This window comes from Bos indicus x Bos taurus, chromosome 4 (assembly GCF_003369695.1).
Source record: "Bos indicus x Bos taurus breed Angus x Brahman F1 hybrid chromosome 4, Bos_hybrid_MaternalHap_v2.0, whole genome shotgun sequence".
Classification (NCBI taxonomy): Eukaryota; Metazoa; Chordata; class Mammalia; order Artiodactyla; family Bovidae; genus Bos; species Bos indicus x Bos taurus.
This window is the reverse complement of record NC_040079.1, coordinates 56,701,873-57,278,588: the sequence shown is the minus strand read 5'-3', so window position 1 is coordinate 57,278,588 and position 576,716 is coordinate 56,701,873. Positions and strand designations below refer to the sequence as shown.

At 41.0% G+C, this 576,716-nt stretch overlaps 1 protein-coding gene across 1 annotated transcript; it reads right to left on the bottom strand.

The window, feature by feature from the left end:
* Nucleotides 1-231,866: 231,866 nt before the first annotated feature.
* On the bottom strand, nucleotides 231,867-484,073 carry BMPER (BMP binding endothelial regulator). The gene is made up of 15 exons (XM_027539508.1): nucleotides 483,805-484,073; nucleotides 482,653-482,738; nucleotides 448,985-449,084; nucleotides 421,195-421,277; nucleotides 417,523-417,613; nucleotides 413,173-413,255; nucleotides 341,989-342,088; nucleotides 336,489-336,598; nucleotides 331,627-331,767; nucleotides 329,411-329,515; nucleotides 325,469-325,514; nucleotides 308,256-308,585; nucleotides 301,202-301,538; nucleotides 245,906-246,036; nucleotides 231,867-233,271 (listed from the first exon to the last, which is right to left on the bottom strand). Exons 1-15 carry the CDS (start codon nucleotides 483,935-483,937, stop codon nucleotides 233,090-233,092), a joined length of 2,058 nt encoding a protein of 685 aa, XP_027395309.1. The 5' UTR covers nucleotides 483,938-484,073; the 3' UTR covers nucleotides 231,867-233,089.
* Between the last annotated feature and the right edge of the window lie 92,643 nt (nucleotides 484,074-576,716).

Genomic DNA, 576,716 nt, shown 5'->3' with positions numbered 1-576,716 from the left:
GTGCTCCATTTGGGTGGGAATGATTTGCAATGACTTAAAACTATGTCTTTAGCATAATCCCACTGCCCTGTCATTTCAAGATGTGAAGCAGATCCTATCAACTTCCAGCTTAAAACACTCAAAAGTTTCCCATCAATCTCAAAATCGAACTCAAATTCTTTATTCTCACAAGATCAGTCTCCTCTTTAGCTCTCTGACCTCATTTCTAATCATTCTGCCTTGCTCTCTACATCCCAGAGCCACTAGCATTCCTTTTGCTCCTCAGACACACAAGCTTATTCCCCACGAAGGCTGATGCCTGGAATAACTCAGAGAGATCTTCCCTGTTCTCCAATCTAAAGCAGTCACCCAGTCACTCTGTCTTATCATGTTATCTTAATAATCTTCCCATCATGTATCATGATCTGGTACCATTCCTGTTTATATATCCATTCATGTTCTGTCTCCTCCATTACACTGTAGTCTGTGAGAGCAGAACTGTTATCTACTTCTTTACTGCTCCACCCCTAGTAGGGAGAACAGTCCCTGACACACTGATGCTATGCTATGCTAAGTCACTTGAGTCGTGTCCGACTCTGTGCGACCCCATAGATGGCAGCCCACCAGGCTTCTCCGTCCCTGGGATTCTCCAGGCAAGAACACTGGAGTGGGTTGCCATTTCCTTCTCCAATGCATGAAAGTGAAAAGAGAAAGTGAAGTCGCTCAGTCGTGTCCGACTCTTAGCGGCCCCAAGGACTGCAGCCTTCCAGGCTCCTCCGTCCATGGGATTTTCCAGGCAAGAGTACTGGAGTGAGATAGTCAGTAAATATTTATTGAGTGAAAGAAGGGAAGAATGGGAGGAAGAGAAGGATACAAAGGCAGAGTTATGAAAAGAGTATTTTGCTTTGGACACAGAAAAATGTGAATTTACATTGTACTTCAATCACTAATTAGTTTTATGATTCCATGGATCTCTCAAAGACTCAGATCCCTAAATCTAAAACAAGGAGGAAATATCATCTTTCTCCCACTACACGGGGGATGATTAAATGAGATGATACATGCTAAAGCATTTAATAAAAAAATTGACATAGAGAGGTTTCCTTTTCTCCCACTTTAGCTCTCTCCTTCCTTCTTTCTCTCATTTCTCCTCCTCTAACATATGATTGCCAAGTTAACTGATGCATGTCTTTATGACCATGCTCAAATGTGGACTTTCTATCTGTATCTGATGATGCTTCTGCCTTCTGTAGTTTATAGCTACACTAGGATAGCTTTGCTCCTGTTGTCATTTCAATTCTATATAATTCTGCCTGTATACGAAAAGATTCATTCTGCTCATTGCTCTCTTATAAAATACAGGGAAAAAGAAACAGCAGAGGGAAAAAGCTTCCTTCTGAATCTCTTGAACCATCCTTCCTTTCATCTAAAAGTCATTCATAACAGTTCAATTAATAGTAAAATCCTCCAAACAAATGAGAATTCAGAAACTCTTTGATTTAAAAATTCCTAGGTAGAAGAGACTTTCCTTTACTGTTATTAATATTCTGTCTTTTGTGTGCTCAGTCACTAAGTCGTGTGCGACTCTTTGGGACCCCATGGACTACAGCCCTCCAGGCTGCTCTGTCCATGGGATTGCCCAGGCAGGAATACTGGAGTGCATTGCCATTTCCTTCTCCAGGTCTTCCTGACCCAGGGATCGAACCTGGGTCTCCTGCATTGGCAGGTGTATTCTTTATCACTGAGCCACCAGGGAAGCATTCTGTCTTATAGTAAATTTTAGTTTTATTGCATTGTGAGCAGAGTGTAGCTTACACTATTTATACTTTCTGGGAGATACTGACATTTTCTTTGTTTCTCAATATATGAGCAGTTTTTTTTGAATGTGCCATGGACAGTTGAGAAGAATACACATCCCTACCACTGTGGTGCAAGGGTTGATATACATCCACACGATCTGTATCTACAGCCACACGACCCTAACCCTAACTCAATTAATTATGTTGTTTATATATTTTGTCTCATTAGTTAGTTACTTTTGTCTTCTTGATCTGTGTTATAATGAAAGAGGTATATTAAAGTTTTATTTTATAAGTGTGTCTCTAACTATGCCTCCTGGCAAGTTTTGTAGCTGTTTCATAAAGATGGTTGATCTTTTATTTATGCATAAATATTTATGTGTTATATATTCATTGTGAATTCTAGTGTTTAGCATTGAAAAGTACCCATCTTTGTCTTGTCATAGCTTTGGGACTTGAAATATTTGTTTAGTGTTAGCATAGCTACCCTGCTCTTTTTCTATTTCCATTTGCCTGGTATAAATGTGTCCATTCTATTATTTTTAGCTTTTCTAAATCATTTTGTTTTAAGCGTGTCTCTCGATACAGCGCAGAGATGGGTTACATTTTGTGAACCAAACTGAAAATCTATTTGTTTGGTAATAAGTTTTCTGTTGTTGTTATGACCAATATGTTTTATCTGAACTTTATCATAATATTTTATAATTCTGTGTATTTTGGTCTATATATTATGCTTCTTTATCTATGAGATGTGTATTTCTTTGCATATGTATACTATACATATATTTACTTATTTATAAATAATATATGGTATATGGGCTTCCCAGGTGGTGCATTAGTAAAGAATCTGCCAGCCAATGAAGGAGATGCAAGAGATGGAGGTTTGATCCTTGTGTTGAGAAGATCTCCTGGAGTAGGAAATGGCAACCCTCTCCAGAATTCTTGCCTGGAAAATTTCATGGACAAAGGAGCCTGGTGGGCTTCAATTCATGGGGTTGCAAAGAGTCAAATGTGACTGAGCGACTGAGCAGACACACACACGTATAGTATATATTCAAGCATATGAATGTGTTGGTATACATTTCCTATTTTTGTTATTTAGGAAAATGTATATTTTTGTTTTAGATTAACCTTTGCATTTATGCCTTTTAAAAGTCTTTACTCTCTCCTTTTATTATTTGACCTTTTACTTCTTGATGTTTCAGAGATTTTTGGTTTTGTTTTATATCAATTAATGTGTGTGTGTGCTAAGTCACTTCAGTTGTGTCTGACTCTTTGTGACCCTATGGACTGTAGTGTGCCAGGCTCCTCTGTCCATGGGATACTCCAGGCAAGAATACTGGAGGGGGTTGCCATTTGCTTCTCCTGGGGATCTTCCTGACTCAGGGATCAAAATCAAACCCCGTGTCTTCTGTCTCCTGCATTGGCAGGCGGGTTCTTTACCACTAGTACCTCCTGAGAAGCCCATCAATTAATGTTACCTGTTTAAATAACAATGAGTTTTTTCTATTTTTGATCTTTCCTTCACCAACATCCTCCCCAAATTTCCATTATTTCTACTTTGTCACAATATATAACATTTATCTATTATTCTTCCACTCTTGTCTCCACCTTTGCTTTATTCTTATATATATTAATACATATACCTCATATATCTATTTTATAATGCTCACTTTAGTTCTTTTGCTGAATTTTCCCCAGTCATCCCTCTGTTGAATAAAACTCATCCCTAGTAGGCTCCTCAGGAAGGCCTGGAGGGCTCAGTGTTCCCCAAGTTCTTGTGTGCCAAAAACTGTTTATATATTTGTTGATATTTGAAGGACAGCTTGGCTGGATATAGAAGCCTTCATATTTTCATTCACTGAGGTTTCTAAGAGTGCTGCTCATTATTGCCTCGTTTTAATGCTAATTTTGAGGGGAACTGTTAATCTAATTACTTTCCCTTTGTAAATATTTTATCTTTTCTGTCTGGAGATCACAAAGAATTTATCTTTGAAATCTAATAGCTTTACTAGGATATGCCTCAGAGTTAATCATTATGGTTTAATCTTCCAAGGTATTCAGGGAGATATTTCAATGTGTAGCTTCAGATGTTTTTCTATTTCTGGAAAGTGAATTATAATCTTAATTATTTTAACTCTCTTCCATTACTTTTTCTTCTTTATGTATTCCAATAATGTGGATATTATTACCTCTCTGCCAGTCTTTCTCTTCTATTACTCTTTGACTTTATTTTCTACTTCATTCTTTATGTCATTTTTAATTTCTTGTTTTATCACCTTTCTTTAATGCCTCTTATTAAATTTTCATTGGTGTCTACTCTACCTTGGGCTCTTGCAATGTTCATTGCTAAGGTATTTTTATCTTTTAGTTCCACTTCTTTCCTGAGTTCAATTTCCTCTTACATTTTTTCCTATTTTTGTCCATGTGCCAAACTCAGCCCCACCCGAGTTCGCCTGATGGCAGTTGATTAAATAGTAGATCAGGCAAACTCCGAGGGCAAGGCTCCTGTGGCTCGGTCGCTAGTGGCCAGTGAGAATGGCCAGAAACCTTTCCCGGCATGCTCTGCGCCTACGTAAGAAGAAGCGGCAGACCCAGCCTGGGAAAATGCCTAGCCGGTTTTTTTCCCCCCCATTACCAGTGAGCAAGGCATGAAAGTAAGAGTGGAAAGTAACAGTGAAATAGGGACAGGCAAATAGAGAGAGACAAATGGCGGGAATTCAGGCGGTGCCATTCAAGCGCAAGGGAGGCGAGAGGCTGAGGCTTACCAAATTCTGCAAGGTTCTGGATGGTCCTGCCAAGGATAGTACCCAGGGTAGAGTCTTGTGGCAGAAAGAATTCAGAGACAGACAGAGGTCGAGAAAGCAAAGTGAGCAGTTATTTAAATTCAAGTACGTCCCCAGGGGAGAGGAGGCAGTCTCAGGTTTGTGCCTGCACTGTGTTTCTTTGGCTATCAGGTTACATGAGATGCAGAAATGAAGAGATGAATATTCAGTTGTTTGGGAGGGATTTGAACATCTTTCCCCCTGATTTTCATCCCAGGTCCATCTTACTGAAAGGAGGAAGGATTTTGGTCCTCATTTAATCCGTGATCAGAGGGGTCATGGCTTCAGTGCATGATGGGAACTTCTTATCTGCAAGGCTAATTTTATTGTTATAAGGGCATAGTGAGCAAAAGGTTACATTCAGATGCTTGAGAGCCCCAGACGCTTATCGCCCGAAGTGTGTGGTTTCCTGTCAGTCTGGAGATGCCTGCTTTTCTTTGAGCAAGGACCCAGGTTGTTTATAAGATGCATGGTCTCCTCGCATTTGCCCCACCCTGGTTTCCCCACCCTCCCGCCCCAGCATCGGTTTCTTTCTCCTCCTATCTAGATAACTTGAACAGTTATCTGCCTGCTTGAACAGTCTTATGTGAGGTAGCCGTCCTTAAATTAGATACTGGGCCTTTAAGTCAGTTATACTTTAAAAGTCTCTGCCTTATAGTCCATGCCTCAAAATATTGGTAGTATTTTCAGATTTTGGAATGTCCAGTCTTTCTAGTGACTGATCCAAATACCTCCCAGGCCTCTTTGCCAGATCTCTTCTTTCTTCCCTGAATTCATCTGGATCCGCCTTTGCTCACCACAGTTTTCCAATGGGACAAGGGAGTGATGGGAGGATGAGGGATTATACTGAGGAGTTTGTTGATTTTTCTCTTTCTATTCGTGGTTACTTTGTTGCTAGGACATCCTCTGTCTTGAATTAATGCTGAGGGTATGGACTTATGCAGAAATTCGGTAATTATGAAGTTATTTTGTATCATTTGGGGAGGAAATTTCCGGCATACTTAACTAGTACATACTTTACATTGTCTTTAGTCAGAAGTTTAAAAATGTGATGAACAGAATTTGCTGGATAAATTATTTCCTTTATGATGAATACTTATTGCTTTTGTGTGTTTTTGCTCATGCTAAGGCCATGAAGATAGTCTCTTATGTTTTATTTTATTCATTGAACTTTTTTTTACCTCTCACATTCAAAATTGCCATTTACCTAAAATGGATTTTCTGTTGTGTGAGAGAGGGGATCTGTACTCCTTTTCGTCTTCTCCTCCTGCCCCTTTCAGTCTCCTTATTCTTCTTTTTCAAGTGAATATCCAAAGAAGTTAGCACCATTTATTGAAAGGTTAATCCTTTTCCTTACTGAACTGAAATATCACCTTTGTCAAATATCAGGTGGCCATATGTGTTTGGTATTTGTATAAATTCTCTTTTCTGTTCTGTTGGTTTATTTGTCTTTCTGCATCACCCTAAGAAAGCAGTACTCACTGATATATCCCACTAATCCATTTTGGGGTGGGAGGGGAAGCTAGGGAGAAGGATGGCAAGAGAAACCGAACCCCAAAATGCTGGTATGGCGTTCTCATTCACTTTTTCAAAACCTCCTGTTTGACAATTACTTTAAAATTACAGATTAGTTATAATAATAAAAATATTACAATAGTACAAAAACAACTGTACACTTTTACTCCTAAATACCTTAGGCTACATTTATTAAGACTAAGACTAAGAATATGCTCTTATGTTAATAACTAGAACACAGTTATAAGTAAATTTACCATAATTGATCTGAAATTCTTCATATCACTTCCCTACTTCACTACAGTATCCAGTCTAGTGTCTGGTTTTGCTTTCAATTGTCATATGTCTTCATATATTGTAAAACATCAACAGTTTAAAGTATACAGTCTCCCTCCCTCCTTTTTCAAATAGAACCTGCCATGTTTTTGGTTTGTTTGGTGTTTCTGATCATTATACTCCAGTAACATATTCTTGGCCACAATACCACATACCTGTAATTTCCTTATTGGGCTATTACATCCTTACTGGGAAAGCTACAGAAAGTTCTTCACATTTTAGAAGTTATTATAAACTAGGGATAATATACTTTTATCTTTGATATCCCGTTTATCATTTGTTTCTTTGAGTTTGCTTGTAATGTTTTTACCTTGCAAACATTTTTGGCTTCTATGTAGTCAAACTTAACCACTCTTTTCTTAATGCATCTGAATTTTTAGTTATAATTAGAGAGGAATTTATTTGTATTTCTTCTAGTATTCATCAGTTCAGTTCAGTTCAGTTGCTCAGTCGTGTCTGACTCTGCGACACCATGAATCGCAGCACGCCAGGCCTCCCTGTCCATCACCAACTCCTGGAGTTCACCCAGACTCACGTCCATCGAGTCAGTGATGCCATCCAGCCATCTCATCCTATGGCGTCCCCTTCTCTTCCTGCCCCCAATCCCTCCCAGCATCAGAGTCTTTTCCAATGAGTCAACTCTTCGCATGAGGTGGCCAAAGTATTGGAGTTTCAGCTTTAGCATCATTCTTTCCAAAGAAATCCAAGGGCTGATCTCCTTCAGAATGGACTGGTTGGATCTCCTTGCAGTCCAAGGGACTCTCAAGAGTCTTCTCCAACACCACAGTTCAAAAGCATCAATTCTTTGGTGCTCAGCTTTCTTCACAGTCCTACTCTCACATCCATACATGACCACAGGAAAAACCATAGCCTTGACTAGATGGACCTTTGTTGGCAAAGTAATGTCTCTACTTTTCTATATGCTATCGAGGTTGGTCGTAACTTTCCTTCCAAGGAGTAAGCGTCTTTTAATTTCATGGCTGCAATAACTATCTGCAGTGATTTTGGAGCCAAAAAAAATGAAGTCTGACACTGTTTCCACTGTTTCCCCATCTATTTCCCATGAAGTGATGGGACCAGATGCCATGATCTTCGTTTTCTGAATGTTGAGCTTTAAGCCAACGTTTCACCCTCCACTTTCACTTTCATCAAGAGGCTTTTTAGTTCTTCTTCACTTTCTGCCATAAGGATGGTGTCATCTGCATATCTAAGGTTATTGATATTTCTCCCAGCAGTCTTGATTCCAGCTTGTGCTTCTTCCAGCCCAGTGTTTCTCATGATGTACTCTGCATAGAAGTTAAATAAGCAGGGTGACAATATATAGCCTTGACGTACTCCTTTTCCTATTGGGAACCAGTCTGTTGTTCCATGTCCAGTTCTAACTGTTGCTTCCTGACCTGCCTACGGATTTCTCAAGAGGCAGGTCAGGTGGTCTGGTATTCCCATCTCTTTCAGAATTTTCCACAGTTTATTGTGATCCGCACAGTCAAAGGCTTTGGCATAGTCAATAAAGCAGAAATAGATGTTTTTCTGGAACTCTCTTGCTTGTTTGATAATCCAGTGGATGTTGGCAATTTGATCTCTGGTTCCTCTGCCTTTTCTAAGACAAGCTTGAACATCAGGAAGTTCACGGTTCAGTATTGCTGAAGCCTGGCTTGGCGAATTTTGAGCATTACTTTACTAGCGTGTGAGATAAGTGCAATTGTGTGGTAGTTTGAGCATTCTTTGGCATTGCCTTTCTTTGGGATTGGAATGAAAACTGACCTTTTCCAGTCCTGTGGCCACTGCTGAGTTTTCCAAATTTGCTGGCATATTGAGTGCAGCACTTTCACAGCATCATCTTTCAGGATTTGGAATAGCTCAACTGGAATTCCATCACCTCCACTAGTTTTGTTCGTAGTGATGCTTTCTAAGGCCCATTTGACTTCACATTCCAGGATGTCTGGCTCTAGGTGAGTGATCATACCATCGTGATTATCTGGGTCATGAAGATCTTTTTTGTATAGTTCTCCTGTGTATTCTTTCCACCTCTTCTTAATATCTTCTGCTTCTGTTAGGTCCATACCATTTGTGGCCTTTATCAAGCCCATCTTTGCATGAAATGTTCCCTTGGTATCTCTAATTTTCTTGAAGAGATCTCTAGTCTTTCCCATTCTGTTGTTTTCCTCTATTTCTTTGCATTGATCACTGAAGAAGGCTTTCTTATCTCTCCTTCCTATTCTTTGGAACTCTGCATTCAGATGCTTATATCTTTCTTTTTCTCCTTTGCTTTTCACTTCTCTTCTTTTCACAGCTATTTGTAAGGCCTCCCCACACAGCCATTTTGCTTTTTTGCATTTCTTTTCCATGGGGATGGTCTTGATCCCTGTCTCCTGTACAGTGTCATGAACCTCATTCCATAGTTCATCAGGCACTTCATCTATCAGATCTAGGCCCTTAAATCTATTTCTCACTTCCACTGTATAATCATAAGGGATTTGATTTAGGTCATACTTGAATGGTCTAGTGGTTTTCCCTACTTTCTTCAATTTAAGTCTGAATTTGGCAATAAGGAGTTCATAATTTGAGCCACATTCAGCTCCTGATCTTGTCTTTGCTGACTGTATAGAGCTTCTCCATCTTTGGCTGCAAAGAATATAATCAATCTGATTTTGGTGTTGACTATCTGGTGATGTCCATGTGTAGAGTCTTCTCTTGTGTTGTTGGAAGAGGGTGTTTGCTATGACCAATGCATTTTCTTGGCAAAACTCTAATAGTCTTTGCCCTGCTTCATTCCGTATTCCAAGGCCAAATTTGCCTGTTACCCCAGGTGTTTCTTGACTTCCTACTTTTACATTCCAGTCACCTATAATGAAAAGGACATATTTTTGGGGTGTTAGTTCTAAAAGGTCTTGTAGGTCTTCATAGAACCATTCAACTTCAGCCTCTTCAGCGTTACTGGTTGGGGCAAAGACTTGGATTACTGTGATATTGAATGGTTTGCCTTGGAAATGAACAGAGATCATTCTGTCGTTTTTGATATTGCATCCAAGTATTGCATTTTTGAGTCTTTTGTTGACCATGATGGCTACTCCATGTCTTCTAAGGGATTCCTGCCCACAGTAGTAGATATAATGGTCATCTGAGTTAAATTCACTCATTCCAGCCCATTTTAGTTTGCTGATTCCTAGAATGTTGATGTTCACTCCTGCCATCTCCTGTTTGACCACTTCCAATTTGCCTTGATTAATGGACCTAAGATTCCAGGTTCCTATACAATATTGCTCTTTACAGCATTGGACCTTGCTTCTATCACAAGTCACATCCACAACTGGGTATTGTTTTCGCTTTGGCTCCATCCCTTCATTCTTTCTGGAGTTATTTCTCCACTGATCTCCAGTAGCATATTGGGAACCTACTGACCTGGGGAGTTCCTCTTTCAGTATCCTATCATTTTGCCTTTTCGCACTGTTCATGGGGTTCTCAATGCAAGAATACTGAAGTGATTTGCCATTCCCTTCTCCAGTGGACCACATTCTGTCAGACCTCTCCACCATGCCTGCCCGTCTAGTATTCATAGTTGATGACTTTTTTTTTTTTGCCTTAATTGAATCTCTGATCCATTTGGAGTTTATATGAACGTATATATGTATACTGAATAAGCCCAATTCTACCTTTTTCCAAATGCCTACTCATTTGTCTAGCATTTATTAAAAAAAAAAAAAACTATCAAGATTGAAGTTATTTGAGGTATTATCTTTATCATATACTATATTTTTCTATGTAGCTGTATATTTTTGAATAGTCTGCTCCAAAGGTCAGGGAATTTTTTGTGAAAGGCCAGATTGCAAGTAGTTTTGGCTCTGTGAACCCTATGACTCTCTCTGGAATGTCTCTGTTTCAATAAAATTTTATTTACAGAGAGATGGTGAATTGTATTTGGCCTGTGAGCTGTAGTTTGGTATCCTGTGGTCTGTTCTGTTGCTTATTTTGTCTGTACATTTATGAGCCAGTGCCACACTGTGTTAATTATAGAAGCTTTGTAGTTTGTTTTTATATCTGGTAGGGCTAATCTCCACTCGGAGCTCAATCTCTTTCTAAGTTTATTTTTCTGTGTGAAATTTAGCATCAACTTGAGAGGTTAAAAAAAAAATTCATCAGAAATTGCTTCAGAATTACATTAAATTTAAAGCCAAGTCAGTTTAATTCTGTGTCTTGTTTGTCCCCCCCTTTTTAAATCTCAGTTGCTTTTGGTACTTAAGAAACTAAGTATTTTTATTGTAAAGTTTCCTATTATATGAATACTGTTTATACTGCCCTTAATCTTCTTTTTGCTTTCTAATCCCTCTAGACTCTGATCCTCGGTTTTAAACAGAATCTGTTGACTCTTCCCGTGACCTATACATCAGTCAATGGTGTTATTCTATTTTCTTAATTGTCAGTCCCTTCTCCTCCCATTTTTAAATCTGCATTCTCCCTACTTCATCAGAATTAGTAATATTTACATATTATTTTAAAATCTATATTCCCATCTTGTTTTAGTCCTTGCTGTACAATTAAAAATATGTTAAATCCTTATTGTATATCCTTTCAAAGAATTTTCTTTCAGTCATCTTTGTTTGAATGAAGATCGTGCTTTAATAAGTTTCTCAGGGAGGGTACATATGCAAAAGAAATAGTGAAAAATATTTTACTTTTTCAGTTCCTGTGATGTGATTCTTTTTTCCATTCTAAGGTGGAGAAAATGGTGAATTATTCCAAACAGTAATAGAAATAATAGTGTATTTTGGGAGCATTTGCAACACCTAGGTCAGCTTCTTCAGTTACCCAACTCTGCATGTCTTGTGGAGCTGGGACCATTCAGAGTCCTTTTGCTTCACATAAATTTAACTCATATTACCTGTGTATCAAGCAGAGGCAACCAAACAAGTTTTTTTAGAATGTTAGCTGTTCAGGGGTAAAAAATAACACAAAACTATATAAGTCCAAGGCCAACGTAATGCAGCCTATGAATATCTCAGGTAGTGGTTCTAATGCATAGTAAATAGTGCTCACTTAGCATAATGTAAAATTCTGATACTAATTTTCAGTAATTTCCCTTTTGTTAACTCCTGTAACCATCTATGGAGAGTCTCTGGTGTGATGTGTCTTCTGCCAACATGACTGGTACAGCATTACCCTAAGGAACATTTTTACATGCTTGGTCCAGCCATGGAGCATGAATGATTCTTGTCCTTATATTCTATTCCCTGGGCCCCCTATTATGAGATCACAAGTGAAAGCTCTGGAGACATGTTGCTTCTGGGAAAGAATCAGATGTATAGAGAAGGTGTGATATACTTTGGAGACAATGAAGTGAAAAGAAAGAAAGAAGAAAAAAGAGTTGAAAGTTAAGGAGCCCAGTAAAATGAAAGAGAAACTAGACCCAGCAACCATTCTTTTGCCAAACTTCTCATCGTCCATTATGGAAATGCCACTGAAAAGAGGATAATGGACAGAAAGGGATGCCTCTAAACATTAAACACTATCCAAAATAAAAATAGAAATAGAAAAGAATCAGACCTCAAACAGGCAGAATTACTAAAGTCAGAAAGTAGAAGTTTCTGAAGGCTCTTCACAAAATGATACATTCACTGTTTTTTCTAATAATTATCTCCATTCCATAGTTGTTTTTTTTTTTTTTTTTTTACTATCAGTCACATCAGAAGCCTTGACAATTCAGGTGTGTCTGAATATGCCTTATAAATAATAAATAGTATCTCCAGAATCTCTGTCCAGTTCTATTAATAAAACATATGACTGGTTCTCAGAAAGTAGCAAATTCTATGATAACTTCCACAGACTGTCTTCTCCAATTTTAATTTTCCCAGATTTGAATCACCATCCTTTTCCTGCAGTTTTGTCAAGTAGGAAGTTGTAGCCAAACCTTCCATTCTGTTGAGGATATCTTCAGAAGCATTCTGCCTTCTTGAAGTTAGGGCACTATTTCTGTGGACTGTCAGAAATTGTTATGTTCTAACGTTCTAATGGAAGATTGAGATTTTCTTCCGGGCCAGATTTTATGCACTAGAGAACCAATAAAGCAGAACAGTGAAATGCATATCAAAGCATCATTATTCATGAAGGCCCAATAACTCATAAAGCATAGAATTCCTTGGGTAATGTTCAAATGGAGAGCACTCAGGAACATAACGAATAGTTTGTCCAATCTCCTCCTAAATTTAGACCAAACACAGAACTTGGCACAAACTTGCAGAGACTTAGGTATGAATGGAGTCAGAGCTCACTTATTCAGTTACTTAAGCTGAGGACCATTGTCTGTCCTAAAATCTCAGGTTCTAGCAGATGGAGAGGGTCAAAGAAGTAGTCCTCATGTAAACATGGCCAAATGGATGTCAGATTCTCATTAATTTTACCCATCTGAAAGGTCATTCCTACTCTAAAGTGAATAAGCAGTAACTCACAATTTTTGAAAAATGACTTTAATATTCTCCATGTTTTGAAGGCAGAGAAAAACCTCTCTTATAAAGAAACATGAAAAAGAAGGGCCAAGTGTTTCCTATTAATACATTCTTAGTAGTTGCTATCATGAATACAAACGTGAACAATGAGTAGTGAGGACCACACATATCAATTGGTTCTGAAATAAACAGACTGTAGAGTAGCATCATTGGAGAAGGAAATGGCAACCCACTCCAGTGTTCTTGCCTGGAGAATTCCAGGGACGGCAGAGCCTGGTGGGCTGCTGTCTATGAGGTCACACAGAGTCGGACATGACTGAAGCGACTTAGCAGCAGCAGCAGCAACAGCAGCAGCAGAGTAGCATCACTGCAAACTCCAAGCCACCAGCAAAAAAAAAAAAAAAAAATTAAAGTCAAATATTCAACTCTGTCATTGAGAATTCACGGAAATAAATTCCTTGAGTTTTCATGGAAAAAACTATTTCTTTTAGATGATCAAAACCCCACTTATTTCTTTTCCTAAACTGTGACTCTGAAAGGGTGGGAGAAGGCAATGGCACCCCACTCCAGTACTCTTGCCTGGAAAATCCCATGGATGGAGGAGCCTGGTGGGCTGCAGTCCATGGGGTCACTAAGAGTTGGACACGACTGAGTCACTTCACTTTCACTTTTCACTTTCATGCATTGGAGAAGGAAATGTCAACCCACTCCAGTGTTCTTGCCTGGAGAATTCGAGGGATGGTGGAGCCTGGTGGGCTGCTATCTATGGGGTCGCACAGATTCAGACACGACTGAAGCAACTTTGCAGCAGTAGCAGCTGCAGCTGAAAGGGTAGGGATAAGTAGTCTTTCATCTCTCATAGCCTGGCTGAAAATGCAACTATATCAAGAACCATCTTCAATGGATGGAACTGACCACTTTGCACCTGACTCCTTTAGGAAGCAAGTTAACAACACTGAAATTCAGAACCAGATTGACCCTGGCTGGCCTCTTTAAGACCTTTCAAACATCTCTGTTCAGGACATTTCAAGTACTTGTACAAAAATAAAAAGATAGAGGATTTGATTCTGTATGAGCTTTTAAGCTGCATGTATACACAAAATCATGGAGAAGGAAATGGCAACCCACTCCAGGGTTCTTGCCTGGAGAATCCTATTGACAGGGGAGATTGATGGGCTACTGTCCATAGGGTCACAAAGAATTGGACACGACTGAAGTGACTTAGCAGCATGCATATCAAAGCATTTCACAACGGGAAATGTAAATGGTGACTATATTAACTTACTTGATCAAAAAGTGTTTTATAAAAAATAAAGAACTTACTATTAATAATTCAAAACATCAATAACAGCAAGACTCTTAGTTCTGATTGCTAACGGATTGGTTAGCAGACATGGCTATCCACTGTAGAGTAAATCTTCTTTTGCTCTGAATACCATGCATTTATATTTTTGCTTTTCCATCATTTTATCTTTGATATAGAAACTTTATGGACCCCCAAGAGATAATACTACTGGACAAGCATCAGCAATAAGTCTAGCTTTTAATCACTAAATAAATATTTTAGGATCATTTACAGTGCATCAGAGTGACCTTATAAATGCAGCTAGGCATAGATTTGATCAATCTGGACTGATCAATCAAGCAAAAAGATTGATCAATCTTTTGCTGTAAGGGATATAGGTGACAATCTCATACCATCTAAATTTTCCCAAAAGTTCTATTATACTTTTGACTCAAAGATTCTGCAAAAGTAGCATTAGAGGAACTCTTTTCTCCACCACTGAATCATTTACCCCAGAATTTAGAAAATGATCTTATCTTCCCTGATAGCACAGTTGGTAAAGAATCTGCCTGCAATGCTGGAGACCCCGGTTTGATTCCTTGGTTAGGAAGATCTGCTGGAGAAGGGATAGGCTACCCACTTCAGTATTCTTGGCCTTCACTGTTGACTCAACTGGTAAAGAAGCCACCTGCAATGTGGGAGACCTGGGTTCAATCCTGGTGTTGGGAAGATCCCCTGGAGACGGAAAGGCTACCCACTCCAGTATTCTGGCCTGGAGAATTCCATGGACTGTATAGTCCATGGGGTTGCCAAGAGTCAGACACGACTGAGTGACTTTCACTTTCACTTAGAAAATGAGAACCAACAAGTGAGACTCAAATCTGAAGACAACATTCCTTACGCTCAGTTGATATAATGAAAGGAACTGCTCCTTTTTTCTTATTTTTCATCTTCAAAATCAATGTCCTATGACATTTTAAGCCTTCAATTAGAATTAAAGTCTTTGGAGCAAATAAAAGAAATTTCTGGAAAATCTAATAAGAAAAAACAAAATTCTGGGTTTTTTTTTTCCTTCAAATTGCCTGTCAGAGTCTCTACCCCAAAGTCAATGTAAATTGGAAAGACTGTTGTGTGCAATGAGCTTTAGCTCTCAGATTAAGCAACACAATGAAAGGAAGGAATTAACCATGGCCCAGAGAAGCCAACTTGGGAAACTGGGTTGGGTCTTCTAACTGATTCTCCTGTCCTCGTATATGATTTAACTGTGGGGAAAAACAGTGGGATTATTTACTTTTTTACCCCATTATCTTGTTTTTTTTTTTTTTTTGACAAAAGTTTTCTAAGCTTTAGGAAATTACAAAACTTTATATTAACGTGTTGAGAGGAAAAACTAATATAGCAAGAAAGCAATAAACCTGTATTTTTTGTTGCTGTTTTATATTTTTCAGCTGTGTGATTCTTCATGTTTTGATTAATAAATGTTGTGTTATGCTACAGATAGTGTTAATATATATGACTGGAATTTATAAAACATTTAGTAGAATTTTGAATAAATTAGAAACATTCAATTATATACTGACAAATATAACTAGTTAGAAACTGATGAACTAACATGATAACTACAGGGAGGAGACTGATATAAGTAACAGTGAAGGTTATAGTCTTAAAAGTAAGACAAGTAACTATTTTAGTAGGGTTGAGAATAAACATTAAATAAGATTTCCTTTTTTTTATATTATTCTTTATTTTCAATGCTAGCCTAACAAAACAGTATTTTTTTTTTTTTTTAGCATATTTGTATTGCTATGCTAGAAACACTTGTAGGTATAGGATGAATGTGAAACTTTTTTAGAGAGGAAAGGACCTGAAATCCAAAACTATACTTTCTCAGAAACAAAAATAGGTAATTTCTCAAAAACATACAAAGCAAGTTTTTAACCTTGGCTGAACATTTGAGTGAGCTTTAATGGTTTTTTGAGAAAAATGTTTGTGTATGTACATGTATATATTTTGAGGAAAGGATCTAATCTTTTATCAATCTGTCAGTGAGAGCCACTTTCCCAAGAAGATGAAGAACCATATATCTAAGACATAACTCCCTTTGCTTTAAATAGTTCTCCACATTTTGTCAAGGTTCAATGATACCTTTGAATTAGAAAATCTGGTATTTACCACATTTCATGTGCAAATATTCATTACATACCACATCTCTAGTTTTGTTTGCAGAGATGATTGAGGTATACCTTCAGGCATCTATCAGAAAGCAGAACCATGTAACTTTAAAACCATAAAGTCCTGAAATATCATCTCATATTATTATTAAAGTGAGATTAAGAAAATGGATATGTTTAGGGTGACATGGCTGGGATGATCACCTCAGTAGTAAAAGCTGATTTTCCTCTAAGATCAGGAACAAGACAAGGATGCTGACTCACACCACTTTCAGTCAACATAATATTGGAAGTCCTAGCCACAGCATTCAGAAAGTAAAAAAGAAACAAAAAGCATCCAGAATGGAAATAAAAAAGTAAAACTATAACTATTTGCAGATGACATGATACTATAAGTAGAACACCCTAAATATGCCACCAAAAAATCTTTTAGAACTAATAAATGAATTCGGTAAAGTTCTATATGTACATAAAGAAGAATTAGATCTTGCCGTTTACAACAATATGGATGGACCTGGAATCTAAAAAAAAAAAGAACAAATATAAAACAAACAAACTCATAGATACAAAGAATAAACTTGTGATTGCCAGCGTAAAGGGAATGGGAGGTGGGTGAAATAGGTGAAAGGGATTAAGAAGTACGAACTTTTAAAATAAGTGTCATGGGGATGTAATGTACAGCATAGAGGATATAGTCAGTAATATTGTAAAAACTTTGTATGGTAACAGATGGTAACTAGACAACATGGCGATCATTTCAGGATGTATAAAATTACTGAATGTTGTACATCTGAAACTAATATTATTTATAATGTAAGTCATCCTGACTTACAGTATTATGTAGTCAGATGTTATATGTATAGTCATACATGTATATGTGTATATACATATATATACATATACAGTGTATAGCACTGTGATGATAATACGGGTATATATTTCAAAATTTTGAATAAATATAAAATATATATTTTAAACACATATTAATACATATTTCAAACAATTTCTGTTGTTGTTGTTCAGTCACTTAGTCGTGCGCAACTATTTGTGACCTCATGGACTGCAGCACACCAGGCTTCCCTGTCCTTCACCATCTCTCGGAGCTTGCTCAAACTCTTGTCCATTGAGTCAGTGATGCCATCCAACCATTTCATCCTCTGTCATCCCCTTCTCCTCCTGCCTTCAATCTTTCCTGCATCAGGATCTTTTCTAATGAGGAGGCTCTTTGCATCAGGTGACAAAAGTATTGGAGTTTCAGCTTCAGCATCAGTCCTTCTAATGAATATTCAGGATTGCTTTCCCTTAGGATGGACTAGTTTGATCTCCTTGCAGTCCAAGGGGCTCTCAAGAGTCTTCTCCAACACCACAGTTCAAAAGCATCAATTCTTTGACCTTTAGCTTTCTTTATCCTTCAAAAATTTTAGAAGGATATTATTTTATTAAGTTAAGGGGAAAATAATGTTAATTAAGCTGCCTTCCCACATCAGGAGACTGTATCTTCTCCCCAACTCTTCATGGGAATTCTGGCCATAATTTCACCAAAAGTTCCAAAGTCTTATATTATGCTTATTATATATAATGTACCAATGAAGACATCATGCCTATTACTGATATATAGAAAAGTATCCACTTCCTATGTATTTATTTTATAATCAACCAAAGTATAAAATTTTCTTATACAGTATTTTTTTTCCTTTTGTTTTCCCTAGGTTTTCCAGTAGACCATTAAATTATCAGTAAAATTAAACACAAAAGACATTGAACCTTGAGCAATGTGGAAAGTGTTTGCATAATTTATTATTGGCTCTTCATATGCACAGTTCCTCCATTTATGTGGTTTCTCCGTATCTACAGTTTTCCATCCATGGGTTCAACCAACCGCAGATCATGTAATACTGTAGTATTTACAGTATGTAGTATGAAAAGCCTGTAAAGTATACTGGAGCAATTCAAATGTGTGTTGTTCAAAGGTCAATTGTAAGCAAAAGAAGCAAACAAAAAGCTCCCAAAGTTAAATTTACTTCCTTTTAGGCTCTTTTTTCTCATATTTCTTATCTAATTGCTGCACTAGTAGAATAGCATTAAATGACTGAAATCATAGTGGCAACTTGTTTTATTCTTGTCCTTAATGGGAAACCATTTGCAGAATGGCAAAAAAAAGTATTGTTTTCAGTGTCCACTCCAATCTACTACTTTGACTATTTGTAGCTCTTGCTTGACGGAGAAGGCGATGGCACCCCACTCCAGTACTCCTGCCTGGAAAATCCCATGGACGGAGGAGCCTGGAAGGCTGCAGTCTATGGGGTCGCTGAGGGTCGGACACGACTGAGCGACTTCACTTTCACTTTTCACTTTCATGCATTGGAGAAGGTAATGGCAACCTACTCCAGTGTTCTTGCCTGGAGAATCCCAGGGACGGGGGAGCCTGGTGGGCTGCCATCTATGGGGTCGCACAGAGTCGGACACGACTGAAGGGACTTAGCAGCAGCAGCAGCTCTTGCTTGAAAGTAGTTCTGAGGTCTTTAGAGCATGCTGAGTTGGATTATCAGTCTCTGTTTCGGACTTGGAGGAGTGATGGAGGAATGATTTCCACTACGTACCTTGAAAAAAACACTTAAAAATATATTGAGAGTATCCTTCGATTAGGATTTTATTAAGGATTTTTTTAAATGGAGCCATTGTTGAATTTTATCTGGTCTTCTGGTATCTGTTGAGTTGATTGATGATTCAGTTTTTTCACCTTTGGTTCACTAGTGGGATTAATTATGGTAATAAATTTTCTATGGGGCTTCCCTGGTCGCTCAGCAGTAAAGAATCTGCCTGCAGTGCAGGAGCTGCAGGACACACGGGTTTGATCCCTGGGTCGGGAAGATCCCTTGGAGAAGGACATGACACCCCACTCCAGTATTCTTGCCTGGAGTATCCCATGGGCAGAGAAGCCTGGTGGGCTACAGTCCATAGGGTCACAAAGAACAGGACAGAACTGAAGAGACTTTGCACGCACACACATTTTCTAAGGTTTTAATCATGCTTGTGTTACTGGATAAACCCAGAATTAGTCATTGATTTTCTTCCTTTTAATATCTCAGCTGAATTTTATTCCAAAATTTGATATCTGTGTTCTTCAGTGAGATGGATCTTTTTCTGGGTTACATTTGTCGGTTTTGGGATCACAGATATAGGTATATATACAAAACGAAGCTGTATTTTTAAATATTGTCCCTATTTTCTGGGACATTTTACTACAATGGAGATGATACATCCTTTGACAGTTTGAAAGTCCTTCTCCAAAATGGTCTGTCATCTTTTTGAGAACAGTTCATAAACAAGTCTTTAAATACCTTTACTAACTTATTGATTAAGTTTGCTGCTGCTTCTTGAGCCAACTCTAGCCATTTATATTCTCCTCCATATTTACCAATTCATTTAGATTTCAAAAAAATTTAGTAGAATTCATATATGAAATTTTAATGCCTTCCAAATATTGAGTTTATCTACTTTCTCATTCTCATGGGGACCACTTTTATTTTCTTTGAATTGTTTTGATGGTTTTCTGAAAACAAGATTGATGGATTCAACCCAGAGAGGTCATTTGATTATGGCAGGAATGTTGATAGCTTATATAGTTTGATAGATATTAAGCTGATATATTTATATTTTTAATATTTTCAAGGAGAAACAGTAAAAGAAGGGACTGAAAGTTGTAATATGGCTATGGACAAGTGCTATATGCCACGAAAAGTTTGAAAGGTAAAAAAGTAACATTTATTGGATATTTATCATGTGCTGGAAACTTCCTATGCACTTTCATTCATAAATATTTAATTATTATTATCTTTTGCTCACCATAGTACCTGCTCACAGTAAACATATAGTACACATTTTAAAAATTCATGAATAATTTAAAAAGGATGTAATAGGCCTGATAAACATTTTAAAAAATTGATGCTTGTCTCTCATGAAGCAAGCATAAATTCATCTACCAGTCAAAACATGTCTTTTCTTTCCCTAGGACAAATCTTAATTATTCCAAAATATACAACTCAAAAATTTTTGTTGATGAAAAGAACACAGAATGAATGGCTACAAAAGTGGCTATTATGATTTTTTTGAAAGATTTGTTGATAGAAGCTGATCTGGTAAAATGGGTCTTATGATATCAATAGCACTTCACATACATAGACAGAAGCCTCTTCAACTACCAGAGGGAAAACAGATCATATTGGGTTTACCCTGAGTAGGGCTGTTCATACATAATGAGGAAGTTTTTCACTGATGCCAGACTGTTCCTCTCAAGGCCAGTGTTTTCACTTTAACATAGCTGCAAAGTACATTATATCACAGAATGACTGAGTTCCAACTCCACTAGTAACTACTTATAATCATGAGTAAGTCTTTTTCCTAATCTGTTTAGACTCAGTTTTATAAGTGTAAATTGTAGGGGCTATACTACTTTTGTCTATAATTTTCCTTCTAGTTCAAACACAAAAGGAGTTCTTAAATAAAAAGTCACATGGCATTTCAGCAATAATACAGTGAAAGTTCTCTGCCAGGCAAATTCTCCATGAATCAGTCCTTAGGTTCTTAGTCAAAAATAATCTTTACATCTTCTGCCTCCCCATAATAATTATAATTCAGCAATATTGAAGAGGTAATGGAGAGTTTGGAGCTTAATTTCAAGGAGTGAACACTCAAAAGATATGTCCTGGTTAAACTCATCTCTGATTTGAAACATCTTTCTTTAATCTCCTTATTAATGCTTCTCTTACTGTTATAAAACCTCACAACTCACAATAAGCAATAGGGGCCTTTATTAAGAGGTTCAAGGGGAATTAAAAGCCAAATGAAACAGAACAAAACAAAGCAAACTAAAAAAACCTTAACTGGGTAATGTAATTACATAATTTCACCTGCTTTCTTATTGTCCTTCAGAACTTTATGACATCTGGCACTTATCCTAGAAAACTTGAAATGTTTCTGGATAAATATGAATATCCTGAGCAACTTGCCTGGAGAATCCCAGGGACGGCGGAGCCTGGTGGGCTGCTGTCTATGGGGTCACACAGAGTCGGACACGACTGAAGCGACGTAGCAGCAAAGCAACTTAGAACATATACGTGCACACACACACACACACACACAATACAGTTTAATTTAGGTCTGCCTCTACAGATTATGTATGCACATAAAGCATACAACAAAATGACATCACCTCTGCATAACACATCTAGGCTTAGTAAACAGATGAACTCTTTACCACATGCCAAGGGAGAAAAAGAAAAAGATCACAGACCACATGGGTTTGAAATTCCACAAATTCAAATGTCCTTGTGACTAAAGGTAGGTGGTGGCTGGCCACTTCCATCTGAGTGGCCTCTTACAATTTTCTGTAGCAAATCTGAGTTGGATCTTAGTTGAATACAATGCAATGTGTCTAGCTTTCCCCAACAAAGCAAAACTAAACACTTATTATTATTACATGATTTTGGGTACTAAATTCATAGCACAAAATTTTCATGAGTGGCTATATAACCCATGACTTATTCCCACATGTGCTTTTTGATCTTAATAGCATTTGGCATCTAATAATGTTATGTAACTGGAGGAATGCATAACCATTAACTCCTGACCTTCATTACTTTTTAAAATAATTTTGATGGTATTTCCCCCTGTCATTTACAGGTTTCCTCTCAAGCAAGTTAGTAACTAATTATTTATTATTTTAGGCAGTAAGTTGTTCAGGAAATTCTTGTGGCAATTCAGTTTTTAATAGAAGATATCATTTGTGAAACAAACAATATATAATTCTACATATATATATATATATATATATATATTTGTAGAATTCTACAATATATAATTCTATAATTTTGTATTTTCGCAACTTCGGATTACTTAACATGGGAGTACATTGCATTGTTGAAGTTACTTGCTACATAAATAGTTTTGTGGTAATTCTTTGTTGTACCATCAGGTCTCTAATTTATATGTTGTGTACAATCTGTTCTAGTAAAATAAGTAGCTGGGAATGGAGTAACATGTATTACCTTGCCACTATAATTAATCAAAAAAAAAATTATCAGCCTCCTGAAATGTCAAATAATGCCATTTAAATTCCAGGTTACAGTTTTCACCTTATCTATAGAAGTATTATGAGACAGTAATTAGGGGAGACTAAAGTCAAAATCATTATTTCCTATAAGTAATGGATAGTATATAGTAAATTTCATGGTTCCAAGATGTCAGCACATTTATTTTTACTTTTTCTTTTTACTTTTATTATTTTCACATTTATTTTATTTTTGCAGTGCAAAGTGTAGTAAGAAAATCTGTTGAAAATTATCCCACTGACTATGATTATTTTGTGAGGTCAAATTATTGAGGCATTTAGAAGGAAAAAATGAGAGATGTAAAGTGCTAGATAGTTGTTTAATAAGCATAGAAGGACAACATGATCTCAGCAAGTACACTTAAATATTTTAAATCCTGCATTTCACACTTGGAACTCAAATTTGACAAACAGTAGCATCAACATTCAGGTAAGACGAACATCTCCTGTTTGCAGGGTCTTGTGCTAAGAATTGGGGAAACAAAAGGAGAAAGAGGGTCATGGTACCTGTTCTCATGGAGGGAGCCCAAAAGATAATCAAGGGAACAAATAAACAAAATAATCCCAACTTGGCTACAATGAAATAATCCCAAAATAATCCCAAAGGCTACAATGAAATTAAACAGAGGGTGGGTAGATATAATGGGCCAGTTAGATACCACAATGGTGGGAAAGACTTTCTGAGAAGACGACATTTGTCCTAAAGGAGGAAAGGGGGAGTTTTGGGCACCTGTGTTCATTTCTGAGTATCCGACCCAGTGATCTAAGGATCTCATTCATTACTAATATTACAAATGATGACATGATAAACATGGGTAGGGTAAAGACTACATCTTGAATGTGTTGTTGTTGTTCTGTCACTTAGTCATGTTCAACTCTTGTGACTCAATAGACTGTAGTCCACCAGGCTCCTCTGTCCATGGGATTTCTTAGGCAAGAATACTGGAGTGGGTTGCCATTTCCTTCTCCAGGGGATCTTCCAAACCCAAGGATTTCACCCAGGTCTCCTGCATTGCAGGTGGATTCTTTACTGACTGAACCAGTAGGGATTACAGACGATGACATGATAAACGTGTGTATGGTAAAGATTACCTCTCGAATGTGTAGTGACTCCAAAACAAGTACAAAATTATTAGAAAGTACAGATAAAATGAAGTGCAGGATGTATGTTCATTGGTGGCATTAACTTTATAGATAAAGTTTTCTTTATAGATAAAGAAACCTTAGATGTTAGAAAATGTAATTTGCCAGCATGGTCATATGGAAGAGAAAGATGCCAGGGTAAAGAGTCAGTCATGCATTTTTCTCTCTTAGTTATTCAGCAGGGCTACACAGTATGACTCTTTCCAATTAAAACTGAGGTACCTAGTTAAAAGTTTGCAATGGACTTTGCTGTTTTCTGCCATCTTCCTCTTCCCATTTTTATTTTGGTAATTGCATTGTTTTCCTCTTGGGGAAACTTCTTTACCCTGTGTTTTGCAATATTAATATAATAAATCACCATGCCCTTTTGACCTTCCTAAGCCACGCAAGGAATCTGAATCTTGAGCTGAGTGAGCAAGGACATACTAGTATCATTAGAGCTCATTCATTTCAAGAACCTCCTAAAGTAAATGCCAACAGCCCAACAGCCACAGTAAGTGGATCTATTGGTTGGAGGCAGTAAAGAGCAGAATGGTTATTATCAGGAATCATATTAGTGAAAGAGAAGACAAACAGGACTATCCCCACAGCAGAGAGAAAGGACAAAGAGGCTTAAATAGGAGTTGATGATAAACACTAAAGATTCATTAAAAAAAAACAGCCAGCAGAAAACAGAAGAAACTGGAATCAAGGACATGAACACATAAAGATCATTAGCATATATGTGCCTAACAATCAATTGTGAAAGTACATGAGACAAAAGCTGATACAAGTGCAAGAAGAAACAAATGAGTGCGTTATTATAGTTGAAGATCTCAACACCCTTCTTTCAAAAATAGACAGCTTTGGCAAGCAGAAAAGCAGTAAATTCAACACCATCAATCAACTGAATATAATTGCATCTATAGACTACTTAATCCAACAGTAGCAGAATACACCTTCTTTTCCAGCTCATATTGAGCATTCACCAGGATTGGGCCATAACACGGGCTTCCCTGGTGGCTCAGAGGGTAAAGAATCTGCCTGCAATACAGGAACCTGGGTTAAATCCCTGGGTTGGGACACAACTTAATACATTTTTAAAAATGGAAAAGATATGTCTTCTCTCAGACCATAGTGAACTTAAAACAAAAATAAAAAATAGATAGCTATAAAATCCCCAAATACATGGATAATAAGCCTGGATAATAAACAGCACATGTATAAATAATACATTATTCAAAGAAGAAATCTCAAGAGAAATTTTAAAATATTTTAAACTATTAATGAATATTTAAAATATCATGAAAATGAAAACACAACTTATCAGAATTTGTGAGATGCACCAAAATTCCTTAGAGGGAAATGAGCAAAATTTATAGCATTGAAAAAGGAGTAGAAAAGAAGAAAAATCTAAAATCAATCATCTAAGCTTGAACCTTAGAAAACTAGAAAAAGAAGAGCAAATTTATTCCAAAACAAGCAGAAAAGAAGAAATAAAAATTGGAGCAGAAGTCAATGAAAATAAAAATAGGAAATAAATATAGAAAATCAATAAAACCAAAAGTTGATTCCTTGAAAAGATCAATAAAATTGATAAACCTCTAGCTTGGCTAACTAAGATAAAAGAGGTAGTATGGGATACAAATGACTAAAGTCAGAAATGCAGGAAAGGACATCACTACATATCCTATGGACATTATAAGAATAATCAAGGAATATTATAAACAACTCTGGGCCACAAATTTGCTAATCTAGATGAAATAGACAAAATCCTTGAAAGACACAATCTGCTAAAACTCACACAAGAAGAAATAAACAATCTGATTAGGCCTATATCTATTAAAGAAGCTGAATCAATGATTAATAATCTTCCAAAACAGAAAGCACCACTGGTAGATTCTATCAAAAAATTTAAGAAAGAGGTTATACCAATTATTTCAGAAGATAGAATCAGAGGGAATACTTCCTAACTGTCTTTGAACTCAACATGACCTTAAACCAGAATCAGACAAAGACATTAAAAGAAAAAAAAAAACTATCTATCAATACGTCTCATGAACATAGATGCAGAAATTCTCAGAAAATTGTTTTCAAATCAAATTCAACAGTGTTAAAAAAGTTATATATGACAAGCAAATGGGATTTATTTCAAGTATGCAAAGCTGATTTAGTATTTAAAAAGTTAATTAATATAATCTCTCACGTCAAGAAGAAAAATTACATGATCATATCAATAGATGTACAAAACATATTTGACAAAATTCAATGCCGATTCATGGTAAAAAAAAAAAAAAAAAACTCTCAATATACTAAGAGTAGAGGGGATGTCCCGAAATTTATAATAGCTACAAAAATCTACAGCTAACATTATCCTTCTTTGTCACTTTCCTGCTAAGATAAGCAACAAAGCAAGAATGTCTCCTCTCTCCACTCCTTTTCAGAATTGTACTGGAATTGCTAACTAATGCAATGAGGACAGAAAAGGAAATAAAAGATATACATATTAGAAGGAAGAAATAAAAATCTTTGTTCATAGAGCACATGATTGTCCATATAGAAGATTCTAAAGAATTGCTCCCCACAAAGAAAAGGAAAAAACCAATCCTCCTGGAACTAATAAGCAGATAGTAGGATAAAAGGTTAATATATAGTCATTTGTATCCCTATATACTAGCAAAGAACAAGTGGAGTTTGACATGAAACACAAACAAAAGGTAATGAAACACATTACCTTTTGTAATACCACCAAAAAGGAAAAGAAATACTTAAGTAACAAAATATGTATAAGATCTATATGAGGAAAATTATAAAACTGTGATGAAAGTATCAAAGAAGAACTAAAAAATTGGAAAGATATTCCATATTCATGGATAGGAATTCAGTGTTGTCAAATATCAGTTCTTCCCAACTCAATCTGTAGATTTAATGCAATCTCAATCAAAATCTCAGTAACATATTTTGTAGCTATTGACAAAGTGATTCTAAAGTTTACCTGGAAAGACAAAAAAATAAAATAGTTAACATGATATTGAAGTAGCAGAACAAAGTCAAAGGACTGACACTATTAGCCAAGACTTAAAAGCTACAGTAATCAGAAAGTGTGGAACTGGCAAAAGTAGAGACAGATAGATCAATGGAGGAGAATAGAGAGCCCTGAAATAGGCCCAAATAAGTATTATCAACTGATCTTTGACAAGGAGCTAAGGCAATACACTGGAGTAAAAACAGTCTTTTCAAAAATGGTTGCTTGAAAGCCAAACCTTAACAAGCAAAAAAATAAATTTTTATGTAGACCTTATCTCTTCACACACACACACACACACACACACACTCAATGGATCACAAACCTAAATGCAAATGCAAAACTGCAAACCTCCTGGAAGGTAAAAAAGGAGAAAATATAGATAACATTGGGTATAGCAATGACTCTTTAGTTACAGTACCAAAGGCAGGATCTGTGAAAGAAATAATCATTAAGCTGGACTTCATTAAAGTTAAAAAAATATTTTCTGTGAAAGACATTGTGAAGAGAATGATGAGACAAGCCATAGACTGGGAGAAAATATTTGCAAAATATATATCAAAAATATACAAGAACTCTTAATACTAAGTAATAATAAAATAAATAACCCAATTAAGAAATAGAAGATTGTAACAGACATTTCAACAAAGAAGATACGCAAATAAGTATATGAAAATATGTTCTACATCATATGTCTTCAGAAAATGTGAAATAAAACAACAGTGAGATACCACTATACACCTTTTAGAATGGCCAAAATCCAGAACTCTGACAACACCAGTTGTTGGTGAAATATGGAAGAACAGAACTCTCATTCATTGCTGGTGGAAATGCAGAATGGTGCAGCCACTTTGCAAGACAGTCTGCCAGTTTCTTACAAAGTTAAACATACTCTTACCATATCATCCAGCAATCACATTCCTGGGCACTTACTCAAAGGAGTTGAAAAGCATATCCATCCAAAAACCTGCACATGGATGATTATAGTAGCATTATTAATAATTGTCAAAACTTGGAAGGAGCCAAGATGTTCTTTGGTAAATGAGTGGGTAAACTGTGGTGCACCCAGACAGTGGAATATTGTTCAGTACTAAAAATATATAAGCTGCCAAGTCATAAAAGACATGGAGGAATCTTAAATATATATTGCTAAGTGAAAGAAGCCAATCTGAAAAGGTTACATGTGATGTGTTTCAAATTATATGACATTATGGAAAAGACAAAACTATAAAGACAATAAAAACATTAGTGGTTTCCAGGGCTTAAAGATATGCGGAATAATGAGAGCTCAGAGGATTTTTAGTCAGCGAAATTACTCTGTATGATACTGTAATGATAAATAGATGTCAAAAATGTTCTAAATGTATAGAAAGTTTAAGAGAGACAAAGATTCTTGAGGTTGGATATAGAGCCTGTATCATCCACAAAAGGAAAACAAAGGACGGTTACTTTATTTTTGATAGTGAAAGCTTAATATAAATTTCTATTTTTAATTTAAATATATATTTTAACTGTATATTAAATTTAAATTTATTCTAAGAAGTAAAAGAGACATTCTTCAAAAAAAAAAACAGCATTCTTAAAACTGTCAAAGTCATAAAAGGAAAGGGAAATGATGGAAATATTCCAGACAGTAGGAGAGTAAGGAAAAAATGAAACTAAAGGCAATGTGAAATCCTGGATTGAATCTTGAATCAGAAAAAGAAATGTAAGACAATTTTTAAAATTCCTGTTCAAATTCTAATAAAATTTTTTGTAGATATAGATATTATTATTCTAAGTAAAGATGATAAAATAGCTAAAATAATTTTGAAAAATAAAAATAAAGTAGGAATCAGTCTTACCAATTTCAAGACTTGCTATATAACTAGAATAATCAAGACTACTCGGTATTGACAAAAGGTAAGATACACAGATCTACAGAACACATAGAGAACTGAGAAGTAGACCCACACAAATATTTCCAACAGACTTTTGACAAAGATGCAGAAACAATTCAATAGACAAAGGAAAACTTTTTGAACAAGTGTTCTGGAGCAATAGAACATTCATAAGTTGCAAATTGAACTTTGACTTATACTTCACACTTAATTAAAAAATAATTCAAAATGGGTCCCTGATTTCAATGTAAAGTGTGAATCAATGAAGTTTTCATCAGCAGATGAATGGATAAGAAAGCTATGGTACATATACACAATGGAGTATTACTCAGCCATTAAAAAGAATACATTTGAATCAGTTCTAATGAGGTGGATGAAACTGGAGCCTATTATACAGAGTGAAGTAAGCCAGAAGGAAAAACATCAATACAGTATACTAACGCATATATATGGAATTTAGAAAGATGGTAACAATAACCCGGTGTACGAGACAGCAAAAGAGACACTGATGTATAGAACAGTCTTATGGACTCTGTGGGAGAGGGAGAGGATGGGAAGATTTGGGAGAATGACATTGAAACATATAAAATATCATGTAAGAAACGAGATGCCAGTCCAGGTTCGATGCACAATACTGGATGCTTGGGGCTAGTGCACTGGGACAACCCAGAGGGATGGTATGGGGAGGGAGGAGGGAGGAGGGTTCAGGATGGGGAACACATGTATACCTGTGGCGGATTCATTTTGATATTTGGCAAAACTAATACAATTATGTAAAGTTTAAAAATAAAATTAAAGTAAATAAACAAAGACAAAAAAAAATTTGATAAAATTATCATGATCTAGTGCTAGGCAAAGAGTTCGTAGCTGCTACTGCTAAGTCGCTTCAGTTGTGTCCGACTCTGTGCAACCCCATAGATGGCAGCCCACCAGGCTCCCCCATCCCTGGGATTCTCCAGGCAAGAATACTGGAGTGGGTTACCATTTCCTTCTCCAAAGCATGAAAGTGAAAAGTGAAAGTGAAGTCGCTCAGTCATGTCTAACTCTTAGCGACCCCATGGACTGCAGCCTACCAGGCTCCTCCATCCATGGGATTTTCCAGACAAGAGTACTGGGGTGGGTTGCCATTGCCTTCTCCGAAAGAGTTCTTAGAATTAACATCAAAAGTATCATCTGTAAGGGGAAAAACTGATAAATCAGAATTTATCAACATTAAACAACTTTTCCCTGTGAATAACATTGTTAAGAAGATAAAAAGTTAGCAAGTGAGAGAAAATATCTGCAAACCATATATATGAGAAAAGACTAGTTCCTAAAATTCTCAAAATAAAATACCCATAAAAACAGTTCAATTAGAAAATGGGCAAAAGACATGAGGGATATTTCACTGAAGAAGATGTACAGATGGCAAATAAGCACACGAAAAGGCATTCAGCATCGCTAGCTATTAGGGAAATGCAAATTAAAATGACAATGAAATATCATTAAATGTCTTATCAGAATGGATCAAATAAAAAATAATGCCAACATAAAATTCTTGCAAGAATGTATAGAAATTAGATCGCTCATACATTGCTGATGAGACTGTAAAATGATACAGCCACTCTGAAAAATAGTCTGGCACTTTCTTAATAAACTAAACATGCAACTACCATACAACCCAGTAATTATACCCCTGGGCATTTATCCCAGAGAAATGAAATTTGTGTTCACACAAAAACCTGTTCTCAAATGTGTGTAACAGCTTTATTCTTAATCGCCAAAAATGAGGCCAATCTTTGATCCAACTGTAGAACTGAGAGGAATGTGCAGTCAGCACCTCTCAGTAAACGAATGTTGGGGCTAAGAGCAATTACCTTCTCTGCAGTAAGCTCCAACGTGGAACAAGCCTTATATACAAGGAGTAAGTTAATAGCAAGAACAACAAAAATAAAGAATGCAAAAAAACACAAAACACCCAAAAACCTCCCATAAAAGCAAAAGTGGAACTCATGCTAAAGACTTAAGAGTCCCTGAATATGATTTCTTATTGGGACCATAATGAAGGAGGGAGTGGAGAAGTTTTTCTTCCTCACATCACTGAAAAACCTTGACTTCTGTGGAAAAACAGTCTTATGGACAAACTGAGATTTAAAAGCAATCAAGATCCACAAATGAGCTGGATCCTATAAAGAATTAATACCATAAAAGTAAATATGTAACAGTAAGCTATAAATGCATCTTTGGTGCTGGTAAAAGGTATAATTCATACTGAAGAAAATGTAATCACTGACACAGAAGACAACTTCAACTGTTTTCTCAAAGTGAAAAAGTGAAAGGAAAACACAATGAAAATGGCAAGATCCCAAATGAGTGACAGTAATAGAGACCAACAAAAATCATAGATCCAATATAAAATATAGGTGTGGTATATAATATGATATGTGATATGTAATATAAAATTTAGGAAGAAACTAGGACATTGTAACAGAAGCAATAACACAAAATTAAATAAAATACACCCAGAAAGAGACCAAAAAAATCCAATTCTGTTTTATACAAAATATGAAATATGTACCAGATCAAATTGAGGAAAATAGGTGCATACCCAAATATATATATACTAGCAGGATATTTGAATAAGATGAATTTGTTTAAAAAATATTTCAGGAGTTTCCAGGCAGAAATTATAGTCTTTCTAAAATAGGAACCAACTTCACTAGAAGACAAGACTGCAACAGCTGCAGAATTCTGAAGAAAAAAGTTATGTCGGAAAAATTTCATACAGGACCAAATTTCTTTTTATATGTAAAGGCAGTCTTAGATATGCCAGAGTTTACCTGGAACAAACTTTCTGCAAGATATGCCTTCACAATTAAAGAAATAAATGTAAAACTACGAAAACCCAGGTAAGGAACCTGTTGGATGAGAAGACTGGGTGCCCATCCTTGAGAAAGCCACGAGGCCCACACTTAACTAACCAGAAAAGTCTGTAGGGGAAAATCACCTGCCCCCTGCCCCTCAAGATCACCTCAAAACTCACAACTTACTTCACTCAAAAATGGTAAAGATACATCAACCATGGCCTGGAGATAGGCCTATATAACAGCCCTATTTTATTGCAAATTATTATTTCTCATTATTACAGCTAATTTTGTTGAGCAAAAAAGTAGCCCTTAAGTAAAACCCTCTCTCAGATACAGAGGTTAATTAAGTGTAATTATAAAAATGTCAAAAGCAAAATCTAATCTAATATACTGGAATAAAGTTTAACAAAATGTTAATCTAGTTATATTTAAGCAACAGAAATAGAAATACATAAGATTTATTTTGTGAATATTGCATATATATTAGATTACATAGAAAAATTGAGAAATATAAAAATAAAGAAATTATAATTTAACCAGAACTTCAACTCTCAATGATCATCAGTTTCAACTTGAAAATGTTCTTCCAAATATTTGCCTGTGTGTATAAACATTAAAAAATAAACATTTAAAAATATGTGTGTGTATATATATATATGTATATACACACACACATATAAAACCTGGGCTTCCCTGGTAGCTCAGTCTGTAAAGAATCTGCCTGAAAGCTGGAGACGTGGGTTTGACTCCTGGGTCAGGAAGATCCCCCGGATAAGGAAATAGCAACCCACTCTAGTATTCTTGCCTGGGAAATCCCATGGGCAGGGAAGCCTGGTAGGCTGCAGTCCATGGTGTTACAAGAGTCAGACACGACTTAGTGACTAAACCACAACCACCATATGTATAAAACCTACATTTGTCCCTTAGACCCCCAGCCTGTGGACTTGTACTGGTCTGCAGCCTGTTAGGAACTGGGCCTCATGGGTGGAGGTTAGCAGCGGGCAAGCATGTCCTTCTCCATCTCTCCCCATCATTTGCATTACCACCTGAAACACTTGCCCCCATCATTCATGTTATAATACTGCCTGAACCACCCACTAGCCCCATGGAAAAATTGTCTTCCACAAAACTGGTCCCTAGCGCCCAAAAGGTTGGGGATTGCTGATGTAAACAACTTTATATATCAATTTTGGATTCTACTATGTCTTTGTAATAGAACATTATTACTTTGAGTATCTATAATATAACTGCTTAGTTAAAAGCTAAGTTTTTATCCAATTTACACTATATAAAAATATAACAATAATAAATAACTTTGCTCCACAATACTTACCTCTAAAATACACTCTAATATACACTGATAAGAAAGTCACATCCATAAAGAAAGATCATCATAAATCACTGAGGAAGCAGTTATGTTTTACAAATGTATGAAAAATAGCTATGTGGGGGGTGGAGGATCCTGAAGATTATCAATCCACTCTATAGGCCAAACATATTTCAATATTTCAGGCATTTTCAATTATTAAAAATAGGATGACTGATAGGTAGATAGATAAAAAATCAGCAGGTATTACAGCCAAATATTTATGTACTCTCTGGATAAGAAATGCATTTTCACACACGTAAAAACTGGTAAATGTCAGAAATTGTACTCATTAATTTGACATAAACTTTTAAAAATCTGATGACTCAAATTTTTAACAAAAAATTAAGAGGAAATAATGAATACAGTACCATTTGTGTATCTGGTCAATTGTCTTTATGTATAAAGGACATTTAAAAATCAGTAAAAATATGAGAGTTTTCAGGTTTCCATAGGACAATAGTAGCTGCTATTCACTTGACCCAGAAAACCCCATAAAATCATGCAAATCAAGAAGCTCAAATCTTTGTGTTCACTTTAATACTCCTGAAACTCCCCAGGCCATTCAGTTCAGTTCAGTTCAGTTAAATCACTCAGTCTTGTCTGACCCTTTGTAACCCCATGGACTGCAGCATGCCCTGGGTCTTCCTATCCCATGGACAGTCTTCTCTGTCCAATACCAACTCCCAGAATTTGCTCAAACTCATGTCCATTGAGTTGGTGATGCCATCCAACCATCTCATCCTCTGCCGTCCCCTTCTCCTCCCACCTTCAATCTTTGCCAGCATCAGGGTCTTTTCTAATGAGTCAGTTTTTTGCATCAGGTGGTTAAAGTACTGGAGTTTCAGCTTTAGCATCAGTCCTTCCAGTGCATATTCAGGACTGATTTCCTTTAGGATGGACTGGTTGGATCTCCTTGCAGTCCAAGGGACTCTCACGAGTCTTCTCCAACACCACAGTTCAAAAGCATCAGTTCTTCGGCGCTCAGCTTTCTTCACAGTCCAACTCTCACATCCATACATGACCACTGGAAAAACCATAGCTTTGACTAGACAGACCTTTGTGGGCAGAGTAATGTCTCTGCTTTTTAATATGCTGTCTAGGTTGGTCATAACTTTTCTTCCAAAGAGCAAGCATCTTTTAATTTCACGGCTGCAGATCACCATCTGCAGTGATTTTGGAGTCCCCAAAAATAAAGTCTGTCACTGTTTCCATTGTTTCCCCATCTATTTGCCATGAAGTGAGAGACCGGATGCCATGATCTTAATTTTCTGAATGTTGAGTTTTAAGCCAGCTTTTTGACTCTCCTCTTTCACTTTTGTCAAGAGGCTCTTTAGTTCTTCTTTGCTTTCTGCCATAAGGGTGGTGTCATCTGCATATTTGAGGTTATTGATATTTCTCCCGGCAATCTTGATTCCAGCTTGTGCTTCTTCCAGTCCAGCATTTCTCATGATGTACTCTGCATATAAGTTAAATAAGCAGGGTGACAATATACAGCCTTGATGTGCTCCTTTCCCAATTTGGAACCAGTCTGTTGTTCCATGTCCAGTTCTAACTGTTTCTTCCTGACCTACATACAGATTTCTCAGGAGGCAGGTCAGGTGGTCTGGTATTCCCATCTCTTTCAGAATTTTCCACAGGCCATTAAGGGTATTAAGACCAGGCCATTAAGGGTATGCATGTCTGAAAAGCCACCAAGTATCTGAAAGACATCACTTCAAAGAAGCAGTGTGTGCCATTGTGTGGTTACAGTGGTGGATTTGGTATGTGTGCACTGGCCAAACAGTGGGGCTGAACACAGGGTTGGTGGCTCAAGAAGAGTGCTAAATTTTTACTGTACATACTCAAAACTGAAGACAGTAATGCTGAACTGAAGGGCTTAGATGTAGACTCTCTGGTCATTTTGCTCATCCAAGAGAGTAAAGCCCCCAGGATATGGCACAGGACTTATAGAGCTCATGATTGAATCAACCCATACATGAGCCATCCCTGCCTCATTGAGATGGCTTTTACTGAAAGAGAATAGATTGTTCCTAAGTCAAAAGAGGTTGCACAGAAGAAAAAGAGAACCCAGAAGAAAATGAAGAAACAAAAGCTTCCGGCCTGGGGATAAATTCGGCAAAAAATAAATGCAAATAAAAATTTTTTAAAAAGGTCATTTGAAATAAAATTTCAATCTCTATATGAATCCAGAAAGTGTGAGTTAGAGGGAGTTGCCAAGATTGTGGAGTAGTAAGACCCTGAGCTCACCTCCTCCCATGGGCACATCAAAATTACCACTATTTACAGAACGGTTATTTATGAGAACAAACTGAAGACTAGTAGAAAGGATTTTCTGCAACTAAAGGTATGAAAATGGAACCACAACAAGACAAGTAGGAGGGGTAGAGATGTGGCAGTCAAGACCCACACCCCCAGGTAGTCAACCCACAAATGGGAAAACGATAAACAGTGCAGAGTTTCCCTCCAAAATCCGAGGGGTCTGAGACCTACATGGAACTCCCCAGTCTGGGGGTCTTGTACCAGAAAGATAAGCCCTCAGAACACATGGCTTTGAAGACCAGTGGAGCTTGGGTATGGGACAGCTGGAGGGCTGTGGGAAACAGAGACTATGCTCTTTAAAGATGAATGCAATTTTTTTATGTTTGTTCATTTGTTTTGTTGTATAGTTTCCACATATAAGAGCAATCATATGGTATTATCTCTTTTATTTGTCTGATTTACTAACTCTAGTCCTTAAAAAAAGGTCCTTGTCTATGGTATTAATATAAAAAATAGTTAAAGGAATGTGCTGCCTTTTTGTCCCAGTCTGGGGTAAGTACAGTATGGAAGAACCCTGGGTAAGAGGTCAAGCGTATTGGGACAGCTGATGAGGCCAAGCAGGCCTGGAGGAGGGGCTGCTACCAGGGGCGTGGGTACTAATCTCTCAGTTGTTGTTGTTGTTCAGTTACTAAGTCATGTCCGACTCTTTGTGACCCCGTGGACTGCAACACGCCAGGTTTCCCTGTCTTCGCTATCTCCTGGAGTTTTCTCAAACTCATGTCCATTGAGTTGGTGATGCCATCCAACCATCTCATCCTCTGCTTCTCTCTTCTCCTTTTGCCCCCAGTCTTTCGCAGCATCAAGGTCTTTTTCCAATGAGTTGGCTCTTCGCATCAGGTGGCAAAAGTATTGGAGCATCAGCTTCAGCATCGGTCCTTCCAATGAATATTCAGGGAAGATTTCCTTTAGGATTGACTGATTTAATTTCCTCGCTGTCCAAGGGACACTCAAGAGTCTTCTCCAGCACCACAGTTTGAAGGCATCAGTTCTTAGGTGCTCCGCCTTTTTTACGGTCCTACTCTCACATCTGTACAGGACTACTGGAGAAACAATAGCTTTGACTATACAGACTTTGTTAGCAAAGTGATGTCTTTGCTTTTTAATATGCTGTTCAATCCCTGGGTTGGGAATATCCCCTGGAGAAGGGAAAGGCTACCCACTCTAGTTTTCTAGCCTGGAGAATTCCATGGACTATCCATGGGGTCGCAAAAAGTCAGACACGACTAAGCGACTTTCACTTAACTTCACTTGAGTCTGTTTAAGCTTTTCTTCCAAGGAGAAAGCATCTTTTAATTTCATGGGTGCAGCACAGTCTGCAGTGATTTTGGAGTCCAAGAAAATAAAGTCTGTCACTGCTTCCACTTTTTCCCCATCTGTTTGCCATGAAATAATAGGACCAGATGTCATGATCTTAGTTTTTTGAATGTTGAGTTTTAAGCCAGCTCTTTCACTTTTCTCTTTCACCTTCATCAAGAGGCTCTTTACTCCTTCTTTGCTTTTTGCCTTATTAGATCATACCCCTTCGTGGATCACAGCCTTGTCATTGTGAAGGGGCTTGTGTAACTCAATAAAGCTATGAGCCATGCGGTGCAGAGCCACCCAAGTCAGATGACTAATAGCGAAGAGCTCTGACCAAACATGACCCACTAGAGAAGGGAAGTGAAATGAAGTGAAAGTGAAGTCGCTCAGTCGTGTCCGACTCTTAGCGACCCCATGGACTACAGCCCACCAAGCCCTCCGTCTATGGGATTTTCCAGGCAAGAATACTGGAGTGGGGTGCCATTGCCTTCTCCATTAACAGTGGCTAGGCATATTATATTTACTTGGAGCTGGTATACTTGGTGACAGCCTTAGTGTCCTCGGACACGGCATGCTTGGCCAGCCCCTCAGGTAGCAGCAAGCACACGGCGGTCTGGATCTCCCTGGATGTGATAGTCAAGCACTTGCTGTAATGCACCAGGCATGATGCCTCGCCAGCGCGATGCCAGAGGAAGGAATGGCAAACCAAATCCAGTATTCTTGCTGCAAGAACCCCATGAACAGTATGATCTCCCAGTACCCCACTGGATAGCAAAAAAAAAAAAAAAAAAAAGAATTTCAAATCCAAGTGAATTTTGCCACATATGGCAATTGAACAGCTCCTCTTCCTCCTCATCTTCAAATATCTATTTTACACAGCTTATTTTTCCCAGAAGCACCCTGATGCTGGCAAAGGTTAACAAGAAACATGAATTCTGGACAAAAAATAATGACTCTGGGTGCACTGTTGGTGAGTTGTTGGGTGCTGAGAAAGGACCCGGACACTGTGTGACCATTAGACCCTGCTTTAGACTACTCTCCGTGTTAGCTATGGTTCTGAGGCGATCGATTACTTTACATCCCTTAACTGAAAGTTAACTTTAAACAACAAAATATTTGACTTTTAACCATGTGGGATTGAACTGTTCCCAAAATGGATGTCAAGTTAACCTGCATTATCTTCCCCCTTAAGCCAAGTTTCTGGAGCATAGCTCTCTATTTTCCTGATGTCTTGACTCACAGGCCTTATTCAGATATATGTCTCTATATTCCATAGCTGTAAGCTGTTCTCATGTTTGAGTTCCTGATTATTGTGGATTTTCTTCCTCCTCCGTGCTCAGGTTATCAGTGAATATCACCATCAGTGTGCCTGCCTTTCAAGGCAGTTTCCCTATCTCTGCCAGCCTTTCGGACAGCAAAGAGTCAGAAGAATCAGAGCAAACAAGGGCCCTGAAGAGTCTCTCCTCCTGTGTCCCACTTTTATCCCACTTAAAGGGGTGATGTAAAAATAGCTTTGGTCTCAAATGTCCCAGAGCATTTGAATTCTGTCTTTGGTGAGTCACTCTGCCCCTGAGGTCACCTGAGTAATAAATGGAAATCAAGTCCTATTCCTTTTATTGCTATCCCTTGCAACTTTAGTTCAAAGAAATAGCCTTTTTCTGACCAAGAGGATGGGCCTGTATGGAAGAGGAAGCTGTATCATTAATGTCCCATAGTCCTGCCCTCCAAAAGTAGGAAGAAAACTCATCTCAAAAGCCAGGCTCCAAGACACCTTGTGGGTCCTGTTTCTAATAGATAGACCTACTGGGCACCAGAAGGTCAGGGGTAGCTAATTTTTTTCTTTTCCCTCCTACACCTGATGGCCTAAGCAGGAGCCTTGACCTGAAACCCAGTACCTTAGAACAACCCTGGGTACGTTTCCTTCTTGAGCTCTCTTCTCCAACATTCCAGCCTTGTCATAGATTTCTGCCATGCTGACATGTAGGCAAGTTCAGTACTTTCTCTTGGTATCTATCTTTCCATCTCCTCTAGAACTTTGTTGGGGATGATGGAACATTAGATTGTATTGAATCAGCTAAGATACTGTTTTCAAATGGGGAAATTCACTGAATCTCTAGGCTAAGCCACATCACAAAGAAAGGCAATGCCAAAGAATGCTCAAGCTACCGAACAATTGCACTCATCTCACACACTAGTAAAGTAATGCTGAAAATTCTCCAAGCCAGGCTTCAGCAATACGTGAACTGTGAACTTCCAGATGTTCAAGCTGTCTTTAGAAAAGACAGAGGAACCAGAGATCAAATTGCCAACATCCACTGGATCATCGAAAAAGCAAGAGAGTTCCAGAAAAACATCTACTTCTGCTTTATTGACTATGCCAAGCCTTTGACTGTGTGGATCACAATAAACTGTAGAAAGTTCTGAAAGAGATGGGAATACCAGACCACCTGACCTGCCTCCTGAGAAACCTGTATGCAGGTCAGGAAGCAACAGTTTGAACTGGACATGGGACAACAGACTGGTTCCAAATCGGGAAAGGAGCATATCAAGGCTGTATGTTTTCACCCTGCTTATTTAACTTCTATGCAGAGTACATCATGAGAAATGCTGGGCTGGATGAAGCACAAGCTGGAATTAAGATTGCTGGGAGAAATATCAATAACCTCAAATATGCAGATGACACCACCCTTATGGCAGAAAGTGAAGAGGAACTAAAGAGCCTCTTGATGAAAGTGAAAGAGGAGAGTGAAAAAGTTGGCTTAAAGCTCAACATTCAGAAAACGAAGATCACGGCATCTGGTCCCATCACGTCATGGCAAATAGATGGGGAAAGAGTGGAAACAGTGTCAGACTATTTTTCTGGGCTCTAAAATCACTGCAGATGGTGATTGCAGCCATGAAATTAAAAGACACTCCTTGGAAGGAAAGTTATGACCAACCTAGATAGCATATTAAAAAGCAGAGACATTACTTTGCCAACAAAGGTCTGTCTAGTCAAGGCTATGGTTTTTCCAGTGGTCATGTATGGATGTGAGGGTTGGACTGTGAAGAAATCTGAGTGCCGAAGAACTGATGCTTTTGAACTGTGGTGTTGGAGAAGACTCTTGAGAGTCCGTTGGACTGCAGGGAGATCCAACCAGTCCATTCTAAAGGAGATCAGTCCTGAGTGTTCTTTGGAAGGACTGATGCTAAAGCTGAAACTCCAATACTTTGGCCACCTCATGCGAAGAGTTGACTCATTGGAAAAGACTCTGATGCTGGGAGGGATTGGGGGCAGGAGGAGAAGGGGACGACAGAGGATGAGATGGTTAGATGGCATTACCGACTCAATGGACATGAGTTTGGGTGAACTCCGGGAGTTGGTGATGGACAGGGAGGCCTGGCGTGCTGCAATTCATGGGGTCACAAAGAGTCAGACACGACCGAGTGACTGAACTGAACTGAACTGAAGCCACAGAGTCCAGCCTCATCTATAATATAGCATCAGTGTTAAATACATCTAAATATATCTGTTCCAAATACAACTAAAAGGGATTTACTCAGATTTCCTTTGCCAAGTTTCCTTGTGCTTATAAAGGCTGCCTGAGTCTTTCTCAATATCTTTTCAATGGTAAGATTTTGGCACCATCTAATTGTTCTGCTAGCCTACCATCATGTCACACCTCAGGCATGGTTGTTTAAAATCCAGATAAAAAGTTGCTGTTTTAACAGGTCCAGTGGGTGTATTAAGTAGCTACATGGAGGAAAGATAGCTTCCTGCATAGGAAATGTCCCTGGTGTTTAGAACTAGAATTCTAAGAATCTCTGAGACCTGGAGGACAATCTTCTATGTGTAGCTGACAGGATCCAGTATTAACAGGTAATTCGTTTATATTGAGAGTGAGGACTGTCTTTTCAAGGTCTTCCAAATTCCATGAACAACAAATTTCTATAAGAGAAAGTCATTCTCACAATAAAATGATCAGAAGTTTAGCATATGAAATTTTTTGCCATTTAGGTTTTTGTTGCTAAATTTACTACCCTATGTAGAGTTATTTCTTTTCAGGTCCAGAAAGAAGTTCATTAGGCTTGTCCCTAGCCTCTCTATGTCAGTCACATCCTGAGCTGCAAAGTTTGTTCTTGCCTGTTCATTAGCTGAGCCCATGCAAGGGGTCAAACCACAGGATCAGTATTTCTTCAGTGCACTACAAAAGAGGAATTGAAAAGTGATGCCTATGTGACTGTTGGGAATGATGATATTGAGTAAAATCACTTATCTAACGCAGGGGTCAGAAAATTTTCTATAAAAGGCCAGCTAATACATGTTTTAAGCTTTGCAGGCCAGATGCAACTACGCAGTTCTGTAGCTGGCAGGAAAGCAACAATGGACAATGTGGAAATGAATGAGTCTGGTTAAATTTGGCCCAGGGCCTTAGTTTAAAATATCCCCCTGGCCTGATTAGAATTACCAGTTAAAAAGGTAAGAGGAAAGTCCCATTTCCACAAAGAAAGGGCCCATTCATTCAAATAGTCAATCCTTCTGAGAACCAGCTGTCTTCAGTACCAACTCTGTTTTAGGTCTTGGGCACGTTCAGTTCAGTCCAGTTCAGTCACTCAGTCGTGTCCGACTCTTTGCGACTCCGTGAACCGCAGCACGCCAGGCCTCCCTGTCCATTACCAACTCCCGGAGTTTACCCAAACTCATGTCCATTGAGTCGGTGATGCTATCTAACCATCTCATCCTCTGTCATCCCCTTCTCCTACTGCACTCAATCTTTCCCAGCATCAGGTCCTTTTCAAATGAGTCAGCTCTTCTCATCAGGTGGCCAAAATATTAGAGTTTCAGCTTCACCATCAGTCCTTCCAATGAATACCCAAGACTGGTTTCCTTTAGGATGGACTGGTTGGATCTCCTTGCTGTCCAAGGGACTCTCAAGAGTCTTCTCCAACATCACAGTTCAAAAGCATCAATTCTTCGGCACTCAGATTTCTTCACAGTCCAACCCTCACATCCATACATGACCACTGGAAAAACCATAGCTTTGACTAGATGCACCTTTGTTGACAAAGTAATGTCTCTGCTTTTTAATATGCTGTCTAAGTTGGTCACAACTTTCCTTCCAAGGAGCAAGCATCTTTTAATTTCATGGCTGCAGTCACCATCTGCAGTGATTTTGGAGCCCAGAAAAATAAATTCAGCCACTGTTTCCACTGTTTCCCCATCTATTTGCCATGAAGTGATAGGACCAGATGCCATGATCTTAGTTTTCTGAATGTTGAGCTTTAAGCCAACTTTTTCACTCTCCTCTTTCACTTTCATCAAGAGGCTTTTTAGTTCTTCTTCACTTTCTGCCATAAGGATGGTGTCATCTGCATATCTGAGGTTATTGATATTTCTCCCGGCAATCTTGATTCCAGCTTATGCTTCATCCAGCCCAGCATTTCTCATGATGTACTCTGCATATAAGTTAAATAAGCAGGGTGAAAACATACAGCCTTGATATGCTCCTTTCCCGATTTGGAACCAGTCTGTTGTCCCATGTCCAGTTCAAACTGTTGCTTCCTGACCTGCATACAGGTTTCTCAGGAGGCAGGTCAGGTGGTCTGGTATTCCCATCTCTTTCAGAACTTTCCACAGTTTATTGTGATCCACACAGTCAAAGGCTTGGCATAGTCAATAAAGCAGAAGTAGATGTTTTTCTGGAACTCTCTTGGTCTTTCCATGATCCAGTGGATGTTGGCAATTTGATCTCTGGTTCCTCTGCCTTTTCTAAAACCAGCTTGAACATCTGGAAGTTCATGGTTCGTGCATTGCTGAAGCCTTGCTTGGGCATGTAGTAACCAGCAGAGAAGGGATACCTCACAGAGCTTATAGTATAGCAGAGGCCAACATTAAATCAATGATTCTACAATTGTCTAATGATTGCCATTTCCACATGTGGCTTGAAAGAGAGGAATGAGGAGTCATGGTAAGGCATTAGAGGCATATCTGAGCTAATTTATGCCAGTGGTCTGGGTAAGGCTTTCCTAAGTTAAGTGGGCTTATGCTGTAAACAGGTTATATTAAGGCTTTTTTAGTAAAGTACATGGACTCTGTGCTCTATAATGTTCTTAATTTGATTTTATTCTCTTCCATTTTCTCACTTTATGTGGAATCAGATGAGGCTATGAGAGGGATTGTGCTGAGGTAAAGACATTTACCCAAATGTAATTACAGTTCTAAGAATGTGATATAGATTAGTTCTCTATATTAATTAGGCCAATCTCAGACTCCATCAAGCTATCAGAAATCAACAGCTTTCTGAACAGCTTGTAATAATGTTTAAGTTACTTTCCAAATAATTATAGCCATGCCAGTCTCTAACATCTAATAAAAGAACTTCGAGGATATAAATCAACTTAATGATTCTAAACGCCTCACTTTCTTTTATTTCTGTATTTATGGTAAAGACCTTTCTAATTAAGAAGACAAATCACACACACACACACACACACACACATATATTTCAGTGTTTGATTACATTAAAATATAAGCTCTGTACATAAGGAAAAGAAAAGTGAAAGTCGCTCAGTCGTGTCCAACTCTTTGCGACCCCTTGGATATACAGTCAATGGAATTCTCCAGGCCAGAATACTGGAGTGGGTAGCCATTCCCTTCTCCAGGGGATCTTCCCAAACCAAGGATCGAACCCATGTCTTCCTCATTGTGTGCTGATTCTTTACCAGCTGAGCCACCAGCTCTGTACATAAGGAAAAAGCCCCAAAATATCATCAGACACAAGCAAAAAAAAAAAAAAAAACCCAAAAACACAAAGCCCTGGAAATAGAGCATGCAATATATAAGACAGGGGTGGTAATATCATCACTACATAAAGAGCTGAATCAAATCAGTAAGACTAATGAAACATCCTACTAGATAACCAGAAAAAGATGTATGACCAAATAATCCATCTGACACGTATTGTATATGTGAAAAATATTTTTAATAGCTAAATGAAAAAGCACTTATCAAAAGAAGAAATGAAAATAGTAATATATAAAGGGATGAATACTCAATTTAACTAGCTGTTTAAGAATGACAAATTAAACAAATGCTAGTTTTAATTTGGTTGGCAAAAATTATAAATAATTATAATACTCACTGTATATACCATTATTACTCAGGATGATTTGAACCCACTTTCAATAGAGAGCTAGTACTATGTATCAAAAGTTCTAAAGTGTGCAAACTCTGACTCAATAATTGCACAGGTAGGAGTTTGGGGTTGATTTTATGAAAATAGATGTATTTTCAGATGCATTTATACAGCATTTTCCACACAGCATAATTTATAAGACTGAAAAATAGAGCAACCCACATTTTTACCAGTAAGTAAATAGTGAAATGGGACTTCCCAGGTGGCTCAGTGGTAAAGAATCTTCCTGCCAATGCAGAAGCCACAAGAGACATGTGTTCAAACCCTGGGTTAGAAAGATCCCCTGGAGGAGGAAATGGCAACCCCACTCCAATATTCTTGACTGGAAAATTCCATGAGAGGAGCCTGGTGGACTATAGTCCATGGATTGCAAAGAACCAGACAACTGAGCAACTGAGCATGCATGCATGCAAGTAGTGAAATAATGGTGAATCCATAAACTGAGATGCTATAATCTATTTTAAATGATTATCTAAAAAATTGCTTATATGAATACTAAGAATATTCAAGATAGTTTGTTAGATGAGAAAGTTGGTTACAAAACAATGTATAGTGTGATTCATATGCTCTCAAATCTGTTTATATATACAGAAAAAAAAAAAAAAACCAAACCATGGAGAACATTTACCATAGTGTCAATAAAATTTATTTCCCAATGATATTTTTAAGTTTTATGTTTGCCTATATGGAAATTTCACAGTTCCCTTCATGAATGTGTATTGCATTGATAACAAGAAAAAATTCATTAAGTTGTTTAAAAAAAAAACAAAAACGGAGATTCACAGGGACCTACCAGGAACTTTCTGTCAACAGACAGTAAGGAGATTGCAGTGAGGGCTGTGGGAAGTCTCTTTTAAAGACCCTCTTATTTCTTGACAAACTGCCCTCAGTTTCCTCTTCTTTCCTTCCTTCCTTCTTTGAAACTGCCTGGGGTGTTCTACAGAATCTAATTTGGTTCTGAGATCAGGATATTTGCATCTCTAGGGGAGAGAAGATGTTGGTGTCAAAAGATACCCAAAAAAGCACAAGGCAAAAGAAATTCAGAGATGAATGACAGAGCTTCTTGGGAAGCCTGGTGGCACAGTGGTGAAGAATTCACCTGCCAATGTAGAAGCGCAGGAAGCACAGATTTGATCCCTGGGTCAGGAAGATCCACTGGAGTAGACAACCCCCTTGCTTGGAAAATTCTACAAACAGAGGAATCTGAAAGGCTACAGTCCATGGGGCTGTGCATTTACAATGCTGTGAGAACTCAAAATATGTAATGGTAACTAATTGAGAGATATGTTGATGAAATAAATCAGACACAGATGATTCATGTATAATTAGAATTATCTAACTATAAGGCTGAATGACTTTAGAAGGCAGTTCATCCCATGCCAGGGCCCCTTTTTGTGCTCTCTCTGTGTCAAGGAGAGAAAGGGACAAACTCACACACTGATTGTGCCAGTGGTACATTCTCAAATCATTGTGATCATCCTTAGAAATGGTGATAACTCCTGACACTACAGATCCTTCCCGAGGGACAGATCTTCCCCATGCATGTGAACAACCTAACTTGAGGATTAGGGAGGAACATTGGGAATCATATTTCCCAAACTTCAGTCTTTAAAAGAACTAGAGAAGGGACTTCTAGACACAGTAGGGGAATGGCGGGGGGTGGGGGGAAAATTGAGAGAGTAGCATTGATATATGTACACTGCTGCTGCTGCTAAGTCGCTTCAATCATGTCCGACTCTGTGGGACCCCATAGATGGCAGCCCACCAGGCTCCACCATCCCTGGGATTTCCCAGGCAAGAACACTGGAGTGGGTTGCCATTTCCTTCTCCAATGCATGAAAGTGAAAAGTGAAAGTGAAGTCGCTCAGTAAGTGTCTGATTCTTCATGATCCCATGGATTGCAGCCCACCAGGCTCCTCCGTCCATGGGATTTTCCAGGCAAGAGTACCATGTGTAAACTAGATGGCTAGAGGGAAGTTGCTGTATAACACAGGAAACTCAACTCAGTGCTCTGTGATGATCTGGAGGAGTAGGCTGGGGAGGGAGGTTCAAGAGGAAGGCGATATATGTATACATATGCTGATTCACCATGTTGTACAGCAGAAACTAACACAGTATTGCAAACTAATTATATTCCCCCCAAAAAAGGAATCAAACAATCCCTGTCTCCACCCCAGGCTGTGCAGAAGCAGCAAGTGTGCCCTACTCTGTGCCAAGCACCTGTGTTCATAACCAGACCAATCAGAATGGACTTTTGAGGGACAGCAGATTTTGGTTTAGTCCCCTGAATGTTAAATAGGAAAGAGAATTATCTCTATACTGGAAATAAATGCAGAAATTATTTTTCTTCCAACTCATGTTTCTACCAAGGCAAAGGTGAAGGAAATGGGGCAAATATATGGTTTGAATAGAATGCAACAATCTAAAAATTTTGGTTAACAGGGACTGTAAAAGAGATGTTTCTGTTGAAGGGATTTAGGTACTCTGTCTCACCCCCAAACATGCAGACACACATCACATATCTGTTTGCATTTATTGATTTATTTAGAGCTTGAAAGGGGTTCACAAAGGTAACTAAAGAACGCTATGAACGTCAAAGCTCAGGGTATAGAGACATACATGAGAGACTGCAGAAAGGGGAGTGAAGGATGGGGAGATGGCATGTCCTAACAGAATCTGGGAGGGAAATGGGCAGACAGCAGTCCTGAGAGAGGACACACCATAAGTAAAAGGGAAAGTTACACTCTGAGCCACTGGTAGCACAGTTGTCTGATCAAAGTATGGGAGGAGAGATCCGAACATAACTTGTAGCCATGTAGGTGTGGGAGCTCCTCTAGTGCCAACTTCCCTGGCTGCATCAGCACCCTCAAGGTAGCTGGTTCTGTGTAGCTGAATAAAACATATGGGAACACTGGACAGAGGTTCGTGACATTGTACAGGAGACAGGGATCAAGACCATCCCCAAGAAAAAGAAAAGCAAAAAAGCAAAATGGCTGTCTGAAGAGGCCTTACAAATAGCTGTGAAAAGAAGAGAAGCAAAAAACAAAGGAGAAAAGGAAATTTATACCCATTTGATGAAGAGTTCCAAAGAATAGCAAGGAGTGATAAGAAAGCCTTCCTCAGTGATCAGTGCAAAGAAATAGAGGAAAACAATAGAATGGGAAAGACTAGAGACCTCTTCAAGAAAATTAGAGATATCAAGGGAACACTTCATGCAAAGATGGACTCAATAAAGGACAGAAATGGTATAGACCTAATGGAAGCAGAAGATATTAAGAAAAGGTGGCAAGAATACGCAGAAGAACTTATACAAAAAAGGTCTTCATGACCCAGATAATCACGATGATGTGATTGCTCACCTAGAGCCAGACATCCTGGAATGTGATGTCAAGTGGGCCTTAGGAAGCATCACTACAAACAAAGCTAGTGGAGGTGATGGAATTTCAGTTGAGCTATTTCAAATCTTAAAAGATGATGCTGTGAAAGTGCTGCACTCAGTATGCCAGCAAATTTGGAAAACTCAGCAATGGCCATAGGACTGGAAAAGGTCAGTTTTCATTCCAATCCCAAAGAAAGGCAATGCCAAAGAATGCTCAAACTACCGAAAAATTGCACTCATCTCAGACACTAGTTTGGAGCAGGCAATGACACCCTACTCCAATAATCCTACCTGGAAAATCCCATGGACGGAGGAGCCTGGTAGGCTGCAGTCCATGGGGTCGCTGAGGGTCGGACACGACTGAGCGACTTCACTTTCACTTTTCACTTTCATGCATTGGAGAAGGAAATGGCAACCCACCCCAGTGTTCTTGCCTGGAGAATCCCAGGGATGGGGGAGCCTGGTGGGCTACCGTCTATGATGTCACACAGAGTTGGACATGACTGAAGTGACTTAGCAGCAGTAGTAGCAGCATACACTAGTAAAGTAATGATCAAAATTCTCCAAGCCAGGCTTCAGCAATACGTGAACCGTGAACTTCCAGATGTTCAAACTTGTTTCAGAAAAGGCAGAGGAACCAGAGATCAAATTGCCAACATCCGCTGGATCATCGAAAAAGCAAGAGAGTTTCAGAAAAACATGTACTTCTGAATGTCTATTTCTGCTTTATTGACTATGCCAAAGCCTTTGACTGTGTGGATCACAACCAACTGTGGAAAATTCTGAAAGAGATGGGAATACCAGACCATATGACCTGCCTCTTGAGAAATCTGTATGCAGGTCAGGAAGCAACAGTTAAAACTGGACATGGAACAACAGACTGGTTCCAAATAGGAAAAGGAGTTTGTCAAGGTTGTATATTGTCACCCTATTTATTTAACTTATATGCAGAAGGAAATGGCAACCCACTTCAGTGTTCTTGCCTGGAGAATCCTAGGGATGGGAGAACCTGTTGGGCTGCCATCTATGGGGTTGCACAGAGTCAGATATGACTGAAGCGACTTAGCAGCAGCAGAGTACATCATGAGAAATGCTGGGCTGGATGAAGTACAAGCTGGAATCAAGATTTCTGGAAGAAATATCAATAACCTCAGATATGCAGGTAATACCCACCCTTATGGCAGAAAGGGAAGAACGACTAAAGAGCCTCTTGATGAAAGTGAAAGAGGAGAGTGAAAAAGTTGGCTTCAAGCTCAACATTCAGAAAACTAAGATCATGGCATCCAGTCACATCACTTCATGGCAAATAGATGGGGAAACAATAGAAACAGTGTCAGCCTTTATTTTTTGGGTCTCCAAAATCACTGCAGATGGTGATGGCAGCCATGCAATTAAAAGATGCTTACTCCTTGGAAGGAAAGTTATGACCAACCTAGATAGCATATTAAAAAGCAGAGACATTACTTTGTCAACAAAGGTCCATCTAGTCGAAGCTATGTTTTTTCCAGTAGTCATGTATGGATGTGAGAGTTGAACTGTAAAGAAACCTGAGTGCCAAAGAGTTGATACTTTTGAACCGTGGTGTTGGAGAAAACTCTTGAGAGTCCCTTGGACTGCAAGGAGATCCAACCAGTCCATCCTAAAGGAGATCAGTCCTGAATATTCATTGGAAAGACTGATGTTGAAGCTGAAACTCCAATATTTTGGTGACCTGATGCAAAGAACTGACTCATTTGAAAAGATCCTGAGGCTGGGAAAGATTGAAAGTGGGAGGAGAAGGGGTGACAGAGAGTGAGATGGTTGGATGACATCACTGACTCAGTTGACATGAGTTTGAGTAAACCCTGGGAGTTGGTGATGGACAGGGCGCCTGGCGTGCTTCAGTCCATGGGGTCCCAAAGGGTTGGACTTGACTGAGCGACAGAACTGAACTGAACACTGGACAGTTGGGCAGCTTCACAAAGAGACACATCTTGTGGAAGAATAAAAATAGAGAGGAAGTTTTGTTCTTTTCATTTGGAAATGGAGGTCATTCCTTCATAGCATCATGAGGATTGAAATAACAATAACAAATTCCCTTAATAATGTGTGCCCAGGAGGTGGATTGAAGTGAACTAGCATCAAAACCAGAGACAGTGACAGAAGCAATAGCCACTCCCACGAGATAGCCCCAGCCTCCATGGCAGAGAGAAGTGAGTGACAGACATGGACAAACAAGCCTAAGGATTCTCAAAATATCTGGGATGGAGAATCAGTAAACATTTGCAATATGAGCAGGTGGTTAGAGGAATTAAGGGCATCATATTCGAGGCTATGAATACATTGTTTCTGTTCCTGTCGCTAAGTCGCTTCAGTCTTGTCCGACTCTGTGGGACCCCATAGACGGCAGACTACTAGGCACCTCTGTCCCTGGGATTCTCCAGGCAAGAACACTGGAGTGGGTTGCCATTTCCTTCTCCAATGCATGAAAGTGAAAAGTGAAAGTGAAGTCGCTCAGTCGTGTCTGACTCTTAGTGACTCCATGGACTGCAGCCTACCAGGCGCCTCCGTCCATGAGAGTTTGCAGGCAAGAGTACTGGAGTGGGGTGCCATGGCCTTCTCCGAATACATCACTTAAACCCAGGCTGGTGAAACAACACACATCCCAGTAATGCTAGAGAGATCAGTTATTTCAACTTATGTCCCCAATTGATGGGGCATGTTCCTGGAAATAAAAATTACCCCCAGCCAGTGCCCTCATTATTTACTTCAGGTTATAACTGTAAAAACGTCAAATAAGTGGTAACAGTGAAAAGAATGGAGAAAATAGGAGCAGTTTATGGTAAGAATCATATGGGATTAAAGATGGTCATGGGGGCTTCCCTTATAGCTCAGTTGGTGAAGAACCCACCTGCAATGTAGGAGATCCGGATTCGATTCCTGGATCAGGAAGATCCTCTGGAGAAGGAAATGGCAATCCACTCTAGTATCCTTGCCTGGAAAATCCCATGGACAGAGGAGGCTGGCGGGCTATATTGTGTGGCATCACAAGAGTCAGACATGACTTAGTGATAAACCACCAGACGGTCATAAATTCTTTGGTGCTGCTCCTACCAGTTGGTGGAATCTGTTTGGCTTCTCCTTAAAGGGGGTCAACTTGTGACTTCTTGGACCAAGACTGCACAGCTGAACTGGTGCTGTGCCAGTTCTGGGCCTGTCCTTGAACAGAGGCTAGTGACTGCCTTCTAAGGCTTTGGGAATCTTGAGTGGCCAGGTAAGAAATCCAGCTATCCTACTGGATATATCTCATAGAGGGCCCTGAAGCTAAATGGAGGGAGAGAGGCAGAGGTGAGCTAAACTTTCAAGACATCCCCATCAAGATGCTGGTGTGTGAATAAAGTCTCTTGACTCTTCCAGACCAGGTCAGCCTTCAGCTGAATATCACTAAATCATTCCAGTCATTGGTACGTGAACAGGAAAATTGCCCAGCAGAGCCCTACGGGAATTCTTGACCCATGAAATTATGGGCTATAATAAAAAGGAATGTTATTTTAAACTATTGAGTTTTACAGTTTGTTAAATAGCAGTGAATTAAGCTAGAACAATACTATAGGCTTCAAATTCTACCCCGTTTTGCCCCTCAGCCTACTGTTTTATTTTTTTTGTCTTTTGTATGCATGTATGTATGTTCATTGTGTAGAGTTCTCCAAGAGATTATAGGCTTTGTTTCCTGGAGAATGCTATAGATATGTCACGAGGAGGCACTCTATCTATGGTACAGAAGGAAAGGCCCTTAGCAGGGCTGTTTTATTCCCTTTCTCCTTTTGGAAGACTCCCTGAGATCTATTTCAGACTACTCTTGCCATTTCCTTTTAAAAAATTTTTATTTTCTATTGGAGTGTAGTTGATTAGCAATGTCATGTTAGTTTCAGATATATGGAAAAGAATGCATATATGAATAGATACATATATGTGTACAACTGAATTACTTTGCTGCGCACCTGAAACTCACACAACATTGCTCTCAGCATTTTCACACAGCATGATCCTATATTGGTTTCTCATTGAGCAGCCCTTCGGTTTGTAGTTCAGACAATTGCCATAGCCAATTAGAGAAGATAATTCTATGTAATAAGAATGAATGGCTGAACTCAATAAGCTCCAAACTTCTATATTATTTTCTATGCTGATTATGGCATTTTTTGTTGTGTTGAAAATAGCATCTATGTCGGTCACTCTCTGAGTTATAAAATGGAAATAGCATGTACCTTCTAAGTAACTCAGAATTATTGTGAGATCATGTGGGCGGAAGCTCTTTGTAAACTTTCAAATGCTATATACTTGCAAAGTTATTATCATTACTATTAAGGAATTAGTAAATTACAGATAGTGTTGGAACATGTGGGCTTAGCATTGTGTGGTCTTAGGCAATTCACTTAACATCTCAGCAGTTTTCTCGTTCTTATAATAAAAGTGTGTTTACTGTGTAATAGTTGAGGTTCCTTCTAGTTCTCAAATACTGAAATTTTTGAGAACCTGTGTTGGCATGAGCAAATTAGTACATAATATTCAGAGGTAAATGTGGCTCCATTCTTGATGACCAGAAATTTATAATGCAGTTGTTAAGCTATCTCATGCTTTAAAAATAATCATAATTCAAGTTAACCTTTTCTTATTGACTGTAGTTGACTTACAGTATTGATGTTAGTTTTAGGTATATGGCAAAGTGATTCAGTTTCTTTTAAATATATATATATATATATATATTCTTTTTCAGATTATTTTCCATTATAGGTCATTACAAGATATTAATATCTTGTACCAAATTAGCCTTTCAAATGCAAGTTCCCTGGGACCTAAATGTCCCTGACAGGTAATTTTCCAGATACTAGTGTTATGTGCTGGTTGCTATCTTCTGTTTATCCCTCCAGACTCACTCTCTGTCCTTGCAGTTTGACGTGAACCAATTACATCAATGTGCCCTCTTGCTTCAGGGTGTCTAATTGGGTTCTGTCAGTCTAGAGGTCCATCAAGAGATGGAAGAGGAGAGAAAAAAGAGATCGGGGTATTTATTCCACCTGCTTTCCACCTATGGGGTCATCAGAAGATGTCTGTTCCCTTAACCCAAGGACACAATGTCTTTCAAGGCTGCCCTCTCCACATGACTCTATCCTTCCAGGTTCTGTAAACTACTCTGCCTCCTTGACCCTTTCCTCTAGGGATGAAAACAGCTCAGCTTTATCTAATCCTGGAATACTTCACAATCCTTTGTAGGGTAGGCAGCCTCCAATATGGCACCCTGTGGTCCAGCTTCCGGGTCCTCATGCCCATGTATAATCCCCTCCTCTTGAATGTGGGCTTATTGACTGACTTCTTTGTAGCTGACTGCGTCCCTTCCTGATGGAGAATTTGTTTATTTAGAGAGATTCAGGTTCACAACCCATTATCCACAGTTCTGAAATCCTCAAAGCTCTGAAAACCAAAAGTGGTAATTGAGGGCAAATGTGACCTGAAATAACATGAAGCTATTCATAATCTTTATTTATGCTTTTTAGTATGAGGTTCATACTTTCATTGCACAAATACTGATGATTTCCATGATGCATTACATTGAGAATATTATATATGGAGGGGCTTCCCAGGTGATGCAGTGGTAAAGAATCTGCCTGCCAATGCAGGAGATGCAAGAGATGTGGATTTGATTCCTGGGTTGGAAAGATCCCTTGGAGTAGGAAATGGCAATTCACTCCAGTATTCTTGCCTGGAATATTCCATGAGAAAATTCCATGACAGAGGAGTCTGGTGGGCTACAGTCCATGGGGTCGGAAAGAGTCAGTTGTCTGACTGAGCAACTGAGCATGCACACATTATATATAGAATATAAGGTAGTGGCATTGTATTAAAAAAAAAAAAAACCCTCTGAATTCCAAAGCAAATCTAGCCCTAACGGTTTCAGATGTATTATAACCCAATCTTTAAAGCTTGAAAACTATTCTGTCTCTTTAAGATAACTTTGCACTTCTCTGCCTTGATTCTTTATATATTGGTTTTAAGGTTTAACTCTCAGAGAATCATTTTACTTACCTTGTTTCCCAGTTTGTGGGAACTCTTCACTGTCATCTTCATAAAATTGACAATTGTGGGTGAATAGTAGGTCTGACTAAAAGGGGAAGTGGGTGTGAGTAAGGAGGAGAAGGAGGGGGAGGAAAGTCGTGGGGTAGCTGAGCTTTCAAGGGTAAAGAAAACCCTTTCTTTGGTAAGGTGACAGCAGGGTTCCAGACAGAAATAACTGCATGAAGGCGTGAAGCAACCCAGGGTGCCTAGACTGCTGAAAACAGCTGTGCTGGGTTGAGATGGGATGAGGGCTGTGTAGGAGCTGACCCTGGGAGAGCAGTGGAGTGAGTCAAGGTTTTCTCACAGCAAAGAAAACTATACTGTGAAAGTCAAACAGCCAAAAGTGCAGAGAGAATAGATTGAAAGAAAGTGAGGAGAAGGCTGGGGCCCAGGAAAGGCTTTGGCACATGTCTGAACTAGGCAGGGGGATGGAGAATGGAAGAAAAGAGAATCAAGAAAGTTTACAGCAGATACGCAAAAGGTCTTAGCAGAAGTTGGGCATGAAAGGAAGGGAGAGGAGTTAAATCTAAGTAATTGATCGCTGCTTCTAGAGCAAAGTTCACTAAGAAGAAAGTTACATTTGAATGTTCTTAACATCTGATTGCTTTTAATTTGAAATAAGAAAATTCTAATTTTACCAAAGTGGAGAGGGCCATGACCAACACACTATAGTAGGCAGTATGTGGGACTGGTGGGTCAGTTCAGTTCTTTATTGGAACCTGAATAAAAAAAAGTTTCCATCTCTAAACCTTAGTTTCTTTACCTGAAGAGCAGAGGTAGTGTCACCAGCATGGCAAGATTTGTGGAGGATGTTTATATTAAGTAAAAGAATATGTGTATGTGAAAATGTGAGCCACTCTCAAAGTATGTAAATGAATATCAGTTACATCTAATGCGGTTACTTGGATCAGAGAGGTTAAGGGTCTTCCCAAGGTTGCAGAGCAGTGATGATCCTGGGACCAGAGACTGACGCATGGTCACTGCTCCAGTCCCAATACCCCTAGAAAGGAAGAAACCATTTGGGCTTAGCTTGATAGATAGCAGAGGACAGAGACAGTGCAGAGTCTTGTGCTCACCATTCTGTTTTCCTGCACATAACTGGCCTTTAGTAGAAGATCAATTCTTTGCCTTATTTTATTTATTGTCAGCATGAATAATAAGTATAGAATCGACCATCACCCTTTAAATGTCAAGGAGTTTAGGCAGAGGGACATACCACAATTAAAAGCCTACTTAACAGGATAAACAAATACAATTCTCTTGAGGGTGCTTTGTCTCACTTGCCTTAGGTAGTTAACTTGCTGCAGACATTGAGAGGCAATTACTTGATTCAATAAACGATTCCCACTCTAACTTGTGGATGTCTATGCATACAATTTATTTTCAAGTTGGCCAGAAAATCTGAATTTATGTTTCTAATTGATATCAGTTGTTTCATCTGCCCTGTCAAACTCATGGCTCTGAAATATCAAGAGCATTTTTCTGTCACTGCCAGGGCTTAAAAATGACTAATACCAAGTCACTGCTGATGACCTCACACGGTCATTGACCAGCTAGCTATGATACGTCAACTGCTTATTTGGTAAGCTGGTGTTCACATAGATGAAAAAGCATTCTGATGATGTGTATTACTGGATAGGCAGGGGTACAGCTCTGCTTTGGCTTCTTATTATCTTTATAATCTTTTGAGGATTGCTAACTTAACTTCTGAGATGTTAGAGAGCTTTGGAAATGGAAATGGAGAGGGAAAGTTCTCTCTTACGTAGAGAACTGGCACATAGTAGGTGACAAACTGGTACACAGTAGGTGCTCAATTAATGTGACATTTCTTGCTTTAGACAGAATGTGTTTCAGTTGGAAGAGCTTTACAACTTTCATTTACAATCTGCTTTCCAGTTCCCTTCTAGGTTTTCTTCTCATTTTCAAGGACTAGGGTTGGACTCCTGTTCTTTCTCTATAGGAATAGAACAGCCTGGACGTGGCCCCAGATTGCCCTTAATATCTAATAGTGGAACCAAGACACATTTCAGCATTAATTCTAAAACCCCATATAGTCCTCCTTGAATCATATTCTTTGTACCAAATGGCTGAATTTTTACTGAGACCACTCAGACAAAACATTTGTTGATTTATTTTTTGTTTTATATCTAAAACATGTTTGTACATTTGGTTCATATACACTTGGTTTATACTTTTAAAGCTAAGTAGCAGGGTTACTAGGCTATGAGCTTCTTGAGTTACAGTCTTCTATCTAGCCTTAGCACAGGACTTAGAAAGAAGTACAGAGAATGTTTCTGATTTGTCTTATTTTAGGATTTTCCTACCCTCTGGTCACCTAATTGCAAGTATGACTCCCAAGTCAACTTATCTAGAGTCACTTATGTGACGTTTTGCTTTTAACATTTCTTGGATTTTTACTTTAGAGGCTCTGTTCCCTTCAATAACTCCCTAGTGTGACTCAGCAATTCTCAAATGACATGCTAAATACTCTCTAAAACACATTAAAAGTTTATCTCTGAGGAAAACTTAGGATAAGCAAAGTGCTTAAAAACAAAACAAAGACATGCAATTTAAAGTGTTTGTTCAGTTTACAAATACACTGGAGATTGCTTATTGGTAGGAAATGACCCAAGAAATGTTAGGCCAACTAATTTCATCCTCTCTCTTTTCCTATCTCCTTCCATACAGTTTTGATATGCATGTATAAAAATGATAGCTAACATTTATTCAGTATGAATAGCTAAAATAGTAGGAACTCTTGCTATGTGCCAGGTCCCAACCTAAAGGATTTTCATGTTTAACTATTTGTTCCTATAAAAATTGTATGCTGTAGGTGTTGTCATTGTCTCCATTTTATAATTGAGGAAACTCATGCTCACAAAGTTTCAATAACTGGCCCAAGGTCACACAGCTGTTGTGTTGTATAGACAGGATTTAAATAGAAATACTAAAATTCTAAGTCAAAACAGTAAAAAGGGTCATATCAAATATATTATCCAAAGGATATAAGACTGGAAAGGCACACTAGTCATGAACTTCCAATAAGATGTGTAGCCATGCATTTCAGTGTCAAATGATAATGCCCTTCAAATGAGGCAAAATGAGAGTAACCATACATCTTCAGTTCAGTTCAGTTCAGTTCCGTTCAGTCGCTCAGTCATGTCCGACTCTTTGGGACCCCATCAATTGCGGCACACCAGGCCTCCCTATCCATCACCAACTCCCGGAGTTTACCCAAACTCATGTCCATAGACTTAAATTGAAGAAAGTAGGGAAAACCACTAGACCATTCAGGTATGACCTAAATCAAACCCATTATGATTATACAGTGGAAGTGAGAAATAGATTGAAGGGCCTAGATCTGATAGATAGAATGCCTGATAAACTATGGAATGAGGTTCGTGACACTGTACAGGAAACAGGGATCAAGACCATCCACATGGAAAAGAAATGCAAAAAAGTAAAATGGCTGTCTGAGGAGGCCTTACAAATAGCTGTGAAAAGAAGAGAAGCGAAAGCAAAAGAGAAAAGGAAAGATATAAACATCTGAATGCAAAGTTCCAAAGAATAGCAAGAAGAGATAAGAAAGCCTTCCTCAGAGATCAATGCAAAGAAATAGAGGAAAACAACAGAATGGGAAAGACTAGAGATCTCTTCAAGAAAATTAGAGACACCAAAGGAACATATCATGTAAAGATGGGCTCGATAAAGGCCAGAAATGGTATGGACCTAACAGCAGCAGAAGATGTTAAGAAGAGGTGGCAAGAATACACAGAAGAACTGTACAAAAAAGATCTTCACGACCCAGATAACCACGATGGTGTGATCACTGACCTAGAGCCAGACATCCTGGAATGTGAAGTCAAGTGGGCCTTAGAAAGCATCACTACGAACAAAGCTAGTGGAGGTGATGGAATTCCAGTGGAGCTATTTCAAATCTTGAAAGATGATGCTGTGAAAGTGCTGCACTCAATATGCCAGCAAACTTGGAAAACTCAGCAGTGGCCACAGGACTGGAAAAGGTCAGTTTTCATTCCAATCCCAAAGAAAGGCAATGCCAAAGAATGCTCAAACTACCGCACAATTGCACTCATCTCACACGCTAGTAAAGTAATGCTCAAAATTCTCCAAGCCAGTCTTCAGCAATATGTGAACCATGAACTTCCTGATGTTCAAGCTGGTTTTAGAAAAGGCAGAGGAACCAGAGATCAAATTGCCAACATCCACTGGATCATGGAAAAAGCAAGAGAGATCCAGAAAAACATCTATTTCTGCTTTATTGACTATGCCAAAGCCTTTGACTGTGTGGATCACAATAAACTGTGGAAAATTCTGAAAGAGATGGGAATACCAGACCACCTGACCAGCCTCTTGAGAAATCTGTATGCAGGTCAGGAAGCCACAGTTTGAACTGGACATGGAACAACAGGCTGGTTCCAAATAGGAAAAGGAGTACGTCAAGGCTGTATATTGTCACCCTGCTTATTTAACTTATATTCAGAGTACCTCATGAGAAACGCTGGACTAGAAGAAGCACAAGCTGGAATCAAGATTTCTGGGAGAAATATCAATAACCTCAGATATGCAGATGACACCACCCTTATGGCAGAAAGTGAAGAGGAACTCAAAAGCCTCTTGATGAAAGTGAAAGTGGAGAGTGAAAAAGTTGGCTTAAAGGTCAACATTCAGAAAACGAAGATCATGGCATCCGGTCCCATCACTTCATGGGAAATAGATGGCGAAACAGTGTCAGACTTTATTTTGGGGGCTCCAAAATCACTGCAGATGGTGACTGCAGCCATGAAATTAAAAGACCCATAATCCTTGGAAGAAAAGTTATGACCAACCTAGATAGCATATTGAAAAGCAGAGACATTATTTTGCCAACAGAGGTCTGTCTAGTCAAGGCTATGGTTTTTCCTGTGGTCATGTATGGATGTGAGAGTTGGACTGTGAATAAAGCTGAGCGCCAAAGAATTGATGCTTTTGAACTGTGGTGTTGGAGAAGACTCTTGAGAGTCCCTTGGACTGCAAGGAGATCCAACCAGTCCATTCTGAAAGAGATCAGCCCTGGGATTTCTTTGGAAGGAATGATGCTAAAGCTGAAACTCCAGTACTTTGGCCACCTCATGGGAAGAGTTGACTCATTGGAAAAGACTCTGATGCTGGGAGGGATTGAGGGCAGGAGGAGAAGGGGACAACAGTAGATGAGATGGCTGAATGACATCACTAACTTGATGGACTTGATTCTGAGTGAACACTGGGAGTTGGTAATGGACAGGGAGGCCTGGCGTGCTGCGATTCATGGGGTTGCAAAGAGTCGGACACGACTGAGCAACTGAACTGAACTGAACTGATGTTCATCGAGTCGGTGATGCCATCCAGCCATCTCATCTTCGCATGAGGTGGCCAAAGTATTGGAGTTTCAGCTTCAGCATCAGTCCTTCCAATGAACACCTAGGACTGATCTCCTTTAGAATGGACTGGTTGGGTCTCCTTGCAGTCCAAGGGACTCTCAAGAGTCTTCTCCAACACCAGAGTTCAAAAGCATCAATTCTTCAGTGCTCAGCTTTCTTCAAAGTACAACTCTCACATCCATACATGACTACTGGAAAAACCATAGCCTTTACTAGACCAACCTTTGTTGGCAAAGTAATGACTCTGCTTTTGAATATGCTATCTGGGTTGATCATAACTTTTCTTCCAAGGAGTATACGTCTTTTAATTTCATGGCTGCAATCACCATCTGCAGTGATTTTGGAGCCTAAAAAAATAAAGTCTGACACTGTTTCTGCTGTTTCCCCATCTATTTGCCATGAAGTGATGGGACCAGTGTCATGATCTTAGTTTTCTGATTGTTGATCTTTAAGCCAACTTTTTCACTCTCCTCTTTCACTTTCATAAGCAGACTTTTTAGTTCCTCTTCACTTTCTGCTCTAAGGGTGGTGTCATCTGAATATCTGAGGTTATTGATATTTCTCCCAGCAATCTTGATTCCAGCTTGTGTTTCCTCCTGCCCAGTGTTTCTCATGATGAGAAACATCATCATGAGATGTTTGTTTCATCATCATCACTTATATGTTCCTCTGCATATAAGTTAAATAAGCAGAGTGACAATATACAGCCTTGACAAACTCCTTTTCCTATTTGGAGCCAGTCTGTTGTTCCATGTCCAGTTCTAACTGTTGCTTCCATACATCTCAGGCAACTCTAAGCTTGTGGTAGTCACTCAGTCATGTCCAGCTCTCTGTGATCCCATGGACTTTAGCCTGCTAGGCTCCTCTGTTCATGGGAGTCTCCAGGCAAGAATACTGGAGTGAGTTGCCATTCCCTTCTCCAGAGGATCTTCCTGACCCGTTGACTGAACCCTGGTCTCCCATGTTGCAGGCAGATTCTTTACCATCTGAGCTATCAGGGAAGTCCTTAAGCTTAGAGAAGAAAAATATAAAAATCTCTATGATGATTATCAAATACTATATAAGCATTTAACATGTTAGTATATATTTATTTGACTTATATACTTATAAATTGTATGTGTACATGCATATGTGTGCATGTGTGTGTGTGTGTGTGTATCATATGTACCTAATACTTACAGGGCTATATAAGATATACATATATAAGGTGTATAGCACACGTCTCAGATGTCTATATATTCATCCTATACAGATGGATGGGTAATATAAGTGTGTCATTGAAGAGTTCTGTTGCAGACACCTCTTCATCTCTTTAAGTACTCTGGCCATACCTCTCATTGTAATTACCTCTCCAGGGGCAAGTTCTACAGTCTTCCACAAATTTCTGACAGGTGTAATTTAGTATTTTCTTGTTTTAGGCCCTTCACATTTCCTGTCTTTGTGCATCTCTGAAACAGTTAGCACTCACAAATGAAATATGGGAGCAGGCATCCTGTACAACAATGTTGACCTATGAGACTGGTAGTGAAAGGAAACTGCCTCCCCCTTTCTTACCCAGGCTGATGATTCTGAGACACATTTCATTTTTTTTTATTACCTCCCCTTTGAAACTCCTTTCCATCTCCCTCCCCATCCCACTCCTCTAGGCTGATACAGAGCCCCTGTTTGATTTTTCATTTATCCCATAAAAAATGAGATATATTTCAAAAAGTTTCCCAAAGGCTCATGGTATGAAGTGACCAGTTGTCCATCAGGTGGCCAACTTAGGGTGCAGCTGCCTTAAGGGGTAGTTGGGTTTCCCTCTTTTCCTGCTATATTCCCCAACCCATTGCTTCTCCTTTTTGCAATCACATTCTCAAATTAACTACTCATCATAAACCTCCACCACAAATTTTGCTTTGGGTGATACCAAGCTAAGACAGCACTATTATATTTTCTCTCTTCAATTATTTATTTTATTACTAAGATATAGTAAAAATTAGAACTTTAACAAGAAATGCTTTAAGTTTCATTGCCTGTCAAGGGTCATCGTTTCAGTTTATAGCTTTCAAAAATAAGAACTTTCTGTGGTAAAAGGTTTGCAGGCTGGAAAACATTTATTGGAGGCCAGCAATGGTCTGATGATCAGAGTCAGTGAAATAGTGATTTATGTCACATGTGTCTGGAAAACAAATTGAAGTCATTCTCCAAGCCAGATCCCTGTTTCAAGAAAAATTATATGGTATCATATACAAGTCCTAGTGGGAACATTTTGACTTTTAAAGGGCATGCGTTTTATTAAATGTATAGCATAGCTATGTAAAATATTAATGAGGGTGATGTTGGCTCATTCGATACGAAAAAAATGGGGATGACGATGGATGAGTGTGGTGTGATATATTGTGATTCTGCTGTCAAGTGGCAGGTTTTTTTTGTTTTTTGTTTTTTTTGCTCAATCAAGCTTAAATTCAGAATACCTCTCTGCCTGGCAAGCAAACTTTGCCATTTCTAACTGGCAATTAATAATTTGGGGAGTGGAGAAGGAAGAAAGCAGGTCAAAATGCCTTCATGAGGCATCTTGGTCATCGATTGTTTAGGATCCTTTAGGGCAGGGTTTTTCAACCTCAGCACTATTGCTATTCTCTGCTGGATAATTTTTGTTGTAAGGAGATGTCCTGTGCATTCTTGGATGTTTAGCAGCATCCCTGGCCTTGGCCCACTGGATGATGGTAATATCATGCCCCTCAAAGCCATGACAATCAAAAATGTCTATTCAGTTCAATTCAGTTCAGTCGCTCAGTCATGTCTGACTCTTTGCGACCCCATGAATTGCAGCACACCAGGCCTCCCTGTCCATCACCAACTTCCGGAGTTCACTCAAACTCAAGTGATGGAGTCAATGATGCCATCCAGCCATCTCATCCTCTGTCATCCCCTTCTCCTCCTGCCCCCAATCCCTCCCAGCATCAGAGTCTTTTCCAATGAGTCAACTCTTCACATGAGGTGGCCAAAGTACTGGAGTTTCAGCTTTAGCATCATTCCTTCCAAAGAAATCCCAGGGCTGATCTCCTTCCGAATGGACTGGTTGGGTCTCCTTGCAGTCCAAGGGACTCTCAAGAGTCTTCTCCAACACCACAATTCAAAAGCATCAATTCTTTGGCGCTCAGCTTTATTCACAGTCCAACTCTCACATCCATACATGACCACAGGAAAAACCATAGCCTTGACTAGACGGACCTTTGTTGGCAAAGTAATGTCTCTACTTTTCAATATGCTATCTAGGTTGGTCATAACTTTTCTTCCAAGGATTACACGTCTTTTAATTTCATGGCTGCAGTCACCATCTGCAGTGATTTTGGAGCCCCCAAAAATAAAGTCTGACACTGTTTCCACTGTTTCCCCATCTATTTGCCATGAAGTGATGGGACCAGATGCCATGATCTTCGTTTTCTGAATGTTGAGCTTTAAGCCAACTTTTTCACTCTCCACTTTCACTTTCATCAAGAGACTTTTTAGTTCCTCTTTACTACTGCCATAAGGGTGGTGTCATCTGCATATCTAAGGTTATTGATATTTCTCCCGGCAATCTTGATTCCAGCTTGTGCTTCTTCCAGCCCAGGATTTCTCATGATGTACTCTGCATATAAGTTGCCAAATGTTCCCTATGGGACAAAATTGCCCCCAGTTGAGCAGCACTGCCTTAGGACGATGCAGATCCTGACTGACTGGAGTGTTGGGATGCTTTACAGCACAGAACAGACTGGTTCAAGTTCTTAAAATGAGATTCTTCTGAGAAGATCTGAGACAGTGAATCAGTCCAATCAAAGCAAGGTTTACTAATACCCTGCATATGTGAAGTAGATAAAAATAAGTAGCCTAAAACTTTTCTCTGACTTTGGTGGTACATGAGTCACCTAGGGAGCTTGCTTAAGATAAATGACTGCTAGGACTTCGCTGGTGGTCCTGTCGTTAAGAATCCACCTGCCAATGCAGAAGACTCCAGCTCTGTCCCTGGCTGGAGAACAGATCCCACATGCCATGGAGCAACTAAGCTGGTGTGCTGCAATTACTGAGCCCACGGGACACAACTAAAGAGTCCCCTGCACCACAATGAAAGATCCACATGATGCAATGAAGATCCCACGTGCCACAAGAAAGACCCTATGCAGCCAAATTAATTAATTTAAAAAACCTATGCCTGAATCCCACCCTCAGCAACTACGAGTCAGTAATTCTCACGTCCCAATGAACCTGATTTGTTGTTGCTGCTGTTCAGTCGCTCAGTTGTATCTAACTCTTTGAGATCCCATGGACTGCAGGATGACAGGCCTCCCTGTCCTTCACTATCTCCTGGAGTTTTCTCAAATTCATATCCATTGAATCAATGATGCCATCCAACCATCTCATCCTCTCTCATCCCCTTCTCCTCCTGCCTTCAATCTTTCCCAGTATCAGGGTCTTTTCCAATGAGTCAGCTCTTCCAATCAGGTGGCCAAAGTATTGGAGCTTCAGCATCAGTTCTTCCAATGAATATTCAGGGTTGATTTCCTTCAGGATTGACTAGTTTAATCTCCCTTCTGTTGAAGGAACTCTCCAGAGTCTTTTCCTGCACCGCAGTTTGAAAGCATCAATTCTTTGGCTCTCTTTATGGTCCAACTCTCATAGCCGTACGTGACTACTGGAAAAACTGTAGCTTTTACTATATGTACTTGTGTCAGAAAAGTGATGTCACTGCTTTTTAATACACTGTCTAATTTTATCACAGCAAGCATCTTTTAATTTCATGTCACCATCAGCAGTGATTTTGGAGCCCAAGGAAATAAAATCTGTCACTGTTTCCTGATTTAATAAACCCAATACTTTGCATCTCCCATGATATCCCAGATAATCCTGATGCTGTGGGTTTGTGAGGCTACACCCTTTAAATAGTCTTGGGCTCAAAGTCAAAAGACCTTGACTCCAAGCAGTTCACTTAAACTCCATTTTTTTTCTGTTTCAAGTAGAATGGGATAGATGGGATAGATGTGTGGATAAATAAGTAATAAAGGGAACAAGGGCCAGGATAGAAATACATAAAAGATCTTAACTGCCTTGTTCTCCACCACTGCCACACAGCTGCTGTCAAACAGCTGCACTCACAATGTATCCTTTGAATGAATTAGTGATGTACAACTCTGAGATTTAACTTGTATGCAGAGTACATCATGAGAAATGCTGGGCTGGAAGAAGCACAAGCTGGAATCAAGATTGCCGGGAGAAATATCAATAACCTCAGATATGCAGATGACATCACCCTTATGGCAGAAAGTGAAGAACTAAAGAGCCTCTTGATGAAAGTGAAAGAGGAGAGTGAAAAAGTTGGCTTAAAGGTCAACATTCAGAAAACTAAGATCATGGCATCTGGTCCCATCACTTCATGTGGAAACAGTGGAAATAGTGTCAGACTTTATTTTTTAGGGCTCCAAAATCACTGCAGATGGTGACTGCAGCCATGAAATTAAACTACGCTCACTCCTTGGAAGGAAAGTTATGATCAACCTAGACAGCATATTTAAAAGCAGAGACATTACTTTGCCAACAAAGGTCCATCTAGTCAAGGCTATGGTTTTTACTGTGATCATGTATGGATGTGAGAGTTGGACTGTGGAGAAAGCTGAGCACTGAAGAATTGATGCTTTTGAACTGTGGTGTTGGAGAAGACTCTTGAGAGTCCCTTGGACTGCAAGGAGACCCAACCAGTCCATCCTAAAGGAGATCAGTCCTGGGATTTCTTTGGAAGGAATGATGCTAAAGCTGAAATTCCAGTACTTTGGCCACCTCATGCGAAGAGTTGACTCATTAGAAAAGACTCTGATGCTGGGAGGGATTGGGGGCAGGAGGAGAAGGGGAAGACAGAGGATGAGATGGCTGGATGGCATCACCAACTCGATGGACATGAGTTTGGGTGAAATCTGGGAGTTAGTGATGGACAGGGAGGCTTGGCATGCTGCAATTCATGGGGTCACAAAGAGTCGGATACAACTGAGCAACTGAACTGAACTGAAACTCCAAGAATATAAAATTGATTAAATATATATGGAAGTACAAAATAATACAAAACTGGTTAATTGTTCAAATAAATATATGGTGTTATGTCCATAGATGAACCAGTAGTCAACAGTGACTGAGATCTTAGTATATGGAATGATACAAATCTGGGTTCAAGTCACATCCTACCAGTGTGACAGTGAGAAAGTTATTTAAATTTTCTAAGGCTCAGCTTCCTCAGTTGAAATAGCCTTGCAGAGTTCTTGTGAAGATTAAATAAGTGTTAAAGTATATCTAACTCTAGTATACAGTGAGTGCTCAGTAGATCATAGCAACTAATATTATTATTGGTTTAGTGAATTGTTTGGGAGTCATTAACCAGTCCATTCTACAGGAGATCAATCCTGGGTGTTCTTTGGAAGGAATGATGCTAAAGCTGAAACTCCAATACTTTGGCCACCTCATGCGAAGAGGTGACTCATTGGAAAAGACTCTGATGCTGGGAGGGATTGGGGGCAGGAGGAGAAGGGGACGACAGAGGATGAGATGGCTGGATGGCATCACTGACTTGATGGACGTGAGTTTGAGTGAACTCTGGGAGTTGGTGTTGGACAGGGAGGCCTGGCGTGCTGTGATTCATGGGGTTGCAAAGAGTCAGATACGACTGAGCGACTGAACTGAACTCTAAGATAAAGAACATAGTATGAATAACACACACTGTTTGGAAATTGTAGCATTGTTTAATTTTTGTTGACTATTAATGTATGTGTTGTCTATTATTAATAAATACTTTGCATTATGATTTTTTGTGTGTTGTTTCTTCTACACGTTTCGTTAATCCTTGGAGTCTATGAAAAGCAAAGTATTGTCAGAAGGCAAGATGAAAAAGAAAAAGTACAGGACATGTTGAGACTGCATGGCGATTACAGACTGTGTAAAGTGAGTTTCTCTTGTCTTACTTCCTATCCGTGTGGCACTGTTCATCCATGTGCACCGCCCGGCTTCTAGGACATCTCATGATATGTGGGTAGGCCAAAGAGGTGGTCTTTGAGGTTTCAGGTGTTCATATTTATGTTAATTTGGCTAAAGTAATTTGAAGTGCTCTTCTGTCACTTTCAAGTATGTTGTTGGGATTGCAAGAGGTCAGCACTGGTTCCAGTTCTGTTTTTTTTCTGAGGTAGTCTCTTGAGACCACTTGGTTGAAGGATCACTCATAAAAAGTGATGATTGTCCTTTTTTCCCCATGTATAAAAACTATATGGGCCCAAGCAAATATTGTTTTCAGGCCTAAAACAAATGCCAAAGATAAATGTATGCTCCAGACACCTCTGTTGTAATGCACTTCGCCATCTTCAGACTCTCTGCTTAAGTAGGTCATGTTTATATTATATGACCCTCATTAAAGTCACAGGTGATTGGAACAAGGCTGCACATCTTACTCAAAGAGAATCATGGACAGGCTGGCCAGTGACCAACTCCTTATGAGATCTGGTTCAGAAAGATGGACTGCGCTGTTCAGGTTCCGTTCTTGGGAATTTGGAATTTGGCAGTTTTGAACCTGAGTTAGAAGTAGGGGTAGACAGTAATCAAATTCCTGATGTTGAGTTGAGGACATGGCAATTCCAAGTGTACCTGAATAACACAAAAGAATGAAGAGCAGGGGATGAAGATGCCAGCAGGGCGACAGAGAAGCAGTTAGCAGCTGTGTAGTGAGAAGCAGGTGCCATGAGAGACAGGCTGTGCAGCTGAGAGAGTTCCAGTCCTGTTCTTTGGAAGTGCAATGCTACTAAGCACCATGCCAAGTGAAGTAGAGCTTCCTTTCCCAGAGCTGTTCTGAGGTTAGCCTCCAATCTTTCCAACCAGACAAGGTACCTGGAATACGTTATTGGGATTCAGAAGTGATTCTCATGGGTAGAGCCCCAGACTGTAACATTTCAACTAAAAACAAAACAGAAAATGATCTTTAGATGGGAAATATTCCTAGAAAGGAACATCAACTTGCAGAACGTAAATTCCAAGTCATCTGTTAATGTTTATAGGGAACAAACAACTCTCAGAGGCTCTATTTCTTAATTAATTGATTTTTCCCTCTGTGAATGTTATTTTTGATAAATATAACATCTCCATATGCTATTAGATAGTCCATAAATCTTGTTTTTGTGGCTGGAGAAATCTTTGTGATGAATATGTGTATGGCCTTGGTGATGATGGTTTCATGGGTGTATACTTACCATCAAAGTCATCAAGTTTTATGCAAAAATAGGTACAACTCTTTATATGTCAATCATAACTTGATAAAGTGATTTTGAAAATCTCATTTTTGCTAACTGTAGTTTTTTTAAAAGAAGAGAAAACCACATTTTAAGATGACAGTAACATTTAAGGTCTAGTAGGGATCTATATTCAACTGTAGCCACATTTTTGGAAAGAGGGAAAAACAATGTGATAAAAGAGGAGGACATGACTGTAGTCTTAGAAGAAACTGAGGGGGATCTTGAAACAAACTGAGAACATTATAAAGATATGCAAATCCTATACCAAATTGTATTGTCGTCTTTCCCCTAAAAGGGGAACTCAGATTACAATGTCAGTCCAGAGACATAATCTGGGACTAATCAGAGATCAGCATGAACCTGCACAGCTTGGGAATGGCCTTCTCAATAGGCACTTGGTGTCTTACTGTCCATTTGTGCAAGATGGATGAGTGCAGGTGCCATAATAAGGCTGTGGCATTTGGTTATGATAATGGTCTCTGATGACCAAAGCGATCCATAAATTATAATTGAACTGCAATTGAGTGCAGTGGCATGCAACACAATTTATTCTAGTTACCTCATTCTAAATTCAAGCCTAGAAATGTTAACGCAGGAGCCAAAAGGCAAGGCTGAGAGTTTTATAAGGAATCCTGCTCCTTCCTTCAGCTTCCTTTGTGATATTTAATTGGGTGGTTTTAAGGATCAGAGCTTTACAAAATTGTCTCAAGATAATGGTCCTCCTAGTGGACAGATTTGCCTAGAATTTTAACAATAAGTGTCAAGTGGTAGAGAACAAAAATTCATTCATTCGTTTCATAGACATTTCCTTGTTGCATAACTGTGTGTTGAAAATTGCCACACTGAGGCTCGCAGTCTGATGAAGGCATCAACCCGTACAGATAATCTAGAACAATGTACAGTAATACGTGCAGTATGTTCATGGACATCTATAGAAATTCCTAACAAGGAGTTTCTAAAACTACCTGAAAGGGTCAAGGAAGGCTTCCTAAGTTCGGTGAATGGTACCTAAGCCAAATCTTGAAGGATATGCAGGAGCTTGCCAGGCAAAGAAGGAGGAAGTGAAATGGTTCATGTTCAGAGACTAAATGAGCTGAACAACAGAGTGAGAGGCAACATGTGATACAAGAAAAATTCATCTAGTCTCAAAAGACAGGAGACTGCTGACTGACTTTAACCTGCCCAGTTTCCATTACCATTCTACAAAGTAAGGACCTACTATGTCCTGAGGTACTTGAAAACTGTTGGGGTTACATATAAAGCATGAAGCCCACCCACTTACAAAATATAATCCTGTAGCAAAATGAATTAAAACAAATTTTAAAAGAACATCATGGAAATATGAACAAAAGTCTGTGGAAGTCCTAAGGAAGAGGTGAAAATTAGTGACACTTTTATTAAGGAGACAACTTTCGAGCAGGCATTTGGCAAAGAAAGAATTTCTCAAGTAATGAAAGCAGGGATTCCATACTGTGAAATGGATAACTCATTTTCTCGAAGGAGGGAAATGCCTGGAGTAGTGCATTCTCCAGGAGAGGTTTGGGGAACCTAGTAGAAAAACCACAAACTGACCTTTCAAAGGAGACCAGGCAGTTTGTTATGTTTGAAGTCAAATTCCCACTGCATTACTATATGGAGATTTTATGTTGATTCTGAGTGGCTTGTGGAGCGGTACAAATGGAGATTGTGGGAGAAGTAAAATCTACCTACTCCCTCTCCAAGACCCCATTCACCATGGAACTAGAGTTCTCTGGAGTTCTGGAAACATCTTCCCCCAGGACAGACAAGAAGGGCATGTCCTACTGGTAGAGCTAAAAACCACTGAAATGTTTCATATTACTTATCCATGGATGCTCAACAAATCATCCCAAACTTAGTGGCTTAAAACAACAACAATTATTATTATCTTATGGTTCCTATATGTCATGACATCCAGAGAAACTTAGATTTGGAATTCTGGCACAGCATTTCTTTTAGATTTTTAGTTAGAGGTTCACTGGGACTACAGTCTGTGAAGCCTTGACTTGGACTGGAGGTTGTAAATCCTCCAATGTGTGCCATTCTCATGGCTGGCAAGTGTGTTGGTGGGGGGCCTTATTTCCTCCCCTTAGGGTCTTTCCATAAGGTACTTAAAATATGGCAGCTGACTTCTAGAGTGGGCAATCCGAAGACCAAGGTGGAAGATACAATGTCTTTCATGACTAATTGTATTGGTCACATACCATCACTTCTACAGTACACTACTAGCTTTGCTTAGGTGTGGGAGGGGACTATACAAGGGCATGAATATCAGGGATGAGGATCATTGGAAGCCAAATTAGAAGCCAGCTACCATAATCTCTAAGTGTCCTATAGCCTCTTACCTCTTTACTGTACCTCCATGACTTTGCACATTCCCTTTACATGAATTTTCTTTTGTCTTTTCTTCTCTTTCAAGGGCTGGCCTGAAGCTCCCTTCCTCTGAAGAAGCATTGTTGACACAGACAGTACTTCACACAAATATCTATTTTAGAGTTTATGTGTCTGAATACTTGTTACTTGGCTGATAGCAGGTCAAAGACACATTGGGACTGGCCTAGAGTTAGCACTCAAAAGTGCTGGATGAATGAATGAATGAATGAATGAATGCTTATTATGACACCGAAGTATATTTGGTTCAGTCACTCACTCGTGTCTGACTCTGCAACCCCATGGACTGCAGCATGCCAGGCTTCCCTGTCCATCACCAACCATCTCACTCTCTGCCATCCCATTCTCCTCCCGCCTTCAATCTTTTCCAGCATCAGGGTCTTTTCAAATGAGCCAGTTCTTCGCATCAGGTGGCCAAAGTATTGGAGTTTCAACATCAGGATCAGTCCTTCCAATTAATATTCAGGACTGGTTTCCTTTAGGATGGACTGGTTGAATCTCCTTGCAGTCCAAGGGACTCTCAAGAGTTTTCTCCAACACCACAGTTCAAAAGCATCAATTCTTGGGTGCTCAGCTTTCCTTATAGTCCAACTCTCACATTCATATATGAGTACTGGAAAAACCATAGCTTTGACTAGATGGGCCTTTGTCGGCAAAGTAATGTCTCTGTTTTTTAATATGCTGCCGAGATTGGTCATAGCTTTCTTCCAAGGAGCAAGTGTCTTTTAATTTCATGGCTGCCATCACCATCTGCAGTGATTTTGGAGCCCCCAGAAATAAAGTTTCTCAAAAGTATATTGATGGTGTGTAATTTTCAGTTGCCCTCTGAGACTTCAGGATAAGTCTCAGGATGATCATTATGAACCACATTCTCTCCTATAAATAGATGACAGGAGTATGACAGGACTTGGCTGTCCTACTTGATAGGACTTGGCTCCATGCAAACTTTGCTTGGCATAATCCTCCTTACAAGTATCTTAATTACAAAATTCCAGTAGAGGCATATGATCATAAAATTCAAAAGTTACCCAAATATTATTGCAGACATTTATTTTAAAATATGTCCTCATCTCACCAAATCTCATCAAATAAACCAAATAAAGAAGGCAAGGAAATTTCAAAGCGAGAGAACATTAACCCAAAACCAGAGGAGGGGAGGGAATGAAACTGTAGGATAAGAGCTAACAAATAAATAGCTGTTGGGGTGGGATACCATAATCACTGATTTGAAACATAAATTATTTTCAGGTTGGTTATCATTCTCCAAGCTATGCTTTATGTAACTATTCATGAAACAATCATGATGTATCTGCAAATTAAGAATTGTTTTTTTGAACTTTTTCACTCAAAATATATGATAATTTGAATTGAGTCTTGACTGCTGCTTCCCTTTTAAATTCTCTCTGTGAAAATCCTTGCTCAGCAAACCATAGGCATAAATATGGGATCAAGGGATTGAGAACTGCTTGGAGCAAAGGGGAATTTTAAGAAAAATTGATTATTTGGGCCCAGGACCTAAGGACAGAGAAGTACTTCATTGATCTTGACCTGGGGTGCTAGTTCTTCATCAAGGCACCATAATAATCAGTCAGTCAGTTCAGTTGCTCAGTCGTGTTGGACTCTTTGCGACCCCATGAACCAGGCCTTCATGTCCATCACCAACTCCTGGAGTATACCCAAACCCATGTCCATTGAGTCAGTGATGCCATCCCACCATTTCATCCTCTGTCTTCCCCTTCTCCTCCTGCACTCAATCTTTCCCAGCAACAGGGTCTTTTCAAATGAGTCAGCTCTTTTCATCAGGTGGCCAAAATATTGGAGTTTCAGCTTCAACATTAGTCCTTCCAATGAAAACCCAGAACTGATCTCCTTTAGGATGGACTGGTTGGATCTCCTTGCTGTCCAAGGGAATCTCAAGAGTCTTCTCCAACACCAGAGTTCAAAAGCATCAATTCTTCAGCGCTCAGCTTTTTCTATAGTCCAACTCTCACATCCATACATGACTACTGGAAAAACCATAGCCCTGACTAGACGGACCTTTGTTGACAAAGTAATGTCTCTGCTTTTTAATATGCTATCTAGGTTGGTCATAACTTTCATTCCAAGGAGTAAGCATCTTTTAATTTCATGGCTTCAATCATCATCTGCAGTGATTTTGGAGCCAAAAAAAAAAAGTCAGCCACTGTTTCCACTGTTTCCCCATCTATTTCCCATAAAGTGATGGGACCAAATGCCATGATCTTAGTTCTCTGAATGTTGAGCTTTAAGCCAACTTTTTCACTCTCCTCTTTCAATTTCATCAAGAGGCTCTTTAGTTCCTCTTCACTTTCTGCCATAAGGGTGGTGTCATCTGCATATCTGAGGTTATTGATATTTCTCCCGGCAATCTTGATTCCAGCTTGTGCTTCCTCCAGCCCAGTGTTTCTCATGATGTACTCTGCATATAAGTTAAATAAGCAGAGTGACAATATACAGCCTTGACATACTCCTTTTCCTATTTGGAACCAGTCTGTTGTTACATGTCCAGTTCTAACTGTGGCTTCCTGACCTGCATACAGATTTCTCAAAAGGCAGGTCAGGTGGTCTGGTATTCCCATCTCTTTCAGAATTTTCCATAGTTTATTGTGATCCACACAGTCAAAGGCTTTGGCATACTCAATAAAGCAGAAAAAGATGTTCGAAATAGATGTTTTTCTGGAACTCTCTTGCTTTTTCCATGATCCAGAGGATGTTGGCAATTTGGTCTCTGGTTCCTCTGCCTTTCCTAAAACCACCTTGAACATCAGGAAGTTCATGGTTCACATATTGCTGAAGCCTGGCTTGGAGAATTTTGAGCATTACTTTACTAGCATATGAGATAAGTGCATTTGTGCGGTAGTTTGAACTTTTTTTGGCATTGCCTTTATTTGGGATTGGAATGAAAACTGACCTTTTCCAGTCCTGTGGCCACTGCTGAGTTTTCCAGATTTGCTGACATATTGAATGCAGCAGTTTCACAGCATCCTCCTTCAGGATTTGAAACAGCTCAACTGGAATTCCATCACCTCTACTAGCTTTGTTCACAGTGATGCTTCCTAAGACCCACTTGACTTCACATTCCAGGATGTCTGGCTCTAGGTGAGCATGAGTGATCACACCATCATGATTATCTGGGTCGTGAAGGTCTTTTTTGTACAATTCTTCTGTGTATTCTTGCCACCTCTTCTTAATATTTTCTGCTTCTGTTAGGTCCATACCATTTCTGTCCTTTATCGAGCCCATCTTTGCATGAAATGTTCCCTTGGTATCTCTAATTTTCTTGAAGAGATCTCTAGTCTTTCCCATTCTATTGTTTTCCTCTATTTCTTTGCATGATCACTGAGGAAGGCTTTCTTATCTCTTCTTGCTATTCTTTGGAACTCTGCCTTCAGATGTTTATATCTTTCCTTTTCTCCTTTGCTTTTAGCTTCTCTTCTTTTCACTGTCTATTTCTCAGACAGTCATTTTGCTTTTTTGAATATCTTTTTCTTGGGGATGGTCTTGATCCCTGTCTCCTGTACAATGTCACGAATTCTGTCCATAGTTCATCAGGCACTCTGTCTATCAGATCTAATCCCTTAAATCTATTTCTTACTTCCATTGTATAGTCATAAGGGATTTGATTTAGGTCATATCTGAATGGTCTAGTGATTTTCCCTATTTTCTTCAATTTAAGTCTGAATTGGCAATAAGGAGTTCATGATCTGAGCCACAGTCAGCTCTGGGTCTTGTTTTTGCTGAGTGTATAAAACTTCTCCATCTTTGGCTGCAAAGAATATAATCAATCTGATTTGGTATTGACCATCATAGTAGTCAGCCTATTTAACCCTGTTTCTAGATTTCTGCTATTTGGGACCATGGCTGTCCTGACCCCACAGGACCCATGAAGCCATGATATAGGCAATCACAGTGAACTTCTCAGGCAAATCCATCCATGTGCCTCAGTGTCCCTATCTGTAAAATGTAGATAATAATACTATCTACTCCATGGGGTTGGTTACAGTAAGCACTATAAGTTTATTAAATATATTCTTTTTAGAAAATACCTCTAACACTTCACACCTTCCCTCTCTTCCCAGCTCTGCCATTCTCTATCTCCTAACATTCCTCTCCTACCTTGAACTCCTTACATATGGCTAGTGTTTATTTAATAATTATTTCTTCTAATAAGCCTTTCTTGGTTCCTACCCTTCCTATGAACAGATTTCCTGCCCCTTCTAAGAGATTCTTAGCATTGGATGCTATATATGAGCATTCCAATAAAGACCAATTGCTAGTCTGGAAAATATTGCTTATCCATATGTAACAGGTAGAAATGCCACCTCACAAACTCAGGTGTGCAAAAAAAATGATTGCATTTATTTATTCTTCAGAAACCACTGTGAAACTTGACCTTAGTCATCCTCAGGGTTAAGCCTAGATGGATTGCCTGGTGATGGGTAGGGACATCCAGTCTTTGGGCCTGGGCATACCTGGTCTCCTTTGGAAACATCACCTGTGGCCCTGTGTGCTGAGACACTGCACACAGCATCCTTTCTGGGGTCTTGGCCCCTCATCAGGATGCTACTAGGAAGCCAAGCTGATCCCCACTGTGCCAGACTTTTTGTACTCCACCTTTCTTTTCCTGCAGCTCAAGTCTTTGTAGGGTAGGACTCTGATGAGTCCAACTCTCCCTTTACCTCCATCTCATTGTGCCGCTGCCACTGAACACACTCCATCCCTTTACTTTTTTCGCAAACCCCCAGACTCTCTGTGCTTATAAAGAAACAGCCAGGTGTTATTGTCAGTGACTTCTGCTTTCTTCTCGGCCACATACCTTATCTGTGCAGTGAAGCACAAATAGCCTGTAGAAATGGGCCAAAGAGAAAAAGGGAAAATCAGAGACAGTAAACACACAACAAATGAAATAACTTCTCTAAATATCATCCAGTCCTACAAAGTTCCTAAAGCACGAGGTTCACAATGGATTTTCACACACTGCAGAGATGGAGTTCAAGGAGGACAGGGATCTCCTAAAGACCCTGCCCATGCCCATGAGCTTCAGGAGCTTAGCCCCAGCCCAGACCTTCCATATGCGGAAACCATACATAGGGGCCTGCTGCCTCTAGCTCACATTTGTATTCCAGGACTGGACCCAACCAGGGGGCCAAGCAGGGTACAAACAACAGCTAAATTAACTCAGCATCTCACATATCTTTTTCCATCAGGCAGTTGCCATTTAGGGGCATCTTGCTGGGAAAATCCACCCCTTTCTGCCAGCTGAGTCTCTGTATTTATGAGCAAGTGAACCTTTTACCAGCATTGCTTGGAAGATGCAGACAGTGTTCCCAGCTTTAGAAATATAGTTATTTGTCATCTGTCCTTTCTTCAGAGCTGATGAGGGATGTGTTTTCTTGTTACATCAGTGTGCTCACGCTCTACTTCTCTTGGTGTGAAAAGATGACAGCTGCTGATGCTCTTGCCATCTGAGTGCGTGAACATGCCGGCAAAATCTGGGGGATGTTTGCTGGAAGAGGCAAGTGTGTGTGCATGTGTGACACATACAGTCACACATACATAGACACACAGAGTCACATGTGCACACACACACACACACCAGCACATGCAATATCATTGGTGAAGTCTAGGCACAGATCAGCTTTACAAAGTTTTGTTCAAATATTTAAAAGTACAGCTTTCTGGCTTTACTCTTGGTAAAATGGTTCCTACTTTTCAGAACTGTTTTCTCTTTTGCCTGCTATTATCAGGCTGGTGGCTCAAGAAGGTAAAGAACTTGCCTGCAATGCAGGAAGTGCAGGAAACCCAGGTTCAATTCCTGAGTTAGTATTCTCACCTGGAGAATTCCGTGGACAAAGGTGCCTGGTAGACTGCAGTCCATTGGGTCTCAAAGAGTTGGACAAGATGGAGCAACCAACACTTCTAAGGAAGACAACCCAAATAAAACATGATCTGTTGTATTTTCATCATAATTTATTATAATCATCCATTTAATTCTCTGGATTATCACTAAACCTAGGCATTTTTATGTCCAGCGTCATCTTAAGAGCCTAGCCACAGTAGGTGTCAAAAACCTGAATGTACTTTTGCCACAATCATTAATTTGCATTTAGAACTTCTGGATGTGGTAACACCTAGTGTTAGTCTGGTGTTACTGCTAGTCTCATGCTTTTAAGTTTGTGTTTGCTTCATGCTGTCTGTAAGTCACAAAATTGAAAATGTTTTCCTTAGAGGGATTAAGTGACTTGCCTGAGTCACCCAACTGGTGGCAGAGTTGGGATTCAAACACAGATCTTCCTCACTCCAGAGCAGCATTGCCTCACAATCTCTTCCCAAAACTGAATTGTTGTATTCATCAACTTGCAAGCTAGGAGATGTCTAGAGAATGTCTGACCTCATCACAGATGAGGACTAAAAATGTTGAGTGATCTACTCAGTGGGGGAGCAGTAAGAAAAAATTACTGGGCAATTGTGGCTCCTACTCTTACCCTTGTAACAAATAATTATCTATTCTCTGCAGAGGGTAAGGAGCTCCACCAAATGCTGTGTATGTGTGTTCAGTTGCTTGGTTGTGTCCAACTCTTTGCAACCCTTTGGACCATAACCCACCAGGCTCTCCTGTTCATGGGACTTTTCAGGCAAGAATACTAGAGTGAGTTGCCATTTCCTCCTTCAGGAGATCTTCCCAACCCAGGGATTGAGTCGATGTCTCCTACGTTCCTGTATTGCAGGTGAATTCTTTACCACAGAGCCATTGGGGAAGCCCACCAAATACTATGGGGCAAATAACATGTGGAAGGTGAGGCCCCTGTTCTTACGCAGCTATTGCCTGCAGAAAAATAAGGAACCAACAACCATAAAGTGCTGGCCCCAGTCAGAAGGCTTTGGGAATGGGAGGAAGGAGGAAGACACAGAAAGACTTCTTGCCAGATGGTCATTTCCAGCTAAGTCTAATAAACAGAAGAAAACCAGTCACTGAGGGTTTTGCTCTATTGTGATTCAGGAAACATCATCACTTCCTCCCATCGGGGTGCAGGTTCACCTGGCCTTTCCTTTGCCATCAAATCACTATTGGAAGAGCCTTGTAGTCCTGGATTTCCAATAGGATAAGAGGCTCCTAGAGGACTGTCTAGAATTCGGTGGAACATCAGCTGTCTACATTGATAAAAGGAGAAAGTTGTTAGGAGGACTGCATGCGAGGCAGATACTTTTGAAATTCTGTCTTCAGTGGCTTCATTTGGTCAAATTTAATTCTGGATGTAGCTCAAGTAAGATGGTTACACAAAAGGAATTTTCCTTTGGATTAAGTTGAACTATTATAAATAGCAATAACCTGATATCATGATTTAAACTGCAAACAAATTTCTGGCAAACATACATTCTTGATCTCCTTTTGGAAATCAGAACACATTGACCATGTGTTGCCTACTTCTATGGTGACCATATTCTAAAAGGAGGTGTCAGATTATCATCCTGCTTGAACCTTCAGACTTACATTTCCCTCGGAGTAATGCTCAATGCCCTTGGAAAGGCTCAAGGGTCTGTAGGTCAAGAGGCTTGAGTCAAAAGGCTCGAGAACTTCCCCCTTCCCAGCAGCCCTTCTACCTTCCTTCACAGCTGGGTTGACAGATGTTCTGTACAAAAATATCAAAATACCAGCCAGGAATGGAGCATTGGTCACAGCTTAAAAATATTGTTTTGCTCATTTTAATAAATTGTTTGTAGTTATGCTTCATGAGATTTTTCAAGTTTTAGGAAAACAACCCATTGCAGTATTCTTGCCTGGACAGAAGAGCCTGGCAGGCTACAGTCTATGGGATCCCAGAGTCAGACATGATTGAGTGACTAATCCTTTCACCTTTCTATAATTTTAGAGCAATTCTTGGTGTTGCTGAGGAAAACACAAATCTGAACAATTTTAAAATATTAATGCTTATAAACAAAGGAAAAATCTTGAATTGTCCTCTTCAGCACTGGATGTTAGCAAGTGAACGCTACTCAGTAATCTTGCTCTAGACTGGATACCAAACATGGTTGCCTGAAGTAGAGATTGGCTAGACACTACCAACTCCATTTCCTTTTTCTGGACACGTAGAAGAGTAGATGCCCAAGTTCTCTTGCAATTAAGTTGTGCCCATGTGGCTGAAGATCACCAGTGGAATGTAGAAGGAAGCACTATATATGTCTTGCAGACCAGACCATAAAGCCCTTGCATGATTGTCCTGTCTCCCTCTTTCTCTTTTACTGCAGCTCTGGATAGACCGAAGGAGTCTGAATCCCTAAGTTATCACAGGTAACTGCCCAACCCTGAGAAAAGAGTCATGCACAAGAAAGAAAGCTTTGTTATGTCATGAGATATGAGAGTTTCTGTTACTGCAGCATAGCTGAGCATACCTGACTAACATTTAGTCTTCTCTTGCCCCACCACTTGACACGGCAGTGCTGAGTTGTGGCTGCTGCAGTGGATGCAATGGGTTATCACCCAGATCCCCTCCTTCAGGTTGGAGGAATTCCCTCCTCTAGCTCCTGGGAGTGTTGTCTGCCCCAGGCTCACAGCTGAGCACTTCCCAGGCATTGCCTTTAGCCAAAAGGAATTTCCCTTCCCAATGGTACCTACCCCCTTACCAAGAAAAGCCCTGTCCTTTAAGACTTATCCCCCTTGCCTCAATTTGAGACACTTTTGCAGAGCCATCCCAGTTGTAGACTCCCCATGAGGTCTGCCAAGGCCTCTGCTGCAATTACCTTGCAGTTTAACTTGCTCAATCCTGCTTCCATATCCCTCCAAGTCTGTATTCCCATTTGGATGACTCCCCAGTAAGCTTCCTGCATGCAAATCTCTGACTCAGAGTTTGTTTCCTTAGGTAACCTGACCAGTGATACCCTTTATTTCCATAACATGCAGGATCTTCCTTTGTTTGATAGCTTTACCTATTCTGTGTCTTCTGCTCTGAGCAATTCTGCACCACCCCACACATCGGATGCTTGCTGAGCCCAGTCATATTGGTCACTGACACCATCTACAGTCCAAATATTATATCCTCCATCTCTGCTGCTCCTCTGATGAATGGTTCCAGTTGTATGCTCCTCTCACTGTACCTTCCTCCATTATAGCATTTATCCCAGGTATTGATTTTGGAGTTGTAGGCATGGCTGTTGCTCCTTAGACAATAAAATCACAGGCAGCAGACTGAAGTCCTATCTCTCAGCCCAGGGCTTAACACAATGCCTTAAACTTCCGTGATCATCAGCACTGGAGAGATCAGCATTCTCCAGTGCTCACTGGGCATGGAGGGTTTTGGGGAAGACCACTAGGGCAGGGTAACTTTTGTAGATATTAATTTGTATTTGTTCTCTGTCTTAAAAGATTTGGAAAGGACGAGAGTCTTCCTACTTCCCTCCTCCAGGGGACCACGTTTTGTCAGAACTCTTCACTATGATCCATTAATCCTGGGTGGCCCTGCAGGGCATGGCTCATAGCTTCATTGAGTTACACATGCCCCTTTGCCATGACAAGGCTGTGATCCATGAAGGGGTCAGTGAGTTCAGATTTTCTTAAATACTTGGAAGAGAGGGTGCTCTCCAGAAACTTAGACTTAGAGTCCTGATAGATGGTGAGAATAAAAATTTGAGGAAACAAGAAAAAGACTTCCTAAACCATTCAACATCACAATAATCCAAGTCTATTCAGACTTAAATTGAAGAAAGTAGGGAAAACCACTAGACCATTCAGGTATGACCTAAATCAAATCCCTTATGATTATACAGTGGAAGTGAGAAATAGATTTGAGGGAGTAGATCTGATAGATAGAGTGCCTAATGAACTATGGAATGAGGTTCATGACATTGTACAGGAGACAGGGATCAAGACCATCCCCATGGAAAAGAAATACAAAAAAGCAAAATGGCTGTCTGAGGAGGCCTTACAAATAGCTGTGAAAAGAAGAGAAGTGAAAAGCAAAGGAGAAAAGGAAAGATATAAGCATCTGAATGCAGAGTTCCAAAGAATAGCAAGAAGAGATAAGAAAGCCTTCCTCAGCTATCAGTGCAAAGAAATAGAGGAAAACAACAGAATGGGAAAAACTAGAGATCTCTTCAAGAAAATTAGAGATACCAAGGGAACATTTCATGCAAAGATGGGCTCGATAAAGGACAGAAATGGTATGAACCTAACAGAAGCAGAAGATATTAAGAAGAGGTGGCAAGAATACACAGAAGAACTGTACAAAAAAGATCTTCATGACCCAGATAATCACGATGGTGTGATCACTGACCTAGAGCCAGACATCCTGGAATGTGAAGTCAAATGGGCCTTAGAAAGCATCACTACAAAGCTAGTGGAGGTGATGATTCCAGTGGAGCTATTTCAAATCCTAAAAGATGATGCTGTGAAAATGCTGCATTCAATATGCCAGCAAATTTGGAAAACTCAGCAGTGGCCACAGGACTGGAAAAGCTGAGTTTTCATTCCAATCCCAAAGAAAGGCAATGCCAAAGAATGCTCAAACTACCTCACAATTGCACTCATCTCACACGCTAGTAGAGTAATGCTCAATATTCTCCAAGCCAGTCTTCAGCAATACATGAACCGTGAACTTCCAGAAGTTCAAGATGGTTTTAGAAAAGGCAGAGGAACCAGAGATCAAATTGTCAACATCTGCTGGATCATTGAAAAAGCAAGAGAGTTCCAGAAAAACATCTATTTCTGCTTTATTGACTATGCCAAAGCCTTTGACTGTGTGGATCACAATAAACTGTGGAAAATTCTGAAAGAGATGGGAATACCAGACCACCTGACCAGCCTCTTGAGAAACCTATATGCATGTCAGGAAGCCACAGTTAGAACTGGACATGGAACAACAGACTGGTTCCAAATAGGAAAAGGAGTACGTCAAGGCTGTATATTGTCACCCTGCTTATTTAACTTCTATGCAGAGTATATCATGAGAAACACTGGGCTGGAAGAAGCACAAGCTGGAATCAAGATTGCCAGGAGAAATATCAGTAACCTCAGATATGCAGATGACAGCACCCTTATGGCAGAAAGTGAAGAGGAACTCAAAAACCTCTTGATAAAAGTGAAAGTGGAGAGTGAAAAGTTGGCTTAAAGCTCAACGTTCAGAAAACGAAGATCATGGCATCTGGTCCCATCACCTCATGGGAAATAGATGTGGAAACAGTGTCAGACTTTATTTTTTTGAGCTCCAAAATCACTGCAGATGGTGACTGCAGCCATGAAATTTAAAGATGCTTACTCCTTGGAAGAAAAGTTATGACCAACCTAGATAGCATATTCAAAAGCAGAGACATTACTTTGCCAACAAAGGTTCGTCTAGTCAAGGCTATGGTTTTTCCTGTGGTCATGTATAGATGTGAGAGTTGGACTATGAAGAAAGCTGAGCGCCAAAGAATTGATGCTTTTGAACTGTGGTGCTGGAGAAGACGCTTGAGAGTCCCTTGGACTGCAAGGAGATCCAACCAGTCCATTCTGAAGGAGATCAGCCCTGGAATTTCTTTGGAGGGAATGATGCTAAAGCTGAAACTCCAGTACTTTGGCCACCTCATGTGAAGAGTTGACTCATTGGAAAAGACCCTGATGCTGGGAGGGATTGAGGGCAGGAGGAAAAGGGGACGACAGAGGATGAGATGGCTGGATGGCATCACTGACTCGATGGACGTGAGTCTGAGTGAACTCTGGGAGTTGGTGATGGACAGGGAGGCCTGGCGTGCTGCGATTCATGGGGTCGCAAAGAGTCAGACACGACTGAGCGACTGAACTGAACTGAATTGATGCTGAAACCACTAACACTGAAGAAGCTGAAGCTCACTAGATGTATAAAGGCTTACAAGACCTTCTAGAAGTAACGCCAAAAAAAGAAAAAAAGGTGTCCTTTGCATCATAGGGCCTTGGAATGCAAAAGTAGGAAGTCAAGCAATACCTGGAGTAGCAGGCAAGTTTGGCATGGGAGTACAAAATGAAGTAGGGTCAAGAGAACACACTGGTCATAGCAAACATCCTTTTCCAATAACCCAAGAGATGCTTCTACACATGGACTTCATGAAATGGTCAATATTGAAATCAGATTAATTATACTCCTTGCAGCCAAAGATTGGAGAAACTCTATACAGTCAGCAAAACAAAATTGGGAGCTGTCTGTGACTCAGATCATATGCTATTTATTGCAAAATTCAGGCTTAAATTGAAGAAAAGTAGTGAAAATTACTAGATTCAGGTATGACCTAAATCAAATCCCTTATGATTATGCAGTGGAGGTGACAAATATCTTCAAGGGACTACATCTGGTAGACAGAGTGCCTGAAGAATGAAGGATGAAGGTTCATAACATTGTACAGAAGTCAGTGACCAAACCATCCCCAAGAAAAAGAAGTGCAAGAAGGCAAAGTTGTTGTCTGAGGAGGCTTTACAAATAGCTGAGAAAAGAAGAGAAGTGAAAGGCAAGGGAGAAAGAGAAAGATAACACCCAACAGAAGGCAGAATTCCAGAGAATAGCAAAGAGAGATAAGAAAGACTTCTTCAATGAACAATGCAAAGAAATAGAGGAAACCAATATAATGGGAAAGACTAGAGATTTCTTCAAGAAAATTGGAGATATCAATGGAACATTTTGTGCAAGGAAGGGCATGATAAAGGACAGAAATGGTAAGGAACTAACAGAAGCAGAGAGATTAACAAGAGGTGGCAAAAATACATAGAAGAACTATGAAAAGAATGTCTTAAATGACCCAGATAACCGCAACACTATGGTCACTCATCTAGAGCAAGACATCCTGGAGTATGAAGTCAAGTGGTCCTTAGGAAGCATTACTATTAACAAAGCTAGAGGAGGTGATAGAATTCCAGCTGTGCTATTAAAAAGTCCTAAAATATGGATGCTGTTAAAGTGCTGCACTCATTATGCCAGCAAATTTGGAAAACTCAACAGTGGCCACAGGACTAGAAAAGATCAATTTTCATTCCAATCCCAAAGAAGGAAGCTATCAAAGATTGCTCAAATTACCATACAATTGTGCTCATTTCACATGCTTATAAAGTTATGATCTTATAAAGCCAAAATCTTTCAAGCTAGGCTTCGGCAGTACGTGAACCAAGAACTTCTAGATGTACAAGCTGAGTTTAGGAAAGGTAGAGGAACCAGAGATCAAATTGCCAATATCTATTGAATCATAGAGAAAGCAAGAGAATTCTAGAAAAACATTTATTTCTGCCTCATTGACTATGATAAAGTCTTTGACTGTGTGGATTACAACAAACTGGAAAAATTTTCAAGAGATGGGAATACCAGACCACCTCACCTGTCGCCTGTGAAACCTGTATGTGGGTCAAGAAGCAACCGGTAGAACCTTACATGGAACAGCTGACTGGTTCAAAATTGGGAAAGGAGTAAGACAAGACTGTATATTATCACCTTCTTAATTTAGCTATGTGCAAAGTACATCATGAGAAATGCCAGGCTGGATAAGTCACAAGCTGGAATCAAGATTGCTAGGAGAAATATCAACAACCTCAGATATGCAGATGATACCACTCTAAGGGCAGAAATTGAAAAGGAAGTAAAGAGCTTCTTGATGAGGGTGAAAACCTGGCTTAAAACTCAACATTCAAAAAACTAAGATCATGGCATCAAGTTCCATCACTTCATGGCAAATAGAAGGGAAAATTTGGAAACAGTGGCAATTTTCTTGGCCTCCAAAATCATTGAGTATAGTGACTGCAGCCATGAAATTAAAAGACGCTTGCTCCTTGGAAGCAAAGCTATGACAAACCTAGATAGCATATTAAAAAGCAGAGACATCACTTTGCAACAAAAGCATGTATAGTCAACACTATGTTTTTTCCAGTAGCCATGTACAGATATATGAGTTGGACCAGAAAGAAGGCTGAGTGCCCAAGAATTGATGCTAAAAACAAGACTGGGAGCTGACTGTGGCTCAGATCATAAACTCCTTATTGACAAATTCAGACTTAAATTGAAGAAAGTAGGGAAAACCACTAGACCATTCAGGTATGACCTAAATCAAATCCCTTATGATTATATAGTGGGAGTAAGAAATAGATTTAAGGGACTAGATCTGATAGAGTGCATGATGAACTATGGATGGAGGTTCGTGACATTGTACAGGAGACAGGGATCAAGACCATCCACATGGAAAAGAAATGAAAAAAAAAAAACAAAATGGCTGTCTGAGGAGGCCTTACAAATAGCTGTGAAAAGAAGAGAAGTGAAAAACAAAGGAGAAAAGGAAAGATATTCCCATTTGAATGCAGAGTTCCAAAGAATAGCAAGGAGAGATAAGAAAGCCTTCCTCAGTGATCACTGCAAAGAAATAGAGGCAAACAACAGAATGGGAAAGACTAGAGATCTCTTCAAGAAAATTAGAGATACCAAGGGAACATTTCATGCAAAGATGGGCTCGATAAAGGACAGAAATGGTATGGACCTAACAGAAGCAGAAGATATTAAGAAGAGGTGGAGAGAATACACAGAACTGTACAAAAAAGATCTTCACGACCCAGATAATCATGATGGTGTGATCACTGACCTAGAGCCAGACATCCTGGAATGTGAAGTCAAGTGGGCCTTAGGAAGCATCACTATGAACAAAGCTAGTGGAGGTGATGGAATTCCAGTTGAGCTGTTTCAAATCCTGAAAGATGATGCTGTGAAAGTGCTATACTCAATATGCCAGTAAATCTGGAAAACTCAGCAGTGGCCACAGGACTGGAAAAGTCAGTTTTCATTCCAATCCCAAAGAAAGGCAATGCCAAAGAATGCTCAAACTACCGCACAATTGCACTCATCTCACAATGCTAGTAAAGTAATGCTCAATGTTCTCCAAGCCAGTCTTCAGTAATATGTGAACCATGAACTTCCAGAAGTTCAAGCTGGTTTTAGAAAAGGCAGAGAAACCAGAGATCAAATTGCCAACATCTGCTGGATCATCGAAAAAGCAAGAGAGTTCCAGAAAAACATCTATTTCTGCTTTATTGACTATGCCAAAGCCTTTGACTGTGTGGATCACAATAAACTGTGGAAAATTCTGAAAGAGATGGGAATACCAGACCACCTGACCAGCCTCTTGAGAAACCTATATGCATGTCAGGAAGCAATAGTTAGAACTGGACATGGAACAACAGACTGGTTCCAAATAGGAAAAGGAGTACGTCAAGGCTGTATATTGTCACCCTGCTTATTTAACTTCTATGCAGAGTACATCATGAGAAACGCTGGGCTGGAGGAAGCACAAGTGGGAATCAAGATTGCCGGGAGAAATATCAATAACCTCAGATAGGCAGATGACAGCAACCTTATGGCAGAAAGTGAAGAAGAACTAAAAAGCCTCTTGATAAAAGTGAAAGAGGAGAGTGAAGAAGTTGGCTTAAAGCTCAACATCCAGAAAACGAATATCATGGCATCTGGTCCCATCACTTCATGGGAAAAAGATAGGGAAACAGTGTCAGACTTTATTTTTTTGGGCTCCAAAATCACTGCAGATGATGATTGCAGCCATGAAATTAAAAAACGCTTACTCCTTGGTGACGCATCGTGCCTGGCGCATTACAACAAGCGCTTGACTATCACATTCAGGGAGATCCAGACCGCCGTGTGCTTGCTGCTACCTGGGGAGCTGGCCAAGCACACCGTGTCCGAGGGCACTAAGGCTGTCACCAAGTATACCAGCTCCAAGTAAATATAGTATGCCTAGCCCCTGTTAACAGAGAAGGCAAAGGCACCCCACTCCAGTACTCTTGCCTAGAAAATCCCATGGACGGAGGGCCTGGTGGGCTGTAGTCCATGGGGTCGCTAAGAGTTGGACACGACTAAGTGACTTCACTTTCACTTACTCCTTGGAAAGAAAGTCATGACCAACCTAGATAGCATATTAAAAAGCAGAGACATTACTTTGCCAACAAAGGTCTGTCTAATCAAGGCTATGGTTTTTCCAGTGGTCATGTACGGATGTGAGAGTTGGACTGTGAAGAAAGCTGAGTGCTAAAAAATTGATGCTTTTGAACTGTGGTGTTGGAGAAGACTCTTAAGAGTCCTTTGGACTGAAAAGAAGTCCAACCAGTCCATCCTAAAGGAAATCAGTCCTGGGTATTCATTGGAAGGACTGATGCTGAAGCTGAAACTCCAATATTTTGGCCACCTCATGTGAAGAATTGACTCATTGGAAAAGACCCTGATGTTGGGAGGGATTGGGGGCAGGAGAAGAAGGGGACGATAGAGGATGAGATGCCTGGATGGCATCACTGACTCGATGGATATGAGTTTGAGTAGACTCCAGGAGTTGGTGATGGACAGGGAGGCCTGGTGTGCTGCGATTCATGGGGTCGCAGAGTCGGACACAACTGAGCGACTGAACTGAACTGAACTGACTGATGGAGAATAATCTTGAGAATCGCTTGGACAGCAAGGAGATCAAATCAATCAGCCCTAAAGGAAATCAACCCTGACTATTCATTGGAAGGACTATTGCTCAAGCTGAAGCTCCAATACTTTGGCGACCTGATGCAAAGAACTGACTCTCTGGGAAAACACCTTGATGCTGGGAAAAACTGAAGGCAAAAGGAGAAGTGGGCAGCAGAGGATGAGAAGGTTAGATAGAATCACTGACTCAATGGACGTAAATTTGAGGAAATTCCAGGAGACACTGGAGGATAGAGTAGCCTGTCCTGCTGCAGTCCATGGAATTGAAAAGAATCAGACATGACTTAGCAATGGATAAACAACAAAACTCAGTGAGGTTATGTTACATAGCAGGGAGAAAGGGAGTGCCTTTGAAATATTCTCAGTACATAGAAGAGAATGGAGGCAGTGGTTTCCCCAAATATTGGAGCCTATGGTTCTGCCCCTGGTAGATGTGGAGGGACTCTGGCTATGGTGCTTAGAAAGTGGACTCTTGGGAATGGGGAGAATCCAGAGCAATCAGTGATAATATTTTATGTCCTGTGGCCCCATTATCATAGAAATGCAAATCCGGATTTTTTTTTATTTTGAAAATATTTTAACACTTCTTATATAAGAGGTTACAGTTGAAAATTCACCCTTAATAAATTAATACTCAAAACAAACTAGACTGAACTTCTCTAAAGGTGAATGTGTTTCTTTAATTGCCTGCCTCTCTCTTGTCATCCTAGCTAGAGGCCTCTGAGATGAGTAATACTTTCTCCAAGGCTTGACAGCCTCCTCCACTTCCTTTGTTCTCCTTGCAAAACATTTTTCTCACATAAAATGCCCTTCTCCACATCCGGCATATTAAACTAACCTTGGAAGCGCACATCTGAATATATTATTTGGAGGTTTATTTACAGTCTGCCTTATAATTATAATAAAGGTTACCCTTTATTCCCTTGCAGATTGATAAACTGTTTGGGATTTAGGGCTTTGGGTGGGTGAATGCTGTTTTGGGGTGAAGGAGACAAATAGATTTGTGGCATCTTAACAAGAGCCACCTGTCTTGGGAAGCCTCTGTGTCATCTGGCAATTTCACCTCCTCATTAGTGATATTGTACCTACACACATACACCAACACTTAAGAAAATAATGTTATTCCTGACTGCTGTGGGAGAGGATCACTTAGTATGTAGGAGAATGAGCTAGCTAGAGCTTGCAGACAGTTCTGTATCATGGATAGTCTAGCCTATTGAAATGTCTAGCCTTTAAATTATACAGAAGTGACCATTAATTCACAATGTCATGGTAATCAAAGTAGTCATGAGGTGAATAAAATGAGGCCTCCCAAGGTCTTGTGAGGAAGAGGAGCTTTGGGCTTCCTTCCTCATGTGGGCTGGATGGGTTCCATGTCTTTCTCTCCTTGGATGTCTTCTCTGCCTGTCTCCATCTCTTCATACTTGACTCTTCCAGTCAACATCTCTCTTATTAATTCATGTATCTAGCCAATTTTGATCGTCTGCTCCATTTTGAGCACCTGCTCCATACTAAGATGCCTCAGGAAAAGAGACACAGGAGAACCTTCCCAAAACATGCATTCTATTCTCTCCTAGCTCCAGAATCCCTGGTCTGCTTCTGCTTGATCACATTCTACTTCCCACTCTGAGTGTTAATTACCTTCATGCTGTCTTTGCCCGTTTATCATGAGCTTCCTGAGGACAGAAAATATGTTTTGAGCTTTGTCATCTCTTTAAGAACCACATGCATATGAAGTACCGAGTTCATACTTAGTTAATGCCAGAGGAATCAGAACTAATCACCAAGATAGCCTTACCCCTAAGGGCCTGCAAATGCTCTGGGCAACTGATCTGATACGGAAGAATGGATTTTACAAGCTAGGATCTTTGTTAGATATTCATTCCAGAGTTGAGAACCCATGGGGTTTTGGACAATTTGAACAACTTAAACTTAAGTCAGTGACATTATAAACCCCGGAAAGAGGGCATTTCCGAGAGAACTAGAGCAGAGAAGTTGCCCGATCAGAGCTGCCTTAGGTACAAAATAAGTTCAGTTCCCCCCTCCTACTTCCTCAGTCCTTCTGCTCCCCAAAGCTTTAAATAACTAGCCAGAACAGCTTTAGTCACTCTGAAAAATTTATGTAACTTCTGATAAAGTCTAGCCCCAACATACCTCTCACACTGTGCTGACTCATTTGCTCAAAATATGCCTGACCAGTGAGGCAGAAATAATGATTCTTACTGGCTTTTAACTATCAGTCTCCCCAGTTCTGTTTCCCTCACCTCAGTCCTAGGGGCAGATGCTAATTTGGTACAGAAGAAAAAAAAAAGTACTCCTGCCAATTTCCATTCTGGAATGACTGAAGAAAGAAAATGTACATGATTATGTTAAAGGCTCATATATTTATATGAAAGTGTCATTCACAACCTCCACCCCCACTTCACACTCCACCATCACTTCCATTGCCAGATAATTGTTTCAACCTAATTGCATCTTGGAGTTATGCCACTGCCCTATATTAAAAGAAGTTAAACATCATGGCAAGGAAATTCAAAATAACATCTTCTTTACAGAAACTTTCAGAAATACCTTTCTGCTTTGCTATGCGGAATAGCTGTGAATTGACAAAGCAGTTGATTTGATTTAACTTATGTTAAAAATATTGCAAAAAGTGTAACTAATTCAGTTTCTCTCTCTATACTGGGTTTCTGAAAGGTTACAGCCAATATTTGTACCCCATTTGCAAAGAGAGTAGGTCTCTGAGAAGCACAGTTTTGTTTAACTTTCACTTCTGCTTCCATTTCTTATTCATGCCCCTTTGGCCCTTTCTTTGTCTTCTGCCTTAATCTTGTCTTGGAGTATCTTCTAGATCCTTGAAAAATGCCTAGACACTTTATGGAAAAGGAAAGGGCATACCAAAAACTTGATGAGCTCTTTATTTGAACTCTTCCTACTTCTGAAAGATAAATCAAATCATTCAAATATAACAGTCATTATGGTCAAATGAGGGCCAAGATTTAGGAGCACATATTTTGCTTTTCTGTTTGTGGAGACCAGATGGAGAAGGAAAGAATCAACCTGCAAGCAATCATCACACAATACCTGCCTCCATCTTCCAAAATGATACTGCCTCTATTTTCTCCCAAGGATGATTGGTGTTCAGAGGTGCTTGATGTCCTTGACCTATTCTTTGTAGGAATTAAGGTTCAGAACACAGGTGCTCATATTAATCTATGTATTGAGTGATACCTGGGCAGGCTCTTACATATTGACTATGATTCATGCTTTCATATTAATTCACAATTGAAAAATGGAATTGATTTTACCTTGATACTTTACCATTTAGAACTAAGCTGTGCCATGCAACCGTTCCTTAAATCTTACAAGAAAAACTTGGAAAAATCTGGGATCTTACAATGCTGAAGATATAGAGACCTTTGTAGTCATCTGTTGTTCCAAACATAAATATGTATATGTGGGTGTATATTTTATTGAACTTAGTTGCAAAATTAGCATATGCTTGATATAAGAATATCAAACTACCCTGAAATATGAGAAATATAATGTAAGTATAATCATCCCTAGTCATACTTCTCAGGATAAGCACCATTAATAGGAGCTTGCATTCATTCATTCAGAAAATTTATTGGCCATCAATTATGCATTAAACTCTGTAGATCAAGACAGGGATTTAAAAATCAATAAATAGATATACAAAATAACATCAGTTAGTCATAAGTGCTACAGAGAAAACTAAAGTACAGTGGTTTAGAGTAGACTTGAGAGTGACAAGTGAGATCTCCGGGGAGAAGATGACTACATGGCAATGGGAACAGCAGAAGCAAGCCCCACAGGAGTGTGCTAGGCACGTGCTCAGATCAGATCAGTCGCTCAGTCGTGTCCGACTCTTTGCAACCCCATGAATCGCAGCACACCAGGCCTCCCTGTCCATCACCAACTCCCGGAGTTCACTCAGACTCACGTCCATCGAGTCGGTGATGCCATCCAGCCATCTCATCCTCTGTCGTCCCCTTCTCCTTCTGCCCCCAATCCCTCCCAGCATCACAGTCTTTTCCAATGAGTCAACTCTTCACGTGAGATGGCCAAAGTACTGGAGTTTCAGCTTCAGCATCATTCCTTCCAAAGAAATCCCAGGGCTGATCTCCTTCAGAATGGACTGGTTGGATCTCCTTGCAGTCCAAGGGACTCTAGAGTCTTTTCCAACATCACAGTTCAAAAGCATCAATTCTTCGGCACTCAGCTTTCTTCACAGTCCAACTCTCACATCCATACAAGATCACAGGAAAAACCATAACTTTGACTACACAGACCTTTGTTGGCAAAGTAATGTCTCTGCTTTTGAATATGCTATCTAGGTTGGTCATAACTTTCCTTCCAAGGAGTGAGCGTCTTTTAATTTCATGGCTGCAGTCACCATATGTAGTGATTTTGGAGCCCAGAAAAATTAAGTCTGACACTGTTTCCCCATCTATTTCTTATGAAGTGGTGGGACCAGATGCCATGATCTTCGTTTTCTGAATGTTGAGCTTTAAGCCAACTTTTTCACTCTCCACTTTCACTTTCATCAAGAGGCTTTTGAGTTCCTCTTCAGTTTCTGCCATAACAGCCAATGGGCCGAAGTAGTTAAGATACTCTGAGGAGGAGGGAGAGTGTACAGAATGCGGTTAGAAATGTCAACAGTGGTGGTGGTGATTTAGTTGCTAAATTGTGTCTGAGTCTTGCAACCCCGTGCACTGTAGCCTGCCAGGCTCCTCTATCCATGGGATTTCCCAGACAAGAATACTGAAGTGGGTTGCCATTTCCTTCTCTCAGAGGCAGATTTTTTTTTTTTTTAAAGTCCCTGAGACATTGTAAGGAGACTTGTTTTTTCTAAATGCCAAGAGAAACGATTGGGTGGTTCTAAATGGGAGAGTGGCATCTTTAATAGCCAAAAAGCTTTTGTGTGGGGAGAAATGATCTAGGAGGATGCCAAGGGGGTATCCTTGAGAATACCCCCTTGAGAATGAAGAGAGAAGAATTACTGTATATGATTATTTTGTAGTGCTTCCACTTATAGCTGTTCCTGTTGATTTATATCCTACAAGAATATTAATACCAGTAAAAAATAATAAGCTACCTTAGCAGACTCAGCAAGATCTATCTTCTATGTCATGTCAATACCTGAGTTCATAAGCAGAGCAAGCAAATGAGGCAAAGCTGACATAGGTTCAGCTGACCCATCATTCTGCACCGCTAAGATAGCCTATGCCTATTTCTTATGCAATAGCTAATATCTCTACATATACTTTATAAGCTTTTTATTTTGAAATAGTGTAAGATTCACAAAGTTTCAAAAGTAGTATAAAGAATTCCCATGTACCCTTCACCCAGCTTCCCCCAATGATAATATCTTACATAATACTTAGAACATGTAAAACCACGACACTGACATCTGGATTTCATCAGTTTTTACATGTTCTCTCTTAAAATTACTTATTTTGGGAAAGTGAACAGTAATACTATGAAATTTTATCCCATATGCAGATCCAAGTAATTACCATCATAATCAGGGTACAGACTGTCCTGTCATTACAAAGAGACTGACTGCCTCACGTGAGTCCTTTGTTGTATCTTTTGTTGTGCTGAAAATCAGTTTTTGTTTTATGAACATTTCAAGCCTGTCCTTGAAGAATACTTATATTTTTTGGCTTCTCTATTTTATTTTTGTTAAAATGTATACATCTACTTAATACAATCTTCTAGACCATCACAAACAGAAAACATTTACACATGGATTTTAAATGTAATTAAATTCTCCAAAACATTTCAATAAAAATCAAGTCTAATTCGTCAGCTTGTTAATTGATCCAATTACTTGGGAAATAGACAACATTCATGGGCTGCCATCTATGCGGTCACACAGAGTTGGACGTGACTGAAGTGACTTGGCAGCAGCACCATGGAGTACCAGAATTATTTCACAATTAATTTTTATTATTTTTACTTCAATTCAGTTCAGTCGCTTAGTTGTGTCCTACTCTTTGCGACCCCATGAATTGCAGCACACCAGGCATCACTGCAGATGGTGACTGCAGCCATGAAATTAAAAGACGCTTACTCCTTGGAAGAAAAGTTATGACCAGCCTAGATAGCATATTGAAAAGCAGAGACATTACTTTGCCAACAAATGTCCGTCTAGTCAAGGCTATGGTTTTTCCAGTGGTCATATATGGATGTGAGAGTTGGACTGCGAAGAAAGCTAAGTGCCGAAGAATTGATGCTTTTGAACTGTGGTGTTGGTGAAGACTCTTGAGAGTCCCTTGGACTGCAAGGAGATCCAACCAGTCCATTCTAAAGGAGATCAGCCCTGGGATTTCTTTGGAAGGACTGATGCTAAAGCTGAAACTCCAGTACTTTGGCCACCTCATGTGAAGAGTTGACTCATTGGAAAAGACTCTGATGCTGGGAGGGATTGGGGGCAGGAGGAGAAGGGGACGACAGAGGATGAGATGGCTGGATGGCATCACCAACTCGATGGATTTGAGTTTGAGTGAACTCTGGGAGTTGGTGATGGACAGGGAGGCCTGGTGTGCTGCGATTCATGGGGTCACCAAGAGTCGGACATGACTGAGCGACTGAATTGAACTGACCTAAACTGAGGCCTCCCTGTCCATCACCATCTCCCGGAGTTCACTCAGACTCACATCCATCGAGTCAGTGATGCCATCCAGCCATCTCATCCTCTATTGTCCCCTTCTCCTCCTGCCCCCAATACCTCCCAGCATCAGAGTCTTTTCCAATGAGTCAACTCTTCGCATGAGGTGGCCAAAGTACTGGAGTTTCAGCTTTAGCATCATTCCTTCCAAAGAAATCCCAGGGCTAATTTCCTTCAGAATGGACTGGTTGGATCTCCGTGCAGTCCAAGGGACTCTCAAGAGTCTTCTCCAACACCACGGTTCAAGTGGTGATGATATGATTTTGATTTATTTCTTCACTTTTCACTGTATTTATATTTTACCTCCCAAGGGATATAGTAATCTTGCCACACTCAAAAGAAAATACAATCTCCAACAAATCTGCTAAAATGATAGTTTCTGGACCACTAAATAACTGATTCTTGGTCATGGCATGAGATCGTGTTGTGTCTAAGCTCTTTCAAACCTAGATGGTACACAATGGACCCTCTTTTTTACAATTAACCTTCACTTGCAAATGGAATTTTTCAAGCTCATCCCCTTAAACAAAACACACCCCCAACACCACTCCCTGCCAAAAGAAAAGTTTGACTTTTTTACACCCTGCATTGTAAAACCCATTATCTTCTCAAGTTTATTCATAGCTCTGATATAATCTGTTAGAACTTCCAGAAATTTGAGGATGCTTTATCTATATCTTCCCTGGTGGCTCAGATGGTAAAGTGTCTGCCTACAATGTTGGAGACCCTGGTTTGATCCCTGGGTTGGGAAGATCCTCTGGAGAAGGAAATGGCAACCCACTCCAGTATTCTTGCCTGGAAAATCCCATGGATGGAGAAGCATGGTAGGTAGGCTACAGTCCATGGGGTGGCAAAGAGTTGGACACGACTGAGCGACTTTACTTTCACTTATCCATATCTTATTATGATTAAAAGTGTTACCCAAGGTTTTGTAATTCATGAGATGAGAATTTAGTCTGTGCAAGCTGCTTTCCTCTTTAGGTCCCCTGGTTGGCCCACCATCTCTATGCACTCTCTGGAATTCTTTTTCTACCTGGTTAGTTTATGAGCACTAAGTTCCACCAGTCCTTCCTAGTCTGAATAAAATTCTTTCTTCTCCTGGAAATATTTTGTCTGCTCACAATTCCCAAACTATACCCATTCCTGCCTGCATAAAATTCAATATATTCAATAAAAATTCAATATATACTTCATGAACAACACTTACCTGTATACATTACAGTTAAGAAAAATAAGCATATACTACTACATTGTTTTTCTTTTACAGCTATCTTTTAATACATTTGATTAAATGACACTTGCTTTTAGGCTTTTTGATGATAAAATTGCCATAGCTTGGTGAATGAGTGCCCCTGTAAGCAATACTCAGGGGATTTCTGATGGTATCTTTGTGTTCTGGCAAAAACAAGGTATTCTACTCCGAACTTGATTTTTTTTTTTTAAGCCTCAAGGCATGAAGTCAAGGAAACAAATAGTTTAAGTGATTCAAATACAGGACAAAGTCTTTATTAATTAATGTACATCAGAGAAAATGTGAAAACCAGGTAACTCCCCAGACCAAAGGAGGTTTGGAGTTTAAGAGAAGAAGGGAGGCCTATGTTTTCTTGTGGTCTGTCTTGAGTTGCCTTAAAAAAAAAAAAATCTATAACTATTGCAAACTTGTGGTTGGGAGAGGTGGAGAATGTACTGGTTTCCCACGCTTCTTGCTCAGGATTTTTGGTAAATGCCATTCAAGCAACTGTCAGAACAATTCTTTCAAGAGCTATTTTTGCAAGCTTTGTGGTTTGTCAAGGTTCAGAAGAAGGAGTGGATAAGAGGGACATAATAGAAAGAAAAACAAAGGAAAGGAGGCCAGAGTCAAAAGAAGGAAAACAGGCATCTGATTTAATTCATTTCCAGAGATCATCGTAACTTACTCAATTATAAATTTAGTTGTAGCTGAACTTAGAATAAAAAGAGACAAGCTAAACCAAAACAATGAACAAACTTTTTTTCAATATTTCCTCACAACATAAATATATTCTAAAAGATTCCTTCCAAAGCTAAGGGAATTCATAATTTTTTTAAATGGTAAAAAGTCATAAAAATAACTTTTTCTACTTGTATTCATTTTACGGAACATTGATTGACTTTCTGCCAACAATGAGAACATTAATGTTCTCGCTTTTCCTCCCACAACCTTTCTGCCCACGTTCTTACCACTATTACAACAAAAGACAAAATAAAAGGACCTTCTAGGACGTATTTGACCAATAGAACTTTCTGCATTGATGGAGATGCTCTAAATGTTTGGCTATTGGGCCCTTAAAGACATAACTAGAATAAACAAGGAAACAAAACTTTTCATTTTCATTTCAATTAATTTAACAATTTAACCATATGTGGTTAATTGCTATTGTAATGAACAGTTCCATTATAAAAGATAACATGGAAGACTATTTTTCTGACCTAAGACAGGGAAAGGAGTTCTTACATAGGACATGAAAAGCAGAGTGTAAAAGAAATACCAATAATTTGTATTATATTAAAATTAGGAACATTTTTTAATGACATGATACCATCAAAAGAGTAGGACAAAAACTATAGAATGGGAAAATATATTAGCTATACCTTTAAAAGAGAGGGCTTATTTGTGGAATATTTAAGGAACTCCTGTCGCTCAGTAAGGAAAGCGCAGGCAAGGCGAAATGAACAAGGTATTGAACTATAGCACTTGTGTATAAAGACTATTCAAATGGGTAATAAATATATGAAAAGGTGCTAGGTTTCATTAGTCATCAAGAATATGAAAATTAAAGCTATACACGTACTAGAATGGCTTGAAGTTAAAAAGTGTGACGTAAGAAGTGGACAGTGATATGGAGCAACTTGAACCCCTTTGCAACACTGACAGAAATGTAAATTGGTACAGCTTTGGGAAACATTCTGGAAACATCTATTCCAATCAAAAGTACACATTCTCTCTGGGTAAGTGTTTCCAATTCTATGTATGAACTGAACAGAAATATTTGAACACTATATCAAAAGGCACATATGCGAATATGCAAAGAATCATTATTCATTATGGCCCCAAACTAGAAACATCTTGAATCTCAAGAGCATAATGGTAAGTTGGATATATTCAAGCAGTGAAATTTTATTCACTTAACCTATTAGAATTTTGATTACATGTAATAACACGGTAAATCTTGCAAACATAAAATTGAACAAAACAAGGCAGACATAAGAGAATGACTCCAATTAAATATAAAGTTCAAAGATGGGTGAAACTAGACCAGAGTGTTAGAAATCAGAATGCTAATTACCACAGAATAGGAAGAAAGGGGTAGAAATTGGGGTGACCATGAAGTGGGTTTTTGAGATGCTGGTAAGGTTTTATTCTTTGACCCAATGTGGATTATACAGATGTTTACTTCATGATACTTTATGAATAATTGCACTAGGTTTTGAACACTTTTCACTGTCTGTTATTCTTCAGCAACATTTTAAAGAAATTTTCAAGAAAGAGATATTGAACCCAGAGCACAAACAGAAGTGACTATTTCCTAGAATGAATAACTAAATAAATCTCTCATTTATAATTTTTCATTTTTAGTAATGATGTTATGAAATATTTTTATTCATTTTCTATAAAGTGCTTAAACATTTTTTTTTCTCATTTTATGGGGTACTAATTATTTTTTTATAATGATTTGTGAGAACAATGTATAGTAAAAAGTTTATCCATTTATCTATCAATCAGATTGCAAATATTTTCCTCAGTTTGTTACTTAATTTTGTTTGTAGTATAATTTAATATTACCAAAGTTTTCATTTTTATTTAGTCAGTCTCTTCATATTATTTCATTTATAGTTTGTGAACATTTTATTTGTTTGTAATGGCTATTGCATTCCAAGGGTATAAAAAATATTTGCATATAATGTTCCCTAGTGTTTCCAGAATTTCATTTTTACATTAAAAATCTTTTATCTATCTTTAGTTCATTTTTATTTATTATGGGCACAATCTAAGTCTTCTTCTTTTTTTTTAGTTTTTTACATCTGAATGCTAGTTGTCCCAGCAGTTTGTAGCAGCAAGAGTCATCTTTTTTGCATCACTTGGATTCCCTTTTAACTATGTATGTATACACTTATGTATGTGTTTGTATATATATGTATGTGTGTATATATATATGTATGTATGTGTGTGTGTGTGTGTGTATATATATATATACATACACACATGGAACAATCTTGTCATCCTGCTTATTTAACTTATACACAGAGTACATCATGAGAAACGCTGGGCTGGAAGAAGCACAAGCTGGAATCAAGATTGCCGGAAGAAATATCAGTAAGCTCAGATATGCAGATGACACCACCCTTATGGCAGAAAGTGAAGAGGAACTCAAAAGCCTCTTGATGAAGGTGAAAGAGGAGAGTGAAAAAGTTGGCTTAAAGCTCAACATCCAGAAAACGGAGGTCATGACATCTGGTCCCATCACTTCATGGGAAATAGATGGGGAAACAGTGGAAATAGTGTCAGACTTTATTTTTTTGGGCTCCAAAATCACTGCAGATGGTGACTGCAGCCATGAAATTTAAAGATGCTTACTCCTTAGAAGAAAAGTTACGACCAACCTAGATAGCATATTGAAAAGCAGAGACATTACTTTGCCAACAAAGCTCCGTCTAGTCAAGGCTATGGTTTTTCCTGTGGTCATGTATGGATGTGAGAGTTGGACTGTGAAGAAGGCTGAGCGCTGAAGAATTGATGCTTTTCAACTGTGGTGTTGGAGAAGACTCTTGAGAGTCCCTTGGACTGCAAGGAGATCCAACCAGTCCATTCTGGAGGAAATCAGACCTGGGATTTCTTTGGTAGGAATGATGCTAAAGCTGAAACTCCAGTACTTTGGCCACCTCATACGAAGAGTTGACTCATTGGAAAAGACTCTGATGCTGGGAGGGATTGGGGGCAGGAGGAGAAGGGGACGACAGAGGATGAGATGGCTGGATGGCGTCACTGACTCGATGGACGTGAGTCTGAGTGAACTCCGGGAGTTGGTGATGGACAGGGAGGCCTGGCGTGCTGCGATTCATGGGGTCGCAAAGAGTCAGACACGACTGAGGGACTGAACTGAACTGATATATATATATGTACCTTAGACTTTCTTAGATACTTGAGTTTGTACTTGGTTCCCTAATCAGTTTAACTTATTTATATATTTAGTTCTATAGAAATGTCATGATAATTTAGTTCTTATAGTTGATGAGCCTTCAGTGTTGTCACTGAAATGTAAACTTTACAATAGCAGGTTTCACATAATACGTTGGCTTCTTCACTCATGAGCCTGGTGCCCTCCATAAGCCTCTCTCCATGTGTCTTCTCATCCACCAGACCCCCTTCCAGTGACCTCCCTCTCCAGAACGGTACTCAGATGCTTACATGGTGGATGGCTTCCAAGCAACACCAAAATATGTGCTGTCAGGGTTTTTAAGGCATAGTCCTCTAACTGGAGGACCATGTAACCACCACATTACTTCTGCTGTGTTCTGGTTGTCAAGTAAGTCACAGGTTGGTTGGACTCAACATGGCAGTGACTGCACAAAAGTGTGAATAAAGAAGTGTGTCCATTGGGTGGTATCTTTGCAGACTAACTACCTCAGTGGACATTCTTATCTTTATTCTGGCCACAAAAATGTCTTAGGCTCTTCGTTGATATTTGTTGTTGGTTCTAGCTTTTATCAAGATAAGGAGGATCTACCATGCACAGAAGTTTGTTTTGTTTTGTTTATCACAATAGGTGCTGATTAGTGTCCAATATAATCTGACATTTATAAAGATAACCCTATGTTTTATGGTTTTCTCCTTTAAAATATTTATGTAATGAATTCCATTAACAGAATTGCCAACCTTGAACCCTGCTTCCAAGTCTGAAGTAAACCTTTTGTCTTAGTCTGTTTGGGCTGCTGTAATTAAAAAAAAGCTACTGGGTGGCTTATAAACAACAGAGATTTATTTCTCACAGTTATGGAGGCTGGAAAGTCCAAGACCAAGGTGTTGATAGATTCAGTGTCTAGAGAGGGCCTGCTTCCTACTTAATAGATGGTGACTTCTCTCTGTGCCCTCACATGGTGCAAAGAGCTAGAAAGCTCTGTGGGACCTCTTTTATGGGGGAACGAATCCCATTCACGAAAGTCACCCTCATTAGCTAAGTGTTAGTGAGACCAATCTCATACTGCTCAGTGCATGAGAGACCAATAAATAGAGAGGCAAGTTGTTATGATAAGGAATGGGAGCATTATTGGGAAAGCCAGCAAACCAAGAAGATGGTGAAATAGTGTCCCAAAGAACCATACTGCCCAGATTTGGATACTAATTGTTTTATAGAACAAAGAGGAGGAGATGAGGAGGTAAAGTAAACAAAGGCAATTTGGGTGTGCATACTTAGTCATGTCCAACTCTTTGTGACCCCATAGACTATAGCCCACCAGGCTATAGTCTGTCCATGGGATTTTTCAGGCAAGAATACTGGAGCGGGTTGCCATTTCCTTCTTCAGGGGATATTTCTACCCAGGGATCGAACCCGCGTCTCTTATATCTTCTGCATTGATAGGCGGATTCTTTACCACTGAGCCACTTGGGAAGCCCCCAAAAGGTGATAATTTGTTGCAAATATTCCCTGGGTGCAATGTTGAAGTTCCAGGGCCATTCTGTCATTTTGGCAGTACTGCTTGGGTGCACATATTGTAGAGTATATATACCTTTCGAAAACTTTAATCCTACCTACTTTCTAAAAGCAGGGGAAGAGTCTTGGGTTTCTGTGCCGTTCCCTCAGGGAATGATCACCACCTCCTCCCTCTCCTGTGGCCTACAGTCCTCATGCAAGTCAATGACCATCTGTTGATCAGGCGTTTTTGGGGCACATCTGAACCCAGAGTTTTGCCAGAATGGGTCCCTTTACACTGTATGTGTTATTTTCTTCTGAGCTTTAGGAGCAAGGAGAAATTTGTGGAGCTAAATTTATGTAAACCTAAAACTAAGCATAAAAACAACGACCTAACCATCCTCAAACGTTCCTAAGAATGCCGACATATGTAAAGTAAAGTAGAGACGTTGGCAGTTGTCTGGTGGTCTTGCTCAATATGTGTCAAATTACACAGTTTGGAAGATTGAGACTAAACTCCATGCTTTAAAAAAAAAAGATATCAATATTCTGAAATTATTTAGGAGATTATGAAGGCATATGCATTTCAAACATAAAGAACACACATAAGGAACAGCAACAAAACATTTTCTAAAAATCTGTAGGATTTGCAAAACTTTTGTGTAAGTTTTTTATCTATATCCAAAAGCAGAGAAAATGTAATAAAATTGATTAATTCAGCTAAAATTTGAAGCAGTTTTGTCTTCAGGTGTTTGAGATATCAAAAATATTGTTGACATCTCAAAATTTTAAAAGAAAGCTAGGTTCCTTTAAGGAAACATTAGAATGCTTTAGAAAAGAATTTCTTGGCAAAGAAGTTATGATGTAGATTAGCATATTAGGTATTTGAAACTATTAAAAACCAACAATACTTTAAGAAGTGTGGTTTTGGCCCTCTCAAAAGACTATAAATCCTTGGAATTGCAATAGCGAGACCAAGCAACAGAATAAAGTTAATGTACAATAAAACAAGCTTCCCAGTATAACTCTATACTTGAGGAGCAAGGATTATTTAATGAGTCATTTTAGAATGATTCAATAGCAGTTTGAAAGAAAGAAAAACACTCACACCTTACACAAGATCAAAATAAATTCCCTGACTTGTACAACCTGCTCCATCCACCGAGGGTGATTTCCTCTTACTTGCCTACCCAGCCAACTCCCACGCACCCTCCTTAAACATTTCAGCTTCAACACGTCCTTTGTGATTCCTTTCGAACTTCCTTTAAAAAACATAAATACTTTCTATTCTCTACTCCCACCTTGTGTGGTTAACTGTCTTGTGACAAATACAGTGTTGCCTTATAATAATTTGCACTTCCCTAAACAGACTGCTTACCCAGTTTTTTAACTTTTGCAACCTCAGCACCTGAACCAGTACTGGACACAGAGTAGGCATTCAAAGGGTCTTTGATAAATGAATGATACATCAATATTCATGATAATATGTACATGTTAAAATTCCAAGCATGCTGTCACAAAATGTTTGTGAGGAGTTAAGTTTAAAAAAAAAAAACATTGCAAAAGCATATGTACAATGAGATTACAGCTATAAAAGAAGTATGGTTTTACTGACCTCCAAAATAAGCAGATCTTCCTGACCCAGGGATTGAAACCAAATCTTCTATATTGCTGAGCCACCAATAAAATACCAGGCTTATGTTAGGGTAATTAAAATATTTTTCTTTGTTTCATTACCTTCTCAATTTTTTTTTTTTTTTTTCCCAGTAGCATGTCAGCCCTGGGCTTAATGTAACTGTTACAGGAATTTAGAATGAGAATCTTCCTGTAATTAGTTTCAAATGAAGCATGACTTACAATAGATACTGGATTACAAAGATAGACAAATCTGTCCACCACTTCCAAATGCAGAATTTATAGTTAATAGGAATCCCTAAGTGTTTGGACACTTCCATGAAATCAAAAGCATATAAAACATCAGAGAGAAGCTTTGGGGAGGAGTTCAGTGAAGAAGATTTTCTTATTCCTGGAGAGATGTGTTGTCTTGCTCTGCTTCCCCATTTTCCTGTTTGGGGGAGCACATGGGGCATCAGAAGGCAAAATGCCACCAGCCTAGAGATATGCAAGGTGGTTGCCCTTAGTGTGGATGGGGTGGTCTCTAAGGTCTCCACTCAGAAAGCTTTGAAATTCTGTTCCCTAACATGAGGAAACATAGAAGACTGGTCCTTGATGCACTATTGAGAAAGTAAAGCCAGCTGTGGAGTGTGGTCTGAGCTTGCTCCTGAAATCTGAAGAATAGAGAGGGCCTGAATAGTTGCTTTGTTGAGATTGACTTGTCTCCCAGGGTCTGTAGGGGCAAAGGACATTGAGTTTTCCCATAGTGAGAGAGAGAAGAGGTGAAATTAAGCTGGAATGAAATTGTTGGACATCCTGTCCAGCAGAGAGAGACTGGAAGTCTTGGGGTGTTGGGGGAAACTGGAAGCATTAACAACAGGACCAAGGGCTGAGAGAGGAGGCTCCCTGGGCAAGTCAGGTTAAGTATGTTTCTGCTCAAATCAAAGAAAATGCAAGAGAGGGAATTTAACAGGCAGCAAGGGCGTTCTCAAAGCACTTTAAGGGAGAAGTGGGAAACAGCTTTCCTCAACTGCAGAGCCCATAAAGGACAATACCACGCACTTGTCCTGTCACTTATCCTTCTAAGCCTTCGCTACCAGGACTCTTCTAAAGAATAACACAAGTAGGAGAAGTCAGCAGGACCAGGCTCCTTATTCTGAGAAGCATGTCCAAGTTGGTAACGAGAAGTACATGTTATACCAGTTTTGACATTTTGCTAATCATAGGAAGCTGGACTTCATATATATATCCTGACTTGAGAGTATTTGATACTTGAAGCAAATGTTGCACTGTTTCCTAAGAGTAAAGGAAACATGCAGAAGAGAGATTATCACAGATAAAAGATTCCCATCAAGGGATAATGCTTAAAGGGATGGGGGGGGGGATTAAAAACTAAATCATGTTTTAATTCCAAACCACACATTGAGTTTGTTCAATAAGTCAGTTGCATAAGGAAAAATAGTCATTCTCCTTTTTTAATGCTCTGATAAGTCACAGAAATAAGTCATCCAGGTCAGAAAGTTTGTTTAGTTTTGATTTTATTTGAAATATTATTTAAACCCTCGTGAGCTGTGGAATATCCTACCATACTTCATATGCTTTTGGATGAGAAAACTTGGATCATTGATCATAAGATGGGGAGCAAAGCTTATGGGTTATTGTGTCTTTTTAAAAAAAATCTTTTTATTTTATATTGGAACATAGTTGATTAACAATGTTGTGATAGTTTCAGGTGTACAAAAAAGTGATTCAGTTATACATACACATGTATCCACTCCTTTTCAAATTCTTTTCCCATTTAGGTTGCCACATAATATTGAGCTGAGTTCTCAGTGTCACTCTGTCTTAACCCTTCATTTTACAAATAGGGAAACCATGGCATAGAGAGTTTAAATGACCTGCTCCCCAACACCACAGCTGGTTAATAGCAAAACAGCTTCTGACATGCCACACTTCTTTTTCTGATCCACTCCAAAATTTCCACAGTCTGCTGTAACTACACCCCCAGTCTGAAAGGAGTCTGAAAATAGGAGAGAAGTGGGCAGTTTTCTTAACAATGCTGATCAGATATTCTGGTCTTCTCTAAGTAAGTGTCAGAGAGGGTCTCGCAAAGCAAGCTTTTTAGAGAGTGTAGGAAGTTAATTATGTTCCTTTATAATTCATTAGTCACTGTCCTTGTAACCTGAGGCTATTTAAATTACAACTTATATTTAGTAGCATGGATTCAGAAGAGTTTAGACATGAATATATCTAAGAAAGCCTCTTGTATCCAGTTTATTACATTTTCCTTTGACAGGCTTAAACTTTCCTTAAACAGACTTTTAAAACCTACCTTTGTGCTTAGTTAAAAACAATAAAAAAGATTACAGAGAATGAATGTTTTGATTGAAATTGTTGTTCAGTCACTAAGTTGTGTCCAACTCTTTGTGACCCTGTGGACTGCAGCATGCCAGGCTTTCCTGTCCTTCACGTCACCATTGAGAGAGTCATTTCCTAGGCAGGTTGATAAGGAGTCTAGGGGTCCCCAAGGAGAGAGGGATCTGAAATTCTCAAGGAGGAAGAAAGGACAGAGCTTTCCTTCTCTACATTCCTTAGTATTATATAACAATAATGTATCCTGCCTGAGGACAGTCTCTGGATTAAACCTTCTGTCTAATTCTGTAATCTTAAAATGTAAATTATGGGAGTAGACCTGGTCTTCACAAGGATGTATCCTGCCTGAGGACAGTCTCTGGATTAAACCTTCTGGCTAATTCTGTTATCTTAAAGTGTAAATTATGGGAGTAGGTCTGGTGAGGTCTTTACAACCTCCAGACATTCTTTGGATTCATTGGAGAGTATATAACTTCATAAGCAAGTGGGTACTCTTTCTGCCCCCTTCTGATGCCTATGTCAGAAGCTTTCTCTATCTCCTTTATACTTTAATAAAAACTTTATTACACAAAAGCTCTGAGCGATCAAGCCTTGTCTCTGGCCCTGGATTGAATTCTTCTCCTCTGGGGCCCAAGAATCCCGGTGTCTTCGCGTGATTCAACAACAACCTTTCACCATCTCCTGAGGTTTGCTCAGATTCATGTCCATTGAGTTGATGATGCTATCTAACCATCTCATCCTCTGCCACCCAGTTCTCCTGTCCTCAGTCTTTCCCAGCATCAGGGTCTTTTCCAATGAGTCGGCTCTTCACAGCAGGTGGCCAAAGTATTGGAGCTTCAGCTTCAGCATCAGTCCTTCCAATGAGTATTCAGGGTTGATTTCCTTTAGGATTGACTGGTTTGATCTTCTTGCTGTCCAAGTGACTCTCAAGAGTCTTCTCCAGCACTACAGTTTGAAGGCATCAGTTCTTCAGCTCTCAGCTTTCTTTATGGTCCAACTCTAACATCTGTACACGACTACTGGAAAAACTGCAGCTTTGACTATATGGACCTTTGTCGGCAAAATGATGTATTTGCTTTTTAATATGCTGTTTGTTGATTAAAATTAATGATTACTTAATAGGTCTCCTTCAAATGAACATGAAAATAGGGCTTACACATTTAAGTGGGTCACTGGGATGAAATGGAGTAGGTTTTCAAATATAGGATTGAAGAAAAGATGGTCTGTTTCCAAATAACTCTGTTAAGAATCTACTGCAGCACAATTGTATGTACCCATTGCTTTAAGGCAAAACATCTTCACCAAAGGTTTCTGGGAAAATACAAATGTGACATTAACATTTCCCAGTGTTCCTCAATGTGGTGATAAGGGATTTAGTTTTTAAGATGGGGGATAAGCTGGGTTTGTGTGATACAAAAATAATACAGTGCTCAGACAAACAGTGTGAAAATCTCTGAATTTCTGCTCCTCCATAAAAGCAATGAGAACATTTGCAAAAAACAAATTCAACTTTTTCAGAATTCTGGAAATTAACCAAAGGCTTGCCAAAATCTGAGGAATTTTTATTCAAGAAAAATAGATAAGTCACAGGGTGTTAAGATAAGAACAGGAAGTTTCATGATGCTTTAACTTACATTTTTCTCATCTCCTTCTCCTCCACTCAAGATAGCCATAAAAACCTAGCAATGGCCTACCAGCATCTGGAGAGAGGAAGAACAAATCAGGAGCCATGAAAAAAGCCCCGTCCCTAAGAATTGTTATTATCTGACTTGTGTAACAGCTACTTATGAACCCCAACTTACAAAGCTTGTCTTTATTTGACCTAACTTGAGCTTACTCATTGCTACCAGCATGTTTCCTATAGCATTTTTTCAAAACAACCAGTGGTGATCATTTAATATCATAGCAGCCGAGGTGCAATAAGTGATCGGGAACAGTTAAAAGGAAAGCTGATTAGAACTATTAATAGGAATAGCTTGGAACATGATTTCAATAGTTTAAAATTTTTTTGACATCTTCTAGAGAACCTAAAAGACTTCACACATATGCTGGGTTGTACACATGCTCAGGGGAAATCTGAGACTGTCCTAACCTCTCATCTAAACTTGAGGCTGTGCACAAACAGGAATTGAAGGCTAAACTAGAATTGTAAACTGTCTGCAGAGCAATGGAGTCATGCTCTGAGAACAAAGAATCCTTTAACAAAAGCTGAAGAGACTTACTGGTTCAAGGCATTTAAATAAATGGAGATTTAACCTGGGTTTGTGTTTTCCTAGTCAGTGTAATGTACTCTTAAGAGCATGTACAAGAGTGCTTATTATCATGAGCTATGGAATGTAAGTGGGAAAACTAGGGAAGCAAGGATGTGAGGAGATCTATAGAGAAAGTATGTTAAGGTTAATGGATTAATTGTGTCTGAGGGGTTGAAAAATTATTAGAGTAGTAGAGGAAGTGGGCAGGGAAATTCAGGGAGTAGGGATGATCAAAATTGAGATGATGGAAATTGAGATTCTACAATTATTATTCTACAGTGTTTAAGGTTTATCTCTGGATATGAGTGGCTGAGATAGCATGGAGGTCAAGATCATTATGCCAGGGAATCAACGAAAGATGATACAAAGTATTGCTGAGCCACTAAGTGCCTCATCTCCGACAGTGTGTGCTTGGGATAGAAAAAGCTGCATATTATTGAGTCTTCCTCTAGCACTGGAGACAGACGTCCACTGACAGATACAGATTTGGAGATTAGCAAAGCAGGTCTCTGAAGTTTGGAAGGCAAGGAATTCTAGGATGGTAGTAAGACAATGTTGATGAGGATGCCCCTTGGGTCTAAATCAGACTAGTCTTCAGCTGTAGGAAGCGGTGCTAATGGACCATGCAAACGAGGTTAGTCAGGACTAAGAGCCATAGATATAGGTGTATATGTGGGATAATTTAGGTGTGTGTGTGTTCGGGGGCTGGCTGCTCCGTGCTGTGCTGTGCTCACTCAGTCATGTCTGACTCTGCGACCCTATGGATTGTAGCCTGCCACGCTCCTCTGTCTATGGGATTCTAGGCAAGAATACTGGAGTGATTTGTCCTTTCCTTCTCCATGGGATCTTCCCAACCCAGGGATAGAACCTGTGCCTCCTTTATCTCCTGCATTGGCAGGCAGATTCTTTAGAGCTGAGCTACCTCTTATCCTTCCTAAGAAGCAGGTTCCGATTATGCTTTCCTTCTTCCCACTCAGACACTGCATTTCATCAATGTGAATTTTTATTTATTCTCATAGATGGAATTAACACACTGATTCAACTGAAGTGTTTTGAGCTTTAAAGAATTAAAGGAGAAATTTAGGCTGAAGTTGTAAACCTGGTGGGCCTCAATGACCCACAGCTGGCACAGCCGTGAGGACCCCAGCCACCAGTTCAGCAACAAAAAGAGAAGCCAAGAGTTTCACTCTTTCTTTGAACAAATAGAGTACTTTACAGTGTTCAAAATCTAAATTAAATCCAAATCTAAATTAACCAAAACTAAAGACAAACAGGGAGAGACAGAAAACAAGAACGTATTCTGAACTATTCCTAAAATGTTTGGTCATCATACAGCATTTGATCGCAACTGGGTTTAAATCAAGGCTTTCCCACATCTGGCTGTGTGACATTGGGCCAATTTCTTTTTTCCCCCTTTGTTGCTGTTTTTGGCTGTGCACTGTGGCATGTGGGATCTTAGTTCCCTGACCAGGGATCAAACCCATGCCCCTGCATTGACAGCACAGATATTTAACTACTGGACTGTCAGGGAAGTCCCTGGGCCATTTTCTTTATCCCTCTGGGCTTGAGTATCCTTTCAAAACTTATCTTAATAACCTTGTTGTAGTTCATGAGACAATGTATTATTGGCATATATTTAAGCGTTTTATTATATACAATCCCACACTTTAAAAATTAGGCAAAAGGATAAGAGTGTTCTATATATTATTTTGTAGGATAAATGTAGTACATTGTTGTTTTCTTTGCAAATTAAATAACCTATCTGTAAAATATATAAGCCCTCCAAATCTGAATGCTGGCTTGAGATCTTGATCTCACTTGCCAGCTACCTGATTTTACCTGCTACATTGGTAAGTCTGGGGATCTTTCACTGGGCACTCAAACAGGCTATAGGAGTATACAGAGATGGCAACAGGCAAAAAGAGGGTTTTGTACCTCACCAGACTGCCTTTTTCAGAGACTTGGGATAAACATTGGTAAGCTATGCTAGGTTCAGGCTGCATGGAGGCAACGATTAACACTACATAATATTTCAAAGTTTCTTATTTTGATCTTAGAATAATGAACAAAAATTTTCATTATTATATAGTAACTTGGGAAGATGGCTTTTCTGCTGGTGTCTGGCATCTTCTTAGGGACTTTATGTTGGTGAATTGCACACATCCTATAGTGACACTCAGTTTGTTGCTGTTCCAAACCCATAGGCCAATGTTTTAAGTGAGATATCTATTATTGCTGTTTCAGGCACAGAAACTTAGGTGAGGATGGAACTGTGTGGGCAGCCAAATGGACCACTATCTAGTCAAGTAGATAGTGATGTTCATTTCCTTGATTGACTGAACATGGCAACCAGGCCTTCACCAGGAAATTTCCTTCATTGCTCCCCAGCCATTCTTGGAAGAAATTGGCTTGTAAGTATCCATTTATGTGTTAAGTTAATGTGTGAAGTGAAGAAGTGAAGTGAAGTCGTTCAGTCGTGTCCTACTCTTTACGACCCCATGGACCGTAGTCTACCAGGCTGCTCTGTCCATGGGATTCTCCAGGCAAGAATACTGGAGTAGGTTGCCATTTCCTTCTGCTGGGGATCTTCGCAACCCAGGGATCGAACCCGGGTCTCCCACATTGCAGGCAGATGCTTTACCCTCTGAGCCACCAGGGAAGCCCCAGTGATCTCTCAAATGATGCCTAACAAAGGGTACTGTTCCCAGGGGAGAGAGGTAATACCTGCATTAGCAAGTGGGCCAGTTTTTCCTACTCCATGCTTCGCATCTGAAAAGCACCTTCCTTTAAAGAATTAAAAATTTTCCATATATCCCCTGTACTCTTAAAGCCAGTGTTTTCCAATATCTTGAATGTGCCAGTCCCGGTGTAAGCCAGGTGGTCCAACAAGACTACCGAAGATCCTGTGCAAATTCATAAAATAAACTATCATAGAACATAATTTATTAAAAATAGGTTTGGTTGTCCTTTCGTTACCTTCCCAACTCCTAATTCTTTTCCAGAGATAGCCAGGCCCCTTGGGGCTTCCTTATCTTAGGAATTTTGGTGGACCTGAAAGCAAAATGACTCTCAATTAATGGCATTTCCAAAGAAAATGTGTGTCCCAGAAGAACAGCATAATAATTGGAAGGTTTTTAAGGGCAAGGAAAGAGAAGGAAGATTGCCCAAGGCAGAGGTAAAAGAGAGGTCCTTTACTTACGCCGGTAAGCTGGGCTTTCTCCCTTGGACTCCTGCAAGATGACCGTAGAAGGATGACCGTGTAGTTTATCTGGGGAGGCTGCACCTTATTCAAGTGTGGCCTAGAGGTTGCTGGGCCTGAAAGAATCATATGGTGTTTCCATGGTAACTAGTGGGGTCTGTGGTACCAAAGTAATGTTGTGGTATTTTGGAAAACCTTAAGAATCTTGACTGAGTATTACAGTAGGAGTAGATGGAAGTTGAATAATGGCTGAAGTTGAATTTTCACCTGTTTCAGAAGTGGGTGGGTACCCAACTTCAGAATTAAATGATATAAAGTAAAACCATAAAACTTTTTTTCTTACATATCTGTCTGTGGACTAGGATTCATTCCTACTACACTTAGATTGCATATGACTTTGCAATTTTAAAAACTGTTTACTTACCCTAATTAATGTATACCTCAGAATAAGTATGTAGATAAACATTAATATCATCCTTGCTTTACAGATCAGGGAATTGAGAGTCAGAGAATTTGAATAATTTGCCTAAGAATACACAGCCAACCAGTGGCAGAGTCAGGAATCAAGGTCAGATCCATCTACACTTAAATTTCATTTTCTCTTCAATATACTATGCTGTTTTTCTAATAAGATAGCCAATATCACTCTTTAGGTATTGTTGAGGGGATGGTGGGAGTTATTTTTTAATAAATATAACTAAATTGCTAATTAAGGGTTCTGATACCCACCAAGCAATACCAGCTAGGTGTTCTACAATTCAATTCAATTCTAACACTATTTCCTCAAAATAGTATCCGATCCCACTGCTTGAGGACTCAGTCCCACACAACTGTCCTCCAGTTCAGACTCTAATAACACAAGTCCAGGCGCTTCTCACCCACTGGCTATAAACGAGAGGTTCTCACAGCCCACTCTTGGGTTCAATTAATTTGCTGGGGCTGCTTACAGGACTCAAAAATCCAGTTTACACACTAGATTCCTGGTTTATTATTAATACAAAGGATATTAAAGGATATCATTCAACAATCTGATCAAGGGAGACATAGGATAACCTCCTGAACAAAGGATTTTTTTTTGTCTTCTTGAAGTTTGAAATTCAGCTTCGTGACATGTGGAAGCATTCTGGTTCTCCACACTAAGCTCTTTAAATACCTTCCTTTGGAGTTTTTACAGAGGCTTCACTGCATGAGAATGATTGATTAAATCACTGGTCATTGGTGGTTGATTAATTTTTGGCTCTTCACCCCTCCCTATAGGAATCAGGAGGTGAGACAGAAAGTTTCAATCCTCTATTCAAAGTTGGTTCCCACCCCCATCTTTAGGTGCTTTCTAAAAATCCTCATTAACACAAACCAGGTTGTTAGAGGAAAAGGTCCTGTGATGAATAACAAGACACCCATTTCACCTTTATGGCTCTGAATCAATTTCAGGAACGGAGGACAAGAGACCAAAGATTACAACAAAAGGTGATTCCATTGTTCTTATCACTCGGGAAATTTCATAGGTTTGGGGAGCTTTGAGCCAGGAACCAGGATTTAGACCAAATGCACATGAAAAATGTATTTTCATCATCTGAATGGCCAAATATGTTTCTTATAAATCACAAGGTTGCACTAATTTAATCCACAGTTAACAATAGCAAAATTAGACTTCAATCATGCGTTGTCAGGGTCCCTGTGGGGTCAGTTTAAAAGGGGTTTTCCTACCCAGCTGCTCTCAGGCTCTGAGCATCCCTCCCTTCTCACAGACATCGCCCCCTCTTGCTCTAGCTCTTTGTTCCTGCAGCAGAATTCAACCCCTCCAAGACGAAGCCCTCGTTCTCGGAGCACTACTCTCTTGACTCCTTTCCACCACATTCTCCTGGATCTTGTCTTATCTCGCTGGCCTCAGTGTTATTCTTATTCCCCTCTTTTTTGTTGTTGTTACCTGGATACAGTATTGATTTTCCTCCACATTCTTTCTGGAGCCCTTTTCTCTTCTCTGACACCTTTTTGAAGGGTAAGCTCAATTCCCATAGCTTTAAATATTAGTGATTATATATTTGAATCCCAAAATGTGATTCATCTCTGTGGAGCTCCAGACACTGATTGAACCAGTTTGTCCCGTTTAAGTTAAGTGTCAGAAGTCTTCGCCACAGTGTTTACTCTGTAGCTCAGGCTGTTTTCTCCTCACCTTTCCATCTCATCAGGATCCTCTAAACGGGTCTGTATGTATCTCCCAGATTTGCAGCCTGTCTTCTCTCTGACTCTCTTACCTGTGTCATTACTGATCTTGTGCCACTGCACCCTGACTGCTCTTACCCCTTCTAACCCAGTCTCAGTGCAATACACTGCACTGTGTGTGTGCACGTGTGTGCTCAGTTGTGGCTGATTTTTTGCGACCCCATGGACTGTGGCCCGCCAGGCTCCTCTGTCCATGCAACTCTCCCAGCAGGAATACTGGAGTGGGTTGCCATTTCCTCCTCCAGGGGATCTTCTCAACCCAGGGATCGAACCTGCATCTCCTGCATCTCTTGCATTGGCAGATGGATTCTTTACCACTCAGCCACCTGGGAAGCCCAGTAATACACTACAGCATAGCAGCAAAACAATCCTCTTAAAACACAAATCAGGTCATCTGACCCCTGTATTCTGAACCCTCCACAGGCTTCCCGTTTCACTAAAGGAAACCCAATCTCTGCACAGCCCACAAGCTGCTGGTGGCCTGACACCTCCTGATCCTGTCCCATGTCCCTCTCACACTTGCTCAGCCTGTTCCAGTAATACCCAGTCTCTACCAGAGCCTCTGCACACGCTGCTCCTTCTGTCTATGACTTTCTTCCCCTAACTCATCCTGTCTTTTCTCAGATGCCTCATAGAGGACTTCCGCGTTCCCCACTTAGCGTATTCTGAACCTCAGTTCTTGATTTGCTTCCTTCTTTGGGTTTGGGGAGCTATGAGCCAGGAACCAGGATGATTCACGTTAAAAATCACATTACTTGATCATACACATTTGCACAACAGAATTTATGTTCCATGAAGAGAGGGACCAGGAGAGTCTGATTTGTTCTTATATCCCCTGGGCTGAGCACCATGAGGGATCCATAGAAACTTCTGGATAAATTTGTGTTGACTGAGAAAGGAAGACCCCAGCCCAACACTATCGACATTGGCAGACACGAGGTCAACTTTGGTATTGAGCTTATAGGACACTCAGATCTTGCTCCATCTAAAGCACTCCACTCCTACATCATAGACAGGGTGAGAGTTTAGTCACAGCAGACTGAGTGTCCATCAGATACAGAGGGGCTGGCCCGCCTGGACCAGGTTAGTCTGTGGACTTCCTTGACTTCTTAAGCACAGGTCTTATGTCAGATCATATGGATGAAAGTCCCACTTCCATTTTATGTAGACTGATTGACACCTATGCTGTAACATGTATGTCTGTCATGTCTGGCTATCTGTCACGTCTGATCATCAGTGTTATGCCTGTTAGCCTCTTCATGACCAGTTCAGGAATCCAGCTCTTCCCTGATCTGATTTTGTGGCTCAGCCTTTAACCGTTACGATAATCAGTGTCATCTGAGTCTGCTCTGAAATAGTTCGCTGTGCCATATGGCCAATTAAAAGATTATAAAGACTGATGCTTTTAAGATCCACCCTGGCCTTGACTCTGTGTGGCCAATGAAATCATCTTTTTTCAAGGGAAAATACCTGTGCAGGCATGGAGGAATGTGCTTCAGATATGATTCTTCATTGGGTTATATCTATGCCATGTACATGCCTATACATTTTCAAACTTCTGTAGTGTGCCTGATTTGGAGAAGTATGAGAGATAATAATATCTCTCCCATTAACAAAATTAATTTAGAATCATGGTACTTCCACACAAGGGAATTTTCTCAGCAGTACAAAGAAGCAATCTACTCACATGCAACAATGTGGGTGAATCTCATTTGCATCACTCCAAGCAAAAGGAGCCAGATTTGAAAGACTACATATGTGTGGTTCCATTTATGTGATTTTCTGGAAAAGACAACAATACAGGGAAAAAACAGGTTAGGAGTTCAGGGGGCTGGGAGTAGGTTGTGCAGGTGGGAAGGATTGATCACGAAGAGGCATAAGCAAATTCTCTGGGATGATGGGGCTGTTCTGTATCTTCATTAAGTTTGTGGTTAAACAGGTACAAGTCAGTGGTAGAAAGTTTTCTTGTGTCTCTTCACTAGACTGTGGTACCCAGCTACTCAACAATACTCATCTAGGTGTTGTCATGAAGGTATTTTGTAGCTGTGGTTAGCACCCACTAACAATTGACTTTAAGTGAAGGAAATTATCCTTGATGATGTGGGTGGGCCTCATCCAATCAATGGAAAGGACTTAATGAGGTTTCCCCTAAGGAAGAAGAAATTCAGCCTCAAGACTGGAGCATCAACTCCTGCCTCAAAATTTCCAGCCTGTGGGCCTTCCCACGTGAATTTGGGCTTGTCAGTCGGCCCCCACAGCTGTATCAGCCAATGTCTTGGGATAGATTGCTTCATCATGCATGCATGTTCAGTTGTGTCTGACTCTTTGCTGCTCCACAGACTCTAGCCTGCCGGGCTAAATGCCATGTAATCCTTAGCAGGTATGTGTGTATCTGCTTGCAGTTTGGGTTGGTTATGATGCTGTTCCACAGCTAAAAAAGGAGACCCTGGTATCCTCTTTATTGATGAATTTTGCCTTCTCCCCTCAGAAGGCAAGATACCTACCATTTGTTTTGGTTTAAAACAATTTAATTTTTCTTTTTAATTTTTATTGGGGTATACACATTTTACAAGGTTGTATTAGTTTCAGGGGAACAGCAAAGTGAATCAGTTGCACACATACATATATTCGGTCTTTTGTTTTAGATTCTTTTCTCATATAGGCCATTACAGAGTATTGGGTAGAATACCTTGTGCTATACAGAGGGTTCTTGTTAGTTATCTATTTTATGTATGTGTGTGTGCTCAGTTGTGTCTGATTCTTTACAACCCTATGGACTGTAGCTTTCCAGACTCTTCTGTCCATGGAATTTTCCAGATAAGAACACTGGGATGGGTTGCCATTTTCTTCTCCAGGGGATCTTCTTGACTCAGAGATCAAACCGGTGCCTCCCGCATTGGCAGACAAACTCTTTACCACTGAGCCATCTAGGAAGCCCTCGTAGTGTGTATCTGTCAGTCCTGGTCTCCCAGTTTGTCCCTCCCCCTCCTATCACCTGGTAGTCATGTTTGTTTTCTATATCCGTGACTCTACTTCTGTTTTGCAAATAAGTTCATTTGTATCCTTATTTTTAGATTCCACGTATAAGTGATATCATATGATATTTATCTTTTTATGTTTGATTTCACTCAGTGTGACAATCTCTAGGCCTATAAATATGAAAAGATACATGCACCCTAATGTTTATAGCAGCCCTATTTTCAGTAGCCAGGACATGGAAGCAACCCAAGGTCCATCAACAGAGGAATGGATAAAGAAGATGTGATACATTTATACAATGGAATATTACTCAGTGGTGAAAAAGAACAAAATAATGCCATTTGCAGCAGTGTGTCATTTAAAATAACTTTTTTAAAAAGTAGATATTAGGCAGATATTAAATTAGGACTGTATTCTTAGATGTGGAAGATAGTGACATGTAAGGATAACCTTCCTGCTTTGGAATCAATTGGTACATTTGTAAGGGAAATAAAAGAAAACAGAGATATATATAGCTCAGCTCCCTGGCTATTCTCTTGTGTGTATGACTACTGCAAATTCAAATTAAAGGAGGAGTAAGGATAAAAATGGGCATGTGATATGACTTTCATGCATTCATCTTCTAGTCAACAGAGAAAATTCTTGCAATTCAAATGACTTCTGAAATCAGAAAAATAAAACTCGATGATGTATGTGCATATAAGTGTATATTGCAAACCTCAGTAGAACAGATACAATCCCAGACATAATGTGGATGCACATTGCTCAGGAAATTTATGAACTTGGGGAATAACCTTTAGACAAGGTCGGATCCCTTGCTCCTTTACTGCTGAGAACCATTCAAAGGGCTGGCCATTACTAAGGGCAGCTCAGAGGCCTGAGGAATAAGTTGGCAAAGGTGATGGAAAGAAGCTGGGCAGAGTATAGCAGAAAAAGATAGGAAAGAAAAATAAGGCTGTTTGAATACCGTCAGTAATCGCCTCAGGTACATTTTGCTGTCTTAGCTGCTATGAGTCAGCCTGGCCGGAAACAGTCTAAAAAAGGCAGTGACAGGGCTGGCTGCAGAGCGCGTATTTTGGGTCCGCTGTCCTGCCCACACTGGAGCTGGCGACGCTGCAGCTGCGCCTTCTCTCCTGAGGCTCGGACTGCTGGCGCCTTCCAGGGTCCAGTTAGAGTCCCTCATCTCAAAGGACAGGGAAAACGAGGGAAGTCACTACCTTATTTGCCTAAGAGTCATTTCTCACCTTCCTCTTCACTTCCTGACCTGAGAGTTGAACATTAACTAGAACATTTTGTTAATCAAACTAAAATGCCTTGCTTAGCAAAGGAAACCTGGTAAATGAGCTGCTGCTGTAATCGAGTTCCAATTTTTATCTAAAGCAAGGGAAAGGGAGCTGGAGGAATAGGTTATAAGTGTGGGCAAGTCTCCCCCTAGTGGACAAATGACATCACATTGCACTTGCAAAGACCGCAAAAATTCATAGAGCAGAGCTGAAAGAGAAGAAAAAGTGTTATTATGATATGTATTTCAGTCTTGATTTCTAAGGGGTTCATTTCAGTGGAAAAGTAATACTGAGTTGAATATTTTACATATCATTTGTGAATTTTTACCTTTAGAGTGTTTGTTATTATCAGTTTACTATGACTCCATGTCTCAATATAAGGAAGAATAAGTTGAGAGAATATTAGGACTGGTTTTTTTTTTTTTTTTCCAATACTTCATTTATTCCAATTTTTAACTAATGAGAAATTTCAAAGACAATTCTTGTAGTAAAATCTTTGCACATATTTTAAACTATTTATTTAGGGTAAATTTCTAGAAACAATTGCTCAACAAAGTTCAAGGACATTTTTTTAAGTTTTTGGTACTACAACCTACAACACAATTGATTCAGTCTAGGACTGGTTTTGAAAGGCCTAAGTCCCTTCCTAGGATACACTGGATTTGGGGACAAGCCAATCAAGTTCATGGTGTAAAAGAGTAATTAGAGAAAGATGATTCCATTTTTATGGACAAAGTGAGTTCCAATGTGCCTTGAACAGTGGCAGATCTGCAACCTCATTGGACTGACAGTTCCTCCTGGGAATCCTTGTATCAGCATCTTCTGCGAGCTCTACGCCTGTTTGAACCAGCAGCCAGAACCCTATACTCTTCAGAAAAGATGGGTGTGGTGAATTATCTATGCTCTTGACTAATCTTGACCTTCCTCAGTCTCCTCCAGGTATTCTTGGCTTTCAGGAGGAAAACTTGAACTGAAGTTTGTGCAACAGATCTCAAGAATTTTTAGGATCCTGATATATATATATATGAAATATGCATGTATGTGCCCATGTATAAGTGGGCATAGATAGTTATATGTGTGTGTGTGTGTGTGTGTGTGTGTGTATGTCTTTCTGGATGATACTTTTCAGACTGGAAATTCATTGGATTTTCAAAGTATCTGTAACCTAAGAAACATTATAAACTAATGATTAAAAAAATCTCACTCCACTGGAAAAATAAGCCACGGCAGAGATGGGGTACCTGGGTTGTAGAGTCAGAATGCCTAAATTCAAATTCAAATAAAATTCCTTAGGAAAGTAATTGAATCTCTCCAAGCCTTAGTTTCCTCTTCTATAAAATGGGAATAATAATATCACTTAATCCATTGAATAATGCAAGGATTCAATAATATAATGCATGCTTGTACTTAGCAACTTGCTTGACACATATTAATTGTTTATTAAAGGTTGGCCTTCATTATTATGACAGGCTTTGAACATGTGTAAAATGTTAGGTTTGTTAAAATCCCACTGTGTAAGATGTCTAACAAACACATGGAAAAATGGTCACCATCACTCATTATCAGAGAAGTGCAAATCAAAACCACAATGAGGTACCATCTCATGCTGATCAGAATGGCTGCCATCAAAAACTCTACAAACAATAAATGCTGGAGAGGGTGTGGAGAAAAGGGAACCCTCTTACACTGTTGATGGGAATGCAAACTAGTACAGCCACTATGGAGAACAGTATGGAGATTCCTTAAAAAACTGGAAATGGAACTTCCATATGACCCAGCAATCCCACTGTTAGGCATACACACCGAGGACACCAGAATTGAAAGAGATACATGTACCCCAGTGTTCATTGCAGCACTGTTTACAATAGCTAGGACATGGAAGCAACCTAGATGTCCATCGGCAGATGAATAGATAAGGAAGTTGTGACACATATGCACAATGGAATATTACTCAGCTATAAAAAAGAACACATTTTAAACAGTTCTAATGAGGTGGATGAAACCAGAGCTTATTATACAGAGTGAAGGAAGTCAGAAAGAGAAACATCAATACAGTATATTAACACACATATATGGAATTTAGAAAGATGATAACGACGACCCTATATGCAAGATAGCAAAAGAGATACAGATGTAAAGAACAGACTTTTGGACTATGTGGGAGAAGGTGAGGGTGGGATAATTTGAGAGAATAGCATTGAAACATGTATATTACCATATGTAAAATAGATGACCAGTGCAAGTTTGATACATGAAGCAGGGCACTCAAAGCGGGTGTTCTGGGACAACCCCGAGGGATGGGGTGTGAATGGAGGTGGGAGGGGGGTTCAGTATGGGGCAGGACACATATACACTCATGGCTGATTCATGTTGATATATGGCAAAAACCACCACAATATTGTAATTTACCTCCAATTAAAATTAATAAATTAATTTAAAAGATCCCACTCTGTGCATCATACATTTTCCAATAATTTTACAATCTTCTGGATGAGATAGGAAAGTGTTGTTTCTTTGAAACATCCTAAGTATGACTCCATCCAAAGGTGATGAACTGGATCATCATATAGAATTATATAATTTTAAAGCAAGTAGAGACCTGAATTATTATCCAGTCATATCTCCAATGATATTTTATAGATTAAAAAATCAAGATGCATTTTGAAAAATGACTTGTTCAGGTCACTCTTTGTGACTGCAATTCAGGACCTCAACTTTTAATTCTGAGCTGGTTTTACCACAGCTCTCATAGACATTTTTAGCCTTTCCTCCCCGTTTCATCAGGTTCTTAAAGCTCTATAAAAGAAAAGATTTGGAATGGCTGGCCTGTGGGAAACATCACCATCCGTCAGAATTCTGGTCAAATCTCTGGCTTCCTGATGCCTCTGGCTCACAGCCAGTATCCCCACCCTCCCCGAGAATTCTGTTTCATCATCTTCTCACTATCTATCTTAGTCTCATGATATCACATTATGTCTCTTTTTATCCCACTAGAATATGAACTTTTTGAAGACAGGAGCTAAGACCTTGCATCTAATAGAATTGAGCAAACTAATGTTTCACGACGGGAAGGATAGACGGTACAAAGAGATTGAAAATGTATCTATCTCACTGATAAGCCTGAACCTGAAAAACTCCAGAAGACCTAAGAAAATCCACTGCTCCTTGCTGACACTTTGTCCTGGAGTCATCTGGAAGCATTAGGAACTGTAATCAGCCTGTGATCAAGGCCAACAGCGCAGAAAGGCTAGAGGTGAGCTATACGGAAAAAATCCAAGACCCAATCACATCTTGGGGACAGAACTCTAAAACTTCAAAAGGGAGAGATGAGAGTCAGGCCTGAAAAATAGAATATATGGCAGGGACATGCTCATAACAACATGACAAAACCTTGATTCCTAGATTTTGATCCTAGATCTAAACCTCAGGTGAAAGAACAGAGCAAACCAAATGCCAGGCTTGGTCCATACATCTGAGACGGCAGGAACTGAAAGGGAGGGTGAAATCCCTAGCTTTGAAGATGCAAGCTTTGAGGGCAGAAGTCAGGTCAGACCCCAATCTCCCCAGTGTTGCCTTCTGCTGTTGCTTTTCTTCCTGACTGCATGGGGTCGCTGAGAGTCGGACACGACTGAGCAACTTCACTTTCACTTTTCACTTTCATGCATTGGAGAAGGAAATGGCAACCCACTCCAGTGTTCTTGCCTGGAGAATCCCAGGGATGGGGGATCCTGATGGGCTGCCATCTGTGGGGTCGCACAGAGTCTTACACGACTGAAGCGACTTAGCAGCAGCAGCAGCAGCACCTCAAAATATGCCATGATAGGTGAGACATGATCATACTTTCTGCTACTGTAACAAGTGTCTAGGAGCAAAGCCTTTTAAATTGACCTTAAATTATTCTTTGACTCCCCGGAAAGAATATTCAGAAAAGGAGTCCTGGAGCATCTGTGTGTCTGGATAGAGGATTAGTAGGTTTCCTGAGATCCCCTGAAATGTCTGTGACTGGTAGTTGCTGTAGTTTCTCAAGTCTTCATAGCTCTCCATCCCCTCCCAGAGGAATCCTGTTCCTTTCTGAGTTCTAAGAACAACAATTCTTTTGGACCCATTCCCTGTAAAGTCTTCCCTGTGTCATAAACTAAGATCTGCAGACACCAGGCTCTTGGGGAGGATTCCCTGAAGTTGCTGTGAATCCACTGCTATCAGAACAGGATGCTGGGTGTCTGGAGAACCAGACTGCCTGAGAATCCTAAAAGATCCTAAGTAATCACTAATTTAAGAGAAACTCAAGAAGTGTTGTGCAAACATGTTGATCCCAAAGCATCCCCTTGACACAGCAGACAATAGCTAAGAAAAATTGGGGTAATATATAGACTGATAATCATTAGGATATTGAGAATATAAGATGATTTGAAAAGAAATCATCTTATATTCATTCATTCACTTGCATTCATTTTAACTTTAAGTTATCTGGAGACCTGCTATTCAGTAGCTGGAGAAAACGGATCATGTGTTTTTCTTTTTGACCAAAGACACTCACACCCCAGAATAGTAGGACATTATCAAGATTGTGCTGCTCAAAGAGGATTTACAGAGTGTTGTTTGAGGTTCTGAGGTTAATTAAACACTAAAAGTTATCTGTAAGTAGCAAGTGAGGAAAGGATTTATTTTCCATGAGATTTAGATCTATTCTAGCCTGTAGTCAATTGCAAATGTTACTTCAGTGTCCAGGTCCCAAGAGTAACTAATGATCAAAGAGATTGGCTTAAACACCACTGAGGTTTTCTTACTCAAATGAGCAGCTTTTGAAATGGGGCATTTGAGTGCTCTCTTGTGTTAAGTCTCATGGGCTTCCCTGGTGGCTCAGAGGTTAAAGCCTCTGCCTCCAATGTGGGGAAACCCGGGTTTGATCCCTGGGTTGGGAAGATCCCCTGGAGCAGGAAATGGCAACCCACTCCAGTATTCTTGCTTGAAGAATCCCATGGACAGAGGAGCTTGGTAGGCCACAGTCCATGGGGTCGCAAAGAGTCAGACCCGACTGAGTGACTTCACTTTCACTTTGTGTTAAGTGCCCAAATCAGCAACATCATCCTTTCACCCACCCAGACTCCTGCACAAAGTCCATTATAATCTCAGATCACTGTGTCTCAATGGAGAAAGAAAATAAGCGTCAGTGGAGATGGAGACCGTTAACTGAGGACTTGAGGACAAGCAATGTCTCAAAGAGTGCTGATGTGCAGAGTGTGCTTCCTGTGCAAGACATCACAGGTTGCCTGCCTAATCGCCATGATCTCTTCTTCTTTACTTCCACGCAGCTATTGTATTTGGAAATGTTGAAGAAACGTTACATTTTCCAACCTTGCTCAAGCTAGGAATGACTATGTGACACAAATCAGGCCACTGAAATATAAGCAGAAGTTGGGGAAATTTTTCCAACAGGTCTGAGTCAGCTAGTATGCGCCTTTTGACCTTTACTATTTCTCTCTTTTTCTTCCTGGAATGGACACAAGATGCTGAAGACACAGCACATACCTAGTGTCTACTAGGAGACATGCATGGGGATAAAATTCACATGCAAATAATGACTCAGTAGAAATATAGAAAATGCTTGGGCCCTTGATGACATCAAAGAGCCATCATATCAGCCCTGGACCCCTTGATTCCAGTCTTTTTATCAAATGAGAAAAGTTACATCTCTGATTATTATTAGTCACTAATTAATTGGGTTTTCTCATACTTGCTACTGCATGCAATACCCATGATGCAATGTCCCTACTCTCCTGATGATTTTAGACTCCATAAGTCTTCTAAACTTAGATGCAAATCTAGAGAGAGAAAAAAAGGCTGGTTTTCTCTCTTGGTTACCAAATTGACTTAGACTACTTTTCTGGCCCTTGATAAGATATACAGGCTCAATAAAAAATATAATAATAATTTTCACTTTAGAAAAAAAAATAAAGGGTTTTTTTTTTTCACACCTTTGACTTTATAGCGTCTGCAGTTCACACATGCTACAAGCACAGGATAAGAAACAGCTTGAACACAACACCAGACAACGATGATGTTTAAGTTCATCAGCTTTCACAATTAGAAAAGACCCTTATTGGTGCATCTTCCTCTCTACACCCCAGTTAGTCCTCTTCACTATATGGGGACCCACTTTTACTTTCCCTACTAAGATCTTTCTTCTACTTCTTTTATCTCCATGCTATAGGGTCATAAATCCCTCTCATATCAGCTGACCAGGGGAAACATTCAAAATTCCTATTAATTTGTTAAGTAGAGCAACTTAGCCTCCAGGGTTTCATCCTCTCCCATCGCTCCCATTTCACAGTAAAAGAATTATTAATGTGTTTTTCTGAACTAACTGAGTAGTCTCATGGTTCTCCACTTTAGCTTTCCTTTAACAACTTCCTAAACCAACTGTGGTGTTGGAGAAGACTCTTGAGAGTCCCATGGACTGCAAGGAGATCCAACCAGTCCATTCTAAAGATCAGTCCTGGATGTTCTTTGGAAGGAATGATGCTAAAGCTGAAACTCCAGTATTTTGGCCACCTCATGTGAAGAGTTGACTCATTGGAAAAGACTCTGATGCTGGGAGGGATTGGGGGTAGGAGGAAAAGGGGACGACAGAGGATGAGATGGCTGGATGGCATCTCTGACTCGATGGACATGAGTCTGAGTGAATTCTGGGAGTTGGTGATGGACAGGGAGGCCTGGCATGCTGCTATTCATGGGGTCGCAAGGAGTCAGACACGACTGAGCGACTGAACTGAACTGAACTGAAACCTCTAATTAAAATTTTAGGATGTAGAAGAGCTTTCTTTCTCTCAGACGCAACTGTCAGTGCAAAATGGTGCTGAAGAGCAGGAGGAATCCATATTTTATTTTGTGTTCAAAAGTAAACCCTGGAGAGGTGAAGGGCCTTCACTCACTTTCAATACAGGTATTTATGTAGACCCTATATAAGAGGATCTATGATCAAGGATTAAGATGAACAGCTGGAAGGTAAGAAAACACAAGGCTAGGTATTTCAGCTCAATTTACCAACTTATCTCCAAGAACCAGTGTTCTTCCCGCATAACTCTTCTCCTCAGTAGCTTCCTATAACTGCAGCCTTTTCTCTGCCTCAGTTTCCCACACCACCAATGGCTATGAGCTAGCACTCGCCTATTGGTGACACTCCAAATTCCCCTGTCTTCATGGCCAGAGCTCCTCTTCCTATTGAAGTAGCTGATAGCCTGACAGCCGTTGTCATTGGACTGGGTCCAGCTAAGTCCCAAACTTTCCTGTCAGTAGCCACAATCCTTGAATCTCCTGGGCTATGTCCTCAATAAGCAGGGGTGTTCCTTGATTAGTGTCAGAACAGAGAAGCTACAGGGGCTCTTTTACTCTCTTTCCCCCCACCAACACATACACATACATACACATACCAGCAGTGCAGCAAAGAGGTATATCCTGCTCCAGGCTAGTTACTGCCTATTTCAGATCAGATTACCTCCTTCCCTACCTCTTCTCAGGAAGTATTGCCATAGCTGTACCACTCCCATCTCCACCCAGAGTCAGTGTAACAAAATGGATAAGACCATGGGTTTAGAAGCTCATAAAGTTGGGTTCAAATCCCAACTTGCTGCTATTTAGCTAAGTGACTGTGACCAAGTTACTTAGCCTTGCAGAGCTTCAGTAACCTTATCTTTAAAATGGGATTAGTGACTATCCATGTGAAAAAATTTTTTTAAATTATACAAGGTGATGTATTGTAAATATTTAAAGGTGATACCTTGTAAGTGCTTGGTAAATTGGTGCTTCCAATGATGGATTTCTTCCTTTTGCAATTATACTCAAAACTATGAGAAGCCATCAAAGTTCTTGCTTTAACTGTTTGCAGCTTGCACCCTCTCTGCTGTATTTCCTCTGCTTTTCCCACCAGGATATTAATTTTAAAAAAGCATGTTGTGTTCTGGCCTTCCTCCAGTGAGAATTAGTCCCTCCCCAGCAGGGTAAATCCTCAGGCTCCTACTGCCCCGCTGTTTCCTGGTCCCTCTCACCCCAGGATCCAGCACAACATGTAATGTTTATGTGTTTTGTTGTTGTTGTTTGTTTTTGCAAAAAGGTTAACTCTGAAATATGGAGGCTTGGTCCACACCCTCACCCCCAAGTTAGAATTAGTGAGTTAAAGAGATGAGGCCATAAAGATGGAAAGGAGTCGTACCATGTATGGCCTTGAAAGTATTGGTAAAAAATTTAGCCTTATTCTAAATGTAAAAAGGAGGTGTTAGAGATTCAAGGCAAGGCAGTATGATCTGGGCTTCTCTGGTGGCTTAATGGTAAAGAACAACATGCCAATGCAAAAGACATAAGATAGGTGGATTTGATCCCTGGGTTGGGAAGATCCCCTGGAGGAGGGCATGGCAACCCACTCCAGTAGTCTTGTCTGAAGAATCCCATGGATAGAGGGGCCTGATGGGCTACAATCCATGGGCTCACAAAGACTCAGACATGACTTAGTGACTAAATAACAAGGTAAGATGGTCTGGTTACAAAGGTCACTCTCAGTGCTTTGTGGAGAGTTACCTAGACAGACAGACTGGTCCTGGAAACAGGACCAGTTTAGTGAAGATGGTCTAGGAAAGAGATAAAGTGCTATACTCACACATGTACATGTATAAATATATACGTTTGGATACATAACATACACGTGTGTATGTGTGTGTGCTCAGTTGTGTCCAATTCTTTTCAACCCTTTGAACTGTAACTCACCAGGCTCCTCTACCCATGGGATTTTTCAGGTAAGTATACTGGAGTGGGTTTCCATTTCCTCCTCCAGGGAATATTCCCGACCCAGGGATCAAACCACCATAGCTTTCATCTTGTGCATTGGCAGACAGATTCTTTACCACTGAACCATTGGGAACCTCAACATATATACATACCCACAAAGAAATATATATATATATATATATATATATATATATATATATAAACATATAAATATATTTCTGATTTAATGAAATGGCCTCCATACTGTGACTTCATGTCATGTTTTTCTTGTAATAATTATTTTTCTCATCTATTCTCCTGAAAAATTACTTTTGATAGGTGTACAGTACTTCATTGAATGGATGTGTCACCATTTATTGAACTAATTTCTTCGTGTTAGTCGTTTCTTTTCACTTTTTATTGTTAAAGATGACACTTTCAATAACATCTTTGCCAAGAGGTTGTTGAGAATGTCTTTGATTATTTCTTTAGAGTGATTATTTGAAATGAAACTATTTGAAGTGATCAAACATTTTCTTTCTGAGGGTTTTGATGTGAATGTCAAACTGCCATCCACAAAGATTTTCCTAATTTATACTCTTGTCAGAAGTGCATGATGGCACCCATTTTCCTCAAACTCTCCCCTTATAATTTAAATTTGCCAAGTTAATGGATAGAAATGCTGAAGCTATTTTAGCTAGTATATTCCTTGAATATTAGTGAGGCTAAACACATATAGTGTTCCTTTTACTTATTTTTCTGTGCTTTGTCTTTAAAATGGAACTCCTTTAAAGAAGCATGAAGGTTTCTTAAACTATGGATATAAGAATATAAATTATATATAAAAACTTAACCCAGTCAGTAAATTCTCTTGTGGTTTATTAAGTTGTTTATTGGGTCTATATGCAGCCTCCATTGCTGCATGCTATCTAACTTCCTAAGCAAGTCTGCAATGAGTGTAAATTAAAGTAAATGCTTTGAAAGCTGGTTTGAGTTGCTTCCTGGTGTGTGAAGCATGGTGCTTAACAAATGATCCTAGAACACTCTTGTGAATCCCATGCAGTCTTACTCTAAAATTAATTGAACAATCAGGGTTTGTGGCTCTCTAGTGAAGGAAGGAAACTCAAATTGTCAGGCGAGCCATGTGAGTGAGAAAATGATGTCTCCAAAAGACATATAATAAAAAATGGCCCTCAAAGGCTATTCTTCACAATGGCACTAGGGTGGGATGAATTCAACCATGGAGCCATGCAGTCTGAACTCTTAGGTAAATGTATCTTTGGCTTGCTCCCTGTAGGTAGAAAGCAGTCATGCTCACTTTTAATTGGCAAAACATTAAAAATGTAAGAATTCAGAGAAAGTTTATCAGTTAGTGGATAGAAAAGCTGAGAACCTGGTTGTGAAATAAGGGAACAAATTTGTTGGTTTCATTTCTGAAGTTAGTATTGAGTTTTATTGACTCAGAAGCAAATAGGTATGAGGTTCTAACTTGGAGTCTGAATAGCTTTTGCTTTTAATCCTGCACAGACTAAATTGAGGCAGGAATGGGGTTGATAGACACACATTTCTTTAATGAATAAAAAAAAAAGATTATCTCATATAGTTTTCTTTTTTGAATTCTGTGACCTTGTCAACAAACAGCTCAAATTACATAGCTTTTATTCCTTTACATGGGCTTCCCAGATGGTGCTAGTGGTAAAGAACCCACCTGCCAATGCAGGAGACATAAGAGATATGGGTTTGACCCAGGGTTGGGAAGATTCCCTGGAGGAGGACATGGTAACCCACTCCAGTATTCTTTCTTTTTTTTTCTTTTTAAAATTTATTTATTTTCAATTGAAGGCTAATTGGGGAATGGAACCCACTCCAGTATTCTTGCCTGGAGAATTTCATGGACAGAGGAGCCAGGCAGGCTACAGTCCACGGGGCTGCAAAGAGTCAGAACATGACTGAGCAATTAACATTTCACTTCATACGTTGTGTTGATTTCTACCAAACATCAACATGAATCAGCCATAGATTTATCCATGTCCCCTCCCACCTGAACATTCCTACCACCTCCTTCCCTATCCCACCCATTTAGGTTGTTAACTGAGCCCTGGTTTGCCACTCCAGTGTTCTTGCCTGGAGAATCCCATGGACAAAGGATCCTGGCCGGCTACAGTCCATAGGGTTGCAAAGAGTCATAAATGACTAAAGCGGCTTAGCACACATGCAAGCACATTCCTTTACATGCTAGTGAATTGTGGCTCTCAGAACTTTACCACAGTCCTGGGTTAGCAGTCAGGATCAAATACCAACTGTTGACACTTTAGACTTAATCACTGTACTCTCTAAGAACATCATTTAAGCAGTGTTAATCATCAAGCTATGCCATGGGAAAATGCATTGTACTGGAATTTTTATCGTGTTCTGTCTCAAGGGGAATGCAATATCCCAGAAGGATAGAGCCTTTGAGCTAAAGCGAAAAAGAAAAATAATATTTATTAAAAACTTTCTATGTATCAGGTCCTCTATTAGTGCGTAACATGTTTTATGGCAGTTAATTCTCATAACCATCCTCTGAGATAGACACGAATACCATTATTTTTCTGAAGGAGAAATGGAGCTCAGGAAAATTAAGGAGCAGATCCAAGGCTCCACAGTTAGAAGTCAATTTAGATCTCTGTGACTTGAAGGACTGTGAACTGTCTCCTTCTCATTGATGTTATCAATTTCAGGACTTAGGGGAAACTCCTCTTTCATCCAGGGAGGAGGAGAGAGGGGAGCAGAAGAGAGTAACTTGCCCAACCCCAGCCTGGAGGCCTTGACACACAATTTAACCCTGCCCCTCTCACGTGCCTGTAAAGACATGAGGCCCAGAGATTTAACCAACTTCCCTGGAATCAGGGCCTGAGATGAGATTTTTGGAAGGCAGTGGGGACACTAGCTAGGCAAGGGAAGAAGCTAATCATAGGTGTAGTTTTGGGCTCTCCAGCTGACAGCCAAACCAGCTTCCCAGCATGGGAGTAAGGCCAGTATGGATACCCCAGCCCCATCAAAGCTTCTTGGCTGGCACCACACCAAGATAAGCCATCACCACGCAGCCCTGCCCCTAATCTCAAGCCAAAGTGTCATGGCCAAAGTCATGGCTTTTGTTTGCAGCCTGCCACCATGTTGCAGTTCAGTTCAGTCAGTTCAGTCCCTCAGTCATGTCCGACTCTTTGCGACCCCATGAATTGCAGCCCGCCAGGCCTCCCTGTCCATCACCAACTCCTGGAGTTCACTCAGACTCATGTCCATTGAGTCAGTGATGCCATCCAGCCATCTCATGCTCTGCCGTCCCCTTCTCCTCCTGCCCCCAATCCCTCCCAGCATCAGGGTCTTTTCCAATGAGTCAACTCTTCCCATGAGGTGGCCAAAGTACTGGAGTTTCAGCTTTAGCATCATTCCTTCCAAAGAAATCCCAGGGCTGATCTCCTTCAGAATGGACTGGTTGGATCTCCTTGCAGTCCAAGGGACTCTCAAGAGTCTTCTCCAACACCACAGTTCAAAAGCATCAATTCTTCAGCACTCAGCCTTCTTCACAGTCCAACTCTCACATCCATACATGACCACAGGAAAAATCATAGCCTTGACTAGATGGACCTTTGTTGGCAAAGTAATGTCTCTGCTTTTCAATATGCTGTCTAGGTTGGTCATAACTTTCCTTCCAAGGAGTAAGCGTCTTTTAATTTCATGGCTGCAGTCACCATCTGCAGTGATTATGGAACCCAATAAATAAAGTCTAACACTGTTTCCACTGTTTCCCCATCTATTTGCCATGAAGTGATGGGACCGGATGCCATGATCTTCATTTTCTGAATGTTGAGTTTTAAGCCAACTTTTTCACTCTCCACTTTCACTTTCATCAAGAGGCTTTTTAGTTCCTCTTCGCTTTCTGCCATAAGGGTGGTGTCATCTGCATATCTGAGGTTATTGATATTTCTCCCAGCAATCTTGATTCCAGCTTGTGCTTCTTCCAGTCCAGTGTTTCTCCTGATGTACTCTGCATAGAAGTGAAATAAGCAGGGTGACAATATACAGCCTCGATGTACTCCTTTTCCTATTGGGAACCAGTCTGTTGTTCCATGTCCAGTTCTAACTGTTGCTTCCTGACCTGCATACAGATTTCTCAAGAGGCAGGTCAGGTGGTCTGGTATTCCCATCTCTTTTAGAATTTTCCACAGTTTATTGTGATCCACACAGTCAAAGGCTTTGGCATAGTCAATAAAGCAGAAGTAGATGTTTTTCTGGAACTCTCTTGCTTTTGCCATGATCCAGCAGATGTTGGCAATTTGATCTCTGGTTCCTCTGCCTTTTCTAAAACCAGCCTGAACATCAGGAAGTTCATGGTTCACGTATTGCTGAAGCCTGGCTTGGAGAATTTTGAGCATTACTTTACTAGCGTGTGAGATGAGTGCAATTGTGCAGTAGTTTGAGCATTCTTTGGCATTGCCTTTCTTTGGGATTGGAATGAAAACTGACCTTTTCCAGTCCTGTGGCCACTGCTGAGTTTTTCCAAATGTGCTGGCATATTGAGTGCAGCACTTTCACAGCATCATCTTTTAGGATTTGAAATAGCTCAACTGGAATTCCATCACCTCCACTAGCTTTGTAGTGATGCTTTCTAAGGCCCACTTGACTTCACATTCCAGGATGTCTGGCTCTAGGTCAGTGATCACACCATCGTGATTATCTGGGTCATGAAGATCTTTTTTGTACAGTTCTTCTGTGTATTCTTGCCACCTCTTCATAATATCTTCTGCTTCTGTTAGGTCCATACCATTTCTGTCCTTTATCGAGCTCATCTTCTCATGAAATATTCCTTTGGTATCTCTGATTTTCTTGAAGAGATCCCTAGTCTTTCCCATTCTGTTGTTTTCCTCTATTTCTTTGCATTATTCTCTGAGGAAGGCTTTCTTATCTCTCCTTGCTATTCTTTGGAACTCTGCATTCAGATGTTTATATCTTTCCTTTTCTCCTTTGCTTTTTGCTTCTCTTGTTTTCACAGCTATTTGTAAGGCCTCCCCAGACAGCCATTTTGCTTTTTTGCATTTCTTTTCCATGGGGATGGTCTTGATTCCTGTCTCCTGTACAATGTCACAAACCTCAGTCCATAGTTCATCATGCACTCTATCTATCAGATCTAGGCCCTTAAATCTATTTCTCACTTCCACTGTATAATCATAAGGGATTTGATTTAGGTCATACCTGAATGGTCTAGTGGTTTTCCCTACTTTCTTCAATTTAAGTCTGAATTGGTAATAAGGAGTTCATGATCTGAGCCACAGTCAGCTCCTGGTCTTGTTTTTGTTGACTGTATAGAGCTTCTCCATCTTTGGCTGCAAAGAACATAATGAATCTGATTTCAGTGTTGACCATCTGGTGATGTCCATGTGTAGAGTCTTCTCTTGTGTTGTTGGAAGAGGGTGTTTGCTATGACCAGTGCATTTTCTTGGCAAAACTCTTTTAGTCTTTGCCCTGCTTCATTTCGTATTCCAAAGCCAAATTTGCCTGTTACTCCCGGTGTTTCTTGACTTCCTCCTTTTGCATTCCAGTCCCCTATAATGAAAAGGACATCTTTTTTGGGTGTTAGGTCTAAAAGGTCTTGTAGGTCTTCATAGAACCGTTTTACTCAGCTTCTTCAGCATTACTGGTTGGGGCATAGACTTGGATTATTGTGATATTGAATGGTTTGTCTTGGAAACGAACAGAGATCATTCTGTTGTTTTTGATTGCATCCAAGTACTGCATTACGGACTCTTTTGTTGAACATAATAGCTATTCCATTTCTTCTGAGGGATTTCTGTCCACAGTAGTAGATATAATGGTCATCTGAGTTAAATTCACCCATTCCAGTCCATTTTAGTTCGCTGATTCCTAGAATGTCGACATTCACTCTTCCCATCTCTTGTTTGACCACTTCCAATTTGCCTTGATTCATGGACCTGACATTCCAGGTTCCTATGCAATATTGCTCTTTACAGCATCGGACCTTGCTTCTATCACCAGTCACATCCACAGCTGGGTATTGTTTTTGCTTTTTGCCACTATGTTTAAGGGTGGCTTTACTACAGTCTGAAACATCTCTAAAACCTGCATTTGATGTAGGAAGAACATTCTCTGAAGCAAAATCTGATTATTATTTATACAAAAAAAATATATATCCTTGGGAAGAAAAAAAATGTTAGAATCATTGGGAGACAAGATCTTGGACCTGGTCCTTAAAAGTTACAGCCTCAACTTCCCTGGGAACATAGCTCATTACCTTTGTACATTTCAGTCATTTTAAGAGAGCATTGGTTAGGCCTAACTAGAGTTAGAGGCCCACCCCTTGCCCAAGAATGAGTGTTGGACAATCAAATCCTTAGTCCTGGGAACTTGAGCCTTAGGTGATATGACATGAAAGCTGTGTGCTTCCCTAGGGAAGTCATCCTGAGGGGGTGGGTGGTTCCATCCTCCTCCTTCTGACTTTTCCTAGGTCTTCTTTCTAAAGCCTGGTTATGTTGGTTACATAGATAATTTCTTTGTAAATTCTGATTCTTTCAGTGAATTCCTTTGATGCTTGCCACCAAAGAGCCTTAAGAAGTACATAAATCTTTAAAGAAAGTGACCTGAGAATATAGATCTAATTTAGTAGATGAGGAAACTGAGGCCTTAGGACATTTAATTTCATTGCTTCAAGTATGCAGCCAGAATCAAATCCCATGTTTTCTGCTTTTCAATCCAGTGTCTTTCCTCCATTCCATAGGAGAAGCAGAAGTGGGATAGAATTTTAATGTTTCAGATGAAGATAATGAAATCAAAGCCCAGAGAGATGGACTGTTGTTACCATCCTTAAAAATCACCCAAAGCCCCAGACCCCAAGAGTGGCCAACTTCAGTACTGAAGTTATTTGATATTCTTTTATGAAGAGATATGTCATCTGTGACTTTAAAAATCTAAATTACTTACTAAATTAAGTACTAATATGGCAGAAAGTGAAGAGGAACTAAAAAGCCTCTTGATGAAGGTGAAAGTGGAGAGTGAAAAAGTTGGCTTAAAACTCAACATTCAGAAAATGAAGATCATGGCATCTGGTCCCATCACTTCATGGCAAATAGATGGGGAACAGTGGAAACAGTGGCAGACTTTATTTTGGGGGGCTCCAAAATCACTGCAGATGGTGACGGCAGCCATGAAATTAAAAGACACATACTCCTTGGAAGGAAAGTTATGATCAACCTAGATAGCATATTCAAAAGCAGAGACATTACTTTGCCAACAAAGGTCCGTCTAGTCAAGGCTATGGTTTTTCCTGTGGTTATGTATGGATGTGAGAGTTGGACTGTGAAGAAAGCTGAGCACCGAAGAATTGATGCTTTTGAACTGTGGTGTTGGGGAAGACTCTTGAGAGTCCCTTGAACTGCAAGGAGATCCAACCAGTCCATTCTAAAGGAGATCAACCCAGGGATTTCTTTGGAAGGAATGATGCTAAAGCTGAAACTCCAGTACTTTGGCTACCTCATGCGAAGAGCTGACTCATTGGAAAAGACCCTGATGCTGGGAGGGATTGGGGGCAGGAGGAGAAGGGGACAGCAGAGCATAAGATGGCTGGATGGTATCACTGACTCAATGGACATGAGTCTGAGTGAACTCCGGGAGTTGGTGATAGACAGGGAGGCCTGGCGTGCTGCGATTCAGGGGGTCGCAAAGAGTTGGATATGACTGAGCGCATGAACTGAACTGAACTATGTTTTTAACCAATAGCCAAGAAATATATTTGCCCCTTCCCAATCTACTGCAAAGAATTAATGAGAATTTAACTTATAATAAATGAGTTAATTGGGAAAGTTATTTGTCCTACTTAGTAGAAGAAGTTCTCAACAATGAGACCAAGGCCCTAGAGTGTATTCATGAGAAGCTCTTAAAATCTACATAATAAAATGGCATATTTTAAAACTATGAATTATAAGTTATAGATCTGTTGTTCATGAATTTACTTGAATTAGTCACACAATTTCTGCTTCCTCTCTTTCTCTCACCTAGGAGAGAGATATTTTTCTCTATTTCTCTGTTCAAAGGAATTTTCTCCCTTATTTCTCCTTTCTTTATTTTTCAAGAGGATATACCCTTCAAACTGGAGACATGTTCTGATCTTCCACAATATATATTGATGTTTACTGTATCCACACTCTTACCATTTTATATATTCTAGCTATATTGGTTTTTGATTTCTGAAACTTTCATAGCACTCTTTCTCATTCTGGCAATTAAATGCAGTTCTAACCTTGTTACTTGCCACCTGTACAAGACTACATTTTCACTGATGGCAGTAAATCTTTTTCCTTTTTTTACATGCCTCATAGTTTACAAAGAGCTGTAAGATAAGAGAGGTTTTCTTCATTCATTCATTTATTCATCAAGTATTTATGAAGAACTGTCTATGTATGAAGAATGGCACTCAGCTTAGAACTATCAAATGAATATAAGGCCATCCCTGGCCTCAAGCCGTAAAAGAATCAATGGATATCCTTCTCAGTCTTTAGCTATCCAAATGTCCTATCCCTGGAAAGGGAAATTGTTGTTGTTAACTCGCAAAATTTCAGTCCTGCTAAGACCAGTTTTGTGACACTCAGCCACACTGAACTTTGATATCTGAAAAATTGAGAAGATAGATGAAACATTCCCTCCAATGTTTCCCACCAGTTCTAAAATTCTATGAACAAAGAACAGGCAAAAATTCCTCCAGTTTCTAACCAGAAACAACGGATAAAATTAGAAAAATTAAAGTTAAGGTTAGTATAAAACATAGATTTCCTTAGTCAAAGCTTAATGGAATATAGAATTTTTCTTAAAGGGGAGAGATTAAAGCCTCCTTGCTTAAAGAAATTTAAAAATAAATCCTGACAAATTTCATGGCATATAGTACCAGCATCCTAACAAAGCCGTTTAAAACAAGAAAGTCTAGGAAGAAAACAGAGATAAATGGACTTTTTTTCTTTCTGGAATATCTATTGTTGTATAAAAGAATTTTAGCAGTCCCCTGAAAGTTATTATTCTTTGCTTCCTAAACAGAATCAAAAGAAATGAAATGATGGTAAAATGGATTTGCAAAGTGTTCAATTAGAGTGACAAATTTACAAATCAACCATTTTTCCCACTCAGGACTGCAGTTCCCAGACATCAAATATGTTTGCTATTTGTGCAGCACATCAGAATGTTAAAGTTAATGAGACACAGGAGTGAATAATATGTCAACATAACGTTAAACCTGAGTGACAAAGTAATCGAATATGAGGAAAACATTTTTGGAGCAAAGTGGTAACAGCTGCAATAAGGCATGAGGTAAATTGTGCAGGATCCATTTAGCTCAGGAGACCTGAGTGAGAAAAAAGAAAAAAAAGCAGCAGGAGTTGAACATAATTTTGCACTGTGTCAAAGTCTAAGGATTGAGGAAAACTCTCTAGACAGAAGAAACATACAAGGAACTGAATTCAATCCAAGAAATCAAAGCCTGTCTGAAGGCAGGTAGATGATTCAGATCATCAAGGAATCACATGGAGGGAATTAATGAGTCAGAACGGAGCTGGAACATGAGATTTCTATATTACTGTTCTACTGTTTTCAAAAGTCAGTGTTCTTCCTGAAAACAGGCACCATGCTCCCCAAGTGAGTCCCCATGTAGCGTTGGAGGTGAACTTGAATTGGATCCAAAGAGGCTGGAGGCAGGAAAATTAAAAGTCAGTGTCCAAAAACATGGCCTCAAGTGTAGACAGCTGTGAAATAAAGCAGAGATCCGAAAGCCTCCAACTGTAAGAAAATATATTCTCCAACGTACAAAGCTCTGTTAATATATAAATGAGACAATGGGAACATTACCCCTTAATGGATTGAATTCAAGTTTAAACAAACATCAAGGTGGTTAGGCTTTTAAGTCAAGTCAGAAAATTCAAATAGATTACTCCCCCGGTAACAATATCTCAGACAGCTTATCCATACATTGTATTTCATGTCTGCTGGCTATGTTAACTTTTACACTTTTCTACTTGTAAAATGGCCAGCACTGAATTGGGGTGAAACTTCATTAAACCTTAACAAAGGTTTTAAAACCACATCAGAGATCTATGGATGAATGGAAACAAGTGCACAAAAAATAAAATCTTCTGGAAAAGATAGTATGTTCTCACTGTGCTCCACTTTGATGGGGATGTTTTAAAGTAGCATACACTGAAACCAAACCATTCTTGACATGAGCAAAGAAAGGTGATGGGAGTCCAGGGGCGTGGATGGCTGGCCTAGCCAAAGCACCACCTTGTGTATAAAACACAGCTGCTCAATGGGTCTGGAAAAGATGCATGGAGCCCAAGCCACTCAGCAGCATAGAAAAACAGGGCAGACAGAAAAAAGGTATCCTGGAAGCTTACTGAAATACTTTATATTTATGCTCGTGAAAAGTGTTAGTTGTTCAGTTGTATCTGACTCTTTGCGATCCCATGGACTATAGCCTACCAGGCTCCTCTGTCCATGAAATTCTCCAGGAAAGAAATACTGGAGTGGGTAGCCATTCCCTTCTCCAGGGAATCTTCCCAGCCCAGGGACTGAACCTAGGTCTCCCGCATTGCAGGTAGATTCTTTACCATCTGAGCCAATGGCTCCATGAATATATATATTGCATCTCACCATCTTTTCTGTGGAAGCTATCATTGACATTTTCCATACAAGTAAACTGAGGTTTGGAGAGATTTCTAATTTAAGCAACACTGCACCATCTGGAAAGTAGGTCTTTCCAGGACTTCTGATGCCCACGCTGGACCCCAGCCTCAGTAGAGTGAGTGGGCAGTCACCTTACTCTTTCTCCTTAACCAGGGATAAGAGGGAAAATCTAGTTTGGAGAGAAGACTCTATTCTCTTCTCCTGAAACCAGGATCTCGGTGGGAGAGAGAAGCAGACTGTGTCACTGAACAGTCTTCATGGGTCCCACTGTCCCACAGCAGCACAATTGTGCTTCCTGACATGCCCCTTGGTAAGCTGCACCTGCCACACACAGATTTCAGAGCTGCTTACCAACAGCAGGTTGGATCCTGCAGTGAAGTGAGAACATTGCTCAGGGTAGGGTATAGCATTTTCTCTTTAGACTGCAAGGGCTGCTGCTCTGGCCTAATAGCAGAAAAGTACTGCAAAAAGCAAGATGCTTATGAGGGCACAAACTGGAGACTGCTTTCTCTTGCGGGAGTAGAGAGGTGTGGAGAAATAATCACATGGAGCTTTATTGCCCAGTATGAAAACATTATTTTATTAAATAGCCCTAAAGGAGCACAGAAAGAAACTGCTATCCCCTCACTCCCCTACCCACATCCCTACATCTCCTACCACACATTGTATTGTACCCATTAATTTTTAGAAAATGGAGAAATGAATCAGTGATCTGTATAGCTCAGATACACAAACGTGTTTCCTAAAGTATTAGGCTAATTAATATAAGCTACTCAGAGTACATCATGAGAAATGCTGGGCTGGAAGAAGCACAAGCTGGAATCAAGATTGCCGGGAGAAATATCAATAACCTGAGATATGCAGATGACACCACCCTTATGGCAGAAAGTGAAGAGGAACTAAAAAGCCTCTTGATGAAAATGAAAGTGGAGAGTGAAAAAGTTGGCTTAAAGCTCAACATTCAGAAAACAAAGATCATGGCATCCGGTCCCATCACTTCATGGGTAATAGATGGGGAAACAGTGGAAACAGTGTCAGACTTTATTTTGGGGGGCTCCAAAATCACTGCAGATGGTGACTGCAGCCATGAAATTAAAAGACACATACTCTTTGGAAGGGAAATTATGACCAACCTAAATAGCATATTGAAAAGCAGAGACATTACTTTGCCAACAAAGGTCCGTCTAGTCAAGGCTATGGTTTTTCCTGTGATCATGTATGGATGTGAGGGTTGGACTGTGAAGACAGCTGAGTGCTGAAGAATTGATGCTTTTGAACTGTGGTGTTGGACTGCAAGGAGATCCAACCAGTCCATTCTAAAGGAGATCAGCCCTGGGATTTCTTTGGAAGGAATGATGCTAAAGCTGAAAGTCCAGTACTGTGGCCACCTCATGTGAAGAGGTGACTCATTGGAAAAGACCCTGATATTGGGAGGGATTGGGGGCAGGAGGAGAAGGGGACGACAGAGGATGAGATGGCTGGATGGCATCACTGACTCAATGGACGTGAGTCTGAGTGAACTCCGGGAGTTGGTGATGGGCAGGAAGGCCTGGCGTGCTGCGATTCATGGGGTCACAAAGAGTTGGACACGACTGAGCGACTGAACTGAACTGAAATCTTACAATCTTAAAATCTTAGTGGCCTAACACAGTAAAAAAAAAATTATTTAAATCATAGTCAGATGAAGATCAGGTAAAGTAGTAACAAAAGGGAAACTCCCTTCCTTCACTCATCTGGTGTCAGAGGAGGCATGCTGAAACAGAAAATTTAATATGTTAAATAAAATCTAGAGTTTCAAAAAAGAACTCCAGAGTTTTATAGCATAATATCCAGTATGCCCAAGATACAATCAAACACTGCTTGTTCCACTAAGAAAAATCTCAACTGGAATAAGTTAAGACAGCCAACAGATGATAACACCAAGACCACACAGATGTGAACATTATTTCACAAAGATTTTCAAGAAGCCATTATAAAATTGCTTTTGTGAATAAATGAAATAAATGAAAAAGAATAAAATCTCAGCAGATAAATGGAAGCTATAAAGAAGAACCAAATGGAAAGTTTAGAATTGAATACTATGAAGCCAAAATGAAAAACTCAATGGATGAACTCAACAGTGGAATAAAAAGGACAGAAGAAAGAATCAGTAAATTGGAAGATAGAATAACAGAAATTACTCAGACTGAATTCCAGATAAGAAGTAGACTGAGATAAAATAGTCTTTTGGTATAACAAAAATGTAACATTTGTGTTATCAGAGTCTCAGAAGAAGAGGAAAAAGAGGAAAAATATTCAAAGAAATGAGTCAAATTTCCCCACTTTGGCAAACTACATAAACCTAGATCCAAGAAAATCAGTGAAACCCAGTGAAGATGAATTCAAAGAAATGTACACCAAGACTTCCTATAATCAAACTTCTGATCACTAAAGATGGGACTTCCCTGGTTGTCCAGTGGTTAAGAATTCTCCTTGCAATGCAGGATGTGCCGGTTTGATCCCTAGTTGGAGAACTAAGTTCCCACATGCCACAGGGTAACTAAGCCTTCGTGGCATAACTAGAGAGCCTGTGCCCCACAGTGAAAGTCCCCACACAACACAACACAGAGCCCACGAACCACAATGAGACCCGATGCAGCCAAATAAATGAAGACTAAAGACAAAAATATGGAAAGCATTGAGAAAGAAGTTTTGCCTTATCTACAGGGGGAAAAAAAACAATTCGAATCACAGTAGAGTTCTATCAGAAATAACCAGGAAGAAATCACACTATAATTTGTAAGTGCTAAAAGGAAAGAGCGATCAACCCCAAATTCTATATCCAGGAAAAATATTCTTTAGGAATGAGAATTTCTCATGAAAGTGAAATTAAAACATTCTCAGATGAAGGAAAAGTAAGAGAATTTGTCACCTGCAGACTTATCTTTAAAAGAAAAGTCTAAAGGAAGTTCTTGAGAAAGAAAGGAAATGGTAAAACAAGAAACATAAGTATATCAGGAAATAATAAAGAAAAATGGAAAGAGTACATATGATTAAGTACCAAACACATTTCTTCTCCAGTTTTCTAAGTTATTTGTGATGTTTGAGGCAAAGAAAATGTAGCCTTATTTGATGTGCTTGTTGATGTATGCAGGGTAAATATGTAAGACATTGTATTATAAATGGGAAAGGGTAAAAGAACTTAAAGTGAGATAAGGCTTCTACAGTTTACATGTGCTGGCAAAATGTTAACATTAGTAGGCTGTTGATAAATTATGTATGTATAACATAATACCTAGAAAAGTCACTTAAAATTTTATACACAGAGCTGTACTAAAATTCAGTAAAGATAAAATAGAATTCCAAGGAAAGGTTTTAGCATCTCACAGTAAGACAAGAAAAAGAAAAAACAGAAATGTTGAATAAAATGGCAGGCCAAATGATACGCTGTCTATAAGAATCTCACTTTACATAAAATTTGACCCTCCTTTGCCTGCTGAAGCAGCTCCTCTGCTTTATTGATGGAGTTTCCTTTGCCTGAGTAAGTTACTAAATGAGAGGAAATCAATTCTCCTCATACTCCAGTCCATACCCACCTTTCACTATCCCAAGGTCATAAGGAAAGTAATAACTCACGATTCTCCCAGAGATCATTACAAAATTAAACTCAAAAAGAGAAAATTTATATATGAAGGACTTAAGTTCTATATCTCAATCGTGAGTTCAGTTAAACATTTGCATGTGTTTTGCAAAACTCATGTGCATGCTGAACAATTTAGGCAGAAGTGTATCAAATATACAACAATAACCCGGTGTACGAAACAGCAAAAGAGACACTGATGTATAGAACAGTCTTATGGACTCTGTGGGAGAGGGAGAGGGTGGGAAGATTTGGGAGAATGACATTGAAACATGTAAAATATCATGTAAGAAACGAGTTGCCAGTCCAGGTTCGATGCATGATACTGGATGCTTGGCGCTAGTGCACAGGGATGACCCAGAGGGATGGTATGGGGAGGGAGGAGGGAGGAGGGTTCAGGATGGGGAACACATGTATACCTGTGGCGGATTCATTTTGATATTTGGCAAAACTAATACAATTATGTAAAGTTTAAAAATAAAATAAAATTTTAAAAAAAAGAAAAATAGATTAAAGAAAGATAGAAGGATAAGAAATAAATGTTATAAAACACATGTGATAAATGTAGAAGCTGGATAGTAGGTACACATGTGTTCATTGTAAAATTCTTTCATTGTTTCTCTATATTTGAAAATGTCCATAAAAAACTGCTAAAATGAGTGACTGGTATTATAGGCAAGAACATAAACTATTTATCAAAATCTCTTCTGAGGGTGTTTATCTAAGCAAGAAGAAAGTCAATTATTAAAATCAAGTTGAAGTTGACTGTAATCTACATAAGGGCCACTCATCCTTTCTCAGACCTGGAGAGCTCCTTAAATAGAACCGATTGTTTACCTCTGAGGAAGAATACTACAATCACAGTCATTAAAAAACACACACACACAAAAAAAACAAGCCAACAAACAAACAAACAAAAACTAGAACTATAGCTTCTAGCCCTTTCTCAATGAAATTGGGGGGAGATTAGTAAAATGAAATAATAAGTAGTTTTGACTCTAGACCATCTCCTGGTAGACAAGGTGAGATGCAGTTCTCGTTTGTGGTATAGTCCCTGTTCTGTAAAGCAGAGGTGGAAATAAAACCTTCAGCAACAAAAGGAATTCCTGCATTGATTCCTGTGTCTATTATTGAAGCTCAGAGAAGGCAATGGCACCCCACTGCAGTACTCTTGCCTGGAAAATCCCATGGGTGGAGGAGCCTGGAAGGCTGCAGTCCATGGGGTCGCTGAGGGTCGGACACGACTGAGCGACTTCACTTTCACTTTTCACTTTCATGCATTGGAGAAGGAAATGGCAACCCACTCCAGTGTTCTTGTCTGGAGAATCCCAGGGACGGGGGAGCCTGGTGGGCTGCCGTCTATGGGGTCGCACAGAGTCGGACACGACTGAAGTGACTTAGCAAAAAAACCAAAAAATTATTGAAGCTATTGTGGTCAGAAGGGCAAGCTAGCACCCTAGGAATTCATCCATCTTGTCAAAGGAATAGACCGAAAACAATACTCCATCACTGTGTGATTTAGAGTTTGGTTCCACTTTCAGTCTCAAAACTTGCAGGGATGGTAATTCCCCTCATACTTCAATTGTCTAAAGTTAAACATATAGAAATAATGCTGGTCTGTGAAAGGAAAAGGTAATTATGAGGCTGACTGTGTGAAATGGCTCAATTACAGCTGAGAATCAGCACAAGGGCTATAGCTCCAATACCTGGTGCTGGAGAGGACTTTTGAGAGTCCCTTGGACAGGAACGAGATTGAGCCAGTCGATCCCAAAGGAAAGCAACCCTGCGTATTCACTGGAAAGACTGATGCTAAAGCTGAAATTCCAATACTTTGGCCACCCGTGCAAAGAACTGACTCACTGGAAAAGACCCTGATGCTGAGAAAGAGTGAAGGCAAAAGGAGAAGGAGGTGGCAGAGGATGAGATGATGAGTTAGCATCACCAATCCAATGAATATGAATTTGAGCGAACTCCAGGAGATAGTGAAGGACAGGGGATCCTAACATGCTGTAGTTCGTGGCATTGCAAAGAGTCTGCCACAACTTAGCAACTGAACAACAACAACTAAAGATAAATAACCAGAAATAGAATGGTTTTACCAGACAAGACAGTAATATGTTTTGCTACAGGGTTACTTCTCTGCAGGTGTGCAGCACGGTTTATTTATGGGAAACTTTACCATGCCACCAACTCACAAGTCCATGATTACATAAAAGCATGAAAGAGTAATGCTTCTCTCAGGAGACTCAAATTGATTCTATCAAATTAGATCCTGGCCATTTGGAGTTTTTCATGTCGCTAAGCAAACAAACATAAACGTAAAAGGGGGTCACTGTGTTGACTCTAATCAATAATTATCATAATGATCATAATTATCAAGGAGATATAGAGATGCTTTTGCATACTATACAGCTGAAGAGGAATATGGAATATGAAACCCAGAATGTGTCCTCATATAATAGGAAGGACTATCAGGGATTCAGATCTCTCAGGAGTGAAGGTTTGGGTCAGTTCCCCTGGGTTAAAAGCACCAACAAGCAAATGTACTGAAGCAAAGAAAGAATAGATGTGGTAGAAAAGCAAGAAAAGACTAATTCCAGCAAGCTACAGCCTGTATAACTCTTTAAAACATGTCATCTACTGGAAAGCCCTTCCTTATTCTCTCAAGCATACATATTTATATATTTTCCATAAATTCCATTTCTTTCTCACATTATGGGTTCTTGATGGTGAATTTTACAGTTTGGTTTATAGTTGTAGAATATCAAACTGACTGGGAAAGAAAATAGAGGAGAATTGAGTATAACCTAGAAATCACAGGCTTTGAACAGGATGCAGCACTCAGTGTAACTTGAGATGTGGCCTTTCAGGGAACTGGTGACTATATTTTTTTCTGTTAGGAGAATAATTAGATAGCAGCTTTGTTTTTAAAATGGAAAGGATATATATGGCTCTTTGGCTGATTAAGGGACTGAGTCATGGTAAGACAGAGGTTCACCTCTCAATACATAGGAAGTAAATGAGACCAGTTTCTCCTTCTTTAGCTAAACTAGCACTTAACCAACACAATCAGTGCTCTCAGTTGAAAGACACTCAAAGAGGTGTGAAATTATTTTTCAAAAGTGGTGATGCTGAGATCACCACTATATTTAGATATAGCATATCTAAATATGTCAGTATTTAGATAGCATCAATAGGCTACCACTAACTTTATTGAAAGAGGGGTGGGGAAGGGGGAGGCAGAAGGGAGAGATAAAGAAAAAAGCTGATTAAAAATTGGGTAGGGAAAGATTTGGACATTGTTGCTGGTACATTAGATTTATTGAAGTAAATAGACCAGAAGCTTACACAGTTTTTGAGGGACTTGTGTCGCCAAGAAACCATGGCCCTGGGCATGAAAACATCTTTGACAATTTAAGCTATAAAAGAGTTCATGGGAAAGAAAATGGGCTAGGAAAAGTCCTACATGCCCCAGGGAAGGCAAACTCTCCAGTATCCACTTCAAAACCAAGAGAGGAAAAATGTAAGAAAGAGTCTCCCTGTAGATGGGACCAGGTACCATGGTGTCCTCCCGTTCAGCAGAATCAGGGCTTGGATTGGGAAGGCCTCCAAATGAGATGGTCTTCACAGTGCCTGTCAAGCAGGGTTCCAGCCTTCCTGTGCACTAGAAGGAGTATTTTCTTTCCCTGAGTGAGAGCTTTGCTACTGTCCTTTCTATGTTCCACTGTTGCCCATGGAGTTCGTTAGACTCAAATGATTTATTTATAGGTTACTTCCACCAGTTTCCCTTGTAGCTCAGCTGGTAAAGAATCTGCCCTCAATGCGGGAGACCTAGGTTCAATCCCTGGGTTGGAAAGATCCCCTGGAGAAGGGAAAGGCTACCCACTCCAGTAATGCTGCCTGGAGAATTCCGTTGACTGTATAGTCCATGGGGTCGCAAAAAGTTGGACACAACTGAGTGACTTTCACTTTCACTTGACTTCCACTTGTGGTGCTAATGATGAAGAACCCGCCTCCCAATGCAGGAGACATAGACATGAGTTCGATCCCTGGGTTGGGAAGATCCCCTGGAGGAGGAAATGGCAACCCAATCCAGTATTCTTGCCTGGAAAATTTCATGGACAGGGGAGCCTGGTGGGCTACAGTCCATGAAATCACAGAGTCAGACATGACTGAAGTGACAGCATATTTTTACTGGTAACTAGTGAACAGTACTGTACGTGACACAGAGACCAAAACTGGATGTGAGGACGGTGTGTGACTTGTGTCCTCCCTTAGTAAGGGAGTTGAGTGTATTGTCTCTGTGGGAATAAAAGTACGACAGATACTGTGTTTGGTGACCAGAAGATAGACTATAGCAGAGACTGGTTAAGTCCTTACCAATGTATAATCTATTTCCTCTTCTTCTTAAACACACAACTAATCTGCATCTCCCAAACTCTCTTGCTGTAAAGTGTATACAGGTGACTTAGTTCTAACCTACAAAATGTGATCAAAAGTGATCTATAAGTTCCCTTTAAGCCTGTCCCCTAAAAAACACCCACACATCATCCTTGATGGACATGAGTTTGAGCAAATTCCTTGAGATAGTGAAGACAGAGAAACCTGGCATGCTGCTGTCCATGGGGTCCAGAAAACTTGGACATGACTCAGCGACTGAACAACATCATCCTTGATGACTTTCTCTGCATGCTAGGTTCTTACAAATGAGCATGATGAATTTTGAAGCAGCAGGGGCAAGCCTGGGTTGCTGACCGCTGCTCGTCAATTATAAACACACATTTTGAACTCTGTGTGAGTAAGAAATGGACTTTTCCCATCATCTGCATGAGCTATTTTGCATTTTTCCATTTGTTTATTAACACAGTTGGGCTCATCCTAGCTAGAAAATCTCTTTAACATTAAATATAGAAGATTAAATCTAAAACATCATAAACATATGGATAATAATTCCACCAGAGATTTAATTCCCAGGCATCAGCAGGGTGCTGAATTTAGGCAGATTTTATTCTCAGTGTTCATACTCTCTATTTTGGCATTAGAAATATATATTTGCAGAGTTATTCTCAATAACTGACAGGACATTAGCCTCAAGCAGCATCTTTATGTCCAGGCTGGGCTTTCCTTCAGGGAGACAAATCCTGCAGAGAACACACCAATCACTCGCATAATGAATCAAGACAGTGGATTAGCATTCATCGCCACATTCCCTCCCTGGAAATTTTTCTAGATCCAAGTCACTCGTATTGATCTAGCAGGAAATTCTATCTACCTTCTCACTAAGTCAGACTGAAAATCACAAGAGACAAATCTTTTGCAAGGCAGCTACATATTGGCCCGAAAAAAGAGCAGCCTGAATGTTTGTCCTCCGTAGGGAATGCAGGTTCCTGGAGCCTGGGTGTGCTGGTGAGGGAAGGTGCTCTGTCCCCAACTTGGTTGATACTTGGGTGCTAAGTTGCTTCAGTCCTGTGGGACTCTTTGTGACACTACCTAGCCCACCAGGCTCCTCTGTCCATGGGATTCTCAAGGCAAGAATACTGGAGTGGGTTGCCATTTCCTACTCCAGGGGTTTTTCCGAGCCCAAGTATGTCTCCTGCATTGGCAGGTGGGTTCTTTACCACGAGCACCAGCTTGGAAGCCTGGTTCATACTTAGGAGAAGGGAAGAACCACTGTCAGGGCCACATGAAGTTCCTGACACATCCTGAGTCCTTACAAGGAGACAAGATGAACAAATCTTGTGCTGGTCATGCTTGTCTCCATGGGGCCTCATGGTTCTCAGAACCAGTATGCACACCTGGCCTTGAAGGAATTGAGGAACAAAGCTACCCATTGAAAATGGTGTGAATTCTGGGTAGGAAAACCCACCCCGGCCTGCTTCCAATTCTGCTTTTATGCATCTTAATCAAAAAGCAGTTCTGCTGTTCCCTTCATGCCCCCACCCATTGGACTCCCTCTCTCTCCTCTGTACCCACTCTTCCTCCCCAGCATCATGTACTCTGACTCTTATTTTCTCTATACTCCCTGCAGAATTGTGGGTTCCCTAGGGCTGGGGATTGAGTCATACCCATCTTCGCCTATTCCGTACCTAATTTGGGGCCTAGCAACATACGAACAGCTTAAAAGATGGAAATAATTTGTTGTCAGTCTGCAAAATTGAAGTTTCCCAGATTTCTTTTATAAATCTTCTCATTCTTTTTTTAGGGCCCAGACATATGATTACTGAAAAACAAAATATAATTTAGAAGATGCGATTTTATGTATAAATAACACAGGGAAATATTATGAACTTTTGAGAGTGACCTCCCCATGAAAGTCTCTTTTTTTCTTCCCATTGCCTCAGCTGTTCCTCTGGTTGCCAGCCTCTTCTCTCAGCAGCCCACAGCTCAAGGAGTTCCCCACTCTCCCATCCCTCCACATCCTGTTGCCAGAATGAATCACCCAAAACACCCATCTGATTCAAAAGCATTTTGTGCTTCTCAATTGGCTACAGATTAAAGTCTAAGCATAATGTATTTTCTAGACCTTTCACAGCCACCAGCTTCCAAAGATTTTTCTAAACAGAACATTTCCCACCTTTCCCTTCATTTTATAACATCTCTGAAATCAGCTTGTGCCTTAAAGTCTCTGGCAGCCATGTGGTGGGAGTGATATGGTTGCCACTGCCTAAGAACACACAACAGGATTTGCAGAATGGGTGTCAGCAATTTGGAGGAAACCCCAGGGACAACTGCAGAGCACTCCTTTAAGAAACATCGCATCTTCAGATCTCTTGGTGCCACAGAGGACCACACTCTTCTGAATGCACAAGTGACTCAGGATCCTGAAAGTGAAGATGCTTGAGGCATTCTTCAATCAATTTACTTTTCTATTTTATTCCTTCCTGCTTATGCATAAGAATGATGTATGACTAATTCTAAAAAAGCTCCTTCAACAAAATAAATATTTTGTCACTGTTTAGTTGGCTGGGTTTTTTCTTTCTCAATGGAGCATGAAATAAGTGCATCTTACAGTGGATGGTGTTTTTAGATTTAACTGAAATGTGAAAATATCAGTCTAGTCCTCACATATATTCCTCATCGCTCCCCCAGTTAACCTATTATCTCAAGCCAGTTCTCATGACTAATGATTCCTGAATCACATTTCTACTTTCCTGCTTTTATTTAATCCATTTACTCTACTGAAATTTTGTTATCACTAATCTCCACCTATGGAAATTCTTTCTTTAAATGTCAACTTAAACATAACCTACTCCATGGAATCTTTCCAATATCACTCATTTACCACGACCTCCTCCAGTTTCTATAGCCCTGAATTGTTTGTACATCTCTTACACCTCAGATAAAATCAATCCTTTGGCAATCTTCCATGGTTTGGGCACAATGGTAAGCCCTTTTAGCGTACATGGTCTCAGTAGATCATTACAGTAACTTTTGAGGTAAGAACTAGCCTCCATTCTTCAGATGAGTTTAACTGAGATTTACAGAGGGTTGTTGAGGCTATACTTTCACACACTGAGTAGGCGGTAAACACGGGTCTTTGGCCCAAATCTGGCCTATTATTGAACATCAGCTTCCTTTTCTCTACAATCTGCCCTCCCAATCTACATATTGAATACATTATATTGAATTTAATTGGATGTGAAATGCAAAGTGCTATTCAAAACTAATTTTTTCTTGATAGTAAAAATCCCAAATTTATATGGAAAAACAAACTAAAGCATTTTAAAATTCATATTTTCTTTATTAGGCTGATCAGTTCAGTTCAGTTCAGTCTCTCAGTCATGTCTGACTCTTTGCAACCTCATGAATCACAGCACGCCTGGCCTCCCTGTTCATCAATAACTCCCAGAGTTTACTGAAACTCATGTCCATTGAGTCGGTGATGCCATGCAGCCATCTCATCCTCTGTCGTCCCCTTCTTCTCCTGCCCCCAATCCCTCCCAGCATCAGGGTCTTTTCCATTGAGTCAACTCTTCCCATGAGGTGGCCAAAGTATTGGAGTTTCAGCTTTAGCATCGTCCTTCCAATGAACACCCAGGACTGATCTCCTTTAGGATGGACTGGTTGGATCTCCTTGCAGTTCAAGGGACTCTCAAGAGTCTTCTCCAATACCACAATTCAAAAGCATCAATTCTTTGGCACACAGCCTTCTTCACAGTCCAACTCTCACATCCATACATGACCACTGAAAAAACCATAGCCTTGACAAGACAGATCTTTGTTGGTAAAGTAATGTCTCTGCTTTTCAATATGCTACCTAGGTTGGTCATAACTTTCCTCCAAGGAGTGTCTTTTAATTTCATGGCTGCAGTCACCATCTGCTGTGATTTTGGAGCCCCAAAAAATAAAGTCTGACACTGTTTCCACTGTTTCCCCATCTATTTCCCATGAAGTGATGGGACCAGATGCCATGATCTTAGTTCTCTGAATGTTGAGCTTTAAGCCAACTTTTTCACTCTCCTCTTTCACCTTCATCAAGAGGCTTTTTAGTTCCTCTTCACTTTCTGCCATAAGGGTGGTGTCATCTGCATATCTGAGGTTATTGATATTTCTCCCGGCAATCTTGATTCCAGCTTGTGCTTCTTCCAGCCCAGCATTTCTCATGATGTACTCTGCATATAAGTTAAATAAGCAGGGTGACAATATACAGCCTTGAAGTACTCCTTTTCCTATTTGGAACCAGTCTGTTGTTCCAGTTCTAACTGTTGCTTCCTGACCTGCATATAGGTTTCTGAAGAACCAGGTCAGGTGGTCTGGTACTCCCATCTCTTTTAGAATTTACCACAGTTTATTGTGATCCACATAGTCAAAGGCTTTGGCATAGTCAAGAAAGCAGAAATAGATGTTTTTCTGGAACTCTCTTGCTTCTTTGATGATCCAGCAGATGTTGGCAATTTGACTTCTGGTTCCTCTGTCTTATTTAAAACCAGCTTGAATATCTGGAAGTTCATAGTTCACATATTGCTGAAGCCTGGCTTGGTGAATTTTGAGCATTACTTTACTAGCATGTGAGATGAGTGCAATCGTGCGGTAGTTTGAGCACTCTTCGGCATTGCCTTTCTTTGGGATTGGAATGAAAACTGATCTTTTCCAGTCCTGTGGCCACTGCTGAGTTTTCCAAATTTTGGCATATCGAGTGCAGTTCTTTCACAGCATCATCTTTCAGGATTTAAATAGCTCAACTGGAATTCCATCACCTCCACTAGCTTTGTTCGTAGTGATGCTTTCTAAGGCCCACTTGACTTCACATTCCAGGATGTCTGGCTCTAGGTCAGTGATCACACCATCGTGATTATCTGGGCCATGAAGCTCTTTTTTGTACAGTTCTTCTGTGTATTCTTGCCACCTCTTCTTCATATCTTCTGCTGCTGTTAGGTCCATACCATTTCCGTCCTTTATCGAGCCCATCTTTGCATGAAATGTTCCCTTGGTATCTCTAATTTTCTTGAAGAGATCTCTAGTCTTTCCCATTCTGTTGTTTGCCTCTATTCCTTTGAATTGATCTCTGAGGAAGGCTTTCTTATCTCTCCTTGCTATTCTTTGGAACTCTGCATTCAGATGCTTATATCTTTCCTTTTCTCCTCTGCTTTTCACTTCTCTTCTTTTCACAGCTATTTGTAAGGCCTCCTCAGACAGCCATTTTGCTTTTTTGCATTTCTTTTCCATGGGGATGGTCTTGATCCCTGTCTCCTGTACAATGTCACAAACCTCCATCCATAGTTCATCATGCAATCTGTCTATCAGATCTAGTCCCTTAAATCTATTTCTCACTTCCACTGTATAATCATAAGGGATTTGATTTAGGTCGTATCTGAATGGTCTAGTGGTTTCCCCCACTTTCTTCAATTTAAGTCTGAATTTGGCAATAAAGAATTCATTATCGGAGCCACAGTCAGCTCCCGGTCTTGTTTTTGCTGACTGTATAGAGCTTCTCCACCTTTGGCTGCAAAGAATATAATCAATCTGATTTCAGTTTTGACCATCTGGTGATGTCCATGTGTAGAGTCTTCTTTTGTGTTAGTGGAAGAGAGTGTTTGTTATGACCAGTGCATTCTCTTGGCAAAACTCTATTAGCCTTTGCCCTGCTTCATTCCGTACTCCAAGTCCAAATTTGCCTGTTACTCCAGGTGTTTCTTGACTTCCTACTTTTGCATTCCAGTCACCTATAATGAAAAGGACATCTTTTTTGGGTGTTATTTCTAAAGGTCTTATAGGTCTTCATAGAACCATTCAACTTCAGCTTCTTCAGCATTACTGGTTGGGGCATAGACTTGGATTACTGTGATATTGAATTGTTTTCCTTGGAAACAAACAGAGATCATTCTATCATTTTTGAGATTGCATTCAAGTTCTGCATTTTGGACTCTTGTTGACCATGATGGCTACTCCATTTCTTCTGAGGGATTCCTGCCCACAGTAGTAGATATAATGGTCATCTGAGTTAAATCCACCCATTGCAGTCCATTTTAGTTCGTTGATTCCTAGAATGTCGACATTCCATCTTGCCATCTCCTGTTTGCCACCTCCAATTTGCCTTGATTCATGGACCTGACAGACTGATAGTCTTTGTTAAATCCTATTTTAACAAAGACTTACTTTAACAAAGTAAGGAAAATTAGAATTATGTTTCATTGTGAGAAAAGAATCATTGAAGATTTGCCTCAGAGATGCCATGATTATTTCTCTTGTTCCTTCAGTTATTTTCTTAAATAATAGTGCAGAACTACTGAAAATTTAATCACAACATCCAGTTTACATTCAGTGTATTAACATATAAGAAGTAGAATTCTCCCTTCTGCCTGTGGAGAGAGTCAGCTCAGGAAAGCGTTTAAAAATTTTTTTCCTTGCAAGGAAGGGAAAAGGGTGTGCCATTTCCCAAACACAAGGAGCAAGAACAGCCAATATAATCTTGAAATCAAACAAAGCTGAATCACAGTTCAGGCAATCCCTAATTTTGTGATCTTGGACGAGTTACTTAGCATTGTTGAACATCAATATTCTCATTCAGAGATTGGGGATCAATAAAAAAAAAAACTACATCATAGTGTTGTTTTAGGGTCAGTTGTTAATAGTACATAAATTAAAGGCATTACTGTTATTATTGAAACTATTTCTTAATGGAACATTTGGCCATATCCAGGAAGACGGCTGTGATATCATTTTTTCAAACAAACAAACAATAACAACCTCTTGCTGTTGTATAGAAAATAATTTAAAAGGGATCAAGAGTTGGGTAACCAGAAAAATGATGGCAGCTTTCCAAATAGGAGACTATAGTGGCCAGTACCTAGATCACAGCAGTGTAGATGTTTCAAGCGTCTAGAGTTAAGATGACTCTAGAATGCAGAATCCATATAATCTGGTATTAGACTGGTTGTGAGAGGTTGTGCCGGAGCAAGGAATCAGCACTCTAGGTCTCTGGCTTAAACATCTGGGTGGATGGATGTACCGTTAGCTGAGTTGGGGAAGACTGAAGGGACAAGGTCAGGTTGAAGGTGGCAGGGAAATACAAAATTTGATGATAGAACAAAAGTCCACTTTTAGAAATTAATAGTGGAGGCTTCCCTGGTAGCTCAGGAGTAAATAATCTCCCTGCAGTGCAGGAGCCATGGGAGACCTGGATTTGATCCCTAGGTTGGGAAGATCCCCTGGAGGAGGACATGCTAACCCACTCCAGTGTTCTTGCCTGGAGTATCCCTTGGATAGAGGAGCCTGGAGGGCTACGGTCCATAGGGTCACATAGAGTTGGACACGACTGAAGTGACTTAGCACACACACAGAGAAATTAATAGTATAGTTTTCAAAACCAAAATACAGATTTTTATTTTAATTTTGGTGATTTCTTTCTCTTTGTCCACATCCAAAATGTTAATCCAAGTAAAGAATATTTTCTCCTCCTCTTCTTTTGCCATACAGAAGACAGACAATATCCCAGAGATCTTATTAGCTTGACTTCTTCTAAGAAACATTTGGACTTTGATTCTGTCTCTTGCAGCCACAGACTAACTAGGCAATTAAGTCAGCCATCATGACATAAATCTTGGAATTCTCCCTATAATTTTCCCTGCAGGAATAATGATTCTGATCCAGAAACAGGTCCTCAAAGGGAGTCAGCCCCTTTGTCTTTGGAAGCAGAGACTCCTTTAAGGACTTTGTATCACCTGTCATGCCAAAGCACTCCCCAACCTCATACCTTCCTCCTCACCCTCTTAGGATCATTTTCTCAACAATACTCACATTGTTCTATTTGACACAGTCTTCTCTGATTGATTTATGAATGTAAATTCAATTGTTACCTTATGGTCACCATAATCACAGTTGCAATTTCTGTTATAACTTGCATTTCCAGTAATCTCCATTACATCTGAGTGTCTTAAGCATCCCCTCCCTGAAATTGTCCAAGCAGAGACAGTCTAGATGACCATGATAGATGAGAGGTGGAATAAAATGACCTCTAAGCCAATTTTCTCCTCTCAATTCTGTGTATTTCACATTTAATATCATGCAAAAAACCAAATGTTCTTGGTGCCCACATGGCTATTCTAATTTACTGAAGCTTTGTGGTACTACCCACATTTTAGCTGGTCTTACTCAAGTGAAAACCTGAATAAGCAGATAAGATCTCACATTTACTAACAAACTATTTCTGCGATCTTTCAGTCAAGAAGAGTGTCTTGTGCAAAATTCTCTGACATATATAGGCAGCGGCTTATTTTAAATGAACAGCCTATTAAGGAGGTAGGGTGCCGCAGTGGAAAAGGCTAGAGTCGGGTTATTGCCTTCATTCCAGCACAAACTAGCTAACTGAATTTGAACGGGACATTTCACATCTGTGAGTATTAAACTCTTCACATGCAAGATAGAAAGATTTAACTAGATCAGAGTTTCTCAATCTCTGCACTGTTGACATTTGCTGCTGGATAATACTTTGCTATGGGACCACCCTGTGCATTGTAGGGTATTTAGCAGCATCTCTGACCTCCACTCACTAGATGCTATTAGCATCCTCTCTCCTTGGGTGCTTTAAATCAAATAGCATCTCATCACTTCCATTGATGTCTACTATAAAAAGTGTTTTTTTGTGTGTATGGAATTTAAAGATAAGTGCTAGTAGAATTTTAAGTAGATATATACCTTCCAAAGATTGCTGGGAGAAATATCAATAACCTTGATATGTAGATGATCCCACTCTGGCAGAAAGTGAAGAGGAACTAAAAAGCCTTTTGATGGAGGTGAAAGAGGAGAGTGAAAAAGCTGGCTTAAAACTCAACATTCAAAAAGCTAAGATCATGGCATCCAGTCCCATTACTTCATGGCAAGTAGATGGGGAAAAAGTGGAAGCAGTGACAGATTTTATTTTCCTGGGCTCCAAAATCACTGTGGATGGTGACTGCAGCCATGAAATAAAAAGATGCTTGTTCCTTGGAAGAAAAACTATGGCAAACCTAGACAGCGTATTAAAAAGCAGAGACACCACTTTGCAGACAAAAGTCCATCTAGTCAGAGCTATAGTTTTTCCAGTAGTCATGTGTGGATGTGAAAGCCGGACCATAAAGAAGGCTGAGCACCAAAGAATTGATGCTTTTGAATTGTGGTACTGGAGAAGATTCCTGAGAGTCCCTTGGACTGCAAGGAGATCAAACCAGTCAATCCTAAAAGAAATCAACCCTGAATATTCATTGGAAGGAGTGATGCTGAAGCTCCAATACTCTGGCCACCTGATGCCAAGAGCCAAATTGTTGGAAAAGACCTTGAAGCTAGGAAAGGTTGAGGGTAGAAGGAGAAGGGCCCAACAGAAGATGACATGGTTGGATTGCATTACAGACTCAATGAACATGAGTTTGAGCAAACTCTGGGAGACAGTGAAGTTCAGGGAAGCCTGGTGTGCTGCATTCCATGGGGTGGCAAAAAGTTGGACACAACTTAGTGACTGACAATAATACCTTCAAAATTATTGGAGAAAAATAAAAGCAAATAAACCCTGCTAGTTATTTAAAATAAAAATAAACATAATAACAAAAATAGGCTATGAAGCACCATATAGGCATTAAAGGAGACCTCAGAGCATGTATGGGCTTCCGGAGTGGCTCAGAGGTAAATAATCTGCCTCCCAATGCAGGAGATGCAAGAGATGTGAGTTCGATCCCAGGGTTGGGAAGATTCCCTGAAGAAGTAAATGGCAGCCCACTCCAGTTTTTGCCTAGGAAATCCCATGGACAGAGGAGCCAGGTGGGCTACTGTGCATGGGGTCACAAACAGGTGGACACAGAGACTGAGCACACATGCACGCCCAGATCATGGTGCAAGACAATGTCCAATCAAACACACCAGTTGTGGCAGGAACTAAAATGGCTAAACACATCTCTCAAAGCACTCAGGTTGTTTTAAAAAATAAAATTAAACTGCATGCTCCCTAACATGCTGCTGCTGCTGCTAAGTCGCTTCAGTCGTGTCTGACTCTGTGCGACCCCATGGACTGCAGCCCACCAGGCTCCCCATCCCTGGGATTCTCCAGGCAAGAACACTGGAGTGGGGTGCCATTGTATGCTAATAAAAAGAATAATTAAGGATGAAATATAAAATTAGGAATGCAAGGCATGAACTCTTATTCAACCAGTAACAAAGCATCTAAATATGTATAGCAACACAAGGGAAACCAGGAAGCAAGTTTCATGTGGATCTACTTGGCACCTCAAATAATACTGACATTCTATTAGTAGGGAAAATTATGAGTTATGACTGTTGTGTTGGTGGCTTACAATCTTGCCCACGCTTAGCAACTGTTATTGTTGGTGAACAGTAAGCAGGTGGAAAACCTTTGCTGTTTTAGGAGTGTGGAGTTGCTAATGAGTCAGCTTTCATGAATGCAACTTACTGTAGGTATGTGAAAACCTAGAAAAATAAAATTTCTACATTTATAAAGAAAAAACTGATTAAGATGATGAATCATTTTTGGTTAACTTTACTCGACATATTTAGTCAAATATTTCCTGTGACCCAAAGTGTCATTCACTCAGGAAAGAAAAATCAAGCATGTAGTAGACACCCAACAAATTGTATAAAATGAATTATAGTGATCTATCTACCTTAGTAAAATTTGGTTATATGGTTTGGTTTTCTTATTAACTCAAGATAATATTACATTAGCATGAATGATTGATGCCATTTGATGAACAATGTCATCATGCAACCTGAAATTATAATAGTTCTGTTTCCTCATTTTAAAACATGATAGCAACATTTGCTAAGTACCTATTTTAATAAAGCAATTCATATTGGACTAATGCAATATATGTAAGTAAAATATATAAAACAAACACTATTAGATAAAAAAGAAAATAAATTTATAAGAACACAATAATGCAATAATGGTAAGAAACTTTAACACAATATTATGTGTGTTCGATAGACTAAAATCAAATAAGAACATAGAAATTTTTAATAGCATGATTGAAATGACTGAATAAATTAATATTTGATATTATGTTATAAAAACATTTCATGAAATGTGAAATAATTATCTTAAAACTGACTTTCTATTAAACCAAAAATTAGCTTCAGTGCATTTTGAAAAATTATAAATGTATCAACTACATTATTTGGTATCAAAATAATAAAAATATAAAGTATAAAAATAAAAAAAAGTGGAAAAAAGTCTAAAGAACCATTTCATCCAATAAGAAATGAAAATTTTAATTACACTCTTTAGAAGACCATGAAAATATTAAAAGAATATCACATTTATGTCTGAGTCTGTTTGTATTTTGTAAATAAGTTCATTTGTATTATTTTTAACTTAATGGTTATGAGAGGGGAAGAGGGGGAATAAATTAAGAGTATGGGATTAACAGATGCACAGTACCATATATAAAATGAACAAACAACAAGGGTTTACTGTATAGCACAGGGGGCTATATTCAATCTTTTGTAATAAACTGTAATGGAAAAGAATCAGAAAAAATAAAATATATATTTTATATATGTATCTATATTTTACACCTGAAACTAATACAATATTGTAAATAACTGTACTTCAATTAAAAAAAGAATACATTTAAAAAGTATGTGATACAGATTTCCATTCTGGCTGTGACAGAGTTGCTAGTATTACAGTGAATAATTGTGAAACTGGATAAAGTATGTGCCATTGTACAGCAGCCCATAGAGGATGTAATTGCTTGAGCGGAGAGTACGAAGGTTAGCACTACCACATCCATCTTGGGTTCCTCTCTGGGAAATTTCCCAAATGGAAGTAGAGACTTTTTGCAGAACTATGTCTGGCTGGTGAAAGGAACACTGTGGCTGGATCACTAAAATATCTGGAATTGTGAGTCACGACACCTGAGAGAAGGAAGCTTCTAAGATGTAGCCCCATCAAACATAGGGTCTCATCCTGGGTAGAATCCTAACTGTGCAGTGCCAAATAAGACTCTGGAGGCATAGCAGAGAGCAGCCGCTGGTGGACAAGGGCTAATGGGGATTAGTGAGGCTACACGGAGTGAGGAGATGTTCGAGTTCTGAGTCAACTGAATGGGAGAGACCTTGGTCAATACCCTAGACTTTCAGGCGACATTGAAAAAGATCAGTGAACCAAAGATAAGTCAAATGATCCAGACTTGTGTGTGCATGCTAAGTTGCTTCAGTCATGTCTGACTCTGTGACCCTAGGGACCATAGCCCACCAGGCTCCTCTGTCCATGGGATTCTCCAGGCAAGAATACTGGAGCGGGTTGCCAAGATCTCCTCCAGGGGATCTTTCTGACTCAGGGATCAAACCCATGCCTCTTACATCTCCTGCATTGGCAGGCGGGTTCTTTACCCCTAGCACCACCTGGGAAGCCTGATCCAAACTTACATAAAATGGAAAAAAAAAAAAAAAACAGAAAAGAACATCTGAGACCTATGGGACAATTGTAGTGATCCCATATATGTATAATTGGAGACGATGCATTTTTGAAGAGCTACTGGCTAAGTATAGTCTAAAATGTATGAGATGTACCTAAGCTATATGTGCATAAAAATCATTAGCTTTATACTATTTAATGAAAAAAATAATAAAAGATTGCAGCAGAAACACAGTTCTGAATAAGTTTTCCAAGTGCTCCCTTACATTCCACATCCTACCTTGCGATCATATTGAGGCTTTGCAACTATTTCTAACCAATAAAATGAGTGGATGTAGCGTCTCTCCAGGACTGAGGCAGTTAAAAAACTGCACGTCTTCTCTCTCTCTTCTGCTACTCCAGCACCAAGGTGGCTAGTGTTTCAGATACATAACTAGAGGAGAGAAGAGGGCCAGTCAGGCCTCATCAGACTTTTCTCAATCTTTGTCAAGTTCAACCGCTGGAGTTTGAGTGTCATAACAGTGTTAATTACTCAGTTATAAAATGTTATAAGAATATAGTCAGACAAAAGCTAGAATGGTAAGAAAAAGAAAATGCTAAAAATACAAGCATAAACCAATGAATTTAAAAGAAGTAAAAATGACCATTTTTCTTTCAAATTTTTAATATAATAAGCAAATCTAATCAAGAATTGATATAAGATATAAATCAGCATTGGTATTAGTTTCCTAGGGCTGTCAAAACAAATTGCACCAGCTGACTAGTTTAAAACAGAAACTTATTCTCTCACAGTCACAGACACTAGAAGTCCAAAGTGAAGGTATTAGCAGGACTATACTCTCCTTGAAAGCTCTATGAGAGTATCCTTCTTGTCTTTTTCCTGGTTTCTGATGGTTGCTAGCAATCCTTGGCTTTACTTGGCTTGGGGCTGCGTAACCTTAATCTTTGCCTCTATCATCATCTGGCCCTCTTCCTATGTGTCTGTCTGTGTCTTTGTGTCTTCTTTACTTATAATGAGTCCAGTCATATTTTATTTACACCCCTCCCTAATCCAGTAGGACCTTAACTAATTATATCTGCAAAGACCATATTTCCAAATAAGATTACATGCACAGATACTTAGTGTTAGGACTTCAACATATCTTTTGTGTGTGTTAATCGCTCAGTTGTGTCTGACTCTTTGACACCCCATGGACTGTAGCTCACCAGGCTCCTTTGTCCATGGAATTCTCCAGGCAAGAATACTGGAGTGGGTAGCTATTCCCTTCTCCAGGAGTTCTTCCCAACCCAGGGATTGAACCTGAGTCTCTGCATTACAGGTGAATTCTTTACCACCTGAGCCACCAGGGAAGCCCATATCTTTTGGAGGGACACAATTCAACACAATTCTACTTGCAACATAAGGGATATAACAATTGTGGGGGGTGTGGTTTGGAAAACAAGAGGCAATGTTCCTGCACCTAAAACATAGTATGACATATATACTTTCCTGGAAGGCCACTAGTGACTCTAATTGACCCAGTAAGTAGTAAACCCAAATGGTCGAATGCTGTCAGAACAACTCTAAGCAATTGGCTTAGAGATTCAGAATGATTCTTCATAGGTGCAAATTTATCCTTTCTTTTTTCAAAGGAAAAAAAAAACTTGACTGATCTTTTTAAGAAAAATAGACTTTCTTTTTCCTCTAAGCTTTTCTTCTATGTATGTTCATGTCTCTGGCATCTCTTCCTCTTCTTATAAAGACATCAGTCCTATGAGATTAGCAGCCCACCCTTATATACTTATTTAACCTTAAGTGTGTCTTTAAAGGCCCTATCTCCAAATAAGATCACATTCTAAGATAATAAGAGTTAGGGCTTAAACATATGAATCTGGGGAGACACTTCATCCACTGACCTTCCTAGGTTAGATTTTTGGCAAAGGAAGGAATGTGTATGAGATTTCGAAGAAGTAAATGAAGCAGCCCCAAATGTACACCATTTCCTCTTAAGACATTTGTCAGTTCTTAAGTGGTGCGTGGGGTGGTAGGAGTAGGTGGTACTGCTGCTGCTGCTAGAAGCCAGGAAATCAAGCAAAAAGCATCTGCTGAGAAGCTAAAAAGCTAAACAGAAATTCGGGCAGTCTCTTGGTACTGGAGTTAGGGCTGCCAGGGAGGTGAAGCTATCACAAATACCTGAGGATTTAAGTTGAAATATCCCCTGAAAATAGCTACTCCCTAAGAGTAAAAACAAGCAAAAAATGTGTGCCTCAAAAATCCTAAAATTATAGCAGTTGCTGCTTACATTAACGTGATCTGCCTTTATTCTATCTGCCTGCCAGAAGAATATTAAGTTCATTCTGGAGGAAGATAAAATCTTCTGGAGCCCCATTTTTTTCAGACCATTTTTCATGGATAATGACAGGTATTCAAATTAATTGGTGTGCCAAGAAACTGGACCCAAATGATTAAAAGGCAAGAGATAAAGGAAAAAAGAAAACATAGTAGAAATAAATCATAGGTAATCACAATATTCAAGTTATCAGACATGGATTTTACACTTACAATTTGTAAGTGTAAAATTACAATTACAAAAAAATTTGTAATTGTAATTTTACACACTTACAATTAATGTGTTCAAGAAAAAGATGAAAAGTTGGATCATTCATCCAGTGAACTGAAATATATAGAAAAGAATCAAATGGAAATTCTAGAACCAAAAATAATGCAGCACTAAAATTAAGAATTAAATAGATCAGTGTAACAGCTTGGGCTTTCCTTGTGGGTCAGTGGTAAAGAATACACCTGCCAATGCAGGAGACATGAGTTCAATCCCTGGGTTTGGAAGATCTCCTGGGGAAGGGAATGGCAACCCACTCCAACATTCTTGCCTGGGAAATCCCATGGACAGAGGAGCCTGGCGGGCTGCAGTCCATGGGGTCACAAAGAGTAGAACACGACTCCGTGACTAAACAACAACAGCAACAGCAGATTAGGCAAGCCAGAGAGAATTAAGAAGCTGGAAGGTAATCAGAGAATATCTCGATTGAAGTACATACAAAAAATAAGGGAGGGGGGATAAAAAGAGGGTAAGTCTCAAATGGAATATAGTGAAAATGTATAGACTCTGTGATTAGGATCTAAGAAGAAGTGAAGAGAAAATGGGGCAGAAGAAATACTCAAAGAAAAACTGGCCAGACTATTTGAAACTAATAAAAAAAATAAAAGTCACAGATTCAGGAATCTCTTAAACCTAAACAAGGTAAATACAAAGAAAAGCACAGCTTGGCACTTCATAATAAGAAAAAGAAAATCTTAACAGCTGCCAGAGAAAAAAGACACATGACTTTCTAAAAGCAGCAATAAGACTGACACCTGAATTTTTAATAGAAACAATGGAAGCCACCAGAAAGAGAATGACATGTTTACAGTGTAGACAGAAAATTAAAAAAAGAGAGAAGCAAACAGTTCCCATATGTAACAACATGAATTAATGTCATCATGCTGACAGAAGAATCCAGGCACAAAAAATTATATACTGTTTAATCCCATTGAAATAAAGTTCAGAAGCAGGCAAAAGAACTCTCTGGTGGGACAAGTCAATTTCCTTTGTGGGTCCAGCAGATACTGGTAAGGGGCTCAGGGGAGACTTGTAGAAGTGTACCTGCAGTGCTCTATGTTTTGTTTCAAGTGATGTAGGGGTGAGGTCACTTTAAATATTCATGGGATATATACTTAGGTTTTCTGTACTTTATAGGATTGTACTATGCTTCTGTTTTTTTCTTTAATTTTTAATAGGAAAATAAAAAAGTGTCTCCTTAAGGAATTCTAATGTGCCTCAGGTTAGAGAACAACAAGCTCTGGGACCCTTGACAGTGGGCTGGTGTTTGTGCTTCTTCAGCCAACTGTATGTGAGGCTCCGACTCCCAGCTGGACGGACTGCAGCCTTGTTGACTCATGGCGCTTTGGTTAATCTAAGTACCACTGGGCATAGCCATACTGCTGGAGACCCCTCACCTGAACATAGACCTGCCCTGTACCCCAACCCATGGAATTTTTCAGCTTCTGCTCTACTCCTAAAATCCTTCCTCTAGATAATAGCAGAGCATACCAAATGTAAGTCCTATTGTATCAATTCCCCTTAAATAAGCTTCAGCTGTTCTCTTCCACAAACGTTGAAAACTTAGAATTCTAAGACCCCTATGTGTAAAACTTCTACGAAGTTTACCTTGCCCAAAGCTTAGCAATTAAAAATATCACTTCCTTTTCTCCTCTCCACTTTGACTCCTTTTCTTGCTCCTGATCACAGATCCCAATTCTTAATCACTCACAGGACTTTGGGAATGGACAGACAGCCTGATTTTAACACAAAGTGATGGTAAGAATCTCTTCTTCTGACCACAGATATTATAGGATTCATCTGGGATGCAAAGGACTTTGGTTATTATGTATAGAAATCCAGGGAAATGCCTCCTTGAGAACAGCTTAACAGTCATTATGCTTATTTTGCAAATGCGGAAAGCTTTGCAAAACCTGAAATGGCTTGGATTGGTGCAGCGATTAGATAGATCTGCCCAGTCTTGAAAGATGTGCATTCTCTTTCAATCTTAAGCAAGAAATTCCAGCAGAGCTGGGCCAGTTTCTTACAGTGATGATTAATGCACTTATTGATGTATATGTTTGTTGAAGGTGCCACTGGATTTTCTCTGTCTGGTTTGAGAACAGGGTAATTTCCTAGAGAAAAACGTGCTTTGTATTTCTGCTCAGTTTTATTTATTTATTCGTTTTACATTATGATAAATTGCACTGTGTTTTGAGAAATTGAAATGGTACATGTTAAAATAAAAAGAACAGAGAGGAAGAACACAATGTGGAAAGCAGCTGGAGCATCTTAAGATAAAAGAGGGAAGTAGAAATGACAAAGAGTTTTGAAAAGAATTAATTTCCTCTTCATCATCTAAACAAACAAAAATTTTATCTTCTGGGATCGTTGGGAGAGATGAATGTTTGATAACACTCCCATTCAAAGCAGTTTGCTGTGATGGATAGGTATCCAGACTCTACCACAAAGGAGCATCGTGGTCCTGAATAAATTAATTTGTCTTTCTGTGCCTCAGCTTCCAAATTTGCAAAAACAGAGCGATAAGCATAGAAATAATTCATGAAGAGGGCTTCTATGTGCCAGTGTTCTAAGCACTTTACATATATTAGTTCATTAGATCATTATGAAGCAGTGAATGCAATTATTATCATCTCTACTTTACAGTTGGGGAAACTGAGGCTCAGGGGTATTAACAGGCATGACCACATAGCTAGTGAGTGACAGAGATTGAATCAAACCTAGGCAGTTGGCTGGGTGTCCATTCTACTGCTTCTGTAGGTTTGAACATGTCACTTTTCTTAAAGTGCTCCTCCCAGAATCACCATCAGCATGAAGTCCAAACTCCACAACATGGAGTAGATTGCCTTTCACGATGAAGCCTAATCCTGCCTCTACAGTCTTCCTTCCCCTGAACTCTGGCCACTACAGCACCTCCCCCACCAGCCACACAGGGGACTCTCATCTCGTGTTCCCTGAATATCACCTGCACCCTTTCATGCCCTGGCTCTGCTCTTATTCTTCCCTCTGCCTGCAGCGCTCTCCTTCCACTGACCACTTCTGATCTTCTTTATGGACTCCTGTCCTTCTTTCAGGTAAGCCCCTTAAAACCTATGTGCCCTCTAGGAATGACCTTGATTTCTCTGGGCACAGATGAGTCACTCACTTTCTATGCTTCAGTACAGCTTAATGTGTGCATTGGTTGTAGTGCTTGTCACTCAGTATCACATTATTTTATGTATGAATCTGTCTGTGCTGCCAGAGCATGGTTCAGATAATGGGTTTCTTCTGTACCAGTCTAAGAAATCAGTAGTACTAGATCACTGGGTTGAGAAGGATTTTTGAAGGCATATTTGAATTCAGTAGGAGAATGTTAAATGCAGACTTCATAAAGGCAGAGACCTCACCTGACTTTTACATCTTAGTATCTGTAGTGCCAGGGCTTCCCAAATGGCACTAGTGGTAAAGAATCTGCCTGCCAATACAGGAGATGTAAGAGACACAGGTTTGATCTCTGGATTGGGAAGATCCCCTGGAGGAAGGCGCGGCAGCCCACTCCACTATTCTTGCCTGGAGAAACCCATGGACAGAGGAGCCTGGTGGATTGTAGTCCACAGGGTGGCAAAGAGTCAGACAGGAATGAAGCAACTTAGCACACACGTCTATAGTGCCTGTTTCAGCCTGAGTACACAGTAGACACTCATTTGTATGAAAGAGTAGTGAATTCACGAGGTCTCCTATAGCAAGAGCGGTGAAGGTGGTTACATTCATGCTGGATATTTTACGTTCCTCTAATAGTCACTGAACTCTTCAAGGGGAAGGACAACATCTTATTTATCTTAGTGTCTTTGTCACCTCATTTAGTTTATTGAACAAGACATTATTGCTATATAAATACATTGTTGAAAGAAGTCTTGTAAAGTTCAAAGAGTCTGTGCTGATGTGAGGCATGAAGGAGGAAGACCAAGTCATGTTACGCATTCTATCTTTTGTTCTGTTATGAATCAAATGGACCCCTGCAGAAAGTAATGCTTTCTGTGACTGAAGATGTGTTCACTGATGTGTGACTCTCCTGCCCCACCACCCTCACTCCCACCGTGTTGGGAAATAACAGCAGGTCCACCTGAGGGTTAGAATGAAGAGGGAGATGGCAGATGCCAGAGGGGCTGGGAGATTGTGAGACAGGCTTTGCATTTATTGTTTCCTCCTCCAGTCCTCAGGAATACCTTCATCTCCCTCACTTTTTACTCCTGCTCCTCCTCTCCTAGCTCTGTGTTAGCCAGCCTGGTGTGTCCAGTGTTTGTCCCAGAAAAAAGTAAATCAAAGTACCTCTCCATTGTCCAAGTCGTTAAATGACAAGGAGAGGGATTTTAGTCCTATAAATGACTAGTCTATTTTAAAATGAGCCAAGGCCAGGTGGGACATTTCCACTCAAGATGCCAACCAGACAAGCCTGTGACTCCTTCATAAGGATATTCTGTATACTCATCAGTTAACCTTGGATCCTACTCTTTGGAAGGCACCAGAAACTCTCAGTGAAAAAGACAGAAGACCCAAAGAGAGGAATGACAAAGAGGTCCGATCAATGAAACACTTTAGCAGCACCAAGGGGCCCAATGCCCTTTGCTGCCTCCAAAAGGTGCTGGTAATGTAATTGGTGAAACAAACAAGTACTCTCTGAACAGATTCTGTTTCCAGATCTGCTCAAATAGCTCTTCTGAGAAGATTTGAACAATGTAAGTTTTTCTCTTCTCAGAAAAAAGTGGAGCATGACACCTTGTTTTTGTTTTAATTGAACTGAATTGGAATAAATTAATTTAAAAATAATTTGGTTACATTCTTTAAGATATTGTGGGAATATTTGAAGTATCATAAAATCAAAGATAGCTTTGAAAAGGGGAGCATTTTCTCTTCTCTGATCTCCCTCTGGAGCTTAGAATGAACTCACCAGGAGAGTTAAAGCAGAGCTGTCCAATAGAATTTTCTATGATGATGGCAATGTTCTACATTTGTACTGTCCAGTATGGTAGCCACTGGCCACATGTGCCTACTGAGTGCTTGAAATGTAGCTAGTGTGACCTTATTTTACTCTTTTCTTCAAAATGAATTCTAAATTTTCTTCGTTCCCCTTAACGTACACATTTATCTAAAACTGGAAACCATCATTCAAGCTGAGTTTGATATATAAATTCCAAAGCCCTTGGGATTTTGGTATCAGGAACTATATCTGACCAAAAGAAGCCACATAGCCCAGCCTGCTTTTAACTGTTTACTTTGAATATTCCCTGGCCCCTGCTACCTATTTCCTCAAGATGAAATGTTAGCCAAAGATCTTTTCTAACCCTCACCAGCTTCCCTGCTCAGACTTGTTGAAACACTTATTGTACTATGATCACTGTCCCTCCTCCACCACATCCCACGTCCACTGATCACTGTCCCACCTCCACTGATCCTTCCTTACTTTGGGTCCCTGGAAGTAGCCCTGAAAATGACCTTACCAAGTTCCACATTTTATGGAAAGGAATACTAAGACACATAGAGTTATTGATTTGCATCAACTCTCATAGAGACTTAATCCTCCCCACTAAAATCTTACCCCTTTACTAAAGGTTCATCTCCAGTGCCCCTGTTCCCTACGAAGCCTTCTGGTTTTCTACCTACTAATAATCCCTCTAGCACCCTGCCGAAAACATCCACTTGGGCACAGTCTTGCATAGTTTCATCACTCTCTTCTTAACTAGAATGTTGAAATCCAAAAATTAGGGACTGTTTTTTTGACTGTCTTCCCACACAATGCCATATATCAGAATATGTGTGCTCATAATGCTATTGAAAGCTAAAAATGACAGAACTTGTGCTGACTCCTAAGAGAATATTATATATCATAAAGGGAAAAAGAGTGGGATAATCACATCAATTTTCCTCCTCTGATAAACCATAAAAGAAAAATATTCCCTTAAATTTCCTTTATGTTTAAATGGCCACATTTGGTAGTATTGCCCAAGCATGTACTTAAAAATTAAAATTATTTCCAACATAAGTCGATAAATTCAATTTGGCAAGTGTTTATTAAATTTGAAGACCTTATACTATAGTTTAAAGGACAATACTTTTACACATGAAGGAGACTGAGATTAATATACCCGAATGTGATTTAATTTAAATGTTTATTAAATGCTCACTTAGGGCCAACAAATGTGTAGCTCAGAGCTATTCAAGGTTGGTGGCAACAAAAGTTACTAAAAATGACTTTGTCAACATGGAAAGAACTAAATTGAGCTTTCTATGACAGTAGAAAATAGTAAAGCTGAAGGTAGGAAGAGGAAGAAAAGGAGTTGCCAGTCCCAGGAATTAGCTAAACAGTGGTGCTGATATGAAAATGCATGGGATCTGTATAGATTTTGGCCTCAGAATTGAGGTTATTTACCGAGAAGAGGCGGGGATATTGCTAGTTAAGAGGCAGGTCCCTGATGGAACATGAGACTGAACTTGACTACTCAAACAATGGGAAAACACTTAATTTCTGAAGAGCAGAGGGACATATGAAGGTATCAGGGAGGTACAGATATGCAGGAGAAGTGAATCAGTGTATGTTCTGATTGTGTTGTACAGTGGCCATGTGAAGAACAAGATATTAATCTATTTTAGGAATAATTGTCAGAATAATTTAAGGATGTATGTTTTATGGATTTTCAGAGTTTTAAGGAGGGAATGAAAGATGTTTCCAGGTTGGGAGAATGGAAGGCTATTCTGCTGATAAAGAGAAAAAGTGAAGGATTGATGTAATAAGAATAAGACATATCAAGTATGAAACAATTACAGATTTACAGATAGACATGCTGTTAATTTCAATATAGGAAACTGAAACTAGAATTAAGGGTGAGGATGAAGACAGTGGCTTCCTTGTTAAGAGACACAACCCCTCATCTCTTACCAACTATATATTTATTCTTTCTTATTAGCCCACCTAAAATGGAAGTCTGGGCTTCCCTGTTGGCTCAGTGGTAAAGAATCTATCGATGCAGGTTTGATCCCTGAGTCAGAAAAATGCCCTGGAGAAGGAAATGGCAACCCACTCCAGTATTCTTGCCTGGGAAATCCCATAGACAGAGGAGCCTGGAAGGCTACAGCACATGAGGTTACCAAAGAGTCAGACATGACTTAGTGACTAAACAACAATATGGAAGTCTGGGGCAAGCCAGTGTTAGAACATGGTTGGACTGAGGCCACTATCTCCAGAGGTATTCAAAATTTACCTTACCCAAGACTTTATAGGTGATTCGAAATCAAAATATTACCTTGCTGCTCTATCAATTGCCCACAAAGAGATGGGGTCTCAGTTTGAGCTGAGAACTGGACCTTCAAAGAGTAAGAAGTTTTGTCTCATATTCATGTCAAGAGTTGGAGGGGTGGTACTTTGTTCATTCCTGTGGTTTTCTCATGTGAATTCTAATAAAGTGTTCATGTTTACCAGTTCTTTCTTATTTGAGACTAGATAGCACATGGGTTTGGAGAAGGCAATGGCAACCCACTGCAGTACTCCTGCCTGGAAAATCCCATGGACGGAAGAGCCTGGTAGGCTCTAGTCCATGGGGTCGCTAGGAGTTGGGCACAACTGAGCGACTTTATTTTCACTTTTCACTTTCATGCATTGGAGAAGGAAATGGCAACCCACTCCAGTGTTCTTGCCTGGAGAATCCTAGGGATGGGGGAGCCTGGTAGGCTGCCATCTATGGGGTTGCACAGGGTCGGGCACTACTGAAGCGACTTAGCAGCAGCAGCAGCATCACATGGGTTATCAACCATAGTCTCACTTGAGCCCTCTCCATCGGAATTCCTGGAGCTCCACACCTCTACTGCCCACCACACACATCCCCCCTTCCACCTGCAGCTAGACTGTTAAGATGACTTGCTCCTTTTTCCATGGCTGCCAGTGAGGGCTTCCTTCAGGAAAAAAGAGGTATCTCTATGCCATGGCCTTATAACATTTCCTCAACTATAATGTTGTCCCTCCAAAACCAAGGTGTGTGCCTCTGATGTTTTCTGTATTGGAATCTTTCCCGTTCTTTCCTAAACTGTGGAATTCCTTACATGCAAACTAATCACTCAACTTTGCCATTATTCCAGGCAATGAGATCTGACTTTCTGAGAAACTTTGGCCATGGTTGGTGGCACTTTCAACTTGTCCCGGTCCTTTTTGACCTTTCTGTTTCTATTTACACTGCTCTGACTGAGCCCCTGTCAGCTGCTAGCGTTACCATTTATCATGGCTCTCAAAGCAAAGCACATGCTTTCTTAGCTTATCACTTTTACGTGTCTACTCCTTAATTTGAAACACCTTTTCAAATTCTTATAAGGAACCTGGGACAAAATCTCACATGGGTGAAATATATGTGTAGTACCGTTTCACATCATACCTACGGTAAGGGAATCTTTATCCTACCATTGTCCCTGGACAGAGCTTCATAGCCAAGGACTCTGTGAGCTTAGGAAAATTTTCCTGCTTAGCTGAGGACACAGCATATGGAAGGATGAGTCTCTTGTCACAAGTGCTCATCTGTAAGGCCTACCACCAGGCTGAATGTTCACAGCCATCATCTCTGCCCAAAGACTCAGTGACCCCATCTAAGAATAGAATCATAGAAGACCCATCTTTACCCATTGTGTCATGCCAGGGTTCAGTGGAGGACAGTTACATCCACACACACCACACACAATCACACAGAGCCCTCAGTAGAATAATAGTAATGGATAATAATAGTCAGAGACTACCAAATAAATGTGCTTTCTTTCAATAACAAGAATCATGTGTTTCAGGAGAGGCAACCAGCAATTACACAGGATTATTTGACTGAAGCCAGTGGCCTAATCTTACGTAAAACATACCAGTTTTCTTTGAAATCCTTGATACAAACTAGAAATTAGTTTAGGATAATCAGTTTCAAAATAAAGATTAAATCATAATTCATTACCCTGGTTGAATCCAAAGATTCCTTGGGAAGGACTTCCAAACATTTCCAGCCATTTATAAAAGATAAAACTGCTACTTTGATAACCCTGCTGATCATTTCAAGCTGGCCTTTATGAGAGTGAAAATGATACTGGATCCAAAATATTATCTGATAGTGCAATAGGCCCATTTTTTTCTGCCAGTAAAAAATAGTTTGGAAGAAAGCAAAGGAAAAATGAGTCCAAATTGTAAGTTATGAGAATAAGTTGGACCATATCATCCCTCTGAGTGTATGACTGATTTGGCTAATAATCTTTCAGGAAATGCATCAAAATGCAGCAGAAGTGAGTTCTGATTTTTTTTTTTCCTGACACAGTATGAATTATAAAAAATGGAAAAACATTGATTTCCTGACACAGTATGAATTGTAAAAAATGGAAAAACATTGAGAGACAAAAAAATATAATTCACCTATCTGATGCCAATTGTAAATAGAAAGTTCTATCCTAAAGTGTTCTAGCAATTTTTCATACCCACAGCATGTCTAGGTGAAAACTGATGGCTCCTGATCATAAATAGTAATTGATTTAAGTGATGCCTTCTATTCAGTGCCTTTGGCGGAAGAAAGTCAATTCCTATTTGCCTTTGAAGACCCTACACAGCCAGCTTCTCAGTTAACCTGGACAGTTTTGCCCCAGGGATTTCGTGACAGTCCTCACTTATTCGGACAAAGTTTGTCACGGGATCTACAAAATTTTAATAGCTCTGAAGCAGTGGTGTTACAATATGTAGATGATATTTTGCTCTGTGCTGAGACAGAGGAAGCTTGTTTGCGAGCCTCAGAAGATTTCTTAAACTTTCTGGCAGGCTGTGGTTACAAGGCATCAAGAGAAAAGGCTCAGCTGTGTCAACAATCGGTTAGATATCTGGGCCTAATCATATCAGAAGGGACTAGGGCCACAGGCCCTGAGAGAATTAAACCTATACTAAATCACCCCCTACCTATGACTTTAAGACAATTGAGAGGATTTTTGGGAATCACAGGTTACTGTCGCATTTGGATTCCAGGTTATGGGGAACTTGCCCGGCCTTTATATAAACTTATAGCTGAAACTCAGCAGGCCCAAACTGACAAACTGGTTTGGTCTCCAGAAACTCAAAAGGCTTTTAAGGTTCTTCAGACTGCTCTCCTGCAAGCTCCAGCTCTGAGCTTGCCCACAGGGTCAGAATTTAATTTGTTTGTCACTGAAAGAAAAGGTGTGGCATTGGGAGTTTTGACACAACCCCGAGGGCCTCACCAGCAACCTATTGCTTATCTAAGCAGAGAATTAGATGTAGTTTCATGTGGGTGGCCCCACTGCCTAAGAGTAATTGGGGCAGCGGCTTTATTAGCACCTGAAGCTTTAAAAATAATTAATGGACGAAACCTTACTGTACTGACTTCTCATGATGTGAGTGGAATCTTAAATTCTAAGGTTAATATTTGGATGACAGACAGTAGGCTTCTTAAGTATCAGTCATTGTTGTTAGAAGGACCAGAAGTTAAGCTTAAAGTTTGTGGAAATTTAAATCCTGCCACTTTCCTTCCTGAGAAGGAAAATGAAACACCTGATCACGATTGTTCTCAATTCCTAACTTTAAACTATGCAGCTCAGGAGGATCTAAAGGATATCCCATTAGACAATCCTGACATGGAAATATTTACAGATGGCAGTTCTTTTGTTCGGGATGGAAAGCATAAAGCAGGTTATGCCATGGTGACTGCTGAACAGGTTTTGGAAGCAAAATCTCTCCCCAAGGGAACCAGTGCTCAGTTAGCGGAGCTTGTGGCCCTGACCCGAGCTCTAGAGTTAAGCAAAGGGCAGCGGATGGGCCTGATAATCTATGTGAGCTTACTTCTGCTGACTCCAAATATCCTGAGTCTGCCGTTGGATCCTCAAGACAATGTCTTCCTGTCCTGGGCTCACTCCTACGCTGCATTCCACAATCGGTCTAAGTGCTGGGTCTGCGGAGCGCTCCCCTCTTCGTCAGTGGAAGGCTTCCCGTGGTGGACATCCCCACTTCAAGGAAAAGACTTTCTCCAAGTCTGTGAATACCTTCGACAACAATCACATGCGATGCCTCTTCTTCATCTGATGACATCTACCAACCCTAAAATGGACTGGTGCAACACTTTGTACTCTAACTATGGACATAATGTGACTTTTAATTTTGATTATACATTGTCTCGGTTCAATGACTATTTTGCTACATATAAGGTAAATAGGTCTAGATCTAATGGTTTTTTACCTGACATTTATCAAATATGGGATGAGGTTACATGGCTAACTCCTGAAAAAGGACGTTTAATATCTACTGCCTCTATATGCTGGGAACAAACAGAGCCATCCCCCAAAGTTAGCCAACAACTTAATTACAATGATTGGAAACAAGTGGGATATTTGTCTCAGGAAACATGCAATGTAATCATTCCCGTGTTTTCCAATCCCAGTTCAGGTTCTCCCTTTGTCTGGCCAGGCACGAATTGGGACTGGATATCTCAGTCGCGCTGGCTTGCTCCAAACGGGACTTACTGGATATGTGGCTCTTACCTATGGGCATGGCTTCCCCCTGGTTGGATAGGGAGATGCACCCTGGGTCTAGCCTTTACTCATGGCTTTATATTTTCAGAGCTTCCAGAAAAGCCTGCTAATTTACCCCACCTTAGAACTCGGTGGGCAAGGTCTGTATTTTATTGGTATGATTATTTGGCTGCAGCGTTTGTCCCCTCTTTGGGAACTACAGATGTTATGTTACGAGTGGATGCTTTGACTAATTTTACTCAACAGGCATTACAAGATTCTCAAAAGGCTATTTCAGCTCTTAATGCTGAACAAGCACAAATTAGAAAGGTGGTTTTACAAAACAGATTGGCCTTAGATATTCTGACAGCTGCACAAGGAGGAACTTGTGCCATTATTCATACCCAGTGCTGTACATATATACCTGATATGAGCACGAATGTTACTCATTTTACTAACCACATGAACAAGATGATTAGGGCCATGGATACTCCTGAAGCCTCAATTGCTTCACTTTGGGAAACGTTAACTAGTTCCCCATGGTGGACAACTATCTTAATTACAATAATTCTCGTTGTTTTGTTCTTGCTGTTTGCTCCCTGCATCTGTAATTGTAAAACTGGATTTGTTTCTAGCCGCATGAAAGCTTTTAAGTTACAAATGGTTGCTCAAACTCCTGCTACTGCTGTAGCTTCCTCCAGCTACTATTTGGGGCCCCTGGATCAGATATCCTCAACATGAGGATTAGGAGAATATGTTGCCTCACCAATTTAGGGACAACGCCCCTTGTCAGCTCGGAAGTAGTTATGGAATGAGAACAACGCCCCTTTTCCCTAGGCAACATAATTCTCCTAAAAGAAAAGGGGGGAATGAGAGTCATTTCCTAGGCAGGTTGATAGGGAGTCTAGGGGTCCCCAAGGAGAGAGGGGTCTGGAATTCTCAAGGAGGAAAAAAGGACAAACTTTTTCTTTCTCCACATTCCTTAGGATTATATACCAGTAATGTATCCTGCCTAAGGACAGTCTTTGGATTCAACCTTCTGTTATTTTAAAATGTTAATTATGGGAGTATACCTGCTCTTTACAAGGATGTATCTTGCCTGAGGACAGTGTTATCTTAAAATGTAAATTATGGGAGTAGGTCGGAGGAGGTCTTTACAACCTCCAGACATTCTTTGGATTATATAACCTCATTGTTAACACTAGCAAGCGGGTACTCTTTCTGCCCCCTTCTGATGCCTATGTCAGAAGCTTTCTCTATCTCCTTTATACTTTAATAAAACTTTATTACACAAAAGCTCTGAGCGATCAAGCCTCGTCTCTGGCCCCGGATTGAATTCTTCTCCTCCGGGGGCCAAGAATCCCGGTGTATTCACGTGATTCAACAACAACCTTTCAGGTCCGTCTAGTCAAGGCTATGGTTTTTCCTGTGGTCATGTATGGATGTGAGAGTTGGACTGTGAAGAAAACTGAACACCGAAGAATTGATGCTTTTGAACTGTAGTGTTGGAGAAGACTCTTGAGAGTCCCCTGGACTGCAAGGAGATCCAACCAGTCCATTCTAAAGGAGATCAGTCCTGGGTGTTCTTTGGAAGGAATGATGCTAAAGCTGAAACTCCAGTACTTTGGCTACCTCATGTGAAGAGTTGACTCATTGGAAAAGACTCTGATGCTGGGAAGGATTGGGGGCAGGAGGAGAAGGGGGACAGAGGATGAGATGGCTGGATGGCATCACCGACTCGATGGACGTGAGTTTGAGTAAACTCAACTTGGGAGTTGGTGATGGACAGGGAGGCCTGGCGTGCTGCAATTCATGGGGTCACAAAGAGTCGGACACGACTGAGCAACTGAACTGAACTGAACTGATACATATACTTATATATGTATATATTTTGCATTTACTCTATTTCATATAGTTTTGACAACTTTAATTGAATTTTGATAACTTTATTAGAATAGTAAACATTTGTGTAAAAGCTTTGAAGAGATATTTAACACTAAACTGCTTGTAAAAGATTACTAATGTTGGCATCTTTATAAGTAAATATATTTGTCCACATTTCCAAAAAAAAAAAAAAAAGAAATTAAATCATAGCAAGACTTTTAAATGCTTATTTTATTTAAAAGTTCACGATTTTAAATATTGTTCAGAAAACCTGCAGTGAGAGGTAGCATGAAAAGGAGAGCATCAACAGAAGATGGAGTCAAGTGGACAGAAGACCCCATCGACTCCCAAGAGTGGCCAGTGTGACCATCAAGATGCCACTAGTGAAATTCAAACAATCATTTGTAGAGCGATCATATTGTGAAAATTAAATACAGATGTTTTTGCCGTTGCTGAGAGATGAAGTGGAGAGTGCTAGCTTCATAGTTGCTTTGAATCTGTGACATTTATATTTCTGTAACATCATCTTCATCCTTGATATTTCTGGAAGACTCGTTATACACTCCACAAATTTTACCAGGAAATATGTCTGATTCTTATCCCATTACCATCATACATAGTATTCCCAAAATGTACAAGATCAAGTTTGAATCTCTCTGCACAGCTTAGAAGATTATTCATCATCTGCTATTTTTCTAGTCTCTTCTTCCTTGGCTTCTCCCCACTCTCATTGTATAAAACTGCCACACCAACTGTGTTAATGTTCTTGTAGGTTTTGATCAAGCAATAGCATTTTTCATGTGGTTGGGTTCTCAAATGTGATTCTCTCTGCCTGAAAGTGCTCTCCACTCTATGATCAGGGTTCCATTATAGTGCTGAACCTTCAACAACTGGCAGGTTTCTCCCTATAGACCTTGTCAAGGTTCCCCTTGCCTAGTTCAGCTGAAGGGAACTGTTTCCTTCTGGCAGATCCACCCCAACATTGCACATATGATCAGATTTGTAAAGTGAGTTCTCTTGAGTCAATCCCAGGACCCCCAATCTGGGGGCACTGGCGGTCTGCTGAACTCCAGCACCTGTGTTCAGTTCTGATGGATCTTACCACATTTGTATGTGGCTGAGAGAGTCTGCATCTCAGATCAAAAGCAAAATGAAACAGTCAGGCACACACCTTTGACAAAACACAGTAAGCTTAAAGGGTGGAGAGGAAAAGAAGAATCCAAGTTTAGCCTAGTAAGATTGAAGTCAGAGAAACAAAATGATCCTGGAGGCTAAAAACACTTCTTGGGAAATACCCTGTAACTGTGGTGAGAACTGAGGGCTTCAAGACATAGAAAATATTTGAGTTTGATGGACTGGATTAGAGAAATATAAGTCAAATTGTTCATTAAACAGCCGTGATTTTAGTTCAAACTCAGTGACTCAGCATGTCAGTGACTGTCTTCTTTTATGTCCAGCTGAGTCCCTAGAATATATATTTCCCGGTATTATGATGGTAATCTCTTCAAACTTTTGAAGGCCCTCTCTTCAAATTTTTCTAGTTAGAATCCCAAAGAAAAATCACAATATCCTTTTTCAAAATGGAGTTTAACATCACATCTTATTGTAAAACTCCAAAAATGTTTCCTAAAATGATATAGGTACATTTTTAAATTATTCTGTACTAAAAGGACTAGAAAAGATCAGTTTTCATTCCAATCTCAAAGAAGGGAAATGCCATTTCACATGCTAGTAAGATTATGCTCAAAGTCCTTCAAGCTAGACAGTATGTGAACTGAGAACTTCCAGATGTGAAATCTGGGTTTAGAAGAGGCAGAGGAACCAGAGATCAAATTGCCTTTGTTGGATCATAGAGAAAGCAAAGTAATTTCAGAAAAAACATCAACTACTGCTTCATTGACTACACTAACGCCTTTAATTACGTGGATCACAACAAATTGTGGAAAATTCTTAAAGAGATGGGAATATCAGACCATCCTCCTTGTTTTCTGAGAAAACTGTATACAGGTCAAGAAGCAACAATTAGAACCAAACATGGAACAACAGACTGGCTCAGAATCAGGAAAGGAGTATGACAAAACTGTATATTGTCTTCTTGCTTATTTAACTTCTATGCAGAGTACATCATGTGAAATGCTGGACTGGGTGAAGCATAAGCTAGAATCAAGATTGCCAGGAGAAATATCAACAACTTCAAATATGTAGATGATACCACTCTTAATGAAGGTGAAAGAGGAAAATGAAACAGCTGACTTAAAATTCAACATTCAGAAAAACTAACATCATGGCATCTGGTCCCGTCACTTCATGGCAAATAGATGGGGAAACAATGGAAACAGTGACAGACTTTTTTTTTTTTTTGGCTCCAAAATCACTGTGGACAGTGATTGCAGCCATGAAATTATAAGACGTTTGCTCCTTGGAAGGAAAGCTATTACAAACCTAAACAGCATATTAAAAAGCAGAAACATCACTTTGCTAACAATGGTCCATGTAGGCAAAGCTATGGTTTTTTCCAATAATCATGTATGGATGTGAAAGTTGAACCATAAAGAAGTCTGAGAGCCAAAGAATTGATGTTTTTGAACTGTGGTGCTGAAGCAGACTCTTGAGAGTCCCTTGTATGGCAGGGAGATCAAACCAGTCAATCCTAAAGGAAATCAGTCTTGAATATTCATTGGAAGGACTGATGCTAAGCTGAAGCTCCAATACTTTGGCCACCTTTTCTGACTCATTGGAAAAGACCCTGATGCTAAGAAAAATTGACGGCAAATGGAGAAGAGGACAGCAGAGGATGAGATGGTTAGATAGCATCACCAACTTAATGGACATGAATTTGAGCAAACTCCAGGAGATAGTGACAGATAGAGGAGCCTGTTGTCCATGGGGTGGCAAAGAGTCAGACAGGACTTACGGGGTGAACAATAGCAACAAAAAGGAAATGTTTTTGGAGTTAGGGTAGACTGGCCAATCTTCATATTAAAGATTAAATAAAATATAAGTTTAAAGCAATGTGAACATAAAGGAAATGTAACTTAAGCCCCTTAGCTCAAATCACAGGAGTGTTTTTTCCTTCTGGTGCTGACTCAGTTCTCCAAGAAGCTAAGCATGCTTTGTTTCAATATTATGATGTATCTTTTCCATGGGTAAAATTGTCTTTGATATCAGATCAATAGTCCATGTGTCTCACTGAGCTGAAGATGTCATTGGGAGCAAATCCAAGGGCCTCTGTGGAAGGGTCCCTGAGGATGAAATGACAGTCATCTATAATTTGATTTTGCTGAATGGTAACTATTCTGGTAGATTGGGGAAACTTGGTTTAAACTAGTGCTAATTCTTCTAAGTACTGGTATATTGAATTGGCCAAAGGTGATAATCTTCCCCCGATGCGATCTTGTTATAATAGTCCTAACGTTTATGTCTACTTATGGTTGGACAAGGTTTGTACTGAGGATTAAATATTGAAAGAGAACAAGGAACATTTAAATTCCACTGGTGATGTTTTATTATCACTCCTCCAGTCACTGGTTTATAAAGCGTTGTCGGTAAGCCAGATAAAACAGAGCCAGTTTGGTGATGTGATGAATGAAACAGAATATAGGAAAGAATTCAATGAAGTCTACTCAGAATAATAGTAAATTTAAATTTTACTGTAAAACCATCATCTCCTACAGAACACTCACAAGTAATAAGTACTTATGGGAGGACTTGGGCTCGATGAAAACTGAGAAGAGAGGGGAACTAGAGGAACTAGTGAACAAAATCTTGAAAGCCCAGATCTCATTTGATATCCAGGACACCCATTCTTCTCAACTTCATAATCCAACAAAAGTTTAGGAACTTACCTTACCTTGTTTTGTTTCTAGATGATGCTAGTGATTTATAAGTTCACATTTCAACACACGCATAGTAAGATTTTCAGTCACCAGAATGCTGACGTTCTGTTGAGCCCTTCTCTTCACTAACTTGTCAGATCAGATCTAACTGTGTAGTTCTTGCATAATTCTCACCCTTTAAAGAAATTTCCTTGATGCTCTCACAACCATAAGCCGAGCAGTTTAATGGAAGCTCCCTTCTCTCCCCAGCCCCTTATGCCAATTGATTCATGAACAAAGGGCAGACTGGTGGGTCTTACACTAATACTTAGTTTAAGGAACAATAAATCTTTAAATTTGATTCCAATATGCTTGACTAGTGGTCTGTTACCCTTCCTTAGCACCTTGAGAAGATATATGTCTGGAAAACAATGTAGTAATCTATCCATATGAATTGACCTTTCTCCAGACTCTGACTCATATGTCATGGGTGAAGCCTTATTGACCAGATCATGGATGTCTTTACTGAATTTGTTCTTTAACAAGGTGATGATTACAACGGGTGGAAATAGTTATAGTACAGATTAATAGCAATTTGAGGCAGTAAGAAACAACTGTCTTCTGGCCCTGGTTCTTTTTAACTTATGTCTCAATGATTGGACCTTAAGTTGTGACTGAGAATAGGTAAGTATTCTTTTTTGCTTTCAACAATGTACACATTCTTTTCTGTTCTCTTATATATCATGATGTAATGCAAGTGACTCCCATTCATAATTTGCATTGTAATCTGATTATTGTCAAAAAGAATGGCTTAAGATGACAACCTTAAACCAAAATCATTAGGTTTGGCAGACATCATCCAATATTCAAAAGATGTATATTCATTTTTCTAATGGAAGGTTAAATTATTTAGTTTTACCCATAGTACATTTTTGCAAATATTTACCCTAAAGGGTTTACCAGAAAATGCTATGCTTACCATTAAACTTTCTGTTTTGTATGCAAAAATTCCTGACAGAAATTCCTGATGCTCAACACATAGTAACTGCTGGGATGATGATGATGATGATGGTGATGACGATGGTGGCAGCCACAGAGATATCAACATCATTTGGATATTTCTCATATTGCCCTCCATAGAATAAAAAATCCAGCCTATAAGAGGTAAAATTGGTTGGTTTATTGATTAGTCACTAAGTCATATCTAACTCTTTGCAACACCATAGACTGTAGCCCACCAGCTTCCTTGGTCCATGAGATTTCCCAGGCAAGAATACTAGAATAGGTTCCTATTTCCTTCTCCAGGGTATTTTCCCAGCCCAGGGATAGAACCTGCATCTCTTTCTTGGCAGAGGGATTCTTTACTGCTGAGCCACCTGGGAAACCCAAAAGGTCCAATATGATGTCAAAATCAACCCTCCACCCAAAAGTTAGACAAGCATCTTTTAGATCACACAAACTAACATAAATTCAAAAGCATCTAACTGAAATGGTCACTGTTCAGTTGAATTCATTTTTGAATGGCCTATAAAGTCATTCTCCACAATCCTATCAGACAGACTTGTCAGTGACAAGTCTGACAGCAGCTGAAACTTTGGCTCCTTAGATGTTTTCTAGGGGGATCTAATTAAAAAAAAAAAAAGGTATCTTGTTAAATTGAGAACACAGAATGCCTGGCTTCGATCTGAACAGTAGGAGCAGAGGGAGACTGCAGGCAGGTGAGGCTGCTTATGGGGAGCTGAGCCTGGAATACCGCACTGAGGGCTGCTGTCTTCTGAGCAGTGGAGCGAAACAATGAAAAACATGGGAAGAGTGATGGAAGCTCTCTGTTTGCTAAGCTCTGTGAACAAGTCACAGAGATAACAGATACATAACTGATAAATCAGTGGTTTTTCATGGATTGGGTAATTAGCTTTACTGTCATTGGATATAAATTCCCCTTTCTGAGAACTCCTGGAAATGTTTAAATTATAATATGAGCACCATTATCATAAAATTATATTAATTTTAACTAACAGAAATTACTTTTAAATACAGGTCAAACACTAAGTGCCTTGGGGTTATTTAGAAGCGCAAGATTTCCTAGCTGACATCCACATTTAAATATTCATTTACTGTTCATATTGTAGATGTTATATAGTAATTCTAATGATAAATAAACCAAAAGTGTAGATAACTGAGTCACAGGTAGACCTTTTATATGCATTATCAGATTTGAACTCCATACTATTCTATGACATAGGTTCTATCATTAGCTGTGTATTGAAAATAAAAAGAGGCACAAAGAAGTTAAGTCAGCAGCCCAGAGTGTGCAGGTAGGTGGTAGCCTAGAAGCTGTGCCATGAATCATAGAGTTACTCCCATTCCAGGCAAAAAAGTAATACAAGGAGGGTGTGCTGGCCATGATGGCAACCTTCCTGTTTCCTGGCTCTTGTGGAAAGTCCCTGAATGCCTCGGCCAGTGCCTCTCCAAAGCTCACCACATCCACAGATGTCATCCTGACTTCCCACACTGAGACTGGGCATCAGGTGGAAAACCCTCTGATTTACCCTCAGCATAACTGTCTCTCAGCCACCTTCAGGAAAGTCATGGGCAAGCTGTCATTGTTGGGTGCCTGACTTTTCTCTCAGCCTCCAATTCCTCACTGCCTAACCCCTGTAGAATCACTGGAGAGAACTCAGTCATTTTTGTTACTCATTCTGCTCCTGAACTAAATATGGGTCTACTTTCCTGCGTTCAGTAAAGCCAGTCTACAGATACTGGCTTGTGGTGAAGGGAAGTGTAGCACTTACTGTAAAGTGCCAGTATAAGGAGAACAGGTAGCTCATGCTCACCAAAGGATTTCATCAGAAGCATTTTTAAAGGCTAAGTCGGGGTGCAGTTGCAGAGTATGTCATCAGGTCCTGCATAGTTCTTTGAATAATGATAAGGTAACAGAGTGGTGTCACAAGGGTTAACATTATCAATCCTCAGGTCTCAGTAGGTCTGCAAGTTATCTGCTCATGCTCATCAAGTAGTTAATTTCTTCCATTTGGTGGTAGTTTTAGCGTCTACAGAACAACTCAGGAAATGTACGTCATATACTATTGTCTGGGTACTTCAGAGAGGAGCTACAGCAGAGGATAGAGGGGAGGTGTCTGTCCCAGGAAGACCCCATAAGGCCCAGCTCAGTTATAACCACTCATGTCTTTTCTCACATATCATTTTTCTTTTCTTTCAGTCACACAGAAAGCGTCCCTAGTCTGCTCCTCTCAGACAGTGCTTAAGGTCTCTCAAGGACATCTCTGTATACCTCTAGAAATCTAAATTTTACACTTGTAGTGTTTAAACAACAATTTGGTTTCTTAAGCAATTTTCTTATTTCCCATATAAATTTGGGGCATTATTAAGGTAGAATGAGTGCTGAGAAACTAATATTTATGAAGTATGACTTATCTGTCAGGAATTCTCCAAGAGTCAGTTCAGTTCAGTCACTCATTCATGTCCAACTCTTTGCAACCCCATGGACTGCAGCATGCCAGGCTTCCTTGTCCATCACCAACTCCCGGAGTTCACCCAAACTCATGTCCATTGAGTCAGTGATGCCATCCAACCATCTCATCATCTGTCATCTGTCGTCTCCTTCTCCTCCTGCCCTCAGTCTTTCCCAGAATCAGGGTCTTTTCAAATGAGTCAGGTCTTCACACCAGATGGCCAAAGTATTGGAGTTTTAGCTTTAGCATCAGTCCTTCCAAAGAACACCCAGGACTGATCAGTCTACTGATCTCCTTTAGGATGGACCGGTTGGATCTCCTTGCAGTCCAAGGGACTCTCAAGAGTCTTCTCCAACACCACAGTTCAAAAGCATCAATTCTTCGGTGCTCAGCTTTCTTTATAGTCCAACTCGCACATCCACACATGACTACTGGAAAAACCATAGCCTTGGGTAGACGGACCTTTGCTGGCGAAGTAATGTCTCTGTTTTTTAATATGCTGTCTAGGTTGGTCATAACTTTCCTTCAGAGAACATTAAATCAAATGATATTTGCAGTCTCTATCTTTTCCATTCACTCTCTAGGAAAAAGGCACTCAATGAGGTGAAGCTCCTAATCCTGTTTACACAACTGATAGATTAGGGTACCAAAAATTAAACTCAAGTTGGCTTCCATCCAAAACCATGTTCTAGTCATTACCCCTGTGCTTCTGACACCTCAATGAACATGTGCATCACCTGGGGGTCTTGTTAAAATGGAGAACCTGAATCATAAGGTATGGAAGAGGGCCTGAGATTCTGCATTTGTGCTGAACTTCCAGGTAAGTCAAGACTGTTGGGTTGCACACCACGAGTTGAGTACTGAAGCTCTACAGTGCTCAGCTAAACTTTCCTTCACAGTGAAAAAAGGCCATCCTCGGGTCCATCCCTTCTAAAAGCCACAAATCCCATGTCTTGCATCAAAATAACCACATTCTGACTTGATGCTACACAGAAGGTAGAGCATAGTATTTCCTAAAGTGTGCCCCTTGGGTCATCTTCACGAATTTCCTGGAATGCTAGTAAAATGTAACTTTCTGACATCACTTCAGCCCCTCTGGACCTGGGAAGCTGCACTTATGACAAACTCCCAGGCCCTTCTAATTCACATTCAAGTTTGAGGAGAACTGGAGTAGCCCTAAACACCAAATGGTGGAAAGGAAAATGATGGTCGTAGAGGCTTATTGAGAAAGTCCTACAGACAAAGGAGCCTGAGTGACACTTACCTGAAGGCAAAAAGAAGCTTTTTGTCAAAGTGAGTGTGTAAGTGGGATTGAAACTGAAAAGACCAGTTGTAAAGTTTTAGATTTGGAAGAAGGTCAATACACTAGATATCGACCAACAGATCATATAGGACAGGGGTTCCCAACACCTGGATTGCAAACCAGTACTGGTCCACAGCCTGTTAGGAATTGGTCCCCACAGCAAGAGGTGAGCAGCAGGTGAGCAAACAAACTTCATTTCCTGCTCCCCATTGCTCACATTACCACCTGAACCATGTGCCTCCCGTCCTCCATCTCTGAAAAAATTGTCTTCCATGAAACCGGTCCCTGGTGCCAAAAAGTTTGGGGACTGCTGATACAGCAGGTCTCAAGATTATTCTCTGCCCCTGTTGAGGAAGTCCAGCATTTTCACCCTTAATCCCTCAGTCGTGTCCAACTTTTGCAACCCCATGAACTGTAGCCCCCGGGCTCCTCTGTCCAGTATTCCTGGCAAGAATACTGGAGTAGGTTGCCATTTCTTCCTTCAGGGGATCTTCCTGACCCAGGGATCAAACCTACGTCTCCTGTAGCTCCTGCTGTGGTAGGCAGATTCCTTACCACTGAGCCATCTGGGAAGCCTAAATAGAAACTTGATGGATATTAAATATTGAGCCGATAACACACTTTAGATACTCTCTTGGCCATACCCGTGGAGAAGATTAGAAATAAACTTTAATTTGTAAAGCATTTTCACCATGTGTATTAACACCCATGATATACTCTTCTCTCATACATTGAACTCAGAGGGTACATAAAGGCAAAAGTTACTTATCCCCAGATCACAAGTGAACATGTTGATTCTCAGGCAGTGGTGGTAATGCCGGGACCAAACCTCCAGTCTCCAATATTGTGACTTGACTCTTCAGCCAGTGAAAGGGCTCCCAGATATGGGGGTGCATCAAAACCACTGAGAGACCCTACCTGGGGCCTGCTGGGCCAGACCTTTGATGGGGGCCTAGTCACCTGTATTTAAAAAGCAGAGTATTATTTTGCCAACAAAGGTCCGTCTAGTCAAGGCTATGGTTTTTCCAGTGGTCATGTATGGATGTGAGAGTTGGACTATAAAGAAAGCTGAGCACCGAAGAATTGATGCTTTTGGGGTTTTTTTAATATAAATTTATTTATTTTAATTGAAGGCTAATTACTTTACAATATTGTATTGGTTTTGCCAAACATCAACATGAATCTGCCACAGGTGTACACATGTTCCCCATCCTGAACCCCCCTCCCACCTCCCTCCCCAGAATTGATCTTTTGAACTGTGGTGTTGGAGAAGACTCTTGAGAGTCCCTTGGACTGCAAGCAGATCCAACCAGTCCATCTTAAAGGAGATCAGTCCTGGGTGTTCATTGGAAGGACTGATGTTGAAGCTGAAACCCCAATACTCTGGCCACCTGATGCGAAGAGCTGACTCATTTGAAAAGACTCTGATGCTGGGAAAGATTGAGGGCAGGAGGAGAAGGGGAGGACAGAGGATGAGGTGGTTGGATGGCATCACCGACTTAATGGACATGGGTTTTGTGGACTCCGGGAGTTGGTGATGGACAGGGAGGCCTGGTGCGCTGCGGTTCATGGGGTCGCAAAGAGTTGTACACAACTGAGCGACTGAACTGAACTGAACAGGGGATTCTTATGCATTCAGTCTATGTAACCATGTTGGGGAGCTCAACCAAAATTATGTGGTATGGAAAGAGCTGCCTATGACTCAAAGGGTCATATGGAAAGAAAAGAAATACAAGTGTTAGGACTCTGGGGTTCCTTCTGAAGATAGGGATTAACAGGAAATTTTAAGAATCTTTCTTGCTTTTAAGTACAGCTTTCAACTCCTGGAGATGGGAATCTTTGAGAGATTTTCCTTTGAAAAATTGGCCAAAAGAAAACATAGCTGAGAACCTAGATGGTTTTATTAGCAAGTCCTTCAAGGTTAAGGGAGAAATCTAAATTTCTATAACTACATGATATGGAGAAATTTGCAGTGCTGCTGGATTTAGGATCAACTCTCAGTTTAAGTCCTTACTAACTGCATGGCTTTGCTTAAATCAACTAATTTCTAAGATCTTCAGCGACCTTCTCTCTAGAATGTAAAAAAAAAAAAAAAAAAAGGAGAAAAGATTAGTGGAAACACATTACACGTTATCTGCATTCTTTGCATATTAGTTTTTACTGAACGTGAAGTTCCAGAATGGTGTATTGGAGATAGGAGACAGGAAGGAGATTCCTGTGGCTTCTGGCAAGATCCAAGGTAGCTCACATTCTAGAAAAGCCCTTCTGTCAGTGGGTGGGTCTGACTTTCCCCAAATTGACAGATGGGGCAGCACACTGAGCAGGGGAATTGGGAGTCTCCAGAAAGTTCCTCAAGGTTGCGGCATCTGAAATTTTTATCATTGTATCACGTAGAGGCAGCTCCTCAGAACTTCTCTTCTTGTGCTTTGGAACATGAGAAAGCCCTAGTAAGCCAACTTTATTCTAAATTTTTATTGTCTGTCTTCTGACCAGAAGAAGCACAAGAACAAGTGTGTGGGAAAGGTAAATGAGGCAGGCACACTGAAAAAAGGATGTGGAAAGGGGCATTGGAAAGGGGGTGAGAGGGGCTGAGGCCATGTTCCCTTACTGTAGACGTAGCAACACCATATGGTGAGATGAACTTCAGCTGCCCAATAAGGTGAGAGGTTTGCTGCCAGAAGAAGTCTGTCTGAACCTGGCATCATTCTCCTCAGATGGGGCAGGCAGCCCATCTCAGTTAAAAGGGGAACCTGTGTAAGAAGACACATATACACTATTGAAACCATGTATAAAATAGACAACTGATAGGAACCTACTGTATAGCACAGGGAACTCTACTCAATGTTTTATGGTGTCCTAAATGGAAGGAAAATCCAAAAGGGAGTGGGTATATGTATATGTATGGCTGATTCATTGTGCTATGCAGTAGAAGCTGACACAATATTGGAAAGCATTTATACTGCAATAAAAATTAATTAATTAAAAACAGAGCATCATCAGGAAGGAGGCAAATGCGCCTTCTTAGAGGAGGGGTAAATCCCTTTATTAGGAAGCAAATGCACTATTCATGTGAGACCAATCTGTGTTTTCTTTTAAAGAAAACAAAGCCCCACTGTAGAGTGGGTTTGCTTGCAGTTGACTCACCAAGAAATCCAGAGTGGCTCTCGCTGATTTTCCTGACTCCACCCCGCCTAGTGGGAAACCTCCACCATGGGAGGAAAACTCGTGGGGGTAGGGGTGTGGGGAAAAGTGTTCTCCTGTACCCAAGTTGTACTTAGGCTTCTTCTTTTTGAGAGATAAGCTGCCCAGTCGTCAGTGGTCTCTCTTCTCTCTTCCCCAAGTTGAGTGTAAGACCCCAGAAAGCTTTTCCTCATCAGCCACATTTCCTAGAAAGGATGGACCACTTAGAAGAAAGTTAAGGACACAGCATAGGGGAAAATGTGGACTGCTTTTCAACAGAAGACAGGCAGAAACTTAAATTTCAGTAACGGGGGACTTGTTTGTATCAGAGCAACCCTCCTCCTCATAACAATTACTAACTGTGGAGAAACGTTTTAAAAAACAGAACTATATGAAGGCTCTGGAGATTGATAAAATGCTGCTAGACATGGAGAGGTTGTGACCCTTGAAAGAAAAGACCCTGCTGGGTGAGATCTACATGTAAACAACTCTTTCTCTAAGTTACACGCCAGTTTGCCTGCAATTGGCCTAGAGAACCGCTCAAGAGAGAGCAATAGTTTGTGGACACTACGAGTCGGAGGTCAGAGCTTAGGGTAGCTAGAAAGCTGAAACTCTAAGGGGGAAAATTCCCCAAAGGAGGGAGGCCCCATTCTGCATGTTAATTACCCTGCACTCCTTGGCTGACACTTGAGCTACTCACATGCAGGATGAGAAGACACCTGAGAGCGAGCAGAAAGTGACAGGAAGGTTGAAGGGTTTCAGGGCTTATGTTCATAACTTCTCCAGCTCCACTTCTCTTCTGAACTTTAGACTCAGAGACCTAACCATCTCCTCAATAATTTCATTTGGATACATACCAGTCATGTCAAATTTAGCATGATCAAAACCAAACTCCTGGTTTCTGCCTTAAAAAAAAAAAAATCCTACTCTTCCCATTTAGTTATTAGCACCGCATTCACAGTGCATTGTGTTCATAAACCTCGGAGCTGTACTTGATTCTCCTCTTTCTCCCACTCTTGACATGCAACTCACCAGCAACTCCTGTTGGATTTACCTTCAGACTCTTTCTCACATCTCTTCTATTGAATCCCTTTGTATTCTATACATAAAAATCAATGTCTAATTAATTAAAGACAAGTATATGAGCAGCTAGAGTTAAACATTGAATAATATATATAGGTTAATATCTTTAACCCCAGGATAAGAAATGATTTTTTTTTTACTGTTTCATGATTTTATTTTTTACTTTTTAATTAATTAATTTATTTTAATTGTAGGCTAATTACTTTACAATATTGTGGTGGTTTTTGCCATACATTGACATGATTCAGCCACTGTTGTACATGTGCCCCACCCCACCCTGAACCCTCCTCCCACCTCCCTACCCACCCCATCCCTCTGGGTTGTCCCAGAGCACAGGTTTTGAGTGCCCTGCTTCATGCATTGAATTTGCACTGGTCATCTGTTTTACATACAGTAATATACATGTTTCAATGCTGTTCTCTCCAAATCATCCCACCCTTGCCTTCTCCCACATAGTCCGAAAGTCTGTTCTTTACATCTGTATCTATTTTGCTCTCTTGCATATAGGGTAGTTGTTATTACCATCTTTCTTTTTTATTTATTTATTTATTTTAGTTGGAGGCTAATTACTTTACAATATTGTGGTGGTTTTTTCCATACATTGACATGAATCAACCACGGGTGTACCTGTGTCCCTCATCCTAAACCCCCCTCCCACCTCCTTCCCCATCCCATCCCTCAGGGTCATCCCATGCACCAGCCCTGAGCACCCTGTCTCATGCATTGAACCTGGATGGGCGATCTGTTTCACATATGATAATATACATGTTTCAATGCTATTCTCTCAGATCATCCCACCCTCGCCTTCTCCCACAGAGTCCAAAAGACTATTCTATACATCTGTGTCTCCTTTTCTGTCTCACATATAGGGCTATCATTACCATCTTTCTAACTTCCATATATATGCATTATTATACTGTATTGGTGTTTTTCTTTCTGACTTTCTTCACTCTGTATAATAGGCTCCAGTTACATCCACCTCTTTTCCAGTGTTTATGTATGGATGTGAGAGTTGGACTGTGAAGAAAGCTGAGCTCCAAGGAATTGATGCTTTTGAACTGTGGTGTTGGAGAAGACTCTTGAGAGTCCCTTGGACTGCAAGGACATCCAACCAGTCCATTCTAAAGGAGATCAGTCCTGGGTGTTCTTTGGAAGGAATGATGCTAAAGCTGAAACTCCAATACTTTGGCCACTTCATGCAAAGAGTTGACTCATTGGAAAAGACCCTGATGCTGGGAGGGATTGGGGGCAGGAGGAGAAGGGGACGACAGAGGGTGAGATGGCTGGATGGCATTACCAACTTGATGGACATGAGTTTGAGTGAATTCCGGGAGTTGGTGATGGACAGGGAGGCCTGGTGTGCTGCGATTCATGGAGTCTCAGAGTCGGACATGACTGAGTGACTGAACTGAACTGGACTGAACTGAACATCCACTTCATTAGAAGTGACTCAAATGTGTTCTTTTTTATAGCTGAGTAATGTTCCATTGCATGTATGTGCCACAACTTCCTTATGCATTCCTCTGCCAGTAGACATCTAGGTTGCTTCCATGACCTAGCTATTGTAAACTGTGCTGCAATGAGGATTGGGGTACTTGTGTCTCTTTCAATTCTGGTTTCCTCAGTGTGTATGCCCAGTAGTGGGATTTCTGGGTCATATGGTAATTCTATTTCCAATTTTTAAAGGAATCTCAACATTGTTCTCCATAGTAGCTGTATTAGTTTGCATTCCCACCAACAGTGTAAGAGGGTTCCCTTTTCTCCACACCCTCTCCAGCATTTATGGTTTGTAGACTTTTTGATGGCAGCCATTCTGACTGGCATGAGATGGTACTTCATTGTGGTTTTGATTTGCATTTCTCTGATAATGAATGATGTTGAGCATCTTTTCACATGATTGTTAGCTATCTGTATGTCTTCTTTGGAGAAATATCTGTTTAGTTCTTTGGCCCACTTTTTGATTGGGTCATTTATTTTTCTGGTATTGAGCTGCATGAGCTGCAAGAAATGATTTTTTTTTAAGTATCACAAAACACAAAAGAAAGATTTATACATTTGACTATATTAAAATGGATACTTCCTGTTCATCAAATACCATCAGAAAGTAAGTGCAAAATAAACCACAGATTAAGAGAGAATATTTTCAACGTGTGTAAAGAATTTTCAACTTGTGTTAAGTAGTAGGATTAGTATACTTTCCTGGTGGCTTAGACTGTAAAGAATCTGCCTGCAATGCAGGAGACTTGGGTTCTATACCTGGTTTGGTTAGACCCCTTGGAGGTGGTCATGATGACACACTGCAGTATTCTTGCCTGGAGAATCCCCATGGACAGAGGGGCCTGGCAGGCTACAGCCCATGGGGTTGTAAAGAGTTGGACAGGACTGAGTGACTAAGCACACACACATACTGAATATGTAAAAGAAAAAATTCTAGAAATCAGTAAGAAGCAGTCAAAAGACCCAATAGAAGACTCAGCCAAAGATATAAATAAAGCTAATCTGCAGCCAATTTTCATTGATTTGATGTACTCTCAGGCATTCAATATGATGGCAACAGTTGTAGGTATTTTGAGTCTCACTACTGTTAGCATGCATTTCACAGAAAACACAACACAAGTATGAAAATACACTCAACTTTGTTCATAACCCTGGAATTTCACACTAAGTCACAATAAGAAACCATTTTATACCTACAATATTGGGAAAAAATAAATTCTGACCATACCAAACCTGGTAAGATTTGGAGCAGAAGAAACTCTTAATCATTCACAGTGGAGAATAAATTGGTACTACCAATTGTATGATCTCCCTAGTGGCTCAGACGGTAAAGTGTCTGCCTGCAATGCAGGAGACCTGGGTTTGATCGCTGGGTCGGGAAGATCCCCTGGAGAAGGAAATGGCAACCCACTCCAGTGCTCTTGCCTGGAAAATCCCATGGACAGAGGAGCCTGGTAGGCTACAGTCCATGGGGTCACAAAGAGTCGGACACGACTAAGTGACTTCACTTTCACCAATTGTTTAGTTTGGCATCATCTTATAAAGCTGTGCACATATATGCCCTATGTTCCAGCATTTCCACTCTAGAGAAATGCTGGCATATTTATATCAAGACACATGCAAAAAATGATCACAGCAGAATTGTTTTTAAAAGCAAAAACCATAGCAATCCAACTTTCCTGGATGAACGAATACATAGGTAAGCTGTGGCATATTCACACCATGGAATATTAAATAACAGGGAAAATGAATAAACTACATATATAACAATACGGGTGATAAATACAAAATTCACAATAGTTGTTACCTAAAGAACAGAGAGGAAGATAGGGTCAGGGATGCCCACAAATATATTCCATGGTGTTATTTATGTTAGTGTTTTTTTTTAAATAATGGTATTTATTTACTGGCTATGCTGGGTCTCTGTGGTATGTGGACTTTCTCTACTTTGGCAAGTGGGAGCTACTCTCCGCGGCAGCGCGTGGGCTTCTCACTGCAGTGGCTTCTCTTGTTGTGGAGCATGAGCATGAGGACACATGGGCTTCAGTAGTCGTGGCTCCTGAGCTCCAGCACAAGCTCAGTAGCTGCGGTACACAAGTTAGCTGCTCCGTGGCCCGTGGAATCTTCTCAGACCAGAGATCGAACCTGTGTCTCCTGCATTGGCAGGCAGATTCTTTACAACTGAGCCACCAGGAAAGCCCATGCTAGTTTTTTATATAGATAGTGGGTTCACCCAAACTTAATCATAACTTAGAACTCATTAATATCACAAATAATTTTTTAAAAATTGAATGATGTCACATTAATACTTACAGCTGAATCCAAATAGCTCCAAGCTCCTGATTAACATTTGCATTAATTCAGTCTCTTAAAAAGTCATTCCCACCTCCAGTGAATTTCTGGGACTCCCTAAGAGGTGTCTTATGTCTATCCAAAAGTGTGTTGACACTCACCTTTACTGTTTACAAGGCCAGTGGCTTCCACTATGTCCTGTGTGGGCTTCTGTGTCTATTAATGGTGTTTGTAGATTTTCCTTGGTCACCTCAGTCCTTATGAGGTAGTGGAGGATCATCAATCTCTTGAAAACTGAGAGGGAGAATGCAAATTTTTTCTTTGTTATGCTGGAATTGTTTGGTTCCCACAATAATGTGTTGTGAAGTTTACTGAGTGACATCTTCTAACTCATTCATGGTCCTTTTATCTCCCAAGTTGCATCCTACCAAAGTTACTCAGCAGGGACGGATTTAGTAACACTGGCTCACTATACCTGCCCCTGCTGCTCTCAGCCCACATATGAAACACACAAAAAAAGCATCAGAAAAGCACTGACTTTTGATGGAATCTGCATCAATGTAAAAGAAAGTGAAGTCACTCAGTTGTGTCCAACTCTTTGCGACCCCTTGGACTGCAGCCTACCATGCTCCTCCATCCATGGGATTTTCCAGGCAAAGTAAAGAGCTGATCTAAGATCAGGCAAGATTACAATCAAATAATACACAGGATTGCTTAAAATATTTGTAATGAAGACAAGAAAACTATGCTGAATAGTAGAATCTATCAATGCAGTTTATTTAAAGGCTGGCTTGCTCTTGCAGGATTTGGGGCAAAATGACAGATTGAAAAACAGGCTTCCTAGGTGGCTCAGTGGTAAAGAATACACTTGCTAATGCAGGAGATGCAGGAGATGTGGGTTCAACTCCTGGGTTGGGAACATCCTGTGGAGGAGGAAATGGCAACCCACTTCAGTTTTCTTGAGGGGAAAATCCCATAGACAGAGGAGCCTGGCGGGCTACCATCCATGGACTTACAAATAATCAGACATGACTTAGTAATTGAACATTGATACATTGAAAATATACAAAGAATAGATTCAAGAGAGCCAATGTGTGTACTGTAAGAAACCTGGAAGATCAAAAGAGTAAAACAATAATTAATGCTTAAAGAAATAAAAAGACATTTTCTCTGATTCCCTCACATTAAAGATGTCACCTTCTTGGCTTCAGATTCTAGAATTCAAGCAGCATAAGAAAAAACAGGAGTTAAAAGCTATGTCCTCAATTGCCTGAGGAGTTTAGAAAGAAGTGGTCCTAGAAGGCTCTACCATGAACTCTGGTCTCTGCCAGTCATGTTCTTTGTAAGCTTAAGAGCAAAGAATAAGACTTTAAATTCTGGATTATGTTATAGTTTCTGATTAATTGTTCCAAGGGGCTGGATACCAGCTGTAATGTCACTAGGAAGCCTATCTCTGAAGTTATCTATTATGTGATATATTGTGATCATCAGATATAGACTGCCCAACCACAAGGAAACATGTGATCTTGATATGAGGGACTAATCTGGATCAGTCTGGAAAGTTGGAGTCTGTGACTTTATACATATCCTCTTAAAAAACAAATTTATTATTAATGTTATAAACTTTATATCAAAACTAAAAAAATATCTTCCTAGCTACTGCTCTCATAAGAATTTACAAATGATTCTAGAATATTTGACTGATTGCTTAGAAATAAGCAAAGTGCTTGTGATGAAAATGTCATCACCATGATTCACTCAGCTCTGCCCAGTGACATGTCTCCATATCTATTGGTGTCATCGGGATTACATCCAGATCTGAGTTAAAGTAGAATCTCACTATGGTATTTTTCCTTTTGAAAACTGTAAGATATGGCATAGTATCGTTTTCTTCCAGAAGAGAGAGATGAAGTTGTTAATCATCACTGTCTTCATTGCTCATCTCTTACACTCAAGTGAAACAGGCTGCCTTTGATGGACAGGGGAAACAGGAGTCAGCAAAGACATTGCAATTTCAGGCTATCACGCTCTAGCTGTTATCAATAGCTATACATGCAAAAATTATATTAAAACATGTATGTCTCATCTCACACACCATAGTACCCATGTTCATTATGTTAAATGCTCTGAATTCTGACTTTAATAAATTAATTTAACCATTCTACATCTCTTTAAAGACTAGGTTAAAATTCCATACTACATGATTTAAGATATATGCAGTTATTTTCTGATGAATCAAATACTCTAATTAATAGATAGCAATCACCATATAAACATATTGCCTAGCCATTTACAATTTGCAAAGAATTAGAACAAAATCAACTCAACACTAAAATAATCTGAAAATAGTTAATACCTTAGATTTACATGCATAGTTCTGATACAGATTTTTTTAAACACTGATTTAATTTTAATGAGTCTTTTAAAATAGCTTGTTTTATTAATTTTACTCTTCATCAATATTTTGTTAAGTTTGAATATTTAAGAAGGAAAGGGAGGAAGAGAGTTGAAGGAAGTATTTTATAGCTAATTAAGATATGAATACTAGCTACTTCTTCATGTATAGAAAAATTGGAAGCAAAAAAAGTACTGTATTAAAGTGTAAGGAAATTCTCAGTAGGAAGTGTGCTGTCAGCCAGTCCACAGGATTTTAGAGAAGCAAATATGACTTACTGAAGAGAGAAGAAATTAGACGTTACCCTGATGGCATATTGCAGAAGGGTGCCATTATTGCTACAGGAGCAATCAGAAAAAAGGTTGATCTGGGTGGACTCCAGTAATCTAACAGCAAAAGTGTTTCATTTATCACCTCCAACTGGTCAGTGCCTGGATACCAGCCTTGAAATAGCTTGAATATCATGCCTGTGTTTGGAGAGGGTTGAGGCCATCAGCAAAACTAGGCCAGTGCAGTTTATTCGCTGCATCAAAGCTGTGTCTGTGAGATGCTTTAAGCTGCTAATAACAGCTGAGCAGGCTGGAATGAGGAAATGAAACGGTTTACACACTTGTTATCTGGAGGAAGGCAGGCTCCCACATCATTTGCCTATTATCTCTTCCTCCTTATCCATATGCCGGCTCCCCTTGAGGCTATCACACTCTCCCCACCTCCAACCCTATGCACAGAATCCTTTTGTTGAGTGAGTATTTCCTCCTCCCAGAGAATAGAAAGCAGCTCTTTTCAGCATACCTGGGCATAACCAACAAAGGAAAAGTTACATTAGATGGAGACCCACTTTGATAGGTCCAACATCCTCTGGGGTAAGCTCTGGTTTCAGGCATAGAGGAGCTAAAATGTATTAATATTACTAGGGTCCAGGCCGCTCAGACTGAGGCGGCATCCTCCCAGCTAAATGCTTGGCATCAGATTCACCAGCCAGACTTTCTTCAGAAAGTCAGTATAATCTTCAGTGAATAGAGGGAGAATTTTTTTCTTTTAATAGCATTTTCCTTTAGGAAAAAAAAAAAAAGACTTCAACCACACAATAGTGAACATTGCAATTTATTACAAAAATACCACGAAATGAGTGATCTCTTTACTCCTAATGCACTGATCCTGGTCTAGGAGGGGAACATGTCAGCTGGGAGTGATGGGGGAATTCATCATTGTTCTCAGCCTTCCCTTTTGTCTATTCTTTGCTTAAAATGTTTTATTTAGAAGCCACAGGAGACAGTGGAAATGAATCACCTCCAAGCCCTCAATGACGGCAATGAATTATACCCACGAGAAATGATCACATCTAAGGCAGGCAGGAGGCCCAGTGCAGGTAATCACCGTGCAGTTACAGCATCAGGCCGCACAGCACTGGGCCAGGCCAGATGATGTATGGCTTTTTTGAAGGAGAACAGGGTAAGAGAACTTGGCAGCAGTGGCTAAGGCTCCCTTCTGATCAGCAAACATCGCATTGGATTTTCTCAAGAACGAGGTGAAGTACTTCTGTGAGGTACTTCAACCGTGTGGCATGCTAAAACAATCATTTACTAAATGGTGCAGGTCAAAGAAAGAGAAAAATAAACTTGGAGAAGACCTGGTTACTGTACCCTTTGGACTGCCTCCAGCAGTTTGAAAAACCCCATGAGCAAGAGGAAATGGAAATAGAGGAAGTGGATGTTGGCTGATAGCACGTGTTGAGGAGAATGGCATTAAACATCCTGGCCCAGGACCTGCTATTCAAGAGTGAGCAGAGAGATCTGGTGTCTGGATCTTATTATTAAACCACAGCAAGGTGGGAAGGGCTGCAAAGTTGGCTGTCTACATGCAACAGAAGGAGAGAGAAAGCAAAGGAAAAGAAGGTGAGAGGAATATGTGTGAACCCAGATAGCCAAGATGGAAGCTTGGGTAGACCAGTCTCTAAGGGCTGTGCTGCTTGATGGTCAGTGCAGGAAAAGGTGTGTTTTATATATTTACTGACCGACTGTCATCAGTTCTGTGTTCAGAGAGCTTAAGCTCGAAGGAAAATAGCTCTCTAATGAGTGGCTCAGGGGCTTTCCTAATGGCTCCGTTGGCAAAGAATCCACCTGCAATGTGGGAGACCTGGGGTCGATGCCTGGGTCAGGAAGATCCCCTAGAGAAGGGAATGGTTATGCACTCTAGTATTCTTGCCTGGAGAATTACATGGACAGAGGAGCCTGATGGCCTATAGTCCACAGGGTTGCAAAGAGTTGGACATGACTGAATGAATAACATACACACATGAGTGGCTCTATTGAATAAGACAAAGTTTTAGCATAATCTGAGAGAAGAAGGTTAAGATAAAACAAAGATAAATGGCTCTGCTTAATTGTGGGGAGAGGGGAGGAAAGGGTGAGATGTATGGAGAGAGCAACATGGAAACTTACATTACCATATGTAAAATAGATAGCCAATGGGAATTTGCTGTGTGTCTCAGGGAACTCAGAGGCTCTGTACCAACCTAGAGGGGTGGGATTGGGAGGGAGATGGGAGGGAGGTTCAAGATGGAGGGGACATACATATACCTATGGTTCATTCATGTTGAGGTTGACAGGAAACAACAAAATTCTGAAAAGCAATTATACTTCAATTAAAAAATAAATTAATTTTTAAAGAGTAAACCTCTTTAAAAAAAAGATAAAAGGCTCTGATTAATTGTGAAATAAGAATCTTGGTGTTTAACAGGAGATAAAGATAGGAGATGACTGAGAGATGAGATAGGAGAAAGCTCTCACAAGGAGGGACTGGGGAGTCAGCAACACAGTGGGCAGAGGCACACAGGGGATGTTTTCTCCGGGTTAGAGAACAGCAGATAAAATATTAGGGATAGTCATCCCTGACAACACAACTTAAAGTTTCTTCCTGTTCTGTGCTGCTATTTCTCTGATATCTCTAAATATTTTCAGTAGAAGTCAATTAGACACAACCTGCTTTGTATGGCATGGCAGAATACCGAAAAATGCGTCATGTCCATATTTAGGCGAAGTCAGTGTATCTCTTCTCTTATGAACCCCTAGATTACCAAATGGAACAGGAAATCTCAGATGGAGGTGGACAATTGATAAACATCTCCAAATTCTTTTTACTTATTTATTTATTTATTTATTTATGGCTTCACTGGGTCTCCGTTGCTTTGTGCGGGCTTTCTCTACTTGCGGTGAATAGGGGCTACTCGTCTTTGCAGTGTGCAAGTTTCTCATTGCGGTGGCTTCTCTTGTTGCAGCTCATGGGCCCTAGAGTGCATGGGCTCACTAGATGTAGTGCATGGGCTTAGTTGCTCCTTGGCATGTGAAATCTTCCCAGACCAGGGATCGAATCCTCATCCCCTGCCACAGGAACTTTCCTGGTGGCTCAGACCATAAAGAATCTGTCTGCAACACAGGAGACCCAGGTTCAATCCCTGGGTCAGGAAGATTCCCTGGAGAAGGGAATGGCAGTCCACTCCAGTATTCTTGCCTGGAGAATTCCATGGACAGAGGAGCCTGGGGGAGCTGCAGTCTATGGGGCCGCAAAGAGTCTGACACAACTAAGTAACACTTTCACTTTCCCCTGTATTGACAGGCAGATTCTTATCTACTGTGCCACCAGGGAAGTCCCAAATATCTCCAAATTATGAGCTATATATAGCTCATTAGATACTTAAAATACTTGTTTAAGTAAACGAGATTTGCAGGACCCCTGAAGTGTAAACAGCCCTTATAATTTGAGATTAACATGGTTAAGCAGCTAGATGGATTGTTTACGGGTGTCTCACTGAAGTGACATAGTGTTCTCATCTTTAAACAATGAGAACAGGAAATAATCTTCACCCAGGTCCAAGTCTGGAGGATACTCTTCTGCTAAACCTTATAAAACCCTTCCCACTGCCACGGCAGGGGTAGGAAGTGAATCAGTGCTACTGCAGCACAGGATGGCAGACAGTGTTCTCGGAGAGAGAAGTTTCAGCACTAGGAAGTGATGGCTACCAACAACCAGAGCAATTGTTCTGCAGAAAGCATCAGAGGAAGCTAGTATGCTTAAATGCTCCAATTCAAGACTAAATGAAGAGTAACATGGGCGATTGTGAAGATGGGAGCTTGTAGTGAGTAGGAAACAGGGCCCTGATAGCAACATGGGTCAAAAGGAGAGGCTGAAATCAAAGAGATCTGAAACAACAGGAGAGTTGCCCGTGAACTAGGCCGAGCAGAGGTCTTTGTAATTCTTGGTGGAGGCTTAGACATTAATATCAGAAGCTATGATGTATCATTTATGATTTGTTACATGAAATTTTGCTTAAATTGTCTATATACTGAATTATATATACAGTTCTTATCCTGGTACCAAAATATAGGTTCTGTCATTTTCAACTAGTTGCCTGTGCTGTTTTCATAAGTGGTTGGATTGCAGAAGCCCTTCAGGTAATGATATAAAGACAACTTGTGGAGACTACAGCTTATACCCAATTCCCTACCCCCACACATACACAAACACATTATTATAGAAGTTTCTGGAGCTCAGACTGAGCAGGGAAGTTAGATAGCCTATTTATTTCTGAACCCAAACCATAAGTACAAGATCATCAACACGGAGAAAGATAGAGAGAAGGAGAGAGAGTGATTACACATTAAAAATTGAGGGATAAAATACTAGTTAAAAAAGTCAAATATGCTCTGTGGAAATTATAGTGTCAGTACATTTTGCTTCTTAAAATTATTGTCTGCCTTTGTTCTATGAGAAGAGACTGTACTGGGGAAATCACATTTTAAGAGGATATGAATCTCTACATCCTAAAATAAGGTATAGAAAATATTGCTAAGTATACTTTCTTGGGAAAGATTAGATAAGAGAAAAATATTCTGGAAAAATAATAAGCAAAGGAAATAAATAGGCAATTTGTAGTAGACAAAATTCAAATGGCTAAGAAACACATGGGGAAAAAAATGCTTCCACTCACCACCAAAGAAGAAATGCAAATGAATATAGAATACCATTTTTTCATCCCTCAAGTTGGCAAATTTAAAGAGAAGGAAAATGCCTGCTGTTGGCAAGAGCCAGGGGAAACTGGCTTCTTCTGGCACAGAGGTGGGAGGAGCACATGGACAGCCTTCTGGAGAGAGTGTTGGACTGTGCATCACCAGCCATAAAATGCACATACTCTTTGGCCCCATGGTTCTACTTCTAGGAAGGCTTCCCAAGAAAACAATCAGATCAGCGAGTAAAAGATGTTCATTGCATCATTGGATAGGATGACTGGTGTTTGTTCAGTTTCAACAGTAAAAACTATTTCTACATATTATGGGACACTGAAACAATGGAATATAGTTCAATCACTTGAACTATATACTTAAATAGATTTTATTGACAGGAAAAGATGGTCACAGTATATTACTACGTCAACAGTCAAGTTACAAAAGAATATAGTATGATACCATTTCAAAAAATGGTAAAATCTGGAATATTTTATACACATACACACGGACACACACATACATGTGGGAGAAGGAAATGAAGGAAGAATTTATACCAAAATGTTAGCAATAGTTTATTACATCTGGGAAGTGAGATCATGAGTGAATTTTCCTTATGCTTTATCTGTCTTGAGTTTTCTATAAACATAAATTAATTATGTAATACCCATAATAAAAAGAAAAATAGCGCATTCTTTCCCTTCCATCAAAGGCAGGTTGGATTCTTTTGTAACTGAATTAGTGTTATGATTATTTGTGGTTGTTTTTCTTAATGACAACAAAACTATTATCAATGCCTTTTCATAGTTGTCTGTGATCTGTATCCAAATGGGTCTATTAAAGGCAAAACTGCTTTTATATTCATTTTTATAATGAACCTGAAGGAGGATTGAGGCCGATTATAAGGGGAGAAAACGAGGCCCAGACAATCAGTGAAATTTTCCCTTGAGTTTAAGGAAGAATTAGAAGCAGCACTGAGAAAAAAAAATATGCAAGACTCCAGACTGTTGTTTTGAATAAAAGTTGATTTCCCCTTGGATGTCAGTTGTAATTTTCTCATCAGTGAAGACTCAACACCATGTGCCTTTGACCACACAAAAAAAGAATTTTTTCCTCTGGTTTTAAAAGCATCTTCCTTAAGCCGGGAACACAGATGCACATGGATGGCCTTGGCACTGGGGTGTGTACTTGGTTACACTCCCACATGGGGAATACTGAGCCCAGTCAGTCCTCAAGAAAATATCATTTTCTTTATACCGGGATGAAAACTTCCCCAGTAGGAAGGCTCCAGCAGCAGCAAGTGAGAAAAAGAACACAGAACTAGACATAAGCAGCTTTAACTCTTCACATCTCTGAGATTTATTTTCTTCAACAATCAAGTGGCACTAAATGAGGAAAGGGAAATAAACAGATAGAGCATGACAAGCATGGTGCCAGGACTCACCTGAAGGGAGATCTCTCTTTCCAGAATCCTACACCATCTGCAACTTGCCCATTCCACTTTATATAGAATGGTCTGGTCCACCTCACATCTGATCATACCCACAGTTCTCAACACAGATGAGAGTTCAGCCCAAATACACTGATGGAAATGCTGTGTCCCTAAACATCTGCTCATGGGTCATTCACATTCCTGCTCCCTGGTGTGGCACAGAACACATACTACCTCTGAGCTTGCTTTCCAGGCTATGCACCCAGGCTAGAGCCTTCTCTCATCTGTTTGCCTCCCCAGATCACTGCAGTTCTTCCTTAGGCTGGCACCCAAGGCTGAGTGAAGCACTTTATGTGCAGCATGATTTAGCAGCACGTGGCAGGCTTATGGTGAACACCTCCAGTAATACTGGGCACAGTCTGTCCTTGAAAGTGACTGATCCCACTAAACAAGCCCAGATCAAAAGCAATTTTCCCATAAGAAATAATGGTGATGAACTTCAGTGTGACACTTCTGGGGCCAACACCGCTGCAGTCAATTCACAGCCCTAAGTCAGAAACCAACTGTGCCTCGCACAGACCGAATTTTGCCTGCCATCTAGAAGGTCAGGGTTGATGTGGGGGCATAATCAGGCTCTAATGGTGCAGGGAATCCAGCCTGAAGCAGGGCCTGTGCCCTCAGAAGAAGCAGAGAGAATGGTGACATCTTTTGATTGCTTTCTTTGGGGACCTCACAGCCTGGTTTCCACACTGCCTTCTGTAGGTTCCCTTCACTGCAGTTCTAACCACAATCATGTTGGGGCATCCGCTCAAGTTGTTTCGAAAGGGAAACTTTTGGGTTATGGATTCAGAGGGAGAAGCTGCTTCCTCTCTCCTGTATACCCATGGTCCTCTCCAACCCTCTCAGTTAAGGAGGAATGAAACGTCCCTCCCTCCTATAAGCTCTTCTGGGATTGGAAAGGGCTTTCTTGGTATCTTCACCTCAGGGTTTCCTGATACATCTGCTGATGTAATGCAGGGATCAGAGGCCAATTTTGTAGTAGGGAGAACTTAGCAGAAAAGCATGACACCAGTTATGGCTGCAATGTAGTTGGAGTGTCAGTGCTTCCAGGCACCACTTACACACACACACACACACACTCCCATATTGCAATGACAGCCTTTAGTAGACTTTCTCCTATCATTTGGGCTGCCCTGCTGCAAAATGAGGCATAGCTAGTAGAGATAACAGCGGACTAAATAAAATGGATGTGCTGATTGAAACAAGCAAATGCAGGCATATATGTATATATATATATATATATATATATATAATATTTACATTTATCAAATAAGGAAACCTTAAGCAAGGGAAGGCTATTTCTGACATGTTCCTACCTAGCTCACTCTCACCCGTGAGCATAACTTGATTTTGTTTTACATCAGCACCCACGAGTCAGATTGTGTCCCAAACCAAGTACTTCCATACGTGCAACTCTCAGTCGCTCAGAATCTGTGAATGGCAGTGTAATGGAATTACACGATTTGTGATCTACCATGACCTGTGAAAATTCAGATTAACTGGAATAGGGATAACAGCTAACAATTAAAAGGCTAAATTTCATTTTTCAGAAACAAGCCAAAATTGATTAAATAGGCAGATTGGTTTTGACAGCTTGTAGTGTCACAAAATGAACAACATTGGTTAATAAGTTCTGTCATGGTAGACCAAGCAGATGATATTCATGCTTTTTTGAATTGACTGAAGATGATTATTATTCTAGCATACTAAAACAACCATTAAAATATCCACTTGCTCATCCTACCTAGAGTTTAAAAAGAGTCTAGGTGAACCAGATTTACTTTTCACTTTGTTGAATTCATCTTCACACCCATCCAGTCACTCCCCAAACCATCCATCTAACCAGCAAATATCTGTGGGTACTTCTTGTATCAGAAACGAATGTGCTGAGTCACATCAGCAGGAATTTTCTCTGTAGAAAGACCTCTTCTTTCTCATCTGACTTGTTTTGGCCATCATCAAGGCCTAGGCTTTAATTTGTGACTGAAGACTGCCAAGCAGATGGGCCCCATCTGGGTAATCAAGGTTAGCTTCTCAGAACCATTCTGAGGACAGTTGCCAGCCACAGAAAGCTGGGTTGGGTCATTTGCTGAGATGTCTAACTACGAAGAAGTGGAGCTAGATGATGGTTGTATGCAGCACGCAAGTCACCAGATCAACATTAGAAGCTGGATTTGGATCAAGATGAAGCAACAGGTAACGATGGTCCAAAACCATCTCCACACCATGGAGAGGAGGCAGAGTCTAAGGAGAAAAAGAGAATGAATTAGGGAAATTTGTCTTTCTGCTATTATGAATAATTCCTTTGAGCCACATTATGCTTATCTTGGTGGCTGTCTGTCAACTCAAAGTATTTTAATTTAGTTTTGGTAATAAGAGGAAGAGAAAGCTAGAAAGATGAAAAACAGGCATTAATGCAATGGGTTGGGTTAAATGAAACCTTGATTACCATGGAGAACTTTTGTATGTATATATAAAAAAAATTAACAATATGCAAACAGCAAAGAGTGTGCCAAGGAAGTTCAGAACCAATTTTTAAGCATCGCCTTCATTTGCTTCACATTATAGCTAAGCCAAAGATCATTATTATTTCTTGATTGGATGCAGGCTCTTCAGACTTTTTAATAGCTTGGAGAGGAGCCAGATGCATTCATTAGTAAACCTTCCAGGACTTGACATTAATTACCAAGGCTGAGGCAAAAACTAAGGCACTGAAAAAGAGCAGTCAGAGAGACTTTTTTTAAAGTGTTGTATGCAGCAGGAGTGGAGGGCATCCTGTCTAGAATTCTGAAACTACTGTAGATAAGTGATGAGACAGTTCTGGATTTCAATACCAGCTCTGTGTCTTACCTATTTGGGATCTCTGTTAACTTGTCTGTCAAATATGCGTGATAATATCTCCCGCACAGGGTTGAGGTGGTTTCACCAAGCAACTCTTTCTTGTCTTTATAAGGACACTCAGGGTCCCTGATATAGTCACGGGGGAGATGGAGGACTTCGTGTTGAAGCTTCACGTGCACCACACTCCTTTTACTCTGATTTTGCAGTATGGACTTATTGAAGAGATGATAGCCCTTCCAAGTCATCCTTTGACTACCCTAGCAAACTTTTTATGTAAAAAAAACTAGTTAGTAAATATTTTAGGCTGTATGAGCCACACAATCTCTCTAGCAGCTACTCAACTCAGTCACATAGTACAAAAACAACAAGAGATAGTATGTAAACAAATAAACATGGCCATGTTCCAATCAATATTTATTTACAACAACACAAACAGACCTGATGTGGTCCATGAGCCATAGTTTGCCAGCCAAATGAGATAGCATAGAGCCATTTTGTTAAATTAGAAATATAATTATTTTGTCAATTTCTGACACGTAAGACATATTCCAGAAATGCTTCTCTGGCCTTTTTGTCTTCGTGTCTCTTACGTCTCAAAAAGTGTGTTCATTAATTTAAGAAGTTTTGTGTTAGTGCTTTCTGTGTATCAGGATCTATTTTTGTCACTAGCATACAGCTATGAACAAAACACAATATCTGCTTCTATAGGTGTTATTGAGGAATAAGAGAGGAAGAATGGTAAAATAAAGAAAAGAAGGAAAGAAGTTATCAGCTCATGACAGATGTGATGCAGAGAATAACTAGAATGTTATGGGAATAAAAAGTGATAGGATAATCATTTTGATGGGATATTTAGAGGAGACATCTCAGAGCATCTGACATTTAGCTCAAATCTGAATGAAGAGAAAGAACCATCCTTGTCAAGACCGGGAAGAGTATTCCACACAGAGTAAACAGAATGGATGTCCCAGAGCAGGATTGATCACTGCCTGATCACAGAAAAAAAGAGCAGAGTTGCTGAGTTCAGGGACCAGCAGAAGGATGAGTGCGGGCAGGACAGAGTCAGGCAGCAGTAACATCATTTAGATCAACACTGTCCAGTTGAAATATAATGCAAGTCACTGTGCATAATGTAAAATTCTCTGATAGCCACATATATAGTGAAAGTAATTTTCACAATAGACTTTAACATATCTAAATGTTATCATTTCTATATGTAATCAACATAAAGATTATTCATATAGTTTCCATCCCTACAGAGTCTTTTTTTTTTCCAGTCTTCAAAATCTGGTCTCTACTTTATACTTACAGCACATTTCATTGTAGATCAGCCACATTTCAGATGCTCAATAGCCACATGTGACTATGGCTTCCAATGATCATACAGATTTAGAAGTTAGTGAGGCAGGACAAAGGGTGTGAATTTTTACTCCAGGCCATTAGAGGGTGTGAGCAGGAGATTTATATGATCTGGTTTGCACTTTAAAAAAGATCGTTCCTTGGGGACTGGCAGAGAATGGATTCTAGGGAGACAACAGGAGGAGGAAATAAAAGTAGGAAGAGCAGCTGGGAAGTTATTGGTGCAGATAAGGGATAGTGGTGGCTTGGACTGGAGTGGAAGTGGTTCAAGAGATGGACAGGACACATTGAGTAAATGGATTCCAGCTTGTCCTGATATGCAGGGTAAAGATCTATGGATTACGATGTTGGAGTTGACACCTATATATATAACAGACTCTGCCACACTCACATAAATTATACAAATCTTCAAAATGACCTGCTGTCCCACCATATTGAATAATGTCACACGGACTCTTTTAGTCTTTGCTTCAAGGTCCCTAGTATCAGGTTGAACAAGAATGATTTATGCAGAGAAAAGGGAATAAAAGCACAAGATGACAGAGTTTATATATTATATATAAGAGGAAATCAGACTTCACTAGCACTGTTCTAGACATTTTCCTCTTAATTGCCTGCCTACTGGGGATGCCTACATTTCTTAGGATCCCATCCCAGCTACCTTACCCTACCCCACTTCAGCTCTGTCCAAATCACCGCAAACATTTCCCACCCATTATTTATCTGCTTCCAAAAACGGCAACAGGAAGCAGGTATCACAGCCCTCCACTCATCTCCCACCTCAGCTGCTGCGTTGTCCCGGTCTCTCAGCTAATGAATCTCAAAGAGAGACAGGGCCAAACAGGGAGGAAGAAGGTGGCTGCTCAGAGAAACTTCTGGACAGTTGTGGAAGCATATAAGTGGGGAGGAAGCCAGAAAAGGAGGCAAAGCAGAAACAAGGAACAGACCTAAATAGCCCACAGAGCAAAGGGCGCCTCATTTGTAGAACTGTTTAGAATCTGCTATGAGCTTTCCTATGCTTGCTCCATTTAACCTTCAGGAAGACTCTTTGGGTAGGCATTTTTAGAACACTTTCTGGAAAGGAAACTGAGCCTGACTCATTTATCTGAACTCACACAGCCTGCAAGACATAAAACCAAGGGCTCCGGATCAATGCCTTATTCCCATTATACCTGTGCCAAAGTAGGAAGGAGTCCACGGGACCATATTGAGGGGTCAGCTGGTATCACCCAGCCGTGAAATACACAGAGAAGGCATACATACCAAGGCTTAGTCTTCCTCATCGAGCATGGAAGTCATTTAGGTCATGCCTTGTAGATACCAGGCATCTTTTCCTCATTTGTGTCCCCTCGTATTTGAGTTTTGGACAAAGCATTTCAATAAATAGACCAAGGATATCAGTAGCATCTGGGATCAGCCCTACAGTGGGGCATTAGGCCAGGGCTGAGTGGAAAATGTTTTCCATCACAGTTTATTTAAATATTTCCAAGTTAAGTTGACCAACCTTGAAATGTCTCGGAAAGACAACCAAAAAACCAAATGGCCTGAAAGAAAAAAGCCGCTAAGATACATGAGCTCTTTATTTCAATTTATTTGCATTTCAGAGCAATATCCAAATAGGAAAAGATTTTTGTACGGAACTTGCCCTGCCTTGTCTCCATCCTAGAAATGCCATGTGAAATATAAAGTAAGATTAACCAATGCAGCATTTATTATGTGTGAGGCACTAATCTAAATGTTTTACTTTTAATCCTATGACAACTCTACAAGAAAGGGTTCCTACAGTTATTTCCATTTATGAGAAAAAGAATGGGAAGAGGGAAAAAGAGGAGGAAGGCATTTATTAAGCACCTACTATGAACTCTTCATCTTTCCCTGATAGCTCAGTTGGTAAATAATCTGCCTGTAATGCAGGAGATCCCAGTTTGATTTCTGGGTGGGGAAGATCTGCTGGAGAAGGGATAGGCTACCCACTCCGGTATTCTTGGGCTTCCCTTGTGGCTCAGTTGGTAAAGAATCCACCTACAATGTGGGAGACCTGGGTTCGATCCCTGGGTTGGGAAGATCCCCTGGAGAAGGGAAAGGCTACCCTCTCCAGTATTCTGGCCTGGAGAATTCCATGGACTGTATAGTCCATGGGGTTGCAAACAGTAGGACATGACTGAGTGACTTTCACTTCACTTCATGAGTTCTTTACGAAGAAAAGCATTTTATACACTCTGAGTTACTTACTGAATCCTCCCAAAATGCCAAGGGGGCACTGCTGTCTTCATTTTACATGTGAGTAAACTGAATCAGAGAGGTAAGTAACCTGCCAGTTATGTGTGGTGGAAGCAGGATTCAAATCTAGGTCTTCCTAGCACATTCTGCTCCTACTTCAAGAGATCTTTGTGATTAGAGGTCTCCTATCTCTGTGATGGAGAACTGGAGGACACAATTGTGTTTTGATGTGTGAACAGCATTGTCTCTGCATTAATCTGGCTCATTACTCTGTGAGCTTGGCACGAGCTGTTCACCTAATACAGTAAGCCCAGGCCATACACACTTGATATTCATTTTATTAAAATGGAGACTGAGCCTCAGATAGTTAAGCTGACAGAGATATATAGCATCAAATCTTAGTAAAATGATACATATGAGAGTTCAAATTGCCTACCAAGTAGCCTGGTGGGCTGCCATCTATGGGGTCGCACAGAGTCGGACACGACTGAAGTGACTTGGCAGTAGAAAATTAATAGCTGCAAAAAAAAAAAAAAAAAATCAGACCCAACTTAAAGAGCTCTAAGCATTTCACCTTCAAAGCTATTTATACTTGCCTTCCCATGCCACTCCCATAAAAAAGAAAAAGAGGAGTAAGGAAGAAAGGAAGAAGGGAAGGAAGGAATGGAGGGTAGGAGGGAGGAAAGGAGAGAGGGAGAAAGGTCATTATCAGTTATTGACTCAGGACTAGGACAAGATAGGTTGGGCAATCAATTCAAATCATATTTCAAATATTTGGGGCTCAACCAAACTCTCAAGATGCTTTGTCAAGCTTATAAACCCTATTTCAATAAAACCATGTAAAATAGGCTCCAAATATGTCCTCCTTGTTAGCTTTAAATTTTTTTAAATCTTCTTAAGAGCCAGTGGTTATGCAAGAAGTCTTTTTAGGGCTCTGCAAAGATCCTCACCCCCATTATAAAAAAGGAAAGAAATCTTTCTAAAGTTAATTTTCATCAAATGCCATGACCCAGAGGTCCAAATATGACTCTGTGCTTGCAAATTGTACATAGTGTTTGAATGAGGCTATAAAACAGATCACTTCCTAAACTGGAAAGAAAATGGAAGGAAAGGAAAAGAGGGAAGAAGGAAAGAAATAAATGGGCCAGATAGCACCTATTCTCCTTAATATGGACCTTTCTGAATCTCTAAGGAACAGATGGACATTTGTTCTTCCCTGAGTCAGAGGCTGGACAAAGATAGAGAACTTGGCAAAGCAAGAACATTTTGTCTGACTAATTCTGTTCCCTTTGGCTCCAGGGAATTTCCATCTCCCCAGAGCACTCCTGTTGTTCCCATCTTCTCTCCTTCCCTGTCTTTTTTCTTTTTTTCAATGCTAGCTCAAATATATTCATTTATTGAACTCTTTGTGCCAGAAGCCAATGGATGCTTACATATACCTCATCATATTTTTTCATTCCTTTATTCATCAAATGTTTTGAACTCACGATTTGTGCAGGCCACTATACTATGAACTGGGGGTATTGTGATGAACTGGATGGTCTTGTAGTAGAGCTCGGGCTTGAACAAAGGTGTCTTCTATTTACTGTCTTCACTTTCAAGAATACATGGTGAGGGGCCAAGGGACAGCTGCTGTGCTCTTCCTTTAGGAATCAAACAAGATGTAAACCCCTCCTTTCAGGTTCAGACTGAGCATTTTGCCTTCATACCTCTCTTACGAAGTCATTTACTCTGACATTTATTCATACACCCATTTATTCACTCAACCAACCTTAATTAAAATATATTAAGTGCCAAAGAGCAGTATAATATAGTGTATAATATTGTAAGCTCCAGGGCCAGGCTGACTAGACGTTTTGCTGGCAGTGCAAACTCTCCAAGACACCAATTTCTCCATTGGAGAGTGGGATTTACAACAGGACCTCCCTCACAGACTTGTTAGGAGAGTTGAATACCAACATCATACAAAGCGCCTAACACACTCAATGAAATGGTAGTTGTTATCATTACTGTTACTCTTACGGGCCAAACACATAATCAGACAAAACTTACAAAGGCACTTTGAGGGGACAAACACCACACCCACATCAATACGGAAGAGAGGGGGAGCCCAGGGGATCTGACAAGTCTGATATGCCGCTCATCAATTCAGATATTGTGAGAGAGTGTAAGAGACTACAGAATTTGCCAGCTCACTCGCACACATTTGAACATGGAATAGCCCCAGAAGCCCTGAGGCACGCCAGCTTGTAGCCACCTCGTTTTTTTCTTTTTGCCTGAGTGAACGTTATATATTATTGATCACACTGCAGAACCCATACCTGAGAAAGCTGTTAGTTCAATAATTCACCTTTTGTGCTTTCATAAAACAGACATACCTCCCATAAGCTGGTTTGAGAATCCATTAGTCTTGAGATGCAGTATTTTATGCATATCTGATAGTCCCAAAATAAGTAACCTGAGCATATCCCTGAACTGAGAAGTGTGGGCGAGGAGAACACCCATCCATATAGTGCTTCAGAAAAATAAGTCCACAGTGAACACCCATGAGGGGCAGGTTTTAGGAGCAAGAAATGAACTTCCATCCCCAGGGCAGGATATGTGTTTTCAGCATAAAAAGGGTAAAATTTAGCAAATGACATTGCCCAGAAAAAGAACTGTTCCCAAAGAAAACTGAAGTAGAATGACAATGTGCCAAGTGAGATCAGCTTTAAACTCTAGCTCTGGGACAGATAGAATGGTAAATGAAGAGGTTGAAAGCTGGTAGCAAGAAACAGAAGGTAATCACAGATAAAATGACTTATATGTATGGGAGAAGAGTCTAAAAAGCACTGGCAGGAATTCCTTTGCCTCCCACTTCAGTCAGTATCTATAAAAAAGTAGAAAGTAAAATAAGTCCCATCTGACTGCGATCCTATGGACTATAGCCCGCCAGGCTCCTCTGTCCGTGGGATATTCCAAGCAAGAATACTGAAGTGGGTTGCCATTCCCTTCTCCAGGGGATTTTCCCAACCCAGGGATCGAACCTGGGTCTCCCACATTGCAGGCAGTTTCTTTCTCTTTCTTAGCCATCAGGAAGCCCGGAATCGATGGGCTTCTACAATGGGCACTTTTGCAGAGGGTTATTTGTTCATAATGAATGTCTATCATCTATATGTTGAATATTTTAAAGAGAAATTCTCCATCTGACATCCCTGTATATATATATACTTGTACACTAGATAAAAAGAACAAAATTACTAGAGTAATAGGTTTTCAACTGATGAAAGCTCTAAACAAAAAAACAACTACAGTTGTCATGCACTCTGGTGTACTTTTTCACCATGACCTGAGCACTACCTAAGTAGCCTTCAGGCTGAGTCTCAGAATAAGACCCTCCAAAGAGCAGACCTGAACCCAAGCAACAGCCTGAAACCAAGCCCAGCCAAGACCAACAACGCATCACAGGTTCATAGCTGATTCATAAACCTGTGAGTAAGAAATAAGTATCTGTTGCTATCTGTGGGGAGTTCGTTGCTGTCGAAATCCTGGCTTTCTCTGCCCACTGAAGCTGAATAAAAAAATATAGAGACAGAGTTCGGAAGAAATAGAAACATTGCTTTCATTCTCACCTGGCCGAGGGGGAAGAACAGAGCAGGCTACTGCCTCAAGAACTGCTCCCCTTCCCCTGGGGAACAGAAAGACTTCATATAGCCTGGGTCTCATGGTCTTAGGGTAAATGATAAGTCTCAAAGTAACGAAGGTCTTGCATTCTTGCTTTGTTTCAAAATAGTCATAGCTGGCTTCAGGTAGCCTGGTAATTGGGTCTGTTTGTCCCCGGTTTATTGTACTATGGCCTTCTTTCTGAACTTTGAAAAGAAAGAAAACTACAAGGGGTGGTCTGCGATAAAGGTAAGCAGCAGTCTGTTGTTTAGCTGCTATTCAGTTTAGTTCAATCGCTCAGTGGTGTCCAACTATTTGCAACCCCATGGACTGCAGCATGCCAGGCCTCCCTGTCCATCACCAACTCCCGGAGCTTGAGCAAACTCATGTCCATCCAGTCGGTGATGCCATGCAACCATCTCATTCTCTGTCATCCCCTTCTCCTCCTGCCTTCAATCTTTCCCAGCATCAGGGTCTTTTCAAATGAGTCAGCTCTTCCCATCAGGTGGCCAAAATACTGGAGTTTCAGCTTCAACATCAGTCCTTCCAATGACTATTCCGGGCTGATTTCCTTTATGATGGATTGGTTGGATCTCCTTGCAGTCCAAGGGACTCCCAAGAGTCTTCTCCAACATCACAGTTCAAAAACATCAATTCTTCAGTGCTCAGCTTTCTTTATTGTCCAACACTCACATCCATACATGACTACTGGAAAAACCATAGCTTTGACTGGATGGACCTTTGTTGGCAAAGTAATGTCTCTGGTTTTTAATAAGCTGTCTATGTTGGTTGTAACTTTTCTCCCAAGGAACAAACATCTTGTAATTTCATGGCTGTAGTCACCATCTGCAGTGATTTTGGAGCCCCAAAAAATAAATTGTCACTGTTTCCCCATCTATTTTCCATGAAGTGATGGGGCCAGATGCCATGATCTTAGTTTTCTGAATGTTGAATTTTAAGCCAGCTTTTTGACTCTCCTCTTTCATTTTCATTAAGAGGCTCTTTAGTTCTTCACTTTCTTCCATAAGGGTGGTATCATCTGCATATCTGAGGTTATTGATATTTCTCCCAGCCATCTTGATTCCAGCTTGTGCTTCTTCCAGCCCAGTGTTTCTCATGATGTACTCTGCATAGAAGTTAAATAAGCAGGGTGACAATATACAGCCTTGATGTACTCCTTTTCCTATTTGGAGCCAGTCTGTTGTTCCATGTCCAGTTCTAACTGTTGCTTCCTGACCTGCATACAGATTTTTCAGGAGGCAGGTCAGGTGGTCTGGTATTCCCATCTCTTTCAGAATTTTCCACAGTTTATTGTGATCCACACAGTCAAAGGCTTTGGCATAGTCAATAAAACAGAAGTAGATGGAATCTCTTGCTTTTTCAATGATGTTGGCAATTTGGTCTCTGGTTCCTCTGCCCTTTCTAAATCCAGCTTGAACATCTGGAAGTTCATGTTTCACATACTGTTGAAGTCTGGCTTGGAGAATTTTGTGCATTACTTTGCTAGCATGTGAGATGAGTGCAATTGTGTGGTAGTTTGAGCATTCTTTGGCATTGCCTTTCTTTGGGATTGGAATGAAAATTGACCTTTTCCAGTCCTGTGGCCACTGCTGAGTTTTCTCAGACTACAGATTAGGAACAGTTAAAGTAAAAAAATTATGAGCCATCAGGCCTGTTCGCTGTTCTCTTTATCGTCTTTGTTCTCAGGAAAGAAAAGAGAGACACACTCATCCCTCTTTGTTTCCTTTTCACTGCAACAGGTTGTTTTCTACATAGTAGCATTGCAGCAAAATCCATCTAACACAAGTCCCAAATTACAGATACTTCACATAAGACCTAGAAGATCAACTCAGTTGATAATTGCACTTCTGTTGTTAGTACCCAGAGGCTAGTGTGCCAGTTAAGAAACTACTTCCCTCATTCAATATTGTATGAATATGGCCTATATTTGGCGGACAGTGCCGCTTATTATATAAGTAACCTGAAGTCCAGAAACCAGGATAATACACCCGTGAATGCCATGCCCTGTATAACCATTTACAGATGTTACTCACTCCTTTTTTTAATACTAGTGCTATCATTTATAAAGGACTCACTGGTAAGTAATATATCTATATCCATATCTGTAATCTCATTGAGTGTGTTAGTCACTCAGTCATGGCTGATTCTGCGACCTATGGACTGTAGCCTGCCAGGCTCCTCCGTCCATGGGATTCTCTAGGCAAGAATACTGGAGCTGTTAGGGGAAGCACATTGATTGAAACCACCCATCCTGGTCAGGTGCCATTGTAACCATTTGTGTGATTTATTTTATGACAGGAGGTCCTAGTAAAGAATACAAAACTAATAAGCCACCACTAATCAGAAGAGATTAGAAAAGGTCAATGGGAAACAGCACCTGTCCGACCACCTCCTAGAATCCTTCTTGTGGGCATCCATCTTGGCTGAGTAATGCATGTGCCACCAGGAAGGACTGTGAGTCAGAATGATTGGTCAAAGACAACCTGGAAACTAATCCCATCACCATAAAACCCAAGACTGCAGCCACATGGCAGAGCAGTTCTCCTGGGTTCCCTTACTCTACTGCTCTCTGCCCTGGCACCCCTTCCCAATAAAATCTCTTGCTCTGTCAGCATGTGTATCTTCTCAGACAATTCATTTCTGAGTGCTACACTAGAGCCCATTCTCAGGTCCTGGAAGGGGGCCCCCCTTCCTGCAATACAGTGGGTAACCATTCCCTTCTTCAGAGAATCTTCCCAATCCAGGGATTGAACCCGGGTCTCCTGCATTACAGACAGATTCTTTACCATCTGAGCCACTAGAGAAGCCCTCTCTGGGTTGGGAAGATCCCCTGGAGAAAGGAATGACTACCCACTCTAGTATTCTTGCCTGCAAAATCCCATAGACAGAGGAGCCTGGCAGGCTACCGTCCTTGGGGTTGCAGAGTTGGACACGACTGAGCAACAAACACTAAGCCCTCAAAACAACTGAATGAGATAGTTCTTATTATTATCCCCATTTTATAGAAGCTAAAGCACAGAGAGGTTAAGTTTCCAAAGTCAGACAAATATAAGCATAGAGCCAAGATTTAAACCCAGATCCTCAAAGTATATTAAACTGCTATTGTTCAGAATCCATGGGGCTCACAAAACTATTCATATCTCCTGCTATTCACCCAATCCCCATCCACAGTTCTTCCTCCCACCCTTTGTTCCTTGTAAGTTCAGTTCAGTTCAGTCATGTCTGACTCTTTGCAACCCCATGGACTGTAGCACACCAGGCCTCCCTGTCCATCACCAACTCCCAGAGTTTACTCAAACTCATGTCAACTGAGTTTGACATGATGCCATCCAACCATCTCATCCTCTGTTGTCCCCTTCTCCTCCTGCCTTCAATCTTTCTCAGCATCAAGGTCTTTTCCAATGAGTCAGTTCTTCGCATCAGGTGGCCAAAGTACTGGAATTTCAGCTTCAACATCAGTCCTTCCAATGAATATTCCGGACTGATTTCCTTTAGGATGGACTGGTTGGATCTCCTTGTAGTCCAAGGAACTCTCAAGAGTCTTCTCCAACACCACAGTTCAAAAGCATCAGTTCTTTGGCACTCAGCTTTCTTAATAGTCCAACTCTCACATCCATACATGACTACTGGAAAAACCACAACTTTGACTGGATGGACCTTTGTTGGCAAAGTAATGTCTCTGTTTTTTAATAAGCTGTCTAGGTTGGTCATAACTTTTCTTCCAAGGAACAAGCATCTTTTAATTTCATGGCTGTAGCCACCATCTGCAGTAATTTTGGAGCCCCCCAAAATAAAGTCTGTCAGTGTTTCCCCATCTATTTCCCATGAAGTGATGGGACCAGATGCCATGATCTTAGTTTTGTGAATGTTGAGTTTAAGCCAATTTTTTCTCTCTCCTCTTTCACTTTCATCAGGCCTCCTGTTCCTCATCAGACCCCATTAATTTGAGATTCAGACACAGGTTTGAGGAGCTCTGTTGTGAATGGATCCCAGGTATTGTCCTTATGTAAATAGTCTCATGATGACTCAGAGGTGATCTGGCTTGAGGCAGGAAGGTGGGTTGTGATCTAGGATGCTCCTACCAGCAATCTGGTTACAGACTATTGATGAGTTTCTTCCTTACCATGGGGGTTCTCACAAAAATTCACCATTGTTTTTGACCTTTTTCTTTTCCTGGAAAGGCTAGGCTTCCTATTTTTCCTCTTTAGATACTCACTATCCCTTGTCTCCACTTTTCTCTTTACTGCTCTTACAACTTTGTGTATTTTTCTTTGGTTTATAATCTTTACTTTTACTGTCCACAAAATTCCTCAAGGGCTTCTAAAAGCTTTTTCAGTTTTTCTGTCTTTGAAGGACGCAATTAAAGGCATATTTCACACTGGTGGATCAAACACTGTAGTTGGAAAAGAACCAATCCCTCCTGATATTATTTAACCAAAATAAAAGAAGAGTAAAATCTTTGGATTATAAAGATAATACATGGTCATTGTAGAAAAATTGAAAAATATGGATTAAGTGAAATAGATATTTTTTAAAAATCCCTAAATTATTGCCCCTGAGATTACTGCTTTTAGATAATACGTTAATATTTTGATACATTTCTTGCCAGGCTCTTATATACAATTTAACATAATTGTCATTTTACAGTACATGAAATTTAGTAGCTTGCTTTCTCGATTAATATTATAATGCAAATGTTTTCCCAAATCCATAAAAAGTATTAAAAAAATGAGTGCTTTCTAAAGCATGCCAAGGACCATGGTTCTCTAAAAATATCCCACAAAAAAATATGGGGACCATGGTCAAGCACACTTGGGAGACAATGGATGGTAGGTGGCCCCATCTTGGAGATGCATATTGGTTCATTTAAATATTTAAAAAGCTGTGCAGCAATCTATTTCATTTTATTTACCCAGCATTTTCCAAAGATATTTGTGCATGCATACCTTTTTGGAGGAACAACTATTAAAGTCCCACAAAGTTAGTATTTTGATAGTGAAGGTCTTGGGGATTTCTAATCGGGTGCCTCTTAACTTCTCACTTGAAATCAGTTAGTTTACAGATCTAGGTCCAGCCTCTCTAAAAACAAGAAATTTCCATTAAATCCTGCAGAAAAATCTAGCTGAAGTTAAAGGAAGAGATGCAAGAGTATATGATTCTCCAGATTCCATTAAAATTCCTAAAGAAATAAAAATAAACTAATAATAACATAGCCCATTTCAGTTTGTGTTTGACAGTTGAACACTGTGAGGCCTCACATTTCATTCTCATCACAATCCTATTCAGTTCATAATTTTATGCCCATTTTACAGGTCAAGAAACTGAAGCCAAGAGAGTGTGAGGAACTTCAAGGGCATAGGACTCCTGTCCAAGACCATACTCTCCAGAGCAATTACATTTGGTTCTAGTCAGTCGCTTTTCCTAGCTGCTGGCAACGGGCATAATAGCTTTCAGTGTTGCACTAAAACCAGTGGTCTGGAGCTAAAGTTTTCATCCTAAAACCATTAGCTGTCTTCTCAGTCATTTAATTACGCCCAGCACAAGATTCATCTTTTTTCATTTTCATCATCTGGCAATATCTTGTTCTGAATGCATCTCATGTTCATGCATATTTGGAACATAAACTAAATCTCTCTTTCTGTCTCATACATTAAAATCACTTCACTTAATATATTGAATTTCAGCCCTCTTATTTGGTACATTAAAAGATGTTAGGAAGGCAATGTTGGGAATCCATTTTAAGATAGAATACTGAGTAGCAGATTACAGACCATCTTCCCTCGAAAGGAGAGGAAGTGGAAACAGAGTTGGCATGCTTTGTGGGTTTCATTAGGGAAAAGATGAAGAAATAGAAACTAGAACTCATTGAGGCATTCCAAATCAAATGCTTTACATGTTATTTATTCTTTGAAGTCATCTTTGAGACAGTTACCATTATAACCATTGTACAGACAGGGTAATTGAGAGTCACCAAAGAAACTACTTGTCCAGGTCTATGCATTTAGTATGAGTCCAAGAGTTGCACCAGGATCTTCCTGAATTTCAAGCCATATAGCGGCTGTCACATCCATGTACCACTTCCAAGAGAAATGACCCCAGATACAACTCTTGACCAAGGGACTTTTGCTCCATGTGGGCTGCTAAAGGCAATGTCAGGGTAAGAATATAACTGTTGCCCATAATATTCCTTTTTTATTCCTATTATTCTGGCATGTTGCTAATAACATCCCTTTCATTCCCCAAATTATCCCCATTAAATGATAAATTATAAGGTGTTACCAGGTTATATAATTAAGTCCACCTCTCAAGAGTAAAGATCTAAGGGAGAGCACAGCTACCATCCCAGAACGAAAACATTAGAAACTACAGGACAAGGGCCCTGGTTATTTTAAAGCTTCATCACTTGCCCAAGACTGCTATTCTCATCCCCTGGAGTAAATAGCAACAACCTGTTGAGATGAATATGGTAAATGAATTTGTTTTCAGGGACAATAAAGTAAAGGAAAAACTGGAGAAGCAACATTTTCATCATATTCCAAATGCAGGCAGAGGGGAGCAACTGATACTGGAAAGAAGGAGTCATGCTTAAGCCTGGGGAGAGTGGGAGACTGACTTGGCCCTGAGAAGGAGCCCTAAGCTGAACTGAAGAAATTTAGCACAGAGCCCCAACTGCTAACCCTAGGACAGCTGGGGCGATGGGCAGAGAGACAAGGTGGGGGTTCTGTTACAAGGTATTTGCAGATGGTCACTGTGGCAAGGCTGGAGGACCACCTGGAGGAAGACACAGTGAGTGAGACATCCTAGAAGTCTCCCATCTGAGCCAGGGAAGTGGGGCTAGTCGGACAGAATCTTCCAGCACAAGCGAGTCACGGCATTAGCTTCCGTGACTCTCGTTAGTGATTTTGTTTGTGTCCCGGAGGTCAATGACCCAGAAATCCTTGCTTCCCAGCCTCTCCATCACCCCGAGCTCTGGACAAGCATCCACGTGTTTTCTGTCCTACCTACTGCTCCAAGGCCACGCCTGCACTCAGCCCAGACTTTTCCATTCTCCCCCTTAGATTTCTAGAAGGGCCTCTCATGACTTTCCATTTTTCCTTTCCCAAAAACCCTAGCCTGAGGTGCCTGACCAAGGGAGCCAGTGTGCCCCTCTTAAACTAGTGGAAGGAAAATAATTTACAGAGCCAAATAGGAGCGAAGCAAATGATTCTGTGGAAACATTTAATTCACTCTTGGCAAGCCGTGCCATCAGTTTGGAAAAACAGAGCCGCTGTGCGGTCAGCCAGCAACAAGAGCCATGCTTTGCTAGGCTCCTCCGGAAGCCTGTTCATTGGGCCACGGAAAAACAAAAGGGAAAAAAAAAAAAAAAAACTAAAGAAAGGTAGAGCTGACACTCTTCAGCAGTCTGTAAGTAATGATGACAACAAGGCTTGTGAGTAACTATTATTAGCAGGGCTGGTACAGCAGGCAGAGATCTGGTTCAAGACTGCTGGTCTGGCTAAGCATTCTGACTCTGGCCAAGCAAACTGCACCCTGCCTCAAGCCCGGGGGCCTTGATGGCTCCAGCCTGGCCTGGGGGAGCTCTGAGCACCACTCCTTTTAGATCCACCTCTGGGACTCTCTCTCCCCAAACATGAAAATGATCTTAGCTCTAAATGGAACACGGGTCATTGTTAGATCTCCTTGCCTTTGCACTCACCACTAAGGGAAAGTGGAATTGACTTATTCACCACTCAGTGTGTCATTTCATTCAGAAGAGAATCATCTGAGATATTTGCGAATCCACTGTGGACCTGGCAGTCTGGATCTGGTCAGGGACATTCAGATACCTTAACAGAATCAGTAGATTCACAGCCTGACACTCCCATATCCTCCTTTCCCACGGCCAGTGCTCCAGCTGACCACTCCTAATGAAAGGGAGTTGACATGTGACTAGAAACACATACGACCTTCCCATCTCGTCCTACACATGAACTTTGAGTTGCCATTGCTGCTATGGCTAGATGGCTTCATCTGACAAGGAATGAGGGGCTGGCCCAAGGTTAGGCAGTCTGAGAGTGACAGAATCCGCAGAATGGTTCCGGATACTTGCTATGTTCAACTAGCCTTGAATGGGACCACCACCCCTCTCCAACTTGTTCTCCATCACCTGGCCTTCAGATTACAAAGACTATTGGCTTCTGCTACTGGTCCTCCTAGACTCCTGCCCTCAGCCTGTCCCCTTCCTTCTGGGAATTGACACACAGGATGCAGTGACTCCTCTGGTTCTGACTGTTGCCAACACAGCAGTGGTCATGAACAGGGCTAGGAAGCATGAACATGGGCAAACCCCTCTGGCTGAACTATTGGGGATCAACACATACAAGGTACAATACTGTCATCATCACTTCAGGAGAACACTGTCTCCTTCATTTACTTATCCCTTTATTCTTTAACTGCACTCATGGTCTGAGCTCATATGGTATATGTCAAGATATGTGAAAGAAATGAGAATACAAAAATGAGAAGACCTGGTGCTTTCCTTGGAGGATTCATTCTAGGAGAGATACAGTGCCGGGCTCTGGACTAGGTGCTCTCCTCTCTTCTGTGTCTCAGTCCCCAGAGACCAGGAATCCCCCACCTCCACCTCCTCCTCACTCTGGAGCTCCTAGCTTATTCCTGGAAGGCCTCTCTGGACCCGGGCATTGGCACAGAACAGAGTGGCATCGGCCAAGCCCACTGAGGGCTACAAAGGCCAATGCATGGGTTTTATTGCTGATTCTATAGGAAAACAGGGATGGGGAGGGCTATATAACTAAAGTTTTCTCTGCCTTGGTCACTGATTGCTGTTTCCCATTTTCTCCTGCGATAGCACCTAGAAGTCCTACTGGATGTCTTTCTGACAAGCAGCTTTGATTTCTGAAACTTATTACCTCCCTGACCCCCATGAAGGCTACTAATCCTTTCCTCAGTTGTAGGTGGGGAAACCCCTGTGCTTAATCTAGACTGCCAGCACCTCAGTCCAGCTCAAATTCTCTCTCTTTTTAAAGTGGAGTATTTTTGCTTTACAAGGTTGTGTTAGTTTCTGCTGTACAACGAAGTGAATCAACTATGTTTTTGTTCAGTCCCTAGGTCATGTTCCAACTCTTTGAGATGCCATGAACTGCAGCATGCCAGGCTTCACTGTCCTCCAGACTTTGCTCAAACTCATGTCCATTGAGTTGGATGCATGATGATGCATGCAAACATACATCATGGCATCCATTGATGATGCCATGCAACCATCTTCTGTCATCCCTTCTCCTCTTACTGTCAATCTTTTCAGCATTGGGGTCTTTTCCAATAAGTCAGCTCTCAGCATCAAGTGGCCAAAGTATTGAAGCTTCAACTTCAGCCTCAGTCCTTACAGTGAATTTTCGGAGTTTGTATCCTTTAAGATTGGCTACTTTGATCTCCTTGCTGTCCAAGGGACTCTCGAGAGTCTTCTCTAGCACCACAGTTCGAAAGCATCAATTCTTTGTCTCTCAGATGGTAAAAAATCTGCCTGCCATGTGGGAAACCTGGGTTGGGAAGATCCCCTGGAGGATGGTGTGACAACCCACTCCAGTACACTTGTCTGGAGAATCCCCATGGACAGAGGAGCCTGGTGGGTTACAGTCCATGAGGTCTCAAACAGTCAGACATGACTGAGCGATTAAGCACAACATAGCACAGCTTTCTTTATTGTCCAAATTTCACATCTGTATATGACTACTAGAAAAACCATAGCTTTGACTATGTGGACCTTTGTTGGCAAAGTGATATCTCTGCTTTTTAATATGCTGTCTAGTTTTGTCATAGCTTTTATCCTAAGGAGCAAGTATCTTTAATTTTATGGCTTCAGTCACTGTCCACAGTGATTTTTGGAGCCCAAGAAAATAAAATCTGCCAGTTTCCATTTTTTCCCCCATCTATTTGCCATGAAGTGATGGGACCAGTTTTTTGAATGTTGAGTTTTAAGCCAGCTTTTTTACAATTTTATTTCACCTTCACCAGGAGGTTCTTTAGTTCCTCTTCACTTTCAGTCATTCAATTCAGTTCAGTTCAGTTCAGTCACTCAGTCGTATCCGACTCTTTGCCACCCCATGGACTGCAGCACACTAAGCTTCCTTGTCCATCACCAACTGCTGGAGCTTGCTTAAACTCATGTCCATTGAGTTGGTGATGCCATCAACCATCAACATCCTCTGTTGTCCCCTTCTTCTGCTGCCTTCGATCTTTCCCAGCATCAGGGTCTTTTCAAATGAGTCAGTTCTTCTCATCAGGTGGCCAAAGTATTGGAGCTTCAGCTTCAGCATCAGTCTTTCCAATAAATATTCAGGACTGATTGCCTTTAGGATTGACTGGTTTGATCTCCTTGTAGTCCAAGGGACTCTGAAGTGTCTTATCCAACACCACAGTTCAAAAGCATCAATTCCTGGGCACTCAGCCTTCTTCATGGTCCAACTCTCACATCCGTACATGACTACTAGAAAAACCACACCTCTGACTATATGGACCTTTGTCAGTAACATAATGCCTCTGCTTTTTAATATGCTGTCTACGTTGGTCATAGCTTTTCTTCCAAGGAGCAAGTGTCTTTTAATTTCATGGCTGCAGTCACCATCTGCAGTGATCTTGGAGCCCAAGAAAACAAAGTCTATCACTGTTTCCATTGTTTCCCCATCTATTTGCCATGAAGTGATGGGACCGGATACCATGATCTTTGTTTTTTGAATGTCAGATTTTGAACCAGCTTTTTCACTCTCCTCTTTTACTTTCATCAAGAGGCTCTTTAGTTCCTCTTCATTTTCTGCCATAAGGTTGGTGTCACCTGCGTATCTGAGGTCATTGATGTTCCCCCCAGCTATCTTGATTCCAGCTTGTGCTTCATCCAGCTCAGCATTTCATGTAATGTACTCTGCATAGAAGTTATATAAGCAAGGTGATGATATACAACCTTTACGTACTCCTTTCCCAATTCTGAACCATTCTTTGTTCTATATCCAGTTCCAACTGTTGCTTCTTATCTTGCATACAGGTTTCTCAGGACACAGGTAAAATGATCTGGTCTTCCCATCTCTTTAAAAATTTTTCCACAGCTTGTTGTGATCCATACAGTCAAAGGCTTTAGTGTAGTCAATGAAGCAGATTTTTTTTTTTTTTTCTGGAATTCTCTTGCTTTCTCTATGATCCAATGGATGTTGGCAATTTGATCTCTAGTTCCTCTGCCTTTTCTAAATCCAGTTTGTACATCTGGAAATTCTCAGTTCACATACTGTTGAAGCCTGGCTTGAAGGATTTTGAACATTACCTTGCTAGCATGTGAAATGAGTGCACTTGTATGGTAGTTTGAACATTCATAAATGTTCCTCATGGCTTCCCTCAAAGCTCAGTTGGTAAAGAATCCACTTGCAATGCAGGACACCCTGGTTCAATTCCTGGGTCAGGAAAATCTGACCCAGAAGGGATAGACTACCCATTCCAGTATTCTTGGGCTTCCCTTGTGGCTCAACTGGTAAAGAATCCACCTGCAATATGGGAGACCTGGGTTGGATCCCTGGGTTGGGAAGATCCCCTGTCAAAGGCAAAGGCTATCCACTCCAGTATTCTGGCCTGGAGAATTCCATGGAATGCATAGTCCATGGGGTCACAGACATGACTGAGTGACTTTCATTTCACTTCACTTTGATCATTCTTTGGCATTGCCCTTCTTTGGGATTGGAATGAAAACTGACTTTTTCCAGTCCTGTGGCCACTGCTGAGTTTTCCAAATTTGCTGGCATATTGAGTACAGCACTTTAACAGCATCATCTTTTAGGATTTAAAGTAGCTCAGCTGGAATTCCATCACCTCCACTAACTTTGTGCATAGTAATGCTTCCTAAGACTGAGCAACTGAACTGAACTGAACTGAACTGAAGGCCCATTTGGCTTCACACTCCAGGATGTCTGACTCCAGGTGAGTGACCACACCATCATGGTTATCCAGGTCATTATGACTTTTTTTTGTAAAACTATATATATATATATACATATATTGCCTCCGTCTTGGACCTTCCTCCCGTATCCCACCTGTCTAGGTTATCACACAGCATTGGGCTGGGCTCCCTGTGCTGTTTAGAAGCTTCCCACAAGCTACTTTACACATGGTAGTGTATACACGTTAATCCTAATCTCCTGATTCTCGCCACCCTCTTTTACCCCCACCGTGTCCACATATCCAGTCTCTATGTCTGTGGCTCTATTCCAGCCCTACAAATGGGTTCTTATTGATAAGTAAATAAAAAGCTGGGAAAGGATTGATTAGGTGAGGGCAAAAGAGACTTCAACCAGCTGGGCGATAGATGGCAGGGAGAAGATGGGAGTAAAACAGAAAAGAGGAAAATATGAGGAGAAGGCAGCCAAAAAGAAAAGTGAGACATGCCCAAGGAAGCATTGTAATGTGGTGATTTTGCCTGGAGCCAATCTGGCTGCCTCATTGCTTCCTTTCCTATAAAAGGTGTGGAGAGCACTGTCTGCTCTCTGATTTCCTGTGAGATTGAGCTAATGACAGTAGAGAAAGGATAGGGGAAAAGGGAGGGAGAACGCCATGAGGACAGAGACCCTTTATAATGAAGCCTGCAGGATAGAACACTTGCCATAAATTACTTTCCATCAAAACAGCTTCGTGTGTGAAGGATAATGTTGTTTCCTCATTAGTGGTTTTTGTCTGTGATAATTAAGCCTCCACATTCGATTCCAGATAAATGTCCCTAATTGACATCATCCATTCAGTTCAGTAGAGATTGAAGAAGAGAGGAGAGGAGATGGAAGAAGACTTGAATCAAAAACACTTTATTTTCTGCAGAGGCTGTAATGATAATAGTGGGAATTATTGAGGGCTACAACAGGCAGAAACATAGTCTATGCAGAGCCAGCTGCCTCCAAATTCTGCTGTTCTCTGGGGCACTTTAATTTCCAAATAAAAAGGCTTAAGCTCCCAGCACCAAGTGAAGTTCAGTGACCTCTTCATCTCACAACATATACACAATCATATCAAAAGGATTTCAGAGAATTTCCCAGAAGGTTATTGTTCACTCAGGGCCTTCTTGCTGTGATTTTGAGCTCTGGCTAAACTCTCAGCATCTCGTCACTGTCTCAACTCCTGCTGCTGCTGTTCTGACTCTGCTAGACGAGTCCCAAGTGGCTAGTACAGCCTTTCCTCTTTGCTTCACCTACACTTGTGCTTTCCGCAGTTTTATGAAGGCTTGAAGAAAACACAAACTCTGCCACAGAATATTTTTCCATGTCCACATCCCATTTAGGGCACTGGCCTCTCATCGTATTTTTATAGTCCCTCTTTTTAGGACTCAATTGATCACCTAATCTTCCAGGCAAAACTCACACATTTCTGTATGGCTTTCTAGGTAGAATAAATTGTATCTTTGTTTTCTCATTTCTCTCCCATCTAAACCAATCTAAGGGTCTGCTGTTTCACACTCCCATTGGTCCAGGACTTCCTACTTGTTTTTTGGACTCCATTTTAAGGGGATGGTATCCTCGGTGTCTTCATGCTCTGTAACAATGACTGGTGGTGGCTTGCTCCTCTTCACCTATCTCCTCCCTCAGGTAATAAGCAGAATGCTTGAACTCAATAAAGCATCCTTCCTTCCCATATTGTTGTGGCTTCAGGGTCACTGGGAAAATCATGAGTATCAGATGGACTTTTCAATCCCCCCCCCACCCCCAGCCCCAGCTGTTTACTGGATGCATGCGTTTGGGCAGATCACTCCATTTATCTAACTCTTTGTTGGCTTATCTATAAGGAGTGATACCTCCATCAAATGGGTGATTCACATAGCATGGCCCAAATAATGCTAATATCCTAGCAGAGGTTTCCAGATCACAATCCTAGGTACACAGTTATTGAAGTAAAAATGTTCTCTGACAAACAAAAAGTGATGCATTCCTGTATCTAGAATTTTCAGTTTATACTGATGGAGACTTTTGGCCTCTCTGCAATTCTCCTTGCACAGGCCTTTCAGAGAAACCACAATGGAGAGAAAGCCCCAGGTATCTAGGGATTCCTGGCTATCTGCTCCCTAGTTGAATAGTCTTTCATCTGTCTCCATCTGAGGGTTGTCTGCATTTAAATATGCTTCTGTTTTAAACATCCTCAGACCTATGGGAGCTTGTTCTAAAAGAAGTGAGTGATAAACTCCCCCATATCTTCTATATATATATATTAGCAAAGTTTAAAAAAAGTCAGACACCCAGCCTGTCAGGATTTATCTCTTAGAAATGACAATAGGCTGTCTCAGGCTTTAAAACATCTAATTTGTAACTGATCTATTTTTATAAAGGGCAGGGGAGGGAATAGTAGGGGGACATATACAATCTCATTAAAATTCTCACAACTATTTAATGAAGATAGATTGACTTCATTTTACAGTTGATGAAACAGGGATTTGGAAAGATTAAGCAACTTATTCAAGGTCACACTACATGTTAATAAGGAACTGGGAATATAAAGCTAGCTTTCTCTAACTGCAAATCCCATGCTCTTGGCACTGGATACAGGCACCCCACTGATACCACCAGGAATAGGGGTGCTTTAAGAAGGAGACACAAAACAGAACAACAACAACAACAAAAAACAAAGATTCTTCCAAGTTTTAGATACAGAAAAAGATGGACACCAAAAATGACAACAAAAGCATCCTAAGAGACCATACCTTGGTTTCCATAGCATCTGCATACTTAGCCAGGTCCCTATATTTCTTACCAGGTACTTCCCCAACTCAATACTAAGGCACCTACTTGCCTTTCCTAACAGCATGGCTTCCTGCAAGAATCTGAAATCTAAAATCAGTACTCTGATGAAAATTTTACCTCTGTCCTCTCTTTGGTTAAAATTGATTACAGACATGGAGAAGCAGGTCTCAAGGAAGAAATTGCTTATTTGTGTTAAGAGAAGTCTTGTGGTTGAGCTCTCCAAAAGGCTCTCATTGACATCATGTCTCCATTCATCAGATTCTTGGAGGGCAGGAGGAGGAGGCACATGTGCTAAGACTCCCCTCAGTGATTCTGGAGAGCTTGATAAGGATACTCAGATTTGAGACGGCCATGACTAGCTGCTTCTTCTTGGCTGTGCTGGCATCCTGGCCCCGACATGACACAAAATGAAAAATGAAAACACAACAGACCAAGAGTACAGCATCCTTCAGGATATATGCCAGGCTCTTGAATCTACTGTCTCTGCACAGTCACCTTCCCTGTAGACATAAAAGGAAGCACATGATTAGATTCCTCTGCCACCCATCCCCCTGGTGAATCATTTTTGAGAGCAAGTTTGTCTGCTCTGTACTGGGGGCTGTTTTAGGTATGAGAGTTATGTCAATAAACAAAACAAAGTCCCTACTTTCATGAACTAACACTACACTGAAAAAGAGGAAAATAAACATAAAGGAATAAATCTGTAAGATTTTAGACAGAGAGAAAAACGAGGAGCCAAAAATGGATTGTTGGAAGGAAAGGTATTATTATAGATAAGATGATCAAAAAATACTTTTTTGACAAGATGCTATTTATGTAGAGACTTGAATGAGGTGAAGGAGTGAAACAAGCACATTCATGTAGGAATAGCATTCTGGAAAGAGTCAACAGCAAATGCAAAAGCCTTGAAGTGGAAACATTTCTGGCAATTTGGAGACAGCAAAAGAGGCCAATGGAGACCAGAGTGTCTGAAGAAGTCGGAGAAGGGAAGAGAAGAAATTTATGAGTTCAGAAAAGGAGAAAAGGGCCAAACATACAGACTTTTTCTAACATACAGGTGTTAGAAAGGATTTAGGATTTTATTCTGGCTGAGATGAGTTATCATTGGATTTTAAAAGGAAACAGGACATGGATATGATAAGAGTCTTTAAGATTTTTTTTTTTTTAATGTGGGACCATTTTTAAAGTCTTTTTTGAATTTGTTACAATAGTGTTTCTGTTTTACATTTTGGTTATGAGGCATGTAGGATTCTAGCTCCCCAACCAGGGATCAAACCCACACCCCCTGCATTAGAAGGTAAAGTCCCAGCCACTGGACCACCAGGGAGGTCCCTACGATAAGAGTTCATAAGGGTTTACCCTGGCTGTTGCCTGCTGTGTGTGTTATGTGCTGGGGGTGGGGTAAGGAAACGGAAGAAAGGGTGAGAATGGGAGCTCCATTAGCAAACTACTACTGCAGTCTAGATAGAAATGTTGATAATATGGACCAGGGTGGTCATTGTGGGGACGGTGAGAGACAGTCAGATTTGGAATATATTTTAGAAGTAGGATCTACAGAAATAACTGATGAGTGGAATGTGAGGTGAAGAGAAAGTATGGAGTCGAGGATGACTCCCAGGCATTGTGCCCTTTCATAACCTCTTCCACAACTTTTCATTCCAGCAGTTGCTATGACAACAAGCAGCCACAGCGGGGCACCTGGCAGTACCTTGGCCTTGCTGTTCTTTGCATCTCCAACCTTCTGCCCTATGGCATTCGAGTACCTGTGGGAACCTGGAAACCCAGAAAATTCACACCTCAGGGGCAACATCTGACCCATGTGGTTTGGAAGGTGGGTGACATGCACACCTCTTCAGAGAGTACCTACTGGAACTGTAGAGAGGCCCCAGAAGCCCACAGCAGTAACCATCTCAACCATAATCCTTTGGATCAGATTTCCCTCTTTCCATTTTACTGTTCCAGTAAAATATCTTTGGGTCCTCTTCCCAAAATAAACTTTCTCCAGGCAAGCTCTTGCCCAAAGCTCTACCACCAGAAACTGACTTCATTGACTGAAATGTAGGGGACTGAAGGAGGGGAGGAGAAGGCAATGGCACCCCACTCCAGTACTCTTGCCTAGCAAATTCCATGGACGGAGGAGCCTGGTAGGCTGCAGTCCATGGGGTCGCTAGGAGTTGGACACGACTGAGCGACTTCACTTTCACTTTTCACTTTCATGCATTGGAGAAAGCAATGGCAACCCACTCCAGTGTTCTTGCCTGGAGAATCCCAGGGATGGGGGAGCCTGGTGGGCTGCTGTCTCTGGGGTTGCACAGAGTTGGACACGACTGAAGCGACTTAGCAGCAGCAGAAGCAGAAGGAGAGGAGAATCAAGAGGGGAGGATGGATACGAAGTATTTAGCTTTGATAGGACATATAATGAGTTGTCCATTACACTGCCAGGTGGAGATGGTGAGGAGGAAGTTGGATGACCTAAGTCTGAAATTCAGAACACAGCCTGAAGAAAGACTAGGCTACTTGTTTTCAACAGTCCCTTGTGGAGGTGTGGCAAGTGCCCCCACATTCACAGGCTCCACCAATAGGAGTCTCTATTTCCCACCGTTCCCTGGGTGAGTGACTCTTTTTCTGGCCCCAGAAGCTGCTGAAGAGGATGCAATTTCTGGTGGAAGGAGCAAAACAGCAGCATGAGCTCTTCATGCTCCACTCATTTGATTCTAGCGCCAGCAGACCCTGTATCCTCACAGCAGACAAGCGGTCACATTAGAATGAAAGCTTGCTAGAGAATGTCAGCTTGGCCTCATTCTGCAGCGGAACGTTGTCTGATGGGACCCTTTCCCTCTATGAGGATCCCCACTGAGGTTTCAGGGAAGGAAAAAAGAAGTGAGATGAGAGGCAGTTTGGGGAGGTGGAGAAGATAAAAGATGAGCAGATATGTCCCCAAGAGAACCTCTGATATCTCCCGGCTCCCCCTCCTCCATCCCCCCTACCCCCCCATCCCCCCCCGCCCCCCCCACTCTCCAGCCTGAATCTGGACTACTACCAACAAACTGCAGAGACAGGACATGGTTTTTGTTTTCATTTGCATTTAATTGGCCCAAATGAAAACTGCAATTACTGAGCAATTACACATCCCCATATGCTTCAGGGATGCTGTCCCTGGCACATTCACTATACCCATTTGGAAAATTCACCCATAAAAGCACCAGATTCGCCTGCATTGTATGTGGAAATCTGCAATTCCATCCTTTGTGCAAGAGATAAAAATTCACCCTGGGGGTATCAATTTTAATAAGGCTTAATTAGACCAATTTGTAGTAAGTTGAGGTTTCCACTCTGCAATTTGACAAGCAGCTTGAGTTGGTTCACTACATTTTTATGCTCAGGAATTTTTGTATCTCAAACAAAAGGTCAAATAGAACATAAAATTCTACCTGAAAGACTCCTAAAGTCATAATGAATTTCTGTTGTGATTTGTGTGTGTGTGTGTGTGTATCTGCATGCGTTGTTGTGATATTTTTTAAGAGGTCCTTATGTCCTTATTGATGACAAAAATGTGATCTTCAGTAGCTGAGTTGTCCGTCCATCAGGGAGATCCAGGAAGGCAGATAAAACTGGTCTCCTCCTGTGAAGACTTTGATAGTAACTCAGGTGCTCTTTCCTACAGTGTTGGGGAAGGATGTCAGATACCAACATAGAATACAAACACTAACTAAAATCTGCTTGACATTGGATGGAGAAATAAACCACCTTGCCAAAGGATGGTAAATAAAATTTATATTTTATCCTTGGATCAGAAAACTGATTGAACCATATTGTCTTTAAGATATTCAACAAAGTCTATTTTACTGAGTTTCACTTTGATGCCATATCGCTAGAATTTCACCCAGGACCTTTAGAAGGAAAAGTGTTACAAAATTCGTTCATATTTCTATGGGAAAATAGCTGAGGTCACTCTTCTTGAGAAGGGGGATGTGGGTCAGGACACAAGAGGAGAGAAAATTGAATAATACTTTCTTTTTTCCATGAATTTTTGACATTAGATATTCTAGATATGTGGCCAAAAAACGGAAGGGGTTCCCTGGTGGCTCAGGTTGTAAGTAATATCCAAAAAAAGTTTCAAAGTGCATATGACAAACAGAGCCAGTCCTCTCTGCCGATCTACTAGGTACCGTCTACCTTACATGGGCATTCCTGGGGCGAAAGAATGTCCATCTAACTTCAAAATATTTTCCCTTCTCATATGATACAGTGTCTTAAGGGCTCACATTAGAACTAGACTACTGGTTAAAGATATTAAATGTCAGAAAACTCGAGGTAAGAAAATGAAAATATTGTTCCTAAAACTGATAATGCATAGACCTCAGAGTGGCTCAACTATATTTGTGACAGTAATTCTTGAAGGACTAGGAACCAGGACAGCTACATTTTTTTTTTAAAGTGCCAGGAAATGACTGGAACATAAATGCTGTCATTAGGAAGGCCAGTTTGGTATGGGGGTTGGGGAGATGGTAGAAAGAGGCGTGGTGATGATTCCATTCAGAGAGAGGAAGAGAGAAGTGAGAAAAAGGGAAAAAACTGAAAAGTGAAGGAAGGAAGTGCATATAGAAGGGGTGGCACAAATTAATAGCTGACATAACTGTTTGTTTTAATTCCTGGTGAAAAAAACCTCAGGAAGAGTCATTATGATCTGTTCCTCTAATAGAAAAATAGGAATTGGCCATGCATTCTGTAATCCAATTGCTGGGGTCTTTGGCTATAGATGCTGAGACTCTGTGGTCTATGAGGGAAATCTTTCTTCTTTCTACAAGAAAAGGAACATGAGCAGAAAGAAGTAAAAATGATTATGTACTTATGCTTGGAGGAGCAGAAACAAAATTGCATGCATTACTGATACAAAGATAATAAATGTTACTATGTGAGAAAAGTAATATACATATATATTATTTAGCCAAATATTTCCATACACTTGCTGTCACGAAATGGATAGCCCAAATGAAAGAGCCATATGAACAATAAATCATGGAACCAGTTTCAAGGAAAACAAGTTTTGCTTTGGAAAATTGCATTCAAAATATATGCACTTGAAATCAGCTAAACATGAGCATTCTAACATTCAATAAATTAGAGTAGATAGATCTTGAATTCAACAAGATATAAAAGTCCCAAAATTTGAAAAAAAAATTACTCATTTTTAAGATAAAATAATATGTATACACCATATTGTTCAGTGACATTTTTTCCTTAAAGTAAAACTGAAGGAAATAAATGGCAAATTCAAAGAGAATTAATACAGAGAAAGCCTTCCCTCCCTTGCTGCACCCTCTCTTTTCCCACAACAAAAGGGTGAAGCTGATGGATCTACTCTGACCCTCAGGAGCAGTTCAGACATTGCAAACATCTCCCAGCTCAAATGGATACTCCAGTTCCTCTGGGATGTTCCTCTGGCCATCTTCTTTACTGCCTTTAACCAAAGCAGATCAACCTCTGTGGCCCAAGGCAATAGCAAAGCAAAGAAATTCATCACAAGACAATCCTGCCATGAATCAATGGGAGATCTCAAGAGGCAAACCCAGACTGGTTTAGGGTCTCAATTCACCTGCCAGGGTGGAACAGCCTAGCATATCAACCAATCATTAGAAGGATTCTCCCCCAGTGCATCCTGGAAAATCACAGATCGAGGTAGCTGTGTGGATCCATGATAGAAATGAGATTGCTCAAGCTGAGCTGATCTGACCATGAAAATAGATAAGCTCCAAATGTCATCCCATAAAACAGAGTGGAGAATGCTCTCCACTGGAACCAAACAGTCTGTCCCCTGTCCTCCTGGAGTTTTTTGGGATGGATATGAGTGGTAGATGCTGTGGAGAAAGCTGTCTTTTAATTCTCTTTCTTCACACTCCAGTTTCCTATCACGTCTAGTTATCTCTGAGAAGAAGTGAAATGACGAAGCCAGTTTTCTAAAACAATCCTCCCAGTCTGACTGTCTTCATGAAGGCAATGGGAATTCCTACTGAGTGGTGAATTTCCTTTGAATCACAGACATGTGCAAGGCATCCAGCAGGGACACATCCCACCACAGGCTGCCAGGGAAGCTTGCAGAGTGTGCGGAGCGCTCTGGCCAGCCTTCCTGCTGCCTTCTCTGCCCCTCTGGTCTTGTTTAAGCACCCAGACCAGACAGAGCTGCTCAGGATCTGATTCTTTAAATTACATGTAGGAACATGGTGACAATGACAACATAACAAACTTATTTATACTCTCAAGCCAAAGCAAAAAAAAATTTTTTCATCACCACAAACATTTCCTAAAGCCCAAAATTTCACTGCTCAAAGAACCCTCAGAGGAATTACTCAATAAGCCAAGCTCCAGTTTGGAGGAAGCAGAAAAGAATTTTATGTCAGTTTTCAAGGCATAAACTTAGTTATGACAGAGTGGCTGAAACGTGACAGAATTGTTCCAATCGGGACTCCGGGTGAGCTGTGTTTCCAGGCATTTTACCTGTAGGTGTGGTCCGACTATTTGGACCCTGAGCATCCCCTACCCATGCCATCAGGCCACAGCGACGTCAACAAAAGCAGTAGTTAAATGAATAAGCAGAACTTGGACCAGTTCTGTTAAAGAACCCAGTGCTTAGGGGGTCTGAAAGATGCTTACTCACTGTACAGATAGGACGGTCTCATTAGAAGCCTCTTCACTCTTCCTTCTCTAGGTTTTCAGAAGACACATCAAGGAAATCTGAACATACCAGGTATAGGGACAAAAGGAGCTTATAACAAGATGACAAAATACCCTCCAACCCTACCTGTGCTCCCTCCACTAGATATCAAGGGGAGTTGGATAAGACCTCTCAGGGTGTGTGAATCGTATTGCCATGACTCAAAAAAGTTCTGTAAATCTGACACATCCCACTGGGACTCAAGCCCTGTTGTTCTTGCACCCAGACTGCCTGCTTGTCTTTCTCCTCATCCACAAGTCACTCGTGCCTTAAGCTCCCAGATTGCACCTGCTGATATACACACACACAGACACAGACATAGACACACACACACAGACACACACTAGACACAGACACACACTAGACACAGACACACACACACACACACACAGACCCACACTTCTTGGCATACATAGAGGGTATGCAGCCTAGTAAGGCTCATCACAGGACTCACTTTCTCTGGCAAGTTTCCCAGACACTTTCCCCAAACAGAAAACCCCAAATTGGGCTTCCTGAGGCTCCCATGACCAGCTTGCGCCCCTCTGGTTTACTACCCGTCATTCACCTTGAACTCTTTCTTAGTGGCAGTGCTCAGGATGTTTGTTGAACTGAACAGAAGACAGCCTAGATTTTGATTTAAAATAGAAATATCTGTAAATCTGCTCTCCGGCCCATGTTCCTTATGTGGCGGACTAGCCCTCCCACCACCCATCACTTGCCTGTCGGCCACACAACCTTCACAAAATTCTCCCCTTCTTTCCTCCTGCCTCCTAGTTTGGGAGCTCATCATCTCTCACTTGGAGGCTCCTCTGTCCCTGGATGCTCCAGGCAAGAGCACTAGAGTGGGTTGCTATGCCCTCCTTCCGGGGATCCTCCTGACCTAGGGGTCTGCAAACCTGAATCTCCTGCTTCTAATGCATTGAAAGTAGATTCTGTACCCCCTGAGCCACCAGGGAAACCCATTTACTTTAGTACCCAAAGGTTATTTTCTGAATACACTACGACATGATACACTTCCAGAGGCTCTGCCATAAAGATAAAACTCAAGCTTCTTGGCATGACCATGGGGCCCTGTGCACATGTGTGTTACCCCTCGTCTCAGGCCATACTGCATGTGGTACAGCCACAGGTACAGAATCGCTGGCTGCCTGGGTGCTTTGCTTTCCCTCTACCTGGAAAACCCTTCCCCCTTTCCTTAGCCAGTCACACTCAGAATTATCCTTTAATTCAGGTGCATCTCTACATGCAGATTTGTCACAATGTTTTCAAAGCTGGTTTGCTCAAAATTCATCTGAAAGGAAACACGATAAAGACAGATCTCATCAAGTGTTCACCATTCGATTGGTCTAATTAAACCCATGTAACAATATAGGTCTAAAGCCCCAAATCTCCCCTTAAAGGACTATTTGTCTGGGTTCTTAATTCAGGGTCAACATAATCACCAACATTTGTTTCTTTTCCCTGATAATTCTTTCTTGGCCACTTGAACTTTGTCATTTTTCAAAATTAAAACCCTGAGTTCTTAAACCATTTGTACTTCAGGATTTATAATAGGAGACAGTTTTTGCTTGCTCTTGAGGGTTATGTTTGCAGGAGGTAGCTAATTCAAATATCTTGGTGCCTATCCCCTACGGCATCTCTTTCTCCCACACCAGGAGTGTTCAGACTCACTTTCTTAAAACTTGTCAGATCCAGATGAATTTGAGTGACGAAGAACAGCAAAGTGAACAGAAACTCAACAAGGAAAAACTCCACACATAGCTATTACAACCATGAGACCATTTGATTTTATCTATGCAAGAAAATGTATTGGTAACTTTTCTTAATTAGGGTAATGTATTCATGGACATGTACAACATTATTCTCTATTCCTTCTTGTGTGTCTGAAATATTTCATAGAAAGAAAGACCTTTCCAGTAAAAATGGTTTCTTCGTGTTCGACAAAAGGTGGGGAAGAGTCAGTCACTGGTCTTTCTCCTTTTGAGGGGCGGTGCCCTTTCACAGGCTAGTGGTATGTTACTGAGTCCTAGCTTGTACTGCTCACTGAATGACATTCATCTAGAGATTAATTGTTGGGGCAAGAAACAGCAACTTTATTCAGAAATCCTGCAGACCGAGAAGATAGTAGACTAATGTCCCAAGGAATCATCTAACCTGAGTTAGGATTCAGATTTCTTTTCTATATACCAAAGGGGAGGGGGTGTGACTAGTTGTTGCAAACTTCTTGATGTCAGAATCATTTTTTTTGCCCTTGTCAAATAGGTCAGGCCACAATGTTCCTATAAACCACCACCAAGACAAATGTTATTCTCTGTTCTGCAACTTTCTCTATGAATGGAGACGAGTTATACATGTAAAAGCCAGAGCCTTGAGAATGGGGTATCCATATATTTCAGTCTACAGGCAACATTCTTAACTTAATACAAAAGCAATAGAATATGAAATGGATCCAATATGTAGTCAGATTTGTTCTTATTGCACTCAGGTGTTCAGTAAACAGTGAGTTTAAAGGGGTGGCTTTTCCCTGGTGGCTTAGACGGTAAAGAATCCACCTGCAATGCGGGAGACCTCAGTTCAATCCCTGGCTTGGGAAGATTCCAAGAAGGGAACGGCTACCCACTCCAGTATTCTTGCTTAGAGAATTCCATGGAGAGAGAAGCATGGCAGGCTATAGTCCATGGGATTGCAAAGAGTCGGACACAACTGAGGGGCTTTCGCTTTTCACCTGAAGATTTGGTAATTCTCAATGTGTTTGGATTAATTGGCATCAGTAATAGCCTTCTTCTTCAGGAATAAAAACATGTATAAAGATTAAACCTTCGATAAGGTATGTGACACAACCTTATAATTGAGCCCCCCAAATGGATGGAAGCAGTCCATGAAGAAGAGCCTTCATCATTTTAATCATGGACAGCCATGATTAAAAGTGTTGGGAAAGAGGCTATTTAGTTTTAATCGGTAGAAGTACTCAGTCCTTGGATGAATCATGAGCAGTGAATAAATAACCTACAATTTTCCCTTCTGCATCCCTCTTTCATGGAGAAAAACCCAGTGTGAACTGGAAATGAATTTAAAGGTACTATACACAAATGAATAAATGAATAAAACAGAAGCCAACCAGAAAAGTTGATTTGCGACTGATTTGCCCTGCCTCTCCTTTGAGAACAGTGGGAGAAGTAAATGAGATTATGAGTGTAAAACGGTTTGGAAAACATGTCTCAGATTTCTGTTCATGTAATCTCACTAGTCGGAGAAGGCAATGGCAACCCACTCCAGTACTTTGCCTGGAAAATCCCATGGACGGAGGAGCCTGGTGGGCTGCAGTCCATGGGGTCGCTAAGAGTTGGACACAACTGAGCGACTTCACTTTCACTTTTCATTTTCATGCATTGGAGAAGGAAATGGCAACCCACTCCAGTGTTCTTGCCTGGAGAATCCCTGGTGGGCTGCCATCTCTGGGGTCGCACAGAGTCGGACACGACTGAAGCGACTTAGCAGCAGCAGCAGCAATCTCACTAGTGGTGGAGTGAGTGTCTAGGCCTCCTGATCATCAAATCTGCCCATATACTACCAAGCCTCTTTACGTTTCAGAGAAGCAAAAGTACAGCCCAAGATCTTAAACAAAGTGGACAAGATTACAAACCACACCTGGAGCCCAATTCTCTTACATCAAAGTCCCTTTTCCAAGTGCAGCCCTGAAGTGCTGGTTCCTTGTGTCCCGGATACTGAGGATGGTCATGACCCAAGCACAACAGTCACAACCACATTCCCTGATGTCCCAGCCACTCACTATTAAACTGTGTAACTCATTCAATTTACTCAAGCCGCTGGAGATGCCCCAGTAAAAACTCCAAACTAATCCTTTAGCTGTCATGAATATATGAAACAGGAACACAAATGTCTTAACAAGCAATGGCAATATGCTGACTATCAAAACTTTGGAGGCTTGTTGTTAACTACTAATAATACTCTTTATAAAAATGTTATTGCATGGTATATAAAATATATCTAAATAAAGTTGCTAAAATGGATGAACTGATGTTGCCATTTATAAAGTATAACATACACATTTTGAAATAGAAAATGCATTGTTGTAAAACTTAAGCTCTTTATTTACTATAACACAGAACATTTTATTTTTAGACATCAGTGGGTTTGATTTTGTTACATTCTCACTTATTCAGCGAAAAACAAAAGTCAGGAAAATCCCATGGTGACTAGTAGTAACCTATCAGGAAATGAGAGCAAGCATGTAGACCATTCTTTGTTTGGATTGATGTTAAATCAATTGATCAGTAAAGCCTTTCTTTCTAATAATTAGGACAGATTCCGTTGCAAAGAGTGTTGGACTAGGAGTCCTCTAGAAATAAAGGCTTTCACTTTATACATGGAATAGTCACAAAATATAGATAGCTTACTTTGACTCAATTGGATTTGTTCATCCTAAACTGCCATGAGATTCAGAGAAATGGGTATTTTCTCGTATGTTGTGCAACAGTTTCTTCAAATATCTGCTCATGCCCAGTTAAACTAACAAGATATCCAGACACTCCATCATCTCAGTGTGGGACACAGAGGTGGCCACATCCATCATACACACATATATAATTAGGAGACTTGGGGAATATGCTAAGAGGGCAAGAAATCATTTGCTTCTTCGGTTATGCTTTAGTGACGAATATACATTTCTTGGTAACCAGCCAATCAGTTTTGGAAATAATATCAGACCATGACCCAGTAAAGTCCAACAGCCTATCCCTTGCTTACATGCACCATTAAAGCCTGTCGCCAATCACCAGCCATCTCTCTCAGGCATACTTTCCTTTCTCTGGAAGCAGAAATACCCCAAAATAAATTTGCCCTTCTCCAGAAAAAACACACTCCCCATTCAACAGCAAATCCTGATCCAAAGAAAAAATTAATTCAGGCAGGCAATTTTGATCTCTTAGAAAACTTTCCTTAAAAATGACAAATGTGTGTGATGGTAAAGCCATCCAATATGTCTGCATGCTGCCTTATTAAATTAAAAACACTTGATTTATTTATACAATGTCTTCAATGGCTTACAGATTAGGATCCTAGAAACAATACATGTCTTATAGCAAAAAATATACATATAAGAATCCACCTATAGTTTATATAAATGATGAAATGCTTCTGAATATATCTATATATCTATATATGTACACATATATACTCTGTGTGTGTGTTTGCAGAATCAGCACACAAATACTGCAGTCTTTCATTGGCTCTTCCACTTCAGTGTCAAGGACACTAGGTTCAAAGTCTGAAGGAACGGAACAAAGGTCACCGCTGAGGACAGAGGACTGGCTTGATGCACCTTCCTTTGTGAAGGACCAAATTTGCTGGGCAGTGACACCCAGCAACGCACGGCTTATTACAGGGGCCGATCTCATTCCAGTTGTCACAGGTCTTGGCACATCCTGGGCCACAGGTATCATACACGGCCCCATGCTTACACTGGGTGGCTGGAAAAGAGAGGAGATGAAGGTGAGATGTGAGCAAACAGCCAGGTTAATTCACCCTCAGCCCCATGCCATTCCCACAGGCTCATGTCACTCATGGCATGGGTCTCCCCACAGCTCAGGTGCACATCTGCCTCCTAACAAAAGAAGAACAAGAACCCAGCACTTCCCAGACACTCTGGGAATCACCTGCATCTGGAAAAACATGAAACATCCACCTGCTGAGCCAGTGAACTTCAAAATGAAAGAAAATGAGAAAGTTTTATTCCCAGATAGGAAAGACTATACATTAGTAAAGCTACATGTAAATCTACAGGTTACCTAGATATTGAGAATGGTATGAAAAGTTAACTCCAAATAGTTCTTCCAGTTGTTGAGCTGCAATGAATAGGAATCATTGTTGCAACTACCTTGATATTCAGATATACAGAATTACACATACAGGAGATGCGGTTTTGATCCCTGGGTTGGGAAGATTCTCTGGAGTAGGAGATGGCAACTCATTTCAGTATTCTTGCCTGGGAAATTCCATGGATAGAGGAGCCTGGTGGGCTACAGTCCATGAGGTTGCAAAGAATCTGACACGACTTAGCGACTAAACACTACCACCACCAACTCATACAGGAAAAAAATCTGCCAAGGATATTAGAAATGTGTGACATACTTTAATCTAGTTACCATGTGTTGAATTAATCAATTTGAAACTAGTTAGAGCAAGAGATGGGTAGAGCCCAACAGAGAAAAATTAGATGTGTGACTGGGGAGAGGGAAGTAGCTGGCTGGCTGGTCAGAGAATATGAAAATGATGGTGTAGCCAAATCATAGCAATTTACTATCTTTGTTCAGTTGGAGCTAAAATGATTTTGACAGTATTCTGAAACTTACCAAAAATTCATGAATAGATTTGTCAGAAAAAAAAAATACTGCCAGCATTCTGGAAGTTTTATGACACGCAGACTTTTCCATCTGAGTTACTTCCAATGACAATCAAAGGTGGCACCCCTCATTCTCAGGAGGAGGGATGTTGACACATGTAAGAATTTAGAAGAATCCTCTTGAAGAATAGTAATAACCGTCCAAACTCCATCTGTAGCTGTTTTTGTCTTCAGTTCATGGCACACAGCTCCTAGAACACCTGGAAATCTCCAGAGTGTTCGTATGCCAATAGGGCTGGTGGTTGGGGTCCCCAGACAGCTTCAGAATGGGGACTGCTCACCAGAAAGACCAAAGCATGATTAAAGGCTCAGAACTTTCAGCACTTTTTGCCAGGGATGCAGACAGGGACTGGATATTGAGATTATCACTTTCAGTCAATGATTTAATCAACTATGCCTACATAGGGACTGCTGCTACCGCTGCTAAGTCGCTTCAGTCGTGTCTGACTCTGTGTGACCCCATAGACGGCAGCCCACTAGGCTCCTCTGTCCCTGGGATTCTCCAGGCAAGAATACTGGAGTGGGTTGCCATTTCCTTCTCCAATGCATAAAAGTGAAAAGTGAAAGTGAAGTCGCTCAGTCGTGCCCGGCTCTTAGCGACCCCATCTCCATACAAATCCCTAAATGACTAACGACAGGGTTCAGAAAACTTTGGAATAGGAGGACTCATTGAGGTGCTGGGATTATGGTGTCCCCGCTCTATCAGGACAGAAGCTCTTGTGTTTGGGGGACACTTCTGGAACCTACTCTCTGTGCCTCTTTATCTGGCTGTTCATTTGTATCCCTTATAATAAACGGCTCAGACAGTTTATTAGAGAATCCCAGCTGCAATGCAGGAGACCCAGGTTCAACCTCTGGGTTGGGAAGACGCCCTGGAATAGAAACTCACTCCAGTATTCTTGCCTGGAGAATCCTAAGGACAGAAGAGTCTGGCAAGCTATAATCCATGGAGTAGCCAAGAATAGGACACAACTGAGCAACGAACACTTTCACTTTACTTTCAAGAGTAGATAAGGGTTTTTCAGAGTTTTGTGAGCCCTTCTAGAAAATGATTAAGCCCAAAAGAGAAGGAGGCTGTGAGAACAGCTCTCTGCCCCTACACTGTAGCCAAGTGGAGCAGAGAGAGGGTAACCTAGGGACTCAGTACTTGGCAACCAGCATCTGAAATGAGGTGTCTTATGGGACTGAGCCCTTAAACCTGTGGAGGTTGATGCTAACTCTGGGCAGTTAATCTCAAAACTCTACTCAATGTCCTATGGTGACCTAAATGGGAAGAAAATCCAAAAAAGAGTGGATATAAGTATATATATAGCTGATTCAGGCTTCCCTGGTAGCTCATCTGGTAAAGAATTTGATTGCAATGCAGGAGGCCCTGGTTTGATTCCTGGGTCAGGAAGATCCCCTGGAGAAGGGATAGGATACCCACTCCAGTATTCTTGGGCTTCTCGTGGCTCAGTCAGTAAAGAATCGGCCCGCAATGCGGGAGACCTGGGTTTGATCCCTGGGTTGGGAAGACCCCCTGGAGGAGGTCATGGCAACCCACTCCAGTATTCTTGCTTGAAGAATCCCCATAGACAGAGGAGCCTGGTGGACTTCAGTCCATGGGGTTGCAAAGAGTCAGACACGACTGGACAACTGAGCACAGCACACAGCGGATTCACTTTGCTATGCAGTAGAAACTAACACAACGTTGAAAAGCAGCTAACTTCTTGCAGACACCTTCTCACTCTTGGGCTTCTTTATCTTCTCTTTAACACTAAAGGTTCAAATTGCCTCCAAGACCCTTTCCGTGACATTCTTTTCTCTTCTCATTAATTCTCTTCTCCTACCTTCCCTTCTTCTTTCTTCCCTTCCCTCTCTTTCTCTATCAGTTATTAAATATTAGCTCTAATTTCCAGTCAAAACACTCTGAAGTTGATTATCATTAGCTTGGATTCTCTCCCCAAACCAATCATTTTTCCAAATCTTAATTCAAACATCACCTCCTTCAAGTAGCTTCCTGGATCTCTCCAAGATACCCTTCCCTGCTCTGCATCCAACAGCACTTCTCACATTACAGTTACCTGCTTACTTGTTTTAATCTCCCAGTTATGTGCATCTGTGGGCTTCCACTGTGGCTCAGCTGGTAAAAAATCCACCTGTAATGCGGGAGACCTGGGTTCGATCCCTGGGTTGGGAAAATCCCCTGGAGAAGGGAAAGGCAACCCACTCTAGTATTCTGGCCTGGAGAATTCCATGGACTCTATACTCCATGGGGTCGCAAAGGGTCGGACACCACTGAGGGATTTCATCTCACTGTGCATCTGTAGCTCCTATTTGGAGACCTTCGCAAGAGTCTCCTAAGGGTCTTTTAAAAGACATATATTCCTCAGTCCCTTCCCTAAAGATTTTTGCTCTATGTCTACAGTGGAGCCTTGGGCAGCTGTAAATTTTAAAGGTTCCAGGGGTCACTATAACAAGCACCCTTGCTTGAACAGAATGAACCACCAAAGCTAGGGCTCCTGAGGGCAGAGTCCTTGTCTTCCATGATGTAAAGTTCTGGCACAAGGCCAAGCAGAGAGGAGCAGCTTAATAAATGCCTGTGCCTGTTGGATGATGATTTAATCTTAATGAAGTTCCATCCATCATCTTGATTCCCAATTTGGATTACATTTGGCTGGCCTTGAGTTCATTTTCCACTCTGCTGCTTCCAGAATGCCTCTTTCAACTCACTTTTCGCTCCAGATACTTTATTCCCCTCAGATCTCGCAAAGATCCCTCCTACTATGAAAACTCGGCAGATTTCCTGTCTCTCTCACCCACGTTCTTTCCTTTTCCCTCCTTCTCCTACAGACATGTGTTCCCCCATGTCTTTTCCTCTCTCTGACCTCTCAAGTCTTTCTTCTAACTGCACATGTACTTTCCTACTGCTTCTCTGTGACATCTTACCTTCGACTACTGAACAGATATTTTCCTCACCATTTGTTAGGTAGAAAATGCAGAACTACTAGGGGAAAAGTGGATTATTTTCACCATTGCTATTCAATTCAAATTAAATCAATAAACATTTACTGAGTATCTACTATGGGGCAGGCATCCTCTTAGGCCAGGGAATCCGATGTGAATCAGATACCATCTCTGAGGTTTAGTCTCAGGAGCCAGGACTTAAAACCAAATGGGTGATTTAAGTCAGTTCTAATGAGGTGGATGAACCTATAACCTATTATACAGAATGAAGTAAGTCAGAAAGAGAAAGATAAATATCATATTATAACACATGTATACGGAATCTAGAAAAATGATACTGAAGAATTCTAACGCATGTATACGAATCCAGAAAAATGGTATTGAAGAATTTATTTACAGGGCAGCAATGGAGAAACAGACATAAAGAACAGACTTATGGACATGGGGAAAGGGGATGCGAGGGTGAGATGTATGGGAAAAGTCGCATGGAAACTTACATTACCATATGTAAAATAGATAACCAATGGAAATTTGCTCTATGGCTCAGGAAACTCAAACAGGGGTTCTGTACCAACCTAGAGGGGTGGGATGGGGAGGGAGATGGGAGGGATGTTTAAAAGGGAGGGAATATATGTATACCTATGGCTGATTCATGTTGAGGTTTGACAGAAAACAACAAAATTCTGTAAAGCAATTATCCTTCAATAAAAAAATAAATTAAAAAAAAAAACAAATGGGTGAAGGAGACACAGAAATGGATTCCTAATTAAATGCAAGATGAACACATTAGAGAGTAAGAATGAAGTACAGTGGATCAGTAAGAGAGACATCAACTCAACATTGAGGTCTGGTTAGGGATTAAGATAGGCTTGATAAAGGACAGAAATGGTATGGACCTAACAGCAGCAGAAGATATTAAGAAGGGGTGGCAAGAATACACAGAAGAACTGCACCAAAAAGATCTTCACGACCCAGATAATCACGATGGTGTGATCACTCACCTTGAGCCAGACATCCCGGAATGTGAAGTCAAGTGGGCCTTAGAAAGCATCACTACAAACAAAGCTAGTGGAGGTGATGGAATTCCAGTTGAGCTATTTCAAATCCTGAAAGGTGATGCTGTGAAAGTGCTGCACTCAATAAGCCAGCAAATTTAGAAAACTCAGCAGTGGCCACAGGACTGGAAAAGATCAGTTTTCAGTCCAATCCCAAAGAAAGGCAATGCCAAAGAATGCTCAAACTACCACACAATTGCACTCATCTCACACGCTAGTAAAGTAATGCTCAAAATTCTCCAAGCCAGACTTCAGGAATATGTGAACCGTGAACTTCCAGATATTCAAGCTGGTTTTAGAAAAGGCAGAAGAACCAGAGATCATATTACCAACATCTGCTGGATCATTGAAAAAGCAAGAGAGTTCCAGAAAAACATCTATTTCTGCTTTATTGACTATGCCAAAGCCGTTGACTGTGTGGATCACAAGAAACTGTGGAAAATTCTGAAAGAGATGGGAATACCAGACCACCTGACCTGCCTCTTGAGAAATCTGTATGCAGGTCAGGAAGCAACAGTTAGAACTGAACATGGAACAACAGACTGGTTCCAAATAGGAAAAGGAGTACGTCAAGGCTGTATATTGTCACCCTGCTTATTTAACTTATATGCAAAGTACATCATGAGAAACACTGGGCTGGAGGAAGCACAAGCTGGAATCAAGATTTCTTGGAGAAATATCAATAACCTCAGATATGCAGATGACACCACCCTTATTGCAGAAAGTGAAGAGGAACTAAAGACCCTCTTGATGAGAGTGAAAGAGGAGAGTGAAAAAATTGGCCTAAAGCTCAACATTCAGAAAACTAAGATTGTGGCATCTGGTCCCATCACTTCATGGTAAATAGATGGGGAAACAGTGGAAACAGTGTCAGACTTTATTTTTTTGGGCTCCAAAATCACTGCAGATGGTGACTGCAGCCATGAAATTAAAAGATGCTTACTCCTTGGAAGGAAAGTTATGACCAACCTAGATAGCATATCAAAAAGCAGAGACATTACTTTGCCAACAAAGGTCCATCTAGTCAAGGCTATGGTTTTTCAGTGGTCATGTATGGATGTGAGAGTTGGACTGTGAAGAAAGCTGAGTGCTGAAGAATTGATGCTTTTGAACTGTGGTGTTGGAGAAGACTCTTGAGAGTCCCTTGGACTGCAAGGAGATCCAACCAGTCCATTCTAAGGGAGATCAGCTCTGGGTGTTCATTGGAAGGACTGATGCTGAAGCTGAAATTCCAATACTTTGGCCACCTCGTGTGAAGAGCTGACTCACTGGAAAAGACCTTGATGCTGGGAGGGATTGAGGGCAGGAGGAGAAGGGGACGACAGAGGATGAGATGGCTGGATGGCATTACCGATTCGATGGACATGAGTTTGGGTAGGCTCTGGGAGCCTTGGTGATGGACAGGGAGGCCTGGCATGCTGCAATTCATGGGGTCGCAAAGAGTCAGACACGACTGAGCAACTGAACTGAACTGAACTAGGGATTTAGGAAGACTTCAGAAAATGGATCCCACTTAGATCTTAAAAGATGACAAGACACTGCTAGACAGACAATGGCAGAAGTTTTCCAGGCAGAGAGAGAGCATGGTGCCATGGGAGGGGGTGGGGGAGCAAAGAGGGTGCAATCAGCAACAATAAGGAGCCATGACCCAATCATAAACTGGAGGATCCTTGGTTTGTTGGAGGAGAAGCAAGGAATTTGAGAATGAGAGTGGGAGGAGACAAAGGCAGAGAGGTGGGCAGGGGCTGTAATCCTTGAGGGAGTCTTAGAAGGGTTTTAGGGGGATAATATGATTAAATTTGCCTTCAATTTGGCACAACTTTTATACAATCCTAGAAAGTTAATCCTGACTTGGATCTTGTTTTATCCTCCATGCATCCAATATTTTTCAAACTTGTAAAAGGCAAACAATACTGACAACATAAATGTTATCTGTTTATACATGTGCATTTGAAAAGGTTTCATTTGATTAAATACATGTTTTAAAAACTAGAAAATTACCAGAGTGGTTAGGGTTGTGCTTGTGCTCAGTCATTTCAGTTGTGTTCTACTCTTTGCAACCCTATGGACTGTAGTCCACCAGACTCTTTAGTCCATGGGATTCTCCAGGCAAGAATACTGGAGTGGGTTGCCATGCCCTTCTCCAGGGGATCTTCCTGACCCAGGTATTGAACCCAGGTCTCCTGCATTACAGGCAGATTCTATACAGCTGAGCCACCAGGGAAGTCTGTGGCTAGGGTTAGCAGGTATATATTCTTAAGGGCTATTCTGTAAAGCATGCAAGGAGCATTACGTGTTACTTTATGTGGTGCCCCATGAAGGCATTACGTGTTGGCATTATCAATAGTTAGCAAGCATAGATTTGTGCCCTTTGGACTCAGCTGTTCCCACAACCCCCTTCTGTGCTGAAGGTTACAGTGCTGACCTTATCTCCTAACCTTTATAGGAGATGTCTAGTCACCAGAGGATATCAGTGTGTATAAGTAGAGCAGAGGTGCTGCAGGCAAGGGGCTAGAATCACCTGAAGTCTGCTGAATAAAGCAAGGAGGAAACTCCCCACAGAAGCCAGCAGATTATCTCATCTGCTGCAGAAATACACACACCACTTTGAATACCTCTGAATCTTTCCCACTTATAAAATGTATTCCTGAAAAGTTCAGTGACAATTAGCAGGAAATCTGCTAAGGATGGCAAAGTAAGATGCAGGAGCAAGACCATAGGAAAATTATTGAGTCAAAAGGTACCAAGTAACAAAGATTAGGAACAGGTGAATAGAAATTGGAAAGGTCCACACAACATAACATAACAGCAGAAGATAAGATGGTTAGAGAGCATCACTGACTCAACAGACATGAATCTGAGCAAACTACGAGAGAGAGTGGAAAGCAGAGGAGCCTCGTGTGTTATAGTCCACAGGGTCCCAAAGAGTCGGACAAAATGACTTAGTGACTGAATGACAACAAACACAACAAATATTTCAATAAATTAGTTGATGCTAATATAAATACACAAATAAATATATACTCATATGTAAATATATATATATAAATTTTTAACTCATATTTTTGTTTCTATTTTATAACTAATGTTTATTCTTACAATAGGCTGACTTTTTTTTTTACAGTGTACTTGCTTTTTTGTGCTCTCCTAATAATTAAGAACAGGGGCTATAATGCAAACTGAGCTGGGTTTGAGTCCTAGCTTTCTCACTTTCTAGCTGTGTGATTTTTAGCAAATTACTTAAATATTCTAAGCCTTGATGTCCTTTACTGTAGAATGTGGGTAATATGGAGTGGGGATTAAATAAGATAAATACGATAAAAAAAATTAAATAAGATAAAATAAAGTGCCAGAATAGTCCTTGGGGCAAAGGAGGTGCTTAGAAAATAGTACATATTAATATAAATGTTTATTATTAAACTTTTATGGACCTTCACAATAGCCCTCTGCATATCATATTGTGTTTAGTAATTCCTGTACTAAACTAGAGTTTCATTAGTCCTTCTCACCACAGCTGATGGGCATACACTATGTGGTAGTAGTCATGGTAATACTAAAATCCAGCCTTCTGAGAGATGTCACTTGTTCATTCAGAGATTCTTGCTTGGCTGGCTTATCTATCCAATTTACAAGCTTTTTACTCTGGAAGATTTCTCTTCTCTATATTAAGTGGTTTTAAGTGCTGTCATAAGTCAAAAGATCTGAGAGCTAAAAAAACAAGTAAAGAGTATTCTTAGAGTCTTCAATATTCCAGATGAAACAGAAATGAATCTACTGAGAGATGCTGCACATCTCCATAAATACCAACTGTCAATCTGTGGAAGTTCAGTGTGTATGGGTGTGTGTGTGTGTGTGTGTAAAATGGTCCCCTGCAACCAAACATTGACAGTTATACTTCACTCAGATGGTTCCACTAATTTTAAGTGGTAAATGGAACCTTTCAGAAGTCATATTCCCTTTCCATAAGAAAAGTAATTTAGCTACTGAGATTCAGTCCCTGAAATCAGGATCCTGGGACAGGAGGAAAGTGTAGTCCTCAAATGCACTGGGTGTACTGAACTGGTGTTAAATATAGCTCAGCATGAGTAAGAGAGGGTTCACATATTCTGTATCTGATATGATCCTTGTCACAGCATCATAGCTAATAAAATTAACAAAGTTCTGCTGAGCTCAACATTACACCAGGATGAATGGCTGGGCCTTGAGTCCACATATTTTATTCATTTCCTGGTAGATTCAAGGGAAAGTGTTAGTTGTGTCTGACTCTTTGTGACCCCAAGGACTGTAGCTCACCAGGCTCCTCTGTTCATGGGATTCTCCGGGCAAAACTACTGGAGTGGGTAGCCCTCCCTTCTCCAGAGTACCTTCCCGACCTAGGGATCAAACCTAGATCTCCTACACTGCAGTCAGATACTGAGTCTCCAGGGAAAATTCAAGGGAAAGAGGACTCAAAGTAGAGAAAAGGAGACAGGCATATTCAAGGTGTGCTGGAAGGACCAAGTCTCTCAAAACCCTGCCCTTCCTATATTACCCTGCACTGAGGAGGGAGGTCAGTCATTTACTCGCACGTTTCAGGAGCCTCAGCCACACCTTAATATGAGTTTGTATCACCTCAGCCCTCCTCTGGAAAGGCAGCATTGATAAAGAGGCACTCTTGCCATGGAAAGGGAACTCAGACATAGATTGGACTTGGGTTTCCAGAGGAGAGAGCAAATAAAAGGGTTTGAGTGCTTTCTAAGGACATAGATTAGTGACTGTGTCAAGGGGTGGCTTCGGAAAGCTTTAGTGATCCCTAAACCCTCATCATTCTACTCCCCCAAAGCTACACATTAAGCATACAAGTTAACTTCGTGGTTTCAACTCTGACTGCAGGTCAGAACCACTGGAGAGGTTTCAAGTGATACACAAGACCAGTTAAAGCAGGATATCTGGGCTTGGGGCCCAGGCATAGTTTCCTGGTTTATATTTAAGCTCCCAGAATGACTCCAATGTCGAGCAGATTGAGATCCACCATCTAAGTGAACATGATGTCCATGCCCTGAAAATAAGACTCAAGGCAATTCTTCCAACCAGCTGACCACCCTTGCCCTCTACCAATGTATATATTAAAGCTAGCAGTGCCATGAACTGCCTTCTTTTCCAATTTTGGAGTTAAGTTTTCTCAGATTCACGTAGAATGTTGCAAACCCCAGGCTCTCTGTTCTAGGCAAATCTGGGCCTTTAAAGAAAAACATTTGTCAACCCTTGTAGCAAATCACAGTCATCTCATCTTGCGTCTAAGAGTAGCATTACTACTGACTATCTTGTAAGAGTTGCACACTCTTCTAGATGTTTTACATACATATCACTAATGCTTATAACTCTGCAGAGTAGATACTACTATAAATTTCCAAAATATATCTAGAATCTCTCTTCCTCCTCCACACACTGCCTCCTTCTTAATCCGAGCCACCATCATTTTGTCATTCTGACTTCTGCAACAGCCTCTTGCTTTCAAGCTATTCAATGTATTCTCTACACAGGGTGGTCTTTGAAAAGCAGAAGGAAGGTTGCTTAAAGTCCATCAGTGGCTTCCATCCTTCTTGGAAAAAAAGCTAGACTCCTTTTCAAGACCTTCAAAGTCCTGCATGATTCAGCTCCAGCTTCAACTCCACTCTCATCTTGAGCCTTTCTTTCCCTTGCTTACTGTGCTCATACTGACTCACTTCCAGTTTGAGAGCTGCTATCTTATTCAAATATGATTCTTCCACATAGAGCTCTTGCCCTGACTCCCTTCAGTTCTACAATGTGCAGCTGGACTATCACCTCCAAAGAACAGTCTTCTCTCCTCACCATTTAAGTAGCCACCCACTCTGGCTCCATGTTTTCTTTTGCTCTGCTCTATTTGTTTCCTTCACCATACTCACCACACTTAGCAAGTATTTATTGTAGAGTTACTAGTTTCGTCTGGTTCTCCCACTGGGCCAGTGGCACTTCAATGGCAGGGATCTCACCCCATCTCTCATAGTCACCAAAGTACCCACAGTGCTTTCTTCAATGCCTGGTACTTAGCCATTTTGTAAAAAATATTTCTTGGATGAACAAAGAATCCCATTTTACAGATATCAAATAAACTAAGGAAGTTGCCTGAGATCAAAGCGCTATTAATGACAATTACAGCAATCTGTCTCTCAGAAGGAAAAGAACATTTTACTGGTGTTTATATAGCAGTTTCTCTTTCTCAAAATAAAAAATCACACAGGAAGCAACAGTTAGAACTGGAGATGGAACAACAGACTGATTCCAAATAGGAAAAGAAGTATGTCAAGGCTGTATATTGTCACCCTGCTTATTTAAATTATATGCAGAGTACATCATGAGAAACACTAGGCTGGAAGAAGCACAAGCTGGAACCAAGATTGCCAGGAGAAATATCAATAACCTCAGATATGCAGATGACACCACCCTTATGGCAGAAAGTGAAGAGGAACTAAAAAGCCTCTTGATGAAGGTGAAAGAGGAGAGTGAAAAAGTTGGCTTAAAGATCAACATTCAGAAAACTAAGATCATAGCATCTGGTCCCATCACTTCATGGGAAATAGATGGGGAAACAGTGGAAACAGTGTCCAACTTTATTTTTTTGGGCTCCAAAATCACTGCAGATGGTGATTGCAGCCATGAAATTAAAAGATGCTTACTCCTTGGAATGAAAGTTAAGATCAACCTACAAAGCATATTAAAAAGCAGAGAGATTACTTTGCCAACAAAGGTCCATCTAGTCAAGGCTATGGTTTTTCCAATAGACATGTATGGATGTGAGAGTTGGACTATAAAGAAAGCCGAGCACCAAAGAATTGATGCTTTTGAACTGTGGTGTTGGAGAAGATTCTTGAGAGTCCCTTGGACTGCAAGGAGATCCAACCAGTCCATCCTAAAGGAAATCAGTCTTGGGTGTTCTTTGGAAGGACTGATGTTGAAGCTGAAACTCCAATACTTTGGCCACCTGATGTGAAGAGCTGACTTATTTGGAAAGACCCTGATGCTGGGAAAGATTGAGGGCAGGAGGAGAAGGGGATGACAGAGGATGAGATGGTTGGAAGGCATCACCGACTCAATGGACCTGAGTTTGGGTAGGCTCCGGGAGTTGGTGATGGACAGGGAGGCCTGGCATGCTGCAGTTCATGGGGTTGCAAAGTGTCGGATACGACTGAGCAACTGAACTGAACTGAACTGAACTATCCTGAAAACCTTAAATGACTGTAACTGTCCTGGATCTCCTTCGTTCCATACGTAACCTAAACCATAGCAATGACTATCCCTGTGCTAAGCACATCAAGCTGGTAGCTTGAGGTTAAGAGGATTTTGCACCAGTGTAAATCCTTAAATTGTGCAAATGTGCTCATCCCAAAGCACTTCTCTTAAACATTTTCTATCCTGCCCAGTGAGAAGTTCCTGTGTTTTATCAAGTTGAAATCCAGCTGGGCCACTGATAATGCCAAGGGGGGATGTGACCATTCACCTATCATCAAATTCTCTTTTATTGCTATCTTGGAAATGGCTACCCACTCCAGTATTCTTGCCTGGAGAATTCCATGGACAGAGGGCCTCGCGGGTGACAGTCCATGGGGTTGCAGAGTCAGACACGACTTAGCGACAAGCATGTTACTAGCTTGGGCACTGGAGTTGAGTTTCTGATGGTTAGATCTGCCAGAAATTTCTCACCTGCACAGTTCTGCTGTGGCTCCCAGTGGACACGGATGCCCTCTCTCTGGCAGGCCCGGGTATATGCCAGGAATGATTCGCAGTAACAGTTTTTATGGACTGGACATTCACACATGTCTGTCACGCAGGACCTAAGGGACCAACAGAAAGAAGTGAACATTCAAAAATATCAGATACCAAGTTTTCTAAATACAACTTGAAGAAAAGCAGTAGGTGAGTAAATGTCAAACCTTGTCCAGACATTAAAGGCTTCTATTTTAAATTGGAAACCTAAAAATGATATAAAAAATACTTCATGAAACCTTAGTGGATACCTCTGAATAATGTGACATCAGTTTCCTTTTCTTCTAGAGCAGGACTAGTCAATAGAACTTTCTTAATGATAGAAATACTCTATAGTCTCCACTGTCCAAAGTTATAGCCACTCATCATATCTGGTCAATTAGCACTTGAAATGTATCCAGTGTGAATGAAAAACCAAATTTTTTATTTGATTGAATTTTAATTAATTTAGATGTAAACAGTTACAAATGTCTATTTGTTATCATGTTGGGAACACAGCTCTTAGAATACACCCCTATTCAAGGTGCTGCCATTTTGTGAGTAGCTCTGATATATGAATAATAAGCTCTATTACAATATAACTGAAATAGAGACCAATTTGATGACAGCATCAAATCTCTTGGCTTTCTGAAGACATTCAATTAGGATTCACTTTTCCAGATCTTAGAATCTTAGTCTTTTGAGAATCACTGAACCTTGTTCTTTAGAACGTGGGGTGACAAATTCCAAATAAAGCAAAACTTTCAGGCCACTAATTAGACTGAAAGATATAGGAGATTGAGCCAAGGTCCTTGTTTGCTTTTTACCGAGTCGCTCAGTTGTATCTCTTTGCAACCCCATGGACTGCAGCTTGCCAGGTTCTTCTGTCCATGGAATTTTACAGGCAAGAATACTGGAGTGGGTTGCCATTTCCTATTCTGGGCAATCTTCCCGACCTAGGGATCAAACCTACATCTCTTGTATCTAGGTAGGTTGATTCTTTACCACTAGTGCCACCTGGGAAGTGCCTAAGGGGCTTAAGTTTAAATATGGAAATGATTGGCCAGGATGTAAAGAGAACTGCAGTGTGTTTCAAACACAAACTAATATATTTTCAAACACATTGACCTTGGAGACATAATAACCTCACATTGGACTATGACGTTACAGTTTACAAAGGCCTTTCTCATTCTGTTATGAGTGCTAAAGAGGACATAGCACAGTCCCTGTTTTATTAATTAAAAAAAAAGTCATTCTATAAACAGGCCCAAAGTCACATTAGTAAGTGACAAAAAAGTGAACTAAGTTACATCTCCTGAGACTAGTGCTCTTTTCCCAGCAAGTTTTGTTGTTGTTGTTTTAGTTGCGAAGTTGTTTCTGACTCCTTTGCAACACCATGGACTGTCTCCTCTGTCCATAGGATTTCCCAGGCAAGAATACTGGAGTGGGTTGCCATTTCCTTCTCCAGGGGATATTCCCAACCCAGGACAATGAACCCAAGGGGTGTACTGCATTGGCAGACAGAGTCTTTATCATTGAGTCACACAGAAGCCCTGCAGCAAGTTTATTGCCTAACAATTCTGACTTAACATTTTACACAAGACACCCAAGATTAGACTTATTTTTTTCATACTCTGTTCAGTGAAACCACTTCTTTACAGAATCTAATTCAAGGCTGGAAGCAGAAAAAATACTATTCAAGATTATAAATAGCACTGATGATCTTGAAAAGTGATCAGGACATGGTCATCCAGTGTTCTTACACAAGCATTCCCTCTTGGTGTGAGATGTGTACACACCTGATTACAGAGAGTGACCAGCTTGCTCTGGGTAGAATTGCCTGCTCTGAACAAGAATTAAATGGCAGAAACCATGTTAAAAGATCAATAGACTCACCGTGTACTTTCAAAGTTATTACATTTCAACACTCAAGGCCACAGCCTTGGGAAATGGGAACTAAGCTGGAACAAAAGAGAAACAAGTCTGAAACCTCAAGAGTGCTTTCATTTCATGCAAAGAGAGATTGTTTGATGCCTGATACTTAAGACACAATAATCAGGACAGAAAAACTGCTCTCTCTGCTTTCTGTAATAATCAAAGCTGTAATTCTTAATACCTTCTCCACTTGTATTACAGAAAACCTGTGAAATCATGTTCAACCCTTTCTAATATTAGACACGCATGTTGTGTCTTTAAAGTAATGTGGAGCCTCCAGGTTTCCAAGAAAAGACAAATAAAGCCTGTCCTTACAACAGCCACTGAATGTCTGGGGAGGAACCCTCCTCAACATTATTTCCTCTATTGTTTCAATTTTCATTTCAGACTGACCCACGCCCACCACATCTGCGCTCAGACTTCACAGCACCGCTTCCGCTTTTGGCTGCTGCCGTCCTACCCTCCAAGTCCACTTCTGCTTCACATGTTTCTCACCGACTTTCCTGGCCCAAGGGTGTGGGAACCCTTGCTGTCGTACTCAACTCCCACTGGCATGACATGAAGGGGATGGGACCTCACGAACCTGGTAAAATGGTGGCACTTTTTTGGGAAAAACCTCAACCAGAGGAAATGCACCCTCTGATTTGAAAGAATGTCTAATGTAATTCTATAAAACTGTTTGGACAGTCAGCAAACAAAATTTAATTTGTTTGTGTGAAAGGACTGCTGGCCAGTGTTTTCCTTCTTTTCTCTATATTTCTACCGGTTGTTGTATGAAGCTATTTATACAATTTAAAATAAATTATGAATAGCTCAATCCAATTCACTGAGACTGCTTAGAGAAACGTTCAAAGCACATATTTAATAATTGCTATGTACACATAATCTACCCTACCCACAGACTACTCTGGACTCTCAGACACAATCAATAATACATCTACCCTTTAAAACTAAGGAAGATTTGAGCTTCTTCTATTACTTGGCACTCATGAGAAACAACATTTGAGGGAAAAATGTTTGTCAAAGTCAGTTCTTGACTTGAAATGTGTCACATATTTTTAAAGGCTTGAAAGATGTGTCTTTTCACAGAATTTAAAACTATAAGATGTCTTTTTTCACTTGTCAAGTTGACTTTTACACAAAATTGTACCTAGAGTTTGTAAGAGAATGAAGAAATAGACAGTCCATACTCTGCTGGCAAAAGTGTAAAAGTGTAGCTCTTATGTTGAGCACTTTGCTCTACTCAGCCTTTACATGAATTATCACATTTACTCCACACAGAACCAGATATGAGGCAGGTGATACTACCAGCCCACTTAACAGATAGGGAAACTGAAGCCTGGAGATGTTAACTATATCCCCAAGGTCACGTGGCTGATGACAGATTCAGAACTTCAGAACCAGGACTGTAACTCAGGCCTTTCTAATCTCAACTCTCATGTTCTTAATAACATTAGAAGATCTTTCTACAGAGTAACTTGGCAATACTTACAAATAGCCCTAAGAAACATTTTTATCCTGATAAGGAAATTTCACACCTAAGGAAATAGTAACTCATATGGTTTATATACAGGGGTGTCATCACAATACTATTAAAATGGAAAAAAAAAGAAATAACCTAAATTGCCTACAATAAGGGCCTAGTTACCTACATTTTAGGAGACTTCTACAATGAAATATTCTACAGACATTACGATGGTGTTTACGATGTACATTTTTAAACTCAAGGAAACATTCAGGAAGGATTAATGGAAAAAGAGCAAAACTGTTCCAGTCTTGTGTAGTCACACGCGTGCTTATGTGCTAAGTCACTTAGTCGTGTCTGACTCCTTGTGACCCTATGGACTATATCCCGCCAGGCTCCTCTGTCCTCGGGATTCTCCAGGCAAGAATACTGGAGTGATTACACACAGAAAACTATATGCCCAAATATTCACCACGGTCAATACCCTGAGTGCTGGCTCTTTCTCTTATTTTCCTACATATTTTCTACAATGAACATGCACCACTTTTCTAAAAAGATAAAATCACAGTGTATTTTTTAAACAACAAAAGGAATGTCATAAGACATATTAATATTTAAATTCAAATTTAGGAACTAGAGTGAGTGAGAAAATAAAGAATGGGAGAAAAATAAAGCTTTCATTTGTAGATTTTAGCTATTAAGTATTTCTCCAGCTAAGATCTTTCTAATCTGTACATCAGAGGCCTTCTGACATAGGCTGTGATTTGATCCACTTTGCATGGTCCTCAGATTTCCACCTCGTTGATCTAATGATGCTGTGAGCTTGACATCCAGGTGGATGGAATGGATAACAGAATAATTATGCATGCTTCTGCTGATAACAAAGGAATTTATTAAGAGGAAAATAAAAGCATCTTCATAGACCTGTCAAGTTTCAGGGAGGGGCAGAACTATTGTTATTCAAGTATTCAATTCATGTTATCACACTTAATACTTCAGCATGAGTGAAATCTAATTTATGACACAGTTGAGCTGAATTTTTATATGTTAATAGAAGATCATGGACCTTGCCTTAGTCAGTATTCACCAATACTCTACATTTATATTCATTTTACAGAATCAGTAGCAGAATGTTATCACTTTCAGTAGTTACTGAGATTTATGGCTTTGGTTTTTCTGCTTTAATGGCATTATTCTGTCAATAATGTTCTGTTTGATGCTGAGTTCTTGGTCAGGAAACACCGTCGCCCATTGCTCCAACGGGAAACCACAGGATCCACTTCAAATGAGCTTTTCCAGGAAAGCCCTGCAGGTAAAGAGCACCAGCCTGGCCCGAGCAATCCCTGTAAAGCATACTTTCCGTCATGGGAGCTTTTAATTAATGTACTTAGAAATGCTTTTCTAATTTATCCTCCCTGCCCTTGGCATCTTTCCTGACAGCAGAGAAGTGCAGGCAGGACTCTCGTTCCATGGGGTTTGCACAGCTGCGCGGTGCAGAGATAAGGAAAGGGATGCCAAGGGCTATCACAGGGCCCCAAGCAACCGGCACCGTGCCGTCCTGTAATGTCACACACCAGCTGCCTCCCTTGTCTATCCACTTTATGTGCATGAGCCGTGTGCCACGCGGCAGTAAGACCCTTTGAACACCTTTCCTCATAGCAGCCAGCAGAGTACACGTGTCAGCACCTACCTGTGGTCCCTTCCCCCACTGAAATAGGACTTATCACAATTTACCTACAGGGGAGCCTCCTCATCTTTTTTCCCCTGTCAAGTTACAACTGACTGTCTCTTGCAAAGCTCTAAGATGGTAGCTACTATCCACATGGAGCCATTTAAATGGAAATTTAAGTTAACTATGATTAAATAAATCTAAAATTCAGTTCCTCAGTCACACTAGCCATACCTCAAGTGCTCAGCAGCCACCTGTAATTTGTGAGCACCATATTGGACATTTTCACCAGTTCCATCACTGCAGAAAACTGTACTGGTACTGGATGGTGGTACCAAGAATGCAGCTCTGTCTGTATTTGAAAACCACTCCTGTCCTCTCCAGAAGGATTTACTGGTGGAGTGAGATTAAGGTCTCATCTACAGAGAAAGTTCAAATTTCTTGGGCTCAATGTCAAGGTCCCTAGCCATCTAAACATCCCTCTTTCTTTCCCATTCATTCTTTGATCCAGTCATATGGGGGCTGTCTCATTAACCATCAGGCTTCCTTCTGCTTTGTTTTTGCCTCAAATGTGCCTTTTTGTCTTCTCCACTGGAAAAATCAGATGCCTATCCTTTCAGCTCAGTTCAGTCGCTCAGTCATGTCCGACTCTTTGCGACCCCATGAATTGCAGCACGCCAGGCCTCCCTGTCCATCACCAACTCCTGGAGTTCACCCAGACTCACATCCATCGAGTCAGTGATGCCATCCAGCCATCTCATCCTTTGTCGTCCCCTTCTCCTCCTGCCCCCAATCCCTCCCAGCATCAAAGTCTTTTCCAATGAGTCAACTCTTCTCATGAGGTGGCCAAAGACGGTTCAAATTCCTCTGAGGTGCTCCCTGACTGGCTCAGGAAAAGTTATCCCCTGTCTATCAGGTCCTGTGCCTCCCACATCTTTATTCTTGTGCAGACCCTCTGAATCCTTATGGTCTCTTTCTCTGTTTCAGCAACAGAACTATATCTCGCTCATCCAGCCAAGCACTGTGCCTTGGACACACAGCTCATTAAACATTCAGTGAATCATCCCAAGAGTAGATGAGAATGGCCTGACAACCTTCACATGGCTTCCATGGGGTTGGGTAGTTGGACACTGATATCTGAGGGGCATGAATTCCATCCTTGCCTCTAACTTGCTGGCCGTGGCGTGGGAGCTGCTACCCATGGCTACCTTGGAACAAAGCTGCTTCTACAAGAACCTTTCCACTGTCATTTTCATTTTGAACTTCTGGTACCCCTTCTCCTGTATCCCAGAGGATTTTTTTTCACTTAGTGAATGGTGGGAAAAAAGATTTTGATGAGAGAATTCTGCATTCATGACACATTTTCAGAAAAGCACATATTCAGTCTTATAGGAACAACTTATAGCTCTTCATGTTATTAAAAAGGCAAGCCTCCAACACTGCTAAAATCAAAACATCAAACACCTCTCTGCTTCCTAGCAACAGCACACCAAGTGATTTTCCCTCTGCTTTTTCTGGCAGGAGGGCCACGCCTGCCAGAGAGAAGCAAGTGCTCATGACTTTGCTACCCAAACACAGTTCTGAAAGACAGATATATGAACCACTGGGAACTCTCCACCCAGCTTCTGGGGGAACAGATAGGCAAACCAAGAGCCAGCCCCATCTAGGACCCAGAGTCAGAGCTCCGGCTTTCCCCTCTACCACCATGAAGGGTCTCTGGCTGGGCTATTTGTTCAATCTGGAGGTCAGTTGTCCTGGGAGCAACAATAGAACAGGACTGGAAGATAACTAGAAAACCACACTGGGGTCCTATGGCTTTCCTTACTCCATGTTTTTGGAGAGTTCACAGAAACAAGTGAAAGCATCTCAGGCTTATTAGGGCCTGGAAATCAGTGAAAAAGAGAGATGGAGACAGAGTCCTGACTGGATGGAGTGTATTTAACTACCAAGGGACTACTTAAAATTTCACAAATACTTTAACCCTTGAAATTCTGCGTTGACTTTCCTAACCTGAGTTACATGGAAGTAACTAGAGGTAGCAGCCACAATCTGAAGGCATATCCATGTTACATTATACCTAAGAAAACAATTCCAAACCTAACTCAGTAGTGGCTATCTCAGTTTTCCTCAATACCATATAGGCACTCTTATGCTTTCACAAAAAAACACAGCACTCTAACCTAAAAATCAGGGTTCAAAGATTTAATAATGTGAAATGTAAAGTAGCTTTACTGAGTTGTTAATAAGTGTGTGGGGCAAGTCTGCAAAGCCAGCCTACTGCTCCTTCCAGACTCTTCCTGAGCCAGCCACAGTTGGCATCACCATGGCTTAACTATGAGTGAGAATATCTGGAAGTTTAAATTGGTTCCAGGTGGCCTAGGGTTGCCAGGCTAGAATAGCAAGGTCAGGCATTTCTGGATGATCTTGTGCATTTCATGAAATCTATCTGAGGAGACGGGGCAGGAGAATCTGGGAGGCCAGCTGTGTCTCTGGTTGCAGATCTTGAATTTATCTGCAGTCCAGCTTCACCACCAACACACACACACACACACATACACGTTAGACCTTGAGGCCACTCCTTAGTATGAGGAATGAACTCATTGAACCTTGCTTGTTCCAGGCACTAAGGGAGGCACGAGATGAACAGAAATGGACCCCAGCCAGAAGGGAAAATTACACAGATACTGAAAATCAAACTCGAAATGACGTGAGGGCTTTAATGACAGACAACTGGAGCAATGGGATGAAAGAAAAATGAGTGTTAGTCACTCAATCATGTCCGACTCTTTGCGACCCCATGGACTGTAGCCCACCAAGCTCCTCTATCCTCTATCCACATGGATTCTCCAGCAAGAATATTGGAGTGGGTTGCCATGCCCTCCTCCAGGGGATCTTCCCAACCCAGGGATCCAACCCAGGTCTCCTGCATTGCAGAGAGATTCTTTACTGTGTGAGCCACCAGGGAAGCCCTTGGATAATGAACAATGTGCTAAGTTGCTTCAGTCGTGTCCGACTCTTTGTGACCCCATGGACTATAGGCCCCCAGGCTCCTCTGTCCAGGCAAAAGTACTGGAGCAGGTTGCCATTCCCTTTTCCAGAGGATTTTCCCTATCCAGGGATCGAACCTGTGTCTCTTATGTCTCCTGCATTGGCAGACAGGTTCTTTACCACTAGTGCCACCTGGGAAGCACCAGAGCAATGGGATCCTGAAGTCTAATTCCACGGGGCAGGCAAGAGTGTCCAGAGGCTTCACAGAGTAGGAGAGACACAGGAACTGGGTCTTGAAGGGTCTGTGTAATTGTGTTTGTTTTGAGAATGAAGAAAAGTAAGTTTCAGGCACAGGCAGGGACTCCAGTACAAGCCAAGAGTGAAAAATGACCAGATTTGAGATTTGATAATCATGTGATCCAAACTCCAATATTAAAAACAAAACCAAAAATGATCCCTGATGCGCAGTCGTGGAGCCTGCACCTGAAGACCTCACTTCCTCACAGAACAGCCTGGCAGGTCTACCCTTAAGGCATTTCTTTCTTTGAGGGGTTCAGGGCCTGATAATCTGTAGCCTTAACTCTTCGGTGTGATGCTTGGAGCCACACAGTCTCTGTGAGTGCGCTGGAGCCCACGCTGACTCTTCTGCGATCTTCCCAAGCTCCGCCTTCCCAGTCCCGCGTGTTTTCCTCTTCCTGCCTTCAGTGTCCTTCCCTCTGTAACTACTCTCTTCCTGCTTTGACAAGAATAAAAATCCAAATACTAAGATAACACAGAAATAACCTACCAAATCAATTTGATAATTATTCATAAGGAACCCCTTTGATTGCCTGGATTCTGTTTCTGTCGTGCATACTCTGCCTACTTATGTATATTTCTGATTTAAAACTTAGGGGTGCTACATTTGCAACTATTTTAGATTCTCCATTTACTGAACAATATTGATTGCTTTAATCCTCGTAACACTTTCCAGGAGACGAATGCCAGGACCTACATAGCAGAAGCCAGCCTTACGCAGGCATCCCAGAAATAAGCATCAGCCTTGGGCACCCTTCACAAGCCAGAGATGGTTTTAGTGGAATTAGAGGCATCTGTGGACACAGAGATCTCCTCGAAAGAGTAGCAATGCTTATGATTTTCCTTAGATGCTAATTTCCCTTTACTCTTGTTTGAACAGAGACCAAACAATAATCACACATGTTCTGGAACCTAAAATATTTTCTCCCTTGATAAGGCCATATATCAGATCATATGTGGAAACTATGTCTTAGGGGTGGGGAAGGTGTGTGCACCATTCTATTTGCCCCACATCCAGGCGCTATGACTTTAAAGCGGCCAAAGACTCTATACCCACTAACAAGTTTGGAAATACTCCTCTTAGTAAAGACGAGCTACCTTTACTTGAGTAGGAAACACTGACTCCACAGAGGGAAAAGCTAATGAACAGAACCGTATGCTGAATTGTCACTCTTCAAGGGATAACATTTCAGTTTGGGCAGAGGCCTCTCATCCAGCTGGGGAGAGAAGAAGCCTGGTCGCTACCCCCCTCTAGTGGCCAGGAGTTAGAATGTCAAGTAACCTTAATTGTTTCAGCATTTAGCTTCTTACCCTTTCAGTTTAGGGGGCGGGGCTGGCTGATAGGAGGACAGAGAATGGCTTCTTGTCAGAAAATCAATCACTTTTCTCTTCAACGCGTTCAATCCATCACTGCCATGTTCACTGTGAAATAAGAAGACTCGTTGCGTGGTGCTCAGTTGCGCTCGACTATTTGAGACCTCATGGACTGTAGCCTGCCAGACTCCTCTGTCCATGGGATTCTCCTGGAAGAATACTGGAGTAGGTTGCCATTTCCTCCTCCAGGGGATTTTCCCGACCCAGGGATCGAACCCAGGTCTCCGGCATCTCCTGCACTGCATGAGAATGCTTTAGGGCTGAGCCACCTGGAAAGCCAGGCTGGTTGGTGGACTAAAATCCCTGAATAATCATGAATGCCTGCATGGAGTGCCTCCCTAGGAGGGAGAGGATATAGACTGGAGCACTCTGTTGGAGGGTGGTGAGGTGGAGCATCAGTGATAATGGTCTAAAAGCTTTTCCATTTTTTGTAACATCTCATTTTCCCTATGTACTGCATCCAGCTTCATATACTTTTTTAAAACAAATTGTATGTACAATTTAATAGGGTTCTTTTTTTGTTTTTTAAGTGTTTTTTTATTTTGTATTGGGGTATATTCAATTAACATATAAAGTTCAAAAGAATACTTGGTAAGCAGGGGAGAAACCTTCTCTACCACTTCTGAGACAGTAACACAATCAGAGGCTGAAGATACCCATGTGATGCCAATATTTACCCACGTTCTTACTTCTTCATTGGTAAAAAAGCAGTGTCCCGACAGTACCAGTATTCCGTGACTATATATAAATATGGACTAAAGCTAGGTAATATTCCTACTTGGAAAAGATCCTCCAGGAAATAAGAGAGTGAAGGTTTTTTACTCAGAAAATCCCAGTATCTCTTCTTTGGGGTGACTAGTCTCATCATACTTTTCACCCAATATTGACAGATACACACCATGTTTGAAACTGTTCCACTCAACTTGACCAACGCTCATTGAGTGTCTGTGTATAAGGTAACACTGCTTTAAACTTGGGACATTCACAGTGTGTTGGGGAGGGCAGGGGAAGACAGGCAAGTCAACACAGTGAAGGAGGCTGAATCTGGGACTCCTGTAAGTGCGGGATGGCTCTGGGGAGAAAGCCTCCTTAAATGGTACTTATGGGGTGGGGGTTGGGGGTGGAGTGCTCCCACAAGTGACTGAGGGTGCTCACATAAAGCAGTTACTTGGGAATCGGGGAGGAAGCAAGACCAGGTAAGGAGCACTGTGGAGTCACCACCCTGGTGAAAACCCCAATTTCATCATTTGGGGTGCTTCCCCTTTCTATGCCAGGTTTCCTTGTATAATCTCTCAAAGGTTTCTCATGAAAAATAATGGAGAAAACAGACTCCCACTGCCACAACCGCCATCCCTAAAGAGAAGAGGGAATTTCTAACACATTTGGAAATGAGGGTGAGAGGTAGCCAAGGCAGAATCCCCCATGGTCACCTTCCTAGCCCGTTGTGAGGATTCTGATTCTCAGAGTGAGGAGGTGTGGGAAACGGTGTGTCGTTCTCTCTCATTCTACAGTGGCCTCCCCTCTCCTCTGCGCTCCGGGTCTTCTAGCCCCTGCATCTCCAGGACGGGTCTGCCTGCCCAAGAGGGCAGCTATCCAGTGAGTTTCTCGCAAGGGAGGTGAGAAAAATCCATGAAAGCGAAGGAGGCATCTAGCATCTGGAGGCCACACCCCAGCCACACGCAGCAGCCACCACCAGCCCAGCTGCTTCAAAGGGGCCGATCCGTCCAGAGCCTTTTTCACATTAGGCCGTGGACGGCTGCCAAGCCCCACAAACCCTGCACTATGTGCGCTAATAAAAGGGCGCAGTGGGGGCTGCCCCCAGAGGAGGCTGCGTGCCGGTGAACTTTTTCAGATGCTGGGTGCCTTTCATCAAGTGTCCGCCGCCTCGCCCCCACCATCAACCAGCATTCACATCCAATCACTGCTCAAAGAAGGGCTTTTTGCACTCCATCCTCTGTGCAACTTGGCTGCCCAAGGAAAACACAGTCCACTGGACCTAAAAGGAAAAGTGTTCTCCTGAGGGGCCCAGTTCACCCCCATCAGAACTGGGCCCCATGAGATGGCACGCGGCCACTCTTAAATCACAGAAAAGAGGTTCAGGGATCAGATATTCCCCAAAGGCAAATCATAAACACCCCGGGCCCACTGCTTCCTCACCTGTTTCCCCCTCTCTGTCAGAATGACAGCACCCTTGTATAAGCCCCAGAGAGTTGGAATGTGAGGCATATTTCCTAGAAGTAATTAAGGAGACTATTACCTGAAAGGCCGTGCAATGTTCACAGCCCCAAGAGTGAAAGACGCTGGGCTGAGTCGATCCTGAGTACCTGCTATAAGCCAGGTACATCCCAAATATGAGCACATATAATTCTGACTGCAAAATTTTTAACAGAAGAGAGAACTAAGACCCAAAGAGGTCAAGTCGGCTTTTGTTTGTTTGCTTGTTAACATCAGACTGTTTGGTAAGCGGCAATGCTGGGTCCATGCTCTCTGCCTTATATCATACTGCCTAATATAGGGCATGCTGTTCCTTCCACGAAATGTTCTTTCCCCTACCCTTCTCCTGGTTAAAACCTACTCCTCCTTCAATATGCAAGCCAAAAGCTTTCTCAGGGCAGCCTTCTGAGATCCCCAAGCTAGTTATTGTGCTGTGTTCAGTCATGTCTGACTGTTTGCAACCCCGTGGACTATAGCCCGCCAGGCTCATCTGTCCATGGGATTTCCCACACAAGAACACTGGAGCGGGTTTCCTTCTCCAGGGGATCTTCGACCCAGGGATCGAACCCATGTCTCCTGCATCTCCTGCAACGGCAAGCAGATTCCTTACTACTGCACTACCGGGGAAGCCCCTCCCCAAGCTGGATGAGGCTGCTGTGGAACTTTCCCATCGTGTTCTCAGACGGCCCTTGTCACAGCCTGCAATCATGCCTTTGTGGGATTGATGCCTCACTCCACCCACCCCACTACACTTCCGGGTGGGCAGGTTTTGCTCATCATTTTTGCCAGCTTTGGTGCAGGGCCTGGTTGTGAGTAGATGCTCAAAATCTATTTTTCTGAATGAATCGTTTATAGATGTTTTATAGTCCAAGTCCAGACAAAGTGATTGCTAAGATGACAATGAGAAGCAGATGGTTAAACAGCCTGATAAAGTTTCAAGGAGGAATGAGCATCTCGTGGATTTCAGTATTACCCACGGCCAAGGGGAAGAGGATCTGAAACTGGCCACTGGATTAGGCAACTAGGAGATGAGTGGTGGCCTTAGGAGAAATAGTTTCATGGGCGTGATGAGGACAGAAATCATCCTGGCATGTACTGAAGGTAGAAAATACGTGAGGCATTGAGTGAAGGCTGTTCTTTTGGCAGTTAGCAGTGAAGGGAAGAGAAATGGGGCAATAGTTTGAAGGGAAGTGAAGTGTAGCATGTGCGTGTGCGCGCGCGCATGTGTGTGTGTGTGTGTGTGTGTGTGTGTGTTAGGGTCAGGGAGATCTGAAATTGCTTTACACCAGGGAAAAAGATTGTCCAAGAGATGTTGAAGTGAAAGCAATGGAAGGGTTAGATAACTGGAAGAGTAACGTCATGAAGGAAATAGGTGAGAATGGGGTCAAGAATGCAGGAGAAAGACTGTCCTTTTCTTTACTTATAGTTGCAAGTAAATTTCTGAAAAAAAAAAAAAAAATTCTGGGAAAAACCCATAAAACTCCCTATGCTTATACAAGGCACAGTGGGAGAAGGGATAAAAACCAAGTTTACCCTATAGGTCAGCAGGTGGATGAAGACCAATGATGCAGTGCAAATATCTAGCAAAGAAAGTGAGTAGGATTTTATGACATTTGCAAACAGTGTTTCCAGGTGAAGAAGGAGTCCAGACAAGGGGCAGGAATACTGCCTTCTGGACAATTCTGCTGTCATTCAAGCCAAGCCCTTGGGGACCCACGGCAAATGAACTGAAATACAACTAAGCCAAATTTTTAATCAGGCAGAAATTTAGAGCTGGTGAAATTGCCTTTTAGTTCCTATGGAGAAAGAGGCAATATGGCAGGTTTTCTAGACTTTATTTTTACATTTTACCATCTAAAATTAGTGATAAAACGTCTTCCCCCAAATTGGAGGCCCTAAAATTTAGAATTGTTTCTTTTTATGGCAGGGGATGGTGAGAAGGGACTTTTCTAGATGCTGTCTCCCTAAATATTTTAATGCTCCCAACTATACAGTAAAAATCTTCACAGCAGTCATTGTGGGAAACCATCTTGGTTAAGACACTGAGAGCTCAAAAATTCTACCAATAAGCTGGATGACTCATTAACAGTCACAGAAGCAAAGAATTAAGAGTTTTAAAAGACATAGTGAACATCTACTCCCTGCAGAAATTCCTTTTATAACATCCCTGACAGATGGTCATATATCTGCATCCTGTCTGTGATAAGAGCTCAGTAGCTTTTTAGGAATCTCATTCCTGGGATAAACAATTATAGCTTCTTTTTCAGGAAGTTTTCTTATATATTAAGTGAAAATGTGTTCCATAACTTCCACCCACTTGTTCAGAGTCTAGCTTCTGTTGAACTATGGTATTATTTTATTCTATCCCAGCACTCATATATCTTCTTCAAATACATGATGAAAAATAACAATGTTCCACTTAAAAACTAACCCTGGGGGGACTTCCAGAAATATTCCTATTGTACCATTTTTCACTTCCTACGCTTTCATTTCCTTTTATATCTACCAATTCAAGAATGTCCAGCCTGAGTATAAACCTTCTTTCCCTTTTGTTTATTCTTCCAACAAATCTCTACTGAACAGGGCATTGTACTCAACCCCAAGGTAGGGGCAAAGATGAAAAAGATGGGGTTTCCTACTCCAAACTACACAATGTGCTAAAATAAATTGTAATGAATGGAGGAAAATGATGAGTGTGAGAAAAAGCTGTTTAGTATGAGGAAGTGAGTTCAGCTGTGCAAGAGAGGTTATTTTAGTATGGAAGACAAGGAGTGAGAAGGAATTATAAAAGAGTTCAAGGAAGAGTCATCCCTTGAGTTATATCTTAAAATAAACAATAATTTTGGGCTTCCCTGGTGGCTCAGTGGTAACGAATCTGCATGCCAATGCAGGAAACATGGGTTCAATAAATGGGTCAGGAGGATCCCACATGCCTCAGAGCAACTAAGCCAATGTGCCACAACTACTAAGCCTGTGCTCTGGAGGCCAGGAACCACAACTACTGAAGCCCACATGCCCTAGAGCCCATGCTCCGCAATGAGAAGCCTTCACACTGTACCTGGAGTAGCCTTGGCTCATCACAACTAGAGAACGCCTGTGTGCAGCAATGAAGACCTAGCACAGCAAAAATAAATAAATATTTTTAAAAAAGAGTAAGCTTGACCCAGGCAAAGCAGAAGAAAGAGCTTTTCAGAAAGGTCATATTTTAGAAATAGTATCGATACTTTTGTTTGAAATGCCACATGTGCCATTTGGGGATCCCTGAGCATTGAGAAGAGGAACAGATACTGTAGGACATCAGCTGGAAAGGCTGTGCCTTGTGTGCCAAGCTATGAAGTATGAGCCTAATTTGAAAATCAGAGGAGTCATTGATTAATTTGAGCAGAAAAATGATAGAATACAAAGCACACCTCCAAAAAGTGAGCTGACAGCAGTGTGTTAGATGGGCTAAGGAGGTGGAGATGGGGGATTGAATGGGGAGTTAAGTAGCTATAGAAGATGACTCAGCCAGGGATCGCTAGAGAAAAACAGACACAACCAGGCACCAATCTGGGGGAGCACCAGAAGAAACTGAGGGATGACGTAAAGCATATGGGATAAGAGGAGCGTAATCTGCAGAGTCTGTAAAAGGATCTCCTGTTGGGGAAAAAAAGAGAAAAGAAAGGATCAAAAAATGCCTCTGGAGATTTGAACCTGGGTTTAAAGTCTATCAACAAATACAAGAGATGCAAATCAAAACCACAATGAGGTACCATCTCACACCAGTTAGAATGGCTGCGATCCAAAAGTCTACAAATAATAAATGCTGGAGAGGGTGTGGAGAAAAGGGAACCCTCTTACACTGTTGGTGGGAATGCAAACTAGTACAGCCACTATGGAGAACAGTGTGGAGATTCCTTAAAAAAACTGGAAATAGAACTGCCATATGATCCAGCAATCCCACTGCTGGGCATACACACCGAGGAAACCAGAATTGAAAGAGACACGTGTACCCCAATGTTCATCGCAGCACTGTCTATAATAGCCAGGACATGGAAGCAACCTAGATGTCCATCAGCAGACGAATGGATAAGAATGCTGTGGCACAAATACACAATGGAGTATTATTCAGCCATTAAAAAGAATACATTTGAATCAGTTCTAATGAGGTGGATGAAACTGGAGCCTATTATACAGAGTGAAGTAAGCCAGAAGGAAAAACACCAATACAGTATACTAACGCATATATATGGAATTTAGAAAGATGGTAACAATAACCCTGTGTACGAGACAGCAAAAGAGACACTGATGTATAGAACAGTCTTATGGACTCTGTGGGAGAGGGTGAGGGTGGGAAGATTTGGGAGAATGGCACTGAAACATGTAAAATATCATGTATGAAACGAGATGCCAGTCTAGGTTTGATGCACGATACTGGATGCTTGGGGCTAGAGCACTGGGACGACCCAGAGGGATGGTATGGGGAGGGAGGAGGGTTCAGGATGGGGAACACATGTATACCTGTGGTGGATTCATTTTGATATTTGGCAAAACTAATACAATTATGTAAAGTTTAAAAATAAAATTAAAATTAAAAAAAAAAAAACAAATACAAGGAATGCGGGAAGAGGAGGTGACGGTAGAAAGAAGGAGAGATGACAGGTTTATATTTACACAATCTGAGTTTCTGGAGGAACATTCAGGCAGTGATGTGGTGGTAAATGTTTAGCAATTGGCTCTTGCGGGGAGGGGTGCAGAGGAGACGAGAGCATCCCTGATTTGCAGCCTATGCCAATTTCTCTGGTGTAAATTCTCCAGCTACAGCTGCTTTCAGGCCACCAACATGACATCACTGATGACTAAACATCAAGTTGGGAAGAGATCCTAACATTTGGCTCTAGAGAGCCACTACAAGCCAGCTCCGGCACACCAATGCACCCGGTAAAAATGTTGAACAGATGTTTGAGAGGGAAGTCAGGAGTTGAGCCAAGAGTGTTCCTTATTGCCCAGTAAACAAAATGTGATTCTTCACAAGACAAAGTTAACACCATGGCTACAGACAGGCTTGAGCATCCCTACTGATGTGTTCTAATGTCAGCCAAAAGCCACAAATAACTTCTCTCATTCTCCGTTACCAGCATTCATGTAAACACCATAAAAATGAGTGCTGACAGCAACCAATGAGTTTATGCTAGTTTTATTCTTCATAATGTCCTAGGAAGATTCCTCCTTTAAGATTTACTATTGTTTTGCCTACCATGAAATGGTAACCAAGTGTTTTGCTAAATCAATTTAAAGGTTGCTTTGTTTCCCTGCCACCTTCGCAAGTACCTCTGGGCTAGTCTGACTCATGTTTTACAATGACTCGTAATAATGCTGCTCAGTCAATCATAGAGTACAATTTGGTTTAAAAAAAAAAAAAAAAACACTATTAACTCCTCTTTTTCTCTTTCAGGTATATAAAAATCTAGCAACACGACATTACTATTGGGGCAGTCAATGATGCTACGAGGTTATTGTATGGAAGAAGAAATATAAAAGGTAAAAAAAAGTGAATAGCCCACATGAAGGTAATGGTTGAAAGTCACACTCTGGGGAAGAATATAGGAGGAAAGAGGACAAAAATGCATGGCCAAAAAGGATTTTACTATGACTCAACAGTGAAAAGTTATAATTTCTCACCTATAACTTTACAGTGACAGCACAGATACTATCATTTGCCTTCTTCTGGATACAGCAGCCAGTTAAGGACTTTGGTACAACCACTTCCTATAATAATACTTACAGGGACATAAACTCTTCATTCCCCACATAGCAGCCAAGTGTTCTTTTAAAAGTATAAAACGAATCATAGCACTCCTCTAACCAAAAGTTTCCAAAGATGTCTCATTACATTATTAAAAATATAATCTACCTATCACATGCCTGTGATATCTAAGCCTGATTTTAAACATGGTAAAACTGAATAAAATAATGTTTATTTGATACAATGAATAGCATCTATTTCAACTTAAGGAGCCAGAATTATTCTCAATAATAAAATATAAGAAGTACGTCAATAAATTAAAAAAAAAAGGATGCCTTCCATTACTACCATTAACAGTATCCTTAAAGTTATATCATCTAAAATTACACAAGCTGTCAAACAATAGATATAGATTTTAGAAAGGAAAGAGCAAAATTATACTTACTTGCAAATGATATGATTGTCTATAACTAGGAAGCTTCAAAATAATAAGTTGTAAAAACAATTTTACTGAATGCCAGTAATTCTTAGGAAATATGCTGTACATAAAAATTCAATTCACAACAGCAAGAAGTCAAGGTCACAGAAGATTTTAAAAGGGCAGAATCTATATGAAGCAAACAACAAAATGTGCATACTTGGGTATGTGAAGAGTGATTTCCTTAGGTAATATAGTTGACTTTATTTTTATACTTAAAAATTGTGCATCTGTAAGTATTTATAATGTGGTAAGAATCAAAATAATAAATTTAAAGAAAATAACTTTTAAAATCTCTTTGCACAGTGGAAACTGGAGTGAAGAAGCAGAATTTGTGTCAATAGTGGGGGACAAATGCATTTAGAGGAAGCAGGCGAGAAAGTGGAAGCAAAAAGATGTTGACAGTCTGCAAAAGCAACGATGGTTACTATTGCAACCAAGTGGACTTTAGATACATTTAAGAGCACACATCAACACGATTCAGAAAATATTTGACTATTTGAGCATGAGAATTAAAGGAGAGAGAAAAATTGACAGCTTATACATTCCACAAATAGTTGCTGAGTACCTTCTCTGTGCTAGGCACTAAATTAGTCCCTGGGAACCATGCATAATTAAGTGAGAAGACACATTAGTTCTGCAACCTGCTAGGAAAGAGAATAGATTTTTAAAAAATAAAGTTTCAACCCACAGGTAACCTATAGGTATTTCTTTAAATATAAACAAAAAAAATCGAATGTAGATCTTAATTAACTGGGAAGTATGAAGAAATTATGCTTTCAAATTAAAGAACAGCCAGAGGAAATCTGCCAAGTGTTTAATTAATGAAGAAGAATGTAGAAACTGCAGGAAAAGGTAGACTTAAAACTAACCTGTGAATTTGGCTTGAATGCAGAAAACAGAACCATAATTCAGGAGACTACAAAGTGAAATATCGAAGTGAAAGAGAGTCTAAACCTCTTGACCACGGGACCTCAACCCTGATTACACCTTAGAATCACCATAGAGCTTGAAACGACCCCAGTGCTGGGGCCACAACTGGTGGAGATTCTGACTTAATTGGTCCAGATGTGACCAGAGTGTCAGCAAACTCGCAGGTAACTCTCTGGTACAACTCTGATGGGGAACCCCAGACGCTGATTCATCACTAGTATATCTTGATTCATGTTCTAGATTCTGATTTCAATGAAACACAGCTAAAGAGGCCCTATACTTAGCATTCATAGATCATAAAGTGAAGTCGCTCAGTCGTGTCCGACTCCTAGCGACCCCATGGACTGCAGCCCACCAGGCCTCTCCGTCCATGGGGTTTTTCAGGCAAGAGTACTGGAGTGGGTTGCCATTGCCTTCATAGATCATACTAGTCCCTAATTCTCCATAGGAATCATCATAATCAATAAACTCACTTTTTTATAATAGAGAAACTAAGGAGAGGTTTTTAGAATCTTCTCCAAGCCTAAAAGCTTTTCCAACCTTAAAAGTGCTGAAAGCACACTATATAGTCTGATCATTTTCTTCTACCTCTGTTGTATAAATAAAATTATGGGGTCAAAATATAAGTCTGCTCCTCCTAAACTTGCACTGAAATAATTTTACTTGATTTTAGAAATGCTGGTCTGCATTGAGCTCTTACAACTGTATTGGTGCAATATTCTATAAAGAAAGAATTCAGATGCCAAAGAATGCAATATAAAGACAAAAACAGACTGGAAAGAGTTTCTATAAACTCTAAGATAGACGTTCTATTTGCTCACTAATCTTTGCACATGAATCAGTTAATTGCTGAGGCAAATGTTATTTAAGATCTCGGATGAGAATCATCCCTATGTACATACCATAACTTAGAAAAATGAACAATACTGGTTATTATTATAAACATTTCAAAAAAGGTACTGTAATCTTCTCCCTCAAAGTCCTTTACTTACAACTGTCCTTCAACTAAAGGTCACTGCAAAACTAGAATTCCTGAAGGAAGGAATGAAAGAGTTAAGGGCAAATGACAAAGCTGCAAGAGGTTTCTTGTTAACAAGGCTTTATTTTGAACAAAAGTGACCTCTGTTTCTCCTGACTTTGCCCTGCAGGCCTGGCATTGTATGCAGGTAGATTCTCTAAGGGGCTAAAGGATCAGCTGAGCTCTGTTTCAGGTTGTTCTACTTGGATTAGCAGCCTTGACCTCACTTGAGGCTTCATCTGCTGAGTTTTTTTTTTTTTTTTTTTTTCCTTAAGAAATGTAGAATCTCAGTTCTGAGATTCCCAGGTGGCTCAGTGGTAAAGAATCCACCTGCCAACGCAGGAGACACAGGAGATGCAGTTTTGATCCCTAGTCAGGAAGATCCCCTGCAGGAGAAAATGGCAACACATTCCAGTACTTGCCTGGAAAATCCCATGAAGAGAAAAGCCTGGCAGGCTACAGTCCATGGGCTTGCAAAAGAGTTAGACACGACTGAGCACACAGAGAGAATCTGAATCTGAGCACACACAGAGAGCATCTCAGTCCTACTCCCACCCACTGAACTGTAGTCTAGAGCCCTATCACACTCCTACCTTCAGAGCACTGCATTCAAAGAGCAGTACAACAAAAGGCTGAGCTGAAGGAAATCCTCCAGAGTACAAGGGGGAAAAAACAATGTTTGTTTATATTTATTATTATCCTGCTAAGTCGCTTCAGTCGTGTCCGACTCTGTGCGACCCCATAGACGGCAGCCCACCAGGTTCCCCCATCCCTGGGATTCTCCAGGCAAGAACACTGGTGTGGGTCACCATTTCCTTCTCCAATGCACGAAAGTGAAAAGTGAAAGTGAAGTCGCTCAGTCGCGACGGACTCTTAGCGACCTCATGGACTGCAGCCTACCAGGCTCCTCTGTCCATGGGATTTTCCAGGCAAGAGTACTGGAGTGGTTGCCATTGCCTTCTCCAATTATTATCCTACTTTGTTTTAATTTATATTTTTATAATTTACAATGTATATGCTGTGCTAATATTGAAATACATAATAATTATATATGATACATATGCATGTGTATACTATAATATATATGTATATATACTACACATGTATGTAATATCTGTATAATATATGAATATATGTGTGAAATATAAATATAGGAGTGAGTGTTTAAAGACATTCAGAGACTGGTTATTGGTCCTACTGACCCACTCACTGGTGTAGTGAAATCAGCTTTGAGAGATGTCACAAGTTTATCTGTTTCTAATAATAGTTTAAATATACAAATTTGCAATTTGCTTACTGATAAATCAGAATTCAATTCAAAGTTATCACCATAATACTATGACTCTGTCACTTACATTCTGTCATGTCCATCTATTGACCATTTATGCATCTATCCATCATTCTCCAAACACTTATATGGTATTTATTAACTACTATATTCCTAGAGCTAGGAATAAAACAAAGACCCAGACAAATATGATCCTACCTTTTAGCCCTAATGACGCTCTCAAACTGGGTCAACAATCAAACTCATCATCACAGTTGGAACTAAGGCTGTATTACAGACATAGAGCTGGGAGAAGTGAGCAGAATGAGTAAATTTGGTCTGGAAATTGAAGTGGGATTCTCTGAAAAACTGGTAACTTGGGCTAATACCAAAGATAAGCAAGACTTAAATGGAAGAGAGAGAGGAGAGGCTGTAGCTTAAGAATGGGCTGGTGTATCACCCATCCTCTATGCCACAGTCAGAGGTTATCTTTATCATCTGAGGATGAACCCTGAGTTCTCACGGGGTTCGATCCCTAGTCAGGAAATTAAGATCCCACATGCCATGGGGCAACTGAGATTTGACACAGCCAAATAAACAGAGAAATTTAAAAAAAAAGAAAAGGTTGGGTCTTGATCCACTTTTCCATCCCCACTAAAGATATTTGAGTGTATTAAAAACAAATGCTTCACAATGACAGAAATCTAATGTGTGTATCTCTAAAATACTCCTACTATCAAGGCTGTTGGTCAATTTTATTTTGTTCCTATTTTCATGGTGATTTAGTTGTACGGAAAATACAGTTGCATTCTTCAAAGACTTTGCATGTGCGTCGAAGAGTTTACTAAGTGCTTCGTTTATTCCCTCCCTCTCTCAACAAACATGCATTGAACACCTACTATATGTGAGGCCAGGACACTGAGCAAGGCAGGTGGAGCCACAGCACTCAAAGAGCTAAGTGTTGGGCAGGGAACAGTGAGTAATCAGGCACTTACCACGTTAAGGGTTTCCTGATGGCTCAGACAGTAAAGAACCTGCCTGCAACACGGGAGAGGTGGGTTCGATCCCTGGGTTGGGATGATGATCCCTCGGAAAAGGGAATGACTACCAGTATTCTTGCCTGGAAAATTCCATGCACAAAGAAGCCTGGCAGGCTACAGTCCACGGGGTCACAAAGAGTCGGACACGACTGAGCAACTAACACTTTCACTGGCTCATTAAAAGCAGTGGAAACTGTTACAAGGGATGTTGTAGGATGACCCTTCTCTGAGTTCCAGGCCTGACAGAGGGAGCACTGAGGACTAAACTTAGTCTGAGAAGTCAGAGATGGAGTTTCCGCGGCTGGCTCTTAGTAGAGAAAGGTTTTTCTTTTCTTTCCAAATGCTAATAATCGGGGCTTCTCTAGCTCCTCCAAGTTCTGCTAGTTCCTAGTTATGGGAAGGCTTATAGACAAACAAAAGTAAATTGTCATCTTTCTCAAGTGCAGAAAGAGTCCTTACCCTGTATTTCTCTGGTCCTCCACAATACCCTAGAACTGACACACTGCACTGCATATACCATAGATGCTCAATACATGTCATTGTTACTTGATTGACAAGTAAAAGGGAAAGAAAACATTTCTTCTGAAGTCCTGGGTGATGCTCATTGAAAAGCAAGCAAGCTTAACTCAGAGTTCAGTCAGTGATGAGGGGAGATTTGTATTTCATTCTTACACTAAAGTTTCTCCTAATAAAAACTGACTCTATAATTCTTCTTTCTTGTTTAATATTCATGACCAAAATTCTCAGGGGTCAAGGAAAAAGGTACGTAAGAGTGCAAACAAAGAATAAACTTCAAGAGTGGAAGACTAAAAACCAAGTCACTCTTTAAATATAAACAAACTTAGGAAAAATGGAAGGAATTCAGTTTGAAATTATAAACATTAAGAACTTTTGTACGACAAAAAATAAAGAAACCAAAATATTGAATCTAAAATACCAAGTACTAGCTGTATCCCTGGGCAAGTATCTCAAACTTTTGTTCATAATGAAATATTTCAAACAGAAAAAAAAAGAGAGTAATATAGCAAGTAGCTATGTAACCAGCACTCAGAATTAACAAATGTTCACATTTTGCAATATTTATCTTAGGCTTTTAAAAGAAAGAAAACGTTAGAGGTACAGTAGAAGTTCCTCTCAATCCCCTCTAGCCCTAATTCCACGCCCCAAAGGCAAATGACTATTCTTTATAATAATTTCAAATTTTTACTACATAGAATTATACCTATGAATAATATGTGGTATTCTTTTGTATTTTTAAATTTCACAATAATGGTATCACATTGTGCATATCCTTATTTTTCATGTCCATGTATATGTATTTTTGCTATCTTTCTGAGAATTTAAATAATTGTATTGTATGTTATATCAATCTTTGGCACATGTTAAGACTTCCTGGAGTCCAATAAATGATCGAGTTTTGACAACGTTCCATGAATTTCTTAATAAAAGTATACTCTATTCCTTGAATGTAGAGTTCTATATATGTCTGTTAAATCACACTTAATTGTTCAAATTTTCGCTATTCTTAAACCACTTTTTCAGCTTGACATATCCATTTCTGACAATGTGTTAAAATCTTTCCTTATGATTAAGAAGTTGTCAAATCCTGCCTGTAAGTTGGAAAATTTTTGACATATATGCGAAGGTGATATGATTAAGAACGGACATATGCATGACTGTAATGTCTTCTTAGCATATTGTTTCTAATATCTCGCATTTACTTTTTTCATCTTTAACTTTATTCCATCTGATACTATTGCTAGCAGCTTTCATGTGTCGTATCAGGATATATTTGCTCCATCCCTTTACTCTCAGTTTTCCAGCCATCCTGTTAGGCACTCGCTTTCCACACCACGTATAACCACACGCAGCTACTTTTTTAGAAATCTATTCTGAGAGCCCAGCTTTTAATAGGCAACTTTAATCCACATTTAATTTCCCAGTTATAGATCTACTTGAATTTTTTCTTCTATCTTTTTTCTAATTTTTATTTATAATAGTTTTTCTTCCTTATTTCCCTATTTCCTACCTTCTGTTACCTTTAGGACAATAACATCTTATTCTTGTCTTATCCAGCAATCCTGTTACTGGTTGTTTACCTTATAGAAACGATTGAGTGATCAGAAAGCATACATACACAAAGATGTTCCATGAAGCATTATCTATAATAATGCTAGAAACATATATCCCACAGTGGAGAACATGATAAAATAGTTTACAAACAGCACAAATATTTCTAAAGCCTTATGTAGCATAATGAGAAAACGCTGAGTGATGTTGTATCAGGAGGAAAAGCGTAACACAATTTTTCATGTACTCCATGTGTACTTCTATTTCTAGTAGAGATAGTTGGTGTTTGGTTGAAAGATGTTTAGCCCATCTGGTTCTCAACTTGGAACAGCCCGGCCCTTCTCTGCTGTGGGTGCTGCGTGTACTCTGGCATGTGCATTTTGGACATTTGTCACATACCCTTAGTTTTTAAATCTTAGCTGCTGCTGCTGCTGCTGCTGCTAAGTCACTTCAGTCATGTCCGACTATGTGCGACCCCATAGACGGCAGCCCACAATGTCTGCCATCTGTCCCTGGGATTCTCCAGGCAAGAACACTGGAGTGGGTTGCCATTTCCTTCTCCAGTGCATGAAAGTGAAAAGTGAAAGTGAAGTCGCTCAGTCGTGCCCTACTCTTAGCGACCCCATGGACTGCAGCCTACCAGGCTCCTCCATTCATGGGACTCTCCAGGCAAGAGTACTGGAGTGGGTTGCCATTGCCTGCTCCATAGGAGTCCCTAGCCAGTGATAAATGTCCTCATCCAGAAAGCTCTCCAGAATTCACTGTATCAGTCAGGGTTCTCCAGAGAAACAGAACTAATAGGAGTATACATATATGTATTTATATATATATATATATATATATATATATATACCCACACATATATATGAAGAAGGGAAAGATTGAGAGATTTATGGTATTTATTTTAAAGAACTAGCTCACAAATTGCAAGGCTAGCTAGTTCAAACGCTTCAGGGTAGGCCAGTAGGTTAGAAACACAGGGAAGAAATGATACTGTAGTTCATGAAGGCAGTCTTCTGGTAGAATTTCCTCTTTTTTGAGGGAGGTCAGCCTTTCCCAATAAGGTCTTCAATTGATTAGATGAGACCCCACTTACATTACAAAGAGTAACAGGCTTTACTCAAAGTTTACTTTGAGTAAAACATTAATCTCACCTAAGATATACCTTCATAGACACATCTAGAATGTTTATCCAAATATCTGGATAACATTACCTGGTTTTGTCAGTTTTTAGCCAAACTGACAAAAAATTAACCATCGCACTCACCTTGTTCATGTTATCCATTCGTCTTTCTATCCATCCATCCATTCAGCAAATTCTTACTGAATACCAAATATGGGCCATGTATTGCTATCTTCTTCCACTTACTCAAGGCAATGCTCTCCTTTCATAGCAATAAATCCCAGATCAACTGGCCACCCTCCCACCCATGAGGAATCTGCTCTGGAAATGTTCCTTCCCTTCAAACAGGGAAGGTCCTATAATAAAGAAAGAGAAGATGGAAATATAAGTAGTATTGTGCAGAGATAGTGACATAATTTCTTTTAAATTACCTTTTGTGATACTAAGTTTTATTTTGTTTTGTTTTAATAAAATGGGTTAAATGAATTCAAGCCTTTCTTAAGAAAAGAGAAAGTGGAAAACCATAACAAAGAAATGCATTAAAGTTAGAAATTCAGTTCTCAGGGATTTTCAAAGGTTTATGCTTAAATCTTTAACACAAGGAATAAAAGTTCTGGAAAAATGCATTTTCATCCCCTTAGGATGGCCTGCATTTATTACATTAGCAGAGTGTCCTTTTAACTGGCCTTACAGCAACCTTTCTGATGCCAAATTGGCAGAATGTCTCCTATCTCAACCTTCTGTTTGGGGGTGAAAAATGATTTCTGAAGCAAGTTTGGCTTGCATTATGCAAAGACTTTTCAGAGACCCACAGCTTCCAAGATATTAAATAACAGCTGACAAAAATGAATATTAAAAGATAATAGTAAACAGGGCAATAATAACAGCAGTTTAGAATATCTTTCTTCAGTTTATCATAAAGGTCCTGTGTTAACGGGATAATTATTGTATCTTTCTCTAGAAACTAAATATCAAGGGTTGATTGTCAATAAACAGCTTACTTGTCTGTTTCCTATTACTTTTGACTTTTTGACTCTGAGGGGCATCAGATAAGATACGGCCTCTTGATATATCCTCCTGAGGAGCTGAGTTCAATGCTTCTGATTCAAGAGACCTTAAAGAAACTCTGATGAGTTTAGGACTTTTGACGCTGGTGGTCTTATAAAAATGGCTGTCACAAGTGGAAAGAGTAGAGTTTTAAATTAAGAAATACCTAAATTTCTGGTGTGGCCTCCCAAAGATGAATGAAGCAATTTGACCTTAAGCTCTAACACTTTACTTTATCATAAATAATAATTTCCAAAAACTTAAGGGCAGATGAAATTTTGCTTGGCAGGGTATGAATTTACATTTTTTAAAAGTCTGACCCTATAGCATTTAATAAGTGTACTTGTCTATGTACCAATAATAATACCCATTAATAGGAAAAACAATGACTTGCAAATCTCAATTTGCTTTAGGAAGTTTATTAATACATGATTGCTGGACTGGAAGCATTGTTTTCTTGTCATTGTTGTTGTTGTTTACTGCCGCTTGATTTTGTTAAGAATCATGAACACAGAAGAATAGTTCAAAGATGACAACAGTTGTTTGGAAAGGTAAAAATAAAAATCAATGAAAAAACTCGATCTCTAAAGTTTCAAAATCTCTTCTAACTTCCATAATTCTGTAATTCCAAGAAGTAAGTAATTCAGAGAGCTATAGAAATCTAATGAGCTAAATAAAGAGATCTTATATCTGACAAATTTTCTTTCTTTGTAAATATAGGAATGAATCAACAACTTGAATAAGGCAAGGGAAAAGGCTGATGGAAAAGTTAAATTCCATCTTAGAAATTGTTAGTTTATCTTCATTAGAAAGAAGAAAGCGTTCAATCATCCATCTAGTCATTCATCTCTCCATTCATTTTTGCCATTAGTCTATCCATCCATCCATCCAATATTTTTCTGTATACCACTACTGCCTACTAGGTAATGGGGTTACAGACATGAGTAACACAAGAAGGTCCCTATTCTCATGGAGCTTATATTCTACCTCATTTTTATCTCGTGTTCCCATCAATGCAAAAGGATACACGTTTTTCATTATTTTTTTTAACATAAGAACTAATGCCATCATGTTAAAAAATGCTGGACATTAACAGTCATCAAGGAAATGCAAAATAAAACCACAATGAGAGATACTACTTTACCCTCACTAGGATGGTTATCTGGAGAAGGAAACGGCAACCCACTCCAGTATTCTTGCCTAGAGAGTACCGTGGACAGAGGAGCCTGGTGGGCTGCTGTCCATGGGGTCGAACAGAGTTGGACATGACTGAAGTGACTTAGCATGCATGTATGCATTGGAGAAGGAAATGGCAACCCACTCCAGTATTCTTGCCTGGAGAATCCCAGGGACAGAGGAGCCTGGTGGGCTGCTGTCTATGGGGTCGCACAGAGTTGGACACGATTGAAGTGATTCAGCAGCAGCAGAATGGTTATTGTCTGATTGATGCCAACTCCTTATCAGATGACAGCTTAAGGCTCCCTTTTTCAGGGCATCTTCCCTACAGCCCAAGATCATATCAGGTTTACATTAAAGCATCTCACAACTTCTCTCACTTTTCTTGATCACACTTTGTACTTATCGCAATTTGCAATAACATTTGCTTGTGCGAGTACTTAATGTCTTTCTCTTTGCTGGATTGTAAGCTCAGTGAGGACAGGGATTTTGACTCTTTAACCTGCATATGTATCTCCCATGCCTAGCAAGCTTTGGGAACAACTAGGCAACTAGGGAAATGCTTTTGAATAAATTCATGAACTGGGTTCTTAATGGTCAATAAAGAAAAACAAAGCGCAAAAGAACCTCAGTGCTAATATGAACAAGACTTTATAAATGAGTGATTCACATGTCAAATCTGGTTTAAAAAGCAAAAGTACAAAGGAATGAGGAGAATCCATAAATAGCAATGATTGGACACAGTCAGGATTAAAAAGTCAAGGACTGTAGCCCTTGGCTGGCTGAATGTGCAGCATCACAGTCTGAGAGGTAAATCCCTGGGGCTTTGGGTCCAGGGGGATGGAAGTGAACTCCCAGAGATCCTGGAAAAACATGTGCAGATGTTGCTGCTTGTGGTGTTTATAGGAAGAAGGGGATGAAATAAGGGCCACATGAAGACAGCTGTCTAAAACTGGAAATCCACGCCTATTATGCAGGAATCTTCTGCCCTAGATTAAAAACAGAAAGGCAATAAAAATGCCAATTGTGTCAATAAATGTTGTCAGTAAGAGAGAAGACGCAATGACACTCATTCACAGGAACAGCTGCACTTAGAAACCATTTGAAAAATTCTAACAGAAAAAGGAAAGACAGTGATACTGCCCAGACTGTATGTCAGCAGCAGGGGAGACCCGGAGAAGGGGGAACCTACAGGCAAACCTGGACTGTGGTTGTGGTTGAGTAATTATGCCTCTTACCAAGCAGGGTCCTGGGCCATTATGGAAAGATGACTGGTTACCATGGTAATCATAGGACACTTAAAACTGAAATTCCTGTTGCTTGGAAGCCCCAGAAATAATACATGCAAAGCCCTTAGCATACTACTTGGCAACTGATATGAAGTTAATAAATGTGAACTTTTTAAAAATTATAATTAAGCCCATGGCTTGATATTTCATTATACAACTTACTCCAAAACCGCACGGATAACGTTTGTCCCTGTGTTCTGAAAACATTCTAGATGGTTTCAAAAAACTATGCTGACCAAAATAAATTCCAGATGGATTAAAGATTTAAAGTAAAATAAATGAAACCATAAGAAAATTCAAATAAAATTTACGTATATTTTTATTCAATCTTGGGGCAAGTAAAACCCCATATAAGCATAAATGCAAAAGGAAAACCCACAAACCACAAAGAAAAAATAGATATATTTGACTACCAAAAAAGTAACACTTGTCCATGATCCAAACGACTATAATCAGAATAAAAAAACAAATGACTAAGGGGGAAAATAACAGGCTGTTACAAAGGTTAACATCTTCAATACGAAAAGCACTCCTAAAAATCAATAAGAAAAGATAAATGCCATTAAAAATGAGAAATAATTTTTACCTAACATTTTGGAAAGTTTTTTTTCTTTGCTTTTGAGTTTTCTAGATTTTTATTGTTTGGTTTTAATGAAAATACCCTGTGTTAGCAAACTCGATTGCTCACACATTGCTAGTTAAAACATAAAACTGTTTTTTCTGGTGGCAGTTTAGAAATAAATATATAGCAAAAGCCTTAAAATTTGTATGGCATTTGACCTATAAATTCCACTTCTGAAAATGTATCCTAAGGAAATGATGATAAGCATAGCTCTTTATTTTAGCTGCAAGGTATATTCATTGTAATGAGACTTAAAATTGTTATTAAAAACACCTTAAGTGATCCACTGGTACAATGGCAAAATGAACTTTATTACATCTATATTTATATGAAATGAATTAATATTTGTAAAGCAACTTGAACTTTGCCTGAAACACAATAAACTCTATATACGTATTTAATAGATGAAAAGAAAAATAAAAATAGGCGTTTAGAATAATGGTGAAAAAATTACTGGTATATAAGAATGTGAATACTATATTGTTTGGTGGGGAAAAAAAGGTCATAATGGTATATAGAATAAGATCTGGGTGTTATAAAATAAGTGTAGGTGTTTATACATATACATGCCCATCTCAAAATAATAAAAAACAAGTTCTCTTGGTGGAGTTATTTTTGCTTTCTTCACTGTCTATCTTTCCTAGTTCTCCTGCAGCAGTCATGGTATACATGTAATACATTTTTGAAGCATACTTTGTTTGAATTTTAGCTTGCTAAAAAGAATTTTATAAATCTTTAAAACTTTCCTAAGAGTTAAAGGTAAAATATATACAAAAGCTTCTATAAATTCTATTAAAAAACAGTCATATCCATTCTTCAGCAACCATTTAGATAATACAAGGTTGCTTCTTTCAGGTTCATTTCAGAATTGACAGCAAGTCCCACAGACCATAATTTTGCCTTAAATTGTTTTTTCTTCAGAGAGTTGAAAGGGGTCTAAGCCTGTGAGATTCACACGGATTACCAAGGAATTATTTATCATAGTCCAATGCCAGCTGAGATCCAAACCACAGTCTTGGATCCAGATTTACTCCACCTTATTATTCCCAAATGAGGTTTATTTTCAGCAGACCACCCAACTACCTCCAAATGACTGAAACATTCAGACCTCAGCCAATCAACAAAGTCTGTACAAATCAGCTGGATCAACAGCAAATTCTATCTGATTGATTGTGCAGACAATCCATATTCATGAAAAGGTAACTGGGGGACAATCTGAACAAAAAGGGTTGATATGGGGCCATGGGTAAGTAAAACCTTAGTACAGCTCATACAAAACTTCTGCTAATAATCTAGAATCAAAAGATTGTGCTATTGAGTCTCTGATTTCCCATTTGAAATTCTATGAAACAGCAGGAGATCCCATAAAAGCTTAAGCAAAAAATAATAAAAAGCTGTCTCTCCTCAATAATTTTTCCAAGGAGTTGCTAACAGGACCATGTCACTGAAAACTAATTTAAGCATCAATTTTTCTTATGGCAATCCTAGCCTTTACTCTCTCTGCTGTGCTCAAAAAGCAGGTTCAGCCATTACCCTTAAAAGAAACCAGTGAACCAGAAAGATTCTTTCCCTTGGAAACATTTTAAGAGTAAAAGCAATCTTTATCTTTCACACTGAGTCCTTGTAAGTCTCTCCTATACCTGGAGTTTTATTATCATCTCACTAACCCTAAGATTAATGTTAGTCATTCTACTCCTGTATCTTCACACTCCTATCTGATTATTCAGTCTGGATTCATTTCTCACTTCAAATTATAAATGCATTAATTAAAAAGCAATCTGATCTAGATTAGGAAGAACAGCTTTAGAGTTTGAGGTCAGCACTTTTGGCTCCCATAGGAAACTCCCTTCCCAGATGCAGCTCCGTCCAGGGTCTCCACAGGACACAACTAAACCTTTCCCCCCTAGATTCACTGGAACACATTCTTCTAAATATCACAGGAACATACAGTATATAAAGCCTGAAAGCACATACAACAGGGATGAGGAAAGTGACAAACATACTGCTTCTGTGATTTCCAGACCAGCAGGCCAGCTGTTGTTCTCATCACTACATCCTTTCCTGAACCCTCCAGAGGCTTTGCAATCTGGCACTAACCCCCAGCGCTACACTAATCACAAGGAACAGGAAGCAAATGCTAACCTGTGCATCCACTTTCCTTCTCTCTGCAGCTCCACACCCTCACCCCCAGTAAATACAGACATTGAGAGAGTAGGGAAGGAAGGTGAGGAAGGAGTGGACTGCAGGGAAATCGTTGGAACAAACTAGCCTGGGATTCACAATTTGAAGTAGTAAGATCTTGGTACTCATAAAGCCAGGTGTCCTCTGCCCACGAGAAGACCAAAGATGATAAAAATGCAAACTACAAAGCGGGGCCAGTGGATACACAGCCAGCAAAGGCCACCGCATATGAGAGCCAGTGGAAACCTTGATACATGGTTCAAACTCAGGTTGCTCCTTTAAAAATCTCATCAGAAGAATGATTTCATTTGAAAGGCTTGTGGGGCAGCGAGGGTTTTCCTTGCATGGCATTTTCCCTCTCCCTGTACAGCAACTGTCAGCATAGCCCTAAAAACCCAGAAGGATAAAAAGCAGCTTCTTCATTTTGCAAAGATGAAAAAGAAGCTTAGAGCAAGTGGAAAGGAACCAACCCATTGGAACTGGTGAAACTCACTTGAGAAAGTCAAGTTTTCAAAGAAATCTTCTAAGTGCTGACACACTCCAGGCTCAAGTCGATTAAGGAAAATGAATTTCTAAAACTAGGTTGGCAGCAGGTATCTTGGCATGGAGGAAGTTTTAATCTTGAGACAGAAATCATAACTAGCCCATCCCTGTCTCCCACCAAAGCCTAACTAGCACCCACATATAGTGGAAACTCAGTAACTACTTTCCAAGCTGAAGTCTCTTTACTATTTACATATTATATCAGCCAGGAAACCTGCGAAGGAATGACAAATTAATAGGACACCTGTTGGAGGGCCTGGAGAACTGAATCAAAGAAGTCCACATTCCAATTATGACGGTTAATTTTACATGTCAACTCAACTGGGCCATGGGATACCCAGATATTTAGTCAGACATTATGTTGGGTGTCTCTGTGAGGGTATTTTTGGATGATATTAATATTTAAACTAATAGGCTAAGTAAAGCAAGTTGCCTTCCCTAATGTAGGTGGGCCCATCCAATCAGCTGAAGAGCTGAATAGAACAAAAAGGCTGACCCTCCCTTGAGAAAGGAAGAATTCTTCCTCACTGCCTTCAAACTGGGACACTGCTTTGTCCTGCCTTTAGACTTGAACTGAAACATCAGCCCTTCCTGGGTCTTGTGAGCCTGCTGGCCTTCAGACTGAAACTACATTATTAGCTCTCCTGAGTCTCCAACTTGTTAACTCACCTGGCAGAATTTGGGACTTCTCAGCTTTCATAATCAAGTGTATGCATGCGTGCTCAGTCATGTCTGACTCTTCACAACCCCATGGACTATAGCCTGACAGCTCCTCTGTCCATGGGATTTACCAGGCAAGAATACTGGAGTGGGTTGTTATTTCTTTCTCCAGGAGATCTTCCCAACACAGGGATCGAACCCACGTCTCTTATGTCTCTTGCATTGGCAGGCAGATTCTTTACCACTGTTCCACTTAGAAAGCCTATATATGAATCATGAGCCAACTGCTTATAGTAACTCTCTTTATATATCCTGCTGCTGCTAAGTCACTTTAGTCATGTCCGACTCTGTGCGACCCCATAGATGGCAGCCCAACAGGCTCCGCCATCCCTGGGATTCTCCAAGCAAGAATATTGGAGTGGCTTGCCATTTCCTTCTCCAATGCATGAAAGTGAAAAGTGAAAGTGAAGTCACTCAGTCACGTCCGACTCTTAGCGACCCCATGGACTGCAGCCTACCAGGCTCCTCTGTCCATGGGATTTTCATCCTATTGGTTCTGTTTCTTTGGAGAACCATGACTGACAAATCAATCCATTTGAAAATCACATGCCAACCTCTCCCAAGACTACCCACTGTCTTGCAAGACATACTTTAGGCTTAATCTAAGACTAAGGCCACCAGGTAAACCCACATTGGGATGAGAATTAGAACTATTTAATACTCAAGGGATAATCTAACATTTAGGAACATTTAAAAATACAAGGGGATTGTCAGGGTCTTTTTCTTATTCTAACCCAGGAGATAGCTCTAAACTTCATGCGTCCTGTGTAGATACTTTAAAAATTACAGATAGAAACAGTGTAGTCAGAAAAGCCCTCTCCTTTATTCTCATACTCAAGATCCCCGCTCAAGGTTATAGAGAAGCCCTAGAGGGAAACTGGAGGACATGGAATACCTGTTCTCAAGTGAGGGAGTGAGTAGCCAACATACACTCCACATGTTTTCATACATCACTTGACATAAATGATACTCTTTAGCATTCTGAGGATTGGTGACCTAAAGAAGATAGTAAAAGAAAATCCACGTGGAAACTGAGACCTCTGGTGTGATCTCAGCTGGCAGCTGGTGACTGCAGGAATACATTGGCTTCACATTCAGGGAATAGTTCAGGACAGTGCTCTCCACTGGTCCCAAACACCTCCTTGGTTATTCCAAGATTATGATGCAAAACCACTTCTAATAAGCCAGCTCATACACTGGAAAAGCCAAAAATGTGCAACCTTCCTCTAGGTCCAATATCCCAGGAATCAGTGTATGGAAAGAAGGATATTCTTCACTTACCTGTCAAAATCACTGTTAATAAACAGATTTATGGAATGAGCATAATCCTTTCATTGTGATTTTTACATCTCTATGCAATCTTGCAAAGCCAGGCTCATGATCTGAAAAGGATTTCTGTTTTGTTCTGATATTCCCTATCACTACATTGGTAGATGAATATATAGTGTTTTCTTAAATTACAAACATTTGTTGAGCATTTACAATATCACAGACTTGGTACTAAGAACTTTAAATATATTATCTCATGTAACAGTTACAAAAACCTTATGAGGTAGATATGAATAGCATATGTACTTAATAGATGAGTTTCAAAACCCAAGAGGTTAGAAAATAAACCCTCACTTTTAGCCCTTACACCAAAACTCAACACACCAAAGAACCCTAAGTATACAGCCTCATATTAGATCATTGAACCTTGTATGTCGCAGACCTTCCACCAGAAAAGGAGCTTGATATGACATAAAATGAAAAGAAGCCCCATTGGAAAAACAATCCTAAAACATAGACATCTGCCCTAGATTTATTTTTGAAAGACCAGAACACAGAAGAGAGGCAAAAAACACCTGGGCCTGAGTTGGTGTCATATATCTATTCTACTTCCGAAAAAACCTAAATCTAAGTCCAAATTACATAACACTCCAAATGGCTTACTTAGTTCAGTTGCCTCTGTTCCAGTTTAGTCTCTGGAGGATGTCAGTCAGAGCCATGCTCACAGGTTTGGCAGAAATTATAAAGTTTGAGAGAATCAGCATTCTAATGTCCAGAGGATACAGTGACAAATTAATTTGAGAATGCTGCACAGTTATTAAGGGGATGCAAATCGGCACGTCCCAATCGAGATTAAGATGCTGCGCATTGAGTTGCCACATGGACAGCTTGCATATGCTAAAAACAAAGAATTCTATGAAGAAGACATTTGTTCTAATCATGACGAATCATCAAATCAACTACTGGGAGCCTCTAATACAAGGAAGGACATGTGAAATTTAAATGTGATATAGTCTTCAGTTTTGTGACACTTACACCCTCTAGTTGAGGTGATGGGAAAGAAGCTGAAGAAAGGACGTTACAGCAACAGAGGATCTAAATGCCGACTAATGACCACAACAAGAAGCTAGGGAGGCTGCTTAACAGGCAAAGCAATGGAGTGGTCAATTCATGTAGGAGTTCAGAAAGAAAGAAAAAATCATGCGTTTTTGGTAGAGAGAAAATATGTACAAAAGTCACGATACTTTAGCCAAATATGGAAAGATGGGTAGGATATGGAGGGATGGGGAAGAAGATTCCAGGCAAAGGGCCAGAGGCACAACATAGCATGACCCACTCAGAGTCTGTCTGTCTGGCTGGACCAGATAGTTTAGAAAATGAAGTATTTATTTGAAAAGGTAGAGACTGGGGCAAATTTTGGATGCCAAGCTAAAGAGTTGGGATGCGGTCCTTCAAGTAAGGCAGTCTAGCAAAGGGGACAGGTTAAGGGGTCCATGACTGTAGTGAAAGCTTGTGAGGATGAGAGCCTTAGACTATATATGTGAGTGAGAAAGGCAGAGAGAGGAGAAAAGCAGTGCTGGCCAAGCCCTGTCCCCACGTGAGCACTGTGCCTAGATGCTGGACATTCATGACTCCCTGAGATCTAACAACCACCCTGAATGCAGCTCTTATTCATCCCATTTCACAGACTAGGAATGCTCAGGGCATTTATCCGATCATAGTACCAGCAAATGCACAGAAGTGAAATGTACATAATTTCTTAGAATAAGTCAGTAGAGTTGGTAACTGGGTGTGAAAGGCAGGATAGTGTCAATTATATGTAAATAGCTCTAGTGGTAAAGAACCCATCTGCCAGTGTAGGAGACATACGAGACATGGGTTCGATCTCTGGATTGGGAAGATTCCCTGGAGGAGGGCATGGCAACCCACTCCAGTATTATTGCCTGGAGAAGCCCATGGACAGAAGAGCCTGGCGGGCTACAATCCATAAGGTCGCAAAGAGTTGGACACAATGGAAGCAACTTAGTACTACACAAGCACGCATGCCTACAGGATTCAGGCAGAAAATGCTTAAGGCCTTTCCTAATAAAAATATGAACCAACAAAAGCGCACAGGAAATGCAGGCTCCCCTTCAAGGGGCTTGAAATAAGCCCCTGCTTGGCATAAGCTTTGCATATGTAGTGTTACAGCACCTGTGGTCAGGTCTACATGGGTATTATATTGATAAGAACCAACAATACTGAATGGAAGACAGACTTGGAAGCTGAGACACTGAAGCCTGAATAGCAACTCAATGCTTACTTAACTCTCACAGACTGGCCACCTTGGAAAAACAGGTCTGCAACCTGATCCCTCTGCTAATCCATCAAAGTGCAGCAATGAGAACCCTCTCAAGACTCCTTCGGCTTAAGGGCAAAGTCAGCGTGAATGAAATAGTATCGTCAGCTCACGTGGAAACCAGTCCATCCACTGCTTTTAGGGCAAATGGACCCTTTAGAAAGGACACGGCCACCTTTCTTATATATAATTGTGAAGCAAATATTCCCTTTGTACATTAAATTGCCTCATAGGCTGTAAATCAAAAAGGACTAGCTTCATCCTCACTGAGGAATCCACATAACAAAAACGATTTCATCTTCCACTGGAAAAATAACTTGACTCATGAGTCAAAGATCAAACTGCTCTCATCACCGCTGAATGCAGACATTGCTGATTGGTCCTCTATGGTGAGCTTGGTTTATAAGCATAAATAAGATCCACTCTGACAGTTCCTCAGGTGCTTTTAGTTTTCTTCCAATGCCATCTATAGAGAAGAAGAGCAAAATCCAAATTGAACCTGTCTTCTTAGCCCTCTCTTAAGCAAGTCCAGATCAGGACAAGAAGGCATGCATTATTCCAGCGGCACGCTCACCGTCTGTTGCCAGCCTCCACAGATGGATGGGAGTGTGTTCAGAATTCACACAACATGATGGCCCTGACAGCACAATTGTGCTCAACATGCCTCAAACTGTAATTCGTCTATGAGATGACAGTCACAGAGGACAAGCAGTTAGGAGCCACATGACGCTACCTAATGCACTCGTAAAGAGCCAAGAACACAGGACAAGAAGGCATGCTGCATCACTCTCCTCCCTCCTCCCCCGAGAAGACCATGGACCTCCCACCGTCACACCAGGTACACATTCCTAGCCAATCACTTCTAGGTAGGAGGCAACTCCTAATTCAAATAAATCCAGAAGATCATTAAACAAAAGTAAGTAAATAAAGCCACATGTATCCAGCCAGGAACATCTCTGGGAATGCTACAGTCCTGAAAACATGTATTCAATACAAGTCAGCCCTCTCCACTCCCCACTTCTAAGCTGAAATGTGTTTCTGAACACCTTACGAGGATTTGCCAGGTGGGAGATCCATGACGGTGATGTGTCATGTCCTTTCTCCCATCTGGGCAGCGGGCCAACAGAAGGAAGATGAGTTTGCCATGGGAGGCAGGGCGACCTTATCCATGAGCAGAGTGTCTGAGCTCATGCTGGCCACCCCAACCACCACTACACCCTCATATTTCAACTCAAGAAGTAGACCGTTGGTTGGAATGAATCACATTTCTCTTTCTCACAGGTGGCTCTACAAATTTCTAGAAAAAACGAGAAAGTAACCCTGAGCTCAGAAAACTGTGATCCAGGTGTTCTCAGGGAAAAAAAGAGAGAGATTATATAAATATAGCAAAAACAAAAATAAACAAAACAGCAACAACAACAAAAAACCAAAGGAAGCTCCTTGACAAGTCCCAGGATTGAAATGTCCCACAGTCACCATCATTCAGCCAGGCCAGGATTCGGTTCAGTGCACTCACTGCACATTTCTTGAGCATTTCCTCGGATTCCCTCCGGCATATGCTGGGATGTGCTGGTGTGGGGGAGGGACATACACGTGAATGACAAATGGCCTCTTCCTCAAGAGTGTCTATCTCTTGAGGGGAGCTATCGAGGAGAGGAGCGATAGTAATATATCCAGGGCCAAATGGAATTAGTGCATAAAATGGAACAACTGAAGCAAGAGAGACAGAGAGAGAGATGGGTGGGTGGGTGAAGGGGTAAATGTATTTTTTTCACTGGAGAAAGGCTTTCAAAATAAACGGTCCTTAAACTGGGCTGGAACAGGGAGAAACAGGAAGGGACAGTCCCAGCAAACGACATCACACATAGACAAGGCACATTCACGGGAAAGTATCAACTGCATTCAGGGGCTGCCGAACTGGCTGGAGTAAAATGTAGGTAAAAATGAGCAAACCTCACAGAAACATAATACGCCCATTCTGATGGCCATAGTCAGGAGTATGAGCTCAACTGTATAAACAACAGTCTCTAAGCATTTCTGGGCACCAGACAGATACGCCAGGTGTCACTGTTGGCCCCAGCACTGCAGCGTCAGGCTGAGGTGACCGCGCCTGAACCGGCTTGCCCTCGAGACTCTCTGGCACTCTGCATATATGTACTGCTTGAGTTACTACATGACTCACTCTGTTGAAGGTCCCAAGAGGGATCCCTCCCCAGCAGCCCTGTAGACCTGTGAACATGTCACCCTGCAGCTACACCTGTATTTTAATCAGACCTCCTTTTTCATTTTCCTCCTTTTCTTAGAGGGGAAGCACATTGATTTTAAAAATCAATGTGCTTCCAAAATGCTTTCCCAAGCAAAATTCAACAGCAATCCCTTTTCCCCTTTGCCTTAAGGAGGAGTGAGAGAAATACCTGAGTTTCAAGTTTATATGATGCCAGGGGAATCGCTCAGAGTTTAAATTTGGAAGAAAACAGTTTTACATTAAACTGAACTAGAAAAAAAAACCCAGACTGAGGATCAAGAGGCAGTGACCAGAAGACAGAGGGGTGATGTGGCCTCTCCTCTGTAGAAGACCAAGTTTCAAAACATATGGTTACGGGAAATACTTAAGGTAGGGAGCAAAAATGCCAGGTCCATTCAGAGCCCCATGCTGGCTTTTCAATAGCTGGACACTAACTGAATTTTGGGGCACAGTTCATCCTCTTACACCCACACTGGTTCCATCACATTTCAAAGCCGCAGTCCCAGATTTGGGGAGAAACCAGATTTGAGAAACCAGAATGACAGGTTTCTCCTCTTTCTCCCAGCAAAACCCAAGGCCCTTCCTTCAGCCTGAAAAGCCCTGTGTTTCTCCACCTCCTCTCCTGCCCTCTTCTCCTTGCTATCTTCTGCCCCCTTTTGATATTTCCCAAGCTGTCCGTGTTCTTTGTACTCTGCCTGTAAAGCATATTTTTTCCTAAATTGAACAGACCTCATGCTCTCTCTTCCTTCAGGTTTTAGCTCAAATCATATCCTATCCAAAGGGTCTTCTTCCCTGACTGTGATATGTGAACAGACCTCAGACCCCAGCATCATCCTCTATCTCCTTCCCTGCTCTCTTTCTCTGTAGCACATGAAATCGCATCTAACATAATATGTGTATTTACTTATGGATATGGTCCTCACCACACCTCCAGGAGAGTTATGAGAGTAATGACTTTGTCTTGATCCCAGCTGCATTCCCTGAGCCTGATAACAAAGAACCTGATAGAGAAGTTCCTCCCACGTACTGGTAGGAGCTGCCATTAAATACAATCACAGCAAATACTCTAGTGCTCAGTTGTTCAGTTGTGTCTGACTCTTTGCGACCCCATGGACTGTGGTCCGCCAGGCTCCTCTGTCCATGGGATTCTCCAGGCAAGAATACTGGAGAGGGTTGCCATTTCCTCCTCCAGGGGATCTTCCCAACCCAGGGATCGAACCCACATCTCCCACATCTCTTGAGTTTCCTGCATTGGCAGGTGGATTCTTTACCATTAGCACCACCTGGGTGCAAGTTCTCTAGAGAGGGAAGAAATGAAAACATCCACGCTCCCCTCTTCAGGTAAAAGGGCAGCTGGAATAATGTTGGGAGATCATTTTTCTTCCACTCTGTCTCTGTGATGTGGCCTTGATTGGTCTAAACCAGTGATTCTGAAAGCTGGTCCTCAGACCAGCAACATCAGCCACCACCTGTGAACTTATTAGAAATTCTCATATCCCACCTCAGACCTGCTGAATCAGAAACCCTGGGTGTGGGGGTCAGTGATCTGTGTTTTGACAGGTTCTCCACGTGAGCCATGACTGCAGAAGCTTGAGAACCACTCATGGAAAGTAATCAACTCATTCTGTTTTCCCAAACTGTGGTGACTGACTTAGACACAAGATGAGCACATAAGACCCGATCTGAATGGAGGAAGTACATAAGACTTGCTTGGGTTTTGGAGACAAAATACTCTCCTCTGCCTGCATAATTTGTCTGAAGCCATGACCAAGAAGAATTTGGAGAGGAGGAGTCTGTGTTTCAACATAGAAGATCTATGTTAGGAGTTGGAGAGAGCACAAATCCTGGGGGCCTCATTTAAGTCTGGGATAGAGCCACTAGTGAAGTGAAACTTTCTCCCAGTTTCTTAGTTACATGAGTTGATCAATACTCATTTTTACAAATTAAACATGCTGCTATTTAATAGCTTACTTAGGGTCTTCTTTATTGTTATGCAACGGAAAAAAATCTAGTTAATCCAAGGTGAGTAAAAGTACATGCTACAGCTAAACTTAGAAAATAGAGGATCCATTCAAATGCAGAGAGAAATTATATTACCACATTAGTACATGGGACTCCCAGAGTTAGGACTATCTATATCCTGAGGGGTGCTCTGGGCCTGAGACTCATGTGGGGAGGGCCTCTTACCCAATGCTATGGGTGGTGCTCAAATCAAGGAAAGGACAGAAGATGGAACAAAGTGGGTGATTAGATGGCCCAGGAAAGCAGGGCATCAGTCACTAATATCAGTAACCATAGACAGTGTAGGAATCGAGATGGAGAGGAATGAGTGTGGGGGGAGTGAACTATGTCTCTTAAACAGGTCAAAAGTCTAAGCAGGGCTGGTGCCCAGGGCTTGCCCCTCAATGGCATCTTGTGGCCCAACATCTGTTAAGACCCCTTAAAGACCAAGAAGGAAGCCAGCATAAACAACCTTACAATTCATAAACATGAACTATTTCACTGATTAGCTGGACAACTACCTTGCTCTATCTCTGCATCATCAGCCACTTCAAAAATTCTGTTGGGAGACTTTCCATCTGATATAGATAATAAAGAACAATACCAGTGACTAACAGGGGACCAGCTATTAGGGGACTATAGGTGAAAATGTCTTTTGCAGAAGTGTGATGGTGTGCCCTTCAGCCCTCTATGAGTACACACATTTATTACATATTGGAGTCAAATTACATTACAGATGTCCCACAGCACAGCTACGTGAACTCCTTTGTTTGAAAAAAAAAATATATATATATATATATTTGCATAAGTGTAGTTTCTTCTCCCAAAGAAGGCAATGGCAACCCACTCCAGTACTCCTGCCTGGAAAATCCCATGGACGGAGGAGCCTGGTAGGCTGCAGTCCATGGGGTTGATAAGAGTCAGACACGACCGAGTGACTTCACTTTCACTTTTCACTTTCATGCATTGGAGAAGGAAATGGCAACCCACTCAGGTGTTCTTGCCTGGAGAATCCCAGGGACAGGGGAGCCTGGTGGGCTGCCATCTATGGGGTCGCACAGAGTCGGACACGACTGAAGCGACTTAGCAGCAGTTTCTTCTCCAATCCACCACCAATCTGCCACCCCCTTCCCCTATATGCACACCTACAGGATCTGACCCACCCATTAAATGATCTGATACACCAAAGTTGTCCTTCAAGTACACACACATCATAGCGTGTTTATGTAGGGATGCTGGTTTACTATCTTCCTGAAGACAGAAACCATGTCCGTTTCATTCACCACTGTAATCCTAACACAACAGAGTTCCTAACATTTAACAAGGTTCAAAGAGTATTTATTTAAGACTGGAAGGGAGAGGGAGGGAGGAAGGAGGCAGGATTTCTGAAGGAAGGGTCCACTGATACCAGGCAGAGAATTCCCTGTTGTATGCACACGTATGAGTGCATTTTTCAGACAGGAGACCCTTAACTTTCATCAGAACCTCAAAAAGGATGGTAATCTCCCAAAAGTCAAGAAGCACTGAGTTACTAGTAACACATCAATCGAAACATCTCAAGCAAGATGTGAAATAAAAATCAGTTTCTTTCTTCAGAAACTGTTTCTAAACCGTCTTTATAACCAAAGAGAAGGAAAAGAAGATGAAAAAGAAGGAAATACTTTTTAGGCACACAGCATTAGAATCAAGGATCCCAGTTCCATAATGAACTCAGCCTTTCAAGTAGAATCAGGCATTCTTATCTCTAGAATTAATACTGTGGATCAGTAAAAAAATAAAATAAAATAAAATATGAGTAGAAAATGGCCACTATTTTGAAATTCAAACATTTCTTTTTAAAAGACCATGAGGATGAAATTGCTGTATTTAAAATTGAGCCAGCACAAAACTTACAAAACCTGAGCAGAGAATTTTGCTCAAAAGAAAGGAAAATTTTTTTAAAGAAAAAAAAAATCCTTCAAAAAGAAAAAAAATAGCAGTATATGAAGCTTTTGCAAAAACTGAGTATTAGAAAATGGAGACAATCGGGTCAGGGATGGGCTAGGAGGAGGAGCTATTACCAGATTATAGTGGCAATGATCAAAAATACAATATCTGGGTCAAACATATTTGTTCTCAAATTCTGGCTCTGCCTCCTTCTTGCCTGGTGACCTTGGGTGATATCCTTACCTCCTTTAAGCTCGTGTTGCTCATGCACACAAATGCAACACTAAATGCAGGGAGAGCCCTCAGCTGCCACCTGGTACACAGCATGCAAACGTAAGCTGTCACTACTCCTCATCTCATGGCATTGCCCATTATTATTAACACTGTCATATATTATTAGGTGTCTTGGAGTTCCAGGCATGTAATGCATGTCAATCAATGCTGTAAATGTGTTGTTACCTCCTATTACCAAAGCCCATGGACTCATGTCCGTAGTAGGGCAGGCTTCTGTTTCCAGTCAGCCTCTGAATCCAAATCTTTTCTTCCCTTCAAGTAAACACCAACCTCGGCTTTCCCACAGTCCTTATTTGCTATTCAGTCAATAAATCCTAACGGTGGCCACAAAACTTCGGGTCAGTATCTGCTTAATATCTTTCCTCTCTGGCTTTGATCACAAAGACAAAATGAAGACTCCAATTTCCTGGTTGCTTATTTGTATGGAAAAGCTTTCAGGGGTTTTGAAAGGTCTTCTGGCCCATATTCTTTGAGCAACTCAGATGCCTCCTACCTTTGTGCTCACACATGGGCCAGTTGCTTGGGATACAATGAAGAAACCAGCTCACCCTCTTGCTCTGTTTAAACTCCAAACCCTAGGTAAGACAGTAAAGATCACAGAGAAAAGCTCTTTCATGTTAAAAGAATTATTAATTCCAGTATCGTCACCAGATTTCCCCCTTTCCTTGTAAAGTATTTATTTCTCTACACTCTGTGCCCACTGACCAGGTTCTTTACAAGCCTGAAGCCAGGAAAAAGGAAGCAGATTTTTACAGATATATCCTGTCGGCCATCCCTGGGCTCACCAGCCTGGCTCCCAGTTGCAGGCCTGTCTGTGCTTTGTGCTGGGGAAGGGAGGATTTGGTCTGCTCTGTCTCTGCCAGGGAACACTGGCTCCAACCCGGTTCAGCAACAGAGCTGCACTGTGTCCAGCTTTCTCTCCAGGGAGGGCACTTGCTGGGCACTGGGTCATTCATCCCAAAGTGACCAAGGTGGTTCCCAGGACTGGGTGCTCTGTGAAATGTTATTTCAGTGGCCAGGAGAATTCTGTATTTTAATTAACAAATGGCCCAGCCAAAAGTTCAGCACTTCTGCTGGGCTTGGCCTTTCAAATAAGGAAGCAGTAACACCAGGGCCTTTTTATTTATAAAACAAGATAGTAAAAGGTTTAGTTTGGTGCCTGTATTTTTTTTTCCATTTTTTAAAATTGAAGTATAGTTGATGTACAGTGTTATCTAAGTTACAGGTATGCAGCACAGTAATTCACAGTTTTAAAGGTTATACTCCATTTATAGTGATTATAAAATATTGGCTATATTCCCTGTGTTGTATAATATATCCTTGTAGTTCATTGTATTTCTAATACTTTGTATCTCTTAACCACCTATATTGCCCCGTCTACCTTCCCTTTCCCCATGGGTAACTCTAGTTTGTTCTCTATATCTATGAGTCTGCTTTTTTTGTTATGATCATTAGTTTGCTGCATTTTTTAGATTTCATATTTAAGTGTTATCATGCAGTGTTTCTCTTTGCTGGTTTATTTCACTCCGGATAATATCTTGCAAGTTTATCCATGTTGCTGCTGAAAATGGCAAAATTTCATTCTTTTTTTATGGCTGAGCAGTATTCCATTTGGTGCCTGAACTTTAAACCTCTCCCACCAAAAAAAATGCCACTGAGCTCCAATGACCACTTTAGCCTAGGCGGGCATGTGCTTAGCTCCTAATCCCTTTCCCATGAACCCACTCTGTGTTCCCATCTCTAATGTGTGGAGCCTGACTATATAGGACAAGGAGAGATCAGCCCCGTCAGCCATAAAAAGGTCTTGGAGTAGACCAAGGCTCAAAGAACTGAGTCCCTTGGGGATGCACAAACACCTGGAAGCAGTTTTAATTTCTCCACCTCAAGCTAAGGTTCTCCAGGTGTGATCCCAGAGTCCCAGCGTCACTTGGGAACTTGTTACAAATGTACATTCTCAGCCCTTGTCCTAGACCCACCAGATCTAAATGTCTAAATGTCTAATCTAGCTGTCTAAATGATTCTGATGCCTGCCAAAGTTTGAGAACTATGACCTAAGGCATACACAGTCTACGCAGTTGGTGGCTACACAGTCGATGAATACAAAGTGAGAAGTAAATGAATGATGAATAAATGATAAATCTTCAACTTTACTGAACCAATGCCCAATATAAGCTGCTCCCAAGTAATGGCTGAAAGACAGCACAGTGTGCCCCCTTCATGTCTTATGAATGCTGGGGCATAAACTGTAATGATCTGGTTGTGGCCTTGCGTCCTGACCCACAGTCCATACCCTTCTCAGTTTATGACACTGCCCCATTGAACACCTGTTTGCTGCCTATGCCAGGCTCTCGCTGGCTTTTGTGTCTTTGAACACACAGTCTTCCATGGCTGGAATCTTTTCCTCTGTGCTCTTCGCCAAACCCCTATTCTTTTTGTGCAGCTAATCCCTACATATGCTTTTGGTTTCAGCTTAGAAAGTCACCTCCTCCAGGAAGCCATGCCCCTGGAAGATATCCATAGCATCCTATGCATCGTCTATTAAAGATGTATCCATTCCTACGTACACTCCTGTTTACTCATCTTTCTCACCCACTAGCCTGCACTGCAAAGTCTGTGAGCCAGAGGACTCATTTATCTCAATCACTGCCATACCTCCAGCACCTTGAACAGCGCCTGTTGAATTATTTAATCAATGAATCCTAATAATAAAATAACCTGTGTGTGTGTTCACAATAGATAATATATACCTGTTTTAATTTATTATCTCACTCATTCCTAGCCATGAATCATTGACTTTTAGTCTAGAAAAGAGACCTGTAGATACTAAAAAAAATAATAATTCAGCATTTTCTTCCTTAACAAAACTGCCCCACATACAGTCTTATTTTTTTTTTTTTTTAACACATACACACTCCTGAATATTTGGTCCCTGATTGAAACACCAGCTCCTGTGAAAGCCTGTGTATGAAAGCTAACTGCTCCTTTTCTTTGCCAGGTCAGAAGAAAATTGAGATTGACTATAATATTTCCATACAGGACAATGTGTAGGAGGATCCAGGATTGCAAGAGCCTCCCTCCTATTTCATATGTGCACACTATCCATCGACTGTAATTTTTGCCAGCTTGATTGAGAAATCGTCAAAGAATCCTGGATGACCATCAAACCCAGGACAGCCCTGAGCTCCCAGAGCACAGAAGCCAGTGAGCTACCTCTGCAAAGCCCAGAACCCTTCCAGGATGCTGGCTGATTTCACAAGATCTGATCCTGTCCCTGTGGCTTCACTGACTCACAGTGCTGGACTCACAAAATATCCAAGACCCAACCCATCTGTCTGGGGTCTGATGGAAGCCAGCCCGCACAGGGCCATCTCTGAGGACACCCGTGCCCAGGTTTTCTTGGTTCTGAGGCATTCTGGCATCCAAGCGCATACTTTAACTTTCCATGGAACAACCTGCAACCTCAGAGATCAGGGCAGAATGCCACTAGACTGCTATGATACAGTGACACGGTCAAGGGAAGTGGATTCCTTTGTGCTTCCATCTGGGCATTTCAAGAGAAACCTTATCCAGCCCCATGAGCAATCTGTTGGTGATATTATCTCTATTTCACACAAAAAATAGACATTCAGAGCTGTTAGATCTCTTACCCCTGGCCACTGTCACTTATTCCTCAACTCGTTCCCAAAAGGATTTATATCAGCTTACAAAACTACATGCAGAATGCAATAAAATGAAAACTTACTGAATGAGGAAAACAGGAAAGGCTCAACAATAAAGTTCAACAAACACATCTCATCTGAACCTTGACCGGGGGAGGATTTACTTCCAAGCTCATGCAGTTATTGGCAGTACACCCATCACTTTCTAAAGGCACCAGTACTGACAGCCTCCTTTCTAGTCTTCGACAGGCCACACTCTTCCCGCACTGGGGCCTGCCCTTCCCCTGCCCATGACAGGCCCTCTCCCCAGTCCTTCCCATGCTCTGTGGGCTCCACTCAAAGGAGCACTCCTCATGAAGACTTTCCTGTCTACCTTATTCCAAGTTGGTGCCCTCAGCCCACCTTATCACATCACAACTAATTCCCCCATTCCTCTTCTCACAGTTGACAATGACCTTGTTTCTTATTTATTATTTAGCCTGTCCACACTAGATTATGAGTTGTCTGAAGGAATAGCCTTTGGATCTCTTGTTCAGTCCCTACAGCAGTCCCTGGCACGCAGCACGTACACACTCAAAAGTTGCAAAAGAAGTGAATTAAATGATTAATGAAATCCTCCTCTATAAGTTCATGGCAGAAGCAGGATATTCAAAAACTTGAGTGGACAACAATAGACTCTGAGAGCAGCCATACTGGCTCCAGCTAAGTTCTGAGAAAGAAACCCAAGACCAGGTGTCCCATCAGGCTGGCGGCTCAGGTTTCATGGGTGGCCCTGAAGTGAATCCCCTCACCTCTCAGTGCCCCACTTAGCTCAACAGTAACATAAAGAAAACATTCCTCATGTCAGCCACCACTCATGTTGCTCTTGTGGCTAGAAAGGGCTTTACATCTGTTGATAATGAAAATATAATAAAGCTAAACCACACGTCTTCCTGCTCATTGAGGAGTCATCAAAGTACCCTAAGCAACCAACAGAGATGCTACAAAATAATTAGTGTTTTACCCGCTACAGTGACACTCATTCAAATCTGTGTTCAAAAGCCCCATCTAATTATAATCCAGAATGTAATTTTCTGAGGAGAAACACTGCAGGATTCCAGGAAGTTTATGCTGAAAATAAACTCCAAGCTAACATTAAAATCAAATTGAAATTAACCTCTAGCCAGGCAGGTTGTGTAGTGAAGAATTAACTTGGCCCAAAGAGGGTCTGGCTTTGACCTTTAGCTCCTGGAGAGTAATCTCTAGGCCCCTGGAATGCCCTGCCTGACAGGGGAGTCTTTTTTTTTTTTACCTGGGCCCTTTTGGGACTTCCTTGCTGGCTCAGATGGTAAAAAGAATCTGCCTTGCAAAGGAGAAGATCCAGGTTTGATCTCTGAGTCGGGAAGATCTCCTGGAGAAGAGAGTGGCTACCCACTCCAGTATTCTTGCCTGGAGAATTCCATGGAGAGAGGAGCCTGGTGGGCTACAGACCAGGGGGTCATAGAGTTGAACACAACTGGGGGACTAACACTTTTGGTTATGAGATTCTAACAATGTCCTTTATGCTGGGGGCTTTGGGCCACCTGATAACAGTTTCAACCTCCAGAAGAGCTGGAGACTTAAGGCTTTAGCATGACCTCTGGGAGGGGCTACAGAAGGTCAGCTACACAGGCAGTAGGTGATCAAGTTCCAATAAAAACTTGGGATTCTAAAAGGCTCAGGAGAACTTCCTTGTGATGCTTCTATGAATAGCATCACATACTGTGACAAGAAAAGTCAATGCTAGTTCGTGACTCCATGGAATTAGATGGTCGCAGAGGTCAATGCAAAAATATCTATAGGTCAAAATACCACACAGGAAGATGGCAAGGACAAATACTATCCGTCCATAGACAGAAAGGACAGATTGAATCCAGTAGGTCCAAGTGGCTTACAAGTGAATTGTGAGCAGGCAGAAGTAGATTCTCTGACTCAGAGGCATGCTCCTGGCAGTCACAGTAACAGACTCATGCAGTAAGAAGAGCAGATGGTTTCTGCAGCATCAAAGGCGGACCAGAGGCTCTGACTAGTCTATTCTCTGAAAAGACAGAACAGTGTGCACATTCTGACTGTAAGTGTGTAACAAGCATGCGGATAAAGACCGCATGAAGTTGACACTGGGGGTAGAAGTCACAAGGAGATTAGAGAGAATAAAGATGACAGAGAGGCTACGAAGGGAGCTAAGAAAACTTTCCCCAAAGCAGATCTTCCAGGAGCGATGCTGGATGAAATACGAAAGGGTAGAAAAGACATTCCCCAATACCAAGTGAACCTAAAATCCAACGCTGGCACGAGACAACGGCAACAAATACAACATAGCATATGTGCTAAATAAGGATAAACACAATCAGCATCTCTAAGAAAGCAAAGAAGAACACTTACAGAGGCCCAGGATGAAATGTGAGCTGTGCCTTCAGCTTAAATCAATGTAGAAAATGAAGGCATCTCAGGCAGGGGAAAGACATGGACACAGGAAGGAACTGGCATTATATGTTTAGATACAGTGAAGGAGCAGCCTAGGACTGACTCTTAAAACAAAACAAAACAAAAAGGAGCTACTGAGGAAAAACATGTTGAACTTTAAGGGCTGAAGTCTACTGCCACCTGGTGTCACCTTTATTACAGATGCAGAGTGGCTGCTCATCCTGAAAGTTGAGTTTGCCAAAGGAATCATGAAAAAGCACGTTTAGAACATCACACTATAAAATGTACATCTCATTTGATTTAGGACCCTAGTTCTAATGGCAATTTGAGACAACTCATTAAGAGTTGTAAACAGAAATGTTCCAAGAATGTTCTTTGAAGCAAGGGAAGATTGGCTTGATTTGAATTATAGAATAGCAGTTGGCCTTATACGATTTTCTCATACAAACAGACATACACACATAAAGTCTGTATTCCTTGCCTGGTCCCTCCTCTTGTTTTATAATAAATGATGAGTTTCCTTTATAGGAAAACACAAAGTGGGTCATCCACAAAGGCTGTGATCTTCCCCTGGAAGGAAGCCACCGGCAGTCCCCAGGTGCCATTATCTTCAACACTGTGGTGCTGTCGGGGTTCCAACGTTCTCCTGCACAAACTCCCACCGCCTACCTCCCAGGACCTCAGCAGGAAGGACATGTCTGTGAATCCTCTGGCCTTCCTTCAACTCCTTACAGATGTAAAAACCACTGCATGAAAAGAACATTTCCTAGACTGGGGATCCCAGACATTTTCCCAAACCGAACAAGTGAACGGAGCTTTCACTCCAGTGAATTATACCCCCACGAAGGGGAGTTAGGAAAGGGACAGTGGTGAGACAACCGTGGTCTGTAAATGCCTGGGCTTTGCGACAGTGCACATTCGTTTTCCTGGCTGCTCTGAAATGTGGGCCTGCCCTGACGGGAGAGGCCCGCTTTGCTGACAGGTTATATACTCACTTGCAACTACTTCATCCAAGATTCAGACCCGAGTTAGGGAAGAAGCCCACTGCTAGAGTTTCACCAGCCCAAGGTAGAGGTGGTCTCTCTCTCTCCAGAGTGGCCCACACATCCCAGCCCATCTCCTGGCTTCCATCTCTCCCTGGGGCTGCCAGGGCTGGGCTCATCAGCCTGGTCTATGTCAGGGTGGTCAGTGGACCCTGTGCTGGCTGCTGAGGACCTCCAGGGAGGCTCTGGGGTTGGGGGCGGCCTACTTCTCCTGGATTTCTCAGCTGGCAGTCAAGACACAGATGGAGAAGGCAACATGAGTCTGGGGGAGGGAAGTGAAAATAAAGGATGAGGGAAGAAACACAAAGACAGTATCTTCTCCTCAGGGGAGTCTATGTTGGAATCCAGATATAATTGAAATGATTTCACATGCATGCTTCTACAGGATACTACCTACCTCCCTTGCTACCGGAAATGTCTCGGTAACACACCATCGAAGGCTAATGCAAAACACTTGTAAGGGAGATTAACTAACTGGAGGACAACTCAATTTTTAGGTGATTCATGATTAAGTTATTTTGCATCCAAATATATTCAATGGGTTAATGAAACCAAATCACGCTGATCACAAAGACTTTGAATATTACATTTTTATACCAAATGAGGCCACGATTGGTGGAACTAATTTGTGAAGAAAAAATAAGCAAAACCAAAGTTTCCCAAAAGAGGAAAAAAAAAAGTCTTGGCTACTATGTAGTCATCTCTTATTTATTTGCAAAAGTTTTTGAGTTTTTAGACAATAGACAGTTTACTATTAAAATTTTTGAACTGGGTAAGACTAAAATAAAATGAGTTCTAAGTCCTAGACATCTCAAAAGTAAACTCTAACTCAGAGAAATCAGAATTGTTATTTTGATCTTATAGGAAGAACTATCTCATATTTATAATAGAATTCTCCCTGTGGACATTGCCACATAATTAAGGAAAGCCAAAAGTGGTAAAATTTCCTCAGAGAAATACCTCCTGTATCCTCTCCCTCTCTACGTAACAAATACAATGGTACTTGGAAGGTTGCATTCGTATATTATGCAACTTTATTCTTTGTCTTAGAGGAAAATACAGATATTTCTTTGAAGGATAAGGAGAAAATGAAAGGAATCGAATTTATATACAATTTATATATAGGACCTTTCATGACATCAAGACATATCTCTCTAGTCCTATATTGACTCATAAAAAAGATCACAGCACTTAACACACATAACATTGACAGTGTTTTAAGCTTCATTTTAGAAATTCCACCAATGACATAAAATAGGCAGGAAAAATTTTACATGTGTGGAATGTCATGTGATAGCTATTTTCTTCTTTATTCTTTTTCATGTTACTTAAATATTATACAATGAACACGTATTATGCTCTTTTTCTGGAGTATAATTGCTTTACAATGTTGTGCTAGTTTCTTCTGTACAATGAAGTGAATCAGCTATGTGTATACATATATTCCCTCCCTCATGAGCCTTCCTCCCTCCCCCACCTCCAACCCACCCACCCAAGTCATCACAGGGCACTGAGGTGAGCTTCCTGTGCTTTACAGCAGATTCCCACTAGCTATCTATTTCACGCATGGGCATGCTGCAGTCCATGGGGTCACAAAAAGTCAGACACGACTTAGCAACTGAACTACATTTGCATATATGTCAACCTTAATCTCCCAATTTGTCCCACACTCCCCTTCTCCCACCCACATCTATTCTCTATGTCTGCATCTATTTCTACCCTGAAAATAGGTTCATCTGAAACGTTTTTCTAGATAAGGTAAAAACAATTTTTTAAACATTTACAATGCATCTTAACTTACCATATTTCATTCAATGTCACAAAAGAGAATTTTTTCATTTTTTAATTGCTCTGCAGATACATCAGTGAGACTCTATCTAATCTGTTCTCCACAATGAGAACAGGAGAAGATACCAAGTATCAGAAACGTAAGTGGCTGAGCGGGGGCAAGGTTCTCCATAAAAAGGAAGGTACACAGGATAAAGCATACTGTGCCAAGACCAAGACTGCCTGTCTATCACATGCCAACATGGCACTGCCCATTGACCTCAGGCCTTGGAGGAGCACCACCAGGTAGCTGCTGCCATGTCTAGTCTACAGACAAAGAATCTGAAGCTCAGCAAGCTACCAGGACCACACAGCTAGCAAGTGTCAGAGTTAAGGTTACACCCATCCTGGGACCACCCAATACCTTCTTAGTCCATTGCTTCTTAAAGGCTCCCTAAGGTTTGGTCTTTGCTGGAAATCACTTGAGAACAGAATTCTCTTTCCATGTTGACCCTGTTTCTTTCCTTTCTCCTGCTACATCTGTGCTTGGAAGAAAGAAAGAAATCCAAGATCTACCCAATACTGGTGACCCTCACTTGAAAATTCATGAAGGTGAATCTCTCAGTTGGAGAGTGAGGTCTTCAACAAAGCAAGTGACAGTCAGGATCGCCCAGCTCTGCCTTCCTGAGCTCCTCTTGCCTCTCCCAGGGAGTGGCTGGCCTGGAAGGGGGCTCTGCCCCTACACCACACACAGCAGAACATAAGCTCACCTCCCACCATGCTCTATCCTCCAAACCTCAGTACACAAAGATCCTGAGAGCATTCTCAAAAGCTCTCCAAACTCAGGCACCCAGCCCCTTACACAGTGACTCCCCCATCCCTTACTGTGCCACTGTAGCTGTTGTAGCGACTTTCAAGAGCAGAAGGCAAGCATCTGTCTGGCCACCTAACAGTTCCCATTCTCTCTGTTCACATCAACGTCATTTCTCACGACTGCTGCCAAGGTGCTCATCATATTCCTGCTCACAGTCCAGGGATCATAATACAAAATAAATCACCAAAGAGCAAAGAAATAGAAATTTGCAAAAAGGGATGAATCTCTACAGGCCTGCTCTCCAATATTTGCTTTCAACACATTCCTTTGAAATGGGATGAAGACCAAAGGTGTGGACTGCTAGGGTCCTGGGAGAAGTATAGCCTTTCCATTCTAATTCAGACAGAGAAGGGTCCAATCCAAATCCACGACTGGGCTAGGAGAGCATCCAAAAGAGGCCTTAACCCTGGCTAATCGTTTAATTAATGATAGAAGATATGATAGTAGCCAACAATTACAGAGTACTTATTACTCCAGGGCACTGGGTTAAGCAGATGTATTTACGTTCATCATCTCACAGAATCTGAACGATGGCTCTTCAAGGTAGGTTCTTTTACCATCTGCATTTCCCAGATAAGTAAACCAAGGTTTGGAGAGCTTAAATAACTTTTTAAGTTTGTAAAGCTGGGCTGGATTTTTAGCTCAGAGAGACCACAAAGTTCTTAATTACTGTGCTCTATTGCTTCCTATTCAAGCTGCCCTGGTGGCTCAGCGATAAAGAATCCACCTGCCAATTCAGGAGACACAGATTCAATCCCTGGGTCCAGAAGATCCGCTGGAGAAGGAAATGGCAACCGACTCTGGTATCTTTGCCTGGAGAATTAAATGGAGAGAGGAGCCTGACGGGCTACAGTCCATGGAGTCACAAAAGAGTCAGACATGACTTAGCGACTAAACAACTGCTTCCCATCAGACTTTCAAGTGATGGGTATTTAGTTTCAAAGTGAACCCTGGTTTGTCTATCCAGGTGCTTAACCCACTCCAGAAAGCATTAAAGATCTTTCAATTTCAATAGACAAGGGTGAGGTCAATCCATTGGGTGGTTTAGGGAGGAGAAAGAAGGGAACCCAGAGAATTCAAATTACAACCAGAAAATGGCTTGAAGAAACTAAATACACGAATTGGAGCCAAATGGTTTGACAGATGCAGTCATGTTCAGGAATTTGTGATGACAGGGATCGTCCTTTTTCACCACACTTTGAGCTGACTTTATAGACCTTTATCTTTTACATCCAAAGATCAAATAAATTTTTAAAAATCACATTTAATGAGAACTAGGGGAAAGAAACTGGTGGCAATTAAAGAGTAAAAATAACTTCTCTGTGGCTTCAGACCACAGGAGTTTTCTCATTTTAAGAGGCATGGGCAAATCGCTTAAACAAGGCCTTTTGGGGCTGTGTTCATCTCATGTTTCCTCCCACACCCAGTGGTGGTTAAAGTTATAGATAGTCACAGCTCTTGAACCCATGGAATCGTGCAGTAAATGGAAGTACAACCAGGCCAAATTCATCCATTCACAGATGCAACCTTGTAGCATGGATGTCAAAGCCAAGTCTCCTCTGTAACCAGTTGCTTTGTATGGAAAGGGGTTAATCAGAATTAGAAAAGGTTATGGAACCCACAGTCTTACTGAGAGACCTTCCTTCCTCCACCTCTTAAGCCCTGTTTCTATACTCCTCTAACTCTGGACACAAAGTCTCATAGTTGGCTAAAATCCAAGGAACTCTCATCTGGCCACCTCATTTTCTGTGTGCAGATTTGTTTGGGGCCAGACCATGGGAAAGACCTGATGAACCCTTCCTCAAACCTAGAATAACCGAGCTCACTGAAATACCCAAAGGCAGCCAGAGCAATTTGAGATTCCCACTTCTGCCCTACAAAATTGTATTTCAGGCCAGAATTTGGGAAGCACTCCTCAATCTTAGAATCAGGCTAACACCTGGAAAAACCCTAGGGTGTCCCTAGCTTCCCAGTGAACCTGCAGACACAAAAACAATCACTTATAGAAGGTAACTCTGAAGTACTCCCTACAATTTCTTACTTTGAGACATAATGTGGGACTGATTCAAGAGGAGATCAGTCTCAAGACAAGAAAGAAGTAGGGGTATTTAGACTATGCTTTGGGGGCCCTGGTACACCAAGGGATTTGACAGTTTCTGTTTCAAGGTCAAGTCTATCTCTGGTGTGTAACCCAAGCCCATTCCTGAAAGTACTGTACTTACCGGTAGAAAGTAGTGTAGTCCACAGTTGAGTGGCAGGTCTGAAATTCCCAGGATTTGAGTTTCTGGCATTCTCGATGGGCTCTAAGCTTTACCTTCACTGTCCCTTGACACAGTTCAGGTACTGGTTTTCTCTGGGGTCTGTTACAGAACTCATTGGACTCCACTCTCCAGGACTCGGCAAAGTCATCCACATCAAACTTGAAGCTTCCATCTCCACCAATTAAGTCATCACGCTTATGTCCATTGTAGTTGCCACAAAGACCACAGAGTTTGCCCTTGAGATGGGGGGCAGCCATGACTTCTACAAAACTGTCTCCATCCCAGGATATTTCCAAACCTAGAGGAAACAAGAAGCAATCACTCTTGAATCCACCAATAGTTTTCAAGTGTAGATTCTTATACAGTACATATGACTATCCTCTAACAAGGAAGACTAAGGACCTCACTAAAATCTTGATTACCTTTCAGTCTCTCCACATCGAACACTGTGTGATATTACACAAATCAGTTATTGGGGCTTAGAACTTTTTAAATGTATGAGTTTTGCCCTTACAATGTTATCTTATATGTAGTGTGACTTACAGATGATTCTTCATTGACCATGTTACTCTACAGTTTATATTTTTGCCCTTTTTCAGAGTAATTGTCTTGGTTCACATCATGTTTTCATTTATCCAACAACGACTATAATGTGGAAATGGAAAGATAACAAAGATGATAATTTGAAATGTAATTTTCTCTTTAGCTAATATTCTCCCCATATGATGATATTTAGAGCCAAGTGAAAATTTCCAAATTATTTGCCATAGTGGAAGTATTAAAGTAATAAATATAAAGCTTCTGAACACATCCTCTTCAAAGGACAACACTCATACAAATGAAAACATTTGCCTCCCATTATTTTAGTCATCCATGAGATACACACAGCTGTTTAATCCATGCTTCCATGGTTGAGATGTTATGAGACCTAGGTTGGGGTCTCCATGCATACCTGGGCTGATCATAGCTTCAACATTTGAGCAAGCATGGAGGCTACCAGGCCATAGGTCAAAATTCCTCATGTGCTGGACAGAATCACCTGGACAGCACTGTTCACTGAGGAAACGATCTTCATTCCACAAGGTTGAGAACATAATCCCCTCTTGGTTTGCTGAACTGACCATCTAAACAGTTGGAGAATTTGAGAACATTCATTTTCTCCCGACCTACTAGCCCTGAGTGTCTAGGATTTACTGTAACAAGTGACCCCACTGAAGAGTGGAATCTCTGTCATGGGTCGGACAGCCAGGCTCTGCTGTCACACAGCACAGATCAGTTTGATCAGGATGCCAGGAAGAAATGATGCAGTATGTGAACACACTACCCATAAGACAAAGGAGAGGGTTTCATGAAAAGTCTTTTGAGGATCAACCCAGAGCAAATGATGATTCTGGTATTAACATTTTCTTTATGTCTCAAGTGTGTGGTGGAAGTTCTTCTTACTGTTCTCTTGGTAATATCTTGGCAGTGCCCGAGCTACCCAGTGAATGGATGAACTAGGTACCAGTGCTGTAGATGAGGACCGAGGGGACATCTACAACAGGTCACAGTGCATTTCTGCTCTGGGACTCCTCCTTACTCACTGTCACTGTCTCCTAAGAGTGACAGCCCACAAAGAAAGCTCCGTTTTAACAGAAAAAAATAGAAAATATCCCCAGCTGTGTGTTTTCAATCTTATCCTCTTGGATTTCTGACAAAACCTAGTCTTTGATTTAGTCCTTTCTGAGTATCCAGAGAGAGCTTCTTTTTCTTTTTTTTTAAGAAGACTTTATCTTTGTTCCTGAAGGATCAACATTAGCCTGATGAGTAAATGCTCAGAAGATGCTCAGAAGTTGGGAGATAAGGTGGTGATGAGAAAGACAAAAGGGGTGGGGAGGGATGGAATGGATCTTGTTTGAATATAAAATTGGCATAAGGCAACATTAGAGTGATGTAAGAGCAGTAGGAAACACCCAGAAGTAAGATGCTACAGATAATATTCCCTAAGCCAATATTCCTTTGGTCATTGTCCTAGAGGAGAGAAACCTGGCCAAATAGCATTCTGCAAGCAGGTCACACAACTGACATAAGAAAGAGTTACAGATCTGCTTTAGGGGAAATTATTGGTAGAATAAACCAGTGGTCCAAAACTGGATTTCTCAAGAAATAAACCGAAAGACTCACATGGAAATCACATATGGTACATGGAAATCATGTATGGTACGTGAAAAGAACGGAAGTATTCTCAGCCCAAGGCAAAGGTAGAGAAGGTTTCTTGGTCAGGAGAAGCAACTCAGTTCCCGAAAGCAATTGAATAGAATTAGCTAAAAGAAGGAAAGAAGGTCATAAGAAAGTCTCTTTTGGGCTTTGGGAGTAACTGAGTGAAGAGAAGACAATGATGGGACAAGATGATCAGAGCAAGGACAGGCTGCTAGTCTGTACACACACTGGACTGATCTCCTGTGAGGATCTCAAACATTGGGTCAATTCTGACAATCACAACTATTGTATAAAACAATTTCTATTTCTTCATGCCCCATCATCGAACACAGTATCTGGCACGTAGTATATTCTCACTAAATGAATGAATTATCCTGTAAATTGACACAATGAGTCAGCAAAGCCAAAGAAATTTGTGAATTTCATGCCAGTTAAGACACTGAAATAACATTTTGAAAAAAGACAAGCAAACTGTAATTTGATTTGTAATATACTCTCTAAGGTATAAAAGAAACTTGACCTCATACTCCTGTAACTAGGCAGCTGCCCAGCCAGAGAAACGAAGGGAGAAAATCAATTCCATACAACGTTCTAACTTTTAGAGCATAATTCCAAAGATTTTCCACCTTGCAAAATTTTCCAAACTACAAATCTCTTTCCTAGACAGCAGGCAAACACTGCTCTTCCAAGTGCCACATTGGTCGAGAATTTACATCCAAAGAGGCTCCAACAAAATTACTGGCAGTGATACAATAAATTTGAGATTTTGGGCAACTGAGTTCATGGGAATTCAACTCACAGGGAACAAGTCAGTCATTCTTTCTTTGCAATGGACTGGTGGTTCCTGCATGCTTAAGAAGATGCAGGCCCACTGTGTTTTAAATATACTCTTCTCAAGACTCTGGGCTTCTCTGGTTGCTCAGATGATAAAGAATCTGCAATATAGGAGGCTCATGTTCAATCTCTGGGTCAGGAAGATTCCCTGGAAAAGGGAATGGCTACCCACTCCAGTATTCTTGGGGTTTCCCTGGCGGCTCAGATGGTAAAGATTCTGCCTACAAGGCAGAAGGCTTAGGTTCGATTCCTGCATCAGTAATATTCCCTATCCACTCCAGTATTCTTGCCTGGTGAATTCCATGGATAGAAGACAAGCTACATACAGTCCATGGGGTCATAAAGAGTCAGACATGACGAATGACTAACACTTTTGCTTTTTTTCTCAAGACTCTTGACATCTCTTTCATGAAACACAATCCTCAAAGTAAGAGAATAATTTGTAATTCACTCCCTTTTTCTCCTCTTTTTATCATTATGTTAAGAGGATATTTACAGAACAGTGTTAGGCTTCCTATTGTGTTTGGATGACTTACTTGACTACAGATGACTTTGTCTATTCTTGTATCATATACACACGTATTTGCATGGTTATTTTTACTCTCTACACGAGTAAAATCCATGCAAAGTAAATTACAGTAGTGACAGGCAAAAAAAAAAATGAATAAGTTGTAATTGAAAAACTCATTGCTTTTCCAAAAGAGATTTTAAATAGGCATCTTATGAAATGAAAATGCCATGGAAGTGTTTGAGGGTTTGGGGTTAGTCTTTTCTGCAGCTGGGATGAGTTTCCCAATGCTCTGCATGGGAAATTGGTAGAAACAACTGGCAGTCAGAAGGCCAAAGCTGAAGCACATGTCTCATCTGGGATGTGAGCAGCAGCTGCATTCCTTCCACTGGATGAAGAGTCTTCCAATTTTCCTTTGCACCAGTGAATGTTTTACCAACCTGTTTTTCACCCTTCAAGTGTGTGACCTGGCTCCAGATTACTAATTTTTTTTTGGTGGGAAAGTTGTCGGTCTTTTATTTTGTAGTTGCTTTTGTTTATTTGTTTTTGGTTGTTATTGTTGCTTTTGCTGCAGTCCACTTTTAAGAGAGAGGAGGTGCAAAATCTGTAGATATACCATAGTGATGCTTAAAAATGGAGAATTTTTTCTGTTTAGAGTTTAAACCAAAGGAACATGTGTGTGTGTGTGTGTGTGTGTGTGTGTGTGTGTGTGTAGGGAAGCCTCACATGCTGCTGTTCATAGGGTTGCAATGAGTTGGACACAATTTAGCGACTGAACAACAGCAACATACATACACTTCAGGTTCCTCAGATGTGGAGTTTTACCAAAAGTAAAATACAAAGCCACACTCCCACATGTTAATACTTTCAGGTGGATCTGACGTAACTTTTTCAGGTGGAGTTGATGAAGTGAACAGATGGCAGAAAGGAAATATTTTAAATGATTTGCTAAGTGCCGAGAGTCGGGCGGGGGAGAGAGGGGAGTTGTGACAGGAAGGAGCAGAGCTTTCTCAAGCTTCCAAGCCTTGCTTTGCCTTCTGTACTACCCTAGTTGCTCTTAGATATGTAACTACTGCTTAATTCCACCCAAGCTACACAGCCACCTGTGCTCTTCTGCCAAAAGATTCTATCATGAAGTGCTGAGTCTATAAACCACAGGGGCGAAGAGTCATTTCCCTCTATCTCCCAACTTACACCTGCAGTCTTGATTTAAACGGCTATTTCAAAGAAATAGCCTTTGATCACTTGAGCTTATGAAAAAGATTATGGAGGAAGAACAAACATTCAAAGGATATACTGTGATATTTTAGACAGACAATCAATAGGTAATAAAAATGAAAACATCCCTAAGGGATAGTACAAACTGAGATTTGGGGACCAGAGTAGAAAGGACTATTGTCTGGAAATGGAATTGTTCCATTCAAAAGATAATTTCAAAGCAATTTTAGCACCCAGAGATATATAGTTCTTCCCTAGGAAGCAGGTTTGTGCCCTCCGTGTGCTACAGGAAGTTGGTCACCTGCGTATAAAAGGTACCACGTAAATTAGCTGCATCATGGCAAGAGAGATGGAAAAAAGACAAACTGCAAAACTGAATTCAAGGCCTAGAAGAGTTAAATTGACTAATCCAATTATGGCATTTATGACCTATTATTATTTTCTTAGCAGCCTCATCCTTTTGCTCATTTTTACCATGTGAAGTCCTTACAAAGAGGACATTTATTCCGTAAGGTATTGCCAGCTGTGAGAGGAACAGCTCTGAACCTCCTCGACTGTTAGTAATTCTGAATATGCAGAATTCCTTTGAGAATTGGGTTGTGGCTAATAATTTCCATATCAGTAGTATCCATTATGTTCAGCCGGCATGCAAAAAGATAAACAAGGTACTTCTAATTAGTCTGTGTAATAATAGGTCGTTTTGTGTCCATTTTACGTGAAGCCACAAATTGTTGCCTCCTTCAAAGAGATGAGCTGAGGCCTACATGTGCAGAGTGACATGTCATTTGAATGTTAACAACTGGTGTCTGAATTTTCTGGGGTGGATTAATCCCTCTGAAGTTGAAAGAACAGAACTCTTCACATCTACCACTTTCAAAGTGAACATTCTTCTCTATAGAATGCTCGAATACATTAATATTTAACATTTCTCACTGAAACCATGTCATACTCTCTAAATAAAAATCTCCGTGGGTTTCTCTTTGGTTTCCTGCCTTTGTTTAGCTAAGCTGGCATTTCATCAGCTCAAATCAATTTACCGAATATATTTTGACTTGAACAGAAAACAGGGTTCTGAAAGTACCATGGAGAACAATCTCTGCATTCCCTCAAAAGTGCCTGCTCTATCAAATGTTTCCCTTTCTGATCCATATTAGATAAAGAAACTGGAACCCAAGTGATGCTTTTACATTGTTAAATTTTCATTAATGCACAAAGTAAAATATATATATATATATATGCTGACTTCCTCAAATATCATGCTTAAAGAAACAGCATGCTAAGAGGACATGCAATTCAATATCCAACTGACCAAAATATGCACTAACCAAAGGCAGCATGGAAGGAAGCATTCATGATATCATACAAAATGTGTGAACAAACTGAATTCATTCTTTGGGGCTGATAATAAAGGGTAGAGTTCTGCTTCTAAGATGTCTCTCTTAGGCAACATCTCACAGACAAGAATGTGGGCCTCTGTGAACCCCTATGAGTCACTTATTAGCAACTATGAACAGTTTGGTTTAGGGGGAATGTATCTGCCAGTGGAGTGGCAACAGAGTCCAGCAAGTCTCAGGCAATATGTGATGCTGAGAAAAGGTCTCAGAATCAGTGGCCAGCTCCATGAGCCCATGGCTGGAGAGAGTGCTTTCAGAGCAAGCACCCTAAGTGTCTTCCAGCAGGAGCTGACAGTTGTGCCCATCAACTCAATAAGCAGCCTTCCCCAGGTCCAGAATGGACAGGACTGCTGGTCACACAGCCCATCATCCCCACTCCCATATGCACACCCACAGGTTTGCAGTTTGCTTTTGAGGATTCCCTCCTTCTTGGACAGATGTTAACAAGGAAACACTCTTTCTCACAGATGTGAAACTGCACGTGACTAGCTGAGCTGGGAAAGACACTGACAATTCCAAGCTGGACATCAATGACCTAAAATAGCAACACAACATGAGACAGTGGTTATCCGGAGAGAACAACTGCTATTTTCAGAATGAGGATGAAAAGACACTGGATGTGGACAGATCGCATGTTGCGGGTGACTGGCATCAGATTGCAAGGCTCCTCGGTATGCCAATTTTCTCCAGCTATTTTGTGGCATCTGGAGAATGAGGCAACCCCTGCAGTTGGTGGACTTCTCTGCCTCTGGTTTTCCTCCACGGAGGAGGAGGGGGAGCAGCTGCAGCTTCTGGGCACCAGTTGGTGAGGCAGAGGGAAGCGCCAGAGGTACACAGAAGGCCCTTGCTTCTGGAAGCCCACCTGCTTTGGTCGTCACTTTCAAGAGGTAGCCGTCCAGGTCGATGTGGAACTGCGGCGCGTGGCAGGGCAGCGCGATGCGCGAGCCGTTCCAGCGCACCGTCAGGTGCTGCTGGAGGCTGACGGTGCCGGCGCCCAGCACCAGGTCCACCGACTTGGTCCAGGAGAAGGAGCGGGTCCTGCGCGCGTCGTTCTTCACCAGCACCTGAAAGGGCGAGGCAGGGGAGGAGCAGTCTTTTGTCAACACGTACTGACACGTCCCCTGAAAGTTAAATGTCCGTCCGTCAAAAGTGTTGTAGTGGGGGTCTCCAAACACCGTGCAGACGCCGGGCTCTGCGGATGAGTGAGAGACAAAAGCAGGTCATAAACCGAGCACAGGATTCAAAGAGAAAAACAAGGGTCTCTGCAATAAACTTGATAGGGGCACCTGCCAGGTAAAGGGAGGGCCTGAGCAGAAATACACTAAGGAAAACCAACTTAAAAAAAAAAAAAAGTTCAGTTGTTCCAAAAGTTTGTACCAAATCTCATAGGATATGAAGTACTTCTGGTGCTTTTATACTTAAAAGTTACTTATAACACTTCTGAATTTTTAAAGCATCTCTATTTTAGAGCCTTGATATGCTTCTATGGTCTTAATGTCAAGGTTAGAGAAATGAAATTAGGATGATTTTGTAAATAGAACTGGCCAAATTTCATAATCCATATAAATGAGAACAAAAATATAAATAAAAGGCAGCAGCATATATGACAATTCATCAAAGCAACAATATTGTTTCCTTTTAACTGATTCAAAAAATCAGGGAACATGGTATTCTAAATGTTATTCATGGTCTTAAAAAAGTATTATATTCAATACTCATATATTTCTAAGGACAGATAAACAGACTTGCCAAACAGATACATGTTTAATGTTAAGAAACAAAACACTGATGAAACTGTCTCTGTGTATTTTCTAGAAATACAAGCCTCCTATATATTTTGATCTTTGTATTCAAAATCAAAAGTTGGATAAAAAATAAATTGCAAACCCCATCATTTATTAAGTTTAAGAAATTTCAATGAATTCATCACTTCAAAATACCAGTAATACAATACTATGAGACCCAAGTAAAATTTTATGCTTTAGGGCATTCCAAAGGTTTATATAGAAAATTAAGTATCATTTCTTTTTTTTAAACAAAATTTGACATTGATTTGTTTCCCACAAAAAGATATTTTATCTGTTTTAAAGAAGGCATACACAACCAGGAAATGAGAAATTCAGAGAAATTAGTCCGAACTAAAATAAAAAGATCAGTTTCTAGAACAGGTCAAGAACATGACACTATCTCATATAAATAATAATTCTGAAGATGTAAGGGAAGAATGAAGCATCCATTGGGAGGAAGGATGTGCCAACAGATTTGGTAGGACCAACTGGATCCAAAGTAAATATGTGCGTTTAATTTCTAAAGTGTTTGGAAATTAATGTTGTTTTATGATACATTATGTCATTTCATATGTCAATTTCATGTGACTCCACATAAATTAGATGTATTGGGAATTTTATAAATGAATTACTTGTCTAAGTTAGCTTTTCTTGTCAACATTTAATAAAGACTCACAGAACTGATCGTTTCTGATATGTAGGGTTCAAATACTTCAAGGATTATAGAAAAGGATTACTTAGGGGAAGAAGGTGGGAGAGAAATCTTGAGAGCTCAGCAGCAACATTTTAATTCACCCTCCATTTCAATTTCTTTCTTATCCTTTTTTATGGTTGGTCTTTCAGTATAACTCAAATTTTACTCAGTTTGTTGCAGTGCACAGCACCCAGTCCCCACTTTCCAAATCCTATACCCAACTCCAACTAGTTTTCCCACCTATCTAACCACTCCATACTGCATTTTTCAGTCCCCTTCTCCATGTTATTACTTTCAAAATTGTCCTATTACACATTTCTCTCGCATTCTGATGAATGGAATCCCTCCCTGGTATGAGAATGGTGCTTTCTGGTTGATAGGAAGCAAGGAAGTTCTTTGGGACACCCCAAGTGGCATCAGGAGACATATAGTTCAAAGTTAATACTACCACATGCCACAAAAGAACTAAATGTTAACCTGACCACCAGATGCACCAAATTCAAGCAAAGGGCTTTTTCAGAGTTTTTAATGCCACATATTCAACAAGAAAACCCAGAACCAATCAAGGCTTTTGAGCTCGTAACAGATGGATTTCAGCTTGCAACGGCCAAGACATAAATGAAGGAGCTGAAATTATACTCCTGAGAAATCCGCTCTCTGCTGTTGAGCAAGCACAGGGAATCCCTATATTTCTGCCTGGAGTCTGCAGGGGACATCGTATGGCTTCTCCAGGTGTTCTGACTCCAGCTGCATCAAAATTATCACTAACAAACACAGTAATAGCTAACATTTACCAAGAATTCACTACACACCTTAGCACTGTTCTCCATGCCTACTGATCACGGACACATTGTAAGAAAATGGATATTTAGATTTTCTCCTAACATTAAACAAAGAGCTAAGCCTTTGGCAGGAAATCCAGAAAATGAACTATTATCTAGTCATTGAAAAAGTTTGTGTAATTAATGTTCGTGCTTGAAGAAATACTTATGCCATGTTAAATGAAAAATAGGAAACCAAATTCTATCTATACAACAAATCTTGACCATGTTAAAATAAATATCCAAACACCTACAAACCCTAAAATTATAAACTGAGGTTGTTTCTTAGTGGTAGAACTATGAGTGATATTTTTTTTCTGCCTTACACTTTTCTGTTTTCATTTTTGTTGTCCTTTTGTTTTTAAGAGTCCAAGTGCGGGTGTATGTCACTAAGGTCAATTACATGGCAAACTAAATCCTCAAAGAAACAACAGAAAATATACTGCCTGCAGCATGGCCCAGGAGTCCTGGGAAAAGCTGAGCTGAATTGTAGCTGGGCAGGAAGCAGTGAGGGACATCCACGGATACCAGGCAAGGGAAATTATGTCTGAGTAGGGCTTTTCCTTGGAGAAGGCAATGGCAACCCACTCCAGTGTTCTTGCCTGGAGAATCCCAGGGACGGGGGAGCCTGATGGGCTGCCGTCTATGGGGTCGCACAGAGTCGAACACAACTGAAGCGACTTAGCAGCAGTAGCAGGGCTATCAGGAAAGATATTTTTCAAGAGGCCTAACTTGTGGAAGAGAAGGGTTCAGAGAACAAGATGATTTTCTTTGTAACGGCAAAACAGAAGAAGCCAACAAAAATTCATGAGGAAGAAGATGCCTGAGAAATACATGCTGCATTTGGGGGCACTAAAATAATTTTGAAACCTTGGCCCTTTTTTCTGTCTGCTCAAGGTCCCTATGCCAGATCCCGCAAAAGCAGCGAACACGTGCACTGGAGAAAAACTGAAAGTGAGACTCTCAGGGTTACCAAATCTGCCTCTCTGAAAAAGAAAACTAGAGAAATACTTAGGGGACAAAAATGAACACTGTATCTGCATATAAATTTTGTTCAGCAGACCCAGTAAAATAAGCCACAGTCCCAGACATCCTGATGTCCAGTCACACTCTTCTGGGAAGCCTGTAGTGATAGAGCTGAACAAACAGACCCTATCCTTGCTTGAATATATTTAAGTCAGAGGATGGGAAAATGTCAGTTTACAAGCAGCAGTATGTAAGGGCTTTTCATAGTCCTTTAAGTCAAATCATCAGATGTCATTTTTGTTTTGGTTTGTTTTCAGTAATATGTATACAATGTCTAGGCACTGGAAAAAAAGATTAGAAGTGCATAAACCCAAATACTAATAATGTTTTTTTCTCTTAGGTAATGAAATTATGTGTGATATTTATTTTCCTCTTTCTTGTTTATGTGTATATACATTATTATTTACATTTTATTATTTACAATCACTATGTATACTCTTGGAATAAGGACATTTGTTTTTAAAAATTGAAAGTATTGAATTAAAAAGTATCTCTTTGATGTTTCATACTTTAATAAGAAAGCTAGAAGAATTAAGAGAGTCAAGCTGCTTCTAGAAAAAATTCCAATGTTTTGCTTTTATCCTCATCAGGTACATTTATTTCTGCCATGAGTATATTTATTCTAATAAGATGCCTTCCTTCTGAGAGCAGTGATTATTCTCAAAACATCCGTCAGTGAAAATTAAGGGGAAAGTGTACAACTTCATTGGAGGTGGGCATGGCAACCCACTCCAGTATTTGTGCCTGGAGAATCCCATGGATGAGGAGCCTGATGGGCCACAGTCCATGGCGTCGCAAAGAGTTGGACATGACTGGAGCGACTTGGCACACATGTATGCATACAACTTCATGTCATAAAAAAATAAGAGAAATTGAGAAGATTCTAACCCGCTTCCCCCAGAATACAATAAAACAAAAATAGAAAAGCATAAGAATAAAAAAAGTTTCATTCACAGTTCCACCACCAAGAAATAATCCTTGTTTACTATTTTGGGGTGTCAGGGGTGTGTGTATGTTTGTGCATATTTTTAACGAAGTTAAGATTATCCTGTACATGAAATTTTATTTCCTCTTCACTTAACACAAGATTTCCCCAGTCACTAAAGTCACTTTGAAAACACAGAAGGTGACTTTCATTCTCAGTCCATTAGTATCTCTGTGAACAGAATCGTCTCTCCAACTCCTTGCACCACACCGCCACGCAGATCAGCACATATCCAGAGTAGTGTTCTAACCACGAGGAAGTCTATCAAATAAAAACATGGCTTTCAACTTTCCTCCACATCAACTGCTGCGAAATGGGCCCGTGGAATTCCAGGGCCACTGGGTCATGCAGGGCCCCCTGGGAATCCCAGGTGGGTAAGAGCTGTGATGATGCCAAGTTTGGGTCAAGAACCAGGAAAGGCTGGGATTAGAAACACTGCCCTGAACACAAGCCCTTGTACTGTTTGTCTAGGCTCCTCTTGACGTGATGTAAGCCTCCAATATAAACAGACCCAGCAGGAACTGAACTTCCCCATGCAGGAGGCTCTGGCCTCGCTCAGAGGTGTCCCTGACAGCTGCTTCCCCGAGGGGCCTGCAAAACCCACAGAAGCTCCACCGAGGGGCACCTGGATTCCTTTCAGATTTTACACCCTTGGCTTTTTAAATCAAAACTTAATCTGACTTTACTGTGTGAATGTGGGGGAAGGGCCTAGTGAGTCTCTTTCCACTCATCCCTAATCCACCAGACAGACTTACAAATCTACAAATAAAAAGCTGATTTTTTCTTTTTAAGTTGACTAGGCACCTGAAACTGATTAAAAAAAAAAAAAAGATTTGATAGAGAGAGGGCTAAGAATGTAAATTTCTTTTCCAATAACTTCCATAACCTCAAATCCTTACCCACCTCAAGCAGAAGAGCAAAGGACACATCCCCCCACATTTGAGATCTAATAAACTAAATTTACCCCTAAAGCCCTGGTTGACATCCTGTGTGCAGCCTCCCCACCTGAGCCCAGGGCTACCCCACCTCTCACCCTGGCTGTGCACTGGCCATGCCTGCCCACACCTCACAGTTCACAGCACTGGAATTCTTCAGCTTCTAGTTCATGTACCAACTCCCCAGGCCTCAGCCAAAGTCAATTCTCTCTTCTAAGTCCCCAAAACAAAACTGACCACGTGGCTCAGATTTTCTGAGATGGTCAGCTTCCAATACTCTATTCTAGTCACATTATGTGTTTCAGTTTGAGGGTTAAAAATATGGTCACCAAACCCACAGTATGCTTATGAGGAGGCACTTTCTACCCTAGCTTTTGTACTTCAATTTTTTTAATTTTTAAAATTTAGGTAAAATTGACCTATAATTTCATATTAGTTTTGTATGTACAATGTAATAATTCTGTTTGTATACATTTTGAAATTATAACCACAAATCTAATTAACATTACTCACCTAACATAGTTAAAATTTTTTTTCTTGTGATGACCCTATTGTTAACTATAGTTCCTTTTTATCCTAGCTTTTAGTCATAATGTATTTTTAATGCCTAAACCAGGCCTTAAACTCCTTACACATAAATTCTGTGTATACTTCTCAGTGTCTGACACACTGCCTTCTGCCTTGTACACTGGAGGATCTACCTTAATATTGGATAAACGGATTTATCTATGCATTACCAACAGCAATGACTGGTATAATCCATATTAGATATCAAATATTTTCTAAATGAAAGGTTGATTAATTAAAGATTGTATTTCAGTAGGAAAAATATACTGCTCCCACTGAACTCACAAAAATAGTTAAGTTTGATAAATGGTGTACAGCAAATAATTTAATAGAATTTTGCTTAATCAATTAATTAGTTGAATTATAAACAAATTATCCTGGGTAATCCAGGAAGGACAGATGCTATCACAAGTGGTCACTTGTAAGTGAAGGAAAAAGGCAGAGAAGTGAGTGTCACACGATGATATGGCATGAGAAGAACTCAACTCACCACTGCTGGCTTTGAAGATGAAAGGAGGCTTCAAATCAAGGAAAATGGGCAACCTCTAGAATCTAGACTAGCATGAAAACAGATCCTCTCGAGCCTTGAGAAGGGATGCAGTTCTGCCAACACCTTGATTTGGACCCACTCAGATCCATTTCAGACTTCTGATCTCCAGGACTTGCTAAGATAATGAATGTGTACTGTTTTAAAAACACTCAGTTTGTTTACAGAGACAAGAGCAAAAAAATGAATTTAGCAAAAATCAAGGCAACTAGTCTGGAGTGACTAGCTCATACCAGGCAACACGCCAGATGCTTTCCATAGTTGCACTATCTCCTTTAATCCTCACTACTTGTCTACACAGGGTATATTACCCTAATTTCTTAGCAGTGAAGCTGAAGAAACTGCCATGTTGCCCGTGGTCTCTAAGCAAGTAGTAGTAAAGAAAGAGTCCAACCCAATCTCTGTGGCTTTGAAGCCAGTGCCTCCCTGACCATGACTCGAAATTTCCATTTATACCCTATACCACAGCATCCCATGCAGTCACTGTTGTTAACAAATTGGGATTACAGAGCTTTTAGGAAATAGGAAGATGGGTATAGACACTCTTCCTTCCAAGTGAAAATGAGTGTATCCATTCAAATGTAGAGATTCATAGACGCCCTGTTCCAAGACTAACCAATGACCTCCTAGGAGTTCATGAACCTCAGTTTAACAATGCCTATCTGATTATAAACTATATGATATGGTTCTGTCATTTAACGTGTTTACATTTTGTCTCTCCAAACACATTGCAATTTCCTCAACTCAGGGGTCTGTATCAACCTTTATCCATGTCCTCCATGACACCTTCCAGAGTGCTGGAAAGTCACTGATGTTAATACAAACTTGTTATAGAAGATGCATTTTTGACACTCTCTAATCCAAGCCCTGACCTTAAAATGTCTGCTGTCTTAAAGCTAGAAATTACTGTTTATCAGAAAAGAGAACTTTTTACCTGAGAGATGGGTTTCTCATCTCTAAATTAACCTGTCGCCCAGCTTTGAAACCACTTTAAAGCTTTGCGAATATTAAGTTGCTTAGAATAGAGTCCTGGGTTTGAATCCCAGTCTTGCCACCCACTGACTACAAAATCATGTACTACTTACATAACCTCAGTCTATTCATCTGTAACATGGGTCGAAGAACAACTACTTTGCATGGTGGTTATAAAGACAGCATTGTGAAAATGCTGAGAACATAATAGATGCTCACAGAGTAGTCATTACTGGTTGTATCATTATAAATGCTATGCAAATCTTGCAAATCTGCTGCTGGCAGAAATAGAACTGGATAAGATTGTAACATACTTATAAAAGGTAAATGTGTTGAAAAGACAATGTTGAGTTCATCTATAAAAGACAAACAAAATGTAGATTTAGAGCTTGAATGGAGTAAGCCTCTAGACCAAAAGATTGTTACCATGATAGTCTTAAACATGGGAAAGAAGGCAGCTTGCACAAGAATAGGAGACCAATCTGCCCAGAATGGGTAGTTGCTTCAGGAGATGTAAAACACCCCAGCCGTCTAAATAAACTGGCCTGAGATCTATTGTCAGCCTGAGAAGTTTACATTTATTTCAAAGAACCAGCATTTCTTAACATGTTTTCTATGAAACATCAATCCTGCCTGTTACTCTGCCAAAATAAGTAGAAATTAAAAAGAAAAAAAAAAAACCTCTGCAGCCCAAATTAGTTCGGGAGGGACTCTATACTCCATCATCCTCCTGAAAGTTTACCCTGCACACTGGCATGTAAAGGGCTCTGAGAATTCTGCAGTGAGGAAACACATTTAAGTTTACTTGACCCAGCATTTCCCTAATGTATTTAATCATAGAAACTTGTTTTGAAAATATTACTCATGAGGATCCCTCAGCACTAGCATTTCATAAAACAAACTTTGAGAAATTCTGCAAGAGACCAGTGAAGGAAGCTGGTGTAGTTTTCATGAAAGCCAAGTTTGGGTTCTGACAGTGGCTTGCACAAAGGGCTGAAGAAGAAAAGGCAGAGGTTAACAACAGGGAATAGGATGAGGGGCTGGCTGCCGTGGGAATGGGAAGGAAATTATTTATTAGAAAAGCAATGCAAAGAGACAATCAACCAGACCTGATGACTGATGATCAACATGGGAGAAAAATGCCAAAAGTATGAGAAATAACATTAAGACTCAAAACCTGTGCAGCTGGGATAAAGGGGTGCCAGAATTCAGTCAACAGATAGGGGTTGGAAACAGCCATCCATCTCTCCATCCAACTCCCAACCCGGATAATTTAGAGAATCAAAGGTAGCAACTGTTAATCAAATTCAAACACAGTCCTTTGTGAAAGAAGAATGTAGCCTCCAAAAAAGTGAGAAACTGAGATCTGCCATATTCATATCTTGCCAAGAAGTCCTGTGTTAAGGACCTGGAAATGTAGACAAATGTGAAACCAGATTGAGAGAGTAACTGCAGAAGGGGTACCATGGAGGCAGGGCCGTGAGCTCACAAGATGAGAAGGTACAAAGTAAAAGCAGAGCAGACATGTGCATTGAGGAGAAATACGAAAGGGCAGAGCAGAGGAGGGGAGCAGTGGTTGGGGGAGGAGCGCATTAACCAAGAGGAGGACCTTGGTAAGGAAAAAGATGATACTATTCATAAACATAAACTTCACATCAAGGGGAACCACAGAGTGTAGTTAATAAATCATATCTCCCAACTGCCAGGGAAGGTTAGAATTCAAGTATTGTAATCCAAGAAACTGGAGATTCAGTGATCTCAAAGACACAGATAAGGTTTTAAAAGGTGCATAGATACAAATGTTTTCAAATAGAAGCCCCTAATCATGTACAGAGGAAAGAAATTGGCAAACTTCATGTATATTTGGCAGTAAACCTCCAACATGTAGTCAACAAAGAATATACAATAGTGCTTAAAAGTTTGGGCTCTGGAGTCTCATGGACCAGGCTATTGGCATCTCACGGATCAGGCTATTGGCTAACATACCTTGGAGGAGAGCATGGCAACCCACTCCAGCATTCTTGCCTGGAGAATCCCATGGAGAGGGGAGCCTGGAGGCTGAAGTCCACATGGTTGCAGAGTCGGACATGACTGAAGCAGGCACACACCTTATTTATTAGTAATTTCTCAGACGCTCAGATCTCATTTGTAAAATGAGAATAACAGTAGCTTCCACTGCATGGATTGTTGTGAGGATTAAGTGACAGAATGCATGGAGAGCATTTATCACAATACTTGACGCAGATTTACATTCAATAAATTGCTGCTGGTAATAGGAGCAATTGTAGTGGCAGCAGAGTAGCGGTTTTGTGTTGTTCTTATTTTACTCAGAGGAAATGTGACCTCCAGAGAGGTATAAGTCTGCCTCAGGTTTGCAGACAGTAATGTGTAATTTACCATAAAGTTTTTTCCACAAAGTATATTTTTCATAGTTTGGGATTTGTATTGGTTTGTCACTTAGCTGTGTTTTACATTCACTACTGCTAAGAGATTTTGTTCATAAGTTTCTTTAGAAATTGGCATTTGCATCTTTCTTGAGATTCAAGATGGCAGCCTTGGTGAAATGTACCATATATCTAGTAATGAATTTATACATATCTTTATGTATAAAATATACTGTTCCAAAATTAGGCAAGAAAGTCACTTTCAATTAGTGATTTAATAATGGTACATCTATATTAAAACTATTTTCCCATGCAAAATTCTGGGGAGACCATACAATATTATAGAATGAATATTGGAGTAGGGAATAAAAAATGTTCAGGTTTTCATCCTCGTTCTTCCAGTTAATACTACCATTAGCCTCAACTTCCTTACCTAAGAAGTGGGAAGGTTGACCTTACATTAAGGTCCATTCATTTATACAATTCCATGATGCTAAAATGGTGAAAAGCTTGACTGGCAGAGAGATTTTGTTCTTTCTTACTCCTGATGGAATTTATACAGTTATTCCAAATTTCAAATTACATGTCTTTTATTATTGTAAGTAAGAAGATTTGGGTGATCTTCACTTACTGCTGGAACCATCTCAACCTTGAGTTTCCAGGAGGAAAAACGAATAACATGGAAAACCATGCTAGTTTGATTTTTCATTGAGCACAGAGCACACCAACTGCTCTGCACCTGAGCAGAAACGTGAGGGTATCACCAGGTAAAGAAAGCATGGGCGTCTGAATCTACATCTCTTCCTGGGTGGTGTAAAGGGAAACGCTGTCTAATTAGAAACTCTTTCTAAAATCCTTCTCCAATCTCTAATCCCCACTAGTCAAAAAGCCCTCCAGACCTCTTCCCTTCCTAACTGCAACTGGTTATCATATCAAACAAAATGACTGAGAAGTAAAGACAGAATTTCCAGTCCAAGCCCTGGGGCCAGACTTCCTTGATTTGGGCTCCACAACCTATGTTGGGCATCATTCATAACCTCAAAGCCTCAGTTTCCTTGGCTGTTAAATGGAGCTAATGACATTTACTTGGCCATAAAATGGTCAAAACGACTGTGAAGATCAAATAAGATAAAAAAAGACAGCCTAGGACCTGTTTCAATACATAGCAGATGCTAAATAAATATTGGCTGCTGTTGCTATTACCGTTACTGCCATTATTGTTAGACAATGATGATGGTGGTGGTGATGATTGTTAACAGTCACAACTTAAGAAGTACTAACACCCTGTTGAAATTGACAATAGGTCATGGATAAAAGAGGACCCCTAATAACCTCAGGGCCCTCCAACTTTACATCAATCTACAGCCAGAACATTTAAAGAAACAATATTCCTTAGAGCAGTATATAAAAGAGAACATAAACTGATTCCCTCACTCCCTTCTAATGCCGCTCCCGCCTGTGTGGGGTTTCCCAGCTACCACTGTGGTACAGTGGGGTTTATTTGCCACCCCGTCTGCTGGTTGAGCCTCAGGAGCAGTGACAAACCCACCTCCAGACACTGGAGCAGAAACTTCAGTGGCTACTTAGCTTAACACCTCCTCGGCAGGGCTAAAGTCAACACCACAAATTCTTATTCTACAAGCATCTTGAGCTCCGGTTTCAAATTTCCTCGCTTTCCTGAGTTAAGGACAGACTCCTGGTGTCCAGGGACCTGGAGTTGCTTACAGTCTTGGAGGCCAGAAACCTTGCTCAAACTCAGCATTACGAATTTGCAGAACCTCTGTCAGTGGAGACTTCTCATAAAATGGACCCCAAGGTCACTATTGCATTAAGTTGTTGCAGTCCCCCTTTCTACAACTACTCTTTAATTGGAGGTCGCTGTAGCCATGCTCGAGGACTTAAGAAAGATGTACCAAGACCAGCCAGAGCAATTGCACCATGTCCATGGTAGGTTCAAGCAGCATGCAGGGGCCCTCTTGGACAGCAGACACCCCAGTGCTGCACACAGCTGGAAACCTAACTCTTGGGGGTTTTAAAGAGTCACCTGGCAACTGTGAGCCTCCTCGCACCCTAAGTTGCTGAAACCTAATATTTCCTATTACTTGTGGGACATGTAGTTGAGGTTATTTCAATTAAATGCACATCTGTGCTCAGTATACCCTACCCTCCTCTGTGTTATGTAATCGTGAACTTTCCTTTGGGATTGGGATTCTGATGGTTAAGACTGATGTAGCTACAGGCACAGCTTAACAAATCTGAGATAGTCAGAGACGGGGCATCTATGTCTGGATTACCTTTGGTTGCCTCTGATCTAACAGATGGTTAGGAGATTAAATTTTTTCTCAAAGTCAGTCTTTCTTTCCCTCTCTCTCTCTCTCCACACACACATACACACCCCTCCATCTCTTATCAGTGAAAATTTTGCCACTGAGTACTATTTCCATGTATGAAACCAGACATTCTGCCAGCAAAGAATTTATCTGATTCAGGTCTCTGTTGGGTGGCTAGGTCAAGATTCTGCCTACGGTTTGACAACACACAGTAAGATAACATTTTACACAAACCCAAGTGCTACACACACAGCAGACAGTGGCCTTCTTGGCACCCAATTCACAGTCCTATGACCCTCAGCTCAGGGAAAGCAGGACTTGCTTTAAGCTATAGCTCATACTTTGGCAAGAAACAGCATTTGCACCAAAGCTTTATAAAGTTTGTTTAGCTCACTTCAAATATTTTATTTTAAATAAATCCTCCAAATCAAGTTTAATTCTTTTCAGTTGGAAAAAGAACGTCCCATGTTAATAAAAGACAGTAATCCTTTACACACTTTCTTCAGGTCTGATTTTAAGAGGACTGTCTTTTTATGGAATCATCATCGGTCTTTCAGACTTTGAAGACTACTGTACTGTGAGGAGTATAACAATTTTGTACCTCAATATTGTACCTGGGTAACTATAAATTACTGTTAGCACTGACTCAAAGGAGAAGCCTATAAAAACATTTTATATGTTTGAGTTTTCTCTGCACTGTTCCTTTCAGAGGTCTGAGAGAGCCTCAAACACTATCAAGGCAGATTAAGCGAGTCAATAAGGCAGGAATTCTATAGGATTTTAGAAACAGATGATGCAATGGCACTATTGGAAATAATGCAATACTCATTTAACTACTGCAGATAACCAAAATAAGCTTTAGATTGGATGCTATGGAATCAGTCCATTTTATTTATGCATGTGTGTGTGTGTGTGTGTGAGTCACTCACTCGTGTCCGACCCCTTGAGACCCCATGGACTGCAGCCCGCCAGGCTCCTCCGCCCATGGGATTCTCCAGGCAAGAATACTGGAGTGGATTGCCATTCTACATACATAATATGGGCTTCCCTGGTGACTCAGATGGTAAAAAATCTGCCTGCAATGAAGGAGACCCAGGTTCAATCCTTGGGCTGGGAAGATCCTCTGGAGAAGGGAATGGTTAACTCCAATATTCTTACCTGGAGAATTCCATGGACAGAGGAGACTGGTGGGCTACAGTCCATGGGGTCACAGAGTCAGACATGACTCAAGTGACTAACACTTATTTGTATCTTGCCTCCTTCCAAAAGAGGATTGGAAATAGCTTACATGCATCCATACTAAATAATCCAAAACATCCAAAGGTAAAAAAAATATAAGATGAAGTCAGGAGAAAGTGTATTACTCAAAAGCCACATGCTATTGGAGATGAGATACAAATTTATTTCTAGCTTCCTAGCAACTAAAACAAAGATGGTGACTTGAATCAATTGAGACATAATGATACCTTTATAATTTTTTTCTAGAGCTAGGCAATGAAAATACTGAAACACATTCAGTTAAATCCAAAGGCTTCTGCAATGTCAATTTTTACAACAGCAAAGGTCAGCCTCACTTTATGCTCCTACTCCATCTCATCACTGTGTTAAGGGACACATGTATACCTGTGGCCAATTCATGTTGATGTATGACCAAAAACATCATAATGCAATTACCCTCTAATTAAAATTAATTAATTAACTAAAGGAGTCAATTTATTGTTATTAGTACCATAGGTGTTTGTTTCTGGATTCACCTATGCCGCTACTTCTGTTTAGAGTACCAGTGGTTCTCCACCAGGAGTGACGTTGTCCCCCAGGGGACGTTTGGAAATTCCTGAAGATATTGTTGGGTTGCTACTGACATTTAGTTGGTAGAGGCCAGAAACACAGCTAAACATCACACAATGCACTGGACGGCCCCTACCACAAAGAATTATCTGGCCAAACAATCAATAACACTGAGGTTGGAAACTCTGTAGTAACTAACGGGATATATACATGTGTATGTGTGATCTTATTTGAATGAGAGAGAAATCAGTCATTTTTCTGGTTCTAGAAAATACTAGCCTTAGTTTGTACTTCAAACTTCATTTGCCTGTTTTAGAAACTCATATACCAGAAGAGTTTTCATAATTGACATAGGAGGAAAAAAACGAGCTCTAAGGTTTATTCTGGATCTTGGATATAATGACAAAGGAATTTCAAAATAGGAGGTCTTTAGACTGCAGCTAAAGGACATCGGAATAAGTCTACCTGAATGTGCTATGAAAGTCTAGGCATTGCTTTAAAAAAAATTGGAAGTCATCCCATCTCATAACTGCTAAGTTGCTTCAGTCGTGTCCGACTCTGTGCGACCCCAGAGACGGCAGCCCACCAGGCTCCCCCGTCCCTGGGATTCTCCAGGCAAGAACACTGGAGTGGCTTGCCATTTCCTTCTCCAATGCATGAAAGTGAAAAGTGAAAGCCAAGTCGCTCAGGTTGTCTACTTGAAAGTTATACAGTCGTGTCCAACTCCTAGCGACCCCATGGACTGCAGTCTACCAGGCTCCTCTGTCCATGGGATTTTCCAGGCAAGAGTACTGGAGTGGGGTGCCATTGCCTTCTCTGAACTCATAACTCAATCTGAACAAATAAACCTCTCCAAGTAGAATGTGTTTTACAGCATTAATGGAAGAACTGCTGGAGAGCAAGAAAGAGTAAACAGATGGAAAGAACACCAAAGGAAATTGAGACATCGCCATCTGATGATATCACCTCAATTTGGACCGAGAACCACATGCCTGGACTCGTCCCATATTGACCTGCTGGATGCAGGTGCACAGAGTCAGTCATCTCCTTGGCATCCCTCCAGTGGGGTGACTTCTCCCTTGCCAACTTGCCTCTCTCAGTGACAGAAGTCACAGGCTTATTCACATGTACAACATTTATACTTACAATACAATGTACAACACATGTCCAATCAATATTTAATATGACCAGTTAAAAATCTGGTTTGGTTTTTGTCATACTCATCCTTCTATTCTTCTTTTCTTTCCTTTTTGTTTTCTAATAAGTCACCAGTATGCTATTAGGTGGGCCAAAAAGTTCCTTTGTATTTTTTCTGTAAGATGTTATGGAAAAATTCAGAGGAAGTTTTTGGTGAACCCAATATATTTGGAAAGACTAGCCCATAGTGGATAAACTAATAATGAAATGTAGCTTTCCTCTCAACGATCTCAACAATCATCCTTGTAACATAAAGTCTGGTAATTCAAGATTTAGCCTATTTCTTTACAAGACTGGCCATATATTTTCTTATTAAGCTGATAAGCAGTATTCCTGCCTGACAGCATGAGATGGGAAGATGTAACCTGTCTGTTCATTGGTGGTCGGTCTCTACTTTAACTAGGAGATACTTTCTAGGGAAATGTAAACATCTTCATTGACATGGATACAGAGGAAAACTTCATCAATTTAGGCTTGACTCTGCACATCCAAAAAAGAATTAAGCTGGAAGTGGCCTCCAAACCATCCATAAACAAAATTTCCTCAGAGAATCTCTGGGAAGATGATTAAATGTAATAGTTTATACACATGTTTTAAAATCAACTGGTGTGTTAATCGTAGCTAATTCTTCTTCCTGCATCCCAGGCTCTACTAATATACTTAGTTGGCCTCCTTTGACTTAATTTATGTACTTCCTTGTCTTTAAAGAAAAATTCTTTTATTAAGTTTATAACTTAATTTTCCTTAATTCAGCCAGCACTTTTATCCAGTGTACAATGCATAATTGTTTAATATCTCTGTCTCAGAAAATAGTGAGATATATATATATATATGTATGTGTGAATAGCAATATATGTATATATGATAATATATATAATGAACCTATGTATCTAAAAAGAAGAGCCAGGATAACTCTTAGTAATATAAACTCTGGCTTCAGACAAGTGAAATAAACAAACCTGTTTCCATGTGAAAGCTGCTTTCAACTATCATCAAAGCCCACTTAAGCCTGAATGGCTCATAAAATACACTCCAATAGATTCCATGGCTGGGTTAATCCTGCTTATCATACTAATTTGACAGCGACATTATGAATACTCCTCCTTCAGTGAAACATTTCAGAAAGCTATCTAGAAACCATATGAATGTGAGGGGACTGAAACAGTGGTTTGCTAACAGATCTGGGCACACTTACATGTGGGGATAACTTGAAATCTGTTGCTATGCTGTCTAAGTGGTGGGTAGTACAGTCCCAGATGGCTTTCAAAACGGCCATGTTAGAACCTTCAAGATCTCAGTTAAAAATAACAGGATGGCTACACCATTGCCAACCAAACCAAGCCAAGACCTCTTGTTTTCTCTTTACCAAGAGCATCACTGGATGTGCCCAAGTGAAACAGCGATGAAGCCATGGTGAGGGTGAGGGAGAAAGACGGGCAACTGTTTGGCTTCATAAGGAAGGAAGGAGAATCTCTCCTAGGTTATATATAATGTTTGGTTTTATAGGATATCAATTATCTTTTAGTCGCTATGGCTACAAATGCTATTAGCAGTTAAAAGGCACATCAAGCTATCTATAGTGATAGTATACTGAAGTTGTTCAGTCATGTCGGACTCTTTGCAACCCCATAGACTGTAGCCTGCCAGGCTCCTCTGTCCATGGGATTTTCCAGGCAATAGTACTGGAGTGGATTGCCATTTCCTTCTCCAGGGGATCTTCCCAATCCAGGGCTCAAACCCGGGTCTCCCACATTGTAGACGGACACTTTACCATCTGAGCCACCTGGCCCTTCCTAAAACCTCATGAGACCATTTGTCTTCTAAATTTCTCACAGCAACACATCCCAGCAGAAACACTCGCATTTGTCTTAGTTGTGCTTCTGTACAAGGATTACCACTGACTTTAATTGTCTGTAGCAAGGTAAGATGATCCCATCCTATTCCCACAGAAATAAAAGAGGCTGAAAACTTACACCACCATTTTTCTTGCTGTACTATAAAATGCAAAATAAATATTAATAGCATATTTTCAATAAACTTACTTTCAGTGCAAATAGGACAGCATCCTTTCCTGTTGAGAATTTTACCCTAATCAAGAAAAAGAGAAAAAAAAAAAAAAGAGTTCAGTGTTAAAAAACAGGGTCTGCTGAGGACAAAACTCTTTTTTAAATCTCATACCAGATAAATCAATGAAATTCGTCCAAGCTGTATTTGAACTCGATGCCCAGATGGCGATGATGGTGGTGAAAATGAAGTTTTAAGTATCAGGTTCTACAGCCAGGCAAAGTCATTCAAAACGCTTTCCTGTTTTTATCCTCAGAGAAATATAATCCCTAAAGGTTTCATTGGTGTGATTTTTCTCACATGGAGGGGAGATGGAGACAGTCTGGATTCCACCTTTTCACTGATACCCAAATCTAGCCCTCTAGAGACCAAGTGCACACATGTAGAAATGGGAATTGGCTGTCAATCTATCAGTCTATGCAAAGCTTTCATTCTGTCTCTGCGTATTGGAGGGAGCCAAAAATAAACAGTAACCCAAGCTTGGGCCTACGTATATGGACAGTATCTGTGCCACAAATGAAATTCAACCTGATTCCTTCTTTCAGAGAGTGGTACGCTATCCCTGACTATTATGTAGTCAAAGCCAAATGGGGCTAAGGGTTTTGAAATGCTGAGTAATTTTCCATTACCTTTCTGGAAAAACAGTGTAATCTCCTCTACTGCATTTCTTCTCATTTTTTTCTAATGATTGACATTTAAAGGAAGAAGCATAATCTCAGAACTCTTATCAGAGAATGACATTGCTTTATCTCTGACTCAGTGGAATCACAGGGGAAAAGAAACGTGGAAGAAAATGAACATTCAGGAAGCACATGCTATGAAATAGACATCCGACTAGATATTTTCCTTAGGTTACCCTACATCAGGCTAACTGTAAGGGTTTAAAATAAGTTAATATTTAGAACATATTATAATTTTTGTTATTAAGATTCACAAAAACTTAGTGAGCTGAGCATTTTCCTTCATATAGATGAAGACATCGATGTCATGTAACACAAGGGTGAAGTGAAGTCGCTCAGTCGTGTCCGACTCTTTGTGACCCCATGGACTGTAGCCTACCAGGCTCCTCCATCCTTGGGATTTTCCAGGGAAGAGTACTGGAGTGGGTTGCCATTTCCTCCTCCAGGGGATCTTCCCAACCCAGGGATCGAACCCAGGTCTCCTATATTGCAGGCAGATGCTTTACCGTCTGAGCCAACCCAAAATCAAACCTAATTTTGTGTGACCTTATAGGCCAACTTTTCACTCCAGATTTTTAAGATGAGAGAGGTCTCATCTTAATCTTTAAGAGAAGTTAACATTTATTGGGTATCTATACAGTAGGAAAAAAATGCCATACTTTCTTCTTTCCTTATCACATTTATGCTTCACAACAACCCTCTATATACAAATGCCCCTTTCCCCTCTTTACAGGAAACTAGGGAAACAGACCACAGAGTGGTGGCCCAAGACTTGTGTCAAGCCTTGTTTCACTACCTGTCGATTGCATCAAGAATAGATTTAGGTACTTAAAAAACAAATCACACTAACAACAACAACAAAAAAAGATGGCAGTTGATAATTAAAGAATTAGAACCATGTCTGACGCTTTAAAAAGGTACATTAAAGGCTATGACAGGTTTGAATGAGACTCAAAAACTCCATGCCATGCCACCTTCCATGGTTTGGGGCAACACGACAATTTCATGACCAAGAGCTCTGTTGTCTGTTTCTGTTTGGCACAGAGGACTCCTTTGGCTTCTCGTGCCTGAAAGCAGTTGAGGACAAATCCAAAGCAGACTGGCTCCAGCTGATGGAATAATGGCATACAGAGCTGTTTAAACCAAGGCCCCAGCAAAGGGTGACTCTGTGATTCCCTGCATCTGTATCGACAGAAACAGCCAGTTGCTTTCTTCAGAAAGTGAGAGAGGGGCTGGAAACATCACTAAATTAGGCAGGGAATAAATCAAGAGAAAGCTATGATGTCTGGCTCCTGAGTTACGTGGAACTTGCTGAGGAATTCTGGATGCCCCAAGAAAGCAACAGTAAGAAGGGCCTAGTAACAGCACCCACCTCAGAGGTGGGGGGGGGGGCGGGGTCTCAGCATCAGACTAGGTTGGTCCTATGACTACAGAGGAAGTCTCAGGACATATTAACAGTGATGGAATGACTGTCACATCGAACCTGTCCCCAGTGGACCCCTCCGTCCTTCTCACCAAATGCACTCCTTTGCCCTGGGGGACTGTCAAGAAGGGAATGCAACCACACAATCCTTCTTCAACGAGGCATGCAAACTTCTGGAAAAAGATGTATAGTAGCCAGGAAGGATAGAGCAGGAATATGTCTGTTTCTTAAAAAAAATTATTATTATTATTATTTTTTTGATTTCCCAAAGCAATGCAGGGGAGGGGAAGTAAGTGTTTAACAGGATTTCTATGGTAAAACTAAATTATCTTCCAAAGTGCTTGTGCTGGCCCCTGAGGAGGCAAAGTGTGAAGCAAAGGAATGATTGGAAAACTGCCTAGAAACAAAAAGGTGGGCCCTGAGGCAGGAGCCAGGCACTGCCTGACAGGCTCTGACAGAAGACAGGGGTGGGGTGGGAGTGGGGTGGGGGAAACGCCAGGCCTGCGCCTGGAGGGACGGATGCTCCTGGCCCAAATATGGTCCACAAACAAGAGACAGGAACCAAGATGCTGGTAACGGAAAGAGCGCCCACCTCCCCGCAGCAAGAGGGCTATGAAGACCTCCACACCTGCCGCGAGTGGCAGGACTCAAGTGAAGCCGGGAACTCCACCAGGGCCTGCAGAGGCTGCTTGCTCGAGCCACCAGGCTGGCTCAGCCTTTTGTTTTTGTCTTGTAGAATAAGGAAGCCCATTATTACTAACATGTGCCGCAGGAGTTCATTAGCAGCGAGGGTTCCCGGAGGACGGGCAAAAATGATGTGATACCATTTTTCCCAATGAATATTTATAAGTAGATCATGCTCAACTCTCCTTATTGTATCTCCTGGGTTTTTTTTTTTTTTTTTTTCAGTTTTATGTCTGAGGCTTTTTAAAGCAAGACTAATTAGGGTTTCTTTTTTTCTTTTTTTTTTCCCCCTTTATTCAGTTGTGCAATAGCAACAGCTGTTGTTTTTTTGTGCTTCATTTGGCACTCACGTAAAAACAGCAACTTTTTGTTTATAATAATAACAGATGTGAATAAAATTAAAAGCTGCCTCTGACAGAGAAGGGAAGACATGTCCTGAATATATGGATGTATTTTTTCATTTACTGGAAGGTATTGAATAGGCTTGACATTTTCCCAAAATGCATAAAACCTTGAAAGGTTTCAAGTTGCTGAGGTGAATTCAATGAAGCTCATGCTTTGGAAGATAATGGATGCTTTATTCAGGGCACTGGAACTATGGGTTTCTGAAAAGAGATATTTCCATAAAGACGCCATTTCCATTCAGGACTACAACAGAGCCCGGGTTGGAGAGGGAAAACTTCAGAAAAGGGGTTGGAGGGTGCCACTGGGCAGGTGAAACTCCTTGGGGAATTTATTAATAAACAACCACATATTCCTTTGAATGGCTACAGGAAGAAAACTGATTTGAAAAGAGAGAGGTAAAATGAAAGGATCTTTTATGATATTCAAAAGAAAACCCAGCAAAAGACACGAGGAGCTGATCAAACAGAAGTTGGAGACATTAAAACAAAAAACTGGGAGAGATCAGTAAAAAACAGAGCGAGGTAAGAGCTATTACCCTGCTAGGCTAGAATCTGGATGAGAATCGTAAAGAACAAGGAGCAAGCTTTGCAAAGGACACGTGTCTATTTGGGAACTTGGAAGTTTTGGAGGATCTGAATTCTGTGTTCAGAAGATGGGAGGTGACCATGCCACACACAGGATGGTTCTCTAGATGCTTAGGTAAAGAGTAAGTCAACCTGCAGACGAACCTGAGGGCAGCTGCTGATGGGAACACACTGCTTCTTGCGACACTCTGTCTTGCCTTTCACACAAGCACAGATGGTGCAGTTGACAGACGACCACATCTCTCCATCCTGCAAGAGAGACCACAGAATCCTTCCATAAACTGGAGGCTGATGGGAGCTAATCCACCAGGCTAGGATTTGTCTGTCAAGGAAAGCATTTCTTCCCTGAGTGATGGTTTCCATCAGTAGACTGAATTACTCTGAGGTGTTTATCTACATCTAACTGATCTGATAGAAATGGTAGATCTTAGTGTATGTGTGTGCGCGCGCGTGCATTTCCCCTCCAGGGTATATTAAAAAAAAAATGCTTGTACACCAAACAAGTCATATTTGCATCTTGCTCCTTTTGCACTGTTTACTTAGCTTCACCCTGGAAAGCAAACAAGACTTTTCCTACATGATGCAACAAGGGTCTAATTTTTCCATTTGATAGGACTGAAAAGTTTGAGTTCTCCCAGATGCCACTAGTTAATTGAGATGTCCGGGGGTGGTTAGTTTATTCCCAGATGTGACATGGTTCTGGCCCACATGGGGCACAAACATGCAAAGAACAGAGACTAATCCATATGACTCCCATTGCCAGCCAGACACCTGACCAGCAAACCACCTGAAAATGTGGAGCACAGACAGAAAACTCCAAGAGCCATTCATCCCATGTCCCTGCCTGTCTGATACTCTCCTCCTAAGAGGCTGGGTAGCACTTAGGACACATTTTCTAGCCCAGAAAAAGCTGTTTGAGGCATCTCTTTGGCTTATTGGATTTATAATCTGCAATTGCTGAGTGCCCAACCACAAAAATCCTGTACTTCTGGGAACATGCAGGAACGTGTATTCTTGCTTGTGAAAAAAAAGATTATGGGCAATAGATTTAGGCCTGAAAACAGAGCAAGGATTCCTTTCTGGGCTTCTGGATCTAAGCAGCAAATTTTATTAAAAACAGAAAAACCAGCCCAGATCTTTGATGTCACCTATGCCTCTTACTCTTCCTTCTCATTTTTGGAAGGTATTTTAAGGACTACCTATGTCTCTAGTGCCTTTTATTTCTCTTACTGAATCTGTTTTAAAGGGCATCTGACTATTGCAAATTCTCTGAGTGCACATTTCTAGGACTCCATAAATTACTTCAGGCCCCATCCATGTATATGAAGGAACCTTTTTGGGAGGAGCCTGGGAAGCACTTTGCATAATAGAGTCATCAGGGTGAGCCTACCGCATCTGGATGCTCCAGAGACAGAGGATGACGTGTAAAGAGGGCACATGAGTAGCTCTGGAAGCTGGGTGGAACCACAACACACAGATACATACACACATACACACACGTGACGCCCTTCCCTGAGGCATGATACATCAAATCTTTTTACATATGTTGTAAGAATCAAGACGCTCCCTCCAGCTCTGTAATAGGAAATCTAGCCAAGTGCAGAGGGCCTGAGGTGCCTCCATCTCTGACTTGATTCTGAGGGTCTCGATTCTCAAAGGTACCCTGAGATGACACCTTCAGGTACAGAGAAACTCCCTCCACCCGTGGGGAAAACAGACTAGATGGGCAGCACTTTGGACAAAGTCAACGATCTTAATCCTAACGTTTAAATGGTCACTGGCCAGCTTCCACCCACGCCACTAGAAAACGATGTAAAACACACCTGAGATGGGCAGCAGACGACCCTACTAACTCAGCTGGGGCAAGACCCGCTCATTTTTGTTCAACTGCTCTGCTGGCCACAACCTCACCCAAACAGCTTCCAAATGGGAAAATCTCTCTCTGAAAAAGGAGCTTAGTGGGAAAGTTCTAAGAGAATCAGGATCTTGGCACGGAGGACCGTGCATCTCTGACTGCTGTCCCCAGGCATTTGGGTACCCATAGCTGCACCATCCAGGGGACTCCTCAGCTCAGCCCCAACCACTGGCCACCACATTTAGAAAAGGCAATGTTTTACAGGTTTAACGTATGTTATACACCAAAAGTAAAGCCAAGAAAAACACATTTTCAAACAGTTGCTTCTCTACCCCTAAGTGTCCTTGACTCTAAACATATATGCACATATAATATAAATAAATACTTTTATACACATACATACATGGATACACAAAATATGAAATATTGCAATCTGCACTTTGCTAGGAGCTTTCCACAACTCAGTATCATACAGTAGTTCCCATGAGCTTGGTTCATGACATACCCGGAAAATCTTGTTGCCAAACTTGCACACTTTGATGTCTTCCTGGGGCACTCGTAGGAGGCAGTCATCACAACAGGCCTCCTCGCCTCTGTCGCAGCCACCAGGGTGGGAGCACTTCTTCTTACACACAACAGTGGAGTCCTGGGGGCCCGAAAGCAAACTGGAAGTTAAAGACAATTTCCACCTCCACCAGACACCCTGCCTGGCCTTCCTTTGTGTGTGTTAGTCACTCAGTCACGTCTGACTCTTTGCGACCCCACGGACTGTAGACCACCAGGCTTCTCTGTCCATGGAATTCTCCAGGTAAGAATATTGGAGTGGATTGCCATTCCCTTCTCCAGAGGAACTTTCCAACTCAGGAATCGAACCCTGGTCTCCTACATCACAGGCAGTTTCTTTACTGTTTGAGCTACAGGGAAGTCCTGGTCTTCCTTTAACAACCCACAATTAACTTCTTTAAAACATATGCTGAAGATGTGTATAAAAGTCATTCAGTCGTGTCCAACTCTTTGCAACCCCATGGACCCCTATACAGTCTGTGGAATTCTCCAGGCCAGAATACTGGCGTGGGTAGCCTTTCCCTTCTACAGGGAATCTTCCCAACCCAGGGATCAAAGATACCATATTCTGCTGCTGCTAAGTCGCTTCAGTCGTGTCTGACTCTGTGCGACCCCATAGACAGCAGCCCACCAGGCTCCCCTATCCCTGGGATTCTCCAGGCAAGAACACTGGAGTGGGTTGCCATTTCCTTCTCCAATGCATGAAAGTGAAGAGTGAAAGGGAAGTCACTCAGTCATATCTGACTCTTAGCGACCCCATGGACTACAGCCTACCAGGCTCCTCCATCCAAGGGGTTTTCCAGGCAAGAGTACTGGAGTGGGGTGCCATTGCCTTCTCCGACCATATTCTAAGTCACTGCAATAAATCTTTCATTCACTTCAAAATTTTACTTGCTGACCAAGTATCCGGACTAGAAGAAGAGGAAGCTATGAACAGTGTGACATATGCCCCCCACTTTCCAAGGGCTTATCAGTTAATGCTCAGCAGACTGATGGGATATCCTGCTCCAGCCACTGGGTTAGAAGGCCCAGTGCACTATGGACCAACCAGTTTCCTTCCTTTTTCCTGCCCTTCTCATCTTTTACAACCCTCCTTAACAGTGTTCCCTCAGGGCTCCCCCATGGCTTTATGACACCTTCTAAGAGCTGACAGTAAACTCAGGATATCTTTGATCAAAGAGTAAAAATTTAGAGCTCATGCTCCATGTGAAGATGAAATTCCTTAGTGTGTTCTGTGTTCACAAAGGAACCAAATGAGCGATTCTAAAGCTAGGCCTGGGTTCTAGGGGTCTTCCATCAACTGTGTGACCTTAATCAGGGACACTTAAACTCTGAGGTTGACAAGTCTATATCTGTAACATTAAGGAGTATGGCTTGATTTCAAAAGAAGTGGCATTCCATGGACAAAATAGCCAAGTGAGTTGTATTTACTGACTCATTCAACAATGCATGGGAAAAAAGTTCAGAGGAGCCTATTTTATATATATATATATATATATATATATATATATATATATATAGAAGTCACTCAGTCGTGTCCTACTCTCTGTGACCCCATGGACTATATATATAGCCCACCAGGCTTCTCCATCCATGGGATTCTCCAGGCAGGAATACTGGAGTGGGGTTGCCATGTCCTTCTCCAGGGGATCTTCCCAACCCAGGGATAGAACCCAGTCTCCCGCATTGCGGGACAGACGCTTTACCCTCTGAGCCACCAGGGAAGCCCTAAGAAAAGCAAATTTTTCCAGTTTCCCAGCCAACAAGTTGAAATTTCACCTGGAGTAGAATGTCAGATGAAATGACTATAAGAGCAAAATATTTATGAAACTTAGCAGAAGACAGGATGGAGGAAAGAAATATCCCAGGGTAGATTGGCAATGACCTCAAAGTGCTGAGTTAGTGTGAACCAAGAGCAGGGAAATGAGAGACCAAACCCCTCTCCAAGACATAGACCCAATCAGTAAGCTTGGAGAGAGGACTCACTTTGGAGCCTCACATACAAATAGGTTGAGTAAATCGACAGATGTAACTTCTGCAACTTCTACATCAATTCTATGGTTTCAAGAGGCACTTCTGGTACCATCTACTATACTCTCACTAACTTATCCTCTTAAGATTAATATGACAATGAGATGATCCTTCAAAAAAAGGCATTTGTTATTCAAATCACATCACACAGTGGATAAGATATAGAATTGAATATGACCAGGGTAGAATGCCAGTTCATGTATTAAGTGTATTGTCTTGTACAAATCCATCCCTCTGTGCCCCGGATTCCTCATCTTCAAAATGGAGATGATAACACCTCTCAAGTTGATTGTGCAGTTTAATGGAATATGCAAAGTACTTGGCACAGTGCCTGGCACATGGAAATAAGTCAACTCATAAATTGGCAAAAATCCTTTGTCAAACTGCATATTTTGATTTCAAGTTTGAAAAACAAGGGCACTCACCAGCTCTAGAATAATGCATACTTCATGATAGATTGCCCAACTTTCATTAAATATACACCCACAACCAACCATCCCCCACCACACACAAACACACACACATTTAGAGTATCATTAGATCATTGCCTGGAACTGGATTAAGCAATTAGAATACAGAGATGGATAGATGTGCGCCTGTCCTCAAGGAACTCACAAAGAGAAGAGATAACCATCTGAACAAAGACTATATAATAATGTGGTAAAAAGAACTGGTAAAGGTATAGGGCTAGGAGAGAAGATGCAACAATTACCTATCTAGGTGGGTTGGGAAAACCTCACTAGAAGAGGTGATATCTGAGAAAGGCTGCTATAAATGAAGAGGAGTTTGCTAATCAGACTCAAGGAAGATGAGGACACTGCAGGCAGACGGAAACCTAAAACTGAATTGTGTTTAGAGAACTATTTCCTGCACCTGCATGGCACTCACTGGATGGGGATACTAGAGAGGGAAACTCTAACAGATACAAAACAACCCTGATCACCCCAAATGATTGCAGCCTGATTCTTCAAGTATTCCATTTCCCAAAAATGACCGTGAATTCATACTCTGATAAAAAACATCTTGAAGGAACAGCTTCAGTTACGCTTCTTTTGAGTATTGGGATATATTGGCTAATCACCTCTCAAAGAATCTCTCAAAGAATGAGACCCAAAACGCTGCAAGCATAACTAATTTCCATCCCTGGGATGCCTGGCTTTTCTGCAATCAAGAGAATCGGGAATGTGATGTCTTTCATCAAAGGCTCAGTATCCCCAAGAGGAGGCTATAACCTGTGAAATTCCAGGAGAGAAAGAGAAGTCCAGAGGATGGAGGCCAAGGCAACAAAAGGAGTGGCTATATGCTTAGCACAGGATTCTATGAACCATGAAAGAGAGGAGAGGGCCTCAGGAAAGTAATTCCAGTCTTCGGAATTACTTGCTGTTCAGTGCTAGGGAACAGACAGTTCAGCCCTTCCTTGGCCACTTCCTTGAAGATGCAGTGCATGCTCATTAACAAACCATGCCTTGAGTAATCAGGAACTTTTGAACTCTAATTCCAGCTACTGATTGACAGTGAAAAAAGTTCCTCTTTCCCTCTCCAAACCTCTGGTTATTAAAAACAAACAACTATCACCCCAAAATGTATTCTAAACTCATGTCACACAGATGTTTCGATTAACTTGCTAATGAATGGTCCTAAAGTCCTCCGTGTAAATGATTCTCTTCTCAGTTTCAGAACTGAATCACCATATAAACATAGTCTAGGAATGTGTGATGTGCATAATGCCTTTAAATTTCTGGAGCTGAGGAATTCTTTCTTTACCAGTCACTAGATGTGTGGTTCGGAGAAGGCAATGGCACCCCACTCCAGTACTTTTGCCTGGAAAATCCCATGGATGGAGGAGCCTGGTAGGCTGTAGTCCATGGGGTCGCTAGAGTCGGACACAACTGAGCGACTTCACTTTCACTTTTCACTTTCATGCATTGGAGAAGGAAATGGCAACCCACTCCAGTGTTCTTGCCTGGAGAATCCCAGAGATGGGGAAGCCTGGTGGGCTGCCGTCTATGGGGTCACACAGAGTCGGACACGACTGACGCGACTTAGCAGCAGCAGCAGCAGATGTGTGGTTGCCTTTTGAGAAAAGTGTGTAATGACTCAAGTAAGAAATGGTATGATGAACAACACATAAATACTCTCTTCCCAAACTACCAGGTTTATTTTTGTGATAACTGTGAACCCATGCCTTTCTTTTCTCTTTACTGCTGTTTTTCAGTCACCAAGTCATGTCTGACTCCCTCATGGACTGCGGCACACCAGGCTTTCCAGTCCTTTACTACCTCCTAGAGTTCGCTCAAACTCATGTCCATTGAGTCGGTGACGCTATCCAACAATCTCATCCTCTATTGCCCCCTTCTTTTCCTGTTCTCGATCTTTCCCAGCAACAGCCTTTTCTGATGAGTTGGCTTCTTTTCTCTTACATGTGGTTAAAGCCATTTTTATTGCCAGGTGTGTCAGAGAATTCATACTGAATAAATAGAGCCAGAGAACACTGCAATGTGCATTTGTCTGACTTTTATAAGTGCTTTAGCCCCTCAGAGTTTAATTCTTACCCCTAGAGCTAACTTATTGGTCCTGGGAACATAACAGTGATTCATAATTTGGATCCTATGTCTAAACTTCCTTGTGAACATGCAATATAACTTTACAGATAAAGTGGCATCAGTAATGCCTCATTACCATAAATAACACATTATTATATTTGGCTATAGTGTTAACATTAAAACCAAAATGTCATCCATTCTGGACCACAGCCCCTCAGAACCATCTTACCTTGCAGGTACATGCAGTGCAGTTATCATAGAGAAAAGAGGATCCATTGTCATAAACATCACTGCGAAAGAGGCAGCTTCCAAATGGGAGGTCAAACACTTTCCTTTGACCTAGAAAGAAGCAACAGCATAGCGTTAGCAAGACAGAAGTCAGGATTGTCCCACTTCATCATCAGCAATTATAGCACAGGACTGTTAAACATTCCCACAAGACCAGGTAAATCTAGTGCACAAATACAGAGCCATGGGTCACATGTTTCTAGGGGATTCCCAGGAATCATGACTTCAAAGAGTTTTTGCTAAAAAGAGTTTGATTCCATACTGAATCTTGTAAGTTTAACAAATCTTTATTATGAGTTCATCCTAGTGAGCCAGGATGACTAAGGCATCCTGTCCCAGTGGAGCTTAATCTACTGGGGAAACAAACCCACAAAAGATGATTTCAATACAATAAGACAGTCAGTTCTGGAAAGAAGCCAATCTAGGAACTGTGAGGATGGGAAGGACAGAGAAGACTCAGGATGTGCTGCCTGAGCTGTATCTTAAAGAATGAGTAAAATTATCCAGAAAGTGGGTGTTGGCAGGGAAGAGGCAGGAGAAGTCAAGATATCCAAAGAAGACTAGGATGAGCAAAAAGAAAAACTAATGAGATAGTATATCAGTTGAAGAAATGACAAGTCCATTGGCATCAAGGGTGATGCTAACTCAAAGATCACACAGAGGAGGAATCCAACTCCACAAACGCAGTGTTCAACCTCCCACAGGCATCACACCTCTTGCAGAATTACCATGGTTTTCCCTGATGTAAGGATTTGATTGGTGACCCAAAAGGCGAAAAAAATCAACCCCAAATAAAGAGTGTAATCCACTTTCCTCCTTTCTTTCAGTATTTGAGTTTCTACTCTCTGGAGCACATAAAAATATCTCTGAAATGTTACTTCAATTAAGGACTAAGTTGAGAAGTCAAAGATTAATCATCACTCATAAGATTTATACCCACACTCTTCCTGTAAAAAGATTAAAAGCAATCTCTATTTCATTGGAGACCAAATGAAATGCTGAAGTATCTATAAACACATATGAAATGCTATTCTCGGAATTAGAATTGTTGGAATTACTGTTAGTAGGTGTCAAGAAAAATGCCATCTTCCCGTTAAAAGTCAACCTCAAAGCTGGGATACAGTATAGATGTAGAATTAAATCATTAGTTTAGTTCTCCCTACAAGAAGCAAACTTGCTTCAAAAGATGATTGTGATAATTTTAACTTGGGTCCCACATACAGACTCCCGGGTGACCTTGAACTTGATTTCTCCAGGCCTGACTTAGTTCACTTGTCATAAAATGATATCAAAATGCCTCCTCCCAACAACACATTGCCATCTCTAACTACAATGTCAATGCTAAAGTATACATCAAAAACTTTTTTATGGTTAGATAAAATTTAGCATAATGACTGTATGTGCACCTAACAATTAGCAATACCCCAACCGAAACAGGCATTCTTCTGTGTATACTCAGGTTCTAAGTCTTCTGAAGTTTGTAAAAATGTATAGATTAAATCAGAGGATTACCTGAAAAATACAGAATTCATCCTTTCTCTAGGTCTTCCTCTAGGTAACTCCCAAGGGTTGTCTGAAGCATCAGAAATCTGTGTGCAGGCTACCCACCCCATCAGAGTCACACCTGTCATATCACACCTTGATTTAGGACACTCTATAAAAGTATAAGAAACACCCCTAAGCAGATTTTTTTTTAATTTACTACAAAAATGATGGTGACGTTATTTTTCACTGCTTTAAACACTGTCCTCTATATTATTCCATCAAAGATATATTTCTGTCCTTTAAGAATTAAAAATAGCCCTGCTTCAATCGAGCATTTGTTTCAAATTGTGATAACATGGTTTGCCTTGTCCTGTCTTTTATTATATATATTATTATATATTATATTATTAGTGTTAGACTGGTGGATTGATACATCAGTAGACTACTGAACAAAAAAGGCTTGAGTTTAATCTCCCTGCACAAATATGATCAATGGCAGATAAGTATTATCATTATTAGAGGTGGTATAATTCAAATAGGCTTCCCAGGTGGCACAGTGGTAAAGAACCCACCTGCCAATTCAGGAGACGTGGGCCCAATTCCTGGGTCAGGAAGAGCCCCTAGAGAAGGAAATGGCAACCCACTCCAGTATTCTTGCTTGGAGAATCCACATGAACAGAGGAGCCTGAAGGGCTGCAGTCCATGGGGTCGCAAAGAATCATACACAACTGAGCAACTGAGCACACAGCACATATAATTCAAATATGATCTTGGGCCGTGTGACTCTGAGAGGTGCATCGGTGCTCTCTATATAGAAACTTCTGCTGAGGCTGTCATTGAAAATGAGAAAAGAGAGGAAAATAGTGCAAAAGGCAGGGGTATGTCATGTGAATGAATCCTGCTCACGGGAAAACTGAACAGCAAATCAGTGTCCAAAAATCCAAAAGTCTAAATAGTCTAAAATTTCAGCATCCACTAAGCATTGCTATGTTTCCTTTTTTTTTTTTCCTGTCTTCTGTTGTGTGGGTATGTTTCTTTCTACTGTCAAAGAACATACAATCTTACCTAAATCCCAAAGTCATCATGGCTCAAAATAAGATAAAACATTCAAAAGAATAGTTCAGAGACTCTGTGTATAGCCTAATCTAAGCCATTTCCACTTTATTCCTCTGGGGCTTAGCCCAGCAGTAAAGGTCTCATTTGGGAGAATTTCTGAGTGTCCTAAGAGTTGCTGTTCCTTTTGTAGTCCAACTTATGACCACAAACGGACAGAAAAATCTGCATTCAATACAACAGTCATTGTTCATATGAGAATCTCATCTGACTCAGCATATCCACGATACCAGCTTCAGAGCTTTAATCAAGCTTGCTGCTGCTGCTGCTAAGTCGCTTCAGTTGTGTCCATTTATGCGACCCCATAGACGGCAGCCCACCAGGCTCCTCCATCCCTGGCATTCTCCAGGCAAGAATACTGGAGTGGGTTGCCATTTCCTTCTCCAACGGATGCACGCATGCTAAGTCGCTTCAGTCATGTTCGACTCTGTGCGAGCCTATGGACAGCAGCCCACCAGGCTCCTCTGTCCACAGGATTCTCTAGGCAAGCCTACTTATCTTCAAGTTGAGGGCCCAAGCCACACCTCCTCTGGGACGACTTTCTCACTTATATGGGGCCCTGTTTCCACCATGACCCACAGCATGATGATTTCAACAACAGTGAACTGGCTACTTCTCTTCGAGGGGCACAAGCACACATGGGCAACCCAAGAAGCACACACATCAGGGGAAATGCCTTCAGTCAGTCATGTCTAAACAATTCTCCTTTGTTCTGATAATATCTATGGAATTACTTTAAAAGCAGGTGCATGTTTGTGTGTGTGTTTGCGTGTGTGTACACAGAAGGAAGGCACACATTATTAGATGAAGAGTTAGCAGCAGAATCCTTCAAAGAAGAGAAAGCTGCCTTCATTTAACAAGATACCTTTATTGGCCAATTCAATTGTAGAAAGATAGACTTCAGGGTATGGCTATGATAAGCTGGGAATGATAAAAATAAATCAACAGGTGTTTCGGTTGGAGGAAGCAAAGTATGACAGAAAAGACAGAAGATTCAAGGAAAGAGTGTGGACAATAAGGATTGGAGGCTCTAATCCACAGAAAAGGGACAGTGATATTTTCCTAAAGGCAAAGTAGCTGAGACCTTTTAAGAACAAAGCGAGCTTAATATTTCAGTTTCTATTATTCATTGTGCTTCCCTGAAAAGTAATCAGCCTCTTACTGTAAACCTTCAGTGAAATCCCCTGCACAAGCCTTGATTCAATAGCACCATAGAATGTGAAAAGACAGGGTGGGGAGGTTTTCCTGAAAGGACAAAATGATGTTGAAGAAGCAGATGGAGGAGGGAAAGGAAGAGGAACAAAAAAAAGGGAAGAGAAGGAGGAGGAGGTAGAAGAGGAAGAGGTAGGGAACAAATAGAAAAAAGCAGCAGGAGCGAAAACACAAAGCCAGCGGTGACTAGAGAAAATACAAGCCCCCTGCCAAGGATCCCTGGAGATACTGGTGGGGATGCTGCATATTCTATTGTATTCATTTGATGGATCAAGCTACTTTTATCTGAATCTTAAATGGTCAAGCTCAATCAACTCAATGACCTTAAGGCCACATGGAAGAAGCTGATACATAGATAAAGAACAAAAACCAAAGGATTCCGGGCTCTAGGGACCCTCCATCCAGGGTGTTTCTCTTCAGGTGGTAACATGCATGCTGCTCTCCATGTTACCTGGAAAGCTGAGAAGCAGCAGGTTAAATCGTGGGTTTGGGAATCACGGAGACTCACGTTCAGGAGTCACCTCCAGAGCTCACTAGCTGTGCTACCTTCTAGGAATTCTACTTCTTTCTCAGCACAAAACTAATCATGGTCCCTATATTATTAATACACATCAGAATTCTATACTTAGCACCTGTATGTCACAGACTCTTGAGAAAATTAAATGAGAAAAAAAGTTCCTGACGTTTTCACATGGTACCTAGTACATAATAATTGCTCCAAAAGGAATAGCTAATCCTCTTTTTTATTGACTTATTCATTATTCCCTTCCAAACCTCTTGTTTGAGGCACCTTATCCTCCTGCATGTTTTTGCCTCTAAAATAACACTCTGTTCCTCCATCTGTTTACTTCATATGCCTTTATTTACTTATTTTTCTTTTGGGGGCATGCTTTGAATCATGTGTGATCTTAGTTCCCTGACCAGGGATTGAACCCTCACGCTCTGTTTGCATCCCCCATCCCACCCCCCACATTGGTAGCACAGAGTCTTAACCACTGGACTGCCAGGGAAGTCCTCACATGCCTTTAAAATACATTCCTACTAAATGTCAGATGCCCAGTTAAAGACAGTTTCTCAGTGTTGTTCTCCCCACAAAAATACATTCCTACTAATCATCAAATGTCCAGTTAAAGACGGTTTCCTCAGTACCATTCTCCCCACATCAGGCTATTATCCCAGGGTGTCTGGTATACCAGGTTTACAACTACAGGGGAAGATAAGAGAAAAGAAAGTTCTGGGGAGGCTCAGAAGTGAAATAAACCCTTGTACACACCTTGGTGGTGGTTTAGTCTCTCAGCTGTGCCCAACTCTTGCAACCCCATGGTCTTGTAGCCCACCAGGCTCCTCTGTCCATGGGATTTCCGAGGCAAGGATACTGGAGTGGGTTGCCACTTCCTCCTCAAGGGGATCTTCCTGACCCAGGTATCAAACCCGGGTCTCCTGCATTGCAGGTGGATTCTTTACCTACTGAGCCACCACACCTTACACTCAGGTAATCAGAAGAAGGTGTTGTCTCTAAGAAGCCATGAAATAGCACAACTTGAGAACCTCAAGATAACAAAGTGGACAACTCTCAACAGAAACTCCCAGAATGAATTACATTGTTCTTTGATCTGAAAACAATCACTCACCCAAACATTTGGGGCAGCACTGTCCTGGGGGAATGTGGCTAAGGTGCTGAGGACAGGAGAGAATGGGACAGACTTCTCTCACGCACTGTGTCCTGCCTCCCTAAAGAAAAGAGGAGAAAAAAGCACATTTAGAAAAGTACGTGCATATATATAGTGTCTAACCAAACTATCTGGAACAAACCTAGACCTTCCCTGGGGTTGGTCCCAGGGTGATTGCTCAGACCTGGCAACTGCCCCTAGGCATCCCATGCTCTTCCCCGTAGATGCCATGAATTGTACCCATGAGAAGGCTGCCTCTAAAGCGATGGGTTCAGCATCACCTCTCCCACTCACCACCACCACCACCACCTTTATCTTTTTTTCCTTCTTGAAGTGAAAGTGAAAGTCACTCAGTCATGTCAGACTCCTTGCAACACCATGGACTGTAGCCTACCAGACTCCTCTGTCTGTGACATTCTCCAGGCAAGAATACTGGAGTGGGTTGCCATGCTCTCCTCCAAGGGGATCTTCCAAACCTAGAGACTGAATCCTGGTCTCCTGCATTACAAGCAGATTCTTTACCGTCTGAGCCACCTGAGCATTTTGGCTTTTAAGCCCAACCAACCCTCTCAGTTTGGCTGAGATTTGAGGCTTTCAGTACTATAATCAGGAAATGTCTCTGGCAAACCCAGACAGGTTGGCCTTTCTTTCCAAGCCCAAGGCAAGAAAGCAACTTTGGGGGTTTTACTGAGATGTGTCTTCCTGTTTCAGACCCCCATCTTTCTAGTCCTGAGGTAAAGCTTCCTCCAGGAAGACTTCCCTTTTGGTCACTCCTTAAAGGTGTTGCTAGAACAACTCAGCAAGGCTCAGATTTGGGGAAGTTAGTCAATCTGCTGAAAATGGATACACTGGAAGCCAACATTCAGAAGAACCATTTCACTGAAGTCACTCAGCCAAACTAATATGAATCAAGTAGAAGGTTTATAATGACTGATATTAAAAAGACTTCAGCAGCCTTGGAAAATGTTCTAGAGTCTTCAGATCTTTCACTGTCTCTCATCCTTGACCCTTTCTGTCCTCCAGCGTCCATCACCTCTGACATTCATTCCTTGTCTTCCTCGGTATCCCCTGCTTCCCTGCCCATTAGTATCTTTAACCCCTCCGAGATGTGAAGATGAGCACACCAACTTCCTTTCTCCATTCCTTAGCAGGGATGCCTGTTTTCCAACCTCAGCAACTTGTAACTGAATCCCCATAAAGCCAAGACAAGAAAAAACAAAAAACGGGTTTTCCAGTCAATTTACATTCAACAGCTTTGCAAGGCTCAAGTGAAAACTATCCGGTGCAATATGAATTACTATCAAACTTGTGAATAATTCAGTTTTTTTTTTCTTTACCAAAAAAAATCAGTAAATTTGTTAGATCAATCACTAGGCAAATGACATCTCAATGAATTGGCTTCTCTAGGATTTGAGCTGGAAACCAAACTAGTAGACCCTCCGAAGTACCCGTTGCCTCAAGCCTGGAATTTTTATCTTAAGAGGCCTCAGGAAATAAGCAACTCATGCCTCAAAGAGTCCTGGGCCTCGCAAGGGAAAGATTCCCTCAGAGTGTTTCCTCACACCTTCTCCAGCACTTTCTGTATTAACACCAGACATTGGCCGTCTGGATCCTATTCGTTCCCATCCGAGCACACTACTGTCGCCTGTTGTTTCTGCTTTCCCTTCCTATTCCTGCCATTTTCATTGTGCAAGTTTTATTTTTTGGTAGGGACAGATGAAAAGGGTAGAGCATGTTATGTCTTTTTAAATATTTATTATTTTTAAGCCACTTTAAGGTTGGCTTCTTCCCCAAACCAATAGAAAACACACAAAAATACCACAAAAAGTCCTTCTGTTGTTTTTCCATTATTTCCAGATCAGCACGAATCACTAAAAATCTCCCAGGAATCCCTAGCTGTTCTCAGTGAGTTTCCTCACTCGACTGTATAATCCTAGACTCTGGCCCTTCACCAGACTTCAGAGGCGCATAACCTGAGTCTTGGTCACACTCTGAGGTCTGCCCCGGCTTATACATAAACCACAAAAGTCAAATCTAGAGGGAGGCAGAAGGCTCTCCTTAGCTTTTAACTTCCTCAAATCTCGAAGCCTTGGGCTACACGAGGTTGCCTGGATGTCGGCTTCTCTTAGGTGCACAGAGAATGTATTCTTTTCATCAATTTTCTCTGTTCTTGTTGGATCAGCATCTATTTTTCAAGCATATTTTAAAATTAAAATTTAAGAAAAATATTGCATAGTTGCATGGCCGTTAACTTGTCCAACACACTGGAAAGCTAGCCAAAGACTGTGTGTACTCCATTAATTTTCCTTACAATAAGGTCAAAGAGTGAATTTTGCATACATAATACAACTGCAGTTTGTGTCTCCCAAGAGTCCGTTAAAGTAACTTGAACTCCAATTTAAGTTTGCTGCTTTGGTCAGGTTTTATTTTGTTTGGGTTGCAGAATTGTGGCATAGCCCAAGTCCCGAGGCTGCATTCCAATTAATACCTCCAAAGAAAGTCCCAGGCCCTTTCAGCTCACAACCTGCTTCTATGATTTCAAATCAGCAGGGACTCTGGCTAAACTATAAGCCAGGGCTTTGCTGTAAACTAAGAAAGTTAAAAAAGCAGAAGCAAACATTTCTGGTTCTAAAATTGCACTAATTCCTACTGTAATTGCACTAAATTGACTCTATTAGATTATCACCATGGCTTTCTAATTAACTTACCTGCCTCAACTTTCTTTCCACGAGTCCATCCTGCAAGGTTCAATATCTCCAAGACTCTTATCCAGCATCCACAACTGTTTCATTATTTGAGCTAAGATTTATTCAAGGTTTACCATACATTAGGATTACCAGCAGTGAATATAACACACCAAAAAATCATTCTTTATAGAGCACATCCATATGTTAAGGTGGAGGATGACTTAACCATAACATTCAGGAGAAAGTTTAACCCATTCAAGCTAAAAGTCCATGTAGAAATGACTAGGTGCCCACTAGAATCTTTTTTTTCTCCTGACACAGAGCCAATCTGTATTTCCAAGTCTCCCTTACTGTTAGGGGTAGCCAGTGGGAGGTAGACGGAAATCTTTCACACTAAAGAAGGCTGAACGCCAAAGAACTGATGCTTTTAAACTGAGCTGTTGGAGAAGACTCTTGAGAGTCCCTTGGATTCAAGGAGATCAAACCAGTCAATCCTAAAGGAAATCAATCCTGAATATTCATTAGAAAGACTGATGCTGAAACTGAAGCTCCAATACTTTGGCCACCTGATGAGAAGAACTGACTCACTGGAAAAGACCCTGATGCTGGGAAAGATTGAAAGCAGAAGGGGATGACAGAGGATGAGACGATTGGATGCATCACTGACTCAATGGACATGAGTTTGAGCAAGCTCCAGGAGACGGTGAAGGACAGGGAGGCCTGGTTTGCTGCAGTTCGCGGGGTCACAAAGAGTCAGACACATCTGAGGGATTGAACAATAAGGTGCCATGCTCTCAAGAATTTTGCAATAACTTGGAAGAGCCTGCTTCCCTGAGTCACCATATGGAAGTCTACCCACTAAACACCTGCAAGGAACTGTTAAATGAGCAAGAAATAAATTTTACCGTGTTAACACTCGGATGAATCAGTTCTTTATTACCCCAGTGAGGCAACATACTCCATAATCTTTTCTCCAATCTCCTTTACTTCCAACACCAACACAGAGAGGGGATTCCAATGTATCTTATTTCTTTCCTGTCCCCAAACATATCTTATGCCTTCTCTCTTCTTTATGCATGCATCTTTCCCTTTCTGCCCCGATCACTGACCCCTATGGAAATCCTGCTTCACTCAAGGTCTATTTCCTGCCTATTGTCTTCTGTAAAGTCTTCTCAGATCAGATCAGATCAGTCGCTCAGTCATGTCCGACTCTTTGCAACCCCATGAATCACAGCACACCAGGCCTCCCTGTCCATCACCAACTTCCGGAGTTCACTCAGACTCACGTCCATCGAGTCAGTGATGCAATCCAGCCATCTCATCCTCTGTTGTCCCCTTCTCCTCCTGCCCTCAATCCCTCCCAGCATCAGGGTCTTTTCCAATGAGTCAACTCTTCGCATGAGGTGGCCAAAGTACTGGAGTTTCAGCTTTAGCATCAGTCCTTCCAAAGAAAGCCCAGGGCTGATCTCCTTCAGAATGGACTGGTTGGATCTCCTTGCAGTCCAAGGGACTCTCAAGAGTCTTATTCAATACCACAGTTCAAAAGCATCAATTCTTCGGCGCTCAGCCTTCTTCACAGTCCAACTCTCACATCCATACATGACCACAGGAAAAACCATAGCCTTGACTAGACGAACCTTTGTTGGCAAAGTAATGTCTCTGCTTTTGAATATGCTATCTAAGTTGGTCATAACTTTCCTTCCAAGGAGTAAGCACCTTTTAATTTCATGGCTGCAGTCACAATCTGTAGTGATTGTGGAGCCCCCCAAAATAAAGTCTGACACTGTTTCCACTGTTTCCCCATCTATTTCCCATGAAGTGATGGGACCGGATGCCATGATCTTCATTTTCTGAATGCTGAGCTTTAAGCCAACTTTTTCACTCTCTACTTTCACTTTCATCAAGAGGCTTTTGAGTTCCTCTTCACTTTCTGCCATAAGGGTGGTGTCATCTGCATATCTGAGGTTATTGATATTTCTCCTGGCAATCTTGATTCCAGCTTGTGTCTCTTCCAGTCCAGCATTTTTCATCATGTACTCTACATATAAGTTAAATAAACAGGGTGACTAGACCCTTTCAATTCCCAACAACCTCCTCTATAATCCTGTATCTTTTCTTTTCTCATCTGTACTCCTGTGGTATTTTTGACACACACATGAACATTTAACCCTGACAGACAATACTGGTTTTGTCTCTAAGGGCAGGAACCAGTCCTTTGAGCCTAATATCCTTCAATGGACTCAAGGAAACATCTCAATAAAAATTCATTGAATGAAAGGAAGAGCCACCACATATAATGAGCTCCAGAATCCAGGTAAATTGTTCAGAGCAACTGAAAGATGCTGATGAGACGGCAGAGTTCAGGGCTGTCTGCATCCCTTTACCTTTGTATCTCCGTGGGTTTTGCATAATTTGGGTACCAACTAAATGTTTGTTAGTGCCCATATTTCAAAAAGCATCCCTCAACTTCAATTTTTAAAGATGGTATGAGTCCTAGTATCCATGTATTTTGTCTAATGTTTGAAAATGTCTAAATGGTCAAAATGCATAGGGACTAACGACTGTATTCCCATTTGATCAACAAGAAAAGCTAGGAAGGTCCATGATACTGGAGAGTTACAATTTCTACCATTTGCCCATTCCTTGAAAAGGCAAACTTGTCCTCTAGAGGTGATCCTTTGTTCCTATTGCCTATGCAAGTGCTTCTCCAAAAGCAGTTGTTTTAAAAAGAAAGACATGGAGCTTATGCCAGGTCTATTTTCTTAATTTTCTTTTAGTTGATTTAGTCAAGAACACAATTACTTTGTGTCAAAGTTTACCCTAATGCAGCAGTTCTGTTGCATAATTAAAAAAAAAAAAAAGAAAGAAAGTATCTTCCTGACGGTAGTGATGAGTGCAAGATGATAAAACTACAGCCATGTGCATGCAGGATGCTTCTCCATCCCTGAGGTCTGCTGGGAATTGGGGGCTGGAAACTGTTCTGCAGCACGTGACATGGCACTCATTCCTTGACCAGGAAACAGATCGTGGCCACCTAACAGGAGGTGGGAAGCACAGCAGTGCATGTCTAACCAGTTAAGACCAGTCAGCTACACGCAACCACATTCGAGAGTGATTTTTATTTGTCTGGAGAGTAATTTTTTTAAAACAATATTCAACTCTGAAGAAAATAGACTTCTCCATTGATTCTAGATGGAGGTGAGAATGAAAGAAGAGGAAAAACTAGAGGAACTAGTGTAAGGAAGAAATAAATCGTGGGTACAAAGAGCTCATGTGTGACTCACAATTTTTACATCACAACAACCAGTGGTATAAAGCAAATTTGGGAGCAAAGTACCAAATCTGAATTACAAATTGGGTTAAAAAACTTCTCTCAGAGAAATGGATATCTTTATCCACGCCCCTCTTCAACCTGGAAATTTATTTTGATGAAGTTCTGAAGCATGACAGCTACTTCAAGGGTGAAGGACTTAGTACTTGGCTTCCCCTGTTCTTGGCCAGTGTGGAATCAGAAATCAACACAAAAGAGAGGCTGCAGGTGAGTTGTGAGGATGAGGAAGTGGAAGGAGAGTGGACAAAGACATGTCACGTGCTTCCCTGGTAGCTCAGACAGTAAAGAATCTGACTGCAGTGCAGGAGACTTGGGTTCGATCCCTGGGTTGGGAAGATCCCCTGAAGAAGGAACCAGCAACCCACTCCAGTATTCTTGCCTAGAGAATTCCATGGACTTAGGAGCCTGGCAGGCTACAGTCCATGGGGTTGCAAAGAGGTGGACATGACTGAGCAACTTTTACTTTCACAAGCCCACTACAATGGGCAAGAGAAAGGCATATATGAATGCACACACACACACGTATACACACACAATACACTGGCATATATGTTTATAGTACGTGCTATAAAATGCCATGGACAGAGGAGCCTGACAGGCTATATAGCCCATAGGGTTCCAAAGAGTTGGAGTCGATTGAGTGACTAAACCACTACCACCACACGCTAAAATAATTTGTGTGTGTGTGTTTGTGAGACTCAACACTAGCCTAGGGCTTTTCCACTTTGACATTACTGATGTTTTAAGACTTTGCTTCAGGGGGCCGTCATATGCATTGTAGAATGTTTAGCAGCATCCCTGGTCTCTATCCACTAGATGCCAGTATCCGCCTTCATCCCCTGGTTGCAATAAAGAGGAATGTCTCCAGACACTGCCAAATGATGCCCGGGTACAAAATCAATTCAAGTTGAGAACTACTACACTAGACCAACGTTTTCTCGAGCCACAATCCAGGAACCTGCATTTTTGATAACTTTCCCAGCCGACTTGCTGCTGTCCAAGGCACCACATTTTGCAAATGCCTCACTAACAGGAGCTTCCATCAAGTGGGGATTAAGTCATAATTATCTTGTGAGTTCCTCACAGCTAGCGCACATCATAGTTTATAACATGTGATTAAGACGTGTGTTCTGAATGATGGAGATTATTTTTTAGGTTGAAGAGTTCTCTGAGAGAAGAATCGGGCCCCATTTCACCTCAGTGGCTAGAGGCTACTTTTACTCATGATCATGGAACGGAGAGCAGGAGTGGGTGACAGGCTGATGGAGTTGAATTACGCTTCTCTGAGGCATCTGTGCTGAGTCCAACTCGGGCTTTATCATCACCGTCTGTATGGATCCTGGAGACTTTCTTTCCCAAGAATCTGAACATCATGCTATGCATGGATTTTTGTTTTCAAGTCATAAAATAAAACTCAACTTCAATTCTACACACAGAGAGTCAAAGGTATGTCAGCAAAGTTTGGCCACGGTACTTATTTTGTCCCATGAAAATCTTGAGCCAACAATGACCTCTGAGAAGTACCCACTGGGCTGATAAAAACAAAACCTTTTTCTTGCTTCACTGCCTATTCAGAAAATCAAGGCCTGCCTTAAGAATCAAGCCTGAACCAAATTCCTTTCATTTTTCCCATCAATTTGTGTTTCCAAGTCCAATTGTACTGTTGCTCATACTAACAAATTACCACACAGCCTTGGTGACTTAAAATAACACACATTTATTACCTTACAGTTCTGGAGATTAGAAGCCTGAAATCAATTTCACTGGGCTAAAATCAAAGTGTTGGCAGGGCTGTGTTCCTTCTAGAGACTCCCAGAGGAATCTGTTTCCTTGTCTCTTCCAACTTCTAGGTTCCTGGTCTTCTTTCTCCATCATCAAAACCAGCAGTAGCGTCTTCAAATCTCTCTCTGAACCTGGCCCTTGCTTCCATCATCATGTCTTCTCTAACTCTGACCCTTCCACTTTCCCTTTTTAAGGACTCTTGAAAAAAGGGCCCATCCAGATAATCCAGGATAATCTCTCCATTTCAACATCATTTTGTTGTTGTTCAGTAGCTCAGTTGTGTCTGACTCTTTGTGACCCCATGGACTACAGCACACCAGGCTTCCTGGTCCTTCACTATCTCCCTCAGTTTTCTCAAACTCATGTCCATTTAGTCGATGATGCCATCCAACCATCTCATCCTCTGTCACCCCCTTCTCCTTCTGCCATCAATCTTTCCCAGCATCAGGGTCTTTTCCAATGAGTCAGCTCTTCGCAACAGATGGCCAAAGTACTGGAGCTTCAGTTTCAGCATCAGTCCTCTCAATGAATATTCAGGGTTGATTTCCTTTAGGATTGACTGGTTTGCTCTCCTTGCTGTCCAAGGAACTTTCAAGAGTCTTCTCCAACCCCACAGTTCAAAAGCATCAATTCTTGGCACTCAGCCTTCTTTATGGTTCAGCTCTCACATCCGTGCATGACTACTGGAAACATCCTTAACTAAAATTATATCTACAAAGTCATTTGTGCCATATAAGGTGACAGTCACAGGTTTGGGGGATTAGGATGTGAACATCTAGATGGTCAGAGAGCACATTATTATTAACTATACAACTACCACATTATATAACTACCAAAGTTATTATTATTAAAGAAATGACATTTCATTTCACTGTGTAGCATATAAGGTGACAGTCACAGGTTTGGGGGATTAGGATGTGAACATCTAGATGGTCAGAGAGCATATTATTATTAACTATATAACTACTACATTATATAACTACCAAAGTTATTATTATTAAAGAAATAACATTTCATTTCACTGTGTAGCACCAGATGTAATGTTTCAGCTCTAATGTCACTATAACGCACTATAATAACCTTCCTATCAGCTTTCCCCCCGCTGAACAAGCTAGTTTTCCCTATGTTTTACATAAAAGGAAAAGACAGCCAGGAACTTCTGTTTGAATCCTGGTTATATGGTACTGAACTGAACAAGTTCCTCACTTCCCATTTGCTCTCCCTCTGCTCATCTCTAGTTATTTCATTCTACCTTTTAGAAGGTGAACACTCCATTCAGACAATCTGAATTTCTCCTCTTGCTCACTCTCTTCTTATTGTCTCAGGCCAATCATCGGTGCTGATGGACATCTTCAGGAACATTTTGGATGTTAAGGAAGGAGGAAACCATCCTGTTTGCCAACAGGTCTCTTCTGGGCCCCTATATTTAAGTTCCCACCAAGTTGTATGATTTATCACCCTCTGGCCCTTGACAATAAGCCCTGCAGGGACTTCAGTGTCCTCTGATGGTAGATGATCCCCAGAGAGTCTGATTGTATTCATCATGTTCAGAGACACCTGCAGGAGATTTCAGAGAAACTGAAGGCCGGGGTGGGCGGCGGGGTGGGGGTGGGGGGTTGGGGTTGTATGGTGCCACAGCCAGGCCTCCCCTGTTGCCAGCTCTAGGCTTATTATCAGAAGCTGCCTGGGTGAGCAGGTTCAGCCTAGCTATGGAGACAACGGTGGACTTCAAGGGCACGTGGAGGCAGGGCCAAATGTCGTAATTTTGTGAGACAAATATTAGAGTCATAAATAAATAGGTGATGTAAATGTGTTGATTCTTTTCACTAACACCATTTTAAAAGAGGGTTTCCATTATGCGTTTGCTTAAGCCTCATATCTAAAGCTAAAAATTCATCTGTCTTCCTCTGAGTCCTGGTTCTTTGCTCTTTCTTGTCACTTAGCTGAATGGCAGGGTTTGTTTGTTTGTTTGTTTTTCCTTAATGTTTCTGCTTTGAAAAAGAAAATTTCAAATTTCTTCCTCTTCCCCAAGCCCAGCTTTCCCCACAGGCAGACACACAAATCACTGATAACAACTGGGGTACTGTTTGAGGCAAATTCCAACTGGTTGGAAGTTTCCACGAATATTTTATTCCCTGTCATTGTCCATTTTAGAAACAGGAAGATAAGACCACCCTTGAGGGCCAACCTCCAATGTGATCTTTGAGCAAATGCCCTGCAACCCGAGGGATAAAAAAGCTCTGGGAATCAGAATAGATCTGCCAGCCCTAGTTCATTTGGTGTCTGCGGATGGGAGCTGAGGGCTGACGGACGACTGGAGCAGAAGCAGTAATCTGCCCTGAAGGACCTGACACCTCTTTCCAAGGCTCACTGAACAGAGAGGTAGGACTTGCCGATAAGGGCCCTGAGAATCTGGCCTTGCTGGCAAGCATGGGGGGCTCCCTCTCTGAAACAATCAACAAATAAACAAACAAATCCACAGGAGAACACCCTCCTGATGTTTCAGATTCCCAGACACCTTCCAGACCACCCCGGTAGGACGTTTTTCAACTGCCGTTCTGGGGAAAAAAAAAAAAAGTAAAAGAAAGAAAACGAGCCTTTTTCCTTTTCTTGCCATTTTTATCAAAGTTCAACCTTTCATCATCATGTAAGTAGTCAAAGCTGTTACAAGCCTACCGCTGACACATCAAACGCTTTATCTACAGTCTGGCCCACTTCCAGGGAGATGAAAAGACCGATCATTCAGAACTCACACCTCCTGTGAGTTATGAGCCATGCCTGAAAGGAAGGAAATAACACCATTGTGCAGGAGGAAGGGCATTTTTCATGTTCCCCAGGCTGTCTGCACTGCAGCAAAGCTGGTTATGCGCTAGGGAGGAAGCTACACGAAAGCCTTTGACTGGAGGCAAGTGTCTCTAGAAATACTGTCCCACAGTATTCTCATGGACTGCTCATCTAAAACCTTTCTGTTGACCTTTAAGTTTTGACACCAGAAGTTGTTTATGTACTATACCACATGCTTCATATTGTTTTATTTTGCTTCCACAGTCTTTCATTTGGATTTATTATTTGCCCAAACTGGGTTGGGAGTTCACTAAGGATAGAAGCTAGGTTAATCTTCCTTTTGTCTTCCTCAAGTGCTTCTCTCCTCCCAGCTCCACAGCTAGACCACAGTAACATCGGAAGTGCTTGGCTTTCAGTTAAACACCTGCTTGTACAGTTGTCAGTTAAAACTGGAATAATTCAAAAACGTTTGTGCTCCAGTAATGTTTCCTGAGGTCTAAAAATATCTGTTGCCTTAAAATGAATTAGTCTTAATGAAGATATATCTGGATCCCCTTACTGTATTGACAAAATTGCACTTAGAAGTCTTCACGATTTTTCATAAATATAGTATACCTGAAAACACTACAGAAAAAATATTATATTTAAACTGAAATTTCTGAGTTGATGAGTCACAGCATTTTGGTTTTTGTTCATCTCTGCAACAAACATTTGAGTTTCTATATGTTAGACACTGTGATCTTTAAATGAAAAATTTCTAAACTTCCATTCAGTACACATGACTATGTATAGTTCTCTACTTTGTATCAAATGACAATTCCCTAAAATTCTAATAAAATATAAATTGCTGTAAACATAATACCCACAGAGTCCTATAAACACTCTAGCCTCTATTGAGGTACACTGTCCAGAGAAACTAGAGGCTTCTGCTGCTGCTGCCGCTGCTGCTGTTGAGTCAGTCGTGTCTGACTCTGTGTGATCCCATAGATGGCAGCCCAACAGGCTCCTCTCTCCCTGGGATTCTCCAGGCAAGAACACTGGAGTGGGTTGCCATTTCCTTCTCCAATGCATGAAAGTGAAAGTGAAAGTGAAAGTGAAGTCTCTCAGTCACGTCCGACTCTTAGCGACCCCATGGACTGTAGCCTACCAGGCTCCTCCATCCATGGGATTTTCCAGGCAAGAGTACTGGAGTGGGGTGCCATTGCCTTCTCCGAGAGGCTTCTCACACTGTTCATTCAAACTAGTGATGCCTGTGGGTATTGGTCTTGTCAACCAGTTCTAAGTTTGTGTTTTAAGACAATCAGGATGTAATCCAATCTTGGCAAGCTCTTGGGATGATCATAATCTAGGCCCAACATGATCAAAGGAAGAGATGTGTATAGACTGTTGGAAATAGTTGTGATGAGGGGCTCCTAGCTTGAGCCAAAGCTCTCATTCTGACAAGTCTGGGCAACTCCAGTGAAAAAGAGAAGTCCCCTGTTTGTCTTCTTGTGAGAGCAAACTCCATCCTAAGACAGGCAGAGATGCAGCACGACAGAACCCCCTAGTTACTGAGTCTAGTTACAGAAGGAGGGAATTATTGTGAATATAACTTGGCATCTGTCACTCCAGCTATCCCAAGTCCAGGGCCTGCCATGGATGCCCATGTTGGTTCTGAGGAAGAAAGATGCTGAAAATAAAGCTGAAAAGAACTGTGAAATATTCAAGTACAGGCCCACTGATTTGGGATTTCTATAATTGAGTAAAACACATGGAAAGGAAAATCCAGATGACACTGCTGGTGATCAGAGGTCTCCATGATACTAGTGGCAACGTGCAGTCAAAGAGGATGGATGCAGTAGCCATGCCAGGCTGAGAGCCAGAGTGACTGGGAAAACGGGGCGAACAGGGGGGACAATGGCAGACAGACATGAGAGACGATGGACTCCTGTCCAGCGCAGAAAAGAGATATTTCCTCTATCATAAACTCTTTTTAGGAAGACTAGGCATCCGCCTAGGAAGATGATCACCATTGGCAATACCTATTATAAAATAGTACCTGTGGACAAAGCATACATATATTCTCTGGCAAATGGACTAGTAAGCAGAAAGAAAAAGTGCTTGGCTTCTTGCAGAAACAATGAGTTGTGTTAAACTGAGCTTCTCCTGGAATAATATCAGACGAGGTCCAGAAGCATTGTCTCATAGTCTTGGCCAGAACGTGCTCCAGAGAAGCCGGAAGAGAGTAGGTACCTCAGTGAGGGGGCAGCTGGCTGGAAAGTTTATCAGGTCATGGGTGAGGTCTGAGTGGACAACAGCTCTGTAACTATGACAATAGGCCTAGCAACCCAGAGGTTAAGGTTAAATCCTTAACCCTATTAAAAGGAATGAAAAAAAAAGTTCTACCCGAACAACAGTTGTATCTTATTTCAGAAAAAGATACAGAAAACAGTTCAGGACAAGTTATTTTAGGCCATAGCTAAAACAGAAGGCCAGATGCTTGTCGGAATTACCATAAACGTTTCAATGAAAGCCAAGGACAGTTTCCATGGTTCCTATGATACTAATGGAAGAAGAGTGGAAGGTCACCTTTGATTGGAAACCAGGGGAAGGCCGATCCATTTGAAATAGAGACAAGCAACTCAGAACACATGCAGCATCTCTCTTTAAAGACTAGTGCTGAAGCGGAGTATTTGGAAGGCAAATGTCAAAGACTCAGGGAGGCAGTGACTCAGAAACATCAACCATTTTATTTTTCCAAACCAACGGGAGGATGATGGCAATGTCTTAAAAACAAGCAGACTGAGTGAAAGTTTACACACTGGAGATGGAACATCTAGCTCTTTTCTAGACCGAGAAATCCAGAAAGTCACTTTTTAAATTGACCTATGCTATTTATAAAGATCTTCATCAACCAGTATTAAAGTTTGGTTGCCTAATTCAGAAAACTGTTATAAACAAGTAGGTCAAAGTATATGACCAACTCATGATCAGAACATTGCTAATTCAGATTGGTTGAAAATATTTGTAATCTGAAGAGAGTATGGCATATGCTCAAGTGTGTAGATTATAGATATTGGCCTTGAAGTGAAGGATTCTCTTAATTTTTTAGATAGGACATAACATTTTACATTTTCTAAGTATCTATCTGATAAAGTCTATTTAGGGAGTCTGTGGGTGAGATACCAAAATGGTTCCATTCCCCTCCCCCCAAAAATTGCTGAAGTGGAAAATACACTTACATTTATGTCCTATATTTTACTTAAAATGCATCCTATAGATACTCATGTGCAATGACTATTTCATGCTTTTGTTTTAGGAAGATGTTTCCAGTAGTGTAGGACAAAGACTATGATCCACTGACCTTTTAACTAGTTTAGCCTGGGATAGCCTTTAGGCTCAAGTCTCCCTTCTTCTTTTGTAAATCCTCCCAAGCAGCCTGACTGAAATCACAAGTGCTCCATTCTCTGGCATCAAATCTGCCTGAAAGATGGTTGCTCTCGGGTGTCCCTGGTGGTCGTCCCTGGTGGTTGCTCTCGGGCATTCTATTAAGAATCTAACTTCCAAGTCAGTGGACACAAGTTTGATCCCTACTCCGGGAAGATCCCACATGCCACCGGGCAACTCAGCCCATGCACCACTACTACTAGAGCCTGCAAGCTGCAACTATTGAGCCCAAGTGCTGCCAACAGTGAAGCCCACTCACCTAGAGCAAGGCCTTCACAACAATAGAAGCCACCACAATGAGAAGCCCGCACTCTGCAACTAGAGAGTAGCCCCTGAGAGCCGCGACTAGAGAAAGCCCATGTGCCGCGACGATGACCCAGTGTAGCCAAATAAATAAATATCTAAAAAATGGTTGTTCTCATTTAATAAAAATGCCATGCTAGGGAAACTTGGGCAGCCACAAAATCCATATGCATTCAAAATCCATAGCTCCCAAAGGGTCTAATAAGTTTTACTTTGAAAAACAGAAGAGTTCTTAATGCTTGCAAATGAAAGGAGCCGTATGGCACTGAAATTGTTCCTAGCAAATATTTTAAATGATTTGCCTCACAAGTATTCCTAACTCCAAAGGGTAACAGGAATGAAAGGAGAGAGCCTCAGATGTACATGTATCCCAATGTTTGGGACAAAAAGCTGCAAACCCTAATAAGAGGGCCATTCCTTTCATCTAATACTTAGATGTGAGGTCTTTACACTGAAATAGTCTCTCAAAACCCCAATGTGGTCTATTATTAGAGTTGTAGAAATAACCATTTCCATGCACATGGATACAAAATTCCTGACAATGGGTGATGAATCAAAAATCTGCAGGAAAATAATGACTTTTTAAAATTACTGAAATCCTAGTTTCTGAAGGCATGAGCCTTCCTTCACTGTCTCCCTGTGTGTTAAGCTCAGTGCACGTGTGCTGTCACTTCAGTCATGTCTGACTCTGCAACCCTATAGACTAGCCAGCCAGGTTCCTCTCCATGGGATTCTCCAGGCCAGAATACTGGAGTGGGCTGCCATGCTCTCTTCCAGCACATGTTTCCTACCCAGGAATCGAACCCACATCTCCTGTGACTCCTGCATGGTAGGCAGATTCTTTACCACTGAGCCACTGGGGAAGCCCACGCCTTGAACTCAGTACAAGCAGGCAGTTTCCAGAGTCTAAATCAAGAAGGAAAACTGGAAATCCACATGGTTCAAAGGAACAAATCCTGGGGTTAAGAGCCCTCTCCTACCCCAGTTCCATTCTTTGCTACTTTGCACTAAATTTAGTTTACTTCTCTATATTTCAATTTCTTCATCTGTAAATTAGAAAAAAAAAACAACCTGTATCCATTCTCACAAGTTCACATAAAAAATCAGATGATGGAGGTAAAGGTTTAGCTCAGTGTCTGGTACACAAATAAGTGCTCATTAAATGTTTAGTTCTTACAAATACTGTAGGATCAAATTAACTGTATATCCCAGTCAGCTCCATAAATTAACAAATGAGTGACCCTGGCAATTTATGTAATCTGCATCTTGGTTATTTTATTACTAAACAATGCCACTTTCCTTGCAAAGCTGTTGTGAAAACGTTATGAGTGAATGTACTCAAAGCACCCAGCACAGAACCTAATCTATAAAAGTTCCTGATAAGAATGAACCTTCAGCACTCTCATTCCCACCCTGTGCACTTTCCGATTAGCCATTCAAAGTCAGTTTCACAGGCCCAGAGAACAGGGCTGTGAAAGGTACGGGCTGTGGACTTCTCCTCTGAATTACCTGGAGAACATGCGTGTTTTCCTTGGCGCCAGGAACACATGGAGCAGTCTTCTGGGGTGCACAGTAGTGCATACATCCCCCACGTATTTGCATAAAATTTCAAAGCACTCTCTTGATATATGCAGTATGACAGCTGCTCTCACAATGTATTTATATAAGTTCTATGCGGATTTTATAAAATAAACTTGCAAATGTTTGTTTTCCTAAGGAGGGGTGTGTTTGAGGGTTGGTGGGGATAATCATTTCATCTCCCTCTAGAAAGTAACGCACGCTGGCATGCTCCCTCGCTCCATGACCGCAAATAGCTGGTGTTCCCTATGAATACGTGAGGCAACCCCATACATATAGTAGGTCATTTTTAAAATCTATAAGCATTTTAAAAAATGTTTTTTTTTTTTTGTAAAAAAAACACTGAAGGGTGCCGTAACCACAATCCATCTGAAGTCTAGAGGGAAGGATAAAATAGTTGGCTGTGACTTCTAGCACACTGAATCCCGCAGGCAAATTGTCATAACCCCAGCTGGCTCTTCATCTTTTCAATGAAGGAGGTAGCCAGATGTGAAAGACAATGGCAATTCCTTACCAACACAGGCCAGCATTTACCTCAGTCTTCTTTCAGAGCCACTAGAAGAATTGTCTGGATTGGCTAAATTTTTCCATCAAAAGTATTGAAGTAATATATTCAGTTATCTCCTATACCATTTCCTAAACTAGTATTTTGTGGAATCTTTTTCCATTGGAGATTAGCTAGGGGTTCCATGACATAAGACTTCTGCCAAGAAATGAATAAGGTTGTGTTGAAAAAGTTAAATGAGTTTTCTTTATTGTAGGTCTTTTCTTATCCTTTAATGCATATAAATATCCAATTGGGAGAATATATAAGATGATTTCTCATATGACCATAGAACCCTTTTGTCATAGCACATGGACATATCCTGGTACAATATAAAGAGGAACACAAAAGTACTGCTAAGTCGCTTCAGTCGTGTCTGACTCTGTGTGACCCTATAGACGGCAGCAGACCAGGCTCTGCTGTCCCTGGGATTCTCCAGGCAATAACACTGGAGTGTGTTGCCATTTCCTTCTCCAATGCATGAAAGTGAAAAGTGAAAGTAAAGTCGCTCAGTCGTTTCTGACTCTTTGCAACCCCATGAATTGCAGCCCACCAGGCTCCTCCATCCATGGGATTTTCCAGGCAAGAGTACTGGAGTGGGGTGCCATTGCCTTCTCCACATAAAATACTAGTCAACTTCAATTTATTACTTTGTGTCTACCCTAAGTATTGATAGCTATAGAAGCCTTTCTCCTTGACACAAATTCCTTGGTGACAATTTTACAGTAAACAAGTCCTTATATTGAGCAATCAATATTCCTTAATTGAGCAAACAGTTCTACTCCCCAAAGCCTTCCCCTCCATAATTACTATATTAAAAAATATGCTCTTCAAATTCAATTTAATATTTTATTTTTACAGATTCCAAAAACCACTCTGACAGTGTTTGTTGGTTGGTTGAGTTTATTGTTTTCTTCAGGATTATCTTCATCTTTTTTTTTCCACCCCCAGAATTTTCATACATTTTACCATAGGGGTAAAAAAACAGAAAAAGAATTTTAGGCTTCCACCTGGCTTTTTCCCAATTCCATAAACCAGGTCACCCTACCAATGCCTGGCATTTCTGGAATATTTATAAACACTATAGTAGGAAAACTCTACCTCCCACTTCCTCTGAAAACATAGCTGGCTACAGATTCCCAAGGCAGGCTCTGTGGGCATGTGGTTTCCATGCCTTCAAAAGGGGTGTTTGTAGGATACACTGAGGGATATTTCAGCCATGTCTTTCTCTTATCTTTTTTATTTTTTTGCCTAGCAAACTTGCTCCAAATTTGCCTCTGGGTGGCCTTAAAAAAGAGACACGTTGTAAACAAATAGAACCCTTACAGATTCCTCAGTAGGCGGTAGTGGCAGAAACAAGGATATAAGGAAAAGGTGTGTTTGTTGACTCTGTCTCTCACTTTGGGTGGGACCTCATGGGACAGCAAGGGAGGCTGTGACGGTCCTGGACTGGGTTAGGTTAAGAAACTGCAAAGAAGACAGGAGCTTTGGGGGGATCAGGAGAGAACGCCAGGTTGGGAGCAGGGCTTCTCCTCCACTGTTCTAAAGAGGCAGGGGTCAAAATAGCATGAATTTCACACCTATCTCTAATCCCTCATTGCCCCAGCACTGAACTTAAAATAATAACATCAACAAGATGTTATTTTTAAAAAGTGTTCTAAAAAAGAAGTGGCTTCCTCATTAAACTGTTTTCATTGTTACCCATGACCTTCAACTTCATCTCAAGGTGCACACATAATTTTACATTTACAGTCAAGGGCTGTCTCTTTTGTTCACTGTATTCCCAGAGACTACCACAATATCTTTTTAAATAAATAATTACAGCTTTTGTTGATAGACCGCAGTACCATTAGGTAAGCTACTTTATGATGAACTCATCAACACTCCCTCCAAATTCCAATTCTGTCTCTAGATAAGAAAGGTTTTACACACAGAATCATTCCTCCAGCAATCATATCCCCAGCTAGCTGTCCCTCTTTCCTTATAAAGGAGTTAGCCAGAGGTGAGAGACAATGACAGTCTGTCCACAACTGCACACAAGTGACTCGCTTTCCCTTCAGGTAGGAGGAAATCGTGGCTGGTACCTACTCCCGGGAGGGTAGTGCGCAGACCTAGGGGCAAAGATTCTTTATGCGCATTTCTGGGCAGACACACAGAAACCAAAGAACAAAGGCAATGCTAAGAAAACTCGGTGGTGGGGGTGGGGTGGGGATGGTTAAAAATGATTTGCTTTATATTTAAACTATATATGGATTTCTAATCCAGACCATATGTTGAAAACATAACTGAAACCAATGGTTTTCAGATCTTTTTAACCTAGGATCCTTTTACGCTCTGAAAGATTATTAAACCTACCAAAACTTTTTGTTTATATGAGATACATCTATGAATATTTACTCTTTTAGAAGTTGCAACTGAGAAATTTTAAAACTTGTTGACTTTAAAATAACAAAAATTCATTACACTAACAGAAATAACATACTTTAATGAAAAATACACATTCCAAAACAAACAAACAAAAATAGTGAGAAAACTGACACTGTTCTACCTTTTTGCAAAGCTCTTTAATGTTTGGCCTAATAGAGGTTATTGAGTTTTCTTATTTGCTTCTTTCAATTTATTGCAATATGCTGTTTTGGTTGCAGTTTATAAGGAAAACACAGTTTTACACGGACATACAGTCAGAAGACAGAGGTAGATTTTGAGAGCTATTTCATATAATGGTGGATACTCTTCTTTGATTCTATATCAAAATCCAATAATCTTAAAGGTTGGTTGTGATATGGAATTAAAAACCATATCTTGTCCTTTATTTAACCAGATCTTCAAAATGTTAGCATATTTCATTATCAAATATCAAAAAATTACACTTATCATCATCTCTTACTTACTCATAAAAAGTCTTTAAGTATAAAAAAATCTGTCAGTCTCACAAGGGCAAATGAAAGTTTTCCGAAAGTCAAATTTTCACATGAAAGCTAAAGTTTTGATCACTGGTGACTTTACCATTTATTGTCTTTAGAGTGACATGCTCATAATTTTTTTTTTTTTTTGAGATGTCTGCTAAATGCCCAAGTAAAAATGGAGTTCCATTAAAAAAAAAAAAAAAAAAGAGTGATTAGTTCTGCTCAAAACTCAAAAAACATCTGGTTTTTTTATTTTTTTCTTTAGATATCCACTGTAATTCAAATTCGCAGACTTTTTTTTAACTTCTCATGTTAAAATCTGAAAAGGCAATAGCACCCCACTCCAGTACTCTTGCCTGGAAAATCCCATGGATGGAGGAGCCTGGTGGGCTGCAGTCCATGGGGTCGCTAAGAGTCGGACACGACTGAGCGACTTCACTTTCACTTTTCACTTTCATGCATTGGAGAAGGAAATGGCAACTCCAGTGTTCTTGCCTGGAGAATCCCAGGGACGGGGGAGCCTGGTGGGCTGCCGTCTATGGGGTCACACAGAGTTGGACACGACTGAAGCGACTTAGCAGCAGTAGCAGCATGTTAAAATGATGTGTCTTCAATGGTCAGATTTAATTAAAAAAACAAAACAAAACAAATATTTAGTTTCATCACAAACATTTTTAAATAAAACTGAGTTTTTTTTTTTAAAAATTGAGTACATAGTGGTGACCAATACAATGACCATTTTAGGGCCACTGCATGACTAAGCAACTTCACTTTCACTCTTCACTCTCATGCATTGGAGAGGGAAATGGCAACCCACTCCAGTGTTCTTGCCTGGAGAATCCCAGGGACGGAGGAGCCTGGTGGGCTGCCATCTATGGGGTCACACAGATTCAGACACAACTGAAGCGACTTGGCAGCAGCAGCAGCAGCCTTGATTAGTGCTAACTAAGGCTCTAGCACTTCTACTCTCCATCATTGATACAGCCCTCCTAAAAGGCAAATTATGTCTTAGTATTATGATAAAATTAGTTTTGAACCCATACACCCTCTGAAACAGTCTTCGGAACTCCCAGGGGTCCATGGACTACACTTTGAGAACCGCTGACTCAAATGCTGTGATTTTTACATTCTTGAGGTCTACCTCCATGAAGTAATTCTCATAACCATGATAAACAAACCAAAGTACAGCAGCATATTTGGGTCACAGAACTGAACTCTACGGTCCCAGGGAAACATTGTACATCATCACTTAAATTGGCAAGTTCACTTAGTCGACTGTAATGCCATATGGACTGTAGAGCAAAAAAAAAAAAAAGGGATAATCAACACCACCCACAGAGCCAGCCAGATTTGAGCAATCAAAGCCTGAAAACACCAGTTTTGTTCCAGTAAAACTGTCAAGAATCCATATTAGTCATTTACACCCATATTTTCAGGTATTCAGTAGAAAAAAGAAAGCCCTTTGTGTGACTAAAAAAAATGAAATATCAACCTAGGAGGCAAGCCTGAGAAAGAGCAGATGCTTATGTTTCTAGAGTTTGTACTTTTTCTCTAAAAACACATCTGTCATCAACTTCAACTTAGAAAACCAACAAAGTACTTTTATAAATAAACACAGTGGCCATTTTCATTTTAGTGACTCTGAATTCTTGGTAATCAATCTGATGGCCAAGAAATGCCAGCTAACTTTTCTCCGATATGCTTCAGGCAGGGCGTCCTCACAGTGGTCAGTGTCTTGGAAAACCAGAACCTACAGCTGAATTTTTAACAACATGGCACTTTTAGCTTGGAGTTTTTACCTAAGGAAAACTGAATGAGAAGTTTCCATATACCTCTCATTTCAATATCAAAAAAACCCTTGCATTAAGTTGACACACAAATAAGAAATAATCCAATGGAGAAACTGTGGTTCATGATAATGAGAGAAGCTGAAATGTTTGATTATCTAATAAAGTCAACCTTTGACTCTGCCTGGTCCTGTTTCCCCACCACCACTCCACATCTACCTACCAACCCAAAGCCATTGCACTTGCCACACCAATCAGAGCCAAAGAAAGTAGGATGTCAAGCAGTCTTAAGCCCTCTACCTTCCCAACTCCTTGGAGGTACTGGTACACGACCGCCTTTCTTACTAGTCTAGACCTGGAAGGAGGTCATGTTCTAATGCTGAACCCAAAGGAGGGAATCTGGAATTATTCCTGACATTCCAAGCACTCTCCAGCATTTCTCCTGAAACCTCCAGGTAATGGGCATTCCCTGCTCTCTCAAACTCACTGGAGCTGGACACGCTAACTAATAAACTGTACTCCAGCTTCCAAACAAACACAGAAACCTACTAAATAGCCAGAAATATCCTTTCAGCTCTCTCTCCAAAGATTTCCTTTTGGGTACTAGGAGTACACGAACATATTCTAGGTCCCGCTATTACACTCCAAATCTGGTTCATGGAAAAACATGCCTGGGACCTGAAACAGGTACTCGTCCCTGTCATCTGCTCTCACCCAAAATGACTGATGCTTGCAGGCTAGGCTTTTGCTTTGGTCCCTTTTTAAATCACTGAACATTTATGCCTCCTAACATCTAGGACCTAGAACCACTTCTTTCTCTGCCCTTGAACTCCAAGCGAAGGGGTAGAAGCCTCCTTGTGAATAGAACCTCCTAAAGAGGTTCTGCCAGTCTTCTCCCTGGACTTGTGAGCACAGTGTACTCCTGACTCATCTCAGGCATTAATCATTTGGCTGAAGCTGGGCTGCGGAGGTCTCACTTCTCTGTACCTCCTGCCCCTCTTCCTGGTTGCACTTTGGATTTTTGAGCCTGTGCTCTGCCTCCTCTGCCTGCTGTCACTTCTGGGAGCTTCTGCACCTCCAAAACAAATGCAAACATATTAAGAAAGCAGAGAAAGCAATTCAGAGCATCTTTTTAAACATTATAAATCACTTGACTAACAGGCCAAGTTAAAGTTTATGCTTTCCTTGGCAAACGATTTTGAAGGGTACATGTTTATTATGTTTAGGGGAAGTAAGCCATTTTCTACTTTATTTATAAGCAATGACTACAAAATTAAACATGGGCTTCCCAGATGGCTCAGTGGTAAAGAATCCGCCTGCCAATGCAGGAGACTCGGGTTTGATCCCTGGGTGGGGAAGATCCCCTGGAGAAAGGAATGACAACCCACTCCAGTATTCTTTCTTGCCTGGAAAATCCCTAGGAAAGAGGAACCTGAAGGGCTACAGATCATGGGGTCACAAAAGAGTCAAACACAACTTAGCGACTAAACAAGGTTGGCCAAAAAGTTCATTCAGGTCTTTCATAACATCTTTTGGAAAAACCCAAACAAATTCTTTGGCCAATCCAATATAAACAATTTGCATGGAGTCTACAGATTCATCTATTCATTAAAGCAGAAGCCCTGAGTCATTGCTTACAAATTAACTATGCCCTTGAATCCTCCACAATTCTGGAAATCCTGCATTACCTGACACCTAGAGAAAAATCAAGAGTCAAAGCCTAGACCCTAGTTTCTCCAAATATCTTTGGGCATCTGCATTAGAATTACCCAGTCCTTTGCTAAAAATGCATATTGCATAAAAATGAGACCACCTTGCACCTGAGTGCTGAGCCTGGGCTTTTAATGAATGCTTCATATTCAGGATTTGTATTATTAACAGAATGAGTATGTCACATACTGGGATAATAGGTCAGTAAAGAGAGGAATACACAAAAGAGCTCAAATAATCCTAATCAATCACTATAAGAAGTCTATAGGCAACATTTAAAACTGATGAATGAAGAATGAGCAATAGCTGCTTCGTTGGTGGCTCAGCAGTAAAGAATCCACCTGCCGATACAGGTGACAGGGTTCCATCCCTGATCTGGGAAGGTCCCACATCCTGCACTACTAGCCTGAGCTTTAGAGCCCAGGAGCTGTAACTACCGAAGCCCACGAGCCCTTGAGCCTGTGCTCATAATGAGAGAAGGCACCACAATGAGAAGCCGTAACACTGCAACTAGAGTAGCCCCCACTTGCAGCAACTAGAGCTTAGCCTGAGCAGCAACAAGGACCCAGTACAGGCAAAAATACATAAATAAAGTTATTCTTTCGAAGTACCTGTGAGATACTTTCGCAGATTAAAATAAAAAAGAATGAGCACTAAAGGCATATTGTTGGGTAGTAGAGAGAAAGACATCAGAATAAACATCTAAAATCAATGGAATTAGACACTTAACAGGGAAAAGATACACAGTGGAAGTGGGGGGTATTAACCTTTTAGCACTATTTGATTTTTTTCAATACCCATATATTAATCAAAAATGAAAACATATTAAAAATAAAGAAAATAATTTACTCTATTATTCAGTCTTTATTAAATTAGCATTTCCATCTTATTTCTGTTAATCTGTGGTGATAGATGGCACTTCTTGAAAAAAAATAGTTATCAAGGATGACTTTTTCAATTTTGTCTTTGGGTATACTTTGACAGAAGACAAAATATACCCACACTATTTAAAAGCTTAGCTTGGATGTTTACTTCATTAAATGAGTCAAGAAATTTCACAGAACCTTCTCTTTAAATAAAATGGGCAAAAATGAAAGTGAAAGTCACTCAGCCATGTCCGACTCTTTGCGACCCCACAGAGTGTCCATGGAATTCTCCAGGCCAGAATGCTGGACTGGGTAGCCTTTCCCTTCTCCATCAGATCTTCCTGAAAATGGGCAAAAATACCACTAAATTCCTGCAAACAATTAAAAATGGATTCTATACGTTATAACTTGGACCACTTCAAATTTTCAGTATAATGGTCGCATAATTACTACTAAAATGGCATTGCATCCGACATAATTCAAGATTCTCTGGAAAGTCCTGTCATTTTTCTTTACCCAATTTTTATGACAAATTTGTATAATAGGGGTTGGAGTTCATATGTTTAGGGACTCAGGAAACTTAAGATTATTTAGAAGTTTGGCAAGGGATGCTGGAAGTTGGGAGGAATGTGCTCTGGACAAAGAAATATGGAAAGAGCCAGAGAATAGGAGAAACATGGGGAAAAACAGTCAGCCAAGAAAGGGGAAGACTCAAGACTAAGACTAACGTTTCCCTCATCCCCAGTCACTGTAGCAGCAGTGCCTCTATTAGCAGACACACCCAGAAAGGTGCACGATGAAATGACATCAGATTTGTTTCCTACACTGAGTAGTTCATTTTCTTTCACCTTAGATCTACCATACTCTGTCAATGCCAATCAAGGATTACAATGAGAAAATGTTTTCACTAAAAAGAGTCTGGGATCCCAAAGATGTATGGTGACTAGCCATAGGTGAAAAACTGTGACAGCTGTGGATACTGGTACAAACGGGATAAACACTGATGTATCATTAAGCCACTATTTCTTCTGTGTCACCTGGGGAAATCCATACATTAAGGGGATTAAATGGATACTTCCAAAGTGAAGCCAGTTTCTTGAGAAGACCTTTCCTGGGTAAAGGGCAGCCCAAGTCTCATCAGGTTATACCTTCCCCTGTGGCCCTCTCAGTCTTAATTCATTTTACTAGTGGTTTCAGAGTGTTCCAAGTTGGCTCAAAGCCCTTCAGATCACATATCAACCTCTGTGACAAGAGATATATTACCTTTCACTTCTGACTTCCAAGAAGAAGCCCAGACGGGTGATTATTAGTCAGATTATCACCACAGACAGCCTGAGACAAGTACTGCATCTGAAACAAACTCGGGACCACTGCAGGGAAAAGCCAAAGGACGTTTGAGCATTTTGCCAATGTGACAGATCCTTTCCCACCTCTTCTCTTGGCTTTTTTCCCCCAAAATGTTAAAGGAACTGGTCTACCCAATCATAATATGGTTGCTGCTGCTGCTGCTGCTGCTAAGTCACTTCAGGCGTGTCCGACTCTATGCGACCCCATAGATGGAAGCCTGCCAGGCTTCCCCGTCCCTGGGATTCTCCAGGCAAGAACACTGGAGTGGGTTGCCATTTCCTTCTCCAATGCATGAAAGTGAAAAGTGAAAGGGAAGTCGCTCAGTCGTGTCCGACTCTAGTGACCCCATGGACTGTAGCCTACCAGGCTCCTCCGTCCATGGGATTTTCCAGGCAAGAGTACTGGAGTGGGGTGCCATTGCCTTCTCCAATAATATGGTTAAGTCAAACCAAATCTAAATTACCCTTACATGCTATTTCTTATCTTTCAGGCTGAGCAGAGTAACTCAGAAATTTGGCTATAAAGAGGGTCCATTATAATATCTTGTAAAGCTTTAAAAAAGATTTGATTTTAATACTGAGTTGAGAAAACTGTCATGAAGGAGTTCAGTTTCTTCCTCAAATGTTTTGAAAACTCCAGTATTTGAAGTCTCCATTGCCTCATGGAATTCAAGAGTTCATCTCCCCTAAGAGACTGTGAAAATGGAGAAGGATGTTGCCTGAGTACCTCCCTTCATTGTGACTTCTGCCAAACCTAGCACAGGACAAGGAAAGGCAAAGTGTGGGCAGTGATCCCTAGATGTAATCCCTCACAGAGCATGCTCAGCAAAACAAGACAGGGACTATGAGTCCTGAGAAAATTTTCAGTTGCAAGCTTCTTAAATTTTCAAAATTAAAGCAGCTTCCTGAGTCCTGTAATCTGGAAAGCATCCCTAAAAAGGCCCATCATTTGATGACAGGACATCATTTTATGAAAGTTGGACAACTTTCAATAACATTAAGATACTCTAGAAGCCATGATTGATACGCATCACAGAGCGGAACAATCATTAAAATTTTTTAACTCATTGCACTCCCTCTTCCTCACTAGCATCCCATCATTGCCATAACATTTCAACAGCAGCAATATTTTACAAGAAAGTAAGTTCCCTAACAGCAGGGGCTCATCACTATGCTTACTGCTATGCTTAAACATCTGCATAGTCTCTGGCACTTAATAAATATTCAGTGGATGAACGAACAATTGAATGAATGCTTCAAATGCAAAGGATGAGCAGAGCTTAGACAACTTGACATTTTCTTAGAATAAGCATGTCTAGAAGAAGGAAGTATTAACAAGGAAATCTGATAACACAACTTTTATGTTTCTACAGCCTCAATACAAGCCAGTGGGGAAAGAATGCTAATCTGTTGTCTTCAGTAAAGCATCAGAAAATGAACGCAAGAGTCACAGTCCAACAAACTCTGCAGATTTGCTCTTTGGAGCCAGACTTTGCTTCCAGTTCCAGCTCAGTCATTTAAATGCTACTGGGACTTCCTTGGCAGTCCAGTGGTCTGGTCCTGCATCACCTTCCCATTTAAGGGGTGCAATGCTCCCTGGTAAGCATAGGTATATGGCTATATGAGCATGGGTATAAATGCCTCATCTGAAAATGGCAAAACTACCATTGCTGTTGTTGTAATGTTGTAAACTGATTGTTGTGAAAATTAAGCAAAACATCTCACCTAAACCCTAATTTGAAGTCTCTAGTGTATGTAAGGCCTAATAAATAATATTTCTCCTTAGGATCATGACTATAAAAATTATTCATTTTGCTTAGATTTGAATTCATCAAGTCAAACTGAAATCTTTTGACTGAGGAAATGTCAAGAACTGAGGGAAAAAAACACTATTAAAGAGTTACACAAGATAATCAGCTAAAAGAAACCTTCATTACAATTGATCATTCAGTTTTGTCAAAGATTTCAGAGATGATAAACATCAGTGGTTGGATCTCATGTTAAAGAGCTAATTATTCTAAAATATTTTTCCAAACTTTCAAAATTTTCAGTCCTCTTCCCATATTTCCATTAGCTCTGTCCAAATAAAGAGCACTTCTACAAGCTTTTAGTCTACTATCTGAAGTGTTTATGGCTGGATGGCATCACCAACTCGATGGACATGAGTTTGCGTAAACTCCAGGAGTTGGTGATGGACAGGGAGGCCTGGTGTGCTGTGATTCACGGGGTTGCAAAGAGTCGGACACAGCTGAGCAACTGAACTGAACTGAACTGACAGTGTTTATGAAGCCATCTCCCTCTAGATCAAGCATGGGTATTTATAATAGAAAGAAAGAAAAGTTGCTCAGTCGTGTCCGACTCTTTGCTACCCCATGGACTAAAGAATCCATGGAATTCTCCAGGCCAGAATACTGGAGTGGGTAGCCTACCCCTTCTCCAGGGGATCTTCCCAATCCAAGAATCGAAAAGGGGTCTCCTGCACTGCAAGTGGATCCTTTACCAACTGTGCTATCAGGGAAGCCCGGTATTTATAATATTTGTGTGCATATGTAAATATGCATGGGTATATCTATATACACTTTTTTTTAAAGAAACATGATCTTCAGAAAGGAAGGATGGTTCAATTTTCCTATTTGGGAACATGCATTTATAGAGAGACAATTGCTCTCTCTACCCTCATTTTGCCATTACTGACTGACACTCTGGTCTGCTGGGAGTCAGCAGACACATCCCTAAAGGAATAATTCTGGGTAACTTAGTCCAGTCTTTCTGCTCCTCAAGTTTTCTCTGATGAAAATTTCTCATTTACCCCTATGGTTTATTTTCGTCAAGTGTGACCCACAGACTACATACATCAGGGAGTTTGGGTAAAGTGCAGATTCCTATGGAGTACCCAGATCTTCAGAATCAAAACCTCGTGGACGGGCCTAGGAACCTTCATTTTAACAAGTCCCTGTGTGATTCTTCAGTTCAGTTCAGTTCAGTTGCTCAGTCGTGTCCGACTCTTTGCAACCCCACGAACCGCAGCACGCCAGGCTTCCCTGTCCATAACCAACTCCTGGAGTCTACCCAAACCTATGTCCATCGAGTCAATGATGCCATCTAACCATCTCATCCTCTGTCATTCCCTTCTCCTCCTGCCCTCAATCTTTCCCATCATCAGGGTCTTTTCAAATGAGTCAGCTCTTCACATCAGGTGGCCAAAGTACTGGAGTTTCAGCTTCAACATCAGTCCTTGCAGTGAACACCCAGAACTGATCTCCTTTAGAATGGACTGGTTGGATACCCTTGCAGTCCAAGGGACTCTCAAGAGTCTTCTCCAACACCACAGTTCAAAAGCATCAATTCTTCAGCGCTCAGCTTTCTTTATAGTCCAACTCTCACATCCATACATGACTACTGGAAAAACTATAGCCTTGACTAGACGGTCCTTTGTTAGCAAAGTAATGTGTCTGCTTTTTAATATGCTGTCTAAGTTGGTCATAACTTTCCTTCCAAGGAGTAAGCATCTTTTAATTTCATGGCTGCAATCACCATCTTCAGTGATTTGGGAGCCCAAAAAAATAGAGTCTGACACTGTTTCCACTGTTTCCCCATTGATTTGCTATGAAGTGATGGGACCAGATGCCATTATCTTAGTTTTCGGAATGTTGAGCTTTAAGCCAACTTTTTCACTCTCCTCTTTCACTTTCATCAAGAGGCTTCTTAGTTCCTCTTCACTTTCTGCCATAAGGGTGGTGTCATCTGCATATCTGAGGTCATTGATATTTCTCCGGGCAATCTTGATTCCAGCTTGTGCTTCCTCCACCCCAGCATTTCTCATGATGTACTCTGCATATGAGTTAAATAAGCAGGGTGACAATATACAGCCTTGACATACGCCTTTCCCTATTTGGAACCAGTCTGTTGTTTCATGTCCAGTTCTAACTGTTGCTTCCTGCCCTGCATACAGGTTTCTCAAGAGGCAGGTCAGGTGGTCTGGTATTTCCATCTCTTTCAGAATTTTCCACAATTTATTGTCATCCACACAGTCAAAGGCTTTGGCATAGTCAATAAAGCAGAAATAGATGTTTTTCTGTCACTCTCTTGCTTTTTCAATGATCCAGCAGATGTTGGCAATTTGATCTCTGGTTCCTCTACCTTTTCTAAATCCAGCTTGAACATCTGGAAGTTCATGGTTCACGTATTGCTTAAGCCTGGTTTGGAGAATTTTAAGCATTACTTTGCTAGTGTGTGAGATGCGTGCAATTGTGTGGTAGTTTGAGCATTCTTTGGCCTTGCCTTTCTTTGGGATTGGAATGAAAACTGACCTTTTCCAGTGCTGTGGCCACTGCTGAGTTTTCCAAATTTGCTGGCATAGTGAGTGCAGCACTTCACAGCATCATCTTTCAGGATTTGAAATAGTTCAACTGGGATTCCATCATCTCCACTAGCTTTGTTCGTAGTAATGCTTCCTAAGGCCCACTTGACTTCACATTTCAGGATGTCTGGCTCTAGGTCAGTGATCACACCATCATGATTATCTGGGTTGTGAAGTTCTTTTTTGTACAGTTCTTCTGTGTATTCTTGCCACCTCTTCTTCATATCTTCTGCTTGTGTTCAGTCCCTACCATTTCTGTCCTTTATTGAGCCCATCTTTACATGAAATGTTCCCTTGGTATCTCTAATTTTCTTGAAGAGATCTCTAGTCTTTCCCATTCTGTTGTTTTCCTCTATTTCTTTGCATTGATTGCTGAAGAAGGCTTTCTTATCTCTCCTTGCTATTCTTTGGAACTCTGCATTCAGATGCTTGTATCTTTCCTTTTCTCCTTTGCTTTTCGCTTCCCTTCATTTCACAGCACTGCCAACCTGCACAAACTTCCAAAGGTGACTGTCATGTTCCCATGGCCATGAGATTAAATTGAACCTCTCCCAAATCTGTAACTCCAGGCAACTTCCTGTTCCCATCCCCTAAAGCTAACTGACTGCCAGCTGACTTCTAATCTAGAGGTCCTGCAGAAAGAAGAAACTGAACACGCTTGCCATCGTCCCATGCCCGAATCCACGGTCTATACTCCAGAGGGAAATCTGATCAGCTTTTTTTAACTGTTTAAATTTTGCAGTGACTGCTCCTGTCTGTTCTCAGGATAAAAGTTGGTAATGAAATCTGCATCTACTTCTCTCCACCTCTTGCTTCTACTGCCCTCTCCACTCATCCTAAACTATTTCTAGAATGTTTCATGTTTTCTCTGGTCCCTGCACTTTTGCACATGCAGTTCTGTCGGCGTCCCTTCCAAATTCTTCTTTCCTCTGGCACCTCCACATTCATTTTCCAACTTCAGCCTGGCCATGACCTCTTCTGGAAAACCTTAAAGGACAGTTTCTCCTCCTTTCCCCCAACGATAGTCAGTTCCCCTCCTGTTTAGTCTCACTGGCACCTTCTACTAGTCTCTGAGCACCAATTACTCATGTGCAGAGCTTCTAAGTACTTCGTACAATTTTATGGTCCTTATTAGACTGTTCTGTAATTGCTAGTTTATTTCCTTTTATCCCTCACCACAGCTCTGTGAAGCAGGAACCATGTCTGTCCCATCAATGGCACTGGTACCCCCAACGTGAAGCCAACACCCAGCCCACAGTGAAGCTCCGTGCGTATTTGTGAAACAAAATCAGTGAACAGATGAGTGGTTCTTGCTGCCTGCACCCCCTCAAACACGGGAGAGTTGCTTTTCACTCCAAGGAGGAGACTAAACTCAGCAACATCAGGCAGTTTTCCATGAAGGCTGCGTGAGCTCACTCTCCAAGGACTTTATTGAGATTGTGAGTACAGATGACGCAGATTGGGGCAGGGGGAGAAATTTTTAATGTGTCTTGGCTCCCAGAAGTACACTGTGAGTGGGGGATGCTGAGACAAGAGTCAACCTTGGATAGTAGAGCGCTTGATCTTGGTCCCCTGACCAAAGAACGGCTCCTGGTCTGCTAACATACACTTTCCTCCTAATTCCAGCTGTCCATACAGCGTGATTTATGTAGGAGTCCAAACCCAAGTCTCCACTGTGTATAAGCTGTTTGAAGGTTAAAAGAGGGGGGGGGGATGTTCTTTTTCAGTTTCTCCAAAGCTATATTTCTATACAGTGATGCAATCTTGTGGGCAACACATCTCCAAAACAAGACACCCATTCCCTGAAGATCGGCAACTTCCAGAGAAGTTGTTGAAATGAAATCAGTTGTTGAGCAGATCATCCATCTGCGGGGCTACTGCTCTTCAGTCTTCTGGAAACCTGCAGTTTTCTTTTCCCATCCTGGGCACTGAATAGGATTTTACAAGTAGATTAGGCACTGGGCTTTTCCCTATCGCCAACTCCTATTTTCACCCGGCAGACCCCTTTCCGAGTCAAGGCAAGCAACACATTTCAATTCCAAGGTCAGGCAAGGAACATGAGGAATAAAAGCAGAGAGGTTTTTTTTTTTTTTTTTTTTAAATTTTCAGTTTTGTTTTGTGATTTTACCTCCTGGGAATTTGTCTTTCATCTTCCACATTTACGGGGGGGGGGGCGGGGGAAGTGAGACAAATTCCAAGGAAAAATTCCACTGCAACATGGTTTCTCTCCAGCCTGAAACATATCAGGAAGCATTTGCGATAAAGTCAAGGCAGACCTGCATCAAAAGGATCAGAAACTCGAAGCATTAAACAAGTGCGAGCCACATTTAGGACTGGAAATGAAACATGGAACTTGTCTCAGTGTCAAGTTTCATCCTGAAACTTTTGTGAGGTGTCAGAATTTTTCCAGAGCCTTTCCAAAGTGATGGTAAGATTCATACTCAGATTTTCTAAAAGAGGATCTGAAGGTTGTAAAACTGAGCCCACCTTCAACACTAGATCTCCACTTGCTCGTGCTGACTTTAAAAGGATAGAACCATCGGAAATTTCTCAATGTGGATGAAAGCTGGGATTTCCCTTTATCTTTTTTCAGGCAGTGCAGGGTGGGGAGTGGCAGAAGGAGCAGATTTCCATCTGGTTGCAAAGACAGGAAATTTTCCCTCAAATTCCCAGTACTCTTCTTCTCTGAAGTCCACCTATTTTTCTACAGTCCATAATTAAAGATTTTAAACCAAGATATTTTCTTTTTTCTCCTAGCAGAAGAGGTTGAATGGCAAATTGGAAGTGGTCATCAGTGACTTCAAACTTGGTAAATGCAGCTCAGGCCACAGACAGTGGTTTTGAACACCAGCGCTGATAAGATAAGCCGTGGATTTTAGGTCAAAATGAAGTAAATGCACCCCTGCCCGATTTGTTATTGTCGTTTAGCCACTAGGTTGTGTCCATCTGACTCTTTGTGACCCCATGGACTGTGGCCCACGAGGCTCCTTCTGTTCATGAGATTTCCCAGACAAGAATACTGGAGTGGGTTGTCATTTCCTTCTTCAGTGTGTCTTGCCAACGGAGGAATAGAACCATGCCTCCTGCATTGGCAGTGGGTTCTTTGCCACTAAGCCACCAGTCATAAAACTCAACTACCGGTTTTCATTGACAAGTTTCAGTATCTTTGGATGGAGGATGGACATCAGAGGAGCCTGGATGTCCCAGAACAGTCACACAGGTGGGAGTGAGGTTAAGATTTTAGAAATAATAAGAAAAAAATCAGACAGGCAGGCTTCTGTCCCAATCAACAGTTGGCTGGAGTTTTTGCTCAGTGGTTCTCAAAGTCCAGATGAGCAGTCTCAGCATCACCTGGGAACCCATTGAAATATAAATTCTCAAGCTTGGCCCCATATCTACTGAATTTGAGTCTCTAAGGGTGAGGCCCAGCAATTTGTGTTTTAACAAGCACTTCAGGGGATTAAAGTTTGAAAGTTACAGCTTCCCTCAATGTTCCCAAATCTAGCTAATCGTCAACATCGCAAGGCAGTATTCGTAAACTTTCTAAGTGCCACCTCATAGCTACTGAACCAGAATTTCCCCAAGTTCAAATGATCAGCCTTTAAAAGACACCACTGACCAACTCACATTACTCAATCGGCACAGTAAACAGAAAATACAGACTGCCTGGCATCCCACGGGGAGGCTGATAATTTTGCAATTTCTGCTTCACCTCCTCTCAGTAAACTCTACAAAATCCCTTCTGGGTTTAATATCAAGTCGATTTCTGACTTAAAATTAAGTTGAGTTCTCTTGCTTGTCAATAAAACAACACTGACGAACATTGATTTTTGAATTTACCATAAGTATATATTCTGTGATAAACTGCCTATTGCTCCCTCCACCCCCGTCAAATAGGTTTTCCCTAAGAGCCGGAAAAATGGTTTTGGCAGGAGAGTTGCAAGGAGAACAAATATGTTTTGTATGAGGGGGAAGTTATTCAGATAAAACTAGAAAATTGGGAACCTCAGAAGACAGCACATCATGAAGAATTTAACAGCCACTAAAAGTGAGGTGATAAAAAGATAACCCAACCACTTTCAATAAAGGTATGTCTCAGTTTGTGCACGTGTGGTCACTTCAGTCATTTCCGACTTTTTGCGACCCTATGGACTGTAGTCCACAAGGCTCCTCTGTCCACAGGATTCTCCAGGCAAAAATACCTAAGTGAGTTCCCATGCCCTCCTCCAGGGCATCTTCCCAACCCATGGACTGAACCTACATCTCCTGTGTCTAATGCACTGAAGTCAAATCCTTTACCCACTGAGTTATCGGGGAAGTTCATGTCTCAGTTCAGACCCAGATTAATTCCATCCCAAGAACTAAAAGAAACTTAATGATCTTAATATGCAGATACGATCTTAATATGCAGTCAGTAATCTGTGAAATCACAAAGAGCTTAAAAAGTGCCAGAGATGAGACAAGGGCAAATACCTCCCTAAATTTTGAAAGATAATGGAAAGTAGAAATTTGGAAATTTCATACCAATGAGTTTAACAATTTGCTTTTAAATTTTTCCAGGCATTGTATTAAACAGGTAGTTTTGAACATTCAAGAAAGTTAAGTGATCATGGGCACACGCAAAAGAATCAATCACAGTAGGAAAAAACCCTCTCAGGTCTGTTTTATGTAGTCACTGGGGATCAAAGGATATTTGAGCTATACCTTTTCTTTATTTTAGTAAGGTAATTGGCAAACATCCCATTATATTCCTGGGAAGAGGATGAAGAAAATTGAGATGAATGCTAAACGTCACCCAAAACAAAAGTTTTCATCCATGCAATAAATATGATCAAGGGATAACAGTCCTGATTGAATTTTTCTTTAAGTCTTAAAACTTTACAGCATTTTCTTTTGGGGGGTGGGGTGGGGCAGCTTTTTCATGTCATATCTGAATGAAACACCAAAACCAATATTCCCAAAATGCTACTGTAACTTGTCATAAAAACATGCACTATTTTCCAGAAGCACTGAGTCTAAGGTGGGGCACACCCTCAGATGCCTCTGGTTGAGCTGCATTCTTTGGGGTAAAGTCTAGGAGCTCCAGATCCATAAATATATGCCTTCATTGTTCAGCCCCATAGGTTTAAAGTGCTCTGTCTTCCACAGAAGCCCTTCCTGGTCAGAATTAGCAGACAGTAGAGGGAAACTGATACTAGTCAAATCGATCAAAGTTTTCATGTGCTCAAATGGAAAAGAAATGTGCATTTCCCCTTTTATGATTAGCTCAACTTTTTGTGTTTCTGCTCTTTGCCTCTCACCGAAGGAAAGTGGGCAGCACTGTCACAGCGCTGTACCCACAAACATGGACAGGCCATGTAGTACTGTGAGCAGCCCTCACTCATCTCAGAGTCCTTGTGAGTAAAAGTCTCACAGGCACAGATTCACTTCATTGATAACAACATCAGTCTTCATGGGCATCACTCCCATACCTCTCACTACGTGCCAGGCACTCTTCTAAGCCCTTTAAAGAAAAAAAAATTAATTTATTTTTGGCTGCAATGGGTCTCCAATGCTGCACACAAGCTTCCTCCACTCGTGGTTCTTAAATTGCTCGTCGTAGTGCGTGGACTCTAGTGCGTACGGGTTTCAGCAGTTGTGGTGCACAAACTCGATAATTGCAGCACTCAGGTGGAGTTGCCCCTCGGTATGCGGAACCTTCCTGGACCACAGAAGGAATCTGTGCCCTCCCAGGTGGCACCAGTGGTAAAAGAACCCACCTGCCAATGCAGGAGACATAAGAGACTTGGGTTCGATCCCTGGGTTGGGAAGATCCCCTGGAGAAGAGCAAGGCAACCCACTCCAGTATTCTTGCCTAGAGAATGCCATGGACAGAGGAGCCTGGTGGGCTACAGTCTATGGGGTCACAAAGAATCAGACATGACTGCGGTGACTTTGTGCATACACACACACACAACAGTATGTTAGTGGAAACCAAAGAAACTCTGCGTTGGTAGGTGGATTCTAACACTGGACCACCAAGGAAGTCCTTCTAGGCACTTCTTTTAACAAGTCATTTGTCCAGCACTCTGATGTGTTATTATTTCCTATTTTACAGATAAGGAAATGAAGACACAGAGCACTTACGTAACTTTTCCAAGGTTACACAGCCAATTAGTGGTGAAATCTGAATTCAAACCTAGGTATTCTGACTCTAGAGTCCAGTTTTTTTTAGCCTGTATACTAACTTGCTTTCTTTCTGTGTATCTGCCCCATAATCTAAAGAATTTCAGTGAACATTTAGATGAATCTTCAGAGAACCCCCAGTCATGACATGTAGAGCATGAAATGCGAGACTCTTTACTGTGAAATCACAAGAGTATTCAATATTCTGTTTCCCCCATAGGAGACATCACAAGGGACAGAAATACTCCTTCTTAGTGTCCATATTGCTGGTTAGAAAGCAGAACAAATTTGCAAGCATCCTTTAAAGCACAGGGAAATACTGAAAACATGCCAGTAAGCAAAAGTTAGCGATAAATGAAAATGAAGCTATAACATGAAATGTATGTATATTCTTTCTATTGTGCTGATGTCTTATATAGTGAACATGTAAATCATTTATAAAGGCTTTAGAGGTTTATTCACAACCTTCATTCCCCATATCATTTCCCTATAAGATCTTAGGTTGCCCAAACAAGAATTCTTTTAGTAGGTGTTGGCAGGGCCTGAGTCTCCCTCAGGTATGAGGAAAATCTATGCTCCATGCTACTGGCCTGGCATAGCCTGCACAGTTAGGGGAGGAGACACTAGAGACCAATAGCAAATGAATGGGCTGCTGTGAGGGACCTGAATTCATTGCATTACAATGCTGCCTACCAGGGCCATTGAAATGGGACACGAGGCTGATTCACACATTCATAGAACACAGCTTGTCTTGTTTCAAGAATCTCCCTCCTTGCTCAGCCTCCTCCCCCAATATTCAGGCCCTCCTGTGCATCCCAGGGAGCCTCCCATCTGCCTGTTCTTCTCTGTAAACAGAGAGCGCTGCTCCACATCTCTGAACAAACTGTCACCACTGTGAAAAACTCCGAGACTCTTCCCAAACGATCTCCTCTTGGATTCGCTCTCTCTGGTTTCTTCAATATCTACTTGCCTTTCTCATATTTTCCCACATTCACGAAAAAAAAAGAAAACCACATAATATGCCTTTTTTTGTAGATGCTGTAATCCTCTGTTGGCTTAATTCATGAGCTTATTCATTCATTTCATCAATAAGCATTAAACAAGCACTAACATTTGTCAGATGCTGTCCTAGGCCTTCAAGGATGAGGGACAACAGACACAGTCAGGACCTTCAAGGGGTTTGCAAAGTAATCAGAGGGCAGCAAAGTAATCCCACCAGACTACACAGAGATTCTGTGCAGCAAGGAAACGGAGGGAGAGCTATGGGAAACCTCTAGGATATTTAGGCAGAAGAAAGACACAATCAGACTTTCATTTCAAAAAGTGAATTGTGTTTAAAAAAATTCACGGCTGCATTTTGGCTGTAGGTAATTATTATCAACCATTGCTATAACTCTGAGGTGGAAGGTTGATGAGAAACTTTAAAATGGATAGATCAGGCTGACAACACCTGAATCTACAGATCAAGCTTAACCTCACCAAAATAAGTACAACCTGACATTAGGTGCCTCCTGATATGTTCATGATACCAAATATTAATATAATGTATTCTTTCTAGAGAGTCAAACCTATGGCTAGTCAATCCTGTAGATATATTAATAACAACCAGTATCCAAATGACAGAAGAATACATTAAATGACACTGTAGAGACATCATCAGAAAACCTAAAGCTTGAGAAATTCTAGTATACAAACAATGTCATTTCCGCAACAAATAAGTTATAACAACAAAAAAAAAGAGGGATAATGAAACTCTGAACTGAAGTTTAGAAGACATATAAACCAACTGTAATGAATCAACCTTGTATGAATCCAAACAAATCAATCATACAAAAAAAGACAGTGAGAAATTGAAATGTTGATTGAACATTTAATAGTGTTAAGGGATTATTGGTAGCTTTTTTAAAATGTGATAATGTAGTTATGCTTTTTAAGTGTCCTTATTTTTTAAAGTACACACAGAAGTATTTGCAGAAGAAATTATCTTAATTCTGGATATGCTTTGAAATAATCCATACATGTGAAGAAAGTAGATGGAGTTATGGATGAAACAAGATGGGCTTGTGTTGATGGCTAAACATGATATATAAGGGCTTCTTATACTACTCTCTCTACTTGTGTATATATTAATTTTGCATAATAAAAATTTTGTAGAAAGATTTTAGGATTTTGGTAATAATTGCACAACTCTAAATTTACTAAAAAAAAAAAAATCACTGAAACAAGTAAATTTTATGGCATGTAAAATACATTTCAAGAGTTGTTCCTGAAAAAGAATATAAAATAAGAGAATTGCCTACTAAAACTGAAAAAAAAAAAAATGAAAATAGTAAAGACAAGGAGACTAGTTAGGAAGCCTCCACTGGAGATCAGCTGGAGGATGATAAATGCTAAAGCTGCAATGGGAACTTTAAAGGTGGAGAGAAACAGATTCAAGAAATACTGGAGATGCAAATTCTGCATGATTTGGTGGATGCTGGGAGGTAGGAAAAAGAAGGAGGTATAGGGATGGTGTACTGGAGAAGGGCTTCCCCGGTGGCTCAGCGGTAAAGAATCTACCTGCAATGCAGGAGACATGGGTTCAATCCCTGTGTTGGGAAGATGCCCTGGAATAGGAAACAGCCACACACTCCAGTATTATTGCTGGGGAAATCCCATAGACAGAGGGACCTGGTGGGCTACAGTTCATGTGGTCACAGAGGCGGACACAACTAAGCAACTAAACAATAATAATACTGGAGAAAAGTGGGCAAAAGATATAAACTGTCAGTTACAAATTGGGAAAGGAGTACATCAAGGTTGTATGATGTCACCTTGCTTACTTAAGTTATTTGCAGAGTACATCATGCAAGATGCCAGGCTGGATGAAGCACAAGCTGGAGTAAAAACTGCTGGGAGAAATATCAATAATCTCGGATATGCAGATGACATCACCCTTGTGGAAGAAAGTGAAGAGGAACTAAAGAGCCTCTTGATGAAAGTGAAAGAGGAGAGTGAAAAAGCTGGCTTAAAACTCAACATTCAAAAAATGATCATGGCATTTGGTCCCATCACTTCATGGCAAATAGATGGGGAAACAATGGAAACAGTGACAGACTTTATTTTCTTGGGCTCCAAAATCACTGCAGAAAGTGACTGCAGTCATGAAATTAAAAGACACTTACTCCTTGGAAGAAAAGCTATGACCAACCTAGACAGCATATTAAAAAGCAGAGACATTACTTTACCAACAAAGATCCGTCTAGTCAAGGCTATTGTTCTTCCAGTAGTCATGTATGGATATGAGAGTTGGACTATAAAGAAAGCTGAGTGCCAAAGAATTGATGCTCTTGAAGTGCAGTGTTGGAGAAGACTCTTGAGAGTCCCTTGGACTGCAAGGAGATCAAACCAGTCAATCCTAAAGGAAATCAGTCCTGAATATTCATTGGAAGGACTGATGCTGAAGCTGAAGCTCCAATCCTTTGGCCACCTGATGTGAAGAACTGACTCATTTGAAAAGACCTTGAGGCTGGGAAAGATTGAAGATGGGAGGAAAATGGGACGACAGAAGATAAGATGGTTGGATGGCATCACCAACTCGATAGACATGAATTTGAGCAGGCTCTGGGAGTTGGTGATGGACATGGAAGCCTGGTGCACTGCAGTCCATGTGGGGTCACAGAGAGTCAGACATGACTAAGCAACTGAACTGAATTCTAGTTATAAGGTAAATAAGTACTAGGGATGTATATATAATAGGCTGACTAGCTAGCACTGCTGTAGGATATACAGGAAAGTTGTTAAGAGAGTAAATCTTAAGAGTTCTTATCACAAGGAGTAAATTTTCTTCCACGCTTTTTCTTCTTTCTTTTCTTTTTATTGTGTCTATATGATACGATGGAAGCTAGCTGAACCAATTGTGGTAATCATTTTATAATATATATTAAATAATGTTGTATGCCTTAAATGTATACAGTTGTATATGATAATTATTTCTCAATAAATCTAGGGGGGGTAGGCAAGAAGAAGAAGGTATAGGGTAGAATTCCTGGATATCTAGCTACTTGCTGAGACAGGGAACAGTAAAGAAGCAGGGCTGGTGGAGGATGATCATGAGTTCTGTTCTGGTATCAGAGGAACAACAACCAGAGACGAACTGGGGCAGCTGAAGCTTAGAGAAGAGGGCTCAATGCAGTGTTCCAAGTGTAGTATCCTTTTCAGCACTGCCTGCCTACTGTTGAGCCAGGGCTTCCAGACTGAAACATCTGGGGAGTCCAGAAGTCTGACAACCAAAACATCGAAACAGAATATACTGTCCTTTCAAAAAACTTCAGCTAGTATTTTTTTTTTTAAGTGAAAGTGAAAATCACTCAGTCGTGTCCAACTCTTGTGACCCCATGTAATATACAGTCCATGGGATTCTCCAGGCCAGAATACTGGAGTGGGTAGCCTTTCCCTTCTCCAGGGGATCGTCCCAACCCAGGGATCAAACCCAGAGCTTCCACATTGCAGGCAGATTCTTTACCAGCTGAGCCACAAGGGAAGTCCAATTTTTTTTTAATAAAGTTTAAAAATAATAGGTCCCCAAATTTGTAACATTGGTTCCATTTGACATCTGTAAAGGAGAGTTTAATTCAATTAGAATTACTGCACAATTGGTAACTTTCATGATCTATCTATGCATCTTTTCTATGCTTCTTGTTCATATTTCTTCGATCAGTTTACTTGGTTGTGACTGTCGTTATATGAATAGTTTATTGCTATAATTTGCTGCTGGTATGTTTTGTTTCTAGGACTTCCCAGATGGCTCAGGGATGAAGAATCTGCCTGCCACACAGGGAATGTGGGTTTGATCTCTGAGTCAGGAAGATCTCCTGGAGAAGGAAATGGCAACCCACTCTAGTATTCTTGCCTGGGAAATCCCATGGACAGAGGAGCCTGGAGGCCTACTGTCCATGGGGTAGCAAAAGAATTGGACAGAATTTTGCAACTAAACAACAGCAGCAGCAGCATATTTTGTTTCTAAGTATAATATCAACGCTTTCTTTGATTTTATTTTTCTCCAGAGTTTGAGATGGTGTGTACCTTCTCATCTCACATGGGTGTACCCTGAAGAAAGTAGAAAGAAATGATATCTGGTGTTCTGTATCCATGTTGTATCAGTTGATACAACATGTTCTGGAGTAACAGAACATCTTCTGCTCTTTTTCTGGCAGATTTTTTAAAATTAAATATGCATTATACTGAAAGTTGTCAATTTCCTTAATTAGGACCTATTTGCTTTATGATTAATGTCAATTCCTTCTGGATACCAGCACTAGGTTTCTGCCTATCTCAATTTTCAGAGTACTTGAGAATATGTTCTGTGAGGTTTCAGCAGGATGTTCTTTTTGCGAGAAATTGTAAGAGGCTGTATTGAGGACTACCATTTAATGAGATTTTGAAGCTAAAATCCCTCATAGGAAATCAAACTAAAATCAGAGAGGTCGTCTCCTCCAAACTTTTGGCCTTTGCCATTTCTTTAGCTAACAGAAGTTTCTTCTTCCGTGTTCTCCTTTATACAACATCTCAGAACAGAGTTTGTATTGGAAAACTGATTTCTCTTACTTCCCTTGTATTAAATTTCTATGCCCCTTACTGATTTCACCCTAATAATTTGCAGACTTCATTTGGCTTCATTTACTCCCATTGTTACTATTTCAAAGCCCTTCCAATTGCTGCATAACATTCAACTCTGGATGCATTCTTGGGGTTTTTCCTTTCAATTAAATGCTTCCAGAAACAGAATTTTGGAAAATGGGTTCACCCTAGCTGACTCAGTTCTGAAAGTCTTTCCAAAGAGATTTTACAGGGAAAATATTACTGGCTTTAAACCTCAAGCACTGAGTTCTGGGCTGCAGTATGAATTTGGCTTTCATTTTTCATATCTCCAGCAATGCAAAAATCCCAGCAAATCAATAGTCTTTTCTAAGAAGGGCCCAGCTCTTAGGAATGCTATTGCTCTCCTTCTCCAAAGGAACTCCAAGGTACAGTATAAACTGGCTTTTCTTGCTCTGACCAACTGAAAGCAGCAAAGCCCTTATTTATATTCTGGTTTAAAATTTTTCCTTTAATGGAAACTTTTACTCATCTTCCATAGAGAGTGGTATGAGGATGAGCGAGCTCAGTCATATTGTGAAACAGCATATGCACAGTATGCTTTTTATTTCCTTCCAATGATACCTTCAGAGGCAGCCAAACAAGTTTCTAATAAATTCTTAAAGGCACAGCCTCATTCCTGGTCCTTGCTACTTGAACTGTAGTCCAGGAACCAAGAGCATGACTACACCTGGGAGCTTGTTAGAAATGCAGACTCTTGGGCTTCACCTCAGACCCACTGAATCAGAATCTGCATTTTAACAAGCTCCTCAGATGATTCAAATGCAGACTGAAGTCTAAGAAGCCAGGCAAGAGATTCCAGATGGTGGTGGTGCTGCTGCTGCTGTAGTCCATGGACTACACACTTGAGATGCCAGAATCTGGAGGATGGAAGAAGAAAAAGTACAGTGACCCTTCAGACAAGAGACGGCCACAGTGCATCTCCAAAGGCAGAGAAAAACACTGGACAGTCTCTACCGTTAGGTAGAGAATTTGGGGAAAGGTGCTTTGGATGTGAGCAGAAGAAAAAGAAGTTCTGAAGGAAGAGAATAATAAAGAGGGCCTTTTAGACACACCCAGGTCCACATGCATGTATGTATGTATGCATGTGTATGTATACTGTAATTTCTAAATTTCATAATACTTTTGTACAGTATATATTCTCAGCTTTTTTATAGAAGAGAAAACTGAGGTTCATTAAGATTAGCAGGTTACCTAAAAATCACACAGGAAATCAATAATGTACATGAATTCAAGCTAGATTTGCATGTGTGAGTGCTCAGTCCTATTTGAATCTTTGAGACCTCATGGACTGTAGCCCATCAGGCTCCTCTATTGATCAAATTTTCCAGGCAAGAATACCAGAGCAGGCTGCCATTTCCTTCTCCAAGGGATCTTTCCGACCCAGGGATCGAATCCCAAAAGTCCAAGCATAACTCCAATAAATATATCAACATTTAGAACTAAACAGATTTTATAAATCTGATATAATAATAAGAAAATTCTGGACAACTATGAAAAGATAAATGATATAATATTAAGATAAAATGACCAGAATAAGTTTAAAAACTTGGGAAAAATGTATTTTTTAAATTTCAGTGAGGAAAAGGCCTTCTTATAGTGACACAAAATCCAGAAGCTGATCAAGAAAAACTAGATAAATTTAACTAAATAAAAATTTTTTCTGCATGAAAAACAACAGAATTTCACAGTGAAAAATTAGGGAATGCAGTAAACATCACAGATATATGGTCACTTTCCTTAACTTATAAAAGCCCTTGGAAATCAATACAGAAGACCAATAACCAGCAGAGAAATAAACAAAAGACATCTCACAAAAATGGAAATGCATATGGGTCAAGTATTGATTTCATTGATTTCTAAGCTTGTGCTTTTCTGAAATCTGGATTTCTTATAGTCAATGATATCTTAAGTGTGATGAATTTCAGTACATAAAAAGATATCAAACTGCACTCATAGTAAGAGAAAATCTGATTAAAATTACAATGAAATAATATTTTTCACCAATCATATTGACAAAATAAAACAATAAAACTACTCTCTTGGAAAGGTATGGACCGACAGGCATACCCACACACTGTTAATGGAGGTGAAAATCACGGCAACTTTCAAGGAGAGCAGTTTGGCAATAACCCAAAACAAATAACATACATATGCTCCAACAACTTTGGTTCTAGGAATTTATGGTAAAGAAATATTTTCCCATGTTGAAATGAAATAGGTACAAATATATATTACTTATATCATTATATATCATTGTTTTTAAAAGCAAAATATTGGATATATACTTACATTCTTAAATAAACTACCCCATACCCATGAGTTCAATTATCCTATATCTATAAACACATAACATGCAGCCATTTAAAATAATGAGGCAACTCATTTAAATACACCAATTTGGAACGATACACAGGTGGTGCAGTGGTAAAGAATCCGCCTCCCAAGCAGGAGATGTAAGAGACTCGGGTTCGATCCCTGGGTGGGAAAGATGCCCTGGAAAGCGAAACGGCAACTCACTCCTGTATCCTTGCCTAGACAGAGAAGCCTGGAGGGCTACAGCTCATGTGCTTGCAGAGTCAGACACAACTGAGCACACACCACCTCCTCCTCACAAGATATGTAATGAAGTGAAAACACCAGCATAGAATAGCATATTTAAAATACTACCACTTGTAAGGATAATATGTGCAGGTAAATGGAAACAAACATGTTTATGGGTGTAAATGCATAGCCTGTTTGTGAGGAATACACAAAACCCTGGTAACGGTAGCTACCTCCCAAGAAAACTAAGAGACTGAGTGACAGAGGTGGGTGGAAGATTTCGTTTTCATCATTTACTACCTTGTATGTAGGAAGGTACATGTACACATAATACCTATTCAAAAGAAATAAAATCAAAATTTTAATTGTAATGTGCATAAAATTTCTAACCTTCTTAAGAGCAGGGCATAGAAAGGATTAAGAATCACTGACTACTATAATCCTCTCCTTTCATGATTAAGAAAATTCATCTATGATTAAGAGACCCTGGATCACCAGATTATCTCCATGTCCTTTCTAACTCTAAGGTTCTATGATTTCATCTTATTTTATTTGCATTAAGGAATATAGTGATTTAAATACGGGAGGGCAAGATTTGATTCCCATTCATTGAATTCTGACCTCACCTAAAAAAACATTCTCAGAAAACTTTATAAAGAAGGTACCTTGGCAGAGAAAGGCTGGCCCATTCTGAAGCAGGTGGATGAACCTGAAATACTTCCAATCTCCCTCATTCCAGCCTGTTCTCCATTTCTAGAGCGTGTGAGCTCGGTCATGTCTGACTCTTTGCAACACTGTGGACTGTCGCCCACCAGGCTCCTCTGTCCATGAAATTCTCCAGGAAAAAATACTGGAGTGGGTAGCTATTCCCTTCTCCAAGGAATCTTCCCAACCCAGGGATCAAACCTGCATCTTCTGCATTGGCAGGTAGATTCCTCACCAATGAGCCACCGGAAAATCTCTCCATTTCCAGTACAAAGGAACAATCACAAACACAAAGATTGCTTTCTTTGTTAAGGTGCCAATTTGCACTAAAGGTCAAACTACGACCACCAAATTCATGAACTTCTCTCCAATTATAACTCAAAGAAGAAGAAATAAATTACAAAGCACAGGCATCCAAAAACACCACTGTCCAAATAACACACCAGCATTGTCAGCACATTTCCTGGGAACTCCTGGTGACTAAGTGATGTTTATCTATCAAATCTACCCTATTGCCAGTTAAGCATAATATCTCAGTGACCCTTCCTAAAAAGCACCTCCTACTCCCAGCAGCAGAAGATTCCCCCAAAGAGACAATCACAGATTTGCAATTTCGGTTTCTGCAGTACTCATCAGATTTAGTGCAGGCTGTTTGCATATGCTTGGCTTTATGGTTTTATCATTATTCTTCCTCTTTTCTTGGCCACTGATAGAGTTTAGTAAGGTATCTCATTTCCAGAGAAACTGAGCCAGAAATACATGATGATCTTAGGGATTCACTGTAAAACTGTAAAACACTGTAAAACCTAATCCTTAATTAAGAAGACTTAAACCAAAATTTTTCTCAGTGTAAAAGAATTTGTCATATTTTATCTATATTTTTCTAAGATTTTTAAAGTGAAATTAGAATTGTATATGTATTTTTAAACAGAAAAAGATACAATAATTATTTCAGGAAAAAATTATTTATTTAGATTATTTTTGGCACTAACCTAATTGTTAGTGTAAATTTTTTTAAAAAGGAGAATTAGAAATTTGTATTTTCTAACTTCATAATAGAAAAATAACATATTAATATCCTGAGTTGCTAAACATGCAGGAAAATATACTTTTATATATACTAATGGCCAAAGTGTGCACTGAGAGAATTTTTGTGGAACACCAGCTGGTAAAGCATAATGAAAGTCGAAGAATATTAATATATCTTGATCTAGCAATCATATTTCTAAAAACATATTATCTTATGTAAAAACTTGAAGATACAATAAAGATTTAACCTCAAGGACTTTCCTAGTACCTAAATAAAATAAGTTGATAAAATAAAACTCAAAAGTAACATAAAATGATTCTGGAAAGCTTACAAATTCCAGAATGGCAGAGTGAGGACTTAAGAAAATCTGTTCCTCCACAAAGTAATAAAAGCAACAACAAAAATTATAAAAATCAACATTTTCAGAGATCTGCAGATTAAAGGTTTATAACAATCTAAGGAGTATCTATTAGTGAACAATAACTGAATCACAGTAAGAACAGCAATCTTTATGGCATTTTAACTTACACTTATCTTGTCCCTCTCTAACTAGCTCTACAGTAGCCTTGAAAATCAATAGCTTCACAACAGCGGTTGCCTAGCAGCCACTACAACAAGAAGAATGGGTTCGGCATTCCCCAAACATTTCATCCCAGAGTATCTGTCACTACTTCATCTGCTGGCAACTTACTAAAAATTAAAAAGCTTTCCACTCTCAGAGTTTGTCTTCAACTCAGAGCTCGTTCTATTCTACCCCCAAGGCATTTGTTTAAAATGCTCAGTGGTAATTGTTTAATATATCAATAGTACCTGCCTAAAGCAGCGTTACTAACTGGGGTTGACAAGATACTGACAAAAAATATTAAAAGGAAAAGCTGAAGGAAACCCAGCCTGGTATTCTGTGATGACCTAGAGGCGAGGGGTGAGATGGATGGGAGGGAAGTTCAGGAGGGAGGGGACATACATATAGTTATGATTTATTTGAATTGTTGTAGGGCAGAAACCAACAAAACATTGTAAAGCAATTACCTTCCAATTAAACAAATAAGTATTTTTAATATCAAAAGCAAAACTTTTCTGAAAAAATTGATAAACTGGACTTTATTAAAAATTTTAAAAGACCTTGATGCTGGGAAAGATTGAAGTCAGCAGAAGAAGGGGACGACAGAGGATGAGATGGTTGGATGGCATCACTGACTCGATGGACGTGAATTTGAGCAGGCTCTGGGAGTTGGCGATGAACAGAGAAGCCTGATATGCTACAGTCCATGGGGTCCCAAAGAGTCAGACGTAACTGAGGACTGAACTGAACTGAACGGGCTATACCTCCCCAGGAAACACCCGAGAAAGTCCACATCTTTCAGGAGGCTTTGCTCCATCAGGAAGTACAGTACAGGGCAGTGATGTAAACTTCTTGCTAGAGTGTTGAAAGCATTCCCCAGCACCCACACAGAGTCCCTTGGCACAGGCTGGAAGACAAATTGGTACAAAACTTATAGGCAAAGCTCTACCCAGTCATTAGCTGATCACTAGAGATTCAGGGGCCACACATGATGAAGAACACAGACTTCACAGAATTAGTACAATAGTCCCAAACAAACAAAAAGCAACAATAACCACGAAAACAAACAGCAACAACAAACGCTGGGGAAGAAGGGAATCTAATTTCCAGAGTTGTTAAACTACATAATTTTAAGTGGCCAGTTTTCAACAATAGCAATAAGTAAGATATTCAAAGAAAGCACCACCTATACACACATGCACACATACAGCAAGTAATAGAAATTGTCCTTGATGAAGTCCAGAGGTTGCACTTTCTAGACAGACTTTAACTCAGCTATTACAAATATGTTCATTCAAAAGACAACATGGTTTCCCGATGGATTGACCCTCTATTATAAAATGTCCTTCTTTATCTCTAGTGACAATTTTTATCTTAAAGTCATTTTTGTCTGGTATTAGCATAGTCCCTGCAGCTCTCTTTTACTTACTATTAATATTTGCATAGTACAACTTTTTCTATCCTTTTCACTTGTGTCTTTGAATCTAAAATTTGTCTCTTGTAGACAGTACATAGTTGGATGATGCTTTTCTAATTCACTACACAAATCTCTGAGTTTTGATTATAAAATACATGTACTTAACAAGAGGCCCAAAATACATGAAGCAAAAACTGAAGACAGAAACAGATAATTCAACAATAATAGTTGGAGACATCATTAGTCCACTTTCAATAATAGATAGAACAACTAAGCAGAATATTAATAAGAACTTAGCACTGTAAGTCAACTGTACCCAACAGACATATACAGAATATCCATCCACTCCAAAAGAGCAAGATACATACATTTCTCAAATGCACATGGAACATTTTTCAGAATAGAGCATGTTATCTCACACATCAAGTCTCAACAAATTTAAAAAGATTGAAATCATAAAAATACGGTCTCCAATCACAGTGGAATAAAACTAGAAACAATACAGAAGAAAATCTGGAAAATTCAAAGATTCGTGGAAATTAAACAACACACTCCTAAAAACCAGTAAGTCAGAGAACAATGAGAAAAATCTACTACTATCATAAGTTAACTGTCACACTCAGGGAATTTAATATTTATGCAATAGTACCAGCAACCATCTAATATGGACTTCCCTGGTGACTCAGATGGTGAAGAATTTGTCTGCAATGCAGAGTCCCAGGCTCAATCCCAGGGTCAGGAAGATCCCCTGGAGAAGGGAATGGCTACCACTCCAATATTCTTGCCTGGAGAATTCCATGCACAGAGGAGCCTGCCAGGCTACAGACCACGGGGTCACAAAGAGTCAGACACAGCTGAGCAACTAACACACAAACATGCACATCTAATGTACAGTCTATCTTCATATCTCCCCAGTTTCTCTAATAAAGTCTTTAATAGTATTTTTTTAATCCAGAATCCAGTCCATGATCACGTGTTACATTTAGTTGTCGTGTCTCTCTCATCTACTTTAATCTAAAGCAGTTGTCCAAACTTCCTTTTTCCTTTGCAACACTGACATTTTTAAGAATCTAGACCAAAACTAAATATGAATTTCTCCAATACTTCATCATGATAAGATTCAGGTTAACCCAAAAAAAAAAAAAGATTCAGGTTAAACATGTGGGGGTAGAGTACTACACAGGTGATGTTTCAACTGTTACTTAATACGGCAGGTTTGTTTCTTTAGAATGGTGGTGCTATTTCTCTATCTTTTGTGCAAACGTTGAAAGAGGGAATACCAAAATTCTGTTCATCAAAAATTCATTTGCATCCATAATTTCTCAAAAAGATCACAGAACAGCAGTCCCTAAAACGACCATCACTCAAAAGACCCTGATGCTGAGAAAGATTGAAGGCAGGAGGAGAAGGGGACGACAGAGGATGAGATGGCTGGATGGCATCACCGACTCAATGGACATGAGTTTGAGTAAACTCCGGGAGTTGGTGATGGACAGGGAGGCCTGGCGTGCTGCAGTCCATGAGGTTGCCAAGAGTTGGACACGACTGAGCGATTGAACTGAACAAAGGGTCAGCTCTCAGTTCAAAAACAGATAAGCAAGGTGAAATCCATATATTTACATGCACCAAAATTCATTATTTGGGCTATACAAATCTCTGGGGATTTCTTAACTGTTCTTTTCATTTAGTAGATATGAGTATCCATTAATTTCAAGCATAGTAGTCTGAGGTCCAGTGCTCTAGTGAGGCAATGTGTGTGTTAGTCGCTCAGTCATGTCCAGCTCTTTGCAGCCCCATGACTGTAGCCTGCCAGGCTCCTCTGTCTATGGAATTTTCCAGGCAAGAATACTGGAGTAAATTGCCATTTCCTTCTCTAGGGGATCTTCCCAACCCAGGATCAAACCTGCATCTCTTGTGTCTCCTGCACTGACAGGCAGATTCTTTACTTCTAGAGCCACTAGCACCAATAGCAGTGAGACAGTGGTGAGCCGTCTCCTTATCCCGTTGTTTAAAATCACTGTCCACACCATCCCCAACACTTTTCTCCCCTTCTCTGATTTGGTTTTTCATCCTTAGCACTTGTCACCTGCTATCATACATCTTTCACTTATTTCTCCTGGTTGTCACCTACCTCCCCCACTGGAATGTAAGCCTCATGAGAGTGGGAATTTTATCTTTCTAGTTCATTGTTGTACTCCCAACCAAGGTCAGAGTTCTAATGGCTATGCAATAAAAATCGTTAACACATGAATGAATGGATGGTTTCACGTCCTGCACTTGCAATGAAATGAACCAGAGTCACAAGGGCCCTAGAGACTGGGGATATTTGAGTCACACAGTTTCCTTTCAAATACAGTTTGATCAAACTGTCCCCAAATTTCCTTTATACCTTCAATTCTCCCACCTGGGTGCTCAACATATGAGCGTTATGAGACATGCAGGTTTGTTACAGAAAAGGATTACAAATGGGTCATTTAGTAGATCAGAAAAATGAACACAATGATTAACCAATTAGTAACAGACATATACAAAACTCCTACAGATCCTGACGGTAAAGCTCTGGATAGGAAACCCTCCACTAGAGAATTTGATGGCTCAGTGGGTTAAGAATCTGCCTGCAATGCAGGAGACACAGGAGACATGGGTTCGATCCCTGGGTCAGGAAGATCCCCTGGAGAAAGAAATGTCAACTCACTCCAGTATTCTTGCCTGAAAAATCCCATGGACAGAGGAGCCTGGTGGACTATAGTCCATGGGATCACAAAGACTCACACACAGCTGAGCAACTGAGCACACACATACCACCTCATTTCCAACAATGGTTACCTTTGAAGTTCTGAGGAAGTGGGAAAAACCAAAATGATATTTAGAAGAAGGAAATAGAGGAAAAGTGAAAAAAAAAAAAAAAAAGACTGGAGGATAAAATGGGTTCTCTGTGGCCTCCTTCCCCTGTATCAGTCATATTTTTTCATCACCCCAGATTCCCAGGTTTATATGTAGTTCAACACCAGCCTTTAAAACACATTTGGCTTTGTTCAAGGAGGATTGTGGACAGGTCAGGAACTAAGCAGTCCGCAGATTGAATATCATCTTCTCATGTTGATTACAAAGTCTGGAATGAAGGTCCCAGAAGGAAAGGCTCTTTGAAAGAAAGGGGAAACTGATCTCAGGCGAACAAAATCCTCTCTCTGAAGAAACTCAGAAGTTCTTGTCAAACTACACCTTTTCCAAATGCTGGAATGGTATAAACCCAGTAAGCACAGTAAAATCTTTTTCACATTAATGAAAATTTAGAAGTGCAAAAATTATTACATAAAAAAAATGAGGCTCAAGAACAAATCTTCCTATATTTGATTCTCTTTTATGGGGAGAAGACATACCTTGTTAAAGTTTTAGGTTGTTGGTTTTAGTCCAAAACTATCTCATCAAACTTTAACCACAAGACCTTCCTGACTTAGAATTCTAAGTTCTCATTCACCAGAAAATGAGAGTACATGAAACCCACTGTTAACCCAGGCAGGTAACTCGAGGTCAAAAAGAGACTCATATTCTAGAAACTTAGTGATTAGCCATTCCCTTCTCCAGAGGATCTTTCCCACCCAGGGATCGAACCCTGGTCTCCTGCATTGCAGCAGATTCTTTATTGTCTGAGCCATCAGGGAAGGTGTTTGCCTCTTAAGCTGCTGATAAAGATTTTATTTTCTCTCTGGGAACATGTAAGAGAATGGTGAGAGGTCACTCTATTGCTAGAAAGAATGATTTAGTGTGAAATATATTTACAATCATTGCCAATGTTAAGTTCAGGGCCTGCGAGCAGGTGGACAGAGGGGAAAGAGATGTTGAGAGCTCCTTGCTAACCTCCACATTACAAGTCTCAAAATCCTGAGAGAACCCCTCTGACACCAGAGACTTCCCTCCTGCTGAGGCCTTCAAAATTTTGCCTTCTTGGAGAGAAAACAAGTAAGACAAAGGAAAGTTGTTTGGCTTCTAAATTAGACTGGCCTTTCCTCTGAGGAGCTGGGCAGCCGCTGCATCAGGCTCCAGCGTCTGCCAGGCCCTCAGCAGCCAGAGGATCACATCACACCCTTTGGCTGCAGAAGCCCATGGTTAGCGCTGCTCCCCACGTGGACCCGGCCAAGAACAACAATCTCTTTTACCATTCCACTTTGACCCTGTGCACATGTTCATGATGTTCACAAGGACTCTGCTAAAACTGAGTGGGAGAGGTCTGCTGGAAGGCTTTGTGGGTTTGTAGAGACAGACGAGGTAATCCAACCTGACCTCATTAAATATTCAAGTTGAGAGTTCCCAAATTTTGAGAATTCCTAAATATCTACTTCCAAAGAAGGAAAAGCATTCAAGAACTAGTGGATCTGAATCTGTTCTGACCTTCCCACAAGTTGCCACTGAAAAGTGATCAGTGCTTGTGTTTGAGGGCACTGGCCAGACTCCCACCAGGGTTTAGCTTACCTAGACAATAGCACAGGGGCTCATTACTGGGTCTCCTAAACCAGAAGAAAACTAATACATAAATCATTTGATCATGTTTCCCAAATAAGCAAGAATATTCCATTAATCTTGGGCAGGGTAGCAGTCAGCACTTTCACAAATGTTAATCAACAGTTAGAATTCTGACTTCTTAGAAATATCAGATACTTCATATTATTCACTCATTCATCCATTCAGCAAACATTTGTTGAGTGCCTACTATGTTTAGTTCAGTTCAGTTCAGTCGTTTAGTCATGTCCAACTCTTTGTGACCCCATGGACTGCAGCACACCAGGCTTCCCTGTCCATCACCAACTTCTGGAGCTTACTCAAACTCATGTCCATTGAGTCAGTGATGCCATCCAACCATCTCATCCTCTGTCGTCCCCTTCTCCTCCAGCCTTCAATCTTTCCTACCATCAGGGTCTTTTCCAAGGAGTCAGTTCTTTGCACCAGGTGGCCAAAATATTGGAGTTTAAGCTTCAGCATCAGTCCTTCCAATGAATATTCAGGACTGATTTCCTTTAGGATTGATTGGTTTGATCTCCTTGCAGTCCAAGGAACTCTCAAGAGTCTCCTCCAACACCACAGTTCAAAAGCATCAATTCTTCAGTGTTCAGCTTTCTTTATGGTCCAGCTCTCACATCCACACATGACTACTGGAAAAAACATAGCTTTGACTAGACAGACTTTTGTTGGCAAAGTAATGTCTCTTTTTTAATATGCTGTCTAGGTTGGTCATAGCTTTTCTTCCAAGGACTAAGCGTCTTTTAATTTCATGGCTGCAGTCACCATCTGCAGTGATTTTGGAGCCCAAGAAAATAAAGCCTACAATGTACTAAGCTCCGTTTCAGGTGGTGGAGATATAGCAGTGAACAAAATACAGTCCCTACCCTAATGAAGCTTATATTCTATGAGGGTAGGGGGAAGGTAGAAAAGAGAAAGGGTGGGGGCGGGGGGAACAAGTATATCAGATGGTAACACAAAAGAAAAAAATTTTAAAGGGGGTTGGTTTAGAAAGAGTGTCAGGTGGAAAAGGAAGCTGGTAGCAAAACAGTGTCCTCATTTTAGATAACATTGATTGGTTATGAAAGATCTCACTAATAGGTGACATTCGGGCAAAACCTTGAAGGAGCTGAAAGAGCCAAATGTAGGCACCTGGGGAAGAATATTCCAGGCAAAGCATTGTACAAATACAAAAGTCCTGAAGTGAGCATGTGCCTGGCATATTCAAGGAACTGCAAGGAGTCCACTGTGTCTGGAAAGATTGGTGTGAGGGAAAGTCTTGGAAGATAAGGGTGGGAGAGAGCTGTCATTTTCACTTCAAAAAGAAGAGATGCCGTTGGAGGATTCAGAGCACTCAGAGGCAACCTCTTAGCAAGATTCCTCTGACTGGTAATAATGTCTTCACTTTCATCCTTCTTTCTTGGCACAATATCAACCAGGCAGACCACACATGGAATGTCAAATGGCATGTGGTGGTAGTATAACAGGAGGGAAGGTCCAGTGAGTGTGAACATGGGACCTGCTCCCTCCTGGCCATGCAGCATTTACTAGACCTACGAAGTCCAAAATGGCAGCCATTAGCCACATGGGATATTGAGTAACTGAAATGTGGTTAATTAGAACAAGGAGTGCTGCAAGTACGAAATACACATGGGAAGTTGAAGGCTTACTATGAGAAAAGAAAAAAGGATGTAACATGTCCCATTGATATTTTTATAATGCTTATATGTTGAAATGTTAATATTTTTTATACAATGGGTTAAATATAGACTCTTGAGAGTCCCTTGGACAGCAAGGAGATCAAACCAGTAAATCCTAAAGGAAATCAATCCTGAATATTCATTGGAAGGACTGATGCTGAAGCTGAAGCTCCAATACATTGGCTATCTGTTGCAAAGAGCCAACTCCTTGGAAAAGACCCTGTTGCTGGGAAAGATTGCAGGCAGGAGGAGAAGCGGGCAACAGAGCATTAAATGGTTGGGTGGCATCATCGACTCAATGGACATGAGCCTGAGCAAACTCTGGGAGATAGCAAAGGACAGGGAAGCATGGCTTGCTGCACTCCATGGGGTCACAAAGAGTTGGACACAGCCAAGAGACTGAACAACAAAATATAGTATTAGAATTCACTTTACCTGCTCTTACTTCTTTTAATGTGACTAGTAGAAGATGAAAATCTTTGCATTTTTGACTTTTTATTATATTGTGTATGTGACTCCAATTACATTTCCCTTGGACAGAGCAGAGTTACTGTTATTAGAACAGTGCTTAGACTTTCCCATTACAAAGAAGCAACAGATAAAGGCTAGCAGCTCCTTAAGTGATGAGAAAGAATGACTGCAAAATACTGTCTCCCAATGGACAAAAAGTAAGGCTCTGGGATTTGAAGTGAATGAATCACTAGTGTGTGAAAGGCAATAATAATCAGACACCAAGGAGCTACCTGTTAGGTTTCTCCTCAGAAAAACAATCCAGGAAATTCCAGTTTAAATTATTTAGGTTCGATATATAAATGTGTATCCTAAATGAAAACAGGTTACCATTGAAAGAACTATAACTGAAAATTATTCAGCCCTGCAGGAAAGAGAGCCATCTACTAAGTGCTAGTTACTAGAGTAGGTACTTTGTACATATTAGCCAAAGAAATCCTCAAAATCTGGAACTTCTTTAACTTAAAAAAAATGGGGGCTGAGGAGTTTTGATTCCAAAGTTTGAAAGTTTCTCTGAAATCTTCTATTTCATTTCTATAGGAAGCTGTATACTTTTTGTTTTGCATTAAACTCTTCACTCATGGAACAGCTTTGTAGGTCTTGTTTTCTACAGCAGCCATATTAGAGATGGAGGAAGAAAACATAAGGTTCCTGAGCATTTTTTGCTAAGAAGTAGTTCCTCATTTTATGAATGAAGAAAGTGAGTTCTAATGTATTCACTGTGGGAGGAGCAGAACTAAATTAAATCCTCTCCCCACGGATTCCAAAAACCATGTCCTTCCAACAGGGCCCACTGGCCAGGGCCCAGGTATAATATACAGAATGCACAGGTTGGCCCCTAACTCTGTGAACACTCTCGTCATGGCCACCCCACCCCACGGCAAACTCAGGCCTCTTCTGTACCAACATTTGGACAACACCTGGAATGGGGAAGCAGCGGGGTTAACACGGAGGAAGAAGCAAACCCTCACATCTGCATAGGCCTCAGGGAACAAACGCTGCCGAGAAGGCCAAGGGACATGCTTTCCTTAGAGAACCTCAAAATTCTTCCAGAAAACTATCAATCTCCTATTGCCTGGTTTTCCACTAATGTGGAGGCACGTCAACCTACTGGAATGCCTTTCCATCTTTGAGCTTTGAATCTAAGATTGTATAGTAATTGCAGACACACTAAGCCTGACCCATCCAGCAATATAGGTGAGGAACCCTATAGCCAGAGTTCTCCTGGCTTTCACTGCCAGCCAATCTTACTGCGATACCCTTGCCTTGGGATGAAAAAGAAGAGCTTCCTCTGTCTCTAATTACTGCTCTACAAACAAAACCTGCAAGTCCATTCTAGGAGTGAAGAACTTCATGTGATCCAAACTGGATGAGTCTCTTGCTCCTCATTCTAGACATTTTGGAAGCATCAGAAATGTCTTAGTATTTCAGAGAAGCATTATAATCAAAGAGTCAGAAATAGCTTGTCTTTTTTAGTTTGTTTTTTTTTTTTTTCCTTTTTGGGGCTTCCCAGGTGGTGCAGTGGTAAAGAATACACCTGCCAAAGAAGGATACACAAGAGATGAGAGTTCGTCCCTGGGCCAGAAGATCCCCTGGAGTAGGAAATGGCAACCCACTCCAGTATTCTTGCCTGGGAAATCCCATGGACAGAGATGCCTGGTGGGTTACAGTCCATGGTGTCACAAAGAGTCAGACATGATTGAGCATACATGTGGTGGCATAGCTAGAATAACAGGTAAAGACTTTTTTGCATTTTTAACATAATTTATAATATTAATGATTCACAAATGTGCATGAGTGTGCATTTGTCAAAAGTCATACATATGTATGCCAAAGAGCAAATTCCATTGTGTATTAATTCAAATTTAATTTTTTTAAAAGGTAAATTTTAAAATGTGATGATGATCTATTATTATATTAGAAAAAAATAATTTTTATTAACTGGTATTTTGAGTTTGTCCAATAATTTTCTGCCTGGGAAAATAAAAGCCTTTTCTGAGTTGGGTAATCAGGGAATTATAGAACTGCGAAGGCTCTAAGAATTCTTCCTTTTACTTATAGGGAAAATGAGTCTCAAAGAGGTTAATGGGACGGTTCCAGGCCACACAACAGGCTGGTGACAGAAGCAGAGCAGGACCCCATGTCTCTTCACACTCAGACCAGACGCCTTTTGCCCACAAAAATTCCCTCTAAGGGACACACATCTGCATGTTTAAGACTACTCAAAACGATATAGTAGCAAAAGCAAAACTTCTAAAAATACCAAAAACTTCATTACACTTTTCCTAGTGGTTGGTCAAATGATTTTACTTAATGATAGAAGTTTAGGGTCAGCATCCAGTGTGATTATATGTGAAACCTTGCTTCAGTATATGAACATTTTTGTGTTGGAAAAAACCCTCTTCCAGCCTGATGTTTTTCTGGCGTGTGTTCTGTTCTTTCACTTAGCAGGCTGGATTATTAAAGACAGCTGTGTCCATTGTTTATGAATATTATGGATGCTGAAAACCTAATAACAAAACCAAAAATTCTCAAGAGTCCCCTCCCTCTCCTTTTCCTGAACTTGAAACTGAAAAGAAACATATTTCCCACCAATGTCAAGACCAGTCACTCCTGTCATCTACCAATCACATTCCTCAAGTCAGATCAGTGAGAAAAAAGTACTGTAGCATCAAACAGCTCCACAACAAAAATCTGAAAGTATATGAAAAATTTATTTTGTCAAATCAAGGCATAAAAAAATTAAGATATAGATCAGTACTAATGACGTGGTGAGGGTAATTTTTCCTACTCATTTTGAATTAAAATGTTACTTTTATTATTGAATTTCAATGCTTAAAGTATGAGCCCAGGATACTCCTTTATAATGGTGGTGGTTTAGTCACTAAGTTGTGTCCGGCTCTTGCGATCCCAAGAATTGCAGCCTGCCAGGATCCTCTCTCTGTCCATGGGATTCTCCAGGCAAGGATATTGGAGTGGGTTGCCATTTCCTTCACCAGAGGATCTTCCCGACCCAGGAATCGAACCCTGGTTTCCTGCACCACAGGCAGATTCTTTACCAACTGAGCTATGAAGGAAGCCCTGCTGACTTGTCCTTCATAATAAGTAACTGCTTTTATTGATGTTTGACTATATTATAAATTTAATCTGACCAAAAATGAAACTGGTACTTTTTCTCCCCAGTAAAGGGAATGTCACTGACAAACTACTGGCTTTTCCTTTTATTCACTGTGAATATAGGAGTTTTTTTCTTTTGTTTGACTCCAGCAACATTCAGAAGCTTTCCAAAGTCCTCGCACAGAACATGCGGAACATCATATTGTTAACCACAATCATATTATCTCATTCTGCTATGTGTATCATGGAGAACAGAAGAAAGGCACTAGGGCAAAAAATAAGGGCAAAGAATTATGTAACAGACGTGTCTGACGCTGGATATAAGGTCACGTCGTTTTGCACATTTCATGGTAAAGGTTTACTCTACTCCTGGAAGCCTATGCCCTTTCCACCGAGTGAAGTCCACTCAATAGACATTTCCAGCTGGCTCTTCTAAACCACAGCTAGAGAACTTAGGTGGGCTTAGAAGGGATGATTCACGGCTGTAACTCAGTGTAGGCTCAGAGGTGGGCTTTAGAAGACAATGTCTGATGTGTGCACCCCCATCCTCCCCTGTGTATTTGTGGTCCAGTATTCTCCCATCTTCAGGAGAATCGTGCAGCCTGGGATATAAATACAGCACTGCTTACACTGAACAAGTGGTACCATTTAAAATTCCACTTTAAGGGAATGGTGGTAATTGAAGCCATTCACAGGACCACAAAAGCACTGCCACTCTCCAAATTGAACATTCAAACGACATTTAAAAGGTGCCAAAACGTGTAACCAATTCATTCAAAAGATATTTGTGAATATCTAGCAGTACAGAACTCTGTGATGATTATTTGAGGAGAGGCCAAGCTAGCAATGAAAATGAATTTTGCTACTTTACTAAATAAAACAGGCTGCCATGCTGAGATACTGATGAGAATGGAAAAGGGTCAGCTTAAGGAGGACCAGGAAATGACAGGGAAAACAGAAACATGAGGGATGGGAGGAGGGATGGAAGAATGGAGAGCTATGAAGCAGAAACAAGGAAAGGGACAAAGAGGGTAGGAGACCCACAGATATCAATTTTTAGACTTCCTTGACCTCAGGAATGAGAGATGTGGTTCTCTTATCTCTTTACTCCAGCACAGTTCAGATCCTGACATTAACGTTGTGCTTGGAGTGTCAAAAGAAAAAAAAAAAAAAAAAAAGGATATAGTAGACCTGAAAAGCACTGTGAACCAATTAAAAAAGTGAATATTGAATGTACTGCCTTCAAAATAGAAATGAAGACCCAGATAAGAAGGTAGAAAGTTCTAGATCATACAACTCATTTTTAAGAACATGGATACTCAAATCAGAGAGTGAAAGACTAGTCATTTAGTCAAGTATTTACTGTTCCCTATGTGCAAGACATTGTACTCTAAAATGGGAGGTACATAACGTCTGGCCACAAGAAGCTGGACATCCAAAACACAGAAGGAGGAGAAGCAGGAAAGATGGGATGAAGCCAGATGAGATGGGAGCCAGAGCCCTAGTGGAAGGTCAGGTCTGGAAAGCAGGAGGGACCCTTCTCACTGAGCCAAGAAAGAGAAGCTTGAGAAGACAGAGAGATGGGAGGCTCTAGAGCCACAGGCAAGGGAAGAGGCACTGTGGAAACTCAAAGAATAACTTCCCTTGAGTGTGGGGGCAGGTCCAAGTCACTCTCACAATGAAGTCAGGGATGGGAAAAGAGAAGTTTAAGCAAAGAAAAGTCTTGGACAAATTAAATTGTGGACCTGACAACACTGACTCACTTTTTTCTTGGTTAATATGTTTGGATCAAGATTTGAGGGGAAAAGACTGGAAGAAGACACGGGATTTCAGCAAAATCTAACATTATCCAACATGCAGTATACACACAAAGATCAAACTACACATCCAGCACTTTTTCAGTGTTTTTAAAAACACATCTTAATATAAACAGCAGAAGACTACCATCCTTCATACACACATAAACTTCGGTAGAACTTTAACCACTCAACAGAAAAATGAGAAAAACACACAATTTACAGAAAAAAATGCAATCGGCCAATAAACATATGAAAGATGCTCAGTTTCAGAAGTCAAATGTTAATGAAATCAAGATGCTCAGATGGAAAAATAGCTTCGGTAAGGAAAATATACACCTAGGTACTGTTGACTGGAGTGGAAATTAGGACATCATTTATATGAGGTATTTTAACAACACTCACATACATATCTTAAAATGTATTCTTGATCCACTAATTAAACTTCTATGAGCTTAGTTTAAGGAAAGATTAGTTTTCAAAGACATTTGTTACATTATTCATAATAGCGAAAACTGAAAACAATGTTAATTTTTAATTCCAGAAAAAATGATTAAATAAATCATAGTATACTGACAAACTACCTGTCAATGGATTCAATTTGACGGGCAAGTCACTCCGGTGTGCACACTGGGAACACATTTCCCCCTCAGTTTGTGCCTTTTCCTTTAGGCGATAAGCTAGTTCTGTTGGGGGACCCTGTTAGGGAAGGGAATTGCTGGACCGTACTTGAGCTGGAACTGGTTCACTGCGGAACTAGTTCATGTGGGGATAAGCCTATCCTAGTTGGAATTAGTTCTTTGGTTTGTAGTGTAAGTTTGGGAGTTGGGCCCCAATCTGTTGGTGTATCAATGTTGCAATATTTTTGAGGAATTTTTTACACTGGAATTTGTACACATCTTTTGTGTTGTGGTATGGTCATACTTTTAAAAATGAGAAGTATTCCATCTATCAATGGGAACTACTCCATCTGTCTCAAAGGAGAGCCTTTTGGGGCATATATTGGATAAATGGGAAAAATACAATCGTGAGCCTATGACTATGCTCTTGTAATAGTGTGTGGACCCAACACATGTTAGGATCAGAAGAGCAACGGCCCCTAAATGGCTCACTCAACTATTATGCCATCTCACAGTTAGAAGTGTTTTGCAAAAGAGCAGGGAAAAGAGATGAGATACCATATGTAGAAACACTTATGCTATTGCATCAGAAGAAAAAGGAGTCAGAGGACTGCCACCTTATGGTGTGGAGGTCTGAGAGAAAACCCAAGGGGGTACCTAGACAAAAGAGCTTAAACAAAATCCAGGAGATAGAACAAAAACCAACTGAGGAGCCACCAGAGTTTCTAGAAAGGATTTATCAAGTTTATAGGAGCTACACAAATACAGACCCTGAGGCCCCTGAGAATATAAGGATGATAAATACGAACTTCATCAGGCAAAGCACACTAAAGATTAAAAATTTATCTAGAGATAGATGGTAAGTTTGAAATGAATCCTCAATTAGTAGACGTTGTTTTTAAAGTTCAACAGCAGGGAACAATGACAGAAGCAAGGAGATGCAAAACAGAGTATAGCTGCTCTGGTAACAGCATTGAACGTGAGTAGCCTAAAGGAGGGCTCCCAGATGGCTCAGTGGTAAAGAATCTGCCACTAATGTAGAAGATGTGAGTTCAGTCCATGGGTCAGGAAGATCCACTGGAGAAGGAAATGGCGACTTACTCCAGTATTCTTGCCTGGAAAATCCCATGGACAGAGGAGCCTGGCAGTCTACAGTCCATGGGGTCACAAAGAGTCAGACATGACTGAGCGATTGAGCACATACTGACAAAATATTATGCAGCTATGAAAATTATTTTAAATGACTTCTTAATGAAATAAAGATATGTTCATAATATAAAGTTAAATGAAAATAACCAGGATGCAAAATATACAATGTGATCTAGTTATTTAACTATATGAAAATATAGAGAAAAAAAGTTGGAAGGAAATATGTCAAATCATGTAAACTGGTTTTCTTGAGTTGTACAATTACTTCTACTCTTCAATATATCTGGACTTTTAAAAATATTTTATACTTGGGATATATTATCATATATAATATTATTATCTTTTATGTGGCACACACAAAAAATGTTACAGTATGGCTTGATTTATGCCCAAGTCAATAGATTGAGTTACCTGGAAAGAAAAAGTGAAATCCTCTTCATCTCTGAACACTCAATACCTAACACAGGATCTAACACAAAGCAGGCACTCAATCTTTGTTAAATTAGTAGATGACTAGCTGGCATAGAGACAAGAGATGGATGAAAAGATACAAGAAAAAATGAAGGAATAGTTGGAAAGTTCTTCACTCTTTAGTAAAATCAGTATTTTTCCTGGGACTTTTCAGACATGAAAGGCGTTCATTGTGTGACACATCTTGAAAGAATAAAAGAAAGAGGAAAAAATTACAAGGAATGATCTTAACAAGGATATAATGGGATGAGATTTAATCAATGGAGCTTGTTTTTCTGCATGCATGCTACTGTTGCTGCTGCTAAGTCTCTTCAGTCGTGTCTGACTCTACGGCCCTATGGACTGTAGCCCTCCAGGCTTTTCTGTCCATGGGATTCTCCAGGCAAGAATACTGGAGGGAGTTGTCAAGCTCTCCTCCAGGGGATCTTTCTGACCCAGGGATCAAATCTGCATCTCTTGCACTGGCAGGCGGCTTCTTTACCACTAGTGCCACGTGGCCATCTGAGCCACCAGGAAAGAGAAAAAGCGAAAGTGTTAATCACTGTCACGCCCAACTCTTTGCGACCCTGTAGACTATAACCCCCAGGCTCCTCTCTCCATGGAATTCTCCAGGCAATAATACTGGAATGGGTTGCCATTCCCTTCTCTACAGGATTTTCCCAACTCAGGGATAGAACCTGAGTCTTCTGGATTGCAGGCAGATTCTTTGCCATCTGAGCTACACGTTTTTCTCCCAACTATCAATACCCATTCTGAAATTCACTTAAATTTCCAAATGCATCTGCTTCTTACATGGATAAGAAGGCTATCCAAAATTGATGATTAAACTCCGTCAGTGACTATTATAAGGAACAGATAGGACCCACCAGATAAACATTTATTTCTATCATCTTTGGAAGCAGAGGCACTGAGCATAGCTCTATCCCAGCAACAAACACATTCTCTTTGTGTATTCATAATTTCTTGGCAAACAGATACACTATAGATCACATTGTCTCCATTCTCCAACTGATGTGAGGGTAGCAGATACATGTTCGTCATTCACTCTGCCATCACTGTGACATACTTAGGCTGAACGCTCAAGGCGGAATTATCTCTCCCTCGAAATATCTGGTTGCTCTTCATTCCATAGATTCAGATGGCATGTCCCACTTTCAAATGTCTACAAAAAACCATACATTGGGTATCTCAAAATGACACGGGTTTGGTGGGGGGCGGGGTTGGTAGATGGGATAGAAATAACATGTGACTATAATCACATAGTTCAGGATTTCAATTCTTATTAACTTTTTGACCTTAGGCAAGCGATTAAACTTCTCAAATCTCAACTTCTTCACCAAAAAAATGGGGCTAATCCCCCTAGATATATAGGACTATCTTGAAAATGAACATTAAAGCACTATATATATCTGGCACAGAGTATACACTCAGTAGAAGTAGCTGTTAGTATCAGTAATTCCTCTATAAATAAATCATTTGCTCATCTCTTTCAAACTATGTGTTTTCCTATAAATGCTCAAATGTCACACAAGAAATTTCCTTTCTAACTCTTTACCCTATTAGGCTCATTTTTCAGATGGTGGCTCCCAATGTAGAAAAATAATTTTGCAAGAAGCTTCAACTATAAAGTATATAAAGAAATAAACATTAGGAACCTTAGAAACCACAAAAAAATAAGACATGTATGGGGATTAAAATTCAAGTGTTGGCCTGAAAATACATGAGACAGGGTTGAAATAGGATTTAAAATATACAACAGTATTTCAATCTTTTTAACATCAAAAAAATTGAGCCTCTTGTTGCTTTCAGAAGGAATTTACTGAAAGTATTAGTAACACAGATAACTCAACCAGGCTCATGAACTCTTTAGGCCAAGCCATGAAGCTCACCTCATAGTTTCCACCAATATGTATATCATGATATAGTATATCATGAAAATTGCCCAATCCAAGTCAAGTCCTTATGTTAAAAAACTCACCTTAATTCAGCCTCCCTCACCCCAAAGAACCTCACAAATATCCTATCTTTGTCCTCTTCCTTCTAAAATAATATTTTAAGGCTCTGTCAAGGCAATCATTGATGACCACAGTAAGCAATATCCTTAGCTCTGCCTTACTTTGGTATTATTTTCAATAAGCAAGAATTTGACACCCCTATAACAATAGCTGTACATTTATGTAGTCACCCTGAAGAGAATGGCATTAAATAGACCCTCTAATAGAAGGTTGACAGAGAAACCACAATTGCTCAGATTCATCCTAACATAAAACCCCATGATTCAGGACCTCATGGTCTAGCCAAAAGCAGGCAGAACCAGCCACTTTACTAAGCAAATTGAGGCCCCTTTTAGTGGCAAGTGCTATCCAGCCCTTAAAGAAAAGCCTTTTCTTTTTTAAATTGACTGTTCAAAGCCAGGATCTTTTTATCCTCAGAGTGATGGTACAACCACAATGCAACATGGAACACTGCAGCAATTACATCAACATTTCAAACTAGTTTTGAAAACTACTCTGAGGGTTTTTGGCCCACACTGCTTAGAGAAACTGCCCACATTGATCTAATTCACTCAATAATTGCTCAATTCTCCAATTTATTGCCCAAATGTAGCCAAATTTCTCCCCAGGGACAGGGAAGACACAATGACAGCCTATCACTAAAATGCGCCAAATTGCACATATTACCAAGAGTAAAGCAGAGTCCATGTGAGAGGACTCAGGCATCAAGGGTCCCAAGTTCCCATGTCAGAGGAGCAGTGCCGTGGCTGGGAATAAGTAACTTGGATTGCCATGGCATCATGTGACCAGGAAAATGACAAGCTATCACACTGCGTCCTATTACAGGGAAGTACAATCTGAAGCTGGATAGACTGGAGTGGGGAGAGGTCAGACACATCTCCCATATTTCAGGGCAAAGTCAGCTCTGAGGATGGAGAATTATGCTTTCCTTTCCAAGCTCTGCCACAGCGAGTAGCCCCAGTCATTGGCCAGTGCTTCCGACCACTGCATCTTTCTGTTGCCATGAGTAGTGGAAATCTTTGAGACTGAGGCAACACTTTTCAAGCAAGACATCCTTAGGGAAGTCATCCACATTACATACAAAGCAATTTATATTAAGTACTACAGCGGCTGCAAATACATCCATCTTCCTTTCAGAAATGGAAAAGACAAAACGTACAGTGGAATATGAAACAGCAGAGAGGGGAAAGAGGCAGTAGGGAAAGAAATCAAAATCAAAGTCAACACTCATTCATTCTTGAATTCAGCAATTAGTATGAATATCCATTATGCACCAAGCACCGAAGATACAAGAGTTACCATTGGGTCAGGAAGATCTGCTGGAGAAGGGAATGGCTACTCACTCCAGTATTCTTGCCTGGAGAATTCCATGGATGGAGGAACCTGGTGGGCTACAGTCCATGGGGTTGCAAAGAGTTGGACATGACTGAACACTTTACCCTCAAAGAGTTAAATAAAATCATTACACACAAAAATATCTAATTAGGAATCCTTTTAAATGTTTAGGAAGTAAAGTATGGGCTGCTCTACAGGGTTTAGCAATAGTACCCGATCTAGTCTTGGGAGTCACACAAGCTTCTGGAAAGAAGGAATGTTTGAGCCTCCAAGCACAGGATAAGTGGTGTTAACTAGGCATGGGGTATCAAAACATGGAGCAAAGTGGAGAGAAGAAAGAAAAAGCAGCCCAGGGAAAGGCCAAGAGCTGTTAGACCAGAGCTCCTCAAACTTTATTTGGAAAATGAATTTTCTGAAAATCTTGCCAAACTGTAGATTTCAATTCTGGACCTGCAGTAGGGTCCAAACTTCTGCATTTCCAGCAAGCTCTCAGGTGAGGTCAATACGGCTGGTCAGGTGCACACTTTGTGTAGTGAGGATCCGGAGGATCTGCCCAGACGCCAGAGCAGAGAGAACGAGGAAGGGTCAATGATGAGGCCAGAGAACCTGGCAGAGGTTGGACCATGCCAGGCTGTGCAGAGCATCTTAAGGAATCTGGTCTCAGAGGAATGGGAACCACAAAGATCTCCATTTCCTTTGTTCTCCCCAAATAACCTTGCTGGGAGTTTCATTTTCCCTGAGAGACAGCACTTTGCAGTATCTAAAGTACAAGTGAGAGCAAAGGTGTTTATGGACTCCGGGGCTTCTAAGAGCCAATAAAGTTCAGCTCCTTCATCACAGACAGACCATTAACAAGCCATGTTTATTAGTAAAAATCCTCAGAACTTAATACACCTTTGTCAGCAAAAGTAATTGATCTTGGCCTGTTAATCTGGCTGGTTTTGCAGACTGAGGACTTGCCACTTTTTTAGAGCGTCCTACAGCTCTGTGGGCTTCCCTACTTCAGTAAGTGATTTCCAAGAACATAGAGCCCATAGGATTCTTAAAATAGTTTGGTAAAACAGAATACAAACACCTCTCGTTGGCACCCTGGCCTTTAGCCTTACACGCCTGAAGACATCAGGTCTTCCAGAAATATCTGTACCAACTGCCACCAGGCTGAACATTTGACTGAACAATGGCACAGTGAACTGTTTGCTGTTCAGTTTGTTGGCGCTTAGTCGCTCAGTTGTGTCCACTCTTTGCGACCCCATGGACTGTAGCCCGCCAGGCTTCTCTGTCCATGGGATTTCCTAGGCAAGAATACTGGAGTGGGTTGCCATTTCCTCCTCCAGGGGATCTTCCCATCCCAGGTATCGAATCCGCAACTCCTGCATTGCAGGAGGATTCTTTACTGCTGAGCCAGGATGGAAGCTCTTGTTCAGTTAGGCAGATCATGAAGACTCAAGCTCAGATGAATGTTCAATATACTCTATAAACTACTCTTTGCTTCTGTCTTAGGAAAGAATCTTCTTTCATTTTTAAAATGAACACACACCATGAGGAATGCACTCTGCTATGACTTAGATGACTCTAAGGAACAGCTCAAGGAACTCAAATGTCCACTTCCCTGACAAGTACCAGCTCTCTAGAGGAGTAACTCTTGGCTCGGTCATTTATGTATAGCGGGAACATGGGGATGACACAGTTTCACAAGTGATAGTGAAGCACTGCATTTTCTACATGAATCATAATGCTACTCACACCGAAAAATGTGAGATGCTCTGCTTCTGAAATGGGTAAGAGCGAGAGGTTGTGAAATCCTCTCCAGATATCGTCAAACATTAGCATGTTCTCAGCTGTCTGGAATGCTGTGTATACTGTCCTGACCTGAAGCAAGGATGAGAAACCATGTGTGAGGCATTTGTTCCATTACCCAAGGAATCCGTCTCAGTCAGAAGGAGTGTCTTTCTGGTGGTCTGCTTTTGTCACCACATCCGAAAAACATGGGTAGACAGATTTTCACAAATTTGGAGAATGTAACAAAGGAGGCTGGATGTAAAATACAATTTTCATGGTGTACAATATTTACTTCAAGAGCTGGCAACTCATCCATCAGAGATGGGTAATATACACTAGAGATGTTTTACACATTATGGGGTGTGCTCCAAGGCAAACAGTAACCTAACAGGACTAGGATATTTATCTAACAATAGCTATTCTCTAAAGAGCTTCAGACAGTAAGAATCTGCCAGCAGTGCAGGAGATTCTGCTTCAATCCCTGGATTGGGAAGATCCTCTGGAGAAGGCAATGGCAACCTACTCCAGTGTTCTTGCCTGGAGAATCCCATGGACAGAGGAGCAGCCTGGTGGGCTACAGTCCATGGGGTCACAAAGAGTCAGACACAACTGAGTGACTAACACACACACACACACACACGTTCTCTCAGGCAAGAAGGAGCTGGCCAGCTTTAAAGGACAGAACTGTCACAGTTTGGAAGGAAAGAGATTACTGGTTTAGTGTACACCATTACGAGGTAGCAATATGAAAGCAGGTGAAGATTGCTAGCTAGCATCACTGAGCACCCATATGGCTAAGCTCAGAGGTTAGCAAGATGAGCATCAGAAGACACACCTCCCTCCCTTATGGAGGACACGGCCTAACACAGAACAGGAAAATGCTCTGGTAATCACGCTACAGTGGGGCAAGGGCTCACCGGGAAGTGTGTGCATGTGTGTATTGTGTGTGCGTGTGTCTGCACATGAGGGAAGGAGGGAGGGACAGATGGCAAGTCAGCCAGCCAGGGAGAGCCCTAAGCCTCAGGAATACAAATGAGAAAACAGTTTTTTCTGCTTCTGCCTAGAGGCATGGAGTGGTCAGGGAGCTGCCGTGGGTGATGATAACAAACTTTGAAAGGCCAAGCACTGACCAGGTGAAGAAGGATAAGAAAGGTATTCCAAACAGGGGTGGAGACATGAGCAAAGAATGCGAGGCATAAGGAAGTAATGGGTTTAGGGAAAAAACTCGTAATTCAGGGACAGATGGCATGCGTATGTACCTATACGCATACATATTCAGAGATACTAAAATAGTAATGTCTGTGCCTGTGTGCATACATACATGTACCTGTGTACACACACATATATGTTGTAGCCAACTGCTGCGGCCCAACCCACCTCTTTGCACTCGCAAACCTGAGTGCACATGCCAGACGTCAGCTGCCCTGCATTCTTTCTCTTAGAGGCCACTTTGCCACCTGAGAGGCAGCTCAAAAGGGTACCAAATCAACTCCCCCACTGGAGCAGATGGGAAGTGGTGGAACCATAACTCATCTCTCTCACTGTCAGGCAGGAAATTCTGAGGCATGAATTCCTTTGGCTTCTCAAGTCTGCCGGCAGGGGTGAACTCTGGTCAGGCATGGTGATCCACGCTTGGTCACATACCTCAGCTAGTTGCCTCCCGCTTCTGATCTCATCTCTGCTCTCCTTGGCCAGTATCCTCCATCTCCCATGAGACTCCCTACACCCCAACCTTTGCTGCAGGGTCTGTTTCTGGGAGAATCCAAAGTTAGACATGTAAATGTGGGTCTGTATTTATATTTATAGGCATGCTTATATAGACGTGGATATGTGCATGTGGAGAGATACGCCCATAGATACAGACATTTATGCATGCAAATATAAATGCACACAAATACCACATATACACCCAAATGCATCGATGTGTTTCCATCTCTCTATTTATAGTACCATTGTTTTCCTTTTTACCAAAGCATAGCAGGTAATTATACATAGTCTTCTTTTTAAACCGAGGGATCTGCAGCTTCCAGGGGCATACCCTTCCTATAACCTCCTCAGTGGACCACCCAGCCTCGCACAGGTCCTGTCCGAAGCCCTTGTCCAGTTTCACCCCCTCACTCCCAGCACTGTCCACAGCAAGGTGTCCAAGCCCATGGCCAGAGAGAACCTTCATACTCTGAGTCTCATGGGGCCAGGGCCAGGCTGCACATTTGCAATATTGCCTTCTAAAGCAAACATCTGTCCAGTTGCCAGTCTCAGGACAGGGCCATCTGCTGCCAAGACATTGCCTCTCTCTCTCTCTCTTACTTTTTTTTAGCATACTACATCAAAAGATAGCAAAATAAAAGCATATTAAAAACCAAATTACTTTCATAACAAGCTGCAAAAAAGAAAGCTTATGCCTCAAACTTTTGTATTCACAAAAAGAAAAACGGCTCTTTTGACTCTACCTATACCCAAGCCAACTCATAAATGTCCTGTCCCCAAGCAAGAGCTCCATCTCCTCCTCTCCTTCCCTTATCAACTGACAGGCTGACACCAGGGACAGTCGACGCCATTAGCTGCCCCTTATGTGCCAAGGGTAACATGGAGAACTAGAAAGAACACAGGATTAGGAATACAGAAATGTAGGAGATTAGAATATATAGGGATATAGAAAATGATATAGAATATAGATCTGGAGGAACTCATGAGAAGGAAAGCCTGGGCAAGCAACTACTTCTTTGGATTTTTCTTTCTTCAACTGAAAATAAAAGCAGTACTTGCAGGGGCCTGAATTTGGCCCGCCGGTGTATTTCATTGATCATGCAGTGTCTTTATAAACACACAAAGTCTGAAGACCTTGAGTGCATGAGTATATGACCCTTTACATATAATCTCTAAACTCATTTCCATTCCCAACATCGGATAGCTTTGTGTAACTGTCATTGGCGAAACTGCAGAAGCCTCCCATGCTCCCTGCCACCTTCTAAATTTTCTCCCCAGGGAGGCTCAGTTGCCTAAACTTGGCCCACCTTTATGGAAACAATAATTCATTCAGGTGCAGATTTAAAGTTTTCTACTGAAGTTTGCCTTGCTTTTCCTCAATCTACCCAAAAGAATGAGATGAAAATAATTTAATTATCAGAAACCTTTACAGCTACCAGTGTGGAAGAAATAGAAGTGTGAAATGGGCAGTATTTAGTGGCAAATAGAAATTATTACAAAAACAAAGAGCTATTTAGTCATAATTAGCAAGAAAGGAAAAACATGGAAGTTGAGTCTGAATATGAAAAATCATGTTCATCTTCATTAATTAGCTAGTTTTGTGTTTTTATATATTCCTACAAGGTATTTTCTATACCTTATATTACATATTTATATTTATACACACATGGTATATAATGTACATATACCTTATATTACATATTTATTTTTATATCTATATCTACATCTGTATCTATCTACAGGTATAGATATAAATATCTATCTAACTATAGATATAAATACTATCTATCTATAGGTATAGATATAAATATCCTGTGTCTCCTTCCTTCTCTCTCCTTCCTGTCCTTCTTCCCCTTGCAAAAACTATAACCCTTGGTCATGCTTACTTTAATCTGGATTCTCTAAGTTGTATGTGTATGTGTGCTATAGGAAAGAGGAAATATTTTGGGAAAAACATGTAGAGAAATGACAAATACTATGATTTATGATGATCCACACATGATTCTGCTTTGGTGAAGTTAGGATGCTGAAGTTCCCCATATATTGTTTTTTTTTATATTCTGAGATGAGTACTGTGTGTTCTTTACTGCAAAAGATTAAAAGCTTAAAAAATATATGGTTGTACTAACTCCCTACTGTAAATAACTTGGAGCAGCTGGTTAAGACTAGAGTCCCCATCATCATCAATACCACCACCATCACCAATGATTTTCCTCCAAATTTAAAATACATTAATAAAAAATATCCCTTTAAAACTATAACATATGCCAAGTTCCTTTTTCATTCCTAAGCACTATGAGGATATCCTTAGTCTGTGAATTACAAATCAATAGTGCTTAGAAAGGCAAGTCTACAGCTTTGTCTCACTAATCCCTTCTCTGCCCTGAATCCCTGGTTTAGGGGTCATTTCCTCCTGTCCATTTTCCTCAGCATAATTGACCAATCCTCAAATCAGCTTCTCTCCAAAGCAAGCTACATTTATCTCCATCTGCTTCCCATTCGACCGCACTAAAGAACTCAACAGCTGCCTAAGCAAGAAGTTTCTCTGGCCCAAAGAATGGAGAATCCATGCCTGCCCAAAGAAGGCAGGTGAAGGGAAATCAACCCCTCTCCCTCACTCTTTAGACCAGTGGTTCTCAATCAGGACTGATCATGTTCTCCAGGACACATGTGGCAATGTCGGCAGACACCGTTGCTGGTCACAACTGAGAGGGTGAGTGCTCCTAAAATCCAATGGGTAGAGACCAGGGATCCTGCTAAACATCCTACAAGGCACAGAACAGCTGCTACCTGTGAACTATCCAGCCCAGAATATTAACACTGCCAAGGCTGAGACACCCACCTCAGAGTGCTGAGCTTTGTCCTTGGTTCCACATCAGGAGGGAGAGGAGAGACTATAAAGAGACTTAGGCCTGGAGTTGGTGAGCTGAAGGCACAATTAAGCAAAACGAATACCCTGGGAACATCCAAAGCAGTACTTACAACACAGGAACACTTGGTACACTTGTCTCCTTCTGGCTGAAATTCCTCCCCTTCTTGGTACTGCACCCCCTCAAACACACAGCCTGGAAAGCAACGCAGAGTTTCGAATCAGGGCCACAGTCTTGATTCAGCTTGAAATTATATCCTTCTAGCCACTGAGCAACCATCCCCACCTCCACCCCCAACTTGTACAGCATAGTCTTCAATCAAAGGACAAGAGTGCTTCAAAGTAAAAAAAAAAAAATCCTGTAGACTACAAAAGATCGACATGGACCCAGAAACCCGAAGATGCTAGAAAGCAAACAAAATGTTGGAAGTCAGGTTGGCCTGAGCAGCAACAGTACAGGGTTCTGAGCTGTGCAGAGTCTGAGCAGCTTACCAGCACCACCCCAATCACAGCCAGGGAACCAAATTCCAGAGGAGCTGGAAGAGGCAAAGAGAAGGTCAAGCCAGAGAGGTCAAGGATGAGCTTAGGAGCAAATGACATGAAGAGTTGCCACCTGGAGAGTAGCCAGAAGTGGCCAGCTTCTGCCAGACCCTTCACACTCCTGACCTCACTCTATCTTCAGTGAGCCCACAGAGCACGGACTCTGATCACTGCCCCTGCAGGGAAGGAACACGTGGCCCAGAGAGAGGAAGGAACTCATCCAGCTGGCAGTGCTGGGTGCTAACTCAGCTCCGACCCCCTGGCCATACCACACAAAGGGCCAGACACCAAGATGAGAAAGGACAAAGGCAAGGCAGAAGGCACCATACAGGTTTTCAGTCCCACCCTGTGTGTTGTTGAAGGGGCTAGGATGTCCCCAAGAAGTTTGGTTAAAAATAGGCCCAAGAGCCAGGAGGTACCTCCTACCAGAAAGATGCTGAGGTTGCTGCTCTATTCTTAAGTGATGTCACAGATGACCAGAAGAACAGGCTGGCCAATGACCCTGCGCCACATGGGCCATGCACAGGAGGACTGTCAGCTAACGGCAAAGCCTCCTTCCTCAGGACTGCCTCACCAGCTGCCTTGCCAGAATAGCTGAGGTCACTTTCCACAGATAGAGAGTGCGGAAAGCAGCACTTCCAATGGGGAAACTCAGCAAAGAGGGCTCTCGTGAAAAACCGACTCACGCCCCTGAGAACAGGTGTTCAAGGCCCACTAAAGCCATCAACACACATGCCCAGTCATGTATGACTTTTTGTGGCCCCATGGACTGTATGTAGCCCACTAGGCTTCTTTGTCCATCGAATTTTTCAGGCAAGAATACTGGGGTGGGTTGCTATTTCTTCCTCAAGGGGATCTTCTTGACCCAGGGATTGAACCTGCATCTCCTGCATTGACAGGTGGATTCTTTACCACTGTGCCACCTGGGAAACCCAAAGTTGTCAACAGAACCCACCAAACTCTCAAAGCAGCTGGTTCCTGACAAAAGGAACATCTGAACATATGAGCATTGCCCATAACCACCCGATCAAGCCACCAGACCTATTCATTTTAAAGCTAGATATGAAGCCTTTTGTTCAACTGAAACACATGGAGACAAATGTTACTGAAGCTGAACAGCTGGGTGAACTGCGGCTTTCAGATCTTTCTGATGCCCACAGCGAGAGCCAGGGGAGGAGCCAGAGCCACCCTCCTGCTGTTCTCTTTGATCCAGGAGACCTGATAAGCTTGGTGCCCTCCTCGTGGCCATAGCTCAGCACTGTTAATAACAGCAGGTGCCCAGTCATCTCTTTTCAAAAGACATTTCCAACAAAGGGTCTTCAGTGCTTTCATATATGTTGCACCACTGGTTCTGTCATACAGATTGCCAGACAGGTTAACTGCACAACCCACGTGATAACTTAAATAACGAATTTTTAAATGAAAACTCTTGCAAACTGTTCCCTTCACAGCCCATCCTCCTTGAGCAAAGAGTCAGACAAGAAGGAGCAGACAACTAAGAATGTCCTGCAATCTGTTTCAGGAAGAAACTGACCACAAGCTGTACGTGTTTGTCATTATGGGGAATACCATTCCATGATCAATGACAGATGCCAGTCCTTCTGAATTACAAGGAGAATACCCCAAGGCCTCAATGGACTGTCCCTCTCTAGACTTGGCTGAGGCCTCCTTCCCAAGACACAGGATAATGCAGTCTGGATGCGGCCAGATCTGAGTCTTCTGATTTTCATGCCAAAGGTTGGTCTTTGAAATTAAGGAGAGAGAATAAAGTTGATTCTTGACCCCATAACCAAGGGCAGAGTGCCTACCCAGATGTCAGGGGGCTAGTGTGCAGCACTGGCAAGCCAATGTTTTACCTTTTTAGCTTATATTGGGGTATAGCTGATTAATAATGTTCCGATAGTTTCAGGTGCCTAGAAAGCAACTCAGCCATATATATACACAGATCCATTCCCCTCTAAACTTCCTCCCATCAGGGCTGACTGGCAAGCTAACTTTTAAAGATTTGCTTTCCAGGGCATCTAGACCCAAGTTGAATAATGATCATGGTGTGGGGTAGGGGCAGGTAGTACAGTATAGTGGCCAGAAAAGAAAAGAGGCCGGGGACCCCAACCCCACCTTTGGACTTATCCTCATTGAGTCAAATTTCTGCCTGTGTGAACTAAAAACACTACTTCATCCCTTACTGAAATGGTGGTGAAGACTTAACATTACAATATGTGCAATCACAGAGCTCAGCCTTTCCTTCCTGGGAACTCAACTTAAAAACAAAATGAGAGAAGCAATTGCTCCAGTATGATAACTTCAGCTGCTGAAATAAATTCACTCTGTTGTTTCTATACACATACTTTCAAAGGCAGTCTAAAAATATGACTATCTTCTAAGTGAAAAGGAATGTTATATATGCCGAGTTGATTCTGCACCAATAAAGCGACAATCTACTCAACCCAACTGAATTCATATTTAACAGCTTTGATATCTTTTAAATCTCTATGGCATATAAAATTTGCTCTGTTATCAATCTCAAGCTTGGCTGTGCACAGAAATTATCCAGGAGGCCTGAGTTTCACCCTCCAAGATTCTGATGGAATTGGTCTGGGATGCAGCCTGGGCATCAAGATTTATTTTTTAAAACTTCCCAGGTGATTTTCATGTGCAGCCTAAAGAATGACTGAGCTAACTTAATAAAGATCCTTTAGGCATTTTAGAATATGGTTACATGATGCAAAGCATTCAGTGCATTCAGAGGGGAATGGTACTCAAGCAAATTCTGTTTGATAGATACAAAATAACTGAGTTATGGAAAGAATTATTTTACTTTCAACTGGTTTCTGGCCTTCACTTAAGCTTATCCAATAACACAAGCTTAACAGAAATTGCAGTGTGAAAAGGAAGCTTGGCTCAATAAAGACTGTCCAGGGAACTCAGGAAGGTTAGGAGCAGTGGAGAGAGACTGTCCTCACTGTCATTCAAAGATGAGGGAAGTCTGGACCCTGGAAGGGACTCAGGTCTGGGAGCGCGGCAGACTGTGTGGAGGGAAATGGCAGGAGGGGAAGGAACCAGGGGCTCATCTTCACAAAGCATCCCACGACGGTGCCTTTGCCATTTCCCGGGAAGGCTCACAGAACAGAAGGCCGTTTGGAGATTAACTTCAAAAGCAAAGAGAAGTAGTTGTGAGTATCGCCTCCAGTGAGGAAAAGCACTCAGAGTAAAACCCAAAATGTAGAACATCTGTTGAAGAGTATGGGCCAGGGGCTTAAGGGATCAGAAAAAAATCTCTCACCTCAAAATCCCCGGGCTCGTACCTAAGGGCAAGAAAAGAGGCAGGAGGCCTTTGTAATCCTGTTCAGAGAAGTAAGAGGAAACACTCCAGCCACTGGAAAGGAAAGATCGCTTTGCTGTCAGCTAGGCCCTGGGGCCCTTTAAAAAGACAGTGATTCCCAGTCACTGCACCACGCAGAAAACTGAGACCGGCAAAGCCTTCAGCTAAATCCACTTAGGGACCCAGCTCTCGGTGTTCAGAAAACATCTGGTCGCCTCATCACCAAGGCAAGCCCCGGCCAAGGTATTGCAATATGAAGCAGTAAAAAGACATTTCTGGAAGCAAGGGAAAGCCACAACCTTTCCTTCCAAAATAAGCGTTACCTGTGGCCCCGTGGAGTGGAAAGCAGGCCTCCGGAGCCTGGAGCATCCTTGCCAAGACCTACAGCACATTGCAGTCATCCTGGGCCCACCAGAGTCCAACCGGACATTTCTATGCAAAGAAGTTTGCTCTCCTCACCCATTAGGTACACAGACATAAAGGGAGAAAAATTCCAGTCGGGAGTGGGAAAATCATGCATGCTTGAGAGAACCCCGAAGGATTTCAACAGTGCTGTACTGTACCAGGGAGCTGCACTGCCTTCCCCTTCCTGAGAGGTTACCTGGACACGTGGGGCAGCATGTTCCCAGATGCTTGGAGGGGTTTTTACAATGAACGACACACCGCACCTCAGACTCTGTGACAACGCCTTCCTGAAAAATAGAATGCCACAATCAACGTCAGCCCCAGTATTCCCACGGAGATTTACTCACTTCTGGAAAGTAGCCAAAGAGATAGGAGAAGAATTTGAACACGAAAAGTGCAAAGGGGGATAGGCATCAGGTCCATAGGTCCGTGGCACAAACGAGGTCTGATGGCTCCAGCTTGTCCATTGCAAAGCGCAAATCTTGTCACCGGTTCTCTTCCCTGTTCTAGTTCTTTCTCTTTGACTCTGATTTCTTCCTTTCTTTCTTTAAATCTAGTATTTAAGATTTCCTTGCTGTCTGTCAGTAGCTGACAGAGTCTAGCTGTTCATTCACAACTGTTTTAGGTTTTCAACATGTACTATATGATCTATAATTGTTATTACACTTTAAGCCATTAATTATAAGCCACAAAGGGCAAACATAATATCCCAGACTGGCATCTGGAGACCCAAATCCTCACCACCCTTCCAGGAATAACTAGACACCAGCTCTGCAATCATAGACATTTCTCTGGGCTTCCCAGAGAGCTTGGCTCTCACGCAGCAAATGAAGAGACCAGATAAAACTATTTTAAAGATCATACTATATTATGTTAAAGTAGAGACTTTTGGTCTTAATAACAAAATCAAGGGACTCATTTGCAACTGATCTTTTGACACTAGTACTTTAATGTTGCTTGAAACATTTTTTTAAATTCAATTTTCAGAGTTGGTCTTTGAAAGTTTTTCTCTATATTCTCTACCCACTTGGTTTTGTGTGTTTATTAATTTTCTTTCAAGGGGAATGGTAACAAAAGGTAAAACACTGTGTAACAATCTGACAACTAGACAATTTTCTTCCTCGAGCCTGCTACTCTATCATCTCAATCCAACAAGGAAAGTTACATCCTAAATGTCTTCACATCTGTCAGACCTGAGGCTTCCACTACCAAGAAATTTATTGTGGTCTATATCACATCTGGAAAGGAAAAAATGTCAAAATTCCAGCAATATACAACATCAAAAAAGGAACTGGCCTTTAGTTATATAACTGAAGCAATGCAAAAAGTCCAGGATCAAATTCCCTTTAGTATCTGCAATGCAGATGCAGGATTCAGGTTACTCCCCAGCATGAATTTCCTGTCTCTGATCTTCAGATTTTCCTCTTCCAGTAAGACACTAAAAGTGGAAAATAAAGGTAAATTTTCCACCATCTAACTCCTTCAGTAAGAAGACATAAGAAATAAGCTAGAATTCAACTCAAGTGGAAATTAACCGGATCATTAGACTAGCTGTTACTGGTCTGGTACCAAGTTGTACTCAGTATACGCAGGCTCTACCAGAAGTGTTTTAAATGACAATGTTGCTCATTCTCACAACCACTCTATGAGGTAGTACTATCCTCATTTTATGGGCATGAATGTGAAGTCTGGAGAGGTTAAGTAACAAGTTATGTGAATGGCAACAGCCATATTTTACTCCCTACACTACACTCTCTCTTCTGTTACTCATTCTGTGTCCTGAGAAGAAAGATCTTGGAGAGAGAGGTTGCAATTGTGTCCTTCAGCAGAGGAGCATCTTACATGAAGACTTCCCTGATGGTACCAGTAAACAGTCATTTCCTGCATTCATAGATGAGGTCTCCTTCCCTAAAGAAGGAAGAAAGTAAGCAGGAGTGGGAAGGTACTAACTGAGAGAAGCCGAAGCTTTTTGTCACTAATTTAACAGAGGTTTGCCTTTATGGTGATTGAGTAAAATGATATTTTCCCTGGTGGTTCAGCAGTAAAGAATCTGCCTACAATGTAGAAGAACAGGGTTCAATCCCTGGGTCGGGAAGATCCCCTGGTGGAGGGCATGGCAACCCACTCTAGTACTCTTGCCTGGAGAATCTCATGGACAGAGAAGCCTGGCAGGCTGCAGTCCTTAAGGTCGCAGAGTCAGACACGACTGAAGTGACTAAGCAGTAGCAACAGGGCTTAGGCAAAGTATTATAAAAGGAGAAAAATTAAAAGGCAAAGTTCATCCTTGGTGCTTCATCCTAAGGTTAAGCACTTCCTGACTCCTAAGTCTGTTGGTCTTTAAGATCTCTTTCAATAATAATTTGATATTCCTATATATTATCTCTGGGCCCTCGTGAGTGACTAGTTACCAAAGCTGATAAGCAATAGGATTTTCAGTGTTCACAAATGATGATGGCTTGATATGTTATTCATTCAACAGAATATTCCCTCCCAGATAATACTGGGATAAATTCCCTCCCATCTAATTCAAACAAAGGCAGCAAAATTCACCACTGGTTCATGCAACTTGAGGATCTTCAAGACCTCTGACTATTGTATACAACTGTTATAGTCCACTCCAAAAGGCAAGCGGCTGTTGCTTTCAGAGTGTCTCTGTCAAAAATTGGAAATTGCATCAGTCAAGAAGCAGGTGGTGATGGGGTGGGGCAAATTTAGAATGAGCGTGGGCTTTGATGTTGTTAAAAGTCATTATCATCATCATTTGGTTCCATGAAGCTGACTGAATGTATAACCCAGATAAAAAAATTCAACAAATATTCACTGAATCAATTAATCTATTGTTCATATCTATTCTACCTACTGCTTATTTTCATAAATAATTTAGATTACTACATAAATAAATTGAATATTTAACTGAATAAGTAACTGAAGATCTTATGAGTGAACATGCCCGCTGTGGGCTTATAATAAGAACATGATTCCATAAGATTCAGATTTCAATAAGCTAAAAGTCAATATATTTGAGATAACATCAGAGAGAAATACACATTATTATACTAACTGCTTTCTCCTTTAAATGCAACAGCATATCTTTGGACAGTGAAATGAACCTGGGGTAAAATGATTAGCATTTTCTCTTCTCTACAGAGAAAAAATTTTAAATTATGTCAACATTAAATGAGCATTTTTTTAACAGAGTATTTCTTTAAAGAAAATAAGTTAGAAAATTTTGATTCTTCATTTCCCCTTTAGTTTATCTTGCCTGTGTTAAAGACGTGTAACGATTAGAATCACGTGGAAACGGTGCACTTTTCAGAGTTGAGCAAGCACCAGGCACAGTGGGCTCCTTAGGAGCTGAACTGGTGGTTCTTAAATCGGTCGGGTTGAAATCATGGAAATCACAATGTCCTAACTGCTTTGGTTAATACAGTTTACAGACTGGCTTCAGTTCAAAATGTTTCTAAATAAAAAAAAGAAAGAAAAAGGAAAACATATATCCTCTAACAATACCTCTTTCTGCTAACAAGAATTTGTGTTTTGCAAAGCTGACTCAACAGGAAGACATGAATTTTCCCCAAGGGCATATGCATCTTCTCGGAGCTTTTCCAGGCACAATTTAACAACGGTGAACAATTCTGCTGTGTGCTTCTGGAAGTAAGACCCATGCAATAACTATCCTGTACCTGTCTTGTTATGGTGAATGTCACAATAAATATAGACAAGGATAGAGTTGGTTTTTCATTCGTTTCTCATTTTTTGCTTGTTTCTTTGGAGTTTTGTTCTGTGTTTGTTCTGTGTTCTGGAAAGGGTTTCTGAAAAGGACTTTATGGATTTCCTGTCACTGGAAAGTAAAATAGATGGACTTTACCTGGCACTGGCGCAGGACACAGGGTTCAGCAGGATTCTGCCATTTGAAGGAGCTGTTGTAGGTACTTCCATCATAGGTACAACCTAGAAGAAACACAGAGGCAGGAAGAAAGGCCAAGAATGAATGTGAGTTTCATTTATCTTTGAAGCAAAAGAAGTTATGTCTTCTAAGCCAGAACTAGTGATCGTAGGAAACACCATGCTCCTTGGCTATTTTCCTCTAAACACAACTAAGCCTTCTAAGTATCCACTTGGCTTTTTACTTACATTAATTCTTTGACTACCAAAAAGATTAACCTCACAGATTATATTTTCAAATGAAAAACCATGGATTGATGAACTCTTTAAGCCAAAATGCATAACCTCGTGACTTTATTTATACCTAGTAAGTATGAAGAGGACCAGGACTCAAAACATCACTGTGAAAGGGGATTTTACACAAGACTAAATGAACTTAAGATTGCTGAAGGTCAAGAGTGAAATGTAAAACACGGCAAGAAGCAAAAGCAAGAAAATTAAAATATAAAAAATGATCACAAAATTCTATACCCATATGACTCCTGACAAGCTACTGTCTTCAAAAGATGAAACCTTCCAAGCCTTGCCTCCAGCTTTAAGAGCTATGATTTCATTTTTCACTTTGATTTTACTTTTAAGTGGTGAACTAGATTAAGGAAATCTGAAACTAGACGATGTATGGATTATCCCATGTCAATTCACTAGCCAAAACAGAAGTCATGCTCATTCACTGGCAAAAACAGAAGTCAAAGGCCAGAGAGTCTCAAAAAAGGAAACACGTTTAAGCCTCTGTAGAAAGAGCCAAATAAATAATGGTGCAAGGATCACAACCTAGATCTTAATTTAGTTTGTCCAAATAATGCCTTCTACCTTGTGAGTTACGTTTCAGGGGAAGATGAACCCGGCTATGTCTCTAGTAAATGCACATTGGATTATCAGGAGTATGCCAGGCAAATGGGATTTACCAAGTACAGCCCTACTGCTTAGCCCAAAGCATACAGCAGTAGGAACACACAGATGGGATAATGCAGATATAAAAGGGTCTGCCTCTGTTCCAGTGACTGGCTTCCGTCAACCCATTCCACCTCAATTCACAATTTTTCTTATCCAAGATACAAAAAGAAGACTCGCCTCCTTCCCTGAATTCTTTTGGATACTGCAGTGGTAACTTAAAAAAAAAAAAAAAACCTTCAATACAAACATAATAATAAACACTTAAGAAAACTTCAATAGACATTTTCATAAACTCAGAACCATGATTCAAATTCCCAGAGAATGATGAATGATTGAAAAGGGCTCAGTAACACTCTTCTCTCTAGTTCCTACAAATCAAATTACCAAAGTACACAGCTGATTGGAAACATATTAGGGAAATGCTTTCACTATATATTTTTTAATTTCCTTTGCATGAAGTGTTACAGCGATAAAATGTTCAACCACAGGGACGCCTAGCACACTGCAAATACTTAACGCCAAACCCAGAATGAATACAGTAAATTTTCAACAATGAAAACCAATATAAAACTATTTGGGCTAGCATAAATCTTACGGAACAAACACACTTAACAATAGACGTGCCATGTGCATGTCTGATTCACTACCACAGACTCACTCGGATAATAAATAACTTGTTCCGAGAGGTGGAGGTGGGGAAATCAGAGAACCAAATCCAATTCAAGTTAAGTCCAAGTAAATATGAAACGCCTGCCAAGTCTGCCAGTAGAGTTTCCAAATATGTTATACATTTTCATCCTCTGGATTAAAAAAAAAAACTAAAAGAAAGAGTGATTTTATGATTCTAATAGGGCAGGCAAAGAGATTGCCTTTTTTACTTCGCAGGAGGAAGTGCACTGTAAGCCCATATACACCAGGCAGGAACTGCAGGCCAAGAGACTGTTCCCGAACAATGCCAGGCCATATGTAAAGGACTTCGAGGAGTAGGGCAGAAGTCTCTAGATTATTCCACCCAGGATGGGATACAAGGTATTGGCACAGTGGTCCACAGTGCAGGGAACCCAGCCATGTTTTAAGCCTCAAATAACTCAAAATGAAGGCTGGCTCCTCCACTAGTTTAACATATAAAGACCAAGATCAAATTATGACCAGCTTAACTGCCCTTGTTAACATGTGAGTCTACCACATCTGAGTCCATATAATAGATGTTCCCAAATGTTGGATGAGTCAGAATGATTGAATAGATTCAAAAATATCAGTATTAATCTCTTTCAAAAGTAAAAGCTATATCTTTTTATTCTTCACGTACCCTCAACAGCATTGGCTGGTTTTGGCAACTCCAGTAGACTAAGCATCCTAGGTCGATTTCAGATGTAAGGGATTCTTGGGAATCAGATAATTTTAAAAAGGCTATTTTCACTGTTCTTGGGGTTCATGTTCTAAGATAAACATGCCATCTTAATGCAAGACACTAACATGAGCTATGTGAAGACTCACATATACATACAATCAAAAAGAGTCTCAGACTTACTCCAGAATTACTTCCTATTCTCTGTAAGGCAAACTTCTTTATAATAAAATTTCTTTTGCCACCAACTTTATACTGCTAGTAGGGCAGACTGGCAACATCTTGCCCCTTGAAACCCCAGAGGAGGAATATATTAAATATCTATTATTGGCCAGAGTAGAAAGAAAGACAAAAAAAATTGTCCATTGTACATCAAGGCAGTGTTTCTCAAACCACTTCTATGGAAAGGTTTGTTTTGTTTTTGTTTTTCTAATTCACTGTGGGCCAATACATTCATAAAATATAATAAAAATAGATTACTATAAAAATTAATTTTAAAAGGCTGGCAAAATATAATTTTTATTACTATATGTAACGGGTATAGAATTACTTAGTAGAATCATGAGAAACATTTCTAGTTGCTTACTCTCTGATTCTGTACTTTTCTCACTGTAGCTCAGCATTGTCATTTCTGGACCAATGGAGACTTACAGAGCGCATTTTGAGTTGCTCTGCATTGAGGGATGTGTCATGGGATGGGGGAACAGCCCAAAGAAACAATCAAAAGATTTCAATCTTAGACATTTAGAACTAGAACTCAAATAGCAGATAATAAACTTTCTCTCTTTCATTTACATGTAAGAAAATTTGCACAAACAAGATTAAAGTGGTTTACTCAAAATTAGAAGCCATTAGGTGTGAAACTAACACTAAAACCTGGTCCTGCGTGAAATCCACCTTTTCACATCCAGGTCTAAACTCACAATATTATTTGAGCACTTTCTAATTCGTAAGGTCTTTTGTATTGAGGACTTAACGGCCCAGGAAAAAAATCAACTCTGTCCTTTTAAATTAAATGATAGAATATCCAGGAACTTAACGAAAGAGTGGACAAGCTGGGCAACAGACAAATGGTTAGGCAACCAGTAAAGTCATTTTTCCTCTTCTTCAAATATTTTAAAATAAATGTTCGAGAAGGGGATTTATAAACATTCATTAGTTTTCTTCTGGAGATAAAAAGCCTTTCAGACTCCAAGAGCATCATGAAAACCACCTATATAGTAGCAGGAAGAGTGGTTATTTTCTGATAAAGTCACTGTACTATTTTTAAACCTGCAGCTCTCAATCTAGCATGATTTTGCCTTCCCCTTATAATATCCAACCAGAGGACTTTTCATAATGTTAGGAGATATTTTTAGATGTCACAGGCTGGGGATAAAGGTGCTTAACTGGTTCTACCACACAGGAGTCAGAGATGCTGCTAACACTCCACAACGCACAACAAAGAACCAACCAGTTCACAACGTCAACTGTGCCAACGTTCAGAAACCCTGATCTAAACCGTCACACGAAGCCCAAGATGGTTTTTCTTCCCAAAACTAAAATAGTACAAAAACAAGCCTAAACTAGCTATATGGTGCTTGTGCATTTATTTCAGCTTTTTATATTAAATATTTTCAGGGTGAGGAAGAATTTCAGAGCATTTTTTTAAACACACACTATTGAGGAGAAGCTTGGCCCAGTCAATGAGGAAAACAACACGGCAACGGAAACAGTTCAGTTTCAGTTTCAGTTCAGTCGCTCTGTCGTGTCCGACTCTTTGCGACCCCACGGACCGCGGCACTTGAGGCTTCCCTGTCCACCACCAACTCCCAGAGCCTACTCAGACTCATGTCCATTGAGTCAGTGATTCCATCCAGCCATCTCATCCTCTGTCATCCCCTTCTCCTCCTGCCTTCAAGCTTTCCCAGCTTCAGGGTCTTTTCCAATGAGTCAGTTCTTCACATCAGGTGGCCAAAGTATTGGAGTTTCAGCTTCAGCATCAGTCCTTCCAATGAACACCCAGGACTGATCTCCTTTAGGATGAATTGGTTGGATCTCCTTGCAGTCCAAGGGACTCTCAAGAGTCTCCTCCAACAACACAGTTCAAAAGCATCAATTCTTCAGCACTCAACTTTCTTTATAGTCCAACACACTTCCATACATGACTACGGAAAAACCATAGCTTTGACTAGACGGACCTTTGTTGGCAAAGCAATGTCTCTGCTTTTTAATATGCTGTCTAGGTTGAAGCACATAAATAAATTGAATCCATAATGAAGTGATAAAACTCATTTTTCTTATTAGTTGTGACCTTTTTTGGAAGCCACATTATCCCAAGGGAGAGAGAATGCCACACATTTTCATCATTCTGTCATTAAAATAGCTGTTAAAAATCATCAGGACCATGAACAAATAAAGCACTGGCCACCTAATGAATCTTAGCTACACCCAGTCTCATCCTTCTAGTTTTAATCCTCTCTTTTTTCACATTAACATTAGCCTACAGATCTTATCATTACCAATAACTTACTCCCAGCACCCAAGGGCCTAGCTACATGGCCCCAACCTACCTTTCCAGTCTTCTCCCCTGATTCCTGGAACTAGGTCTCTGGGGTTACCTGATCATAATAAACTTGAATGCTTCTTTAAATAAGTTCAAGTTCTTCAACCAAGGCTATCTGGCTCCTGCCTTCATTAGCCCACTGAAACATCACTCTCTTCAGCTGTAGCTGCCTACATGTGTCCAATCCAAGGGGACACTCAGCCCTTATCTTAGAAGACTTGTCTGTAGCAAGTCGACCACATTTTCCTTTGTCCATCACTCCCCACCACCCCACTTTTCCAGATGTTCTCATACAATTGCCTTTCCATTACCTCTTCTCTTGCCTCAACTTAAGCTGCTAGGTGTTCCTCATCTGGACTATTACAGCAGGCTAACTGACTGCTTATGGCTGGGATGGGATCCTTTTCCAGGCACCCTCCTACACAACTACCAGTGTGTGCTCTTTCAAATCCAGTTATTATCTCATTCACACTCTTGAACTCTTATCAGTGACTGATGGTTTAGCCTGGCTGAAGTACATACTGGTACTTTATCTCCAATCTCTCTTCTCTAGACCAACTGGATCAGAGTCTCTGGAAGTAGGAAGCAGAAGAAGAATCTAATGTGTGGCCAGGATTGAAAATCATTGACCTTTACTATAAAATTCAAACTTAGCATATGCAAACTCTCAGATCTGGCCTTGACTCACTTCTCTGTTCTCTTATCTGCTGCTCCGAAACGCCCCACACTTCTCCCAAAAATCACCAAATAATGTTACCCTATGATTTCGCAAATGCTGGCCCCTTCTTAAAAATCCCAGACCTCATCCATTTCCCTTCATTTCCATTATCCTCACAAGGACACAAAAGTCACCCAGGCTCTCCTTCCTTGTGTGGCTAACTTCTCTTTCCAGACTTAACTCAAGGTCACAGCCTCTGAGAGGCCTTCCTAGAAACTTCCCCACTCAGGGTAAGTTCCAGTGCTCCTCCAGGAAGACTTGGCCTCTCAAACATCTATTTCAAGGTACTTATGGTACTTAATCAATGTCGCATTTCACCAATAATATAGAGTAAACATCAATATACAAACTATTCCTGCAAACCGCAAGGAAAAAGAAATGGAGAAAGGATGACATTCCTTGGATGTCCTGTTTTCCCCTTTGGCAGGTAGACCACTTCGAGTCACTATTCCACCTCCAGAAACAACAAAGTTTTCCTGGAGCAACTCAGATGCCAAAGTCTGTCTCTTCTAATACCAATCCCCATGCCCATTCCCCCACGGCCCAGGTCAGCCTGAGCCAAACGCAGTGGAGAAAAGTCCTTGAGCAGCCCAGCACTTACACACCCTTAGCAATGAGAAGCATATCAACACATCCTCAGCCCCCTTCTCCCATACTGGCACACCTCACTTTCAGAAGGATGCCTTTTCTTTCCAAAACCCACTTTAGTCCTCCAAGTTACTGGTTTATTTTTATTTATTTATTTATTTTGGAGGTAGGGAGCAGCATGCAAACTGCCATATTTATTTAAAAGAAACCAACCGTGGAGTCTTTGAAATCAGTTCATTCCTACCTGGTACAGGGAAGCGGAGCAGATAGGTCTGCCATTCTTTGCTGTTTCCAGGTCACCTGATCTGGTAGCCCCACTCCCTGGACTTGGTCAATAATCCCTAAATTACTTCAGCCCAATACAATTTATTTAATGAACCATTTTTCAGATACTGCTCTCCAGGAACATATGGAAGTATAATCAAAAGGGATAAACATAAAACCTGACTAGCCATTCTAGGGCTTAAATCTTGTCCTTAGGAGTTCATTTAAAACAGGCTTTTATTACTCTTCAAGGCTGTACCTACAATGAATCCTGCAGGCAATTTTGCTTATTTTTAGCTAATGGGAATTTTATAGTCAAACCATTTCCTCAATCCCAAGAGAAAGATTCAGACCCATGAACTGAGTTCTTGAAGAGTGGTGCGTGCCCCCTGTCACAATAGTATTTTCCATAGCTTTTTTGTTTTGTTTTCCAATTATGAATTAAAAACATGATTGAAATAAAATAATTAACAATAGAGAAAGAAATGGTGGAAAGCTATGTAACTTAATTTTTGATGATTTCTGAATAAAACCCTAAATACACAGAAATATCAGGTACATACAGATGACTTGTAAACTCAACTCACTTCACCAGTATAAAGGAAAGCAAAATCTCCATGTGATTTGCTTGGATTTCTAATCTATGTGCTTACTGAAGACTGTGAAGTGATGACACTGTGGTTTATAGAACCTGTCTCATGACTATAACATTGTAATACATACAGTATCTGGCACTGATGTTAAGGTAACAGAACAGAGTCTGTGAGTCACAAACAAATTACGCTTCTATTTGATAAAACACAATTTCAAACTTTTAGTATAACTGATACTATAAAAGAAATATGCAATGCATTAAGGACAAAAATGCCTGCAACAACTATTTAATATGAGCCACATCACCCATCATTCCTGCATCTGACCTGGTCTTATCATTGTTGTTATTGTGAGAGTTGACTGGTTTGATCTCCTTGCAGTCAAAGGGACTCTCAAGAGTCTTCTCCAGCACCACAGTTCGAAAGCAACAATTCTTCGGCACTCAGCTTTCTTTATGGTCCAACTCTCACATCCATACATAACTACTAGAAAAACCATAGCTTTGACTAGACAGACATTTGTTGGCAAAGAGATGTCTCGACTTTTTAATATACTGTCTATTATAGCTTTCCTTTCAGGGAATAAACACTTCTAAACATGGGAGTGCTTCTACCTCTAGGCTGAGTCAGTATTGCAGCAGCCATGCTGCCCACCATATCCCACTGTCAAATAGCCAATATCCGTTGTTTCTCACAAGGCAAAAACAAAGAACTATTCTGAGCTCATACTGAGCAAAAATGAAAAAAGAAGAAAAACCTGCAGAGATTATCCTGTGAAGTCATAAGTGTGGTTTTCTAATGCAGGAAAATGTCACTAGAAGTCATTTCCAAAGATGAGTTCCAAAAATATTTTCAGAAATATTACATAAACAACCCTCCAACAAGAGAGAAAGAGAAAATTTAAGTTGTTGCATAATTATTATAGGTGAGGCACCGTACTTGGAATTTTCATATACAATTTAATTTTATTTTTATAAAAAGCACTCTAGGGCAGATAATATTTTACCCCTAGTTTTTAAAATGATGATCCAATATTCAGAAAAGCTAAATTACTCTGTCCAGGTCACACAGCCACTCTTTATTTGAGTCCAAAGTCCACGTTCCATTTATTCACTGGGTCCTGCCAGATGCATGGAAGAAACTCAGAAAGTAGTAGCTCCCAGAGTAGAAATAACATTCCTGGAGAGGATGACATGCTGCCTTTCACTTGCTCATTTACATGATCCTTTAACATCATGTTCCAGTGATGTCTGAAAACCAGTATTATAGAGTAAAATTGGAAGAAGCAAGAGCCTATTCTGTGGATTTATGTTTACTCTGTTCTAAATGCCTTTACCTCTAGCTATGAACCATGCTGTGTCTCAGGCCTTTTGACATGATGAAGCCACAAATAACAAGGGCTCAAAAGATCAAATCCCCTTCATGGATCACAGTCTTGTTGTGGCAAAAGGGCTGTGTAACTCAGTGAAGCTATGAGCCATGCCGCGCAGAGCCACCCAAGACAGATGGGTCATAGCGAAGAGTTCTGACAAAACAAGGTCCTCTGAAGGAGGAAATGGCAAAACGCTCCAGTATTCTTGCCATGAGAACCTCATGAACGGTGTGAAAAGACAAAAAGCTATAGCACCCAAAGATGAGTCCCCAGGTCAGAAGGTGTCTGATATGCTACTGTGAAAGAGCACAGGGTAATTACTAATAGCTCCAGAAATAAAAGTGGCTGGGCCAAAGTGGAAATGACGCTCAGGTGTGGATATGTCTAGTGGTGAAAGTAAAGTCCAATGATGAGATGGTTAGATAGCATCACCAACTCAATAGGTATGAATTCGTGTAAACCCCAGGAGATAGTGAAGGACAGGAAAGCCTGGCATGCTGAAGTACATCAGGGTGCAAAGAATCAGACATAACTTAGCAACTGAACAACAACAACAACAAAAATCAAACATCTCAGGTCCAAGTCATGTATTTCCCAAAACAGGAACATAGTTCATGAATTGGAGTACACAGGAGCAGTGTAAGAAAATAAAATTTATTTGAATACAAGAAAACAACCAACAGTCTCATAAGTTATGGCAGCCACAGGGAGAAGTCATGAATGGAATCCTCAGTTTCCTGAACATAATTTCAAAGACATCAGTAAAAATCTCTTTGATGAGCATAAAGAGTGAGTTACATTCAACGCACATTTGAAATGCCATTTGTGGGACCAATATATTGCCCTGCATCATTTTATACTTTGAGTTACATATTGCACAGATGCAACCTTCATGGTTGATTAGATAGGATGTTTAGGGCTCACTGTAAAAATACTGTTAGGAATATCTTACCATCTCCCTTTTTCTCATTTATATTTTGAAATAATTATAGATACACAGGAAGGTACAAAAAATCTACAGGAAGGTTACACCCACCCTCCACCTGGTCTCTCCCAGTTAATGTCTTGGGTCACAATAGTGCACTATCAGGATCAAGGAACACATTGCTTGACACTGATGTGGTCCACTGAGCTTTTTCAGATTTTACCGATTTTACATGCACTCATTTGTGTGTGTGTGTGTAGTTCCGTTCAGTTGAATCATACGTGTAAATTTGTGTAACCAGTCAACATACAGAACTGCTCTATCACTACAAGGCCTCTCAAGCTATTCACTTATAACTCCACTCACTCCACTTACAGCCTCCATCCCTAAGCCCTGACAACCAGGAATCAGCTCTCCATCTATGTAATTTTGTTATTCAAGAATGTTATACTTTTAAAAAGAATGTTGCATAAATCACTCTGTAGCCTTTTTATGTGGGTTCTTTTCTCTGAGAATAATTCCTTTGAGATCCATCCATGTAGCTTCATGGATCAATGTTTTGTTCCTTTTTATTGCTGAGCAGTATTCCGTGGTATGGATGTACCAGTTTGTTTAACCACTCCCCCACTGATGGTAGCCTCCAGTTTTTTTTGCCTATTACAATGAAAGCTGCTGTGAACATTTAAGTACAGGATTTTGAGTGAAAGGTTTTCACTTTAAGGTATACATAGCTCAGAGTGCAATTGCTGGGTTATATGGTAAGTGTATATTTAATTCTATAAGAAACTGCCATACTGATTTCCAGAGTGGCTGAAACATTTAGCATAGTCACCAGCAACATATAAGAGATTTTCCATATCTTTTCCAACATTTGGGGTTATCATGCTATACATTGTTTCTGCTGCTTAGTCGCTTCAGTCATGTCTGACTCTGTGTGACCCTATGGACTATAGCCTGCCAGGCTCCTCTGTCCACGGAATTCTCCAGGCAAGAGTACTGGAGTGGGTTGCCATGCCCTACTTCAGGGGATCTTCCCAGCCCAGGGATCGAAGCTGGGTCTCCAGAATTGCAGGCAGATTCTTTACCACTGAGCCACCAGGGAAGCCCATGCTATAGATTATATGAATATGTATTTGCCATTTAGCTAAGTGAGAAATGATATCTCACAGTGATGACATTATATCTCACCCTCCTCCACCTAAACCTGGCATACACAAACTCATAATTTAACCAGGGGAACAATCATTCCAGTAACCTTCAAAGTTGTTGACCATCATGTGAGGGCTGATTCAGAATATGGATACCCAGTGGAAACAACCCAAATGTCCACTGATGGATGAATGGATAAAAAAAATATGGTGTATATAGACAATGGAATATAATTCAGCCTTTAAAAGAATGAAATTATGATACATGTTACAACATAAATGAAGCTTGAAGACATCGTACTAAGTGAGATAAACCAGACACAAAAGGACAAATATTATGATTCCACTTATACTCCAGTACTCTTGCCTGGAAAATCCCATGGACGGAGGAGCCTGGTAGGCTGCAGTCCATGGGGTCGCTAGGAGTCTGACACGACTGAGCGACTTCACTTTCACTTTTCACTTTCATGCATTGGAGAAGGAAATGGCAACCCACTCTAGTGTTCTTGCCTGGAGAATCCCAGGGACGGGGGAGCCTGTTGGGCTGCCGTCTATGGGGTCGCACAGACTCGGACACGACTGAAGTGACTTAGCATAGCATAGCATACAGAGGTACCTAGAATAGGCAAATTCGCTGAGACAAAAACTAGAATAGAGGTTACCAGGGGCTGCAGGAAAAGGAGAATGAGGAGTTACTGCTTAATAAGTATACAGCTTCAGTTTGGGATGATGGAAAAAGTTCTAGAAAAATATTGCAGTGAAGATTGCATAACAATGCATTTAATGTTACTGAACTACACACTTTAAGATGGTAAATGTTATGCTTTGTATATTTTACCACAATAAAAATTAACAAAATACACAGATGCCTGGGCCTTGCCCACTGAAAATTGTTTCCCTTGGTCTGCGGTGGGACTGGAGCATCTGAGTATTTCACAAGCAGCCCTGGCAATTCTAAGGCACATTCAGGTTCAGCACCCCTGCGTTTTACAGAAGACGAAACCAAGGCTTTGGAAAGAAATCACTGAGTGAGAGCTGAGTAACTAGAAGTGGCAGAGGAGGGAACTGATTCCAGATCTAATTCCAAATCTAGTCCCCTTTCACTTCATTCTTCCAATGACTGAGAATCTTTTCAACTATCCAATCCACAGGTCCCAAGGCACACAAGCTCTCTGTCTAGATGCCTGAAAATATGACCCTGGCTTCTGCATTTAGCACTTCAATGTGGTCTTGCCTCTAGAGGTTTGAAGTTGTTACCTTGCATTCACAGCCTCATCCAGGTAGCCACACTGCAGTCACCCAAACCCTAAATATCAAAAGTTCCAACTGTATTTTTAAATCTGATCCCTCTGCTGGCTCCACGTATGGCATAGAGAATGCCCAGACATTCTCAGGGTATCAGGGGGCTGCCTCATGTGCTAAACATCAGCTAGTTGATGCCCAAGCATGTTTGCAGATAAACAGATACACAACCCTTTAACCACCAAGCAACTGGAAGCATAATTAGATGACTCTGGGGTAAATAAGCTCATCTCAGTGAAGGAGACACTCAAGTTCACGAACATACCAAGGTACTTTGTTCACCTTTATTATTACATCAGCCCTAGTAAAATGTGAGCTTCTCTGGCAGATAGATTTCTAAGGCAAACACACATTAGTTCTCAAGGTGAGATACCTGTCAAAAAGAGAACCTAAAACATTTCATCCTAAAAACCAGTTGTGCCAACTTCTAAAGAGACTGAAAGAGACATCTCTGATCAAAGCCCAATAAGACTGCTTCTAATTGTCACATGATGGTCATTTAAAACTAATAAATAGATGCACAGAGATTCCTGTATCTTCATAGAGTGATGTATCACACATACAGACATACTTTCAATTTTGCAGAGGCCAAACTCAGGCGGCAAATAAAAGAGACCCTAAACAGACGTTGGTAACTTCTATTTCAAATCATTGCTTTTCTGCAGTTTTTAATGATGCATTCCAACTTTCCACTTGGAATACCTACCTTTATTTTTAACTCCATGAAACAATTCTATTAGAAGCCTCAGAGGAGATAAGAATGTTTTGATTTTAAGACATGTCAAGATGATAGGCATCATCATGATTTCATTCCTGTAAGTGAAATATCAGAGCAGAGCAGGGAAAAATCATTTTAAAGGGCAGAGCACCTTACTCTCCATGAGCAAGTTAGAAGCAGTCACAGAATAGTTTTCAGAGCCACTGTAGAAAACTCAAAACCAATTTTAAAGTGTGTTTTATATGATGTCACAAAAGGAAGTATGTAATCCTGTCAAAATGACAGCAACTAGGAAATCTGAAGTCATAATTGGTGAAAGATCTACTAAAAATTATATTAAGGTTATCACTAAGTCTATAAGTATGAAACATACTACAGCCACCACCACATGAAAATACACTTAGGTTATGGTGATTTTAAGGACTTTTTAAAATCTCTATGGAATTCAGCAAAGAAACAGTAAGGCATCAGGAGTTTGGGAATGGTTTAGAGACATGCTGCCATTTTTTCATTTCTATTATCCATTTTTACTCTCTCCCTAAAATTCTCACTCAACTCTTTTAAAGTCCTGCTGAATTCCAAAATGAACTTAAGATGTATATGGCTCAACAGTAATATACTAAATACACAGTTGATTTCATGAGTCATGCACTAAATGAGGAAGACTGGAATTTGGTTCCAATTTTCCTTTCTCCTCCTTGCCTTTTTCCAACATATATTCAACTACCATGTGCCACGCACAGTGATCACAACTGAGAATACTATGGCCCTTCACAGAACCTCTACTACAGTGGGAGTTACAGAAAAACAAAACACTAAATAACAGTTGTGCCTAGTGTTAATTCCACAACAAGTAGCCACTGAGGCCAGGAAGTGATGTCTAAAGTGAGAGCTGAAGAAAGGGTAAAAGTCAACTAGATGACATTGGGTGGAAAAGCAGCCATGCAGCGTGAACAGTGTGTACAAAGCCCCATGACAAGAAGCATGCACAGAACCATGAGAGAAACAATGTCCAGCCACAGGAGTCCAGAACAAGAGGAGGCTAGAAAGATAAGTAGGAGCCAGACCTTACAGGGATGAAAGGGAATAGCCAAGGGTGAGCACTTTCCAGTACTTGCTGTGTGCAGGACCCACAAGGTATATTCTAGCTCTAAGCACCATTTATGACAGATGTTTCTACCTGCCACGCATACAAGAGCTTTTTCATGGCTCATACCATGGCTCTGAGTATGGTCGGTAGAGTCTAAGGTGACTCTCAGGACTTCCACTCCCTTATACATCCACCTTTTATAATCCCAAGAGTGGACAAGACTTGTGGATGTGATGGATGTCATTCCCATAATTAGGTTATGCAAAGACGAAGCAATTTTACAGGTGTAATTAAGATCCCTCATCAATTTCACTTTGAGTCATTACAGAGGGAATTTTTCCTGAGTGCACCTGACCCATTGAGTGAGCCCTTAAAGAGTCTATAGGTCAGAGAGACACTCTTCTGTTAACCTTGAAAGAGTAACCATTCTACAACCACATGGAATTGAATTCTAACAACATGAGCTTAGAAGATGACCTTGAGCTTCAGATAAAACTGTGCCCTAGCTGATCTTGACTGCAGCTCTATGAGACCCACCTAAGCTATGTCCAGAATTCTAACACATGGAATGATGAGATAATAAAGGACTGCTATTTCAGGCCACTAAGTTTGTCATCGGAGAAGGCAATGGCACCCCACTCCAGTACTCTTGCCTGGAAAATCCCATGGACGGAGGAGCCTGGTAGGCTGCAGTCCATGGGGTTGTGAAGAGTCAGACACGACTGAGCGACTTCACTTTCACTTTTCACTTTCATGCATTGGAGAAGGAAATGGCAACCCACTCCAGTGTTCTTGTCTGGAGAATCCCAGGGTCGGGGGAGCCTGGTGGGCTGCCGTCTGGGGTCGCACAGAGTCGGACACGACTGAAGCGACTTAGCAGCAGCAGCAGGAGCAAGTTTGTCATAGCTTACTATGCATCAGTAGAAAATACATCAACTGGACATTGGTAGCTGAAGGAAGATCTGTTAGGCTGGTAGCCATTGAAGAGGATTCCCACGTTTTTTTATATGGGTGCCAGGTCCACATTTGATTGCAATGCTTTGCATATGACATGATAGGAAACCAGGACCACTTCTCCGTAACAATGAGAAACATTTTCAATTTACCCACTTCAGAAAAGTAAATACTGATGCACCCAAAGTCAACAGCAAGACTTGGAAATCCAGTCTTCTAACTGAAAGGCAATCACAAGCTTTTCACTTAAACTGCCTTCCAAAGCCCATGAAGTCTAAAACTCAGAGGCTGTAAATGAAAGGACAGAAACAAATTTGACAGAGAAAGCAGATCTCTGTTTTAAGTCTTCTTACTAGTTTTAACAAGAACAGATTTTTGTAAAATATGATTTTAATGTTAACAAGATCCTTTCATACAAATAGGGTTTTGTTTTTTTTTTTAATGCAAAAATAGCCCAGTTTATATTATGGGAAACCAATCTATAAAATATAACACTTTATACATATTTTTTCAGTTAGAGAAAAGGAAGGTGGAAAACAAACCCCTCAAGTTTTCTTTTTTTTCTTGTCCTTAAAAACACATTAACAACTTCCACTCAAATTTTGGGGGCTAAGTAGGTGAAATTAGTTATACTGTTAAAGGTTAAAATAGTTATAGGTTATAATACACATGCAAGCATCTCATAACAACAATTTCAAGAAATACATTAAGAATTCTCCTAAGCTCAGAAAAATCATGGTAAAAATGACAGCAGCACTGGAATCGAGTAGCTCAGTGATAGGAATGTTTTTCAGAGCAATGTAATTTCTTAAGATGTTTAAAGTTATATGTCAGAGGCTCAGCATTAAAGAAGCTAAGAGTTAAGCTAGCAGAGACTGCTTTCTGTATGCAGAGACTGACCCTCGAAGGATTCCCACAAATCCAGGAAATGGTTATCTCCAGGAAAGGGTACAAGGTGGCTAGGGTCGAGACTAGGACAAAGCCTTACTTTTACCATAGGATGCTTTTGTGTATTTTGAATTTTATGAATGGATTATCTATTAAAAATATTTTATGAAACCAGGCATACACACAAAAGAGTAAAGCTCAACTAAATTGTCTCAGTACACTACAATACAGTTATGGATACTGAAGAGGAAAAGAAAGTAAGTTAGGGGTTCCCCAAAACAGGAGGTTCATAAGAAAAGCCATCACCTCCTAAGCCACATGTTGTTTCCAATACCTCCACAAAGTTTCACTTCCCACGTAATTCCTTTGACATTGCTGGTCCACCCAGAGTGTAAAAGTTCAGGGAGGCAGAAAGGGTGTGACAAAGACAACACTGCTGCAAAGTTGATGCCAGCGTCTCTCTGGTTCCTTCACCTCTCGAGCCCTCCTAATTCTCCAGGTCACTCCTCTTTCCTTCCCATCTAATGTGTTACCAGGAAGAAGAACGGAGTGTTTGGAATCTGAGTCCTGCTACTTCTGAGCAACTGTGCATCTTAAAAAAAAGATCTCTTCACCTCTTTAAGTATCTCTGTTTCCCAATCTGTTAAGTCAGAATAATAATCACCACCACCTCAGAGGTGACTATAATATTATCTATGAAAACTTAAAGATTGGAGTTTGTCTATTTCAAAATACTGTCTGAATCACCATACAGTTAATATGACTGATGGAGTATTAACTTCAAGGCAGGTTATACCTTATCTGGATATGAAACCTGGGGCAAACAGCATCCAGGTCAATCATATATAACAACCACCAGAGAATTTGGTCATGTCTAAAAGGAAAATAAAGGCTGGGGAAAGAGCTGCTCTTTTGTTTGGGCAGCAGGCAATACACAGTTAGGACTGCCAAAGTAGTCTGGTTAAAAGCAAACAACCAGATGGACACGAGCGTGGTTAACTCAGCCTTTCCATCTTAAAACATGTAAACAAGAGGACAATTTACTCTGTCAACACAGGGATTAATTATTTTGTAAGTTTTTTTTTTTTAAGTTCATTCCTATATATGGAAATCAGCTGGCTCCCTCCAAAACAGCCACATAGCGATATTCTGAAAGGCATAATCATCTTCCAGGTCATTCTCAAAGCAATAGGCAAAGTAACCCCTTCTGTGTGAACCTGCACTATGTGAAAGGCAGTCTGTAATTAATAATACTCAATCTTTTACCATTATTCATACTCTTTGTTACTTTGGTCAGCACTTGTTCTCTGTAAATAAGCCTAGAACCTAGGATGGGTGTACAATTTTGGAAATCAGTGTGCAAATACTTATGTCGTGTCTCTTTCCTTTCATTTTCTGAGACATCACAGGATATTTTAAAATCAAATATAAAAATTAAACTATTAAAAAACACAACCCATGGGATCACAATCATAGAAAAACAAGATGAAGCACAAAGAAACCAGAGAAATCAAAGGCAAAAGAAGATTGTGGAAAATAAATCCCACTCAACAAATGAAAAACTATGTTCTTCTATCTTTCATCAAAGTATTCTGGACCATTAATATTTTATGCTGTATATGAAGAAAGAGAATGGAATTGAACCTATAAAGGTTTGAAACACACTGTATTCACTCATGATACACTAATAACAAACATATTCAAATAACAAATACATTATTGTTCATGAAAGAACCCCGGATTAAAGAGTGGTTTGCAGTCCAAATAAATACAGAAAAGCTGCCAAAACTGTCTGTTTGACTCTCAATGATCTCATTTGTTTTTAATCAAACAATATTGAGTTTTTTCAAATTAGATTAATCTTTTGCCCAGTTTTTAAGCTATTTGGATAAAAATGCATAACAATTATTAGCATAAAATAATCTGACAAGTACACTGAAACATTTGCTTGAGAAGAATTCATTATAATTTACTTGCTTTTTATGTTTTAAAGAATAATCTGGCTTCATATAAGGTATAAGACCAATTTGGTAAGCAGTGTCATCCTATAAATACCTGGCATGGGATCAGTAAATACTTGAAAGAATGAATGAATGAATGGAACATATGAGCAATGTGACTAAAGCAAACAAGAACACAAATCCTTATACACACACACATAAACACACACAAAATCTTCCTAAAAATCCTTTTGGAAATAATGAGTTTTCATATTTCTAGCTTCAGCAGATTTACTCTACTGCTTCCTTTCAGTATCAACTTATTTTCTGAGGGAAATAAGCAGAAGCCATGATAGGATTCTTCATGTACTTGTCTGACTCCTCTACTTTCCTCCAAAGAATTAACAAACAAAAGCTTAAAAGCCCAGAAAATGGTATTTTAACAAGTTCCCTAGGTGATATGAGTGGAAGGCAATAACAAAGAAATATTCCATGACTTTGTGTGGATTATGACCTTCACCTGAGAGCTTCCCCCAAACACCCCTATTTGTATGTGATGAACCCCTTCTTGATCACAAAAATGCGTCACCCCTACTGGAAAGCCTTCCCCAGTGTACTCCACTTGTCCTCTGCTCTCTGGCATAACTTCCCTAGAGAACTTTGCCCACCAGATGGTAATTCTTTGTCCCTCTGGTACAGCAAGCTCCTTGAGGGCATGGACACCCTCTGGTTGACCTTTAGTCACTAACACCTTGGCAAATGAATTCAGTTTTCTGAGCCTTCAGTTTCCTCATATATAAAATGAGAAAGATAGAAATGGCCTTGCTGTTGTGAGGACTAAGTGATGAGCATAAACCAACTAACCCAGTGTCCAGCAGTGTGGGTGCCTTTGGGACCACTACTATGAAGGTAACAGACAGGATAAAGTTTTCAAAATCAATCAACATCTCACCACCTACAAGGCTTCAACAACACTATGTGGAAAGGCAAATGCCACAACTTTCTCAGAGTTCTTGGTAAATACAGAGAGGTTCTACTTTTTATCACACCAAAAGGTGAACGACATACAGAAGATCTTGTTTTCCTTTAGGAACAAGGTCATCAGTGAGACTAGCCCCAAAGAATAGCAATGACCTGTAAAAACCTATAGGGAATGAGCATGGTCTTTTTGAATATAATAAATTGTGGGGGTGGTGGTTTAGGCACTAAGTTATGTCCAACTCTTTGCAACCCCATGGACTATAACCACCAGGCTCCTCTGTCCATGGGATTTTCCAGGCAAGAATATAGAATGGGTTGCCATTTGCTTCTTCAGGGGATCTTCCTGACCCAGGGACTGAATCCAGGTCTTCTGCATTGCAGGCAGATTCTTTACCAAGCCACCAGGGAAGCCCATAATAAATATTGTTGTCATTGTTGTTCAGTTGCTTAGTCATGTCTGACTCTTTGTGACCCCATGGATTACAGCACACCAGGCTTCCCTGTCCTTCACCAACTCACAGCTTGCTCAAACTCATGTCCATTGAGACGATGATGCTATCCAACCATCTCATCCTCTGTCATCCCCTTCTCCTCCTGCCTTCAATCTTTCCCAGCATCAGGGTCTTTTCTAATAAGTCAAATCTTGGAATCAGGTGGCCAAAGTATTGGAGCTTCAGCATCAGTCCTTCCAATGAATATTTAGGACTGATTTCCTTTAGGACTGACTGGCTTGATCTCCTTGCAGTCCAAGGGACTCTCAAGAGTCTTCTCCAATACCACAGTTCAAAGGCTTCAATTCTTCAGCACTCAGCCTTCTTTATAGCCCAACTCTCACATCCATACATGACTATTGGAAAAATCATAGCTTTGATTAGATGGACCTTTGTTAGCAAAGTAATGCCTCTGCTTTTTTAATATGTTGCCTAGGTTAGTCATAGCTTTTCTTCCAAGGAGCAAGTGTCTTTTAATTTCATGGCTGGAGTGACCATCTGCAGTGATTCTAGAGCCCAAGAAAATAAAGTCTGTCACTGCTTTCATTGTTTCCCTATCTATTTGCCATGAAGTGACGGGACTGGATGCAATGATCTTAGTTTTTTGAATGCTGAGTTTTATTTTATTTGTTTATTCTGTAATTATTTAAAAGAATGAAATGTGGCTCCACATAATGATAGATAAACTACGAACACTAATTAAAAATGTTCCCAAATATACATCAGTACCCATGTAGACATAAACATAAGCATAATTTAATATGGAAATTTTAAATTTCCCCAATTAATTTTTACCCAAATTTCTTAACAAATTGTCCAAGAAAAAATGTGCTGATAATATGCCTTCTCTCCATGCTTTCCCCTATTAGAAGTATCAAAACAAACAAAAAGTAGTAACTCCAAAGAGTCTTCAAAGGCCTCAAATGTGAGGTATGTTTGACAACTGGAATGATGAAAATAATGATATTTCTCAATGAAAAATCATTCTTAGAAATAATAGACATGTCATATATGATAAATCCACAGCAAACATTATCCTCAATGGTGAAAAATTGAAAGCATTTCCCCTACAGTCAGGAACAAGACAAGGATGCCCACTCTCACCACTACTATTCAACATAGTTTTGGAAGTTTTAGCCACAGCAATCAGAGAAGAAAAAGAAATAAAAGAAATCCAGTTTAGAAAAGAAGTAAAACTCTCACTGTTTGCAGATAACATGATCCTATACATAGAAAACCCTAAAGACTTCACAACAAAATTACTAGAGCTAATCAATGAATATAGTAAAGTTGCAGGATATAAAATTAACACAGAGAAATCCCTTGTATCACTAACAATGAGAAAACAGAAAGAGAAATTAAGGAAACAATTCCATTCACCATTGCAACGAAAAGAATAAAATACTTAGGAATAAATCTACCTAAAGAAACAAAAGACCTATATATAGAAAACTATAAAACACTGATGAAAGAAATCAAAGATGACACAAATAGATGGAGAAATATACCATGTTCGTGGATTAGAAGAATCAATATAGTGAAAATGAGTATACCACCCAAAGCAATCTATAGATTCAGTGCAATTCCTATCAAGCTACCAACGGTATTTTTCACAGAACTAGACCAAATAATTTCACAATTTGTATGGAATACAAAAAACCTCAAATAGCCAAAACAATCTTGAGAAAGAAGAATGGAACTGTAGGAATCAACCTGCCTGACTTCAGACTATACTACAAAGCTACAGTCATCAAGACAGTATGGTACTGGCACAAAGACAGAAAAATAGATCAATGGAAAAAAATAGAAAGCCCAGAGATAAATCCATGCACATATGGACACCCTATCTTTGACAAAGGAAGCAAAAATATACAATGGAGAAAAGACAATCTCTTTAACAAGTGGTGCTGGGAAAATTGGTCAACCATTTGTAAAAGAATGAAACTAGAACACTTTCTAACACCATACACAAAAATAAACTCAAAATGGATTAAAGATCTAAACATAAGACCAGAAACTATAAAAATCCTAGAGGAAAACATAGGCAAAACACTCTCCAACATAATTCACAGCAGGATCCTCTATGACCCACCTCCCAGAATATTGGAAATAAAAGCAAAAATAAATAAATGGGACCTAATTAAATTAAAAGCTTTTGCACAATGAAGAGAATATAAGCAAGGTGAAAAGACAGCCTTCAGAATGGGAGAAAATAATAGCAAATGAAGCAACTGACAAAAAATTAATCTCAGAAATATACAAGCAACTCCTGCAGCTCAATTCCAGAAAAATAAATGACCCAATAAAAAAACTGGCCAAAGAACTAAACAGACATTTCTCCAAAGAAGACATCCAGATGGCTAACAAACACATGAAAAGATGCTCAACATCACTCATTATAAGAGAAATGCAAATCAAAACCACAATGAGGTACCATCTCATGACGGTCAGAATGGCTGCCATCAAAAAGTCTACAAACAATAAATTCTGGAGAGGGTGTGGACAAAAGGGAACCCTCTTACACTGTTGGTGGGAATGCAAACTAGTTCAACCACTATAGAGAACAGTATGGAGATTCCTTAAAAAACTGGAAATAGAACTCCCATATGACTCAGCAATCCCACTGCTGGGCATACACACCAAGGAAACCAGAATTGAAAGAGACACATGTACCCCAATGTTCATCACAACACTGTTTACAATAACCAGGACATGGAAGCAACCGAGATGTCCATCAGCAGATGAATGGATAAGAAAGCTACAGTACATATACACAATGGAATATTACTCAACTATTAAAAAGAATGCATTTGAATCAGTTCTAATGAGGTAGATGAAACTGGAGCCTATTATACAGAGTGAAGTAACTTAGAAAGAAAAACACCAATACAGTATATTAATGCATATATATGAAATTTAGAAAGATGATAACGATGACCCTATATGTGAGACAGCAAAAGAGACACAGATGTAAAGAGCAGACTTTTAGACTCTGTGGGAGAAGGCGACGGTGGGATGCTTTGAGAGAATAGCATTGAAACATGTGTATTATCATATGTAAAATAGATCGCCAGTCCAGGATCAATGCATAAGACAGGGTGCTCAGGGCCGGTGCACTGGGATGACCCTGACGGATGGGATGGGGAGGGAGGTGGGAGGGGGGTTCAGGATGGGGAACACATGTACACCCATGGCTGATTCATGTCAATATATGGCAAAAACCACTACAATATTGTAAAGTAATTAGCCTCCAATTAAAATAAATAATTAAAAAAAAAAAAAAAGAAATAAGAGGCATATAAAATAGACGCTTTTGAACTGTGGTGTTGGAGAAGACTTGAGAGTCCCTTGGACTGCAAGGAGATCCAACCAGTCCATTCTAAAGGAGATCAGTCCAGGATGTTCTTTGGAAGGAATGATGCTGAAGCTGAAACTCCAGTACTTTGGCCACCTCATGCGAAGAGTTGACTCATTGGAAAAGACTCTGATGCTGGGAGGGATTGGGGGCAGGAGGAGAAGGGGACGACAGAGGATGAGATGGCTGGATGGCGTCACTGACTCGATGGACGTGAATTTGAGTGAACTCCAGGAGTTGGTGATGGACAGGGAGGCCTGGTGTGCTGCAATGCATGGGGTCGCAAAGAGTCGGACACAACTGAATGACTGAACTGAACTGAACTGAAAATAGCCCCTCTTTTTCATCTAGCCTATATTCTAAATTCAGTTGATCCTATAATTGCAGTTCATCACCCTGGGTTAAGATTTGCAAAAATAGCATCATTCAAGTCTTGATTTGTTGACAATTGTCAGTGCTTTCTACATATCATTGAAAAACATAAAAGTAATGTCTGGCCCTCAGCTAGGTTCTTTAAAAGGAGCTTGATACCATTTCTCACAAAACCACAGAAAGGGAGAGAAAAATTCCCATTATAATATGGGAAAAATCTAGAACAGGAAAAACTTGGGACAGGAGTGTGCATGTAGCATTCTCAAGTAAATAATTGGTTACATGGGCAGTGTAGGGGCAATGTGGCTATATGGGCAAGATTTTAAAGCAAAAACAGCTGTAGAGATATTTTTACAAAGCAAATAGCAAATTAATAAGTACTATTTAATTTCATTTATGTAAAAATTTATGCTCAAAATCCTCCAAAGCTAGGCTCCAACAGTATGTGAACCAAGAACTTCCAGATGTACAAGCTGGATTTAGAAAAGGCAGAAGAAGAACCAGAGATGAAATTGCCAACATCTGTTGGATCATAGAAAAAGCAAGAGAATTCCAGAAAAACATTTACCTCTGCTTCATTGGCTACGCTAAAGCCTTTGTGTGGATTACAATAAACTGTAGAAAATTCTTCAAGAGATGAGAATACAAGACCCACCTTACCTGCCTCCTGAGAAATCTGTATGCAGGTCAAGAAGCAACAGTTAGATTTGTATATAAACAATGGACTGGTTGGGAAAGGAGTACATCAAGGCTGTATATCGTCACCCTGCATATTTAACTTATATGCATAGTACATAATGTGAAATCCAGGGCTGGATGAAGCACAAACTGGAGTCATGATTGCCGGGAGAAATATCAATAACCTCAGATATGCAGATGACACCATCCTTGTGGCAGAAAGCGAAGAGGAACTAAAGAGCCTCTTGATGAAGGTCAAAGAGGAGAGTAAAAAAGCTGGCTTAAAACTGAACATTCAAAAAATGAAAATCATGGCATCCGGTCCCATCACTTCATGGCAAATAGATGGGGAAACAATTGAAACAGTTTATTTTCTTCAAAATCACTGTGGCTCCAAAATCGCTGTGGACGTTGACTGCAACCATGAAATTAAAAGACTCTTGTTCCTTAGAAGGAAAGCTATGACATACCTAGACAGCGTATTAAAAAGCAGAGGCGCTACTTTGCCAACAAAGGCCTGTATAGTCAAAGCTATGGTTTTTCCAGTAGTCATGTATGGATGTGAGAGTCAGACTGCAAAGAAAGCTGAACACCGAAGAACTGATGCTTTTGAACTGTGGTATTGGAGAAGACTCTTGAGAGTCCCTTGGACAGCAAGGAAATCAAACCAGTCAATCCTAAAGGAAATTAATCCTGAATATTCATTGGAAGGACTGATCCTGAATCTGAATCTCCAATACCTTGGCCATCTGATCTGAAAGAACTGACTCATTGGAAAAGCTTTGATGCTGGGAAAGATTGAAGCATCACTGACTCAATGGACATGAGTTTGAGCAGACTCCAGGAGATAATGAAGGACAGGGAAGCCTGGCGTGCTGCAGTCCATGGGGTCACAAATGGTTGGACATAACTGACTGAACAACATATAAAATAAAACCACACATACAAGATTACATATATATATATATAAATGTTTGTATATGTAATAAACTGGAAAAGGTCTGGGAAAGACAATAAATTGATAACAATTGTTATTTCTTAGAAGATTCAGTTTTATAGAAAATACTTTTTATTCCCTCCTCCCCTGATGTTAAGTGGGAAAAGAAAATAAAACAGAAATAATACAATTCGATGGTAAGATACCAACTGTGTGTGTGCTTAGTCTCTTCAGTTGTATCCAACTCTTTGTGACCCCAAGGACTATAGCCCATCAGTCTCCTCTGTCCATGGGATTCCCCAGACAAGAATACTGGAGTGGGTTGCCATGCCCTCCTCCAAGGGATCTTTCCTGACCTAAGGATCAAACTTGCATTTCCTATGCCTAATTGAAGAATCCACCTTCAGTGGGTAAAGAATCCACCTGTAGCTAAGAGCAAATATAACTGTGTTTCTTAAAACCCAGGAGACAAACATTGTATTATGGAGTAGAAATTGAGAAAATAAAGGAGGCATCTTTAAGATCCCCCTCTAGAGCCTGACAGGTCAGATGTACTCAGGAGTTTCTATCAGGAAGGTCCATCTTGAGGCAGGCTGAGGATTTTGACCTCCCCAAAAGGCCTTGACTTTACTGTCAGAATGAGAACTCGGGGGACTTCCCTGTGGCTAAGATTCTGTGCCCTGGGTTTAATCCCGGGTCGAGACATAGACCCCACATGCTGCAACTAAAAAGAGACTCTTCATGCCACAACTAAGACCTGGCATAGCCACATAAATTAATCTTTTAAAATGGAGAACTCAGGACACTGAATTCAATGGTCTATGCTTGGGTCCAGTTCCATTTGAGGAGGCTTATCTAGAGAATAATGAATACTCAGGAAAATTATCCCTCTCCCTTAGAAGATCAGGATGATGGGAAGAAAGAATGATGATAAAGGAAACAGCAGGACAAGAAGGAAAGGAGATTACACACTAGAGCAACCCAATGTGCCCCCTGTCCCATGATAACAAGAGACAAACTGAAAGCCTTGGGCATGGTCCCTTCACACATTCTGCTTCCACCCTGTAGCATCCAATTATCTCTCACTGCCGAGGCTGCCTTGCAAGATGAAGCTGGCAAATCAGCAGTTAAAAGATAGAGAATGAAATGGAAGAGGTTCTTTAAGGTGCTGCTGCTGCTGCTGCTAAGTCGCTTCAGTTGTGTCCAACTCTGTGCGACCATCCATAGACGGCAGCCCACCAGACTCCTCTGTCCCTGGGATTCTCCAAGCAAGAACACTGGAGTGGGTTGCCATTTCCTTCTCCAATGCATGAAAGTGAAAAGTGAAAGTGAAGTCGCTCAGTCGTGTCCAACTCCTAGCGACCCCATGGACTGCAGCCCACCATGCCCCTCCGACCATGGGATTTTGCAGGCAAGAGTACTGGAATCAACAGTAAATCAGACACACATTAATTCAGCAATGTATTCTTAATTGTGACTACTTTATCTGACCATCAGCTTGGGAGATTCCTAAGAAATTACTATTTCAAGTCTTGCATCCATAGCTCTCCAAAGTCATGTGAGTAAAACATCTGACTCCCAACTCCATAGGAAAGAGGTGAGAAGTAAATGACTGATTACTCCTATTCCAAAAGGCTTCAGAAAACACATTGTTATAGTCAAGTCCAAGGTATTTATAGAGTACCCACTATATTTATACTGAGAAATGCTTACACGCCAGGCACTGTGCTTAACACTTTGTTTCTTACCATTAGCTACCTCTCCAACCCAATTGCTATCTTCGTTTAACAGGTGAGGGAATGCGGCAGAGAGAGGCTCCACGTCTCTACTTGCTCAAGTGGAAACCTTGAGGTATTAGTTTCTCGGGCTGCTGTGACAAATTATCACAAGCTTGGGAGCTTAAGACAACAGAAATGTATTCTCTCACAGTTTCAGAGACTAGAAGTTCCAATGAAGGTGTTGGCAGGACCATGCTCCATCTGAAGATTCTGGGGATGAACCCCTCTGGGCTTTTCCCAACTCTTGGTAGCCAGAGACATTCCTTGACTTGTGGCAACACAACTCCAACCTCTGCCTCATGCATTTATTTATAGCCTTAAACATTATAGTTTACTCTTATAATTATAGTCACTCACAAACAATTGGGCATTAATTCTTGACATGTGGACTTCATATAACAGTGTGTGCTGAAAAGTTCAAACTCAATTGAGTATAGAGACTTGGGGGTTGTCACTAGAAATGGTGCTTTAGTTTACCTGGTTTCTAAAGAACTGCTTTTGAGAGCTCTACAGAAGGGGACCCTTTCTTGCTGCTCCAAAATTGCATTCTCTTCTGTGAGGGCAGAAATCACCCAATCAAGATCTCTTTCAGAGGTCCCCACCCAGGCTGCATATTAAATCCCCCAAGAGCTTTTCAAAAAGACAGATGCTAAGCTTCTCTCCCCAGAGCAAGTGAATAATGTGAATCTCAGCAACACAGCCCAGGCATTCATACCTGCTTCTCTCATTACATGGCCACCTCCTCTGTGTGTCTCTGTTTTCTCTTCATATAAAGACACCAGGCATAATATATCTGGAGCCACCCCTAATCCGGCACGACCTTAACTAATTATATCTCCAAAGATCCTATTTCCAATTAAGGTCACATTCTGGGGTTCCTAGTGGATTTGAACTTTTGGGGAACATTCTACAACCCAGGATGCATCTTTGGGGTGAGAAATCTCTTTGCAACCCAGGACTGTTGGATCAGACTTGGCAGTGTGACTCCAGAGCCACATCCTGAAGCACTGTGCTCATTTTGACGTCTGCAGGACCACACTACATACACTAGGCATCATCACCAGATCAAGATCTCTTTCAGAGGTCCCCTGGTTCTTGTCCTGAGGAGCTGACAATCTACCGAACACAAACGAGACAATGAAGGAGAAAAAGCACGTCACTGAAATGTCTGTGTAGCCTTCTGATGCCATGGAAACTTAGCTATGATGTGATGGATGAGGGGCTGGAGCACCTTGAGCACTAGCAGCATCTGGGCAGGTTGGGAGGAAAGACCTGAGTGAAGGCAGAAACAAGGCTGGAAGAACAGGTTCTAGAGAGATGGGCATGCTGGAGAGTCACAGGAGATGGAGCGGAGGGTGGGGGCGGGGTGGAATAAGAATATTTAAGGATGTTTCAAAGACAAAGGGAAGGACTTCCGTTTAATTCAGAAGAAAAAACTTTAATAGGGGCCAAAATGATACAAAATGGTCTTAAAGACTCCTCTGGCAGAGGTGGGCAGGGCAAGCTAGAGCCTGGAAAAACTGAGTGCTGAAACTTCTTGACAAAACAGGTTTGTGTGTGTGTGTATCAACATGCAGGGGCATCGTGTTTACATCTCTTCCAGGACATTTTAACAATTTGCCTCAGAAAATAAGCCAACGATGCAGATGCTCTCTATGCTTTCATCCCCCACTAGGAGATTCCTCCTTACCACCAGCCCCCCAACACTCACTCGCTTCCCTCCTGACACCCCCTTGCATCCCAGCCAAAAGCTGAATGAATAGAAAGGTGAGAGGAAGAGAAATAAAAACGCCTGCAGGAACAGCCAAAAAAAGGCAGCCAAGACATAAATCACCTTTGCACCGCTCGCAACAGGCTCCCCTCTGCTTGATGGCCAAGGCACAGTCTCTGGACAACACTGGGCACTTCTCTCTCTTACAGGTCACTTCCTTGTTCTAGGCAAAAAAAAAAAAAAAAAAAAAGACACATTTGAAATCAGCTTCAAACAGAATCCCCAGAATCCTAGCACACAGTTGAGCGTTTCCCAGCTTCCCTCTTCCTATCTTGCCTTCATCTTCACGAGACAACTCTGTGATTGCCAACGAGATTTTGCTCTTTCTGGAGCGGGTATACCCATCCAGGAACAGACTGAGATTAGAGGCAGATGAACAGGATGGAAAGTCCCTTCTTGACCAGCCAATTTAACATAGATAACCAAACTCTGAGAGACAGAAGCTTTCTTTTGCTCTACCATTTCTTTCTGGTACACACTATAGAAATGATAATATTTGTGTAAATCATATTTTGCCCATTGGGCTACCTGGGCCAGGACTGCATTGTGAGAACAAAAATATTTGCACACGGCCGTCCAACTATCCTTAATAGTAGAGTGCATTAAAATGCAGCAATCTAAAGTTCCAACTCAAATAATGACAAAGTTGAGTATTGAATCGGCTCAGTAAGAGAAAAAATAATATTCCCCATGCCAAGCAGAGACACAGGCGTCAGTGTTTTATAGCTGTGGGACAGCTGTACTATATTAGCACTTATGCTAATGAAAGTGTAGTGAGTATTTGCATCTTGTTTTTATCCAGAAAGGTTAGCTGTTAAAATGACTTTAGGATCCAAACATGATGCATTACCTGTTTGCAGAACAAGATGTACATAAACCAAAAATACTATGTCACAACACTTCCACAAGACTGGGACTGGAAAAATGTCTACTAAGTGCTAGGTGAGTAATCATTCTTATTAAACTCCTGGGAGATAAATATCATCACTCTCTCATTTATGCACAGGAAGATTGCTGTTCCAAGTAGCTCTATTACTTTTTGAAGATCATATAACTTTGCAGTGGTAGAGGTGGATTTCAAAATTGAGCTCACAAACGTACACAAGGCCCACCTCCTACCCTGAGTCAAGGCTGGAATGACCACGTTCATCGCCTGATTTGGGGACAGACTAGAGAGGAGCAACTGACCGGCTCTCTTACCTCGAGATGAACACTCTTGGAACATGTGCAGGAGACATGTGCAGGAGACTCAGCCCTAACAAAGACCTTGGGAAGATTCACAAGTGTACCCAGTGGTCTTCAAAGTCAAGAGACTAAAGAAGATCTCTCCAGTTCTATTCTAGCACCAAGGAGAGATGTAAGGAGTGTCTATAAGAGTTTGAGTGTGTGTGTGTGTGTGTGTGTGTGTGTGAGAGAGAGAGAGATAGAGTGAGAGAGTAGGTGGGGAGGGATGGTATGTTGGGGACTGGGAGTCCAAGTTCAGCCTATACACCAAATTGCAGCTCTAAATCAGTGCTAAGATAAAACAAGCGTCTACTAAATACACCTATCATTTAGTAGACACTTGCTACAGTCTCAATCTTGCTGTTGTGACATAGTATTTTTGGTTCACATGCATTTTGTTCTACAAACAGGTAAGGCATCATGTTTGGATCTTCTCAAAGTCATTTTAATGGCTAACCTTTCCAGATAAAACCGAAGATACAAATGCTCACCACACTTTCATTAGCATAAGTGCTAATATAGTGCTTCTCTTCAGTCCCCTGGGAGTTGCAGAGCCTCTCAAGGCGCTCCCAGGGTCTAATTCGAAAATGAATCCAGACTGTCATCTCCTCCCTTTATGAATGAGCAGAATCCCTGAGAGTCCCAGAACTCCACACTCTCCAGCTCACCCATCACCTCTCCCCTAGAGTGAGGTACATGGAGCCTGGGGATGGGTGGGCCCCGCCATCCCAACAGCTCCGTTTCTACACGGTCTTGTTGTCTCAGTACCCTGATGGCTTTGCAAGGCCACTGAAGCATGGGAATAATGAGCCCACCCCAACCAATGTTGCTCAAACATTCCCACTGGATGCCACACACAGAAAATGGCCATCATTTCCAAGGCCAATGGTAAACACTGTGACGGGGTCATCCCAGGATCTGCCTGGCCACTGAAAGAGTGAGCATCAGTCTTCAGCCATTGTACCCATTCCTGCAAGGCTGGTAGACAGACTTCTAGTTTTCTCATTTACTGATTATTGGTGTCTGATCAGAAGGTGTGGTTGAGCTGAGTAATCCAGTCTCCTTTTCTTTCCCCATTTTTGGCATCTGTTATGTGATAAGAGTTCTCATAGAGAATCTCACCAACTCCTTAAAACACTATGAGGCAGTGATTCTTACCCTGGGCTGCTAATCAGAACCCGTGTGCAGTTCTTCAGAAAGCCTGGCACTGTCTCCCAGCCCCTGAAACTCAGATCTGATTTCTCTCAGGACCAGGCTCCCCAGATAATTCCAGTGTGCAGCCCAGGCTGAGAACCACTGCCATGAGAAGAGTGTTCTTCCTGCCTGCAAGACCCAGGTGGGCTCAGGAGCTGTCCACAGTCCCAGAGTGAATGGCTGACTCCAACCTGAACCCAGATATCCTGGCTCCGAGCCGGGCAAAGCTCCTTCCCTCGCCCTCTCTGTTTCATAATAAAGGTGGCATCATGATTCACTGTCAGTCTCAACCCTGTGACTTATGTTCATACTTTCTTCTTAAATTACAAATGTAATACATAGTTATGGTCACCTTTCAAACTAAAGGAGTATATTTTTTAAAAAATTATAGTGCCCTTTAACCACCACCAAAGTAATCAAGAACATTGATCAGGTATATACGCTGCTTGGCATGATGAACATTGACTCAGTTTCGCAAAGAGCAGTTACACAAAACCATAGTTTTGATACCAGATGTCCCCACCCAAGGCATTACCTCAGAGCATCTGTTAAATCAGCTTTATGCATTCAGCACACCTGGCTTCTGCCTTAAGGAAAAGGCACCCCCAAGTACATCTCCTCTCTAAAAGGAAAACTCCTTAGACACAAGGAATTAAAAATTCTAAGGGTAGTCAGAGTGCATGTGAAGTCAAAATTTGGGATCTAATGAACAGGAAGACACATACTCTTACATGTCAGAACTCTGCTAAATTAGAAACCCAGCAGGCAGTCAAAAACCATAGATCCAAGATCCATAATAAATAGCTTGTAATTACAGTTCAGCACAAAAGTTATTTCAACCAGATGGTTTGTAGATTCACATCTGGAATTTTTTGTGTACACACACACACACAGAACAAACCTTAACCTTAGCTGTAGGTTTAGTGAGTTTTTCCCCACTTCTGATAACACTTGGGAGGTTTTTATTTTCTACCAAGGGTCATGTTGGTACAGAGCTGCCAGATCTGATCATTTCCCTGTTGTCTGGTTGCGTGGATGCGGAGCACAAGCTCAGATTCCCAGGCCCTCCAAGAAACAAAGAAAAACTTCAGAGAATCACTGGTGAAAGGCTGATTCCTCCATCCCCTTAATTGAGTCCAGCAGCTACAGAGTAAATTCAAGCACAGGTTAATTAAGACCACTCACTTTGCTTTCCCTGATTTTGCCAAAGGACAAAAACACTGGTCTTCAAGCCAGCTGCTCTGGTAAGAAGGGGTACACACACAAAGACGTACCTTCAAGACTCCCTTTCCATTGGCCACCTCACCACACGTGCACCAAGTGTGCTCTGCTCTTACTCAAGATCACGGCTCATTCAGTTCCTTTTTTCATTCAAGAAATGTTTTCTGTTACTGATTCATGCTTACCGAACACTTTCTATGCATCAGGCTCTGTGCTAAGAGTTGCATATGCATTATTTCACAAAAAAAATCCACATCATCCCCATTTTATAGCTAAGGAACCAGAGTTAGTCAGCTTGCCCAAGCCCCACAAAAGGCAGATCTGGAATATTGGTTTGGCCCAAAATTTCGTTCAAGTTTTTCTGTAACATCGTATGGAACATTGGTTGGGGTAGGCTCATTATTCCCATGCTTCAGTGGCCTTGCAAAGCCATCAGGGTACTGAGACAAGAAGACCGTGTAGAAACGGAGCTGTTGGGATGGCGGGGCCCACCCATCCCCAGGCTCCATGTACCTCACTCTAGGGGAAAGGTGATGGGTGAGCTGGAGAGTGTGGAGTTCGGGGACTCGCAGGGATTCTGCTCATTCATAAAGGGAGGAGATGACAGTCTGGATTCATTTTCGAATTAGACCCTGGGAGCGCCTTGAGAGGCTCTGCAACTCCCAGGGGACTGGAGAGAAGTACTATATTAGCACTTATGCTAATGCAAGTGTGGTGAGCATTTGTATCTTCGGTTTTATCTGGAAAGGTTAGCCATTAAAATGACTTTGAGAAGATCCAAACATGATGCATTACCTGTTTGAAGGCATGCACTTAAATGCTGCACCAACTATTTCCCAGGCATTCGGGATACTAACAAGAACTAAAGAACATCACAGTTCCAAGGCCCCAGGGGAGACTGGTGCCTTGCAGGTGGTTCCACAAACGTGAAGTGAGCGCACTGACAAGAGCTGAATAACTCCAAGGTGCTTTGTCATCACCAACCATGAGAAGGTCCACAAACACCAGCTTCTTTCTGATAACAAAGAAAGATGCACTATTTTGGACATGGATAGTTATCTGTGCCTATCACATCGCTGATGGCTAGGCTCATATCTCCAAGTAAATCTTCCCCAAGATTTCAGCTTGAATTTGACTCTTCCCAAATCTACGCCACAGAAATGGTGGTAAAAATGCACTGGAGGAAAATGTCAGATTTTTAAAAACCCAACCTAGCCCATGCCTAAGGATAATAAACCTCATCACATTTCTCATTCTCAGCCTCTGTCTCCCCATGTTTTCCACTTTCTAGGGTCAGCAAGCCTGTCATTTACCTGTTGTCAAAGGCATCTGTTTGCATTAATGCCTTCTTTTGGAAAGACCAAATATATCAAAACTCAAAACAGCCTCTGGAGGCACATGAAATGAAGTGCCAACAAACAACATTAAAGAGGGCATAAGGAGTAAAAAGGAAAAAAAAATTACATGGCTGGCAACAAAGCTCTATAAGGATGCAAGCCAAACCACAGCTCTGGCCACAGCCAAGTTCATACAGGACTCCCCCAGCTGGCTTGCTGTGTCTAAGATGTGCCACTAGATGGCAGCACAGAGTACCCTGGGCTTAGAAATGTGGCCAGGAGACCTGCCAGTGCCTCCTGAGCATTTTTCAGTGTCTGGTGTGGAGGGAAATCATCTCTCAGTGATTTGGGCTGGGTGGGGAGACAGGAGGTTAGAGAAGACAGCAAATCGCCATGGTGAGAATTTCCTGTTTGCTTTTCTCAATGAGAAAAAAAAGTTTTTGAGATGCTTTTTATTTCAAGCCAAAGTCTTGAAGATATTTTTTTTTCTAAGATTCTTCCAGTCCCAATCCTATTATGGACTATGGAAAGTATTACCTGATCTTTCATTTATATTTAAAAATAATAATGAAATAAAAATCTGGAGAAGAAAACACAGCAGCTGATATGATAGAACAATCCGGGAGAAATGTCAACTGGCAGATGCTGTATTTCTAGACAATGAAATGGCAACACACATTTCTTGAAATAAGAAGGAAAATGAAAATACTGGGTGCCTTGCCTGCTGATCCTCCCTGTGATTAGCTATATTAGGAAGGTGGCAGACCTAGAAGGTGGCATCTAAAAGATGGTGTGTGTGATTTTTCCCTCCATTCTTGTCTTCTATGAAAGCAAAGCCTGCCTTGGAGGCAAACAGCTGTCATTTGGCGAACTCACAAATTCTAAGTGCCAGATCCTTTTTCAGAAAATCAGGAAGGCTGTGAAGTTGTAATATTTTTTTCTGCCCCAAATGAACAACAAAATATGTCAATAAGGTACATGGGCCAGGTAGTATCATTAGAGGGGATAAATAGGTAGAATTCTCTTTCCTAAATTAGAAACTCTCCAGACTACCAAAAGACAAAAACACTGGTTTCCAAGTCAGCCTCTCTGGTGAGAAGGGGAACACACAAAGCCGTGCCTTCAGGACTCCCTTTCCACTGGCTGCCTTATCCCACAGGTAGTAAGTGTCCTCTGCTCTCAGTGGAGTCTGGAGTCTGTCCCCGCCAGACTACCCTGCCCTTACCCTGCATGTGTGCACATGCTCTGTCATTTCATCACTGTAGCCTTATTTAGGGAGGGATGAGCCCCTATTAAAATACAGATATCTATGGGGCTAGGTTCATACTGATTCTGACTAAGGCGTTCCCTCTGTCATCAGCTCCAGTCAGGGCACATATGTCTAGGACAGTGACTTGGAGAAGGAGAAGAATGGCAGTTCTAAAGTAGCCAAACCAAAGATATGGTCCATGTGCCACTGGACCCAGTGCTGTGGGAGGGAGAAAGAAACCACATAGCAAGCTTCCTTTCTATGCTCCAGAAATCTGGAGGAAACAAGACACCAGACCTGAGCAGGATCACACAGCACTGCAGTGTAACCTCTGGCCCCAAGTGAGAATCACAGAAGAGAACTCCACCTTGACTCAAAAGCCATCACGGATGGTGAGCACAAATAAGACACTTGGACCCTTAATCAAATTCTCTTTATTAGAGAACTTGTTTGAAGTGCACAAACAGTAGTGTTTCACTATTTGAGAGTCTTAAAATTGCTCACAGAGGAAATTTTTTTGAGGGATACAGATGTCTTCTGTCAAGTTTCCCAAGGAAGAAGGTGATCCAACATGAGCGCATGTATTCTCCTTGGCATTCCAAGTCTTCACGCACATGTAGTCAAAGAGGTCAACTTTTCCTTGAAGTGCCCCATTGTAACCCAATTTCAGCCCCACAAGAAGCAACAAGGAATTTTACGGTACTTTTGTACACCGGTCACAATTTCTCCTAGGCAATGTTATAAAACGTCTCATAAACAGAAGAATAATACTTCATGTTTACATAGCACTTTTCTTCTGAAGAGCTCTGCAGACATTATTTCATTCATCCTCACAGGTTTCCTAAGATTTGCAGACGGAGGAATAGCACACAATGAAGTTAAGTGTCTCAGGCCCCTCGAAGAACTAGCTAGCAGTGAACTTGGGAAGAAAACCCAGTTCCCAGACTGGGATTAAGGGGCCAGCCAGGGAGGTTAGTTGCTAAGGCACGGCATTAAACTTTACGAGTGTATCATATTAAAATTAGGTTAGCTCCTACATGACTGTTGAGAGTTTAGGACTAGATTAGTATGTAGTTGAGCGAGTCTGGAAATTTTCTGGAAAGTCAGGCCACCTGGGTCGGACATGTGAGGTCCCCTGCCCTGTTAAAAAGATGCCATAGAAGAGATGGGTCAAAACTCAAATAAACAGACCTAACTGCAAAAATTGCAGTTCTAGAATGCAGAGTTACAGACAGAAACTGAAAGAAAAGACCCAGGGGGGATAGGTATCATTGATACCTGGTTTTGATCACTGAAAAAGTGAAGTGATTCCCTCTCCAGAACATACAATCTGGGGAAATCCTCCAAGCTAGCATGAGCCTCCGAGAGGAGACAACACAAGTTTGTACCTGCTCCAGCCGGACTCCTCTGGATGAAATCTGTTCTTAATCTCTCAGAAAAGAATCAGTGGAAGGTGAGGGAGACTGAGATAGCTCAGTGGTTGCCAATGGCAGTAGTAAACTCGATCGATGATTTATTATTTTAATTAAGCTTGGACTTGCTTGTTCTTTGTTACTGACAGTACAACTGACTTCTCCATAACTCTTGCACCAAAAGAGCTAAGAGGAGGGGAAAAAAAAGGCAAATCGGTCCACTCCAAAGCCTTAGTGTACAAGTACGAGGCTCCAGGGCTGCAGGCCATGTTTCTCAGCTCAATGAACTTTGAAAACACACCAACACAACCATTTTTAAGGTGAAGAAAGTGTGTTCAATAGGGAAAATGAACCAAACTTCCCAGCCAGGAGAATGGTTTCCCAACATTTCTCTTTCCCAACTGAGCGAGGTCAGTAGAAGAGGCTGGACACATCCAAGGTCAGTAGAGGTGAGGGGTGTCAATGGCCCTTGCTGTTAATGTAAAGTAACATTTCCAGATTTTTCTGAACGCCCCAACACCCACCACTTTTGCAAATGCCTTCACTATCAAAAGCCAGAGCTGACCTATCTCTAACAAAATTCTATGAAGTGGCAGTAATAGTTTTCCAGGCAGGTTGCTGAACTATTAAGAATAATAGCGCCTGACATTTATAGAAAATCTATTATTTGCTAGATTGTGCTGAACATGCTTTGTGTATTATGTCCTTTTTAACCCTCACAACAAACCTAAAGAATGCACTGATTTACCCATATTTTATGGGTAAAGCTGGGGCTCAGAGAGGTTATTTTTTATTAGTTCTTATTGGAATGCAGTTACTTTACAATGTTGTGTTAGTTTCTGGCTGTACAGCAAAGTGAATCAGTCATCCGTATACATATATCCACTATTTTCAATTTCCTTCCCAATTAGTTCACCACAGAGCACTGAGTAGAGTTCCCTCTGCTATACAATAGGTTCTCCTTAGTTATCCATTTTATATGTAGTTGTGTATATTCAGAGAGGTTAAAAGGCTCACCCAGCTCTACATAGCTGCAGCAGAGAGTCAAACCCAGGTCTCGCTGAAATCAGAGTCGGTGATTTCATCGCTATACCAGCTTGCCTGGTTTAGAGGTTAAGATGAGCCATCTCTTCCTTGCAGCCAACACATTTAAATGCGTGCCATCGTTAAGCACTTCCCCATTTTAAGACCATTACAAACCTTAGTTTATGATTCTGTTTGGAACACAAGAGTAAAAATAGTGCCTTTTAGAAAAAATAGATTAAGTCTCTGACTTAAAACCTCAAAACAAGTGTCAGTCTCTCAGTGTCCTGTCATTTGCAAGTCAGACCAGAGCCTGGACCAAAATCCTCCAAGTCCTCTGGTTTCTTTCGTGATTTGGGAGCACAGGGACAGAGTGTTCCTCTCCCAGGAGGCTGGCAGCATCCCATAGCCATACTTTTGGAGTCTTTACGTGAAAGCATCTTGCAAGAATATAGTTTTGGAGACTTAATGTGAAAGCATCTTGCAAAACATCTCACCATTCATTGCACTCCATCTGGGAGTGTTATTCTTTCTGCCTCTAGTCTAGGCTCAGCAAGCCTTTACCCCAGAGACCTGGACCCTGGCAAAGGCGGCCTTCCCCGGCCCAGCTAACGGCTCAAACTCTGAACAAAGCTGCCCTTGAAGCCCAGCCATTTAAAAGACTTTATGAAGTCCACTGGGGCCCCCCGATTATTTTGCAACAAGTCATATCCCATGAAGAAATTCACTTCTCTGCAACACAAAACAGAGGGAGATTAAAGAAAAAGGCATAGGGGGTGCAAGGGGCTGGAGAAAAGAAGTAAGACCCCCTGTTGTTCTGTCTGGCCAGAATCGTGTCTTTTAGTGCCCATATCCTCTACCAGGACGATGTTCTGATGATATATGGCCCTAATACATCACGAAATGACAGTATTCTCCTGATACTGTACCTTGAAAATATGACACGTGCCAGCAGAAGCAGCGGGGGATTAATAAGGAGGCCCTTTTTACATTTAACTTACCTAACATTTCAATTCTATTTTAATGGGCTTTAGTTTGTTGGGGGGATTGTTTGGGGGTCCTAAGCTGTTTAAAGATTTAGGTCTGGCTTTTTTGTGGGGTGGGGGGGCACCTTTTCAAGGACCTCTCAGAACAAAGAGAAACAGGCCATTAGACTGTCCCAGCCACTCAAGTACAGCTCTGATTTAAAACAGGGCAGTGTCAAACAGCTTCTCATTCTGTTTAATCATATTTTGAAATAGAACCAAAGCATTAGAGAAGGCAGAAGACAAAAGAAATAACCACCAAATAAAAATAGTAGCCCAAAGAAAGTAGCACTGCCTGGTTTTTATTAGACTGTACATCGTATAAGCAAGGGATCTGCTGGCAGCACCACATTAATGTAACTGGAATGGACTGAGCACAAAGCAGCCAGTGACTGAGTGCAGGGCACCCTGTCACAGATGCAGCTCTGGGACACCACTCAGGCTCCTAAAAGCAGACTGGAAAATCAGAGGGTGGACTGACTGCATCCTCTTCTACCAGAGAACAGGAGCCAGGCACATGACCTTAAAGGAGTGATTGTCAGCATCCTTTATGTGGTTCACATTCCCAAGTCAAATGATAAATCTATGTCAAATTTTAGATAGTGTATTAAAAAGGAAAGACATCACTTTGCTGACAAAGGTCTGTCTAGTCAAAGCTATGGTCTTTCCGGTAGTCACGTACAGATGTGAGAGTTGGACCATAAAGAAGGCAGAGGGCCAAAGAATTGATGCTTTAGAAAAATGGTGCCGGAGAAGACTCCTGAAAGTCCCTTGGGCAGAAAGGAGACCAAACCAGTCAATCTTAAAGGAAATAAACCCTGAATATTCATTGGAAAGACTGATGCTGAAGCTGAAGTTTCAATACTTTGGCCACCTGATGTCAAGAGCTGATTCACTAGAAAAGATCCTGATGCTGAGAAAGATTGAAGGCAGAAGCAGAGGGGGGCATTAGAGGATGAGATGGCTGGATGGCATCACCTATTTAATGGACATGAACTTGGGCAAACTCTGGGAGATGGTGAGAGACAAGGAGACCTGGCGTGCTGCAGTCCATGGGGTCGCAAAGAGTCGGACATGACTTGGAGACTGAACGACAGCAACAATTCCTGAGTTTACCTTTTTCTCCTCAAAATCAAAAGGGATTCAAACAGCTGGGATGCAGGATGAAGTTGGGGCTGCAGAGAAAGCATCCACAGACTGCCACTATGGGAAGAACTCATCGCTTCCCAGGTATAAGGGGAACAGAGGCTGCAAAGGACACAGTCTTGTGCACAAGTGGCCCAGTTGCCTTTCCCAGTATCTTTGACTATTTTATATTACGGGCGCCCTTCAGCACATGACAAGTAATAAATGAGCTTTTTCTCTGACTACCTCTCCTAAAACACACAAAAAAAGGAGGGGAGTGAGATTCTAAGAATATTTTTATGCCTTTTTGGTGAGTTCTTTTGAACTAGCAAGAAGATGGGGCGTCCAACCCCAACGACCAGTGGGATCTTCATCAGAGGGCATCATCAGAGGCATTAGCCAGGCTTCTCAGTCTTGGGACCAGGTGCTGCCTAGGCCAGCAGGGGCACTGGAGGAAGCAAGGTGTGAGGGTTCAGGAGTTAAAGACAACAAGAAAATCGGAGTCACTTCCATGGGAAAGCTCTTGATATGGTGTTAAGGAAGGCTCCCCGGAGATATTATTTCAGCAGCCCCCTTTCTTACTCGCCACAATATAACAAGCTGGGCTCCCTGGCTACCTAAAGAAACTGCAAACTCAAGGGACCCTTTTAATTGTACACATAGATGATTGTCTGGGCAATGGAGAGTGAACACATCCAAAACATGGAAACTGAGTGAATGAATGTCTTAGGCCCCGGCCGTGTCCTGCCAGGGTGTTTGGTGGTGACAAACCACTTCTCAAGACCAGCTTTGGAGGGCTGTCACCCTCTTTCAGCAGGTATCTCTGCCTGCATCTTCTGACCACAGTGAGTGGGACTCACCAGGTCCGCATTTGCCCCTCATTCCTGTGGGTCAGCAGCAAGCCACCGAGCTGATTTTTCACAGCAGAGAACAGAAGATTTTCCACAGGTTGCCCATGAAAGTCCACATGCTGGGGGAGCTACAAAAATACCTAACCTTGACAAGTAAATGGAGCTGACATCACAGGGAACAGGCAGGGCAGAGGAACTGCTCACAGCCCATCTGTCATCTTGACAAAGTAACTTTCTGGTCACTAGTGAGACACTTTTAAAGACATCTGTACAATTGACCTTGACCACCAGCAATCACAGAGGCTTTCAAAGGGACCCCTGGGATAGCAGGCGTTAGAGCTCGTTCCTGCCGTCCTGCCTGCGGATAACGGTGAAGGCTGTCTGATGTATCAGGTGCTGGAAACATCCTTGCTCCTGGACTACATTCACTCTGGTGCTGAGGGCAGAGGGTGTCCAGTTAGCCCGAGGAATGTCAGGCAGAGCAACAAGGGGACAGGAGCCCTCTGGCCAGATGGAAATTCACAAAACGGAGAAAGTGAGTCTCAGACAGCATCCCTCATCCGAAAGCAAGCATGTGAGCTGGGGATGGTCTGACTCATTCACCAGGGCCATTAACAGCCTGTTCTCGTCGTCACCAAGTCTTCCCCAAGGGCCACATGCAGATGTCAGAAAGAACTGGAGAAGCCACAGATTTATTTCATTGGTTTAGAATGTAATTGTAATTCACTGGCTTCCACTTTCAAACTCATGAAACAATCAATGAATGCCAATTTTGCATATAATCCATTTCTGATTAAGGTGTTATGAAGAAATAAAAGTGACTGGTCACCCATAAAACACCATTAACATAAACTTGTTGCTAAAAGGACTCACGACGCATGCTTCATTTTAAAAAAGAAATGATTGGCCATGATTATTTCCCTTCGCCACTGGTTTCTCTTAAGGATTTCATCTTAAGACAGCTTCTCTGAAGCTTTAACATCTAAAATAAGACAAAAATGTCAACAGAAGACAAACGGCCTTTAGAAAATGTGACATCGTGGCCACAAACTTGGGTTTTTTCTGCAGGCTAAATGTTGGCTCCACAAATTCAAACCTATCTGACTGAAAATGCGTGAGTTTGTTTAACAGATATTGTTGAGCCCCTGTGGTGGGCCAGGCACTGTGCCAGGTTTTTGCTGAGAACAGAACATATGAATCAGATCCATCCTTTGCCCTGGAAGAGATTCCAGTCCAAGAGGGAGAGGGGCCAGAGCACAAACACGGCAGAAGCACCTCACATGTTGCAACATGAGTGGATGCAGGGCAGTCATGAGTTAGTTCAGAAGAGGCAAAGGTCTGTTTCAACCTACCTCCATTGCCATAAACCCCCAGAGATCATTCTAACCCTCCTGGTTCTTCAGACCGTACGTGCGCCCCTGAATGAGCCTCCAAAAAGTTTTGTTATACAATTCTCTCACTGAGACAATTCGATCTTCCTACATTAGACCCTTGGGATCTGACAACCCACAACAGGAATCTCCTTCAATGATGCCATTCCAGTGCCCTCCAAAGTAGGTGCAGCAATATGGCTGGGCACCACCAACAGAAAAGCAGCCCATCCTATGCATATTATGGGAAATCCTTTGCCACTTTTCTCTTGCTCTATGAAACTGTAAAGTTTAACACCCTTTGCTAGTCTTTCTTCCATCATATGTTTTAAGTAAATTGTAAAATACCCACATACTGAATTTTAATTTACATTCCAAAACCAATCATTATTATGTCACCAAGAATAAGCAGTAACACACTGTGTGCCGTGCTCAGTCACTTCAGTCGTGTCTGACTCTTTGCAACCCTGCAGCCTGCCAGGCTCTTCTGTCCATGGGACTCTCCAGGCAAGAATACAGGCATGAGTTGTTATGACCTCTTCCAGGAGATCTTTTCTTGTTCCAGGGAGGGACTGAACTCGCATCCCCTGCATCTCCTACATTGCAGGTAGATTCTTTAGCACTGAGCCACTGGGGAAGCCCATGAGCAGTAATACTTATTTTTAAAACCACTTCTCTAAAGCACACATTTTATTTTCCAGTTATTATTGCTTATTTTACTATGATTTTAGTTGGTTCATTGGAGATAGCTTTTCAGCTTTGTCTGTGTATTGGTACAATTTCCCCACCATCTGACTTGATACATGGAGTAACGTGAGCCATGAATATGGCAAGCTGTCAATATAGAAAAAGCAGAGTTTAGAGTGGAAAGGAAAATACATAACTTATCCTTGAGGAAGAGAATGAGTTTTATCTTCAAATTACTAAATCAAAAGATTAAAGCCAACTAATTGAATTAATTAAAAACTAATTAATTCAATTTAATTGAACCAAAAAATTAAATTTAAATAAATTAAACACGGCATATACTTAGTCATCCAACAGGTATGCTCTGGAGGGCACCAGCGCTGGAGGGGCCAGCAGTGGTCCAGGCCCTGGGATATAGCGTGACTGGGAGAGTCCACAGCCTCCAGAGCTGACATTCTAGTAGGGAGACCTTCAGGAAACAAAGATGTGCGAGATACAAGGGACACTGATGAGGCTATGGAGAAAACGAAGCAGGACAAGGGAACAGAATGACAGGCTGTGTACTTCAGAGGTGAGGGGTCAGAAAAAAAGGCCCTCAAAAAAGAAAGCATTTCTCCAGAGGCCAGAATGAAGAAATGAGAATGTGTAACTATATTGGATGGGACTTCCCTGGTGGCTCAGAGCTAAAGAATCGCCTGCCAATGCAGGAGATGGGGTTGGGTCCCTCGGTCAGGAAGATCCCCTGGAGAAGGAAATGGCAACGTGCTCCAGTATTCTTGCTGGAGAATCCCATGGACAGGGGAGCCTGGAGGGCTACAGTCCATGGGGTTGCAAAAGAGTCAGACAGGACTTAGTGACTGAACAACAACAACAAATATATTGGATAAGTGTGTTCCGGGGACGGGAAAGAGCAGACACCCTTGTTAAGAGGGAGCTGGAGATCATGCAAGAGTAGCAGACCAAAAGAGGAGGATGCTCTGGGAGGTAGAGTCAGGGACAGCATCAGAAGGCAGATCCTGCAGGCCTTGTAGTTAGACTTCAGACTGCAGTCCAAGTCAGATGAGAAATCACTGGGGGAATTTTTGTAAATAGGTCAAAAATAATTGGATGTATACGTTTCAATGGCCACTGCCTGATAATGTATTGTCCAGAGGCAAAAGTGATCATGAAGATAGGAATTATCAGATACATTGTCAAGGTTTTGCCATCAAGATATGCTAGTAGATCGAACATATGATATAAGAGAAAAATGAACTCAGGACATCATGGTTGATCCCTGAAAAGATGGACCAGTGCAACTGATACTGCCGGCTGGAAGAAACGGGATTTGGAGGAGAGGTGGAAAATGAAATCTCTGCTTGGGCCATTTTAAGTCTGAGATGCTTCCTAGCATCTACGTGGAGAGGCCGAGTAGGCATTTGAATTTATAAGCCTACCCTTGAGGGGTCAGGGCTTTCCCAGTGGCTCAGCGGTAAAAGAATCCACCTGCAATGCAGGAGTTGCAGAGATGCAGGTTCAATCCCTGGGTCAGGAAGATCCCCTGGAAGATCAGGAAGATCCCCTGGAGGAGGGCATGGCAGCCCACTCCAGTATTCTTGCCTGGAGAATCCCATGGACAGAGGAGCCTGGCAGGCTACAGTCCACAGGGTAGCAAAGTGTTGGACGTGATTGAAGCAACCTAGCATGCATGCATGCCTTGAGGGGTAAGGGAGCTGGGATCACAAATGTGGGAACTTTCAGCATATAGATGTTTTTAAGCCATGAATTTATATAAAAATCACCTAGGGAAGGAGTATAAACAGAGAGAATGTTTTGATCAAATCCTGGGGCCCTCCAATATATAAAGTTCAACAAGATAAGGAAGACCCAGGATAAAAAGGTCTAAGAAAGAGTAGCCAAATCAACATAATTCTTATAAACCCATAGAGAACTCTATATGTGTGAGTCTTTATACACACATGCATGTGCACACACACACACACCCCTCAGGCACTAAGGCCCACGACCGTATAAGATCACTGGTTCAGACTATTATATTAACCCAGTGACCACCAGAGGTCACTTTCTCTCAGCACCTGCCACTATGTCAGATACCTACCAACCAAGATGCCTCAGCACAGCTGTCAGTGTGGCTATTTAAGGCTCATGAGAGAGCTACTGCTGGCCACTCCTTGCTGCTGCTTCTGCTAAGGCACTTCAGTTGTGTCCGACTCTGTGCGACCCCATAGATGGCAGCCCACCAGGCTCCCCCATCCCTGGGATTCTCCAGGCAAGAACACTGGAGTGGGTTGCCATTTCCGTCTTCAATGCATGAAAGTGAAAAGTGAAAGTGAAGTCGCTCAGTCATGTCCGACTCTTAGCGACCCCGTGCACTGCATCCCACCAGGCTCCTCTGTCCATGGGATTTTCCAGGCAAGAGTACTGGAGTGGGGTGCCATTGCCTTCTCCAGCCACTCCTTACCCTAGTGCTAATAACTACCATGCCTGCCAAGCTACTTCTCCGAGGGAACAGACTCTAGCTCAGGAAAATGCTGATTGCCTAGAAGATCTAAGAACACCAAGGAAAAGGTCTAGAACCTGTGTCCTAAGGGAGCTAGGACCCAACAGAGACCAGTAACCAAACGCTAGGCAAGTGTTAAGAGATGAGTTTGGGAGTAAGAGAACATTAAACCCCTAGGACTTGAAAAGGAAAAGGAAAACCCGCCATTTTAGGTTTTTCTTCTCAGTTGAACTAAGATCTAAAATCAAATCCCTGGAAAGAACAGAGCCCATAGTCAAACCCTGCTTTCAATTTCTGATCCTAACAAACATGGCTCAGAGCTGGGAGTATGAGTGATCTCATCTACGGCAGGATAACTAGGACTCAGGGATCTAGGGAAGTGGCTTGCGCTCACAGGCAGGCACTGGCCAAGAAGCAGGGAAGCCAAGACCCCAGAACCACCTTGGAGTGCATTCTGAAAGTGAGCAAGAAGCAGAGAGCAGCCGGCGGAGAAGCTGGAGCTGAGGATATGTTGCAACTTTGAGATTTGTACTCCTCTCTGTCCTTTCAACATCATATTTCTTCCCACATACTTGAAGGCCGTCAACATTCCCCTGGGCATTCTGTCCACCAGGTTAAATGATATCAGCACACCATCATTAGTGAATAATATTTACTAAACCCCCACCTGGGTGTTTGACACTGCTCTAGCTAGTGCTTCAGTTATTCCCAGCCATCTTTTTCTCGACCACTTCATCATTATCACAAACGGCTCTCCTCTGGCCTCCACTGACTCTTCCAACTCAGTTGATGTCAGAGAGCTCCCCACTGGACAGTCCATCCCTCAACTGTCTGGTCCACGTGGGGTGTGCAGGAAGCACCACCACCCCACTGTAATTGTTTATGTATTTCATTATTGGGCTGGAACCAAGAATTAAAAACTGAAACTGAGAAAAACAAGACACAAAACTTGGAGAGTGGTGACATCATGGAAACGCTAGGCTAATAACAGAGAAAGAAAATAACATGGTTAAAAAAATAATAAAGATGGAAATGATAAGGGTGGAACCCTGGAACAATAGAAGGCCGGACTAATTTAAAATTTTTTTTAAAAAACGGATTCTCATTAAAAGTATGTAAAATAGCAACATGACCAGAATTATGTGAAGGTAACACGAATCAGAACCTGTCAGCTTGACTTTTTACTCTCCTTGATCAGGGAGAGGAAAGTGTGGGCAGAAAACGGGTGCCATCAACAGAGCGGAAAGAACAAACATTTCCCAGAATGGGTCTGTTCCTGATGAGGAAGGGACCTGCTGGGCGGAAGCTGCCATCAGAAGGAAATAGCTCCCGTTACAGAGGTTTGAAAATGGAAGGGGTGGGGGTGGGGAACACCTCTAAATCCTGCTTCACCTGGCCCTCAGCTCTTACAGCTTGCCTCTGGCTCCTCCAGATGCTGCTGGATCCCAGCAAGTCTGTCATAAAACCCTGGCTGTTTTGTCAAATTGCTACATCTAGTTGACTCAGGCTGGAGAAGAAACAAACAAACGTCATATCAGCTTCACCCTGCAGCTGCTGCCCATCACAGAAAGACCACAGGAAACAGAGTGTATTCCTGTGGGAATCCGCCTCATGAGAAGGCTGGCAGCAACCCAGAGGGTCAGCCTGTCCCACCCAAAGGCGCCAGTGTCTACCTCACTGGACTACAAGGACTGTTAAAAACATAATTCCCAGGGAAGTTAGTTCCTGGGTCTCTCTCACTAGCCCCCTTGGGGTGCTTTCTCAACCCCTGTGGTCAGGAAGCATTCTGAGAGACATCTCTGTGGAGTCTACCCAGGATGGGTCTCGATTCCCATACTTGAATTGTAGCCCTGACTCTCACTGATTAGCGGTGTGAGCTTTGTCTTGTTTCACTTTTCTGAGCCTTCATTGTCTCAACTGTGAAACAGGTTTCTTGAGAAAGCCTTCTCTCCTTCCCAGGGTGGCTTTGAGGAAGATGAAGGTCAGGCTATCCCCAATTTAAGAACATGGTATTGATTCATAAAATAGTAATTGAGACTTACAGAATGCAAGGTGCCATGCAAAATGTTTTCAGTGATGGTGAGAATCAGACACTATTTCTGCCCTAAAGAAGCCTAGAGTCCAGTAGGGAGACAGCCATGTGAATAATTACTGAAACTTCAGGGTAGGCAGGAATAAGGATTATAATATGAGAAATCAACATGAGGCTTCAAAGAACAAGTGACTAGTTCTGATCAAGTGACTAGAGGAGGCTTGAGAGAGGAGATGATACAAAGAGAAAAAAGTAGCACATCAATAAAGACAGCTGATGTACAAGATAACTGCAAAGGTCCATAAAAATAACGTATGTAAATGAGTTGACCTGTGGATAAGTTTGGTACCAATAACAGAATCTCAAATGTACCTGACCACTAGAGAACATGTTGCTTCATTGGGGAACTGACCTATATTCATGGTTATATTCATATTTCCTTCTCTTTCTCCTAACCTCAGATGGGAGGTTTTTCAAATACTGGCTCCTGCGTGGAGTCGCTGGATGAGGTTATTAAAAATGGAGATTCTTAAAAAAAAAAAACAAAAAAGATGGTGATGCTGATAGTAATAGCAATTTAAAAAATGGAGATTCTTTGATCTCTGTCAGATGTATTGAGTCAGAATCTCTGGAATAGAACCTTAGAATCTGCATTTTTAACAAGCTCCCTGGGGGGTTCTCATGTTCATTAAAACTGAGAGTCACCTCTGCTGGGGCCCAGGTGGGAGAATTCTTACCACTGACCTGTTAATGGCCTACAACTGTGTGAGAGAAGACAAGTCATCAGACTGCAGTGGGCAGGCAAGGAGGGAGGAGAGGCTGCCAGTGATGAGGACGAAACTGTGAGTCCTTAGCCACCAGCGAGCAAAGCTCTGCTCTAAGGGTCTCTCCCAACATACATGCAACCTCTGATTCAATCACATTTTCACACTTTTATTTGAGACTCTCTCATGAGAAAAAGTCATTGCAAACTAAATACATGACCCAAGCTTTACATCAAATGCCTACATGTACAATACATATTTACATGCAGCATACACATATGTCTGGAGAAGGCGATGGCAACCCACTCCAGTACTCTTGCCTGGAAAATCCCATGGACGGAGGAGCCTGGTGGGCTGCAGTCCATGGGGTCACGAAGAGTTAGATATGACCGAGCGACTTCACTTTCACTTTTCACTTTCATGCATTGGAGAAGGAAATGGCAACCCATTCCAGTGTTCTTGCCTGGAGAATCCCAGGGATGGGAGAGCCTGGTGGGCTGCCATCTGTGGGGTCGCACAGAGTCGGACATGACTGAAGCAACTTAGCAGCAGCAACAGCAGCATACACATATGTCATCCAGCACAAAGAATAATTTGTTCTGATTAATCAGATACTCCAACCAAGAGTTAATATCTATGGCCTGCATGAGTTCTTCAATTTTCAAAGAACTTGAAAGCAATAAAAGAGATCTAACTTCAAAACTATCTGGAACATAATTTAATCTCTTTCGTTCATGCAGGAAAAAAGTTTTTTTTTTCCAATCTCACAGCGCCTCAGGCCATTATTAACATAAATGCTCAGTACATATGTGCTGTGTTTAATAACCATCAATCATTCTCCTACTTCAGTCCTGCAGTTCGGTTCCCATGTTTCCTGCAGGTCACCATGTGCCCCTCTCCTTGGTACCAAGGTGAATGTTGTTTCCTCCCTTCCCCTCCCCCTCCACCATCAGAGGCATCCTGAGGATGTGCAGGAGAACCCATTAATTCAGAGCCGGGGGCTCAGAGATGAAGAGGGGTTATGTTTTACCATATCAACACATTTTATTTTTAGTTTGTGAAACCAGTGTCAGTTCACCCTGAATTTAAAGGTCCCCTCATTAAGATACACCAAAATAACCTGCCAGGATAAGTATCTCCAGTGAAAAATTCTCGAGGTGCTTAAAGTACATATTAGGTCGAACTGTAAGAAATTGTTGTTTTGATAGGTCAACACCAAATACCCAAAATCTGGAAGCTGTTTCTATAACTTGGCCCCCAAGTGGTGTGTAAAGTACTTTAATCAAATGTCTCTTTGCCTTTGCCCAGTGTACAGCTTTTACGAAACAGAAAAAAAAAAATCACATATTTTAATAAATCCCAACTAGTTCCCTACACACACACAAGAGAAAGGAGGTCACTGCTACCTGGTACGTGCTTATCCTAGGGGGAAGGAAGAAGCGCCAGTTCCTCCAGTGGACGCCACTTCGGAACTAATTAAAGACACCTACCCATAAAGCAGGCTCCTGCCCCCTTCCCTGCCATCCAACTATTCCCCAGACTCTGACTGAGTCACCTCTTAAGGGAAAGGAATTTCCGTCTGGGTGCTCACCTATTGTGCTAATGAGACTGCAAGTTGAGCTCTGGTGGGTACCACTGGGTACTGGAACCCCTGATTCACACATGCTTGAAAACAGGAAATCGCCTCATCTCAATTCTAACAGGCCCGATTCCCTCAAGGAGCATAAACCCAGGAACATGGCATAGCAGCTCTCAAGTGGGAGAATATCTGATTAGTCTTCCCATTCAGGAAAACAGCATCCCCCTGAGACCTAGAAACACCGGGATGTGAATGTCCTGATGCTACAGCTTTCACTCTATAAATCCACAACCCAGGAGAGACCCAGCAGGCTGAGAGCCTCTAGAATTCATGAATTTCTGAGAGGTACCGAGGCAGCGCATGTGTGCTAAGTCACTTCAGTTGTGTCTGACTCTTTGAAGCCCTAAGGACTGTAGCCCACAGGCTCCTTTGTCCATGGGACTCTCCAGGCAAGAATACTGGAGTGGGTTGCCATGCCCTCCTCCAGGGGATCTTCCCAAACCGGGGACTGAACCCATGTCTCTTACGTCTCCTGCACTGGCTGGCAGGTTTTTACTACTTATGCCACCTGGGAAGCCCACAGACAGTCAAACAGCACAGCAAGGCTCTCCTGAGGCAGAAGTGGCAAGTCCCACAAGACACTGACCAGATGCAGCCCTGCTCTCTAAACCTAGAGGAAGCAGTTGTCATAACTTACCTCAAACAGGTCTGTTCAATTAGAAAATAAAATGGAAACGGAATCCCCCAATATTTTTTAGTAAGAAGTTCTAGGAATAAATACAGAAAAGAATGCAAATGTCGTTGCTTTACTCACTAAAAGGAAAGCAGTGAGGAGGGAAAGGAACCTTATTGCTAATGCTATAGTCTGCAGATCTGCCTCCAAGAGGAACCTGAGAGGAAAGGTTCCAAAAATTTTTTTTTACATAGAGAGAAGGAAAAAAAATTAAGACAAAGATGCTAAAAATGCCTCTCAGTGAGACCCAAATAAATGTAAAAACAGTTTCGGGCCTCCTAATTTTCCTGCCTCCTTTCAGAGCACCAGCTCCACCTGTCCTGGAAATAGTTTTCTGAGGTCACCCACAGCTGCAGAGGTCAGCAGCACAACCAGAGAGCCCGCTGCACGGCATCTCAAAATAAGATGCTCAGCCTACGCCTGCAGCCTTTGTGGCCATGAAAAAATCATCTGGCCAAAACCTATTTACTTGACCAAGAGTACAAGAGTTATTTTGGAAACGCGTGCTTTTATAAGTGAAAATGTGAGGATAGTTATCTCCGTGATTTTTACAGTCACTGTCATTCTCTTTGAAGTGTCCCTGGGGTATCATCACTTATGTTGCTGGTCCTCTCCCACAGCCGGTTTATGGTTATTCCATCAAAGCAGGGCATTCAGGGGACATGCTCTAGTCAGGAAAGATGCAACTTGTCCCTCCCTCTCACTTTCTCTGGTTGAGTTACCTGCGTGAACCCTTCAAATTGCCACTCAGGGTATAGACCTTTGAACTTCTCATTTGCCAGATCTGGGTTAGTCCCGCCCATTACCTAACATTAAAAAAAAAAAAAAAAAAAAAAAACAGAAAACTCATTACACTGCACAACGTGTACATACAATAAGGCCTTTGTCCTTAAAAGAAAAACATAATTTTCAACAGAGTCGGCTCGCAGAAGCCAAGGGAGCTAACATCCAAAACCTAATATAAACACTGAGGCTTGTGTCCCGGTTTCGGAGTTAGGCTCAGTGAAGGGGGAGGGAATGATGGGAATGGCAGCCAAGGGGGTCCAAGGCATTTTTCACTGTGATTTTTGAAAACAGAACTGAGATAATCCTGGATCCTCCCCTCTCAGGCACCTCCTGCATTGTCGCCTACAAGGCAGCAAGGTATTTCTATAAGAGAGAATGTTTCTTTTGTCACAAGTAAAAGCAGGACTTAATGTCTATATGACTTTAGTTCTCAAATGGGAGTACATTCCTTTCAAAGGAAGAAAAAAAGTGTTTTTGCAATGATTATTTAGGATGTCTTTTATAGACGGGGTTGAACTTCTGTGACAAACTCACTGGGAGAATCCTGTTTTGGAACTTGGAGTTCCATTCTGGGGGGTAGCGATCCCAAGTGTTAACAACCCAAATTATAAACAGGAAACTCCAGCCTGACTCCCACTCAAGTCCCAAGGTTACGGACCTCTTGCTGAAGCTTTGGGGCTTCCAGAGATGAGGGGACAAGGTTCTTACACTTGAAGACCTCATCTCCTAAGATAAATCTGCCCAAGTTAACCACATACATTACTACACAGAACATGCTCTCAAAGAGAAGAGGCAGATTCTTAGAAGAGTTGATGAGACAGCGGGTCAAAAGCACACAACGCTCCATGAATGTGGAGGGTCTGCAAGTCCAAATCCAGTCACATCAGTTAATGCGGGATCACCTGCTACACCGTGAGCAGCCGGAGTGACTGGGGCTGGGGCAGACAGCAGAGCTCTGCACGTTTCAAAAGCGGGAGAACTGCCTGGTGGTGCAGTGGTTAGGAATCTGTACTTTCACTACCGAGGGCATGGGTTCAAACCCTGGCTGGGGAACTAAAATCCCACAAGCCATGCCTCTCAGCCAAAACTAAAAATTTAAGCATACAAAATTATCAGATTTTTTAAAAACATAAATAAATTTAATAAAAGGGAGAGGATTCTGAAGCATCAGTCTCAGTGGCTCCGTTCAGTGATTAGTTTTACATTTCTGCCTCCCACCTTCCACTTCCTCATTCAACGGCAGTGCCACAAAGGACAGGTCGGCCTCACTGTGAAAGCAAGGTTTCGATTAGCCATCAGGAGATGAACACTAAACAGGTAGACTTTTGAAAATGAGGAGCAGAGAAGCAGCCATCTTGCTAAGCCCCAAACATTTCCCAGGTTTTCTATCTTTTACAGAAAAGATAGCAGTCACCTCTACTAAAGTTCCATCATCTGCCCTGATAGAAGTTCAGAGTAAACACATCATAGGAACTGGCCATACACTAAAATAAAGGCAGTAGTCCAGTTAATCATTTCTTAGAAGATTTAGAAGCCTTGTAGTCATCTATTTAAGCACTTCTTAGAAGTCTGGGATAGGCAGCAATTGCATAGCGTTTAGATGGTGGCATGTGTGCGTGTGTACTAAGTCACTTCAGTCATGTCTGACTCTTTGCAAAACCATAGACTGTAGTAAGCCAAGCTCCTCTGTCCATGGGAATTCTCCAGGCAAGAATACTGGAGTGGGTTGCTGCGCCCTCCTCCAAGGGATCTTTCCCACCCAGGGATGGAACCCACTCATGTCTCTTACGTCTCCTGCATTGGCAGGCTGGGGCTATCATTTCAGAAGTGCTTACCACGTTTCCAGACCCTGTTTTAAGAATCTTGACTTAAGAGATGTTTAGACTCACAATTCTGACAAAAGCCCTATGATGAAAATAAAGATGTCAAGATACAGAAATATTAGGCAACTCACACAAAGCTGTACAACTATTAAAGGAGATAAAGGAGTCACTACACTATCATTGCTAAAAAATATACTCACTAAAGTATGTGCTAAAAACTGGTTTACAGCATACACTTTCACTGTCTTCTATTCAAGTTCTCGCTCTTAATAACAGTAGTTCCACTTACACTGTTTACAAAGGTCTTTCACAAACACTAGTGCATTTAACCCATACACATCGTCTCAATCAATGGCTACAGCCCACAGGTGGGGTCTCCACTACGATTCCTCTTTAGAAATGAAGCCAAAGGGCAGACATACCACTGTGACTGGCTCAGTACCCACAGCTAAGGCTCAGGGAGACCAAGGTGGCTGCCCAGTTATGCACAGCTACAAGGTGGCCCTGGGGAGACTTGAACCCATAATTTAAGACACCAAGGCTGCCGTTCCACAGGTCTCCTTCAGTGATGAAACAGACATCAAAAATTTAGTGAAAAAAGAAAATATTTTTCCTGAAGATGTAACTAAAGGATTAAATTATATCATAATATTTTTAAAGCACCATTAACAGTTTCATAGAGCAAACTTGAAAGTTTATAATGGTAAGATTTTATGTTAGCCAACTTCTTTGATATTGTTGCTCTCATTCATAATAAGAAATGCCTCCATGTGGCTTTGTCCATTTTGCACGTAACTACAGAAACATTCCAAAGACACTTCCAAAGTCTGTTATTTTTATTCATGAAATTAGTTTTGTTTGGGGACCTTTGAAAATGTCATGTGGTATTTACTCACTTTTGCTGAGACCTTTACATTCAGAAAATGTGTGATTTTTGCACTAAATTTTCAAAATCCCTACAGCAATCTTAGTATTTCTCTCAAACCGGGTTCCACCAAATTCCATCTATGATCAATTCTATTCCATGGGAAAATGAGCGACAGGTCCTATGGACCTGGACACCATTGTGTTTGTTTCAAATAGTTCAAGATGATGATGAGAAAGTTCCATCCTTGATGTTCTCCCAGAAGGTCCAGTCTAACTCTGAAAGATCTAATACCACTGATCTTCCTCTTCTTCAAACATCTGCCTTGGTCTGTACTTTGCTGGTTCTCCTTTTGTAACTATACCTCAGTCTCTGTTGTTTGCTTCTCCCTTCCTAACCTTCTTTTAAATATAGCCCTTCTTCTATTTACTATTATAGGCTAATTTCTTGAAATCTCAATTTAGACCCCTTCCAAAGACAAATAATTTATCCCCAAAGTTCTGAAATTTATTTCAGTGCAAACAGTTAACACATTGGTTTCTAGTCTTGATGTCTCTATTACTATCAAGATCCACATTTTGAAGAGCCTGCTGCTGCTGCTGCTGCTGCTGCTGCTGCTAAGTCGCTTCAGTCATGTCCGACTCTGTGTGACCCCATAGACAGCAGCCCACCAGGCTCCCCCGTCCCTGGGATTCTCAAGGCAAGAACACTGGAGTGGGTTGCCATTTCCTTCTCCAATGCATGAAAGTGAAGAGTGAAAGTGAAGTCGACTAGGTTTTCCTAATTGGAAGGTCTTCAAGCCCACTTCAGTTCTAAACTTATTATCTCCCATCCACATCCATGACCTCTTCTCTTCCTACATTGTGCGTAACATTGGCTAGAATTCTCAAAATTCCCTTCAATCCACCCCATTTCTCATCTTTGCCATTTATTTTATTGCCAAGTTCTATCAACAGCTTCCTAGGTGTCACTAGCGGTAAAGAACCCACCTGCCAAAGCAGGAAACATAAGAGAATGTGGGTTCAATCCCTAGGTCGGGAAGATTCCCCTGGAGAGGGGAATGGCAATCCACTCCAGTATTCTTGCCTGGAGATTCCCATAGACAGAGGAGCCTTGTGGGCTACAGTCCACAGAGTCACAAAGAGTCAGACATGACTGAAGTGACTCAGCACATTAACTTGGGCTCTGAAACTCCTCTGCAAGTCTTCGGGTCCTGGCACAGGGGCACACTTGCTTTAAGGTGGGCCGTACAATTTTGATTGTTGTAGAAAATGTGTGCTACCACTGAGAATACATACTACCGTAATAGTATCTGTCAAACTAAATAATTTGCCAAATGGGTCAAGCAACAGTGCAGAGCAAGGCATCACTGTGGGCAGGAGGAGAGATGGCCTCAAAACGGAATTTTGAGAGTGAGGTCTGGAAGTAAACCATTCTATTCAAATAGCAGCACCGAGAGCTGCTCCAGACACACCAAGTGATGAGCAAAGTGACTGCCACAGAGACGCACTAGCACATCATCCCACTGTAATGACTACCGCATTTTAACTACTGTGTTTTTTCTGGTGCCTGTTGTCCAAACTCTGGCCTCTCCACACTCTACACAGCTCTCACAAAAGCTTCTAGAGGAATTTATACACAGCACATCTTACTGTGTCATGTGGGTGAGCCAAAATATGAAATGGCTCCCACAACTCCACAAGTGGAACTGAGCTCCTTGTTATTGCACTCAATGTCCTCCCCTCGATGCTTCTCACCAAGCCTTCTGACTCCAGCTTCCATCAGAGCTTTGGGTACACAGGGCACACTGGACTCCTCAGTCTTCACAATTCCCAAGCACACGCTCTTCTGTGCCTTTGCTCCAATCATGCTTTGCCCAGACTATCTTCTCTCTGCCCATCAAGGTCCCAGATAATCCAATCAGAATTCGTCTACAGTTCCCTTAGTACTTGGGTTTGAGCCTAGCAGAGTGTTTTTCTGGCACTTCTATAAAACTTATCCATGCCTGAGTTTTTCTTTTCCATTCCACTGTGGGCAAGAACCTGTACTATTGGTCTGCACCCCCCAAGGTGCCCAACCAGCACAATGCTTCAAACACAGAAAAGGCAAGAAAGGAACGGGAGAACGAAGTGTGAAGAGAAGGAAGAAAGAATAATATTACTGCATTTATAACCTGTTATCCCTAGCGCTTTGAGTGATGTTTTATAGAACTAGAACTGGGAATCAAGAGGTCTGAAAATATACACCCAGCTCATTTTGCTGATCTTAACTAAGTTCAACAAGCACACTTGACCTCTTGGTGCCATGAAAGGTGATGTTACTAGTATTCTTTTATAGCATAAAGGATTTAACAGACTATCAGTTGGACCCAAGTGCCATAGAAGAGGGTGCAAGAAACTGATATCTTTTGTTTATTCAATGAATTTGTATTAACTGGTTTATTTTCCATCGCTTTGTGTTGCCTGATTTTTCCTATGACGTCCTGTTCTCCTGCCCTCACTATATCTGAATCCTCATCTGGAGAAGGGCTCTCTTTCCCCAGCCCTTTCCTCACTTAAAACACAGTTTACTGGCGGCGCACAGTATGAAGACTGGTGCCTTGAAATGAAAAGAAAGCATGTTTAAAATGGGATGGGAATGGGGCAGGGGAGCACACAAGTAAGTAGGCAGCAAACCCTACTCAGGTCTGGAACAGGGTTGAGAGACTTGCACAAGGCGGTCCAGGAAAATCACCATGATGCCAGACCACTAGGCAGTTTTTCCAGAATTACAACGCTCCTGAGTCCCTACCCTATCCCTCTGCCAATAAAAGTACAAGTGAAGGTGACCCCACAGGCATAGAGATGTAAATATTCTGCAGAAAAACGAGGCCCCTCTTCCATGGAAAGTTTTTTTAGTGTTTAATGGAGAGCAAGGGGAAAACTTACAGCAGGGCTCACAGACCACTGGACCAATAAGAAAGCAGCTCAGATCAACCTAGTCCAAGTCTGGAGGGACAGAAAACCCCACAAAATGTTACTGACCTAGTCCTCTCCATTCATAATGATGGGTGGGCTTGGCATCATTATCCCTAGGTCTCTTCTCCATCAGCTTTCCTTCTCCTCCCTTTTCTTTCCTTCTTTTTTAATGAGCCCATAGGGTTTCTTTCTTTTTTTTTAAAGAATATTTATTTATTTATTTGGCCGCACTGGGTCTCAGTTGAAGCACACGAGATCTTCGATCTTCCTTGCGGCATGCCAGCTCTTAGTTGCAGCATGTGGCATCTAGTTCCCTGACCAGGGATAGAACCTGGGCTCCCTACATTGGGAGCCCAGAGTCTAGTCATTGGACCACCAGTGAAGTTCTCCCTTTTCTCTCTTTTCTGATGAACATTTGCCTCTAATTCCATGTGAGGAAATAAGAATTTAAACATTAACATCATCATCAACAATAACAATAATGAATCGTTCTGACTTAATGCCAAGCTTTGGACCAAGTCTTAAATGTTCTATCTCATTTAGTTCTCACAGCAAGTCTATGAGTTTGTTAATGACAGCCATCCCACTCTACAGATAAGGAAACGGAGGCTTAGAAAGGTGAAAAAACTTTCCTGAGTTCACCAGCAGTAAGTGACTGAACCAGGCTCCCCAGCTGGCTCAGTGGTAAGGAATCCACCTGCCAATGCAGGAGACAAGGGTTCAATTACTGGGTCGGGAAGATCTCCAGGAGAAGAAAATGGCAACCCTCTCCTGTATTCTTGTCTGGGAAATCCCATGGACAGAAAAGCCTGGTGGGCTACAGCCCATGGGGTCGCAAAAGAGTTGGACATCACTTAGCAATTAAACAACAAGAGAGCCAGTATTGGAACCCAGGCCTGTCTGATGCCAGGGCTAAAGCACTTTGCCAAAATGATATGATACGAGCCAATAGCTGCCTGCACTGCATCTTCCTCTGAAGGGCCCTCCAAGCCCAGACTTGGTTTGTGTTATAAGACAAAATCACTCTAACTACTCCCTAGAGTGAGCCTATGTCAGCTTTGCAGAGGTTGAGATAACTCTCTGAAGCCCTTGGAGGGATCTGTAGACATTTGGAAATAGTAAACAACATGCAAAAGCAAGTTGGTTTAGCAGAGAAAACACTGTTTTCACATCACAGGTCTGTTTCTTAGTAACTATATAACTTCAGGGCATTTGCTCCACTTCCATGAGCCTCAAGAAAGCGCTAATGATAATAATCGTCTATGAGCTGGTATTGGCAAATTTATCAGTAAAATGCTGTAAATTAGTTCAGTTCAGTCGCTCAGTCGTGTCAGACTCTTTGCAACCCCCTGGACTGCAGCACACCAGGCTTCCCTGTCCATCAACAACTCCTGGAGCTTGCTGACTCATGTCCATAGAGTTGGTGATGCCATCCAACCATCTCATCCTCTGTCATCCCCTTCTCCTCCTGCCTTCAATCTCTCCCAGTATCAGGGTCGCTACAGGTAGCCAAAGTATTGCAGTTTCGGCTTCAGCATCAGTCCTTCCAATGAATATTCAAGATTGATTTCCTTTAGGATGGACTGGTTGGATCTCCTTGCAGTCCAGGGGACTCTCAAGAGTCTTCTCTAACTAAATTAGTTACCCTTTCCTAAAACTCTATTGAATACCTTATTCTATGGGAAGGCAATTGGTCATACCACCTTCTAAACAGAGTATAAATAAAAATAAATAAATATATTAACACATAAATAAATAAACCCTGATCATTGTCTTAGTGAGCATCCAATATCCAGTCTAAAAATGAAAAAAAATAATTTTCAAAAAATTGTAGCAACCTATTCATATGTGCATGTATGGAGCATAGCTCTCTGAACACATCAAGACTACTTTATATTTCCCCTGCCTCCCTCCTTCCTTCACCCTCCCCATTCTCCCTCTCTCCACCTCTCTCTTTCTCTTTCTCTCTCTCTCTCACACACACACACACACGCAGACATACATGAATTGAATCCTGATGCACTGCTGTCTCCCTCATCCTCAAACACGTGCCTTACACTTGTTCAGTTAATAGATAACTATTCTCCAGCCAGTTAATTTGAACAATAAAAAACATGAAGCTTTTACAGAGATAAAGTACCCTGGAGAATCAAAGATGCTGGTAGCTACTTGTTTAGTGACAGAGGATTCTGTGATTAAAAGTAGAAGACAGCAGACAAAGCCCCCTCTGTTTGCACCCCTTGGTTGGCTCCAAGCAAGGTGGAGCCCCACTTCTTGTAACACCAAATTTCACGTTTTTTATGAGCAGAGGGTCCATTTCTAAATTGCACCTCTGGATTTAAAAGAGGAAATTTAAACCTCAGAATAATGTTTTTTGCTGAACAAAATGTATGCCAAACTAAGCTCGGACTGACTTCTGTTTTCTGAGTCCCAGCCTCCCAAGTTTTCTCAGGTTTCCAGTACTGGGCCGAACTCACTGGCTTTTGCCATTCCCTTCTATGTTATGGTTAGGTGGAAAAGGGGTGAGAAGCAGGGGTACCACATCCTCAGGTTCACTGCATTGATTTGGGGATGCCCAAAAGATCCAGAGGACCACTTTCGATTCATCAGTTGAGACGGACTGGCTCCTATCAGCTGTACTTCACGTAAGGCACCAATGTTTTTCTAGGCATTACGGGAAAAATAATTCTAGCAAGAAAGGGAAAAAACACCACACAAAACAGCAATAAGTCTGGCCTTCCTTCCCCAGCCCCACAAAAGACCATTTTGTAAGACGAGGAAAAGCTGTGCTTTGCTTTCTAACTGAACAATGAAGCGCTTGCATCTTTAATCCAAACTGTCTACCCGCTTCCCTAGATTTCAGGACAATAGTCCAACTTCTCACCTTCCCCCTTGAACAGTTGAACCCACACACTTTAAAATAATATCCATCAGCAGCTGACAAACTGGTTATTCTTGGACCACAACTGATGCTGGCAAGAGGAGGTCCAAGCAGACAAGGATAAATGAGAATAAAATTATTCAGTTCTGCTCGCCGTGGCCACTGCATCAGCTGTCATCCTCAAAATTCCCACAGAAATGAGTTCATTACACCTTTGAAACATTTCGGAGCTTAAAAGTTTAAATCAGGCCAAGTTCATTCTGTGGGATTTTTCTAGCTTTTACACTGTAATTATATGCAGGACTTTGTGCCACCTATTTCCTCTCAACTGTAACATTTTACGTCTTTTTTAAGCATATGTTGAGGTTAGGTTTTTTTTAAGTACATGTTATGAAATAAGATATGAGCTTATACTCAGCTTTAGGTAGCTTTCTGCCAAAAGGCTGGACCAACACAAACTAAATATGACTATTTTCTTTATCCAAAGTACAGTTTTGACTATTACATACCCTCTTAACATACATACATAAAACTAGCTCACAACGAAAGCTCCCTGCAGGTCAACTGAAATCATAACGAGATTTTCCTTTCATATAATGTGATTAACAAATGTTAGCTAACCGGACTCCTAAAAGACTCAAAAGAAAAAAGCAAAATAACTCAAGCAATGCCAAAAAGTCAAATAACTCAACAATCTATTTTTTTCCTTGCTTTTTCACATCTTTAACTTAGAAAATAGCCTGTTTCACTTGACTATAGGAATGTGCTCTAGAGGCAGGTGAGAGTGAGTTCCAGCTCCACTATTTACTAAAATATGACCTTTACAAGCTACTAAATCCTCTAGCCTCAGTTTCCTCATCTGTAAAATGGGGGGAAGGGGTAAAAATCTTCAAAAAATTTTTGTGAAGATTAAATGAAACGCAGTCTTCGATAAGTGCCAGCAAATGAAGTATTTCATAAGTGTTAGTTGTTATTTCTGACATTATCTGTTTGCTAAATAAGCCTACCTTCCAGCCTAAATATAAAATTGTCAACTAGCCTCACGGTAAGCTAGGTGCTTCGAAATTCATATACTGCAGTTGGTCCCTTGGAAACTTTCAAATAAAGAAACAGTTGCCCATCTAGCCTTACTCAACTTTATCAAGTACTACAACTGTTTGGGAAACAATAATGACTATGACAACTTGGGCCCCATAATCCTAAACCCCTGCAAAAGTCATGGCAACATATCACTGAACCTTTCAGCTAGGGGGAACTTTGAGGCATCCTCTGAAAAGCTAGTGAGTCAGAATTCGAGTCTCAACTTTATGTGTTTGGAAAGGATTTCTGATAGCTCTCATGAAGGCAGATACCTCCAAATGTTACTCAAAGATATAAATGAACCTACCACCCTTCTGAACACAATCAATATAAATATCACTCCAGAATTCCAACCGACGCATCTTTTTTCTTCAGATTCACTCTTTACCTTCAAAACAGCAAGGTCTTATTAGCAGTAAGCTGTACTTTCGGGGAAAGGCACTATTTCCACCAGGGCAAGAGTACCAAAAAAGGGAAATGCTGTATTGAGAATTTTCATACTATTTTGAAAAAGTTTGCAAAACCCAAACTCTGTGTTTAAACATTATAAATGTAACAATATTGCTGAGGAGAAAAACAATATTTTTGCATATGGAGTTCCAAATTTATTTAAATATTACCCCATTTTCTGAGATCTTACGAGATCAAGATAAAATAATTCACTAACACTATGTAGATAGGAGAAATAAAGAAATCATCTCCTTTCTGCCCCCACCACACACACACTCACACACAGAGGCAGACACACTACATTTGTAAATACACAATTGAGCCAAAATTTAATGCAAAGCTCCTTTTCAACAGGTCCTTTGGTGAAAGATCATTCATTAACAAGGCAGCTCATAAACACAAACCTAATTGTCCCTCTCTAAGCTCTCTTTTGTTAAAGCAGCAACACTTATCATCTCTGGAAATGGAATGCATTTTTACCTCTATTTCTGCTGATTTCCTTAGTCTTCAGAACCTGATAATCATTTGATACAGACATTCACCTTCACCCATTTATCATTTCACAACATTGACCTCATCTATTGTCGTGAAAAACTTCGGGTAGTTTAAACCCAGATGGCTTGGCTTTCCCCTAAACAGAGAAAATTCCCTTCTCTGGTTGCATACAGCATGTTGATCTGATAACAAGCAGTCATCTATCATTTGGGGGCTTTGCATTTGACTTTGACTGCCTTAATGTATTTCCAACAGGGTTTTGTGATGTGTAGTTTTTAATCAAGTTTTGCCAAAAGTGATTGGCATGTAAAACACTTTTAAACAAAAATGTTCTTTGTGAGTCGCTATTTCAGCTCAGAAATTCTTATTCATATAATTTAATCTCCTCCATGTGGTTACTTATTAGATCTTATCATTTACTATAAAGCTAAAATAAACTGAAACAAATCATTTTTTTAATCTACCAGCCACTGCTCGTGTTAACTAAGCAGCTGACAGCCAAGTGTCATCCTCTACTAAGGACAGAATATCCTTTCTGACTCATGGCTTCCAAATCAGATATATAAAGATTGTTTTTGAGAGCTTAGGATATAAGAGGCAAAAAAACTCAAGATCTTGTCCCCATGTTTGTGCTTTGTGACTCTAACCTCTCTTTCCCCTTGTCACATACCTTATCCCAGACCTTTATACCTAAATGTTATCATTTTGACACTGAGCTCAGACAATAGAATCAGAGCAGAAAGTTTGGTGGCACCTATGATTTGGTGGCAATAGCCATTCCCGGCAGCAGAAGGGCAAGTGGTAATTACCACTGAGGTGATGCTATACCAAGTCCATCTGAAGTTTACATCTGCAACCTGATGTCAAAGATAAACATCTCCAGCCTGATGAAATAGAAATTGCCAAAGTCCATAAAACTTGGAAATTCAATGGAATTCAATTCACCAGCCATCTGTGGTTTTGTAATGACCAAAAGCAATTTTTAAGATCTAGTCATAAAATTACAGCGAAAGGATTCACCTTGCAGAGGGAGCAATTGATTTCCCATTACCTGATCTCCATACTCACCATGCAGACACACATTATACAAGGGTTGTCCGTGATAAATGGAATCTGGAGGACTTCACCTTCATTTTCACATTTTGCAACAGAACCTAAAGGGAAAAAAAGTTATTTAAATTTAGCTGCATGGCCTTCTTACAAAAATAGAATTTTTATAATAATACTTTTTGAGAAAACTATATCCAAATTTCAAAAATCCCTAATGAGTTTTAAATAATCAAATTCACCCCAAAAAGTCCCCCTGAAAAAAACATACTTTAAATAATTAAATTAAAGTTTTTTAAAAGCCTGTGCTACATAGATATATTTTCTGCTCTCAGATGGTTGGTTTAAGCACAATTCCAAGTATTTGATTGGATCTTTAATAATACCCTTCCTTTATAAAACCATTTTAACTAAACAAACACTCCCATAAGCAAAAAATTCAAATTGGCCATTAAGGTAGATTTTAAATTTGAACAGAATTCAGGACTGTGGCAATAAACAGGCCTTTATATGAATCTGCCTCATATTGTGTTGAATTGAAATTACTTTTCGAAATACAATCTTCTTTCCTCTTTTCTTAGAAATAGACTCAATATTTTCTTTTCTGCACCAGGTGTCAGTAAAGTATGTCCTTCAGAATAGCAGCTGAGGTCTTCACCTGCCTGAAAGCATATAATTATTATATCCTGCTATTATTACCCTTTTAAAATATGATAGTTGCTTTAAATCCAGGTCTGGAGGGCGGGTGCTTTAAAGATCACTACCAGTAAAGAAGCTATATTGGAACCTTATAGAGTGAGGCAGGCCTATGGGTGGAAAACGATGCAGTTTTTTTTTTTTTTTTCCCCTTTAATTGCATACGGGAGAAGAGATAAAACTAAAGGTTGAAGAAAACTAAAGATAATAAAGGAACTTTTCAAATCCAAATAGAAGAATTTCCGTTATCACTACAGTATTAATGTCAACAGCCTGCCCGCTCTCCACTCCTTAGCCTACTCACTGCTTTCGCACCCCTTAACCCCGAAGGGCTTCCTTCATCCCCATGTGCCAGCGAGGAGCAGGCTCCAAGGTGCTCGTTCCCCACCCTCCCGTCCCCGGGGCCAGTCAGCGCCTTCTCTCCCAGGTACCAAGCCAGCGTCTGGGAGGGTCGGTCCCTCCCGACCCCTCCCCTACCTGTCAAGAAGGAAGAAGCCAGAGACATGGGGACCCCCGAGCAATTGAGCAGCAGCAAGACGCAGCAGGTAATCCCGGGCGAGCGCCGGCAGGGACGCTCAGCCAGAGCCCTGACGCCGGAGAACCAGAGCATCGTCACCTGGAGGGAATCCCGGGCGACTGCAGGTCCCGCGCCGCCGCCTGTGCTCCGCTACCGCCGCTCGCAGTCCAAAAGGGCTCTCAGCCGGCGAGTCGGGAGACAGTCCGCGAAGGAGGGAGGCGGGCGCCCGGGAGCCTGGGGCGGGGGAAAGGTGGGGGTGGGGGGGGGTGGAGGTTGGCGGGGGGAGAGGCGGGAGAGCGAGGCGAGGGGTGGGGGGCGCCCAGGGAGGAGGGGTCCTGCGGCCAGGCTCCTCCAATGCGGCTTTTTTTTTTTTTTTAAAGGAGTTGTTCGCAGCGGTTTAGTCGTCGGCTCCTCCACGCCAGAGAGGGGGCCAGGAGGAGGGGGTATCGGAACTGCGGGAGATAGGCAGAGAGGAGTGGCTGCGCTGCCCGCTGTGCACCGCTGCTCCGCCGCCGCCGCCGCCGCCGGGGCTGCAGCGACTGCCCCGGGGCGCGCCGCTGCTGCAGCTGCCGCGTCCTCCACTTCTGCACTCCCACCTCCTACCCGCCCAGCCGGCTCTCCACTCGGTCCGCTCGCACGCTCGCTCCGGCGCGGGAGACCAGGGCGCACCGAGCGCCTCGGGGAACCCGCTGGGGGCGCCCGGACGCAGGAGGGATAGTGGAAGCCTCGCGCTGGGCGCCTGTCTCCGCCGGGGGTCCAGCCAGCTCCCCCAGACCCTCGAGGGAGGCCGCTTGCCCCGGGGCACGGATCGGAGCCGGGCAGGCGTGTCTCCACCACCCGGAGTGCGCAGCGCCTCCTCCCTTTCCCGGGGGGCGGGTGGGGAGGGATTCCTCCCCTTACGGGGGATGCCGCGCCAACCCTGCTCCTTCTCCTGTGCTCCAGCCCTAGGAAGGAGGAGAATATGGGACGCAGGGCGCTCCACCACCGCGGCTCGTTCCCTGATGCCCCAGCTTTGGGAAGGAGTGATAAACCCAGCGCCTGGGACGGGGTGGGGGTGCGGGCAACTTTTCACTCTGCTTTGCCTTCCTTTGGCTAGGGCACGACGGCCGACCGTCCCTGAGAGGACAGAGGGGCGAGGGGCCTTCGAGATCACTGCTCAGTGCTGCTGTGTCTGTGCGTCGTGACCCTGGGGAAGACGGAATTTGAAACGACACGCAAGGTCGATTAATACACGCACAGAGGCGAACTCTTTTCGCCGTTAAAAAAGAGGAACAGTGGTTCCATGACTCCTCCCATCCAACCTCGGGCGAACCGGGGCAGGGAGGTGCTGTTTAACTAATCATTCATTCACCCGAAAAAGAGGGAGGGACCGCCGCGGCGTTCTCGGGAGCTTGGAGTTGTCGCTTCAGCAGCCCTGGGTGTCAAAGAGTCCGACCCTACCTACCGCCCAGGGATGATCCCGGCCAGATCACGGCCTCTCTCTCGAGCCGTGGCCCACTCTGCCCAAAGGAGGATACGCAATGGAGGAGAGAGTTTTTGTAACCAAATGGGAATTAGGGGACGCTTGGCAAGTATTGGGACCTGATGATCAGCTGTCTTCCGCGCTCACGTGGGTCCCCGGCTTCCTCTCCCTAAGAATGGAAATGGGGGCCCCTCACGCGGGTCCTCCTGGTGGGTCGGCCGGGGCGGATCCGAAAGGCAATCACGGACTAGCCAAGCACGTTTCTCAGCAGGACGCATCTAACAATTTCTGGGCAACGTGGGGATTGTCTGTAGTCACAGAAACTATACCTTTGCAAATATATTCGTCTGTTTGCCGACACATTTTGTACAGTTTCCTCTTAAGCTCTACCCCCTTTGGAGTGGGGGGAATGGGGCTGTTTATTTGTTTTTATTTTTTCGAGTCGTTGGAGGCTTCACTTAAGGCTGCAGTGCCCACATCCAGGCACGCCGGGGAGCCTATAGGAGCGTTGCTGTTAAACGGAAAAAATAAGAGAGGGTAAAGCTGTCATTAGCCTAACACGCTCCATTTCCCTCTCAAAACAGATTTTTAGTGTAAAACTCAAATTAAAAGAGAAGAAAGATGACGTGTGGTTGCTTTTTTCCCCAAAAATAACCACCATGGCCAGGCAGCTCCTTGAAAATCAGCGTTTAGTGTATTTACTAACGATAAAGAGAACGTGCAAAAAAAAAAGAAAAGAAAAAAGAAATCTCTAAACCTAGTCTGATCTCCTATATACTTTTTGATCTATAGTGACCAATCAAAAAATAAAAGAAAAACTTTTATGACTACAGATAAGTACAGTCAGTTGAAACTCTACCCTATAAAGATTCTCTTTGCACGGGGCTTTTATATAAACTTGTTAAGCATAACTTAATGAAGGAATAATGGGTAGGCTGAGAGACCTTTCATTGCCCTAGATTTCAGCAGTAGACCTGGATAAATTCACCTTAGAGGATTGCAGAACTTTTGAAGAGTGCCTTCCCTGACATCCTCAAGGGTTTGCAGAACAAAAGTCTTTATGGTGGAATCTGTGGCATTTCTCAAACTAGGTGCTTTGGGGTATACTGGAACTTCCCCTATAGGTTCAAATGCAAAAACCACCTGGAAAGCATTTTCATCTGCCTGGAAGTTTACCAATGGGAAAGATGTACAGAAGCCTGTCCCTTCTTCCTGTTTGTTTATCAGCTGCCACCAGTGATTTCCCTGATGCCTTCTGGATAAGTGGGCTCTACTTCTAGAAGAGCATCCTTCTCCCCAAAGGGCTTATCAGTCCTCCACTGCTGCTGCCACCATCCCTTCAACTGACAGTCTGTCAGCTGCCAGTGGCCTCTGTCTACACAAACACGAGATATTCTGGGGTCAAAAAAAAAAAAAGAAACAAGTATGCAAGAAAAAGCATATGGATCTGCCTTTACCTTTAAAGTTAAGGGCCCCCCACCTTGTGTTCAGTCAGGTCCGACTCTTTTTGACCCTGTGGACTATAAGCCACCAGGCTCCTCTGTCCCTGGGGTTTTCCAGGCAAGAACACAGGATCAGGTTGCCATTTCCTTTTCTAGGGGATCTTCCTGATCCAGGGATTGAATCGGCATCTCTTGCAACTTCTGCCTTAGCAGGCAGATGCCATACCGTTGGGTCACCTGGGAAGCCAATAATGTTAAGGGTGATACCATCCAAACCCCCAAAAGCTCTTGACTGAAATCAAATGGAGAGCAAATCTGTCTTTGGCTCTGTTGGTGACATTTTTCAGTGTAAGAGGGGTAATGGATCCCAAAGATCATTCATTACCTATGGATAATAAGGACCTGTTCCACTATCAGCCAGAAAAGGCTCTATCTCATCTTCTTTAAAATAAAAAATATAACCTAATCAGACTAAAAGGGAACCAGGCCTGTGGTAGGAGAAATTCTCTTCATCTCCCGGTAAAACAATGATGTTGAATCTGCACTGAAAAACCCAACTAAATATACCAGTTAATAACAGTATATTCAAAGTTACTTCAAGAGAAATTACAGCAACCCAGTTTCCTAAAAATAAATAGACCTTTCAAAAGCAGCAGGGTAAAGGAATTGTGATATTATCCACTAGGGAGGGCCGAAAGTATTCCATAACGGTGTGAGTTTTGTTCTGTGATAGGCACCAGGCATGGCATTTTAGACTTGAGGATAAGGGATGATGTTGCCTTGGAGCTTATAGTCTAGGAGGTGAGATAAAGCATGTTTATGAATGAATGCAGCAATGGGAGAAAATTATTGCAAATGAAGCAACTGACAAAGGATTAATCTCCAAAATATACAAACAGCTCCTGCAGCTGAATATTAGGAAAACAAACAATCCTATCAGAAAGAAGGCAGAAGACCTAAACAGACATTTCTCCAAAGAAGATATACAGATGACCAATAAACGCATGAAAAGATGCTCAATGTCCCTCATTATTAGAGAAATGTGAATCAAAACTGCAATGAGGTATCACCACACACTGGTCAGAATGGCCATCATCAAAAAGTCTACCAACAATAAATGCTGGAGAGGATATGGAGAAAAGGGAACCCTCTTGCACTGTTGTGGGAATGTAAATTGATACAGCCACTAAAGAACAGTACAGAGATTCCTTAAAAGCCTAGGAATAAAACTACCATAATGACCTGGCAATCCTACTACTGGGAAAATACCCTAAAAAAACCATAATTCAAAAAGACACATGTATCCCAATGTTCATTGCAGCACTATTTACAATTACCAGGGGCATGAACGTTTAAAGAAAGAAGAGACTTAGCTTCATGGAGGAGGTGGCACAGGAGCTGAGACTTGAAAAGCAGAAGCTTCAGTAGATAGAAAGACCATCCAGGAGCTGCAGAGTAACAGCAGGGAGACAGGAGATTCATAAAGAGAATGGGGAACAGTCATAATTGGCTCTGTCAGCTGAGCAGAGCTCTGGGAAAGCTTGATCATGAGAGATGTATGAGCAGCGCTTGGATCCATCTGAGATGAGCAACAGGATGTTCACCATGGAGTAAGTGCCTACCTCTTAGAAACAATCAGACTACATTTCTTTAGAATGCAAAGTATTTCTGCAGATGTATTCATCAATCTGCACATGTATTCATTATTAATCTCATACTGGAGAGCACCATTTCCACCTCCATCTGTTCGAAAGGGTTTAGGTGATGGAATAAGTAATACATCATGAATCAGTTTCTTAATATCAATGGCTATATGATTCTTCTTGGGATGAAAGTAGAAATGATGCTTTTGACATTTTTTTTAAGCACTAGATATCTTAGAGATCATATTAACCAACTTCCTGCCTTTTCCCTTTGAGAATGAGAATTCTGAAGACTAAGAGGAAAATGGCTTGCCCTAAGTCACACAGCTAGTTAATGGCATAGCCCATTTAAACAGAGTTCCTCTGGCTTCCTGATCATGATGCTTCCCATTACAAGTGTTCTACCTTCTTGAGTCAGAAGAAAATAGGAAAGGACCACTGGATTAAATGTGATACAAATTAAGTTATAAAGTTGGCACAGTTGGTACTCATGTCTATTGAACTGAACTGCTACCACTGATACAAGTTGGAAGACCAAGTGAAACAGACCAAAGCTTCACTCACTGGTTGAAAGATGATTTTATTCTTAGGTCACCAGGCTAAAATGTTAAACTGTGCTGTCTTCTGGGCTTTGCTGCTGGTTTTCTCGGTTTCTGGTCCTTCAGACAGGAGAGGGTACCATTGACCCTGATGAGAAATCCTCTAGATTCTGCCAGATAGGTCTAAATAATGTCATTCCAAAGTCAGAGGCTCTGAAGTTGCTTTTTTGTGGAGGTGAGGGAAGTGGGGGCAATGACAAAAGCATCATTCTAGTGATATAGGCCTATTTTATTCAAATGATTTTTATTAAAATTGAATCAAGTCACTAACCTGATCTTTTCCTTACTAATCGTTTTCTCTACTGTTTTCCTTGGTGGAGCAGACAGTAAAGAATTGGCCTGCAATTCAGGAGACCTGGGTTCGATCCCTAGGTCAGGAAGAAGGGAATAGCTATCCACTTCAGTATTCTTAGCTGGAGAATCCCATGGTTGGAGGAGCCTAGCAGGAAGTATAGTTCATGAGGTTATAAAGAGTTGGACAAAACTGATCAACAAATACACACACACACACATGCAATCATTTTCTCTTTTGTTTGTAACCTCAAGGCTCTTTTCATAAGACTGTACTCACTGAAGAGTTTATTCATTTTTAAAGCAGGGCATTTTAATAAAGATGGTGGGACCAGACATTTTTAGACACAGTTGCACTGGAATAATAAAATGTTTTTTTTTCATTTTTATTTAATATTGTAATAAATCCCCTTCACGTCCCTGACCCTCACCCACCTTGATCTCACTCCAATTCCTGCCTCAAGGATGATGGTACATCACGAGAGATGGGGTGAGTTTTGCCTGTTTCACATAGTGCTTGTTCATTTAAATACCCATGAGCCAAAACAGCCACAGTGGAGTGCCATAAATTCTCCAGTTCTACAATTAAAAGCAATGATTTTTCAAAGATGCTTTTTAATTTTCATCAGCATCTAAATTACTTAATAAAGAAATTATTTTTATATTGGAAGCTATAAAAATCAGATACCAATTTCACCCCACTGCTGCTGCTGCTGCTAAGTCGAATCAGTCGTGTCCGACTCTGTGCGACCCCATAGACGGCAGCCCGCCAGGCTCCACCATCCCTGGGATTCTTCACTTAAGAACACTGGAGTGGGTTGCCATTTCCTTCTCCAATGCATGAAAGTGAAAAGTGAAAGTGAAGTCGCTCATTCGTGTCTGACTCTTCGAGACCCCATGGACTGTAGCCCACCAGGCTCCTCTGTCCATGGGATTTTCCAGGCAAGAGTACTGGAGTGGGGTGCCATTGCCTTCTCCATTTCACCCCACTAGGTAGGCACAAATGTTTGCTCATTAACAGAGAATGATCCTTGAGAATGGATTCTCATCTCTACATTTCATCTGGGAAGTAACTCCCCAAACCAAATTAACCTCATCACCATCTTCATTGGCACTAAAGCTGTAGCCTTATAGGTCTATCTGAAGTAGGGGATAGTTGAAGGAATCTCACACAAGCCCAAGGCACCAGAATATTAAGCTAACGCCTTAAGCCTATTGCTCTAGGTTTTACCATCTCTACTACGAGACTTTAAATGGGTCTCGTTTGAAGTAGATAAAAATAAAGCCATGAAACTCACCACTATCTCTGAATTATTATTCAAGATTATTTACAGACTCAGAGAGAAACTGTTCAACATTACCTAACTAAGGATGTATATCCCAAGATGCTAGTTAACATGTGTGGAGACTCCGGGCAGAGAATCCTGGCTGTCCCCCAATGTCCCCGTTCTTTCTCAGTACTGAGCCCCTAATTTGTGTAGTGTGTATGACTTATCAGCAATAAACACCATTTTTCCCAGCTTCTCTGAGATAGGAGTGATCCCATGACTAACTGGCAGGCAAAGGAGTGGAAATGGAAAATATCTTTAAAGTAGAGATGTATACCTCCTTCTTCCCTTTCCCCTTCTGATGGCTGGAATAGAAACAGAAATAATGCTGCTGGAGCAGCAACCACGTTGTTCCAGGAAAAGACCTTAGGAGGAAACCTTTAGGGACATGGTAGAGCTAGAAGAGAGAAGGTTAGACTCTGATACCATGAAATGCAGTACGAACCCTGAGCTGACTACCTCTGACTTTCAGTGCCTGTCTTGTTTCAGCCCTTGGTGTTTTTTTTCCCCTTGTTATTTTCAACTAAATATAAAATCTTCTGAAATAATTAGGCTCAAAGACAAAATGTCCAACAAAAAACTAAATATGTTAATTAATTAGTTAATACTTGTGTTGAATCACTTTCAGAAAAATGAGTAAATTTAGGATTTCAATCACCTGTGTAGTCCCTGTTTATACTTGCCTTATCAGTTTTAGGAAATTTGGGGAAACTTATACTATTTTTTCTTTGAAAAAGCAATCTTAAAGTATTTGTACACTCATGTTCATAGCTGTGTTAGTCACAATAGCCAAAAGGCAGAAGTATCTCAATTGTTCATTAATTGATACATGGATAAGCAAAATGTGGTGTTACATACAGTGGAATATTACTTACACTTAGAAAGGAAGGAAATGCTGACACAGGCTACAACATAGTTAAATCTTGAGGACATTATGCTAAGTGAAATAAGTCAGTTGCAAAAGATAGATACCATACAGTCTACTTTATATGAGGTTCCTAGAGTAGTAAAATTTATAGAGACAGAAAGAGTGGCAGTTGTCAGGTGGCTGGGGGATGGGGGGAATGGAGAGTTATTGTTTAATGGTATAGTTTTAGTTTTGCAAGATGAAGAGAATTTTGGAGATAGGTTGCACACCAATGTGAATGTACTTAACACTAATGAACTGTATCCTTAAAGATGATCAAGATGATAAATGTTATACATATATTATGAAAATTTTTAATGATTAAAAAAAAAAACTTTTACATTTTCTTCATCATTACCAAATTAACATAACTTTGGCCCCCCAAGTAGGAAATACAGATTAGCAAAGAAAGAAAAAATTATGCTGTTTGATAACCTTATTACAGTGCCTGGCTCCGCACTAAGCAGTTTACATAGATTACCTCATTCATTTCACCCAACAAGTTTCTGAGCCCAGTGCTGTCTTTATTAGCCTCATTTCATATCTGAGTAAAATTAAGTACAAAAGATTAAGTAAATTGTTCACAATAGGGGGTTGGTTGAACTAGAATCAAGGTCCAGGTTGTCTGACTCTGGAAATTATGTTTCTGTGGGTTATGCTGTTGTGAATATTTTTGTCTCTAATTATTCTTTGGCAGCATCATTTTAAATGATTATATAATATTCTATTTTATGAAAGTGTCACAATTTTCTTCAACAGTCTCTCATCTAAATTGTTCCCTGATTTTACTACTCTAAGAGATGCTTTAGTGAACATACTTTTACTATTCATTTTCATTTCCTGGAGGATTAATTTATTAATTGGCAGACCAAAGATATATGCATTAAAGCTTATGAATCATAATTTTATACATTTTAATCAAAGATTATTTTCCATTTTAGCCTTAAAATTTTTATACACCAGTCTGAAATACTTGCTCAAAAAGAAAGCCAGCTGTTAGGAGCTCTAAGCTAGTTCTGAGAATGATCTTAATAAAGTTTTGTAGATGCAGGAGATATACAATTAATTTAAGGCTTGTTAGAAATGAAGCACATTCCACTGACTTTCTAGACTTCTTTGATTATGAGGTGTAAGTATTTATTTAGGGAAATCTTAAAGCAAACAATAGTGACTTATTTGACTGCTATGAGCCTCACGCATAATATCAACTGCCTGTGAGCTGGAAGATAATAATCAGTTCCCTCCAGGCTTTCCCGGGATCTCTTCCTATATGCAGTTTCTTTCAACTTGAATTCTCAGTGGCTTTTCTTTCCCTAAGCCATAGTTTCTAGTACCTCCCATCAGAAAGATAGTAATCATATTAATGAACAACCTCAGTGTCTCCCAGAAGGCAGCAAAATTAAAGATTCAAGTGCCCAAGATTTAACTCATCAAAACTTTCCCTTCAACTCTAGCTTAATTTATAGTAGTTTGCTACCAATGAGATTAGTTATTGGTCATTGCAGAATGAACAAAGCTAATTTCACTAATGTGGGTAGCATTCAAAGGCAATTCTTTGAAACTAATCCAATCACCTAATATGTAGTCCTAGTTCTGCCACTCGACATTCTAATCATTGAGGCCAATTAATTAACTTTGTGAGGCTTGGTTTCCCCCATCTAATAAGAGGGTGAAATAGCATCACCTCTGCCTGCTTATCAGGGTTGGATATGAAATCATTTCATAAAGTGCTGCATAGAAAGGTAACTGAAAACTAGAGATTTTAGATATGGGAAGGCTGTCAGAAAACATCTAATTCTACTCTCTCAAACAAATATATGAATTCTTCATCTGGAGTTTAAATAAAGTAACTTGTCCAAAGTTGTGATGGGTGGAATTTTTTTCCTGAAAAGCAAGTACCTTCTTTGGGAAATATTCCTCAAAATATATGGTTTAACTAAACTTTAAAATAATGATAACCCCCTCCCCCGCAAATCCCACCCACCCACAAACACACATACTTCCAGCAAACAGGAAGATCGTGTGGTCAAGACTGGACCAATTGTAATCTCTATCTCTCTGACCACATTTTTTTTGGTCCAGGGTTGAAAAAAATGACCCCAGCTCTTCTCTTGGATTTTTCAAACTTAAATTGCAGGAACAGTACCTTTTCCTCTCTGCCTGAAGCCTGCAACACGGTTGCCCTGAGCAGAAGCTGGTCACCACAGATATTATTGGCAATAATTAGAGTACATAGTTAATTCACCAATACCTAGGTAATACAGCATCTTCTATAAGCAATGTCTCAACCTAAAGAACTAAAACTAAAAGAAAATTTGGGGCATTAGAGTGGGAACTGCAAAGGAGGAAAGAACTAGCTTTGCTGAAGCCCTGAGTTCACGGGAAGTAGATAGCAGCAGCCTGTTTCCCTGCCCTGGAGCCCACTCTTATCTTCACAATCCCGTGTCAGTCTTTGCTATGTTAGCCTAGCAATCAATCTTAAGGCCTACATGTCAGTAAATGCACATTTTTGACAAATTCCAATGTACCTACTTTGTTCCCATCAAAGTTTCCATACTTTCTTTCATTTTCTTCTTATTAAAGTTGCCATAATTTCTACTACTCTAATATGAGACATTCTATTCTTTCAGGCATATAAGGCAATCATTTACATTTAACTATCTAAGTATATATATTTTATTTGTGTAAATAGGAAGGCATGGGGGGAGAACTCAATGCCTTTCTTGCATATTTTAATTGATGTCGGGGGAAAAAAATCAATTTCAAACAGAAGATCTCATTTCATTGCATTTCTCATCCCCAATGAGGTGTATGATGGAAATGATTGCTGGACATTAGCTATTGCAATACTAACAGATGCCATTCGATGCACCCTAGACAAAACAAAGAAGTAAATGACACTCTATTTATGGGTCAGTTTATTCTTTACTGCTATAAATAGCTTGTCCTTTGAGCATTATCATGGGTGTTTACTCTGTATCACATGTGAGTGTGTTACTTTTTGCCCTTCAACATCTGGAAATTCTGATAAGCATAAGCATAAATGGACCTCCAGATTTGAGAGACAGGAGGAGGTGCTCCTTGGTTTTTCAGTGGGTCTCTGGGCCCACTCCCTGCTCTATACATCCATACAGTCAATTCCGTAGATGGCAAAAGAGTCACATTGGAAAACCTAAGTAAGTGGAAAGCTTAATTTTAACAAGTTTAACTAGTTTTTTTCTTATGTTAGTATCATCATTACTCTCTCTTAGAGTTTGGAAAATAATTCCTGTAGTGCTTAAATTTCTCTTTGGTTGAAGATGAAATCTCTTTAAGTCACAGAGTTTCTAAAGATAAATACCTTATAATCCAGCCTGGGTAAAGGAATAGAACATTCTGGTAAGTTCATTGTTCTAGTTGAGAAAGTATTTTATTTTTGATAAAGCATTTTAGATGAAACAGTTTACTGATTCTCAAAGCACTAAGAAACAATAAAATATAAGCAATGCGCAAGTAAGTAAAATTTCATTTGGTTAGTCAAAAAGCTCGTTGGCCAACCTAACATTTTGATGATTCAAAAGAAGATCTTTAAGATCTTCAAATTCCTTTGAAACTCAAAGTGTGCTTGCTGAACCAGCAGCCTCCACATCACCTAGGAGCTTGTTAGAGATGCACAACCTGAGACCCCCATTCCAGGTCCACTGAGTCAGAATCTGCATTTCAACAAGGTCCCCAGGGGACTGGCATGCACAATAAAGTCTGAGAAGCGCTGTAATGCCACTGGATAGTCAATTTAAACATGACTTTGGTAGTGTACAAAGAGTATAAATGTGCTCAAATGTCGGTTCATTACTAGAAAAATTGAGTTGGTAAGACAAGGCAGGACACTTTGTTCTGTAGTTTAGTCCACATTATAAATTCATTCAGGTTGGCTCAGATAAATAGACATAATTTACAAATGGACAAAGATTTAAGTTGTGGTGATAAAGTCCTTACTCACTTACGCGAGAATTTCTGCTCTAGCATCTTCATTTGAAGAGTTCTGGTTTTCAAATCTCAAGGTAAGCACCATTTGCCATGTGCAAACAGAAACTTTTGTGACTGTTGATCCTGTTTGTTCAACTCAGTTGTGTGCGCTTTTATACTTGGGAAAGATGCAAAAATAATTTGTCAGCTAGCGTGTTATAACACATATGGACTTTGGAATGGGAGTGGCACAGGTCATAATCAATTTTGTATGGGATTCCTTAACCTGCCTTGAAAGTGGCATAATACTAGTGATGCCATCTTTTGTTTGGATCAAGTGCAATTTCACGTGCCAAGCCACTAACCAGTGCCTGACACGTGGTGCTACATCAAAGTGACATTTCTACATTTCCATGTGGGAAGCTCTCTCTGATTTTATCTTTTATATCCCCCCCTTGGGGAAATAATATTTAGAAATATCTCCTAGAATTTTTAGGTCTAGGGCTAAAATCGTTTAAAACCTGTAGGAGAGAGGAGCTAATGAAGGCTAATGAGGTTACCCTTCCGGCGCACAATCAGCTCCCTGCCGCCCAGGAGCCTTCGGGGCTGCGCGCCCTGCCTCGCAGGCCCTGTAGGTGGCAGCACTGAGGCTACCGGCGAGCGCACCCCTGGATGCTGCATTTACGGTGGCCGCCGCGACCCTGACTGAGGTTAAGCCCCCGTCATCTGTTCGAAAGGACAAGGAGTTTGCTCCCACGCATGTAGAAACTGTTCCTCCCAGTACCTGTCAGAGTTCCCTTTTCCCTTCCAGCCTAACTTCTCTGCATGCATTTACATTTGTAAGGTTTCTCTTTTACGGGGGAGTCTGAACTTAAACTCAGAAAACTGGCCTTTCAGGACCTTGCTGTCTGACCAATTCCTTTTGATTCACACCTAAATGTTTTCCAATGGCTTTTTGAGACTTGCTTCTTCCTCTTCCTGGCCACTCCTGTCCCATCTCCGCCTAGGTTTTGCAAATAATAATGCTTGTAAAACACATATAGGAAATGCTTTGCACAGCCTGTTAAGTACCTTTCCTCACTGAGTCCTTAAAACTAGTCGGTGCCTGACACACACCCCAAGTCAGGCTGTAAACCAGCATTCAGACCCAGGCAGCCTGGTTCTCAAATGGGTGCTTGTAACACCACACTGAGCTGCCTCTTAAGACCCTAAAAGAAATTTTCAAAGCCATTAGATAATTGCCTGCAAATTGAAAAGATCTCAGGAAAGAAATGTCTGTACTCTTGGAGAGCTCCCCAAATACAGATAATAACTCTTCTGGCCCACAAATAGGCAAGTTAATGGGCTCAGTAATGGCCTAATTTAGGCTTTCACCAAGGCAGTAGGAAGATGAGAGGGGTCAGACCTGGCAGCAAAACAGGGAGTCCCATTTAGAAATGCACGTGGAAAGAAGAGTTTCCTCTCTCCGGTCTTGAGAAAAGCCACACCCAGTTCATTTAATGTCAGGTCCTCACCTTTAGGGTTGGCTTTATGTCACCTCTCATTATTCTGTTTTCCCAAGGGAGAGCTAAAGCAGAGGTGGTATGTGCTCAGTCGTGTCTGATCTTTGCGACCCCATGGATCGTAACCCACCAGGCTTCCCTCTGCCCATGGGAGTGTCAGGCGAGTGTATGCTCCTCGGTTCTGTCTCTTCACAACAAAGATCTGGAGTGATGGACATTAAAGCCCTCGGCGAATCACAGCTCTCGGGTCTTGGACAGATCGTGTTATAGCGCTCAGGTCTCGAACGGACCATGTTATAGCTCTTAGACAAATCAGTGTTACGACTCCGTATTACAGCTCTATTTTATTTATATAATAACAGGAAAATCCATCCTCGAGGCGTGAGGGCACGTCCACCGAAAGACGCGAAGAGAAGAGCGCCCCCGCGAGTGGGGGTTGGGGGGAGAGCGAAAGACCCCCAGCCCTTTGGCTCCTCTTTTTATATGTTGTCTTTTTCCCCCCGCTGTGCCCGCCCTACGTAAATTGGGCTAGCCAGGAGTGCTGTTTGTTCTACCTGAGGTCCTCACGCGGCGCTCGGACCTTCCTTTGTTCTATTTTCACGGGCTTTTCTCTTCCTTATCTTTTAGCCACCGACATTCTGGACTCCTTTTCCCTATTCTAACTACCTAACAGTAGGATCCTCCAGGCAAGAATACTGGAGTGGGTTGCCATTTCCTCTTCCAGGGGATCTTCCTGACCCAGGGATTGCACCGGCATCTCCTGTGTCTCCTCTATTGGCAGGCATAACTTTACCACTATGCCACCAGGGAAGACCCAGAGACAGTGGAGTTAAATACTTTCTTTTGTGTCTTTGGAATCCAACAGACCTGAGTTAAAATTTTTCTTTCTATACTTACTTTAGGACTTTAACTTAGCCAATGATAAACCTCACTTCCTTGTCTGTAAGATGGATCTCTTGATAGCACCTGCCTCAGAGTGACACAAAACATTCCAGGCAGAGCTGTTTGCACTTACTAAGTACCTGGCACTCAGGAAGGGCTTCACCTGAGTTTTTGCAGTAACACTCCCAAACTGCTTCCATTTCCATCTTCTATCTGGTCTAGTCAGAGAGATACACTCCCTCAACTCCTGCTAGATTCATTGCCCTGAACTGAGCAACAGGATGTCATTCCTCTTCTCACCAACCCTCACCAGCTTCCACGGCTCAGCAAAGAGCATTGGAACTTTCCCCAGACCTCTGGCTAGTACTGCTGGTGTCCTCCTTACACCCAGGGCTTCAGCTGTGCTCAAATGCGGGCTGCACCCCATGCCCACTCCCATCATTTTCTGCTTCTCACACTTGCTGTTTCCTCTGGCTAGTCCTGAGCTGTCTAGTACTGTAGCCAATGGCCATATGTGCCTACTTAATATTCATTAAAGTTAAATTTAAAATTCTCTCCTCAATCTCACCAGTCACACTCCAAGTGCTCAGGAGCCCATCTCAGACAGCACAGATTAGAGTACATTTCCATCACTGCAGTGGGTTTAATGAGGCCCGCCGGCCTAGAGGGCGTCTCTAAATCCTAACCATCCTTAGGGACTAGCCCAAATGTCACTGACGCCACAAAGCCACTTCTGAGCCTCCCCAGCTGCAAGTTATCTCTCCCAAAGCAGCAGAGACCCTGCTAGCCATGACTCACCGGGCCGCCTGGTTCCCACTGAGACATCCAGTGTCCCTGGCCACATGTCACTTCAAGCGGCTCTTTGGTTTCTGAGCCACGTGTGGTAGACAGCGAGGCACGGAGGCTGGAAGCTCCAGGGAACTGGAAATATTATCTTATTGGTCTTACAAGAGTTTGGCTCCCAGTTTGGGGTACATTACAAACATTATCTTACTTGACGCCCTTCAACTTTAATGAGTAGATATGATTGTCCCTATGTTACAGATGAGAAAACTGAAATACACTCTGCTTAGGTAACTCGTCCAAGATCACCTATCAGGAATTAATCAAGCCACATGCAGAATCCAGAGCTTGTGACTCAGTGTTGGAGCTTGTTCCATACATAAACTGCCTGCCCTCAAGCCTTCATTGCTTTCAAGCTGAATTGAATGATTTCAGGCAGAACTGGGGGAGGGAGATGAGAGGGATGAATGTCCCTGAACAAAGGGCAAGAGTATTATGAGTAGACCTGCCTTTCATTCCTATAAACCTGTTATCTCATTGTCTTCTGGTTTTCTTACCTCTCTAAGGTCCCAGAAAAGAAAGATTAAGTCATATTGTGAGTGCGAGCGTGTGTGTGTGTGTGTGTGTGTGTGTGTGTGTGTGTGTGTAGTCTTAGGAGGAAACAGGGTACAGGAAAAGAAGTTAGGTGTAGAATATAGTGAAAAGACAAAATGAAAACCTTTCAATATCTCTTCATTGATGTCTGAAACCATTTTGCAGTGTTAGATCAAACCATAAGGAATTGCTACATTGATAAGCAAAAAATGGTTGAATATTGGCAATTTCTTATATTCAGCTGAATAAATTTTATAATTATTGATTATTTTATCAATCTTGCTATCAATTATTTTATCAATTTTCATCAATTAGAAACAATGGCTATTTAGGGGCCCAGCCTTGAATTTAGCACAATCCAAGGATGAATGCTTTCACATGCCCATCAGACACCTGGGACCCAGAAATGATACCCTCTGCCTGAAACCCTCATCGAACTTGTAAACAGGGAAGCCAGGCCACACACTCAAGCCAACTCCATGGAGGCTGTAAATGATCTGAGTAGAGATATAAAATCCCCTCCTAAGAGGCTGCCCCCAGGTAGCTCCCTGGAGAGGACATTAACATATCTAAGGAAAGAATGTGAAGACCTAAAGAGAAGGAGTGGGGCTTAGAAAAGGAGAATCTCACCACGAGCCAGAAATGTGGGGACACAGCTTTGTTGGGGCTGACTGCCTTGCAGAGATATCTCCCCTGGTTGAGATAAAGAAACCAGGCTAACTGCCATGAAGATAGCACAACTCAGCTTCCTTGCAACTTTCCTTGTTGATTTTTCTGCAGAAGGAATGCCTTGCACTCTGCTAGCCATCCCTGGAAATGCAACAGTTTCATTAGGTTTACACAGAAATAAGGTGATTCACGCTCCAGGCTCCCATTTCTGGAGCAAGCTGCATCCTTCTCTAGACAATATCTGAATCAGAATCCTCAAAGTCAAAGTCGGTTGTACTTGCGCAAGAACCTGTGTAGAACTTGTGTAGAACCAGAAAGTTAAATTATGAGAATATTCACTTAAAGGGGGAGAAACCTATAATTCCAAATGTGTTTGGCTGAATTCTTTAGTCTGTTCCAGAGTCAAGTACGGAGAAGGCAATGGCACCCCACTCCAGTACTCTTGCCTGGAAAATCCCATGGACGGAGGAGCCTGGTAGGCTGCAGTCCATGGGGTCGCTAGGAGTCCGACACAACTGAGCGACTTCACTTTCACTTTTCACTTTCATGCATTGGAGAAGGAAATGGCAACCCACTCCAGTGTTCTTGCCTAGAGAATCCCAGGGACTGCGGAGCCTGGTGGGCTGCCATCTATGGGGTTGCACAGAGTCGGACACGACTGAAGCGACTTAGCAGTAGCAGTAGCAGTAGAGTCAAGTACCTCGGGACATTTCACTTCCTGTGAAACTGAAGTCCACAGTTGAATGGACACATTTAAACAATCACACCACAAGCCAAACTACTTTGAAATGTTAACAGCCCTATCAAACACAAAAATGGAAGTGAAGAAAATTTACCCTTATAAATATGAGTGGTCACGTGTCCTCCTATACAAATGGGTTACTTCTGACCCACAAAAAAAAGTTCACTTTAAGATTTAAATGTACACAGAAATTTTTAAATAGTGTATGATATTTATTTTAGTTATCTTTAAGAAAAGACTTTGAAGTCTTGTAAGAAAGATCTCCATAAATTCAAATGCATTTGTTTAGTGATAAATTGTCCTTGAAATGCTGAACTAATGTTTCTGCTCATTTCATTTAATATTTTTTAATCCTTTGTGGCCAAATCATCTCATCTTTAGAACTATCTAAAAATCTAGAGATAGCCTTAGGTCCATTTTAAAATTTAAGATGTCAAGATGGACCTGTAATGAAAATATGCAAAAGATTTCATTCTTCCCCCCCAGAAAATGTTTAAATAAAACAGCTGAGTGGCTTGCATTTCTTACAATTCCTGATTCCAAAAAACAAAACGAACAAACAAACAAAAAAACCCTGAAAATGCAATATTTAAAGTCTGGTTAATATTCAAAAATATCGTTTGAATAACACAATCCTCCTTTGAATAACACAGTCCTCCTTTGAAAGATGGAGAAAATAAAACCAAGGACAGGAGCTGACCGGCCAGCAATGCCTCAGTGGATTCTAGCAGGGATCACTGTCATTAGCTAAAATTACCTGATGGCATCTGGAGTCCTGGGGCCTGGCCTCCACCCCCGACTGTGTCTTAATTCCATTTTCACTCTCTCTCAGGTGTCTCTCAGGCTGGACCACATCTGCAAACCATTAAGCCAGAGATTGGTGCTGCTGGTCAGGCAGTGGATAAGAGTGATGATGGACCAGAAATGACCTTATCTCTTTTAGAAGCAGCAATCCCTCTTTACCTGGCTCCAGGATGTTCCCAGTCTCACCATCCAGCGCTGTCTTCAGATTTTATAATCTATTTTAACCTATTCAAAGGATAAGGAGAGTATTTTGGGTATCTTTTAATCTTACTGCTCTAAAACTGAGGCTGTCATATAGTTAGTTTAGTCGCTCAGTCGTGACTAATTCTTCACAACCCCATGCACTGCTGCATGCCAGGCTTCCCTGTCCATCACCCATCCCCGAAGCATGCTCAAACTCATGTCCATCGAGTCAGTGATGCCATCCAACCATCTTATCCTCTGTCGCCCCCTTCTCCTCCTGCCTTCAATCTTTCCCAGCATCAGGATCTCTTCCAATGAGTCAGTTCTTCATAACAGGTGGCCAAAGTATTGGAGCTTCCGCATCAGTCCTTCCAATTAATATTCAGGACTGATTTCCTTTAGGATTGACTGGATGGATCTCTTTGCAGTCCAAGGGACTCTCAAGAGCCTTCTCCAACACCACAGTTCAAAAGCGTCAGTTCTTCAGTGCTCAGCTTTCTTTATAGTCCAACTCTCACATCCATACATGGCCACTGGAAAAACCATAGCTTTGACTAAACGGACTTTTGTGGGCAAAGTAATGTCTCTGTTTTTCAATACGCTGTCTGGGTTGGTCATAGCTTTTCTTTCAAGGAGCAAGCGGCTTTTAATTTCATTGCTGCAGTCACCATATGCTGTGATTTTGGAGCCCAGGAAAATATAAGTCTGTCACTGTTTCCATTGTTTCCCCACCTATTTCCAATGAAGTGATGGGACCAGATGCCATGATCTTAGTTTTCTGAATGTTGAGTTTTAAGCCAACTTTGTCACCCTCCTCTTTCACTTTCATCAAGAGGCTTTTTAGTTCTTCACTTTCTGCCTTAAGGGTGGTGTCATCTGCATATATGAAGTTATTGCTATTTCTCCCAGAAATCTTGATTCCAGCTTGTGCTTCATCCAGCCTGGCATTTTGCATGATATACTTTGCATATAAGTTAAATAAGCAGGGTGACAATATATAACCTTTGTGTACTCCTTTCCTGATTTGGAACCAGTCTGTTGTTCCATGTCCAATTCTAACTGTTGCTTCTTGAACTGCATACAGATTTCTCAGGAGGCAGGTCACGTGGTCTGGTATTCCCATCTCTTGAAGAATTTTCCAGTTTGTTGTGATCTACACAGTCAAAGGCTTTGGCACAGTCAATAAAGTAGAAGTAGATGTTTTTCTGGAACTCTCTTGCTTTTTCGATCATCCAGTGGATGTTGGCAATTTGATCTCTGGTTCCTCTCCCTTTTCTAAGTCCAACTTGACCATCTGGAAGTTCAGTTCATGTACTTGAAGCCTGGCTTGGAGAATTTTGAGCATTACTTTGCTAGTGTGCGAGATGAGTGCAATTTATGCGGTAGTTTGAGCATTCTTTGGCATTGCCTTTCTTTGGGATTGGGATGAAAACTGACCTTTTCCAGTCCCGTGGCCACTACTGAGTTTTCCAAATTTGCTGGCATATTGAGTGCAGCACTTTCACAGCATCTTCTAGGATTTGAAATAACTCCACTGGAATTCCATCACCTCCATTAGCTTTGTTCGTAGTGATGCTTCCTAAGGCCATTTGACTTCGCATTCCAGGATGTCTGGCTTTAGGTGAGTGATCACACCATCGTGGTTATCTGGGTCATGAAGGCTGTCACATAATCCAATACAAAACAAAAGTGGATTATTCTGAAGCCTGAATATCAGTGGACTTCAGGCAGAATGGATACTCTTAACTATTCCAGCTTCATGGCTATTTAAAGAGATATTAGGTGACTAAAGTTCACTAAGTAAACAAACTTTCTAAGGGTCTGTTTTCATTGGATGCAAAAAAACATATACAGATGTAAAAAAATGAGTAGGACCAGCATTACATGGGTGCAATCCATGCAGTGACACAGATCCCTGAGCTCAGAAGGGCCCACTCTCAGTTCAGTGCTTTGCTATCTCAGTCTTGAAATTCTTAATCATTTTGAATAAGAGGCCACTCTGTATGTTCATTTTGCACCAGGCTCTGAAAATTATATATCTGTTGCTGAAAATGAGAGCCCATACTTGATTCTTGGGGGCCATTTGAATCAACAATCAGAACAATGTCTAGGTCTTATTATTCTGGCATTCTCTAACTTCAGCTGGATTCTAACTTCAGTCTTTCATCAAACCCAAGCACAGTGCACAGTGACAATGTTCTCAAACAAAATTATTAATGCTGTAGTAGATGCACATAGTCATCCTCATTAAAATAAAATATTAACCAGCACCAAGTAAGTTGTTTCTGTGGTCCATGGTCAATTCAGCCTCATACTTGAGGGTCTACTATGTAACAGCTGCTGTTTGGGGCACTGGAGATAGCAGTCAACCAAAGAGCAATCTCTCCTTTCAGCTGGCGGAGATCCTAGTTAGGAGAAATAGACCATAAGTATAAATAAATAAGCCAATTATCGGAACTCCCCTGGTGGTTCAATGATTAAGACTCTGCTCCCATTGCAGGGGGCCCAGGTTCCATCCCTGCTCAGGGAACTAACTAGATCCTGCAAATTAAAAAAAAAAAATCAATTGTATGTTAGAAGGTCATCAACTGTAATAAAAAACAAGTCAGAAAGGAGGCACTGGGGATGTTTTAAATAGGATGGTTAGGGAAGACCTCAATGAGAAGAGGACATTTGAATCGAGGTTGGAAGGAGATAAAGGCACAAGTCACGCATTCTCTGGCCCAGAAACAAAATGCAGAGGTTCTAGGGTAGATGTGTGCTGTTTGAGGAATAGCAAAAAAGAAAAGAAAAAGGAGAGAGGGGGAGAAAGAAGAGGAAAAGATGAAGGCAAAGAGGTAATAGGAGTCCAGTCTTGCACGGACTCGCAGGTCACTGTAAAAGACTTTACTCTGAGTAAGAAAGGAAGCTATTGAAGCTTTTGGAGCCTGGGAGTAACACAAGATTGAACAGGATTGTTCTGGCTGCTGTGTGGAGGGGGAAAAGGCATCAATCTGGGATGAAACCAGGAGACCAGATAGGAGTGTGTTGCAATCATGCAAATGGAGGAGATCATAGCTTGGACCAAGTGATAAGCAGTGGAGGTGATGAGAAGTGGCTAGATTTTGGCTTTAGTAGGAAAACAGAGTTGGTAGGATTTGCTGAAGAGGAACCACAAACAATAACTACAAGAAAAATAACGATATCTTAGACCTTAGAATTTTTCAACTAGCCTAACTAGCCAACTTGACAATCAATATTATCTCAATCCAGCTTCACGGCAACCTTGGGTGAGAATTAGTATCTCTATCCTCCAGATAAGGAAACTGGAACTCAGAGGATTTAGATAACTTGATAAGGTCACTAGCCAGTAAGTAGAGAAGACATCGATCTATTTAGCTCTAAAAATTTCCCATTATGCCATGCTGGATGTATGCTAGATTCCACAGTCAACTAAGAAAATAAATAAATAAATAAAAGAGAGCATGAAAAATCTTATTTGGACTCTGAACTTTATTCTCTGTTTCCTGGTTGAAAGGGTAGCTAATTGTGAGTTGTAGTGGGGGTACCATAATGAACTTTATTCTGGGAAAATGAGAGCTCTCCTACCAAGCATTAATTTAAGAGAAATGAGCTCATCTTGTTCTTTGAAGAATTTTAACAACCACGGAATTATGCCAGTGGGGTAGAACCTCAGCTTCATAGATACCTGCTAAGGCAACTCCATACCAACCACTTTCACAAAAGTCCATAGCTGCTCCCAGGGTGTGGTGAATGGAGTAATGGCAGAAATGGCTGAGTTGATGGGAAGCTTTTGCCCTGGGGGCTCAGTGGACTGAAAAGTATCTGCTATCCAAATGGAGATGCACAGAGGAGGGAGTAAAGAGCTGTCAGCTAGAAGTGAAGGATGGAGAGGGGCTGAGAGCAAGGCCTGAGAGCCTGGCTAGGAGAGGCAGTTGCAAAGCAGCTGGCTCATGTTCGCCCTTCTAATCACCCTCATCAAAGGATGAGATCAGCCTGTGCAATCTTCAGAGGACAGCCACTACTAGTATCCACAGAATTCAATGAAAAGTAAGAGGTTGGCATGGGAGGCAAGGAAAGGAACATGGGCTTCCCCTAAAAATAAATGAAGTGACTTGATGTTCTGGTTACTATTGCTGGGCAACAATTCACTCCATGACTTTGGGTCATAAACGACTTGATTGTGCTCTTGGAGTCCACCTGTATTGTGATGGGGTGCAGTCATAGTTTATCTTTGCCCCATGATAACTGGAGCCTGGGACTGGGAAGATAAAAAGATGGGGTGGGCATGGGGGCTGGAGGTGACTTTATGGCTGTTGTTGGGACCTCACTTGGGGCTTTTGACCAGAACACACGATCTAGGGTCCCTCAGCCTGTGGGAACCAAAGTTCTCACATTTCTCAGGGTTCCAAAGATGAGCGTCCCAACAACAACAAAAAAAGGTGGCAGCTGTGTCGCCTTTCTGAGCTGGCCTCAAAACTCTTGCAGTCACTTTTACTGCATTTTATTAGCTATTAGCAAATCAGAAGCCCATGTAGGCTCAAAGGATGGGTACGTAGACATTCCCCTCCTGATGGGATGAGTATCAAAGAATTTGTGTGCTTGTTTAAAACCACCTCAAAGGAGCTTAAAATATCCCAGTTTGGGGGGAGCCTGCACTTATTTCAAGATCTGGGGGTGGAGGGGAATGAGAGGTCACTATGACCTCTAGGCGGCTCCAACCTCCAACAGGAAGTGCTTTCATCTGTTCTCTGCTCCTTTTCCTCTTGTTGCTGTTCAGCCACTACGTGAACGTGAACGTGAAGTCGCTCAGTTGTGTCCGACTCTTTGCGACCCCATGGACTGTAGCCTACCAGGCTCCTCTGTCCATGGGATTTTCCAGGCAATAGTACTAGAGTGGATTGCCATTTCCTTCTCCAAGGGATCTTCCCAACCCAGGGATCGAACCCGGGTCTCCCGCATCGTAGACAGATGCTTTACTGTCTGAGCCACCAGGGAAGTCTTTGCAACCTCATGGACTGCAGCATGCCAGCCTGCTCTGTCCTTTACTATCTCCCAGAGTTTACTCAAACTCATGTCCATTGATTTGGTGATACTATCCAACCATCTTATCCTCTGTCGCCCCGTTCTTCTCTTTCCCTCAATCTTTCCCAGCATCACGGTCTTTTCTAGTGAGTCAGCTCTTTGCTTCAGGTGGTCAAAGTACTGGAGCTTCAGCTTCAACATCAGTCTTTCCAATGAATATTCAGGATTGATTTCCTTTAGGGTTAGACTGGTTTGATATCCTTGCTTTCCAACAGACTCTCAAGAGTCTTCTCCTTTTTCTACTCATCCTCAATCAAGTGGATTCTACCCTATCTCACTCAGCATCTTGGGGAAGACATTTTCCTAATGGTTCATCAGAGTCTAGAAGTTCATTCTCATTGTCACTTGCTCCTTTATGCAGATATGTGTTCCTCCTTCCTTATTGATTAAATTAATCTAGTGAACTAATAATTCAATATGTAGGATTCCAGATGGCCTGAGTTCTGACTCCACAAGTCCTTTGTCATCTTACTTTGGTCAGGTGGCGTGACCACTCTGAGTCTGTTTCCTCATCTACAAAATGGAAGCTTTATAAGGATTAAAAATATTTACACCTGTTAGAGAAAAGCCATTCAAGAAATGCAAAAATCAGGTCCTGATTTTAAACTGTTCAGGGGTAACTCTTTTTTATTTTTTAAAAATAAATTTCCTACTGCTTATGCTTAGTTCATGGCTGGGCCCCAGATGAACCATATTCCCATCCGAACCATAGATCTATTACCCTCAGTTTTGCCGTATGTGTACAGTGGATAACAGATAGACGGATAGTTAGATAATATGGTTCTCAAGGGTACTTGGGCGTTTTAAATCAAATAACACATATTAAACAGCACCACCTTGATGGTGCTTAAGACTAGGCCCCTAATGAAGGCTAATTCCCTCTTATCCCCCTCTTTTCTTCTTTGGTACCAGGGTTCCTCAATTAAGGGGACAGAGTTCACTCTGCAGAACTTTCTCTCCAACTCCATCTCTGGGCTTTTCCCATCAATACCCACTGCCAATTTCCCAGTCTCCCACCCTGAAAATTCAAATACCTGAACCTGTTGTGAGAAGATGTGGCTTAGAGATAGCACAATCTATGGAGCCTTGACAGGAAAGGCTGTGGGATTGCCCAGGTTAGGCTGAGGGCAGTCCTGGATCACAGTGGGCTGCCTTGCCTCGGGGCCTGGGTAAATGCTTGAGCCAGGCCTGACTCCAGCCCCCTGGTGGGGAGGCTGACACCTGCCGGCTGGAGGGAAAACCCCTCTCACCATAGTAGGTCTGTTACTCAGTTCCCAGCCTTTGTACTGAAGGAGCTAGAGGGGTGATTTGCTAAAACCCTGGGTTTTCTCATTCAGGACTAAACTGAGCGTAGCGTGACAGTGGCTGCCGGGTGTGACTTCCTCCCAAGAGAAGAAAAAGCTTAAAAAAAAAAAAAGTCTTCCCACAAATGGGGCAGGCCTTAAGTGATCCCAGCCTTGCCTGTAGTATCATTGCCCAAATACCCATCACAGCCACAAACATGTTCCCTGGCAACCTAGCAGAAACTATTCCCCCAAGTAACTGTCAGTTTTCCTTCCTTTTTTTTAATGGAAGAAGTTATTTATCAGTGAAAGGAATCTGAGTGTTTACATTCCATAGACCAAGAGAGGAGACGAAGCCCCTGGGAAAAGGCTAGCCAGAAAGCTGAATGAGCTGCATCATTCCTGTTTCATCCTCTGACTTCTTTGAAGGGTTGAGGGTGTCATCTTTTTGCTCACATTACCCCGTGTCTACATTGTTTCATTGACTTATGCCTTCAACTAGCATTTAATGGGCATCTGTTCTATGTGGCCTGTCCTGGAAACATAAAGATAAACAGGATCGAGTCTTTGAGATGCTTCATATATGTTATGGTGGGAGGTGGTGGGATGGCCAGACACATGAGAGCACGTAAATGTCATCGAGTAGCCAGGTGTTGCAGTAGGGCCCAACAGTGCAGCCACACAGGTGGACTAGCAGCTTCGGGTGATGAGTGAGTGATGGGTGAGTGGGCGCTGGCTGTGCGGGAAGAAGCAGGAAAGGACTCGAGAAGGGGCAGCATGCATAAAGGCATGACGCAACAGGACTCCCTGCAAGAGGTCATTGGGTGCAAGAAGGACTCAGCCGGAAATGTAGCGAGCTTGCTGGCTAGGCTGGGACTTGCCATGCTACAGAATCTGGGCTTTTCTCCAGCTCTCTGGAGAGCTGCTCTTCCAGAATAGAACAGCTGGCAGGCAACTTTCTGAAGGTCACGCTCTGGGAATCAGACCTGTTACTGTCTCAGTTTCCCCCATTTGCAAAACACAAAATGACTGAGTCTCTAAGCCCTTGCGTAGCCTGGATGAGCTACACAACGAGCGTCATGTGGCTTCCAACTTTCATCTGCTTTATTGGTTCAAAAGTGAAAACACTCATTTATTTTTATGGGACACATGGGCTTGGTGATTTTTTTTATTATTAAAAATGAAATTCTTGAAAAAAATTCAGAAGTTTGGTTTCACAGCTTCCTACAATATTGAGTTTGGACTGTGTTTCTCAGGCAAAGCCAAAGACTGATCTATGCTGAATAACAGTGAACCACATGGGTTTCTTTGGAGACAAAAATGAATGTGTGCATTATTCTCCCCACTCCTTCTCTACATGTTCCCGCAAAAGACTTGTGATCGTTTTGTTTCTCTATGGTTCAAGGAGTTGACATCCAAGTAATAAGCTGGCTAGCTGGCTGACTAAGTAAGGCTTAGAGCTGGTTGTTTCAATTTGTGACCACCAGGATGTCCAGTTGACAAGTGAAAAAAATACTGCTTAGGAAGAGAGGAAACTGTCTCACTCCTCCTTCCTAATTCTTCTCACTTTTCAGCCTCCAATCCCAAAGAATTGGGACCTGATGTTTTTTGCGAAGCTAGACTCATGGCTGAAATTATTCTCATGTTGCGGGTGATGGATAGGAGGGGAGGTGTGGATGCTATAGTGAGGTCAGCCCAAAGTGGTAGGACGAAGAGTGGGCTTTGGAAAGAAATGAACTTGGTTGAGGAGTTGGAAAACATAGGCAATGAGTCTTAAAAGGGGATCCAAGAAGCCCTTGCCCCAGCACTGTTGCAGGAAGGGGGACCCCTTCCAAGGCCCGAAACTGGGCTCTTGTCTAACACTCGGAAATGAATTGTCCAAGGAGACACATCTGCTGACAAAGCAAGAGATTTTATTGGGAAAGGGCACCCGGGTGGAGAGCAGTAGGGTAAGAGAACCCAGGAGAACAGCTCTGCCACATGGCTCACAGTCTCCAGTTTTATGATGATGGGATTAGTTTCCAGGTGGTCTTTGGCCAATCATTCTAATTCAGAGTCTTTCCTGGTGGTGCATGCATCGCTCAGCCAAGATGGATGCTAGTGAGAGAGATTCTGGGAAGTGGATGGACACGCAGTGTCTCCTTTCGACCTTTCCCGAACTCTTCCGGTTGGTGGTGGCTTATTAGTTCCATATTCCTTATTAGGATCTCCTGTCATAAAACAATTCATGCAAATAGTTACTATGGTGCCTGGCCAGGGTGGGGAGTTTCAATCAGTGTGCTTCCCCTAACAGAACCACCTGTACAGCTGGCTTTATGGAGTTTCCTACTACCTGACCTCAGAGTTACTGAAAGGACTCTTGGTTTGAAGCAGAGCAATCTGCATTTTTGACAAGGATCTCAGCTGAAATTAGAGAATTACTATGAGGGGGAGTAAGTGTTCTGAGTCTGGAGTCAAAAAGAAAATGATTCCAGCCCAAGCAGTGCTACTCACTAATGTGTCACCCTGGGAAGCCTCAACTGTCCCTACCTACATGACAGAAACAATAACAGGACCTATCTGTATCAGTAGGGTATGGTCAGCTGCAATGAACAGAATTCCCAGTAGTGTCTTGAATAATGAAAGTATTTGATTCTCTCACATAACCAGAAATCTGGAGAGGAGTCCCAGAGGGTCTGTTTCTGTACCTTTGCCTCCAAGCTCCAATATGGCAAGATGGTGGCAAAAACGCCACCAATGGAGCTTCCACGCTAAGGTCACAAGAAGAAGGAAAGAGCAACTCTAATGGCTCTCCCCAGAGGAGATTCTGTCCCGTCATCTTGGGAGACTTCCCCTTACAAGTCATTGATCTGAACAGACCACCTCCTCTGCAAAGGGGGCTGAGGTTAGCATCCCCAAGCAAATGGAAACTGAAATCCATGACAGGCTTTCTGAAGGGTTACCTGGAAAAGGGTGACTTTCCCTGACACCTGGACATCTTTACTGCCTGCATAAACTTGGCTGTGTGAGCAGGAACAAAAAAGGCATACATAGCTGAGAACAGGTGTGTGTTTCCTCTTCACCAAGAACCTGTAGGGAATTCTTTTAGAGTTTTGGTGTGTTTTTGTTTTTGTTTTTTTCCCCTACATATCCTTTTGTGCCACTCAGTTATAGCCACTAAATGGTCCTACATGTCCTGGCCCAGGACCTTGACTTCCTCTCCCGTTTATATTAGATTGTTAGACTGCCTAATACTTTTGTGCTTGGATAAAAGAGGTGAAGACAAACACACAATCAGGAGAACTCAGGAGTGAAAGAATACGTCTGTTCTGCTGTAACTGCACAGAGCAACCTCCCTCAACCTGAGTCAGTGATTGGCTACCCTCGTTCTAAAGAGTTTCCTGGTTGGAGTTAACAAGAATGAAAATCAAAACAGTCCGCATTCGGGGCCTCACCCCATCCCGTCTCCACCCAGGGAAGGGCTGGGAGCCAGGGTGTTCAGTAGGAGATCAAGGTAATGGTCTACTGGATAAGTAGGGAGGGGACCGTGGGCAGCTCTCTTGGGAGCCCTGAGGCTGGCACTCGGAGATAACCAGTCTAGACTGCCTGCCAGTGCCTGGGAGACAGCCACTCCCCAAGGGCAGCCCTGCAAAGTCACCAGCCCCTTCCCTGTGGCTTCCCAGCTGCTGCCACCATGGAGTTGTCAGGAAATTGTGATAATTCTTTTTATTGATTGTCTCTATTGATTTTGTCTATGGTGAAAATATACTGCAGACACATTAAGTAGCTATTATAGGTGAATTGTCTTTTAATGAATTGTACCAACAGACAGGATTTTACATTTAGCCCTAATTGGGACTTGGACTTCTTCTCAGGCCCTGAATGATGACAGAGGGGGTAGAGTCTATTACAGAAACCAGGCTGGCATTTGACTGTGGAGACTTTCCTGGATCCTGCTAGGGAGTACCAAAACCTGCCCAGAGGGAAGGGCTGAAAAAAGTCTTGTTAAGAGATGAACCAGATCATCAACAAAATCACTCAAGAATCAGTCCTGTGACTCAAAAGCACGCAATTTTAGCCGTTTATCCAAACTTTAAATATTAGTCTCTGAATTTCAAAACTCCAACAAAAAAAAAGACGGGGGCATCACTTTGGATGGACTCCCTGTTCTTATCCCACATCTTCAAACAAGATTGTTGCTTTTAAGAGGCAAGAAGAAAGCAAGACTTCATGCTTTGTCAGAGTGTGCTTCTTCCTCCTTTATGTGGTTTTTTGAGGCTTGTTCTCTAAAAAAAAAAGTGTCTGTGTATGTGTATTCATGGGTGCATGCCTGCATTTTGGCAAAACTGTATTCACAGGAATGCTTGGAAGCTTAAATCTAATATGCTAAGCATTAGCCAGCAGCAAAAATTTCCATCTCTGTTATCACAGCCCCCAAAGAGGGCTTGAATTGGAAGAGTCACCTTGCAGTGGTGCTAGCAGATACTTAAATGATACTCTATGACCAGAAGCACAATTTTGACTGTTGTTATTGTACAATATCATGGGCAAAATTCACAGTACAAATACTATTTCTGTTTGAGAAAATACTTCTTTAGGCCAGACTCTTCAAGATTGTAATTTCCACAATTTGGCAGAAAAGGCAGTATTTTTGATAGAAATGAATTATGACTACAGGCAGTGATTACAGAGGCCAATGTCCCAGTTGTACTTGAGTTTTGGTTTTAAGGAGAACAATCACTTAAGGCTGATCACATGATAAAACTGCACTTTCCTTACTCAATATACGGGAAATAGAGTAGCCCTTCCAATCCTCACTGGCCAATGCCCCAGAGTCCTTTTGGTGCGGATTCAAATGAGGGTTCCTCTCCAACTCAGCAGAACCCAGGCTGTTGCTCAGTTAACACACACTAAGCACTGATGATCAGTCAGGCTCTAAGCTCTGGCCCTCAGCTATTCTGACTTTCAGCAGAGGTTCTGTCCCACAGCTGTTTTGCCTTTTGGTTATAAGATGGCAAGAAGGAAATGGCAACCCACTTCCAATATTCTTGCCTGGAGAATTTCATGGACACAGCAGCCTGGAGAATTATAACCCATGGAGTTGTAAAGAGTCTTGGACATGACTCAGTGACTAACACTTATGTACAAGATGGCTGCCTATAGCAGTGAGTGTTCATACAATTCCTAATTCACAATCAGCAGGAGAAAGAAAAAATGCCATTTTTTCCCCCAACATGGGATGCAAATCATTCCTGCCTATATGACTAGGTCAACTCATTTTTGTGCCCTCTCTTAAACAAATGCAGATGCCAAGGAGGAGCCATGGTCTCATTGGTTTACACTGCTCAGGACACTTCTCTTGAACTGGAGACAATGTGGGTGTCAAATGTGTACCCACAGGCTTTTAATTTAGGGTGGTGACTGAGTGATGACACAAAGAGGATAACACCATTGAAAGATTTTCGTTACTTCACGTTTCCCAAGAGAAGGGGGCACACCATGCCTTCTGCAGTGGAAGCTCAGAGTCCTAATCACTGGACCACCGGGGAATTCCCTAGAGTCTTTCAAATGGTTATCGAGCACTCTCTTCAATCAGGAACTAGCCCTATTTAGGGTATAGAACAAAATTAATACAAATATTTATCACCTTGAAGCCCATGTTGAAATCTTTAAGTCCCATATGATCACAACATTTTTGTTTAACTTATCAGATAGGACTTAAATTTGTTTGGAGGGAAGGCAGAACAGATTAAGGTAGAAATAAATAGATCTAAACTTTAGAAGGTTTCCCTGGTGGCTCAGAGATAAAGAATCTGCCAGCAATTCAGGAGACCCGGGTTCAGTTCCTGGGTCAGGAAGATCCTCTGCAGAAGGCAATGGCTACTCACTGCAGTATTCTCGCCTGGAGAATCCCACAGACAGAGAAGCCTGGAGGGCTACAGTCCGTGGGGTTGCAAAGAGCAACTAAGCTACTAACACTTTCACTTTCAAGCTTTAGAAAGTTGGGATGTTTTGGGATTATAAAATGTTTAAACCAACAACTAGATTCAACACAAAGATACCATGTATCTATTGAGGTTGCTAAAGATGTATCTGGAACAAGACAGTTGATATTGAGGTCATTCTTTCTAAGAAAATAGCAAAAATATTTTTGTCTATCTTGAGTCGAGGGAAAAGGAAAAACTGCAGAATTACTTCTGATGAAAATAATCTTTCTCCCTCTCTTTGGTATTGAAAAACATAAACTGTATATTTTGATAAAAAAGAAAATATACGTATTTGTGATGTAATTTTTTAAGCCTGACATGAAATAGACAACTCGTGCTGTGAGACTTAGTTAATGCAATGACATTTTTTTCATGTAGACAAGCTTTCAAACAAACTTTCTACCAGCCTGTTTTGTAAAGAATGGTGGAAGAAAAGATTATAGACTCTCCACTGCTGGACCAGATTAGGTTTCTTGGAAACATAGGATATGCTTTTATCCATTGCTCTATTCAAATATGCTTTGGATAGAAAATCATTCTTGGGGTACACAAACCACAGAAGGCTTTTGGATAGAACACAACCTCCAAAAATTAAGTGATTCCAATCTTGCAGAGTTTCGATTGGATTCATGTCCCTATAAAAGCCATTTTTCTTCTGTTTGGTAATTGCAAGGTCAAAAAGAAATTGGACAGATTATAAAGTTTTAAACAGTATCTTCAGGCAACCAAACCTACAAAATGTCAGCTGATGAAGGCAATGTACAGCTCACTCAGTGTTATTGGTAAAATCATTTTATTTCAACAGCAACAACAAACTTGTAAAATGGTTCCAATGAAAAGCAAAAAACAAACAAACAACATTCAATTCCATCAGTTTTTGGAAGGAGAACATTACTGCCACATATCCAGCCATAAGATGAAGATTTCTATTTGTTTTTGATATAATTGATAGCATCTTGGTCAATGTCAGATTGACTATTGAATAAAATCCATGTCAGTCTATCTCACAAAAAGACATTTTCTTCTGATAACCTTATGAAGTCAAGGCATTCCCTGGCCTTGAAGCTTGTTCCAGTGAGAAACAATAAGATCCTTATGCAGCTATTCATTCTGAGGTATAAATAACCAGAATCCCAGATAAGAAATTTATATTTACAGCCTAACTTTATTATTTTTCAATTGTTGTTTTTCTCCTTAAACAGGTCAGCTGACTGTGGATTGCTGGAAATCCCTGCACATTTTATCACGCCTGGGTCAGCAATATATTCTTGGCTTCAGGAACATTGATGTTGAAAATTGAACATCTGGTCTTCCCTTTCCATTCCCCCCCCCCCACCCCTCCCACCATTTCTCTCCCAAGTAATCAGCATTTCCTTCTTTGTCTCTCTGGCTTGAATAGCATTTAAAGCTTGAATTTGGTGTATGTTATATTTGTTTGTTTCTGGAGCCAATTTTATTCTGTTTCCAGTTCTGAAAAGTTCCTAGCAATGCCATTTCCTGTGGTTCTTGTTTATAAACCACTTAAAAGTGAGGGCAAATGTTATTCTGATGAGTTGGATTAATTGGTCACTAGTTAAAGGAATTATATCTCTGCCCAAAGTTAGAATCCTATTTCTTTCCTCCTGTCTATCTGATATTTTTAAAACAAAAACTCTCCCATAATGATGTTCTAGACCTGGAGTTTTGAGAACCCTGGAGCAGAAAGTGATGTGTATATGATAGGTGTGTACCTTTTTACTTGTCTTGAATCAATTTTTCAAAATGATCTCTAAACCTAATACAGATGACCTTTGAAAATCATAGTGGACCTACATGGGTCCACTTATACAAGGATTTTTTTCCATGAGTAATTTCTTCAGCACTACACAATCTACAGCTGGTTGAATCCATGGATGTGAAACCACATATCTGGATAGAGGAATCATGTATATGTTGACTGCTGGCTATAAATTATACTAACATTTTCGATTAGGCATAGAGTCAGTTCCCTTAGCCCCTACTTTGTTCCAAAGGTCAAATGTATTTTACAAGCTTCATTTCTAAAATGAGAAAGTTTGTCAAATAAGCACCCAAATTTCCTCCCAAGACCACTGCTGGTTTTCAGATGGGGTGAAGGATACTGCTGAACAGGAACTTGTTAGATGGACACATCCGGGTGACCCTGTAACTTTCCCCAACACTTATGAAACGTGAGGCATGTGCTGACTGCAGAGCACACCATGATTACTTGAATTCCATCTGGATCCCTCCTCTGCCAAATCTGTTCTTTGAAAAAACAGGTCATTCTTCTTCTTATTATTATAATGTAAGATTCTTTAATAATTCTTGCCTCTCCAGTTGAAGACACCTTTGGAAAAAAAAAAAAAAGTGTATATTTTTTTTCCTGATTCTCTAGCAATTTTTGCTGTAGTTGTTGAAAAATACCACACACTATCTGGAGTCTTTGAGGTACAAGGCAACTAAATGTATGATTGAAGAGTATACTTCCTGCAGACTTTTCTAGGGTCACTGAGATGTGAGCAGACCCCAACAGAATTCATTACTGCTGTTCCATTTTAAAGCAGGGCAGGGAATAGAAATAATCCCTTTTAAGAGATGTTGTAGATTTTTGAGGGCACAAGGGCATGTATCTGGGACCCAGCATCCCCATGTGGTTTTCAGCTTCTAAAATTTTTCTCATGTGTTTTAAGTGTTTAGGATAAATTTGAGGGACTCCACATCTCCACCCAAGGTGTTAACACTCAGATTAAGATCACACTTATACACCTTTTTAAAATTCATGAGCAATTAAATGATGCACTAACAAGAAAAGTGACTTTATAGTACCAATGGGGAAAAAAAGTCAATGTGATAATGCAATATAAAAATGTGACTTCTTTTTATACATTTCTAAGCTAACTTTTAGAACAAAATATGTCTTTTTTCAAGGCAAGGCCCTTGGAACCTCTTGGTGAATATATATTGAATGCTTTCTTTTTCCTGTGATACAGCAAGAAGTTCATCCAAATAGAACCATGCCTCTACTACATAAATCATTGAGAAGATCTGGTAACTTTCCATGTGATTCAGTTAAATCCTTTAAATCCCACAGGAGAATTTACTTGCTTTTGGCATATTTCACCATATTAGGAGGAAAACTAGTCTCTAGGGACATGGTGGTTAATGAGAATGGGCCAAAAGCAGATGTCCTAAACTCAGTTTTGTTAGCTGAGGCATTTTCAGATGGTGTTTCTCTTGGTTCCTGGAGAAGTTTCTTTTCTAAGTCCTCAGTGTCTCCCAGGTTCCCCACAATGTCTTTAAGAGGGCAGAACCTTTCCTTCTCTAATTAAAAATAAGACAAATACAGGAAAAATTAACATGTTGAACTAAATCCATTGACACTGAGCTGCAAATCCAACCATACCTAATACCAGAATCAATGGTTTTGCAGGCAGCAGGAAGAAATGAAGGGAAATGAAGAGCAGGACACTTGCTGGGAAGTGGAGGGGCTGTGGGAGGCAAACTAAGTTTTTCCACTTCTGGATTTTGCTCAGTCTCTATATGTGTGTATAGTCTCTGAGCTGAGGTGGAAATCCACCTTCTGGAGGCAGTTGGTATTATATGGGTAATGCAAACCTCCAAGTGAATTTTTTTTTTTTTAATTTTGTTTTATTTTTATTTTTTTTTAATTTTATTTTATTTTTAAACTTTACATAATTGTATTAGTTTTGCCAAATATCGAAATGAATCCGCCACAGGTATACATGTGTTCCCCATCCTGAACCCTCCTCCCTCCTCCCTCCCCATACCATCCCTCTGGGTCGTGCCAGTGCACTAGCCCCAAGCATCCAGTATCATGCATCGAACCTGGACTGGCAACTCGTTTCTTACATGATATTTTACATGTTTCAATGTCATTCTCCCAAATCTTCCCACCCTCTCCCTCTCCCACAGAGTCCAAAAGACTGTTCTATACATCAGTGTCTCTTTTGCTGTCTCATACACAGGGTTATTGTTACCATCTTTCTAAATTCCATATATATGCGTTAGTATACTGTATTTATGTTTTTCCTTCTGGCTTACTTCACTCTGTATAATAGGCTCCAGTTTCATCCACCTCATTAGAACTGATTCAAATGTATTCTTTTTAATGGCTGAGTAATACTCCATTGTGTATATGTACCACTGCTTTCTTATCCATTCATCTACTGATGGACATCTAGGTTGCTTCCATGTCCTGGCTATTATAAACAGTGCTGCGATGAACATTGGGGTACATGTGTCTCTTTCCCTTCTGGTTTCCTCAATGTGTATGCCCAGCAGTGGGATTGCTGGCTCATAAGGCAGTTCTATTTCCAGTTTTTTAAGGAATCTCCACACTGTTCTCCATAGTGGCTGTACTAGTTTGCATTCCCACCAACAGTGTAAGAGGGTTCCCTTTTCTCCACACCCTCTCCAGCATTTATTATTTGTAGACTTTTGGATCGCAGCCATTCTGACTGGTGTGAGATGGTACCTCATAGTGGTTTTGATTTGCATTTCTCTGATAATGAGTGATGTTGAGCATCTTTTCATGTTTGTTAGCCATCTGTATGTCTTCTTTGGAGAAATGTCTATTTAGTTCTTTGGCCCATTTTTCGATTGGGTCGTTTATTTTTCTGGAGTTGAGCTGGAGGAGTTGCTGTATATTTTTGAGATTAGTTGTTTGTCAGTTGCTTCATTTGCTATTATTTTCTCCCATTCTGAAGGCTGTCTTTTCACCTTGCTGATAGTTTCCTTTGATGTGCAGAAGCTTTTAAGGTTAATTAGGTCCCATTTGTTTATTTTTGCTTTTATTTCCAATATTCTGGGAGGTGGGTCATAGAGGATCCTGCTGTGATGTATGTCGGAGAGTGTTTTGCCTATGTTCTCCTCTAGGAGTTTTATAGTTTCTGGTCTTACGTTTAGATCTTTAATCCATTTTGAGTTTATTTTTGTGTATGGTGTTAGAAAGTGTTCTAGTTTCATTCTTTTACAAGTGGTTGACCAGATTTCCCAGCACCACTTGTTAAAGAGATTGTCTCTAATCCATTGTGTATTCTTGCCTCCTTTGTCAAAGATAAGGTGTCCATATGTGCGTGGATTTATCTCTGGGCTTTCTATTTTGTTCCATTGATCAATATTTCTGTCTTTGTGCCAGTACCATACTGTCTTGATAACTGTGGCTTTGTAGTAGAGCCTGAAGTCAGGTAGGTTGATTCCTCCAGTTCCATTCTTCTTTCTCAAGATAGCTTTGGCTATTCGAGGTTTTTTGTATTTCCATACAAATTGTGAAATTATTTGTTCTAGCTCTGTGAAGAATACTGTTGGTAGCTTGATAGGGATTGCGTTGAATCTATAAATTGCTTTGGGTAGTATACTCATTTTCACTATATTGATTCTTCCAATCCATGAACATGGTATATTTCTCCATCTATTAGTGTCCTCTTTGATTTCTTTCACCAGTGTTTTATAGTTTTCTATATATAGGTCTTTAGTTTCTTTAGGTAGATATATTCCTAAGTATTTTATTCTTTTCATTGCAATGGTGAATGGAATTGTTTCCTTAATTTCTCTTTCTGTTTTCTCATTAGTAGTGTATAGGAATGCAAGGGATTTCTGTGTGTTGATTTTATATCCTGCAACTTTGCTATAATCATTGATTATTTCTAGTAATTTTCTGGTGGAATCTTTAGGGTTTTCTATGTAGAGGATCATGTCATCTGCAAATAGTGAGAGTTTTACTTCTTCTTTTCCAATTTGGATTCCTTTGATTTCTTTTTCTGCTCTGATTGCTGTGGCCAAAACTTCCAAAACTATGTTGAATAGTAATGGTGAAAGTGGGCACCCTTGTCTTGTTCCTGACTTTAGAGGAAATGCTTTCAATTTTTCACCATTGAGGATAATGTTTGCTGTGGGTTTGTCATATATAGCTTTTATTATGTTGAGGTATGTTCCTTCTATTCCTGCTTTCTGGAGAGTTTTTATCATAAATGGATGTTGAATTTTGTCAAAGGCTTTCTCTGCATCTATTGAGATAATCATATGGTTTTTGTTTTTCAATTTGTTAATGTGGTGTATAACATTGATTGATTTGCAGATATTGAAGAATCCTTGCCTCCCTGGGATAAAGCCCACTTGATCATGGTGTATGATCTTTTTAATGTGTTGTTGGATTCTGATTGCTAGAATTTTGTTAAGGATTTTTGCATCTATGTTCATCAGTGATATTGGCCTGTAGTTTTCTTTTTTTGTGGGATCTTTGTCAGGTTTTGGTATTAGGGTGATGGTGGCCTCATAGAATGAGTTTGGAAGTTTACCTTCCTCTGCAATTTTCTGTAAGAGTTTGAGCAGGATAGGTGTTAGCTCTTCTCTAAATTTTTGGTAGAATTCAGCTGTGAAGCCGTCTGGACCGGGGCTTTTGTTTGCTGGAAGATTTTTGATTACAGTTTCAATTTCCGTGCTTGTGATGGGTCTGTTAAGATTTTCTATTTCTTCCTGGTCGAGTTTTGGAAAGTTGTACTTTTCTAAGAATTTGTCCCTTTCTTCCACGTTGTCCATTTTATTAGCATATAATTGTTGATAATAGTCTCTTATGATCCTTTGTATTTCTGTGTTGTCTGTTGTGATCTCTCCATTTTCGTTTCTAATTTTGTCGATTTGATTTTTCTCCCTTTGTTTCTTGATGAGTCTGGCTAATGGTTTGTCAATTTTATTTATCCTTTCAAAGAACCAGCTTTTGGTTTTGTTGATTTTTGCTATGGTCTCTTTTGTTTCTTTTGCATTTATTTCTGCTCTAATTTTTAAGATTTCTTTCCTTCTACTAACCCTGGGCTTCTTCATTTCTTCCTTTTCTAGTTGCTTTAGGTGTAGAGTTAGGTTATTTATTTGACTTTTTTCTTGTTTCTTGAGGTGTGCCTGTATTGCTATGAACTTTCCCCTTAGGACTGCTTTTACCGTGTCCCACAGGTTTTGGGTTGTTTGTTTTCATTTTCATTCGTTTCTATGCAAATTTTGATTTCTTCTGTGATTTGTTGGTTATTCAGCAGCGTGTTGTTCAGTCTCCATATGTTGGAATTTTTAATAGTTTTTCTCCTGTAATTGAGATCTAATCTTACTGCATTGTGGTCAGAAAAAATGCTTGGAATGATTTCTATTTTTTTGAATTTACCAAGGCTAGCTTTATGGCCCAGGATGTGATCTATCCTGGAGAAGGTTCCATGTGCGCTTGAGAAAAAGGTGAAATTCATTGTTTTGGGATGAAATGTCCTATAGATATCAATTAGGTCTAACTGGTCTATTGTATCATTTAAAGTTTGTGTTTCCTTGTTAATTTTCTGTTTAGTTGATCTATCCATAGGTGTGAGTGGGGTATTAAAGTCTCCCACTATTATTGTGTTATTGTTAATGTCTCCTTTCATACTTGTTAGCATTTGTCTTACGTACTGTGGTGCTCCCGTGTTGGGTGCATATATATTTATAATTGTTATATCTTCTTCTTGGATTGATCCTTTGATCATTATGTAGTGACCTTCTTTGTCTCTTTTCACATCCTTTGTTTTAAAGTCTATTTTATCTGATATGAGTATTGCTACTCCTGCTTTCTTTTGGTCCCTATTTGCATGGAAAATCTTTTTCCAGCCCTTCACTTTCAGTCTGTATGTGTCCCCTGTTTTGAGGTGGGTCTCTTGTAGACAACATATGTAGGGGTCTTGTTTTTGTATCCATTCAGCCAGCTTTGTCTTTTGGTTGGGGCATTCAACCCATTTACGTTTAAGGTAATTACTGATAAGTATGATCCCGTTGCCATTTACTTTATTGTTTTGGGTTCAAGTTTATACACTGTTTTTGTGTTTCCTGTCTGGAGAATATCCTTTAGTATTTGTTGGAGAGCTGGTTTGGTGGTGCTGAATTCTCTCAGCTTTTGCTTGTCTGAAAAGCTTTTGATTTCTCCTTCATACTTGAATGAGATCCTTGCTGGGTACAATAATCTGGGCTGTAGGTTATTTTCTTTCATCATTTTAAGTATGTCTTGGCATTCCCTCCTGGCTTGAAGAGTTTCTCTTGAAAGATCAGCTGTTATCCTTATGGGAATTCCCTTGTGTGTTATTTGTTGTTTTTCCCTTGCTGCTTTTAATATTTGTTCTTTGTGTTTGATCTTTGTTAATTTGATTAATATGTGTCTTGGGGTGTTTCGCCTTGGGTTTATCCTGTTTGGGACTCTCTGGGTTTCTTGGACTTGGGTGATTATTTCCTTCCCCATTTTAGGGAAGTTTTCAACTATTATCTCCTCAAGTATTTTCTCATGGTCTTTCTTTTTGTCTTCTTCTTCTGGAACCCCTATGATTCGAATGTTGTAGTATTTAATATTGTCCTGGAGGTCTCTGAGATTGTCCTCATTTCTTTTAATTCGTTTTTCTTTTCTCCTCTCTGATTCATTTATTTCTACCATTCTATCTTCTAATTCACTAATCCTATCTTCTGCCTCTGTTATTCTACTATTTGTTGCCTCCAGAGTGTTTTTAATTTCATTTATTGCATTATTCATTATATATTGACTCTTTTTTATTTCTTCTAGGTCCTTGTTAAACCTTTCTTGCATCTTCTCAATCCTTGTCTCCAGGCTATTTATCTGTGATTCCATTTTAGTTTCAAGATTTTGGATCAATTTCACTATCATTATTCGGAATTCTTTATCAGGTAGATTCCCTATCTCTTCCTCTTTTGTTTGGTTTGGTGGGCATTTATCCTGTTCCTTTATCTGCTGAGTATTCCTCTGTCTCTTCATCTTGTTTAAATTGCTGAGTTTGGGGTGTCCTTTCTGTATTCTGGCAGTTTGTGGAGTTCTCTTTATTGTGGCGTTTCCTCACTGTGTGTGGGTTTGTACAGGTGGCTTGTCAAGGTTTCCTGGTTAGGGAAGCTTGTGTCGGTGTTCTGGTGAGTGGAGCTGTATTTCTTCTCTCTCCTTTCGAAGAGTTGGGTTGCTTTTCTGGGTGCCTGATGTCCTCTGCCGGCATTCAGAAGTTGTTTTGTGGAATTTACTTGATGTTTAAATGCTCTTTTGATGAATTTGTGGGGGAGAAAGTGTTCTCCCCATCCTATTCCTCCGCCATCTTGGCTCCTGCCCTCCAAGTGAATTTTAAGCCAGAAGACTTTCCCATTCTCTATTTTTTTTTTTTTTCATCTACCATGCCCAGGAGAGAGGTGTCCTGGGCCCTAAAAAGACTGCAGTGTGTTCAGAGGTGATAAGATCATAACACACGTTCTGTTTAAGAGATTCTTCTCTCCAGTAGATGGAAATAAAATGCAAGGGGGAAGAGGAGACAAAATCAGACCTGAATACCATCTATTACAGAGCACAGTGATGCCACAATGAAAGGAAGCTTCTCTTCTGAAAGACTTCACTACTCCAATCAATCATTCAAGAGATGGTGTAAATATTTCTCAGTTCCATAAATTAGAGGGTAACTTTTAGAAATCTTACTGGGGTTCTCTGCTGAAATATATAGCAAAGTCTAGTTTCTCCCAAGATCAGACTGGTCATTAATCATCCCCACCTCAGGGGAGTTTGATGAATCTGTATCTTCAGACTGGAGAAGGGAGGACATGGAGTGAGGAAGGGAACAAAAAGGGAAGTTGTCAGTGTGGCCTCTAACTCTAGAGTCATTAGTGTTCTTAGTAGTTCCTGGTGAGTTCCTCCCCACTTTTGTGCCAATATCTGCTATAGAAAACTTTGCAGAGCAGAGGTACCAGATTTGTAGCATTTCTACAAATACGCTTGCTTTGAAATGCAATAGACTGCTCTGCTATCCATGAGGAGGAAAAGAACTACATTCAGTCTAACCTAAAAGGAGCATGGATCAGTGAGGTGTTTTCTGTACCTAACCTAGCCCCCAATAAGGTTCTCACCGGGGCTTTGTTGTTTGTTGTTGTTATTTTAGTTGTTAAGTCATATCTTACTCTTTGTGGCCCCATGCACTGTAGCCCAGGAGAAGGCAATGGCACCCCACTCCAGTGTGCTTGCCTGGAGAATCCCATGGATGGAGGAGCCTGGTAGGCTGCAGTCCATGGGGTTGCTAAGAGTTGGACACAACTGAGCAACTTCACTTTGACTTTCCACTTTCATGCATTGGAGAAGGAAATGGAAACCCACTCCAGTGTTCTTGCCTGGAGAATCCCATGGATGGAGAAGCCTGGTAGGCTGCAGTCTATGTGGTCGCAGAGTCGGACACAACTGAAGCAACTTAGCAGCAGCAACAGCAGCAGCACTGTAGCCCACCAGGCTCCTCTGTCCATGGAATTTCCCAGGTAAGAGTACAGCAGTGGGTTGCCATTTCCTTCTTCAGGGGATCTTCCCAACCCAGGGACTGAATTCACATCTCCTGCATTGCAGGTGAATTCATTACCACTGAGTCACTGAGGAAGACCTCACTGGGGCTTATTCTTCCTTGTAATGAAAAATAGACTGTGCCTTAAAGTCTGTATGTGAAGTTTCAAGTAAAATACAAGATGCTGTTTGTTGAGGAGGAGAGAAGGAAAGGTATAACAGAGGGATGAGAGTATGTATCAAGTAACGTCAATAGATGGACTGTCAACTTTTCAATTGAGTGTAGCTTGGTGAAATACTTCAAGCCTGCAGCTGTGACCTGAGCTCCAGGCTCCAAACTTCAACAGAAGGGCTTTCCAAAGTCAGCACTTAAACTAGCCGCTCCCACCCCCACGCCAGCCCCAGATGTCACAAGAACTGGATTAATCTAAGGTCTTTCAAGCCTCTCGCTTAGCATATGTATTTAAATGCTGGAACTCCAAGCCAAAATTCCCTAGTGGACCACCTTATCCCTCATTAATTAGAAAAATAAACAGTTTTGTAGTAATGGTGAAGGGCCCCTTTCACAGAAATGTCTTTGATATTAAGGCTGCTTTGAGGGTACATGTCCCTATGCCTCCTGTGAATTTTAACACCAGACAAACTCAAGGACCCCACAATAGAGAAGGGCAACCAACAGTCAAGCCCAGAGGATTTTTGTAAAGGCAATGCATGGGTAGTTGTAGTCACCCTGACTCGAGTTTCAGGGACTGGACTAAGGGGTGGCAAGGGCCTTGAGGAGTAACAGCTCGTGCATTCAACACCAGAAGGCAGAACTCAGCACAATGACGATGGTGTGACTCACACACACATACACACACACCCCCACACACTCACACACACCAGGCTGCTGATGCTTCTCGAGAGGGGTCATTACAGCTTATGACACTCTTAACTGTTGCTGATCCTCTGGACGGAGCCCATGGAACGTTATTTCTCCATTTACTTACCTGTTTCCATCATGGTAGTTGGAAAGAAGAGTTTGTCACTATTTCCTTTATTTTTATTTAGGTTGGGGAGGAGAGGAAGCAAGGAAATGTCTATATATTCTTGTTTTCAGTTGTCTGGTTTTAAATAAGCTTGACACCCTGTCTTACTGTGACTTTCTTCTCTGTGCAGAATTTCTATCAAGGGAGTCAAGAACACATATCCTCAGGATGAAAAGAAACAGCCTTGTGTGTGGTAGAATAAGAAATGCGATTATATAGCCTTAACATCTGGGTAGGCTAACTTGCCAACAAGCCCACACCAGTAAACTGGGAACACGTGCTAGTTAAAATTGCATGTGCTTGAGTCAGTTGGCCTTGGGTTCAGATCCTGACTTCTGCCACTTAGGCAGATAACTGGCTTTAGTCAGCATCTCCCAGAAGCAGTGAGCCAAAAATTCAAGTTCAAGTGACTTATCAACAAAGAACTCTCAGGTTCTTTTTTTCAAGGTCACTCTGTATGTGGGATCTTAGTTCCCCAACTAGGAATCAGAACCACGCCCCCTGCATTGGGAGCTCAGAGTCTTAACCACTGGACTACCAGGGACATCTCCAAAAAATGGTAAATTTTGAGAATCAGAGTAGGGAAGAAGAAGCTAAGCAAGGGTCTAATTTCAGTTGAAGACCAGCCTCTGCCTGATCCCTGGAAATCTCTGAAGTATGAATTGTACCCCAGAGTTTATCCAGAGTTAAAAGAAGCTAGGCTTTTGTACCTGAACCTCAGTTAGTCATCAGCTCATGGGTGGAGGTTCGGGAGTAAACTCCTGAGCATTTGGGGAGGGCTTGCACCTATGGTGGCCCATAGATGATCCTCTGAAGAATTCTGTAGCTACAAGTTATTAACACTCCAACACACCAAACTTAGGGATGGATGCACAGCACTGGTGAAGACCAGAAAGGATCTTAGTGAGGATGCCAAGATCAAGTAAGGGTATGGTAATTGTGAGCACATTTCTTAATTTCTTAACCTGTTTCCTTCTATGTAAAGTGGAGAGACTAGTACTAGCCTCAGAGAATTGTGATAATAAAACAGAAATATCACATGTAAAATGCACAGAACCTGATACAGAGTAAATGATCAATTAAATACACTCAGTCTTCCATATCTGCGGGTTCTATATCCATGGATTCAACCAATCACACATGGAAACTATCCAGGAAAAAAGAACTCCAGAAAGTCCCAAAAAGCAAAACTGGAATTTGCCCCATGCTGACAACTATTTACATAGCATTTGCATTGTATTAGGTATTATACATAATCTAGTGAGTAAAAGTCTATGGGAGGATGTGCGTGAACTATAAGGAAATATTAAACCTTTTATATAAAGGATTTGAGCATTCACAAATTTTGGTATCCATGGCGTTTCCTGGAACTGATTCCCTGGATACCAAAGGATGACTATACGACACATTATATTTTCTGACTGAACTACCAACTCTAAGAACAGGATAGCATCTCCTTCATTATTCTGTCTCCCTATCTCCCTAGACAAGCACCTTGCATATAATGAAAGTGGAAGTCATTCAGTCGTGTCTGACTCTTTTCGACCCCATGGACTGTAGAGTCCATGGAATTCTCCAGGCCAAAACACTGGAGTGGTTAGCCTTTCCCCTCCTCCAGGGAATCTTCCCAACCCAGGGATCAAACCCAAGTCTCCAACATTGCAGGCAGATTCTTTACCAGCTGAGCCACAAGGAAGGCCCAAGAATACTGGAGAGGATAGCGTTTCCCTTCTCTAGCGGATCTTCTCAACCCAGAAACTGAACCAGGGTCTCCTGTATTGCAGGCGATTTCTCTACCAACTGAGCTATCAGGGAAACCCTTGCACATAGGAGACACTCCATAAATATTTGTACAGCTTCACGGTAAGAACAGCATCACAGGGATGCATGAGACTTTGAAAAGAGAGAAAACAATGTTCAATTGGGATTGGACAATGACATGAGAATTCAAAATTCAATATCTGACAATAGAAGCAGAGACCCCATGGGAAGAGGGATAAGTCCATGAAAGTGATAAATGAGACTTACTAAAAATACTTTTACTGGCAAAAATCAAAATCACTGTTCTCCAAATTTAGAGATAGATTCAGAGTCGAGAGGGGAGTTGCTTTCAGTAACCTGCAGGTCTCAAACCAGTAATTTGACTTCTTGGGAGCTTAAAAGAGGATTGTCTAGGCCAGCAATTCTCAAATTATTTGGTTGCAGGACCTCTCTACATTCTTAAAAATTATTGAGGACACCAAGAGCTTTAGTGTGTAATAAAATTATGTCTCTGGGTTGGTCTACACTGGAGAGAAGTTCTTACCTTCCTCAAATATTCTTCTGTATTTTTTGACTATCTCTGTCTACCAGAATGTAACCTCCACAAAGGCAGGAATTTTTGTCTGTTTTGTTCACCATTCAGTCTCTGAATTTGATGTCCTAAAGCTAGAACATTGTCTATAACAATGCTTGGTGCGTAGTAGGCACTCAAGAAATGTTTCTTGAATGAATGATTAAATGAATCGAGAAAGATAGGATATTCACTTTTTACTCGAACATTGTGGAGTGTTTCATATTTCTCACTCCTCCACCCTCCAACCCTTAGGTCCCAGCATGCTAGGCAGGCTCCAAAATTATATTTTGATCCTTCAGGACTTCCTGACTCAAGCCCTCGACACAGCTTTGGTGTTTGGTATCCTGGAGATGAAACAGCAGTAGCAGTAGCCTTTGTGTTTCCAGGGCTCTGTCACTCAGAGACATCACACAACTGCCCACAAAAATGCCATCTTGCGAAACTGTTAAGGAGAATGGGGAAAATATTATTTTCATCACTATACAAATGAAAATGATCAGACATAAACAGAGAGATGCTGCTCTGGGAAATAGCCGTCAACCATCAAGAGAAAGTGACGTTGTTTACTTAATATTCCCCATATACTCCATCTTTAGCAGGATTTGCTAATTTTTTCTTATAAATAACTTCTGAACAAACATTTTAGGATATAACTCTTTTATATTTTGTTTATGTCTTTATGGAACATACTTAAAAGTGTAAGTACTGAATCACTCCGTAAATTTTATTCTTGATCATTTTCATCTAGTTCCATTTCCTGAGCTCAATTATTCAGATTTAAATTTTGAAAGATGTTTTCATTCTTCCATCAATAGTTCAACTTCAGACTATTTTATTTGAATATTTATACTGTATTAATTACTTTTGGTGAATTTTTGTAGCTTTCAATGTTATGAACAAGGGTGACTTTTTAGGCAGTTAATTGTTTAACACTTTATATTTTATATATTATCTTTAGTAACATATATAATGAACTGAGTAACAGTTTGACAGTTTGAATTTATTTCTTAGCTAAACTATAATAAAATTGTAAGCAATTCTCAGGTATTGGAAGCTTGCTCTATTATGAAAATACTCTCATTGTGCTCAAAATCTTCTTTTCAACTTTGATGAATTTCAATAGGCTCTGTGGTGTGGTCAGCACATCCTTGGGTCAAAATGGTAGGGGTGAAAGCACTGAGGACAACATGTCCTTCTTTGGATCAAAAAAAAAATCCTAATGCAAAATGTTAAATTTCAGTTAGGCACTGAAGGATAATTAAGATTTACTGCCAGAAGGAAAAAAATGCAGATTTTTCCCACGCAGCTGCTTTGCTCTGTCTTTCTGACTCCACCATCTAACCAGGTGGACAGTATGAGCTCACCCTTCCAGCTTATTTTAACTCATGTTTATGAATTTCTTATCCAAATTCTGCCAACACTGATGAATCATCTTCTCATGAAATCTTTCTCAGTTGAAAATCATTCTTTGGCTCACATGTCATTAAATCACTTTACTTCTTTGGTCAAATTCTATACCACACATTCAGACTTTTAAAAATATTTTTTCCATTTTCATTTTTGTTCTACTGAATTTTTTTGAATCAGATTGTATTCCTGTACATTTTAAGATTTTTGTGCAACACATTTTTAACTGAGATACCATTATATACTGGGCTATGCTGCATACGCTGGAATATATAGTAAATAAGACAGATCCTAATTCCTGCACAGGGAACTTAATATTGAATCATTAATCAGGATTTCTTGTTGTCTAGAAATAGACAACAAGGAAGAGGAGTTTGGAGGAGTAACCTCTGCATTTGTGAGCTTTCTTTTTGAGGCCACTCTTTCTACCAAGTTCAACTTTCTGGGACCAACTTTGCAGGTTTCATTTTTAAGAAGACTTGGTTCTTCTTTCTTTCTTTTTTTTTTTTTTAAATCTGTATCTTGCCATGTGTAATTTTAGCTGTTGACAGTTTTATTTCATGTTGATTATTTCAACCAAGTCTAGTTTTTGTCTTGAGCCAATTCTTGCAGTATCCAACGTGACTGATAGGGGATGACCCATTAGGCGGGTTTTCATTTATAAGAAGTTTTACCACTCGCATCTTTAGCCATTGTCAGTTTTATTTTGTGTAGATTATTTCAGCCAAGCCAAAAATTTGCTCAGCAACCTAGTAAAAATGCCCTTTGGGTGAAATTTGTGTGATCAAAACTGCAGAGTATTAAAAAATAATCCTTGACTGAAATGGATCACGTGATTCAAGACTTTCTATTTTGAAAGAAACAGCATGAGAAAAATCTGAGAAGTCCTGGTTGTTTGGAATAGCACTACTTACTTCTTTCATGTGTATTCAAATTACCTGGGACCTTGAGAAAATGAAGATTCTGATTCAATAGAGTCTAGGGCACAACCTGAGGCTTGACTTGTCTAACAAGCTTCCAGAGTGATGCTGATACTACTAACCGTGGGCTGAGTTTGTTGTTGTTTAGTCGCCCAGTTGTGTCCGACTCTTTTGTGACTCCATGGACTGGAATTTTCCAGGCAGGAATACTGGAGTGGGTTGCCATTTCCTTCTTCAGGGGATCTTCCTGACCCAGGAAAATCCAACCCAGGTCTCCTGCATTGCAGGTGGATTCTTTACCACTGAGCCACCAAGGAGTGGTTTGTGGCAGGGAACTGGGTTCAAGCCTCTTGCTGTCCTCTAAACATGATCAAGTTACTTAACCTTTGAGTCTGGTTTTATTCACTTGTAAAATGGCATGACAACACAGTTATCTATCTAAGAGGTTTTTGGTTAGAATTAAATAAGATGATTTATGTAAAATGCTTAGCACAGGGGGTCACACTTAGTAAATAATAAATGGCAATCATTATTAACTAACGAGTAAAAGCACACTGCAGTTTCTGAGAACTTAATGGTAAGTGGCCTGGCTGATCAAAAGGTGGTCCATGGACTGGCAACATCTGGGAGCTTGATAGACATGGGGAATCTCAAACCTGCTAAATAAGAATCTGCATTTTAATAAGAACCCTGGAGATTCATGTATCTTTTTTAGTTGGAGAAGCACTGGCACTGAATCGAAAGAAAAGAGATGAGTCTAGGAAGGCATCCTAAGAACTGTCAAGTGCCTTAAGTTCCCACTGGGAACTTTGAAACTTTTTTGGAGAGCTGTGGGGTGGCAAATATCCACCCATCCCATCCCACTTCCTTGCCACAGACCTGCTCTGGGGACAGGCATAATTAATCAATCAGGCACCTTCCAGCTGAGCCCTGGTTCATGTCAGGATCCCTATCTACACAATGCCCTGGGCAAGGCCCTGTCGATGGATCTGATGTGACAGAAATGAGAAATTGCCACCACTACAAAAGACCATTTGAAGCCATCAAAGAATTTTAAAAGGGGGAGGGGGGAATGAGATAGCACATGTCAGGACTTAAAAGAATGCCTAGGATACCTGGAAAACACTCAACGAAAACAGGTCAATATTTTTTACCTAGCCGAGCAATCTGCCAACATTTTCTCCAGACAGTGAGTAAATTAGAAAACTTCGAAGAACATTCACATGTTTAGGTGTTACTTTTATTGTAACATGATAGGGAAAGTAGATATAATTTTTTTTCATATGACAAAATGAAAGCAACCCCTGTTTTCTGTCTATTTTTTGTTTATTTCCATAAAGAATGATACCATAAACACTTGGAGGGATTGTGGTCTGTATTTCCGGGCCTCTGGGCACTCAGGTCACTCCAGCTGGCTGAAAAGGCCCAAGCAGAGTAGAATCGCCTTTCAAGGTCTGCCTTTGAACAAGTGAGGATGAGAACATTCTCTTCTGTGAATGGCATGAGTTGTACCTTTTACCACATCACACTAGAGTTGACTGCATTTATAGAAATACTGTCAACAGGAGTAGGAGCCCGTGGCAAGTCCAGGGGTGGTGGCAGGAAGCCATCATGGACCAGTAAATGCCAACTGTCCCCATGAAGCACAGTCCACTCTACATATCAGCAATCCTCAGACAGGCTAAAATTGGGTAGGATTAGCACAGAATCCAAGGCCCAGATTTGAAGAGGGTTGCTTTACACTAGATGACCTGAGAGAACTTTTCCAGCTCTAGAATCAACCCTTTGGACACAACTGAACTCTTGGCTACATTTTCTGGACACTGCGCTGCTCCAGGATACCCTGAGCTCCTGGAGCCAGCCCTGGCTTTGAAACTCATGTGCTGGTTCTTCCAAGAGCTCAGCTCTCCCTGAGAGCTCACTCAGTGATTCAGAGACCAAGCTGTTCTCACAAGCCCAAGAACCAAAGTCTGTTGAGATTTAAAGCTCTCTCTTTTTAAAAATATGTTATATTTACTGCTTTTTATTTTGGTCAAACCCAGGACTCCATGTGTGGTAGAAAAACACTCACGCCTTCATACCCTCCCTGGTGTCATGTATGCAGTTGCACTGCCATCTGATTCTAGAAAATTAATATTCAAATGGTAGTAACAATAGTGCTATATAGTGAAATACAGTATGATGTGTATGTTTTTGACTGGCTTCTTCTTGGCAGGGCAACCCAAAAGAGAGAGAAAGAAGGGGAATCAGAGTTCATGTGGGGTTGCGACAGGAAGACCCTTTATACCACAGTGTAAGCTGTTTCCAGTGGGGAGCTCTCCTGACATCTTTTTGAATACCCAGCTTACCCAGGCTCATCATTAATTCGCTTTCAAAGTGTGATATCAACAGACTCTGCATAAAAACATCTCTCAAAGAATGAACGCTTTGGTTCTACTAGATTGCTTTGAAACAGCAGCTTTTAAAAACATGATTAAAAGTTTCCATTGAAGTTTATTATCAATGAATAAGGTTTTGTACTTATGAATATGAGGCCTTCTACAGAAGAAGATTTCAAAATCCTTTCCAAGTGAGGCCTGGGACAAATATAACCACTTCCCTTTAGGAGTAGATACACGAGGGCTGGTCTATGTGGTGAAATAGGGGCCATAACTTAAAATGTAAAGTGTTTTAACCTTTATGAAAGGTTTTAAAAGAAAAAGAAAAAATGGTGCTCACCACCTTCCAGTTGGCTTGTGGTATTAACCATGTCTTTTATTTTCTTTATGTGGATGCTCTGAGCTCTGGGGCCTTGCTGACTGTGGAAAGACTGCCCTTCCCAGAGTCAGCTAATTCCTAAAGATGAACGACTCACTCGGGAACACACTTCTCAAGATACACACCAACAACTCTAGAGCTCATATCCCAGCCACCTCCTTCATCAGACTCTCACACTCCAGGGCATTGACCACCTGTACCAATCACCCCAGGACAGGGTCCAGACAGTAAGGGACAGTCCTGTGCCCTTGAGTCCACTGAAACCATTCAAACTGGCCAATCTCAAGCCCGCTTACTCTGCCTTGCCTGTACCTCCCTGCAGAAACCAGTTTTCTCTCTCCTTCTGTCTTCTAACCAAACCTGGTGCCTTTTCACGTGCTACCCCCCACACACCTGCCCTTGGTGTGCATACCCTCCTCTTGGGAACTTGTAAGTAACAAGCCATGTTTTCTTTTTCAGCACCACCCAGGATATGGGATCTTACTTCCCCAACCAGGGATTGAACCCAAGGCCCCTGCATTGCAAGCACAAAGTCTCAACCACTAGACTGCCAGGGAAGACCATAAACCATCTTTTAATGACAATCATCTCTGGACCTGTTGACCTTAGTTCAGTTCAGTTGCTCAGTCATGTCCGACTCTTTGTGACCCCATGGACTGCAGCATGCCAGGCTTCCCTGACCATCACTAACTCCCAGAGCGTACTCAAACTCATGTCCATTGAGTCGGTGATGCCATCCAATCATCTCATCCTCTGTCATCCCCTTCTCCTCCCACCTTCAATCTTTCCCAGCATCAGAATCTTTTCTAGTGAGTCAGTTCTTTGCATCAGGTGGCCAAAGTATTGGAGTTTCAGCTTCAGCATCAGTTCTTCCAGTGAATATTCAGGACTGATTTCCTTTAGGATGGGATGGTTGGATCTCCTTGCAGTCCAAGGGACTCTCAAGAGTTCAAAAGCATCAATTCAAAAGCACAGTTCAAAAGCATCAGTTCTTCGATGCTCAGCTTTCTTTTTAGTCCAACTCTCACTTCTGTACATGACTACTGAAAAAATAATAGCTTTCACTAGACTGACCTTTGTCAGCAAGATAATGTCTCTGCTTTTTAATATGCTGTCTAGGTGTCATAACTTTTCTTCCAAAGAGCAAGCGTCTTTTAATTTAATGGCTGCAGTCACCATCTGCCGTGATTTTGGAGCTCCCCCAAAATGAAGTCTGTCACTATTTCCATTGTTTCCCCATCTATTTGCCATGAAGTGATGGGACCAGATGCCATGATCTTCGTTTTCTGAATTTTGAGTTTTAAGCCAACATTTCACTCTCCTCTTGCACTCTCAAGAGGCTCTTTAGTTCTTCTTCACTTTCTGCCATAAGGGTGGTGTCATCTGCATATCTGAGGTTATTGATATTTCTCCCGGCAATCTTGATTCCAGCTTGTGCTTCTTCCAGTCCAGCATTTCTCATGATGTACTCTGCATATGAGTTAAATAAGCAGGGTGACAATATACAGCCTTGACGTACTCCTTTCCCTATTTGGAACCAGTCTGTTATTCCATGTCCAGTTCTAACTGTTGCTTCTTGACCCGCATACAGATTTCTCAAGAGGCAGGTCAAGTGGTCTGGTATTCCCATCTCTTGAAGAATTTTCCACAGTTTGTTGTGATTCACACAGTCAAAGGCTTTGGCACAGTCGATAAAGCAGAAGCAGATGTTTTTCTGGAACTTTCTTGCTTTTACGATGATCCAACGGATGTTGGCAATTTGATCTCTGGTTCCTCTGCCTTTTCTAAAACCAGCTTGAACATCTGTAAGTTCACGGTTCATGTATTGCTGAAGCCTGGCTTGGAGAATTTCAAGCATTACTGTACTAGTGTGTGAGATGAGTGCAATTGTGCGGTGGTTTGAGCATTCTTTGGCATTGCCTTTCTTTGGGATTGGAATGAAAACTGACCTTTTTTAGTCCTGTGGCCACTGTTGGGTTTTCCAGATTTGCTGGCATATTAAGTGTAGCAGTTTCACAGCATCATCTTTTAGGATCTGAAATAGCTCAACTGGAATTTCATCACCTCCACTAGCTTTGTTCGTAGTGATGCTTTCTAAGGCCCACTTGACTTCACAGTCCAGGATGTCTGGCTCTAGGTGAGGGATCACACCATCTTGATTATGTGGGTTGTGAAGATCTTTTTTGTGTGTAGTTCTTTTGTGTATTCTTGCCACCTCTGTTGACCTTGCTATACTTCAAATTTCCTATGAATATACTTTATACCAATTTTGAAACACTCGTTTACATAGCCTTGACAGTCTCGGGCATCATCTCTGCCACCAGGTGAGAACTGCATAGCTCCAGTTTCTTTGCTCCCTGATTCTTCCAGACGGCTCCTCTAATCTTCCAGGCTCCTCCACAACTGCACTGATGCCCCATCTGCCACCCTTACTCCCCTGCAATGACAGATGGTCTCAGAGCTGCTGCCATCACTAGGCAGCACTTGGAAGTTCCAACAACTTCACCTTCAACTCTTCCCAGGGCTCCCCTTCCCTGATTTGAGGACCAACCTCTGAGACTGCTCACTTCTGTTACTACTTCCAAAAATGTGGAGTTCTTTCATTTTATCCTTAGAGGGTATCACAAAGATGTTTTTATGTCTCTTCTTCCAGAAATTCCTCTGTGGCCTCTGAAATGATATCCTTTCTACAGATATTGAGGGTTCTTGGCTTGGTAAAGAAAAGATTTCCATCCCTGCTGCCCCAAACAACTCATTTCAGTGGGGCTTTATTTCCTGGAGCAAGAGACCTCTGCCCCCACTGCCTCCCCCCTACCCCTAGTGGGAGAACAGAGAGATCTATTCCCTCCCTGGACCTGCCACATGCATGTCCTCCCTCAGGAGGATTTGGTAATGATTTTCCACAGTTTTTCATGCTCAGTTATGAAGTGAGAGTGTTAGTCGCTCAGTTGTGCCAAACTCTTTGTGAGCCCACGAACTGTAGCCTGCCAGGCTCCCCTATCCATGGAATTCTCCAGGCAAGAATACTGGAGTGGGTTGCCATTTCCTCCCTCAGGAGATCTTCCCAACCCAGGGATCGAACCCAGGTCTCCTGCATTACATGTGGATTCTTTACCATCTGAGCCCCCAAGGAAGGCCAAGGTAAATGTTTTCAAAAGATCCACAGGGCCCAAAATTCTTCTCCCACTGGACTTGAGATATGCAGAGAGATGCTGGGCTTCAAACCACACCCTCCCGCAGCTGCCTGCACCTGCCCCCCACAAAACGAAGGAAAAAATGTTTTCTAATTTTCTAGTGCCAGTTCTGTCTGAGATGACTTCCACATTTAGATTCTCCTTTTTCTATTTTCCCAACCATACTCACAATGAGTGAGTGATAGTCACTCAGTCATGTCCAACTCTTTGTGACCCCATGGACTGTACCCTGCCAGGCTCCTTTGTCCATGGAATTCTCCAGGCAAGAATACTAGAGTGGGTTGCCATATCCTTCTCCAATATACCCAATATGGTTTCCTATTTCTCTAGAATACTCTACCTGAAATAGAAGCACTGTTCAAATCATGATAAACAATCGTATTTGATCATGTGGAAAGGAGAAATCAAAGAGAGGAATAATTACTCATTGTTTCACTCATTGCTGTGGGGTTTTGGACTGAACTGGGGTTTAAGTTGGGAGAACAATGTATCTAGTTTGGGGATTTGGCATTTCTGGGAAATAATGCCCCACCTCTTTCTCCACATGCACCCTCAGGACCAGTAACCTTAGAAAATGGATGCTTTCAATCCCCTGAGGCAGATGTTCTCAGTGCTCTCCCCATGGCCCAAATAACTGCCTCCCAGGGAAACACACCTGTGTTTCTCTGTTGGAAGGCCTATGCTGGTGCTTGGTTGGCCAAAAGTGCAAGGAAATCCTGTCCCCTGTGAAGAGACCTAAACAAAACACTAATGGCTATTGGTGTGTAAATAGCCCAGCTCTCTTATCTCTCAGTGGAGATAATTTCCACCCCAGGATGTGCCCCCGTGCTGGCTCCCAGGGACCCATAGCAGGACTAATCTTCAGCTACCCACAGTGTGAGCTTGCTTGATAATCAACTCTTCCCTGGGCTGCCTTCTTTTCCCTGTCTCACTTTCCCAACTCTCTTACCTGTGTTTTTTCTGGGATCATCTCTGTTAGAGTCTTGGTCTTAGCATCTGCTTCTGCAGAATCCCAGACTAATAGCATTTGTTGAAGACATCAATCCCTTTGCTCTAGTTCTCCTTTTTCAGACTAAGCTGTGAACTTGCACGGAATCCTTCATGTAAGGTGTAGCTACTGTACATATCACAGTGCACTAAGCCCTTGCCTGCTGCCTCTGCCTACAAAGCCAGGCTCAGTCATACTGCCAGTCTTTCCATATACTAAACAGCAATGAGGTATAATGGCGAAAAGCCGAGGCTCCTGAGTCAGAGTGCCTGGGAAACTAACACACACTTATAATATATATTATATGTACAAGTGTGCATTAGTGCACAGGCAGACAAAACAATGCCTGATCTCATGGAACAATAGAACATAATTGTTAATCAAAGAAGACAGGCATTAAACACATATTTGAAATAAGGAGTAGTGAGGATTATGATCGGTGAAGAACAGAGAATATGTGAGAACATATAAGCTATTAACTCCACTGGAGATATAAATAACTCAAAATTGCATACCTAGTAAGTGTTAGGGCTTCCTTTGTGGCTCAGCTGGTAAAGAATCCACCTGCAATGCAGGAGACCTTAGTTCCATCCCTAGGTTGGGAAGATCCCCTGGAGAAGGGAAAGGCTAACCACTCCAGTATTCTGGCCTGGAGAATTCCATGGATTGTATGTCCATGGGATCACAAAGAGTCAGACACAACTGAGTGACTTTTACTTCATTTTAGGGGCTTCCCTAGTGGCTCAATGGTAAAAGAATCTGCCTGCAATGCAGGAGACCCGGGTTCAATCCCTGGATTGGGAAGATCCCCTGGAGAAGGAAATGGCAACCCACTCTAGTATTCTTGCCTGGAGAAGCCCATGGATGAGGAGTCTGGCAGGCTACAACCAGGGGTCTGTACCCATGGGGTCGCAAAGAGTCAGACATGACTGAGCGGCTAACACACACACACAACATGTGTTAAGATGTGGACCTATCTTTTTGGTGAGCACCACTCACTCTACTGCCATATACAGACATAAAATATATAATGAATGCATGTATAATGTATTCATTATACACACACACACACACACACACACATATATACATGTATATCCCCTCCATGTGTAGCACAGAGCTGTTCACATAACAGATGCTCAATAATAGTTGCTGAAGAAGCAAACAGATAAACAGAACAGGATCTCTGCTTTCTAAGAGTTACTGAAACTAGAGGCAAAGATAGAGTTACAAAAAGGCAAAGAGTTACATAAAGGCTTTTAGGTCAAATGTAAATCCTTCTAGAAGTTCTACCCTGTTCAGGTCACTGCCCCCTGGGGAAAATACAATAGCGCTTTCACTTTCTAATCAGCCAGATCACCTCCAGAATATTATAGCATTTGTAAGAATCTCTCATTCACCAACATTTTCTCTCAAGAAATCCTAGCTCTCTACTGTTTATAACTTTTCATTATGAAACAGAGAAAGAAAGAGTTGCGGGGGCGGGGGGGGGGGGTGGGAACCCTACTGTTTCCTTTTCCTCAATATCTACTATTTCTCCGGGGCTCTTTTGCCAAAAATGGCACTTCAGAAGATATAAGAGGGAACAAGAGCTGATTATTGCCAAGATAACCACAGAGAATACCACCCATCTAGGCCACACACTCTCTAGAACGCAGGCAGAAAATTTGCTTTTCATTTCTCTCTATTTGATAAAGATAGATCTACAAAGATATGATCCAGTGTCTGTGGATCAGTTCATTATTTGGAAATGTCACTTGGATGGTGGCCACCCTGTCAGAGTGGCTGGGTCATCCGAGGGTCACAGAGAGGTGTAGCTCTTTCTCCTGCGTCACAGTTCGGAGGAAGGGCAGGGGCACAGAGAGGGGATGCCTGTGCTGGAGCCCTGCGGCAGGCCACCTCCCCCCCTCACCTCCCGTCACAGGCAACTCCAGATGGTAACCATTTCACCTTTTCCCAGTTAGGTTTGGAACTGAACCCGTGTCAGCATCTCTTCCCCGCCCCCACTGCTCTGTAATGGGATTGCCCAGGGTCAGCTCCTGCCACTGACTTTTCTCTATGGTCCTCCCAAGCCCTTACTGTGATGCCCAAGCTTTTAGTCAAGGAGCCGTGGACACCCTGTGCTGGTACAGAGCAATCGGATGCCACAGGAAGAAGACGGTGTAGCCTGCTTTTTGTCCTTCAAAATTGTTTTTCTGACTACAAGAATTGAGAATGTAAAATAAAAGTGTCCAAAAAAATATAAAAGCAAAATAAAGTCACTCATTATCCTACTATTCAGAAAAACAACAACAACAAAGATACTCTTACTATCTGATGTCACTTTTCCAGTCTTCTCTTCCCCAGGCTTTTAAAAATTGCAAGATATACGGTATGTGTTTTCTTTTGTTCTATCTTTACCCCTGCAAAATTGGGATCATATAACCACTAGATCACAGTAAATGCTCTAAAAAACCTTCCCCAGTTTATGAAGTGGTTTTAATTGCTGCAGCAAAAGTGATATGTTAGACAAGGAAGGTGAAAACTCAGTCTAATGTGGGCTAGGACAGTGCAGATGGCAGAGAAAACAGGTACATCCTGGCTTCTGAGCCCAGCAAACCTGGCATATCCCACGGGGGCCCTCAGCTTACTAGCCCTGTGACATACCAAGTTGCACAAGCCCTCTAACCCACAGCTTCCTACCTAGTGTATTTGCAATGATTAGTTCCTGTCTAACAAATATGTAAAAGCACAAATAATGTTAGTACCCTCCTCTTTCTAAGTGACAATGTGGTTCCCAAAGAGACTTCTATCCCTTCCTCTGGGTAAACATTTTATTCTTAAGAAATTAAGGTCAGTTCATAGGATAATAACTAATGATAGTCTACTCAGGTTGTCATCACAAAATACCACATACCAGTGGCTTAAACAACAGAAATTAATTTCTTTCACTTCTAGAGGCTGGGAGCCCAAGACCAAGTGGCCAGTTGGTTTGGTTTTTGGTGAGGGCTCTCATCCTGGCCACATTCTCTCTGTATCTTCACATGGCAGGGAGAGAGAGAAAGAGTGAACTCTCTGATGTCTCTTCTTGTAATGACACTGGCCCTATCACATCTGGGCCCCACCTTTATGGCCTCATTTAACCAAAGTTACTTACTTATTGGGCTTTCCCTGCAATACAGGAGACCCCGGTTTGATTTCTGGAACAGGAAGATCCACTGGAGAAGAGAAAGGCTACCCTCTCCAGTATTCTTGGGCTTCCCTTGTGGCTCAGCTGGTAAAGAATCTGCCTGCAATGTGGGAGACCTGGTTAGATCCCTAGGTTGGGAAGATCCCCTGGAGAAGAGAAAGGCTACCCACTCCAGTGTTCTGCCCTGGAGAATTCCGTGGACTGTATGATCCAGGGGGTCATAAAGAGTTGGACACAGCTGAGCTGACTGTGGCTCAGATCATGAACTCCTTATTGCCAAATTCAGACTTAAATTGAAGAAAGTAGGGAAAACCACTAGACCATTCAGGTATAACCTAAATCAAATCCCTTATGATTGTACAGTAGAAGTGACAAATAGATTCAAATGGTTAGATCTGATAGACAAAGTGTCTGAAGAACTACGGACAGAGGTTCTTGACATTGTACAGGAGGCAGTGATCAAGACCATCCCCAAAAAAAGAAATGCAAAAAGGTAAAATGGTTGTCTGAGGAGGCCTTAAAAGTAGCTGAGAAAAGAAGAGAAGCAAAAGGCAAAGAAGAAAAGGAACCATATACCCATTTGAATGCAGAGTTCCAAAGAATAGCAAAGAGATAAGAAAGCCTTCCTCAGTCATGGGTGCAAAGAAATAGAGGAAAACAATAGAATGGGAAAGACTAGAGATATCTTTAAGAACTTTAGAGATACCAAGGGAACTTTTCATGCAAAGATGGGCTTGATAAAGGACAGAAATGGTGTGAACCTACCAGAAGCAGAAGATATTAAGAAGAGGGGTGGCAAGAATACACAGAAGAACTGTACAAAAAAGGTCTTCACACCCCAGATAATCACAATGATGTGATCACTCACCTAAAGCCAGACATCCTGAAATGTGAATTCAAGTGGGCCTTAGGAAGCATCACTATGAACAAAGCTAGTGGAGGTGATGAAATTCCAGTTGAGCTATTTCAGATCCTAAAAGATGATGCTGTGAAAGTGCTACACTCAATATGCCAGCAAATTTGGAAAACTCAGCAGTGGCTACAGGATGGGAAAAGGTCAGTTTTCATCCCAATCCCAAAGAAAGGCAATACCAAAGAATGCTCAAACTACTGCACAATTGCACTCATCTCACATTCTAGCAAAGTAATACTCAAAATTCTCCAAGCCAGGCTTCAACAGTACGTGAACCATGAACTTCCAGATGTTCAAGCTGGATTTAGAAAAGGCAGAGGAACCAGAGATCAAATTGCCAACATCCGCTGGATCATTAAAAAAGCAAGAGAGTTCCAGAAAAACATCTATTTCTGCTTTACTGACTATGTCAAAGCCTTGACTGTGTGGATCACAACAAACTGGAAAATTCTTCAAGAGATGGGAATACCAGACCACCTGATCTGCCTCCTGAGAAATCTGTATGCAGGTCAGGAAGCAACAGTTAGAACTGGACATGGAACAACAGACTGGTTCCAAATAGGGAAAGGAGTATGTCAAGGCTGTATATTGTCACCCTGCTTATTTAACTCATATGCAGAGTACATCATGAGAAATGCTGGACTGAATGAAGCACAAGCTGGAATCAAGATTGCTGGGAGAAATATCAATAACTTCAGATATGCAGATGGCATCACACTTACGGCAGAAAGTGAAAAAGAACTAAAGAGCCTCTTGATGAGAGTGAAAGAGGAGAGTGAAAAAGATGGCTTAAAACTCACCATTCAGAAAACTAAGATCACGGCATCTGGTTCCATCACTTCATGGCAAATAGATGGAGAAACAGTGGAAACAGTGAGAGACTTTATTTTGGGGGGCTCCAAAATCATGGCAGGTGGTGACTGAAGCCATGAAATTAAAAGACGCTTGCTCTTTGGAAGAAAAGTTATGACCAACCTAGACAGCATATTAAAAATCAGAGACATTACTTTGCTGACAAAGGTCCATCTAGTGAAAGCTATGGTTTTTTCAGTATCATGTACAGAAGTGAGAGTTGGACTATAAAGAAAGCTGAGCACCGAAGAACTGAAGCTTTTGAACTGTGGTGTTGGAGACGACTCTTGAGAGTCCCTTGGACTGCAAGGAGAACCAAACACTCCATCCTAAAGGAAATCAGTCCTGAATATTCATTGGAAGATCTGATACTGAAGCTGAAACTTCAATACTTTGGCTCCCTAATGCGAAGAACTGACTCACTGGAAAAGACCCTGATGCTGGGAAAGATTGAAGGTGGGAGGAGAAGGGGCCAACAGAGGATGAGATGGTTAGATGGCATCACCAACTCAATGGACATGAGTTTGAGTAAACTCAGGGAATTGATGATGTACAGGGACGCCTGGAGTGCTTTAGTTCATGGGGTTACAAAGTGTTGGATATGACTGAGCAACTGAACGGAACTGAACTGAACTGAGCGACTTTCACTGCCACTTCCACTGGTGGCTCAAATGGTAGAGAATCTGCCTGCAATGCAGGAGACCTAAGGTTCGATCCCTAAGTTGGGAAGATCCCCTGGAGATAGGAATGGCTATCCAGTATTCTTGCCTGGAAACTTCCATGGACAGAGGAGTCTGGTGGACTACAGTCTATGGGGTTATAAAGAGTCTGATGGGACTGAGTAACTAACACACACACTTATTTATAGGGCTTATTTCCAAATACATTTATTTTGGGGTTTAGACCTTCAACATTTGAATTTAGTGGGTAGGGGAGGTAGAGTGAGGTTTATAACACTGATTAATAATAATAACAAAACGATAGTTCACTTTGGTTGAGAAAAGCCATAGGATGCTTTTGGCCTGCAGTTAAGTTGAACAAATAAGAAAAAAAAGAAAACAGGGCAAGATGAGGCCTTTTCACTGTGATGAGAGAAGCTCAGTGAATCTACTCCCTCGGGAAGACCAGCATTTTCTTCAGGCATTTGTCAATGCCTAAGGAAAGCATAGTTGCTTTCTATAGGCTCCAAGAGGAAGTCTTCAGTATAAGCTCAGTGTTTTGGAGCCTTGTAGTATAAGCAGAGGGGCTTTCCCGGTGACTCAGTGGTAATGAATCCACCTGCCAAGGAGGGAGACTCAGGTTTAATCTCTGGATTGGGAATATCCCCTGGAGAAGGAAATGGCAACTCTCTGCAGTATTTTTGCCTGGGAAATCCCATGGACAGAGGAGCCTGGAGGGCTACAGTCCATGGGATTGTACAAAAGTATTCGGATATGACATAGTGACTAAATAACAATAACAACATTATAAGGAGAGGCTCCTAGTTTCAGGATTCTTCCTTTAGATGAAGAAGAGATAAAAAGCCTATTGACTTCTTTTTAGAAAGTTAAGGAAACTTTTCTCTCCACCTCCACTCCCTGTTTTGAAGTAATTTCCTCATTTTTTCTGTAGCTGGCTGGTCAGCGATGCTGCTGAGGACAGGAATTCATTCTAACTCCAGAATGATACATCTTGACTCATCCATTCCTTCCTCCCACTCTTCCCTACAGCCATGTAAACACTGGTTTGACCCCTTGCCCTCAGTCTCCAGAAATTCAAACCGATGGTTGACCAAATGTAATCGTACCTACGGACTGTGAGGGAAGCTTTGCTTCCAGAATCCCATCACCATTTCCTCTTCATTTTCTGCACAAAGAACCCAGGTTTGTTTAATTCATGAGAAATGCCTATCTTTTGAAGCGCAGAAGCGCCTCCAGTGGTGGGAACTGCGCTGTGATTTCCCAGTGGTTCCCGACTTCCAGTTTTTGCACACAAGTGTAATGCATTCTGGGGACTTCTCAGAGAGCTGCCAACTGAGTACACACTGTCATAAAAGAGAGGGCATTTTAAATTATGGAGAAGACAGTGCTAAGATAAATGAGAGTCTTTCTCATGAAAAACCTTTGGCAGCCTTAAATTGGCATACAGTAAAGTACCACACTGGTCTCTCTATCATTTTGCTATAGGTTATAAAATATTACCAAGATGGCGCCAGTCCATAGACTAGGCTTCTTGAAATCTTAGGCCTTTTACTCTGCTCTTCCTATTTTCACATTGCAGAGCTGGTTGTACTCTTTTTTGTTTATTTTGGCCCCATGGCATGTGGGATCTTAGTTCCCTGATCAGAGATTGAACCTGTATTGGAAGCACGGAGTCTTAACCACTGGAATGAATGAATTCCAGCCACACAAGCTGGCTCTATTCTGCTCTGCAGTTATCTTCTCATTTTGCCTTTTTGTCTCTTTTGCCCCAAAATTTTGTTGGCTAACCCCATGGAATCAATAGGTGGTCAACTCCAGACAGACTGAAGTTGAAGGGCTGTTAGGTCTGGTGTGGGACACCTATTCCTGCTTCTTTGTAATCCAACCTCCAGCCCTGCAAGCCTCTGGTCTGAAATGACGTACATAGAATACATTGATTCACCCACATTTCCAAGTGACCAGAGACACTAAGCTCTTTGAGGACAAGAATTAGTCATCTTTTATCTTTATATCCTCTGGCTTAGCACTGTCTGGCCCAGTGTAGGACCTCAATACTTTCCTGTTGAATTTCTATATATTGCATGATTATTCATTCTTCTCCTTGATTATTACTGTCTTTTCTTGCTGAATTCCTGGACCTAGTTCAGCCAAGGAGACTTGAAATGAATTGTGATTGAGACCCATCTCATCACCATTATACATTGCCATATTTTATTCTCAGAAACAATATAATCCAAAGGTGACAGATGGAATAAGAGGCAGTCAAGCACAGTTAAAAGCCCAAATGCTATGACCACTGTTTCCCCCTTTGCTGAGAGCTTTCCCTCCTACTCTCTTCTGCAATGGACCGAATCATGTGACACGAATACATCCTCATGGTAACCTCCATCTGTGGACGGACTTGTACCATACAAGTAGTGGTCGTTTTGTAAACTTCAATATCTTGGCACTTTATACTAATTTTTCAGTCTTAACTAGGCTCTATTTAGAGCTTAATCAGCAAAATGAAAATGAAATCATTAAAAGGTCAATAGGGTCAGTGCAGTTTCACACTAATTGCCGAAAACTTTTGTCTCTTTCCAGGTGGAGAATTTTAGAAAAGAGAGAAAATATAGGAGCCTCTGGATTCCAGGGGTCTTTCTAGCTAACATTCCCACTGACTCACATCCTGAAACGAGATCAACCTCTTCACCTCCTTCAACCAAATCACTGAGTTGATACAGTCCAGGAGGGTTTATGAATTGTTGTTTTAAGAGAGAGCTGAAAGAAAAAAAGATTAACCACTTCATCTAATTCCACTATCAACAATGTAATACCTAAATAGTAATGCCAGAAGTCCAACTCTCACTAACTAAAGCAGAAATCAGAGATTTTTGGAAGGAAATAAGGAGAATTCTTAAGGCCAAAGGGGTGCTGAAGGACAAGATTTGGGCAATGGCAGGACGCGAGGGAACATAGCTGAGACATGCTACTTCCAGACTTTGGACACAGTGGGGCTGCCCCTGCCTCTGACACTAGGTAAAAACCTGTAGCCTCCCCAACCAGAGCAATCACCCCAATGTCTCCCTCATCTCACCTTAACACTGACAGTGTGCATAGTGCCTTGTGTGTGTGAGTGTAAAGGAGAAAGAATAAGAACAAACACATCCATTCAAGTGGAATTTTACAGCAAATATATAAGCAGACCATTATCATGTGCTGTCATTCTGCCCCAAGCAAGCTTTACCTCTCAGATTTCACACTGTTTTTTGTCATTGTTCAAGACAGAGAGATAGGGCTCAGATTTCATTTAAACACCAGCAGTGGGACATCATCTCTAAGCACACCAATAGAGTAATGAGACCATGGCCCTCTTGGCCACCACTGAGCTCTTCTCAAACCTGTACTAACCAGATCCAAGAGAGAACCTGAGCCCTTTTCCCAGATGGGCCCCTCTGTTACTATCCTTAATAATCAGATACTGGGACAAGGCTGGCTGGAATCAGTGACTGGGCACCTCACTGGGCCCATCACAGCAGCAATGTTTCCCAACCAGTGTTGATATGCCCTTTCCTGGACATAGATGGCATCCTTGCAGCAGCAGGCATGAGAGAATCACTCAGGTAATCTGAATGAGAATGTGTAAAACAAGTTCAAACATGAACAAGGTTCCAGGCCTTCAAGGTCAATGATGGACCCCAAATGGAGAGTTATAAAGGCGAAAGAATGGCTGCTATGACAGTGAACAATTGCTAACTTAGGTCCTACTCTTTGAGACCCCATGGATCGTAGCCGCCAGGCTCCTCTGTCTATGGGATCTCCCAGGCAGGAATACTGGACTGGGTTGTCATTTCCTCCCCCAAGGCATCTTCCTGACCCAGGGAATAGAACACACATCTTCTACATCTCCTGCACTGGCAAGCAGATTCTTTACCACTGAGTCACCTGGAAGCCCTGGGACAGTGGATAGAGAAGAGGGAGTAAATTCAGGTGAATACAGCATAGCAGAGAAGCACTGGGTGCAGAAAAGTAAAAGATTTGGAATCAGAACTTTTCTCCTTGCCTTGCGGCTCAGGCTGAGACCTCTGTGTTTCAAAATGAGGGAGGGTGATGCTTGTTCCTACTTGGCTGCCCTTGTCTAGCATGACCTTGGCAGTAGTCTCGCCTGACGCTTATGTCTGGACAACCTAATGTCACTGACAAATTGGATCTCAGTGACACAGACCTGCTTGGCAAAGAGACCATCCGCGCTTCTAAACTTTATCCATTGGGAGGTTGTGTAGGAAAACAAAAGCGAGTCTTTTGGCGTGCTAAAACCATCTGACACATTTCCCAGATTTTGAAGGTCAATTCAGCTGAAATCTGAGTGTCTAAGATTTGAGGTGTTGAGTTAAAACAGCCTGGATATATACAAGATGACTCATATGCCAGCCGAATCAACTATCAACCCTGTGATTTTTCGACTAGATAATCCAAATGGTTTCTGAAAACTTGTAAAGGAATGGCTTCTGTTTTAAAACCTTTGGGCTGCCGAGTAATGTTACATTGGAAAAGAGCCTCTTAGGTTGCCAAACACCAAGTTCATCTCAAGACTCAATTTCTTAACAGTTTTTCCTCCTTCAGAAGGTGAACAGTCCTAAATGATTTTGTTTTAAATGTCACTTTATTTTATTTGAGGGTTATCCTAATTTATTAGCCTTGCATAATTCCTTTTATAAAGGGTAAAGTGCTGTGACTACACAAAGGAGGCATTAGAGCCCCTTTGACTATCAGGCCATAACTTGAGATGCAATTAGAAAACTGCAAGCAAAAGAAATGAAAGAGACACAGATGAAAAGTACTGGCCAGAGAAAGGCTCCCTATTTTTGTTTTGTTTTGTTTGTTTGTTTCTTCTTTTTTTGGCCATACCACTTGGCTGTAGAATCTTAGTTCTTGACCAGGGATAGAACCTGTGCCCCCTGCAGTGGAAGCACGGAGTCTTAACCACTGGACCACCAGGGAAGTCCCAAGGCTCCCTAGAATTGATTTTGGAGTGTTTTCCGCTGTGCTATCTGCAATTGCTCAGGAAATGGGATTTCCATCCTTCCTTTGAAATGCTTAGCTGCCCAATGGATCCAATGTTTAAATTCTTCACTGCTGGAATTTTCCTGAGCAAGTTTTATCCACATTCATCTAGGAATCTATGCTAGATTAATGCAAATTTTTACCTCCTTATTATCTGCTTGTTCTTGATATCTGAGTGTGTAGATATCACACTCAGTGAGCTAAGTTGGGTTCTTATGTGTTCGTAGGGCCTTTTTTCCTTTTTTAAGAACATGTCTTTCAGTTTTTAATTACATATTTCGTCATTTGTTTAACATATATCTCTGCCCTTGGACTGAAAGCTCTCTGACTGCAGGAAACCTACCCATTTTGTTCACCACTTACATAAGTTCTCTAGCACTCCTGTAACAAAGTGCCACAGACTGGGTGGCTTAAGCAACAAGAATTTATTGTCTCAGAGTTCTGAGGCTGCTGCTGCTGTTAAGTCGCTTCACTCGTGTCCGACTCTGTGTGACCCCATAGATGGCAGCCCAGCAGGCTCTCCCATCCCTGGGATTCTCCAGGCAAGAACACTGGAGTGGGTTGCCATTTCCTTCTCCAATGCATGAAAGTGAAAAGTGAAAGTGAAGTCGCTCAGTCGTGTCCGACTTCTAGCGACCCCATGGACTGCAGCCTACCAGGCTCCTCCATCCATGGGATTTTCCAGGCAAGAGTACTGGAGTGGGGTGCCATTGCCTTCTCCGAGTTCTGAGGCTAGAAATCCCAAATCAAGGTGTTGGCAAGTTTGGTTCCTTCAGAGGGCTGAGAGGGAAACATCTGTCCTAGGCCTCTTGCCTGGGCTGATCAGTGACCATTTTTATGTTCACATGAGGTTCTCCCTGCTTCTTTATGTCATCTTCCCTCTGTGTGTCTCCCTGTGTCCAAATTTTCCCTTATAAAGACCAGTTACACTGGGTTAGAATCCATTCTAATAACCTCCCCTTCAGTTCATTACCTCTAGAAGGATGGCTGCGTTCTAAGGTACTGGAGGTTATTTCCGATGTGGGGTCGTGAAAGACAGTGACTTGCATCTTGTGTGCCCTCTTTTGCTTTCTCACTTGTTGCTCTGGTGAAATTCAGTGGCCATGACGTGCATGGCCCTTTGGAGACACCTGCATGGCCAGGATTAGGAGTGGCCCTTGTTCAAAAGCCATTGAGGAGTTGAGGCCCTCAGTTCATCAGCCACACCAGTGAGCCTGGAAGTGGGTCATGCTCCAGTCAAACCTTAGAAGCAGGGCAGCCATGGCTGCCACCTTGATTGCAACTTTGTGAGAGATCCTGAGCTAAGAGGATCCAGCTAAGAGGTGCCTGGATTCCTGACTTACAGAAATTGTAAGATAATAATGTCATTATGGGTAAATATAAAATGAGATAATTAATATACCTGGCACATGTACTTTGCTATTAGGTAGATTGGCAGAAAGTGAAGAGGAACTAAAAAGTCTCTTGATGAAAGTGAAAGAGGAGAATGAAAAAGTTGGCTTAAAGCTCAACATTCAGAAAATGAAGATCATAGCATCTGGTCCCGTCACTTCATGGGAAATAGATGGGGAGACAGTGGAAACAGCATCAGACTTTATTTTTGGGGGCTCCAAAATCACTGCAGATGGTGACTGTAGCCATGAAATTAAAAGACGCTTACTCCTTGGAAGGAAAGTTATGACCAACCTAGACAGCATATTAAAAAGCAGAGATATTACTTTGCCAAAAAAGGTCTGTCTAGTCAAGGCTATGTATGGATGTGAGAGTTGGACTGTGAAGAAAGCCGAGCGCCAAAGAATTGATGCTTTTGAACTGTGGTGTTGGAGAAGATTCTTGAGAGTCCCTTGGACTTCAAGGAGATCCAACCAGTCCATCCTAAAGGAGATCAGTCCTGGGTGTTCATTGGAAGGACTGATGCTAAAGCTGAAACTCCAATATTTTGGCCACCTGATGCGAAGAGTTGACTCATTGGAAAAGACCCTGCTGCTGGGAGGGATTGGGGGCAGGAGGAGAGGGGGATGACAGAGGATGAGATGGCTGGATTGTATCACCAACTAGATGGATATGAGTTTGAATAGACTCTGAGAATTGGTGATGGACAGTGAGGCCTGGCGTGCTGTGATTCATGGGATCACAAAGAGTCGGACACGACTGAGCGACTGAACTGAACTGATTACTTGAATTGAAATTTCACAGGATAATTTCTTTCACAACTTATTTTCATAGCAACTAACTTACAGAAGTGTGGTGTTGAAAAAGAAAATCTGTTCCTCTGAATTTAGCAGTCTAAAACCTTATCCTCATTTACTCCCACCTCTGTTAGTATACCAATCATTCTGTTTGCTTACAATGTAATGTCTTCTTGGGTTTATCTGCTCAAAGGATAACCTACTGTTTGCTAAGAATTCAGTAATCTTTGTCATTTTTCCAAGCCTTAGAATTAAAGGTCAAGACAATGTCAGATCCACTAATTATTCCACCTTATGTTCTGATAGCATAATCTCTGATAGGTCGAATCATATGACATTGTCCATATTCAATTTTTTCTGACATACAAAGATGGTCATTTTATGTGGTTCAACTTAACACTTCTCTGATACTGCTTACTGCTCTGTGTTGTCTTTCTTTTTCATATGCCAGTCACCTTTAGATGCTAGCAGCTGTATATAGGTAACAGTGATTTTGTTCATGCTTGAGCCCTGACATGTTGTCCAGTGGCTGACATATGACAGACATCAATAAATATCATCAGAAGTGAATTGTTGGTTGATTTACATTGTCTTACAAAGTAATAATTTATCAGTTCAATATATACATTTTCAAAGAATCTATGTATCAGGACTGAGTGAGGTACCAGAGTTATAGAAATAAATCTGTATTCATGACCCTGAACTGTGTAGTGTCTAACAGATAAATAAACAGAAAATTACAATTTAATATGGAAAGAGCTTAAATATAAGTATTAATAATAATAAAAATCACAAACAGAGCTAATTATACTTATAGTAGAAAAATTTCCTAATGAAGGTATATTCAGAGCTAGCAGAGAAGTGAACAATAGCATATGTTCTGGACTCAGCCAGGCATGGATTTCTAAGACCCAGGATCTTAAGAATATGACTGTATTTAGTTACCTTTGTTGCATAACAAACTATCAAAACCTTAGTGCCTTAAAACAACAAATATTTATTATCTCACTGTTTCTGTGGATCAAGAATCTGAACATAACTTAGAAGGGTCTTTTGTTTCAGGGTCTCTCACAAAGCTGCAGTTCAGTTATTAGGCAGGGCAGTGGTTTCATCTGAAAGATCATCTGGGAAAGAATTTGCTTCCAAGCTCAGTTACATAGTTGCTGAGGATTCAGTTCCTTTTGAATTACTGGACTGAGTGTCAATTTCTAGTTGGATTTTTTGGTTGGAGGTTCTGCCAGTCCCTGGCCAACTGAACATTCCCAACATGGCAACTTAATTTATCAAAACCTGTGAGGAAGAGAATCTGCTAACAAGACAGAAGTTAAACATCTTTATAATAGCAGAATTGACATCTCATTATTTGTGCCATATTCTATTGGTTAGAAGTATGTCACTAGACCAGGCCATATTCAAGTGGTATGAATATCAGGAAGTGGAGACCATTGTGGGCCATTTGGGAATCAACCCACTATAGTGACTTAACCTCTCTAAGCCTCAGTCTATAATGTGAGAATTAAGAGTAGTTCTAATTTCATCAAGGGCTTGCCTGGTGGCTCAGATGGTAAAGAATATTCTACAATGCAGGAGATCCAGGTTTGATCCCTGGGCTGGGGAGATCCCCTGGAGAAGGGAATGGCTACCTACTGCAGTATTCTTGCCTGGAGAATTTCAAGGACAGAGGAGCCTGGGAGGCTACAGTCCATGGGATCACAGAGTTGGACACAACTGAGTAACTAATACTCATACATACACTAACTTCATACAGTTGTTCTGGGAATTATGCAAGATGATGTATATAAAGTGCTTGGGCTAGGTAAGTATCTAACAAATGTGACCTTTATTATGATCAGTTTTATTCTGAAGGCTTAACAGTCTTCCATCCAGAAAAGGGGACAAGGATATTCCTGGCAGAGGGAAGAACACGGATAAAGACATAGGAGGGGGGTTGGGACTTAGTGTATTCAAAGAAAAAAGAGAAGTTCATATGTTGGAGGGTAGGCTGTATAGGGGCTGAGGAGAGCAGGAAAGGAGGCAGGGTGCCCTGGAATATACTGGAGATATTGCTTGGTCATTAGAGATGTCAGGAGGCTGAAACTTGCATCATTTAAAAAATATCACTTAGAGCTTACTTACAAAACAGAAACATACTCACAGACTAAGAGAATAAACTTATGGTTGCACGGACACAGGCAGGCAGAGAGTGTCAAGGATAGTGGGAAGGTGTAGTTAGGGAGTTTGGGATTGACTTGTACACACTGCTTTATTTAAAATGGATAACCAACAAGGACCTACTAGATAGCACAGTGAACTCTGCTCACTGTTACATGGCAGCCTGGTGGGAGATTTTGGGGGAGAATGGATGCATGTGTGTGTGTGGCTGAGTCCCTTCACTGTTCACCTGAAACTATTACAACATTGTTCATTGGCTGTAGCCCAATACAAGATAAAAAGTTTTTATAATATAAACCAGATATAAACCAAAATGTATCAGTGATTATGTACATCTAATATTTTTCCTATACATCTATTATTTACCAAAATTATTTCATTAATTCACTTCATTTCCTGCCTTTTAAACTTAATATTATACTTGAAAAATATTATTCTCTATGTCTCTAAAAAGTTTTCAAAAATGATTTTTATGTCTGCAGACCATATATGTCATAATTTATTTAACCATTTTCTTCTTTTGGAAATTTTGTTATCTTCAAAGCTTTCATTCTTAGAATGATGTGATGAAAACCCTTGTATATATACCGTTATATATGTTACTGTTTATGTCCTTTTTTAGGATAAATTATTAAAAGAAGCATTACTGAACCACAGTATACAAATAATTTTATTTAAAAATCCGTTACCATTTATATTCTTGCTGGCAATGTAGGAGTATGTCCATTTCTCAACCTCTCACCAACACTGGGTTCTATCTTTTTAAAAAATGTCTACTCGATAATATACTGCTCAAGGTTAAACAGCCAACTAAACAGAGTGGACACAGCTGCAAGTCACATTGTTTCTCTTAAAGCAATACCTCCCTGTAAAATCTTCAACTTCTATTCAAAAGCAAAAATATTCTATCAAATAAATATGTATTGACCATCTCCTTGTGTAAACAAAGTCTTTAATTTTCAGTTCTTTCAGTCAATATCAGCTTAATGAAGTTTCTTGACTCACATACATAAGAAGTAAGACTTTGCCATGTGCCTGGGAGGTTCAACATTATAACCGCAAACAGCAAAAAGAAAAGTCACAGCTACATGTTTTGGTGCAAAGCTACCGTTTGTCAGACACTGCTATCAATTAGTGTTTCTGAGAGTTCTAGAAGTGTGCACTGTCCCCAGGAGGAGGGACATATGGAAAGTTCCTCTGGAGTGTCAATTTTGAAATGAATTCCAATTCCAAGGTCACCACTCCAGCTAGATTCTTCTCCCAGGATGGTAATTCCACAGAAATTCCCATAGTCTGTATACAACTGCCACTCATGGAGTGTGAGAAATTGAGATGAAAATAAATCTCCGTCTTTGAGGTCTAGTAACTTGGAAAAAAATGAACTTTAGCAGGTGGTTTTGACATCTTCAAGATCCTGGCTTTAAGGTGACCCACAAAAGGAAAAATTCACTTGAATTAAATTGTTTCAGAAATAAGAAATCCCCTTACTCCCACCCCCAACTGGGGCAGTTAAGTGACTCTCTGGCAAGGTTTCCTTTGGAAACCCAGAGCACATTCTGTGCTAATTGTTCCTGGCCAAGAGGTAAGAGATGATTGGGAGGGGTTGGCCTTTAGGCTGAATCTCATTGCCTTCTTCTCAGAGATCCATCATTTCATTTTTCTTATATGCTCCAAACGTTGGATTCTCCCTTAAGAAGAAAAGATGGAGATCGGGTCAGATTTCCTGCCTAGAAGCTCAGAGGCAAGGGTTTTTCCTCTTACACAGGCCATCAGATACACTGGCAGATATGAAATCTATTCCTGCCCCAGTATCCGAAATCCCAGAATCCTCTCTCCTTACACTTGCACTCCCGGAACAGTCAGATTTCCCACACATCTCACCCCACTGCATGAGAGTTCATGTGTGTGTGTGAGAGAGAGAGTGTGCACACAGACACATAAAGACATGTGCATATATACAGACACGCAGAACTGCTCAGCAGTTCCTTTTTCCATGCCTTTTGCATAGGAACTTCTTGTTTAGTTTTCCTGAAATTTGGTTCATTTTTCATTCTTATTTCTTCTAGTTTTTTAGCATCATTTTAATGGGGCAACTAAGGCAATTCAACAGATGCCTCACCATCCCTTTGGTTTGTGTATTGTACCCTTCAAAAATGAAGAAAATTCACATTACTCAATGTCCACCCATGATATAAATAAATGTTTTATATGTAGCAAAGGCAAGCTCCAAGTTAAATTAGCCCATTTAAAAACTTTACAGAAGATATTTTGATTTTCTTATATTCCTGAGAGAGAGATTAAGGAAATAAAAATCTCCACCCTTCTACCAAGTAGAAAAAAAATAGCACTTTTGGGCACAATTTGGGTTCAGAGAAAGGGTGAAAAAATGTAAGTAAACAAACATGTCGCCATATATTTTCATATCCCCCCTTGTTGCTAGAAGGATTTATCACAGAGGAGAAGAAAACACACCAAAACTGTGGCAATTTTCACCTCAATTCACTGGAGGCAAAAGGAAAAACCTAAGCCTTCATATGGGTTTGGGTTATTGGGACTTTATCTCAACCATTCCCCAAGATTATGAGTAGAAGTTTAAGGAAATTTAAGAAAGAAAGCAACCAAGTTAAGACTATGTATGCTAAAGCTAATTTATTTTTGGCTTGGGATTCACTATAGCACAAAACAACTTCCTCTTGAGTCCCCCAAGGTTTGCCCGTGAGGGAGCCCATGTTCCACTCTGGGAAAGAAGGAACATGTACTCTTCAGCATGTTTTTCACATCATGAAACAGGCAGACTTTAGAGCAGGAACCTCAAACAGCCAGCAAAACTAAGTGAGGCTGTGAGTCAAGCAGAGTCCTGAGTCAATAGCAGAGAGGCTGGTCCTGCCAGTAGGTGTTACTTTAGCCATTAATCCGGGGCTCTCCATGGATGGAGGATGGTCCCCTCCTGCCAAGAAACACACAACAAAACTCCAAACCAAACTGAAATCTGCCAGTCTGCAAGTCTCCTCTGAAGGCAGAGTTGGGCCCCTAAGACAGGATGCAGAGCTTGCCTGAGAGGGCTGACAGCAGCCCTGCCCAACCGGGATAGAACAGAGAGCCTTCTGGTCGCCATTGCAGGCCACTTCACTTCATCATTCAAAGTGGCTTTTGGCATTGGGATTAGTATGATTTAATGCAATCACAACAATAACCATCCTCACCTACTGTCTGAGGCCATGAGAGCCCATCCAGCACTGTTGATTAGCTTTGGCTTCATTCACCATGATTAAGTTCTTTCAAGCAAGCTTTTCCTGTCCTCTCCTGGTTTTACTTCTCTCCAAAGGAGCTTTACACTCTAGCTTGAGGATCCAAATTCCCCTAGTTTCCCTACATGAAGCATGTGCTTTATGAATTCAAAGGCATCAGGAGCAAGCGGAAACTTCCTTACTGACTGGCAGAGATTTCCGTGTTGAAAATGGGTCTGAGGGTCTGATTCCAGGACAGATTTGTTACTTTCTTATAGTTCTTGGGCCTACCGTTACAGCAAAAGGACCTCCTGGCCAGCAGGGGGCGATGCAATTTGTCCCTGTTAGGACAACTGCCTTGTGGATTGTTGGTAAGTTGCTTTCTGGTTTTTGGACTCAGATTTATAACTCTGACTTCATCTTCCCTGACTCTCTTTATCTTTTTTTCTTGTGGTTAGAGACAAAAAGTGAAAGTGTCCTCAGAAATCATTTAATTCAAGATTAGACAAGATTTTTCTATAAAGGGTCAAAACAGTGAGTATTTTATGCTTTGCAGTCTTATAGTCTTTTTTGTAACTATTCAGTTCTGGTATTGTAGCTGAAAAACCAGAACGTGTAAACAACGGGTGTGGCTGTGTTCTAAGAAAGCTGTATTTACAAAAACTAGCAGTAATCAGGACCCCCTGGAGACTTGGACTCCTTTTCAATTAATGTCTTCATTTTCTTTTTTTTTTCTTTTTTCTTACTCCTAAAAAACAGAATCCCAGCAAGATCTACTGATTTGCACAAGCTCACGTGTGCTTAGTCACTTGGTCATGTCCAACTCTTTGCGACCCCATGGACTTGAGCCTGCCAGGCTCCTCTGTCCATGGGGATTCTCCCAGCAAGAATACTGGAGTGGGTTGCCATGCCTTTGTACAGGGGATCTTCCCAACTCAGGGATTGAACCCAGGTCTCCCACATTGCAGGTGGATTCTTTGCCAACTAAACCACCAGGAAAGCCAGTACAAGCTCATATGGATAGTTAACTACAAGGTGGAGGAAGACTCAAGGTTTCTGGATCCCCTTTTCAGAACTCTTTGTTCTCTGCACTACTTCCTGTAGTGAGAGCTTATTCAAAAGGTCCAAAACTATCTCTTAGCTGTGACTGGTTAAGATCAATCAAACATGCAGTGGCTAAAAGGCACTTTATTACTTATCAACACAAAAGTGTGAAAATATAATGCTATAAATACTCACTTCCTGGATTCGGGCCTCTGGAATTTGGGTTTGGTCAGCCTCTGACTTCACATTTGAAAAACTAAGATCATGGCATCCAGTCCCATCATTTCATGGCAAATAGATGGGGAAACAATGGAAACAGTGACACATTATTTTTTTAGGCTCCAAAATGACTGCAGATGGTGACTGAAGCCATGAAATTAAAAGATGCTTGCTCCTTGAAAGAAAAGCTATGACCAACATAGACAGCATATTAACAAGCAGAGATATTACTTTGCCAACAAAGGTCCATCTCGTCAAAGCTATGGTTTTTCCAGTAGTCATGTATGGATGTGAGAGTTGAATTATAAAGAAAGCTGAGTGCCAAAGAATTTATGCCTTTGAACTGTGGTGTTGGAGAAGACTCTTGAGAGTCCCTTGGACTGAAAGGAGATCCAACCAGTCCATCCTAAAGGAGATCAGTGCTGAGTGTTCATTGAAAGGACTGATGTTGAAGCTGAAACTCCAACAATTTGGCCACCTGATGCAAAGAACTGACTCATTGGAAAAGATCCTGATGCTGGGAAAGATTGAAGGCGGGAGGAGAAGGGGATGACAGAAGATGAGATGGCTGGATGGCATCACCGACTCGATGGACATGAGTTTGAATAAACTTAGGGAGTTGGTGATGGACAGGGAAGCCTGGCATGCTGCAGTCCATGGGGTTGCAAAGAGTCAGACACGACTGAGCAACTGAACTGGATTGAGCAACTGAACTGAACTGAACTGTCTTCACAGTTGGAGAAAAAGCTGTTCTGGGTCTAATTCCTGTACAGATCTGTTACCTTTCTTGTAGTCCATGAACCCACAGTCCATTTAACTGTGATCATCAGTTCCTCATTTATTCCTTCAAATTTTATCCCTGGTCTCAAGAGGACAATGTAAGAGAGGATGGGATAAATCCAACTCCCCGTCACTGGAAAACAATAGAAAGAACATGCTGCCCTTTCAAATAGCTTTGAAAATAAATTAATTTGCCCCATTGGTGGATGAGTACCATTGTTTGGCATTGATAAAATGCTGTTTGGGAGGTACCATGATGAAGCAGAAAGAATTTCTTGTCAAATTTCCATGTTAAGTTGCATGTGTTGAACTACTTAACCTCTCAGTGACTCAGTTTCCAGAGGTGGACAGCAGGAAGAATGAGATTTTTCCCTAAAAAGGGCTCTTGTTCAGATTATGCATAGGACAATGAGGTGATTTATTGTCTGAACCAGGACGCCTCTGAAAGTGAGACGTTTTCCAGTTCAAAACAGCAACCCACTCCAGTACTCTTGCCTAGAAAATCCCATGGACGGAAGAGCTTGGTGCAGGCTACTGACCCTGTCGCAAAGGGTCGGGCACGACTGAGTGACTTCACTTTCACTTTTCACTTTCACCCTAAACCGGTAGGTAAAATCTCAGATTTGGTATATGGCCACCTGAGCTATACAATATAGTGAAAGGTGAAAGTGTTAGTCCCTCAGTCAGGTCCCACTCTTTGCGACCCCGAGGACTATAACCCACCAGGCTCCTCTGTCCATGGGATTCTCCAGCCAAGAATACTGGAGTGGGTAGTCATGCCCTCCTCCAGGGGATCTTCCCAACCCAGGGATCAAACCCAGGTCTCCTCCATAGGTGCCTGACAAATCTTCGTTTTCTTTCTCTTCCTTTTTCTTAAGGATTCAAGCAAATCTGCATTAATATCCTTCTCTTCCAGTGGTCATGTATGGATGTGAGAGTTGGACTATAAAGAAAGCTGAGTGCAGAAGAATCGATCCTTTTGAACTGTGGTGTTGGAGAAGACTCTTGAGAGTTCCCTTGGACTGCAAGGCGATCCAACCAGTCCATCCTAAAGGAGATCAGTTCTGGGTGTTCATTGGAAGGACTGATGTTGAAGCTGAAACTCCAATACTTTGGCCGCCTGATGTGAAGAGTTGACTCATTTGAAAAGACTCTGATGCTGGGAAAGATTGAGGGCAGGAGGAGAAGGGGATGACAGAGGATGAGATGATTGGAAGGCATCACCAACTCAATGGACATGGGTTTGGGTGGACTCCAGGAGTTGGTGATGGACAGGGAGCCCTGGCGTGCTGCAGTTAATGGGGTCATAAAGAATCAGACACGACTGAGCGACTGAACTGAACTGAACTGAACTTCCATTTGTAAATGTGATGTAAAACACTCTGAATGGGTAAGGAAGCCCCCATTTAGCAGCTCTATAGAGCACTTCCCCTCTGCCACCCCTTTCATAAGACTGTAGAAAACCCCTCTGAGTGTAGAAAAAACACTCTGCCTTGTGTGTTCCACTGCCCTTCCAACCTCCCTGTGACACCAACAGGGCCCGAAGAGGGCAAAAGGAGATGGCATTCACTATTCTGCCAAAAGCACAGATGGTCATTTAAAACAACAGCATTCCTATTTGGGAAGAAGGAACCCTGTGCCATGAATACGACACTTATGAAAGCACGAGAACTGAATGCTTGGATGTGGCAGAGGGCCGTGTGGGGGTTTCTGATCGGTTCCACCCATGTACACTGCATGAACTCACTTAGAAATAATAAAGCCTCTGTGCTCTCTCAGTCTCGTATTTGTCTTAAACTCAGGCCCACCAAATTGTGCCAAATTATGTGTTGTTCAACTTGCGCTGCCCGGAGAACACTAAGCTCATTTTGTGAGTTAACTGTGCTGTATTTATAAGATTTCAGCATTACAACCAGGAGTTATCGACAGAGAAAGGGAAATAAACAGATAATTTTTTAAAAGTTGAAACTACAGCCATTTTCTCCTTCAAGCTTGAACCAAGGTTAAATTCGTTTGGGTCCCCGGGTGACATTTACACACATGTGTACTCATGGGCAGCCTCACAGTGTACAGGGCTCTGTGTATGAGAACATGTAAATAAAGAGGATTAAGATAAACAGCATGCATTGCGTTTCTGAATTTTGCATCTATTTTAAGACAGGATATTTTGGATGAACTTCTCTTTCACTTTATAGAGTATCTTTTTTTTAATATGAAAATTTGATTTATTCATTTCTATTTCAAGCTAGCTATTTTTCCAGGCTAATAATAATATGATTATACTAATAAAATTCTTTTGAAATGTTACATTTCCAATATTTTTTAAACGTTTTTTTCCCCTTCTCCCTCTGCTCTCCATCCCTTCCACAGTCAGGCATTATGATTAGGAGTTTGGAGGGCAGGTTCAAATTTTGGCTCTCCTCTTCCTACAATATGACATTAATCAAGTTATTTGACCCCTCTAAGCCTCGATTTTCTCATCCAAAAATGGGACTAATGAGAATTCTTACATAACAGAATTTCTGTAAAGATTAAATACATGCAAATTACTTAGCAGTTTGGCCAGCACACAGGCATTGGCTCGGGTAATTTCCTGGCAGTCCAGGAAGCAGAGGGCACAGGTTCAATCCCTGGTCAGGGAACTAAGATTCCACATGGGGCCCTCCAAAAAAAGGTTGGCTCTTACTCCAACTTCCAATAATTCAGCATAGGTACTTCCTCCTCTGAGAATCGCCTCCCACTCGCTTCTGTGGTAACTGGGGATCTGGGCCTCCTGGCTGTACCCCTTGATTCCTGCATTCTGGTCACCTGTCTGGTTTCCTTAGCACTTCTCTCATCCTACCTGCCAACAATCTGTCCTAAGAACACCTATCAAACATCATCCTCATTCACATCAGAAGCTCCCTATTTCTAGGGGGATAAGCTCCAAACTCCCAAAATGTGACAATTTGGGTCCAACACAGTCTGCTCCAATCTCCTTTTCCAGTCTTATCCGAACTCCAAATATGAACCACTAATTACGTTCCTACCCCCACAGGGACCACACCCTTCTCTCCTGCACGCCTTTCCTTTTCTGAGGGCCATCTTATCCCCTGCTCTGTAAAGTCTTGTCTGCCTTCTGCATCCTCACTGACTCACCCTGACGGTAAGTCTGCTCCACTCCTTGTTGCCAGAGCTCATTGGCACATAGTCATAAACTGTCCTTGACAGCTCAGCAGACTTTCAGGGAGCAAAGAATACATATTTTAGATTGTTATAGATTTCTGCCTCTTCCACATAGGAGGTGCTCAGTAAAACAAACAAACAAACAATGAATGAATAAATAAATTAAAAGAAAAGAAAATATAGAATATAAGAGGTCAGCATTTTACAATCTAAAAATCGCACAGTATGATAAAGACCAAAGGCCCTAGTTTATAATGACTTTAATAGACTTTCCTACCCTAGAAATGTGTAACATGCTATCACTTGTAAAATTGATGTTGAGAGATACGGTGGACATTCCTTTGGGCCACTTTTATGAATGACTATTCCAGAGAATTGGCCAAATCAAAAATAAATGCAAAAGAAATTATATATAACAGTTATATTAATCCTGGGCTTCCCTGGTAGCTCAGACAGTAAAGCATCTGCCTACAATGCAGGAAACCTGGGTTCGATCCCTGGGTCAGGAAGATCCCCTGGAGAAGGAAAGGGCAACCCACTCCAGTATTCATGCCTGGAAAATCCCACGGGCTGAGGAGCCTGGTGGGCTACAGTCTGTGGGGTCACAAAGAGTCGGACAAGACTGAGCAACTTCACTTCACTTCACTTATATCAATCCCATCTCAGGGGCAAAATCCCATGAGATTGTTTATCCCTAACTTTTACTAAAGTTTCAGGGAACAAATTCCTTTAAATGATTATCTATATACACCAACCCATCAAATGCAATGTCAGAGATTCAAACAGATCTTTATTTTCTAAATACATGTAATGTACCTCACAGTTCCCTTTAAGCCTATATTTGCCACAAAGGCAGAGAATTTGCTCAGTACACGGAGAAACTTGATAATGTCTCAACATTGCCCAAATATCCAAGACATATGCTACCCATCAGACCTGAAAAATATATAAATGCATCTGTTTTTACTCAGAGCCCGCTTTTACATCTTTATGAAGTGAGCAAAACCGAAAAGTCACAAGGAATAAAAAGATGGTTGTAACATACACAGTACTAATCGCTTAATCCTCTCTCTAGTGCCCAGGCTGTCAGGGCCAAGGACGATAATGCTGACGCTAATACGTGCTGTCTGCAGGAGCTGTCACTGCCGCCTGCGTCCCTGCGTTCTATTTGTCAATACCAGAGGGATTACAGAGAGACAAACTACATAACTGAGCAAAGCTCATGTCCAACATGGATCCAGTTTCCTTGTTTGTCAGTGAGTGCTGATGGATCCAGGAGGACAGTGATGACACCAGCTGAGCTCTCAGCAAGCAGATGCCGTGGAATTTCTGTTCCAACACAAAGTAACAGGCAGAAGAGGCCAGGGAGAGCAATTCAGTGAGCCGATCTCTGAAACAGCGGGGCTCACTTAACTCACACTTCACCAGAAAAGTGCCAGTTCAGCTGAAATTCCGTAGGAGAAAGTGTTGGCTTTTAAATTACCTGGGTGCTTGAGAACCAAAAATCAAAGACCACCTCCATGGCTATGTGAACAGAGCAATCACATCCCTTGTGTAGACTCCCTCAGCTCTGCAAGAAAAGCAGTAGGAAGACCAACTGCTCAGGGATATGGTGAAACTAAGAGAAGAAAAAGAACTGAGTGCCCTGTGTGAGTCCTGCAGCTCCCAGAGATGTCTTGCAAGGTGAGGAAGCAGAAGCACATATGGGGGCCCTGAACTGTTTGAAGAATCACACAACTCTTTTTCTGCGTTGGCTGGGGGATGTCCAGCTTAGGTGTGTGGCCAAGCTCATGCTGCAGTGTTAAGTCACTTCAGTCGTGTCCAACTCTTTGAGACCCTATGGACTGTAGCCTGCCAGGTTCCTCTGTCCATGGGATTCTCCAGGCAAGAATACTGGAGTGGGTTGCCATTTCTTCCTCCAGTGGCCAAGCTTAGTTCATCTTATTTAAAGACCATCGTCTAAAACAAAGTTCTGCTCCACTACACCTTTCCCCAAACCTCAATTCCAATCCAGCTGGCATTTGAAGAGAAAGTGGATTAGGTCAAGGAGCCACCCTTCACTAGAGCAAAGGTTGATCATGTTTAGAAGAAAAACAAGGAGGCAACAAAAGGGAAAATTCCCCTCACTTATCCGCTCTATGACTGTAGCTGCTTCACCTGCACCTCCCTGGCCTCACCTGGAAAGTGGGCTCATCACGTCCACCACCCCAGTCTAGCGCCGGGGCTGAAGGACACGATTTGTGTAAAATGCACCTGGCGCTGTTTCTAGAATTTTACAGCCACTCAAAAATGTGTCATTAGTATCTTCTTTCTGAACACAAAAAGTCCCAAAACATGGAACGGTTAGGGACAGTTTCTAATTCAGTGAGGCCAGAGTGGCTAGTCTCAGACTCCTCTAGACCTTGGAGTATAAGAAGGAGGTGGTCAATAACACGAGAAGAAATATTCTATCAATATCTTCACAGCTGGCTCTGACCAATAGTGGCTTGAGATTGCAAGGACACGGGAAGCCATAGCCATAGTTCTTTGTGCCTTGATAGATAAGGTTGAATTGGGGGTTCTCAGCTTATCGCAGCAAGTGCCCAGTCAAATTTTCTAGGCTCTTTATTTTTCCCTTACATAATGGAAAAACGGGTGCTGGGAGGGATAGGCTGAGGGCAAATTCAGCTGTGGAAAGGGACAGATAGACTGGGGAGATTTCGTGAACACATGAACAAGATTGAGGCTTCCATTTCCTCAAGATTTGCTTTCTATCACTCTGCCCCATTTTCAATGGGATGGAAAACACCAGCTTCTTACTAAACGCAGTGCATGTGTTCCACACCTCTGAGGACCATTCCAAGCAGGGAGATGGTAAAAGGTAGAGCCTGGGGCAAGCCCTCATGCCTGAGAGTACCAGGAATAACAAGCCAGACACTCAGACTTCAGTGCCTCTGTGTCCCTGCCTGATGGTCTCTGAAAACTGTGTGCCTTAGCCCTGGATGAGGTTAAAGACACAGCATCATGTAAAGAGAGACTGTGAGAGGCCAGCACCCAGAAATTAGATAAGTCTTAGATGGTCTATGCTCCCCTCTAGGGTTCCCGTGAAAACCTGTGCCGGACACAGATGCTGAACCGATGGTGTGTTATTCTTATTACCTTTCATAATTCTGTGCTTCATCTCTTACTACTCTTTTCTGGCTCCACACAATCCAGAGCCACACTGGTCTCCTTTGATATTTCTTCCAAATGAGCACATGGTCCAACCTCAGGACGTTTGTACTGACTGTTTTCTCTGTTCAGAACACTCTTCCGCAGAAAACCACCTGGCTTGTTCCTCACTCATGCAGGTCTCTGCTCACATGTCGGCTTACTGGAGAGAGGCTTTCCTGACCACTGCCTCTCAAGTAGCACCACGGGGCACTCCCACATCCCACCATCACCGTCATTCCTTACATTTCATCCCATTTCATTTCCCTTCCCAGCACTTACTGCCCCTGATATGCTACACATTCATTTGTGTTTCATTTATTGCCTGTCTCTCTCTCTGATATATAAGTTCTATGAGAACAGAGGCTTTGCTGTTTTGTTTATCGCTGTAGCCCTAATTACTACATTGCACTTGGTACTTAGTAAGTGCTCAATAAATATCTGCTGAATAAATAAAAGAACAGTATTCCTCATACTACAGGATACAGAGCTGTAGGGGACCTCATAAATTATCTGGTTTCCTTCTTTTCTTTTATAGATAAGGAGACTGAGTCTACAAATAACTAGCCTGGGATCCCATAGCTAGTAAACAGAACAACATAGGAGGCTGGAGCAATGATCAGCATGGTAAAGCAAATTAATCTAGTGTAGAGAAAAAGTGGATGGGGCCAAAAAGCAAAAGGGAGACATAGAAAGCTTGAAAGAGCAAGGGGAGGAGGGAGATGGCAGGGGGGAGGGAGAGAGGAAGGAAGGAGGGAAATCACATGTTTTACTGGCTGAAAAAGTGAGTCTAGAATCCAAGGATGTTTTAGATGGCACTAAATTAATACTGAATATCCTTAAAGCACTTCGCAAATCACATCTTTTACAATCAGACAGACAACATTTAGGAATGACCCCTGAGATGTTCAGCTCTCCATTCATCGCTGTGGTGTGGTGGGGATATTCTAACTGCTGAGGTTTATCTGAAGAACAATTATTGTTTTGGTTCAAATCTCCCACCTGCAGACTGAACACTTAGACTGAGAAGAGGGGGAAGAAAGAGATATGCATTGAACTAGGCACTCTGCCAGGGGCTTTCAAGTATCTCAGTCAATTTTCATAGCATCCCTATGGCCACTTTACAAATGAGGAAACTACATTTCCAAGGGTTGAGTGAACAGCTCAAAACCTCACAACTGATCAGTGGCAAAGCAGGACACTAACTAAGGTCACTCCATTTGGCTCTTTTCTCTAGTTTCTACAGAATTTCAGGAAAGAAAACTTCCCCATGTGTGCTTTCACCTAGCATTTTTAAAGTCACCCTAAGGCAAGGCACAATGGGTGTTTAGTCCCCAGAGTATCTCTGGGCTCGTCAGTTTTCACAGACGGATCTGATTCCACCACCAAAGCACTGGACTGCTAAATCATTCCGATTTGGCAATGCAGAACATGTGTGTTGGCTTTGGGGAGAAATCCATCAGTATCCCCCAGAGCAACCCCTAAATAAACATGCAGTCTAAGTAAAAATAGTGTGCTTGTTATGTCAGTGCGGCTTTGGAGCTCCCAGCCTGGCACTGGGGTGATCCACTGCTCCAATGGCTGAGGCCTGAGGAGCATCTAGGGGTGTGGGATTTTTAGTCCCCAAAATGAGGACATTCTTGCCAAGCTGGACAAGTTGGTCACTCTACGCAGCACCCCCAGTTCCAACCAGTCTTTCTCCCTTAACCCTTCACCCCATGAAGAAATTCTGAGGCCACTGTTGTCTTTATATAACCTCAAACTGTCTTCTGCCCACTGCCCAATTTTTGATCGAAACTCCCTTGAGAAAAATGTGCCTTATAGAAGATACATGAAAATATATGCATCTTTTCCATTTTTATTTTAGATTTTAAAATCCTGGATTTGTTGGCACTCCAGAAATACATACCAATGAATCACATTCATTCTTTTTTTTTTTTTTCTCCCTTGGCCATGCCATGTGGCAAGTGGGATTTTAGGTCCCTGACCAGGGATCAAACCCATGCCCCCTGCATTGGAAGCACAGAGTCTTAACTACTGGACTGACAGAGAAGCCTCATGAACTACATTCTTTTAACCTCTTTGCAGAATTCCTTTCAGAGGACTGTGCTTTGGCATTTTGCCTCTATTGTAATATTGAATTTAAGAATTCTTTTCCTGGGTCCAAAATCACTGTGGATGATGAGTGCAGCCATGAAATTAAAAGATGCTTGCTCCTTGGAAGAAAAGCTATGACAAACCTAGACAGCGTATTAAAAGGCAGACATTACTTTGCCAACAAAGGTCCATCTAGTCAAAGCTATTTTTCCAGTAGTCAGGCACAGATATGAGAGTTGGACCCTAAAGAAGGCTGAGAGCTGAAGAATTGATGCTTTTGAACTGTGGTGCTGGAGAAGACTCTTGAGAACCCCTTGGACAGCAAGGAGATCAAACCAGTGAGTCCTAAAGGAAATCAGTCCTGAATATTAATTGAAAGGACTGATGCTGAAGCTGAAGCTCCAATACTTTGGCCACCTGATATGAAGAGCCAACTCATTTGAAAAGACCCTGGTGCTGGGAAAGATTGAGGGCAGGAGGAGAAGGGGGCAACAGAGGATAAGATGGTTGAATGGCATCACTAACTCAATGGACATGAGTTGAGCAAACTCTGGGAGATAGTGATGGACAGGGAAGCCTGGTGTGCTGCAGTCCATGGGGTCACAAAGAGTCAGACACAACTGAGCAACTGAACGACAGCAATTGAATGTAATGGAGGGAGGGGAGTGTTGAGGACTATAGTCACTTTATCATCCAGTGTCATCCTCAGTCTTCTAGAGAAATTTATTACCTCTCTAAGTGCCAGGGAAATCTCTCTGCCCCGAGAAACTATATTTTCCATAGTTTTTCTTTATGAGAATTAATATTAAATACTCGATCTTATTTCTCTTTTTCCTTTGACCAGCAGGAAATTCAGAGCCAAATTTTTCTGCTCAGTATTAAAAATTGTGTAGGACTCTTGTCTGTATATTCATATTTTAACTTCCTGTATTTTCCAGCACTTAATTTTTTATATAAAGCAATGAAGTGATAAATGAGAATGTGATCATTCACAGTTTCTTTTTACAATAACCCAGCAAAGTGAATATTATTGGGGGGATTTAAAGTTCATGTTGGAATCTTTCAGACAAAGGAAAACTTTGGTTCAGCATTGGAATGAGAATTTAAGACAAGAGACAGCTGAACAAACACAGCAAGGATTGGTTGAAAAATTTCTAATTTATTCCAACATTTGTCAACACCTTCTAAATGCTACCTAGGAAGACAGAGAATGCCTAGCTGAAAATTTCATTGTTCTTGTCCCTGATTCACTTTCTTTGCATGATCTCAGGTGGAGTGGGAAAGAGCTTGGTTCCTCCTAACCCATGGGTGACAAATAACCAGCCTTAGGCCACCTGAAAGAAAGAAAGTGAAGTTGCTCAGTCGTGTCCATCTCTTTGTGACCCTGTGGACTGTAGCCCACCAGGCTCCTCTGTCCATGGGATTCTCCAGGCAAAAATACTGGAGTGAGTTGCCATTTCCTTCTCCAGGGGACCTTCCCAAAACCCAGGGATCAAACCCAGGTCTCCCACATTGCAGGCAGATGCTTTAACCTCTGCACCACTAGGGAAGCCCTAGGCCATCTGGCTCTATGTTCTTAAGTCATCTTAGGGGCAGCCTGGTGCATAGCAACTAATAGGTTTGGAGTGGAATCTCAGCCCCAGTGTGATCTCGAGTTTGTCATCTAAACAATTTGCATCCCCATTTTACCATGATAAAGTAGGAATAATAATATCCACATAAGAAAGATATTATGAAGACTAATATTAATATCCACATTAGAAAAATATTATGAAGACTCCAATACTTGGGCCATCTGATGCAAAGAGCTGACTGATTGGAAAAGACCCTAAAGCTGGGAAAGATTGAAAGCAAAAGGAGAAAGGAGTGGCAGAGGATGAGATGGTTAGATAGCATCACCGACTCGATGGACATGAATTTAAGCAAGCTCCAGGAGTGAGTGGAGAACAGAGAAGCCTGGAGTGCTCCAATCCATGTTGTCGCAGAGAGCTGGACTCAACTTAGCAGCTGAACAACAACCACATAAGACTAACTGAAATCATGCATATAAAAGCATCACCCCCCATCCCCACTCCCACCAGCAGCACAGTGACTGGTATGTAGTGAGAGCCTCCCCCACAACCTCCCAATAAAGGTCTGAGCTGTTACTACAGAAAAGTTAAGCCTCAGACTGACAGAGATCACACTGTCCCTGGCAGTGACTGGAGATTTTATCATAAACCTCTGGCAGCGTTGCCTAATATAACTTTGGCCACTTCTGCTCATTTGTTAAAGGATACTCCACAGGCCCAAAGCAGAGGCCCCACATTAAAGCAGTGGTTATAGTGGGTCACTGGGGTTCTTTCTCCCCAGGCAACAATGAAGCTGAATTAACAAGCATTCACCAGGGCAAACCATAGGCGAGGAACATTAGAACTCTGCAAAAATAGTAAATTTTTAAAGAGATGCACTACTACACAGGCCAAAATTTAGGGCGTCTTGCTTGCTTCTTGCACATACTGAGCTGGCTGGAGCCAATACAGGAAAGCAAAAGTGTGCCGAGAAACCCTGGAGTGCCCACCCCTGGGATCCCTGAGGGTTAACCTTTGAGAAGTCGCAGATCCCTCTCCAGTTTTTGTTAGCCAAGGACACATTGCCTCACCTCTGCTCAATTCCTCCCTGTCTCCACTCAGTATCTCAGCCTGACTAAATTAGATATTCTGTGAGCTTCCCCCTCCTCACTGTCTCCAAATTCAAGGGCTACAATGGTCCAAATAAACATAACTGATTACAAATTTGACCCCAGTCTTTGGGTCAAAAGTTCAACCACCAGAAACAGAGAGACCAGTGGGGTCGAGACTCCCAAATCTCCACCAGAGATGCTTTTGAAATGCTCCATGGACTGAAGGTTCCCAGAGGGCAGGGACAGTGACAGTGAACAGAAAGACAGAGCACCTCCTGATAAGTTCTGCTCCAGGTGTGACTTGAATATGTGGAGTATTCAAAGCACAAATTCTCAGAGCTGACTCTTAGAGGTCATCTGGGTCAACCTCTGTCTGATGTAGGAATCCCCTGTAGATGTATGAATCTCTATTCATCAACAAACATGAACCCACCCGAGGCAGCCCATACCCCAGTCCCCCACCCCAAGAACAATTATAGTATATAAACTGGTCTTCATTCTTACCCAATTTCTCTTTCATCTTGAAACTTCTTATGTATTAATGAGCACCAGCTGTGATGTCAGGCATTGGGCAAAGGGGTGCAGTGGAGCGCTGAGTAGCTAGAGACGTGTCCCTGTCATCGAGGAGCTTATAGTCTGATTGTGGAGACATGCGTGAATGACACATAACTGATGAGTGTGGTCAAAGCACTCAGAAGAAAGAGAAAGGATAGTTCTATGACATGGTACGAGGAGAAGGGGTACAGACAAGGGGGCAGGGAGAGGGTAGCTGGAAATCCTCCTCAGAAATCATGGAAAGCTGAGACCTCATGGATGAATAGGAGTTAACTCTTGAATGGGGGTAGGGACATTCCACAAAGATCCTTTGTGGCAGGAAGGATCATGGTATACTCAAGAAACCAAAAGAAAGCCAACATGACTCCAACACAAGGCAAGTGGGCAGGAGCCAGTAGGCCATGCAAAGGATTTTGTCTTTATTCTCAAAGCAGTGGGAGCAGCTGAAGGAGTGTGTGTGTATGTTAGACCCAATACACACACATTCTCCTCAGATTCCTGCCTCAACCCCTTCCCAGACCTCTGACTGCTTACTCATGGAGAGCCTTGGATGACAACCATGGGAGCTGCCGCTCTCCCCCACTGCACCCCCATCACCACTCAGATGCTATTCAGACTAAAGGACTATAGGCTGCCTGGAGTGTGTTCTTCATATGCAGACCAGAGTAGTGAAAGAAGCCGCACCCATTGCCCCAAACGCCAACAAACTGCTCCCATAAAAGTAAGAGAGAGAAAAGGAAAAGATACAGAGAAACACAGAAGAGTAGAGTAGAGAAGGCTGAGCGAAGACTCCTGTGAAGATGGCAGGGATTGAAGTGATGCATCTGCAAGTCAAGGATCACCTGGAACCACCAGAAGTTGAAAGAGACAAGGAAGGCTCCTCTCTGGGAGCCTATAGAGGGAGGACAATGTGCTGAAACCTAGAGTTTGGACTTCTGGCTTCCAGATCTGTGAGAGAATAAATCTCTGCTGTTTCAGGCTACCACATTTGGAATAATGTGTTTTGGCAGCTCTAGGAAACTAATACAGATTTTGCTGCCTGGAAAGGAGATGGTGGCTGTAACAAGTACCTAAAAGTGTGGAGAATGACTATGTTGCCTTGAAGAGATGGTAGAACCATGGACTTTAAAGGTGATTCTGTTGAGAGCTCAAAAAAAAGGTGAAGGGCATGGAAGAGAAAGCTTCTATCATCTTAGAGAAAACATATATCATCTTAAATAGAATCTTGTAAGAAATGTGAATGTTCAAGGTACTTCTGGTGAGAAACATGCTTTTAAAACCTGGAGAAAAAGCAATCCATGTTGTAAAGTGTGGAAAAAACTTGGCTGAACTGAGCTCTTCCATTGGATAGAAGGCAGAACTTGTAAGCCATGAGGCTGGATATTTAGCTGAGGGACTTTTCAAGGGAAATGTGGAAGATGCAGCCTGGTCTCTTCTTGATGCTCTTATAAAATGTGAGAAGAAAGATAAACTGCTGAAGGAACTGCTAGGATAAAAGGAGCCAGTGCTTAGTAATTTGAGAGGTTCTTGGCCCACCCAGATTGCAAAGGATGCTAAAATTAAAAAACTAATACGAGTGTGCTCACTTACTGACAATACATCAAACTGATACTTACAAATTATGTGTTTTTATGTATGTCTGTTGTACTTAAAAGTTTGTTTATAGCAATGTAAGCTTACTGCTGAAAAATTAGAAAATAAATAGGCAAAAATAAGAAAATAAAAATGCTATCCATATTTCCAATACCTGAAAACAACCTATCAACATTCTCTTTTATAGGCATCTAAATTTTCTTCTACATATTTTTATATTTCTACATACATTTTCACCGAAACAGGACCTTATCACCTATTCTAATCCTTTGGTTATTTTTATCTCTTAGGTATTTATTGATGGATAACTTGCCAATAAATATACCGCTAGAAGATCATTCTCAAGGATTAAGAATTTGGTAAGGGCTTTACGGGTTTGCAAAAGTTCCACAGTAGCATATTTTATCTTTCAATTAAATTTGAATTTTTTTTTAGAAAATTGCTTAGGAATACAAAAGTTAATAAAGTAAAACAGGAAATGTCCTAGTCCTCAGAGGTAACATTTAAATCTTCATTTCTTTGATTACAAGCAAGATTAAAGATGTTTTCACATGTACTGAGCATTTTTGTTTCTTCACTGTGAATTGCCTCTGTATAGCCTTTGCCCCTTTGCTTCTATTCATGTTTATTTTTTTCTGAGAGACTTGTAATGATGCCTTACATATTGAAGATATTAATCTCCTGTTTGTCTTATACGTTACAAATATTTTTCTCAGTCTTACCATTTGCTTTTCATTTTGTTTATAACTTTTATGCATAATTTCACATTTATATAGTTACATATCTAAATTTTTTATGGCTTCTGCCCTAGGGTTGTGCCTGAAAAGACCTCCCACATATCCAGATTATAGAACTAGTTAACTAAGATTTCTTCTGTTGATTTTATGGTATGTTTTACTTTTTGACTTTTTTATCTTCCCAAAATTTATTTCAGCCTATGGTGAGAAGGAAAGGATTAACTTAATTTTTTAAATAAAAATTATTCTCACATCACTCCTTGGATAATCCATCACCTCACATTATTTTCAAGTGCTGGAGATTTGTCTTCATGTACTAAAAATAGATGTATCATTGCATTTGGGGCTGTCTATTCTAGTCCATTGTTTTCTCTATTTGTTACAGGCTCTGCATGTTTATTTAAATGTAATTTTATATTACAATTTATTATCAGTGTAAGGTTCCCCTCCAATTTCTTCTTTTAAATTTATTTTTGCTATTTATGTGTCTCTCTTCCTTCAGATAAACTTAACACAAATAAACATACTTGCATTTCAACTGCAACTCTATTAAATGTGTAGACCAATTTGGGTAAGAACTGCCATCTTTTCCTTAATAGACAATATTCAGGAAAGAAAGGCAGGACATATGGGGAAACAGTAAGAAATATAACTGTGTTCTTGAAGAAAAGTATTCATGTAGAATCTTTCTGTAGAAGCAGAAAGACAGAAACGCTGGTGTGCTCAGACTGTATTTAGATTTTTCTTAGAAGCAGCACAAAGCACTTTTAAGGAAAAGTAAATCTCACAAACAGGTATCCCTTAAAGAAACTGGAGAGACACAGGATGCCAGAGGCTGAATGGGGGCTCCTGAAATGGTTTGAAGGTGAAAGGAATAGAAAGATTACAGAATCAGAACCTGATACTGCTTCCAAAGTGCACAAGAGAAGAGCTTCTTATGATGCTGCTGAGGTATCAGTCTCCTCTGAAAGAAAGAAGCTGCTGCCAGCAGCAGAAACCAGGAGGTCAGGAGTAGCTCCCAAAAGGTAAAGGAGATGCTCGGTTCCAATTTAAACAGGCTGAGATGAAGAGATGGCTTGACTTCTAGCTGGAAATGTTCTGAAGGGGGCTATAGATCTGGAGCTTTCTGAAAAAGGATTGCAGAAAACACCCAGCCTGGTACACAGTGGACCCTCGTAAACGTGTGACTCCCGCTAAGGGATAAGGGCAACAGACTGAGAGCTGAAAATCATGTTATGAAAGAGTAAAGATTCAAAAGTGTCCCTAAACTTTGTTGAATACTACACATACAGGACAGAGAGAAAACTAGAGTCAGAAAAGTCAGCAGTTAAAAACAACCAACCTATCAACCAATCAGTGGGCAGAATGGCTGGGATTTTGAGTAAACATTGCTGAGTATCACAGATCTATAAATGACAATTCAAAGTGAACACAAAGGCACACCCCCAAGATAATGCGCGGGAATCTTTAGAGACCCTTAACACATTTTAAAATCACCTTCTTATTTGATCCTTATAGTGATCCTGATGTGAGGAAATGTCAGAATGCTCACACCAGCAAGGAGTGGTTCTAATTCAAATAAAATTTGCCTAGTCCAATTGGGACATATCACTTGTATTTACAGATTCAATCCTATACAGTCAGCAAGAAAAAAAGATTAATTTAAGTAGTGTTGTCACATGGAGGAAAAGGCTAGTCATTGGATATGTGAAGAGCTTACTGGCGTTTGTAAAGAATCCATTGCCTCATGGTTTAACATTGTTGTAGCAGGTTGTATGCATACAGTTATATACACAGAACATAGTGAGCAATTTAAAAGATTTTCAAGGATAGTTTTGACTCCATGTGATTTTCATGGTTGGCAATGACTTTCAGATTTTAATCTTCTCATGACGTGCGACTTTAACTTGGTCCTTTCACATATTTTTATCATGTTACATTATTATACTCACGTTGCTATGAGCCTATTATCTGAGCTAAACCCTGCGAGATATCAGGTGGAAACCTCACACAGATCACTTTGATAGAAACAGTGTTCAGTGCTGCTGAGACTCACACTCAGGTCTGTTGCTCACAGACCTTTTTCATCACTACTAGAGGGAGAATCGGAGAAGGCAGTGGCACCCCACTCCAGTACCCTTGCCTGGAAAATCCCATGGGTGGAGGAGCCTGATAGGCTGCAGTCCATGGGGTCGCTAAGAGTTGGACATGACTGAGCGACTTCACGTTCACTTTTCACTTTCATGCATTGGAGAAGGAAACGGCAACCCACTCCAGTGTTCTTGCCTGGAGAATCCCAGGGACGGGGGAGCCTGGTGGGCTGCCATCTATGGGGTTGCACAGAGTCAGACATGACTGAAGTGACTTAGCAGCAGCAGCAGAGGAGAATAATATAGTGGCTAAAATAATAAACTCTGGAGTCAAACTCTCTGTGCTCATGTTTTAGCTACATCACTTTCCATCTGGGTGACCTTGGGCAAAATACTTGATCTCTGTGAGCCTTAATGGTCCCATCAGTAAAAAGAGGTGAAGAACAATATATCCCATGAGACTATATTTAGGTAATTGTCATTGAGTTTGATGTATGTGAAAAGTTGAGAACATTGCCTGCTCTCTTATAGGTCCTTATTAAATAAATACTAGCTGTGAACTTTAATTAGTATGCCACAGACTTTTCCAGCTTGTTAAATGGTTAGATAATTAATAAACATATGCTGTTAGTAAGACTCAGAGTTCTTTTGATTAATTCAATATTTTTCTTCTACTATTTTACACTTGCTCAAACAGGTATACTCAAAGGAACAAGCTGTGTCCAGTTTGGATAATAATATTATTTGGCAAAGAACAACAACTGCCAATTCAATTTATTTTACTTTCATTCTGTGGGGCTTGTTAGTTATATTTATATACAACTTATCTTGCATATGACTGATATGTTGACATGTTACGATCATAACATGTCAACATAAAAGATTTTCACACCACTAAAGATTTTTCTAGAGTCCCTCAGAAGAGTGAAGATCCTCTGCAACCAGTCAGTGACACAGGTCTTCTTACTCTAAGGAATCCTGTCACCACAACTTCCAAGTCTGAAGAATGAAACCCCTAATGAGAACCATTCACTGGGAGTCTATGGTGTGTTGTACCATGCCAACCTCCTTATAGATATCATGTCTAGAATAAATCTTCTCATTCCTGCTTTCCAGAGCAGAAAACTGGGGCTTAGGGAGGCCGCATAACTTAGCGAAGACCAACTTACTAGTATGGCATAAAATAAGATTTCAAGTCTTGGTCTAACACCAAAGCTCTTATTCTCCCCTACTTCAATCATGCTGCTCCAGCTGATGATAATAGGAATTAAAGGAGAAATTAAGTGGTTGAGATTTATAGATGATGAACCACTGTAAAAGCCACTGTTGTGAACTTTTAAAGAGGGAAATCAGCCAGTTGAACATTGGTTAAGGAAATGCTTTTACAATGAAGACTTTTCCCCCTTATTTTTCATATTGTCCCACAACAAGAGAACAAAGGGTCAGTCCAAGTTCATGGCAGGTACAGTTAGAGAAAAAAAGAAAGGAAAAATATGTTCTGCCCCCCCACACACACCGCCCCCCGCCCCCCCCCCCCCCCCCGCCTCCAGCATGGAGCCTCTCTATGGAATTCCGTATCTGCTGAGTCAAATTTCAGAGTTGTGGTGTTTAAAGACGTTTGTGTTGATTTAATGCTCCAAAACAATACTGGCTGTTGACTAGGCGAAGATGAGAGTAACGAAATCACATACTTCAGGACTTCGACTGATTTCTACAGAGGCCAAAAGGTAGTTTTCTTCTCTTTTACTTTGCCATCTGCTGCAGACCCAAGGATCCAGAGGCCCTCCCACTGTCTTCTGGAGCTGCAGGGTTCCAGCCTGACCAGAATGTGTCTGAAACCCCATCTAACTGAGGCAAAAAGTCTCAGTCCCCACAGAGGTAGCTAATCCAGTCATTGAAGGGTTACCCAGTCCAAATCCCCAGCCACAAAATGAAAACAGAGCAGGGTCTTTGTTTATTGATCTGCCTAGGACCCTCTGACTGGCAAAGGAAGAAAAAAAATAACCCGGCACAAAATAAATGTTCGATTTCTCTTATGTAAACAAGATGGAAACCAACTTGGCTGTCCAAAGCAATTCTTTGCATGTAAAGCAAAAAATAGCTCCCTTGAGGAGGAAGGAACTCAAGCCCCATTCAATTGCCCCTCCCCTCTACTCTTTCCCTGGCCATTTTCAGTAACCACTGCCTTTCTGCCAGTGAACGTCTATTCAGGGTCCCTGTGCAGGGGTCACTGCAGGCAATGAGCTCACCCCCACTCCATCACCCCATCCAAAATGTTTTCTGATCTCAATAAAGGCTATGGACTCTATGCTGAAAGTCAGTATTATTGAAAATTATCTCCATAAAAACGAAATACTTTTATCCAAAAATCTCAGTCTTCTATTTCTTTCTGCAGGGCTCTGAACAGTCCCAAACTGCTCTTATGTGGGTTTAGAAGTGGACTAAAGGGAGACCTTTTAAAAAATCCAAATTCTTCTTTGTCAAATACCCAGATGGTAGATGACAATTTGGATGCAAATCCCTTAAAGAAGGGTCTCAAAAACTTAGTTCACCTTTTGGGACCAAGAAAGTTAATCCTAAATCCTTGTTCGATCTTTATTCATGCCAAACTTTTAGTGACTTAAGCAAAACATTTACCACGTTGGATCACATGGCTCAGCTTCATTAGCCAGTATATCTATGGATAGCAGTGTTTTACAGAAAATAAGAATCTGGCTGAACCTTCACTCAAAACTCAACACCAACACAAACGAAGACATTCAGATTTCAGAAGACCCAATTTCCTGTGGGGAAAAAAAGGGCTTCTCTCATTTTCATACAGGTCCCATTTTCTTAGTGCACTCAAAATGAAGTCTGGATACATCTCTGAAAAACCTAGTCCCCTTACAACCCAGAGATACCAAGCCAATCGGCATCAGGCATTTGAGAGTATTTGTAATGTTTCCAAAGCTCCAAGTGTTAGGGAGGTATTTGGATTCAAAGTTCCCATAATGATTGGAATACTCAGTAAATGTGAAGAAGATAGAAAAATGGATCTCACACCTGACTTGCTGATACTTCTCCATCTGGGAACCCAGATCTTAGGAGGGAGGTCCTGAGAACATAAGGATGCCCGGTGATGAATGATACTGGTATAAGAATGGTTTTCCTGGATTTACTCAACAAACCTATGGAACATCCTCCCACTAGAACACTTGGAGTAGTCATGAGAACTATGGTGGTTTGATACCATTCTTCTTCCCTCCTGATCACTTGGTAAAGAATGTTCCAGGAACTGAGTGGCCTGCTTATAAAAGATGACAGGGGACAGAGGCATTCCTCTCCTACCTAATTCTGCCCTTTCCCAGACATCCTGGTGATCAGGGAAATCTCTTGAGTGTGGAAAGAGGCAGATATAAGGAAGAAATAAGCAAATCTTATAGATTCACATGAA

What these genes read in the sequence shown, in the direction of transcription:
- BMPER (XM_027539508.1), bottom strand. Translation starts at nt 483,937, where the DNA reads ATGCTCTGGTTCTCCGGCGTCAGGGCTCTGGCTGAGCGTCCCTGCCGG. An exon ending in TTGGCAACAAGATTTTCCGG is followed by an intron (nt 329,516 to 331,626) that starts GTATGTCATGAA and finishes TCTCTCTTGCAG; the next exon opens with GATGGAGAGATGTGGTCGTC. An exon ending in GAAAGTGACGACCAAAGCAG is followed by an intron (nt 301,539 to 308,255) that starts GTGGGCTTCCAG and finishes TGTTTCCTCTAG; the next exon opens with GTTTGGAAATATCCTGGGAT.